At 38.5% G+C, this 576,716-nt stretch overlaps 4 protein-coding genes, 1 long non-coding RNA gene and 3 pseudogenes across 14 annotated transcripts; 4 read left to right on the top strand and 4 right to left on the bottom strand.

Moving 5' to 3' along the window:
* Positions 1-216,598: 216,598 nt before the first annotated feature.
* S1PR1 (sphingosine-1-phosphate receptor 1) lies at positions 216,599-221,144 on the bottom strand. Its single transcript, XM_019753710.3, has 2 exons — positions 220,828-221,144; positions 216,599-219,267 (listed from the first exon to the last, which is right to left on the bottom strand). The coding sequence occupies exon 2, from the start codon at positions 219,106-219,108 to the stop codon at positions 217,960-217,962; it is 1,149 nt and encodes a 382-aa protein (XP_019609269.1). The 5' UTR covers positions 219,109-219,267; positions 220,828-221,144; the 3' UTR covers positions 216,599-217,959.
* A 25,855-nt stretch (positions 221,145-246,999) lies between these two features.
* LOC109459344 (uncharacterized) lies at positions 247,000-391,401 on the bottom strand. Of its 8 annotated transcripts, none has more exons than XR_012491648.2 (8): positions 391,213-391,369; positions 287,383-287,474; positions 273,309-273,370; positions 267,745-267,786; positions 265,543-265,607; positions 251,203-251,380; positions 249,504-249,647; positions 247,000-248,309 (listed from the first exon to the last, which is right to left on the bottom strand). It is a non-coding gene; the product is annotated as an uncharacterized LOC109459344 (long non-coding RNA). The 8 variants fall into 8 exon arrangements; XR_012491649.2 differs by having other exon boundaries at positions 249,531-249,647; positions 391,213-391,368; XR_016021737.1 differs by having other exon boundaries at positions 247,001-248,309; positions 249,591-249,647; positions 391,213-391,368.
* Positions 293,855-295,042, top strand: LOC109459339 (dynein light chain 1, cytoplasmic pseudogene; annotated as a pseudogene).
* On the top strand, positions 391,375-416,300 carry DPH5 (diphthamide biosynthesis 5). 2 transcript variants are annotated; one of them, XM_019753713.3, is made up of 8 exons: positions 391,375-391,560; positions 391,799-391,956; positions 396,139-396,263; positions 402,328-402,436; positions 407,209-407,329; positions 412,310-412,349; positions 414,023-414,126; positions 415,430-416,300. In XM_019753713.3, exons 2-8 carry the CDS (start codon positions 391,822-391,824, stop codon positions 415,651-415,653), a joined length of 858 nt encoding a protein of 285 aa, XP_019609272.1. In that variant the 5' UTR covers positions 391,375-391,560; positions 391,799-391,821; the 3' UTR covers positions 415,654-416,300. The 2 variants fall into 2 exon arrangements, with proteins under 2 accessions (XP_019609272.1, XP_019609271.1); XM_019753712.3 differs by having other exon boundaries at positions 391,375-391,578.
* A 4,349-nt stretch (positions 416,301-420,649) lies between these two features.
* Positions 420,650-485,082, bottom strand: SLC30A7 (solute carrier family 30 member 7). Of its 2 annotated transcripts, XM_074318613.2 has the most exons (11): positions 484,826-485,082; positions 484,516-484,617; positions 473,720-473,833; positions 469,456-469,543; positions 468,671-468,797; positions 466,413-466,556; positions 463,142-463,192; positions 460,090-460,225; positions 440,167-440,257; positions 434,228-434,377; positions 420,650-426,880 (listed from the first exon to the last, which is right to left on the bottom strand). In XM_074318613.2, exons 1-11 carry the CDS (start codon positions 484,903-484,905, stop codon positions 426,833-426,835), a joined length of 1,131 nt encoding a protein of 376 aa, XP_074174714.1. In that variant the 5' UTR covers positions 484,906-485,082; the 3' UTR covers positions 420,650-426,832. The 2 variants fall into 2 exon arrangements, 1 of the variants encoding a protein (XP_074174714.1); XR_012491642.2 differs by lacking the exons at positions 420,650-426,880; positions 434,228-434,377 and adding an exon at positions 440,971-441,217 and having other exon boundaries at positions 484,826-485,069.
* LOC141568708 (U6 spliceosomal RNA) lies at positions 435,916-436,016 on the top strand (annotated as a pseudogene).
* A 28-nt stretch (positions 485,083-485,110) lies between the features above and the next one.
* EXTL2 (exostosin like glycosyltransferase 2) lies at positions 485,111-503,347 on the top strand. Its single transcript, XM_019747049.3, has 5 exons — positions 485,111-486,298; positions 488,487-488,562; positions 498,157-498,584; positions 499,235-499,305; positions 501,329-503,347. Exons 2-5 carry the CDS (start codon positions 488,558-488,560, stop codon positions 501,815-501,817), a joined length of 993 nt encoding a protein of 330 aa, XP_019602608.2. The 5' UTR covers positions 485,111-486,298; positions 488,487-488,557; the 3' UTR covers positions 501,818-503,347.
* A 31,408-nt stretch (positions 503,348-534,755) lies between these two features.
* On the bottom strand, positions 534,756-536,248 carry LOC109455450 (CUE domain-containing protein 2 pseudogene; annotated as a pseudogene).
* Positions 536,249-576,716: the final 40,468 nt, after the last annotated feature.

Genomic DNA, 576,716 nt, shown 5'->3' with positions numbered 1-576,716 from the left:
TCAAAAGAGCTGGATTCTAAGTCTGCAACTCATTAGACAGTTGACCTTAGCCAAACAATCCACTTCTATGGGACTCATTTTGCTTACCTGGATTAAAAATACCACTGATATCAACATCCCAGGATTATAGGAATATACATAATATATAAGCACAATAAGCAATAGCCTCGACAGTGTGTGCAGATAGGCCCTCTGCCTCCCCAATCATCTCTCCCACATCCTTACATTTTGATATTATGTAAATAAAAAAGCTTATATGTAAAATTATAAACTTTAAATTCCAGGAAACATAAGTCATTGACTAATTAATAATATGGTGTAACTACTGGTATCACATTTTCTCTGAATATATCCAGGTAGCCCCTCCCCTGGCAGAGAGCTCCGGTAAAGAATGAACTAACTTGGACCCAACACTGTGAGTGAAAGAAAATCGTGCATCAGGCCAGAAAGAAAACATTAGAATCAATCTGAGAAAGAATATAAAAAATTAACCTGGGATATTGTGTCTAAAATTGTTCCTCCAAGCTGGTAGCACTAAGGATGTTCATGGTGTAATATTGAGAATTAGTGATCCCAGCTCTGCCATTGGTGCCTCCTGGCCACTAGGGGTCGCCAGCAATGCCTTGATCTATAAAATATGGGCTTGTTTTAAAGTCAACTCTACTTATTTAAGGGCAGGAATTATTTTGCTTTTATAGAGCCACAGTAATTTTGTGAGCAAATTATTTCTTTAGAATACAGAAAGACAAGATGGAAGTTCTATTCTCTGGAAAGAAAAATAAAACAAAACACAAATTCAACAATTAAAAATCAGATATTCTGAGCATAACCGCCCTTAAAAACTCATCGTTAATCAGTGCATTGAAATAGAGTGCCCTAGTAGTATGATATCTGTGGGTAACGTACACATTTATTTATTTTTAAACTTGATATCCTGTAATTATTTATTCCCATTTGTCTCAGGCATGGGCCAGAGATCTTGAATATGCCTTTTCTTTTGTCCCAAGTGGTAGGGCCAGATTTGTAAGACTGGCAGCACATTTGTAAGACAAAGTGGTGCTGCTGTACTTCTTGCTTTTTTTTCTCTAAATGTGTATGTTTATGTGTGAGTGTGTGCATGTGTGTGTATGTATTTGTGTATATTATATGTATATAACTATTTGTTACATGTAAAAGTAAATAGCACATATGTAAATATTGAAGAGTCTTAATGGAAAAAATAAACTCAGCAGCAACTGGAACATACCTTCACACTGTTGGCTTCTTTCCAAATCCAATTGCCTGTTTTCATCTATACTGAGTTGCTACTGTGAACATTGCATTTATCACTTCATTGCTTTTTAAAAATAATTTTCATCACACAGATATGCACTTAACAGTATATATTTTAGATTTATTATTCTGGAGTTTTATTAAAATTATATCATCCTGTGTGGGTTTTTTGTGTGTGTGATTTTTCTTTTAACAAGATGTTTCTATGATTCACTGATTTATTTCCATTTAGGTGTCATTCACTCCAATTAAATACCACACTGTATTTAATTGCTATTTTCTTATAGGACATTGGGGCTGTTTTCCACTTTTTGTTCTTATACTCAATTAACAATACTGCTATGAACATTCTTGCATATGCCCCTTAGGACACAAACGTAAAAGATTTTCTAGGACATATACCTAGGAGAAGAATTTCTGGATCATAGATTGTGTGCATCTTTGACTTCCAAGAAAATACTAAATTGTTTTCAAATTCATGGTTCCACTTTATACTCCTGCTAACAAGGAGTTCTCATTGCTTCAAACCCTTACTCAGTACCTATTGTCAATTAGGTACCAATAAAAAATTTGAGGTACATAGAGATTAAGTAAAATGTCCAAAACCATGCAACTATGCTCCTTAAGAGTTCTTAGTTTTCATATTATCCAGCCAGCGCACCTGGAGAGGAGACTAGACAGAGATTAATGTGAAACCCTAAGTGAAAGTTGACCATCAATTCCCTTAATCCTTGTGGTGCGAGTTAAGAGTCTGGATGGGGTCCAAACACAGTGGAGGAGAGAGCATGACTACCAGGTGCAGAGTAGTGGAACACAGGAGAAATATAATACCTGGTTTCTACCCTCCAACGTTTTACATTCTAAAGGTAAGCTTAGATACTCACATAAAACAATCAAATAGTAATTCAACCCAATGTGCATTTATTTCATTCAATTCAATAAACATTTGCTTGAGCTTACTCCATGTTACAAACTGACTATAGATGCCAAAATCAGGATCTGTATTCAAGAAGAACAAAGATGAGGGAGGTGTGGGACCTCCAGTTTGAAGAACCTCAAGGTTTCATGGGGAAAAGCAGGTTTGTAAAACACCAGTTAAAATTTCAATGGGGTCTTTACACTCAGGCTCAAGAGGAAGATATGACTGACCTTTCCTAGGAACCCAAAAAGAATGCTTACCAGGGAAGGTCATGCTTAAGTAAAATCTCAAAGGACACATCTTTAATAGTTCTATGACTGGAACATTTCTTATTTGAGAATATAAATTTTCATCCCTAAATAAAACCATTGATTGTGTTTGGCATTACCTTATATCATAGATATGCAAACCTCAGAGTGTAGCGCATTCATGGACACAATTAAGCTTTAGATGTTGCAAATCTGTCTAACTTGGAGCATAGCATTTGGAAAATCAATTTAGTGAAAGGCCAGCTGCCAGGGCAATGGTCACGTGTATTTTCACATCAGCACCCTCCTGCTGGCTAATACAAAAGCTGTGTCAATGACTAGATCAATGCCCTGAATAAAGAGATTTCTCAAGTTTAATCCCTTGCAATGCCTTATTTATACACATTTCAAGAATCTAAAGATTTGGAAATGTATGGTGGGTTCTTGTCATTATATTTTTGAAATAAGGATCCAAAAGTTTGACATGTGCATCAATAATGCTCCACTTTGGATGCATTCATTCTTTCAACAGATCCTTTCCAGACATCCATTCATTGCCAGATACTGTTCTGGGCATGGAATAAACAGCAGTTCACAAGGCAAGCAAGGTTCTACATTTAGGAAGGTTCCATTCTAGTAGAGAAAGACTGACACAAACTATGTAAGAAATAAATAAGCTAATTTTAGGTAAGAATTAGAAGATAGGTAAGAGCTATGAAGAAAATAAATAAAACAAAGTGGTGGGTTAGAGAATGAATTGGAGGCTGTAGGTGGAAGTTATTTTAGGTAGAGTTGCCCCAAAAGACCTCTCTGAAAATATGACATTTTTATCCAAGACTAGAATGATGAAAAATTACCAACAATGAAAGACCTAGTAAAGAGAATTCCGGGCCGTAGAAACAGCAAGTGTAAAGGCTATGAGACAGAGGTGATCTTGGAGTGCTTGAGGGACAGGAGAAAATGAGAGTGACTGGAGAAGGGTGAGAAAGAATGAGAGAATGAGTGGTCAAAAGATGAGGTCAGGGACCATGGCTATAGACAGATCATAGAGGATCTTAAAAAACATGGTAAGAAGTTTGGCTTTTTTCTCAATTGGAAAGCCATTGGAGGGTAATGAAGTGCTTAGATTTAAACTTTTAAAATATTGTTCCAGCTACTGTGAAGAGAATGGACTGAAAGAGGAAAGAATGAAAGCAGGAAACTCAATTAAGAGGCGAATGTAATTGGGCAAATAAGACATAACGGTGGGTCAGACTAGAAGCTGGTGAGATATAATCATATTCATGATGCATTTTGGAAATAGAGCTAGCAACATACTTGTAAATTGGGGTTTTGGTTTAGGGGATTGAGCTAGATAAAACCCAGAAAGAAACTAAAAATTAGAAGATAGAAAAATAGAGTTATCTTTTGCCATGTAAAGTCTGTAATGCCTATTGCATGAATAAATGAACATGCTAAATAAACTTCTAAAAATATGATTCTAGAAATCAGAGGAAAGATATAGAAAATGGGATTTATATTTGTGAGTTACCCTCATACAGTATATGAATCTGTGGAATTTAACGATATCATAAAAGAAAAAGTATAGAGAAAGGCAAGGGTGACACACGTAGACATTTAAAGGTCTGGCAGAGGAGAAGAGAAGCAAGGGAGATTGAGAAAGAACATCAGTGAAGTAGCAGGAAACCAAGTAACTGTGATATCGTGAAGGCCTAGAGGAGAATTTCAAAAAAGGAGCATTTTGTCAGTGGTTGCTGTGAGGTCACAAAAGATGAGGGCAGATAACTGACTCTAGGATGTGGTGAATTACTGGCATATGGTGACCTTGATAAGAACATTTCAGAAGTTTGGTGGCAATGAAAACCTGATTGGTGGCATATGTTAGCTAGCTATTATTGTAACAAATCACCACAAAATTCAGTGGCTTAAAATAACAACTATTATTTCTCACAAGTGTATGGGTTAACTTGGTGGCTCTGCTAATCCGATCGCTCTCAGCTGCTCTCAGCTGGGTTAGCTCATGCAACTACCATTAACCAGTGGGTAGCCAAGGAGTCAGATGCTCTAGAACAGCCTCAACTGGAATAATGACTCATCACTGTTTTGCAGGGTCTCTCAGCCTCCCAAGGAACAGTCCTGGCTTATTTTCCGAATGGTAACAGAGTTCCAAGAGAAAGGACAGAAAAGCACGAGGCTTCCTGAAACCTTGCCTGAAAATGAGCAGACCATCAATTCTCTCACATCTTACTGGCAAAAGCAAGTCCAAGTCCATCCCAGAATCAGAGTTGGGGGAGACTACAAAGTTAGAGACCAATGGGCATGAATACAAGGAGGCTATACGTGAGAGCCCAAAATGTGAGAGCCCTGTATGGACAAGAGGGTTGAGAACAGGAAGAGGGTGCATAGAGATAGCCACACGATTTTAAAGGATTCTGCTACTAAAAGTATCAGATAGCTGGGTGTCAAACTAGAGATGTTGTGGAGTCAAGAACTCTATTTTGTTTGCGGACTAGATTTTTGTTTTTTTAAGATGGGATAGGAAAGGTGTATTGAAATGATTCAAGAGAGAGAGTTGAGGGAGAGTAAAGGATACCTGTGGGAACAAAGTCAATATGCAAATAGGCTCAAATCAGAGGGGCAGCCCTTATACAGCAGAAGGAATGTGTCTTAAGTACAACAGAAGGGAAGGATGAGCACGTGCATACCTGGTCACCCTTGCATTAAACTGGATGTTAATTTCTAATTCTTAGGGATTAAGAAAACTGTATCAGCTCAGGGAAATGTTTGTTTATTTTTTTAATAAAAGGACTTTCTTACAAATCAAAATACACAGAGAACTCTTCATACCAGGGGAGTTTACTTCAGCTGTGAAATAAAGCTGTTGAGAGACAAAGACAAAATAAGTTCAGAAGCGGAATCACCTGGGATCAATGTCTTGATTCCAGAAATCAAAATACTCCACAATGACTTTCAAACCTTGTGATGTAAAATGTGTCCATAGAGAAGCCACTCTCCAATGTAAAAGATTGGTTTGGATCCACTGTACAAATTTGCATTATTACTACACCCCTAGAGTGTCATATTTTGAATGTGCAATATTGCAACATCCTTTATTTCACTAATCACTTGAGGAATTGAAATAGCCATTCACTGAACAATGGCTTAAAGTTACAAACCACTGTATGCATGAAAATTCATCAACTCACTATCGAGATGCATTGAACTAATTGCCCATGACTTGGGTCAAATGTCTTTGAGCGCTTAATACCATTTAGGCAAAGTAGTGCAGAAGGAGGTGACTGAGGGTGCAAATGTCACAAAAGTAAACTTTAAAAATTTGAATTTATTATACAGTTTCTACAAAATTTTAGACATTACATTGCAGATTGAGGGGGAACTGTGTGGCTGACAGTGAATGTAACATGTTTTATGAGTGTCTCAAAATCCAAAGTCCTCTTTCATTCCAACCGGTTCTTATTTCACTGGGAATTCAGGCTGACTATCTAAAAAATGAACTTTTTATGCCAATTGTTAGGTCTTCAGTTTTCATATTAGTTGAAGCCAATACAGCATGATCCCTAGGTCAAGAACAGAAGCTTCCTAATTTCAAAAGGCTTCCTGTAAATCCTCCCTATATATGATTTCATCCTAGCTAGATTGCCTCAGGCTGCCTGTAAGAATCCTAACACGACAGGTCATGAGCAATTAAACACAGGATGGGCTTCTTTAAGGCCTTCTTGGCTTCCATTTTCCATTAAAGAAAACATTCCAAAACCAAAACTTTTCCAATAGTCTTCATCTGATTCTAGGAATGGCTAATTGTGCTGAATCATTCACACAGAGAGGGATGAGCAGGTAGGAGATATATAAAATCATATATATATATATATATATATATATATATGTGTGTGTGTGTGTGTGTGTGTGTGTGTGTGTGTGTGTGTGTGTGTGTGTGTATATATATATATATCTGACAAAATCATCGCAAACAGACCAATCAACAACCAGTAACAATACTGCATGTCAACCATAATTAAAAAACAAATTTTTAAAAATATATTTAATGTCGTTTAAAAACAATCAAACAAACAATCAGGAGCACACAGAATGAGGAAAAAGAGACAGTTGAACAGATCAGAGGCAGATAAGTAATAAGACAAGTTTACTCATTTTGAGAAAAATTTATTGAGTAACTACCGTGAGTCAGACATGGTTCAAAATCAGAAATGGGGCAGGGATACAGGGCAAGGTAGACATATAAGCATATACAGTTGACACTTCAACAACACAGGTTTGAACTGTGTGGGTCCACTTAAACACGGATTTTTTTTTTCCAATAAATATGGTAAATGTATTTCTTCTTCCTTATGATTTTAATAACATTTTGTTTTCTCTAGCTTACTTTATTGTAAAAATACAGTACATAATACAATAACATACAAAATATGTGTTAATCGACTGTATCAGTAAGGATTCTGATCAACAGCAGCCTATTAGTTAAGTTTCAGGAGAGTCAAAAGTTATATGTGCGTTTTCCACTACATGGGAGACCAGTGCCCCTAACCTCCACTTATACCGGGATGAACTGTAGTGTTAATGTAATGCAATGGTAAGGCTATCCACGGGATTCCATGGATGCTCATAGAGGGGCACTTCATTAAGTCTGGGGCACCAGAGGATGTATGCTGGCAGGTACCATATATTTTCTGAGCTGTATCTTAAAGCGATGGATAAAAACTAAGAAGTAAAAATAGAAGAAGAAGATCTTAAGGAGAGGCAAAGCAGAGGTCCAAGGTCAGGAAATATCATAATGTCTATAGAGGAAGCATAAGCAGTAAAATTAGAGTGGTTAACAGACAAGGTCATGGAGAACATTGTTGGCAGAGCCTGAGTCAGTAGTTATCATAACCATATCCATATCTACAGATTATAGATGAAAACTGGTAACCTATCAGGTTGAAGTAGCTTATTCTTTGGTCAGATCAAATACCATGAAGGCAAAACTACTAATCTCCATATTCAGCTTTTGCTATCATGAAAATCAGACTGAAGACATTTGACAACCTCAGTTGAAATTTCTCCTCACCAATGAAACCCAGTATTTGTGCTTCAACTCTTCCTTAAAACTTTTTCACTAACCTTTGGTTATTTTGAGGCAGTTAATTAATTAAAGCAATTTAGGACGTTATTAACGGAGAGAATGAGTTTTTAGGGTCAGGATTTTGATGATTTGAGTGGTACTGGGAATACTAATATTGAAATATATCGAACAAGCTGTTTACTATTGCTGTTCTGTTATGGTAAAACTCTATATAAAGTGCATCCTACAAATATTTGAGCCAATATTTCAGGAGATCCTATGTATGAAAAAAGAACCTTCCTGGACTACAAAAACGATCCAATGCTTTGCTTGGAAGATAGAATTTAAACAGCAGAACTTAATACATAACCTGAAATCTAGTGCATCTCTGGAAAGCTTTAGAAGATGTAGCTCACACATATTTTTCAGTTCTCCTGGGTAGCACGATAAGCTTAATCTTTTTTTTTATTGTGAAATTTCTGCATATATGTCATCATGTTAAATATCATTGGCCAAGTGCTACTCCTGTAGTTCTTATAAAGTCAATTCCTAGTCGTAATTAAAAAGACAACTACCCATGTTACAGCTATAAGACTGGCTCTCTGATAGGAAAGGAAACATCTCACAAGGCTCAGATCAAATCCTTAATGGGCTTTCAATGTGCTGTGGAAGAGATCTATTCCAAGCATAAACACAACCCTCCAGAGATAGTCTTTTTATGATGCTCTTAAATGTCTGATCGGTGTTCAACATCAGCTATGAACTTCTGAACCCAGAAGGGATTTAGGGGTACTTACAAGTGCAGCACCATATAACACAGCGCACACAAACACACACACACACACACACACACACACACACACACACACCCCTAGTGCAGACATAGTCATTGCACTATCACTGCTGTAAAACGCACCTGTATAGTATCAAAGGTCCTAAAACAAATATATTTTTAAAATTTACAACTGAAAAAACAAAAACTATGAAATGGATTAGCGTGACTCTACAAAATCAAGTTAGCCACATTTTAACACAAAAACATTTAGGAACTGAATGGCATGCTATTTTATACTGTTGAATTTTTTAGTTAGATATGTATTTTATTGCCTTCATTTAAGAACCCTACATAACAAATATATTCCTCCATAGTATACATTCTTCATAATGTTGATATTTTAAAAAATCATTCCAATTTTGAAAGTGCTGGCTGGAATCTTTTGTTAGTCCTTGGGGACTGGTAATTTCACACTTCCCAACCAGGCATTTAAATTCTCATACTTAAATAAAGGCAAATCTCTATTTATGTAGCACATAAGGTCTTGAAGAAGTCTTTAAAGACATAATTTCTTAATGTGTTACAATGTAGTAAATAAATGGAGAGTTGGCTAGTTAAGTAAAGTATATAGAAAATCCTTTAATATGGTGACTCTTTTGGTAAGTTGAAAACAGAAGATCCTTTAATATATTTTTTTATAAATTAATATTTTACATATAAGATTTTCTTAAACTGGGACAGATATGTATACCTTATTTCTGAGGAAGAAACCATTCTTATTGCATGAGTTGGGACTTTGGTGAGATTGCTGAGGAAGTTGCTTAAAAAAAAAAATCACTCCCATGATGGGTAACCAGATTATTGCCCACACTCCACCCTTTTGTTATCTTAAATGTCCATGTACCAGGAATCATTTTTAGCTGTGAACAACAGAACCCAGTCCATCCAAGATATACTGAAAAATATATTGAAAGTTATATATACAAGGTCTGATAATTAACTATGAATTTGTACCAACTGGACAAACAGTTAACCAAGTTTACTATTTGGAAGTGCTGAAAAGGCTGTGTGAATAAGTTAGATGACCTGAACTTTTCGCCAACAATTCATGGCTCTTGCATCATGACAAAGCACCAGCTCACACGGCACTGTCTGTGAGGGAGTTTTTAACCAGTAAACAAATCACTGTATTGGAGCACCCTTCCTACTCTCCTGATCTGGCCCCCAATGACTTCTTTCTTTACGCAAAGATAAAGGAAATATTGAAAGGAAGATATTTTGATGACATTCAGGACATCAGGGGTACTCGTACGATGACAGCTCTGATGGCCATTCCAGAAAAAGAGTTCCCAAATTGCTCTGAAGTGTGGACTAGGTGCTGGTGTCAGTGCATAGCTTTCCAAGAGGAGTGCTCTGAAGGTGACTGTAGTGATATTCAGCAATGAAGTATGTAGTACCTTTTCTAGGATGTTTGTGAACTTAATTGTCTGAACTCGTGTATTCTTATAAATTATCAGGGAAGGCTTGACACATCTGGCTTGCAGACTACACACCCAGAAGGAATAGTCCAATACCACTGAGAGAATGCTCCAGTAAAGACTCTACTGTTACCACCATAGACCTAGAGTTTGTACTGACCACCCAGAGCATGGAACTATATCCCCAGAACATGTGTGTATATGAGAGAGAGAGAGAGAGAGAGAGAGAGAGAGAGAGAGAGAGAGAGAGAGAGAGAGAGACATTTTCACGTCACTCTCTTCTGAACTGAATCCCAACTGGGTTCTCTTCAACCTGCATTCTAGTTCTAATGGAAATTAGGAAAACTTTTCTGTCTTCCACCTTAGAATGACATATCATAAGGTGACAAATTTTAAAAGGGGTATTCATAAGGTACTAGGAAGACCATAAACAAGAAAAATGTTCACTGTAGTCTCTACCTAGCATCAATATACTCCCTTTTCCTATGCTTAAATTCCCAAGCATTAACAACCACCACAACAAATGTTTATACCTAATATAATACAACTATTCTTTTTCTTTTTTTAAGATTTTATTGGGGAAGGGGAACAGGACTTAATTGGGGAACAATGTGTACTTCCAGGACCTTTTCTTTTTTTCCAAGTCAAGTTGTTGCCCTTTCAATCTTAGTTGTGGACGGTGCCATTCAGCTTCAAGTTGTCCTTTCAGTCTTAGTTGTGGAGGGCACAGCTCAGCTCCAGGTCCAGTTCCGTTGCTAGTTGCAGGGGGCGCAGCCCACCATCCCTTGCGGGAGTCGAACCGGCAACCTTGTGGTTGAGAGGACGTGCTCCAACCAACTGAGCCACCCAGGAGCTCAGCAGCAGCTCAGCTCAAGGTACTGTGTTCAATTTTAGTTGCAGGGGGCGCTGCCCACCATGCCTTGAGGAGTCGAGGAATCGAACTGACAAAAACTTTGTGGTTGAGAGGATGTGCTCCAACCAACTGAGCCATTCGGGAGCCCAGCAGCAGCTCAGCTCAAGATGCTGTGTTCAATCTTAGTTGCAGGGGGTGCTGCCCACCATCCCTTGCAGGACTCATGGCAACCTTGTGGTTAAGAGCCCACTGGCCCATGTGGGAATCGAACCGGCAGCCTTCAGAGTTAGGAGCATGGAGCTCTAACTGCCTGAGCCACTGGGCCGGCCCCACAACTATTCTTTTTAAAAATGAAAATGCACCCGTTCTCCCCCTGAATTGGGACTACCCAACAAGTGATTGGTTACTGCATCAGCTCCCAGTCTAGAACCAACTGACTTTTCCTGATAGTCTGGAATGAGGCATGAAATGGAGACATGAACCATCACCAGTGGGTAAAGTGAAATTAAATAGGTAAAATAGTAAGTGAACCATAGAAGTAAATTAGTTAACACAAAATTCCTAAATATTTAACAATCAGCTCTTATGAGCGAAGACTTTTTTTTTCCTGTTGCAAGAAAACTGAGCATTCATTCAATAGTGATGTTAGTCAAATAGGGCTTAGGGGATGCCACCATGACCATTTTATTTAATATCTCACTGAGTAAGCACTGGTTTGTCTTGGAAAAGGCTATGGACAAAATGTTTATCATGTATATCTGCTTATCATGAGCCTCTTCTATAATGGAGGGTATTTGCAAGATATTCAAATATTGTCACAGTACCTAAACTGAAAGACTAATCCACATCTTTCTCTCCCAGATCTTCTTTTCATGCACTTTCTTGTCTGTTCATTCCAAGCTCCTGGATTATTGAGACAAAGCTTTAGCATCTCCCATGAATCATTGTAAATGCATACCTCAAGCATTTGTCCTTCTAAACAAAATTAACATGGGGCATATTCTTCAACCAGCTATCCACTGAGAAGATTTCCTTTCCCCCAAATCTTCAGAATTTCCTCCAAGTGAAACTATAATGCTGCAATAGTTCATTTTCAGCTAAGACCAGTATAGTATTAATAAATCCACTTTTAACTTTTGCCTGCTTCAGTGAAAGGTCACTGTATTACGATAAAGAAGTGCTAAGAATGTAAGCTACCTGCTAATGGAATGTACATCCAATAAAGGGTTAACATCCAAAATATATAAAGGACTCATACAACTTAACACACACACACACAAAAAGATCCAATTAAAAAATGGGCAGAGGACCCGAATAGATATTTCTCCAAAGAGGACATTCAGATGGCCAATAGACATATGAAAAGATTCTCAATGTCACTAATCATCAGAGAAATGCAGATTAAAACCACAAGGAGATCACTTCACTCCTGTCAGAATGGCCATCCATAAATCAACCAACAAGTGTTGGCAAGGATGTGGAGAAAAGGGAACCATCATGTACTGAAGGTGGGATTACAAATTGGTACAGCCACTATGGAAAACAGTATGGAGGTTCCTTAAATATTAAAAACAGAACTACCCAGCAATTTCACTTCTAGGTATTTACCTGAAGAAATCCAAAACACTAATTTGAAAAGATATATGTACCCCTATGTTCACTGCAGCACTATTTACAATAGCCAAGATATGGAAGCAACCTATGTGTCTATCAGTAGACAACTGGGTAAAGAAGAGGTGGTACATGCACAAAATGGAATATTTCCCATCCATAAAAATGAATGAAATCTTACCATTTGCCACAACATGGATGTGGCAAATATCCAGAGGGTATTATGCTAAGTAAAATACGTCAGACAGAGAAAGACAAATACCATGTGATTTCACTTATATGTGGAATCTAAACAACAAAGTAAATGAACAAAGAAGCCAGGAAAAACAAAGTGTCCTGGTTTAGATAATAAATTATATATTCACCCTACATATACACTACTTACACTCGGTAATAAAGTGCTGCTGGGAATGTCTAATTACTTCTTGGTAGATTGGCTCACCAAATTATACAAATTCATGATAATGGGCACCTTAACCAATGGGTAATGGTCAGCTGCTTAAACTCTACTAGAACCTATTAACAAGAAGAGACTAGTTACTTGTCAAAGAAGACATGACTTTGCTCCAAAACTCTAGAGATCCCTGCTATGATTCTCCTAACAGTGATTTGCACTAACACCCCAATGTGCTACACATACTTCAAATAGCGCTATATCCACTCCATCATAAGAACAAATGATAGAATAAATTATACTGTAGTTTATCTCTGCTTGAGAGGCTTCCCTTGATCTAGGAACCTCTCAAGTCTGGCAGTCTTTTCAGCTATAGGGTGAATTATTCAGAAGCTCACTCCCAAATACAGTAGGCATTTCTCTAATATCCAAATAGGTTCATCAAACTTGTTCCTCTTTATTAGTCATATGGCAGATAAAGGGCACAATGTTTCCTTTATTTGGCAGGGAATATCTTAGCACATCTCTCAACAGTAAGATCCATTAAAAGGTAAATGGAGCTGAAGGCCCCCATATTTTCATGCATTTCATCAGCCCTCTGGTACCGTATATCAAAGCACTAGAATAATTGCTACTCCCAGATCTCCCACTCTTTTCAGCATTAATGTAGTAGAATAGACAATGTCCTATGAAATGGTGAGAGTATCAGGGTGCCTGAATACTACATTTTTTTTCCATGAATTAAAGAGTTAAAATGGCCCTGAGACAAGATGAAGAAAACGTATTGTTCTCCCTATAAGGTCAAAGAAAACTGCTTCTGTTGTTCTCTGTATATTGAAATAGATAAAAATCAAGAGCTAGATAATAAATGCTACAGACTGTCTTCAGTTGTTCCAATAAAGAACTAACCCCTGGAACAGTAACTGAAATTATAATAGTCGCTATATGAATAAGCTAATGAAGTCATGTCACATTTTTTAAGACCAATGTGCCTTTTGAATGGCCAAGGAGGTAAGTTAAATGAGGTTTCCATTGCCTAGTATTGGCTTAAAGTCAGTGTCCTAGGCACTGGACACAGTTACCCAAATAAATGAACACAAGTTTACGGAAAGTTAAGTGGAAGATTTAGCTAGTCTTATGATAGATCACAAAACTTTCCCTGAAGTAGACCACACCTCTTCTTCTTTCTTTTCCTTTTTTTTTGTTTTGTTTCTGTTAATTGACTTTGTTCTTGGAATTGAAGAATCCCCATGACTCTACATCATGGTGGCCCAAGACAAGCCTCTTTTTACCAGACATAGAATCTATATTTCTTCATTTGTTCGGTTTTCGTCTTCCAGTTTAAGTGAGATTTTAGTAAGCTACCTATCTATTTCAACCCCAGTGACCCCAAAATCAATTGGGTATCCCCAAATATGCTTGCACATCATATAATTCTGATTGATGCTACCCCTGCTGCCTGTGATAGAAACCATGACCACGTCTGTCACTCTAGGATCCATCACTGGCATTGAAATCATAGAGCCCATTTCAATCGTGCCATGATCACTTAGGCAATTTATTTAAACTCTCTGTTAAAACTACTGGTATTTTCTGTGGTTGTTACTTCCTGCACTTGCTACTTCCGTAACACCTTACAGTTACCATGAGGGAAATGAGTTAAAACATGTTAAGTATTTGGCACAAAGTAAGAGTTTAATGTCTCCTATTATTATTATGTTTTCCTTTATTTTTTTCATAATAATTCAAATATATGACTGTATAGCACTCTGTGTAAACTGCAGAGATTCTATCCATCTTGTTTAGTTTAACATGAACTATTTTCTTACTAAGTAATTTTTTTTCTTTGTCCACCTTGATATTACTGTCTGCACGGTTGAGGCCCTAGAGCACAGGAAGTCCTTGTGTTTCCAATTTACTTGATGTTTATGTGTAGGGTCAAACAACTCAATTCTCCCAGAATTCATTGGTAATTGTCTTTGGTTTTTCACTAAACTGGGCAGATCTAAGAAATTCACTGGAGATGTCATAAAGCATCATGGTTTGCAAAGATCAAACCAAGTTCAACCCCTGGTTCTGCCCTTTGTTAACTGTTGTTCATTTAGCAAGTTTCTTAAACTCAACTTTATCATGTGAGGATTGAATTTTATTATTGTAAAATGCCTGGCAAAGAACTACTTAATAAATGCTGACACTTAACACTGTTAGTAATAGGATTACTAACATCAACACAAAATCACTTTTGTTATTTATGATACATACAGTTATAGTGACTGTCCTTTAAAACAAATTATAAATAACCAGCAACAGGAAGGTGAAACCAACAGTTTTGGAGTATTACCTTGGGTGGCTTTAGGTCACAAATAAACATGTCTTAGTCCACAGCAGTAATTGATGATCTTTATTCACAAAGGGAGAAAACTATATATTTCACTCACACCTCAGTAGATCTGAGTTATGGAGGCATTTATTATTTTAAGAGTACTCCCCACTCCTCACCACCATCCATTACGTGTTTTTTCACCTTGCACCCTTGACAATGTGAAAAGTGCAAATAGAGTTTCTAAATACCACACAGCAATTAGAGTAATGATCTTTCCATGTACCAGGCATTGGACGGCTCCCCACACTATCTCATTTCAGCTGGTTAGGAAGGCTTGCCACAGGGTGCTACTTAAAAAGGTTCTTTCCTATGAAAGCTACTGAAAGAAATTGTCTGCTGAAAAATACCACTAGAAATTGAGCTTGCATCTGTTTTGCCAAAAATGTTAAATTCTCTCAACAGTTTTTTGAATTCTATTCCAAAGTAATATTAAACCATTTAAGACAACACTGCATAATTCAAAAGAAAAGAATGGATATGTTGCAGCAAGGAAAATTGTACAATACTGTGGTTTAATGTAATAGAAGTCAGCATTATCTGGATCTTTCTAATAATAATTTTAGCTTTTAAACCACCAGGGACTCCATCAGTATAGACACTATATTCTGACTCAATTACATTGTGCATTAAAAGTCGTGGTTTACAGCATCTATTACACTTGTCATTACCCTTGCGCCGTACTCATTGACCAAAGGGGTGGGGGAAACCCTCTCTCCTAAGGGAGATGAAAACTAAAAAGCAAATTTAGTAGAATGCGTAATAGGTGCTCCTTTGGAGAATGTTTCAGGTTTCAGTTCATTTCTTCTTAAGATGAACATTCCTACCAAAATCATCAGAGTAAACATCATGCCTCATTACTCCTTTGCATTGTTCGTACAACATGCATATAGGTACAACACTGATTAATGGAAAGGAATTACAATATTCAATGACTTTGAATAAGCAATGGAGGAAAAAAACATTTACTAGACTCCATGAATGAAAAAACTCTCTGATAAAGCATGTGTGGGTGGGTAATGACTCTAGCTATCCTGGTGAAGGACACATAGTCCCCTTTGCTATGAATCGCTGGACTTGATTGTGGTGCTGGGAGCTACCCCACCCCATAAATCACTCTGAAATGACAGAGCAAATAAATGGCAATTGAGGAAATGGGCAAAAAGCACATATGGAAGTTGCACGTGCAGGCTCTCGTGTTCTGTAACTTAAAAAAGGCTTTGATTTTACAAGTTATTTTCCCCTATAAATCAGATTCACAGTATTTCTGACAGAATAATTCCCTAATATAATCAGTCTGGGTCTTCCAGCAAAGCTTTGTTAAAAAAAATTATTATCATTATAGATTAAATTATAATTATTATTGCAGATTAAATAAATAGGTACACTTTTCATGTGGATATTCTGCCATAACCTGAATCTCAAGATAACAAAGAAACAGGACACCAACACTGGCTTTAATAGCTGCAAGAAAAGTAAAACATGTTACCTTTAACAGCATTAAAAATGTTAAAGGCAATTAAGATCAATGATCTCCAAATCAGACTAATCTTCAGAATTATTTATTGAGCTTTTGCACCATTCTACTTCCCAAGTCCCATACCAGACACGCTGGTGTGTCTGGGTTATATGTTTATAGGCTGAATTATGTCTCCCTAAATTCGTATGTTGAAGTACTAATCCTCAGAACCTCAGAATATGACTATATTTGGAGATAGGGCCTTTAAAGAAATAATCAAGGAGAAATGAGGTCATTAAGGTGAACCCTAAACCAATGTGACTATTGTCCTTATAAGAGGAAATTAGGACACAAAGAGACACAGGAAAGTTCATGTGAAAACAGAGGGGAAAGACAGCCAAGTAGAGAGGCCTCAGAAGAAATCAACCTTGCCAACACCTGATCTCACATTTCAGCCTCCAGAATCATCAGAAAATTAATTTCTGTTGTTTAAGCCACCCAGTCTGTGGTACTTTATTACAGCAACCATCGCAGACTAATATACCCACTAAATTAGAATCTCTAGGTATTAGCCACGCAATCTTTCTCTTTTAAAATATCCCCAGATTTATATGTCCAAAGGAAATGAAAAGAGGATATTAAAGAAATAACTGCACTCCCATGTTTACTGCAGCATTATTCACAATAGCCAAGATATGAAAACAATCTAAGTGTTCATCAGAAATGAATGGATAAAAAACGTGTGATACACACACACGCACACACACGCACGCGCACACACACATCCTAGAATATTATTCAGCCATGAGAAGGAAATCCTGCTGTTTCTGACAACTTGGATGAAACTTGAGGGCATTATACTAAGTGAAATAAGTCACAGAGAGAGAAAAACACTGTATGACATCATTTACATGTGGAATCTAAAAATGATGAGGGTAAGGGAGATCAAATACATGGTGATGGAAGGAGAACGGACTCTGGGTGGTGAACACACAATGCGATTTATAGATAATGTAATACAGAATTGTACACCTGAAATCTATGTAATTTTACTAACAATTGTCATCCCAATAAATTTTTTTTTAAAATGTTGAATTCACAGAAACAGAGAATAGAATAGTGGAGGCCAGGGACTGAGGGTGCGGGAAATTAGGAGATTTTGGTCAAAGGGTATAAACTTCCAGTCAGAAGATGAATAAGTTCTGGGGAGTCTAATGCCCAGCACTGTGATTACAACCAGCAATAATGCATTATATACATGAAAGTTGTTCAGAGTAGATCTTAAATATTCTCACCAGAAAAAGAAATAGTTATTATGTGATAGGAGGGAGGTGCTAGCTAACACTATGGTGGTCATCACTGTGCTATCCAAGTAATTCAAATCAACACATGGTACACCCTAAAGCCACACAAATACCCTATGGGATTTCGATAATTGGCCAGGTCTAGATCAACCCCACCATCCAGCAGTTAAATCCAGTTATTTACGTATTCATTCATTCTGTTTCCTTTTGTTTTTTGAAAGAACAATTACAGAGCATCTGTTATGAACCAGGAATAGTTCCAGACACTTGGGGATACAGATGAACCAGACACAATAATTGCATTCAAAGAGCTCCCGGTTTAAAGGAAGCAGACATAAGATGTAGAATCAACACAGAGCAGAGGGTGTCAAAAGAGTTTTGAAAAAGGGCACTTAAAGTCTACAGAGGTCAAGGGAAGCTTCTTAAAAGAGGTGATGTTTGAAATGTATATTAAAATATGGTTAGGAGTAAACCAAGTAAAGAAAGCTGGGAGGAAGAGACATGAGTGGGACCACAAAGGCAAAGGACAGGACACGGCCATTAACTGACCCTGACTCAAAGCATTCATTCCTCTCCATCCATATTTTCCTACTTACTCTAAAATTAAAAGAGAAAATAGTCATGAAAAGAAACATCAATATCTGAATTCATTTAGAGTCCTAGGATATTTGGATTCCAAACAGGTACCAACCTCTGATTTGCAAATTCTATTAAAAGAACCTACAAATATTTTCAGTGAAAGTGGATCACAGATCTTGAGAACAAGAATATTATAGAGCTCTCTACAATAAGAATCTTCTAGACCAAGGGCTTAATTTTATCGCAACATTGCTACTGTCAGAATTATTTCTGTTAAAGTGAGAAATATCTACTCAAACCAGTTTAAGTAGAAGAGAAATTATTGAGTTCAAACATTAAAACTAGTTTCATAAAAAGGCAATGTCTACAGACTCAAAAAAAAGAAAAAAGTCCTTGGAATACTCTGTCTCTATTTCACCCAGCTCTTAGCTGCCCCATTCTCTGGGGTGGTTTTATTTTCAGGGACACTTTTGCCATGCAGTGGCAAAATAGCCAATAGCCAGTCAGACTTCTGTTCTCTTTTGCATGTTTATGAGTTCTCTTTCAGATACTTTCAATAAATATCATTAAGAAGGCTTCAAATGGTCATAGAAATCAGATGTCCATCCTTGAACCAATCATTGTAGCCAAAGGGATGCAGGGCTATGACAGGCCAGGCTTTGGGGGGAAGTGTTTTCACTTATATTCAGAGGAAGAACTCATGTTCACCTAAAATACATGAACTAAGAATAAAGAAGAGGCAGTTAGTCCCTCTCCCCACAAAAATCAAACGGCTGTTACGAGACAAAGGAATGCTTTGAAGGCAAAAACATCAGCTATCCATTACAAACACAGAAATCCATGAATCAGACCAAGAGAGTACAGGTAAGGAAACCCCCTTCTTTTCCTGAAAATAAAATTCCTTGGAAATTGTCCATAAATATATATTTTAGAAAATGTTCAAATTAAGAAAAATACACCCTTAGGCTATAATGCTTCATCTCTCCACTGGTATCATCACCATCACCAGTACCATTATGTGTAGCCAGCCCAAAATGCAAATACTGCCCTGACTGTAACCCTGACTGTAAATGGGGGCACTGGCCAAGCAATGCTAAGGAACACACTCAATGCACTCCATCATCCATACAGCACTTGTCCCTGTTCTCTAGAGGTTGGAAAATTAAGTCTACATTTGCCAAGTTCCCTATAGCTAGGTTCTACATTGACTACATCCCACTAACTAACTCACTTAGGAGACTATGATGGTAGAGACAAGATTGCAAGCAGGGGATGCACAGATCTGACAGTCATGGTCAAGGAGGCCTTAGGTTTTTCAGCAGCAGCTCCAGACAAGGTTTTGGTCAATAGGTGTAGAATCACAGAAGGCAACAGTAAGATTTCTCAGTTTCTTTTGGAACAGTGCCATGATGTGCCTGGGCATTTCTTCCACTATCTCACCTCTGTCTGTGTAATATAGCCTTGGTTCAGTACACACCCAGAAATTCTCTGAGCCAACTAATACTCTGTAATAAGTTCCTTTTCATTTAAACTAACCAGAATGAATTTGACTACAGCAAAGAACACTGACTAATACAAGGAGATAATGATGTGAATATAGCTGAGACTGATAGAAAAAAACCTGTTTATATAGCATTTATATGAACCTGCTAAAACAAGACCAGGTTTATATAATATATAACTTATTATAATAATGTATGAATTAAGCTTATACTAGATTTATATCAAACAAGTCAGAATATTCTCTTGGCCTAGAGTTATTAGGGAGGAGATTAAAATTTTTAGGAAAATTTTTTTAAAAGACTCATTTACTGAAGGCTTATATGTAAGATGAAATGAAAAAGCTACCACTGGACAGAAGCTGGGCAAATACCAAATCTTAGTTCTTCACAAGTTAAAATTATAGACTTTCTTTAATACAAGAGCACAATCTAAGACATCGTCCAAGAATTGTCTTGAGGACAGAGGGGAGAAAGGATCTCATGACACTAAGGTAGCAGAAGAAACAAACAACTCATGACACTCCAGTAGGGAAGGTGAGACCTCTTGTTGCTCATAGGATAAAAGAAAATGAAACTTCAAGTCCTAAGTTGGCAAATGTCAAAATAGCTACCCAAAAAGAATGCTAATAACACCAATGTGAAAGAGGACACAGTTGTAAAATATTGAAGATCTGTAAATAGGCTAGCCTTTTTTTTCTATATGAGTAAAACATTACATCCCTTTGTTAACTGAAATTTAAAATTTTAGAATATGTGACATGAAGTTCTGTTAATTATGGAGGCCGCTTCTTCAGAATCTCTGGATGAGCAAATGTTCTCACTAAAACGTGTGTGTGGGGGGGGGGGGGGGAGAGAGAGAGATGGATGTGTTAATTAGATGATAGAAATCCTTTCACAATGTATACATAAATCACCACAATGTAAATTTAAATATCTTACAACTTTATTTGTTAATTATACCTCAATAAACCAAAAATGGTAAAGAAAAGAAAGTGTATACTCATATATCTTACAACCTTATTAAATCTTTGCAGTACATAAATTAGTATCCAAAATGAATTCAAGAAACAATAAAAATAGACCACGTATATATAATAAAATTTTAGAAAAAATATGAACTCCACAAGTATAGGATAAGGGAGTTATGAATAGAAAAATATCTCTTTGTCAGAAAATTAGGTATTTGGTTAAATCTAAGTTGAATGTGATGAAGAGTTCAAAAATAATTTATTCTATTTCAGTTTGCAAAGCTATATGAACAGAGCTCAGAAAAAGAGAGGCCACATGTCCTCCTCTCCCATTGTAAGACATCTTAAGAGAGACACCAAGAAACAGATGTATGTCCAGAGGACCAAGTCCAAGATGGCGAGAGAAGTGGAACTGGAGTCAAGGTATTTGTGGAATGCTTGACAAAGCTGTGTCTGTCTGGCCTGGGAAAGACAGAGCTGCTTTTAAATATTTAAGCCATGTTCTTGTGGACACAGGATTAAATTTATTCTAGGAGGCTTCTAAAAACTAAAATCAATAGTACTGTATCGTCATTGGCTACTGGGACCCAAATAACCTCAAGTCCTCTAGCTTTCTGTGTTCATCATTTTCTTTAATATCCAAAGAAAATAACACTCTTCCCTTCCACATATGTCCATGATTTCCTGGAAGAAGGAGGAAGTAACGTACATTCTACAAGCCATTTCTCTGCTCTCATCTGTTGCTCCTGCCCCAGCTTTTTCTCAGGTGCTGCTCTGCTTGCATCACCCTCTTCCTATAACTGTCCCAGATTTTTTTCATGGGAATGAAACCAAGATAGCCATCGCCCTTTCATTTCACAAAGCACCATTACTCAATGCTATTATGTAATAGGCTTTAACTGAAACCTTTGGTTTGCTGAGTACCCTTACAGAACAAAACCAAAAAAACAAAAATGGCCTACAATTAAATATCAAAAAACCAATGTTCTGACGGTTGATCTACCCATCACCACATTTTTGGACACTGTTTATATTGTGTTTTCCCTGATTCTCAGAAACTCAAATACCAGCCTTTAGATTACTACCAGATCAAAAGCAAATTCTTATTTCTTTATTAAATTGTATTCCCTTTCACTCATTTACTCCCCTCACATATTATAGCCTGGGTATTGCTTTCATAATTTTCAATTTTTTTTTCCTACAGAAAAGAGCCTTTTAGCCAGACTTCCATCTTAACTATTCAAAGAACCACCTGAAAACCTAAATTTTGAATTTTTATTTAGTGTTCCACAAAGATCCATTCAAATTCTTAGAAGGGGCTCTAAGTTTCCTGTGCTCTCCTCCACCACTATTGCTCTGAAAGCAGAAGAGTAGATAGGTTACGGAAGACTGATTCTCCTTGTACCCAGAGCAAACTCCAGGTGGGGTGCAATAATTTTTCTTATTCCATAAGAAGAGTTTTCTAACATTTAGTGCTATCAACAGAGGAAATGGCTGACTCTTTAGATCCTGAATTCCCCCCGATTGTTTTAATCCAGCACAGACTTCAACTTACTATTTGGGAGTCTGTTACAGGGTAGAAAGTCCAATGAAAACCCTATCCAACTCTAGAAGTGTATGAGTCTGTTAGTTCCTGTGTCATTGTTAGTTAACACCCTACAAACATCACCTTGTGGAATGAAAACTCCATGTAGCATAGAAGAGAAAAATAAGAGAAACAAAACAAGTTAAGTCTATGTGGCTCCTTTTGTCCAGCAAACTTTTTACCACTGACTAATACGAAAACAGTGCACTGTGTTCATTTTTACTCAGTCCAAAGAAATTGGATTTTAATGAAAACATTTACTTTTTTATAATCCTCTGCTAATCCTTCAGGTTGGGTTAATGACATTTCTCACAAAGAACAACTCCAATTTTTGAGGCACAGTCATTCAACCCAATTCAAATCTTTAAAACCTTTTTCTGTGAGCTGTTTCTGATTCTAAGTAATTTCTCTAATTCTCAAATTAATCCTCATTAGTAGAAGACTCCTCTTTGGGGAAACTGAAGTCTCTTTCCTAATCATGATGGTCCACTAAAGTAGGGCTAGTTGTAATAAGGAGCTTTATTAAAAGAATGTTGCATGATATCACATGTTGCCTTTCTATATTGAGCTGAAATGATTTGCCTGTGGCGTAGCTGACACATCAGTGCTCCTATCTCAATAATTGATACATATTATCTCACAATAAATTAAGCTGCAGGAATTACTGACAATCCAATAATAGTCAAAAATAAACGTGGCATTACATGTCAACATATGCTCCACATTTCTTGTGGATATAAAATGATGGGTCTAGACCTGACATATTGACATTGGGAAACTCAAACCATTTGTGTCTTATTACAGCTTTTTCTCTATCAATTTTTAGATAATTGTTAACCACAAGGATTTTCATTATAGTCTCTTAACCACAGTGGGTTTGAGGTAAAGACCATCTGTGTTGTTTTTCTAGTCTCCTAAATACGGAGGCAGATTCTCTCTGAAATCGTGGTTTGGCTATAGCCGTACCCCAGCCGCAACTTCTGTATCAGCTCGACACACCAAGATATATGAGCCTTTCTCCCAGATACCTTCAGTTAGGATGATCCCAATAAATGCTGAAGATTCTCTAGATGTAGTTCCAGACACACGTGTTATGATAATAGTCATTTCACTAGAGGATGAAGGTCAAGATTCAGTAAGGTAAGGCAGCCCAGATTTTCATATCCAGCCACTGGGAGAGTGAGTTCTCCTGCAAGTCAGTAGGAAAATGCCCAAGTGCCCACCAGAGCCCTAAAATCTTATCACTTAGTCCACAACATTCTGCAGGTCCCCTAAATTTCTGTTATTCTTCTGCTTTCTGATGCTTCAATATTTACAGACTCCTATCATGAAACCTATACAATGACACCGAATCCACTCATATTTTCTTTTCTTTGGTAACTGTCATTAAATGCATTTACACTGTGCTGTTATTTGTTTACATTATAACACATATCTCATAATAATCTTACTATGTGGCGATTGTTACCTCCTTTTAAAAATCAAGAAAATAAGGCTTAGATTGGTTGTCCAAGACAACATTGCTCATAAATGACAGACAGGATTCTATCCAGGTTTGTCACTGCCTGAATCTCCCACTATTCCCACTGTATCTCAGTCTCTTCTTTTTAAGCATTATAACATTCAAGCATTATAACATAATCTTATTATCCATAAGTGTATCTCCATTTGCATTGCGAAGTTTCAGTTGGGGCCAGTTGCTACTTTCCCTGTAGCATCTGTCATCTCATTCTCACTTCTTTATGCACCTAAAGTACCAAAACTAAAAATGACAAAGGCATGCCCTCTGTTAGCTGGAAATTAGAATCCAATCATAAAGCACTCTTCTAGGCCACTTGAGAAGTACAGGGGAGAAAAGAGGAAACTAGCTACTGGCTTTCTAGTTCCATCACGAATTCACAACCCTCCATGACCTTTAATCTGAGAAGTCACTATTGTTTTGCAATTGAAAATAATACATTTTTGTTGTTATTTTTAGCATTATTGTGCTTTGTTAATTGCGTAATATATACTGTCAAAGAGAAAATTTTCAATAATACACTGAATGCCAACAAGTCTGTTATAAGAAAGGCTTTCTCATACACTTGAGGAAGCAGCATAACCTTTCTTAAAAAGTTTGGCTATACATATTCAGGAGTTTAAACCTTTAAAATGTTTCACAATGTTGGACTAGTAATTCTAGTTCTGGAAATTTACCATGAGGAAATAATCAAAAACGCAAACAAAAATATTGCTGCAGTGGTATTGTAAATAGTGACAAAGTAGAAAAAGAGGAAATGGTTAAATTGTGGTATTCATGCAACTGAATATTATACAATCATTAAATGTAATGTTTATGATGAATTTTAAATGATATTTTTACATTTTAAAAGTAGAGGGTAAAACTGCAGACTGTAGCACTTTGATTTTGTTTCTTTTTTTTAATGGAAGGAAATACCAAAGTCAAAAGTGGCAGGATTGAATAACTAAAAAGGAAGAAAATAAATAAAATCAATTTTACCTTCTAAATTTTTCTGGATGGGGTGACAAAATGTGATTTAGTAAATGGAAAATATGCTGAAAATTCCTTATGAACAATCTATGTACAAAGAAAAGTCTTTGGATGGTGGAAAGCTTTTACATCTCTCTTGACCTAACTTAGGACTCAGTGCAAGTGGGGCATTATAAAATGTCACTTAAAGGTTTATTCTTGAGTTCACTAAGATTTATGGTAAATAAGGTTTTACTGCATTCCATTAGCAAAAATATATGCCTAAGTATGTGTTCTCTGGTAATTAATACTCTGCATTTGGCCTAATACTCTTCTTGAATCTAAGGCGTGCACTAGTGACCTGAAAGCACATGTCCTATTGATTCTCATCATTAAGCTAGCAATTATAATCATATCATTGTTGGCCAAAGTATAAGGCTTCTGGAATCCAGTAGTTGAACCATTTCAATCTAAGAAAAAGAAAGTGCCCTGCAGTTATCAATCAGGAATCTCCACTGCCCCCCAAAAAAAGCAAATCCTGAATGAGATCTGTTATCATTTATCTGTTACCACAATAATACTAATAATAAACTATATCCCCAAATCAGACTTTATTTAGTTCACAAGTCTGTGCATATGTGCATGAGCAACTTAGACTACATGGTCCTCATGGTACCAGCTAGAACTCTTTTTCTGGAATGGAAAATCTGGGGTTCACTGACTGCCAGTGAGGAGACCTGCCTCTGCTCCACACGTCTCTTGCATTCCTCCAGTAGGCTAGTCTGGGCATGTGTCAGAGGTTCAAGAGCAGACGCAGCACTGTGTTGCACACATGAAACTAATATAACACAGTATGTCAACTGCAATTGAAAAATAAATTAATTTTTAAAAGAAGAACAGAAACAGCAGTATACAAGCACTTTTCCAAACATCTACATACATCAAGTCTCCAAATTACCTGGCCAAACTCAGAATCCAGGGACAGAAAGAAGCATTGCCCCTTTAGTGAGAAGAACTACAGAGTCACAAAACAAAGGTCACGGAAAAAAAGGGGGGGAGGGGGAGTAAAGAACTGATGCAATTAATCGACCATAAAGGTGCATCTAGACTCCTCATATACTCAACACATCTTGTTTATAGCACGACACTTCCATCAATGCCACTGTGGCTCCCAAGTGCCCCAAAGTTGATTAACGTCTTGGAAAAACTACAGTAAATGTGAAATTGACCAAAAGAAAATTTTAAAACAAAAACCCTGCTACTTTTAATCACCTTAGACACTTTACACAATCCCCTAATTAAAAACCACCATGGGTGAAGTAGGGTACATTGAAAGTTATATATGTTATATGTGTTACATAAATTAAAATATTAAAATAATATGTAATAAAGTAAATGGATCAATCAATTTAATTAAAATTAAAATAATTATATGAAGAAAATACATCAATGTATAAATTACTTACTATTTTTATTAGAGAGGAAGGAAATGAAAGCTATTAATAAAACCAAATCACTTCCTTCAAAATGGTCAGTCTTTTTCTTTCCCTGACACTGATTCAGACAACTAAGTTTGCGAACTCATCCTAGAAAAAGTGCTACGTACCTCATTGCTGAATATCACTACAGTCACCTTCAAAGTACTCCCTTTGGGAAGTGAAGCCAGCACCTAGTCCACCCTTCAAAGCAATGTTGGAAGTCTTTTTCTGGAATGGCCATCAGAACTGTCGTCGTATTACCCTGGATGTCCTGAATGTCATCAAAATATGTTCCTTTCAATATTTCCTTTATCTTTGTGTAAAGAAAGAAGTCATTGGAGCCAGATCAGGTGAGTAGGGAGGGTGTTCCAATACTGTTATTTGTTTACTGGCTTAAAACTTCCTTACAGACAGTGCCCTATGAGCTGGGGCATTGTCGTGATGCAAGAGCCATGAATTGTTGGCAAAAAGTTCAGGTCATCTAATTTTTCATGCAGCCTTTTCAGCACTTCCAAATATATGGTAATAATAAACTTGGTTAACTGTTTGTCCAGATAGTACAAATTCATAGTGAATAATCCCTCTGATATCAAAAAAGTTTAGCAATATCATTGCAGCAAGTTCACGCACTTGATTGTCAGACCTCGTATAAGGAAATCTTTCACAAAATGTGAGGCAAAGAGCAGCCTCAAGCCACTGAATTTGTACTAACTGGACAAACAGTTAACCAAGTTTATTATTACTGTATATTTGGAAGTGCTGTAAAGGTGTATGAATCAGCCACAACACCCTGTGCAGAAATCCCATATTTTCTTTGTGTGGTGGGTTGAATAGTGGCCCCCAAAAAAGATCTATCCAAGCCCTAACCATTGGAACCTATAAAGGTGACTTTATTTGGAAAAACGGTCTTTGCAGATGTAATTAAGGATTGAGATGAGATCATTCTGGATTTAGTGTGATCCTTAAATCTAACAACAAATGTTCTTATAAGAAGAGAGTACACAAAAGATGCAGGGAAGAAGATCACGTGAAGACAGAGGCAGAGATGAGATTTATGCTGCCACAGCCAAGGAATGCCTGGAGCCATAGGAAGCTGGAAGAACGGGGGAAGGATCCCTCGCAGAGCCTTCAGAAGGAGCCTGCCCTGCGGACACCTTGGTTTCAGACTTTGGGCCTCCAGGACTGTGGGAGAATACGTTTCAGCTGTTTTAAGCTGCCCAGTTTGTATGACAGTCTTAGAAACTAACATACTTTACTTGAACTTTGCCAACAGAATGGTCACTGGACTTGAGCTGTCTACCTTTGATTGGGAAGATAACTTTCTATATCCTAACTGAATGCCTCAGTTGTATGACTCTGAGACACTCAATGATCCATCCCATCTCTCCAAACAGACGATATCCTGGCAGGGAGTCTAGCCTCTGCACACAAAAAAAAACCTATCATTAGAACATTCATACTTTATGGCCTCCAATTCCTCAGCTACTAGCACACAAATCCTTACCAAGAAATTGACTTTTTATTCCCCCTCCTGTATCTTATCAAAAGAGGGACAATGTAAGCAGTTGAGGGTGCTGTGTATAATTATGAATGTACGGGTATGTATGCTTATGCATAGGTAAAGCTGTGTGTAACCAATGTAAGGTTCATGATTGTTTTTGTGTTGGTTATCTACTGCTGTGTAACCAATTACTCCAAACCTTGGTGACTTACAACAAACATTTGTTATCTCACATTATCCGTGGATTAGGAATTCCAAAGTAGCTTAACACGTTGCATACGGCGGGATTTAAATCCCTCATACCCCTCTGTTCCGGCAGGTTTTTAAAATAAACTACTTTAAAATGCACTCTTCTCTTTAAAGCGTAAATGCTTCTATGTCACTTATTATTTTTCTATGGAATTTTTTAGGATTTACTCACCTATGATCTTAGTAATCCCTCCTGGTGTGATACTGCAGAAAGCAGCTTCCTTTGTTATTAACGAAACACAAATAATTCAATAAAATGTGCAAAGTAAAAAGAGTCAACAGTAAAAACAAGAATTCTCGTTATCCGTCCTTAACGCATGGCTCAGAAAAAAAACGAAGATTCTCGTGATCCGTACACAACGTGTTAACTGAGAACTTGCAGCTCAGAGGCACACATAAGGTTTCAGTTCAGAATTCAGTTGGAGTAACAATCACCTGAAGGTTTGCCTGGGGCTGGAGGATCTGCTTCCCAGATGGCTCCCTCCTGTGGCTGTTAGAAGACGTCAGTCCCTCACTGGCTGTTGACCAGAGGCCTCAGTTCCTCAAAAATGGGCACTGCCTCACAACATGACAGCTGGCTTTATTGAAAAGAGATGGGTTGGGAGACAGAAACCTTTAATAAGCTAGCCTTGGAAGTGACATACCATTACTTCTACAGTATTCTACTGGTTGTACTGATCAACCCTGGTACAGCAAAAAGGGCCTCACACAGGCAAGAACACAAGGAGGGTGGATACCCCAGTCATTCTTTCTAAAAGTAGTTGCTAACATTCTGATTAGCTTTTTCTAGTTCTTGGAATACTTAATTTAATTATTCTCCTCATTCCCATCCTTCAAGGGTTGGGTTATATAGTTTTACATTTTTGAGAATTTAAAAAAAAGTCAAATTAAAATAATTATTATTCTTTCTAATGTCTAACATTCTATATGAACTAAGACAGACAATAATTAGAAGAAAAAAACAGTTACTTTCATAATATAATATTTCATATCAATGGACTATGAGATGGTATTCTTTACAAACTAACTAGTTACACTGTATAGATAATTCCTCATCATAGAATAGATAGTAAGAAAATACTTTTATTAATTACGTGAGATGGCACCAGACTGATGGCACCAGACTGAAATGCATTTTAAAATCAGTCAGACTGACTAAAGGACTAGAAAAATAGACCTTGACAGGATTGCACAAAATGAATACCAGACATCTCCAATATTCAAAATAAATAATTCACAATTGTTGAGAGGACTCTCAGAATGTTCTTTTCTTTGGGGAAAGCTTTGTGACATCCATCTGGCTCTCAAAGGCAAATCATGTCCCTCAAAACATAACAATCATAAGTCATAATTACCCAAGGTAATATAGTAGTGTATATCAATTCTTTCCCTAACATTAGGATTATAAAGGTATTCTGCACAACAATTTCACACATGGTGTTATAATTTTGTGTTATTTTACTTCTTTCAGCAATCATTTCCTCACAAATCTGAATATAAAAGAAATAAAGAAATTCTATTTGCTATGCATGTTCAACCCCAAACTTTTTTCCCCAAATACAGAACTACAAAGTAATTGGTACCATCTGTTATCATTGACTATTTTCATGATTTTTGTGATACCTGAAAATTTATTATAACGAAATAAAGAACACATTAGCTTTATTTTTGTTCAGATAGTGATTCCACGAATGCAGCAACAGCATCTGTGACTGTCACTAATCAGGGAGTCACTTAGCAGAAATATGCTCCAATCACATGTTGTTGATACATTGAAAATTATACCAAAACATAAAATGCTAATTGTTTTCTTTATAAGTCTCCAGGCCATAGCCAACTGGATTGCTACAGAAACACTGGAAATTTTGGCTGGTCCAAAGAAAGGTTTAAAAGGAAATTTTTTTGAAAAGCAAAACAAAACAAAAAACAGGAACCAGTCCTCACATATGGATATGGTCTGGAGTCACCAGCACAGATGGTGAAAGCATGTCTGCCTGAGGTAGAAAACACCAAACAAGCAGCAGCTAAAATATGAGGTCTTAAAATGATTTCATCTTTTATTATGATATAAATATTTCGCCTGTGTGGGCAGAGAGGAGATGGTGTAGTTTTCTATGAAAACAGAAAATTTGATTTTTGTTTTTAAAGTACTCATCCAGTGCATCAACTACAAGTACTTCTAATAAGGCCACAAGTGCTTTATGCCATTGGTACTCTTAGGATAGTTACATAAAAGAGACAGTGATTAAACCCCACTAGTGATGAAGAATGAACTACATAAGGTCAAGAAGTTGACAAGATGAGAAAAATTCTATTAAAATTGCCTCAGATTCCTTAGTCACTTCAACAACATGGATTTATCCTCAGAGTGTTCAATCTTTTTTGTAATGTCAGAATATAGTGTTAAATCTCAGAGCTGTTCCCTGAACTTCACCTACTTTCTTTTCTCCTAAGTATGCACTGAGTACCTTCTATATGCCTCTTTTTAGTGTGAAAGTTCCAACAGTGAATAAGACATTCACCATCCTCAAGAAGATTAAAGTCTAGTAGAGGTAACAGGAAAGGAATAGGTGTTTACAATACTGTGTGATAAGCACTACAGGAGAGACACATACAGTTGTGATGGGAACACAAAAGAGAAATCTAACCCTGAGTTCCAAAGCAGGAAACATTTCCCACAGGAAGTTTATCTCAGAAATAGGGCCAGGACAATTCCAGGTTTAGGGAAAAATATCTGAGAGCAAGAAACAACCTGTTATGCTAGGGGAACGTATGTAGTCTGTATGAATTGGACCACAGTAAATATGGGTGTCAATGAAAAAATAATGTCTTATGAGTAAGATAAGAATAAAGAATCCAATCAGGCAATAAAAAGAATTAAATCTAACCATGCAGCAATGAGATTAGCTATAAACAATTAAAGGAGTGAGAAATTCTACCAATCAAAATCAGGAGATGAAAAGTAGAAATGCAAAAAAAAGCAAAGATATTACATACACACACACACACACACACACACACACACACACACACACGAGGTCAGACAATTAAGTTCACTAACTCATCCTAGAAAAAGTGCTACATACCTCATTGCTGAATATCACTATAGTCACCTTCGAAGTACACCCCTTGGGAAGATATGCACTGACACCAGCACCTAGTCCACCCTTCAAAGCAATTTTGGAACTCTTTATCTGGAATGGCTATCAGAGCTGTCATCGTATTACACTTGATGTCCTGAATGTCATCAAAATATCTTCCTTTCAATATTTCCTTTATCTTCAGGTAAAGAAAGAAATCATGGGGGACCAGATCAAGTGAGTAGGGAGGATATTCTAATACAGTTATTTGTTCATTGGCTAAAAACTCCCTCACAGAGAGTGCTGTGTGAGCTGGTGCATTGTCACTATGAAAGAGCCATGAATTGTTGGCAAAAAGTTCAGGTCGTCTAACATTTTCATGCAGCCTTTTCGGTACTTCCAAATAGTAAACTCGGTTAACTGTTTGTCCAGTTGGTACAAATTCATAATGAATAATCCTTCTGATATCAAAAAAGTTTAGCAATATCATTGCAACAAGTTCGCAAACTTAATTGTCTGACCGTGTGTGTGTGTATAGATATGTATGTATATATGTATATATACACACACACATATATTTAATAGGTATTGCTGTTATTCAGGTCATATATAATGATGATCAGGGCTAAAACAATGAAATAGTTATTACAACCAATTTATACTGAACGCCTATTATGTGTCAGGAATTCTTGCAAGCGCTTTACCTGTACTAACTTATTTTATCGTTATATCAACGTTATAAAGTATGTACTATTATTACCTTACACAGCAAAAGAATTAATCTTCCACTCAAGTATCATAGTTCAAAGTTACAGGGAAAGTCTAAGAATATACAACTTAGCAAATGCCTTATCAACCTGATTGGGGAGTGAGCAACAGAAAATCAATTAATACTGTTCAAAGACAAACTGAGGCATAGCAAAAATTTTAAGAGATTATTTGAGCAAAAATCTATTGAAATGAGGCAGCACCAAACTGGAAGTAGTTGGGAACACTACAGTGACAGGCGCTCCGGAGAGATATCAGCAGAGAAAAGGCAGAAGCAAAGTAATTATTGATTGGTTATAACTTAAAGTCTTAGTTTACTTTGTGACGGGTTGTCCTTAGGTTTCAATTTGTAACCAAGAGACACTAACAAGCTTATAATTTGGTTTGCATATGTAGGCCTCCAGGGTATTAAAGCTACCTCAGTCTAACGACCCCTTTGTTTAATTAATTTAACAATAAATAATCAATTCCTTACTGCTTTAAGTTCCAACTTCAAAGGAGAATGGGTCCAATATGGGAATGATTTTGTTCAAATAGCAGTTAGCACTGATTTAAACAACCAATTATTAACTTGAAAAGAAATCAAGTTCCAAATATACAAATAATGGAATTGGAAGGAAATGAATGGATTTCTTGTGATAAGGTATTTGAGGGAAGAATTACTTTTCGATTTACCTGTTGGTGCATGTGGTAGCTTTGGTATTCTATCTGCAAGAAATCTAGTTTCAGTGAATGACCGAACAAATGAGAGTAACTTGAGAAACTAGTAAGGTTTTACATATGCCATGAAACTTCACCGGTCATATTTTCTCTCTCAATGATAGCTTCAAATTGCTGGCAATAAAACCAGAACGAAATGGCTTGTCTCTTACAAAATGTGAGGTTTTTACACCCACATATGTAGAACCCTCAGAACTTCAGATGCCTCAAGGAACCAAAGGATTCCAGGACTTTGCTGTGTCTAACACTCAGTAGCCAACCCATGTCCAACCTTGCCTTGCTCAGTTGCATATAAAAACACCAGACAGGTACTAAAAGGCTTAATTTTTCCATGAGAGAGAGCGATGGAGTCTCTGAGTGAAGTTTTTTCTTCTACAGTGTGAAGGACACATGTTGTTTGCCTTAGATTTGCAATGCAATACAATGGATTGGGGCAAGAGAAAAGGGCCTGAATCATATCTTGAGGAACACAACTGGTCTGATTCCTTAGTATGACTTCAAAGAAATGCTATGCTGAAGTTCTACCAGGTTTTCCCTTCAATATTCTGCAAATTAGGCAGAAATCTTTCAATGTGCAAGCCAAAGGCAGTATCTGCTGCCCCATTACCAGTTGAAAGACTTGGTCCACAGACCAGTTCATTTTTACGAACCGTCCCAATGATAGTCTATTACCATGTGGTCATTTTCACCTATTCCTACAGTAGTGTCTGCATCAATTAACTAGAATATTCATCCTGTTCTTTTAATTGAGACTCGCTAAAGTATTCTCATCAGGAATTTCTGGAAATAAATTACCCAAAATTTTATATATACCGAGTGAGCATAATTTTAGAACATCATGTTTCAGCATGTCCACTCTTTAACAATAAAAAGCACCTTTGGGGAAACGAGATCATGAATGTGTGGTCGTAATGCTCATCTAACTTCACTTGCATTAGTAGAGCACACTATGTGACATTACCTGGTAAGTCAGTTGGGCTTCACAACAAAGTCTTGAAATAATTCAACCCGCTAAAAATGAAGCAACAGTCATTGCAATATTCCAACTGCTTTTAAGAAACTATAAGTAGTCAATGTCAAGTATCAGATGGAAATTAGTATCATCTAATACAAATATGACTTTGTTGCCAACAGACGTGAGGTCAAACAAGATTTGTCCTTTAATCAGTATTTTGATCTTAAGAAGGTAACTTAAATCTCTGGGTCTTAGTGTTATCATTAACAAAAAAATGGGATCTATGATAACTGCACTTTATATCATTATTACATTTATTAAAAATATATGTACGATACCTGGCATGTGGCAGGGATTATTATCACTATAAGTATCAGGATTCTCAAACAACTGCTCTATTGCAAATCTGTGAAGTACATGTAAGCCAAATAGAAAACACTTTAGAGAGTCAGAAAATTGTCTCATGCACCTCCATTAATGAGCGCAACGGCTTCAGAACCATCAGCTATAGGAAAACAAATGTTTTTTGGTGAATTGATTACAGCTGCAAATGAAAAGCCATCTTCATACTTGCAAAATGTGGTCATAAAAGTAGTTGCCAGCCATGTTTATAGTGGTATCATCTTTTAATTAGAAATGATTATAAGATGCATTATATTTGTAGCGTCTAGTGGTGAACAAGAATAATCAAATAATATCCATGATTTTGCAAAACCTGGCCTTTTCCCGAACACCTATTAAAGCTTCTAAGTGATCCTAAAGATTCACCAAATATCCTACACATCACCACAAACCATTGTAAAAGTTCACCACATTTTTCTTCAAGTCTTCAGTGAATAATGGTATGTCTATACTGATAATGGCATGCTAACTAAAACATACTCATGCTGTTTTCTCTACTTTAGGCACTTGTGTTTATTCCATCATAATGCATAACTCAGCGTCTTATACATAATAATAATTCCATAATTACTTTATAGAAAATAGCCACTGTAAACACCAATGCAATTATTTAGTCAAACAACAGATGATTTCACTTTAAAGGATATGATACTATGGAAACATCCATATTAAATACGAGCTTTCATTTGGAGAGTACAGTTTATGAGTCAAATAATTATAGGTTTCATGTTTTCATATTTCTTTCCAAGTCTATTTCCCATCCTTTGCAAAAAATTTGGGCTCATTTGACCACATAGAGATCCCTGAATTTCTCATAGCTATTGTTTGCTAATATGAAAAAATTAGTATTTTATCACCGAAGTCATAATACCATAAAACAATGGTCACAAAAACTTTCAATGACCTACATATGTGAAAACATTAATGAATTGCAGAAACCGAAATTGGTGTTCCTAATTTGGGTGCATAAAAAATGAGAGTGTGTCCCACGATGAATCACCCAGGAATGTGCACAAGAACCAACAGGGAACCAGGAAAGGCTGATGCTTTCTTGGCAACAGAAGTGACAGCATCTGGAGCGTCTGAGTAGGCAGACTGCATAGAGGAGCCGCAATTCTCCTTTGTGATGCTACGAAAGCAACTTATCCCTGACTATCACATGAAAAGTGTCATAGTTATTTCTGCATCGCTTACAAAGGGACTGGCAGTGACATATGTTGCCAGCACATTAAAAGACCACTTTCCTTTACGAGGCTTCATAAAGATCCAACAATGAGACTCTCCATGAAAACAACTTTGCTTCAACAAACACAAGTTTCCTTCCCACATGAAGTCCAGGATAAGAAAACAAAAGCTGGCATGATGGCTTCATTATCACCTGGAACTTGGACTGCTTTCAGTTCCACTCCATAATTATTTATACTTGGTCCAACATGGTGTTCCAACCATCATATTTGAATTCTAAACAGCAAGAAGAAAGTAGGGGGAAGCAGGGTCAAAATACACCTACCACCTATCTTATACATATGACCACACCTCATTGCAAATTTAATCCTTTTTCCAGCCGATCACATGCCTCAGCAATAACTGAGAATTCTAAGAAGAGGAGATAAATATTAGGATGGGCAACACTAGTCTATGCCACAGCAGCTAAAATGTCAAGAATCTGACTAGTTACAAGACAAAGAATATTTTTAAATGTGGGTGTCATTAGAGCAAAGATCTATACAGAGAAAGGAAATGCTATGGTGCTTGGCTTTGCTACTGACTCATGAATCAATACAACTTGAAATTGCAGAGTTCTCTTACGTTTCTGAGGTTCTCACACATTAGGAATTATTTTCAATGCTGTAAGTTTCACAGCCCTACACTAGCCTTTAATCAATCACAAATGACTTGAATCCCTTGTGAGACTTATTTGGGTTAGATATTCTACTTGGTCAAAGAAATGCCTACATATCAGGATACTTTTTGTCACCAAATTGAAATTTAGGTGTCAAGCAAGTGCCAGAGGAGCACAAAAGTTGAGATGGGTAGAAAATGGAGACGTGGCACAAGAACTTTTGAGGTAGGAGCTGGCAATAGTGGATTGACACCTTGCCACCCATTCACTTCCGCCCTCCCAACTGTCCATCATCCAAGTTCAGGTCAATAAGTCACTGTACACTAGAATACAAGTCAGCTAAGTACAACACCAACCTAAAACACTAATCAACAAGAAAAACAAATGGCTCCATTTAGCAGAACATGACAGTTTCAATAATATAGTAAACTCAAATGAGATACAGCTCAATCACTGAGGTACTAGGCAGAAAACAGAAGAAAACCTCTTGGCAATCATGTGTGTCATGTTTTGAATATTCACAAACTATAAGCTTCTTTCTTTCCCTTTTAACGTAGAAGATACACATTTTTTTCAAAAGACGACCTATTTTCACATACAAAAAGTTGGCAAAGATTTTTTAGCCATTCCAGGGACATCGGTTTTTTGTTATTTGTATTGGTCTTGCTTTTTTAATTTGATATAATACAACTGGGGTGGGATGGATTTTTTCCTTCCCAAGCACTATTAGATAGGAATTCTAGCATAATTACCCCACAGGGTAATCCCAATGCACTTCTGCCTTCTGTCAGTACTTCTACATATAATATCATCATTCAACATCACAATCTGATGAAAAGTATTCACAAGGACTTTCAAATGAAAGCACATTCTACCCCAATTGTTTGCAAAATGAAAGGGAACTTCTCTTAACAGAGTGTGGTAGTTGCCTCCAAGATAGGCCCTAGTGATATCTCCTGGTATTCATGCCCTGTGTTAGTCTCCATCCATAATGCCCTGTGTTAATCTCCTTCCATAATGAAACACAGCTGGTCTACGTGATAACTGAAGAACAGCAGAGATGACAGTGTATGATTTCAAGGATAGGCTGTCAATAGCATTGAAGCTTTGAGTTTTATTGGATGGCTCACTTTGGTGGAACCCAGCCATAACACCATAAGCACAGTCAACCAGCCCTATGGAGGAAGGGGAACTGAGACCTCTCACAATATGACTAGGTCCAGCTTGCCAGCCATATGAATTCGTTACCTTAGAGAATCCTCCAGCTTCAGTCAAGCCTTCAGATCACTGTAGCCCCAACTGACATCTGACTGAGATCACATGAGAGCCTTCAAGGCAGAAGAATCTAGCCAAACTATTCCCAAATTCCTAAGCCACAGAAATGGTGATAGGCAATTAATGATTAGGTTGTGTTAAAGCCTCTAAGGTTGGGGGCAATGTGTTATAGAGCAATAGATAACTAATGCACACACAATCACACATAACCTTCTACAGTTTTTACTCAGTAACTAATTCCTATAGGGAAATACATTGACCAATATCTCCCTTCAAATACTTCAAATACACACACGCACACGCACACACGCCCACATGCGTGCACTCACACGTAATCAAGTGTAGTCAGACTATCTGACTGTGGGGACAGAGCCCCAGAGAGTAGTTTACAGGCTCGCGGCCTCATGTGAAGGGGTACTGGCTCGGGTGGTGAATGGCCGTCGGCTGTGGCTGATTGGCCGTCGGCTGTGGCCGGTTAGCCGATTGGCTGCTGGTATTACTGCTGCAACTACGGAGGACTGCCGAGGAGAGCGGAAGAGGAGGGCCGAGGAGAGCTGAAGAGAAGAGCCGAGAGAGAGGAACAGAGGAGAGAGTGGAGAAGAGTCGTTGGTCGGTCGGTTGGTGGAAAAGCGGACGACAGGTCAGCGTCCGGTGGGCCCAGCCTCCAGTGAGACCGTGGTGGTATGGCTCCTCTACCTATGGCTCCGTGGGTGTTCCTTTTCGGCCTCACCATATCCTGCGTTCTTGTGTGGGGAGCGGGAGCAGAGACCCCGCAGGCTACCCGCCTGAAAGATGGCGCGGCGAGAAGGCCTCCGCCCACGACAAATGGCGCAGCGAGCAGGGTCTCCCGCACGACACTGACTATATTGAGTTAAATTGCAGTGTCACTCCAATACGGCTAATATGAGACTAATATGGCCTGACTAATCCTATTGCATGCCTTCCCCCTCTCTCATAGATCTCAGAAAGTATCTCCATATGTCATACTTTAAAACAGTCATGCTGGTCCAGTGAATCAAAGAGACAATATAGGGTTTGGGGAGATGTAGGCTCCTCCAACTGACTTTAAAGTTATCAGTCTGTGAAAAATGTCTCTCATTTGTTTAAATGGCTTTATGTAGCTGCTGCATCTGAGCCACTTAGTTCCCATGTTTGGAAAAGGTAATTAATCTCAGCCAGGGATATGCCCATACTCTTAATCATTGCTCAGTACTGCCACCTCCTAGATGTCTAACCCTTAGATCAAAGTGTTGCAAGGTACTACCAGTTCTAATCTATGCACACTGAGGAAAGGCTTTCAAAGCAACATAGTCATGTTCACATTTTAATCACTTTATTTAAGCAGTGAACACTTAGCCCAACATGTAGTAAACCATGAGATTACAATAGGGCTTAGCTACTAATTAAGGCAACAGAACAGAGTTGCAATTCATAGGTTCTCTCAAAGTTTAATATTCTTTCCAGAACCAGCCAACAGTATGACTTAGAACAGACCACCTGTTCTCCTCATGCCACAATTTAAAATAAATGCGGTAGTGTTGATCAACTGATCTAAAATGGGGAGAAAAATAAATCAAATTATATTTAATTAGAAAGTTAAATCATGCCAGCATAGAAATATTCAGTGGATTTTAAAGGAAACCTGCACATGTGCACTCTCACCTTTATGCTATATGTTCTAAAAATTAAAAGCTCAACTAAAAAAAATTATCGCTAATGATTTACAACCTCAATGTCATGCTCCCTTTGTACTTCTGAACGAATACTGTGACTTTCCTTTTGGTCCAATGCATATCTAAATCAGAATATCTAACCTGTTGTTTGTGACTCCTCTCGATTTCAAATTTATCTGCATCTCTGGTTAGATTTATAATTTGCCTATGCTTACTGTTATTCCCCTTATTTTCAAATGAATGTCTGAATTGATCCTAAACATATATTGTAAATTTGTTTATTTCTGAGTACAGGACGCCCCCCCCCCCAATAGATCCCAAAACAATTCCTGGAAAGGGGTGAGGGATGGCTCTTGGGTTGCATTCCTACGTAAGGGACAATTTGGAAAACTGATACATTCAAATTGAGATGAATAGTCAGTCACCTGGTTTCTGACTGGTGGATAACACCTCTTTTCTTCCTGCATACAGAGTAAATTATTAAAAAGCCATGTTTCAGAAATGGCTGAATCTGTGGTCTTATTTCCATAAGTGAAAAAGTTGACAGCTCTCTACTAAACATTTGCAGTCATTCTTTCAACAAATACTCTACTATCATGAATATCATATTTATTTGGTATGTTCCCTCTCCAATCATCCCATAAATTCTTTCTCTCTCTCTCTCTCTCTCTCTCTCTGTCTCTCTCTGTCTCTCTCTCTCTCTCTCATGGGATGCATATTTTGGTGGCTGCTTAATCAAATCCTGTTTAAACAATGCTTTTTCACTTCTTCAGCTATTCTTATCAAACCTTTAAGAAACTATGCTATACATCATTAAAACAGTCTGATGGGGGGAGAAAGCATTTCTAGCTATTCCCAGCATTCAGCAACAGCTCTCACAAGCCATCTTTAACAAAATACCAGCAAGCAATGATGTTAAAAGAGATTGGTTGTATAAATTCTATGGCACAAATTTAAATTCCAGGTCTCTTTTTAAATCCATCCTTGTTTACCTGGAATGTCCTTCACCTGACTTGACCTGAGTGATCAGTTTCATTCCAACAAGATTGAAATATAATATCTCAATAAAGGGAAATCTCCAGAGTACTTCGCTCTATTATTTGGTGAGGGTCGGGGGGCGGGGGGAAGAGTTGCTATTTTTGGAATAAATTGTCTGAGCAGATCAACTATTCAATGTCCAGTGGCTTTAGCTAACAGACCACATTTGAAACACTTACCTGAGATGAGGAGGGGAGAGTAGGTGTGGATTGACAGAAAGCCAGCTTGTGGACCATATGCAAATGAAACAGCTTGAAGTCAAGCCTGCCTGTTCCTCCTACTCTCCCATCCTCTTCAACTTGCAGCCCAGCTGTCAGTGCTGTCCAACTTCCTCTCCATGCAAACCAGAAAACACCATCTAGAGGGCCTAGTTTATTTTTTTTCTTTCTGCCTCCCATGAAGTTTCTTCCCTCCTGTTGTGCAAGGAGCAGGCAACCTGGGTATTTCACGTCCTTATTTTGCCATTTGCCATCTGACGCTGTTCATTTAATTTTAGCATTGTGTATGTGAAAAATTGTCCATGTATATTCTTAAAAGGCAAGAGAGGCCGTTAGCCTTGCTCACATAGTTGAATGTTCCTTTCCAGTAACAGTGTGAGCTGTCTGGAGTGATGGATGTTTGCAGCTGAGATATTCGACACATAAAATGTCGTACAGAGCCTTTAAATCCTAGGACTGAGTCATTTGAGGTTAAAAAAAAGCACCTTCCCAGTAGTTATATATCTTGATGATTAATGCTTATGAAAAAATAACAGGTGCTATGACATAGAAAAATATCAGGCAGCAAGAATGTAGCTTTTCACATATATTTAAGGAATCTCATTTTTATCCTACTTGCCTCTCTAATTTCTCCTCACCATCCCCTACTCTACCAAGGAAACTTTGAAATGGAGAAAGCAAACTGATTCTTTCCTTTATGCAGCCCAAATGGGAATCAGATTTCACCTCTTCCCCACAATAGCAGATCAACACACAAACACACTCAAAAATGCTTCACTTTCTGCTTAAGCTTTGTGAGGAAAATGGGCAAGGATGGGTGAGTGTAAGAAGATAAAAGAGGCTTATGAGAGTAGAGGAACCATTGTGTGACTAGATCTGCTACATCTCCTCCAAAGAGGGAGCAGGCATCATTTCCCAAGAACACTCACTTCCTCTTGCTATTTTTCACTGCATGTTTTAAAAATAGATTTCATTTTTAGAGCAGATTTAGGTTCACAGCAAAATTGAGAAGTACAGCGCTCCCATAATACCTCCTGTCCCCGCAGATGCAAAACTTCTTCTATTATCAACATCCCCATCAGAGTGGTACATTTGCTGCAACTGATAAAACTCCATTGTCACATCATTATCATTCAAAGTTCATAGTTTATATTAGGGTTCACTCTTGGTGATGTACATTCTATGGATTTGGACAAATGTATAATGGCATGTATCCACCATTATATTATACAGAGAAATTTCATTGCCCTAAAAATCCTAGGAGTTCTGCTGTTCACTCTCTCCTCCCCACTAATCGCTGGCAATCACTAATCATCTTACTGTCCCCATAATTTGGCTTTTTCCAGAAAGTCATCATATGGTTTGGAATCCTATGGTTTGTAGCCTTTTCAGACTGGCCTCTTTCACTTACAAATATTCATTTCTGTTTCTTCCATGTCTTTTCATGTCTTTTCCATTACATTTTCATTGATTATAGATGTGGATACTAACCAAATCCAAGGGCACAGTTAAAGTGAACATAGGGTCCAGGGAATAGGTGATATATGTTTCCCAAGAAATAACTAGAAAGAATACAGTAAGGCAGTGTCTTCCTCTGCTGCTAATGTCTTCCCCTAGTTTAGTAATTTCAACCAAAACATCAAAAACAAAGTATGAGAAGTTGAGGGGCACAGTAAAAAAAAGCCAGAAAAATCTTGCTGGACTCTTAACTCCTGTCTACCCATGAGGTTTGGGGCAAGTTTCTTAGCCTTTCTGACTTACCATAAAAAGTGTCCTCACCATAAAAAGACGTTGATTTTAGGATTTTACACTATGCTAGCACAGTGTCCGGCACACCATAAGCACTTATAAAGTTATTACAGTATCATAATGCAAATTCATCGCAGTATATATTGATTAACCATGAGGCATTCTCTCCAGTGAACTTAAAACTGAGTAAAATGAGTGTCTTCCAAACTAGAAAAACACATACATGATGGTTGTATTAATGATCTTTAATCATCAATTTTAAGTAACAGACCTAAAGAATAGATCTAAAGAATAGCTTTTGCAAAAGAACTCAAAACTGAAATCAAAGTGATTGTAATTTGGTGAGCAAGAGCCATTTCAATTGAATTGTACCATGTTTAAAGGACGAAATAATCTGAAGAAGGATGAGATTAAAAAAAATGCCAACATCCCAGAGATTGGCAGTAGTTTCCATGTTACCCTCGGGTGAGTGACAGGGACATGGAGCATGTGAACTCCCCAGATAGGTGAGCCTATTATGGAACAGGTTTGATTCACTGGACATTACCTGGTTTGGGACGAAATCGTCCTTAAAATTATCCCATCTTCCTCTGCACTGATTGCATGCTTACTGAACAACTTTCTGATTACTCGTTTGGCTTCCAGGTATATTGATTCCAGAAGTTGAAAAAATAAAAAAAAAGTGTCCTGAACAGCAGGTACCACCATCCCATTCTAGAAAATGATACCTCCCATTGTATATTCATAAATTGTCAATCTAGGATATCTACTTCAGTCTCTTTTAAGTTTGATTGATATTACTTCTTCAAGTGCAGTGAATATTGGGATATAATTCAGAGGTGGTCTGTCTGAACCACAGTAAATTCGTAGCTGATTAGGTCTTTTGGTTGTCATTCTGTGTTTTCTTGGTGGCGTCTTGCCTTCCTCTCACTATTCCTATGCCCTAACCCCTTTCTACCTATAATAGTCACCAATGTCAATTAAATATAATGTTTAATTTCCATTTGAATGGAGAAGGAATTTTTCATGTGAAGACAATGCTGGTAAAATAAATGAAAAGAAGGAGATGGCCCTTTAGGGTCAAAAGGATAGAAAATAGATTCCTCCAATTGTTCAGTTATTTGGTGGGGAGGGGAGGGCAATAATTCTCAAAGCAAAAAGTCCCAAATAAAATAAAATGTAACAAATTTTAAAATAAGAAGATAAGAGATATGTCACAAAATGAACAATGTAGGAAACAATTCCAATGATCTCAGAGGTGTGGGCAATAATTATCAAGGCAAAATAAAACATAAACATTTTGAAAACAAGAAAATAAAAGACATGCCCCCAAAAAGAAAGATACAGGGAACACTATTTTCAGAAAGAGTTATTATGAAACAAAAATAAAAATCTTAGTATGGTGCTTGCTGATTAGAAATTTACTGAATTTAAGAGAAATGGCCATGAAAGCTGAACCAAATTGAATTCACTTTAGTGGATGATTCAAGATAGAGAACTATCTCTCAAGTCCTTTGGAAAATAATGGAATTCAACTGCATTACTAATCTGGTAAGAATTTTCAAGAGTCAATATCAGCTACTTAGCATGGTGATATCTGCAAAGCCATTACTGTTGACTCCACTTCCATTATTCAGAAACACTGCTTTGCTATTAAACTATGGCTTTAGGGGATATTTAGAATTTTACCCCTAAGCATCCCTGGTAATTTATTCCATCAGGAAGATTTGCATCAAGCATAATTTAAAATCTCCAGGCTCTGTTCTCTCTTGGTGCAGAACCACAACTCCCATTAGCACTAATGAAAGTTATCTGTACAACTCAAGCAGTGTACCCCTCATATGTGTTTAATAACCAACATGTTTTATGTCCTGAGAAGTCCAAGATGGTGGTGTAGGAGGATGCTGAACTCACTCCCGCTCGAGCTTAAATACACACGTATATACACACGTATATAGAGAGTAGTTATTCCTGCGAGGCAACTGAGGACTGAATGAACAGCTTCCAAACAACACATGAGAGAAAGAGACGCAATAGAGATGGCTGGGGCGTTGAGGGAGCCCTCTAAGAGCTGCAGGACCTCTCTGGGCCAGAGAGGTCACCATTGTTTACATCCTATCCACCCCAATAGGATGGCAGGGGCTCTATATACTTGGGGGTTTTGGCCTACCTGCAAGAGCAATGCAGCACATTCCCATGCACATTACCTGAGCCCATTTGGCTCTGAACAAAGGCAGCAAGGAGGATCAACAGGACATTGCTACACGCACCTGGCCTCCCCACCGGGAGCAGCTCCAGCTTGGTGGGCCAGTGCCCTGGATGCCTTACACACCCACTTAGCTCCTATTGGCCTGCCAAAGCCACTCAGCATATACAGCCTTCACAGAGGCCACTTCAAGATCAGGCCACTTTCTCAAGACTGGGAGAGATAGCAATGTTGTTTAATTCATAGAAACAAACATAGAAAGTCAAACAAAATGTAAAGACAGAAGAATATCTCTCAAACAAAAGAACAAAATCTCCAGGGGGAAAAAAAATGGAGGTAATTCATTTGTCTCATAAAGAATTCAAAGAAACGGTCATAATGAAGCTACCAAACTTGAAAATGGACTAGAGGAACTTCAACAAAGAATTAGAAAGTATAATAAAGAACCAAACAGACCTGAAAGATACAATAACTGAAATTAAAAACACATTAAAAGCCATCAATAACAGATTAGCTGACACAGGAAAATGAATCAGTGACCAGAAAGACAGACTAGTGGAAATTGACCAATCAGAACAGTAGAAATAAAAAAGAATTTTTATTTATTTATTTTTTTTAAGATTTTATTGGGGAAGGGGAACAGGACTTTATTGGGGAACAATGTGTACTTCCAGGACTTTTTTCCAAGTCAAGTTGTTGTCCTTTCAATCTTAGTTGTGAGGGCACAGCTCAGCTCCAGGTCCAGTTGCTGTTGCTAGTTGGATGCAGGGGGCACAGCCCACCGTCCCTTGCGGGAGTCGAGGAATCGAACTGGCAACCTTGTGGTTGAGCGCTCACAGGCCCATGTGGGAATCGAAACTGCAGGCTTCGGAGTTAGGAGCATGGAGCTCTAACTGCCTGAGCCACCGGGCCGGCCCCAAAAAAGAATTGTTTTAAAATGAGGATAATTTAAGGGACCTATGGGATAACATCAAGTGCTCAAACATTTGCATTATAGGGATCCCTGAAGGAGAAGAAAGAAAAAGGAACAGAAACTTTATTTAAAGAAATAATGGCTGAAAACTTTCCTAACCTGGGAAAGGAAAGAGACATCCAGGTCCAGGAAGCACAGAGAGTTCCAAACAAGATGAACATGAGAGAAGCAGCATTAGAGACACTGGGTACAATTTAACAAGATTAAAATGCAAAGTGTGGATTTTTTTCCAGGTGACCATATTCCTTTAAAAAGTATGTCATATTTCTGTAAAAAAAAAAAAAAGAAAGAAAAGAAAAGAAAAACCAGCAGGGTCCTCACAGACCTTGGGGAAAAATTATTCCCAACTTAAAATTATTATACTGCACCTATAGAGCACTTTTTTTTTTTTTTTTTTTTTTGCTGAAGTTCAGGAGCTCATTGAGTCTTATGCAGGTCCTACACCTCCTTTAGCTAGATTATCAGGTTAGAAAATTTTTGTAATTTCATGACTAAAAGCCTGTGATTTCCCATCTTCGTTGTACTCAACAGCTGCTGTGTTTTCATTTTTCTGGCCAGTGTGCTGTTGGATTTCTCTACATAATATCCCCAAATCACACTCAAAGTGGCCTACAGCCATTTCCTATAGCTTCACCAATCTTAGAATTTCCTCCTGGAGGTTCTGGCCAGCTTCTGAGCTTGTTTGGAATACCAAAACCTCTGGACTGCTATGAGAGTAAATCTGTTCCAAGCTCTCTCCCTCACCCCTTAATGAAACAAAAGGGGTATTTAATGCTTCTTGAAAACACAGAAATAATTTTGAATAAGATTAAAGGATTTCATCATATTTTGGCATCAAATGGTTGTTCAAAAAACTGGGATAGTCTCCAAGTTTTGATGTGGGGAAAAAAATTTGATTATCACATTATCACAGAGGCTGTAAGCAGCACAAAACATTGATATAAAGCAGCATCACTGCTGATTAAACACTATTAGCATATTCAGTTGGAAACACAAATGTAAACACAGATTTCCAATGTTTGCATCACATACAATTGCAATATTCATCTTTGTGCAGGAGTGAGTAAATAGAGACACAGAGAGAAGAAAAGAGCATGTGCACACTCAACGAATGTATAAATGAATGCTTAAAGTGGCGTGGGAGGCCTTATTTATCTTTATTTAAAAAACTGGTTAGATTCCCTTTTTTTTTTTCTTTACAGCTTGTAGCTATTATATACTTGTGATCTTGCCAAGTGGAACGTGGCTGGGAGCATATGTTTAATAAAAATGTGTGCAGGCACACACAAACACACACACACACAAATTTAAGCAATACCATGGTTTCCTCTTAAACTGACAGATGCAAGGCACTTTGGGAATTGAGGCACTTTTCTATTTTTACTCTCCACATTATGTTCAGGCACTTGGGAGACTGAGTACATTAGAGCAAAGGGAAATAAGTAAGCTTTATGCTCATTAAGAGTAGTAAGAGATGACAGGCAGTCTGGAGCAATTGTTTTTGTTTGTCCATGTTTTTTTAGTGTTTTTCCCCCAGCTTTTGAATTTATACATTTTCAAGATGTCAGAAACTCAATCTGCCTGTTACTTATAATTGGTTCCCTTTACGCTGACTTCTACCAACTTCACAATCCATGTATAGCCTACTTCTACAACCATCCAGACCTTAGTATAGGAATTTTGTGCCTCTAGCTCCATCTTACTTTCTCTCCCACTGATTCCTAATTTGTTTTTGTAAGCCACCTCAAATTCTTCATGGAATAAGTCTGGCTGTAAATAAGTAATTTTTAAATATGTGGGCATATTCATGGAGAAACATATTAAGATAATAAAGTCACGTTTATATTGAGCTGAAATCGTTCTTCATCCTACACTCTGTACGCATCAAGGATGGACCAGCTGAAACAGAAAAAGCCTGGGTGTCAAAAACCTGAATTCATATCCAAATTTTGCTACTACCTAATGATATAATAACTGTAATTTTCTCATAGTCATTTACCCTTTGTAAGCTTCAATTTCTTAATTTGTAAGATGAGATAGTTGTAAACATAAGTGGTTGTTAATTTTTTTTAGTAATGAAAGCCTTTATCTCACGTGAAAGCTTACCCAGAATCAATACAGAACCAATATTCAGAAGAACCCAAATCAGAGCGGCTCAAGTTGAAGTTGGAAGGAGCATGGCGCTCCTTCTCTCACTCTTTGCCGCCTCCCATTTCACCTTCATCATGTTGCCTTTCTTTAAAAAATATTATTCTAATGAAGAATAAAAGAACCTTTCAAATGAAGAAAACCGTAGCTAAAAAGTAGATAGCTTCTCTAATATCATGTAAGATGGTAAATCTGCTACACAAAAACCTACTAAATTTAATGTAACCATCAACACTCATCAATTAGCTGGAGAATTATCAAATCTCCATTTTATTTGCGACATATAAGCAAGGCCTGAGTTGTAGGAAACGGAGAAGATGGCAAAAACTAAAATACTCAGTGCTTTCAGCTAACCATTCCTTTGCATACTTCCCAGAAAATGATTCAATTTTGTGTGCCAAATTTGATTCATTCATGGCCAAAAAAACAGAACAAACACCATGAGATCTCAGGACACCAATAATGCTCATGGTGGTGATTTTAAAGATATGTTTACAATTCTTTTGATACTCTTCTCTTTAAGAAGAAATGCCTAATTTCCTTTCCCCTGAATGTGACCTAGACTTGGTGACTTGCTTCAGTTGAATAGAATACAGCAGAAGTACTGGTATATCGCTACCAAGCTTAGTTATTAAAAGACTGCATCTCTCTCTCTCTCTCTCTCTCTCTCTCTCTCTCTCTCTCTCTCTCTCTCTCTCTCTCTCTCTCTCTCTCTCGTCACTCACTCTGGGGGAAGCCGGATGCCATGTTGTTTGAACAACCCTAGAGAAAGAGGTCCACATAGTAAAATCCTGAAGTCTCCTGGCAACAATCATGTGAGTGACCTTAGAAATGGATTCTCCAGCACCTTCAGATGACTAAACCCCAGCTGACATCCTGACTGTGACCTCAAGAGAGACCCTGAGTCAGAAGTTACCAGCTATGCCACTCTCCGATATCTGACCTTCAGAAACTGCATGAGATAATAAATGTTCTTTGTTTTAAACTACCAAACTTGAAGGTAATTTATTATGTGGCAATAGATAATTAACAAACTTGTGTAAATTTTCAGCTGCTCCTAGATTGGGTAAAATATTTCAAGTTTACTAAGTGTCCCATCACATTTAAAAAACATTTTTCCCCACAAATATCAAAAAGTTTAAACATGAAGTCTTATTTTAGATTCTCACCTACCTTCCATTTCTTTTAATGAGCCACATAACACTAAGGACTAGTTTAAATAGACTTAGTACTCTATGTAATAAACAATAAAATACTGGCTAACTTACTGAGAGCTTATTAGGCACCCAATTCTTTGTTAAGCATTCCACATAATATCTCATTTATTCCTCTCAACAACGTAATGAGGTAGGTATCATTACTTGCTCCATTTTTACATTTGAGAAAACCAAGGCTCAGAATAGGTACATAGAATTTCCAACAATGCCTAGTTAGTAAGAGGAATAGCCATATCTGAAACCAGTCTGATGCCAATTCACTTTCTCCCAACTCTCAAAGTAGGTTGCTTTTTTAACAGCTTTATCCTGCCAATAGGCACCCAATAAAAGGTTTTTGCCCCCTCCTACTGTTGGGGTAAGAGTATCTCCAGACCTCACTTTCAGAACCACCTTCCTTTCTGTACTATTTTGCTGTAGACCATTTGATTTGAAATGAATTCTTGCTTTTTAGATATGATTCTTTGTCCTATATAACCCCCTAAGCCAGGTTTTTGTTTTTTTCTTTCCCAGAATGAGAACTTTAATTTCTAACGGTTTCATGCCTCCCAACAGAATTCATCTCTCCCAACACTCCAGCCCATTCAGAGCACCGGGCTCCCTATTTGCCTGGCAAGAAAGTCTAGGCATATATAGAAGTAGGATTGACTGCCTTATGTCAATAGTTACAGGGGATCAGGGTATGAATAATCAGCAACAGATTAAACATTCAAAGACTGTTACTTAGTAGATTTCATCCATAGCTCACAGAAAAGTATATTAGATTCACCAGTGTTCTTAAATTCTGATGTTAACCCAACTTGATTTACCATATTATTTTTATGATGTTACCAGTGATTTCATGATACAATATTTTAAAAGGGAGAGAATAGGAAAATATCTACAAGAAAAGTTTATATACTAAACCAAATAGCTTAGTTGGGGTGAAACAAGCATTTCTAAATTTTCTCATTCAATATCTCTTTCACTTATCTCTTTTTTATATTAGAAGAAAATACAAAAAGTATACAAGAGAAGCCTGGAGGATCTTGTAATTCGCAGTGCCACAAAGTAAGGAAGTGCTTTAAGAAAAATGATGGGGCTTGTCTAAGGGACATAAGAGTCAACTACAAGAACTCCCAATGACCAAAGTTGAAATAATTTGAGCAAAAAAATAAACTAAGTAGTATTGGATAACCCAAAGTATAATAAATATTCATTAGTCATACTGACATAAATGATTGATTCGATAAAATGAATGAGAAAAAAGAGAGATACAACTTCTAAGTAATTGTGTAGATATTCCTTAAGGAGATGGAGCATAACTCCCCACTTTTAGTGTGGACGGAGCATGCTGGCCTCCTTCCCAGAAGTATAGTATGGAGAGTCCAGGGAGAAAGGAGAGTAATTTTATAATAGAGAAACCTGATAAACACATATATCAGTCAGTGATAAAAAATGGCACTTCACCTCTCTGGTCTTCTTCTTCAAAAAAAAAAATCCATAAACCCAGTCTGATCATGAGAAAAACATCAGACAAACCCCTGTTGAGGGGTATTATACAAAATACCTAACCAGTCCTCCTCAAAACTGTCAAGATCGGGGCCGGCCCAGTAGCTCAGGCAGTTGGAGCTCCATGCTCCTAACTCCAAAGGCTGCCGTTTCGATTCCCACATGGGCCAGTGGGCTCTCAACCACAAGGTTGCCAGTTCGATTCCTCGAGTCCCGCAAGGGATGGTGAGCTCCGCCCCCTGCAACTAGTAACCGCAACTGGACCTGGAGCTGAGCTGCGCCTGCCACAACTAAGACTGAAAGGACAACAACTTGACTTGGAAAAAAGTCCTGGAAGTACACACTGTTCCCCAATAAAGTCCTGTTCCCCTTCCCCAATAATAGAAAAAAAAAAAAAAAAAACTGTAAAGATCATCAAAAACAAGGAAAACTGTCACAGTCAAGAGGAGGCTCAGGAGACATAATGACCAAAGGTAATGTGGTATCATGGATGGGATGAGGAGACAGAAAAACTAGATAAACACTAAGGAAATCTGAATAAATTATGGACTAATAATAGTGTCTAATAAGAGAAATTGGGTGTGCGGTACATGGGGTGTGTGGGAACTCTCTGTACTACCTTCACATTACTTCTGTAAATATAAAATTATTCTAAAATAAAAAGTTTGTTTTAAAATTTTCTTCAGTATTAAAAAAGAAAATACACAAAGTCACATGAAACATTTATTTAACTTACATTATTCAAATGTACATGCTCAGTAAAGAAAGGGGGGGGGGTAGAGAGAGAGGAGATATGGAGATAAATATTTGAAGTGTTAATGTCACATTTCTCCTGGAGCTTCTTCCCCTTTCCCCCACTCCACTTCCCAGCTTATGTGGCTAATCTGGAATCACTGGCTGCATAATCAGAAACATATGCTATAAATCCCCAGCTATTAAACACAATTGCTACTCTGAGACAAAAAGATTCAGATGCCTCATGTCAAATTAAATTTCTCCCTTTCTGAGACACTAGATAAAAAGATAGTCAGGTCAAAAGAAGGAAAGTGAGAGATTAAACAATTTCTGGAGCAGGGACCTTCATTCCTCCTCAGTAATAGAGGCCGCATGGAAGCTAAGTCATTCTCCTCGTTGCCTCCCACAAAGGACACAGAAGACCTAGTCAATAATCAATATGAAGACACTGCCCAACGCAGAATATTCTATGAGGAATATTCCCACGAGGACAACACCCCACCTCAGAATATTCATAAGCTTTTCTCCATAAATAGAAGGTAGGAAGCTTAGTGACCTTAGGGCCTAGGGTAACATGAAAAGGCCTTATTTTATATCAAGGTGTGACTAAACAAAATTGGTTTGGTATTAGTCTCTATATTAGAACAGAAAGGATACATGCCATAACTAACAGCAAAAAAATTATAAAGTTATAATGTTGATTACTAACTCCTCAAAAAGATTATCAGAACAACCTGATAATCAAACAAAGGTAAGTTTATTAGGCTTTCTGCAATAAGGCAGACCACACCTTGATAGAATCTTAGTGATATATCATAAGGGAGAAGTCACAGGGAATATGTCTAGGGTTTTAGAGCCTGAGTTGGGTGATTTTAAGGCAAGTCTTACAAGATGAGGAACTAGTTGGTAGGAGAGAGAGTTTATGACATAAGTTTCAGATGGATAGGTTGAAAGAGGTGAGGGTCTTAACAAGAGTCATGATAAGCAAGCTGCTCATCTTGATAAGTAAGCTATTATTGTTGACTCAGAGTCTTAAATTTAGATAAGTCATTATCACCTAAACACATGATTAACTTCCAGGGGCAAGTAGTTAAATTACTTTTACTTCTTCTCAGTTTTATATAAGATAGGAACATAAAATATTCCCAGTACTATTATGGTTTAACACAGGGACAGGAAGTATCAGTCATAGGTGGTTTCAATTCTCATCCCTTGGAGTTTTATAAGGTGACCCCAATGATCCCTCAATACTGGTGTTCATGCTTTGTGTGACCCCTTCCCCTAGAGTGTGGGCATGACCTATGACTTGCTCCTAACCAAACGAATACTGCAAAGGTGATGGGACGTATGTGATTATGTTACATAAGATTATAATATCCCCCTTGCTAAATTTCCTTCCTTATTGTCTGGCTGTAAGGATGCAGGCCGCCATGTTGAGAAGGCCCGCTTGGCAAGGACACGAGGGAGGAGCCTCCAGCTGACAGGCAGCAAGAAACTGAGGACCTCGATCCACCTATGCGACAGGAACTGAATTCTGCCAACAATCGTGTATATTGAGAAGGAGATCTTCCCACAGTCAAGCTTCAGACGGGACAGCAGCCCCAGCCAAAACCTGCATTATAATGTTGTGAGACTCTGAAGTACTAAGGACCCAACAAAGCCATTCCTTGATTTGTTACCCTCAGGAACTGTGAGATAATGTGTGTTGTTTTCAGCCTCTAAGTTTGTGGCAATATTGTTATGCAGCAATAGAGAACTAATAAAATCCCCCTTTAGGGCATTCTTCCTCTTAAGATGAAGGGCAAACCATTATCATCTAAACACATGATTAATCCACTTCTGTGCTGCTGGATAGTGTGTTTGGTTGTGTGTAGAGCTGCTGGTGGTAGTCATTCCAACACTGATACGTGTCAGCTTATTCTTTTGATGGAAAATTCATTTTTTTTAAATTGATCGTTTGATGGGGCTATGACTTCTCCAAAGCATTCAAGACTCTGAAAACCATACATCTGAGCACTGAAAAACAGACACATGTAACTGAAGGACAGTAATCAGAATTTGTAGTCTACTCATAAATACAAGAGCTAAGCCTGCCAAATCAAACTAAGAAAAAAGATCTCATCCACAAACCAAACAGCCTGCAAAACCAGATATGAGAGTACAAGCCCAATTACCTAATTTCATCATTCTTTGTTTCCTGAATATTTTTAGCAACATAAAAGATTCTAGAGAGTTCTGTAGGAATGTAAGTACAACATTCTTCTCCTAAGACAGCATTCTACCAGATGCCAGTACCCTGAACATTTTGTTCTACCACCTGTCTCATTCCAGGAACCTCTTCTGCAAGTTACATATCCTCAGTGACATTGTCTAGCTCTCCTGCTATACTTTGAACCATTGCATGCAGAATTATTTATAATTGGGGAGCTTTTGTAAAGTGTAAATTAAAGACACTTGGGGGCAGGGGAAAGTTGTCCACAATTCTCTTTCAATGACGAACAGTTTGAATGCAAATTGAGACCCAGTTTTTCTTATTCTTGAGTTTAATTACATAAATAACGCTTTTTTCCTAAGAGAAATTGATGAGCCAAAATAGACCCTGTGTAACATTAGGGACTATTCTAAAGGCAGTCACCAGACTACCAAGATAAGAGATCTCTAAAAAAAGTTGAGGGTATAGTCAATAAGCTTTTGTGACACAAGTCCAATCCCAGTCATTAGGAACAAACCCACTGATTTATTTTGGGCCACAATACCCTGTGAGGTTATGACATAGGAAGGCAATGTTTTAGTACCACTCATCAAGAATGGGCCTGTGCCAGGTAATGAAAATTGTCACACAGAAGTCATAAGGTAGATCTCAAGCAAAACAAGCTTGGATTGTCCTGAGTGGCACACCTTTCTTATAAGGTCTGAAAAAGTGAGAGAGCCTCTGAATACATACCATCTGTTCTCTAGCTCTTTTCCATGCTCTAATTCTATGAAAATTCTGTAGCAAAGTCTAGCTCCTATGAAAGGTCCCCAAGTGTAGTTTCTTCAGGAGAGAAACCTTTTTTTTTTTTTTTTTCAGTTGTAATAATGTGATATAGGGTTGTAGATTCCCAGCTGTCCTGTAGTGGGGTTTTTGCCACATAGAAAGTTGCTTACTGAGTTACATCCGACTACCCAGGAAATTAACTGGAACTGGTATCAAAGGAAGATGGGTGGTATGCAAAGGAAAATGAATAAAAAAACTCTAGGAATTAGGCACTCTTTGGTCGTCAGTTTTTTTTACTCTGGAGTAAAATCTTGGGGTTTTGATGGTTATTTTTTTATCACATGCTTTTTGTAGGCCAAGTTCATAGTTTCTTAGGTTATACAATTCCCCCCAAATCTTAGGAGGCTTCTGATCTATTTGCTTCCAATCAATTCTTAGTGCCATGACCAACTCCAAAGTCATAAATCAAAACCTCTGATAATTTGTCACTTTCCAATCTATTTCTCTTTCTCTACCAACTTAATGGAAGCTACCTTGAGGCCATTTGAAGCAATAGCTTGAAAGGGGAGGTAATATCTTTAATGTGATATTTGCTGCCAGGATGAGTGATTTGTTTAACTGGGAACTCTTAATGGGTTTTTGCCATTCAAAGCCTTTTGTAGTCTTTATTTCCTAAAGTTTGGTGTCTAGAATCAGCTGGTTCTTCCAACTCTGGAAAGCTACAAATTTGTGAACTTTCACTAATCTCTTTCATTCTGCTTGCACAGAACTCATTTCCATCTTTAAATGCCTTACTAAGCGCATCAGTAAACAATCAGTGCACACTAGTACTCTTGCTCTTCCCAGCCATTTTCACTGGAGTTATGGACTCAGTAGGAACTTGGTGTGTCTGCCTTCCACATTATCATAAATGAGAGTAAGAGTTTTACAAAATCTTTAAATATAAATGTATGGTTCTGTTTTACTTTATAAAAAATATATATTCATTAATGGGATAGAATTTTTGAAAATATTTAATGAGATAGTTTTAATATTCAGATTGGCAAATGTTCAAGTTTGATACTTCATTTCAAAGCCCTCTGCTAGTCACTCGAGACCATGTTTATATGCATATACAGGTCACAGAGGCCCTGCAACTAAAACCTTGAAGTGATTGAAGCAAAGATTTTTTTTTTAAGCTTAAAATAAACATGCTAAATATTCAATTTTCTTACACAATTTTCAAGTATAGAGGCAATAAAGTATAAAGCTCAATTTTCGCTAAGAATTTTTCTTCTGGAAAAGCTCTTTCTGGACATACTTAATCTATTCTCTAAACATGAATATTTAAAGAAAACATTTTTATATTGTGTTGTCAAATCTTTTCATGTAAGGGCTAGAGAAAAATGACGTCTTAAATGATGTTAGACCAAGTAACATTCTGTAGATACTTAATAAAATAGTATTTTTAATGCAGGAAATTTTTTAAATTAAACTTACTGGGGTAACAATGGTTAGTAAAATTACATAGGTTTGAAGTGTACAATTCTATAATACATCATCTATATATCACATTGTATGCTCACCACCTGGAATTTTAAAATCCAACAATAAAATAAGGGACTGCTCTTCACATACATTCAGAGGTGTGGGGCCAGGTCTATGTAAGACATATGAACTCTAGCGCCATCTAGCAAATATGTTGGGTAACATCACCTACGTTCTCTAACAGATCCAACAAAGAAAGCAAGGTTAAGTGTCCTTGAATTCTGTGTTGATTGTCAACCTCGGAAATCCCACTTAAGCATCCCTTAGACTTTCTAGAGTTCTAAACATGGCATACAGTCCTTTAAAAGGCAAGCGGAAAAAGAAAACACTTCAATTTCATCAGGCTTGGTACAGAAGGGTGTCTTGGCAAAGAATAAGCGCCAGTTAACTATAAATGTCATAATATATAAATGCTTTCACCCTCCTTAGACACTGATATCACTGTATTTCTTAATAAAAGCATAATGTTGATAAATTTGCTAATTTGTAATCTGGGCTATTTTTAATCATTAAAGTAACAAGAAAAAGAAACACATTTCCCTTTGCCAATGTCCCACCCAACACACACACACACACACACACACACACACACACACACTTAATGATATTTCCAATACATACTCATATGTAGTATTTGTCAATGTAGCCAAACCTCAGCTATGCGATAACCTTCAAGTTAAAGTATACATTTAAGCACAAGTCTGTAAACAATATGAATTAAACTCAAAAGTCTCTTGGCCTTCCAAGACTTTAATGTCAAAAATATGAAAATATAGTACCTGATACTTTGCTGCTAAAACTCCTAAAGAATGATGGTGTAAACATATGTGGGGTTTTTGTTTTTTTTTTGGTTTTTACTATTTTTTTATTAGTTTCAGATGTACAAAATAATGCAATAGACATGTCACCCCTCACAAAGTGATTAACCCCCGCCCCCAATCTATTGCCCCTCTGATATTGTATATATCTATTGCAATTCCATTGACTCTATTCCCTGTGCTGCACTCCATATTAAACATATGTCTTAATGATGAAATCCCAAGTGTCACTATCCCAGATAAGATTGCAGGACAAATGTAAAAACTGTCACTTTATAACAGAGAAGACATGAATGAATGAATGAATGAATGAATAGAAGAATTAATAAAATTTTTATCACCCTTATCGACCACAGAAAAGATTTCAAAAACAATATTAATTTATTGCTTTCTACTTATAAAGAACTTCAGAAACTCATTGTGTTGGCTGCCTTCAAAAAGCTTATACGATGTTGCTTCTATTGCTCCCCAGCGGCAAGAAAAATATGGGCAATTAAATAATCTTACTGGACTACAACACATAGTCTTTCGTATCTTCAAACGAAGTGTGGAAGATGTCCTTTAATTATGGATGTCCGACAAAATTAGGTACCGTTTATATCAGTCAGGATCCATCTGATCAGGAGATAGATATTATACAGGATTTTGAACAGGGAATGTTTAATAGCACTGTTTATTAAATTCAACAGGGGCTTGGCTAGTAAGAAGCAAAGAAAACACTAAGGAATATAGGAAGAGCAGATAGAAGCAGCAGCCATACCCTTGGGGCTGAGCTAGTGCCACAGAAAGAGTCTCCCCATGTAGGGCTGATCCAGACCTCACTGGAGAGGGAGAAGCTGGGGTGCATTCGACGGCAGAGAAAGGCTGAGGTGCTGTGCTAGCAGAAGTTGCTAGAAATTTGCTCTCTGAGCTGCTGGGGGAAGCCATCCACAGGCTGGTTCTTCACTGATAACTTTAGGTGTTGAGAAGCCACCTAAAGGGGTGCCAGAAGAACATGCTACATGTGACAATAGCCAGACCTTGGGAAGCCATGTGTGCCATTGGAGTCCGGAGAGAGGAACACACTGAGGCCAGTGAAAGAAACTCCTTCCTCCAGTGTCCCCACAACACCCTCACTGACAAATCGTAATGCTTCGTTAGCTGGCAAACAGAGCCCAGCTGCACCATCACGGGGCCACACTGCCGTGTGAATTTGGAGCCGAGGCCATGAACTCACAGTCAGTGCACTATTCTTTATCTGTTCCCACCGTCACACATCACATCATGCGTGAGGAACTGCTTATTCTCAGCTCAGTGGTTTTCTCACACTTAATTTCCACTAGAGGTTTCTTATCAGTTTAGCAGCCTTTAGTCTCCACTTTTAAATCTACAGAGCACTATCAGTTTAATTTCCCTACACCATCATTTCATTTTGTCTTTATGCTGCTCAAAAGCCTTCAATGGACTCATACTGCCAGGAGTCGTGATTCTAAGCTTCTTAAGTATGAAAACCCCTTTTCAACATCAACGATATTGTACACATCACCACATGATAGTAGTAGTTTTACTATTAGACCACCTTCATTTAAAAAAATAGATGAGAAAAATGCTATTGTAAATTTAGGCATACATAATGAATTTCTATTTTCCTAAGTCACATCACCCACAGACAAGTAAAAGAGTCATTCAGTCATGTGAGAGAAATACCTATTCAGTGTTCAGGCCACGCTTAGTGTGTGTACAGATCTGAGAGACTCTTACAGTGATAACTCCAGGTCCCCAGGGGTTTCAGACCCACAAGTTGAGGCCACTGAAGTCAACTCCAAACCCCAGCAGTGAGCTTCCCATAATCTGACCTAAGTTACCTTTACAACATTACCATTCCCTGACTTCCCACATTACTCCGGTCAAAATGCCACATCCCCTGTGTCCTGAACACATTTCGGAATACCCTACGCCCTGGCTCAATCTGGAACACAAACCTTCATCCTCCCTTTCTATCTATCTATCCAAGATTATCTTTCTTCAGTATATCCCTCCTCCAAGCTGCTCTTCTTGGCCATTGTAGCAGATGTCTATTGGATTCTCAGAACCATCACCGCCCTGCTTGGCCCTCTCCTGCACAAAAGGGGATGAATTCCTGGAAATTGTACTTCCAAGCTCTTTTCAGCAGAGCTCGTTGGATTCTACCAACAAGGGGCACTTTATTCAAGGGCCAGGAGGCAGAAGTGAACACTCATTATTCCCCAGCAGCATCTGCAGATAGCTGAGTGGGTCCTCTCCAATGACAAATGTAGGACTTGACTGGTGCTGCTCCTTCCTCTGTGCCCCCTCTGCATTCTGCATGTTGTACTTTGATTATTAGTTTATTTCCCCCAGCAAACTGAGAACTCCACAAGAATAAAAAGTTACGCTCCTGAGAACTCACTATTCCAGTGCTGCAGACAGCTGAACTCACCAATGGTAGCTTTGCAGGCCTCCTTAGAGCCGGTGCTCCCCCAGCCCTTCCAACAGCTGTATACGCCTCTAAGTCCCCGCATCAAAGCCCTCTCTACTCAAAACACCTACAGTAGTTTTCACTTCTTGGAAGTGCTGTACGGCCTTAACATAGTTGTTCACTGCTTATACTGTTAGTTCTCTTTTCATTTGTACGCATTTAGATGATCTCCACAACAAAACTTAAAGAATTGAGTTTCATATTTCTTTATCTACAGTATAGCATCTTCCCTTGTAAGCAGTTTTTCAATAATTATTGATTTTATTTGGTCAAATGTAGGTATAAATGAGAATGAGCTGATGACATATTAGACTTAACATCTGAGAAAAAAATGGACAGATTGTCAATATTTAGAGTTTCAATGCTTCTTATTCCTCCCATCCCTCAGTAAACTAGCTTACCTGTTTTAAATCAAGTTGCTGACTTCCATTCTACATATCTGTAAACATTTTTGGACGGACACCTTTGGGTCAGTTAGGCCATCACATCACAGCATTTCCTGCTTCATATTTTGATTCTAAGCATTTCATATCCTTCCACGTGTTAAATCTTGCCTCTACTGAATCTTGGTTAACTGCCCTTAAAGTCTACCTTTTCCCCACTTCTTTTTCTTTCTACCACCAGGTATAAAACAATGTAAAGAAATATCTTTTTTCAAATGTGAAGAAGGATAAAGCTTTCATCCTTGGACTACAACATATCCTTTGCTATTTCTGCAAATCTAGCTCTAGTGAGGTGAATAGTCTTCCCCAAAATTCATGTCCACACAGAACCTAGAATGTGGCCTTATTTAAAATAGGGTCTTTGCTGATGTAATTAGTCAATGATCTTAAAACAAAACATTCTGGATTTAGTGTGGGCACTACTTCCAATAACTGGTGTCCTTATAACAAGAGGAGAGAAGGCAGAGAGACACAGGCGAGAAGGTTATGAGAAGGTGGAGGTAGAGATTGGAGTGACACTCTACCAACCAAGAAACACCTGGGGCCACTAGAAACTGGAAGAGGCAAGGAAGGATTCTCCCCTAGAACTTTCAGAGGAAGCATGGCTCTGTTGACACCTTGTTTTAAGCCACCCAGTTTGTGATACTTTGCATGGCAGCCCTAGATAGTTGGTATTTTTCATGAACGACAATACAGAGCTTACAGGCATAAATGAATGTGTTAAGTTGTGAGGAAGTTGGCATCACTGTACAAGCTGCTAAGCACAAAGTTTCCTAACACATACCCTCTACTCTATTTTAGGACCACTTTCCGAGATGTACATAAAGCAACTCCTAGTGAAAGGACTTCCCAGCTAACGGTTTATTAGGAAAGTCAATTTGACATCTGCCATTTAAAAGTTGGTTTCAAAGATAGACTTATCAGGGTAAAATTAAACTATTTTCCATCTTCCAGAGATAATACTTTAGTAATTATAAAAAACTTGAAAATTCAGTGAAGACATAATTCTTCTTTTCCTTTGAGGATAGAGCAGCTAGGGAGAAAAACAACAATGCACAGCCTACAAACATACTGCTTTTCCTCCTGAACACAGCCCACATTCTGAGTTTTATATTCTACAGGATGCTATAGAACACAAATCCCCAGGTGGAGTTAGACACGCCCATCTAGGTGCCCTCTCTGCCCTCTGTATTCATCTCTATTTTATCACATAATGTTATTACTGGTTTACTGATTGTTCCTCCCAATAGACTGAGAACTCTGCAAAGACAGGAATGTGTATAAGTCATCCTCATACTCCCAGGCACTGGCACCATGCTTGGCAGTGCTGGGTGCTTGATAAATGCTGAACTAATTAAACCCTTGACCTTGCTCTATTCATAACAGAGTAGACAAATTTAAAACTCATTGCCAAATTGCAGTTCTGAAATTGAGCATTTATTCTCAAAGCAGATGCAGCAGACATATTCTTATTTATAAAATGTAGTTTATACATGGCCTCTTTCTCAAAAGAAAGCAGCAAAACTCAGCCATCAATTACCTAAACCTAATGAGGGAAATGTTCACAAGTGACTACAGTCTGGTATTAATCAGAAAGATATAACAGTCTGGGTGATAGCAAGTTCAAGATATTTTTCCTCATCATGTGCCATTCCCCCCATAAACCAGGTTTCAAGAATAATGGTAATGTGTGGCTGAAGTACAATGAGTTTTACCTAGAAATCAAACAAAGCCAGAGGTGAAATCTTTCAAATTCTCTGTCCAGGGACTTAACCACAATCTACATCCCCTAGTAAAATTGATAACGAATGTGTAAACATTCTAAGGTGATTCTAAAGCTCTCTAAATCCTCAATATTGCTAGGTCAAGAGGACACAGGCTAGTATACCCATCTCTGAGATTACACCACCAGTCGAATTTTAGTCTACTGCTAATAGCTTTAAGGAGTGGATACTCAGTAACAGTTCCAGAAAAACATCACCCTGAAAAGTGAAGAAATTGGGAGGTTTAGGAGAGGGATCCCAATGAAGAAAGAATATCAAGAATCTTGGTTTCAGCAATTTGACTAAAGACGGGGCTTAAGAAGTCACAGTTGCCAGGTTTTCCAGTTTGCCATGGGCAGCCTCTAACATGGCCCAGGGATCCCAACCCCCTAGTGTCCATGTGTTGTATAGACCCCTCGCCTCAAGTGTGGGCTGGACCTAGTAACTGGATTCTAAAAACTAACATACAGGACAAGTAATAGGATGTCACTTCTGGGATTAGGGTACAAAGAGACTGTGCGTTCCCTCTGTGGCTGCCCTCCCTTACTCTCTTGCTCACTCACTCTGAAGAAAGCCAGTGGCCATGTTGTGAGTTGCCCTGTTTAGAGTCTCGTGTGGCCAGGAACTCCAGCCTTCAGTCCAACAACCTACTAGGAACTAAGTCCAGCCAACAAGCACTTGGGAGCTTGGAATACCCACTCCTGGTTGAGCCTGGAGATAAATGCAACCTGCCACCTTGATATCAGCCTTGTGAGAGACCCTGAGCCAGAGGCACACATAGGTTCCTGACCTACAGAAACTGTGAGATAATAAATGTTTGTTGTTGTAAGTTTTTGGAATAATGTGTTACATAACAATAAGTAACTAATGTATAAGAACTCCTATTTATAGAATTAAGTACATCATTACTTTTCAAAACATGTATCCTGATTTTTGTTTATGTGAGAAGGTCATCTGACCCCTTGCGTGGAATTAGAGACTACTCCTTAGGAGCTAAGTGCTTTTTCGGATAAACTCTGGGAGCAAATGATTATAACCCAGGACTGGCCAATCTCCCTTCCAGAAAGGCCAATTAAGTAGAATGTGGCAGAACTGACCTGAGGGCAGCTTCCAAGGCCAACAACCACAGTGGCCAAAGTATCTACCCATTCACTCATCATCCTATGACCAGTAGTGGAAATAAAATCATTTTGTTTTTAAACATCTAACTATATAATTATATTAATCTTTCCAATGCAGTGTTTTATAGGGAACTCCCTATCTATCCCCTCTGAATCATAGGAGATGTCGTCTACATGCACAGAATTGATACTCAGCACTTATTTTGTGAAAGAATATAACTGCCTGGCTGCTACAAGACAACATTTTATTTCAGATTCTATTCATCATTTACTCATTTTCTCAAACAATTTCCCTTTTGCTCAAACTTTCCCATACAACAAAGGACTTTATTAGATAATGTTTACTAATAAACTGAAGGCAAAGGTAACCATTAAAAAAGATAAAGTATTCAATTAGAACAGCTTAATTACAATGTGACTTTGCACAGAATTCTAGCTTGTAATTTTACCTGATAGCAATGTCAAGTGTTCATTCAAAATAAGACATTGCACATTTGGTTCTTTCCAGATTTAACTAGATGAGCTGGACAACACAGGGCTTATACAGATATTCGTGGTCTCAAGGACTTCACAAATAATGCTGATATTTTCTGTGTTCTATTACGGGAAATATCATATTATGAGAACATCTAGTTAGATAGATGTTTTTACACCTCTCCAATCTGAGCTACGATCATGAAATTTTGCGTTAATGGTTTTCAAGTAGGGAGAAAGATCGGAATTTGTCATTGGAGGTCTGTTCTGCATTCTCTTGTGTATTTCCCCTCTTCCAATATACCAATATGTCTACAGATGAAAATACTTCTCCTTGAATCTTTTTTTCAAGTCCTATTTTTTAATGGATAGAATGTTCTGAAGACTCGCTTACCTTCTCACTCTCCCTACATGAATCCTAACTAAACCAGTGATGTTATCAAATGATGATGTTGTCCAGATCTAAGAGATTAGATGCCTGCCATAATCTACAAAATTGCCATTTACCTATCTCATAGACAAATACTGAGCTAATCACTAGCTACGAAACATTGGCAGCTGTTGAAACAATGTTCAGGTTGTCATAAGACTTTGCCTTTGCTTATTGGTAATAATTTAAGTCAAATCTTTCTTGACACTCTATTTTTCTTATTATATGTCACATCACTGATAAAGCATTGTATTTTTTTTCCTTCAGATCTCGTATCCTATTCGAAGAAGGAATAAATGCTGTTTCACTCACAGAAACTTTACTAAATTATCTACTACCTTTGTAAAGGCCAATAATAAGCCAGGCACATTGAGTTGGCAACAATCCAGACATTTTTCCAAGAAAAACCTGAATTACATAGATATTTGGGATAAAATTAATTCTTTAGTTAGAAGCTATTTAATTTGTTCAGTTTAATGCTTTAACTTTGCCTCTGGTCAGATGGCCTTAGTCCCAAACACCAAGCTTTCATCCTACTATGTGTCCTCCAAATTACCATCAGAGGTGTCAGTCTAAAATACAAATGTTTTCTCACTTCTCAACTTAAAATTATTCAGTGCACCCCAATATCTTCAAGATGAGGTTAATATTTCTGAGAATGATTGTAGGGCCCTTACTTCCCTGGATTAGCTGGATTCTACCAGCCTCTGTAGTCTCTCCATCTGCCCACTACTTGCTTCACTGCCTGCTCGTTGGCCACAGTAAACTACCAGCAGTCATGACTTCACCAAATTCTCTTACATCTTGTGTCTTACGAGTTTTGCTCTTTCTGCCGAGGTTCATCCCATCAATTTTACCTTAGAGACCCAGCCCTAAACCTTCTTCAGATCTCAGCTCATGTCACTGCCACCCAGAAACTCCTTCATTTTGCTTCCTACCTCAGCTAAATATCTTTCCTGTTATCTTACCTAGCATCCTATTTTAACCTTTATCATCACGTATATCACACTGTATCATTGATGACAATTTATGTCTCTCAGTCCTCAACTAATTGTCAAATCCTGGAGACAGGTGTTACATTTTGTTTGTTTGATTTTTTTTTCTACAAAATAACATAGTGTCTTCTCAGACAAGAAAAAGCTAAAGGAGTTCACCACCACCAAATCAGTATTACAAGAAATGTTAAAAGGACTTCTTTAAGGAGAAGAAAAAAAAGATTAAAAATATGAATAACAGAATGGCAATAACTACAATCTGCCAACAATTACTTTAAATGTGAATGGATTAAATGCTCCAATCAACAGCAAAAGACATAAGGTGGCTGAATGAATAGGAAAACAAGACCCTTACAAGAGGCCCTACAAGAGGTCCACTTCAGATCAAAACCCACACACAGACTGAAAGTAAAGGATGGAAAACAGTATTTCATGAAAAAGAAAAAAAAAAATCTGGGGTAGCAATACTTATACCAGGCAAAACAGACTTTAAAACAAAGACTGTAACATGAGACAAAGAAGGACCCAGTAATTCCATTTCTGGGTATTTGTCTGAAGAATCCGAAAATGCTAATTCAAAAAGATATGTATCCATATGTTCACTGCAGCATTATTTCCAATAGCCAAGATATGGAGGCAACCTGGGTGTCCATCAATGGGTGAATGGTAAAGATGAGGTGGTATTATACATATATACAATGGAATATTACTCAGCTATAAAAAAAGAATGAAATCTTGTCATCTGCAACAACATGGATGGACCTAGACGGTATTATGCTGAGTGAAATACGTTTAAGTCAGATAGAGAAAGACAAATACCATATGATTTCACTTATATGTGGAATCTAAAAAACAAAATAAACAGAGCAGAGACAAAGTCATAGATACAGAGAACATTTTGATGGTTGCCAGATGGAAGGGGACTTGGAGGATATAGGAAGAGGGGAAGGAACTGAGAGGTACGAATTGGTAGTTGCAGGGTATTCATGGGGATGTGGAGTATAGCATAGGAAATGTGGTCAGTAGTATTGTGGGGCTATGTGTGGTGTCAGGTAGGTGCTAGGTTTGTTGGGGTCATCACTTCCTGGGTTTTGTGGATGTCTGATCACTATGTTGAACATCTGAAACTAGTGTATATCATCTGTAATTGAAAAATAAAAAACTACTTTTTAAAAAAAACTAGCATAGTGTCTGGAACATAGTAGGTACTCAGTAAATACTTACTGAATTAGCTCATATGTTTATAATCTCTGAGAAACACTTTTGGAAAAAGATATTTCTTTTAAAGAGAATGTAAGAGAAAACAGACATTGCAGAATAAATTATTCAGAAATTGCCATTTGTAGTTCATTTATATAGTGTTGTAAAATAAGAGTACTTGTAAACTTTGGGAAACAAATATTCCATGAAACTTGAAGGAATCAGTTATCTTGTCAAAGAAATACTGGCAAACTCAGTAGAATAGGAAGCTAAGGGTTATGCCAATTTTTTGATCAGATAAAAGTCAAAGTTACTAAAACTAAAAACAAAAAATTAATACACATCATTGATATACAAAATAAAGAAACATCATGCATTGTATATAGGTGTGTGTGTGCATATATATTAAACTAAACATGCAAAAATAATTTCTGTTCAAGAATTCCATCTTAGGATCTTCCTCAGGTCTATTCAGTGAAATTCACCATACAACAAATATATTTTATATTATTGGAGGGTAAAATTTCCTGAGAAACAATGAATTCAAATACTTTACAACTTCTAGAAAAAAAAGCAACCCCAAGTCTACAGCAGTTATTTCAGAGACATTCTTAAGACTAGTCTGATTTTAGTTTTCACTATTTTTTGAAATTAGCTCCTATGTAGAAAACCATTACAAACACATGTTTTCCCTCCACTGTGGTCCCAACAAACTCTGCTGAAGGTAAAGTTAAAATCAGAAGTGACCTGAAGAGGTGGAGACACCTAGGTAGTTCCCAAAGTAAATACTGTCTTATTTCCCCAAACTAAAAGAATTAGCTAAGCTCGGCTGAACCCACTGGGTACAAATCTGGGGCAAGGTAAGACCCCAGATGGCATGGGCTGGGCTGAGGAAAACCCATATAATCTAATAAACCTTACATCAAAAAACACATTTGATTTGGACTATTTTGGAGGAGATCAAGAAGTGAACATCTACTCTACAGTGATTCTAGGATCACAAATCACTTGACCTATTCTGGAAAGTAAGCAGATATCAATAATAACCCCATACTAATTACAGTCAATGAAAATACATTAGTCTCACTGCCATTGTGTCCCCAGAACCTTGAATAGTGTATGGCACATAATATATGCTGAGAAAATATTTTTTGAATCAATGGATTATATTTAAATGAATGAACCAGGGATATCATGCTACTAAACCATATTGCCTAGGACAATACTTAACTGTATCTGTTGCCTACAGACTTTAAATTGTTTGATTTTTGTGGCTAGTGTATTCGTCACCAGCATCATTCCCCCTCCACATGCATCCCCAGGTGTAGCCAAGTCCAAACAGTCTTCGCAGTCTGGACATTCTAAGAAACAAGTAAGCATTTGTAACTGGGTTTAAACACTGACTCTCCCACTCCTTGAGCCACTCCTAAATCTCAGCTCAAGGGAAAACTCCCAAGGAGCCTTTCCCACTCCCTCCCGCCCACAGAACTGACCCCTCCCTTTTTTGTGTTCCCTGCATATACTTAAACATTTTTGAATTGTGAAATATGATATGCAGTAAAAGGTATAAAATATTGCTGTACAGTTCAACAAATTATAACAAACTGCATAGTTTATAAAAAATTACAGACAGTCCCTGACTTAACGATAGTTGGGCTTACAATTTTTCAACTTTACAACGGTACAAAAGCGATACGCATTCGGTAGAAATCATACTTCAAATGTTGAAGGTTGATCTTTTCCCAGGCTGGCCATACACAGTACAATACTCTCCTGTGACACTGGGCAGCAGCAGTGAGCCAGCGCCCAGTCAGTCACGTGACCTCGAGAGTGAACAACCGATACCCTACACAGTATATTCATAGTGTAGGGTGATTTTGCCCAGCTGTAGGCTAATGTAAGTGTTCTGAGCATGTTTAAGGTTCAATAAGTTACATGTATTATGTGCATTTTCGACTTACAGCATTTTCAAATTACAGTGGGTTTATCAGGGTGTAAACCCACCGTAAGTTGAGAACCATCTGTATAATAAAGTGGATCCCTGTATAACACTCTCCAAGGTCAAAATATTGAACATCGTTAGCATCAGAGAACGCCCCCACCATGTCCCTTCCTGATCTCAAACTCCTCCCTCCCCTGGGGTAACCACACTATCCTGATCTATGATAATCCACCCTCATTTTGCTCTACAGTTTTGTCACATAAACAGGAATCACTACTCAATGCGGTTTACTTTCTTTTGTCTGGTTGTGTCTTGTTTCTTTCGTTAATGCTATGTTTTTAGAATTTATATATGTTGCACATAGCTGTAGTTTTTAAATTTTTACTGCTGAACGTTACTCCATTACATGAATAAAGAATTTGTCTATTCATTTTACAGTCAATGGACATTTGGGCAGGCCCCTTGGGGCTATTTTAGCAACATCGCACATTCTTGTCTAGTGTACCATGGTGCACATAAGTATGCATTTCTATACTAACACGTATCTCTGAGACAGGAATTTCTGGTTGGGCACATCTACATATTACTAGATAATACCAAAGCATTTTCCAAAGTGTTTGGACCAATGTTCACTGCCACCAGTTTTTGAAAGCTTTTATTGTTCCATGTACTTGCCTTGGAATTATCCGACTTTTAAATTTTCTCCAATCTAGTGGGTATGCAATGGTTTCTCACTGAGGTTTTGATAGGCTTTTCCTGATTCCCAATGAGGCTGAACACCATTTGAGATGTGCATTGGTCATTTAGATCTCATCATCTGTAAAAGCTCTTGCCCATTTTTCAATTGGATTGGCAGTCTTTCTTTTTTTTTAATGATTTGTAACAATTCTCTACCTATTCTGAGTTTTTGGTTAAAAGTGTTGCAAATATAATCTTCCACCCTGCAGTTGCTTTTTCACTGCCTTAATGATGTATGTCACTGAACAGAACACCTTAATTTTAATGAAATCAACTTTATCAATCTTCTTTTAGATAGTGCCTTTGTGTCATGTTTAAGAAAGTTTTCTGCCTAAAGTCACAAAGATATTCTAATTATCTAGTACAAATTTTATTGTTTTTTTATATGTAAGTCTATAATCCACCTGGAATTGATTTTTGTGTCAGGTGTGACAAGGGATCCAATTTCATTTTCTACAATAAAGATGTCCAACTGTCTCAGCACTACTTAATGAAAATACTAGCCTTTCTCTCACTGCTCTAAATTGTCACTTTTTGTCATAAATCAAGTGTCCATATCTGCCTGGTTCTGTTTCTAGACACACTATTCTGTCCGTTGCCTTGTCTATTCTTGTGCTAATACCACGTGGTATAAATTAATATTGGTTTATATTAACTTGGTTACTCTTTAATCTTTGTAGTTCCAGATTTTAAAATAAACTTTTCACATTACACACACACCAAAAAAAAAAAAACCCTACTGGAATTTTTATTGGATTTGAATTAAGTCTATAGATAGATTTAGGCAAAAGTGACATTTTAGCAAATTTGAATCTTCCATTCCAATCCATAACCAATGTCTCTCCACTTATTTCAGTTGTTTTATTCTATTTTAATAAAGTTTTATAGTTTTATCTATAGATTTATTTCTAGGTAGTTGATATTTTAATCCTACATAGAGTCTTATTGAAACTTCAGTTTCTTCTTGTTTACTACATACAAATACTTTTGCATTGATTTTCTAGAGTTATTTTGCTAAACTATTTTATTAATTGTAATCTAAAATGTTATCATATCATCCAAGAATAATACAAGTGTTTTTCCTTTCAAATGCATATATATGTTTTATTTGGTTTGGTTGTTGGTTTTTGTTTTGTTTTTTGGTGGAGTTTTTTGTTTGTTTTTGTGGTTGTTTTTTTTCCCTTATTGTAAGAAATGAAACCTCCAGGAAAAAAATGTTGCATAGAAGCAGTGATAGTGAGCGAACTTCCCTTGCTCCCAAACTCACAGAAAAATCCCACAAAGCTTCAGCATTAAACATGATTAAATATTAAAAATTATATGCTGTACCTGTTTAGTAAATACTTTTTATCAAATAAAGATCCACTCCATTCCATTCCTACTTTGCTGAGTTTTCTTAAGACTTAATGAAGATATTAAATTTTGACAAATAGCTCTGTTCATCTATTAAAGTTATTATAAAATAGTTTCCCATTTTTACTCTGCAAATATAATAAATTTCATTAATTTTCTATATCAACCTCATGCTCCTGGAATAAAATCAACTTGGTCATTAATACACTATCCCTTTTATTTATTGCTGTATTAGATCTACTAATATTTTGTTTAGGATTTTATATCTATATTTATGGAAGACATTTGCTTACACTTATTTTCATCATGTCCTTTGGATTGGTTATTAAAGTCATGATAGTCTCATAAAATAATTTTTCAATGCTCTAGAAACGTTTATGGATGACAGGAGTTACTTGTGTCCCAAAAGTTTGATAGAACTCAATAAGTAAGCCATCTAGGCATGATATTTTCCCTATGGAAACTTTTAAAATTATTTTTTCAATTTGCTAATAGTTATACAACTACTCATATATTCTACTCCTTTTTGTGTCTATTGTGATAAACGGTAATTTTCTAGGAGTGTCTCCATTTCACTCAAATTTCAGATTTTTGTCATAAAGGTATTCATAGTATCCTATTATCATCTTTTCTGATACTGCATTATATGTGATAATGTCCTATATTTGATTCCTGGTCATTGTTATTCATACTTTTACTGTTTCCTTGATCAGTCTTCGGGGTGGGGGGGGAAGCTGGACAAAGAAGAAATGGAATTTCCTTAATTTGCTAAGAAGTGTCTAATAAACACCTATGACATATGGTATTTAACGGGTCTCCATTATGTATTTCCAGTTGCTGCTATGGCCTCATCTTGTGTACGTAAGGCATGTACTTTAACACATGGTTAAAGCTGAAAGACAGACAGCATTAACCCTTTTATTCTCTGTCTAATTCTTTCTCAAACACAACAGAACTAACGTTTTCCTGTCAAGGAAAGCATGGGGGCTTACTGATAAAACAACTGCACTCACTCACACGAGAAGGCCGCTGCCCTTGACAACTATGTGACCCTGGGCCTGTGATATGCATGAAGCTATAGGCTGCCAATTCACAGTTAAGTGGAAAATGGGAAATTCTAGGTTAGGTGTACATGAAGTATAGTGGAAAATAGATGAGCAACCCCGCTGTAAAGCCCAGAGTAGTCTGAATACAATCGCTACAATGGTTTTGTCATTATTTCTATGTAAATTGTGAATGCGTAACTATTTATGATATTATTTTTCATCACTTTTCAATTTACAATAAACCCTGTTGTCAGTAATGAGTTCAGAAGAATGAACCTGTATGTTTAATGAAAAAGTAAGGACTACATGTCTATCTCTAAAAAAGTAAATGATGGGCAAGTAACTGGCAAAAATTGTCAACATTTACCATCCACTATGAAAGTTGTTGTGATATCACTGAACACATAAAAAGACACAATTCTGAGAAGAATTCTCAGCATCTATTTCAAATGTAGCTAAGAAGATTGCCAGAAAATGACAATTCAACATGTGCAGTTGCAGCAAGTACATTTACACAAGACTCTGTGAAGCTTATCTTTTCATTTAGGGCAAATGCCTGTTCTTCTAAATTAATTTCATTCATTTTGATTCCAGGTTTTCTTGTGTACACTGAAAAAGTGAAGCAATAACTGTGAACTTGTTGGCTCCATTAGCAGCAACAGAACTTTGCCAACTGTTAAATAATGCCAGTTTTATAGTAGCATTTCCAAATATTTTAAAAAGAAAATAAGTTAATTCCAATAACAATTTGATTTTTTTCATCCAATTCAAAAAATTAAAGTAAAGCTTTTGGAAGATCATTACATCACAGGAGAATGAGCTGACATTATTGTGAACACTATTATAAATTTAATTTAAAATTAATGATGATTAAAATATTTGTTTTATAGTGATAATACAAACACAAAATTTGGTGTAGCATAGCAACATAGTAAAAATATCTTACAAAATGAAGAAACATACAGAATTTGCATATGTGTGTGCACATGTATTAGTAGACTTGGCCTATTTCATATATATATATGTGTATGTATTTATACATATATATTTGTCAACAGTAAATTAAATTAGCAAACTTGGCTATACATATTTATATTTGAGTAAAAAAATTTAAATAACAAGTTTAGGAAACTTGACCTATTATACACATAAGCACATTAAACATATAAACATAATATGCTATTACATATAGTATGGTATATAATTTTACATAATTACACAGTATACGTTAATTAAATAATATATGTAATAATATATAACTATAAAGACAATATATTATTGTATTATATATTACATATTCTATTATATGCCTATATTATATTGTATATTGTATTATTTATTATATAATAGGTCTAATTTGCTATATTTGTTAATTGAAATCTTTTATAATTTTGCAAGGTTTTTAATCTTCATGTTTTATCAATTTCTGAGAGAGGTATATTAAATTGTCCTGTTCTGACTGTGAATTTGTTCATTTCTCCTTATAGTTATGTCAGGTGTGTTTTTTTTAATATATTTCAGGGCCATGTTATTAGGCAAACACAGTGTGGAATTGTTTTACCTTTCTAGTGAATTGAACTTTTATCACTTTGTAAGATCATCTTTGCGTCCAGTAATGGTTTTCCTAATTTTATTGAAGTCAACTCAATAGCAAGAAAACAAATAACCTGATTTAAATATGAGCTAAGGACCTGAATAGACATTTCTCAAGAGAGGACATACAGATGACCGACCGATATATAAAAAGATGGACAATGTCACTAAGTACCAGGGAATTGCAAATCAACACCACAATGAGTTATCACCTCATAGCTATTCTCAAAAAGACAAAAGAAGGCCTGCCCGGTGGCTCAGGCGGTTAGAGCTCCATGCTCCTAACTCTGAAGGCTGCCGGTTCGATTCCCACATGGGCCAGTGGGCTCTCAACCACAAGGTTGCCAGTTCAACTCCTCGAGTCCCGCAAGGGATGGTGGGCTCCGCCCCCTGCAACTAAGATTGAACACGGCACCTTGAGCTGAGCTGCCACTGAGCTCCCAGATGGCTCAGTTGGTGGGAGTGCGTCCTCTCAACCACAAGGTTGCCGGTTTGACTCCCGCAAGGGATGGTGGGCTGCACCCCCTGCAACTAGCAACGGCAACTGGACCTGGAGCTGAGCTGTACCCTCCACAACTAAGATTGAAAGGACAACAACTTGACTTGGAAAAAAAGGCCTGGAAATACACACTGTTCCCCAATAAAGTCCTGTTCCCCTTCCCCAATAAAATCTTAAAAAAAAAAAAAAAAAAAAGACAAAAGAGATAACAAGTGTTGATGAGGATATGGAGAAAAGGGAACCTAAATTGGTACAGCCATTATGGAAAATAGTACAAAGGTTCCTCAAGAAATCAAAAATAGAAGTACCATATGATCCGACAATCCCACTTCTGGATATTTTTCCAAAGGAAATGAAAACAGGATCTCAAAGAAATAACTGCACCACCATGTTCATTGCAGTATTATTCACAACAGCCAATACCAATGGATAAATGGATAAAGAAGATATGAGATACACACACAGACACACACACACACACAGGAATATTATTTAGCCATGAATAAAAAGGAAATCCTGCCATTTGCAACAACGTGAATGAAACTGGAGGATATTATTATAAGTGAAATAAGCCAGACACATGAAGAAAAATATTGCATGATTTCACTTATGTGTGAAACCTTAAACAAGAAAAAAAAAGGCAAACTCAGAGAAGCATAGAGTAGAACAGAGGTTACCAAGGGATGGAGGGGTGAAGGAACAGGAGTGATATTGGTCAAAGGGTACAAGGTTGCAATTATGTAGTATGAACAGTCTAGAAATCTAATAAACAGGCATGATGACTTTTGTTAATATACTATGTTGAATGCTGGAAATATGCTAAGAGAGTAGATTTTAGGTGCTTCCGTTGCCAAAACAATAGAAACTGTGTGAGAAGATGACATATCAATTAGCTTGACTGTAGTGACTGTAGTAATCATTTCACTATGTATATGCATATCAAATCATTATGCTATATACTGCAAATATACACAACTTTTATTTAAAAAAATTTTTTTTAAATATTCAGTCCCAAGAGTCTGGACCCTTCTCAGAGGACCCATCAGCAATGCCTTGTGCTTCTCTTCTGATTTGTCTCCTCTCTCTCATCCCAAGAATCTTTATCTATGTGGATATCAGAAAAGCTGCCTCTGACCCACAACATATTCTTCTAAATCTATTGCTTAGGGCATAAACTCTGCCCATTGACGCCAGGGCTAAGACCTCTGATGTCCAAATTCTAGATTCTTGCTACTCACAAGCCAAGAACTTCACTCTTGTTTCAGAGCTGTGCTCTAAAAACCTTCTCCCCAGCTAATGAATGACCTTTAAGTAAATGGAAGAAGGTCAAGAATTCAAGGTAAGGAGAGGGAGACACACACACACATGTCCAATCAGTTAATACATTTCTTAGAATACTTTAAGCTTGTAGTTTTCAGACTATGTTCTACAGAACCCTGGGAATTAATTGTTTTTATAAACACAATTCTAAAATTGCCACATTATTTGTTAACATAAACTTAGTGCGTGTAATTTATTAATCGAAATAAACTACACTGAAATCTGCTTTTGTTAGGATAAACAATCTCTAACCATTGACCACTGAAACCTCAAGAAGCAAATTGTTGGAGACCTGTCAAGTCCTCCCTGAGAATCTCGGGGGCTGAAATAAGAAAGAGCTTCCCCCTAGGGAGCCATTCAGCTGGGAGCATGGAGAGGGTTATGGGAAGGACACAGGAATTGCCACCAGACCGACTCGGGTTTCAATCCCAGCCACACTGTGTACAAGTTGTAAGAAACCAAGGAAGTTTACACAATTTCTCAGAGCTTGCTTCTCACGTTACCATAAAAATAGGGATAAATATCCCTGCGCCTCAGTCATTTGAGTATCCATGACACAGTATGTACAGAACACAGCAAAGCACTGGACACAGGATAAGAACCTAATTAATGTCCATCTCCTGTCCTTGTCTTTCTTTTAACCAGTCTCCAAACCTCATAGAAAGGTCTATTCCAGCTCATACTGAATCACATGTTCCAGAGGTAGTCTGTCTCATTCCACATATGCAGGGCTATGAAAAAGGCATTTTATGTGCAGCTGTTTGGTGACCTTTATTATATGTTCTTTTCAACAGCTTCTCCTCATTCCCCTAGTCTTCTAATCTGGTAGCACTTTACAGAGTTCAAGTTGGTTCTGGCCCTAAAACAGCTTACGTTTGCTGCTGATAGTTGATAGCAAGAAACATTTTTATGGAAATAGTGGAGAGGCTGGCAGCATGATAGGGAATCTAGCACATGACTTAAAATGCTGCCGTTCTCTGTCAGTCACACGACAGAGCATGTCGCGCGTAATAACCAGCGGCTTTATTAGCTTGAGAGAGCGTGCAGCATATCTGAAATGATAGGACGCAGCTACAGACCAGTCACAGGGAAACGTGCTAGTGTGGGCCAAATTCTGGGTGCCACTGACAATAATGCCAGAGATCAATTCTGACCAGCATACATTTCTTTATCAGAAATCCTGTGGGTAGTGACAAAGCACAGGAGCTATCAGCCCTGCAGAGAAGACAACCAGTATCTAGGCTGAACTCTTCTGTCAGGCGGTAACAAATTTACTTTCCTCTGCATAGGGATGCTACTAAATTAACATCCTACACGAATACAAATAAATTATTAAAAGCCTATTTTTCACGTTAAATTCGAAAGGATATTTAAGGATTAGTTTCATGACTTTAATCTGGGCGTATTCCCCCGTCATTTTTTCTGAAACGGATTAAAGTTCTGTTTGTGATATTATCTCTTTTTGGAGCATTTGTCTATGGCATGTGGAAAATGGGACTTGGTTAGCCAGCAAGCCAAAAAATGGCAGATGATGTAAACCTCATAAGGCAGAAGGGAATGCAAACGAAAACCAGAGTTCAAACTCTTCACTTTCTGACCACGCTGCATTTCCTGAAAGACAATTAAAAAATGCATCATCTATACTGGTTTGATCCCCACATTCAGTGGAACAGTTTTCTTTAAGTACATGCAAATTTCTAATGCTTGTCCTACCATTATTTTGACCTTTCTTTTTTAGAACACAATGTTCATGTAATTTCATTTTGTCCTATTCCATATGACTTTCTGATTCATAAGGATGTCACAAAAATCATACTCTCGAAATCACCAAATTACAGACTATGTGCCTCAGACTATGTCCAGCCAAAAAGTTGAGCTTTTCACTGGTAAATACACTTGCTCAATAACCTAGTATTTCCCATCTTAAAATTCTTCATGTTAGTATCTCAAGTCAATTTTTGTTTCCTGCACAAGCCAAGTAATTATCACAATTTTCTGTTTTACTTTGCTGGTATTCACACAACATTAGACATAACATTTTACAATAATTCACCACAACCAGTTAAGACTGGCTCTACATACAATGACCTTACTTTCTGAATTAAAAATAGGACACATGGGCTGCCAGATGGCAGAGTGCTTTACATCCAACCTGTCCCAGAATCAGCCTGTCCTCCATCAAAATAGTTCCCAAAACTGCCACTGGGATTATCTTCCTAAAACTGAAATCTGATCAAGTCACTCCCATGCTCTAAACCTTTTGAAGTCTCCTCTTTCCCTATAGGATAAAATCGAAAACTTTTGGTTGGACGTGCAAACCTCCAAATTGCCGAGCCCAGGTCATCTCTTTCACTTTTTCAGCTCATAAACTCTCCCATCCAACCATTCTGAACTTCTCACCCTGTCTTAACACAATCTGTTCTAGATTCCATATCTTTGCACCTGTCATCCTTTCTATGGAAATACTCTTCCCCAATGCATGTGTACACACACACACACACACACACACACACACACACACACACACACATTTCTACTGGTCCTTCAAGACAAATTCAAATTTCCCCTCTATCTTCCCCTGATTCTCCCATGTTGTTGTTTCTTAACCACATATTTGTGCCTCTATCAAAACAGTCACCACATTTTATATTGATTTATCTGTTTATATATTTAGGTCCTCCCCTAAACTGAAGCCCACTGTAGTTGTAAATAGGCTGTATTGAGGGATAACTCCAAATTATAACTGTTTGCTAGGTACTGGCATCTGTTTCTTCCTCGCTGTCATTGGATGGATTCTATATAATCAAGACTTCCACTTGGGGGAGATGTTGTAAAGATGGTACCAGCATTGGGTGGGTGAGGGGACAGCCTAGTGACCTTTAAGAATTTTTAAGAACTTTAATATCTTTAATAACACTTCCAAATCTAAAATGATATATGTACAACAGAAATAATCAGCACCAAAACAGTCCAGTTTTTTAATCAATGACCAGTAGTTATAAAGCCAGGTTTTATATCAAGTTTCACTGTGTAGAAAAGCAGTATGCTTATAGCTTGTTCATTAGGTTGAAACTCCACGTTAGATACACCTTTTATATCTCTAGAGAGCTAATTACAAAGAACTGTCATTCCCACTGCTGTTGGTAACTATAGAAGTTCAAGAGAAACACCTACTGAGAAAGTGTGGGAAGCTAGAGTTCAATTGGATAGGTGCTAATTCCAAAGACCAGGCCACAATAATAACAAAAAATGCTGTCTTTTCCTTCCACAGAAGTTTCCTTTGAACACAAATATAAACTCTAGGTAAAATGCTTTGGGTCAAATACTTAAGACTCCTGCTGACAATCAGAGGCAACGTGAACTGACGACGTGCCAACAGACGTGCAGTGTGAACTTTTAACTTAAGAGTTCTAGGGCTAATTAGACGGAAGAATTACACCATGCCACATCACGTCCGGGAGTCTGTATTTCAACTAGAGAATGTGGTAACAATGACAAATGGTATCGCATCTTCAGACCTGACCTAAGACAAAGAACAAACTACGTTTAAAAGAATTCCTGAGGAACAGAAGGGGATTCAGCCCTACGAGCCTCTTCTCAAACACACGAAAAAAGAGAAAAGAAGGATAATGTCAACAAGTAAGTCTTTCTCATTTCTCAATTTTCATCCAATTTATTTACAAGTTTTTTTCCCCTGTCCTGCTACCAGTAAAACAATAAAAACAGAAGCCTCCTCTACTGCGCTTCTAATACAAATGTGATACGTTGTCAGCATTTGTTCCTGGAGCCCAGGACTCGGCACCAAGCTTGGGAAGTCCACGTGGGCATGCTCCAATGCCCATGCACAGCAGTACTTGGGAAAGGTGTCTTCACCTGACAAGGGCTGTTCTCAGCCTTGTCCAGAGTCTGAGTCCAGTTCTGTCCTCGGTGCCCTCCTCACACATCGGGGATACCAATTTTATGTGGTTCTAAGCCCCAGTATCGCACTAGTCTGTTACAAAGCTGCTTTTCTTATCAGTACATTTGAAGGCCTTGAACTAGAATCCTGACACACTTCTCCCTCTCAGGAGCCTCCATACCATGGGGTTTTCCTGCAGGGATGTTAACACAGTTTTACCAGAAGCAACTATCTAAACCAAACCTAAGTCATCAAAAAATCATAGCTAAACGGTAATTTTAAAAAACAGTCTCTAGGAGAAAAGAGGCATCAAAAACATTGACCACAGCATCTGATGAAAAGTTTTCATCATCTCCAGGTAGTCAAAATTATCAAATAACAGATCTGTTACAAAGCTGCTTTTCTTATCAGTACATTTGAAGGAAACAACAGGCCTTCTTGGTTGGTGTTCATTCGACTATGGAATTCAGTTCATCAGAAGCTACACAATTTGTGTTTTCTAACTGCCCTTTTCTGGAATCATCGGAAGTCATTTAGTGCTGATATGTGAACCAAATGAAAGTTGTTCTGAGACAAATCTTACTCAGGCCAAATTGCTTTAATGTCAAGTATGTTAATAACAATAGCTTTTCAAAAGTGTAAACATGCTCAGGCAGCAAGTTTAAGCAATCCTCTATCAAATAAATAACCTTGTCCTTTGGCCCGTTTTTCTGCTGAAACAATGGAAACCCAAGTGCTGTATACAAAGAAAGCAGCAGAGGCTACAGTGGCATGTGTGCCTCAGACCCAGCCTGTTTCACTTCCTTCTCACAATTATGGTTCTGCTTGCCTTTAGCCTCATGATAAAAGCCACATAAAACCTCAAAATCAAATATTAAAACCAAGATTATTTACAGCTGCCCAATTTCTTACGACATGGCTACATTAGATTTGATCCAGTTCAGCACGCGTAGGAACAGTAAGCATGAAGCAGCATATTCAACCCACTTGTCTTGTATCTGGGGTACTCTGCAGCAATTTAACATATATGTGCTTTCTCTTTGGTGGAAAAAAAAAAGTACAAAGATATATGGCAGCACCTGGAAAGCAAAAAAAGTGAGGGCCTAAGCCTGTGGAGGCAGTTTAATCACCTGCAAGCAGTTGATCATTCAACATAATAACACAGGGCCTTAAAAGCCTGCTGTGACACTCTCATTTGTCCTGTGATAGAGTGCTTACTGCGTGGGAATTTAATATCCCCAATGCAATCAAACTTTACAGTGTACAGAATGTGCCTATCATCTGCAGTACAACCTACTCCACTGACCAGGGAAGAGCCAGAGTCTATTTCCCACGGGAAGATTCTCAACCCTCGTTTGCACACAAGACTCATTTCTGGATGCCCAGGGCCCACATCCGAATGGGCATATTTTCTAAAGCTACACAGGTGATTCTGTCACAGAGCTGCGTTGACCGTTCAGAGCCACTGCTGGTACACTGTTCTGAAATTTGGGCCAACCCCTGGATGTACTCATATACTGCCTTCCAGAAAACTAAGATGGCCCCATTTGTGGAGGTTTTCCCTGCAGGTGGGCAGCCCCCAGCAAAGTTCTCTGATGGGGTGTAAATTTCCCTTTCCATAGAAACAAGCAAATTTCTTGTTTCTGCTGTTCTGCCCTGATTAGCCTGGAACAAAATCTCTTGTTCCAGGCAAAATAGGTGTTATCATTAGCATTTTACAAATAAAGAAATGGAAAATCTGAGTGGTAGAATGACTTGCCCAGTTTCATATGACTGGCTAAAACGCAGCTGGTTCAGAACAAGGGTTAAGATTTTGTATCTCTAAGCTTTTTTCTGAACTATATTTTCTGAACTGTATTTTTCTACTTTGTTGTCTTCACATATGAATAAAATTTCAGGGCTAGGAAAGTAGGCTGTTCTCTTTAAAAAAAAAATAAAAAGCTGTTTATTTTAAAGCAGTGGTTTTCAAAGTGTGGTCTCTGAATGAGCAGCATGAGAACCACTTGGGGATTAGTTAGAAATACAAATTCTCAGCTCTCACCCCAGACCCAGAGAATTAGAATCTCTGTGTGTGGGGCCAGCCCTCCAGGCAATTCTGAAAGTTCAAGAACCACTGTTTTAGACAAAAGGCAAACTATAAACCCTTCCCACAAAATCTTGTTGAAATAGGATCCTATAAAAATATTTTCGAAAAACTCAAAGGTAAAGCCAGAGAGAAGTACTAATAGTTTTTGGAGAAGTAAACCAGCATGACAGCCAGAGGTGCAGTCTTTTTGACTGGAAAATAACCATTGGATAATCAAGGGAAATCGTCCTTAAATCATATTTTCCTCTCTTAAGGAGAGATGGCATTTGAGTGTAAGTTAAGGCAGGCAGACAAAAACAATTTCAAGAAAATATGTTGCAAAAAGGAAGATAATTCTCTGACAAGAAAGGGACGCAGGCTTAATTAGGTCCTCAAACTAGCAGAATACAGGGAAAGAGGCCCCATGGGAGAGATGGCAGGCTTACCACCCCTGTTTCCCTTCCCACTTGGTACACAACCAGACCATGTTCCCCAGCCTTCCTGCAGTAAAGTGTGGCCCCAGGACTGAGTTCTGACCCATGGAATGTGAGCGGACAGGATGGACACTACTTCTAGCCCAGCCCGTAAAAACAACCTCCTTCATAATGCTCCATGTTCTCTCTTCGCCAACTGGCTCGCTGGAAGCAAAGGATTCAACAGAGGCCCCCACAGCTCTAAGAGACAATGGAGCCACAGGATAGAGGGGCCCGGAGTTCATAAATCACTCTAGGAAAGGCCGCCTACCACATGCTGCACAGAAATGCTATGTGAATGAAACTGAAATTCCATTGAAGTTTGGGGGTTGTTACAGACAGCACTTACTATGTGTAATTTAAGACTCCACTACAGTAACTAAAATAAATGAATATTTTATTTTATGTTGCCCAAACAGCAACATTTCTGAGGCCTACGCCTTAAAATGGCTATAGGGCAGTAGCAGTGGAATTCCCTAAAGATCAAAGAGTACGCCATAAGTTCCTGTCAAGACATCTGCCCCTTGTTTACTCTGTGAGCCCTCCCTCATGACACAGGATCCCATTGATCCTCTTTGCCAGATTGTCCCTTCCAGAATTTACCATCATTTCCACATAATGCTTAGGAGGTGGAAAGTCATCTATTTAGGGTCATTTTTTCCTTCTCTTCACAGCTTCTGACATGGATGAATCTTCCCTTGTCTTCCATCACCCGACTCTCTCCTGGTTTATTCCTATTCTCTGGCACTTCCTTCTTTCACTACTTTGCATGATCGTCCTCCTCTATCCAATAATTAAATGACATTAAATGATGAAACTTCCTCAAGTCTCTGTTTTAGCCTCTCTGTACAATTTCTATATTCAGGCTATTACATCCACATCAATGACTTCAATTTTCACATATTTACAGATGACACAAATTTGTGAATATTTCTCAGGCACAGACCTTTCTTTGAAGTTCCAGACTCATATAACCAATTATTTACTAAATGTCCCTAGTTTGATATCTCAAAGGCACTTCAAGCACAACATAACACAAAATTGAATTCATTGTTTCCAGCCACATAACCCACCTCTGCAGTGTGACTATTAATCAGTGAATGACGCAAGCTTTCATTCTGGCAAGCAAGGCAGAAATCTAAGAATCATCCCTCACAGTTCCTTCTTCCTCACCCCTGATATCTACCCCAAAACCACATCTCGTTGGTGTGAATCTGTCTACTGCACTACATCTCTACAGTAATCTAATCCAAACAACCCACATCTCTTGCTTGAATGGTGGCAGTACTCTTCCCATTTAAACCACCATTAGTCCATTCTCTACAATGCAGGGTGATATTTTTAAACTGCAAATCTGATCACATCATTCCACTACTGCTTAAAACTCATCACAGGCTCCCCATTAATCTTAGGCTAATGGTCCAAATGCTTCATATTGCCCACAAGAGCCAGTACTGGCCTGGATCCCACCTGCCTGCCCAGCCTCATCTCAAAATCAACCTCCCACTTTCCCTCTGCATGTCAACCACACTGGCTTTTTTTACAATGGGCATGTTCCCTCCAATCATGGAATGTAGAACATACAACCTCCTTGGTCCTACCCATCTCATCCCCCTTTCACCTCTTCTTTTAGATTTTATCTCACCCTGTTGCCCTTTCTCAGGGACCCTTGTGTGACCTGCATTTTGTGATTAATTGTCCCATTCCTAAGTCTTCCTAGAACCCCTCCATCTCCACATTTATCAAGGTTGTAAATTTGCATTAAATTGTGGGATTCTTTGATTAATGTTTATTGCCCTCAGTAAAGAACAACCAGCCCCATGAAATCAGGAATTATGTCTACTTTTGTCCCACCACTGTATCTTAAGTCTCTCACACATTTAACAAATATTTATGTATCAGGAAATATTCTAGGTACTGAGGACACAGTAATAACAAGACAGAGAAAGTGCCATCTGTTGTGGTACTTACACTGCAGTGATAGGAGACACAATGACAAATACATTTCTTAAAATAAGAAAAATAACAGATGATAGTAAGTGCTATGCAGAGAATTAAAATAGGATGATATGATGGAATGTGACTAGATGTTTACTTCACATTTTTAAAAAAGCCTTTTTGGAGTGGTAAAATTGAAAATTTCAGTTAAGATTTGAATGACAAGATGAAAGCAGTCATGTGAAGAGCAAAGAACATTCCAGGCAGAGGAAACAACTACTGCAGAGGCCACAAGATGGGAGCCAACTACTGGCACAATGCCAGGCTCATTATGAATGTTCAGTAAATATTAATTGACTGTTGTTACAGTAAATAGGCAGATAAGCAGAGCCCATTGAGGGGTCACTAACCCAGGCTTCTCTTCTTTAGGCTATGAGGGGTGGAGAGAAAAAAAGAGAAAGGGGCAGGTGACATGAATGGTTTCTGTTGTAGTTGCTATTGACCAAGATCCTCAGTCCCACTTTCCGAGCAACTGCAGTGTAACACATTGATTTTTGTAATTTCTATTGTGAGACAGGGATGGCTGGTCTCATTGACAAGAGTGATTCAGTAACTTGCACACAGTAAGACTCTGGACAGGCTGAAGGGAAAGCTGCATTTGCTGTAACTATTATTGTTTTGCTCAAATTATAGCTGACTCCAAGGCATTGCTTTGAACTAGGTACAGTATCTCGTTAAAACTATTTTCTTGATTTAAAGTTGTTGTTTCAAAGTTAAGCTAAGGGTGTAAACAAATTCATAATATTTAGAGTATACTTTGAACATAAAATATAATTTTTAAGTCTAGAATCATCTCATATCTTCTTTCCAGCCCTTAGGTACACTCTCAAATTGCTGTTGTCCTCAGTTATTTTTCTCCTCCTCTCATTCCAAAGTAACAATAAAACTTTACATGTTGACTGATGAATAAGACATGCTGTTCCCCAGGCAGAAAATGGGATCAAAGCAAGTCTGTTACTCAAACCATCAGCCTTTTATAAAAGCAAATGTTTCTTCACAGGATGAACTAAATAAAATATTAAAATATTTAAGGTTTAAAAAATATGGTCTGGAAAGTCCCTTAAAGTTGTTCAATTGAAGAAATTAATTGTCTTATTGAATAAGACTTTTAAAACAATCCGTTTTCAGTTTTTTTTTTTGTAATGACTGTGTGTGTGTGTGTGTGTGTTATGAGAAAGAGAAAGGACTTTGGAAATTTTCTAAATAAAATTATTTAAATAAAAGAGCCTGTTTGCCCTTTTTTTGAAAGGTTAATGTTTGATGACGCAACTTGAAGATGCTTCCGTTACTCCAGATCATTATCATTAATGAACTAATAATCAACCTGATATAAACCAATTCCATGTTAACCAAACTTAATCAATGGCAGTTCCTTTGGGGAAGTTACTTATTCTCCCTGAGCGTCAGCATCCTAATCTTCAAGGTGGTGAATAATATTACCTCCTTCACATTTAGATAATGCCAACAGCATCTAACACATCTCCTATATGTATAGGGTGGAAAAGTACAGATACTTTTTATTAGCATGTTGTCTTCTTATGAGGAGAATAAGACACGACAACTTGAAGGGAGATAGTGGGGTACGTATTTGGATGAAGTACACGGCCCACAGTCACTGACATCACCAGTCAGCTGGTTTTTCTGGGAATCTCATAACAGCCAGGTTTGGGAGCACAGAGCTGGAAAATATAACAACTAATATTCTTGAGCAGTTTTCACACATTCCCTCTTACAAAGCTCATGACAACTCTTACTGTATTGAAAGGAGAATGGAATTTGGAGCTAAAAGGACTAGACTTTTAGTTCCCACCTTGCCACTCTTTAGCCACACAAGGTGTTTCATTTCTGTGATCCTCACTCTCTTCACATATAAAATGGAAATAAACTGTAGTAATATCTGCCCTACATGCTTCCTAGGCCTTTTATACATGTCAAAGCAGCTGTAACTATAAGGTATAATTACAAAAAATGAAAAATGATGTTACTGTTGAGAACAGTTATGTGCCCTGAGTGTCTTTATTAAACAGTAAAGCTGCATAAAAATGTGGGCACCTGAAGGAAAAAGATATATGAACGTGTGTGCGAGTGTGTGTGTATGAGTGTGTGTGTGTGTGTTTGTGTGTAAGTGTCTAGGAATGTGTGTGTGTAGAAATATGTGTGTGAGAGACAATATTAAAGATAAGTTGGGCCAAACAAGAATTTAGTTGGCATCACCTTTAATGGCACTTGCTTGTTTTTTGTTTTTTCAAGGTTTCCAATAATTTGAATGAATTCAGGAAGGAAATATCTCAATTTTAAATCTGAAATCTGGAGGAAAATTCATCTTCTAGAATAAAAGACAATATCTACATATTAAATTCAAGTATTTGGGGGAACTACTGTCATTCTTTAACTCCATACACTGCATTGTGAACATTTTATGAGTGCTTATAATGAGAAATCATTATGGGATTCTCACCCCTCCTCTATAAAATAACCTTAATTTTTTGGTTGGTTTTACTTTAATAGTTTCCATTCTTCTAAATCACCACATAAATTAGATTTTATAGTAAATGGGAACATTTATAAAAGAAAAGAACAAAATTAAAAAGTCATGTTTTTATGCATATGCTACAGAAACAAATTATTTTTTCCTATGGATAGGAAAAAACAGAATCAACTTTTACTTATGAGCCTAGATTATGGGTTATAAGACAATTGCAATGGTTAAGTGAAATGAGTATATAACTGCAATGCCAACTTTAAGAAGGGTGTATATTACACTCCATCCAAAGAGTACGCAGTGACCACTAAATGTCCAAGCATAAAATGTCATCTGATTATTTTCTTAACTCTGGACATTAAAAATTAGAGAACAGGTGGAAAGAGCAGGGACATAAAAAGGACACACTCTCTGAAACTAAAAGTAACCCACACAAAATGAGGAGGATCATCCTAGAAGCAATTAGGAGACAGTCCATTGAAAAGGTAGTCACTGTAAAATTGGATGTTGACATTGCGAAAATGTTTGGAAGGCACTGCAGTGAGTTAGAAAACTGTAATAGGAGTTTTGAGTCAATGCAGGGACAATAGAAAGGAGAGTTGGAAGAGAAAATTTTAGCTGTGCACTTCATCTGTGTCCAATAGACAAAAGACCTTGTTTTTTTAAAAAAAAAAAAAATCAAATTATGAAATTTAAAAAATTTCTAGGAAAAAGAATTTTATCAAGCCAATATACGTCAATCAAAGCTATTCTTAAAGAACACCCATTCCCTCTGCTCTAAGTCTAAATTCCTTAGCTCTATATTCTTATGCCATTTGGTTTCCTACGTGAATCCAGCCACAGAGAAACCTCAACATTGATACACCAAAAATATCTCCTGTTGTAAATCAATATTAACTTTCTAAATTACAAAGAGGTCTCTTGGGAGTTTGGTTAATGTCAATAAATCTCTAAGAGGTTGATGAAACAAAGGATGAAGGCAAGTACCATTGCGGTAACTATGACAAAATACAGTAATCAAGAAGCATTGCTTACCTGCCTCAAACACAAACACACACACACACAATCACACACACAAATACATGCAAAGAACACCCTCAACTCTGAGAAGCTTTGAACCTCTAGAAATATATCCTCAAAATTAGAATTGCCAAATTTAGCAAATAAAAATACAGGATGCCCAGTTAAATTGGAATTTCAGGTAGACAACAAAAAATGACTAATATAAGTATGTCCCATGCAGTACTAGGGACATAGTTATGCTAAAAAAAATTATTTGTTACTTATCTGAAATTCAAATTTAACTGGGCCTCCTGCATTTTACCTGGCAACCCTATATAGAGGTTTATGTACTCAAGTTTCAAAAACACTCTAAAAATAAATGCTTACTTTAGACACTCAACTGGCCTCAACAATTAAAGTCCAATCACAGATTTCATTACTGAAATCATAAGATGGCCCTCTGATAGGAGATAAACACCCAGATGTTCCTGCATATGAATATTTAATTATTATGATTATCATTGAATGCAAAACAAAATTGTTTAATTCTCATTCTGAAAACCAGCAAATATGTCCTCACTTGTACCCCAGTGTTTTAGGTAGTATTCTCTAGGGAAACAGAACCGACAGAAGACAGGTTCTGATAATAATGACCCAGCTAACATGATTATGGAGTCTTGGCAAGTTCAAAATCTGCAGGGGAGGCCAGAAGGTTGGAGACCCGGGGAAGAGTTGCAGTTCAAGTTCAAAGGCTATCTGCTGGCAGAATTTCCTCTTCTTCTATTGAGGTCAATCTTTTTCTGCTTCAACTGATTGAATGGGGCATTCCCACATACATAGTGGAAGGCATTCTGCTTTACTTTAAATGTTTACCTCATCTAAAAAATAACTTCATAGAAACATCTAGAAAAAAATGTTTTACCACATACCTCAGTGCCACGACCCAACTAAGTTGACACATAAAATTAACTATCACACCCAGCTTGGCCTACACTGTATTATAGTATGGTACATTACGTACTATATTTCCCACCAGAACCATTGTAACCCTAATCACCTGGATTCTTTCCTGATGCTCTAGTCTGTACATTGATTCTCAATCTTTAGTGTGTCTAAGTATCACCTGAGAAGTTTGTTAAAAATGAGATACTTGAGTCCTACCTCCCTAAGATTCTGATATGTTAAGTCTGGAGTGGGATCCAGAAATCAGAATGTTAAGTAAGACCTCAGGAGATTCTGACACAGTAGTCTGGGGACCACTGTCTGAAAATACTGCTATATTGGAGGTAACTCTTCTCAATACTTGGTGTATGATTTTTGTTAGAGTGAGGTACATGGCAGAGACCTACAAATCACAACTGAGTCAATAAAATTCCGTGTTCTTCAACCTATATCTGTGGAATCCATATCTATTCAATTGTGCAATAAAATTCAATGAGAACACCAGTAGGGAACCCCATAACTCCATCCTCGCTACTAACCCTGTTCCATCTAGCCTTGCTTAAATGGTGCCAGTCTGGACTGAAAGTGTCCAGTGGGTCAGACCCAGGAAAAAGGGACTCAAATTATTACACTTGATCTTAGCCAAAAGGCCGAGAAGCGATGACTCAAATTATTCTTGAAGTTTTACACCAGGATTTTGAGTGGTCGGAATCATTGACTAAAACAACAAATCAGGTGAGGCACATAATTTTTTTTTATAAGCAACATCAAATTACTGAATTCAGGCACATTTCTGTTGTCATTCTGCCATTTAACAAGATTTCATCTGCCTCATTTTTATAATGTTAATGCATTCAATTTCAAGCACAATATTAAATTCCCTAGTTTTAAAATTTTACAGAAAAGGAAATGTTATGACAGAGTTAGAAAGACATACCCATTTGTTGAATGTTAGAAAGTAAATATTCAATTTAAAACACTGGATTGAAAGTCACCCTTTCAGAAGAAGCAGTATTAAAAATGGGAAGAATTAGGAGTAAATACATATATCAGCTCATAGATGATAAAGATCACACAAAAAATGTGATACTGAAATCCTCAACTATTACAATTTCTCTGATAATTTCAGTAGAGTTATAACTCACTGTACATTCCACCCTCACCACAATACTAACCTGTTGGAGGTCTTGTATTGCCTAGTGTTATATTCATACTTTCCATCTGCTGAATCAGAGTCAATCTGAGAAAGCCAGGACAACGAAAGAGAAAAAAAAAAAGATTAAGTAAGCACCTTCCTAATGCAGGGACCAATTTCCTGTCATCTTTTTAAAAAAACATTCATCGTGATGTCCTAGAGATATTTTTCAACAGTTTTTCTATGGTATGGTTGATTAAAATAAGCAATATTCTTGAATTTCATTACATTGTAATCAATAGTTCCCATTGAAGCTATTTTATTTCTCCACACAATGAAAACTTTTTATATTACCAATACTGAAGACAGAATTAATACCCATCTTAAAGCTACAGATATCATATCAAGCCGTTAGCTAATACCATGAAAATTCAGGAACATTATTTGACAAATAGCACATGATAGATAGATGATAGAGATAGATAGATAGATAGATAGATAGATAGATAGATAGATAGATAGATAGATAGATAGATAGATAGATAGATAGATAACTAGGTCGGCGGGCAGACAGGGAGATAGACGGGCAGACAGGGAGATAGACAGGCAATAGTAACTTGAATTTATGCTGTTAAAGGCAACAATATAACCAAAGTTTTTGTTTATCCTGTAAATGTTTAACTGTGCATTAATAAAAGTCCCTTCTAAGGAAACACAACAAAAGGTGCTGACACTACCTCTCAGGGAGGGAAACCAATCAAACCAACAGAGAGGAGAAAAAGATAAAAATTCTAAGACAAGGAGATGAGAGGAAGTCCATCTGAGGCAAACCTGGATGGACTGACATAACCAAAGGAGAGAGCAAAGGACTGTCTTGTACCCTCCTCCAAACTCTGGGTGTATCCTGAACATCAATGTGACAGTTTCTCAATGCACGTAATCTTAGTACCCTTCATAAGGTCACTAACATAACTAAAGGCCGTGTGTGTGTGTGTGTGTGTGTGTCTGTGTACATGTACACGCACTTTCAAAATAAATGTCAGAGACTATACATACCCAGGTGTTGACGATAATAGTTAACCAAAAATGGTGAAATTATGCATAGTTTATATTTATGTTTATCTATAGTTTTTAACTTTTCTCTACAACAAATGTAGAGTTTTGAATAAGATTTTAAAGATTATAACCATGATTTTAAAAGAGAGAAAAAGCCTGTAAGGAAGATTCAGACAAGGAGTCTCCAATATTATTACATTTTCGTCTGCATGCAAGCATCAAAACATGTTGTGTACCTCTGGAAATTGCACAGGTGGAAGGAATTTTAGAGGTGCTAAGATGCCTCACCCTCATTGTACAGATGAAGGAACTCAGGCCTAGAGATGCTTTAGTGTTGTACCCAGTCAAGATTCACAGCAGCAAAGCAAGGAAATCAGATTTGTTGATTCTTAATCCAATATATTTATGAGGTGGCCAGAGAAACAGCATCATAACAGTTTACGGTTCTACAGTGTTTCCAATTAACTCCATTCAAAATTAAAATATAAAAATGCGAGGTTACGGGGCCAACAACAAAAGAATGGAATCAGCAGAGTTTGAAAGTGTAAGTCCAATCAATTCTGGACCATTGTCTTCAATCAATGGCCGATCTCCCAGGATGCAGTGAATGGATGGGTATTCATCTATAACATGCCCCTCTTTAAACTAAAAGCTGGTCTCTGTGCTACATCCTCTCCCTTTGTAACACCTTCCCCTGAGTAAAGGCTGCCTGGTAATTGGATCACCGATTGCCTCCTCATCTCCTCCCAAGAGAATGAGGGAAAATTATTATTAAAACCCTAGCTTTTTTTCAGTGTCATATTTTTAAAATATGGCTAACTGATATATAGACGGCATTAAAGAAAATTTTACAGTGATGCATGCCTCCAAACTGCCTCAGGTAAAATGCAGGTGACAACACCTACAAAGTCCTTTGAGCTCCCCAGACACGGACATTGGAAATGAACAGTAGTAGCAATGCGCTCAAGAAAGGTATCTGCTGAGCCTGGCAAGACTCCAAACCATTAAATAACTTTCCTGCACCCCATCTGTATTTCTCAACGAGATACGGAAATTGAAACCAGGAACCACTCGTTTGGGTAGAAGCAAATGCCAAAATTGTTCTGCAGCGTGGGTAAGAAAGAAGGTGAGAGGTGTAAAGCGGAAGCTCTCTGCAAACAGAGGGTATAATGAAATTAACTTTCAAATTTAACTTCTTCCTTTCCCTTGTGTTCTAGACCTAACATCTTTCCCATAGGCCTGCAGATGGTGCCTCTCGGGTGGCGGTCACTGATGTCTGAAGGGTGAAACTGGAACTGAAACCCACATCCTGGCACCTGCGGGTTCAGCATTTCATTAACAGTCCTGGCCTTTATGGTTTCCAAGAGCCGCCCCAATAAATATCATTCCCAACAAGGAGCCCCTAGAATGCTGCCAGTCCAGTTTTATGTTTTACGGGTATCTTAAGTCAGTCTTGAACTCTCTTTAGTAAAACCTAACATCCTTTTTGATTGACACATGCCATCCAGCAAAGGGAAGTTTAACAACTAATTTACATCTTGGGCCTCCATTAACATCTTTTGTTTTAAAAAAATGACTTCAGTTGCCACAGAATCATTGCTCTACATTTCCTCAGACAGATTCCCTCACCTTGATTTTCCAGTTTTTACCCCAATTATAATGAACACATGCAGAGGGCACACCAGTAAGGTCAGCTGGTCTTATCATGCATAAATTGCCATTTCCTGCTTTAAAAGCTGTCCCCATGTACAGGGAAAATCTTTGGATATCCTGTGAATAGTAGAAATATTAGACAATATCTGTGGTGGTTTGAGGAAAGCTGTGGAGTAGAAGCAGAAGTACCAGGAATTACTAAAAAGAAAGGACTGTGAGACTTGTCCACAATACTTATTCCCATTTTAAAGAATAAAAAACCTAGGCAATTTATAAAACTAAATTATAAAGATTCCTATAAATACTTCTTAAATATCTAAAGCACATTATACATTTTTATTGAAGTATTTAGCATTACTATGTAATTTCCATTCTAACAGTTTAGGAGCTTATGCTTTAAGAAATAAGGAATGGAACATTAATTTTGGGAAGACTTTGAGCTGGAGGTGAGTCTAGATGACAGTTTTATACTATTTGAGCACAGAAGTTCTTTGCATAGTAGAAAGAGGCCTTAATCACAAAACAAGCTTGGCTCCAGGGTAGAAAAGAACGTTTCATTTCAATTTCAAATATCTATTGAGTACCTATTATTAGCTAATCCTCAGTGCTGTACTGGTATGCCACAGAGATGTGCCCATCCTCTTTTTTTCAAATTTCTGAAAATCTAAGGAGGGGAGAGGGATAACCGCTATAACAATGCAGAATAAAGAAGTCTCCAAACAGAGTTACAAATGAGGAGCATTTGGGACCCAGAGGAAGTAGCAAGATGATCAAGGAAAATTTCCAGAATTGTTTTTGTAACATTTGCTTTTCAGCTGCAGCCACAGACATGAATTGTCCTCCAAAAAAAAGAATAAGCCGTAATTACAGGATGAAAGTAGAGATAAATTTGGCCCCTAGATGGTGCTGGCAAAGTGAAAATGATTAGAGAAAATCTGTGAAGGTTTCCTGGAGGAAGGGTGGGTAATCAAAGAACAAAATTAGACAAGGTAGGGCTTCGTGTCCAGCAGAAGAAGAGAGATAGGTTCATGCATATTGGACAGTCAATTGGAAGTAAAAAGAAAGCAGGGGGGGAAAACAAACAAACAGAAAGCACCATGGCCAAAACCTAGTTAAGCCATTTATTCAGTGGTTTTCATTTGATCCAGAGATAAGTGGGGACAGACTAAAATCATCAGAAGGAGAACAAAATACTCTTGAGCCACATGGTGCTCTCACTGGCAATCCTTTTCTGAGCTTGCCGTGCGTAGGACGTTATGCTTCGTGCTAAGTCCGCAAGGCACATAATTGACAGCCTTTGCCCTCAAAGAACACACAGTGTAGTTAGGCAGGCAGGAAATGCCAAATGAGAGTTATATAAAAAATAAGAGTTTTTGGGTGCAGAGGGCAAAGTAATCAGACACCAAGAGACAAGCAAGAAAGGGGCTACGGTCACCAAGAATGGGCTAACTGAGGCTCAAGAAAGAGGGGGGGAAAACTTTCTAACTGAAGCTCAAGAAAGAGATGTAGGGATATGGACATAGCGAAAGTAAAGAAAGTGCAATTTGAGATTATGTAAACTGCTGTAAAGATACTCAAATGAAGCATGATATTCTGAACTACATGACTTGCTCACCCATAAACACTGAAACCACGTAGGCCCCAGGGACTTTTCCAGGATGTGAAATTGCAAATAGGTCCTCAAAGTGTTAGAGAACAATTCGTTGAAGGTATATGTATGTTAAAAAACACCTTTTTTTCACTTACACTTCACCATACTTACCGTACCATGGCCTAAAGTCAGGTCCCATGATGGATGCCTCTAGTACAAGTGGTACAATTAATTAGCAACATCTTCTGTGAAAAATTTTCATCTATAAACTGCATGTCTGTGTTTAATTCTTCAGATGTATTGCATGTAAGTGCACAGTAGAAAGCTCACGAATTTAATTGTCCAAGCTTGTATATGATAGCCCAGATTACCCAGGTGGGCCCAATGTAATCACAGGAGTTCTCATAAGACAGAGGCAGGAGGATCAGAGTCAGAGATGAAGATGTGACCATGGAAGCTGCGGTCGGTGATAGGAGGAAAAGGACACAAGCCAACGAATGCAGGCAGCTTCTCGGAGCTGGAGAAGGCAAGCAAGCAGATTCTTCCCTGAAGTCTCCTGAAGGAACACAGCCCTGCCGACCCGTTTGAGACGTCTGACCTCCAGAACATAATAAGTCTGTGTTGTTTTAGGGCAATAAGTTTACAGTAGTTTGTTACAGCAGAAATAGGAAACTAACACATGACCCAGATTGAAAGCCAAAATCCTGTGTTCACCAAGATCACGCTACTGACCTGAGTCCAGTCTACGGAACTTGGAGCTGCTCCCCACTAATGGAAAAGCATGAGGGCTATCATCTGACCAGCCACAACCATTTACAAGGAAGCTTTCTGGAGCTGGATCTATAAAATGTAAATTAAAATCTAGGGCTCTGGCCTCACCATGTTCTAATCAAACAGCAACGTTTAGCGAACTTTTTCCATAAAGGGTCAGATAGTGAATATTTTTGGTTTTGTGGATTATATGTTCTCTGTCACAAGTAAATTCTTCTAATGCAAAAGCAGCCATAGACAATGTGAAGATGAATGGGCTGGCTGGCTGAGTTCCGGCAAAACTTTATGAAAAAGGCAGCGGGTCAGATTTGGCCATAGGCTGACCCCTGAACTAGGCAGGTAGTGACATCATCAATCAGTAGTAACAAGGTTAAATACTTCTCCTTTACAAGGGCTTAATAGCTGGGGAGAATTGGAACTCACAGATGGAAACTTTTGCCCAAGCAAATGAAGAAACCTGGGACGCCATGTCAATATGCCAGAAGAGTTTAAGAGACCAGTGTGTGATACTTACTATACATGAGATTAAAGGTGCATTTGTCACCAGGCCTAGCCAGGGATTAGGAATCTGTCGTGCGGGAGACCCTGCTTGCTGCGCCATTTGTCATGCAGGGAAGCCTGCGGGGTCTCTGCTCCCACTCCCCATACAAGAACGCAGGATATGGTGAGGCCAAAAAGGAACACCCACGGAGCCATAGGTAGGGGAGTCATACCACTATATTCTCTCTGACGGCACTATACTCTCACTGGAGGATGGATCCACACTGTCCGCAAACCTCCATCCACACTTGCCAGCCCAGCCACCATCTTCTTGCTAGTCCCCATTCTTTCTTCTCTCTTGCTAGCGTAGCCACAGCAGTTATATTAGTGGCCATTGGCTCACTGGTTACAGCTGACGGCCAACTAGCCACAGCTGATGGCCATGCAATCACAGTTGATGGCCATTTACTACCTGAGCCAGCACCTGTCTATGTGAGGCTGAGAACCTGGAAACTACTTTCTGGGGCTCTGCCCCCACAGAGTCTTAATTTGCATTGCAGGATCTTACAAGATAAAATGCATTTCTTCCAACCCACACACATCCCTTCCATTCCAGATCATCCCAGATTTTCTCTGATGAAAGCGTTTTTAGCCTAAATAATTCTTCACTCTTAGTGTTCCTATGACAAAGTTTAATTCCAGCTCATAGACTAGACACATAGCCAATACAGGGGGAAGGTTGACACACTGTACAGCTTCCTTTGTTCTTTGTCTGCAATGTAGTTCCTGCATTTTCTACTCTAGGGCATGTGAAATGTTTCAACTCCAGTTATCTCCACAGGAAGGAGCTTCTACCTTCCCTTATTTTATAGTGCAGAGGAGAATGCACATCCATTGTGATGATAAAAGATTTTTTAAAAGAGGAGGATAAAACTCCCTACACACAATAAATGTGTTCCTGATAAAGAATTCCTCCTAATACTTTCAGTTGCTGCATTTAGTATCCTTTACTCAAAAGAAATCACATGGAGAGGTCGGAAGAATAATGCAAAGATTCTCATTTTAATTTCAATCACTCTTCTAAAGCCCTGGAGTTGTTCTAAAACCAGGGTCCAAATTTTGGTGAAATGACTACTCACCTTGCTCCCCATCACTCCCTCTGCTTCCAAGTGTCTGTCATTTTCCATCTACTCTATTGAGCAAATCAATCTTTCAGCAAAAGGCAACATCATATATAATGAGTTCTCTTGGAGGTGTATTTCTCTCACACCCCGACAACGGTAACCTTTCTACTGGCTTCTCCATTTCTGTCCTGAAATGCGTTCTTAGAGTTTCAGTTCCTTAATACGGTATTGACCAGGGAGCAAAATGAAAGGACATGGTGGAACCCTGTGTAATAGATGCACTTAAGAGTCTGAGATACTTGCCAATGCATGAGAGAAGAGAAATCTCCTACATTCTCACACATTAGAATGATGTCAGGGAAAGTGCAAACTTGCAAGACTGAATTGAAAAAGATTTGAGATGGTACCTATATCACAAAGAAATGCTGAAAGGTTAACAGATGCCCGAGTGGTCAATTTAGATTAAAACACAACTGTGATGACAGACATTCGATAGAGAAGTCAATAGACTAGGGCTGATTGAAGGGATTAGTGCATAAGAACTGAAACTTAAAATCCTTTTCCACCCATACAAAATTATATATATATAACATGCATATACAAATATAATTATGCATTCATGTACACATAAATATAATGATTACACTGTTTATTAAAATCCCACACATTGTTTTAAATGGACTAAAGGAATTTTCCCAAACTATTAACAGTATGTAGCGGTGATTTTTCATCACTATACATTTCTGTATTTCCAAATGCTCTTTAGTAAGTCAATATAATTTTTATAATTAAAAAAAATAGTAGTAGTAAAAATCTTCTTCTTTCCTTTCCTTTCCTTAAAAAAATAAGACAGGCCCTCGGGAAAGCCCCTTAAGGAAAGACCATCAACAGAAAAAGAACGGCAGACAGGTGCCTTGTGCCAACATGAAGGTGAAGAAAGCAATGCCCGAAAGCCTTAACCCTGTGCCCATTTTCCGCCTACGAGGAAGGGAGAAAAGACAGAGGATGTAGAATAAGAGAAAGGTCCTAAGACAAATGAGAAATTAAAAAGCAGGCAGAGTCAGTGAAGTGCGAGTACAGAAAAACAGAAGGGGCTTGTCAGACCCTGAGAAAGGCCAGACTGGAGACAAAGCTCCAGCAAGTGTGAGGCAGGTAGGATGTGTCCTCGGGCTGCAGTCCCGCTGGTACTTCTGATCCCCTCCCACCCTCCAATCCAAGGTTCCTCCCTCACATCAGGGTCTTGGCTTCTCTCCTCACTCACCACCTTAAAGAACTGATGAACTTTCAGAATAAGTTTCAACTTCTATGGGTTACCCCCATCCAATGGTATTTGCATCTTGACAAGAGGAAAACCCCTTATGTGACTAAACCAAAAAGAATGAAGACCATGAAGAAAATCACCTATTAAAAAAGACAAAAGAAAAAACTGGGGGAAGGAAGCATTAGGAATGGCAGAGGGGGCCTTCCAGGACTGGCTGCCTCCCTCCTCCCTCTGTACTTCTACTAAAGTCGTAGGTATGGGTCCTGGAGCTAGACGGCCACAGTTCATGCACCTGATTCTACCACTTCGCAGCAGTGTAAACTTGGATAGATCCTTGAGCTCACTTGCCTCAGTTCACTTGTCCATAAAATGGGTATAACAATGGCATGTTCCTCAGAGGTTTGACTGTATTAAATGAGCTAAGCCATGTAGAGTACTTGGTGCCTACCACATAGCTCACAGACGATAAATGTTAACAATAATTCTTATCACAATGTACACACAATACATACTTTCTATCTCCCAAGGGAAGTGAGAATCCTTTAGAGTGGGACTCATGTTTGGTTTATCTTTGAGCCTAGTTGACATTAGAGGGTCCATGAATGTTGACTGATTTAATAATTTGATGAACTCAGGTTCTGCATAGAAGAAAACTAAAATATGCATCCAAACACATCTCCTTAAACTTCTGTAACCTAAGGAAAGCCCAGTGCCACCACCCCAGGAAGTCTCTGAGGTGTGTTATGCAGAGCTACGAGCTGCTATGAGAATCCCACTTACACACTGCACTTTTCTCTTGTCACCATTTACTAAAAACCCTTGTTAGATTCTTTTTTTAGTAATATTTTTACTTTTCAATTATAGTTGACATACACTACTATATTAGTTTCAGGTGTACAACATAATGATTAGACATTTATATAATTTACCAAGTGATTACTCCAACAAATCTGGTACCCATCTGACACCATACACAGTTATTACACTATTATTGACTATATTTCTTATGCTGTACTTTACATCCACGGGATTATTTTGTAAGTACCAGTTTGTACTTCTTAGTCCCTTCCTCTTTTCCACCCACCCCAAACACCCCTCCCCTCAGGCAACCATCAAAATGTTCTCTGTACCTATGAGTCTGTTTCTGTTTTGTTTGTTTCTTTATTTTGTTCTTTAGATTCCACGTGTAAGTGAGATCATAAGGCATTTGTCTTTCTCTGTCTGACTTACTCTGTTAGCACAATACCCTCTAGGTTCATTCATGTTGCAGACGGCAAAATTTCATCCTTATTTATGGCTGAGTAATATTCCACTGTAAATATGTACCTCCTCTTCTTTATCCATTCATCCATTGATGGGCACCCAGGCTGCCTCCATACCTGGTTGCTGTAAATAATGCTCAATAAACATATACGTGCACATGTCTGTTCGAAGTAGTGTTTTGCATTCTTTGGATAAATACCCAGAAGTGGGATTACTGGGTTCTCCATTGTCTCTTGTTACGGACTTTGTTTTAAATTCTGTTTTGTCTGATATAAGTATTACTACCCCACCTTTTCTTTTTTTCCATTTTTATGAAATATCTTTTTCCATCCCTTTATTTTGTGTGTGCCTTTCAGTCTGAAGTGAGTTTCCTATAGGGAGCATATGTAAGGGCCTTGTTTGCTTATCCATTCAGCGACTCCATCTTTTGATTAGAGCATATAATCCATTTACATTAAACGTAATTGTTGATAGATATGTAGTTATTGACATCTTCTTATGCATTTAAATCTTTTTTTTTTTTCCTTCTTCTTATTAAAGACATCCCTCTAACATTTCTTGTAATAATTGTTTGTTGGTGATGAACTCCTTTAGCTTTTTCTTGTCTGGGAAACTCTTTATCTGTCCTTCAATTCTAAGTGATAGCTGTACTGGATAGAGTAATCTTGGTTGTAATGTCTTGCTTTTCATCACTTTGAATATTTTGTGCCAATCTCTTCTGGTCTGCAAAGTTTCTGTTGAGAAGACAGTTGACAGTCTCATGGGAATTCCCTTGTAGGTAACTAACTGCTTTTTTCTTGCTGCTTTTAAGATTCTCTCTTTGTGTTTAACCTTTGGCTTTTTAATTATGATGTGTCTTGGTGTGGGCCTGTTTCAGTTCACCTTGTTTGGGACTCTCTGTGCTTCCTGAGATTGTATGTCTATTTCCTTCACCAGATTAAAAAAGTTTTCTGGCATTATTTCTTCAAAGAGGTTTTCAATTCTTTGGTCTCTCTCTTCTCCTTCTGGTACCCCAATGGTACAAATGTTGGTATGCTTAATGTTGTCTCAGAAGTCACTTAAACTCTCCCTATTTGGGGGGATTCCTTTTTCTTTTTGCTGTTGTAATTAGGTGTTTTCTGCTACCTTAACTTCTAAATAGCTGATTCGATCCTCTGTTTTATCTACTCTTGATTGCCTCTAATGTGTTCTTCATTTCAGTTATTATATTCATCATTTCTGACGGGTTCTTTTTTATGTTTTGTATCTCCATTTTTATGTTTCCTATCTCTTTGTTGAAGTTCTCCCTGAGATCCACTGAGCATCCTTATAACCAGTGTTTTGAACTCTATATCTGGTAGATTACTGGTCTCCATTTTATTTAGTTCTTTTTCTGGAGTTTAGTCCTATTCTTTCATTTGGGACATGTTTCTTTGCCTCCCCATTTTAGATGCCTCCCTGTGTTGGTTTCTGTGTATTAGGTAGAGCTGCTATGTCTTCTGGTCTTTGTAGAGTAGCCTTGTATAGTAGGTGTCCTATTGGCCCCAGTGGCAGAGTCTCACTGGTCACCTGAGCCCGGTGCTCCAGGTGTGTTCCTTGCATGTGTTGTATTTCCCCTCCTGTTATAGTTGAGCCTTGGTTGCTATTTGCACATCAATGGGAGGGATTGACCCTGATACTAACTGGTTGTGAGGACTGGCCATTACTACAGTGGAGAAGATGTTGTGTAGGGGCTGACCCTATGGAGCAAGATTCAGTTTAGCAGGGTTCTGGTGCCTGCCCAGTCTGCCCTTTGGGTGTGTCATCTGCAGAGGCAGCTGGGTGGTGCTCTGGCTTGGTCCAAAGCCAGCCACTGAACATGCTGGTCCCAGGGCCTCCTGGGAGGGGCCCCACCAGGCCAAGTTCAGCCGCAATCTGTGCTCTGCCCAGGGACACCTGGCATGAGCCACAAAGCAATCCACTGATGGCAGCCACCCATGCTGGACTCAGAGGTACCTCAAGAGGCCAAGCTGCAAACCGAGGCTAGCTGCTACCAGGGCTAGCCTTGGGGCCCACCAAGGCCAGATGCTGCTTGTTTGGGTTTTGTGAACTTTTGAGAGATGTGGGGAAAATCCATAGCATGAGCCAGGACAGGCTCTTTGTATGGAAAAGCCCCTGGAAGTGGCTCGGGTAGGGTGGAGGGGTCTCAGGGAATTACCAGGGTGGGGAAGTTGAAGGTGTTAGCCAGGTTGATGGAGGCTCAGATATGGCAGCCACCTAAGTCTGCATGTTGGGAAGGGGGAGGGCTCAACAAAGGAACAGTGGCTCTGGGCTCTGCCAGCACATCTGCCTGGGAGAAAGCAGCCCCTCCAGCCCTTGCTCTGTAGCTGGACAATTCATTTCCTCTCCATTTGTCCCTGGCACCTTTCGAGATGCTGGAGACCAGAACCAGTGAGTCCATTGGTGAGTAAGTCCAGAGCAAGTGAGTCGTTGGTGTGGGTACTTCAAAAGGAACACCTAGAACTCCAGCTGCCTTCTCTCTCACTCAGTTATAATCTCCTCTAGTTTTTCACAGCCAGAAGTCGTGGAGACTTCTTTTCATGGCACTAGAAGCCTCAGCTGGGAAGCCTGGTGTGGGGCTGGGGCCCCTCGCTCCTCAGGGTGGACCTCCACAGCTGAAATATTCCTCCTGATTTTTAACCACCACACATAAGTTTGGGGCCAGCCCGTTCCATGTCTCCACCCCTCCTACCAGTCTCAATGTGGCTTCTTCTCTATGTCCCTAGCTGTAGGGCTTTGGTTCAGCTAGACTTCAGGCAATTCTCAAATATGGTTGCTCTGTAGTTTAGTAGTAATTTTGATGTGGTCGTGAGGGAGGCAAACACAGTATTTACTTACTCTGCCATCTTGACCAGGAATCCAAACACTTGTTTGATTCTTTCTCACCACTAAAGAAATATTCTTGAGAGCAGCAACAATCTTAATTATCACTAAATTTAATCACCATTTTCTTCCTCCTCTCTTATTCAATATTGGTACATGGTAGATGTTCAATTAATATGTTTGAATGAATAGAAATAATACTACTATCATTTAGTGAAGTCTTACATTGTACAAAGTACTCATTTAATCCTCATGGCTAGTGGTACTTTTATTAACCCGATTTCATATACCAAAAACAAAATCAAGAATCTGAAAGGGAAATTATCCTAAGTTCACACAGGCACGGAATGCAAACCCAGGTCTGGCTCAGAACTTTTGTTACATAAACTCCTCTCTAAATAATTAGATCCAGGTTTGTACGCAGAAAACTGGAGAGAGAAGTAGTGTTCATACACAAATTCCTTACAGGCTCTATTATTTATATTTTCCCAATCTAACTTTGTATTTAATTAAATAGATTTGATGGATATGTCCTGTGTAAATCTTATTGCTAAGGAACTCTGAGGAAAAAGAAGAGGTCAGCATATTTTACCAGTTCTCTCTTGAGCAATGCTGTGATAAAGGGAAAAATTCAATAAAGAAAAATGTGCATTAGAAAAGGAACATTGGACTAATGGTAAATCAGAATGTTTTAAGCAGAAACCAGACAAAACTGGATATATTTATGCCTTTCCAGTTTAATTCTTCAAAGTCCATGTGACAAAATTCTAGGGGAAATAATATATATTGGTTTGAGTGTGACAGAGAACAGATTTAAACCACTTCTTATAAATTTGTGTTCATACCCAAGGGCTTCAATTCTCACCTTTTTACTAGCAGCCTTTGTGCTATGAGAGTGCAAATGTGTCCAGCCAGGAGGAAATAGCTCTCAGCCTGGAGAAACGCTCCGGGAACAAGGCAGGTACTGAAGAGCTGACATGATGGGGTTGACACCTAAGAAAGGCCATAGTCATCTGGGAGCTTTTGAAGTGTCCCAGGAATATCATCACATCACTGAACTAGTTGGCAGAAAACTGCTTTTATTTTTATTGATTTACAATAACACTATCATATTATGTGGTGTGTGTGATATGACTGTATATGGGATTTTGTGTGTGCTGTGGCATGTGTATGTGTGTGTGTGTGTGTGTGTGTGAGAGAGAGAGAGAGAGAGAGAGAGAGAGAGAGAGAGAGAGAGAGAGAGAGATTGTGAGTAAGTGTATGATATGGTCTGTAGTTTTGATTTGTCATTGTGTATAACTGTGTTTCAGTGTGTGTGTGTGTGTGTGTGTGTGTGTGTGTGTGTATGTGTGTGTGTGTAATATAATGAGAATCTATGTCAGAGACAGAAAGCAATTACCCCTCTGCTCAGCTAGGGGAAGAGACTTTAGCAAAAGTCCAACAATGACAACAACACACTGATGAACAGGATAGGGAAAAGGTTAGGAGTAGGGGAAGGTTCCCAAAGCCAACCGATAGAGCCATTTACTGCAGAAAACACAACAAGGTCTGGATTTAAAAACAGCAGTTCTTATGTAAATTATAACAAAATTCAATATTGGTCTTTGCCTATCAGTTTGGCAAAAGTTAAAAAGATTGATAATATCCAATGTGGGCAAGGGTGTAGGAGATGTAATGCTTTTGTACACATCTGGTGGGAGTGTAGCTAATACAGTATTTCTGGAGGGACACTGGAAATATGTACTACAATGTACATCATGCACCTTGTTTGACCCAGCAATTCCACATTGGAGGAATTTATCATAGGACATGAAAGGGTAAGTGTGAAAAGGTATAAGGGAAAACATATTCCTTGCAGTGCCACATATAACTGGGGCAATGCCCATCACTGAAGGCTCTCTTAAATAATAATAATACTGCTGTCTGAAGGACAAAGTGTAGGTCTGTACATAATGACCCGGAAAGATGCCCAATATATAATATTAAGGTAAAAGATCACATTATAAAATAAAAAAGTGTTACATTTTGTTTGTTTGTTTCAGAAAAATAAAATTGTGTTCTCATTTATGGAAAATATTTGGAATGATTTATTAATGATTTATAACAAAATGTTAATAACAGGTTATGAGTGGAAGATGATGACATTGGTGGGGGGAGAGAATTTCACTTTCTATTTTATATATAATTATTTTTTTCATTAAAGAGCATATATTATTTCTACATTTGGAGGAAGTAACAATAACGATGTTGCCATTAAAGAAGGAAGGGAGGGAGGGAAGGAGAGAGGGAGGGGGCTTTTCCTAATTTGCTATGGTAGAACAGACTCAGTTTATGTCTCTCCATTTCTGATCAGAGACCATGGCCAGATTCCCAGGCTATGCAAAAATCTCAAAGTTTGACACCCCAGATTTCCAAATTTGTTTTCCCACTGATTCATAGCCCAATATTTCCTGTGCAGCCTGTGCACCTGCAGCCATCTCGGCAAAACAAACAAGGAAAAAGTCCTTTTCCAAGAGCCCAGCTAGTGTTTCCTAACAAACAGGGGAAAAAAGAGCTTTGGCTATTTAGGAGCTTATAGATGGTTTAATTTGCTTCAATAGCAAAAATGAAAGTAAGGGCTAAATATACTCTTACAAAAACTCACCAAAAGGCATTAGGAATGCATGCCATTCAGAATACAAATGTGGACTATCATTTTACATACAGCAATAATGTTTAGATTTCAATGTGTGTGGTAAAATAATGAAACAGTATCCTGTTTTCAACAATACTGTAGCTCTACCCAATTGTTTCGGGCTTTGTTTTCTGCCTGTGACTCGCTGAAATGGAGCCCTCCATCATTCATAGCGTGTCTTGTTTTCACAAAGTACACTACCATACTTCTCCTTCTGCATGAAAGATAGCTTTTATTACATGGGATAAGACACTTTCCACCTGAAAAACCATAAAAATTTTCATTGTGTATCACGTTCTTTCTACACTTATTATGAACTTAATATTTTTCTGTTTTCCTAACAATTTTCCAAGTGTTTTCTTTGTTTGTTTGTTTTCATTTTTGATGGATCTTTCATCACTGTGATTTCCTAAAACATTTTCTTTCTCTGTCCTCTCTTCTCTACCACCACCAACTCTTATTTCTTTGTGATCTATAAATAAAATCCTAAGTATATTAGACTCATTCTGTTTAAAAGAATTCTGGGGGAAAACCTTTTTGAAAATCAAGGAATTATACAGGTCAACTCTATTACTTATCCGTTTTGCAAATTTCCCATTTTGTATATGGATTCTTTTTTAAGTAGATACATCTATATTTTTCTTTTCCTTGTTTTATAACTATAAAAACTAAGTAAGGAAAGAGAAAGAATATCTTGAAACAATTTGAAAATTAATGGCAATGGAACCAGGAGCCCTAATTCTCAGTTACAATCAAGGTATACTCACTATTAATCCATAATATTTTTAATTTTTTTTAAATCCTGAAACTAGATCTTCCTATAAGGAAAAACATGAATCGATTGTTGGCGCTATTTCTTCAAGAATATTCTTGGTGAATTCCACCTGTCATGCAGTTTCTTTTTCTTGGGTAACAACAGACTTTTTAAATGGCATCAACACTTTGTCAATAATCTAAAGGAGGACATGAGGAAGCACTAAAGCAAAAGTAAATAACAATGATCCCATATACAGAGCTTGGATTAAAGGGCAACAGCCAGAAATACAGTCCATATGGTCATCTTTCTCTGCATATGCTCAGATGACAACAGGAAAATATGTGAGGCACAAACAGATGGGCAAAGGCAAGTCCCAGACAAAACACTTTATAAATGATTCTCCATTAGGCCCAGCTCTGTGACTAATTGCTAAATGACCCTGTATGTGGCATGCAGCAACTCTCAGCCTCAGTCTCCCTCAGTTGCTTAGAGTCCTATAAAAGATTCAAAGCACTACAGAGATTTAAGGAAGACTGGAGTCTTCCTTCATCTCTCTCACATCTCTAGCCACATGCCAGAGGACTGTTACTACTTTGGTGAGTATCTGTTCAGTCCTTTTTCTATGTCACCACATAGATATAAACATACAAAAAATGTTTATTTTCTTATTGTATTAATAGACTCCTGCAGCTTTAGTGATTGTGCTAGGTTGCATTCTTGTTCCCTGCTATTGGCTCCTCTCCCTGAACAGATAACACACCTCGCTGCCTATTGCTATGATTTGCAGTATCTCCCAACAGGTACATCTGAGACTGTGGAAATTTGCATATGCAATTGGAATTCCGCATCTGAATCTCATAGGAGTCTGAAATAACGTGACGTGAAAATTTGGGGCTGGTCATATGAATTGATGGTGCTGTTATCTGAATGTGGGAACCATGAAGAAGAGCCAATACTCCATTACTATGGCTACATAATAAATTACCCCCAAAACTCAGTGCCTTAAAGCAACAACCATATTTAATTGCTTTCTCACGTGGTTCTGGGATTTGACTGGGCCCAGCTGAGCAGTTCTCACTCAGGCTTTCTCACATGGTTGCAAGCAGAGGGTGGCTCATTCATTCACATGTCTAATATCTAGGCTGGGAAGACTGGAACACCTGGAGATCCTCTGACATTTTTCTCTACCTCTCTTTAGTCTATTCACATGGTCTCTCCAAAATGGTGGCTTCAGAGTAACTGGATGTCTCACATGACAGCTTAGGATTTTCAAGGTGCACATCCCAAGAAAGAGCAGACCTGGAAGTCACATGGCATCACTTGTGCTGCACACTGTTAGTCCAAGCAGCAATCACAAGACCTCTTTTAAAAATTCAAGGGAGGAGAAGACAGATCTCACCTCTTAGTGAGAGTGTCGCATTTTAAGAAGCACATGAGGAATGAGATATATATATCTAGCCATCTTTGGAAAATATAACCTGACAAAGCCAGGTTTAGAGGGCTAGTAAAATGAGCTGGTAGAGATCATGTCAAATTCTCTGAGTGTTAAACATGATTAATGCCATCATTAAAATAACTACTTAGTTAAATATTTTCATACAACCTACTGGTAAAATTTGAGATGATTAGTATTAAAATTGAGCTGTGGTCCGGCCCGGTGGCTCAGGCGGTTAGAGCTCCATGCTCCTAACTCTGAAGGCTGCCGGTTCGATTCCCACATGGGCCAGTGGGCTCTCAACCACAAGGTTGCCAGTTCAACTCCTCGAGTCCTGCAAGAGATGGTGGGCAGCGCCCCCTGCAACTAAAATTGAACACAGCACCTTGAGCTAAGCTGCCGCTAAGCTCCCAGATGGCTCAGTTGGTTGGAGCACGTCCTCTCAACCACAAGGTTGCCGGTTCGACTCCCACAAGGGATGGTGGGCTGCGACCCCTGCAACTACCAACGGCAACTGGACCTGGAGCTGAGCTGTGCCCTCCACAACTAAGACTGAAAGGACAACAACTTGAAGCTGAACAGCACCCTCCACAACTAAGATTGAAAGGACAACAACTTGACTTGGAAAAAAGTCCTGGAAATATGCACTGTTCCCCAATAAAGTCCTGTTCCCCTTCCCCAATAAAATCTTAAAAAAAAAAAAAAGATTGAGCTGTAATTATGCTTTTTATTTGTCATTAAGGAGAAGCATTTTACTCATCTTTATATAATTTTAAAATGTATATTAACAAAATGAAATCACAACCTACTGAATGGGAGAAGATATTTGCAAATCATATATCTGATAAGGGGTTACTATCCAAAATATACAAAGAAGTCATATAACTCAACAATAAAGACATAAAAAAACAGACAACCTGATTAAAAAATAGGCAGAGAATCTTAATAGATAGTTTTCCAAAGAAAACATGCAGATGGCCAATAGGCATATCAAAAGATACTCCAAATCATTAATTATCAGGGAAATACAAATCAAAACCACAATGAGATATCACCTCACACTTGTTAAGAATAGTTATCATCAAAAAAAAAAAAGAAAGAAGTGTTGGAGAGGATGTGAACCCTCATACACTATTGGTGGAATGTACACTAGTGCAGCCACTAAGGAAAACATTATGGAGATTCCTCAAAAATTAAGAACAGAACTACCATATTATCCTGTTATTCCACTTCTGGGTATTTATCCAAAGAATACCAAAACACTAATTCAGAAAAATATATATACCTCTATGTTCATTGCAGAATTATTTATAAATAGCCAAGATATGGAAACACCCTAAGCGTCCTTTAATAGATGATTGGATAAAGAATAGATAGATAGATAGATAGATAGATAGATAGATAGATAGATAGATAGATATGAAGATATATATGCATACACATATGTATACACACACACACACACACACACACACAAGGTCAGACAATTAAGTTCGTGAACTCATCCTAGAAAAAGTGCTACAAACCTCATTGCTGAATATCACTACGGTCACCTTCGAAGGACTCCCCTTGGAAGCTATGCACTGATGCCAGCATTTAGTCCACCCTTCAAAGCAATTTTGGAACTCTTTTTCTGGGATGGCCATCAGAGCTGTCATCATATTACCCTTAAGGTCTTGAGTATCCTCAAAATGTCTTCCTTTCAATATTTCCTTTATCTTTGGGTAAAGAAAGAAGTTATTGGGGGCCAGATCAGGTGAGTACGGAGGGTGTTCCAGTACAGTTATTTGTGTACTGGCTAAAAACTCTCTCACAGACAGTGCCGTGTGAGCTGGTGCACTGTCGTGATGAAAGAGCCATGAAGTGTTGGCAAAAAGCTCAGGTCGTCTAACTTTTTCATGCAGCCTTTTCAGTACTTCCAAATAGTAAACTTGGTTGACTAGTTGTCTAGTTGGTACAAATTCATAACGAATAATCCCTCTGATATCAAAAAAAAAAAGGTTAGCAACACCATTGCAACAAGTTTGTGAACTTAACTGTCCGACCTTCGTGTATGCGTGTGTGTGTGTGTGTGTCTTGTAATATATACATATGCATTACTCATCCATAAAAAAGAAGGAATTCTTGCCATTGTGACAACATGGATGGACTTCGAGGGTATTATGCTAAGTGAAATAAGTCAGATGGAGAAAGACAAATACCATATGATTTCACTAATATGCAGAATCAAAAAAACAACACAAATAAAGAAATAAAACAAAACAAACTCATGGATATAGAGAACAGATTGGTGGTTGCCAGAGGGAAAGGAAGTTGGGGGGAGTGAATGAAATGGGTGAAAGGGGTCAATTATATAGTGATGGATGGTAACTAGAATTATGGTAGTGATCACTTTGTAGTGTACATAGATAGAGCCACTCCAGCCCACAGGCCATCACCCCAGGTGCCTTGAACATCTGCCCAAACCAGGAGCTCTCTGGGGTTGGAGGGACCTGCAAGCATGACTGTTTACATCCCCTCCACCTCCATAGGTCAGTCAGTGGCTCTATCCAGGAACTTTGGACTACCTACAAGGTTACTGCAGCACATTCCTGGACACATCACCCAAGACTATTTTGGCCCCAAACAAAGGAAGCAAGCAGGATCCACAGGGCATTACTATACACACTAGGCCTCCCCACCTGGAGCAGCTCCAGCTCAGTGGGCCAGTGCCCTGGATGCTTTAGGCATCCACTTAGCACCTACCAGCTTGCCAAAACTACAGAGCATACACAGCCTACACAGAAGCCACTTCTACATCAGGCCACTTTTCCAAAACTGGGAAAGATAGCATTTTGTCTAATTCATATAAAAAACCAGAAAGTCAAACAAAATGAAAAAATAGAAGAATATCTCTCAAATGAAGGAATGAGAAAAATCTCCAAGAAAAAAAAATCCTAAGGAAACAGAGATACATCATTTGTGTGATAAAGAATTCAAAGAAATGGTCATAAAGATGCTCACCAAACTTGAGAGTGGACTAAAGGAACTCAGGAAGAACTTCAACAAAGGATTAGAAAGTATAATAAAGAACCAAGCAGACCTGAAGAATACAATAACTGAAATGAAAAACACATTAGAAGGCATCAATAGCAGATTAGCTAACACCGAATGGATCAGTGACCTGGAATACAGACTAGTGGAAATCGATCCATCAGAACAGCAGAAAGAAAATAAAATGAAAGAAAAAAAGAGGATAAAACCATAATGAGATCTTACTGCACACTCATTTGAATGACTAAAATTAAAAAGATTATAATACCAACTACTGGCAAGCATATGAAACAACTGGGAATTCTCAGACAATGCTTATAGGAATATAAAATGGTGCAACTACTTTGGAAAAGTTTGTCAATTTCTTATAAAATTAAATGTCTATTTACCTTTGGCCCAGCAATTCCACTCCTTGCTATTAAGGAAAGAAGGAGGGAAGGAAGGAAGGATACAAACCATATGTCCACATTGTCCTGTATACAAATATTCATAGTTGCCCAAAACTGATAGCCCAAATATTCACATTTTATGTGAACAAGCACACAAAATGTGGTAATTCCATACCATAGAACACCATTCAGCAATAAAAAAGGAACAAGCTACTCTTATACACAATAGAGTGAAGCTCACAAATATTGCACTGAGTTTTAAAAATAAAGTCAGACACCAAATCGTGTATTATGATATGAATCCATGTATACGAAATTCCAGAAAAGGCAAATTAATCTATAGTGACAGAAAGCAGATCAGTCATTGTTTCGGACTGGAGGGTGGTGAAGAACTGACTAAAAAAGAAGAAAAAGGAACTTTTAGTATCAGTGGGAATGTTCTACACCTTAATTATCGTGATGTTTACACCAATATATGCATTTTTATGTATACTATAACACAATGAAATTGATTTTTAAAAAGACATAGTGATTCATAAAATGTTGGGAATTGGGGGAAATGAATATGAAACACCATCATACTGAGATGGGGGCCACCAGTCAGATCAGCAGGAGCACGGGCCAGTCTGTTCAGTGATGACATGTGGTAGCGGCAGGAGTCACTTTAGATGATCAGTTTGTTGGACAGACTTTGGGATTCTGTTCATAGGACCAGGGTATGGATAAAGCATTCTGCATTGTTCAATGTTTGAAAAAAAATTCTAATGAGAAGTTGTTAGGTAATATATGAGAAAGTCATTTCTCTACATTTGGAGAAAAACAGATTTTTACATAGAAAAATCTTATACTTTATACCTACCTTGTGCATCAGAGGACTGAACTCAGTGGACTTGGGAGAGCTACCTGGAGATATTGTCCACAGGAAAGAGCTTTCTGGAATTGTTTGGATAGTCCTACCTCTGTAACAAAAACAAACAAGAAGAGTCCTTGGCAGTGCAGCGGGGATCCTCCACTTATTGTACCATTATGCCTTTGAAAATGGACAGCCTTGGGTTGAAAAGGCTCCCCACTGAGTCTGCAGTAAGTAAATGAATAAATAAATTACTTCTTATTGGTGTTTATCTGAACTGGCTCAAGGCAACGTTGTCATCTCCTTCAATGACAGTGGGAGAATGTGGTCTAGGCTGTGCAGTGGTGCTTACTACATTACACTTAATCAGAGAAGTGGTATTTAGAGATAATGATACCCAGCTATTTCATCAGAAGCTGAAAGAATGCATGTGTATGTCTGCTTGGCCCTCTTGCCTCGGGGCTACTAGCCAAGCTACAGTGTTCTCTTGGAAACCTACGGTGTTCTCTGGGAAATCTGTCAGGACTCGAGATAATGACCAAAACTCTAGCATAACATCCCTAATGCTGTTGTTGTTGGGTGCCATGCTGGCCTCCTCCAGTCACCAGTGAAGAAGAAGGGGACATGGCTTCTTCCACTCTTCTTCCTTCATTTAACTAGTAAAAGAGACTCAGATAATGTTTACGCTCAAAAAGAGGTATGTACCTAACCACCAGGAAGAGGTGGTTTAGGAAGGCATGGTAGATTGATGAACAGTCCCCCAAAATTGTCTATACCCTAAACTCCAGAATACATTGCTCTACATGGAAAAAACGGACTTTGCAGATGTGATTAAGTTAAGGACCTTGAGATGGGGAGATTATTAGTTAAATATTCTTCTTAGCTGAGTAACTGCACAAGAATATAGGGTAAAATGAAAAACTCCCACCAAGTATTTGGGTGACTTGCCTTAGATGGCCACAGCTCCAGGGTTGGCCTCCTGCTTTTTGATGCAGTCTCAACTGCTACCTCATTCCAAACCCCAAATCTAATTCCACCCTCTGAGGGTGCATTTGTTTCTTTTCAGCCAGAGACCCGGAAATGGAAGCAATCTGGTTTAGCATTTAGCAATTCAGTATTTTGTAACTAATGCAAGCTCTGGTGGGTTCCCCCCTCCCCCGACTTCTGCTCTGCCACTACTTTGTCAGCGCTCCCATCAGGCACAGGCTGCACAACGGAAAAATCACTTCTCTGTGGGGACCCTGAGCTGGGAGGCCTGAGAAAATCACCAGAATCATTTCCTTGGGCCCCATAAGAGCCGAAGCCCTTTGCCCTGTGAGTCAGGGATGACTTACAAGCGAGGGCAGGCTATTTGCAGCTCTCCAATTCCGTAATTCCGTGATTCTCTCCTCCAGGATCATAGACCAAGCAACAGGCCTGGAGAGGTGGGACAAAATGAGTCCAGATATCTGGGAGAGACCTTGAGGCCAACCAGAAATTGGCCTCCAATTTTCTTTTTATTTATTCCAGGGAGATATCAAGAGAAATATACTGTACTTCCTAACCTGAAATTCTCAATGGAGGCAAAAAGAATCACAAGTAAACATTGCCTAAAAATCAATTTTGAAATAGTGGCTCCACAAAATATCGAACATGCAACTTTGTATTTCTTGATACGTTGTGGTCAGAAAGTATTCCCATAATTGGCATATTGTATTTGTGTCCTCCGAGCTTAAATGTGTGGGGATGGGAGTGGTGGGAATTAAAAACTCTTGTTTCTGGAGCTGTTTGCTGACAGCTCATTTATGCTTGTGAGCCTCCAGAAGATACTAGACCCATGTGCATATACACCTCAGATGGTGTCTCACTAATGCTTCCTGACACGCTGTTGATTTATGGCTAAAATCCCTCACAATGGAGAATTTCACTGGTCTCCAAAGGTTCAAAAACAATGATGTGTGGAGAATAAAGATGCACCATTTATTTTATTCTTCTTTCTCCAACAGAGAAGAAAAAAAAAAAACAACAAAAAAAAAATAAAGTTATTTAAAGGCAAAGATAACAAAAGGACACTTTAATACAATTACACTTTCAAACGACTCGCCAAGAAAATAGTTTCAGCTGCCAAATCAGCAATTTTCCGACAATATCCTAACAGAAAAAGGGATTAATGGAAAAGAAATTATCAGGGGAAATTTAACAGCAGGTGGTACACAGCATGTTATTACTTTTTTATTCATTATGTGCCTCAGAGACACTCCCAAAAAAGTCTAACCAAACTGACAGACAGCAGCCAGTATGATGACCTTGTGAATGCAAATCTGTGCAATAATAGTATCAATGTGACCTGCTGTGCTCTACCTCACCACATCCATTAAAGTGTGCAGCAAGCAGCCACCTCCCTGATTTGCAGAGAGGGAATCTGGAGACAGAAAGCCCTCCCCAGGAGCACTGGAGAGACCTAAAGGACAAATATGCCTAGAGCCCCCCCTCACTCACTCCCACCCCCAGTCCTCACGTCCACAGCCCACCCCCAATCCTCCATCATTAGCCTATGACCCCTTTCTGACACCCAGGCAAATGGGTCCTTTTTCCATCCAGACAATGGGAAACGCTCATCAGGCTTGAGCCATTAGTTTCATGTGACTCCTGAGTTTTCCTTAGAGATTTTCATGTCAGACCTTAGAAGATTTACGCCCAGCGGTAACTTCATGAGCCGTTTTTTATTGTGAAAGGGACATGGATTTTGGTAAATTGCCATGGGAAAAACAGGAGGACTATTCCTGAGTTTACATCAACCACCAATGTTTTTCTAGAGCTGCTGATCCAGCTTGTGTGTTATTTATATATTTAATTCTCTACTCTCTTGCTGTTTACCTTTTTAGCCATCTTAATGGTCTCAGAATTTTCACAAGAGCATGGCGAGGAATACATTTCACCATTTGATAGTGGAATACCAGAATATGAAGAGAAATTTAAAATCCTAATTACTTCATCCTTTCAGCAGTTTAATACAGTATACGGTGGGAGAGAAGAAGAAGTCATTGCTGTAATGAAAATGTGAGGATTGTCTACATATTTTTTTATTTTACTATTAATCGTTCAAGTAGCATTTGTTAAGAGCTTACTTTTAACAAATGCAAAATATTCTGAAAAAGAGTTACAACTGAGCCTTGAACAACACAGTTTGAACTGTACAGGTCCACGAATTTAAATTTTTTTATGCACGAATTTAATTTTTTTTTCTAATCAGCTGTTGGGAATCCAAATATGTAGAGTGCTTGAAACCAGAGGCCAACTGAATCCGGGGCTCATGCTGCCTGCACCGCTCAGCCAATAGACAGACACAAGAGTTGGGTCATAAAATAAGCACTTATTATCAGAGCACCAGGTCTGAGAAGGCAGCTGGTAAACACCTCCAAAAACTGCCTTAACATTTCCAGACCAGCTTAGGGTATTTAAGGGAAAATCTGGGCATTCCTTCAGAGGCTACGTGATAGTACAGTTCCGGAGGGTCGGAGGGTCTGTTCTGCTTCGTGGAGCCTTCCCTCTGGCTACGCAGCTCTCCGACATGGTCAGCAACCTAGGAGCAGTGATGGGAGTAACCTGGAAAGATGCTAGGCCATAGAGATTGTGATCAGCAAGAATGAGGGTATTAATCATAAGTTTCAGGGTAATTTTCTAAAGCAGGGAACTGGTACAGGGGACATTCTGAGCTCAAACTGCATGGGTTGGGGGGGTGATCTATTGTTAAGCTCTAGGGCAGGGAGAGGTGAGGCCAGAGACATTGAGAGCTCAACCGGACCCTGTTTCATGCTGACTTAAGTTATGCCTGAGTTATGTGAGGATTTTCGTAGGAGCGGGTGGTCAGAATCCCTAAGCCCCATGTTGTTCAAGGGTAGACAGTATATGATAGAGGGAAAGAGCAAAAAGATACATGGTTTTCAGCAGATAATCACATCCTTTTTTTTTTTTTTTTTTTTAACTTTTACTTAAGTGTGTTTTTCCAGGACCCATCAGCTCCAAGTAACAGAGTTGTTTCGATCTAGTTATGGAGGGTGCAGCTCACAGTGGCCCCTGTGGGAATTGAACCGGCAACCTTGTTAAGAGCACCGCGCTCTAACCAACTGAGCTAACAGGCTGCCCCAGATAATCACATCTTATATTTGGTTAATGTAATTTTCAAAGTGTCTTCACTTTGAAATAATTATTCCTTCAGTAATACATGTTGAATATCTACTGTGTAATCAGGCTCTGAGCTAAATTCTGAGTGTATCACTGGCAGAAATTGAGTCCCATTATTTTCAAGTAAACATCCAGTTTTTAATAGCTACCATCTTACTGAGAACTTATTATATGTTAGGTACTACATTAAGTACTTTATTAGCAATAAATACAGCTAGAATTCATTGAGCTCATCTGAACCAGGTACTGTGTTTTGGGAGACAATTCTCAATGGGTCTCTTGCAAATGGGTCTCTTCACATCTTGCCAACAAAGATCTGACTGCCTGTGTTCTGGACTGTCTTTTCAAGGATGCTTGTATAATATAGCTAATAGCCTTGGCAGATAGAGAAGGTCTTCTACCAGAGCAAAGGAGCAAATTTACTTACTGCCGGTTATAAAAAAAACTGAAGTTCCCCAAGATCAGAGTTTCTATCTGTAACAAACCCACTGCATGTGCTGGCATCGTCTGGCCCTTGTAGCTTTGTCTTGTGGAAAGTGGAGCTCAGGTAACCAGCATAACTGCTAATCCTCTATTGCTGTGAGTAATAAAGTGATTTGTCTCTGACCCAGGAATCTTGTGTCTTTTGCCAGCATCCATGAAACTATAGCAGGCTAACAACATACCTTATAAGTAGGGCAAAACCTCAGACCCTCCATAGTTCTTGACACTGCAGAGTGTTTTACAGATGCTACTTCACTGAATCTTCTCAACAAACTATTCCTATTATCCTGATTTTAGAGATAAGCAATCCAAGGCTTAAAGATATTTAAAAACCCACTCAAGGTCACAGAGCTAGTCTTCTCCCTCCTACTTCCAAATAGTTTTTGTTTATAATGAATGCACTGATTTCAGCCTAGGGTATAAGCATCCAAAGGTATCAGCATGAGAAATGCCGCTGAGTGACTACACCAATTAAAGCACTGGGGCAGATCTGGGAGGGAAGTAATGAGAATTTTCCCAGTGAAATGAGTTGCTTTTGGCTCTGCAGGTCAAGCTCCAGGCTTTACACTCAGAACTAAAATACTGAAGCAGAGGAAGGCTGAGGAGAATAATTCTGGAAAGTGATTCTATTGGAAGAGCTGTCACAGGGAAAGCAACAATCTGGGCTTGGAAGCAAGAGGAGCCAAGGTCAGAGCAGGAAGAGATAGAGGCACAGGTTTAATTGAGGAGGCTATTACTGCAGCTCAAAACATTGGCTTGATGGGACTTGAGGCACACCCACAAGCAAAATTCTCACTTCAGAGCTACTGAGAATAAGGTGACCTATCAAACTCCCAGATCTGACTCATTCTGAGAAGTTGCTCTAGAAATAAACACAGCCTACTGGCTGCCAAATCTGTTAGCCTAGAATTTCTTTCCCATTTGACTCAGAGAGGTGGCAGAGGCCACACAGATGAGCCTTTCATATTCTCTCAGATGCAAATCTACTGAACCATAGCACAGGGCCTGGAACACTTCCAAAGCTACAGGCTAACTGTGCGCAATGAGAGGAACCAATCCCCAGGAGAGAAAAGAGGAAGTGGGGCCTTTCAGATTTCAACTTCTGCCACTAGAAGACAGTGTGTCAATGAGATAGATAGCATGGGTTATCAGTAGGAAAATGTGGGTGTAATGTGAAATCAAATAATTTCCTCACACCTGAAGGCTTAGCACGTCCAAAACTTGAATTGTACCCAGGAGTGAGTCAGAATCCTAACTAATGTATTTGGATGATTTAACATTTAAAATAAATAAAAAGATTATGTCAGGACGCACAGCCTGCTTGCCCACATTCTGCCCAGATCCAAATGTATGGACAATCCGATTTTCCACACATTGGGACATTTTTTGTGATCCTTTGGGGAAAATGTATTAAGTGCTATTAATAGCCTTTGACCTTAGATGGATTTCATGGTCAAACAGAAGTTATAATTAGGAAGCACAGCCTAAGAGGTAAAGGTGAGACAACACACTAAAATACTGCTTAATATACAAACACTGTGCAAAAGTGCTGATACAGGAGAAATGCCTATTGATTAAATCTGGGGCTTCAAATCCCCGCTAATGCCATAAAACTTAATGGATTACAAAGGAAACACACAAACCACAGGAAAGCTATGGGAAGCACAGCTTTAGCGATTCTCCTAATTAAGGCAACTGCGGAAAACATACACTGAATTTTTTTTTTAAGCTAAACCTTTAAAGATGGGATATAAATGGCACCTTTATTTACATATACTTGCCCAATGCAGCTTTCCTTCCCTTCTTCTTGAAGAGAATTTACTACTCCCATGAGGAACAGCCCTGGAGACTGCAGAGCCATTGTGCCTTTCTTTACGGCCAGCATCATTTGGGCTTTGAAAAGTTCAAGCCAAACGTCTCCATGGTCCTCAATCAGACTGCCTGCTCGGTGCTGTCAGTGTGCCCAACAGCAGCAATGCAGGGCCAGCTGGGGTTACCTCTCCCGGCTGCCATTCTCTGTGGTCACTCAAGGCCTCCAAGGGGGATACTAAAGGGAGGGCCTTGTTCTCTTCCTGCTTTGCTTGGTGAGGAAGATGACGATTCAGGATGTTGTGAATGGTCTTAGCAGCTCTTCTCAGAACATGGGAGAAAGGCCCTTCCACCCCTAGATGACAGTATGTTCAAATCACCCTCCACATTTTCATCCTCTGCAGAGCTGCCACGGTGACTCAACCAAAACAAGCCTGAGCCTGTGACTTCCCTTTACACACAAAGATTCTCCATTCCAGAAAAAAGACACCAACTCTGGCTTACTTAATTAGAAAAGGAAGGTACTGGAAGGATGACAGAGCGATCAGAGAATCAACATGCAGCCTCAGAGAACTCAGCTCAGAAAACAGACATGTACCAAGGGAGGCAAAACCTATCCAACAAGTGGGCACAGAAACGGTCTGCTTGGAACTGTTCTAGGCACCACTTGTGTGGCAGTACCACAGCTCAGCTCACCACTACACTCATAGACTCAGTCCCTTTTTACCCTCAGGATAAAAAGTCCCAGGTCTGAGCCTAGGTCACACACTGAGCCCAGACCTGTGTGGTCGCTGCAGGAGGGAACAGCTGCCCCTTTAGAAGGGAACAGAAGGTATGCAGATATGCAGATGCCAAGAGGCCCAAACTCAACATTCTTCAATAAATCCCCATTGCCTACAGCATAAAGTCCAAGTTCTTTAATATGTCATAGAAGTAAGGTGAGGATGTGCCCCCATTCTTCTGGGACTGTCCTAGTTTTTAATTTTTGCCCTAGAATAATTTTTCAGACTTCCTTCACTCTCAACAATGCCTGGGTTTAGAAAAATTATATGGCCACCCTACTTATGAAGTTCTCATGACATGGCTCCTGCCTACCTTTCCAACTTCAGCCTCAGTTTCCCCAATGTAATTGAAAATCAGCCAGTCCAAAGAGGCAGATTGCAGCAAACACAAGTGTGCTGGTGTGTTTGACTTCTCCCCATGAGACCTGTCTTCCTGCACAGGCATACACCTCTGATTCACCTCCCTGGGAGGACAGCCCACTCTCATGTTTGTCACCCACTTCTGTTTGACACATCAGTCACCAGCATCTTTATGAAACAATAGTGCTCTTCTGGTTCAGACTCTGAAGGTTGCCAAAGACTCCATCCAGCTCTCTTGCTCCTACTTTCTGACCTTTCAAGGTCAAATAATTCTCCATGCTCCTGGCCATTGTATACTAACTCAGATAGGTTACACGAACATTATCTTTTAAAAAGAAATGTATCCCAGCAAGAGATCCTTTCCATCTGACCCACACAACCTGTCTCCTGGTAAATGACTTAGCATATTCAAGCTACCTAGACATCTACTCCTGAAATCCCATTAGGTAATTATTCACACAAAAATTAAAATTAACAATCCAACCCCTAATGTCCTTATCTACCAAGAAGTCAGATCTCCTCATTCCTAAAGAGATGAACCATTAAATCCAACTGCTTCTATTTGTTAATACCAGATACTTGATAACAGTGACATAGCATAAGTCTTAATCACTAGAAAATCAGAAATACATCCCAAGACTAAAACTACACTTTCATATATCAATCTATCCACTTTGGGGGTCGTCTTGTATGTAAGCAGAAAACTACACTTTCCTATATCAATCTATCCACTTTGGGGGCCATCTGGTACCCAAGCACGTTTCACCACTTGGAAGCCCAATCTGGATTAGCCTGGGAGCTACAGGAAGCAGCTTTTGATATGTCTTAATATTCCAACTAACCCACATACATAGTTTTATACTTCAAAAAGCAGTCAACTATTTGCTTTTTTAATCAGTGATGACTATATATATATATATATATATATATATATATATATATATATATATAGAGAGAGAGAGAGAGAGAGAGAGAGAGGACATTGCTCATGTTCCATTTTTTTATCTTTTTTTTTTTTTTTTTTTTTTTTAATTTCTAGCACAGTAGGAAGTATAGTTCCAAGGAGAATGAAGTAAAACCCAGAAGCCAGCTCTCAGACTCAAGATGCCTGGCACAGAGGTGCCTCTCTCCCAACTGGCTTTCCAAGGCCAAGCTCATAGCATCCAGTTATTCCATTGTGGTTTTGATATTCTGCCGTCTCCTCTGAACTGCTCCACCAGTTCACATTCAGGACTAACAACTACTTTTTGTCTCAGTGAATTCTTATCTTCTAAAACTAGCCTCCTCATGATGACTTTTATGTTCTGGCATCACCGTCAAGCTCCCTCCTCAGGATGTCCTCCCTTCTCTAATGTCACCATTTTGTCCTATTTCCTGTGGAGCAGGCTTCCTTCCAGGTCCGTTACAGCCCCTCTGGGCCCAAGCAGTCTTCCCAAACGTTGAGGGATTTGCAGTCCTTTTCCCTCTCACTTAACTTCAATCCTTTCCTCTTAAAAGGTTCTCTTTCTGGAAACCCTTCACTGAACTAAATCAGCCTTGAAATTTAAGATGCTGGTGTGCACCATGGTGGGGCCAAATGGCAATACAGTGGTAAAATTAAGAGCACTCATGAAGAAAGATCCAAATGGACGATCACCTTCTTAATCCCTCTCCCTCCTTGTAAATTCTTGCGGTCTTCCTGTCATTATTTGGGCAGTTTCCTCTTATGATTACACTGCATGTTGGCATCAGGCAGGTCTGTTCCCTTCTTTTTAGGGAAGGAACCCACAAGGCACTGTCCTTCTACAGCCTCTGCCCAGGCAGGTCCCCAGGTCTTTGGAGCACCAGCCTGGTGCCAAATCAAGAGAGATCGATAGCCATGGAACCCCTGAAATTCTCTAGAATTCACTATTGAGATAAATCCTTTTTCAGAATTTCCACATAGAAGGGGTTTAGTGGTAGCAGTCTACTTGAAAAGGGAAACAAGGGACCAGCCTTGAAGGTATATTTACATAGAAAGTCCATGATTTGGGATTGGATTATATGTTCCAAATCAGTTTTTTAAAAGAGCAAATTTTTCTAAAGCTATAGTCCACATAATATACAACGCTGTTTTAATTGTCCCTATCAAAGAAGGGGTAGTTCATGGAGATTATGGGAGTAAATGGCCCCCAATCAACCCTTGACTCCACTATGGTTCTAATCTTTCTCTAGACACTATCAATGTACTGAGTGAAAACTAATGTCTTAATCTCTCCCTCCATCCTAAGGAATTTCCTCAGGACTGAAGGTTGTGAGCCACCTTGTGGGCACCACAACGATGGAGCTGCTGCTGAGAGCCTGCAGGGTCCAGTGCAGCGGTTCTCAGCAAGGAAGTCTCCTCACACTCACCTGTGGGTCTTTAGGTGTTCAGGCCCATCCCCCAAATTTATTGAATCAGAATGTCAAAGGTTGAGGCTCAGGCACAGGTAGCCGCAGTTTGTGGGTGGTTCTGACAAGAGGCCTGGGCTAATGAGGAAAACCAAGTTGGGATCTGAGTTGGAATACCTACATTCAAGTCACATCTCTGCCAATGATCATTTACATGACTTAAAGTAAGTCATTAAATCCCTTAGCATGAACTTTTCTCATGAGTAAAATGAGGACAATAATGCTCGCTCTCCTCTCCTCTAAGGTCATGATAAGAACCAGTGAAGTCACGCTGTGACATGTCTACAGACCTCAGAACTCTGCAGCTCTGTACCGATGTATTACCATGTGAGGGACTTGAACGCTCATTCAAGGACTTAGAGGATTTCCTGACCCATGATCGCAGCAACTCCTGCCTTTCCCTTCATCTCAGCTTGACTGCAGCTCTTTCTACTGCAAAGAAGAGACTCATTCAACTTACCTCAAGAAATGAGGTTGTTTATAAACTCATTTATAGAGTAGAACTCGAAATGGAACAAGAACAAGGAAGCCATCAGAAACGAAGGCAATTCTAGTTTGTAAGGACCATTAACCATCTCTAGCACTTTCTCATAGACCATAGTCTCTCTGGCAGAACGTCTCGGCCAGCCCCAAATTGTCGTCTCCCCATGGACCCTCACAAACATCATGGAATCTACTCTACCTCCTGACCCCTCTATGCATCCCTTCAGCTTCAGCTAGTCACCAACTATCTAGCATTCTCAGCACTTTGTATTTCAGATACCTGAAAGAAGAAATAAAACTGGCATGGTCAGCTCCTGGGTCAACAGTCTAATAGGCACTAGCCAATTTTGGGTCAGATGCACCCCCGTCCAAATAATAGTTACAAGGTAGGCAGGGATGGGGAGGAGAACAGAGCAGAGTTGCACAGTCTACAGGGGAGTCTCCTGAGCAGTGGCTACAAGCGGGGCCATTATCCTGAGGAAAGACTGAGGGCCAGCAGGCTCCACAACCGACTTCTCCAATGCAATGTCACAGTTCTCTTCTCCTCAGGGGTAAGGCAATGAGACCAAAATGTTCATCTTGGCTGTAAGAAAATCGCAAGATTACATTCCTAGCGCATGAAGTTATAAAAAGTTATAAACTATACCAGGTAAGTAATACCCGCCTCAATATGTAGTTAGAGCCAGCTTTGAACCACTTGGGTTTAGGTAGAGACCCTGGGCTCCAGATACCAGCGTTCCGTCACGTCAGCTGACTAATGTGCCTCCTGGAACACAATCCTCCAGCGCTGGTTCCCTTCTTTACCCTCTGCCCTCTCTACTCCCCAAACTCAAGGCAAATCTCTCCTAAACTTCCTGAGCCAATGCGGGATTGTTCGTTATGGCCCATGAGTCTCAGTCAACAAAAAACAATGCAAGATTTCCTGGTTGTCTGAAGAGTTTGTTTCTGTAATCTCTAACTTGTATCTTCTCCAGCTTCTACAAGTAACCTTCCCTTCCCAAGACTTGGAAATAAATAATGGCTGAAAGCTAAAAATTCTTATTTTCCCAGGCCACATTGAAACTTCCTCAGTACTGTACTAGAAAAAAAGAAGCCTTCGTCCACCCTTTCACTTCCAGGTCATCTCCTGCCACCACAGTTCCAAATGTCTCAGGCAAGTTGCCCTCCACTCCTGTTTGCCATTTTCCCAGCCACAGCTGTTCTTTCCTCTACCACATGGTGATGCTTGTCTCTGACAATGTCTTCCTGCCCTGGATTAAAAGATGAGTCTCCCAGTAAAGTCCTCAGAGTTGCAGGATGGTCTCTCCCTCAGTCTGGTCTTGGGGTCTATATTGCAGTGTATGACACTCCCCAATGCAGCCCTTTCTCTATACTTTTGTTGCCCCCTCTTCCAGGGACCTGGATAAGAAATATTTGAACCCATCGGCCTGCACCGCACTAAAAAGTGCCCCCTCTCCACTGAACATGAACAAGGACCTAAGGACAGGGTCCAGGTGCCTTGACTCTCCTAACTTAAAGCAAGTTTCTTGTCTCCTGCTGGAGGAAGTATAGCATCATAAGTCTTCCCTTGAGTCAAAAGTTACTTGTACCATTTTCCCCAGGAGGCCCTCAAATAAACACAACCCCTTGCTGAGACCCCATGATGTGCCCACTCCAGATCTCCACCACTTTCATAACTCTCACACCACGCCCTCCCCTAGCATAGAGGGAGAAGAACAGGCTTTGAGAACAGACCTGTGGCTGAACTCTAGTTCCACCCTTATTGGTTAGTGGCCAAACTCTCCTCCTACTTCTCAGTTTCCTTAGCTACAAAATGGGGATTACAATACTTACGTCAGGGATTAAATGAGGCATCGTAGGTAAAGCACATGACATAGTACTTGGTATATAGTAGATGCCCAATAAATGCTTCCTCCATTGTCTTCTCTCCCTGTCCACATGCCCAGCTCCTTTATTTTAATATTTTTGTCCAGACTCCAGGGCCCATCAATCTAATCTGCTTTCAATAAATAGCACTATTTGTTTACATATCTAAACAGCAACAGCAATTACCAATATGATACATAGAAGATAAGGTTTTTAACTACAAGACTATTTAAAAAATGAGAAACCTGTTTTATTTTTTAGGACACAGTTCTAAATTGATAAGATGAATATCCAAAATAATAGTGGTTTAAACATGATTGAAGTTTTTCCTCCCACAAACGGTAGGGGCTTCCCATGTGGGGATCCAGGCTCCTTCTATGTTATCACTCATCCATCCCTATAATATTGCACTGGCCTCTATAGTCCAAGAAGCCTTGCCACCATATCTGCATTGCAGTCATTAGAGAAAGAGGAAAGCAAAAAGGAAGGCAAGCCATATCCACTTAAGGACACACAGAAGTTTCACAGATCACACTTCTCTTATACTTAGAACTCAGTCACACCCAACTCAAGGAGGCTAGAAGGTCAGAGAGGCTGCTATGTATCCAGCTCAAAAAGCTACTTCTAGGGAGGAAAGAGAAAAAAACGTGAGAAAACCAAGTTTGCACCATAGTGTTAATCAGGAGCTTTTCTCTGCCAAAACAAATATCAAAGCCAGAGTAATCCATGTAAGCCGAAAACCATCCAAGCTTCAAGTAACGACCCATTTATTTCAAACAAATCCATAAAGAAAAGTTAACATCAGCCCAAAACACATATACAAATGACAAAGTCTTTCAGCTAAATCAGTGAATATAGCCATATAAGAAAACATTAAACATTTTGTCCTAGAAAATCACTAATTCTTAGAGCTGGTGAAGATCTTAAAGGTGATTTAGTAAAACCTTCGACTTAATGCAACAATTCTCTCTACAGTGATCTTGACAAAGGCTATCCCATCTATGGCTGAACACTTTCAGAGGATGGTCTACAATCCCTGGGAGTTGTAGACAAAGGCAAAAAGAGCGAGCCAGCAGTCAGAGCCCACACCTGGGCCACTCAACTATGTGCAAAGCCAAGGTGTAAAAGCTCCAGTCCTAGGATCGCTCACGAGTACGAAGCATTGTGGAGGGAAAGAGATTTTCATTCATTTAGGTCCAGAGATAAATTTGCAAAAAAGATACATTTTCCCTGTAACACACAGGTGACATTGGCTGGGCTTGGCTTTGAAGTAAGAGTGAGAGTTTGCCAGACAGAAATCAGAAATAGTAAAAAAATAGCACTTGTGAGTTTAAGAAATTAAAAGTATAGTGTATCGAAATGAGAATAACGAAAAGTTCAGTGTAGAAAATCATAGGTTGTATGCAGTGCTTTGGAAGAGAACTGTTTTGCTATGAAAGCCAGGAGCAGAATGTAAAGGGTTTTGTGTTAGGTGCTAGGACTTTATCCTGTGGATGTCCAAGAGCCAGCAGTTCTAAGTACAATCAGATCTAATTTTAGATAACTCTGGATTGAGAGAAAGGTAAGATGTTGCCACAATAGTTCAGGGAAGAGGAGCAAAGCATGAAGAATAACTAAGAAGATTCTATCTAAGAAAACTGGTTGGTTTGGTGCTCCCTGTAACTCAGACATAAAGAGGAAAAGCTTTTGTGAAGATTGTAAGTTCACCTCAGTTCATGCTGTGCTCCAGGAAATGAATCGTTAGTAGGGAGTTTAAAATGGGTATCACCAGAAACAAATACCTTAATAAAATAAGGATCAAGTATGTCTCAATTGCTCCCCTGATCCACCAGTTGGTGAGTTTTCCAAAAAGAAAATGAGCTTGATTTGGCACGAATTACTTTTAATAACATGGATGTCATGAGAACACATGCAACAATGGATACTGAAAAGGGATGACAACTAATGACTACTACTTTGCTTTAAAGTGTTTGCAAATCATCTGCTTAGCATTCTGTTTATTAATAAAAAATCAATGGTTGTGGATTTCTGGTCAAAATGGTGGAGTAGGTAAATGCTGTGTTTGCCTTCTCTCATGACCACATCAAAATTACAATGAAACTACACAACAACCATCATTGAGAACTACCTGAAGTCTAGCTGAACCGAAGCCCCACAACTAGGAGAAGCCACCTCGAGACTGGTAGGAGGGGAGGAGAGGTGGAATGGGCTGGTCCCACACCCACTTGTGATTATTAAAAATCGGGATAGATATCTCTGTTGTGGAAGTTACCCCCAGAGGAGCAAAGGGCCCAGACCCACACCAAGCATCCCAGCCTAGAGTTCTAGTGCTAGGGAGAGTAGTCCCCATAACTTCTGGATGTGAAAACCAGTGGCAATTGTGGCTAAGGCAGAGGGAAGCTGGGGTCCCAGGCATTCCTCTTAAAGAGCCCACACACAGATTTACTCACTGACGGACTGACTTGCTCTGATCTCCCGCACAGGTGGAGCAGCTCAAAGGGCATCAGGGACATACAGGAAGGAACTGAATTGTGTGTCTTCAGGGCAAGGGCTGGAGGGGCAGCTTTTTCCCAGGCAGATGTGCTGGCAGAAGCCATTGTTCCTTTGTTGAGCCCTCTCACCTCCCAGCATGCAGGGGCCGCCATTTCTTAGTCTCCATCAATCTGGCTAACACTGTTTGCCCCACCCTGATGATTCCCTGAGACTCTGCCCCACCCAACTTTCAGGCACACCCAAGCTACTTCCAGCAGCTTCTCCATACAAATAGTCTGTCTTGGCTCACATTGCAGACTTCCTTAAAATATCTCAAAGATTCACAAACCTTAAACAAGCAGCATCTGGCTTTGGCATGTCCAATACCCCTTGCTGCGCAGCCCCAAGCCCAACACTAGTGGCAGCCAGCATCAGTCCACGGCTTGGCCTCTATAGGCATCTCCAAGCCCAGCACTGGTGGCGGCCATCTGCAGATTGCTTTGTGGCTCAGGACAGGTGGCACAGAGCAGGACACAGGCTGTGCCTGAACTTGCCTTCAGTGGAGATCCTCCCAGGAGGCCCCGGGGCTGGGAGGCCCAGTAGCCAGCTCTGACCAGGCTACCTCCAAGGACAACACAACCAAATAGCAGACTGGGCAGTCACCAGAGTTCTGCTAAAATGAATCCTGCTCCACAGGATCAGCCTCCTTCATTGTAGTCACGACCAATCCTAAGAACCAATCAGCCCAAGGACCAGCCATGGAATGGAATGGGTTCTTGCCATCTGCAGAAGTATGGATGGACCTGGAGAGTATTGTGCTGAGTGCAGTACGTCAGACAGAGAAAGACAGATACAGTGTGAATTCGCTTATTTGTAGAATCTAAAGAACAAAATAAACAAAACAGAAATAAACTCATGTATACAGAGAAGATTTTGATGGTTACCAGACTGGGGGTTGGGAGGGTCAGTGAAAAGGGGGAAGGGTTTAAGAAGTACAAATTGGTAGTTACAAAGTAGTCATGGGGGTGTAGGATATAGCATGTGTAGCAAAATACAGTCAATAATATTGTTGGGTGGCCGGATGGCTCAGTTGGTTAGAGTGCAGTGCTCTTAACAACAAGGTTGCTGGTTCAATCCCCACATGGGCCAGTGTGAGCTGCGCCCTCCACAACTAGATTGAAACAACTACTTGACTTGGAGCTGATGGGTCCTGGGAAAACCCACTTAAAATAAAGAAAAAGTTTAAAAATAATGATAATAATATTGTGAAAACTATGTATGGTGTCAGATGGGTACTAGATTTATCAGAGTAATAGATGGGAGTGGGTTGAGGGCTGGCTGAAAAAGGTGAAGGAATTAAGAAGTACATATTGGTAGTTATAGAATAGTCATGGGTATGTAAAGCATAGGGAATATAGTCAGTAATAAGGCAATGACTAGGTATAGTGCCAGGTGAATACTAGTCAGGGGATCACTTCTTAAATTATATAAATGTCTAACCACTACGCTGGACACCTGAAATTAATGCAAAATAATATTGACTATCAACTGTAATTGAAAAATTTTAAAAGGGAGAAAAATACTTGAAGGGGAATAAGAGGTCCAAATTTCCAGATATAAAACAGATGAGTCATGGGTATGTAATATACAGCATGGGGAATATAGTCAATAATACTGTGATAGCATGGAACAGCGTCAGATGGTTGCTGGACTTACCATGGTGATCACTTCTTTAGGTATATAAATGTTGAGCAACTACAGTGTATACCTAAAACTAATATTGTATGTTAGCTATACTTTAATAAAAATATTTTTTAAAAATCAATGGTCAGTTTAATAGTGCATAATTTTTAGAAATCGTCTTTGCCCTGTTTTGAAAAATTGATACCACATTGTGCATCCCTAAATGTCTTCATTTTATCAGTCACCGTTATTCCTTAGAAATGACTGATGACAGTCTGGCATCCAACCGCACATATTCTCACAGCTCATAGATGTGCTACATCCAGGTATGGGATTTGACCATATTAAAAATAATTAATTCTTCGTTTACTGTCTTGCCCTACTATGAATTGCGGTTCCCTTTATTGTTGCTTATTTGGGCTTTCCAATTTTGAAATTACTTTTGTGAGAACAGAATATGGAAATAAAACAGGACTCGCACACTTTTGCTTTCCCTTTGTCCTTGGCAGTTAGCATCTGTTGCAAGAAGCAGGATTCAGGCAGATCAGAAACAGTCCTTGTTTTTGTATCTCCAACATGTTAAACCAAAATCAAAATGTTGTCATCCTTAGCATTTGGGGAGTGTCAGTGCCTTCTTGCCTGCTGATTTCCTAACACTGGTCTTATTGATTTAGGCCAGGCTTTGGTGTTCATTCGCAGCCCTATGTCCCTCCCTCTGTGTTCTGGGCTTATGCTGCCTGTGGCTCCTTTATGTGAGCTCCTCTATCCATCCTCATTGAAGTCCGTTGTAACTGCAATCTCAGAGTGATTTTTTCTTAGGCCCACCTACGTTTCTGCCCAGTTAGGTTTTTGATAATGGAACTAATACCTATCTTTTTCCTTCATAGTTTTCAGTCTGATTTCCCCAAGTTCAGTATATATGTCTGATAATAACCAGCATCCTTCACCATCACAAACCCCAAGACGACAGTCACTTCCTTCAGGATTCAGGTCACCACCATTTACCCATATGTTCTCTCCTTTGTTGGTGAGAGTTAAGCCCCAAGTTGCAGTGCATTGTATTCTCAAACTTCCAAGAGATGAAATTACCTCCAAAACATAATGTATCGGGTGCTTTTTGTCAGATTAGAGCTCCCAGCGGCATGCAGAGGCTGCACTGTCCCTACCCTCCCATCAAGGCAATCTCGTTTCCATGCCAACTTTAAGTTTGTATTGAGAAGTCATCATCCATGTTCCTTTTCTGGATAAATGTTTTACAATATCCCTACCTTTTATCCTTACAAAAATGTTCCATTTGTTATTAACTTAAGAAACACTTATTAAGCATCTATACTGTATTAGTTTTCTAGAGCTACTTCCAACAAAGTACCACAGAGTGGGTGGCTTAACCAACAGAAATTATTTTGTAAGAGTTCTGGAGGCTGCAAGCCTGAGATTATGGTGTTGGCAGGGTTAGTTCCTTCTGGCTGAGAACTAGGGATCTGTTCCAGGCCTGTCTCCTTGACTTGTGCATGGTGGTCTTCTCCCTCTGTCTTTATATCATGTTCCCTATATTTGTGTCTGTATCTAAATTTCCTCTTCTTATAAAGACACCCATCATATTGGATTAGGGTCCATCCTAATGACTTCAATTTAACTTAATTTTCTCTGTTAAGGCCCTATCTCCAAATATGGTCACATTCTGAGGTACTTGAGGGCTAAGGCTTCAACATGTGAATTTTGAGGGACACAATTCAACACATCCTATGAGCTAGGCCCTGGGAATACAGCAATGAATGAAACAAAGCCCCTGCCCTCATGGAATTTATTCACGCTCTGGTGGGAACTTGGAGGATGAACAATAAACCATAAATAGATGTTGTAATGCCAGATAGTGCCATCTAGAATCTAACCCAGCCAGGAGATGGGGGGTAACAGATAGGGGATGGAGCTGGGAGGGCTGAACTTCTAGATGAGGTCACATTTCAACAGAGACATGAGTAAAGTGAGGGGCAAGCCAGCCATGTGATTGTATAGGATGGCATGCACTCCAGGTAGAGGGAATGGCCAGGGCAAGACCTGAGGCTGGGGCATGCTTGGCATGTTTAAGAAACAGGAAGGAAGAAGTTGAGTAACGGAAATGACATCAGAGAGTGTAGGCTCTTATAAAGATTTGGATTTTATTCTAAGTAGTATGGAAAGTATTATAATTTAAAGGTTACAAACAGGGAACTGACATGAGAAAGAAAATTGTACCAAAATTGGATTTTATGAAATATAATGTACAACCCTTTCTGGGAAATATATGCCATCCGTAAAAAAAAAAAAAAAAATGCCTAAACAACTTTCTGGTAGACGTTATTGAAACTAAGACTTACTTCTGGAAATTCCATCACACACCTACCTGACAGTGGGCCTTGTGAGGACCCTAATAGTCTCATCGTCTTCAATTAAACATTCACATAAAATATCGCTACCAAAAGGGAGCCTTTGAATTGGCTTTTTCAGAAGCCTCTTCCCTCGTGGCAGTTTGAAATTAAACTTTGACACATGCTTTGTCATCAATTTGTCCAAGAAGTTGCTTTAACGAAGAGAATCATATTTACATTTTGAGAGATCACTCTGCATACTGGATAATTCACTGTAGCATTTTCGTCTGAGTGTGTAACTTCTTCTATTATACCTGTTTCTTTTGCATATTCCAAGCACAGTTTTCTTAATTGTGCTAGTTCTTTTCAAATCTAAATTGACTACTCAGGTCCTCTGTCTCTATATAGTCTATTTAAGTTACAAGAAGCTAAGTGGTTACAAAATATCTGAAATGCCAAAGCAAGTCCATTTATAATACAAACTGACCTTTCTGTATCAATGAATAAAAAGCTTCTTAAATGCTCTAGTTTTCTAGTTTCCCTCTTTAAAATCATTAAAAGTCAACAATAGTTTGGAGAATACATAACCAATCAAATAAAATGGATTATTCCTCTCCTACTAAAAAAGAAAGACAAAGACTGAGTTTTACTTATGTGATTTACATTTTCTGAGCAAAACATAACATTAGCATTCACTAAGGGAGCCCTAATAAACATCAAAGAGATATCACACTGTCAGCAGAAGTCACTTTTTGTATCAACTGATAATAGTGGTATTCTTTTGTTTCAAATTTTAGAGTAAGTCTTATTAATGAAAAAGGGAAAACTACAGGTCCTTAGATGAACTATGGCTTTTTATAAGGTTTGATTTTGTGTATGTATGTAAAATTTATGAAAATGTCTCCTAATAAATGAGATACAGAAAGAGGAAGTTTTTAAAAAGTCAAATCATATCCAGAGATACGTATTTCCCCTCTCACCAGGATGGGCAAGTAGAATGTTATTGGGGTTTTATCTCTTCCCAGTGGTCCTGGGAACAAGGCTGGGGCAGGTCCCTTGTTGCCATTTTTTATTGAACTCTCCGACCCCTGCCCACACACACACACACACACCACCACCAACAACAACAACTATGTTTATGAAAGAGTAAGTACCTGCTGCAAATATAAATTTATTAGTTAGTCGAGATTTTAGTCGATTATGGAATCCAAAGAACAAATGAGTGAGGGACACAGGGATGGGATAGGAAAGAAAGGCAGCAAAGAAGGGAGAGGGAAAAGGGACAAAGAAGGAAGGTAAAACTTGTTTAAAATTTTAATAAAGAGTCAGTATGTGCAAGTAAATTGCACTCAAAAGATTATTTGCTTGAAAATAAAATCACATGAACACATTCAAATTGGAAATTATTAGTGCCACATTAAGCAACTGGGAAATTAAGGGGCTTGCACTGACAGGCCGCATATATACTAAAAGTTGGAACTTGGAAATCAGTAATTAATGTCATAGCAGTGATGCATTTTTTTTTTTTTTCAAACAAATTGCACCATTTTTGTTTAGAGATTTCAAGCTTTCTGTATGCAATGTTACTGCTGGTCTTTGGTAATCCAAGCTAAATATTTCTAAAGTGTATTAAATAACATACCGAGTCCCCCTATATTTCCAAAATTCTAAATATAGAGCGTTATAAAAAATGCTTTTACTGTATTGGCTGGTTTTTATTTAATAACTCTTATTTAATAGTCAAATTTTCACAAAATCCCCTTAAATTTGATACTTCCATTCTTGTGAAGATATTTCATTTTTGCATTCTCAGTCCTCAGTCAAAAATCTACAAAGCACTGTGAGTTACAGTGCAGGAGTCAGAAGCGTAACTTCACACATGCCATGCTTCGTGGAGGTCAGACACTCCCTAAAATGTACAACTGTAGCTTTCAAGAACCCTAGCATTCTCCCACAAAGCCATGATTGTGGATCTTCGGGGTCATAATCCTGGTGTGTAAAGATTGGGACTGAGTTAGGTTAAGGGGTCAAAGAAAAAAATTGTTCTCCCATATACATCAAATGCAAATGGCATGTGTATTCATACCAAAAAAAGGTATCAAGTGTTTTGACATTATTACAAGTTAAAATACTTGATACCTTTTTTTGGGCTAAGTCACTTGGCATGCCATGGGTTAATTGAAATCTTTGGAAATGTTTAGAATAACACTGCCAAGCTCAGCCTACCTCAAGCGCTGAGGTTTTTTTTTGATATTGACTACAGAATTAGGAACCAATTATCCATTTTCAAATTTTAAGGTAATTGCAAAGATAGAGATACTGAAAATAATTGCTTGGTTCACGTGCTGTCCGCCATCCTGAGTTTGCTGGCGCTTCCACTGTACTTCCTTGTCAAAGTGGGATGTAAGCCAATCCCTGGGAACACTCACTTATCCCCCCTTTGTTATACTGTAGAAAGTTAAGTGGTAGATTCATTGAACTAAAATAGCATCGATAAACACTACCAAACTCGTTTTTAAAATCAATAGGCATCCAGCAGGCATTTCTACTGAACATTTAAGTGAAAATTTAAATGTGACCCAGGGATTCTTCTTGTTTTATTCATGTTTATTGTTTAAATATTGCATTTATAGCCTAACTGTGGTTACCCTAACCTGATTTCTGTCTTGAGAAGTTGTCACTCAGGCAATCTATAGGCCCAGGTCTCCAAATTAGATCACTCTCTCAATTCACAAGAAACAATTGATGGTCTTGTCTCGTAAAATAATAGTGGTTTCAAATCTCCCTTCCTCTTCCATCCACTCCCATCTATCTCCAACTCTTTCCCGGGGTAGTTGTCCTCAGAGAATGACAGCAGCTACTGACCTCTCTGTAGCAGACAGTTGAAGACGTGTAACAGCCTGGCCTGAGAGGCCAGCAACAGTATTGACTGAATCACCAGGGATGTGCTCTGGCTCCTGAGTGCAGAACACACGCGCGCACACACGGTCACCACTAGGGCTCATGGAACTTTTCCTCAGAGGAACAAAAACCCAGGTATTTGTCTAAGTTCTTGAGCTTTGGGAAAGTCATTCACTTAATTAAGCTTTTTAGTGTCTTTTTAAAACATTTTTTAAGTATTCAAAAAATTATTAGGGAATAGTTAAGGTATACAAAAGGTATAAAAAGAATATAATAAATACCTGTGAAATTATCACCTACCTTTAAAAATAGCATTACCATTGCAGTTGAAGCCCCCTGTGTACCCCTTCCAGATAGAGAAGATAATTCCATTCCCCAATAAATTCTGATATTGTCTTTCCCCTTCCGAGACAATGCCAAAGTTCTATGTCAGTGGTAAACAATAAAAAAAATTCTATCAACAGGTTGTGTTGGTGATATTTGGGGAGCTGAAATGTGCATGTAAGAGGAATATTAACATTTTCAACATGTGACATGACAGCAAAAACTTTGAGAAGCATGGCTATTAGGTGTGATCAAACAATATGATGAACGTTTAAATTTTTTAAAATTATTACAGTAAAAGACACTGTAATTTTTGAGGGGGAAACGTCATTATTCCCCCTCAAAACACTCCCCATCGCTTCAAACACACTTATCCCATTGTTCTTGCCACTTTCTGAAACAGTTCTGGAAGTCCTCTTTCGTGTCTTTAGTTGCACAGTCATGGCTGCCTCGATGTTCTGAATCGATTCAAAATGTTTTCCTTTCATGGTCATTTTGACTTTGGGGAAGAGCCAGAAGTTGCACGGTGCCAGATCCAGTGAATAAGGTGGATGAGGACACACCGGGTGTTAATGGCAATGTGTCTTTTACTGTAATAATTTCTTTTAAACATTCACTGTATTTTTTTATCACACCTCATATAAAGTACATACCTAGGTGTGGAATGGCTGGGTCTCAAAGTGCTTTATCAACTTTATTTATTGGCCAATTGTATCAATTTAAGCCTTGTTTTCTCATCTGTAAAATAAAATTGTTGCGCAAGATGATGTTTAAATTCTTTTTTTATCTTAAAAATGATTTTTTTTTAATTTAGGTTAAATAATATTTGACTGGAAATTTAAATGTGAACCTTTGGAAATGTAGCAGTTTTCCACACAACTGACTGTTCCATGAATGAAATTGTCATTTTCAAAGCTATCTCATTTATAAGTAGATTCTCATCAATAAAGATTCAACCTTAAATATTTCTTTTTTTTAAGTTTATTGGGGTGACAATTGTTAGTAAAATTACATAGATTTCAGGTGTAAAATTCTGTACTACATCATCTATAAATCCCATTGTGTGTTCACCACCCAGAGTCAGTTCTCCTTCCATCACCATATATTTGATCCCCCTTACCCTCATCTCCCACCCCCCACCCCCCTTACCCTCTGGTAACCACTAAACTATTGTCTGTGTCTATGAGTTTCTGTTTCTCATTTGTTTGTCTTGTTCTTTTGTTGTTTTTGGTTTATATACCACATATCAGTGAAATCACATGGTTCTCTGCTTTTTCTGTCTGACTTATTTCGCTCAGCATTATACTCTCAAGATCCATCCATGTTGTCACAAATGTTCCTATATCATCTTTTCTTACCACCGAATAGTATTCCATTGTGTATATATACCACAACTTCTTTATCCATTCATCTATCGAAGGACATTTTTGTTGTTTCCATGTCTTGGCCACCATAAACAAAGCTGCAATGAACATTGGAGGACACGTGTCTTTATGGATAAATGTTTTCAGATTTTTTGGGTAGATACCCAGGAGAGGGATTGCTGGGTCATATGGTAATTCTATTCGTAATTTTTTGAGGAACCTCCACACTGCCTTCCATAACGGCTGTACCAGTCTGCATTCCCACCAACAATGTATGAGGGTTCCTTTTTCTCCACAGCCTCTCCAACACTTGTTACTATTTGTCTTGTTGATGATACCCATTCTGACTGGGGTGAGGTGATATCTCATTGTGGTTTTTATTTGCATTTCTCTGATGATTAGTGATGTTGAGCATTTTTTCATGTCTATTTGCCATTTGTATCTCCTTTTGGAGAAATGTCTCTTCAGGTCGTCTGCCCATTTTTCAATTGGGTTGTTTGATTTTTTGTTGTTGAGTTGCATGAGTTCCTTGTATACTTTGGATATTACCCTTTCATCAGAGGCACTGTTTGCAAAAATCTTCTCCCATTCAGTTAGTTACCTCTTTTTTTCTCGATGGGTTCTTTTGCTGTGCAGAAGCTTTTAAGTTTCATATAGTCTCCTTCATTTATTTTAGCTTTTACTTCCTTTGCCTTTGGAGTCAAATTCATAAAATGCTCTTTGAACCCAAGGTCCATAATTTTAGTACCTATGTTTTCTTCTATGCAGTTTATTGTTTCAGGTCTTATACTTAAGTCTTTGATCCATTTTGAATTAATTTTGGTACATGGTAACAAATAGCAGTCCAGTTTCATTCTTTTGCGCATGGCTATCCAACTCTGCCAGCACCATTTACTGAAGAGGCTGTCTTTTCTCCATTGTGTGTTTTTTGCTTCTTTGTCAAGAATTATCTGTCCATATTTATGTGGTTTTATTTCTGAGCTCTCAATTCTATTCCATTGGTCTACGTGTCTGTTTTCCTGCCAATACCATGCTGTTTTGATCACTGTTGCCCTGTAGTACAAGCTAAGTCAGGGAGTGTGATACCTCCAGTATTGTTCTTTTTTCTGAAGATTGCTTTGGCTATTCGAGGTCTTTTGTTGTTCCAAACAAATCTGATGATTTTTTTGTTCTACTTCTTTAAAAAATGCCATTGGGATTTTGATGGGGATTGCATTAAATCTGTATATTACTTTGGGTAATATGGCCATTTTAACTATGTTGATTCTTCCAATCCATGAGCATGGAATGTCTTTCCATTTCTTTGTGTCTTCTTCCATTTCTTTTAAAAATGTCTTGTAGTTTTCAGCATATAGTTCTTTCACATCCTTGGTTAAGTTTATTCCTAGGTATTTTATTCTTTTTGCTGCAATTGCAAAAGGAATTGTTTTTTGTATTTCTTTTTCAGAGATTTCATTGTTAGTATATAGGAATGCAATGGACTTTTGTACGTTGATTTTGTAGCCGGCAACTTTACTGTATTCGTTGATTGTTTCTAATAGCTTTTTGGTGGAGTCTTTAGGGATTTCTATAATACAGCATCATGTCATCTGCAAAGAGTGACAATTTAACTTCTTCATTCCCAATTTGGATGCCTTTTATTTCTTTCTCTTGCCTGATTGCTCTGGCAAGGACTTTCAACACTATGTTGAACACCAGAGGTGATAGGGGACAGCCCTGTCGTGTTCCTGAACGTAGAGCAAAGGGCTTCAGTTTTTCACCATTAATTATGAGATTAGCAGAGGGTTTGTCATAGATGACCTTTATTATGTTAAGGTATTTTCCTTCTATACCTATTTTATTAAGTGTTTTAATCATAAGTGGATGTTGTATCTTGTCAAATGCTTTTTCTGCATCAATTGATATAATCATATGATTTTTGTCCTTTATTTTGTTTATGTGATGTATCACATTGATGGATTTGCGTATGTTGAACCATCCTTGTGCCCCGGGGATGAACCCCACTTGGTCGTGATGAATAATCTTTTTAATGCACCATTGTATTCGATTTGCTAGAATTTTGTTTAGGATTTTTGCATCTGTATTCATCAGAGATATTGGTCTGTAGTTTTCTTTTTTTGTGTTGTCCTCACCAGGTTTTGGTATCAGGGTAATGTTGGCCTCATAAAATGAGTTAGGGAGTACTGTCTCTTCTTCAATTTTTTGGAAGAGTTTGAGCAGGATTGGTGTTAGATCCTGTTTGAAGGTTTGGTAGAATTCACTAGTGAAGCCATCTGGTCCAGGAGTTTTGCTTTTGGGAAGGTTTTGGATAACTGATTCAATTTCGTTACTGGTGATCGGTCTGTTTAGATTTTCCAGTTCTTCATGGTTCAGCCTAGGAAGGGTATATGTTTCTAAGAACTTGTCCATTTCTTCTAGGTTATTGAATTTGGTGGAATATAGTCCTTCATAGTATTTTTGGATGATCCTTTGTATTTCTGTGGCACCCGTGATAACTTCCCCTTTTTCACTTCTGATTTTGTTAATTAGTGTCTTCTCTCTTTTTATCTTAGTGAGTCTAGCCAAGGGTTTGTCAATTTTGTTAATCTTTTCAAAAAGATTTGTTAATCTTTTCAAATCTTTTCTATTTGTATTTGTCCCTATACAAATAGAACAAATTTTTTCTATTGTCTTTTTGTTCTCTGTTTCATTTAGTTCTGCTCTGATTTTTATTTCCTTTATTCTGCTGACCTTGGGTTTCATTTGTTCTTCTTTTTCTAGTTCTTTAAGATGTAACATGAGGTTATTTATTTGAGATTTTTATTGTTTCTTAAGATAGGCCTGTAATGATATATATCTCCCTCTTAAAACTGCTTTCGCTGCATCCCAAAAATTTTGGTAGGATGTATTTTCATTGTAATTTGTTTCTATGTATCTTTTGATCTCTCCTCTTATTTCTTCTTTGACCCAGTCATTCTTTAAAAGTATCCATGTATTTTTTTTTTTTTCTGCTTTCTTGTTGCAGTTGATATCCAATTTCAAAGCCTTGTGATCAGAGAATATGCTTGGTATGACTTCAATATTCTTAAATTTTCTGAGGCTGATTTTCTGTCCCAATATATGGTCTATCCTTGAGAATGTTCCATGTACACTAGAAAAGAATGTATAGTCTGATGTTTTAGGATGAAGTGCTCTATATATGTCAATTATGTCCATTTCATCTAATGTGTCATTTAGGGCTGCTATTTCGTTATTTATTTCCTGTTTGGATGATCTATCCATAGCTGTCAATGATGTATTTAAGTCCCCTAATATAATTGTGTTTTGGTCAATTTCTCCCTTTAGTTCTGTTAGCAGTTGCTTGGTATATTTCGGTGCTCCCTCATTGGGGGCATAAATATTGATGACTGTTATGTCTTCTTGTTGTATAGTTCACTCTACCATTATGAAATGTCCATCTTTGTCTCTTGTTACCTTTTTCACCCTGAAGTCTGTTTCATCTGATATCAGTATGGCTACACCTGATTTTCTCTGGATACCATTTGCGTGGAGTGTCAATTTCCACCCTTTCACTTTGAGTCTATGCTTATCCTTGTAGCTGAGATGTGTCTCTTGGAGACAGCATGGGTTGGGTTTAGTTTTTTGATCCAATCTGCTACTATGTGCCTTTTTATTGGTGAGTTCAGTCCACTTACATTTAGGGTGATTATTGATATGTGAGGATTTCCTGTCATTCTATCTTTAGTTTTCTGGTAAGGCTGTGTCTCCATTGTTTCTTTGCCTTTTTGTTGTTGTTTATTATTTCTGTGTGGTGGTATTCTATGATGTTTCCCTCTGTTTCTTCTTTTATTACAGTACATATTTCAGTTCTAGATTTTTTTTGAGTGGTTACCCTTAAGTTTATGTAAAAGAAAGTTTGATATTTAGAGTATTCCATTTTCTTCAGCATGCTTACTTTCTCTATTCCCATATTCCGGTTCAGGCCTTGACTCTCCCCCTTTTTATGTTTTGGTTGCCATAAATTGTACCTGTTGATGGTGGTCGAATAACCTCCTTTAGTATTTCTTATAGTGCAGGTCGTATATTAGAAAATTCCCTCAGCTTCTGTATGTCTGGAAAGGTCTTTATTCCTCCTTCATATCTAAAAGATATCTTTGCTGGATATATTATTCTTGGCTCATAATTTCTCTCTTTCAATGGTTTGAATATTTGGTTCCACTCCCTCCTGGCTTGTAGAGTTTCTGCTGAAAAATCTGATGATAATCTAATGGGCTTTCCTTTATAGATTACTGTCTTCTTTTCCCTGGCTGCCTTGAGGATTCTTTCTTTGTCGTTGATTTTAGACAGCTTCAATACAATGTGCCTTGGAGAAGGCCTGTTGGGATTGAGGTAATTAGGTGTTCCTTTTGCTTCTTGGATTCGAAGATCCAGTTCTGTCCACAAGTTGGGAAGTTCTCATCGACAATTTATTTGAATATATTCTCTGTTCCCTTCTCTCTTTCTTCTCCTTTTGGTATGCCTATTATTCTTATATTGCTCTTTCTGATGGAGTCAGAAAGTTCTTTTTTAATAAGAAAAAAAAAACGATTACCATGAAATCAAATCAACTTTTTTTTAAAGATTTTATTGGGGAAGGGGACCAGGATTTTATTGGGGAACAGTGTGTACTTCCAGGACTTTTTTCCAAGTCAAGTTGTTGTCCTTTCAATCTTAGTTGTGGCAGGCACAGCTCAGCTCTAAGTCCAGTTGTTGTTCCTAGTTGCAGGGGGCGCAGCCCACCATCCCTTGCGGGAGTCGAACTGGCAACCTTTTGGTTGAGAGGATGTTCTCCAAACAACTGAGCCATCCGGGAGCTTAGCGGCAGGTCAGCTCAGGGTGCCATGTTCAATCTTAGTTGCAGAGGGCGGAGCCCACCATCCCTTGCATGACTCGAGGAGTTGAACTGGCAACCTTGTGGTTGAGAGCCCACTGGCCCATGTGGGAAACGAACTGGCAGCCTTTGGAGTTAGGAGTACAGAGCGCTAACCACCTGAGCCACTGGGCCAGCCCCAAGTCAGAAAGTTCTTGTAGGGTTCTTTCATTTCTTTTAAGTCTCAAGTCTCTTTCTTCTTCCATCCATGTAATTTCCAGGTTTCTATCTTCAATGTCACTGATTCTTTCCTCCATCTGATCAACTCTACTACCTAAGCTGGCTATTTCATTCTTACTTTCTTCTATTGAGTTCTTAATCTCCAGAAATTCTATTTGGTTCTTTTTTAAAATTTCAATCTCTTTTGTAAAATGCTCATGTTTTTCTTTGATTGTGTTTCTGAGTTCATTAAACTGCCTTTCTGTGTTTTGTTGCCTCTCATTGAGTTATTTCAGAACTGCAATCTTGAATTCTCTGTCATTTAAGTCCCATATTTCCATATCTTTAAGTTCCTTTTCTGGAGACTTTTCACTTTTTTTCTGAGCTGTCTTGCTGTCTTGGTTATTCATGGCAATTACTGATTTATTATTTCTCTTCCTAGACATCTACAGGAGTGGCTTCTACAACAGGTTGATAGGAAGAGGTCTTTCTTTTGTTTTCCAGTACTTGTTGGTAGGATGTTTTATTTTCTCTCCAACTGCAGCCTTTTTTTCCCTCTCACTCGGTAGTGCTATGTTTTCTCTGCACTATTCCAGCTTCTCACACAATGGGGGGATTCCCTGGGAGACAGGCTTCTCCTCTATTAATAGTTCTCCTGGGTCACAGGGTGCAGTGTCCGTGTGGGTATGCGGAGACCTTTTGAAGTTCCAAAGCTCTTCCTCAAAAATGATTTTATCTTCTGATTTGTAATAGGAAATCATTCTAAGAACAAAAACATTACGTGTGTGTGCGTGTGTGTGTGTGTGTGTGTGTGTGTGTGTAGCAAAACCTTATCTACCTTATCTTGTAAGGTAAGGTATTTTTAAATGACTTTGATTAAGAAAGAAAATGAAGTATAGAAAAGTTATAGTGTTTTTCAGTGATCTGAGAAATAGAAAAAGGAACCAAGCTCCAAGCCTTCTCCAGAACATCCTATATGCCACACCTCTTTTCATAAGTTCTAGTGATAGGATATCCATAGCAACAATATCAAATACATGGCACATGTGCCAATTCTTCCTACTTCCTTGCCTTTGGCAGACATTACAAAGCAATCACCGCTTCATTCCACAGCACAAAGTCTATTTCAGAATCCTTCTCAACACACCACTCCAGACAGCCAATACCAAGCAATTCAGGTTGGTACTTAGGATACCACCTTTGTCTCTGCTTCTACCATCCAAGCAATCTGTTTTACTTTCTGCCTTCCCCAACTGCCATGCCATTCCTTCACTGGATGCTCTGATGATACTCTTTCCCGTTTTCTCACTTTGTCTACCCTCGTCATGGCCATTTTTAAAGTTAAATTCAAGTTGAATCCCTCCATGAAATGTTCTCCTGCAACTTTATATGATGATGACTTGTCCCATCATAAACTCTAGTGAAACTTCAGTCTGAGGCCATCTCCAGCGATCTGCCATTCTCCAAACATAAATGCTGTTTAGTGCTTCTGTGCCTTTGTATGTTTGCCTTAGACCTCGAATCTCTTCCTTTCTATTTCCAGCCTGGCCAATGCTAATCTCAAGATCAAGTTCAGGTGTCACCAGCTCTTTAAAGTCTGAAAGAAAGGGCCTCCTTCTTCAACAGTGAGGCATTTCCTTTCCTCAGCTCCCAAAGCACCCTGTGCTTTCCTCCATTACAGCAAGTATCCTATTGTCACGTAGCTGTTCAATTGTCTTTCTTCTCCAAGAGAGAATGAGTCCCTTGAGGGCTAGGATTTGCATTCACAAAATCTATCAAAGTACCAGGTGCAGGGTTAGTAATCAAGAAATATTTGCTGAGTTGAAATGAAATAAATTAGATTTACTTCAACCCATAAAACTAGTCTAAATTTTTCAGGAAAATCTCAGTTTCACAAAATTGTATTATTTTTATTGGACATAATTCATGATTATAGAACCATGATTTCATTTATATAATTGTGTCAGTCTTTTCTCATAAAGAAATTAACAGATCAGGAAAAAAGTTTTTGCCAGATTCTATGTCATCTTGGGTATGGGAACTATTGTCAGTGAATACAACAAATTGCACTTGCTGCAATTGGGAGCACGGCTGCAGCTGCTCGCCCCCTTCTGTAGCTCACCACCAAGTGTGAGGATGATCCCAGAGCAAGCAGACAATAGAGCTCCTGGTTGCTTTCTGACGTCTATATAGTCACCTGGAAGTAATATAGGGAAGGTGCATAAGGACTATTTTTACAAAACAAGAAACTAGGAGGTTGGATTCCAAGCCTGCTGCCACGTGCTGGAAGACACAGAACTCAGGCAGACGTTAATCAATCACACAGGACAAACCATCAAAAGGTTATTAAGCAAAGAGATTCCATTATGGCCATTCCTGTAGTTCAACTTACTATAAACAAAACACAGGTTGTGCCTTACAGAACTTAACGATAAACTTACCATTGTTTTTCTTTCTCCCTTTCCCCCATACCAATAAATTTTCCATGGAAACAGAAAACACATAGACCCTAGCCTGAGAAATGGAGGGAGTCTCTCTTCCACTAGGAATTAGAGACCGCCACTCTGTCTGTGGGGCAGTCTTTCTTTTCTTATTTACTCTCTGCTAAATAAACTTACTTTCACCTTAAACTCTATTGGCTCATATTTGAATTCTTTCCTATATGAAGCCAAGAACCCCACTCCAGGTGATTCGTCTCTTGCAAGCATCAAAAGGAAAGGAGGAAACACAATAACCATCTAATGAGGTTTGCCATTGCAATCAGGAACAATCTTCCAGGTCAGTGTAACTGTAAACGTGTAAGGACAAGTAGGGAAGAACCTGGTACTTTACTCAGTGCAAAAGTTGGATGCTTGAGAGAACACTAAAGAAAATAACTAATGAATTCTTTGGAACTGTATTGCAAAGTTGGTCAAGAGTAGAAAGGGGATGGAATCAGGTCTCTCCTTGAGTAATTGTTTTCTGCAGTCAGGTCATATTTTTAAAAGGAAAGCTGTGTGGGAGTTGGTGATGAAGATGAAGAGTAGCTGAGAGGCAGGACATTTCTACTCCCTTAGTTCTATTTTGCAGCCTATTTTTCAGATACTAAAGTTGGAGAAAGGAAATATTAGAATTAAAACGTCCTCTCCATAAAGATGAACAGCAGAAAAGATTCACTTTGACTATAAAGATTTAAGGATTATGTACAACTACTCCTAAAATGGGAAGACCAAGACCAATAGGGAATCACCAAACAATTGTCAGGTCATGCTCCATCAATTTCACTATAGGGTAGCCAAAGCAACTGGATCAATAATTTTAAAGTCCAACTCTGTTGTCTTGGAAACAAAATGGCTCACCCTTGTATGGAGCTGATCAATTGCTCAGCAATCAAATTGCAAATAATGCTCTCGCTGTACTGTATACAAGGCAATTGTTGGATGCAAGGGTAATTAGAATTCTAGGCAGGATTCCTATCACAGAAGATTAGAGATGTAACCAACACAAAGGATTAAGGTATTATATATTTGAAACTACACAATTTTCTATTTCTTTGGTCCCTTCCCAAACTCACAATTGCTTTCAACCAAGATGCACATTTAATTGGTTTCTCTGCAACCAGCAAGACTGCTTATTTTAATCTAGCAACTAAAGGTATGATTACAAATACTGCATTTTAATCACTTGTCATGTATTACAACTTCTGTAAAAGTTATACACATCTTTTTATATTGTATCCTTTTGAAAACAACATAAATAATTTGTTAGAGGGGCTAATTTTGAGGTAGCTAGAAATTTGCCACAGTCTTATACAGGAGGTCATGAGTGAGAATTCGAAATTTTAAAAATGTTAATGAAGCTGTTGGAAAGCAAAATGAAGGAAACAGAAGGTTTAAGGACACTGTACGTGCTCTTTAAGATATAAAGAAAAGCAAACAACTGGGGAAAAAACTTTCTTCCCTGCCCTAAAGACTAGGATTTGAAGAATTACAGTGAGTAAATAATTATGAGGAAGAAATAACCAAGAATTCCCAAACATGTATACCTCACTCTACCTCATTCCTCCTTTTATAATAGAAGAGGTGACCCGACCCCAAGCTAGTTCCATACTTTGGAAACTTCACTTTCCACCACCTGAAATTGCTCTCCTACATGAATCAACCTCTCCCTTTCCATTGGATCCTTCCCATCAACAATTGTGCATGTGTAAGATTATCACATCTTTAAAAACAAAAAATTCTATCATTATTACAGCATTCAATTCCTCTGCTGCCCTTTACAGCTAATCTCTTGAAAGAGTTGTCTAAACCCACGGTTTGTATTTTTCACTTCCCACTCACTAAAACGTATATCTATATGGCTTCTATGACCCACACACCATTGAAAAAGTATTTGACTTCCATGTCAATAAATCCAAAAACCACTTTTTAGTTTTCAGCCTACCTGACAGCCTGTGACATTGTCCAGCTAAATACCTTCCTTCCCTTGGATTCCATGCCACCCCATGCCCCTGGTTTTCCTCCCTCATCTCTGATCTCTTTGCCTTCTTTGCTCTTTTTCCCTTTAACAGACCCCATGAGATAGCTCAAGACTGTGCCCTCTACCACCTTCCTTTCTTATTTTCTTTTCTCTCCTTAGGGAATTTCATCCAGACCCATGCCTTTGACTAGCATTTCTAGTGCCTGAGACTCTCAAGATAAAACCTCTCCCTTGACCTCCGAAAAAATATATCTAATGCCCACTGTGAAATCTCCAATTGAATGGCTTGAAGGCATCTCAGTCTCAAACATAATCAAGACTAAATTCATGATCTTCCCCTAAAACTGAATCTTACTCCAGTGTTCTCAATATCAGTGGCACCAAGCCAGAATCCTTGCTTAAATATTTCTCAAATATGTCCATTGCTTGCTATATCCAAGGCCTCTCCCCTAATCCATGCTACCGTCATCTCTTGCAAAGGCTGCTGTAACGGCTTCCTAACTGGTCTTCCTACACTCTAACCCTCCTCTAGCATATTCTCCACATAGCAACCTGAGTGACATTTTCAAAAGCAGTCTGATGTTGGAAACACCATTATAAATACCATCATTGACTTCCCACAAATCATAAATTAAAGTTCAAAATCATCCATGTGGACTACGAGGTCCTGCATTTCTGGCCCCTACCCACCTTTGAAGCATCAAATACCAGCTTCTACCTTGTTCTTTGCTCTCCAACCCCATTGACCCCTGCCTTCAGTTCCTTGAGCTCAGCAATATTTTTCTACCACAAGGCTTTCACACATGCCATTCCCTCTGCACGGAATGTTCCTCTTCCTAGCCTCACTCCCACCTCCAGCCACATTTACAGCCTATTTTTTATGCTTCAGCTACACTATCACTTTCTCCCAGATTTCTTGCCAACATAAGTCAGGCTCCTGTGTTATACATTTTCATAGAAACTCATCCTTCCTTCAGAGAATTTAGCAATGTTTATAATTATACATTCATTAGTACAATCATTTGTTTAATGTCTCTCTCACGCCTGACTGAAAGCTCCATAGGATTAATTCTAGATCTGCTATTGTTCACCACTCTTTCCAAAGAGAGACTAACCAGCATATAAAGATCACTTAATAAATATGTTTAATAAAGAAGTGTTTTTAAAGTATTTCACCTATGTGTCATATTTCTGCCATTGAAAATGTGATAAAATATCCACGAATGTCTCTTGGATGACTCACAAACTACATTATGTGAAGGCAGGTATGATAAATGGAGCATAAGTGTTCTGTAAACTGGGGGATAACTGAGTCCATATTTTAAGGCAAAGAGTTGGAGAATCGATTGAACAATTCCCCAATAGCCACTGTGCTGACTGAGAGAAATTGCTGATGGGAATGTACAGTGACCATAAACGTGTGGAAGAAATAAAAGTATGTACTCTTTTTTGCATCTAACCCTCTCAATTTACAAAGTAGGTAAGTTCCAAAAAGGTAAAAAGACTTGTCCAAGCTCATGTAATGTAGGACCCAATAACACCACTTTATTTGTGTCTTTCCATGTACCTAATATTGGACTCTGTTCTCAGTGGACATATGATAAAGTATATTAATTAAAAGGAACATGGTAGGTACACAATAAAAATAATTCATTTAACACATATTTACGCAGCACATTCTATCTTTGGGGGCCTGGATAGGTACTGCAGAACTGAAAACAAGACAAACATGATATCTTCCCCCATGGACCTTACATTAATTAAGATAATTGTAGATTGTGAGAGTTGCTATAAAATATATAAACAAGGCAAGGTGACAGCCAGTAGTGACAGGAGGAAAAACAACAGCCACTTTTGATAGATTGGCCAGAGCAGACCTCACTGAGGAATGACACTGGAATTGAGACATAAAAGGGTAAGTGACCTTTGTGACACATGCCATTCTCGAACACTGCCTGCCACCCTTTGCATGGAGGGGGAGAGGTCACACAGAGGGGTGAAGGACAAGAGCTATAGGCTCAAAAACAAAGGCTGAGGGCCCAAGGACCAAGGCTTTAGGAGAGACCTTGCCATAATATATTTCTAGGGTAGTGGCAGGCAGCATTAAGATCCCCATCACAGGGATACTGGGCCTAAGGGGCTTCTCTCGGCCCACTTTGTTACCTATCTTCTTTACACTGTTCAATAGCCTTTCCCAGTGATTACATCATGTGATCATAGAACATCTCTGGGAGGATTACACAGCAGAAACCATGATCTTCATTGTACTGAGTCCCAAAACAGTTCAGGGACTTACTGAGCTCAGATAAATCGTCCAAGACAAATGAACCCCCATCCCAGGGACTTGACTTCCAAGTCCTACACCCTTTCCACAAAACCACATCAGATTTATTTTGTCCTCTACTGTGCTTTGGTTCACATCATAAATATCAAATAATGCTTCAATGTTTAATTCAGCTCATGCATTTTTGAGCACTTACTATATATTCTTGCTAGATACTGTGATGAAAGTGAAGGGCTCATGTAGCTAATCAAAGGAGCACGAAATAAAATCCCAAACTGTGTCTTGAATCTGTTCTCCTGTGCAGTCACTGCCCCTGCCTCTATTCTGACCGCTTCTTCTCCTAGTGCAAGAATCACCTGGTCTCCCTGTCTCTAGCTACTCCAGTCCTGCTACTGTCACCATCATCTGTATACACTTCAAAACTTGTCATTGTCTTCCCTGTAAACCTTGATGGCACCCCAATCACTTTGGCAGGGTTTTTTGATCCTGGTTACACAGAATTAACAGGGCTTAAACACCCAGTCCCTATCCCAAAAATTCCGACTTTAATTAGTCTGGGGTGGGGTCATCATTTTTTTTTTTTTTTTTAAATTTCCAGGTGACTTTAAAGTGCAGCCAAGGCTGAAAATCCCTGGCCTACCATATATAGTTAGATCTCCTGAGCATTGCATTTGAAGCCCTTCACAACTGAGCAACAACCTGTATTTCGTGTCTTATCTCTTCCCATTTATACTTGTTATTATAACAGTTTCTTAAGGTACCTGTCATCCCTGTTAGAGTGTGAGTCACTTAAGGGCAAAAACCCATCATTTGTCTCTGTATCCCTAGTATTCATCATAGTCCCTGACAAATAGTAGGTGCTTAGTGACTCTTGGTTGGATGGCTAGATGGAAAGTGAATGGATAGATGGCTATATTAATGAATAAATTCTGAAATGACCTGATCAGAGACCCAATGGCCTGTAATCCCATAGCTGAATTATCAGGACTAAGAACTAAGACTTCTATATCAAAATGCATCAACTATTTGCCCCAGAAAATTCTTGCCAAGGAAGATAAAAGTGTAAAGGCTGTAAACCCACCAATCTTAAAGTATTATAACTCAAATTTGCCCAATTCCAATCAGATCCCTGCATTGATATTCCAGCCACTTTCAACCAGAGCTATAAATTTTCACCTCTGATCTCTCTCTCCTAGGATCTTAGACATTATGAGGGGTGGGAGGTGTTCTCCCTATTTCAGTAAGTCATAAACTCAGCATTGTTTAACAGGCTATTCTAGTGTTCTTTTGGGGGTGTCAAGAATCAACACGTATGTTCTTTTCCTGTCTTACAGTGTAGCTTTGGGTAAGTCAGTTTCATTGTTAAATATCTCTAGATGTAAAACGAGTACAAGAACACTTACCACATGTCTTTCTCATGAAGTTTTTGGAAAAATGGAGTGTCCTATAATTCTATACCAATATCTACCCTAGGATCTAAAAGTATTTTATATTTGACAAGTGTAAATATATTACATGGTTAATAGCACTGCTTCTGAAAGTGGCAGAGGGAAGAATTTCATAGCTCCAAGTACCATGTTGTCAAACTCAGCATTCTCTAAATGCAATGACTTTATCATACCATTACATAAAAGCAATACAATGGGAAGAACTAGATGAAAATTAAGACCTTAAACTTGCTGCTAATTTCCTCATTAAGAACTAAAGAATACCTCCAAACTGCTGATTTCTTTATTTGACTTCATTAGAAAATTACACATGGATGGATTCATAATTACTCTTAAATTATAAGCACTGTTCATTAATGTTACCAAACTGAGGAGCAGTACAACTCTCTATGATATGTCAACTTAAAAATGCTGTGAAGCGAACTGTTAGCCTATGTTAATTATGTTGAACCTTTAACATTTTGGATTCTAAATGGTACTAATGTGTTTATAGACTTGCAATATTATGTCTTTACCCTTCACAGGAAGAGAAAACAAGATCTACCTACTGTTCATTACCTAAAAACAGGGTAGATAGAAAAAAAAAAAGTTACTACTACTTTTTTAAAAGATCACAAGCCAAGCTGCATTAGATTCCAATAAAATCAGATCACAGAACAGACCAGCATTAGAATTTCTGTGCATGGAAGTGATGGGTTGGGAAGTGTTCCTTTTCTGATTATTGTTGCCTGGGTATTTAAGATGCAAAGAAAAGGTTTAGAGAGTTAATGAGCTGATTCTTTAGAAAAAGACAACTATATTTCTAAGTTTATCCCTGAAAATTGGGGCATGTATAACTCAAAGTATGTAACTTGATATTCAAATAATAATACTGAATTTACTGGACAATGTAGAAAAAATGAGAGGAATGTGAGGTTTCTTGATGAACTTGAGTTAATTATTTTTGCTTGCCAAGATTTAGTGACACTAGATTTGTAATCACCAACATGTCCTGCAGGAACTCTGTAGTCTACAGGACCTTTCTAATTTGTACTAATTGACTAAAACACAATGAATTATAAAATTTTGTGAACTGGAGAAAGAAATATGATTATTAAGACTCCAAGGCAGTGAATCAAGCCAAGTATCTTCGTTTTACATAGAACCACGCCCTTCAACAGTGACCAGAACATATCCTAGCAACATAATAAGCTCTTCACTGATAACAAACATATAAAAGTTAAAGCAAATAACTGCTCATCCTAATTTTGTTTTGTATTTTATTCTTCATCCTGCTGCTAATTTGTAGCCCTAGTAAATTACTAACCTACCTTCATGTCTCCAGGTCTCTTTCCATAAAATTAAAGGGGATGTTGTGGGATGTTTAACAAGAAAAGCAAAAAGCGGGCCAGCCCAGTGGCTCAGGCAGTTGGAGCTCCGTGCTCCTAACTCCGAAGGTTGCCGGTTCAATTCCCACATGGGCCAGTGGGCTCTCAACCACAAGGTTGCCAGTTCAATTCCTCGACTCCCGCAAGGGATGGTGGGCTGTGCCCCCTGCAACTAGCAACGGCAACTGGACCTGGAGCTGAGCTGCGCCCTCCACAACTAAGACTGAAAGAACAACTTGAAGCTGAACAGAACCCTCCACAACTAAGCTTGAAAGGACAACAACTTGACTTGGAGAAAAGTCCTGGAAGTGCACACTGTTCCCCAATAAAGTCCTGTTCCCCTTCCCCAATAAAATCTTTAAAAAAAAAAAAAAAAAAGAAGAAGAAGACGAAGAAGAAGAAAAGCAAAGAGCTACACTAGGTTAATATTAATTTAACTCAAATTTAAAGTCAATAACAAAGAAGGGAAGGTTATGGTTTTTTTAAAAAATGAAAAGCTCAAACCTCCCATTACCCACCAACACTAGATTTCACTAAAACACAGCTTATTATTTGGTAGTCTCCAGAGACAGCCTTTAACCTCTCAATATAAAGCATTGTCAAAGCCCAGCCACACACAGCAAGAGTGTCTTTTTTTTTTTTTCCATCTCTCCATTGGCCCTTCTGGACCCCTATTTCTTTTATGGAGGCTAAAAAAATACATTTCCTCCTCCCTACTAAATTATTCTAGCTAGGTTAATAATCAAATTAACAGAGACAGATTAACAGGAAAACATGCACAGTTTATTATGGGTACACATGCCGGGGTGTCATAGGATATGAAACCCCAAACACATGGGGTAGTTGAAATTTATACACCTTGTAGACAAAGGAGAAAGCGGGCAACAGCCTGAGTTTTCAAAAGGAAATAGGCAATTTACAAGTAGCTGAGGAAAAGTGGAGCGAATTCTTGCTAGGTAACCCAGGAACAATGGGACATGGGGGGACTCCAGCTACCAGGCACCTGCCTGGAGACTTCCTATCTAATGTTAAGGTGAAAGTGCTAAGATGCCCTTCCTGGAGCAGGCCTTTCCATCTGAATCTCTTCGGCAGGAAAGGGGGAGGGCCAAACGTTCTTTCTGAGTCTTTTGTTTCTTAATAACCAGCTTGAATACAATAACCCAAAAGTCACATTTTTCAGGTGGCAAAACTTTGGTCCCCTTCACCTTCTTCCCGCTTTCTTTCACATTGGAATGATTTCTGGAGCAAACTGCCGGGAGGGAAAAGAATCTGGAGCCTCACAGTCTCCCTCTCAACTCCTCTCCCTTAAGGGTCTGTCCCATTCTTGATACCACCTTGTTACAGAAAAGGAAAGGGTAAGCTAGACCCTGGAAAACTGCCACCTCCTCTGTCCCACAGCTACTATGAATGCCAGTAAAATCCCTGCATTTGGAATCCACTGCTGGGCGTGACATAAAATGTACTCTGAGAAAGCATCCAGTGATTTTTTTTTTTAATCTCTATTAAAGGGATGTTATTAATTCTTTCAAAAAAAAGACTTCTCTTTGTTCCCCCCCAGGGTGTTTATTTCTCACTGCTAAGGAATACAAGCCCAAGCATTGCAAGGAGCCCAGACAATTCAGCTATTAAAAACTACACTCAAATCTTACTAAAGGTGACTCCTTGGTGGCCATTCTCAGCATTTCTTCCAGCAAATGAAAACGCATCTCTGAGAGAAGCAAAGCACTCATTTACAAATTAGTTCCTTTGCAGTTAATATATTGTTGCTAGAATTTAATACTCTCATTATCTTTCATTATTTACAGCCAGTGTATTAATATCCCATGAAATCTTTCATCTGAAATGATTTTAATCTTCTCAATTATCTTGTTCTAAACTCAATCACTTTGCAGTAATGAACTTGCTCCCCCTAACTAAGTACTCATAGGGAGCCCACATTACCCTGCAAAAAAGTAATTACTAACCTGAAATGTTCCAATGGCCCTGGTGGGGCACCAGGACTCCAGCAAACTCAGTGTTTACAATAACATCAATTCTTTTATAACCATGAGCTTAGATTCAGAGTAGCAATACCTTGTAACTGATACCTTAAAATCTTGCACAAAATACTGTCCACATGTCCCAAACAGGATCTCTTCACTCCATGTTTAGGACTATCACAGTCAAAACTGGAAATACATTTATTAACTCAAACAGCTCTTATTGATATACTTAGGAAAAAACTGTCACTGTGCAGGGCACTGGAGGTTAAATGATATACAAGCCACAGTGACAAGGGCCTCAAAATCTCACAGGCAAGCAGAGGAGATTCTACAAGAAAGTTACGTCTAACAAAAGATAAAATGAAAAGTTCTGTATGCACAAAAATATCATAAAACTGTGGACAGAAAAGGGGCCACATGTTAAACCTGACAGGCTCAGAAGACTGAAAATAACCACATAGGATGGCATGGACATAAAAATTCCTAACTAAGGTGGGCCATGGAGGGAAGTCACATCTTTGGCCTGTAGCTTCCTTGACAAAGGTCAATCCTTACCTTAAGTGAGCCTGTCTGTCATCTTTTTGCATCTAAGATAACAAACCCTTGAAATGTCAGAGTAATCCCTTTTTCCAGACCCCCCAGGGGACACAACCCACCCCACCAGAGCAGGAAACTGCAAAATCCCTCATTGTTATCTTGTTCCCCAAATATCATCTCTATGTGCTGTAAAATGCTATTAACTATCCTATACCCACCAATGTAAAAACCATGTGTGTCTCACCATTTTGCTTTTTATCCAATCCCAGAGATTTCCCTGCTTTGATAAGGGGGGGGGAGACTCCCTCCCCCTTATCTACAACCAATGGATTTCATGTAACTTTCGTCCTTTGATTCTAATGTATAAAATAAGCTGCAAAACGGCCATTTTCTGGAGCATTTTCTCAATCCGTTGAGACTTTGCTTCCCGGCAACTGTCATCAGTTTGGCTCAAATAAATTCTTATAAGCTTTCTCTTAGACTAGATGTTTTTAAGTTGACAAACATTACAAAATTTATTGCCAAATAAGTAGATTAGACATTTCCGAATAGTTAGAGATCATTGTGGACTAGACTGAGCTGGGAAGGCTTTGCAATTTTAAAGGTGCTTAGGCACAATCGTGATAAAAGGGCAGGGGCTGAGTGGTTACAGATGGAGAAAGGCATCCTTAGCATCTGCAAATCACTCATTACTGAGCACCTATTACGTGAGCACCAACAAACTCACGGTATTATCTCCACTAACTCACTTATATTTCAAAACTTACAACAAGCAGGTCTTATATCTTGACTTTACAAAAGAAAAAAAAAGGCAAAGAACAGAGAAGTCACACAGCTAATTTGTGGCAGAGCCATAATTTGGACACCCCACATGTCCTAAGTCAGTCTTCTCACTCTGCTGTAATGTGCCCTCATTTAGCCTTAGGTGGAGGAAACAGTGAGAAAGAACCTGCAGAGCTGACACTTTAGGTCAACCAGTTTGACTGTAGGAAGGGACCCAAGAAGTTGAACCAAGAGCGATCAGGATACAAAGGTAGACTGTGGAGGGCCCTGAGTGCCAGGGAGGCTCCTCTGAGCAGACCCCAGCACACTATGGAATGTGGCTCCCCAGAGTTCCCAAGCCACAAGCTGTCTGCCAGGTGCCAATGCCATTTGCCTGGGTAACTCAGCATTTATTCCTGCCCTTTCTGCTTCCAAAAGCAGTCAGTTTAGATAGTTTCAAGCCACTTGCTCTATAAGACAAAGCCTCAGAATATCAAAGATAGACGGACTCAGGGTGATGGTCTAAGGCAGGGATGTCCAAACTGCAGCCAGCCCGCGGGCCAACTGTGGCCCACAATCCATTTTTAATTGGCCCGCAGCAAATTCCAAAAATATGTTTAGTTTACTTAAATAAACCAGGTGAGGCAATACGTACTTCACCTCAAGTGAGTGGCCCGGCTGTTTGTGTATTTTACCGCATAGGGCCCTTGGTGAAAACCGTTGAAAAAAGTTTGGACACCCCTGGTCTAAAGCAAAACCCTGTTTCCCTGAAAAAAAGACCTACCCGGACAATCAGCTCTAATGCGTCTTTTGAAGCAAAAATTCATGTAAGACCCGGGATTAGATTAGATTAGATTAGATTAGATTAGATTAGATTAGATTAGATTAGATTAGACCTGGTTTTATATTATAGTAAAATAAGACTGGATCTTATATTCATTTTTGCTCCAAAAGACACAGTAGAGCTGATTGTCCAGCTCATTCTTATTTTCGGGGAAGCATGGAAGGTCTGTGCTCGCTCTACCTCATCCAAGCCTTTCCATCACATGCCCAGAGTCAAGAACTAGATGCAAGACTGGTCTCCACTCTGCCCCTCTGTCTGTGTGATCTCAAACCCATGATTTAACCTTTCTGTATCAAATCTCTGTATGGAAAAATCTCTGTAATTGCCGCCCAATTTAAGCAGCTTCTAAACATCTTTTTAGCTGTCTGACACCCCAGCCTCCAAAATGTAATTTCCCTACCACACTGGGAAAACTAGAGTCCCAGAACACTTTGTCTATGACAACTTTCATCTAATATTTAAAAATGCCAAGGGCCCTCTCCCATTATGGCAGGTGTTTGTTTTTTTATCGGTTGACTGAGGAAATAATGACCAAAGCTTCTGCTAATATAGTCACTTTTTACAACAAATTTGCATTTACTATTTGGAACAGCATCTACACACAGTTGAGAAATAAAATTACCCATCTGCGGGAGACATTGTATTTATTCAGATCGAGCAATAGACTGATCTTGTAATAGATTTGCCATACTTTGCATTGACATTAAGGTCTTCCCAAAGATATCCAAGCCCTCACATTGGGAACCACTATGACCAGAGCTATTTAACAAATTAGGTAATTATTATCCTCAGAAAGTTAAATTTTTCCTACCGTTTCCTCATTTAATGAAATGGGATGTTAAATGCCACTGCTGTTAAAGCAGTGAGTCTGGTATGTTTGATGTCGGCACTGTTGATTACTAATGTAGAGATCCTAAACTCACCTTCACATCACAACTATATTCTTATAAAGAATTTAGAAAGCAGTTGCTTAAAGGGCAGAACTCTTGTTTGGCTGTTTGCTAGTTTTCCCCTCTGAAAGGCCTCATTAAGCACAAGAAGCTGAGCAGCAGAGTTTGAAAAAATAAAATAAAAAGCAAAAACTGCCTTCCAAAATCCAAGAGTTCAAATGAGATTGCATACAAATTGCTGGGGTCTCTCTTCGTTCAGCCGAGCAGCGATTATTCCTTCTATGTGACTTGCATGGCAAACACTGAACAGAACACAGAGGACAAAGAGCCAGGACCGGGAACGACAATAAAATTGCTGTGTCCCTTTGCTTCCTCCATCTACCAGTTTCATCTCTGCCTTGCAAATTTCTTCCACATGCAGCTGTCCATCATACAGGCAGCTTTTAGGAAATGAAAAAAAAAAAAAAAAAAAAAAAAGGCCATCAGTTGTCATAGAAACAATAGCAATTTGTGCCACCTTTGTGTGAGTGGATAGAAGGCTTCCTGCTGCTGTTTGGCCAGTTTCCAAGGACCCAGGGTGGGAAACAGGCTGGCTTAAAAGGGAGCCCCTGAATTTCTGACAAGCAAACCGATACCCTTCCACTGGGCTGTCACATATTTGCCTGAGAGAAGGTTAATTAAAATACAACCTTGGATGTGGGAACACTTTCAGAAAGGCATATTACTCAACCCTAAATTCCCCTGTGTGAGGTCTAACAAGGCAACTGTAACCTTGCATCCAGGGTGGTCCTGCGGGGAGTGGCCGGGACCCGGGCGCTGAGCCCTCAGCCTGATGGGATCTGTTCTCATCAGACTAAGATGTCATCGTCTCTAAGACTCCAATTAAGCAGGTGATTGAGCTTAGCTTTGGGAAAGGAATCCTCCCAAGGGTGAGACCAGGATGCCAGGGATGTGTGCAAGGCCAGGCGGCTATGGCTTTCCTTCAATTTACGGCCTCTTCCAGACTGCTGCAAAGTGGCTTCCCTCGTAAGTCAGCATGAAATAGTAACCCGCAGGCCTCCATGGTGGGCTCTAAATGGCTGGCAGCCCCTGGGGCCCTCCCAGAACAAAAGCATCCATCTGAGAAGTGGGACACAGCGACCTCATATATATTAAGCTCCTGTAAAAAGGCAGGGCCTGCGGGTTTGTGGAGAAGAAATTCCTGTTAGCAGAACTTCTAGACGTTTCTCTCCCACTCTTCACGCTGTTATGAGTACTGATGATACAGGTTAGCTAGCGTGTCCCTAGGTAGACAGGGAGGTCTCTGGTGGAATAAACAAAATACAGCCATATCCTAAAACTTCAGGTTTTGAAATCACTCCTTCACTCCAGGACAAAATGTAACAAGGTCTGGAGATTAATCGTAAAATTCCTTTTGGCCTGACAAATGGAGCAGATCTGATAGATAAGAGTGGGTTACTTTGCTAATTCCTTTAGGATGGGCAAGCAGAACAAACCTAGACGAATTTCATTAGAAGGCGCCAGTTCCATTCTTCAAACAGCTCCCCTTCCCCAAGCAGGCAAGGGAAGGTATAAAAGTAAGAGCTTTTGCCTCAGTCATGGGGCACCCCCCATTGGGGACTCCCTCTGCTCGGGAGCTGCAACCTCTTCTCCTGCCTCTAATAAACTATCTTCTTTTTAAAACTTTTTGCCTCTCCCTGGTCCGTGTGTCCTTTCTTCGGCTTCACGAGACATGATCCCGGCCCACACCCAGAAACTGTCGACAGATCCAACATCACCTACATCACTGAGACAGTATCTAAGGTTATAGGTACAGATCAGCAAGGAGCGCTTGGTGGTGAAACAAGCTGGGCAGCAGGTCTGTCACCAGGCAAGGGGTCAGATCCCAGTGAAGGCCAGAGGAATGGAGAGGTCAGGAATCACACAGGAGTGGGAGCAGGAGGTAGGAGGGTATACATAAGCAGACACAAGGAGACTGCCAAAGGTCTCCCCAGGCTGGCACTATCCGGATTCCCAGAGCAACCTTGAGAGTACATTTGAGACTAGATATTGAGCCATGGTCCAAATTCTCTCAGAAGTTTCCTGCTAGGACAAGAACAAACTACACACCAGATCAGCTGGATTAGGTTTAGCTGCATGAGACAGAAAATAAAAAAGAGCCCTGAGCCCTAGCAAATGCCGGAGGTTGGCAGACTAGGGATGCTATGGCAGCTTCATGGCAGTCAGTGACCCAGACTCCATTTCGTTTTCCATTCCACCTAAACTAAGGGCCTTGGCCTCACAGCTCATGTGGGGGAGAAACAAACTTCCCTCTACCCTCAAGGTTCTTATGTCTGGTCTAATAATCAAACAGACATGAAACAGATTAGCAAGAGAAAATAACCAAATTTAATACATACATGTGTAGGGCAACCCCACGTACTTGAAAGAGTCAGAGACCCCACATGCAAAAGCACACGAGGTTCAGAGACAGAAAGGGGGATTGAGGTACATAAGACATCCTCAGCTAGGGATATGCGTTAAGGCCTCAAAGGGTCATTGTTTAGTGAATGGAAGTTTACCCTGTCGTATAGGTATGTCAAAAGAAGATTTCTCTGATAATCTCCTATGAGCAAGGCCCCTAATTCAAATTCTTCTAGTTAGTTTAAGGGAGGGGCAAAAGCATTTCTTGAGTCTGTTGCCTTTAGCTCAAAATAATCTGCATTCCACTGAGACACATCTTGGGTGGCTCGTTCTGAACCCCCACAGCAGCAGGTATAGCAACCATCACAGCACATTCCAAACAGCAGGATGGAAGAAGTAGGGTGTATGCTTCCCCTTCTAGAAAGGTTTACCAGAGGTATTAACCAACACTGCCACATAAAATTCACTGGCCAGAGTCTACTCATATGGCCACACCGAGGAGCAAGGTATGTGAGAAATGTAGTCTCCAGGGTGAATTCACTGCTACTCAGAATAAATCAGTATTACTAAGTAAAAGGGGAAACAGATGCTTTTAGCTAACTAGAAGTCTCTGCCAGTCAGGGCATTTCTTCTTGAACTCTGATGATCTCTTTAGAATGTATCTGTCATGGTCACTAAAAAGAAAACTATTCCTCTATTCATTACTCACAAAACTGTGGGGGGGGGGGGGGGGGGAAGGGATGTCCCCATACCAACCAATTCGCCAACTCTCCAGACACCAACTGGGTATCCGAGAATTCAATTCTGACATGAAAAACCAGAGTTAATGAAGAGCCCATAGGTTAGGGTTCAGTCACACAAAACTGCTCCCTCCCACTTCAGATGCCAATTGCAAGTCCCACACTTTTGACCAATTAGCTATAAATGGGGGCTCCGACAACCCCGTCCATGGGTTCAATAATTTACTAGAACAGCTCACTGAACTCAGGAAAACACTTTACTTACTATTACCAGTTTGTTATAAAGGATATAACTCAGGAACAGGCAAATAGAAAAGATGCCCAGGGGTGGGTAGTGGGAAGGGGCGCAAGGCTTCCATGACCTCTCTGAGCACACCATGCTCCCAGCACCTCCACATGTTCACCAGTGTGAAAGCCCTCCGAACCCCTTCTTTTAGAGTTTTTATGGAGGGAACATTCCATAGGCAGGGTTGATTAAATTATTGGTAATTGGTGATTGAACTCAATCACCGGGGTCTCTCTTCTCCCTAGAGATGGCGGAGGGCTGCAATTTCTAACCTTCTAATCACATGGTTGGTTCCTCTGGCAACCAGTCCCCATCTTGAAGGTATCTAGAAATTAACAGCCACCAGTCATCCTATTAATATACAAGAAGACACTCTTAACCACTCTGGAGATTCCTAAGGTCTCAGAAGATCTTGTGTCAGGAAACAGGGACTAAGACTAATTATAACAAGAAATACTCTGTCACCCCTTTCACTCAAGAAATTACAAGGGGTTGAGGAGCTCTGTGTCAAGAACAGGACTCAGGGACCAAGTATGTACTTCCTTTTATGTCTCCGACACACATTGTACAGCAGGGAATGAAGCCTTTGTTAAGATTTTGTCCCCAGAATAGAACACCTCCGCAGAGGTTGGCAGGCAGTGCTGGGCTCATGAGTCCAGTGGGAGGTAAGGAATTTTAGGAGCTCCCATCTGTGAGAAGAATCCCTGGAAGGTAAAGCCCCAACAATGAGTCATCACCACCCGAGACTGAGTCGGTGTCAGTAGCACCGCTGGCTTCAACTATTGTGGGCTCACATTAACACAAAGTCAGACTGGGCTACTGTCATAGCCAAGGAGACCTCAGTCATAATCACGGCTTTACAGCAATGGGATTCGTTCACTGCGAATTAACTCTGCAACCACTATCCTAGGCGCTAGAGATGCAAACACCGAGAAGCATTGAAACCAAAGGTCCTTATGAATGTCATTAAATGTACTTTTAAATCCTAGCTCTAGAAATCATATGACTCTCTCTATATCTACCCCTCAGAAACTTAGCCTTTCCCCCCAGATAATGAGCAACCCCCGAGGCAGCAGAGGACAGTAGCCCCAACCTAATAACCACATGGTCTGGACCTCTGGCAGGATAAAGATAACATCTTGACCTAAGTTATGTTTCAGTTCCTTAACCCTGAGGTGCAATGACTCCCTGGTTACTTTCCCATGAGACTGGACAAAGGGACTCTTGGAAAAGACCTCAGAACTGTCCTCAAGACGTGAAGAAATGATTCATTACCGTTATCTCACCTCCGACCAATCAGCTCCCAGCACAACTCCGAACCCCTAGCACACGGTATCTTGTGATTTTGTCCTATATAATCTGTAGCCTACATGCTGTCAGAGAGCCAGGTCTTTGAGCTGTAGCTCACCTGTGTCTCCGGGCTTGGTTTCATTTCCTTAGATAAACCTCTCCTTTCTTTGCTACAGAGTCCTGTTCATATCTCCATTGGCTTTGAAATGAACTCCTTGAGTTCTGTAACAGCATCTGTTCCTCTGAAGATGCTTCCAGTCTTGCAAATGAAACAATATGTAAATTACAGGTTAAAAGAAAGTGTGATGTGTGATGCTAGGTGTTGCTGGTGCAAGATGGTATATTCACCTAAATCACACGGGAAGCAAAGGTTTCTCCTGAGGTGAAATTCTGCTGGGTTTTGAAAGACAAGTAGAAGTTAGACTAGCTGAAGACACTAGAAAACTATTTCAAGCAGGGGAATAGCACCTACACAGATGTAAAGATAAATAGACGTTTTCAAGGGGAATACTGGCAGTTTGGTCTGGATGGAGTATATGCTAAAGTGGATGGCTAGAGACTCTATCGTGACTATTAAGAGTTAAAACATAAAATGCTTTTCATGTGTTAAAGTCGGTTCTAAATGCTTTAGTTATAACTCTTTTAATCCTTATGACACCTCTATGAATAATATCTTATCTCCATTTTACAGATAAGGAAACTGAGGCCCAAAGAGCAAGGTCACACAGCTAGTATGTGACAGACCGTGTCTGAATGTAGGGAGTCTGACTCTAGGGTCTGTGCTTTTAACCACTACACAAAAACAGACTCATACTGCAGTCTGGTGAGGGGTTTCTACCACTTTGAATCTGAACTTTATTTCAGAAGTAATGAGGAGTCTTTGCAGAGTTTTTAGCCAAACGATGATAGGATCAAATGTTTGTCGTTCGAAAGTCAGTCTAGAGGTTGTGTAAAGACGGTTGCAACACTAGAGTGACAGGCCAAACCCAGGACAGCTGGGACCTCAAGGCGCACTAATCTGGGCTGCAGGAGAAAGCGGCTAGGGAGCGTGTTACCCTGAACTCCTGACACAGCCCTAGACCTAAGCCAGCCCATCCCCAAACCCAGATGTTTGTGCCACAGGGCCTGAGGCACTTGAAACACAATGGTTTGAACTGAATCTTAAAAAAGCCTGAGTGAGACCACTGGGAAGATCCAAAGGCTGCAGCCTACAGCACTCAATGCCAACAAACAGATTTTGGGCACTGCCATGCTATCTCCGGTCTGTCCCAGGAAGCTTCATCTGGCTTTTCTCTCCAGGCCCAGCCAGTCTGCGGGAGCTACGCCTTCTCCACTTCAACAGGAGCCAGGAGATTCCAGGCATATGGCCGGTAATGGCTCAGGCAGGGGGAGGAGCTGGGGTGGGCCAGCCAGGGTACCCGGGGATTTGGGCAGTTAGGAGAAGAAGGCATGGTAGAGAGTTCTGCCGACAGCTGCACAATAGGAGCCATCTGGTATTGACTAAGGAAGTAGCACTGTCTCCTGATTCCCAGAAGGAGCTTTGACCCCCAAGCGATTCGTGAGGAGGTACCTGTACCCAGAAAGGGTGTCGCCATGTAACAAGCATCAAAATGCAAAAGAACATTGGTACAGTAGAAAGAACACAAGCTCTGGGGTAGTTTGTTCATTTAGCAAATATTTCTTGACCTCCTACTATGTGCCAGGCACTCTTCTAGGGATGTGGTAGTAAATCCTGGCTTATCCGCATGAGGTGGAGGATGTGTCTTAATCTTCCATTTTTGGAAATGAAAATAAAATGGGGTAGAGAGATCTGTTTTCCAGAAAATGAGCACCTTCAGAATTGTGAGGGCTATTAACAAAAACTTGATTCATGACACTTGTGGAAGAACTGTAAGGCAAACTTTCTTCAAGGGAGGACATCAAAATAGGTTTAGGGATGACTGCAATGGAGTTTTGCTGTGGGGGAGAAAGACTGGGCTGAACTCCGAATACAACAAGGAAAAGTGGGGATTTATAGCCAAGGAGCAGGATGGGGGGGGTCTATGGATAGATATATTGAAGGTGGGGGTTTTGGTTAAACAAATTTAGGATTCTTGCTAAAATTAGACAATACGGAGACATCCAAAAGTTGAAGCCTCGTTGAAAAAGCGCTCAGAGAAGCCTGATTCAGAGTTTGGTCAAAGAGAGAATCTTTATCAGGGACTGGCAAAAACCAAAAACCAAACAAATATGTCAAGTATGTCATAATGATAAATCAAGAAGAGCTGTGGAGTGCCAGTACATCTTCCATATTTTCTTCCTTATTATTCTAAACTTAAGACGACAAGTATGCAGTTATACACCATCATTTAAATATATATTCACTGCCAGCTGGAGACAACCTGGCCCTAAGGAGTAAAACATCTATAAGTTCATTTCTTTAAATCCACAATCGCAAAAAAACATGTTTTTAAATTATTTCACTCTTCTTTTTCCTATCCTTCCTCCACTAGAGGGGAGCAGCGGAGCACTTTCCACATGAATTTGTGGTATAGAATAGATATATGGTACCCATCTCAGTGTCAAGTGAGAAATGGTGCCCATGTATATTTTTGAAATTATAAAACATGTCTCTCTTACATCTGTAGGCACTTGTTTCCTAGTATAGATCCCTACACATTCCCATTCCCTGCTCTGCCCAAAAGTAGGAGATGCCTTGAATACTTAAAAACTAATAAAGCAAAGACGGCGGGGTGGGGGTGGGGAAGAGGCAGGGGAACCACGACCTTAAATGCATATAACTAAGTGAAATGCATGTAACTAAGCCAATCTGAAAAGGCTACCCTTTGTGATTCCAACTATATGACATTCTGGAAAAGGCAAAACTATGGAGACAATAAAAAGATGAGTGGGTATCAGGGGTGGGGGGAGGAGGGATGAACAGGCAGAGCACAGGGTGTTTTTAGGACAGTGAAACTACTCTGTGCTACTATAATGGTGGATACATATCATTCAATATACTTTTGTCCAAACTCATAGAATGCACAACAACAAAAATGAACTCTAAAACTATAGACTTTGGGTGATTATAATGTGTCAGTGTAGGTTCATCTTTGATTTAAAAATGTCCCATTCTGATGGGAGGTGTTGATAATGGGGGAGACTATTCATGTGTGGGGACAAGGGTATATTTTGTCATAAACATAAAACTGCTCTAAAAAATCATCTTTTAAAAAAACTAATGAGGTGATGCAATCTTAATTTGTGTTGGGATGAAATTTACAGAACAAATTGCAGAAAGGGTTCTACACCACTTACTAGCACAAGCACCATAAAAAGGCCCCTGACATGTAAATACTTTTCTAGAGTTAAACGTTTCTCTTTGGGGCATAACTAAGACAAATGCAAAACAGGAAGTCATCCCGTGCCCATCACCCCATTCTCAGATTCCCTGATATGAGTGTGACTCAGTGTAAAGGACAGATATGTCCTTTACACATCTGGGAGAAAGAAAAAGAGGAGTGGGGAGGTTTTGTTCTCTACCTCACACCCGCCACCCCCAACCCCGCCCCAGTATTCAGGGATGTGTTTAGTGCCAGCCTCACTGCCTCTCCCGCTGCAAATCCCCGCAGTGCAGAAACTCTGGCTGTGAATGGCTCAACAATCAGGGGCTCCTGGAAGCTGAAGCACCGGAGAAAGGGGCAGGCGAGGACACAAATACAACACTAGAGATCAAAAGGTGGTCAGCAGGCTAAAGGCGACGGAGTCCTAAGGAGGAAGTAGGAGGGAAGCGGAAGGGGGCATCCCCAGCTCACACTTGGCCGTGAACCCAGCAAAGGGCTGCAGAACAATGCGGAACCGAGATGTTAGTGCAGCACGAAGATCTAACGCCTTTGACGTTGGGAGCTTGTCAGCTTAATCCTGACGTGTGAGAAAAAAAGAACAAAAGAACGTCGGAAGGCTTGTGTATATCAAAGGAAAGGGGCTCGAAGAAATACTGCAAAGAAATGCTTCAGCCTAAGATGCTTCCGGAATTTGAGATGCTGATGAAGCTGCCGCCGCCGCCCTCTGCAGCTGCGGCTCTGAGCGTTGCCTTCTCCTTAACTGCCAGTTTGATACCACAGCCTTTTGAAGTCCTTTTTCATGTATTTGTAATTTATTTCTGCAGCAGACAGCGCTTACTGTTCTGGTGCTGAGCCTCTCCTTGGCAAAAGGCAGGTTCCTCGGCGCCCTCTGCTGGTGCTACTGAGAAGCTGCATCAAGGAGAGCAAGACGAGAACGCTGTTTCCCGGTGTTTGGTGCTGCAAATTTTTATTAAAGTTTACCCCCTATCTGTGGTTATCAAACTTAAGTGTTCGCCAGAAACTCCTGGAGAGCTCGTTACAACAAGATTTCTGGGTTTCACCCTCAGAGTTTCCGATTCAGTAAGTTTGAAGCAGAGCTCGAAATTTGCATTTCCAGCAAGTTCCCCGGTGATGCTGGTAATATAATAGCGCAGTCCCAGAACCTCTGCCGTACACACAAGGCACTGGGAGAGGTAGGAAGGCACTCTAGGAAATCAGTGGACCTTATTCTAAAGCAGGAAGGGCGCTGAGTAAACTGAAGAATGTTTCCACTTGCCAGGGTGTCATTCAGAGTAGTAAGTGGTGCCAGCTGAATGAGAACTGAGGTCGGTGCACTTCCCATTACAACGTGCTGCGCCTCAACTCGTCTGACCTGACCTTGACGTGTAGCAACATCTATAACTGCCACGGGGGGGGGGGGGGGGGACGACACACCTCAGAATGTTGCTGAGACAGACAAACTCACCACACTCACGTTCCCACCGCCTTCTGACTGCGTTCACCAGCAACAGCCACCTGTCTTCTGAAGATTATGGTGCAAGGGGGGCGGGGGGAGGGGGGGAGGCCGCCGCTGGGTCTGTAACTTTTCTCCCTGAAGCCCAGAGTGTGGGAGCAGGTGTGAGAAAGCCAGTCTTTGTTGTTACTGCTTTTAGTCATTTTGTGGCCCCCCCATCGCCCTCAGGACAGGTACTGGAGCAGGGCTCTACATCACGCCTACAGACGTCCCCTTTCTTCTCACTTATCCTTCAAATACTCTAAATAATGACAGTTTCTCCTCTCTCCCTATTGAACCTGTGCATTCATGGGCCTTTAACCTGGAATGCCCTCTCCTTGCCTGCCCAGTGACACCTCTTCCCAGTGCCACCCTTGTCTGAGGAACTCCTATTCATCCATGAGGACTCAACTTCGATTTTGTCTTTGGACAGACACCCTTCACCCCGCTCTTGAAGACTGAGTAGGAACCCAAGCAGACCACAGCCCTCCACACTCTTATGGCAATTTCGTGTTCATGGGGTCCTTTCCACTAGGCTCCTTGAGGGCAGGGACTATGAGCTCCCTCTTGGGTGTTGATTAAAGAAGTAACCACACAAACCAGCCACACTTTGTACTTTATGGGTTTCCTTAACCCATTTTTCAATATTGCAAAATACTTTTAATCCAACTTCTTAAGCCACCCAAACTCCAGGTGCATGCCTGTCTTTACGGATGTCCCTCCCCACCCTTGCACCACTCGTTGCATCTCCAAAAGATCAACCTAAGTATACCTTTCAATCACCTTTATCATTTGCTATTCCATCTTTACAGATGTCAAAAACACATTTCTTGGTCAGGAGAGACCTAGCAACATGTCCTATACTACACAGTAACTGTATTTCAGCTCTTACTGTCAGAGACAGTTGATAATAGTGTCCGTTTTCTTTGCCTCCAGGCTCTTATACAACCCTGGGAAAAAGAGGGCAATGGCTTCTTCTACCACCTTTAATCAGGACCATGCTTAAGCATTCCCGACAGAGGAGAAGCTATGTTTTAAAATAATTCTCAAGATACTGAATGAATAAAAGAGGTCATTTCATTAATTCTATAGTGAGTAACGGACATTTTGGTACCTAAATGACATTGCCATTGGCTGTGCTGCCTGTAGCAATCCAGCCTGCACCAAAGTGCTGCACTTAGCAGTGAAATCTCATCCGGGACACATTACCAGGAGATAAGCGCATAATGGGACAGAAGTTATAGTGCATTTCCCAGTTTGATAAATGAATCAAATCAACTTTCAGAAGTCCTCTGGGAGGGAACATGAGTCAAAACCTGGGAAAAAGGAAATTCTTGTCTGAGCAATTATGATCAACTCTCCGGGCATTTCCTGGGAATTCACAGCTAGTGAGGCGACTCACTGACCCAATTGTACATGTCATGCCATTAACCCCAAATTGTACACTCATTTCCAGGAAATCTATTGCACTTGAATCACTGTCACTATAATAAGTGTAAAAGAAGAGGGTATAAGAAGTGCTTCTAAAGAGGCTTTTTTTGCCTAGTTCTAGAGAACTTGTGCTGGAATAATTCTTCCAGTCTTCATGACTCTCCTCAAAAGAGGTTAATAACTTGTTACTGACTGCCCTGGAAAAAATAGAGCCTCATGAGTTCTCCTGTGGCACTGGGACTTCATTTTAATCAATTTTTAGAATTCAAAAGGCATCTAATGAATGGAGAATTCCAAACATAGAAGGAAGAGTGGGAGCAAAAATTTATCCACTAGGAAATAAGGAACACATCAGAAAAGGTATGTCATCTCCTTAGGAAGGAGCTTAGGATATATAAAAAGTAAGTGTTGGAGATAAATATTTTCAAGATGTTTAGGGCAAAGCTGGGAGATCATCAGGATATCTGTTAAGTAGGAAGCCAATGAAGGTTTTTGAAAGTCAAGAAGTGGCATGACTAAAGCTGGTTCTTGGGAAGCAAATCTAACATTATAGGGGATTAACGCGAGAGTAGAGAGACAGGAGTTGAGAGATTATTACAAAAGTACAGGTGGGAACGTAGGCTATTGATGAGGGTTGGATGGAAGAATGAGAAAGATATGGGATGTCATGGCCACAGGTTTTGATCAGTGACTGGATTTGGAGGTGAACAGAGAAAGAAACCAAGGATGAGCCTTAGGTCTTGAACCTGGCTGCCTGATGGAACAAAGGAACAATGTTCTCCACAGAAGTAAGGAAAAAGAAGATTCTGGCCCTGGCAAGAAATGATAACTTGAGTTCCTCCCTCTCTGAGAGTTAGTCTTGCCCTTTCCATCACCTTTTACAAAACTGCAAACAATGGGAATTACTTTCTCAGCTTTTTCTTTATTTACAGGAGGAGTCTCTATGAAAACCATGGGGCTCTGGGACACTTGAGAGGAAAGGATGACAAAAGCAAAGGCAGACATGAGAATAGATCTTCTCTTCTTTCTTCAGGTTTTCTGACGAGCTTGTCTCTAGCTCACACAGGAGAAGGAAAGGGTGGCAGGAGGAACTGCCCCCACTAGCATGTAAGTTCCACGAGAGCAGCAAAATTTTTTTTTCTGTTTTGTTCAGTGATGTATCTCTAGTGGCCTAGAGCAGGCCCTGGCAAGAGTGGGAGCTCAGTAAGTATTTGTTGAACACATGAATGATCCCTATTTTTAGGCATATAAAGAAATAAAGTATAGAAAGTCCCTCACCACTAACTCAGGATCCCGCTCCCAACCCCAAACATCTAGTCTGTTCATTCTTTTAATTTTTTTTCATCCTTGTCCAAAAAACACCTAGAAATAATTCCCAATGAGCCCTGCTTTATATTCTAACATTCTTGCAAAACTCTCAGGAATTGACAATTGCAGGCAGTATAACAAGGAAATGGCAACTCTCTGATGAGCAGGAAGCTGGATGTTTATGTTATCAAGCAAATGTGGTCTCTTGCAGGGGAGGGAGACTGGGTCTGGGAGAATGCAAGTATTTGACTTCTTTTCTTGATTTTACTTTCTAATTGTAGACTCACGGCATTATTTCCATCATTTCTCTTTCAGAATAAAATTGAATATAAATGTGCCATTTGGACTCTGGAATGAAATCCAGAATAATATCTCTTCTGATGCTATGAAAGGAAAACATAACCGGTTTTGGGAAATCTGAGGAGTGGATTCCTCTATGGACCCTCAAAAAGCATCAGAAAGTCCAGGAGCTGGTGTGAGAGAAAAGACACTAAGGCAAAATGTTTTGTAAGTGGATAAAGATTGAGAAGTAAAAGGATGTTATTCAAAAGAGTAGTTTATGAGTCAGGTTAGTCTTGACATCAGAGGTCTTTAGTATCAGCCCCACCCATCCGGACTCACTGGGTTAAATCGTATCTCATCCTCCTTTTCTGCTTCCTGAGATTTAATCATGGTTTCCTCAGTGAGTGTCATCAGCTGCCTAAAACTTTGTAAGATAAAAGGATGTTTTCTTTTTGGGAAGCTGCTACTCAAGAGCTGAACCTGACTTCCTTCCACTCTTTTCAAATTATATTCTGGGGTCATTTATTAGATGCCTATTGCATTCAAGATGTGGTGGGAATACAAATACAAAGACAAGTAAGACTTTATCCTGAAGAAAACAACCACTCCTATGTAAAGAAAGACATACAACCAAGTCCCCTATAACAGGCCTGACAAGGGCTAACATGGAGCCACTGAAGGTGTTTGAGCTGTAAGTTTCATGATCACCCAGGCTTAGACTTTTGGGATGTGTTCTACTTTACCTCTGTCATGACTAACTTCATCCTCTCCAAGGAAATGCAAGAGAGAAGATAAAGTCACTTGCTCATTTTACAAATATTTATTGTTGAGTCCATTCTGAGGCATTATATATGTACCTACTTGTAGTTAAACCCTAAAGAGGACTACTTGTAGTTAGAAGCATTTAGAGAGAACTAGAACTGAAGATGGGAAAGTAATCATTACCTGGATGAGGAAACCAGGAAAAAAAGAAGAAAATGGTAGGAAGGAATGAAGGGGAGAGACATGTGGTATGTAGGAGGAAGACAAGAGAATCTAATTTAGAGGCATGAAAACACCGAGACACATTGAGATGTACATGACAGGGCCCATCTGGCTTCTCCTCAAGAATTAGGACAGTACCTCACATATGGTAGTGAATAAATAGGTGTGGATTAAGGTACTAAGAAACAATCGGGTGTATTTCTTTATAATCCTTATGTTCGTGAGTCATACTTGTTCTTTTTGGAAAACAAAGCTTAATCTCTCTTCACCATCTCTGTTTAATTTCCCAGGTCATATCTTCACATATATCTGGCTACCATATCATAATGTATCCTTTAGGCACTTTCCTGTTACAGATAACCTACATCTTAGGTTACTTGCAGTGTTTGATGTTACTATTGTAAACATACAAAGGATGGCAAGAAAGTGTCACAGCACTGCAGAGCAAGACCCCTTGAGGAACTCAAAAGTAAATCAGTAAAAGTTCTTTGCTGGCTTGGAATTCAAAACAATCCAGGCAACCTGCTCATGAATCTCCCTCAGAAGCCGGCAGCTCTGATTCTACCTCTGGTTGACTGCCATTTTCAGGAACAAGATTCTCACTTGGAAGGATCCAAGACAGTGGAGTAGATAAAAGCTGTGCTTGCCTTCTCCTGTGAACACATTACAATTACAACTAAATCATAGAACAATCAACCTGAAGAACCATCTGAAGTCTAGTTGAACAGAAGTCCTATAACAAAGAAGAGCCACATCAAGACTAGGAGTGGTAGAGACACAGAAAGGACTAGTCCCAAACCTGCATTTGGCGGTTGAGAATCCAGAGAGATATCTCAGCCATGGAGGTTCCCCCTGAAGGAGCAAGGGACCCCAGCCCCACACTGGGCTCCCTAGCCCAGAATAGTGGTGCCAGAAAGAGGAGCCCCCACATCTGGCTGTGAAAAACACTGCGGATTCCGACCATCCAGGTGGGACAGAAGGCTGTGGGGAAACCAGACATCAATTTAGAGGGCCTGTGCACAGACTCATTCACTCCCAGAAATTCACCCTGAGCTCAGGTAGAGAGACAGTGACTTGGGGGGTATTTGAGGCATATGGGGAAACACTGAGTTGTGTGGCTTTAGGGTGAGAACTAGAGAGACAGTTGCCACTTTCCCTGTGTGGGGATCTTCTCCCGTGCAGCCAGCAGGCCGGTGCCATCTTTCTTGTGTTGAACCCTCCCCCACACAGCCAAATCTGAATATGAATTGGTCTTGTGAGCTCAGCTTGCTCCATCCTGCTGACTCTCTGGGACCCTGCCCCATCCAATTTTCCCAACACTTTCTCTGTGAGCAGCCAGCCCCATCCACACTGCACTCTTTCTTGGACAACTCTTGAGGGTACACAGGCCCCAGGCAAATGGTGGCCGGCCTCAATGTGCTCTGAGACTTTTGCTGAGTAGCTCTAGGCTTAGCACTGGCACCAAACCAGAATCTACATCAACCTGGTGATGACCATTTGTCTCACCCCAGTGACTCCCTGAGACCCCACCTCACCCAACTGACATACCACACAAGGTGTTATCAGTGGCTGAACCTAACGGGAGCCAGCAGATGGCAGCAGACCTTGAGGTGTTTTGGGCTTTTTGCAGAGCTACCCCAGGTCCGATACTGGTGGCAGCCATCCTCGGTTCTCAGTGTGGCCTCTCCCAGGCCCCTGCAGGTCCAGAAAATGCAGCAACCAATCACAAATTGTCTTATAGCTCCTACTAGGTAGTCTCCAGCTGGTCACAGGCAGTAGGTGACAGGTGCCTGCATCACAGCCCTTCCCAAAAGGCCCCAGAACCAACATACCTGGAGGTCAGCTTCAGAACAGATCAAAGGCTTTTTTTGCCACCCAAAAAGCCTCACAAATGGCACACCAAAGTGTGATTTCAACACACACCAGAGCCCACTGGGGTGAATCCTGCTTTGTGGATAAGCCCCACACACAGCCGCCCATAAGCTAGGAATGTGGCCAAACCCCACAGCCAGTCAGCCTGAGGGTAAATCCCACCCACTGACATGCCAATAACAATCAAGGCTCAATTATAACAAAGGGCAGATACAGCCCACACAAAGAGCATTTTTTCTGTGAAGCACCCAGTACAGGTGAGAAGGAAGTCTGTGCCACTGAGCCTCACAGGGCACCTACTACATAAGACCACTGGGCCGAGACTGGGAGATGTAGCAGATCTACTTAATACATAGAAAAAACACACAAAGAGGCAGCCAAAACACAAAACAAAGAAATATGTCCCAAATGAAAAAACAGGAGAAAACTCCAGAAAAAGAACTAAACAAAAAGGAAGCAAGCAACCTACAAGACACAGAGTTCAAAATAATAGTTATAAGGATGCTCAATGAACTTAGGGGGAGAATACATGAACTCAGTTAGAACTTCAACAAAGAGATAGTAAGCATAAAAAAGGACATATAAACAACTGACACCACAGAAATACAAAAGATTATGACAAAATATTATGAACAATTATATGCCAAAAAATTGGACAATCTGGAAGAAATGGATAAATTCCTAGAAACATACACTCTTCCAAGACTGAATCAAGAAGAAACAGAAAATCTGAACCGACCGATTACTATAAACAAAATCAAATCAGTCATCAGAAAACTCCCAACAAACAAAAGTTCTAGACCAGATGGCTTCATAGGTGAATTTTATTAAGCATTCAAAAAAGAGTTAACATCTATCATTCTCAAACTATCCCAAAAATCAAGAGGCAGGAAAACTCCCAAGCTCATTTTATGAGGCCACCATTACTCTGATTCCAAAACCAGAAAAAGACATTACAAAAAAAGAAAACTATAGGCCAACATCCCTGATGAACACAGATGCAAAAATCCTCAACAAAATATTAGCAAACAGAATTCAGCGATACATTAAAAAGATCATACACCACGATCAGGTGGGATTCATTCCTGGTATGCAAGGTTGGTTCAATATCAGCAAATCAATTAATGTGATATACCAAACTAACAAAATGAAAAACAAAAATCATATGCTTATATCAATGGATACAGAAAAAGCATTTGACAAAATCAAGCAGCCATTTATGATAAAAACTCTTAAGAAAGCAGGAATAGAGGAGTCATATGTCAACATAATAAAGACCATATATGTTAAACCCACAGCTAAGATCATACCCAATGGGGAAAAGCTAAAACCACTCCCTTTAAGATCAGGAACAAGGCAAGGTTGCCCACTTTCTCCACTTTTATTCAACATAGTTCTGGAAGTTCTAGTCACAGCAATCAGACAAGAAAAGGAAATTAAAGGCAACCAAATTGGTAAGGAAGAAGTAAAATTGCCATTATATGCAGATGACACGACACTATACATAGAGAACCCCAAGACTCCACCAAAAAAACTATTAGAACTGATAAATGGATTTAGTAAAGTAGCAGGATACAAAATTAATATTCAGAAATCAGTTGCATTTGTATACACCAATAATGAACTATCAGAAGGAGAAATTAAGAAAACAGTCCCATTTACAATTGCTTCAAAAACTATAAAATACTTAGGAATAAATTTAACCAAAGAAGTAAATCACCTGTACGCAGAAAATTATAAGACACTGAAGAGAGAAATTAAAGCAATTACAAATAAATGGAAACACATACCATGCTCATGGATAGGAAGAATTAATATAGTTAAAATGTGCATACAGCCTAAGGGAATATACAGATTCAATGCAATTCCTATCAAACTACCAAGGACGTTTTTCACAGAAATAGAACATATAATCCTAAAATTTATATGGAACCATAAAAGACCCCAGATAGCCACAGCAATCTTGAGAAATAAGAACAAAGTGGGAGCTATCACGATACCTGACATCAAATCATACTACAAGGCTACAGTAATTAAAACAGCACGGTACTGGCATAAAAAAAAAAAAAAAAAAAACACACACACACATAGATCAATGGAACAGTATAGAGACCCCAGAAATAAATCCATGCCTATATGGTCATTTAATCTACAACAATGGAAGCAAGAATTTACCCCGGGGTAAAGACAGTCAATTTAATAAATTGTGCTGGGAAACCTAGACAGACACATGCAAAAAATGAAGCTGGACCACCTCCTTAAACCATATACAAGAATAAATTCAAAATGGATTAAAGACTTAAATGTAAGATCTGAAACCATAAAACCAGAAAGAAAATTTGCAGACATTACCCTCAGTAATATTTTTACTGATATATCCCCTCGGGCAAGGGAAAATAAACATATGCGATTACATCAAACTAAAAAGTTGTGTTTCTTTTTGTTTTTTGTTTTTTACAGCAAAGGAAACCATCAATAAAACAAAAAGGCATCCTACTGAATGGGAGAAGATATTTTTCAATAAAACATCTGATAAGGGGTTAGTATCCAAAATTTACGAAACACTCATTCAACTCAATACCAAAAAACAACCCAATTAAAAAATGGACAGAGGACATGAAGAGACATTTTTCTAAAAAGGACATACAGATGGCAAACAGACATATGAAAAAAATGCTCGACCTCACTCATCATTAGAGAAATGCAAATAAAAATCACAATGAGATACCACCTCACTCCTGTCAGAATGGCTATCATCAATAAATCAACAAACAACAAGTACTGGTGAGGATGTGGAGAAAAGGGAACCCTCATGTACTGTTGGTGGGATTGCAGATTGGTGCAGCCACTATGGAAATCAGTATGGAGATATCTCAAATTACTGGAAATGGAACTACCTTATGACCTAGCAATTCCACTCCTAGGTATCTATCCAGAGAAGTCCAAGACACTAATTCAAAAATATTTACGCACCCCTGTGTGCATTGCTGTGCTAGTCACAATAGCCAAGACTTGGAAACAATTGAAATGCCCATCTGTAGACAACTGGAATAAGAAACTGTGGTATATTTCTACAATGGAGTATTACTCGGCCATAAAGAAGAATGAAATCTTACCATTTGCAACAATATGGATGGACCTATAGAACATTATGCTAAGTGAAATAAGTCAGATGGAGAAAGACAAATACCATGTGATCTCACTTATATGTGGAATCTAAAGAACAAAGTAAATGAACAGGCTAATCAGAAACAGTCTCAGAGATACAGAGAAAAAACTGAGGGTTGCTAGATAGGAGGGAGGTGGAGATGGGAGAGACGGTGAAGGGATTAGAAGGCAAAATCGAGGGGTGGCCAGATTGCTCAATTGGTTAGAACATGAGCTCTCAACAACAAGGTTGCCAATTCATCCCAAGGTTCCCACATGGGATGGTGGGCTGTGCTCCCTGCAAGTAAAGATTGAAATCGGCAACTGGACTTGGAGCTGAGCTGCGCCCTCCACAACTGGAATGAAGGACAACGACTTGGAGCTGATGGGCCTTGGAGAAACACACTGTTCTCCAATAATAATAATAACAATAATAATAATAAAAACAGAAGGCACAATCGGTAACCACAAAATTGCCACGGAGATATGAAGGACAGTTTGGGGAGTATAATCAGTAATGTTGTAAAGATTTTATAGGGTATCTGATGGACACTTTTCTTATTGTGGAGACCACTTTATGGACAGTGTAGGTGCCTGACTGCTGCAATGTGCACCTGAAGCTGAAGCTGAATCGTGATCGGTGTCAACTATGGTTTTTTATATATATGTGTGTGTATATATATATATATATATATATATATATATATCTCCATGGGATGTGGAGTGCAGTGCAGGGAATGGGGTCAGTGGAACTATAGCGGCTATATGTGATGTCAGAGGGGTGGTAGATTGGGGGAGGGGGTTGTCACTTTGTGAGGGGTACAAATGTCCAACTATTACATTGTTTTGTACACCTGAAACTAATAATAATAAAATAATGATATTTAATGTCAACTGTAATTGAAATAAATAAATCATAATTTAAAAAAAAAAAAGATTCTCTCTCCTCCTCTGTTGCTCCTGTTTCATCTCTCCCTCGCTTCTCTCTAGCATCAGATTTCCACACGGGAAAGAACGTGAATAGTTTAGTAGCTACCAATGAGGACTGCTCCCCCTGGACAGAGTTCGTGCTCTTGGGAATGTCCTAGGTGCTAATCCACAGAATCCCAATGGCCTGAGTGTCCATCCCCACTGTATTCTGTCCGTGCAACAACGTGTGTGAGAGGAGTGTCCTCAGATTGCTGAGAGGGTTCAGAATGCAGCAAGCACCTAGGATTTCATGGATTTTCATGAAGCTTACATGAATATAGGCAAAGAAAGTATCACAAAACTATCTAGAATTAACAGAACATTGAAAACATCTTACAAGTACATCTAAACCTGAAATCCTGAAATTCTAACCCACCCCCAGCAAGCTTGCTCTCCCCATAGACTTCTGCATCTCAGTTCAAGAGAACTTCATTCCTTCTAGTTACTCAGTCCTAAAACCTGAATGTATCTGGGATTCCTCTCTTCCTCTCACATCCACATCGAATCTGACTGGAAATCCTATTGACTCCACTCTTAACATATATCCAGAAAATGGGAACTTCTCCCAATCTCCACCATGATCACCATGGACCAAATCACCACCGCCTCCAGCCTGGACGTACCCAGGAGGCTCGTCACTGGTCTCAGTTGCCCACCCTGGCTTCCACCCGCACTCACCCTCCAACCCCCTAGTCTATTCTCAATACCGCAGCCAGAATGATCCTTTTAAACATTGGTCACATCATGTCACCTGCCTGTTCAAAATTCTCCAGTAGGTCCCCGTGTCTCTTAAATGAAAGCCAGAGCCCTTACAATGGCCTACAGTCCTGACATGACTTGGCCTCCCCACCTCCTATCCATCTCTGTCGCTCTTATTCACTTTGTGCCAGACAAGCTGGCCTCTTCAATGTTTCTGGAACATACCAAATATGCTCTCACCTCCAGCCTTTGCACTGGTTTGTCCCTCATTCTGGAACACTCCCTTAGTTCCTCCAAGTGTGTGCGCAGGTGTCATCTTCTCATATGAACAAACTACCCCACTTATCCCCGCAGCATTCCCCATCCCCACACCTGCCATACCTGGTACATGGTATTTTACAATATACCATATAATTTATTTATTCATCATGTTTTGGGAGTGTGTGTGTTTCAGGGAGAGGGGTATTTTTCTTTTTAGTCTCTCTTCCCCTGGTGGAATGAACGCTCTATGAAGGAACCTAGACCAATCTCTGCAACTTGTAGATGCTCAATAAATATTTGTTGGTGAATACCTGATTTCCAGGACAACCAAAGCAGTACCCTGAGCTTATTAACTTAGAAGAGATCTGTCTTGTGAAAATTCCACTGCAGCTTGCAGTTTGGTGTGATGGGTTGGAAAAAAAGATGATTTGCAAAGCATGCTCTGTTTTTTCCTACTATCTACCTTCTAGTCAGTAATCTGCACTAATGGCAATGTATTCACAGACACTGGTGTCCCAAAAATAGTTACAAGCCATGAGTCAATCCATCACTTATAAACAGAATGCTGTGGTCCAGGTGGGATGAAAAGGTGTGGTTCTCATGCTCAAGGAATTTACATGTAGTATGTATGAATAATAATTCCATTACACTCAGGCACAAGAGCTATCACCCTATTGTATTATTTTTTTTGTTTTTCTTTCTCTAAATCTGACCCGCTCCCTCTAAACCAAGCTCAGGCAGACGTCTTCTGCTGTGGGCCCCAAGGCCACCACTCTTAGTGCTTGGCCACCCAGGCTTCCACATGTCCCTCTCAGTGATCCTATTAAATCCTGGGGTGCCATGATGGAGAGCAGCACAGGTCTATGACATTCTCAGAGTTTTCCACTACCAAACACCCTCCCTAAATTTGGGAGAGGCTCATCCCACATGGGGGTCACCTTGTTTCTTTAAACAGTGTCAACCTCTAGTCCCTTATTCTCAATGATCCTGAAGCCCAAAGATTTGTTACTTCAGCCTGACAGGTGGGGTAGATGTAGGGAGAGCTCCAGGGAACACAAGGAATCAGATCTTATTTCATCTCTTTACCTGATGTAATACATCTGATAAGACAAAATAGCTTCACAATGATTACAACAAAAGAAATTGTAAAACAAAGGTTCTAAACTGAATGTATAAATTCTCAGACGATGTGAAATAAAGAATGGATCCAATGGGCTAGAATTTATCAGAGACGTGTTCCTGGAAGAAGTGGATTTTGAATCAATCCTGAGACGTGAAGAGACTGAAACTTTCCTATAAAAGAGGGATGACTTTCTTTTTGGTACACAATAAGGGATTGGGGGAGAGGGGGGCACCACACCAGGAAATAGTGACTCATGTACATGGGAGAAAGTTAGAGGGTCACGATGTAGGATACCGCAGTCATCAGGAGCATTTTTCACCATGGCAGAACAGCAAGTCTGTGGTGTGGCAGACAGCTGGAAATGTAAGCACATCAAGCATGACCCAAGACCAGTTTAGATTCTGGGAAGAAAAATAAGGGGATGAAAATGCGCTCATGAAGCAATCGTAAAAGACAACCCACAAAAAAAGAAAAGACCACAATGAAAAATCCCAAGTGTGGCAATCGGTACTCCATTCTAGCTGAAGTATAAATTTTCAACCAGATTGCATTTCCAAGACTTCCTTCAGTCCCTGGGTTCATCAAATCCAATTCTCCTTTTGGTGGTCACAAATTAGAAGCCACAGAGACTCACCAATGTAGATAACTTTGAGATCTGTCCCTATTTTCTGAGATGTTGCTAGACTTTGTAGGTATCTCTCTATCTCAGGACTTCCAAACCCTTAAAATCACATAGCATTAATGTCACAGAAGTCACACTTCTAGCAAAAGGAAGGGCAATTAACAAACAAAAAGAATGCTCTCCCCTTCAAAGTAGTAGTATATACTCAGTTCCAGCTGCTAGTAGGTAGGCACACATCCTTTCATTATTCCTCAAATGTGTCCAGTCTTCATCCTTTGAGGTGGGTGATTGTGTGAAATAGCTAACAGTCCTTTGGATCTAGATCGAGTGATCAAGGTATGTGATCAGACTGAATGCAATGCCTTTTTTATTAAAATAAAGTAAATAGATTAATTTTCTTGTGTCATTCCTTTAAGAGACTCTCTAGAGAGAGACATTGACTTCTTACTCTGTCAAGGTGATGGATGGTTTCCACTGTCCTTGTCATCAGGAAGCTTACATTTTAAGGCAATACTTATTCAAATGAACATGTTTAATACCGGCAAAAGCAAAATACCATGATGTGTGAGGAGAGAGCAAGCCAGTATTTTGAATTGAGGAACAGGGAAAGGCTTCACAGGATAAGTAGCATTTCAGCTGGTGGTTGGAGGATAAATTGAATCAATAAGCAAAGAAAGGAATGAAAAGAACATTCCAAACTAAATAAGAATAATAAGGTCACAGAGATGTGAACGTGCAGGGTGAGTTCAAGAAAAAGCAAATAGTTCTGTGGTTGGAGCAATGGGTACTTGAGAGATGCAGTAGAAGATGAAACCAGATGGTGGAGAAATACAGATCTCAGACAGGATAGCAGCAGATCCAGAAGGGTTCTTCCAGTCATATTTTGAACAATGACAGCCTCGTGAAAATAAATGGACAGCTTCCTGAGATGAGTACTTTGAAGGACAGCACTCACTGGGACACTCAATTCCAGGACCGTTGAAATACAAATCAGTCCCTATTATTTGATAATCACATCTTACTTGATATGATCATATCTTGGCAGAGGAAAACTAGGCACCAATTAGGTAAGAAACCAGGCTTTGGAGCATATGAGTCATCAGCAGACTCACAACAGAGGAGGAGACTCTGTCCTACTGGGAAGTCTGGCACAGGAGGTTACAGATTATAAAGAAAACGCTTTCAGGAAGCCCACTTGAGACAAATCTGTTTCTGCCTCGGGGGAATTACAGAGTTTTAACATAGGGTCAGAAGTCACAAGGGATGAGGTGGTAGGAGTGGGAGTGCATGGACTGAGTTTGGGAAAAGCCCAGCATAGTGGAGTGCTGAGCTGTGAGGCAGTCAAATGGAGAAGGAAGTCAGTTTATTCACCAGCACCAAGACAGGATGAAGTGATGGGGGTATTTGAGGAAGACTGTAGCAGGCTCAGTCTGTGGGTGCCCATGACGCATACTGAGGACTCAAGACAGAGTACCCATAGCAGCATAATTAATTTGGAAAGCCACTATATTGGTGGTTCAAGGTTAACAATGTAATTCTTTGTTCTGGTCAGAACTGGTGCCAGAATAGTGACTCTCAAACTTGGGATACATCAGAATGATCTGGAAGGTTTGTCAAAACACAGATTGCTCAGCCCCACCCTACCCCCAGAGTTTCTGATTCAGTTGGTCTGGGATGGGCTGAAGAATCGATTTTCTAAGGACTTTCCAGATGGTGCTGATGCTGCTGGTCTAAGAACCACTGACCTAGAACTTGATGGGCCAGAGCACTCAGGTAGTCTTTAGTCTCTGAATCTAAGAGGAAGTGGAAAGGGTAGGATTTAATTGCTTCTAGCCCAGGACTTCAAAGGGAGGGATCCAAGATGGCGAAGTAGATAAATTCTGTGCTTACCTCACCCCGTGAACACATCAAAATTACAACTAAATTATAGAACAATCAACTGGGAGAACCATCTGAAGTCTGGCTGAACAGAAGTACTATAACTAAGGATATAAGAAGAAGCCATATTGAAGCTGATAGGAAGGGTAGTGATGCAAACAGGCTGGCCCCAAACTTCCATGTGGCAGATAAAAATTGGGAGGGATATATTGGCCACAGAGGTTCCCTACAGAGGAGCAAGGGACCCCAGCCTCACACTAGGCTCCTCAGCCAGGAGTACTGGTACCGGGAAGAAGAGCTCCCACAATATCTGGCTGTGAAAAACAGTGGGGATTCTGACTGGCTGGGTGGGACAAACAGCTGTGAAACCCAGATGTCCTCTTAAAGGGCCTGCACAGACATGCTCGCAGGCACTCGCCCTGGATTCTGGTGGAGGGACAGTGACTCAGGGGGTTGTTGGAGACATTTGGGGAAAGACTGAGTTGTGTGGTTTCAGGGTGACGACTGGAGGGACACTTGCCATTTTCCCTGTGTGGGGTTCTTCTCCTATGCATCCAGCAGGCAGTTGCCATCTTTCCTGTATTGAACGTTCCCCCACACCCATGGCCAAATCTGAATCTGAATTGGTCTGGTGAGCTCCACTTGTTCCACCCTGGTGGTGCACTGAGACCCCACCACACCCATCTTGGAACTGTACAAGGCTGTATCAAGAGCTGAACCTTATGGGAGCTGGCAACCAATACCAGGGATCAGTGTGTCCTGGCTTTTTGCAGAGCTATCTCAGACCCAGTATTGGTGGCAGCCATCCTCGGTTCACAGTGTGACCCCTCCCACACGCCTCCAGGTACAGCAAAGGCAGCAACCAACCATGGATCATTTTGTGGCTCCTTCCAAGTAGTCCCCAACTGGTCACAGGCATGGCCAACCTGGGCCTGCACTAGAGCCCCTCTTAAGAGGCCCTAGAACCAACATACGTAGATGTTGGTTGCAGTATACAGCAGAGCACCACCCAATTAGCCCCACAAGTGGCACACCCAAAGAGCAGTCTCTGAAGGCACCAGAGCCCACTGAGGCAAATCCTGCTCTGTATGGTAAGCCCCCTATATATCAGCCTGTAAGCTGTGAACGTGGCCAAACCCCACAGTCAGTCAGCCTGAAGGTCAATCCTACCCACTGATATACCAATAGGAATCAGGTTCAACTCAAACAGGAGGGCACACACAACCCACACAAGGGACACTCCTGGAGCACCTGACACAGGTAACCAGGGAGACTGTGCCAGCACCCCACAGGGCACCTACTACACAAGGTCACCTGGCAAAAGTAGGAGATCAGCAGATCTATCTAATACATAGAAACAAACACAGAGAGGCAGCCAAAACAAACAAACAAAGAAATACATCCCAAATGAAGGAACAGGATAAAACTCAAGAAAAAGAACAAAATGAAATGGAGGCAAGCAATCTACCAGAGACAGAGTTCAAAATACTGCTTGTAAGGATGCTTAAGGAACTTAGTGAGAACTTCAGCAAAGAGATAACAGGCAGAAAAAAAGACATAGAAACCATAAAAAAGAACGAGTCAGAAGTAAAGAATACAATAACTGCAATGAAGAATGCACTAGACGGAATCACCAGCAGAAAAGATGAAGCAGGGGATCAAATCAGTGATTTGGAAGACAAGGTAGCAGAAAAGACCCAATCAAAACAGCAAAAGGAAAAAAGAATTTCAAAAATATGTAAGGATAGTTTAAGAGACCTCTGGGACTACACCAGGCCTAAGAACATTCACATCATAGGGGTACTAGAAAGAGATGAGACAAAGCAAGGGATTGAAAAACTATTTGAAGAAATAATGACTGAAAACTTTCCTAACCTGGTAAAGAAAATAGACATACAAGCCCAGGAAGAGCAGAGCATCCCAAAGAAGCTGAATCCAAACAGGCCCACATCAAGACACATAATTAGAATGAAAAAGGTTAGATACAAAAAGAGAATCCTAAAAACAGCAAGAGAAAGAAAACTGGTAACTTATAAGGGAGTTCCCATAAGATTGGTCAGCTGATTTCTCAACAGAAACTTTGCAAGCCAGAAAGGAATGGCAGGAAACATTCAAAATGATGAAAAGCAAGGATCTACAACCAAGATGACTTTACCCAGCAAGGCTATCATTTAGAATCAACAGACAGATAAAGAATTTACCAGATAAGAAAAAGCTGAAAGAGTTCATCACAACCAAACCAGTATTAGAGGAATGTTAGAGAAACTTCTTTGAGATGAAAAAAAAAGATCAAAAATGTGAATAACAAAACAGCAATAACTACATATGTATCAATGATTGTTTTCAATGTAAATATATTAAATGCTCCACTCAAAAACATAGGGTGGCTTGCGGCGGCCGGATAGCTCAGTTGGTTAGAGCGCAACCTCTGAACAACAAGGTTGCTGGTTCGATTCCCACATGGGCCAGCAAGCTGCCCCCTCCACAACTAAATTGAGGACAACTAGCTGCTGCTGAACTGCCGGAGGGGCGACCAGATGGTTCAGTTGGTTAGAGTGCGAGTTCTCAACAACAAGGTTGCCAGTTCAATTTCTGCATGGGATGGTTGGCTGCACCCCGTGCAACTAAGATTGAAAACGGAGACTGGACTTGGAGCTGGTGGGCCCTGGAAAAACACACTGTTCCCCAATATTCCCCAATAAAATAATAAAAAAGCATAGGGTGGCTAAATGGATAAGAAAACAAAACCTCACTATGCTATCTATAAGAGACTCACTTTATATCAAAAGACACACAGACTGAAAATAAAGGGATGGAAAAAGTTATTTCATGAAAATGGAAAGAAAAAAAAATCTAGAGTAGCAATACTTATACCAGACAAAATAGACTTTACAACAAAGGTTGTAACAAGAGACAAAGAAGGACCCAGTAATCACACTTCTGGGTGTTTATCCAAAAAAACCTAAAATACTACTTTGAGGGGACATGTGCATCCATTTGTTCACTACAGCATTGTTTACAATGGCCAAGATGTGGAGGCAGCCTGGGTGTCCATTGATGCATGAATGGATAAAAAGGAGGTGATACATATATATAATGCAATATTGCTCCGCCATGAAAGGCAATGGGTTCTTGCCATCTGTGGCAGCATGGATGGACCTGGAGGGTATTGTGCTGAGTGAAGTATGTCAGATATCGAAAAACAGATGCAATGTGATTTTGCTTATATGTGGAATCTAAAGAACAAAATAAACAAATAAACAAAACAAACAAACTCATAGATACAGAGAACATTTTGATGGTTGCCAGATGGGAAGGGGGTTGGGGTCTGGTGAAAACAGAGAAGGGATTAAGAAGTATAAATTGGTTGTTACACAGTAGTCATGAGGATGTAGGGAATAGCATAAGAAATACAGTCAATAATATTGTAATAACTATGTATGGTGTCAAATGGGTACTAGATTTATTGGGGTGAGAGATGGGAGGGGAGTTGGGGAACAGGGTGAAAAAGGTGAACAGATTAAGAAGTATATATAGGTAGTTACAAAATAGTCATGGGTATGTAAAGTAAAGCATAGGGAATATAGCCAATAATATGGTAACAACTCTGTATAGTGCCATGTTGGTACTAGACTAGTCAGGGGGATCACGTCTGAAATTATACAAATGTCGAAAGCATTTTCTCAATCCGTTGAGATTTTGCTTCCCAGCAATTGTCAGTTTGGCTCAAATAAACTCTTATAAGCTTTCAAAAAAATGTTATACAAATGTCTAACCACTATACTGTCCACCTGAAATTAATATAAAATAGTATTGAATATGAACTATAATTGAAAAATTTTAAAAGGGGGGAGGGGAAGGTAAAGGGGAATAAGAGGTTCAAATTTCCAGGTATAAAACAAGTCATGGGGATGTAATGTACAGCATAGGGAATATAGTCAATAATATTGTGATAGCGTGGTACAGTGTCAGATAGTTGCTGGTATGTAATCAGCTATATAAATGGTGACTATGGTGTACACCTGAAATTGATATAATGCTGTATGTTAGCTATATTGTTTAATAACAACCTTAAAAACAAAAATTGCTTCTAGCCCAGACTACCTGAAGAGTTTTTATATGTTCAGGAGACTGATACAGATCAAAGGAAACAACAACTCAGGACAGCGATGATGCAATAAAAGTGGGGAGAAAGGGAAGGCTAGTATGAAGGAAGGAGTTCCAGAAGGAACTCCTGGCCATTTGCCCAGAACCACCACCTGTTGGAGGAAGAATGGCATCACTGGCACAGCACAGTGCTGCGGTCACCTGGCTACCTCTAGAATCATCTAGAGAGCTTTCCAAAAACACCAGGTCCTGGGCCCCATGCCCAGGCAAATTAAATCAGAATCCCTGCATTGTGGGGAGCTGAATGGGAGTTTCTGGAAGCTCCCAGGTGATTCTTACATGCAAGCAGGGCTGAAAGCCACTGATCTAAGGAAAATCTGATCCTGTTTAAAGGAAGAAAAAAAATCTAATAGGGGAATCTATGGAATGCAGAGTCCCTCTCCATTAACTTAAAACTGAACAAGATTTCTAAACTGACCAGTTCTCACTCTCATGCTCTGTCTTTCCCAGTTCTTCAGGTTCCTTTCCCTGCTGTGGATCTCCCCAGTGCCTAAGGAGTGTCTTCGAGGTGCTCCCCCAACGCTTTGCGAATTGGGTCAGCTTTATGGTTTACAGCGGCCAAACAGCCTACAGCTAAAAACTTTGAGCAAGGCGGTCTCCTAGAGCTAGCTCTCTTCCTGTCTCTCAAAGGCCTGGCACCAAGAGTAAGGTCATATAGTTTTGTCTCTGCACAGCCACAGTCCATGAATCATTCATTTTATATCAAATAAAAAATGTAGATTTAAGAGTCATAAAATGCCCTTGTGAAAACAATTATAAATAAGCTAGTCAAACAGTTTATATAGATAAATAGATAGATATAGTCTCAGTATAGTGAAATTTTATATGAAACTGCAATATACAAAATAGATAAAAATGAGAGACTCCATTAACAGTGCTATGCTATGTTGCTATTTCTGTTAATAAGAAAAAAGAGGCGAGGCAATGGGGTGGGGGGTTCTCCAGAAAGGTAGACAAGAGATTGTGACTTTGGTTTCCTCTAAGTTGGGGAACTGGGGACAGGTTAGTAAGGAGTCTTTTCCCTGCATATCCTTTGTACCTCTTAAATTTTAAATCATGTGCATAGGTCACCTATTCAGAAACCATTTTTTTTTTTAAGTAATTTTCTGTAGTGGAGCTGTTCTGGTTGGAGCAGGCTAAGACTTGACCTTGTCACCTCGCCCCCTCAAAGATCCATTAGGATTTCTAATCCCATGAAGGTTCCCAAAGGATGAATCCCATGGGATCTGGCTGGAGACCTGCAGAACCTTTTACCCCACATATTTTAGCAGCCAGAATTAATACCTGGAGAGGCCAAGTGACTTGCTCAAAGTCACACAACTAACAAATAAACCTAAATCTGATTCTTTCTTCAGTGTTTATTGTCCATGCTTCTTCAAACATTTATGCCCTCCCACACAGCCTCTCACATAGTTGTTGAACTTCTACAGCTATGCCAAAGAGATATCATTAATAAAAGCACTCCTCAGGCGACGAGAAAATGTATCAACCAGACACCAAATAAATAAGCACAAGCCTCATGATTACAGTATTGATTATATGACCATAACGACCCTTACCATTTGTGAAATTTTACACTATTAACAACCACGCCATATAAAGGATTATGTAGCTTACTTGGGCATTTTGTAGCATGAGTCACAAGACAAACATTTGTGAGATGAAAGCACCATGTATAGAATACAACCCCGTAACATTTTTTTGTGCAGCCCAGTGACCACTAGGTGGCAGTAGTTGTCCTAACAACAATAAGCAGAAGGCGTAGAGCTCTCAGAAAGTGGAACAAAGAATATCACACAACTGACCCACCTGGCTACACAGCCTTGAAGCTCAGAAAGAACGATTAGTAAAAAACTCCAAATAATTCCCCATTGTCTTAATAAGCTATGTCCCCTATTGTAGCAGCCAAAAATGATTTAGATTATGTCAAAAACCAGTAGCCCTTGGGCAGAAGAATCTGGTCATCAGCACTGCGTTTGCCTAGGACAGTGTTTGGTTTTGTTGCCTTCTTTTAATCCAAAATGCCTTTATGTGGAGCAGGTCCCCTCCAGTTTGCCAGAACTCCCACCACTCTTTAATGTCTTATTCTAGGCTCTTCCACATATTTGCATGGCCTCTGAAGGCATTTGAGACTGGGATCCCTGCCAAAATGTCTTTCTTAAACACACAATGACTCCACCATTGCCATTTAACCAGTCCACTCAGCTATCTGGGCTTTCCCATCTCCATCTATCTTTTCCCAAGTCATTCCTCTATCTACAGTGTTCTCCTTCATGCCCTGTTTTTGTTTGTTTGTTTGTTTGTTTGTTGTTTGTTTGTTCCCAATCCTTCTCATTCTTGAAGGCCCAGATCAAATGTCATCTCCTCCTTCCTCAGTTATACTTATATGGCCCAAGTGCATTTTCCCCTCCTCTGGCCTCCCATGGCACACAGAGCCTCTACACTCCATACTTAGTGCTTATTTTCTGCTGTGTGCCATTCCCTATCTTTCATGTCTCAGCTGTTCATAAGGGGATATTTCAGTATGAGCGCTGGAATCAGACAGCCTGGGTACACGTCACTGCCTCACCCTTAACAAGCTGGGTGACCCTGAGCAAGTCACTTCATCTGCTAATAAGAAATAATGGGCCACCCGGTTGGCTCAGTGGTTGAAGCGCTGTGCTCATAACACCAAGGTCACTGGTTTCATTCCCACATGGGCCAGTGGGACACAATGGTTTCAGCTTAGAGCTGAGCTGAGCCCCCCACAACTAGATTGAAAACAAGGACTTGACATCCTGGAAAAACACACTGTTCCCCAATGTTCCCCAATAAAAATTTAAAGAAAGAAAGAAAGAAAATAATAAGACTACACGCCAGCACTCGTCTGAGGACGCCCAAAAGGCCCTGGGGTGTAGGGCCAGACGTAGGTACTCACCACTGCAGGGTCCACCGAGCACCCTGGGCCAGCATTTTCACATCCACAGTCCTTCTTCATCTCCTCCAATCTGTGAGACCCCTGGACTCAGGGCCCAGGTATGGAGCTGGGCAGGTGCCTGCTTTCATGTCCCTGCCTGGTGCGCAGGTGCGGACACCAGGCTGGCTGCCTACGGAGTCTGCGGAGAGACAACTGTTAACATTTCAGCTTATCTGCAGAAGGTTGGAAAAACTACGTAAATACACTGAAGTTTCACTGTGAACAGCCTTCCTGGGCTTTACAGACCACTTTAACTGGGCATTGACTCACCTGCAGTAAATAAAAAGCATGAAAGCATTTTTCTTCTTTATGAGTCACTGTTTTTGCTCCTTCCTTTAAAAAATAAAACTCAGCATTAGAATTCAAGAACCACTAATATAATTGTTGCACAAGAAACAAAATTTAATGTATTTGGTGATCCCAACAACTAAAAAGTATGTAGAATAAAGCTGGAAGTTGTTTCTGCATTAATTGTAATAAAAGCTTATCACTAGAAACAAAAATAAATAAAATAACAATAGCACCTATTGCAGAGGATTTGTTATTTTAAATACTTTACTTTAAAATAACTTTAGAATTATGGAAAAGTTGCAAAAATTGTAGTTTCTATATATCCTTCACCCACCTTCCCCTAATGCTAACACCTCACATAAGGGTAGTCAAGTACCAAAACCGGGACATTGATTAACTAAATCTCCAGACCTTTTTCGAATTTCACCAGTCTTCCCACTGATTTCTCTTTTCTGGCCCAGGATCCAATTCAGGGGCCCATTTTGGATCTAGGTATCATGTCTTCATCTCCTCCAATCTGTGATACTTCTGGAAAGTCCAGGCCAGTTATTTATAAAACGTTCTTCGTGTTTCTCATGAGTAGATTAAGGTTATGCATGTTTGTCAAGGACATCACAGATATGTTGTTCCCTTCTCCATACATGATATCCAAGCGTACGACAATGTTGATGTCTTTCTATTGGTTAGGTTAGCCTTGACACTGGGATAAGGTGGCATATGGGGGCCTTCTCCGTTGTAAAGTTACTATTTTTCCCTTTAGAATTAATAAGTATCTTGTGGGGAAATACTTTGAGACTATGCAAATATTCTATTTCTCATCACCCGTTAATTGTAGTATCCATCAATGGTTCTTACCTTCAACAATTATAACTGCAGTGTTGACCCAATGGCGATCTTATATTTCTTTCATTCCTTCTACATTTAGTAATATGAATTCTACTATAAGGAAGAACTGTTCCTTCTCCCCTATTTATTTATTTGAAAGGGTTTTGTGAGGATGAAATGAAGTAAAACACTTAAAACAGTGCCTGGCCCAGAGTGAAGGTGCAGTAAGTGTGAGCCATTTCTAATGGTATTAGTAATGAGACAATATGAAACTTTTCTTACTAATACAGAGATTTTCTGGTTAGGAATGAGTCCTTCTAAAATGTTTAAGGATGTTCGAAAATAGTCTACTGTATTGGTTTGCTAGGACTGCCATAACAAAATACCACAAACTAGATGGCTTACACAATAAAAATTTTTCTCACAGTTCTGGAGGCTGGAAGTCCAAGATCAAGGTGTCAGCAGAATTGGTCTTCTGAGGCCTCTCTCCTTGGCTTGCCTACAGCCGCCTTTTCCCTGTGTCCTCACATGGTCTTCCCGCTGTGTGCAGGTCCCTGGTGTCTCTTTCTCTGTCAAAATACTCTTCTTACAAGGACACCAGTCAAATAGGATTAGGGCTCATCCTAAGGGCCTCATTTTAACTTGCTCACCTCTTTAAAGGCCATATCTCCAAATGCAGTCACATTCTGAGGTATTGGAGTTAGGGTTTCAACATATAAATTTTGGGGCAGAATACAATTCAGCCTATAAAATCTACCTACTTACCTCAAAGAACTAGTATGAGGGAATAATTTTACATGTGAGAGTGCTTTCAGAATTGGCAAGCACTGCACAAACAATAGTATAAAAATCATTGCAACACTTCGTAACCATTCAGGCACTCCACATACAAATTGCTTAAGCATCCCTTTACAATGTTATTAGCACTATTAATTTGACTACGGTTTTCATGGCTGTCACAGAACTCTGGAAAGCGAACTTCAATCCAGCTGCTCTCTGCATTACCACGAATTCTCATTGATTGGCACCACAATTAGTGTGTTCTGCTTTTTTTTGTTGTTGTTTTGTTTCTCTTCCTGAGGCTCCAGGCTTCTAGCAGCTCTCTTCAGGCTGTGCCAGCTACCTCAACAGAAACCCAAGGCATCTCCTCACCTCAGAGAGGAAGCCAGCCAGCAGAGCTCCTGATTTTTCCATCCACCAGCTGCACAGCCTCAGGCAAGGCCCCTCAGTGCAGCACTGTGTCTCAGTTGCACGACTGGAAAAAAAGGATAACAACCCCCACAATCGGGCTGTGAGGATGAGTGAGTTAATCTTGATAGAGCATTTGGATAACATAAAATGGGCAAACTCCTATTAGCGTCTTTCTAGAACCAGCATCAGATTAAACACCTGCTAGGAAGCTAATCCTTTTATAACAATGTTTTCTTGAAGGAGGCAATTTGCAGATTTTAGCCTCCCCGAAGTGGGAAAAGGGCATACACTTCACTATATCTAAGTAAGTAAAAAAGAGAAATAATCTCTTTCCCATTGAAGATTGTGCTTATCAGATGCTAACAAAGACCAGGGAGACTGAGCCTCAGTCTGTTTTGTCTGTCCTGGAAAAGGGAGAAGAACCAGACTCTCCCCCCAGCGCTGTTGAGTATTTCTTCAGCCTGATATCCTCACTGTCCACAGTCCCCATACTCCGAGTGTGTGAGAGGAGAGAACGGATGAAGTTGAACTGCTTCCTCCCCCAGCTTGCCAAGCCCATCACCCTCACCCCAGGCTAACTGAAGCCATGTCTTGCTTTAAAATAGTGCTTTAAAGCCTTTTGGAATTATGAGTACTCTTTCTTATACTCTTTCTCCCTGTTCCTGGGGAGACACTTCAGGGCTATAGAAAGCCACCCCCAATTGACTGGCGATGACACACAAAATAACACCTGTGCTGGAAAAATGCATGTTCTAACATGGGGCTCCTGGTCTCCTAAAACCTTAATCCATACAATGAATAACCAATAGTAGAAGTCCACAACCAGTAGCGAACAGTGGAAGAGAGGCCTCTGGACACAGGGGAGTGTCCAGCACTCTTGTTTGGTGTTAAGATTGAATTTGCACTTTGGAAAGTACATTTTCCATGTGTGGCTCCCCATCCTGTTCTCCCCAAGGCAGTGAAAATCATTCCTAAGGCTGATCTCCCCAGTCACGTCCCCTGTTCTCTCCCAGCCTCCACGCTGTAGCCCACGGATGCTTGCCTGTGTGAAATGATTTCCAAAATGTCAAGTTTTCCTTCTTTCTCACTGAACCCTCCTCTACCCCCAAAGTCCTCACGGCTGTTATGATTTGCTAGTGCCTGATGCTCCGTTATTAGTTCTTCTCTATACTGGTCACTGTATGTGACATTCTTGATGTCAAAGTGAGCTTTACCCCTGTGGAGGCAAGGACATGGCTTTGCCTCATAAAAGAGAGAGTGAGAGAAAGAGAGAAAGAGAAGAGAGAAGAGGACAACAGGGGTGGACAGGGTAACATATACAGAATTGAGAAGAGAATGCATAGTCTATTTGGAGAGCTACATATGATTCAGTAAAACTGGCACCTAAGAGCAAGAGCAAGAGAAAGAAGGCTGGCAAGAGTACCAGAGCCAGGTCACTAAAAGCCTCTGGTCCCATGCAGAGTTTGGACTTTTATTGGGAGACAGTGGGAACCATTGAAGGATTTCAAGTAGGGGAAGTGTTACAAACAGGTATGTGTGTTAGAAAGATTTCTCTGGCAAAGAAGTAGACGATGACTTAGAGGAAAAGACTGGAAGTGGAGAGACCATCTGAGAGGCTGGTGCAATAATCCAGGGTTGACAGCAGTGAGAGAGGAGACAGACAGGATGTTAACTTAGCAGCATTACTCAAAGGGTTGTCCCTGGGCCAAGGCCAATTTCTGGACCAAAGTCAGCCTTCCACTGATCTGCTCTGAGATAAGGAACTTGTGCCAGAAAGTGAACCCAAGGCACTTCTTCCATCATCAAGAAAGTCTTGTTTCAGAGGAAAAAAAAAGTGTCAGTTGAACCAAACAGCTCAGTGAGGAAGTTGGTTCACTTTCTGATACAAATGTCATGTCTTTGTGAACCCGTAACAAACAGTTCACAGACCAGCACAGTGAGTGGCACTGACTCAGAGTACTTTCTGGACTGATGGTGAGTTGGATCAAAGTGAGAAGTTTATAGTTATGGTGGGTTAGGAAAGGGAGGGAGACAATATATGCTTATAAGAAAAAGTTGTAACCCAAGGTATGGAAGAGATAATACACTGGAAGACTGATTCATGAACTCAGTCTTTGAGGGCTCCATTTGAGAAGCTGGGTTCTAGACTGGAATGACCATGGACTTTGAATAAAGCAGCACCAAGTTCAAATCCCATCTCCATGATGTATTATGTAAACTAATGTTAGTTAGTTAGTTAGCCTCTCTGGGCTTCAGTGGAGATAATAATACCTGCCTCATAGATTCCATGACACAGCACATGACAGGTCATTGATAAATGTTCCCAAGATCTGGCATATGATAAGCACTTACTGAAAATGTATTGAATATCATAAAAATTAAGCAGAAAGGTAATGAGAAGACTTTTTAAAAAGTAATATGAATAAACAGAGTTGGGAGTATGTACTAGACGTTACTACTCTGGAATATCAAACTCTGTGCAAAGATAGCAAAGCCCTGCAGAGATCTGTCCCAGCAGAGATGTAAAGTCGACTTTTCTGCTCCTTATTCCTTTCCCAGACTCCTCTTCCTACCTCCATCCTCAGCCCATTTTCTGTGGCTCTGCCTTTGAGTCATCCTGGCTAAGAGCCCATCCCCAACCTTGAGTCTTGGTCTGATTAGAGGGCTACGCCTTGGTGCCGGTGTTGTCCCGGTCACATTGTAGGTACCGACCCAACACCCAGGTCCCTCCACTAGTCCACCTGGGCTGCTCTTGACAGTCGCCTCCCACAGAGATTCCCGAAGTCTCAGCCCCAATCTATCTACTGTAGACTGATGCTCTTGAGAACACACCAGAAGCCCATTGATGCTTTGTTTGGATCTCTTTACAGTTTGCCTGCAGGACTCTGATGGAGTATTGCCAACCCCCTTGGGCACCAAACTTTGGAGTCAGGTGGGAACTTAGCCTAATACCTGATGAGTCCGGGGTTCCCCCTACCCCTCAGTACCCTAGTGTGAAAATACAGTTCTAGATCCAAGCCCTTTGCTCCACGTACCTGAGGAAAAAAACAAACAGTGCTTTATGTTTATATGGCAGTTTACAACTTACAAAGTTCTTTCACCTTATCTCATTTGACCCTCACACCAAACCCATGGTATAAAAAAGAATCAATTTCCTCCCTTTACAGATAAGTGCAGGTGTCTTGGTCAGGGTGACCAGCTGTCCCAGTTTGCCCAGGATTGAAAGGTTTCCCGGCATTCCCCACTTTCAGTGCCAAAACTTGGACAATCGTGGGCAAACTGGAACAGTTAGTCACTTAAGGTCACATAGATACTGAGTGGCTGAACTAGCATTTGAACCCAGAGCAGCCAGCCAATGCTATAGAAGTTGCTCTCAGTAAATATTGGTTCACTGAATGGCACCTACTCTGTCTTCTTTCCACGACACGTGCCTCTCACAAACAGCATCCCCTTCCAAATAATACATAAGGTCTTACTTGTCTTCTTTCTTCCTGTAATGGCAATCGGAGGAAGTGGTAGGGGGAAACACTGCTTTGCATGAGAAAAGCATCATTGCATTAACTCCCATGTAGGAATAAACACCGATAGCAATAATTTCAACAAAGGGATTAATTAAACAGAGTCTGTGATTATCTTAATAAGAACTTGAAATCAAAAGTGATTGTGAATGGGCCACTAACCCAGTCAATATACATACTCTGCCCCCTAATAATCAAAGCTGATTGCATGTATGAATATTCAGTACATGTAAATTTTAAATCCCAGAATCAGACAATAATAGAGGGTTGTAAGAGACATGAATTTGTCAGTATATCCCTTTAAATTCAAGCCTAGCTTCACTGAAACCATCTTGGAAAAGATAACAATCCCCTTTTAAAGACCTCCAGATGAAAACAGCCCAAGAGCTTCTTCAAGGGACGCTTTTAAATTTAACCATAAAGGAAGGACGAGAGAAAAGGGGATTTGTGGAGGGTATCTACCTAGCTCAACATGGAAAATCCTTTTTCCTTCACCCATCAAGTAGGATTCCAGAGAGAGAGAGAGAGAGAGAGAGAGAGAGAGACTGCTACCACAGAAGAGTCAGTGGTCCCATACTGTTTCTAGTGGTGACGCTCATGTGGAAGAGGACAAGAGTTTCTTTACAACGTCAGCATAAAAAGTATCAAAATAAAAAATAAAAATAAATAAAAATAAAAAAAAGAAAGTATCAAAATGTGGCTCCTCCAGGGCCAACACTAGCTTGGGACTTTGTGCAAATCACCAGAACTCAGCTGCCCCAGGGTGACCAGGTAGAACAAAGTGCCCATTTGCGGGGCTGTCACAGCCCTTCCCCAGGGTATACAGCTTGACCTCTTGTCTAGTAGAGACAGAGCTGAAAATTAGCCCCACTCACTTACTGTCTGCCTGATTCTTGTACAGGGCACAACCTCCAGTCACCGCTCCTCCAGCACTGGCCAGCTCAAGCTACTCCCCTCTGTCATTCAGGATGCAACTGTCCTCCAAGTCTATATCCAGCTTTTCTTTTAACATATTTCTTTTATTAGCTTATATCACCTTTGGGAATAATTAATTCCCAAGACTCACCCCATTGTGGGACATCCTTTCTACATACCCAACATTTATCTTTCCCTCCCCTGTATATAATCTCCATATGAATCAAGAAGCTTCTGAATATCCATAATTCATTCAATAAATATTTGCAAGATGCCTATAATGTGTCAGGCACTGTGTTGGGTACTGAGGTTAGTGGTGGGACAGTTACAGGGAGCAGGAGTTCTCGAGACCAGTAAGAGAACAAGGAGTAGAAAAGCCATTCCTGTAAGAGAGGACAGCATCACACAGTCAAGACAACATGCTCAGATAACTACAAGTTAGTTCAGCAGGGCTGGAGGCAGCAAATCTTTTAGCAGTTTGCAGATATCAGCTTGGATAATTGGGTACTTTTCCAGGAAGTCTGTTCCAGCTGATCTGTAGAGAAGCACTAGCTTCTGCCCTGTCACCTTAAATAAACACAAAGCAATCAAGGCTTCCTGTTCTCCCTCTTTTTTTCCAATTTCCAATGGATTACCACTGGTGAAAATAGTTTAGCCCCTATTTGCATCTTTTCTTTTCCATCTGTCTTCTGCAAATACTCTATATATTGATCCGCATCAGTGTTTTCTGCCAGCAACCGCTGGGAAGGGTGGAGTAGTCAAGCGTTTCCTGTGACCCAGGAAAAAGAGAAAACAAGAAGTTATCAGTTCTGTGCTATGATTCAGCCACTATGTGCTCTGAAGTCTGGCTAACCTATCTAACACAACATCAAATACCTGTTTCTGCTACGAGACCCTGCTAACAGAATCCCTTACACTCCTGAAGATACTTTTCAGTGGAAGAAAGGGAGCAAGGAAAGGATTGGCTCAATTCAGCCAGTATTCAGAGCAATACAAAGAAAGAGAAGGGACTGGGAGTAAGGCTGAAGAGAGCAAGAGAGAAAGGGATGGAGGCTTTATGGGAACTGTTCCAGGCTTTGAGTACTATGGAAGGCATGACAATCATGCACCTGCCCCACCCACAGGCTCAGTTAGGTCTTCTTCCAGCTCTACCTGCCAAACTAAACTGATGGGAACAAGGATAGGATCTGACCCAGGGGCTGTCAACCCACAGACTGGATGGTCACTTCTGATGCAGCCTGAGAATGGTGACAGTGATGACAATAATAGTGACAGCTATGATACACTGAGGGTTAACAATGTGCCTGGTAGATAGGTTATCTCATTTAATCCTCACAACAATTCTAGGAGGTAAATACTATTATTATCTCCTTCGTACAGATGACAAAACATGTTTCAAGGTTTCGTAAGTCTCTCAAGATTGGAAGATTAAGCCAAACCCTGGTCTATCTGATTTTAGAACCAAGCTCTTGCTCATTTCAGTATTGCCTTTCATTCATTTATCTATGTATTCAATAAATGCTTTGGAGTACCCACTGTTAACCAACCACTGTGCTAAGTCCTGAGATATAGTGGAGGCCAAGACTAAAAATGTCCCTGCTCCCATGGAGCTTGTACTCCACAGAGGAAATGGATAAACAGTAAACAAATAGTCAATAAAAATAAATACAAGGTGCATGAAATACTATAAAGAAGACAAATGGAATGTTATGGTAGAGAAATGTAGAGGAGGAATACCTAGATAGGTGGTCAGGGAAGGCCCCTTGAGGAAGGGACATTACACCAAGATCTGAAGGATGTGACAGAGGCAGCCAGGAGGTGACCTGAGGAAGAGGCAAGGGAATAAGACCCAGAACAGGCTTAGCAAAGAAGAGAAGGGATCAGTATGATTGGGTGTCTATATAGAGAGTTAGGCAGGGACAATACCATAAAGGTCCTTAAAGATCATTGAAGGAGTTTAGAATTATCTTCCAAGTGCAATGGCAATCCATTGGAGGTTGCTATGCAGTAGCATGATGGCTGATTTACTTTTTATTAAACAGAGAAGGAGCATAATGTAACAGAAACATAGACTCTGGAACTAGAATGCCTGGGTTTAAATTCCTGAGCTGCTGCTTACTAGGTATATGACTGTGGGCAATCTCTCTGTGCCTCAATTTCCTTATCTTTAAAATATAAAAACTAACAGTGAAGTTCAGCATGGGAAATATAGTCAATAATACTGTAATAATTATGTATGGTGTCAAATGAGTACTGGACTTACTGGGGTGATCACTTCACAGGTACATAAATGTCATATACCTGATACTAATATAATATTGTATGTCAACTGTTATTGAAAAATAAAATTTAAATTTAAAAAATACAGAAACAGTACCTGCCTCAGAGGGCTGTTATAAGGATTAAATTAGTTATTATTTGAAAGCACTTAAAATAATGCTTGGTACATAGTAATATACATGCTCATTAAATAAGTGAATAAACAAACATAAATTAATAGATGTCTTTACAGATATATCCATACAAATATATTTTCACATAAAGACAAACATGTAATATTAAAAGCACACAAGTCTTTTTGCTTTGTTCTTGACTCCTCTTCCTCTTTCTCCCCTTCCACTCATATTAGTAACTGCTCTTCTCTGAGGTAACACATGTCAGCAATTCAACATGTTTCCTACCATATAACCCTAAATCAGCACACATTAGATTTATGTACTTACACACAAATATGGCATGCCTTTGTCTTTGTTTTGCAAAACTTAGATCATATTTTACACAAGTTTTTCTCAATCTACACTAACTTGTAGAAATCCCTTCAAGATAATGAGTACATTCTAATTAATCATTTTAATAGCTGTATCATGGTCCATGGAGGCGGATGTGGCATAATTTATTCAGCTGTTCTTTAACTGTGGATATTCATTTGTTCACAGTCCTTTTGCTATTATTAACATTGTCTCAGTATTATTGTTCAAATGTCCTTACATTCTGGGGCTATCTATGGAATAGTTTCCTAGGAATAGGGTTGCTAGACTAGAAAGCATAAGTGTTAATTGTTAATAGATGGTGACAGATTATTCATTGAAAAGACATGTCATTTACATTTCCTGTGACAAAATATATGAGTGCTCATTTGCCAACATTTTTGCTACATTTTTGTCAGTTTGGATGAGTATGTAAAAATTATATTTAGTGAAGTTACATATATTAAAATACACACATCATAAGTATATAATTTGATGAGTTTTGATAAAAGTTTATACCATGTCACCAACACCACAATCAAGATATAGAAAATTTTCATCACCGCAGAAAATCTCCCTTCCAGCCAACCCCACCCCTCCGTAAGCAACCACTATTTTGATTTCTATCACCACAAATACGTTTTGCATATGATTAAACTTCATATAAATATATTTACACAAAATGTACTTCGTAGTGTCTGGCTTTTGCTGCACCTAATGTTTTTGCGATTCTTCCATGTTGTTGCATGTATCAATAGGTAAAACATTTTTGGGGGGGTTATAATTTAAATACAGTAAAATGTACAGGTCTCAAATGGTCAGTTAGATGAGTTTTGACTGCTGTAATTGCCCATGTTACTACTATGCAAAATATTTTCATACTCCCAGAAGGTTCCCTCCTAACCCTTTACAATCAATTCCAACCCCACCTCACGCCCTCCAGAAGAAATCATCTGTCCAATTTCTATTACCATCTATTACTTTAGCTGTTCTGGTGCTTTATACAAATGGAGGCATAGAGTATGTTTATATCTGGTTTCTGTCACTCAACATAATGCTGTTTTAATTAATTCTTGTTGTTTCAGGTAACAGTGGTTTGTTCCTTTTTATTACTTATTAGTGTTTCATACATCATAATTTGTTCCATACATCATAATTTGTTTATCCATCCCCCTGTTGCTGGATATTTGTGTTGATTCTCCTTTTTTCCTACTCTGTATAAGTCTGCTATAAACCTTCTTTTGCAATCTTTTTGTGAATATAAGTTTTTATATCTTTTGCAAAAATACCTAGGATTGTAATTGCTAGGTGGCAGGATAGATATATGTTTACCTTTGTAAGAAACTGGCCAACAGTTTTCCAAAATGATTGTAACATTTGGCGCCCCTACCACAAATGTATGAGAGTTCCAGTTGCTCCACATCTTCACCAACATTTGGTATTGTCAGTTTTTTTTTAGCCATTCTATTGGATGTGAAATTATATCTCCTTGTGGTTTTAATTTGCACCTACTGATAACTAGTGATGATGAGCTTCTTAAACATATTTTCAAGTATGATGTATGACAATAAGTTTGCGAACTCATCCTAGAAAAAGTGCTACACACCGTACCTCATTGCTGAGTATCACTATGGTCATCTTCGAAGTACTCCCCTTAGGAAGCTATGCATCCATGCCATCGCCTAGTCCACACTTCAAAGCAATTTTGGAACTCTTTCTGAAATGGCAATCAGAGCTGTCGTCATATTAACCTTGATGTCCTGAATGTCATCAAAATGTCTTCCTTTCAATATTTCCTTCATCTTTGGGTAAAGAAAGACGTCATTGGGGGCCAGATCAAGTGAGTAGGGAGGGTGTTCCAATACAGTTATTTGTTTACTGGCTATAAACTCCCTCACAGACAGTGCCATGTGAGCTGGTGCATTGTCGTGATGTAAGAGCCGTGAATTGTTGGTGAAAAGTTCAGGTCATCTAACTTTTTTACGCAGTGTTTTCAACACTTCCAAATAGTAAACTTGGTTAACTGTTTGTCCAGTTGGTACAAATTCATAATGAATAATCCCTCAGATATCAAAAAAGGTTAGCAACATCATTGCAATAAAGTTCATGAACTTAATTGTCATACTTCATAGTTATTGGACATACTTATATCTTCCTGAAGTTTGTGTTCAAGTCTTTTGCTCTTTTGCTCATTTTTAAATTGAGTTGTTTTTCTTTTATTATTGAGTTGTGGAGTTCTTATGTATATTAGAAATAAGTTATTTTTCAGATATGTGTATTATGAATATTCTCTCCTAGTCAGGGGCTTGTTTTTTCATTTTCTCAGTCATGCCTTTTAATGAACAGAGGTTTTCCTTTTATGGTTAGTGTTTTTTGCCCAAATATTTGCCTGCTCCAACGTCACAAAGATATGCTTATTTCTATGCTTACTATATATTTCTGGAAGGATTACACTTTCAGTTTTATTTTTAAGTCTTTGATTCACCCTGAATGAATGTTTGTGTATGGGGTGAGGTAGGGATCAAGGGTCATTATCTGCCCGTTCCCCAACATGTTTTGTTTTTCCCTCATGTTGAAAAGACTTTCCTTTCCCCATTCAAATTATCTTGGTGACTTTTTTTGAACTTCAATTAAGCATATGTGTATGGGAATATTTTTGGACTCTTCTGTTTCATTGATCTGTTTGTCTATACTTATGCTGACAGTGTCTGTTTATTACTGTAGTTGTATAATAAGTCTTGAAATCAGGTAATTGAGTATTTGTTCTTTTATTGTCAAGACTGTTTTGGTTATTCAATATGCATTTCCATATAAATTTTAAAATAAAAATGTCATTTTTCTAGAAATAAATCTCTTTAGATTTTGACTGGAATTGTATTGTAGCTATTAATCAATTTATATTGAAGAAGTTTGCATGTTATTTGTGTTATTTCTACTTTAAATATTTGACAGATCTCATCTCATTGTTGAAACTACCTGGGCCATTTATCCCTTCATACAATGTAGATGACTAGGTATATCCCTAGCAGTTCTTCTCATTGGTAAGATTTTCCCTCTCCACTATTTTTCAAGGCCAACCCTCATTGTAGCTATTATACAACTGTTGTTTATTTTTAGCTTGCATACACATACCAAGACCAATTGCTAAAAAATCAAGCTCAGGCTTTTTCATTCTTTCTTAGCTGATCATATGAGATCCCTCATGTGGCCACAAGCGTGAGCTGGGGAAGGGCACTTGTGCAAATCTGGAGAGTGACATGCCCTCTGGTAATAATCTGGCTTGATCTCAGATAAACCACTTTGATGGACTGCTGCTGGACCTGCCCTATTTTATGATTTGGTAAGTCTCACCATTGACACTTCCAACACAATCAGGTGTCTGCCATTTGGCCCAAATGACAGTGTCGTTTGCACCACAGCCTTGATGGACTACAGAGCTCTTTCCTGTTCTGGGCCCTACACAAAATTAGTTGTATTTCTGGTGTAGAGTGTGCTGCTCCTAGAACCCAAATATGCCTACCAGAACTGTGCTTCCTTCCTGTGGTAGAGGGTGTAAGATGTGCCTTTTATCTTGGAGGGAAGAGCCCAGCATGCTCCTGACCACTGGATGCATAAAAACATCACCAAAATGTCAGGTCCCCAAATCTTCACAGTGTTTATCTTGTAAGTGTCTTACAAAGTCTTCTAGAATAGTGTCCAATCAGCATGATGTGATTGATGGAATGAATCAGTATCATTTTCAGTGGGGTTTCAAATACCTTCAGACTACATTATGAGAGGGGAGCAAGTCAAAATAATCCTGGGTCAGAGCCACAATTGAATATTATTTGTATCACATGAGTGGAAACTGTTTTTGATCCTTTTCCTAACTGAAATTTATTATAAAAAGTACATCCCCCAAATCAATGACCACACACCATGTACCCGAGGCCTGATTAACCTATTTTATCTTATTTATCTAGCAATAAAACCACATCAAGCACAATAGCCACAATCAAGTGTATTGCTTGTTCAAGTTTGTTCTGCAGTCATTCTCCAAAACCATCCAGTTATAGCAGGAGTTAGACGGCTGACTTAAATGAAGACAAGATAGTAATGACTGGCACCCCTATATCCTTTGGGTCTGTAATAGTAGCACGAATTTCTGTTATCCCCCTACTACCAGGGTACAATTTTTCTTTGTTTGCTGTCTTGACTGTTGGAGCAGTTTCAGAAGTTTTCACTTGATCTTCTCCACTATATCTCTTTCCACCAGGCCTAAATCCCTGGCTAAATAATTCAACATGGAGGCTCCTCTAATGGCCAGTATGTCAATCCTAGTTATGTACTTGGAGATTTGAGAAATAAATACTGAGTGGGTCTGGGGACCCAGTGGACCCATTGTAGCTGGGATTTAGCCAGAAATTTGCTTCCTGGTCCTTGTAAAGAAAAGGACCCAGGACCTTGCCTTACGTCAAACTAATAGAAACAAGTTAGAGGAGGAGAGCTGGTAAAAGAAATAAAGAAAGAACTATCAGCATGGAGCAAAGTGTCACTGAAATGAAGAAAGAAGGATGAAATTATTCACCACGTGGAATGATACTGAGAAGCTGACAAGTATAAGACAAAATACGCCCATTGCTTTGTCACACATGGAGGTCACTGATAACTTTGACCAAAGCTATTTTAGTTACTAGTGGAGACAGAGACCAGATTCAACTGTTGTGGGATAAAATGGAGTTCAAGCAGTGGAGACAGCATATTAACAAAACTTCTTTGAGAGTTACTGTAAAAAAAGAAAATAAAAATGGGTAGAGGTAGTAGCTAAGGGGAGATAAGGGCTCAGTAGAGGATTTCGTATTTTTTTAAATCTGTGTTTGCTTTTTAATTTGATAGCACTAGAGTATGCTTGTATCATAAGGGAATGATACTGGAGAAAGGATAAGAGGAGGATAAGGGTCAGTGCCTAAAAGGCAATGGGTCCTGAGCCAGAACTGGAGAGAACAGCTTTTGATAAGAACAAGACCATGAGAAAAGATAGGGAAAGATGTGGGCAGAATGACTGATTTGGTGGTAGGAGAATAAACAAGCTCCCACAGATGCCCTTTATTTTCTCAATGAAATGTAATTGCCTTGAGTACGTAAATATCTGCTTGTACATTGCAACTCCCTTCTCACCCTAAACTGTAATGGCTCGAGGCTCTGCTTCTCATTGCTGCACAGGAAGAGAGAAACAAGGTGTGGCTCAACAGAGCTGACAGCCCCTGGCATATGTTGCTTTACTTCTTTGCCTTCTTTCCTCTCCATTTACAGTCATGTGGGCCTGCTTGCAGACTGGTAAACAGAGGTGGGGCTAGAGGTCAAAAGGTGATGAGATCTCAATGTGAAGCCACTGGCATGATCAGCTGTGCTTCCTCATTATAATCAGGAAATCCTGGAGTGACCTAGCCAGCAACAGCACATCTGGGAAGACATGGGAGACAGGGGGAAAGAGAAGAGGGAGGGGTCATGCAGCAAGGAAGGGAGGGGCTCATCTCTCTGGGCTTAAAACGGATCTTCCTTTCTTTAGTCCACATCTTTGCATGTACTCACAAAATGTGTGCACAGTTGATCTCTGCCATTATTTTTTCCCTTTGAGGTTTAGAAGGGATTTCATTGCATTTATGGATCTGTTCTGTTGATTTCCAGATACAGCCCAGATGCTCAACATTCTACATTATGTTGTCAAGCATACAGATATGAGTGATAAGACAAAGAAAACTACAAAATATATTTATTGACATGGAAAAGTATCCCTAATATATGGTTTAGAAATAAATCTAGATTTTTTAAAAATGTAGATCAATAGGTTAGATATATATGGAAAGATATATATATATATATTTTTTAATGGTTGACATTTATTAAGTGATTATTATGTGCCTGTGTCATGCAGGATCTCCGGTCCCACTCCCCACATAAGAACGCAGGATATAGTGAGGCCAAAAAGGAACACCCACGGAGCCATGGATAGGGGGTTCATACCACTATAGTCTTGCTGGCGGCTGGGTTGGAGACACAGGAAGCAGGCTCCACACGATGCACAATCCGCAGTCCGCTTCTCTGCCAACCAAACAATCCCACTTGCTAGTCACAATCCCCCTAGTGTAGCCACGGCAGTTATATTAGTAGCTAATGGCTAACTGGTAACAGCTGATGGCCACCCAGCCACAGCGGATGGCCATCTGATTACAGCTGATGGCCATCTAATAACCGAGCCAGCACCTTTCCACATGAGGCTGAGAGCCTGGAAACTGCTCTCTGGGACTCTGTCCCCACAGTCAGCTATAATGTTAGCTCTGGGTATTAAAAATAAAAGAAATGTTTTTATTTTTAAATTTTATAAGTAGCTATTCATTTTTCTACATGTATTACTTTTGTAAATTTTTTTTAAGTTAATGTTAGAGCCAGTATCAGGTCCCTGGTAAGCCCTGCCATTTACATACAGACTTTGTCATCTCTCCTCGCCATTTGCAACCTATAATTGTACCAGATATAAGGTTTGGGAGTTCTTTCCTTCCTTCTACTCTAGTCTGACTTTAGTCTGTTGTTTGTAACATTTGCTATTGCTTTGGATCTGAGTCTGGAATGCCCAGTAGAAGCTGAGTATCTCTAAATTGCTAAGAACCAATTTCATGTGTTAAGCAACATTAGCTTAATCTAATTCCTGTCCTCTTCTCAAAGAAGTTCTCTGACTTTTTGAAAACCCTATGCATGACTTCCCATTACTTCGGTGTTTGTGGCTTTGACCTCAAAATTCCTTAGCGACTTCAGTGCCAGAAACAGTTCCATTCTGCAGCTGCCTGCTTACAACTTATTCGAAAAAGGTACTGTGTCTCCTCCACACTCTTAATTGTCTCACTTTCCGTGTTATGATCATTGCATCTCTTTTTGTGCGATGAGAAAGAAAACTTTGCCTTTTCTCTCATAAAGTTTGGGCACAAGAAGAGAGATGGTAAAAGTGTGCTCAGAAGATCCAAACAAGTTTTTACATCACGTGTCTGCTTTATTCCAATCAGGAGAAGTTACCCTGGCAACCAAGTAACAGCATTTTGTGGGTGGTTTTTTTTTAACCCTAGTCTCTTCCATAAATTTAGTTTCCTCTTATCAAGTTAGTCTGCCTCCAAAATTCTGAGGACCATATGATTCAGTTTAGCCTGACGACAATGACAGGCATATTGTTAAAATGACTGGAAATTTTGGTTCTTATTTCTCTCTTGAAGTCGAAAGTTATCTGAATGTTGGCATCCTACAGTTCCTATTAAATCTTCCTGTTTCCTTTGGAGATCACAACTGAAAGGGGCTGGCAACACATCCCTGAAGGTGACATTTTAAAGAGAGTGGGAGTGTGTGTAATCCCTGCCAGAAAGAAAGAGCCAGGAAAACACTGGAATCGCGTTTTCTAATTCTTCCAATAGGCTGCTTGCTGACCACCTTGTTGGCCGATCTTCCTAATATTGTGCTATTTTGTCAGTTTCCAGGGAGGATTTCTGAACTGATTATGCTGTGGGGGCAGAGCCCCAGAAAGTAGTTTCCAGGCTCTCAGCCTCACATAGACAGGTGCTGACTCAGGTAGTAAATGGCCATCAACTGTGATTGCATGGCCATCAGCTGTGGCTAGTTGGCCGTCAGCTGTAACCAGTGAGCCATTGGCCACTAATATAACTGCTGTGGCTGTGCTAGCAAGGAGAGAAAAAATGGGGGCTAGCAAGAAGATGGTGGCTGGGCTGGCAAGCGTGGATGGCGGTTTGCGGACAGTGTGGATCCAGCCTCCAGTGAGAGTATAGTGCCGCCAGAGAGAATATAGTGGTATGACTCCCCTACTTATGGCTCCATGGGTGTTCCTTTTTGGCCTCACCATATCCTGCGTTCTTGTATGGGGAGCAGGAGCAGAGACTCCGCAGGCCTCCCTGCATTACATATGCCTATTTGACTTATAGAAAAACAACACTCTATAAGTCTAAACTTTTCTTTTTGGAAGCTACTTGCCACTTAGATCCTTTGGCTAAGACCCTAATTTGAATTAAAAAGAAAAAGTAAAGTACAAGAAAACACACTCAGAGGCTAAATTGTTGTCTTTATTTCCTAGCTCATACCTGCTGTGCACCCTTTTGTTTCTGATTCCTGCTTTCCCCTGTGGTTATCTGGATCTGACTACACCTACCAGTCAGTTAGTGCTCCTGAGCTGCAACATGAACGCCTGTTACTTGTTAAAGGCAGGGCTGGACCTGGTGAAGAAGACTGACTGGCAAAGCGAGGCTTTGGTCACAAACAGAAACATGACTTAGAATGCCCGCCCTATTCCAAGTACATTGGTCACCACTTCTTTGCAAAGGTCAGCATATTCACTCTTCCTCCCCCACCTCCCCACCCCGTCAAATCTGGCAGGATGATATGGTATTGCTCCCAAAGAAAGTAAAGCAGAATACTTGGGAAAAGTACCAGAAGTAGCTCTCCCCCCCCGCCCCCCCCCGAACATCCCGCTTCTCTGCTCAATTCTTGGCAGGATAAGAGTAAATAGTCTCCCCCAGATCTATGTACCACCATTTGTCACCTCAGAGTGGACATGATGGAGGCTCCACATGCTTAAGGACCATCCATACATGTTATTCTCCAAGGGACCCTTGAGTTAAATGATATGGATGCAAATAAAACAAATGCATACATACAGATGTTTTGTGATTCAATGATACCCTTTATACAAATCATTTCTTAAAATTTAACAATTCATAAATATTACACACGAAATTGGTCTTTACTAACACCTTATGCCAATCAATGGCTGTGGTACTGCAGCAGGCGTCATTTATTCCAAGTGGCTCTGATATCACTAGCAGTGAAGTTTTCTGAAAGGTCAACAGCAGCTCTGGGGACAAAAGAACATATCTTACATCTCAAAAAATAATAGAAAAACTTGAGGAACTAACATTAGCCTCCTCCAAGCCTTAAAGGATCTGCTCCTTCAACTCCCCACTTCCTCTGAAACAGGAAACTGTGAAGATCTGTCTTTGTTCTGCAAAGCGGAGCCCTGTCGAAACCCTCCTCAGTCTCCCTTAAGGACAAGCCAACCAAGGAAATCAGAGGGGGAGAGGAATGTCAGCAGGAGAGGAAAGAGATTAGCTACGCTTTAGTTTTAGTTTATACAGTCTTTTTGAAAACTCTCCTTTTATTCCTTTCTCTTTCCTTAATCCTTAAAATGTCAGTCGCTTAACCTTTCTGAATCATCATTTTGATTTGATACTAAAGTCCACTTTTAATTCAAGAGGATGTACGTTCTTTAGGTAGACTTTATCCTCCTCATTCCCAAAGACACACAAACACACACACAATTTTTTTCTACTGTGAATGCTTCATCAGATTTTTTCATTGAGCCACCCATTATTTTTCAGCAAAACCTCACTGAATAAAAAATAGACTTGCAGGGATCCACCCCCTCCCCAAATGCTACAATGGCACAATGTGATTGGTGAGTAAGTTGTGCATCCACAAACAGGAGGTGCAAGCAAACTTCAAAGGGCCCTACATAAAATAGCCAGGATTTTAGAGATTAGGATTCCAGTATATTTTATTTTCAGTAACTTAAAGGGGCAGAGCACAGTGAGCTAGTGTCATGCAGGTTGTCATGCGGGTTCTCTGGTCCAGCTCCCCCCGCCTAAGAATTCAGGATATGGCGAGGCCAAAAAGGAACACCCACGGAGCCATAGATAGGGGAGTCATACCACTATATTCTCACTGGCGGCTGAGTTGGAGACACAGGAAACAGGATCCACAAGATCTGCAACCTGCTGTCTGCTTCTCTGCCAACCAACCAACTAACTCCAATTGCTAGATGCAATCCGCCCTTACTAACTGCAATCCGCACTTGTTAGCTCAGCCAACATTCCCCTGCTAATGTAGCCATGACAGACATATTAGTGGCCAATGGCTCATTGGTTACAGCTGATGGCCAAATAGCCACAGCTGATGGCCATCCAATCACAGTTGATGGCCATTTACTACCTGAGCCAGCACCTTGTCACATGAGGCTGAGAACCTGAAAACTGCACTCCTGACTCTGTCCCCAGAGATAGGATGCAAGAAACAAAGCAAGAGGGGGGAAAAGATGAACAAGAAAAGGGAGGAAATAAGGACGGATGGTTAAAGATGCTAAAAACTGGGCAATTAAATATGATTTTAAAAATTAATAATAACCTAAAGAGAAAAGGGAAAAATACTTTGGCCTTCAAGAGCAAAACTGGAAAATGGAAGAAGAAGTGGTTAAATTAGACCAGAAAAAAAAAAAGCTGGAACCAAAATAATATGGAGACCTCTGCTGTTAGCAAATTTTAGTGCCTAAAAATCTGTGAACTTTCCACTTCCTAACTTCTACCAAGATCAGAATAGCAGTCATCAGACCATTAGTCAGCACTTCTTAGAGGATTACATCAAAGATTAATAATCACTGAAAAGGAGTTCCCTATTCTTCCCTTCAAAGTTATGTTTTTTGACCAGTCATCATAAGATGATTTTTCAGTTCCATGTTCAGAGTTATTGTGGGATAATTAAAATTTATATAAAACCTTCATTCTAAAAGTCTAAATTTTCATTCCTAACACTGTGACTTAGTGGGGTGGGCTTAGAGGACAATAAAACCTGGGTTCAAGTCCTAACTCTGCCAATTACTAGTTTTATAGCCTTGAGCACATTTTAAAAACTTTTCTGAGCCTCAGTTTCTTCCTGTCTACAATGGAGATCCTAAGGATTAAATGAAAGAGCCAATATAGAAAGACCTTTCTCATCTCTACTATGTAAGAAGGGCTCAATAAATTATAGCAATGACTACCATCACATTAAGGAATCAATGCTCACATACATGGAAGGACAAGAGAGAAAGATCTGGAAAGAGAGCTAGAGTGAGAGGGGCTGTAAATGTGCATATGTGGACAAAGAGAAAGGGACAATGTATGCGTTTGTGTAATGCTCATGCCTGTATGTTTGCCCAGTGGGGGAGTGAAGTGCAAGTGTGGGAGCAAGGAGGAAAAGAAACCCAATTGCAAGAAGAGGATAACGAACTGGAAGAGTAAAGGAGACCCCATTGGGTAGAGAAGTTTGACTTAAAATCATGTAATCTGCCACTGACTCCAAATCAATGGACAGTAAGCCAACTACCCAGGCCACCAACATCTGGGTGCAGTCTCATCACCTGGACAGTTAGGGTACCACAAAGCTAATAAATAGTAAGTTACTTGAAGGCAACAGCTATGGTTCTGTAACGTGGGCAAATGTTCTACAGGGCTTTTCTCTTTTTGTCTTCCTGAGTAGAAATCCTCACACTAGTCTGCCTTAGGTAATGATTTGCCCAGAAGGAAGGTTTCAATTTACTACAGAAGGAGAAGAAAAAGAGTAATGTTTTACTTCTGTCATTCAAACAAATAGTGTGATGCAAGCCGTTTGAAAAGGGATTTGCTAAATTCCTTTGTGAGTCCTTAGTATTTTAACAGCCAAGCACAGAGACTTCAGATCATAGGACTCTACCACGATAAGGATTTTAAAAAACTGTTTGTCCCTAAGATTTAGCCAGGTAAGTGAAGTTGTCCTAATCTCCCCTTTGCTAGCCATGTTGAGTTTAGCCCAAGCTTGGGAAAAGGACACTAAGAAATCAGGTTACCTCCAAAGGTAGAGCAGGTGGGTCACTCTTGAAGAGACTCCATATAGACTCTGGAATGAGGTGGCAACATGTGTGGCATGCCCCCACACAAAACTAGAGACCCAGCCTGAGGCAGTGCAGTATGGTCAAGCAGAGGGACATGGGGAACCCAGAAATTGCAAGCCTCTGCTTATCAAAGAGAAGGCTGGAGATGAGGCCAGCCAGACTTCAAAGGGCTCTTCAGCACAAGGGGAAACTGAAATGAGGGCAGGTCATCCAGAGCACACCATAGACTTTGAACAGACTATGAGACCGACCACAGGTCCCACCCACAAACACCCACAGGGCAAGCAGCACCAAATAGAAAGGGACAACACTTTGGAGTGCCAGGGCCGTCAGGGAGCTGTGACTGAGGAAACCAGCTCCTCCCTCACCATGAGGTTGCATCAGCCTCAGCCCTCCCCCAGGCTCCAGACAAGCTGGGGAGGAAGAGGTTATCTGAGAGTCAAGGGAAGCAGAATAATATCCAAATAGGTTAAATTATTGATGGGAATACATTCTAAACCAGGTGTTTCGGTAGTGTTATTTTTTCTTCTAACCATAAGGTAAGGGTTTGGGAAGGAAGCCAAATATTATAGACTAAATAAAGTTCATTTTACTGTACATCCAAGTTGTAATGCAGGTTATGTTTTGCAATTCCATCCCATTCTTCCTTTGGCTTCGTGCCCAAAGGCCATCTAAGCACAAAATATAATTGTTTACTCGCAGAGCTTCCAAAGGAACGAATTTGTTGAAAGAACAGGAATATCCGTCCTATGTGGTGTGGTTTTAGTAGGGAGGGTCAAGTGACTGAGGAGAAAAAGAGAAGAAAGGGAACTGGCAGTGCCTGGAGCATAGTAAGGGCTCCACAATTCTGTGTTAAATGAATGAACACATAAACGTTTATTGAGTATCTCTCTTATGCCAGACATTGTAAACACGATCCTATTTAATTCTCACAAGAGCCTTTGAAGTTGGTATTATTAACACTATTTGACAGATAAAGAAATGAGTTCAGATAGGTTGGATAACTTCTCCAGGGTCACACACCTAGTTTGTGTGGTGGGGACAGAATTCAAACACAAGCCAAACTGACTACTGTGACTTCTCTCTGTATTTTCTCCTACAGAGGGAAGTATCTTCATATAGTAGAAATTCTAACTCTATCTCTGCCCTCCATTTTATATTATAAGAAAGTTCCTGATGTCCTTTGCTGTGACCAAACTTTCACTGCAAAATTGGTTCTTCTGCTGCCACGATCACGCTAGGAACGTAACACTGATGAAGTGGCAGCTGCTGTATTGAACAGAATAGTTATCTGGATAGAAAGAAATCAAGGAAAGTAGAGTGGTGTGGAAAACCAAAATGCAATCCCAGAAAAAGGAAAGACCAAAAAAAGGGAAATCATAACTATAAGCAGTACTTTAACTGAAATAAGCATTTTTAAATGTCAAAAGGACCCTTGAGTTTTGTGTAATCAAAATAAACAACAAGCAAAACTGCACAAAAGAAATCCTTTCTTGAGTTTCCAGTGATGTTACAAACCACACAAGGCTCCACCATCTAGTTAAATTATAGCATGGGCTTTACCCTCTGGTAGTGATTTGGTCAAACACCATCATCAACGTTGACATTCGCCCCACCCTTCTGCTTTGATCTGTGGCTTCCTCTAAATTCAGCAGACATTCACAAGGCTGTAGGAGCAAAATCACTGTAATTTCAAAAACTTGCATTCCATTTATCCCAGTTATAAAAATTAGCAAGGGCCAGTAGCCCAAGGGTCTAAAGAAAATCTGGCTGGATCTAAAAGAGATGAATCTAGAGGCATAAAAATGGAAATATAACCAGCAACACAAATATTTCACCTTCAGCCGTTGCTCTTGATAACATGACTATGCCTTACCAAATAGTACAAGGAAAAATGAGATGAACAGGATTCGGGAACAAGTCGTTTATCCCTAAAATGAGTCAGTTGGACATGTTAATCTCTCAGATCCCTTCCACCTCAGTGAGTCTATGATTATGAGTCTGGGAAGCCTAAGGAAGTTTTCCTGGCTCCCCTGTGTAATGGAAAAGCAAAGCGCAGCTTCTCTGGTCACTGGCCATGTATGTGGCTTGGGGGAAGTTATTTAATCCCATTAGTTTAAGATTCTTTATCCTCAGGGGACAGACAGTGACACACAGTTCACAGGATTATTGTGCATGGCTAGTAGAAAAACGGGAAACTCAGACTTGCTCATACACTTTTTAAAACTTAATTTTTTAAGGAATTTTAGGAAGGGAGGAAGAAGGCAGGAACTAGCATTTGGAAAGTGCCTCGTATCCAGCATACGACGTGCATGGGTGATTTGCTCACTATGCTACTACATTGCACAAAATAGTACCTTTTAGGAAGGTTGAGGTGCTACTGATTTTACATCCTTCATCACCATGCAGTGGAAATCCAGGGGCTGCAGACGTCTCATTCAGACGTGTGGCAGCCTCTGGAGATCAGACATGCCAACAAAGAAGCCTTCCTAAACTGCGGCCAGAACCCAGGCTGGCCTGTTCCCCCACTCCACCCTGACTGTCACAGCTCCAGTGTGGGACTACTTAGCACCTTTGGGGACCTCCATGTCAGTAGCTCAGCTCTGAGACTGTTATTCCAGTTTGTCAGGTGGCAAAATAGAAGCCCTGAGGCCACGTACGGCTACTATCATGTTGCCTTTGGCCGAAGATTTCTTTGGATTGGTTACTAGCATTTAAAAATCAAAAGATTACACATCAAAATCCATATTTTCAGCTCCCTTGGGAACACCTAAGAACACTGGGTTCATATTCTCAGCTGGCAACAAAGGGTTGGAGGAGATAAAGCCTTCTCCATCGAGGTGAACATTTACAGGAGTCCCCTTATCCGCTCCATCCCACCAGGATGTGAATGATCCCTTTGTCAAGTGTATCCATGCTGTATACGCACCCCACCTGTTAGTCACTTAGTACCCATCTTAGTTATCAGATAAACTATCGAGGTATCACAGTGCTTGTAGTCAAGTGACCCTATTTTACTTAACAATGCCCCCAACACAGTCACACAACTTTCATTATGGTACATTATTATAATTGTTCTATTTTATTATTATTCCTTGTTGGTAATCTCTTACTGTGCCTAACTTATAAATTAAACTTTATCACACATTTATATGTATAGGGAAAAAACAGTCTATATAGGGTTCAGTCTGTCCGTGGTTTCAGGCATCCACTGGGGGTCTTGGAACGTATCCACTGTGGATAAGGCAGAGCTACTGTTCACTTAAATTCATCACAGTCCCTACCTGGGCCACTTCACTGCCTGGTTCCTAGAGGCATTTGAGTGCCATCACTAACTCAGAATATCTAAGACTAGAAGAGCTTCTGAAGGCCCCTCAACTGCTGGTATGCAACTGCCTCAGCATCTAAATGCCTCCTCAGGCACGTAGTCATGAAGCCTTTCTAACAAGACAGCTATTTCAGGGATCCCTAAACGACACTGGCCAGCTCAGTGCTGAGGCATGTAGGCTGGAGTTCTTACAACACTCTGACAAGGAATTATGTCCGGGCCAGAGCACTGTTTTAATAGTGCAATGGTTTTTTTCAGCTGTTCTGCCATGCGTGTTATATACAATGTCATTTTATAAGATATCATGTTAATTAGCCAACAAATACAGGAAGACATTTGCACAGTTATAATGGGACATTTTGGCCTCCTCAAAGCTGAATTCAAACTGTGCTTCACTCAAGTCAATGCTCTCTAGATCCTACAATTCTCTTCAATAAAAACAAACCCAATTCCATGGAAGATACTATAAATCACAGAGATAGCAAAGTTTAACAGATACGTCCTTATTTTCCCAAAGTCCATACTTGGCACATTTTAACGGAATTACGTTTGTTTCTCTGTAGTGCCATTTCCCAGTACACGATGGTGGTCAGCCTGAATGCTGTCCCCCAGTCAGGTCCTACTTGTGGGAAAGGGCTCGGTGCACTTCAACTTTTATGTTAGTTTATCCCATTGAAGAGCTTATGCTTTGTTATCCTCTGAACCTTGGCAGGGCCTCTTCATTCTCCTACAAGCTAAGTGAAAAGCAAAACTCGGCCCTGGGCTGCTAATGGCTCCTAGTGAGAGCCATGAATTGTGAATGGTGTTGAACCTGGAGATTATTCAAGTCGGCAGCCGCAAACCCCAGGGACACCCCACCGGTTCAAAAATGTGGGAAACATTTTATGTCCCTCCTTAAATTTACCAGAAAAGGAATTCGGGAAGGGGAAATGATGTTGCCGGCTTTATTTGCTTTAGGCAGGGTGTTACAGCGTCTGAAATCAGAGTTCCTACTATGGATTTCCTCCAAAATACAGAAAAGTTCATGGAGTGACATATAAAGAATGTTGATAGTTTATAACACAGAGAAACTATAGTAATCCCTGAGGTCTAAGACGTCTTTTGTGTGGAATACAAATTGCTTTTTTTCTCTTTTTTCTTCAGCTGGGTTTAAATGAAAGTAGGGAAAAAGTTAAAGTGCTTTCAACAATAAGAAAATGCTCTGATTATTTTGTTCTAAATGGAAGTTTCCTGCCAGTTACCAGTGATTCTTAATTGACAATGAAATGCAAAGTCTAAAGTGAACTTACTGCAGTAACACAGGCACACAATTCCGTATGAGTCAAAATTGTGCAAACCACCTAATAATAGCAGCAGTAGTGCCAGACTCAACCCTGACATGATGAAAGCAGTTGTGGCAGCCTGAAAACTGGCCTCAGCAGGGAAAGAAGCATAACATTTGATCATGGCATGGTGTTTCAGTGAAACTCATCTCTTGCATGCTGTTTTTTCCTTCAATGTTTATGTAATTCCTCCAAATTCCACATAGGCTTATTCTATTAGGCGAAACTTATGTGTAAATAATTGTTTATAATCATGTATTGCTTCCCAAATGCCACCAATCTAGAAATCAAGAAAGTCTACTTTAAAATACAAGGAAAAATAATTGTCCATTGTTTTAAAGTTAAAAATAGATTTTAAATGTTGAGCATTTGTATTGAATTAATGCCTTTAAGTTCTAAATTTTTGCTTTAGGGAGGAACTAGTTCATTCATTCCTTTTTTGAGACGATAAACAAAAGACTGAGCAATTTTTTTTTCTCTAGTGGAAATCTGCTGTGTATGTAGGCATCCAAAAATCCCACACTAACAATTCTAAGGTCATTAGCTGTTATGAACATTTGGTGTTAACACACACACACACTCTTCTAATAAATACTCTAGTCCTTGATTAGTATTTAACTTAGACTCTGAATATCCAACAGGTCTTTTTACAAATCTAATAGAAAACCCAGATAAGTAAGATAGAAACCAAATAAAAAAATGCTAAATTCCTTATCTGCAGGCCACATGGCCCTGGGCACAGCACCTGTCCCTATAGTAACCCTTTAAGGAAAGGATAGTGCAATCCAGGTATCTCCTTTAATTTTACTCTGCTCACAAGTTTAATAACTAAACTGGCTTATTGAATTCCTTTAAAAATGAACAGACAGCAAAAATCACCTATTGGACACAAATCACCTATAGATATTTAAACTATTTCAACACATATCAAATTTGCTATTCAGGGCCACAATTCAAAATAACTGATTATGAGTGGGAAAAAGAAAAACACATAAAACACTGAATGAGCATTGTTTGTAAAAGAAAAGCTAATAAAATGATTATTAATATATAAAGTGAGATAATGTATATAAAACTGGTTTTCAAACTGTGTGTTTTTTATGGGTCTTTTTGCCCCTTTAAATTAGGAGGTGATAATAAATCAATTTAAAAATAAACAAATCAGGAGTTCCTTGTGGATATGTCTTCTAAATTCCTTATAGTTCTGCACATCCTGCAAGGGTGCTTATTATAGTATAATAATTCAGCTGGGAAAAATATTAACTTAAACTTTTCAGAAAATTGAGGCATAAGATTTTATAGATGGAATAACCTAGGCAATTCTTTGATATTCTAATTCATTTTGCATGTGTGAATGGGAATGTGAAAATCTGTGTTTTTCTAAATGCTTCCCTGCCTAGTATCTAGACAAGGAAGAGAAACCAAGAACTATTCTGCAGGTGGCTACAAGAAGCTAGCTGAAGCAGAACAGCATGTGAGAGTTAACCACTATTTCTGGTGCCGCAAAATAGCTGCAGAAGCTTAGAGAGTAAAGTATCTCCAGGCATATGATAGTTGATGTCTTTACAAGTGATTTCTTCTCCTATTTTAGAACATAATTTTACTGGTGACTTAAATTTGTTTTTCCCTGAAGTGTCTAGACAGGCACTAGAGAAACTCTGAAATTATAAATATGCTTTCCTTTGTACAAACAAATGAACTCTCTGGTCCTCCCACCAGTATACCTTTGTTAAAAAAACAAAATTCAACCAAGTCTGAAGATCTCATTGGATTCATTAAGCAATTCATGAATTGGGCAGCATCCCATCTAACAACTGGAAGGTTGCTCTGAGAGGTTGTGCAAAATGAAAGGTTTTTATTTGCAGAAGGATGGTGGGACTAAGAAGTCAAGAGCAGATTATTTCAGGCAAGGACACTTTATTTTAGGGGAAGGCAGGGGGTCTTATCAGGTAGGTTACTTCACACTAGTATGGGTCAGAAAATTCCAAACTAATGGTTTAAAATTTCACTCCTGGGAGAGGCTGCAACTGCAGGTTGGTATTAAATCTAGATTTGGTACCATGGGCTTTTAGCACAATTGATGCCATTTTGGGCCATGATTTTCTCTTCAACACCTTTGTGGGGTCGATCTTGTAATGGTGAGTGGGCGTCTGAGCTACTGGCATTCTCAAATGTGAGAGAGCCATCTCGGGTTTAGTGGGGTGGATGTGTAAGATTGGGGTGCAGAGTCCTTGGACTGCTCTTGAGTTACCCCAGTTCCCTGGCATAAGTAGTCCCTGAAAGACACAGCACACAAAAGACCTTTTTAGACTTCTCTCTCTGATCCTCTACAATATTTGTGATTTTTACCTTTAGATGAGTTTGCTCATAAAGATATTGATAATTAAGGACATGTGTCATGTTTCCTCTTGAGTTGTGCATTTTTGTCTCCTTTCTCTTTCAGCCTAGTTAAATAAGGACACCACCTAAAACTTATTCAAATGTAGAATTCATTTACCCATTTTAACACAAGTGACTCCACCCAACAGAGTTCACAGCCGTGCTCTAGAAAGCAAAGCACACACTTATGTGAGACAGAAACTAAAAACAAGTTTAAATGCTTTGATTTCACATGGCACCTAAATAACTTGAAAAGCTAAATACAAAAACTGGTATTTACATAAACTCCAAATCTAAAAGTCAATTCCCCATTATTTAACTTGAAGTTATTTAGAGATATTGGTTACATAAAAGCCAAAAAAAGTTTTAAAAAGATTAAAAGCTGCCAACATTGATCACATTTTTAAAATGAAATTATTTGACACTGCTTAAAAACTGAATACATTAGGGGAAGTGTACAACAAATGGGCAAACTCATGAAAAGAACTGTTTCTTGACATATCAGTGTGGATGAAAAAGGGCTTCTGTGGAAAGTAACCACACAGGGTGATCAGCTCATAAATTCCTAACTGGGCAGGTCATGGTGGGCAGTAACACTCCAGGCTCATAACTTTTTTTCAGTAAAAGGTTTATCTTTGCCTTAAGCAAGCCCTGTCCATTGTGTCTGTGCATCCAAGTTAACACTTAACCACCATCCAGGGGACGCATAATCTTAACTATCCTGTAATCCAATCCCTATCTTGCTTTCTCCCACCTCCATGTATTCCTTAGTTCCCTCCTTAATATCATAAAAGAAACTGCAAACTTATTCTCCAGAGCACTTGAGATCTTGCTTCCTGGCAATTGTTGTCAGTTTGGGGTCAAATAAACTCTTATGAAAGTTATTTATAGGTTTGGATGTTCTTATATCAGCATCTGGCTCTCTGGACCCCAAAGAGAAGGAGCCACAGAAGCACCAGAGCTGGAGGGATGAATCCCGTAAGCTCTGTGAAGAGAAGGAGTTTGTTTATCCTTCACCCAGTATCTGTAGCACACAGCCTAGTACAAGCATTCCTGTAGAATGGACAGGTGAATGGGTGCTGCACCCAGCAAGAGGGGTAGGAGCCGGAAGCATGAGCTAACCAGTGCTTCTGCCCTGGTATCAACAAAGAAGCAACAACGGTTAACTACCTTTCCCACCCCCATTAGCCCTAGGGATACTGCCCTTTCTTTCCAGTTCCCATTCCCCCAGGTATCTAATCGGCTGGTCCCAGGACCACTACAGCACTTGGGACACTTTCTCCACAGCACCTCCCAGAGCTGCCTGAAGGAAGAAATCCTTAGCCAGGGCTGAACACAGGCAAACAGTGTGTCTAGTCGTGAAAGCTTAAGAAGCCCTCCAGAGCCTGTCTTCCATTTCTTTTGTGTCTTTGCCCATTATTTCTAACTGTACTTCTTGCCCCCAGGACAAGTGTTATTATCTGACTGAATGCCTTTCATGCATTTGGTCAGGTGGTAAATGGTCTAGCACACTCCATTATGTATGTTGCCAGTAGGAATATGTTTTAGTATCTTTGCCAGTGTGTAAAAGTCTATTCTTCATAAAGTTATTTACCACCCACCACATATTCCTAAGACTGAAATCTCAATATCAGTACATTTTTATTGTGATAGTTTCATTAAAACCCTAGACTCTTCTAAGACACAGAAATTCTTCAGGGATTACAAATACTAAGCCAAATTCTCACCTTATAAAAGTACAAAAAGTATATAATCAGGTCATAATTATTTAGCATTTTAATGCTTTGGTTCTGGAGCCTAAAAGAGCATATATTCTTTCTATGGAACACTTTGGAAATTTTGCCCCATTCTCTTGAACTCTTTGGAATCTCATTCCATAATTTCACAAGGATAGTCCCAAATAGCCTTCATACTCAAAAATATACCATACTGATTTTTTTAAATTCACAACTTAAGTATATTGTTGGATAAATTTAGACAAATATTCATACCTGAGTAAACAACATCCTAAAAAATTAAGATACAGAACATTGCTAATAATCTAGAAAGCTCCCTCATGTTCCTTTCCAGTTTATTCTCCTCCCAGCGACCACTCTTCTGATTTCTATCTCTATATATTAGTTTTGTCTGTTCTTGAATTTCACATACATAGAATCATGCAATATGTTGTCTTTTGTGATGACTTATTTTGCTTACATTGAGATTTATGCAAATAGTTTCAAGTATCAGTAGTAGTTCCTTTTTAATTGCTGAATAGTATTCCATTGTAGGAATTTACCACAATGTGTGTCCACTATTAACACAGGAGCTGGTTGGTGGAAACATGAGGGTGCTTCACTGAAATGAAATGTAGCAATGCCTGTTCAAATCTGCAATCCACACTTGGCTTTTGTTAATGATTATACCCAGAGCTAAATCTGATTTTCAATCCTTCAGTCCTCAAAGGGATGAAAAGGAGAGCATGCCGAAAGTAGGAATCACTTGAAAGTCTGCATCTGAGAGAAAGCATAAGGAGTAAGACACAGGATGAGTTAGGGAAGATGGGAACCAAGTTTGCTTTTGGTCTCAGCTCTTGTCAGGATTGTGAAAAGACCGAGTTAAATGTAGGTCACACCCTCCCTCAGTGTTATCTTCCTCTTATTTCTCCTAACTCTTTTGACCACTGGTTAAAAATCTTTTTTCTTTGCAGACAACCTAAAGTCTTTTAACTACTCAAGTAGACTTTGCTTGTTTGAGTATTCTGAAAGATTACTCTAGTTCCACTTAGCATGACAGTGAAGGCAGTGGTATATATAAAAAAGTATTTTGAGTCCCTTTCCTTGGACCATGTGAAATAAAGCATACATCAAAAAAGCAGGAAGGAAAGTTGGAGGAAATGATGCAATTTATTATGATTTCTCATTATTGAGAACTTAAAGAGTCCACAGGGAAAGAATACTCTAATAGATCTTATAAACATTTTTTGGGGTTATTTATGATGCCTTCCTCAAGATGTTTACAACTTATTTAGAAAAAGCAGACATATCTAGTTTGATCTAATTAGTTGGGAAACCAGAGATTGATCTAGTTTGATCAAATTAGTTAGGTGTCCTCAGGAAGCACCATTCCAGCTGAGTATGAAGCAAGCAATGTAAATAATAATAATAATAATAATAATAATAATAATAATAATAAATAACTCAACATTATACAAAAATTACAGAAACTCATTGCAAATACTGTGGGTAAGTAATGATTCCTAGTTAGAGATTAATTTTTTAGCCAGTAGGACTATAAGATCAGATGCCTGTTTTACAGTTAGAATATTTTTGTAATGTGTCACTTGAATATTATCCTTTGCTTCACAACTGAAAATGGGATTGCTAATATTTAGAATCACTTAAACTTCAAGTCTTCACTTCATGGGATTTCCCCAGCAGAGCCCATCATCTTTCTAAAGTTGCTATTCCAGAGCAGTAGTTCCCAAACAGAATTACATTTGTAGTTGCCTAGAAAACACTAAAGGTCTCAGGGATGTACTGAATGAGACCATGAAGAGTCAAAATCATCCAAAAAAGTACACTGTAGGTTAGAAGTACTACAAGAGTGTTGCCTTGGGCACAACCTTAATGTAGGCCATATCCAGGGCAGAAACTAATCAATTGGAAAAGAAAGAAAGTTAAAATCTTTACAATAAGACTTTTTATATTGGGGGAACAATTAGAGATGCCATAAATCATAACCAAAGTGCTGATATTATTAAAATACAATCCGGTATCTAATTAACATGAATGCAAGATTCTTACTACTATACATTTTTGAATATCTATTATCACCGGATCAACTTTTATTAAAGAACTAAATATTTCTACTTATAGACTAAAAAGCAAGAACAAGTATTTTTCTTCCATAAGATTTTTATTTGAATTATAATCACATTTAATGTTGTTGGAAATGAAGTACCGGTCGATGTCATTTTGTAACTTTCTTAAATACTTATGACCCAATGGTACTTTTTACAAGAATATGTCGAGTATTACTCAGATTGTTGTACTCCTCTTGAAAAACATCCTATGTTTTAATCAAAACTTGATGTTTATTTTAGCCTAAACATATAGTTACTGAGGTTTTTTTCATCCTTAATTTTTAGGATATACTGAATTAAAACCAGATATTCAAGTTGGGATACCAAGGATTCCTTCCTCTCAGCCACTGTCTCTTGACCAGAATTAGGGCTCTGCTACACATCTTCTTCGGAAAACCATAGTCCCTGATTGTCCATCTTTCTTGCAATGAAATGCACTGTCTGGAGTTTCCAGGAAGAAAGCACATCTAATCATTGGATAACGTGATCACAGGTGGGCAAGTGATGCTGTCCTCCCCATCAGTAATGTGCTCCCTGTTCCCTACCAAGGTTAGCTGCCCTACCTCATCTTCCCCATGTTGTGTGAGTCACGGCGGTGCTTATAAAGATAAGTCCTAGAGTACAAACACATTATCTTCCACAGAAACACAAAATGGACTTGCTTTTCCATTATGCTTGATTCTGTAATGAAAGCTCTAGGAAGTGAGTATAACATGAACTCATTCCTTCCTCCCCAGCAGACAGATGGATAGACATTCCAGTTTGTTTCCAGTCTTTTGTCTTCGGAGCATTTTTGGCATTTCCTTCAGGAAACTGGAGGTTGTGACCTAAAGTTTCCTTAGTGAATGCACTTCTGTTTTCCCACAGTTAACCTTACCCAGAAATGACATCTACTCTGTTAGGTGAGGTTTATCTGCATGTCCCAACTGTGTCCTGGTGCATGTTCAATGACACTTGAAAGCACAAATTCTGAAAGTAACAATAGCACTGGAGAGCCAAACACACAAAAATACTCTGATTTAATCCCCAAATGAAGATGACAATAAAATCAAAATAAGCATTAATTGTTGCAATAATTCTGTGATTCATGCAAAGTACTCTTGCTCTCATTTGATAGTTGGAGAAATTAATGACTAGGGATGTTAAAGCTTTCAGAGACTATGAATTGAAAGTTTTCAGATAAAAGTTGTATGCAACTTGTTCCATATTGGTCAGAGGGTAGACTGGAAGAAACTGAGACAGCGTCCTGAAAAAATTAAGTGATTTAATATTATCTCCCACATCCATACTCTCACTTTCCCAGCATATTGGTGAAAAGCCAAGACTGTATGCTTTTGTTGACGAGTTTGAACTGATCATTGAGTTTCATAATTTAATTTAGATTTACAACCACATTGTTCTGTGTTATTTCTTTAAAAACCCATGTTTTAGGGCAGAAGTATTATACTTAGTTTGGCTTGAGTGCGACTTAAAATGTAAACAATTACATTTCCTTGTCAGGGTGGTATTTAGAGGTTGGTGGTTTTCATCTCATTCTTTACTACTCTTCGATGTTAACATATTGCAGTTTCTCTTCCTGAAAAAGAGTGGTTTCTAAACAAACCACATTCTTTTTCACACCCTAGTTTACCAAGGTAAAAACCTTTAAACAATAACAGACATTTGCCCTTAACTTTGATTCTAAAGAGCCACACTGTCAAATAGAATGTCTTAATAATTATTTTTTTAAATGTTCTTCACAAAGGAATCTTTAAAAAAATCAGTTTATTAATGTTTAAAAGTTGATAAAGCTATGTGCAAAATGATTCACAAAAGTCAGAAACCTATTAAATACTATTTAAAAAAAAAGACATTTCTTGGTTTAATTGCACTGAAAACCATACTAAAGAGACAGCAATACATTTTTATTCTTTGTAACATTTATAAACATCTTCAATTAACTATTTAATAAACAGCTGTACTGAAAAACTTCTGGTGTTCCCTCAGTTAAAGTAATGCTTTAAGGCCACATGTGGGTGATACTTTCTTAAGAAATACACATTCAATGGTGTTAACACAGGTTAGAAAAATCCAATAAAATGCTGAAACAAATACATTCAAAAACCATGAAAAGTACTTTTAACACAACAAAATACAACCACCCTGTTGGTTGAAATGATTCACACAACCCTCTGAAATAAACATCAACAAAAGTGCCAAAGACAGCTGCTGTATTCGTTAGACAAAATTGTTAGGAAATCTTTCTTGGTTTACAAAGTTACCCCCGTCAGTTTTCACCTTGTTTTGCTTGTTTCTCCTATGTCACTAGGACTCTTTAGATAAGCTAGACTCCCAGATGCAGATTTCAGCTGCAATGACTGTGATACTGTAAAACACACCATTGTAAAGTTGTAAAAAAAAAAAAAAAAATCAAAGTGACTACAACCAAATTCCAAGAAACTGATCCAGCTTACATGGAAACTTTGGCCTCAGCAAATGAAATTGCTTTACATCTCCATCTCCTCACAGTCTACCTCTGGGACACAGCCTATTAGCTACAGATGACAGAGAAATGGGCCCTGCCACCCACTCCACCCTACTCCCCAGCTCTGATGAATGCCAGGTAGTTAAAATATTAAGTAAAATAATTTTGAGGAGAGGTGTGAGGGGGAGGGAGGGTAGGATATGAAGCATACCTAGAGAAGCAGAAGTGCACACACTCACTTGGGTTGGAAAATTAATGAAAGAAAACATTTTCTCTTCAAAACTCCAGACAGAGACACTTTCACAAGGGGACATTAGTCTTTGAGGAGGGGCCAAATGAACCCTTCAGGAGCTTGACAATGCTAGACCTTTGGCTCAGTGCAAAATCAAAGCTCGAGGGGGGAGGAAATAGATTCCTGGCGAGGACCTGCTCTCCACCCTTCCCAGTGCATTGTTCACAGGAACTACCTCTACCACCGACACCCACCCGGCACCACCAGGCCGTTCTTACTGTCCCCACCCTCCCTCTGGCTCCAGCAGCTCCTCCCTGGCATAGGTGCAGGCACAGAGATTTTTTCCCCCCAAACACTGGGGTGGTGGGTGACCACGCAAAGGACGCTCCCCATGAGTTGGCAGCTTCCAGTTCTAGGAAGAAGAGTTGACGTTCCCAGAGGACATTATGGTTTCTGGATTGTCCCCATCGTCCTTCTGGGGGTGAGAGGAGTTGTCTGACTTACTGCGGCTGAATTCCACGCCGGCGATGATGGGTCGCTTGAATTTGCCAGTGGCATCTCCTCTGGGGCACTTACAACAGGACATGATACGGATGAAGGCCCGGCGCATCTCCTTATTGGTCAAAGTGTAAATGATGGGGTTGGTGCCGGAGTTGAGCACCGCCAGCACCAGGAAGTACTCAGCTTTGAAGAGGATGTCGCAGGTCTTCACCTTGCAGCCCACGTCCAGCAGGAGCAGGATGAAGAGGGGCGCCCAGCAGGCAATGAAGACGCTCAGGACGATAATCACCGTCTTGAGCAGAGCCAGCGACTTCTCTGAGCTGCGGCTGGCCTTGGACATGTTCTTGCGGAAGGTCAGACGGCGGCTCCGAGTCCTGACCAAGGAGTAGATCCTGCAGTACAGGATGACGATGGACAGGAGGAGCCCGGTGAAGACCGTGGTGCAGAAGAGGATATAGTGCTTGTGGTACAGGGGCAGCACCGTCGAGCAGCTGGGCAGCGCGTTGATGCAGTTCCAGCCCATGATGGGCAGGCCACCCAGGATGAGGGAGATGATCCAACAAGCGCTGATTAGCAGGAAGGAGCGGGAGCTGTTGCTCTCATTGTGGAGTTTCATCTTCAGCATCGTGATATAGCGTTCAATGGCGATGGCTAGGAGGCTGAACACAGAGGCAGACAGGGCCACAAACATACTCCCTTCCCGCAGAAACCACTGGGCGGGGGTGAGCTTGTAGGTGTTGGCCCCAGAGAAAAGCAGGTTGACTGTGTAGGCCACTCCTGCCAACAGGTCTGAGAGGGCCAGGTTGCCAATAAAATAGTACATGGGTCGGTGGAATTTCTTGGTTTTCCAAATGGTCAGCAAGACAAAGATATTCTCTAGGATGATAAAGCAGCAGATGAGAATAAACACCGCTGAGGTCACTTTAATGCCGTTCTCCTTGTCTGCACCTATATTCAGCTTTCCCGTGTAGTTGTAATGCCGGATGATGATGTCATAATTGACGTAGTCGGAGACAGAGCTGCGGAGGGTCTTGACCAGCGGGATGCTGGTGGACCCCATGGTGCGCAGTCTCCAGGAACCGGGTGTTCGCTTCTCCAGCGAACGCTAGAGGGCGACGCGGAGCGAGCCTTCACTTGCTATGGAGGGCGCTTCGATGAGAGAAATCCAGGCTTTTCGCGTATCTTTTTCTTGGCTGGAGAGGGCCTCGGAAACCGCAGCCTTAAACAAGTTACAGAGAGAGTCAGGGAAAAGCCACGACACACTTGCACAATTCATTCTAGCTAGGGCATTGCGCCAGTTTTGTTGATTTGTTTTAAGGAAACTTGGGGAGAGGGATTTAAAAAAACAATCAAATTCTTGTTTCTTGCCAAAAAAAAAAAAAAAAGGAAGGGGAAGAAAGGGAGGAAAAAAACCACAGAAATTTTATCCAAACTGAAACTCCAACTCGGCAAGACGAAAACTTTCCCTATGGTCAAGTCCCCTCAAATGGAAATGAGAAAAGTGGAGGGGCGAGCCCCATTGAACCCCACTCCCACCTTGTCACTGCCCCCCTATCCCCACCCCGACAGGTTTGCAGCGGGAGAGTCTCAGAAGCATTCACCTGCTCAACGTGGGGGAGGGGGGGCTCACTACGAGCGCACCGGCTCTGTGGAGGAGACCCAAATGCCAATACAAGGGTGGAGCCACACACCTCTGCCCCACCGACACCACCCAGCTGAATGAGACCAGACCCACTTAACTGCCTAGCAAGAAATTAGATTGTCACGAAAATCATTGACGGCATTAAGTCATTTTGGGGCTCTATTAATAACTCTCTGGAAGCAGGTGCGGTTAGAGTCCGAGGGCTCAGCGTGGTGTGGGCAGACAAACCCTCCCTGGCCTTGTGGTAAACAAGAAAAGTTAGCGCCTCCGGAAAGCAAACAGCCTTTTCTTTCTTCTTCTTTTTCTTGCAAGGCAGTGCAAGAACACATCAAGGTACCCAGTGAAAACCATTCATGAGATATTGCAATAAATCCCATAAGTTCTCCTACACTCATGGATTGCATAAGGAGTATTTTTAGTTACTGTGGGTATAGCCAACACAAAAAGAGAAGTTACACCACTTACGATAACAATACCTGTCACTACATTCCTAATGCAAGTGCAAAACTACTCTGCAGAAACTCACATAAAAGGACAACTGGTGAATTTACTGCCCTCCCCCAACACGTTGCCTCTTCTCATAGAACTAGACAGTGTGCACCGAATGCAACGTGGCCCTGGTTGGCAGAGGTCTATTTGTACGTTGTTTAAGTCTTTCACAGTAACGCAGCAATGGGATAAAAGTCGAGTAATAAAGGCGAGAGCGATCCCACCAATTCCTGGAACAGCAGAGGCAGCTCGCGACCAGAAGCTCCCCTGTCTCCCCATCTAATTCCACACCCTGCTCGCCGGCAGTGTAAATTTAAGCCCTTAGCACCCCTGTCCCATATTCTTTGTCTGTAGGATTTCCAAAAATAAGCGCCTTCCCTCACCCCACTCCAACCAAGCGCAGCTTCCACTATCGTCCACCCCCAGTCGATTCTACAATTGGGACTTGACCTTTTTGAAACTTCATGAATCACAAGTGCCCAAGAGCAATCCGACCGCGCTGGGCTCGTTAGTAGCCCAGAGACGCAAGTTTTCAGCGCCCAGAAATGGATGTTTTAAAAGTTTTTGTTTTGTTTCGTTCCGGTTTAACAATTCCTTTCGGACACTAAAGCCCTGTGGCCGCGCGGCGCCCCAGCCCGCGTCCCCTACCTCGCTCAGGCGGGACGAAGTTGCGTTCGACGAGCTCCGGGTCTGCACTGAGCGCTCGTCATCTTGCTGCTGCCGGTGCCTGACAGTGTCGCTCTCTAAACTTACTCCAGTCGGGGTCCCCTCCCTCCGCAGCCGCAACTCCATTGGCCAGCCCCGCTCGCTGCGGCGCGCGCCGGCCCGCCAGCTGAAGTCGCACAGCGCCCGCTGACGCTGGGTGGCTTCTTTAAGAAGAGGCGGGAAGAGGTTAAATGCTTCAAACTCCCACGCCCTCCTCCTGCGGCTGGGGGCCCCCGGATCTCCGCTGCTGACACTGTCCAGGAAAGATCTGGGGCAGAAACAAATAAAAAGAACCCCTCCCCACCCCCAAGCAACAAAAAAAGAGAGAAGGGGGAGAGAGAGAGAGAGAGAGGAGCCGGGTGCCCCGGGACTCTAATGTATAAATCACGGCCGGCGCCCAGCTGTCGGCCGCTCGGGGCGGTGGAGACCACTCTCTCCAGCCTTAGGAAGGAGAAGAGTTGGAGAGCCTTTAGAAAACTTTCTCCCGAAAAGTCCTAGGGGCCAGAGGACTGTCCAGCGTCTCGCCGCGCACCTCCCTGGTTCCCTTGGGGAATCAGGCGCCCCGGGGCCACTTCTGCGCAGGCAGGGGAAACCGGAGCCCTGCCTTTCTCTGAGGAAAAGACTGAGAAGGGGCTGCAGGAGGTTTGCGCGAGGCAAGCAGCCACAGTGGGAGAATAGGCGGAGAGGTTCCTCCACTTCTCCCTACCTCCACGCCCACCCCCATGCCGCTGCGGCGTGGAAACTTGCGATCTGAGGGACAGAAAGTGGCTTTCCCCGGGGGGCACGGTGAAATGGACCAGCGCCGGGAGATGTGTTGGGCGGGTGTTCCCCTCCCTCAACTGGGCGCCAAGTCAGGCAGTTGCCCCAGATTCTGGCCAGTGGTGAGAGGCCTTTGAGGAGGTGGGCAGTTGTGGGTCCTGAGAGATTTTTGAAACCTTGTGCAGCTCAGGAAGTTCCAAAGAGGAAGAGCCACAGGGCCCAGCCCAGCTGGGGCGTGAGCCTTTTTTTCCCCCTTTATTAGGGAGGCGCCCCCAAACTTTCATGCTCAAAACTCGCCCACTCTTTCCTTTCGCTTAGATGCTACTTCAGAATGTGAGAATGAGAGGTGGCTTTGGTCAGCTCCCCTCCAGTGACAAGCTCAAAGCACTTCTGCCCTGCCTTAATGGGCAAAGACGTTTCCACCTAGTACCGTGGCTTTATATCCCTTGCAGATGTGAACGCAAAACGTCGTTGTGCAGTTTCAATTGACACACACCCTGTATCTGAATGACTCACAAGGAGTCTGCGTGAATAAACAGACCCCTGACTTATGAGTTTGCAAAAGAAAAAATCAAGTGTCAGTTAATTCACAGCTGTCTGAAAGCCCTCATCAACGACCCAGCGCATACCCACAAATACAACAAAAGTACAACAGTACAGTGCATACAACTTGCACGTGCATACAACCTACAAACAAAGATCACAGACTCTAGGATAAATCCTGATTGGGTTTGAGGATTTAATTCATTTGCAGGGGGAGATATGTTGCGTCAACCCAGCACAACACACCCCGTGGGACTTGTCAAACTCCACCCCCATCCACTAATTTTATGAGTTCTTTAAAGGGAAAAGAATGAAAGTGAATTGCATACCCAGACTATATCAGGCGGGTGATAGATTATCTAATTTAACACTACTACTCTGAAGTAGCCATTGCAGGTCATTTTATTGATGAAGGGAAATGTCACTCACGCAGACAGCTTAGCTGGATATCCTAGCTAGTGAACGGCAGAGCAGGGTTTCAAACCTTAAATACTGCGGATGCCGTGACTCCCAAGTCACACTCCTTCAGTCAATAAACAGGGAATTGAAAGCTATGTTCCTGAAGGGAAACAAACCTCTAGTTTTACAGTTTTAAATTTGTACTAATTTCTTGACAATATATGGCTACAAAATGTATACAAAGATATGCTAATGAATGTCCTTTTAAAAACCACTTATTTCCTGATACAAAACACTTGCTTGTAAAACTTGCAACAAAAGTATACTAATGAATGTCCTTTTTTATTTACCATGAAGCATTTTCTCTTTGCTGAAATGTTTTACTAAATGTTATTTTAATTTTGATCACCTTTTTTATTATTAAGACTTTATATATATTTTTTAGAGCAGCTTTAGGTTTACAGTAAAAATGACTGGAAAGGTACAGAGGTTTCCCATGTATCTTGTGCCTCCACACATGCGTAACCTCCCCCATTATCAACATCACTTACTAGAGGGGTACATTTATTGTAATTGATGAACCTACATTATCACATCATTATCACCCAAAGTCCATAGTTTACCTTAGGGCTCATTATTGAGGTTGTACTTTCTATAGATTTGGACAAATGTATAAGGACAGGTATCCAGCATTATGATATCATGCAAAATATTTTCACTGCCCTACAAATCCTCTGTGTTCTGCCTACTTATCTATCCCACCCCCATGAATGCCTTTTTAAAACCACTGATTTCTTGACTATATACTCGTATGTATGTAAAGTGTATACAAAGGTAGACTAGTGAATTTTTATAAAACCTCTCATTATCTACCTATAATATCTCATGTAAGGGTGTACTTTTAATATTTGTGTACTAGATTCTAAGTGTTACACATATTTACTCATTTAATCATTATAATGACCTTATAAGTTAAGTATTATTCTTATCCTAATTTCACAAACAGGGAAACTGAGTCCCAGACATATTAAGCATCTTGGTTAATATGGGCTATGACCATAGATGGGCTACAGATTCTTAACCACTGCTCCAAACCACCACGTTAAACCTCAAACATGTCAAAGAACTACATCGGCTAAGTCAGTCCTTTTCTTATGAATACTGTTGGGGAGAACAACATTTAATATTGATCCAATGTTTCAAAGAGCTCAAATACTTTGTAGATGATTATTTAGTAACACTCATCCTTAGTACACACCTATGAGATATAAAGTATAGATGACCACTCAGGCAAAATTAGAAAGGAGGCAAAGCTATTTGCAGAGATGGTTTCCCTGCCAATTCCAAATCACTGGGTCCCACACATTTTTTCCCATTACTTGCGGGAGTGGCCCTAAGAATTGCATCCTCAAGTTATCTCATGGCTGCTAGCCTAGCTCCCTGTCCATGGTTGCCTGGAAGCCAAGCCCAATGTTTCTAGCTTATTTCCTATAGCATTGAGATTACCATTTGATTACCAAGTCACACTGAGGTTGCTCCATTCCAAATTTCTGATTTCAAAGCAGATTTGCTATTCTTTGTCGTCTTTGCACATTGTTCTTTGCTTGCTTTGATGTTTCTCTAAGCGTTGCCAGAGAAAATACCATACAATATTTGGGACTTATACTAATATATATACATACTGAGGGTGCCAAAAAAATGTTTGCAAGTAGGCACTTTTGTCAACGTTGCTCAAGCAGTAGTTCACCATAATCAGAATTATCTGGATGCTGATGGTAACCACTTTGAGCACCTCTCGTAATTGCAGAAATCAAACATGACTTGTGTTTTGTATTCATCTTTTGTTATTGGTATATATTGAGTATTATAATTTTAGTACTGTTTTCCTTTCTTAAAATGTGTATACATTTATATATATATATATATATATATATATATATATATATATATACACACATTTGTTGTTTATCTGCAATTTAAATTTAACTGCGTGAGCTGTATTTTTATTTGCTAAATCTGGTGATGCTGCTCTTTTTCCTAAATGCTCTAGTAATGTTCCAACTTCCTCTCCTCCCCCCAACCCCCTGTAAAGAGCCAAGACTCCCTTTACTCATTTATTCACAGGAGAATAACTAGCCTCTTACTTTGCGGAAAAACCATTATCACCACTTCAATTTCCCTCCTCTCCAACTTCTAGCTTAAAAATGTCTCCCACTCTTACCTCCTTCCACAGTTTTACTCCTTCCCAGGGTAAACTCTTATACATATCACCATGCTACTCCCCCCAAACTTTCTAAGGCTCAGTTCAATTATTCCTTCTCTGTCTTGTATTTTCAATTCTTGGCCTCTTGTGACTCTTTACCTTCAACTTATGTTACTATTTTTGCATTTCCTCTGTCAAAAACTCACTGTCTTCCCCTTGTACTAGGTGCCAATATAAATCTCTCTCTCTTCTCCTGTTTGCCAATATTCAAAACTACATAGTGGAACATGTCAGACTTGGGTTCAGCCTTCACACTGCCAATTCCCAGCTGTGTGACTTTCAGCAAGTTCTTTGAACTTCCTTGAGCCTTAATGCCCTCATCTCTAAAATGGTATAATGATATTTCTCTCTTTCAGTCATTGGGAGGAATAAAGAGCTTCATGTGTATAACAAACACTGCAGAGCGTTGAGTAAATGTGTCATTCTCCCCCTACCTCTATCTCTAACTCTATTATACTCATTGCTTTCAATGCCTCACTTTCTATTCACTCCCTTTTTGATTTTCAAATAAAATTATTTTAATCAAATTATTACATGCACATGGTTAAAAAATCAAGTAGTATAAAACTTGCAAGAAAGAACACGAATCACTCCTCAGAGGCCCCCTGGTCCTCTAATTCTCCCAAGTACTTTGAAGTCTTATTGATGTTTCTTCTGGTGGTTATTTGAAAATCTTTAAATCCCATGTTTTATACCTCTGTTTCTTGATTATCAATTTTAAGCAGCATCTATAGATTTTCTGCCATGTGGAAAGAGTATTAATTCACTTACCCTAAAAAAAAAATGCTTGTGTTATAAACTTTCTAAATCTTTGCATGTCTGATATTTTAAAAACTCCCTGTTTACACTTGACTCATATTTTGGCTGAATATAGAGTTATAGTTTATAATTTTCTTGGGGAATTTTGAAGACAGTGCTCCTTTCTCCTTTAATTTCTGGTGTTACTGATACAAAGCCTAAAGCTCTTCTGATTCCAAAACTTTACATATGACTACTTTTTTCTTCTCTGGACATTTTTAGAATATTTTCTTTCTCCATAGTGTTCCAGGAATATACAATGATATGTATTGATTTTCCAAGCTCCCTCATACACACACTGACCCTTTACAGTGTGGGAAATCATCTGAAATTACGAGATGTGATCAAATAATACGGTGAATGTTTAAATTTTAAAAAATTATTACAGTAAAAGACACATTGCCATTAATCCCTCTCAAAATACTCTGCCCCCCTACTCTGAACACACTTATCCCATTATTCTTGCCACTTTCTGAAGGAGTTTTGGAAGTCCTCTTTTGTGAGTGTCTTAGTTGCACTGTCATGGCTGCCTTGACATCCTGAATCAATTCAAAACGTTTACCTTTCATGGTCATTTTGACTTTGGGGAAGAGCCAGAAGTAGCACAGTGCAAGATCTGGCGAATAAGGTGGATGAGGACACACCATAATGTTTTTATTTGACAGAAATTGCCTTATACCAGAAGGAATATGTGACATGGAGCCTTTCCATTGTGGTCATAAAATATGGTGAATGCTGCTGGTGAGTGCCATCCAACAGAAAGGCAGGGATCTTCAATATGGGAAGCTGTGTGTCGAAACTTAGTGTGTGACAAGTTGCAAATTATTTGGTGCAGTCAGTCAGGTGTGAGCTGCAGTCAGTCGAGTGTGAACTATGGTTGAGAGAAGGTGTGTTTTAAAGGGTGCTTTATATCATCCTCCATCATGACAACGCTCCGTGTCACACATCGCTTCTAGTATATGGCAATTTCTGTCAAATAAAAACATTACGATGTGTCCTCATCCACCTTATTCACCGGATCTGGCACCATGCGACTTCTGGCTCTTCCCCAGAGTCAAAATGATTCAGGACGTTGAGGCAGCTACGACAGCGCAATGAAAGACACGAAAGAAGACTTCTAGAACTGCTTCAGAAAGTGGCAAGAATGATGGGATAAGTGTGTCCGAAGCAAGGGGGATTAATGGCAATGTGTCTTTTATTGTAATAATTTTTTTATTTAAATATTCATCATATTTTGTGATCACAACTCGTATGTGTGTGAGAGTCACAGTTACTTCCTATTATTACTAGACATGCTAGTAGGACCCCTGACCGTCACTATCTTTAGGTTTTTTTCTTTTGAGGTACTCGTTTATCCAGAGGAAAAAATCTCCCACTCTCCTTCCCAGAAGATTTAAACTTGATTGTAGCATCCTAGGAGAAGGGAGAATGGAGCTATGGTATGTCACCATTTAGCATATAGACTTCCACTTAACCATTTTATTTTGACAGTAGTGTTCCACAGTCAAAGTCATTTTGCTCACCCTCTCTATGCCAAATCTTCTGCCCCGATAGAGGAGAAACAGTCACTCTAGTTGTGCATGACTAGGGAAAATCATGGTCATGGTAGGATAGGATGAGGGGGTAAGAATGATTCCAACTGCTGCTAAAGCAGACTTTCTGTTCTCATCTTAACTTTCATCTCTACTCTCAGAGATACCTAAAAACTCCAATTTCTGGGCCTTTCTGGGGTTCTGTAGAGCAACTCAGCTTGCTTCTGGGCTTTCCCCCTTATAACCTCAGTTTTCAGTTTTCTTAATTGTACTAAGTAAATTAACATTCATCCCTCTGTTTTTAAGTTTCCAAAATTGTGTTGCTGTCGTTTCTTGCTTTTCTTTCTCTTTGTTTGTTTATGCAAACAAATAAAAAAAATCCCTTTACTATTATGTCAGTGAAGTGTAGGAGTGGAAGGAAGTGAAAGTGTTCAATTTACCATCTTTGAACTGAGGTCATTTTATTTTCTCTTAAACCCATGCAGTGTGGCATTTTCTGCAACTGTTTTCCTGAGCTTGACCTTTCTAAAGACTCAGATGAGTCCCTAACTAAGATAGGCAGAGGCTCCTCATGAATCTCATTCAGGGACTTTCTGTAACATTTGACAGTGCTGACTCCCCACCCCCTTGTTGAAACTCTTCCCTCTGCTCTTCTGTAGCAGTGCTATCTCTCATTCTCTTCTGACTCAGACTGTTTTTTCTCAGTATTCTTAACTGGCTTCTCTTTTTCTATATTATCCTAAACATCCTTTTATACATAAGAAATATATAGCCTATATTATGTGTCTGGCACTTTACTAAACAAGTATTTTGTATGTAATAAATTTATCTCCTCAACAGCTCTACAAGTGAAGTACTATTAAATAACCCATTTTACAGATGAAGAAACTGAGGCACAGAAAGCTTAAGTAAATTGTCCAAAGTCTCAGCTTTTTCTCACTGTGCGTATTGCCTCTTCAAATGCTATATCCTCATTCTTCCCTCTTATCCTTTCACACTTTCTTGGCTTTTCTCATCTACTTCAAGGGCTTTGTCTATCACATATATGCAGGCAACTCTGCACTGAACATCTCTAGTCCCACCTTTTTCTTATGCTCCAAACTCAACTCCCAGATATTTATTGGAAACCTCCACTTGCATGTCTTACGTGCACCTCAGGATCAAAAGCCAACCATGTCATTTTTACCATTCTCTTCTCAGACCAACTCAACCTACTCTCTGTTATACATATCAGTTAACAGCATCAGCAGTCACGTCATCACACAAGCTAAAACACTCAGATACCATTCTGATTTCCCCTTCTCTTTCCCTATGTGAAATTTGCTGCCAAGACTGTTCTTTGAAGGGGCCTCTGAATTCAGTTCCTCATCACCCTTCCAGTCATTGTTAGGGTCTTACCTCCTGCTTATCACAGCTTCCTCCTAACTGCTCTCAGCTCTAATCACCCACACCACTATCTACAGGTAATCTCCATGGGAGGGAAGCAGTTCCTTATATTACAAAAGAATAACAGGATCCCTTAAAGAAACATCTCATTTATATGTTTACAGAGCAATAAGCACATACCAGGAGAAACTAAAAGCTATAATTTCCAAACCATTGATGATTAAGTACCAATCAGAAACTAAGATAAAGCAATTCTGAAATTATAATAGAGATAAAAATGGATGTTCATTTATTTAGTCAATAATTATCTATTGAGCACGTACTATGAATCAGCAGACATTCTTCTAGGCCTGGGTTGCAGCCTTGAAGGATACAGATAAAGTCCCTGATACCGTGGAGTTTATATTCCTGTAGAAAAGATAAATGGTAAAGAAATAAACAAATAGTACATAAGAAAATATCAGAAGACAATGAGTACAATGCTAAACATTAACGTAGGATGATGTGACCTTGAGTTGGTCCTCTGGGTAGCCAGGGTAGGCTTCTCTGAGAGGTTGGCATTGGATACTAGTGCACCATGGCAGGCTCAGGGCTCTCTGCCACAGCATCTGGAAAACCAGAGAAGGACGCTGCCCTGCCCTGAGAGGCAACCAGCAGAGTGAGGGCATGTGCCCTTGGACCTATCTAGGAGACTCACTCTGTCAACTAAGGCAATCTTCACCCCTCTCTGGGCTTTTAAGATCCTTTCCATCCCTAGTACTCCATTACTTGCCTTCCAAGTCCTGTTCCTTGAAAAACAGCTATCAATGCTGCCCCTTTTCTTCCAACTTAAGACTTTAACTGCAATGCCAGGAGTAGAGGCCTGACTGGAACTCTGTTCTATCTCTCATGGAACCTTGCTTGGCCAGTGGTGGGGAGAACCCCATGCTTGGCCAGTGGTGGGGAGAACCCCATGCAGCCAGAGCGTAAAATAGAAGACGCCTGAGAGCAGCTGTCAGCAAACACGTGGCGCTAGTGGTTCCCTCAACTTTACCAGGCTTGAAGATCAATGGAACCCCAGAGGATTCACTCTAACATTCAATAAAATCACCTTCTCCTGAGGGAAATTTCATAAGCAATCTCCGCCTAATGCAACATTACTTATCTGTAAAAGAACACATTAGCAAAATCTAATTATTCAAGATGATTTTTTAAAAAATAGAGGATGGGGGAATATATCTATATTTATGTTTTATATACCTTATACATAAATTTGCAATAAATAAAAATATCAGAAGAAATTTTGCTTCATACAAAAGAAATCAAAGTTGTCAGCTCTGAAAATTTACTCAATAGATGAACTTTCTCTTGAGTCACTTCTCCAGCTATTTTGGAAACAGACTGAACACAGATTCTCCAATAAGTTTTATGTCATGTAGACTCTCTCTTTTTAAAGTTTCTAAACTAGTCTTACAGGGTTGTAATTAAGTGTCTTTTACATTTGCATTATCTCTTATGTCTTTTTCACAAGTCTCAAAAAGATCCAGTGTTCACACAAATTACAGAGGTAACTAAGGGCACTCTGGGCTGCAGTTTTCTCTCCCAAGTGTGCTTTTCTGAGATGCAACATGAAGAGACCATCTTGCTTCATATCCCTGGCAGACCAGACCGCAGTGAGGAGAAAACTGTGACTGCTGTCACATTGATGTGTTTAAGGAGATTGAACTGAATTGTGCATACATGAAAAAGAATTTTAGTTTTGGTCAAAACGGCGGAATAGGTTAATGCTATGCTCACCTCCTCTCAGGACTACATCAGTTACAACTAAACCACAGAACAATCATTATTGAGAATCACCGGAAGTCTAGCTGAACCAAAGTCCTACAATCACAGACATACAGAAGCCACCTCAAAACTGGTAGGAGGGGCAGAGATGTGGAACAGGCTGATCCAACTCCCACATGTGACCATTAAAAATTAAATCAGGAGGGATATCTCAGCTGCAGAGTTTGCCCCCTGAGGAGTGGGGTTCAAGCTCCTCCCCAGCCCAGGGTTTCAGTGCTGGGGAGAGAAGTCCCCATAATTTTGGGCTGTGAAAACCAGTGGAGATTGTGTCTGAGTGAGAGGAAGGCAGCTGCAGTCCCAGGAGCTCCTCTTAAAGGGCCTGTGCATGGACTTACTTGCTGATGGACTCACTCACTCTGAGCTCCAGTGCTGGGGCAGCAGCTCAAAAAGCACCAGGGACATACAGGGAGGAACTGAGTTGTTTAGCTTCACAGTGAGGGAGCTAAAAGGGGTAGATTTCTCCTGGACAGAGGAACTGGCTGAAGCCATTGTTTCTTGTTTGAGCCCTCCCCTACCCTGCATACAAATGCAGGCATATTCTGTGTCTGAGTATCCACCAAACTGGATATCGCCTTTCACCTGCCCCACCTTAATGATTCCCTGAGACCATGCCCCACCCAACTTTTGGGCACAACCAAGCTCCTTCCAGTGGCTTTTCCATATAAACGGCCTGTCTTGGCTTAAGATACAGACATATCTAAAATATCTCAAAGGTTCACAAAACCCAAAGTAGCAGCATCTGGCTTCAGCATGTCCCACACCTCTGGCTGAGTAGCCCTCAGCCTGGCACTAGAAACCACTGGCTTTGGTTCATGGCTGGGCCTCTCAAGGCCTCTAAGCACAGCATGAGGGTCAGCAATCTCTGGATTGCTTTGTGGATCATACTAGGTAGCCCCAGTCAGGACACAAACTGCAGATGAACTTGGCCTGAAGCAGGCCCCTCCCAGGAGGCCCCAAGACTGGTAGACCCAATGGCCAGCTTTGGAGTGGGCTAGAGCATCACCTGGCCACCTCTAATGATGACACACCCAAAGAGTAGACTGGGCAGGTACAAGAGCCCTGCTAAAGTGAGTCTTGCTTTATAGGATCAGCCCCTGCACAACAGCTCCTCCTCTTTAGTCACAGCCAGTCTTCTCAACAAATTATCCTGAGGGTCAATCCCTCCTACTGATGTGCAAACAGCAATCACGTCTCAACTACAACAGGAAGGCACACAACCCATACACTTGGAGCACCCAGCTCTGGTAACTAGGGAGACTGCACCACTGAGTCCCACGGAACACCTACTACATAAGGTTGCTCTACTAAGAATGGGAGGCATGGCAGCCCTACATAGAAACAAATACAGGGAGGCAGCCAAAATGGGGAGACAAAGAAAAATTCCCAAATAGAAGAAGAAAACAAAGCTCCAGAAAGAGACTAAACAAAATGGAGACAAGCAACCTACCACATGCAGGGTTCCAAACACTAGTTACAAGGATGCTCAATGATCTCAGGGAAAACTTCTACACAGATAGGAAACATAAAAATGGATATAGAAAACAGAAGAAAGAAACAGTCAGAAATAAAGGCTACAATAATTGAAATGAATAATAAATTAGAGAGAATCAATAGTAGATTAGATGAAGCAGAGGATTGAATCAATGATTTAGAAGATAAGGTAGCAGAAAACACCCAATCAGAACAGGACAAAGAAAAAAGAATCCAAAAAAATAAGGATACCAACATCAAACATACCAACATTCACATCATAGGAGTACCAGATGTAGAAGAGAGGGAGCAAGAGATTGAGAAAAAATGATGACTGAAAACTTCTCTAAACTGGTAAAGAAAATAGATATACAAGCTCAATAAGTGCAGAGAGCCTCGAACAAGATGAATTCAAAGAGGCCCACACCAACACACATCATAATTAAAATGCCAAAGTTAAAGACAAAGAGCGAATCTTAAAAGCAGCACGAGAAAAGCAGTTCATTACCTACAAGGGAGCTCCCATAAGACTGTCAGCTGATTTTGCAACAGAAACTGCAGGCCAGAGGGGACTGGAAGAAAATATTCAAAGTGATGAAAAGCAAGGACCTATGGCCAATATTCCTCTACCTAGCAAAGTTATCATCTATAACTGAAGGACAAATAAAGAGCTTCCCAGGTAAGAAAAACCTAAAGGAGTTCCTTACCACCAAACCAGTATTACAAGGAATGTTAAATGGGCCTCTGTAAGACAAAAAAAAGGATAAAAAATATGAATAATAAAATGGCAATAACTACATATCTGTTAATAATTACTTTCAAAGCAAACGGGTTTAATGCTCCAATCAAAAGATAGGGAGACCAAATGGATAAGAAAACAAGACCCTTACATATGCTTCCTACAAGAGATTCACTTCAGATCAAAAAGTAAAGGATGGGAAAAAGGTATTTCATGAAAATGGAAAGAAACACAAAAAGCTGTGGGAGCAATACTTATACTAAACAAAATAGACTTTACAACAAAGGCTATAACAAGTGACAAAGAAGGACCCAGTAATCCCATTTCTGGGTAATTACCCAAAGAAATCCAAAACACTACTTTGAGGGGACCTGTGCATCCATAACTTCATGATAGCATTGTTTACAATGGCCAAGATGTACAGGCAGCCTCGGTGTCTGTCAATGGATGAATAAATAAAAAGTAAGTGGTACATATTTACAGTGGAATATTGTACACCCATGGAAGGGAATGGGTTCTTGCCATCTGCTGAGTTATGGATAGACCTTAAGGGTATTGTGCTGAGTGAAGTATATCAGACAGTGAAAGACTGATGCAATGAGATTTTGCTTATACGTGGAATCTAAAGAACAAAATAAACAAACAAAGCAAACAAACTCAGAGATACAGAGAACATTTTGATGGTTGCCAGATGGGAGGAGGCTTGGTTTGAGTGAAAAAGGGGAAGGGATTAATAAATACAAATTGGTTGTTACACAGTAGTCATAAGGATGTAGGGTATAGCATAGGGAATATAGTCAATAATATTGTAAGAGCTATGTATGGTGTCAGATGAGTACAAGATTTATCAGGGTAATAAATGGGAGGGGGGATTGGGGACTGGGTGGAAAAGGTGAAAGGATTAAGGAGTACAAATTGGTAGTTACAAAATAGTCATGGGGATGTAAAGTAAAGCACAGGGAATATAGTCAATACTATGGTAATAACTATGTGTAGTGCCAGGTGAGTACTAGACTAACCAGAGGGATCACTTCTTTAATTATATAAATGTTTAACCACTATGCTGTACACGTGAAATTAATACAAAATAATATTGAATGTTAACTGTAATTGAGAATTAGAAAATGTCGGGGGAAAGGTGAAGGGGAAGAAGAGGTTCAAATTTCCAAATATAAAACAAACAAGTCATGGGGATGTAATGTACAGCATAGGGTATATAGTCAATAATATTGTGATAGTGTGGTATGCTGTCAGATGGTTGCTGGACTTAACATGGTGATCACTTTTTTAGATATATAAATGTTGAATAACTATTGTGTACACCTGAAATTAATATAATATTATATGTTAGCTATATTTTAATAAAAATCATTTTAAAAAAGAAAACTATTATTTATAAAATACCTCTCCAAAATTTTTAAATTGGTAAGAAACACAAAAGCATTTTAATCTTTAATTTAATCAGACTAAAGTCTGATTGGCAAATAGCAGGTATTGTTATGCTTTTAAAGCAAATTCCCAGCTTTTAATTTGTTTGTTCCTTCCAACTAAGTAGTAAGCTGCAACTGTTATTCTCATTCTGTAGGCTGGAGAAAACTCCTAAGAAAGAAAGTTGCCCAAGGTCTTACAGTGAGTCTATAGCAGAGCCAGATAAAAAGCGGTAGACTCCCGGCTTCTTACCAGCGCCTGAAAAATAGTTAAAAAAAAAAAAAAAAAAATGTTCGAGGGATGAAGAAAGGAAGAAAGAAATGAAAAGATGGAGGGAGAAATACTCAACAAGTATTTGTTATTCTATGATGCTTACTTAACTTGCTTGTTTGTTTGTTGTCTGGCCCTCCTACTGGAATGTAAGTTCCATAAAGACTGACATTTTTTCAATCTTTGTTACTGCTATGATCATATGTTAGTACATAGTACCCAGTTAGTACCTGGCATATGGAAATGCTGAATAAATAGTGAAGGAATAAATTAAATGTCTCTCATACTCATCCTGAATTATGTCAAATGGAGTGGACTATTTGAAAGCAGGTAGATCATAAATCAGAGTATTCTTTTGCTTTTTTACTCAGTTTCAAGTTACAGAGGCACTGAGCTAGGTATCAAGCCATGAAGGAAATTTAAATGCATATTATTAAGTGACAGAAGTCCATCTGAAAAGGCTATATACTGTGTGATTCCAACTACATGACATTTTGGAAAAGGCAAAATTATGGAGACAGTAAAGAAGATCAGGCTTGCCAGAGGTTAGGAGGATGGTAGGGATGAATAGGCAGAGCACAGAGGATTTTTAGGGCAGTGAGTGTCCTGTATGATACTGTAATGATGGATACATGTCATTATACACTTTTCTCATAGAATGTGCAACACCAGAGTGAGCCCTAATGTAAACTATGGACTTTGGATGATAATATTGGGACAACGTAAGTTCATCCATTGTAACGAATGTACCCTTCTGGTGAGGAATGTTGATAATGGGCCAGGCACATATGGGAAGTCCCTGTACCTTTCACTCAATTTTGCTATGAGCCTAAAACTACTCTAAAAAATAAAGTCTATTAAAAATAAATTTTTTTTTAAAGATTTTATTGGGGAAGAGGAACAGGACTTTATTGGGGAACAGTGTGTATTTCCAGGACTTTTTCCAAGTCAAGTTGTTGTCCTTTCAATCTTAGTTGTGGTGGGCGCAGCTCAGCTCCAGGTCCAGTTGCCATTGTTGGTTGCAGGGGGCGCAGCCCACCATCCCTTGCGGGAGTGAACCAGCAACCCTGTGGTTGAGAGCCCACGCTCCAACTGACAGCCATCTGGCCACCCGGGAGCTGAGCGGCGGCTCATTGACTTTATTCTAGTTGCGGAGGGTGCAGCTCACTGGCCCATGTGGGAATCGAACCAGCAGCCCCGTTGTCCAGAGCTCGCACTCTAACCAACTGAGCCACCCATCTGACCCTATCAAAATTTTTTAAAAATAAAAAATAAAAGAGGCACCGTTTGTTGACTGTCGAGGGTTCATTTTCCTGTAGACAGTTAACATTAGTCTGTCATGGTCCCATTGTTTCAATTGAAATCTTTCTGGGTTCTCCTGAGACACTCCAAGTTTTTATCTACATATTTTAAATCAGACCATCTCAATTTGTCCTGTCATTTTGAGAAAAATCTATCCAGCAAGTTTTGCGTGATGAAGTAACAGACAATTTTATTTATATAAATTACAAATATTATAGTCCTTACAAATATAATATCAACATTGCAAAAGCACATTAATTCTTATTACCTGGAAAAAGTAAAATTAAATCAGTGAGACATCTAATTAGAAAATATTTAAAATGTAAATTCAGCCTAATTCCTTTAAGATCCTCTGGATTACAAGAATGGGGTAACCAAGTGGTCAGGAAATGGTCTTTACAGAGTGAAAGGATGGGTCAAAAACCGCTCTCATATATGTGAAGTAAACAAATGCTTCTCAGTGCTTAAGAGATCTTAACATGTTTACTCAGAGTCTGTAAGTAGTGTTTAGACTCAACCAGTTTAGTAAACTTTGCCTTTCACAGATTATTTTGCCTCCAGGTCATTCTAATTCTCATCTATTCCACTGTTTGTAACTTTTTTTTTTAATCTATTTTTTGTGACAGGAGGTGGGGTTGATAATTGAACAGAGAGGCAAGGGGATAAACAGATAATATGACTTGTATGTGTTCTCACAATTCAGCCAGGAATTTCCAACCAAGGGAGTTTTGTCTCTGTCACTAAATTCGAACTGTTGAAAACTGAGGAATTTTGGAAGATTATTATTATATGATAATTACTCTCCTGGTGTTCTGCTTATTTGAAATAAAAGTGTCTATTTTAATTAATAAAAAGGAAAATAATTGAAGCTTGTTATTTGAATACATTAAAAAATAATTGTGTGCCAATCCAGGCCTTTGCACTTGCTGTTTTCTGTCTAAAATGTTCTTCTTATCCTCAAATAGCTCATACCCTCACTTCATTCAGGTCTTAGATCAAATGTCATCTCCTCAGAAAGGCTGCTCCTGTCCCCTATCTAAAAATGCACACATCCTCTCTATACTCTATCTCCTTATACCTGCATAAGTTTTCTTTATAGCACTTAAATGATCACCCAACACATGACTTGTTTGTAATTTGTCTTCTCCCACCAGAGTGCAAACTCTACAAGTGAGTTGTTTTGTTGGTAGCCCACAAGGGTCCCTGGGACAGTTGTCACTAAAATAGCTATTGAGTGAATGAATTAAAATCACAAAAAGTTAGTGCTATTTCTTTCTCCTTAACCACCAAATGACTTTTGAAATGTATAAAGTGAATATTTTTAATTAAAAAACAACAACAACAATTCTCATTAAAATCCAAAAGAAAGCATCAAAACCTCTAACCATCTAAAGTAAAATCTAGAGCTTTCATAGAAATGTTTATGTACACCCTTAAACTATACCTCCCACTGACAATGTATGTCTTAGAAAGAGGATACCTTCTCAGTTACTACCATGTTTCCCCGAAAATAAGACCTACCCCAAAAATAAACCCGTTAAGACCGTCCTCCAGACGGACACATTTAGTACGTTATGATGATGTTCCAAAAGAAAATGACATGACTGTATTTGAATAAATGTAGAGTGTTGTACCTGAAAAACATAAGATATCCCCTGAAAATAAGCCTTAATGCGTGTTTTGGAGCAAAAATTAATATGACCCAGTCTTATTTTCAGGGAAATACAGTACTAAATTATTACGTTTAGTCAATTTAGTGAACGAAATCAGTCCAACTGGTTATTTGCCATTGCACAGAGAAGACCAATGGTTTTTGCTGAGTTATACTTTTCACCATTGACTTGACTTTAGATAAGACAGCGTTGAATCTCTAACTGAAAAAACCAAATGGCTGAAAGTTGACTTTCTTCCTGGCCTTTCCCATTTTCCCTCACCTCTTATCTTTCTGTGCTTTATTGTTTTATGACATTAAGGAAGATTTATTTATATGTTAATTCAATACACAAACATCCAGCACTGCATATATGCTAATGCTAAGAGTATGAAATCCCTGGTTTTCACATGCTCACAGTTTTGGAGGGACAACTGAGAAATAAACCTATACGTACCACCCAGCATATTAAGTTATGTGGTTCTGTGTCCCCAGCTGAACTTGCATTCTTATGCACCCAGGTTCTGAAAATGTTCCTTCTTGCTGAGACTTACTAGAACTTGGTACCTGAGCCTGATCTGTCTGAAACTCGAAGACATTGAAACCTCTGTAGGTATAGAAATAGAGCTGGAAAAGCTCATTTCAAAACTGCAGCAGTTTTCTGGAGAATTTGACACTTGATACATATTTGAGTCAGAGTTTTCTTTTATTCTTGAAAAATTATCAAAATGTGTCTTTAGGTTATGCAAACGGAAAGTTAAAAATCCAAATCAGGAAAGGCCACTTTTCAGAAATTGGCGTTAGAGAGTGAAATTTCTATTGCCACAAAGTAAAAACAAACAAAAGTAACCTACATAGTAGTATCTCCACTTCAGTATCTCAGGCATCTCAGACTCAACATAACTACAACAGAACTCTTGATTTCCCTTTACAAAAATCTCTGTACTGCGCAGCCACCCTCCACTCTCTCCCATCTTCCAGGTCTCAATAAACGATCCTGTCAGTCATGAGCAACACTTTGTCCCTTTCCTTTACTGGCAGATCCAATTCCTTGGCAATTCTAATACCTAAACACATCTCAAGTCTGTTCTCTTCTCTCTTTTTCCACTGTCACCTCTGCATCCCAACTGTTATCACCTTTCACTGAATTACTACAGTGGCTTCTTCAACTTCCGCTCCTGCTCATTTTCACTCCATTCTCCTCTTAAGAACCAGGAGATTATTTTTTTCCTCTTTAGAACAGTAATTTGATTTTTTAAATTAATAAACTTTATTTTTTAGAGCAGTCTTAAGTTCACAACAAAATTGAGGGAAGGTACAAGGTTCCCATATCCCTCTGCCCTGTACCTGCACAACCTCTGTCACTATCAACACCTCCCACCAGAGGGGTACATTTGTTATAATCGATAAACTAACACTGACAAACCATCATCAGTGCAAAGTCAACACTTTACATTAAGGCTCACTCTTGGTGTGGTACATTCCATGGTTTTGACAAATGTATAATGACATGTACGTATCGTTATAGTATCATACACAACAGTGTCACTCCCCTAAAAACCCTCTGTGCTCTGCCTATTCATCTTTCCCTCTCTACTAACCTGACATCCACTAATCTGTTGACCGTCTTCTCTAGAATGTCATACAGTATGTAGTCTTTTCGAATTGGATTCTTTCAGTTTATAGGATGCATTTGCATATTCTCCATATCTCTTAATGGCTTGACAATTCATTTATTTTTAGCAATGAAAAATATTTCATTGTCTGGATGTACTATAGTTTATTTATCCATTCACCTATTGAAGGACTTTTTGGTTCCTTCCAAGTTTTGACAACTATTAATGAAGCTGATCTAAACATCATGTGCAGTTTTTCTGTGAACATAACAGTTCATTTTGGCAAATACCAAGAAGCACAATTGCTGGGTCACATGGAAAGAGTATATTTAATTTCATAAGAAACTCTCAAACTGTTTTCCAAAGTGTCGTTTTGCATTCCCCCAGCAATGAATGGGAGTTTCTGTTGCTCCACATCCTCACCAGCACTTTGCGTTGTCAGGATTTTGGACTGTGGTCATTTTAATAGGTATAGAGTGGTATCTCATTGTTGTTTTAATTTGTAAATTGCTAATGACATATGATATTGACTATCTCTTTATATGTTTACTTACCATCTGTATGTCTTCTTTGGTGAAGTGTCTGTTCAGATTTTGGACATTTTTTAGTTGAGTTGTTCATTTTCTTATTGTTGAATTTTAAAAGTTCTTTGTATATTTTGGATAACAGCCTTTCATCAGATGTGTCTTTTGCATATATTTTCTCCTAGTCTGTGGCTTGTCTTCTCATTCTTTTGATTGTATCAAGAAATTTTTAATTTTAATGAAGTCCAGCTTATCAAGGTTTTGTCTCCTAGGTCATGCTTTTGGTGTTGTATCTAAAAAGTCATCACCAAGCCCAGTCACCTAGATTTTCTCTATGTTATCTTCCAGGAGTCTTATAGTTTTGCATTTAACATGTAGGTCAATGATCTATTTTGTGTTAATTGTTGTGAAGGGAGGAAGGTCTGTGTCTAGATTCATTCTTTTGCACGTGGATGTCCATTTGTTCCAGCACCATTTGTTGAAAACACTATCTTTGCTTCATTGTGTTGTCTTTGCTCCTTTATCAAATATCATTTGACTATATTTATGTAGCCCTATTTCTGTCTGGGCTTTCTCTTCTGTTCATTGATCTATCTATTCGTCTCTTCTTTTGTTAGTACCACATTGTCTTGATTACTATAGCTTTATAGTTAGTTTTCAAATCAGGAAGTGTCAGTCCTCCAACAGGAGTTTATAAAAAACATACTTTGTGTTTTAAAAACAAATCCTTCAAAGTCTTCATTTTGTCCTTAGAATGAAGTCTAAAATATTTAAGAAGGCCTCCAAGACCCTCTGCCAACCTCTCCATTTCTGTTTTCTCCTTCTTTCCCTCCTCACTTTTTATTCTTCCTGTGTTTCTCTAAATGTGCCATGCTCCTGTACATCTCAACACCCTCACACATGCTGTTTTTGTTGCAAGGTGTATCCTTGACAACTCTGTCCCCAACTGGCCGCCCTCCCCCACACCCAGCTAACTCTTTTTTATCCTGTGGGTTTCAGCTTAAACATCAACACTCCAGGAAGCCTTCTCTGACTGGCCTGACTGGGTCAGGTCCCCACGTTACATGCTTGCATTTCATTTGTATTCGCGCTCTCTCTTTCCTATGTATGTATGTATGTATGTATGTATTTATTTACTTATTTTAGCACATATTAAATCACAATTAATTAATTCTTTGTGTAGTTGTTTTGCAAGACGGGTGTCCCTACTAGATTTTATGTTCTATAAGGCCAGGGACTTCTTGTGGTCTCCCTGCCACAGTGCCTGGCACATGGCAAGGTGTCAGTAAGTACTAGTTGAGCAAGCGAGTGATTGAAACATCTCGCCCATATCTACATAGCCAATATACATTGGAACTATATAAGTATATCCCAAATGAGATCTGTCAGTCTTTTTGATACTAGAATTCATTAACAAGAATATAATTCATATACAAAGAGTCATTTGTATGTATTTGTCTAGTAATTAGCTAACATAAAGAGACATTTTATCCTGACTTTCTTGTTTATAAAATGACAATAGTTATAACAAAAAGTCAGATAATATTTCTTTATTTTCCTCTGAAAAGAACATTCTGCGAGAAACAAATTATTCCCAACTATAATGCTATCATTCAACCTCTTGGGCCGCGTAGAAAACAATTCATGGAGAGCCCACCAGCCAGCCCTTAGTTAATTATAGAAAGAGCAGGCACCTCTGCTACTTAGGTGATATTTCTGCTACAGTGACAAAAGAGGAAATTAATTCATGAATGGTTTTCTTTGTTCTAGCTTTACTTTACTCTGTGATACCTTTTGTACTTTCCTTAGACATATGAATGTATAATCCTCAACAAGTTAACTGATCTTTCGAGTGAGGACACCACTGACTCTTATTTTTAATAAGGATTAAACTTAAGTAGGCATTATATTAAAATGCAGTTTCAGAGGAAGCCTTTAAAGTTTTATTAACTATTGTAAGTAACTTTGTGAACTACGAACTTGAGAAGGTAGAGTTTCAGCGAGCACCCATTCTTGGAATTGTTCTTGGAAGAGGAGGTGAGAATAGGTTCCACTGGGGCTCAGATCTCTAAAATCTCGTGGGAACTCTGCAAATAGCTGAGATTATGGTACTATAATATACATTCTTTTTAAAAGCTATCTTTAGCCCAACTTGAGTAGAATGGTGGTTAACAGGTGCTGGGGATGGGGTGGGGAGAGAGATTGGGGAGATGTTGTTTAAGGGCACAAACTCGCAACCTGAAGATGAGTAAGTCCTGGAGATTTAATGCATAGCACAGTGATTATGGCCAACAGTACTGCATTTTAAACTTCACAGTTGCTAAGAGACTAGCTCTTAAATGTTCTCACCACAAAAAAGAAATGATAATCATGTGACGTGATAGAGGTGTTAGCTAACACTACTGTGGTAATTATATTGGAATATGTATAACCAACACGTGTTACACCTTAAACTTATAAAATATACGTCAATTATATCTTAATTTTTTTAAAAAGCTATCCTCAATAAAAAAACATGCTAAGCTTTAGCAGCATTATGAATAACTTCTAAATATATTTCTATTATATAATTGGGGGTATAGAGATAGATTGAATTTTATTAAAATAGCTTATTTATCATTCATCCAGTCATGAAATATTTATTTAAAACCAAAAATGTACCAGGTGCAGTTCAAGTTACTCAGGATACATTAGTGAATAAAACAGAAAAAGCCCCTGTAGAGATTATATTCTAAAAGGGGAGACATTTAATTAACCATCAATGGAATAATAAGTAAATTATATAATATTAATCCATTCAAAATATTTATTGAGTACATACTAGAAGCCCAGTAGTAAACAAAACAGGCAAAGATCTCTATCTCGAATGTAGTCTACTTTCTAGCAAGGGGAAGTAGATAACAAACATAATAAATAAGTAAATTATATAGTATGTTAGAAATAGTTGAAACTAATATGTTTAAATCCAAAACAGGAAATGGTCAAAATATATTTTCATTTTTTCCAAAAGTTTCAAAGTTCCTGCATACTCTAACAGTAAAAACTACTCTCTAGTTAAATAAGTTTTCTGCAAAAAAGTGTCCAGTCATAAAATTTCTTGTATTAATAGTAGATATACTCATTCAGTTATTGATCCATTTATTCCAAAGATAGGTATCAAGTGCCTATTTGGCGCAGAAGATGGCAGCAAACAATACAGACACAACCCCGGTCCTCCCGGGCAAATATTTTATACTTATCCAAGAATTTCATGGAGAAGAAGTGGATCTGGAAAAGCACGCATCTGCATGGCACATTTACCCTAAAGTTAATAAGTACTCTTTAAAGACTTCTTTTGTGTTTTTTGTCAACCAAAGACACCTGAAATCCAAACCAGTGTTTCTAATTGGAGGGATGAAGAAAGGCTAATAGTCCTTGCTGCTGCCAATATTATTTGGTTTTCACTGTGACAAGGAAACCTTTCCTGCTTCTTATCCAAGATGCGTTAACTGTCATGGAGGAAGGTGTCCAGGGAAAGCTATTCCCAACTGCACACTCCTCAAGGGAGACTGGTGAAGAAACAGTAGTTTCTACAAGAATTTAAGAACCATCTCTGTGGTCTCCTTTCAACCCTAGGTTTGTGTTACTATTCTTTATGTCCCAGTGTCCAAATTGTGGAAATGATTTCAAAGAAGAAAATGTACCGTATCCAATATCTTAATACGTCATAAAAGGCTCCCAAGACTTTTGTGGTAGAATCAGTTTTTTTTTCTGGCCTATAGACTCTTCTCTCTTCTCCTGGTCCTAGCACCCCACTTTTCTTTTGGCAAATCACCTCTCTCCATTCAACATGCCAGGACTGCCAATCATGTGACCCAGCTCCCTTGGCCAAGCAGTATGCCTGGGACCTCAGCCAGGCCGGGCTGATTCTTCTGGGATTTGAATCTTGAACAGGGTGATTCAAGGTCGTAAAATATTTGTAGCCAAGACTCTTTGATGGAGAAGCCCTGAAGAAATTGTCCCTCATTCTTGCCATCCAGATCCCAAGCTTAACTAAGCTACCACATATATCCTTCCAGTAAAATCCAATTTTATTTAAATATGTCTGAATTGATTTGTTGCTTGGGACTGAGAGAATGCTAATATACCTACCCATATAAATAGATTGGAGAATGTAATTTTTTAAATTATTTGACCTCTTAAAATGTATTTATTGAAAGTGGCAAAAATGAGAATTCTTTTTTTTTCTTAAGAGTCATTCAGAAATTCATTCCTCATGGCACAAAAGCCCAGTTTAAATATATGTGCAATAAGCATAACTTTTCTCAATGTAGAGAGAAAAACGTATTCTTATTAAAATACTATTTTTTAAAAGGAATTATAAATAGGTAACCTTTTTATGTAAAACTGCTAATGTTTAAATAAATATTGTAATGAACATAAACGCCTACCTCCAAAATGAGAAACTTATAGCAGAAGTAAAATGAATCACTGTATAGCTGTATGTGGGGGCAACTGCCATAGTCTCTTTATTAAAAAGTGCCATATATGTATATATGTGTGTATAGACACACACAAATACTTACATCTGTACAAAAACAATATCTACTTATTCTACATCTAGGCACCCGTTCTTTGAAGAAAGTTTAATTATAATTGGAAATATTTTCATTTTGATTACTTGTCAGCTTCTGACCACTTCCTAATTTATGAAAAGGAAGCAAACCAGATCCAGGTACAGCTTTTTCAACATAACCTTGACCACTGGCTTCTGATTTTTACATTTCTGGGCTGGCACAATATTTAGATATAACCAGGAAAATTTTGCAAACTTCAGGATACAATATTGATGGTGAAAACATGGCCAAATAATAAACAACAACAGTAATTTGATAACCTATATTTTCCAGATAGTGCTTTATGGTTTTTCAAACTGTTTTATATACTGTACTCTTCAGGTTCCAAGCAGAAAATAGAACTTAGTTAGAGGGTTCAATGGGGAGACTTCAGTGAAGGGACTACTTACAGAGGTTATAGACCAGTTAAGGAGCAAACAGAGGATGCTGAGCAGCCAGAGGCAAGCCAGAGTAGAAGTTATTACTTCTCCTAGAACTTAAAAGGTAAGGGGTAGAAGCTGTGTGTTACCAGGGCCCCGTGAAAAGTTACAGCCAAGAAAGAGGGACCAGCCAGCTGCTGCCAGAGATGTGGTTCTGAAGCAGTGAGAGAAGGCAGAATCATTTTGCTCCTTCTTTCTTCGCACCTTCTGATCCAGTGCTTAAGCCAACCAGAAGCCAGATGGCAAGGGAGTCCTGGCAATACAGTTAATAGGAGGCAGCAAAGTCTTAAAGCACAGAGAAGAGCAGAGAAGTGGGGCAAATACATCTGGGGGGAAAAAAAAAACAGAATAACCAGCCACATACATTAACTCAGAATAGAACAAGCTCAGAGAGATTAAGCGTCTGATTAAATTTACACAACTCATAATCCCCAATTCGAGATTTAAATACAAATTTCCAGACTCTCCAAAGCCAGTGGTTTTTCAGTATGCTTTAGTTAATGGCTTAGTTGCTGATGATTGCGAAGAATTGCTTGGGTCCAATATACTGTTTTGTTTCAAACTGAGCTATCTCAAGAGGTCCCTAAGGAGGTCCTTTGTTGCATTTCTACTGTGGGAATTTGGCCCACCAGGCAGATTTTCCAATCAACCTGGTGAACAAACAGTGCTTATGACTGTCCTGCTCTGGTGAGGTCAATAGAGAGACACTGGGAGTTACGGGAGCATTAGAGAGGAACAGGCAGCAAAGAGGAAGCCTGATGGCGGTCAGAAACACCCTGGTGTGAGCAAGAGCTTGACCAGAGGAGGCAGCCGGGATGGGTTTGAATCGACCCTCTCTCTCTATCTGGGGTAGCAGGTCACTAATCTGAGTCTCCATTTACTCATTACTGGGGTGAAAATACCAACCTCATAGAGCCCACATGAAGACTAAAATAACATCTGTAGAGTGCTTAGTATGGTGCTTGATAAATAGTTCTAATTAACAATTTCTACCATTTATTGGCCTCTTAACGTGCTATTGCTTTCCATAAAACAGACTTAAGTGCTTAATAGCCCTCATTTCAGATGTGGAGACTGAGGCTTAGAGGATGACTTGCCTGAGATTGCAGAGCTGACATCCGTGTGGAGATCTGAATTTTAAAGCTTCTACTCTATTAGACAGTTCCAGACAAGATGGTGTTTTCAGTAATTTTCGTGGTGAGTCTCAAGCCAGAAACTTAAAAAATATGCCTAAACACACTTTTTCTCAAACTCTTCCGGTTTGGTGCAACGTTGGGGAAGGTTATACACCTTTTCTGGCTATTCTGATCAGCTTGCCCGTGTCCATTGTTGACATTTCAGTGCTAGCATCAGCAGTGTTACTGTTTTTTAAATAAAGCCCAGTCTGCCCTTGAGGAATATGCCTTTCACCATGGGATAATTGGTTTGGAATCCCAATGCCATTATTTATCATCACGTGGAGCTGATTTGCAGGGAATACGGCTTTGATGCTTGAGGATTGGCTTTGCGCCAAGAAGTCATTGTTGGGGATTCTGGCTGTTTGATGTTAAGATGCAATCTGCTGAGGAGCTGACGAGGCCTATTAATAGGAGTTCAAACACAGTGTCACAAGCTTGACTGTGAGGGCCTGGAGAGAGAGGCCTGAATAACAATTCTGAGAGCCAGGAGGTGTCATTGGACAGGACAGTGTGACCTCCACACCATGATAAGAACTCACAAGGCATCTGAAACATGCCAGCAGTTCCTCTCCACACCCACTCTCCCACAAATTCACTATTTTGGGCACTGACATAGCATGATATGCCACAATGAGGTGTCTGTCTTTCCCACAGGATAGAGCTCCTTAGAGACAGGGATTAGGTCATTAATTCAAAAAGCATTCATGGAGTGTCTCTTGCCACTGCCAGGCATTGTATGAGGAGCCAGGAGCCTTATTCATCTTTGTACCCAGCACCTCTTACAGAGGCTAGCACATGGCAGGCATTTAATAAGTGTTATGGGTAAAATATTACTAAACACAAACATTGTGGTTGTTTGAATGTGCTATTTCCTCAAACTTCGCTATAATAACCAAGGCTTTTGAATTAAAAAAGTCAACAATGTGTGGTAAATATGACATAACTATTTAATACATTTCTATTTATCTTGTGGTTAAAGGCTAAAGCATTCCAGTTGATCAAATATTTTGGTTATTAAGAGTGAAGTCCATATTTGGTAATATCAACTAGAAAATAAACTCAATACCTAAACAAAACATAAATCATTCCTTGCTGATTAAAAGGTGATGTGTATCTCATGGCTATCATTAAGGACCCATTTATCACTGTACAGGTGCTAGCTATGCATTGGGCTAAGAGCTTGGATTAATAAACGCTCTCCCTCTTACTGACATTTATTTTTTATACTCAATTAATGATACATAATTATGATGAGACCCCCCCCCTCAGGCTACCATCAATCATTTAAAAAAAAAAAATCATTAAAGAAGAAAAAAGAACCCTGAATCAATGAAGGTTGTTTGTGAAAGCAATAGAAACTGACTAAATTAAACATAAAAGAAATTCATTTGAAAGACAATGAGCAGTTCTTTTTTTTTTAATTAAAGTTTATTGGGGTGACAATTGTTAGTAAAGTTACACAGATTTCAGGTGTACAATTCTGTATTACATCACCTATTAATCACATTGTGTGTTCATCACCCAGAGTCAGTTCTCCTTCCATCACCATATATTTGATCCCCTTTACCCTCATCTATTACCCCCCTTCCCCTTTACCCTCTGATAACCACTAAACTATTGTCTGTGCCTATGAGTTTTTGTTCCTCATTTGTCTGTATTGTTCTTTTGTTGTTTTTGGTTTATATACCACATATCAGTGAAATCATATGGTTCTCTGCTTTTTCAGTCTGATTTATTTCGCTCAGCATTACACTCTCAAGATCCATCCATGTTGTCACAAATGGTCCTATTTCATCTTTTCTTACCGCTGAATAGTATTCCATTGTGTAGCAGTTCTTAAAATGGACAGTTGGAAGCCCAGGTTCAGAAACAAATGTCTGGAAACAAGGAAGGTTAAGCAGAAGGAAACACAGCACAGGTCTTGCCACAGGAGCTGTATGGATATGTTGTCACTGGACCCTGGTTACCATTACCGTTCTCTGAAGAATGTCTAAATGGTCTCTGCGACTTGGAGCTGGAACTCACCTGGGCTTAGCAGAAGTCATATGACCACAGTCCAGATGCCAGGGTATTGGGGGAGGAAGGATCTGCCCCTTGAACTTCTGTAGCAAGAATTTGGGCTCTGCCTCCCATTAGCCTTATCCACTAGGGGAGTCAAAGAAAGCAATGTCCATTATATAGGTTGGGGGATGTTAAAACAAATTTAAACTATATTGTTTGTTATACATCCTTATGGTAAAAAATAAATCTACAGAAATGTAAAGCGATAGGATAAAAATACCTAAGTCAATAAGGACATGGTAGGTTGAATAACATCCCCCTGCCCCACAAGAGCCGTATTCTAACCCTTGAAACTTCTGAATAGGATGCTTCTAGGCCAAAGCATCCTATTCACTTTGTGCGTGCGATTAAGTTACAGATCTTGAGATGCAGAGATTAACCTGGATTACCTGAGTGCGTTCAATGGAATCCCAAGTGTCCTTATAAGAGGGAGCAGAGGGATCAAAGTCAGTACAAGGAAATGTGATGGTGGAATCAAGAGGTTGGAGATGTGTGACTAAGGGGTCATGAGCCAAGGAATGCAGGCAGCCTTTAGAAGTAGGAAAAATCAGGGAATAGATTCTTCCTTGGAGCCTTCAGAAGGAACCAGTTCTGATGACGTCTTGATTTTAACCCTACCGTACAAGACCCAATCTTGGACTTCTGACCTACAGAAATATAAAAGAATAAGTCGTTCTGTTTTAAACCACTAAGTTTTAAGAGAAAATCCTATTTAAACTTTGTAGTAAAAAACAGAATTCCAGATAAATAAGAGATTCCAGAAAATGGGAGATAGAATACAAAGACACTTCATGCTCATTAATTGCAGTTCTTCATTATCGTCAATGTGGCTTATTTTACTTTATCAGTCATAGTCTTTGCAAATGGGATCAACATGGTGGTATTCTGGACACATTCCAAGAGTCCATATGTTCCTATGACCTAGGAATGCATCTACCAAGCATATAAGAAAGAGGGTATATCTATTACCAAATATAATGTGAGGGCAAAAATTAGAAGGAAAAAAACTATGAACTATGCTTAAATGTCACCTGGTTTGATGAACTTTCTAATATCATTAAACTCTTCTTTTATAGGTGTTAAACTTACAGAATGTTCTACTTTGAGCATGGAAGAGAAACAAAGCAGGGGTAAATACTTAAAATTCATATATTTTTAAATAACTCAATAAGTCATAGAAGTTTATAATGAAACATTATTAAGAGAGTCTTTTTAAAATATGTTTTTAAATATTTTGTAAAACAAGATTCTTTAAATTAAATTTAATAAGCTATTTGAGGGAAGAAGTCTTCTCATTATATAATAAAATGTCTCCCTTTTATCCACCCTGAGCAATTAATAAAATTTTTTTCTATCCTTATCCTTAAGAATTCCTAGACATCTTATGATAACGAGTCTCCCTACCCCTATCCAGTTTCCCTCTCAAATAGAAACCTGTAATTCTGATTTTTTATCCGGTATGATATCAAAGCACTATATTAAAATCAATGGGGCCACAGAAGGTAAAACATATTTCTGGAGGCCAGGTCTCTCCCCTCATTTGTCTATGTGCCCTGGTTATACGAGTATGTAAGGATGTCAAAACATCCTTTTACCACCAATGGCAATGGAGCTAAGAGTAAACACTTTAATGCTTAAAATAATTCTCTCATTTCAGTGAAGTGACAATGGAGGGTTTAGTTTTTTAAGAGTAATTTGAAAACTAAATATAATGAAATATAATATTCTGTTATATAAAGAAAGGCATATCAGTGATATAGATGTATCATATAAAGTGAAAACAATGTTTAGCACTTTTGAAAGAAAGAGAATAAGTTGATAGGAAACGTTCTTTACTTTACATTAGTAATTTGTTTTTGCATAAAAACCAATTCCGGTTTTGTGTTATCCTTTCCATATCAGGTAGGTGAGATGGATCAGTTTTTTACCCTGTTCTTTGAGTTTAACAATTCCATATCCTCTTCTCTCAGGCACAAACTGGACATCTGATTCAAAGAAAAAAAATTAAGTTACATTTGATTGACTAAGTTACATAAAACTCATTAAGTTATACCGTGGCTTTAAAGAGTCAAAGCTAAGTGTTATTCTCTCCAAATTGTACCATTTTGAAAAGCACCTAATCACATCATTGATAAAAATCAGTTTACAAAAAATAAAACAATCATTCTCATTTCTCTAAGCAAGGCTTCACTCAAACACCGTTTTAACTTTTAGTGACTCTTGGAAGCAAATAGTTTAGCTTTCATGAAATTATTATACATTGGTACATTTTAATGCAATGTGGATAATTACTTTTGATGGCAGTAAAGTTAACGATTTATATTGCCATGTTATTCAATAGACCTGAAATTCCTAGAATTAGAAACAACCTCTGGGTATGCTGATTCTTGCTCCTCAGAGTTGAGACTTAACTCTTATTCCAGAATCAATTAATTGGGAGACAGGTAGTATATATTAGGAACATGAATTCCATTGTGGGGTAAGGCCTGGAATTGAGTTTTGCTGGAATTGAGCCTGTGTATCTGGTGCATCCAGAAGTAGGCCTGGGTGCAAAGAGCCTCTGATTTTCAGCATTTCCTGCCAAAAATCTTCATCTTGGCCTTCTAGCCTCCACAGCTATGAGAAAATACCTTTCCTTTGGTTAAGCCACCCCGTCTGTGGTATTTTGTTATAGCAGTGCTAGGAAATGTATACACTAGGGATCTTTTGAGGATGCTCAAAGGCTTGCTATCAGTAAACACACTGAGATAACAAGTTAAATTGGGATCATTCTGGACAAATCAGGATTAATAGTCAAACTAATGTTAAGCTCTAGGGTAGTCTGCACCAAGGAGAGGAAGGGAGAAAGTGGAAGGCATTCCAGACTAAGGGATCTCTTGAGCATCCAACAACCTGGGTAGGTTTAAGAAATAGCATAATGAGATTTGTGGTTTTGGAAGACCACTCTGGTGGCATGTGGTAGAGGGACTGTTCGGTGTAGAAGGAAGCTGAAGCAGGAGGCTATTGCAAAGGTATTGGAAGAAAATGAGAGTCTGCCTGAATTAAGGGAGTTACAGTGAGGGTGGCGAGAGGAAACAGATGCAAGGGATGTAATAAAAATAGAACCAATAGGACCTGGTCACAGAGTACATGTAGGGGACAGGGAGAGGGCAATACAACAAGTTTGGGCTTGGGTTACTTAGTCCATGGAGATGCCATTTACTGAGATAGGAAATTAGGAGAAAGATCAAGTTTGAAGAGGAACTTATAGGTCCATTCTTAATATAGTTAACGGTGGCCCCAGGTATAACATTTTTAGGTTCTGATTCTAGAATATGGAACATAATAAAGTTAGAGTTGACTAAAATTAGAATTTGAAATATTTTTAAAAAATGGAATAAATCTCCAACTCTTCTTTGAAAGATCAATTAATTTAATTAAATACTTAGTAAAATAATGTACCAACTATGATTTTATATTACCCAAAATTACTTCTAGACGGTAATGATAACTTTAACATTTAAACATCTTGTATTATGTAGAAACCACGAGAACACTTACCCTCACTGAAGATGTAGGCTATCCATGCTCAGTGCAATGTTTGGCCACGTCAAGTTTGGGCTATTCGGGGTGGCAGGAAAATTTAGTCAGTCAACCTTGAAAGCAGTTATTCACTTGCTTCTAGGATGATCAGTCATTTAGATCTTCCCCTTTTCATGACTCATCAGCTTCTCAGTAGCTGTATTAATAGGAGTCATTGATTCATTCAATAAAGAGATATAATAAGCCTGCCTGCTCCCTAGAAGGCACTGATAAGTCTGGCGAACATAGAGTTAGAGATAGGGCTGTTGTCCTCAAGTTGCTCAGCGTCTCATGAAGGAACCAACAAGGAAACTGATGATTTCAGAGAGTGTGGCAATTGCCTTACTAGAACTATGCACAGGGAGTGCTATCATGCCTTAGAGAAGAAGCAGGGTTACTTCTCACTACCCCAGGCCTACCATATATTCAGATTATAAAGAATAGGCTTATACATTTTCATATTTCTTAGTGGGAAGACAATGCTAACGTATAAAGTTGGTTAAGAAGTAACAATATAGACATGTTATTTAAAGATATAGAGCTAACCACTAGAAGAACTTGATAGAAAAAGTTTCAAGTGATTGCCTCTGGGAAAGAAACTGGTGGTGGGGAGGGTTCATAGGTGGCTATCTGCCCAGAGAAGATAGTCAGACATGTTGGCATGGATAAGATGGCCTGGTAGAAAGTGTAGAAGAGAAAGGTGATGGCAGAGATTTGAGCAATGGTTTACTTTGAAAATGTTGGACTATAAGAAAGCTTAGTGAGAGACAGAGAAGGTCACCCCAAGAAGCAAGAGGAGAACCAGGGTCATGGCTTTAATGGATCCAAAGAAGAAGAGAATTGTAATAAAAGTTGAGGTTAACAGTATTCAGTGTAGCAAAGGAATTAAGGAAAATAAGGACTGAGGGGGCTGAAACCTTCTCTGTCACCAGAAATGCTTTCGTAAAAGGCAGTTAGAATAGCAGATGAGCCTGAAGAGACTTGACACAAGTCCCCACACATGTTAGACGGAAGATAGAAAAGTCAAGTCAAGAAGAAAATGTGAAGATACTGATGGACTAGAACTCAGAGTAAAGATAGAAAAAGGTCTGAAGTGAAAGGCAAACAGGGCCATGGCTGCATGAGAAGCTGACCGCCCAGAGCCAAACGCTTTCTTTGACTCAAGTCCCAGAAGGCCTTATTAAGGAGGATATATTGAAAGCACTTTATGCCTCAAATTGTGAGTCACAATTATTCTGCAGTGGAATGTGGGGAGGTGGGGTAGATTTCCTTTAAAAAATACAGATTATATCCTCCTTCTGCCCAACTACTTTCTGTAACTCTTGGCTGCTCACCCAATACTTCCTAAGCTTCTTCTCTTGACAAAAAAGAGAATCATTAAATTAGCTCCATCTCAATATTACTTTCTGACGTTCTCAAAAGAAATCCACACTGCCTCCCCAAATTTCTTTTAATTTCCATATCTTCCCCTTTGCTTGTATGATTTCCCTTGCCTAAAATCCTCCTCCTCTGTCTGGTTCTTCAGTTGCCCAAATCCCCAGTGCTTATATCAAGCATTATCTTCTCGGTGAACTTTTCCTTTACAGTCCAGTTCCTATAACAATTATTTTGGGTTACTCAATTTGAACTCAGATTTTATCTCCTATTGCTCAACAGTATACCTTCTTTCGATTATAAGCTTCCTGAGGGCAAAAAAAAAAAAATCTATATTTGTAAAGCACCTAGCATGTTGTCAAATTGATGTACTTTTAAATCGAAGTATCTAAGTGCAGAGCTTGACGATATTGAAAAACATATAAATCTGTGAAACCACCCAGCATACTAATGAAGATAGCATTTCCAGCATGGTATCTTGCAAAACGTCCTCAGGAGACATTAGGCTCGCTATAGGCAGGACCAGGAGAATTCATCTTAAATTTGAGGCCTGTCTAAAGGAGTTGCATCATCTCAGGTCAGATGGAATGAAAAGTCAAATACTGAAGTCAGGGGCAGCAGGGACAAAGGGATGGTATTTTGTAAGTCTGAGCAGGTTTGGGATTGTGCAATCTTGTGTGTTATGCAGGCAAGGTTCAGTGACCGGCAGGCAGGGGCACTGGGGCGGTGATGCCAGAGTCAGCTTGAACTCTCCAGCTGGGAGAACTTGCCCTCAAATCCTAGAAAGTTCAGGGTTGTAGTATGTGGCGTTCCTGACTTGGGTCTGAGGTGAGGAGATTTCTGGGAGATTCTTATTACAAACATTTGCTCAGCACCTGCCCGGCTGCTGATAAAACTGACATCTTGGCTGACCTGTATTTTGCTGTGTTATGTTAGCAAAACATCGCACTCAAGTCCCCAAATGAAAATTGCATTTGACAAGAATACGTGAGAAGGCTGATGGATGGATCCCAGCAGAAGACGTCTCTACATTCTGCAAGATTGCTTCTACCTTACATTTCAACAGAGCTGTCCTTTGTCAAGTGTCAAAGGGCTCAGAGTGCGTACTGAAGGTGTCCACATGGCTGTCTATATAACATCCTGAACGTAATGAGTTCTAGGCAGAACACTTTTCCCTCTCCCCTATCTAGTCTTCCTCATTATAATAAATGCCACACAACAGTTCACACCAAAGTCCTAGGAGTCTTCCTTGATTCTTGCTTGTTTCTTCATACTCAACACCATGTCCACCAAAACCTGCCAGTTATACCTTCAGAATGTGTCCCGATTTTGTGTAGCACAAGATTAAGCAGGCAAGGTGTGGGGCCTGATTGCCTGGGTTTGAATCCTCGCGCTAACAGTGGCCTGCAGAGTAACCTGGACAAGTGCATCAGGTTCCCCATATGTAAAGTGAAGATAACAATAGCATCTATTTCATAAGGTTGTTTGTAGAAATCATGTTAACACATATAACGTACTTGAAATTAAGCCTGGATGTACTAGGCGCTCAATTAAAGTTGGTTAGTACTATCTTTCAATCTACCATCTTAATCCAACCTATCTTCTCTCACCTGGATTACTGAAACCATTAACCTCCATCCAGTTTCCCTGCTTTTGCCCTCTATCAATCTGTACAGCTACCAAAGTGAACTTTTAAAAACACAGATCAGATCAAGCCATTTACCTGTTCAAAATCCTCCAAGAGCTTCCTAGTCACAAAAGAAATCCCAAGTTCTTACCATGGCCAAAAAGGCCGAGGCTGGTCTGGCTTCTGCTGATAACTCGCCATCCACAGCTCCCTCTTTGCACTAGCTTTACTTAACTTTTCCCTTCCTACTGTTTCTCAGATATGCCAAGTCCTTTGCACTTGCTGTCCCCCTTTCCAGGCCCATTGCATTAAAGTGTCCTCACGTCAATTCAGCTCACCCATCTACACAGCACTGAGTTGGGGACTATAGGGAAAGAGACGAGTAAAATGTGGTCTCTTCTCATGGACTGTACATTTAGTTTGGAGAGAAAACACCAATAGACACAGAGCACCAGCAAGCTTAATAGTGGTACCTAGTATGAAAAGCACAGTAGATACTTAAAAATTGTAACAGGTGTTATTTTTATAAATTTAAATGACAGTTAATGAAAGAAGTCAATTTTTATTGTATACAATGCCCAAAGGATCTAGTGTAGGGATCTAATCTATAGATAAGTGATCTATATGGATATGAATAAGTTGCTTATTTTAAAATTTAGCAGATGAAGAAGACGCCCCATTTCACAGACTATGATTATTGGAACAACATATAGTCTCTTCTTCATTTAAAAAATAAACCACATACTTGTGCTTCACCTAATTATCAGCATTTTTTCAAGTACATTGGTCTGCTTTCCAGTTAAGAACGAAGAGGGAAGAACAGGTTTTTAAACATGAGTCTTTAAAGGGCTCACAGGAAACTGCCTACTTAGTCACTCGTCAGAACAAGCCTCGCCCTTCCACATTTTGTTTACTCTTTCTGCGTTCTCTATTTATTGTTTTAAATTGATTTTCCATTACTTTAGTGAGCACCATGTTCCAAGCAAAGGTGGGAAATTCAGTTCATACACTCACTACCAGCTTAACAGTTTCACTATCAGGAGTTACTTAGTTCGAATAAGGGGTATGGCAGAATAGAAAGGATTCAGTAGAACTGAGGCACTGACACGTGCATTGGGAGGGGACAGTCCTGAAAGGGTGCTGTTGCTCTTCCATAGCCCATCCCTGTAGTGAGGAGGCGGAGGGAAGAGCCAACAATACGCCCTGGGATCTTTTCAGTGCTTGATATGAAAGAAGGAGTCACACAGGACTTCTCTCTGAGGTATTAAAAACAAAACAAAACTGGCATGAGCAATATCATTACCTTAACTGATACTTGAAAAGTAGACTGTTTTTATCATTTCTTGAAACTAAGCTCTGATGTGTCTTAGCTACAACCTATGGGTTGTGTTTTAGCTCCAAGCTATGAGAAAACTCTAAGAGAAAATACCAGGAAGAATTAAGTGTTTAATTTTCTTTCTTTAGTGTCTTTGCTTGCAAATAAAGTTAGCATTCAGTCCTCTAGAAGAAGTGAGTACTACTCATAGCCCGCTTAGGTAAGCCAAATGACATACATGCTTATTTAGAAACCAAAGGTTCCTTTCACTTTTACTATTTTTCCACACGAAAGCTTCAAAGGATCCTAGAATGTTTCTCAAATAAACAGAAATTGGCCATGTAGGTACATGAGAAATAGTGTTCTCTGGTTAATGAACTTGAAGGGTTAACATTTTTTCCGTTCTTTAAAAGAGTATCAGATCCAAAATAAAATATACAGAAAGGATCTTCAAAAACATTGTCACCAGTATAAAAACTAGACAAAACATTTGACAAGACAAAGACAACTTGAGCTGTAACACATACAAAACTCCCAGCTGCCACAATATTCCCAGACGGCACAAGATAACAGGATTCCATTCCTGTGATGTGTGGGAGTTAATACGCATAAAAGAAAACAACAGCTTATGGTTAATAAAGGCACAGTATGAAAATTCACGCATCATATCATACCTGACAGGAAGATAATGTGGATCAGGTTTAATCCACTGAGAACTTACAATAAGGTATATGGTTCTAGGCTCTGCGGTACTAGGCTCTGTGGAACTGCGTCCTCTCCTAAGCTGAGAGTTAAACATGCAACATGACAAGCCAGAAACTGAGATATGGAAAAGAGTCAGCCGCCCCTCCTCCAAAACAATATAAAAAGTCCTAGGCTATGTGGCATAGAAGAAAAAGATTAATATATAAAGCATACACATTAATAAAGAAAAAATATTGACAGGAGATGGCCTGTTAGCTCAGTTGATTAGAGCGCAATGCTCGTAATACCAGGGTTGCCGGTTGGATGCCTGCATGAGCCAGTGTGAGCTGCGCCCTCCACAACTAGAGTGAAACAACTACTTGACTTGGAGCTAATGGGTCCTGGAAAACCACACTTAAGAAAAAAGATTGACAAACTTCACAAAAATTACAATCAGATTAAGTGCATGTTATGTTGAAGGAAGTGATAACATTGGTTTCTCAGGTATGCCAAAGTGAAGAGACCTATCAGAGAAGATGCAATCACAGAGCAGAAAGCTTTGTTTCATTCCCTTGAAAAATATACATTGAGTGCCTCCTAGGCATATATCATGCTGCTGTATGTGACACACTTTAAAAAGTTAAAAGATGTGATTTTGTGAACTATTCTAGGGTTTGCATTTTTACATGCACGTGTACCCAAACCTCAGAACTATTTTAAAACTATTTTTAGTTTTAATCCTTTTAAATATATAAGAAAATTAAAATGGTAATGTGAAGTAATTGCTGAACTCATCTGGGCTAAAAGCAATTTATGGAAGAAAAAAGGTAGTGTTGTTTGTATGCACGTGTAAATGAGTATATGTTCAAGCTGCATGTGCATATGTGTTGAGGGGGGCGGTGTCCAGTTTAACTGAGCAGATTACCTCTCACCTCATAACTGCTACTCCTCACCTTCACTTTTTTTTTAAAAGATTTTATTGGGGAAGGGGAACAGGACTTTATTGGGGAACAGTGTGTATTTCCAGGCCTTTTTTCCGGGTCAAGTTGTTGTCCTTTCAGTCTTAGTTGTGGAGGGCGCAGCTCAGCTCCAGGTCCAGTTGCCGTTTTCTTGTTGCAGGGGGCACAGCCCACCATCCCTTGCAGGAGTCAAACTAGCAACCTTGTGGTTGAGAGGACGCATTACAACCAACTGAGCCATCTGGGAGCTCAGCTGCAGCTCAGCTCAAGGTGCTGTGTTCAATCTTAGTTGCATGGGGCGCAGCCCACCATCCCTTGTGGGAGTCGAGGAATCGAACTGGCAACCTTGTGGTTGAAAGGATGTGCTCCAACCAACTGAGCCATCCGGGAGCTCAGTGGAAGCTCAGCTCAAGGTGCTGTGTTCAATCTTAGTTGCAGGGGGCGGAGCCCACCATCCCTTGTGGGACTCGAGGGATTGAACCGGCAACCTTGTGGTTGAGAGCCCACTAGCCCATGTGGGAATCGAACCGGCAGCCTTCAGAGTTAGGAGCATGGAGCTCTAACCGCCTGAGCCACCGGGTCGGCCCCCTCACCTTCACTTTTTTAGATTATTTGGCCACATATTTTGGTGAACGGAGAGTCTTTTTTTACGTTCTTTTAAACGTAGGCTTGCTGGTGAACTTCACAGATCACTTGCTTTTTAAAATAATTTCAAAAGGACAATAGCTTTTGAAACTAGCAAAGTTTCAGTCTGAGGAATGATGAATAATTATATTTAAAAAGTTGAGTATCACCTTCACTGTTGACGTTTACAGTGCATATGGTACCATGTAATTAAACTCAAGGTTTTTATGTGAAACAAGTTGGATCACCTATAAAATATGATTTAACTGAACTTTTTACATCTAGTTTTCCAAATCCTTATACTGAATGAAAGAAGCTAGACCAAAAAAAAAGTACATGCTGTATGATTACATTTATAGACAATCCAAAGTCATCTCTAGTGACAGAAAGTGGATCAGTTGTTGCCTGGGAGAAAGGGACACAAAGAAACTTTTTGGGTGCTAGAAATATTTGTTATCTTGATCACGTCGATGGTTTCACAGATGTATACATAGGTTTAAACGTATCAAAATTGCATACTTTAAATATACGCAGTTTATTTTATGCTAATTATACCTCAAGAAAGCTTTAAAAAAATCCAATGTTGGCTTGTCAAATTATTCCTGACAAATGAACTGTCGTAATATAACTACTATATGATACATGTATATGGGAATGATGGTGAAAAATAAAAATAAAACCACAAACATATGATTGGAGGAAGACAGGTCTTCTTTTGATGTTGTATCTGGAGGTCATGTGTCTAGTGACTTATCACTTTAAACTTTCCTAGCAATACTGAACAGTTTGTTTTCATCACCACAGAACAAATAACTTTCCAAGGCCTCATAGAACACTGTTTCCAATGGTCTCTCAAGAAGCTAATACTAGATAACATTTCATAGGACTGTAGCTGCATAAACCCTGGAACTGATTTGGTAGCTTTTATTGACAAGGTTGGAGAATGAAAAGCAATGATTCAAGGACAGGAAAGACAGTTTGGTACCTTCTCCCGATCATTAATACTGAAAAGAAGGAAAAAGTTTTTCCAAAGATAGGAGTTTGGTGTTGAGGGCACTCTTGCTATCTATCGTATACTACAGCCAAAGTAACAAACCTGCAAGTCTGATCATGTTTCTGCTTAAAATCATACAATGGCTTCAGACTCACCACTGCCTTTAGGAAAATTGCTTAGCAAGTTTTCCAGCTGCTTCAGGATTTGGCCCTGGTCCACCTTTCAGCCTCAGCCCACCTCTGTCTCCTACTCAATCTACAGCGTTCTGAATGCCTGCTCTACCTTAACTCATCAAAGCCTTGTCATGTTGCAGTGCAGTTTGGTTTCTCCAGGAAGCAGACGCCGGCACAGTTCAGTGTTCAGGATGTTTATTAGGGAGTGCTCTTGAGAGCAACACCCATGGAAGGGAGGGGGCGGAAGCAGGATTGGGAAGAGGGAGAAATCAAGCTGTGATGCAAGCCTGACAGCCTCAGCCCACCGTGCTGGGTTCTGGGAAACTGAAATAGCCCATCAGAGTTGGCCGGTATGTACCGACCTCCGGTGAGGCATCTCTCTGTAGCTGAGGCAACACCAGACAGATGGCCGGCACTGCCAGCACCTGGGACAGTGAACCCTTCCTTAAAGGGAAATCTTTGTGGGGCATTTGTATGTCCATCTCACCTTGGCATTTAACTTGCGTGAAAGTCTCTTTTCCTCCACTTCACCGACGTCATTCCTGCCCCTCCCTCAGGTCTCAGTGGAATTCTCACATCTTCAGAGACAGCCTCCCACATTCGCTAACACGTTGGCTTCCCTAACAGGTCACACTCCCCACATTGCTTTAGTGCCATCTTGTCATAATCCTTATCATACCTCACTGTGATCGGTCATTCTTTCTGCTTTTCCTTGCAGTGGCAATTCCACGAGCACAGAGGTAGCTTCAGTGGTATTCACCCCGGATCCTCGATTCCTACTTCGTTGTTGTCACAATGGTACTTAATTAACATTGACTAATAAACGAACAAATCCAAGGTTTAAAGAGAACTGCAAGGAACAACTGCTATTATGAACACGTCCATTTTGGCATTCTCCCATATGAAGACTCGTTGCTGCATGATGTTGAGGGAAAAACTTCATCGAGGCTCTATAATTAGACTGCAGAGTCCATCAGTCTCAGCTGAACCACATTCTAGCTGTGTGACATTGGATAATTAATTCATCTCCTTAAGCCTCAATTTCTTTATCTGTAATAATTATCTGTAATGATCTAGTACCTGTAATAATTATAGTAGCAATAATAGTATCTTCCCCATAATGCTACTAGGAGGATTTGGTGATATAATCTATGTACAGGGTTTGTCATAGCTCCTGGAATATAGTAAGACATCAATATAAGTTAGCTATGATTGTTATTAGGGTTTGGCTTTTAGCTGTAAGTTCTTAATATACCTTAAAAAAGAGAAACATATTAGGAAAATACTTTTTTATGTTTGCTATTGAAAATGTTTCAAATACTAATCTTAGAAAAGTTAGAACTTTGTTGGATTTTCCTACATTGCATTACACTTTAGGATTGCTTTTTATGTGGTTTTATATATAGGAGATAGAGAAGAGCATTACCTTGTCATTACTTAGGGTCTCCTAAGGTTTTAAATAAGTCCTGTTCCTGTCTTCTCCACTCACACAACACTGACCTACTTGTAGTTTATAAGTAGTGGTGTGTGTGTGTGTGTGTGTGTGTGTGTGTGTGTGTGTGTGTGAGAGAGAGAGAGAGAGAGAGAACTATGCTTTTGCCTATGTCTGAAATGCCTTTTCCTACCTTATGAGCTTTCTACTATACTAGTATGAATTGATTCATTGACTCAAAAAACACCTCCTGAACAAAGTCTTCCTTTATTTCTTCCATGCTACTCCTGTTTTTAACATTTTTACCATAAAACCATTTACATACCTGAGGTGTTGTTCTAATCTCCCTGCATTACATTTCCCCATAAGACTGTGAGCTTCTTGATAGCAGGTTTTCTTTATCTTTTGTACCTGGCATTTTCAGACATTCAATAAATGTTGGCTGAATTGATTTGAATTAGAAGAAAAACACCAAATCTCTTCAGAAAGACACAAATAACAAAGGGACTTAGGTAATCTGTGATGTGCTCAAAAACAGAGTAGAATTTAATAAGCTAGAAGTCAAATATTTTCTTTTTAATTGAAACATAATACCTATAGGGAAAAGTGCCTAAAGCCTTAGTGTACTATACAATGAATTACCACAAAATGAATACGGGACCACTAATCAGGTCTAGAAATAGAAAGAACATTGCCAGAAGCCCCTTTTGTGTCCCTTCAAGTATCCACCTTTATAAAGTATTTTCCTTTATCCAAGAAATCTTATTTGAGCCTTTGGAGCTTAAATTTTCTCTGGGAAAACAATATCTGTTCCACCCTGCTTTCTTTATGGGTTACCATGACAGTTGATTGTTAGTCATTTACCTCCATCCTTTCACTGGCATGTATTTTCAAAATTCTGTCACCTTCTTAAAGACATACATACATATAGCACCCCACTTCCATTCCTCTATAGCTCTCATTTTTGGGGGCTCCACTTCCTCCTTTGTCTCCTTTTACTGTGTGTCTTCTGTCTCCATATTCTTCCAATTGAAACACTTCACCCAGGACTGTGAATCATCAGACCTCTCTTCTAACTCCACCACTGTTAGTTACATGCTTTTAAAAAAATCTTCAGCTGGAATTAGAGTTTTGATGAGTACTTCAAATAAGATCCAAATGTGAATTTTTTATTTAATTCAGACTGTTAAGATTAAGAGAACATAATATATGAAGATGGGTCAATAACATATAAAAAAGATGACAAATTTAGAGACAGATGACAGATTTACTTTTGAGGGTGCTAGGCAAAAGAACATGAAGAAACTGAAACTACTGTCAAACCCAAAAGGGTTAATACTAAAAGGTGTACTCAGGGTATATATGTCACAGTGATAACATTACTACAGAAAGTTTTAAAAAGTACAATTAACTGAAAATGCTATGTATTAGTCAGTCTACAAGGAAGTAAATTACTAATGAGAAGAACAGACAGCTCTGGAAATGTCTCATTTCTTTATGTGTCACTGAACTTGAGCTTTTTCTTTTTTATTTTCTTAACGGTTCTTTCTATTTCTTGTCAACTTTATGTCATTTAAAGAATTGGTATGTTCTGAGATTTATGATTATAAGACCTTGCTTGCAGGACTTAAAGTGCTTCTCTGACATTTTTTTTCAGTGATACAATTATTTCTTGGAATTCTTTTCAGAATAATTTTTTTTAGTTTTCAATTACTGCTGACGTACAATATTAGTTTCAGGCATACGGCATAGTGATTGGACATTATACACTCTATGACGTGCTCACCCCAATAAATCTAGAACCTATCTGAAACTATACATAATTATTACAATATTATTGACTATATGAGTATTCCTTATACTGTACTTTACATGCCATGACTATTTTGTAACTACCAATTTGTACTTCTTAGTCCCTTCCCCCTTTTCACCCACTCTCCCAACGCCCTCTCATCTGACAACCATCAAAATGTTCTCTGTACACATGAGTCTAATTCTGTTTTGTTGATTTTATTTTTTAGATCCCACATATAAGTGAAATCATATGGTATTTGTCCTTCTGTCTGACTTATTTTGCTTAGCATAATATCCTCTAGGTCCATCCATATTGTTGCAGATGGCAAGATATCATTATTTTTATGGGTGAGTAATGTTCCATTATATATATGTATCAATTTCTTCTTCATGCATTGAACTATTGATAGACATTAAGGTTGCTTCCATATCTTGGCCATTGTAAACAATGCTGCAATAAACATGTGGATGCACAAGTCCCTTCAAAGTAGTTTTTATTCAAAGGGTTTCTTTGGATAAATACCCAGAAGTGGGAGTACATGGTCCTTCTGTGTCTCTTGTTATAGCCTTTGTTTTGAAGTCTATTTTGTCTGGTATAATATTGTTACCCCAGCTTTTGTTTGTTTGTTTTTTCCATTTTCATGAAATATCTTTTCCCATCCTTTACTTTCAGTCTGTTTGTATCTTTCAATATGAAGTGAGTATCTTGTAGGCAGCATATGTAAGGGTCTTGTTTTCTTATCCATTCAGCCACTTTATGTCTTTCGTTTGGAGCATTTAATCCATTTACATTTCAAGTAATTGTTGATGGATATGTAGTTATTGCTGTTGTATTATTCATATTTTTTATTGTTTCCTCTCCCCCCTCCTCTTAAAGAAGTCCCTTTAACATTTCTTATAATACTGGTTTGGTGTTGATGAACTCCTTTAGCTTTTTCTTGTCTGGGAAACTCTTTATCTGTTCTTTGATTCTCAATGATAGCTTTGCTGGGTAGAGTAATCTTGGTTGCAGGTCCAACTTTTCATCACTTCGAATATTTCCTGCCAATCCCTTCTGGCCTGAAAAGTTTCCGTTCAGAAATCAGCTGACAGTCTTATTGGAGCTTCTTTGTAGGCAACTAACTGCTTTTCCCTTGCTTCTTTTAAGATTCTCTTTGTCTTTAACCTTTGGCATTTTAATTATGATGTGTCTTGGTGTGGGCCTGCTTGAGTTCATTTTGAGTTCATCTCCGTGCTTTCTGGGCTTGTGTGTCTATTTCCTTCATCAGATTAGGGAAGTTTTCTGTCATTATTTCTTCAAATATGTTTTCAATTCCTTGCTCTCTCTCTCTTTTCCTTCTGGTACCTCTATGAGGCAAATGTTAGTATGCTTAATGTTTTCCCAGAGGCCTCTTAGACTGTCCTGATTATTTTTGGATTTTTTTGCTTTTTGGTGTTTTGATGTGGTTTGAAGCTGGCCACCAGGTGTATTGGTTCTGGGACCCCTTGGAAGGGGCTCTGGTGCAGGCCAAGGTCAGCCGCTGCCTGTGCCCTACCTGGAGCTACTTGGTATGAGCTATAAAATGTTCTACAGATGGTTGCCACTTGTGCTGAGCTTGAAGGTGCCTGGGAGAGGTTCAGCTGTGAATTGAGGTTGGCTGCCACTAGTGCTGGACTGTGGAGGGCTAAGCAAGGGATATGGGGCACACTGAAGCCAGGTGCTGCTTGTTTGGATTTGTGAAGCTTTGAGAGATTTTAGAAAAGTCAGTAGAATGAGCCAAGACAAGCTGTTTGTATGGAAAAGCCACTGGAAGTGGCCTGGGGGGGTCGGGTCTTAAGGAATCAATAGGGTGGGATGAACAGTGTCAGCTAGGTTGATGGAGACGCAGGTATGGTGCCCACCTGTGTGTGAAGGCTGGATGGTAGGACGGGTCAACAAAAGAACAATGCCTTCTGCCACCATTTCTATCTGGGAGAAAGAGGCCCCTCCAGCCCTCACCCTGAAACCAGACAATTCACTTCCTTCCCATATGTCCTTGATGCATTTTGAGCCGCTTCCTCAGTGCTGAAGCTCAGAGTGGGTGAGTCTGTCAGTGAATAAGTCCATGACCAGGCCCTTTAAGAGGTGTGTCCGGGACTCTAGCCACCCTCCATCTCACAGCCACAGTCTCTGCTGATTTTCAAAGTGAGAAGTTATGGGGACTTGTCTTCCCAACACTGGAATCCTGGGTTGGGGGAGTCTGGTGAGGAGCTGGGACCCTGCACTCTTCAGGGGAGAGCTCTTCAAATGAGATAACCCTCCTGATTTTTAACCATCACACGTGGATGTGGGACCAATCTGTTCTGCATCTCCGCTCCTTCTACCAGTCTCAACATGGCTTCTTCTGCATGTCCTTAGTTGTACGACTTCCATTCAGCTAGACTTCAGGTGATTCTCAGTGATGGTTGCTCTGTAGTTGTAATTTTGATGTGGTCGTGGGATGAGGTGAGCATAGCATTTAACTACTCTGCCATTGTGACTGGAATACTTCTTTTAAATCTTAATGAGATGCCTCTAATTGTATTCTGTAAAAATTATGCAAGTATATATGTTTGAGCTATTATGTATAAAGGATAAAAAACTGATATGGAAAATTCAATGCTGAAAATACACGCTGACTACAATTAATCAAAAGAAAATCTGGAATCTGATAGTGTTTACATAATTCAACAATAGTTCAGACAAGTGTCCACAATAAATTATTCCTCCCATTTGTAAAAGATGTGAAAGGTGATGCTGCTACAAAAACCAACCTAGAATATAAATCGTTATATCTATTCATGTAAGTGTCTGTCTCTCAGATAGATTTTGAGAACCTCAAGGAAGAAGATGTGTCTTATCCATCCACAGTACCTAGGATGATGTCTAAAACACAGAAGGTGGTTCAAACCTCCTAAACTAAAAATCTCAATGTCAGTCTCAATTTCCCTCTTTTACTGGCTACTTCCAATAGCTACAACATCTTTACCTCAGAAGAGAAATGACTTTTAAATCTCACCTTTCTTCACCATTCCCAGTTCTATAGTAAAGTCTATGCCCTTCTGGTCTGGACTCCTCACTGTTTATCCATCTATTCTAGTCTATCTTCTTCACTGCCTTCAGAGAGATCTTTCTACATAGCGAGGGGAGAGGAACCTTTTCAAGTGTCAACTCTATGCCAAGTACCATGTCAAGCATTTAAAATACATTACTTCCTTTAATGCAACACCTATATGCAGCAGAGTTGTATTACTGTGGTATTTCTACATGAGGAAATTAAGGACTATTAAACAATTTATTCTAGAAAATGTGCTGCTAAGTACTGGAGCTGGCATTTAAACTTACCTCTTCCTGACACTAAGCTGTCTTCTTGATGGTATCACTCTTTTGCTGGTCATGTTTTCTTCTTGCTTAAAAAAAAAATCACAACTGAAAAATGGTTTTACAACTGGCTCCCACTTACTTATAGAATAAAATATAAATTCTTTGTCTTGACATACAAAAAATAGAAACCCTCCTCAATGTAACTCCACCCACTTTTCAAGCCTCTTTTCCCATACACCTATGGTGTATTATGAGCTCCAGCAGGTCTAAACTTCTAATAGTTCCTCAGGCTTCCAGGCTGTTCCATGACTCTGTGCCTTTGCATGTGCCAGTTTCTGTCTGGTATGACCTCTCCCATCTTTGCCTAGTACATTTCTATTCAACCTTCAAGACTCAACTCATGTAAAAGTCAATTGTTCAGGGAAGATTTCCTTGACTTTTCCAGGTAGCTGGTTGCTCTGTCGTATTGATCATATGACTATAACAACACATTCCACATCACATTATAACCCACTCAAGAGAGACATTACTTGTGTTTCTGACAGTTACTGCGAAATCTTCAAAGCTATAGGCTGCGTATTTATTCAAATTAATATCTGTCTTAGTCCGTTCAGGCTGCTATAACAAAAATACTAGCGACTGGGTGGTTTAAACAACAGAAATTTATTTCTCATAGTTCTGGAGGCTGGGACATCCAAGATCAAGATGCTGTCTGGTTTGGTTGCTGGTGAGAGCCATCTTCCAGGTTTGCAGATGAACACCTTGCTATATAGCTTCACAGGGTGGAGAGATAGAGAGATCATCTCTCGTGTTTCTTGTTATAAGAGCACTAGTCCCATTCATGAGGGCTCCACCCTCATGACCCAAGTATCTTGCAAAGGCTCTACCTCCAAATACTTCACAATGGGATTAGGCTTCAATGTATGAATTTGGGGATGAGGGGAGTGGACATATACGTTTAGTCCAAAGCAGTATCTTTAACATAGTTTAAAATTTTTACTGAAGAAGAATGGAAGGATTAATTGCTGGCACTGGAAAAACAAAATGTTCCTGCCTTTTCTTTAACCCCCAGGAAGCAGCTCTGAAACAAGCTTGTTGGTGAAAGCTATCTCTGCTTACATAGTTTTCAAAATGTGGTTGCTTCAAAAGGCTTTAGTGCAATCATTAATCATTAAGAAAATTAGCAAAGAATAAAAACTACTAAATAAAAATAAAAATACAGTAACAGCTAACATTTATTGCTCAGTTACTATGTACTAAGAACTGTTCTATTTGCTTGCAGGAGCAAACTCATTTAATCCTCACACCAATGCTATTGAGCAGTTATTATGATTGTGAGCCCTTTTTTGAGACTAAGGGAACTGAGGCACAGAATGTTTCCCTGTGAACACACAGACCTAATAAGTGGCAAAACTAGGATCTGAACCCATGCATTCTGGTTCTAGAGCCTTTACAGTATATTAATAAAAAGCCATGAAAAACACAGATGACAGATCTTTTCAGAAAGACTAAATTTCCCCATTTCTGTTCTAATTCTTAGGGGAAAGATTCAAATCAGAAAGACCCATGTACAAACATCCAGTAATGCTACTGAATACTAAGCTAGGCCATAGGAAAAATCTGTATTGCATCTATAAAGTGTGGCTAAGGAAGGCAAGTAAGACTAAATTATAAGAATTAAATTAAAATAATATAACATAAACACCAATTTATCATACTACATACTACAGGTCTAACACTATAGTACAGGCTTAGGAATACAGAACTATAAAATATGATTCTTGTCCCAAAGAAAAAACACTATTATTGCAGAAGACATGACTTTCACAAACATTATTAGAGTAGACAACAGATAATAAAATCTTAAATTATGTGGTATAGACAAAAATGCAACTACACAACAGCAAATATGTTAAATAGTAAACGTATTTATTTTTAAAAGTAATTTTGAAAATAAAGCTGGGAATTCTTTTTCTCAAATGCTTCCAGACTCATCCCTCTAACAGAAATTTTTATAAAATAAAATTTCTACTATAACATTCCATAGAAATTCAGCTTAAGAGGCAAAAAAACAAAACTGAAATAAACAGTTCTAGACTGAATTTTGATTAAAAAACAAAAAAACAACAAGCTTTGTTTCGTGGTTTGAATAAAATGGAATAGCCTTAGGAAAACTGCCTCAGGAAGTCAGAACACAATATAAATCAGTCAAACTTTCCATACCTTACAAGTCACAGGAAATCTTAAAATATCACTTCATTCTGCCTATGTGGAGAAAAGGCAATTTCAGAGGCATTCAAAACATTTTATAAGGTAGAGATTATATGCTTCACCAAATTAAAGTAACAGTTTGTATGTTAACCTTATTTGTAAATGTCATTTCAAAGAAGCAGAGTACATTTGTAAAAGGTGTAGAAAGTCTTATCAGAATTGAATGAAAGAAGAAAACTATAAGACAAAAAAATTAAAACAAGATCTTTCCTGGTCATTCAGTATTAAAATATTTTCATGCTTGTTGAAATGATAATTAGCAATAGAGTCAGAACTATACAGTAGGTAGTAGATTTGACAGAGTGCTGCTGAAAGCATAGGGGCCCGTGGATTTAGGGGCTGACGGCTGCGAAAAACAGAGACTCCCAAGTTGTGGCTGTTTGGGAATTATTTGTTTTAGTGCTGCAAGCTTATATAGCTGGTAGGAGCTTCCTGGAGATTCTTGAGAGAAAGAGACTTTCAAGAAAGTTCTCAGAACCAAGCACCTTGGCAATGCATACTGAGATGATGGGCATGATTGTTCATCTCCCAACCCCTCCAATGGTTGTGGAAGCCTCTTCATATTTATTTCCCATAGAGTATCTTCTGATTTCCAACATGAACTGTCTTTAATGCAATGTGGAAGTTCTATGTATGCATTGTCCATAGTTTTAGGAGGGTGTTCAAAAATCACTATACATTGTAATACAGTTACATTACATTGTAATACAATTACAGTTGGCTAATAGGCTAACTGTAATACAATTACAGTTGGTTTTGGTTACAGTAGTCAAAACCAACGAAGTACATTAATGTGAGAGATTTTGAAACTAACCTGCCTTGTACTTATACAATATGTTCAAACAAGATGGATCGGGGCTGTAACATTTTAAAAGGATGTCAAAACAAAAGACAGTCTTAAAAACTTACCAAACAAATATATTAACACAGCAGGTCATACAAAACTAAATATTGGCTGCTTTCAGAGAAAGTAACTCATTTGCTGGAACATTCTAAAGAAATAACCAAACTGATAGGCCTCAAGAACTTATGTTTCTCAGGTAATGTGTGTTAAATATTCTTGCATCATTCTATTAACCTTCTTGATCTGTATTGTAAAGTGCTTTCTAACAAGACTCTAACAATCCATACCCCTACAAGCATTGTTTGAGAATGCTCATTTCACTGTATCCTTGCCTATATTGATTTCTTTTTTTATCTTTTAGCTAGTAAGATTTCAATAGCATTCTAAAGAAAGTTGTTTCCCTTGGCCTTTGAGTTATCTGGCATTCATAATATTAGTCTTAGCTAGGTAATAAAAACAAATTTAAAAACCAGGAAACATGGTATTATTCTTGGTTGTGTTGCTGATTTTTCAATCTGGCCAAATATTTATGTTTTCAGTTAAAAAAAGAAAGAAAAACGGACTGTTAGCTCTGACTGTTTTTTTCCTCAAAGTGGTAACATTTAAAAACTAAGAACAGAGGAGAATAGATACATTTAAATATGTTAAATTGAAAGCTAATGTTCATTTGCTTATTCCTTGGTTCAACATTTGTTGAGACCCACCAGGCAGATAAAGGAATCGGGGGCTAAGTCCAGAGACCTCTCCACCTAGTGGGGGATACAGACTAGCAAGTAGGTGACAGTGAAGCTCCACCCATCTTTATCCAAAGCACGTGGACCATAACTTGAGCTTCAGAACCAACACTATTTGTGGATTTTTAGAAAGGTAAGACAATATATGTTACATTTAATATGTAACACCTCCTCAAAGAGCCTAGGACAGCCTCTGATAAACAAATACAGCAACATATCTGCAGTGAAACAACATAAATAGCTTCATGTCAGCTCAGGTCAGGATTTGTTGCCAAATCAGTTTTAGCACCAATCATAAAATAAACTTGATTTTCAGAGCTTTCTGGATTTTGGAATTGCAGATAAGGGACCGTGGCCTTGAAAAATGGTTGTACGTTCTAGCATAGAGGTAAGAACAGGGTCAGGAGGGTTGGTGGAGAGAAAACAGAAGTTGGCTCCTAGGTGCCAACAAAATAAAATTAAAGATTATTGTATTATTGGTCCAGGGCGCTGTGAGAAACATTGAGGAAGAGATTACTGCCAGATGATGAATTTTGAGAGACTGCTTTTGAATTTTCTTACTTTATTGTTGAATTACAAATTATCAGATACTTATTGTTGTGTTACAAAGTTAACAGTAACAATGTTCTTATCTGGTCTGTTCAATTCCCCAACTGATAGAATTAAAAATGTTGCAGACAACAGGTTAAATAGCAGTGTCTTTATTTAAACACTTAACTATTTCTTACTTGTCTGTGCAATCATTCAAAGTTTTTTTATACTTTCTTACACTGTTCAGTTGGTTTCTCTGGCCTCAGCCAGGCTCTATCCTACCCCCCTATATATAGTTGATTATCTTACTCACATGCCTGAAAACCTTTAAGAGTTCCCCATTGGGAAAAAAAAATTATATCTCTGTCTTTCTCTGCACAAGCTGTATAGACCAGAAATGAGACTGCAACTTGCACACAAACTTGGGTAGCTTCACAAGTATAAGGAAGCTTTAGGAAGATTGCAAACCTGGTTGTACAACGCAGGCGGGGCAAACAGGGCAAACACCAAAGCTCAGGAGCGATGTATGAGACAACACGAGCCACGCCAGTCAGGAGCAGATGCTGAAGATGACCCTTGGAGCTCAAGTGCATGGAAAGCAGATCTAGAACTAGAATCCTTTTAATATGAGCCTAGAATATCTTCACGTGTGAAATATTTGTATGTGAAGAGCCACTTCTAAATTTTATTTTCTTTAATAGTTTTAACAATCCTTTTTCCCAATCTTACTTGTATACATTCTTTGCACTATTTTTCAAGGTGAGGTTTATGCAACAAATGCAAATTAAGGACCTGATCAAGTTATACGTTAATCAATCAAAAGTATCCACTGAGGCATTCAAAAAGTGAGCAGCACACAAGAGAAATTTTGAGGTAGTCATAAGAAAACAAAATTGGGAAATTTGAACCAATATGGTTTTACTATATAGTCTTATCATTTTAGTAGATGTAAAATTAATATTTTTTAAATCCTAGAAACGTATAAAATAGTTCAGTAGATGTACCTCTAAAATATCTAAAAGCTTTAGGGCATTCTTTGTCTTCCATACTGCAATGTATTTACAAATACAAAGTACAAAATATCAGCTATTCATTTTTCCTAGCTGGGACAAAGTTAGGGCACTGAATAGTAAAACTGCAGAAATGGTCATTTCAATTACATTGTGACTATGCAAACCAGAGCAGTTGGCTAAATATGAAAAATGCAAAGTCTGTTTCATTTCTTGTTCCTGAACTCAAACTCTCATATGAGGGGAAGGATAGAAAGAAGGCACCTAATGTCCCTTAACTATTTCTTTCTAATACTCCCTAAAAAATGATGGACCTTAATTCTGTTAGGATCTCTTTATTACCTGCCATCTCTAAATAAAATGTTCATCTAATTGAAAATTTATTTCAGTAACAATTTTTTTTAATCTGTTTGATATGGCACCTAATTTGTCTAAGGTAAGGTTGACATAACCTTTGACTGTGAGTATATGGGGGATAAAGAGGAATTAAATCGCTTCTTTGTGCAAACATGGGATTGCCTCCCTAAAATAACCTATATTTGAAGACTCTTGTAACCCTGTAAGATAGATTTTAAAGATTAGGAAAATAAGTCTCAGAGGTGGAACAACTACTCCACACAGGGGACCCAGTTCATAGGAGGCTCAGTCAAAAGCAGAATCCAGATTCTGGACTCTCTGCAGAGCACGCTTTCGTACCATATATTTTCTCGAATGCATTAATTCATTCCCACATGCATTCATTCAAACACCAGACAACATATTTCCATGTGGGTGTTAAGTATTAAAAATGTTTTAGTAATGATAATAATAACTTTTTATTGACTACCTCTTATAGGCCCTGTACTATGAACTTTATGCATTAAAAAGGAATTACTCCTTCCAGCAAATGTAGTTTACAAGTGAGGAAGCTGATGATTAAAGGGGTAAAGTAACTTTCCCAAGGTCCTGTGTGTGGTAAGGGACAGAGTTGGAGGTCTGTTTGATGGCAAGCCTTCATCTTTAACTACTGGGCCCATTGCCTTTAAATATTATGTAGACACATTACGTAGCCAATTAAATATTAGGTAGCTATATAAGAGTCTTTCCTGAGGTTAGAAACTAGCTTGGAAGAAAGAATGAAGAAAAGTGAACTAGTTCCCCTCTCGTTATTGGTCCAGGTATTCTTTTTTTTTTTAATATATTTTTTTATCTTTCCATTACAGTTGACATACAATATTTGGTCAAGATATTCTTAATCGCTGGCAGGCAAAATGTGCAGAACTGAACAGCACCGCTCATCGTTTCAGCTGTCTGCCAACTCCTAGCAGGTCACTGTTCATGAAGCCTGTTTCAGTATTAAATGGCCTGAACTGATTTTAGCTAAATCAAAATTATGACCTCCATTAGAAAGAAATTCAGCCTATGAGCATGAATGAAAAAGGAGAATGAAGGCCTGTTGATAAATCCAGTGAACCGAATGTAAGGAAAGAGAGTAGCTTCATTCTGGTTTGTTTCTTATCTGGTCTTCTATTTATTTACAGGAAAAGTAGTGGTATTTACCTCTCAGCAGCAGAGGGGGTAGGGTAAACTGGGAGGGACAAATTTCTTAATACCCACTAGGCCCACTCCCTTTCCACACCATCCATTTAATCTTGACTGCTGTTTTCATTTATTCTCAGACTCAGTTATTGAATGTTCTGGCTTGGGCCCAGTGGGATAAGACAAAGGTAACATCAGACAGAATTGGGATGGGAACTCCATATGACTAACAGGATAGACACCTGAGTATCATAATTGTCTCTGTTCTAAGAGCCCGAGACCTATCATTCTGTGAGAGCTTGGTCTGATACTTAAGGAAGAAAAATATTAAGGTATCAAATGGACATTCATTAAGGACTACTGAAGAAAATTACATTGGCTTTTCATAGTTTTTGTGTGTGGTATTATGGGGAAAAAAACCTGCAGTTAAAGTGACATCACATATAAAGACAAGAAAACTAGAAGAGCTAAAGTAATAGTTTTGCAATCTTACCAATTAGGTAATGGATGTGAAATTAATTTGGCAGCTTGAAAGAGTTTACAAACTGGAGCTAGTGTTATGAGGTAAACAAAATCAAGGGACATCATGGCTAGAGCGTAGAACCTACTGACCATCCTTTTACAGTTTTACGGAAATGAAGACAGAGTGAAAATATTTGCACATGTACCACACTTCTCTCTCTCTCTCTTTTTTTTTTAAAGAGATATACAGGTACAAGGAAAGAAATTCAAACACTACAATAATATAAACTGTAGAGTATCCCGGATTCGTAGGCAATCAGTTTCTAGTTTCTTATATATCCTTTCATATATATTTTATGAATACATCTGTTCACATTTGTTACCTATGTCTTTCGAATAAAAATAATTGGTTCTCACCTTATAGCTTTTCTTTACTCTTTCACATTTTGTGGATTTTGGTATAGCAATTACACCCCATTCTGAAAAATAAATCGCAATAAAAATATGTAAGCAATTAATAAATATTTAAACATTTAAGTTGCATCTTCATCCTTAAAAATTCACCTTTACAATTTACGTAGATAATATGCTTGGCATTGAAAAGATGAGCACTTCGCGTTCAGCATTTGCCTACCCAAAATCGTTAAAAGTTTACTGTTCAGTGTTCTTGCATTTAGAGGAAAATCAAAACATGGTAAGACATTGGTGCTGATGAATTTAACTCTGGGCCTTTGATAGAGCCTGCTTTCCTGAATCCACCTAACAGAAGTTGTGTGATGTGATTTGCCTTTGATTCCTAAGGTTTTCTTTTTTTTTTATGTACTCCCTAAATATTTTGTGACTCCAGGAAACAATTTGATACAAAACTGAAATACACCAGCTGGGGAAGGAGAAGAAAAATGAAATCCCCATATCCTTTGAATATGAAGCTTCAATTTCAGGCACAGAAATACATTGCATCATGTGTACCACTTCATTTTTTCACTGGATGCCAATCACGTGTTTCCCTGACTTACCTGAATGCTCCGGCATACACACATCTGGCCAGGAGTTTCGTCAGAACTTTTTGCCAGCTATTGAACATGTGGATGACTCAGGACCTCCCCTCTGGCTAATGGGCAACAACCTTCAAAAATGTGTTGGCTTTTTAACAATAAACTAATAGTTTCTGAGGTCTTTGAAAGGATGAAATGCAAATTGTTAGAGACTAGAAGAGAGGAAGAAGACTCCTTGAAAAATAAAGATTCACCATATTGGTAAGTTATTGATTTTATAATTTAATGTGAGAAAGAGTAAAATGCAACCACTATGTTTAATTAAAATAACAGATTACATTGACACACAGCTGAGGTATTTCAGGAAAATGTGCACAGAGCTCTCTGACATAGGACTTCCTCTTACTCCAAAGTCCCCACTACTCCAACTCCCTAAAACAAGATGCCCATTGACCTCATTTGTTTCTGAAATGGCTATTTAACAAAAAACAAAAACAAACAGTTTCTCACTTAAAACTTTTTACTATATAGTTATATAAAAAAAAATGCAACCATCAACATACGTAAAATACGTACACACAGTGAAGTCCACGAAAAATAAAATTTCTAAAATAGTCATATATGTTGTTTGGGACTAGGCAGACAAAACAAGACACTAATTGAATTTCAACTTTTCACCTAACTGTTTTGGGTCATGGAAAGACATAGGCAAAGCTTTTCTGAACACTAAGCATTCATTCTTTATAGCTCCACTTAAGAATTCACCCAACACAGAGTGTGCTAGAAAGAAGTTCAAATTCACATTAGAAATAATGCTACTAGTGATACCATTTTAACTGGAGAAAGTGTTTCTGGGATTCTGTAAAACCATGTGGAGAAAAGGAAGAACTGAAAAATGGGATGAAATAGTTTGTCAGATACATAGGATATAGGATGAAAAAATGATCATGGATTCAAACAAATATAAAACAAGAATATGAAACTACTTACAATAAATGAAAGAGAAAAAAAGACATGGTCATACCTGAATTAAGATCTCTACTTCTTGACAATTATATAAATAAAATCTTACACTTAAATTTGCTAGAGAAATAAGTAACTGGTTGGCTTCTGTTTTGCTCTAAACCGAAGGCAGTGTACAGTGGTAGGGGAAAAGCTCGTAATTACCGTTTCCTTTCTTTTATAGAGTACAGTTCATTGCTTTTCACTTCTCAGGAGAAAAAAAAATCCCAATTTTTAAGGGCTTTTTTCCTTTCCTCACCTCATCCCTAGACCCAGTTTAAGATTTAATCCTTATCCCTTCAAAGAGTACAGCACTTCAATTCATGACAAAGCACTAGATTGGTGCTGATGAGAACAGGACCAAAATTTAAAAAGAGATTAGTTATGCTGAGAAATGTCCACCGGAAGTACTTGCAAGGACACAGAACCAACCAGCCAGTGTATATTGTAATCTCCTACTGCTGTTTACAGGAAACTGTACAAAGCACAGTACTGGAACAGAAGAGAATAGGGTATATGTCATAGACTTTGAGGATGGAGGAAAAAAAATGTCTGTGTAAAATAAATTAAGGACACTCCAAACAATCACACAAACGAACAAAAAAGAAAGACATTCAAATACATACGCTTCATGCATACAAACTGAGCAAATAAAAATAACGCTTTAAAACCTAATTAAAAAATAATATTAAACCTTATGGCATATAAGTGCTCTATTTTTCTAAAAGAGAGAAAATAAGCTATGCTATGTCCATGATAGTACAGACAATTGTTTCAAAGATCTGGCACCAAACACTTAAAAAATAATTCTTAAAATAATTACATCAGCATATGGACTGTGGAAAACTTCTACCATAAAAAGGTCAGATGAACATTTCCTGTTTCACATTTCTAGTACACGTTGTCTTTTAGACAACAATAAGTGTGAAACAATCGTTTGGCACGAGTTCAATACGTCCTAAGCCATGGCCTGGCCCTTGAAAACTGGGATGAGTCAGCCTCAAAATGCAAAGATCTCAGTGACGACAAGAAAGGCACATGGTGTCTGGGGAGTGGCGGCCCTAGAGAATGAGATTCAAGAAGCCAACAAACACATCTCTGACTTTAACTTTTCATGTTTGTTGACCAGTGAAGAGCTCTGATCCTTACTATTTACATGTACATAAACAGCATTTAGGCTGTGTCTGAATAACCTCGCTATATATATATCCAAGACAAAGCTGCAATACAGTAAAAGAATGTTTTGGTAATTCCTATGAAATTGCTAACCAGAACTGACCATTGTTTCCACTCCCCAACCTCTGGTTCCTGCTCTGAACAGTGGGTCCAGGTGAGAATGAATGCTTCTTTGCTCATCACGGAACTTGGCAACTACTGGGAATACTTACCCTACCTGTGGGCCTCATCATTGCTTTGAATACCATGAGACAGGTCCACCCAGGAGTGGGCCTCCCATAAACTTGGTAGACTCACATCCATCTTCTCTGATGCCCGACTGGGACCCTTTGGACATACTGGCATCAAAACAACCCATAGCAACTTAAGAATATGTGGGCCAGTCATTTCCAATGACATCTCTGCTCTCTAACCTTCTGCCATTCAGTTAAGGAAGGTAGATGGAGAGAGCATCTGAAATAAGGCAGAGGATGCAGAGGTGTTAACAATGGGACAAGCATACAGAGTTAGGAGCAGCAGAATCTGAGATAAGTTACAAAGCAGGAAAAAGTGACAATAGGGGTAAAGGGCAGGCAGCTGGGGGGCGGGCTGCCTGTCATCCAGAGCCGGAGGACTACAGAGCTGAGAGAGCCTGGAGTTATCCTTGACCAGCCTTCTTTTTCATCCTCCATACACAACTGATCAAGTCCTCCTCATTTTTCACTCCCAGGGATAAAAAACACCTGCTGTTTTTCCCCTACCAAATAATAAAGTTTTATTTACTTAAAATTATATAAATAATACATGCATTTTAAATTTTCAAAACAATATAGAAACAATGCAGAGAAAAACTAAAGATCATCTCCAACCGTACTATCCAGAAAAAAGCACTGTTTTACTCTTTTGTTGAAAAGCCTTATAGATATCTTTATCTACACACATGCACGTTCCTACACACACAGAGACAATGTTACGGGAAGTGAGGCATGAGATGCAAGGCATTTGGTAACCTTTTTTCATTTAATAATAGATCATGGGTATCTTTCTATTTCAATAAATATAGATTTAAATAATCATACTTAATGGTTACATAATATTTCGTTGAGAGGATACGTCATAATTTATTTAACAAACCTTCCATTGAAGGAAAGTATTACTTTCATCAGTGCTGTTGTTGACAATCCTGATATTAACACCGTGTACACACATGTACAAGTGCTATTACGACATCTTCTATACCAATCTGATAAAGAAAAGTTGCGCTTGTGGGTTTTTTCCTATTTATTTTTATCTTTGATGAGGTTTTATTGTATGCAATTTATATTCTTTGATAAATTGGTATGTCCATTTGTCCAGCTGAGTGCTTTTTTATTGCTTCATAAGACCTCTTTGTATATTAAGGATATCAGCCCTCCCCTGTTTCATATCATTCATGTGTCACAAGTTTTTTTTTCCCCCAGTTTGTCCCTGGCTTTTTACATTTAATTTTATGACATTTTTGCTGAAGCATTTAATTTGTACATAGTCAGATTCATCAGTAATTTCTTTTTTGGCTTAGCCCTACTGATTTACTCTCCTAACATACCTCTTATTACTAACTTAGATCAAGTCCTTTATTATCTGTCACCCTCATAACTATAACAATCTAAATTGGTCTCCCTGCCATCATCCAGGCTCTGCCTCCTGGAATCTATACTCTACACATCTGTCAGAATGTTGTTTTTTAATGAAAATCTGGCCAGGTCAGTCTTCTACCTAATACTGTTTACTGGTATGTGCCCCAAGTTGGGGATTTCATACAAATACTTCATCAGTCAATAAAGTAGTAACTAACCATGACAAATATTCCTGAAGCATTATTTATTTGTGAAGATTTTTGAAGAAAGAGAGCACATTGTTTTTATTTTATTACATTGACTACAAATACATTATGGAGCAGGATGCAAAATTGAAGTGAATTTTTAAGATAAACTAGGTTTAAAAAAAAAAACACAACACAGTATTTAGATAGAAATGTTTAAAAAGCAATAGACATGAAAGATAAAGCTTAAGCTCCTTAACACATGTGGCAGGGAGCGCCTTACATTCACCAGAATCCATTGCCTTTCTTCTGGATGACATAGATTCCCCAGCCTCCCTCCGAGTTAGGTGTGACTATGTGATTGAGTCCTGGCTCATGGAGTGTGAAAGAAATTAGAGTAAACATATGATTTATTGTCCAAATCAGGATACTGTTAAGAGTGAAAAAGAACACTATTATCTGTTGCATTGGGAATTTGGGGTATAAACTGGGAAATACGATCACCATGGGGAGAAATGAAGACCCCAGGCGGCCCAGGCCTAACTCTCCCCTCTCTTCTCCAGTCTGTTCACAGAGGAGGAAGAAGCTGGCAGAAGACTCAATGCCCTGGGTAAAGCCAGCGGATGGGAAGCCTTGTGCGAAACTGTCCTGGGAGTAAGAACAACACTTCTAACATTTCAAACCATTGGTGATAGCAGTTCTTATTCTGACTAGTACAGCGTGGAGCACAAGGCTTGCTTAGTACGGCCTCTCTAGCTCTCCAGCCTCACCATTCATCACTCCCTAGCTGGAGCAAACAACTGCTTACTCATATGTTTTAAAATACTTGTTTATACGTGCATGTCTCCCACCAGTCAGGAAGATCGTTGATGGCAAAAACTTAGTCTTAATTCTCTTTGTAGCCTTGAATATCTGGGACATAATAGAGTTAATAAATATCTCTTGGATAAAGAAATATTTAGCCAAGTAAGAAGTAAATCTTTCAGCTCTGTCTATTTCATGCCCAGAACTAAACCTGTCAGAACTACACAACACATGGAATCTCTTATATCAGCAAATTCAAGAGCTTAGAAAAATTAGCTATACACATTTTTTGTAGCCCCAAAATATGAGTGCAAAAATATTCTTCCTCTTGGCCTGCAATGTTCATTTATCTCTACCTCCTCCCCACCCCATACACACACACACACACACACACACACACACACACACACACACTCACTTGCTCACTTCCTGGGGGAATATTTGGCTTAATTAACAATACTAGAATAAGTTTGAAGGAAAAGAAAAAATTAAGATTTTAGGTTCAGGTTCAATCCTGGCCAGTAATCCCTGCACGAGGCCCTTTGGCTCAGCAGGGGGGTTTACTCTCCTGCTTTCCAAGATGATGTATAATTGACAATGATGTACACTAGAGCATGTTATCAACTCGAGAAAGTGGCTTTGCCCATGATTTAATTAACATTAATGGTAGTTGAGCTGCACACACAGAGCACATGTCCTCTTTGCTCTAAAAAAGAAAGGTTTTTCCCCACCTAGATTATGAAATATTGATTAATTCACGTATGCTCAGATAGCCATCTAAAAATGGAATCACTTAATCTGTGACTCTGTCCCCCACATCCATATACAAAAACATAATTGTATGTTTGGGTATTGTTCGCAAACAGTCCTGAGAACAACACAAGGAGTGATGAGGGGGTGGAAATGAGGAAGGAGGGTAAGAGCAGAGGAAAAAAAAGTGCTACAAATGAAATATGTCAAACTACTCCCACAGACAGACACACAACACCCACACACAATCACACACACACAGACACAACACTCGCTCTACTCATTAATGCAAGTTTGTTTTCATGCCAAATATTAGGGCAACATTAATTACAGAGAATTCTCATTAATCCATTTCCCAGTTCATTAATTATGCATCAGTGCCAAGTTGTTGTTGGCCTGACATAAGACAACGCTGTTCCAATAAAGATAGGACGCTGTGCATTACACAACAGTTACGGGGCTTTCCTGACTCTTTGGGATGGTATTCAGGAATCTATTCAATTCATCTGTGTATATATTTGTGTCTCCTAATAAGTATTCTGTGATTATGAAGCGTCCTTTAAGCTGACTACAATTGTTTCTTAGCTAATACTTCATCCATCTCTGTCACGAGTACATTAGTAATTCTATTCAGCTAGAAAACCCCCCACAACATTGTGAATGTACCTAATCCCACTGAATTGTACATTTAAAAATGGTTAAGTTTAAGGTGATGTATATTTTACCACAATAAAAAATATTTTTAGAAAGCAAAGGAAAATATCTATAGATTTTTGAAAAAGTTAAGTTATAGGGGGAATATAAAAAAAAAATGAGTTTAGGGCTGGCCTGGTGGCTCAGGCGGTTAGAGCTCCATGCTCCTAACTCCGAAGGCTGCTGGTTCGATTCCCACATGGGCCAGTGGGCTCTCAACCACAAGGTTGCCGGTTCAATCCCTCGAGTCCCACAAGGGATGGTGGGCAGCGCCCCCTGCAACTAAGATTGAACTGGCACCTTGAGCTGAGCTGCCGCTGAGCTCCAGGATGGCTCAGTTGGTTGGAGCGCGTCCTCTCAATCACAACGTTGCCGGTTCAACTCCCGCAAGGGATGGCGGGCTGTGTCCCCTGCAACTAGCAATGGCAACTGGACCTGAAGCTGAGCTGTGCCCTTCACAACTAAGACTGGAAGGACAACAACTTGAAGCTGAACGGCACCCTCCATGGCTGGGATTGAAGGGACAACAACTTGACTTGGAAAAAAGGCCTGGAAGTGCACACTGTTCCCCAATATAAAGTCCTGTTCCCCTTCCCCAATAAAATTAAAACAAAAACAAACAAACAAACAAACAAAAACATTAAACACTATTTAAAAAAAAAGATTTTACAAGTCCTCAAAAAGTCTCAAAAGACCTCAGAATGTAGTTCCTTTTGTGCAGAGAAAACATGAGATGAACTTAAGAGCCCGAATAGTCTCAATATGCTGCTTGCAAAAGAATTTTGGAAAGCAAGCATGTTTGAATGGTCTCATCAACAAATATTAATTGAGCAGCCATAAGATTCTTAGCACAGTACTAGTTACTTGGAGCTACCTACATGTATGTTTAATTACATCTAGTCTCCTAACATATTATTCCCTTTATTCCTAGCTCAATTCTTTATCAGTGACTGAATATCACATCTCCCTCGGACCCAAGTAAAGCAAAGGTTAGATTTACTAAACTTGGAGTAGTGAGCAGATAAAAGCTATGGGCTGCTTCCACTGATGGATAGGTTCACTTTTTCTGCAGTGAATAAGTCTTACTTTTAAGTAATCCTTCAGATCTATTAAGTGTCTTATAGGTAATAAATACTACAGTGTCTCACTCTGAGTGGGTACACAGTAAATGTCAACTGACTCAGTAACCTTTTCCCAACCTTCACATCAAGATATCCAGTATTAAATGGCATCAAATCCTATCTTCAAGGTACAAACTGATTGACCCTGGAGTTTGGAAAGGATTTTCTAATAAATATCACACAACTGAATTTACTGCAACAGTTACTATGTAGCATCAATCTGAGGTGAAATTCTGGCCAGTTAATCAAAATAAATGTTGAAATAAGAAAGAAAAAATAGTAAAAGATACAGGAACGGCTCTGTTAAGAATTATTTAATCCTTTGTCTATTTCTTCACCATGGAAATATTGTTAAACTGATATTTTTACTTGAATCAAAAACCATTAATACCCAAAGAAAGTTGCACACAACTGGTTGTTAAATTCCTTTAGTCACTTCTCCATAAGCTTTCTTATTTTAGAGCCTTAATTTTATCTAGTGTACTTACTGAACAGGCTAATTTACTTAAATTCCCTTTTATACTGCATCTTTGATTGTGTACGTATTTACCTCATCTGCCTTCTCCAGTGAAGGGTTACCTGGGATTCGCTCAGGCTACAGAGACCGAGGAAGAAGACAGGAGCACCTCTTGCCCAGCGCCATATCATGTGTGGAATAAGAGTATAATCTAAAGGAGAGACTGCTGGACAAGTACCTCTTGAGGGCCAAAGGTTCATCAAAGCAAGGGGGGCCTAAAGTGGTTAATGATACTCTTGCTGGGAAGGGAAATGTTCAGAGAACAAGATGCAGCAGCTGGTCCAAATAGGTGGACTACATTTTTGTATGTTTCTTAGCATCATGCTGTGAAGCAGACTCAGTTTATCTAGTGAAGAGGCCAAAAGGGTTGGGACAGATGATGTTCAAATACCCTCAACATGGAGCAACTAATATTCGTGTAGCATTTTTAAGTTTCCCAAGAAGCTTCATACTTGTCATATCTACTGAGCCTTGACTCAGTCCTATGAAGTATATATTGTATCCACATTTTACAGATGATGATAGGACAAAAGAAAGTGACTCCATTGTAGAAGCAGCATCTGGGGCTTGGCCTACACTCACACAGTCACCCAGAAGCTGTGGTGGCTCTGTCAGGATGCAAGCCTGCTTCCCCAGCTAGAGGAGCCAACCTATGGGAATATTACCTGCTGACCACCTGTTGACTGGCTAGGCAGAGAAGCAGCAGTAATCAGAACTGCGCTCAGGCTAAAAGGACAATTGGATCTGCGAGGTAGGTCTCAGTGAATTTTTGGAGATCTCAGTTTCTCGCTTAAGAGGTCCTAGAACAAAGGTAGTGGGAAGTAGTGGCCATCTATGAAAGCTCATTAAGTTGTCCACTGATAAGTCTCCAAATTACTTTTTTAATGAAACATTGCAAAGTGATTTGGGGTATATGACTCAAAAGTAATGGAAAGGGTTTAAGTAAATTTTCATTCTAAAACACAGAAAGTTCTCCTTCCAGGGCTTTCTATTTAGGCATATGAAAAAGGCTTACAATATGCACTAGAAATTTTGTTGATGCTGAACCTGTGTTATCCAGCAATAAGCAATACCTACTCATCAAGGGATACACAAACTAGAAATTTCCAGTCAAATGGTGAAGTGGGTAACTGCTGTGCTCACCTCCTCTCAAGACCAAATCAGTTACAACTTAACTACAGAAAAGCCATCATTGAGAATAGCCTGAAGTCTAGATGAACAGAAGTTCTACAACTGAGGACAGCCACCTTGAGACTGCAGGACAGGCAGAGACATGGAATAGGCTGGTCCCACACCACAGGTGACAGCTAAAAAGCAGGAGGGATATCTTGGCTGTGCAGATTCCCCCACCCCTGTTCTCAGGGGTCCCAGCCCCACACCAGGTTCCCCAGCCCAGGGTTCCAGTGCCAGGGAGAGAAATTCCCATAACTTCTGACTGTGAAAACCAGTGGAGATTGTGGCTGAGTGAGATGGAGGGTGGCTAGAGTCCCAGGGCCAGCGCACTGACTTATTGCTGACAGATCCACTCACTCTGAGCTCCCACACTGGGACAGCAACTCGAAAGTCACCAGGGACATACGGGGAGGAACTGAATTGTCTGGTTTCAGAGTAAGGGCTGGAGGGGAAACTTTCTCCCAGAGAGAAATGCTGGCAGAAGCTATTGTTTCTTTGCTGAGCCCTCCCCCTCCAGGTATGCAGATTCAGACAGTTACCATAGCTGAGTCTCCATCAACTGGCTAACATTGTTTGCCCCACCCTGGTGATTCCTCCAGACTCTGCCCAACCCAACTTTTGGGCACATCCAAGCTGCTTCCAGTAGCTTTTGCATACAAATGGCATGTCTTGGCTCATGCTGTGAACGTTCCTAAAATCTCTCAAAGGTTCACAGACCCCCAGAAAGCAGCATCTGGCATTGGCATGTCCCATAACTCTTGCTAAGTAGCCCCAAGACCAGCACTAGTAGCAGCCAGCCTCAGTCTGTGGCTTGGACTCTTGAGTTTCTTCAAAGCCCAGTATGGGTGACAGTCATCTGAGGATTGCTTTATGGCTCCTGCCAGGAGGCCTTGGGTGAAGCAGAGGGTGTAGAAAAACTTGGCTTATGGCAGGATCCCTCCAAGGAAGCCCCAGGGCTGGCATGCCTGATGGCACGCTTCAGTCTGAGCCAAAGCATCACCTGGCTGCCTCCAAAAATGACACCAAGGGCAGATTTGTCAGACACCAGAGCTCTGCTAAAGCAAATCCTGCTCCATAGGGTCAGTCCCTCCACTGTAGTCATGGCCAGTCCTCACAACCAAGCAGCCTGAGGATCAATCGTTCCCATTGATGTGTAAACAGCAACCAAGACTCAACTACAACAGGGGGGCACACACAATCCACACAAGGGATATATCTAGAGCATCTGGTTCAGGTGACCAGGGAGACTGTGCCACTGGGCCCCCACAAGACACCTACTACATAAGGCCACTCTACTAAGATCGGGAAATATAACAGCCCTACCCAATACATAGAAACAAACACAGGGAGGCAGCCAAAATGGGAGACAAAGAAACAAGTCCCAAATGAAAGAATAGGGCAAAACTCCATAAAAAGAATTAAGCAAAATGGAGACAATCAATCAACCAGATGCATAATTCAAAACATTGGCTATAAGGATGCTTAATGACCTCAGGGAGAACTTCAACAAAGAGATAGGCAACATAAAAATAGCGATAGAAATATAAAAAACAACCAGTCAGAAATGATGAATGTAATAACTGAAATGAAAAAATACATTCGAGGAAATTAACAGTAGATTAAATGAAGCAGAGGATCAAATCAGTGATTTGGAAGATAAGGAAGATAAGCAGAAAATACTCAATAAGAGCAGTAAAAAGAAAAGGAATCCAAAAAATGAGGAGAGTTAATGGGCCTCTGAAACAACATCAAGTGTACCAACATTTGTATCATAAAGGTACTGGAAGGAGAAGAAAGCAAGGAATTGAAAACCTATTTAAAGAAATAATGACAGAAAACTTCTCTAACCTGGTGGAGGAAATAAACATACAAACCCAGGAAGTGAAGAGAGTCCCAAACAACAGGAACCCAAAGAGGTCCACACCGAGACAAATCATAATTAAAATGTCAAAGGTTGAAGACAAAAAGAGACTCTTAAAAGCAGAAAGAGAAAAGCAGTTAATTACCTATAAGGGAGTTCCCATAAGACTGTCAGCTGATTTCTCCATAGGCTCTCTACAGGCCAGAAGGGATTGGCAGGAAATATTCAAAGTGATGAAAACCAATGACCTGCAACCAAGATTACTCTACCCAGCAAAGTTATCATTTAGAATCGAAGGACTGATAAAGAGTGTCTCACCCAAGAAAAAGTAAAAGGAGTTCATCATCACCAAACCAGTATTACAAGAAATGTTAGAGGGACTGCTTTAAGAATAAAACATTCATATGTTATTATTCATTAAAATATGAATAATAAAATGGCAATAGCTTCATATCCATCAATAATTATTTTAAATGTAAATGGATTAAATACTCCAATCAAAAGACACAAAGTAGCTGAATAGATATGAAAACAAAACCCTTACATATGCTGCCTACAAGAGACTCACCACAGATTGAAAGACACACACAGACTGAAAGTAAAGGGATGGAAAAAGATATTTCCTGGAAAGAAAAAAAAGCTGGGGTTGTAATACTTATACCAAACAAAATAGACTTCAAAACAAAGACTATAAAAAGAGACAAAGAAGGACCTAGTAATCCCACTTCTGGGTATTTATCTGAAGAACCCCAAAACTCTACTTTGAGGGGATGTGTGCATTCATACGTTCATTGCAGTATTGTTTATAAAGGCCAAGATGTGGAGGCAGCCTGAGTGTCTGTCGATGGATGAATGGATAAAAAGTAGGTGGTAAATACAAGTACATACAGTGGAATATTGCTCAGCCATGGAAGGGAATGTATTCTGCCATCTGCAGCAACATGGATTAACCTGGCTATTATTGTGCTCAGTGGAGTATGTCAGACAGGTGCCATGTGATTTTGCTTATATGTTGAATCTAAAGAACAAAATAAGTAAACAAATAAAACAGAAACAAACTCATCAATACTGAGAACATTTTGATTGTTGCCAGATGAAGGGGTGTTGAGGAGTTGGGTGAAAGGGGGAAGGAATTAATAAATATAAATTGGTTGTTACACAGTAGTCATAGGGATGTAGGATATAGCATAAGGAATATAGTGAGTAATATTGTAAGTATATATGGTATCAGATAATATCATATATGGTATAAGTATATATGGTATCATATAGGTACTAGATTTATTGGAGTGATAGATGGGAGGGGGATTGGGGCCAGGGTAAAAAAGGTGAAGGGGTTAAGAAGTACAAATTGGTAGTTACAAAATAGTCATGGGGATGTAAAACATAGGGAATATAGTCAATAATACTGTAATAACTATGTATAGTGCCAGGTGGGTACTAGACAAGTCACAGAGATCACATCTTAAATTATATAAATGTTTAACCATTCTGCTGTGCACCTGAAATTAATATAAAATAATATTGAATGTCAAAAAACAAAAAGAGATACACAAACTAATTGTAAAACAGAACAAAAGCCCCCAAAGAAAAGCAAAAATAGTAGAATTTTTAAAAATTATAAGCCTAATTCACCTCATATTAATCTCATTGAGATATAGGTCTTATAAAATCACATTTACTTTTAAGTCAAATAGTAAGAAAATTTTTGATCAACTGTAGAATAATAATAATTATGATGGTGCCTGACTGATTCCAAAAGCAGTTTGGGCTTCATGATTATAGAAAATTTTAAATTTTTTAAAATTTCAATTCGTAAAAACTATTTTTCTTGAAGTGAAACATGATAAGGTCATCAACAAAAGATGTTCAAGCATAAGCATAAATTATATTAGAACAAAATTCCATGGGTGAAGTGGAATGGAAATATGAGTTTAGGGGAAAAAATGATAAAAATATCTATAAAGAAAGCATACCAATTATTTTTCAAATAGATGGTTGAGGTATTAAATTGCTATCATATTTATATCACATTAGTTACTATTAAAACAGTGGTATAGCAATTTTATTTTTAAGTAGAATATATACAACGTGAGAGAAATTGCATCCTCTGCAACTATTTACACTTAAAATAAAATTTTTCAGCTGTAACAATGTGTCAGAGAGACACGTGCTTTTTCAAAATTCTATTAGGCTGTATGTAAACAGGAAAGTTTAAAGACCACTATGCTACAGAAATACATTACTATGTCTAATATTTGTATAAGAAATGCAGATATTTCTAAAAATTCTGCAGAAGTAGATCATATGCTGAGAGTACAGAATCATAGCAATTCATTACTAAAGCAAACATAACCTACTGAAATATTTGTGTCTCAGCCAACATCTCCTACAGTTGTCTGCCTGATTCTTCCACGACTACATCTAAAACCTACTGGCCAAGTCATTATGCATATCAGGCAAGAAATGTGACTGTGGGAAGCTGATGTAAAATAACCACATACTTTTGTGTGATTGGTAGTGATAAGCCGCACTATGATAAATGATAACTTTCTTGCATATTATACAGGAACACACATACTCACAATCACATAATCCTTGACCCCCGTCATTACTCACCTGGCTGACATATGGGATTATACCACAGTTTTCCAGTAGTTTCTCCTAATGACTAATCAGGAAGTTACTTAGCCCCATGGAATGGCATCTACCTAAATAAAAAAGATGGAGATTGTACATAGGAACAACAGCACATCAAACAGGAAATGACAATTTTTCTGCATGATTTAATCTCTCTTTGAGGCAAAGTGGCAATAAACCATCCAAGTTAAAATGGAACTGATTTTTAATGAAAAAATTCCAGGAGAAGAGTATTAAAAACAATTTTGCTGAATCGATTAGAACATGGAGTTCTGTTATAAAAATGCTCGGAAGAAGTTTTACAATTTAAACATATTGAAACTCCCTAGTGTAAAACACTCTCAGCTAAATTATGGGAAAAGCCAATGTCATATCAGCACCAAACAATCACTCAGCATCAGAATGAAAAGAAGGAAATGTAGTTCTGAATCACTTGCCAAGGCTAAAGAAAGTAAAACTGTGGCCAAAGATGGATTGGTTGTGAATAACAGACCAAAAGGATGCATTTTAATTTGTGTTTGCCATTTAAATTTTGAAATAGGTAATTATCTTCAAACGTAGGGTAAATAGAACAGCATTAGAGGAACACAGAGAACAGGGAAAGAGAAGAGAGGGAGCAAAAAGGGCATAACAAGTAACTATGAGAAATGCATTTGAATTTTTAATTTGTCTCAACCAAAACATGCTATAAGCCATTATAGGTTAATGGATGCTATGTTTTCCCTTTTTAATTCTTGGTGTGAAATAAAGATTAGATTAAGCGTAAAATAAGTAGGTCTGGATACTCCTATAGTAAATCAGTGATTGACAATGTGTCTCTTCTGTAGTCATTAGTAATTCATTTTAATCTTTGCTTTTAACAACTTCACTGCTTGAGCAGCCCAACATCTACTACATTTGTCTGCCTGATTCTTCTACGATATGACTACACCTAAAACCTACTGGTCAAGTCATTATGCGTATCAGGCAAGAAATGGAAGAATTTTTTGAAGCAAATGTACTTGAAAATTTAATATAAAATTGTGGTTGCCAACCTATTTGAATATAATAATTGTTAAGCTTATTATAAGGGAAAATTTCAAAAACACAAAATTAAAGGGAAGACTATACTAAATCTCCATGTATCCATCATCCAGCTTTGACAACTATCAACGAAGGACCAATCTATAGTCCTGCTCATTCAGCCAGAATATTTTGAAGCAAATTCAAGATATGAAGCGATTTATTTTTGTTTTTAGTATAAAAGTTTGAGGGCCCTCCCCTCTTACATAACAGTGGTTGCATTTTTTTAAAATTCAAGTCTATTGGGGTGACAATGGTTAATAAATTTACATAGGTTTCAAGTGTACAATTCTGTAATACATCATCTATATTTCACATTGTGTGTTCAATGGTTACATTTTATTAATATTTGATTAAAAAAATCTACACGTATATATGAATTACTAACCACCTCACTCCCATCGCCTTGCTGTGACTCTGTGTCTCTCTCCCCATCCCAGGGGCCAGGAGGGGAAGTTCTACGCATAATAAAAACAGCTAGAAACATCATTTAGAATTGTGCTTATTATTTAGCACCTTTACATGTGCTCACAACAAAATATCGCTCACACTACTTTATTTCCCAGGAATATACTTGTCACGACATGCTTACAAGCAGGTTAGGAAAAATACATTAGAATTCTTAATAGAAACTTTTTTCTGTATCCACCAAACTATTATAGCATTTCTCTGCTAAAATAAAACAAAGAGCTAATACAGGCTACTGCTTTCTAAAAGTTGTTACCCTCCAACAGCTGTTTAGGGGCCTTTATGACACTAATATTACTTATGAAAAAAAGTCCAGATCCTTGTGGGCTGGAAATCTTCTTGAGAGCTGGCATGCTTGTTGGCAGTCTCCCCAAGAAGCTAAGGAACAAATGAGCAAAGACTATGTTCACACACTCGGAAATGACAGTTCCACAGTGCAGGCTTGGTACAGCATGTACATTTGCTTTGTATAGAAGACGAATGGTCAATGCTATTAAGCCAAAACTTCTCTTACATGTGAAATTCACTTCTGTAGGAAAAAAGAAAAAAGCTTCTCTTTTCTTTGTATGAGAGAATAATTTCTTTAGTTTCCTTGGAAAGGGGCTCTAAAAAAAAAAAATCTGGATTTCTGCTCAGTGCATACATGTAGTACTGATTAATGCTAATGGGATTCACATATTTAAAAAGAGTTCACTCGACCTCACGATTATAAATATCATTCAGAAAGTTTGTGATTGGAATTTATTGGTATGCATTTGATCCAGGTCAATTTTAACTCCTAAATTTTTATGTTAAAATGAATAGAATTATCTCCATTAAATCATATTTGACATTGATTATACCTATGTAAAGAGAAAAAATATAATAGTGTTATATTTGCAATTTATTAGTAAAAAACAATCATTGCCAATTGAATCCTTTTCTTAGTTTCATGGAAAAATCCTGTTTCGTAATTTTAAATTCCTGAAAAAAATGTGTTATTATTTGAAGATTCCAATTTTGGCTTTATTTTTCTAAACAAGTCCATTATGGAACTGAGCAAATAGAACACATAAGATAATGAAATCTTGCTTCTATAGTACAATGGTTTTCTAAAACATAGCTCAAACATGAAATAAATCTAGTTTTTAACCAGGGAAATTATTATCTTCTTCAGATGTACCATGTTAATTAAATTATGCCCAAATCCTAGTAGTTTGCATAATTGTATTTAATTTGCCAGAAGATCAAATTAGGGCATTGGACCTCTACTAAGAGGAAATGCTGTTTAGTGAGCAAGGTATATCACACTCTAAAGAAACTAAAATGCATTTGTAATTTTAGAAATAGTAAACTATAGTCTTCTCTTTAGAGGCCCAATGAATAGAACTCTCCCGCACTCTCCACAAAATGCACCTGGTTAAATATTTGTAATCATGCAATATGGTTAAACATTAGTTTAAAAGCTCGTTTATTTCATCCCCTTCCAGATTAGTGTCAATACCTTAAATACATTTTCTGGTCATTCAGCTAACCTATCATTAAAATGTAAAACTTCAGACACTGAACTTTCATCCATTACTTCTTTCTTATGTTGACCTTAAACAAATAGCCAGATATTTCTTCAGCAAAATAGATTTATTCAAGAAAACAGAGAATTGCAATTCAGGACACGCAGTTTAACGTCAAATCACATGCAAGTCAAGAGACCGAAGGAGAAAAACTTTCTTTTATAGGGAAAGAAGGGGTTCAGAGGGCTGTTCTAAACAAAGAGTCCATTGGAGGAAACTGGGAGTTTGAAGTATGGTAGCTTTTCATTGGCTGAGTTGTAACATTCTTTCATTGGCTGAGAAGTTGTTGGGCAAGGAGAAGATCCTACTTTCTTTCTGCTGGAGTAATAGAGTAGAAAAAGATCTTCCTGTTTGAGGTGCAAAGTAGTCTCTTCCTATTTGGAGTAATTGACAATGAGTGGTAGGGTGTGAGAGCTCCCCCTACAGGCCCTCCCAAGTCCAATTTAAATATGGTTTCCAATTACTATTCTTCACACTTATACTTCCTTCTCCTGGGATTAATATGTTTTCTCTATACTAAATAAAATTTTTTACTTCTCATCTCCACCCCTTAGAAACAGTGTACTCTATAACCAACTTGTTGTTTTTTCTTTTTTAAAGCAACTGAGAAGAACTTATTTATAATGGAGAAAAGAAGATCGCTAAAATTGTGTAAGAAGTAAAAAATTTGCTGTACAGGACTCTCAAGATGTTTTGATAAAACAACATTCTTTGATAAAACAACATTATTGGATGTTACTTTACTCTTGGACAAAAAGTGCCCAAGCAAACTTTGTGGTATTTGGTATTCAGTGACTTTGGCCTACCCTGAGCTGCTGGGTATTCTACCAGCCACCCTGAAAATCATGTTGGTTATAAAAAGCCAGGTCTACCTTGGAATTCTGGATTATAACGACTTTGGCCTAGTTCTGGGTTACTTATTGGCTAGTGTAACCCATCTAAAACAGTGATATAGTCAAACATAGATTATCACTAGAATCATTCAAGGCATCTTTGAAAAAATACATATTTTCAGAGAACCAACCCACATTTATTGAATTGAAGTCGAGAAGTGGAGTTGAAATAGAGGTAGGATGAGGCAATAGCTGGGAATCAGAATTTTAAAAAAATTCCCCAGATGATTTTTTAAAAAACAGCTTTATTATTATATAATTTGCATACTATACAATTCATCCATTTAAAGCATACACTTCAATTATTTTTAGCATGTTCATAGATATTTACAGCCATTATCAGTGTCAACATTAGACCATTTTTATCATCTCAAAAGAAACCCCACACTATTGAGCTACTATCCTGTCATGCCCCCCCTTTCAGCTCTGAGATACCATTTCTGATTCTATAGATTTCCCTATTCTTGATTTTCATAAGAATGGAATCACACATATGTGATCTTTTATGACTGGTTTCTTTTCCTTAACATAATGTTTCAAGATCCATCCAAGTTGTAGCATGTGTTAGCACTTCATTACTTTTTATGTCCAAATATTCCATTGTATGGGTATACCACACTCTGTTTACCCATTGATGTGTTGATAGACATTTTGGTCCCCAGAGGTCTAATCATTGGCCATATTTGGTAGCTACTAGTAGAAGGGAACCAAGTGTTGACCTCAGGGCAGTTTCAAGCTCTCCTCACAAAGCAGCCCAGGGTCCTACACTGCAAGAGAGGAAGAAAAGCATGGTGGGAAAGGCAGGGCTTGGGATGGAATTCTGGCTCTGTATTTTTTAGTCATATGACCTGGATAGTGTCTTTAATTCTCTCTACCTCCATTTTCTTATTTTTAAAATAGGAATAATGATATTTACTTCATAGACTTGTTGCAAGGATACATGACAAAATCAGAGTAAAGTGCCTAAAATTGCCTGCCACACAGGTATTTTACACATGACAGATATCATTATTATTATTATTGTTGAAATAAACCAAAGCAACCATTTATATACAGAGTTACAAAAGTTGGATACATTATTTCACTCTAGAAAATAAGTTATTATAAATTAAATAAGCCTCTCCAAGCTATAAAAATGTAAAAGGATAGTTCCGGTCAAGATGGCAGAATAGGTAAACACTGTGCTTACCTTCTCTCATGACCACATCAAAATTACAACTAAACTACAAAACAACCATCATCAAGAATCACCTGAAATCTTGCTGAAGCAAAGCCTTACGACTAAGGGTATACAAAAGATACCACCTCAAGACTGGTAGGAGGGGCAGAGACAGAGAACGAGCTGGTTCCACACCCACGTGTGATGATTAAAAATCAGGAGGGATATCTTGACTGTGGAGGTTGCCCCTGGAGAAGCAAGGGTTCCCAGCCCTACACCCGGCTCCCCAGTCCAGGGTTCTAGTGCCAGTGAGAGAAGTCCCCATAATTTCTGGTTGTAAAAACCAGCGGAGGTTGTGTCTGAGTGAGATGGAGGGTGGCTGCCCTCCCAGACACTCCTCTTACCACACACAGACTTACTCACTGATGGAAAAACTGGCTCTGAGCTCCAGCACTGAGGCAGTAGCTGGAGAGGCAACAGGGACAAATGGGAGGGGAACTGAATTGTCTGGCTTCAGGACGAGAGCTGGAGGAGCAGCTTTCTCCCAGACGGAGGAGTTGGAAGTAGCCACTGTTTCTCTGTTAAGCCCTCCTCTTTCCCAGTGTGTGGACATAGGGGCCGCCATATTTCAGTTTCCATCCAGCTAGCTGACACCATTCTTGTTTGCCATACCCTGGTGATTCTGAGAAAACCCTTTCACCCAATTTTCAGGAACACCCAAGCTGCTTCCAGTGCTTTTTGTCTATACGCCACCTGCCTTGGCTCATGCTGCAGACTTTCCTAGTGCCTCTCAAAGGTTCACAGACCCCAGAAAAGCAGTATCTGGCTTGAATGTGTCCTCTACCTCTGGCTGAGCAACCCTAAGCCTGGCACCAGAGGTAGCTGGCCTTGGTTGGCAGCATGGCCTCTTAAGGCACTTCCACGCACTATACAGGCAGTGGACATCGGTGGATTTCTTTGTGGCTCTTGCCCAGTGGCCCTGGGTGAGGCACAGGCTGTGGCTGAATTTGGGGCTGGTGCCTGCAGTGGCCAGCTTCAAAACAAACTGGAGTATCACCCAGCTGTCTCCAAAGATGACATACACAAGGGGAAGATTGGATAGGCACCAGAGACGTGCTGAGACAGATCCTGCTCTGTAGGGTCAGCCTCTGCATCACAACTCCTCCACTGTAGTAACAGCTAGTTCTCACAACCAATGAGCAAAGGGTCAATCCCTCCCATTGACATGCAAATAGCAACCAAGGCTCAACTACAACAAGAGGGTTACACATGGAGTGCACAGCTCAGGTGATACAGAAGACTGTGACACTAAGTCCCACAGCACACTTACTACACAAGACCACTCTACTAAGACCAGAGGCACAGCATCCCTACCTAACACATAAAAACAAATACAGGGAGGCAGCCAAAATGGGGAGACAAAGAAACATGTCCCAAATAACAGAACAGAACAAAGCTCCAGAAAAAGAACTAAACAAAATGAAGACAAGCAATTTACCAGACGCAGAGTTCCAAACACTTGTTATAAGAATGTTTAATGATCTCAGGGAAAACTTCAACAAAGAGATAGGAAGCACAAAAATGAGATAGAAAACAAGCAAAAAAGAACCAGTCAGGAATAAATAATACAATATCAAAAATGGAGAGTACATTACAGGGAATTGACTGTAGATTAGATGAAGCACAGGGTTGAATCAGTGATTTAGAAGATAAGGTAGCAGAAAACATCCAATCAGAACAGCAAAAAGAAAAAAGAATCCAAAAATATGAGGATACTATAAAGGGTCTCTGGGACAATGTCAAGCATACCAACATGCATAATATAGGGGTACCAGAAGGAGAAGAGAGAGTGCAAGGAATTGAAAAGCTACTTGAAGAAATAATGACAGAAAACTTCCCTAACCTGATGAAGGAAACAGATATACAAGCCCCGAAAGCACACAGAGTCCCAAACAAGATAAACCCAAAGAGACCCACACCAAGACATATCATAATTAAAATGCCAAAGGTTAAAGACAAAGAAAGAATCTTAGAAACAGCAAGAGGGCTTCTCCCGCCAGGTCTGAGCCTCACCAGCTCCTCCCCCCAGGAGACCGTTGCAGTCGGCCAACCCTTGCTCCACTGTAATCATGTGCAACAGAAAGCTGGTGATCAAAACTGCCCATATGTCTGAGGAGATGCAATAGGACTCAGTGGAGTGTGCTACTCAGGCGTTGGAGAAATATAACATAGAGAAGGACATTGCGGCCCACATTAAGGAGTTTGACAAGAAGTACAACCCCACCTGGCACTGCATCGTGGGGTGGAACTTTGGTAGTCACATGACACATGAAACCAAACATTTCATCTACTTCTACCTGGACCAAGTGGCCATTCTTCTGTTCAAATCTGGTGAGAAGCATGGACTGTGCTACTCACACAGTGATCCATCCAAAAACAAGGACTGCAGCCTAAATTCCAAATACCACAGGCTGAAATCTTCAGCTTTGCCTAAAGGAATACCTTGATCTTGAACCTTTGTGTTTTGTACAAGGCTTTCTCTGTACTCATTTGTTTTGGTTATAAAACAATTAGCAGAAAAACAAACAAACAAACAAAATAGCATGAGAAAAGCAGTTCATTACCTACAAGGGGTTCCCGTAAGACTGTCAGCTGATTTCTCAACAGAAACTTTGCAGGCCAGAAGGGATTGGTAGGAAATATTCAAAGTAATGAAAAGAAAGGACCTACAAAAAAGATTACTCTACCCAACAATGCTATCATTTACAATTGGAGGATAAAGAGCTTCTCACACATGAGAAAGCTAAAGGAATTCATCACCACCAAACCAGTATTACAAGGAATGTTAGAGGAACTTCTTAAAGATGAAAAAAAAATTCTAAATATGAATAATAAAGTGGCAATAACTACATACCTATCAACAATTACTTTCAATGTAAATAGATTAAATGCTCCAATCAAAAGATATGGGGGCCAAATGGCCAAGAAAACAACACTCTTATATATGCTGCCTGCAGGAGACTCACTTCAGATTGAAAGACATACACAGACCAAAAGTAAAGGGATTGCAAAAGATATTTCATGAAAATGGAAACAAACAAACAAATAAAAAAGCTGGGGTAGCAATACTTATACCAGACAAAATGGACTTTAAAACAAAGACTGTAATAAGAGACAAAGAAGGACCAAATAATCCCACTTCTGGATATTTTTCTGAACAAACCCAAAATGCTACTTTGAGGGGATGTGTGCATCCATATGTTCAAAGCAGCATTGTCTACAATGGCCAAGATGTGGAGGCAGCCTGGGTGTCCATCAATAGATGAATGGATAAAGAGGAGGTGGTACATATATACAATGGAATATTGCTTGGCTATTGAAGGAAATGGATCCTTGCCATCTGCGGTGGCATGGATGGACCTGGAGTATATTGTGTTGAGTGTAGTACGTCAGACAGCAAAAGACAGATGCAATGTGGTTTCACTTATATGTGGAATCTAAAGAAAAAAATAAACAAACATAACAGAAACAAATTCATAGATACAGAGAAAAGTTTGATGATTGCCAGATGGGAGTGGGATTGGGTTGAGTTGAAAAGGTGAAGGAATTAATAAGTACAAAGAGGTTGTTACACAGTAGTCATGGGGATATAGGGTATAGCATAAGGAATATAGTCAATAATGTAATAATTGTATGGCATCAGATGGGTACTAGATCTATCGGGGTGATAGATGGGAAGGGGGTTGGGGGCAAGGTGAAAAGGGGGGAAGGATTAAGAAATACAAATTGGTAGTTATAAAATAGTAATGGGGGTGTAAAGTAAAGCATAAGGAATATAATCAATAATATGATAATAACTATGTACGAGTCTAACAATTACGTTCTCGAACTTGCCACCACATACTTACATTGGCAGCACTGAACAGCTCGGTAAGGTTTCATAAACTTGGTATATCAGTGTCTCACAGCTGTGTTCATGTCGATCTGTGGCAGTGTCTTGCTGAGTAGCATTCATTATTGTTGCGTGTTTTTGTGTGCCATCACGAGAATGTCTGAGCTTGAATTAGAGCAATGAACAAACATTAAATTTCTTGTTCAACTTGGCAAGAGTGGAAGTGAAATCAGGGACATGTTAGTCCAAGTTTATGGAGATAATGCCATGAAGAAAACAGCAGTGTAAATGGATTAAACGGTTTTCTGAAGGGAGAGAATGTGTCACTGATGAAGAGAGGTCAGGGAGGCCAGTAACAAGCAGAACTGATGTAAACATTGCAAAAACTTATCGAATTGTGCATCAAAATCATCAGCTGACTGTGAGAAGCATAGCAGACAAAGTAAACATCAATAAAGAAACAGTTAGGAAGATCTTAACTGAAAATCTTGACATTGAGAAAGGTGTGTACAAAAACAGTCCCGAAGGAGCTCAACGATGAACAAAAGCAAAGGAGAGTCGAAGTTCGCCAAGACCTTTTGGAGAAGCAAGACAATATTTTGGGCCATGTTATTACTGGTAATGATACATGGGTGTACCAACATGATCCTGACAAAGCATCAAAGTGCACAATGGAAGTCAGCCATTTCTCTCCAGCCAAAAAGTTCCGTCAGTCTAAATCAAGAGTTAAAATGATATTACTAAACTTTTTTGATATCAGAGGGATTATTCATTATGAATTTGTACCAACTGGACAAACAGTTAACCAAGTTTACTATTTGGAAGTGCTGAAAAGGCTGGTTTTGTCTAACTTGAAAAAGTTAGACAAAAACTATCTGAACTTTTCGCCAACAATTCATGGCTCTTGCATCGCGACAATGTACTAGCTCCCATGCCACTATCTGCAAGGGAGTTTTTAGCCAGTAAACAAATAACTTTATTGGAACACCCTCCCTACTCACCTGATCTGGTCCCCAATTACTTCTTTCTTTACCCCAAAATAAAGGACATATTGAAAGGAAGACATTTTGATGACATTCAGGACATCATGGGTAATACGACGACAACTCTGATGACCATTCCAAAAAAAAAATTCCAAAATGGCTTTGAAGGGTGGACTAGGCACTGGCATTGGTGCACAGCTTCCCAAGGAGAATACTTTGAAGGTGACCACAGTGATATTCAGCAATGAGGTATAGAACACTTTTTCTAGGATGAGTTTGTGAATGTAATGGTCGGATCTTGCCAGGTGAGTACTAGTCAGAGGGATCAATTTGTAAATTACATAAATTTCTAAGCACTAATTCATACACCTGAAATTAATATAAAATAATATTGAATATCCCAAAAACATTCCAAAAAACAATTGAACCAAAGGAAAAAAACAGAGGAAAAATAAAAAGAAAGTAAAAGGACAGACTGGGAAGCATAATTCCTTCAGTTTTTTGGACTAAAGTCAACGTAACAAATAAAAGTCCACTTTTTCATTCAGAAAAAAAAGCTGCTTCTGATTAAGAGTACTAATCCTATTTTCCTTATTTCATTGCAATTTCAATGCCTACATTTACTCTGGATCTTCTGAAAGTTCAACCCATATGTGTATGTATGTTTATGTGCACACATACACACACACATACACACACGTGTGCACAGACAAACTTACTATGTGTTTATAATTATAGTTAATAATTAACTATGTCATCAACAAGACAAATAATAACAAATGTTGGAGAGTTTCTGGAGAAAATGGAACCCTCATACACTTTTGGTGGGAATGCAGATTGGTGCAGCTACTGTGGAAGGCAGTGTAGGGGTTCCTCAAAAAGTTAAGAATAGAATTACCATATAACCCAGAAATCCCTCTCCTGGGTATCTACTCAAAAAATCTGAAAACATTTATCTGTAAAGATATATATGCTCCAATGTTCACTGCAGCTTTATTTATGGTGGCCAAGACATGGAAACAACCAAAATGTCCTTCGATGGATGACTGAATAAAGAAGTTGTGGTATATATACACCATGGAATACTATTCTGCCATAAGAAAAGATGAAATAGTACTATTTGTGACAACATGGATGGATCTTGAGATTATTATGCTGAGTGAAATAAGTCAGACAGAAAAAGTAGAGAACCATATGATTTCACTGGTATGTGGTATATAAAACTGAAAACAACCAAAGAACAAGACAAAAAAATAAAGAAACAAAAACTCATAGACACAGACAACAGTTTAGTGGTTACCAGAGGGTAAGGGGGTGGGGGGTGGGAGATGAGGGTTAGGGGGATCAAATATATGGTGATGGAAGAACTGACTCTGGGTGTTGAACACACAATGGGATTTATAGATGCTGTAATACAGAATTGTACACCTGAAATCTATGTAATTGCACTAATAATTGTCATCCCAATAAACTTTCATTTAAAAAACTAAATAATTAATTAACTGTGTGCCAAGCAATGTATGTAAACCCTTACTATGTGCAAAGCAATGATTTGTATGTTCATGAATATACCTAATCCTTCCAACAATCTTATATGGTCAGCTAAGGAAATTGAAGCATAGCAGAGTCAAGGACCTTGATCTGGATCATATAGCAAGTGAGTAGCAGGGCCCAGTGACACTTGTATAGTTAGTCTTCCATTTGCATGTCTTAAACCACTAACTCTGTGATTAATTTTTTATAGCAGCCACAGAAAAACTAACATTTCACATTATTAAATTTTTGGAATAAAAGTGATTCCAGTGGACTATGGAAGACACAAAAATGCAATTTAAAACGACTTACTTTAAATTAAATATTAATCTCTTGTTGCTACTAAGTGTGACTCTACTTCATTTTAATTAGATTATGGGAGTATGGGGAGCTTTTAATAGTCATGAATTAGGTTCTTCTTGTTTCACAGAAGACACTCATAGAACGCAAGCCTGTGCTTTTTCTCTGACTGTTAGGTTAACTAAAGTAACCAAATAAATATCCAAGTGTTTGAGAAACAGGATATAAGTAAAAGGATTAATTAGGACAGGGATTATTGTTTTGCTATAGCAACAACATGCATTGTCTTGGGCAACAACACTAACAAGTTGATGACTTTGTTCAATGGTGACATAAGTAGGAACATCCAAGACATATGAGGGGACTGTACAAAGTGAGGAAAATCAAAAATTTTTAAATATATATGTGATGAAATTGATTTTAAAAGCAATGCTTGGGAACTTCAGAGGATTGTAATTTTTCACTTCAAAGGTTGCTAGTTCTCACTGATCTTCCTCATTACTATCCTATACACCTGTAGACTAGACCTTATACAATGAACTCTAAGATCCTATCCATATGTGGCTAATATGGTGTAACAAATATGATTTTAACTCAATGGACTATCATTCCAAGACTAGGCTTAGATTTTCTTCTATACCTGATTTTCTTTTTTTTTTCTTTTTTAAGATTTTATTGGGGAAGGGGAACAGGACTTTATTGGGAACAGTGTGTACTTCCAGGACTTTTTCCAAGTCAAGTTGTTGTCCTTTCAGTCTTAGTTGTGGAGGGCGCAGCTCAGCTCCAAGTCCAGTTGCCATTGTTAGTTGCAGGGGGCGCAGCCCACCATCCCTTGGGGGAGTCGAGGGACCTAATCGGCAACATTGTGGTTGAGAGCCCACGCTGAGCCACCCGGGAGCTCAGCGGCAGCTCAACTCAAGGTTGCCTGTTCGATTCCTCGACTCCTGCAAGGGATGGTGGGCTCCAACCCCTGCAACTAAGATTGTATACAGGATTTTCTTCAAATAACATTTGTTGCAACAAAATTTGAACAATAATATTCATTCAGTTCCATAATAGCTAGTATCTGATACAATTCCCTTGTTTAATACAGTTGACCTTCAATATAGAATTGTCCATTTTAAAATAAATATTCTATCATGGATTAAACCTCTGCTTAAGCGTATTATCTGGTCATAGTCCCCATTATCATTTGTCTGTGTATGTTCCCACAGGACTGCTGTGCCCAGCTTTCCTTTGCTTGTTTTCAGATGAAAATGAATAGTGCAGAACTGTGGACAAATTGTATAATTGGATAAAGTCATATTCTCTGCCTCCAGGCTGTTCTGTCCCCTTCTAACTCTCCTCCTCCATCAAAACAGGAAAGAGTTTGATATCATCATTTATAGCTAAAACTGATTCAGATATTTCTATTTTTAAGCTTCTTATCTCTAATTGTGGAATGAAAGGATTTATCAACAAAGTGATTATTTTTTCTGTTAGGCAAAATAGACTTTAGTGGAAGGGTAAATGCTGGATTAGATGCTAACCCTGAAGGCAAAGCAATTTGAGTTATGTGAGGGTGATATGTGTGCTGGGGGAAAGGGAAGTTGTGGTGAGAGAGGTTTATGCAGAGAAAATGACCAGAAAGAACACCGGGGTATGTAAGAATCTCTCCTTCTTCCATGTCTTCTCTTCTCTCAAGCCTAATGTCTCTCCTTTCACTCTTTGGCTCAAGAGTCTCAAATTTATGAGCTCTGGAGTCCATTCATCTTGATCCCCTCCCTTCACTGTAGTTTTCATAAAATTATTCAAAATATAATGGGTAAGAGCATTGACTTTAGAGCAGGATTTGAATCCTGGCTCCTCCACTAATAGGCTGTGTGACTGTGAATGAGTTATTTAACTTTGCTATGTTTGGGCTTATTTATACGTAAAATGAGGAAAATCATAATACATGTAAATTTCATAGGACAATGGACCTTAGCAAGAAGTCAATAAACATTAACCATTTTTGGTATTATTCAAATCTAGCTAAGTTAATCTTTTCTTGCTCTTCTAGATTCCTAAAGTGTTTTTAATAACTCTGGTAGAAAACTTAACAGAATACGCCTAATAGTTCTACTCATATTTATTTAGGCCTGGGATCCCTAAAAAACAGAGCCTGAGGCATGGATTAAATTATTAAGCTTTGTATGGGAGGTACAATTGCAAGACAGTGACAGTGAGGGAAAAGGAAGAGTGTGGGAAGGATAAGAAGTAACCCAGGTTATTCTGCTGGTCACCGCTTCATAATAAGCCATGAAAAGACTATGACCATCACTTGCAAGGCTGACCTGCTCAGTCACACTGAGAAATTGTGCCTGAGACTGGATGCGAGGGAGTGAGGAGAGAGAATTGCTCTGTTTGACTCCCTCTGGTTCAGATTGACCCCACAGGAAGTTAATTCTCCTGTTCTTCTGGATATAATATCTAATCCAGAAGCCAAATCTCATGCCCTGGGTTGAGGTGTTTCATCTGAGCCCACAAGTGTCAGAAGCACCCACAGATTCTGTGCATATGGCTGGTTACCTGGCTACATAGTGATAACCGAAGCAGAGGCTAGTATTCTTAGACAAGCAATTAGCCTGCTTCAGGCAGTGGACCCCATGTGAGGCATAGAGTAGGTTCTATTATAGAAGCTTCTGAGGAGTAGCTGATGGCCTGGAATGCAGGGAGGCAAGGCCAATGGGATCGAGGGGGTATATAAGCTATGCTTTATGTATTTTCTATTTTATAAAGATTATAAGTTCTTTTAGAACAAGACTATGTGATTTCATCATTGAGTCCTCTAAACTATAATGCTACATTCTTTATCTTAGGTGAGTTTGACCTCAAAGTGTGATTTCAAAATAGCTAGCAGGGAAGGTCAAGAAGTAGGTAAAATTGAGCAGGACTGGGAAACCACTCAGCAGTTCAAACTGGAGTTAACAAAAGAGCATGTCAAACTGGAGTTTGATGCAAGACAGAGCTAAGGGCCTAATTTGCCTGGGATATGACAACAATGGAGATATTAAAAATCAGGCGGTAGAGCATCCTGGCTTCATTGGAAGTGAAGTGAGTGGTATGTAGCACCACAGCCAGCAGCTGATAGGAGACAAGATCCAGTTCCCAGGAATAGAGCACAGGGTGTTAAAGATCCAGCCAGTTGGATTGGGGTTCAAAGTATGGTTTCAGTTTCAGGCAGTGAACTGGAATCAAAAATTGGGAAACAAAAGCAAAAGCCTTCATTGCTGGGCTGTACGAACATGGCAGGGATATTGCAAATGGATGAAACTATTAGTACCATTTATATTAATAACAGCAATAATAGGTAGTCAATATTTATTAGGTATGCTATTTTTCTAAATTATGTTACTTAATTTTCCCAATAACTCTCTTAGATAGATACTTTTATTATTTCCATTTTCCAGATGAGGAAATCAAGAGTCAGGCAAGTTAAACAACTTGCCCACAGTCACACCACTACGGAATAAAGGTACTGGGATCTAACTCCTGAGGGGTCTGGTCCAGAGCACATACCTTCAGTCACCATTTAAAGTATTAAGTTAAATAAGGCTGACAGAGTTCATGGCAGTTCAATTCATATAGTAAGTACTCCGTGAATGTTATCAATCATCATTGTTATTATTAGTAGTATTATAACAGACACAGTACTATTACCTGTGGCAGTAGTAATCACAGTAACGGCAGCGGTAGGTATACGGAACTTGGGGTCAGGCCTATTGACTGTCTTGGTTCACAGGAGAGGACGGATGAGACAGGAACTGGTCTAGGGCATAGGGCTGAGCGTCAGATGTAAGGAAGAAGACCAAATACAGGGACATATAACGAGAACCTTGCCCTTTTAACAAATCTAATTGCGAGGTAACATAGAATAGGAGTTAAAAGCTTGGACTTTAGAATTACAAAGGCCTATGTTCTGTTATTTATTAGCAATGAGACCTTGGGGAAGTTACCCAACAGATGTGAGCTTCAAATAATTCACATCTGTACCTAGCAGAGTGTCCAGCATAGAGTAATTATTCAATACAAGCTTGTAGAATTAACTCGCTGCTTCATTTCCAAACATTTCTACTCTAAAAGAAATAATAAAAACATACATATAGTTGTTCTTTAAACTTCTAAATACCAAGCAAATTCATCCCCCTGAGTGTAGCTACTTTGTCAACAGATATAATTTGTCACCCATACCCATCTAACATTTCAGTAGCCTCCTAAGCTGTGCTCTAAAACTGTAGTACAACTGAGAAAAATGTGTGACATGCTATTTCTGTCATCCTGATTCTATGTTGCTACAGCAGGTATTCCTGTGTCATTCATTTATCTAAAGTTATTTTGATTTGACAAGGAGGAAAAAAATTTGAAGACAGTGCCTATTTTTCCCCCCAATGCAGGTCACTTTTAAAAACAATAGCTTTCATTTTAACTATGGTGCAATTATTCTTGAAAATAAATATATATTAGAAGGAACAGGTCATCTCTTTCGTTGGTACCCTTTCACTATAAATTTGAATTCTATTTCCTGAGACTCAAAGGAAATAATGCTTTAATTCATAAGAGAAAGAGAAGGAGGTGGGGTGAAGAAAGAGAGAGAGTGAGAGAGAGAGAAAGAGGAGAAAGAGAGAGAGAGAGAGAGAGAGAGAGAGAGAGAGAGAGAGAGAGAGAAAAGAACATTACTGCCACCTCTCGCTGACTTCTCTAGAACTGAGAAAATGTTGAGGAAATCTGGCACTTGCTTGCCAAAAGTTCACACAGACAGTCTGACTTTTGTTTTTACTTCCATGACCTTTCATGGCTCTCAGTGCAGTCAAACCAACTTTGCATATATACTGACACTATGGAAACCACACAGATAAGCAGTTTTGGGTTTGCACGCTGTATTTACTTTGGCACTTAACAATGATACACATATTTTCCTGTTAGAGCTCCCAAAGGCTTTGTTCTGATCCTGAGTTGCTTTTCTCTTTTATTTAGCTTTTGGATTGCTTCACAATTACTCCAAAAATGCTTGTATTTTTAAAACTTTTTTTTTCTTTTTTGCCTAAGTATAGTTCTATTTTGTTTTCTAGTGCATTGTATTGTTTGCTTTAACAGAAGTAGGAAGGGTCCTGTTCAAGCTGGAAACACTCTACTGCTGAGCTTCTGGAGGGATACAAATAGAGGAGTGAGAAAGGACTCTGCAGTCCCTAGAGGAACAGACATGGCAGTGGGGTCACCCTCACATCCATAAATGTTCTCTATTTCTTTTTACCCAGGAGTTTCAAAGTGCCCTTCGTGATTCACCTCTGACTGTCTTTTAGAATGAATTCCTTGTATCTTTCTAACAAGAGACCTCGCTTCAGGTAGTTCACACCTCCCTTTGTATCATGGAGGACAAACTAAATGCTTCTAGAACTCTAAACAAAGACTTCTCAAGAATGACAGTTTTGAAAAAGATGCTAAATATAATGATTTTTAAATTGTGTTTGCTATGGACTGAATGCTTGTGTTCCACACCCCCACCAATTCCACATGTTGAAGCCTAAGTCCCCAATGCAATCATATTTTGAGGTGGGGCTTTTGGGAGGTCATGAAAGAGTAGCTCTCATGAATGGGATCAGTGCCCTCCGAAGAGAAAGGAGAGGGGTGATCTTTCTCTCAGCATTGTGAGGCTACAGCAAAAGGGCAGCCATCTATAACCCAGAAAGCAGGACCTCCCCAGACACCAAATCTGCTGTCACCTTAACTTTGGATATCTCAGCCTCCAGAACTGTGAGAAATAAATGTTTCTTGTTTTAGCCACCCAGTCTATGGTATTTTGTTATGGCAGCCTGAGCTAAATAAGACAGTGGTAAAATATGTAGAACAAAATTTATCAGTTAACCATTTTTAAGTTCAATAGCATTAAGTATATTCACATTGTTGCACAACCATCAACACTATCCATCTCTAGAACTTTTTCATCATTCCAAATTGAAACTCTGCGCCCATTAAATAATAACTCCACGTTATTCCTTCCTCTTAGCCCCTGGCAATCACCATTCTACTTTCTGTCTATGAATTGGACTATTCTAGATACCACATATAAGTGGAATCACACACTTGTCCTCTTGCGCTGGCTTATTTCACTTAGCATAATGTCCTCAAAGTTCATCTATGTTGTAGCATGTATCAGAATTTCATTCACTTTTAAAGCTGAATGATATTCCATTGTGTGTGTAGTATATGTACACATACTACATTTGTATATGCCTTTATCTGTCAATGAATATTTAGGTTGTTTCCACCTTTTGGCCATTGTGAATAATGTTACTATGAACATGGGTATGCAAATATCTGTTCTAGTTTCTGCTTTGAATTCTTTTGGATATCTACCTAGAAATGGTAGCTATCTGAGAGCTAGAAGCATTACTGTTTTCTGCAGTGGTGGCACCATTTTACATTCCTACCAATAGTGCACAATTTCTAATTTCTAATTTCTCTTCATTCTTGTCAAAACTTGTTATTTTCTGGTTTTGTTTTGTTTTTTGATAATAGCCATTCTAGTGGGGATGAAGTGGTACCTCATTGTTATATTCTAAATTTAACAAAATAAAGTTTCTGACCTAAATTTCTAGATGTTCTTACAAAAGACTTGGAATTCATCACTGACAGTTTTATAGCCAAAAAAAAATGTATAGGAGTCTTAATATGGTGCTGTCTCACTTGAGTGAGTGGACAGTTAAAGAACTGTTAGCTAAATTGCTAAAGAACTAGGCAGGATAGATAAGGGAAATAGGCTCAAAGAGCTATTTTTAGTAAAATGCACAAGACTTCATGCCTAATTAGGAAAACAGAATCTTTTCTATGTTTCTAATATGGATAATTGACAGATGGTAGTACTATTTACTAAGGTATGGAAAACAGGGTGAGAGGGACTGTTCTGGGGAAAGGGAATTATAACAAAATATGCTGTACATCCAAATAGACATGTACAGTATGCAACTGAGCCCAACAAACAGGAGAAAGCTGAGGAAAGGGGAGAGATTTGGAGTTACCAGCTGATGGTGATGCCATTGCCCTGAAGACCTCGTCAACTTTAGGCTGAGAAGGGACCACAAAGAACCTATCAGTGGGCTGCACCAGTAGCTGAATATGGGCAGAGGGAAAGAAAGAAGGAATGGTTATAAAATTCGAAGAAATGATTTCATGGAAACCAGGCAAAGAAAGATTTTGGCCAACAGTGTCAAAGTTGCAGGTTAGATAAATCAGTAATGAAAACTGCCTACTGGATTTGGCATCTAAGGGTGTCAGGTAACACGAGGTCTGACAATTAAGTTTGCAAACTTGTTGCAATGATGTTGCTAACCTTTTTTGATATCAGAGGGATTATTCGTTATGAATTTGTACCAACTGGACAAACAGTTAACCAAGTTTACTATTTGGAAGTGCTGAAAAGGCTGCGTGAAAAAGTTAGACCTGAACTTTTCGCCAACAATTCATGGCTCTTGCATCATGACAATGCACCAGCTCACACAGCACTGTCTGTGAGGGAGTTTTTAGCCAGTAAACAAATAACTGTATTGGAACACCCTCCCTACTCACCTGATCTGGCCCCCAATGACTTCTTTCTTTACCTGAAGATAAAGGAAGTATGGAAAGGAAGACATTTTGATGACATTCAGGACATCAAAGATAATACAACAACAGCTCTGATGGCCATTCCAGAAAGAATTCCAAAATTGCTTTGAAGGGTGGACTAGGCGCTGACGTTGGTGTGTAGCTTCCCAAGGGGAGTGCTTCAAAGGTGACTGTAGTGATATTCAGCAACCAGGTATTGAGTGCTTTTTCCAGGATGAGTTCGTGAACTTAATTGTCTGACCCCGTATTCATAGAGTAAGTTCAATAGAGAAGTAGAGGCCAGTACCTGTAAGGGTTTGGAAGAAAATGGAAAAAGCAAATAGAACACAGTCTTTCAAGACACCTGGGAGTGAATGAAAGGAGAAATTCTGAGTCATGGCTGGAGATATGCAATTTATAGTTTTGTTTTGTTTTTTTAAGCTGAGAAAGACTTGAGCTTATTTATGGGCTAAAAAGGAGCTGAAGGAGAGGAAAAGGCTAACGGCACAGAAAAGAAAAAAGACAGTTGATGGACCCAGGTCCTGGAGGCAGTAAGAGGCAATGAGATCCAGATTACAGGTGGCTGGGTTAGGAGCATCAGTGTTTGAAACCTCTTTGCTTGAAACAGGGAAAAGAGACTAGGTTACAGCATATGCAGAGAAGTTCATGTAAGTGGGGGAAGGGTAGGAAGTTAAGAGCATTCATGCTTGATATAGCTTTTGTGAAATAGGAAGTAAAGTCATCTACTAAGAAAGGGTGATATTTTAGAAAATCAATATGGTAGAATAGTGCAGGTAATGTTGAATGAGATAGGAGATAAAAGTAAAAAAAGGAAACTACCATAATAGTCTAGGTGTGAGATTATACAGGACTTAAGTGGAGTGGTAGCAATGGAGTTGGAAAAGAATGATGGACATAATTCCCACCCCCCCATATTCTTCTGAGAGCTAGAAGCATTACTTTTTTCAGATAAACAAATCCCAATTGGCAATGCCCAGGCCATGGGAATTGCCACATGACACTTATATTTTAAAACATCTAGAGTAGATCAAAGCATCCTTGGAGCAACAAGTCTCTCTAAAGACACGTTATTAGATTACAGAGATGAAATTCAATATTAACTTGCCCTACCTATTTCAGTCTTTGAGCTTAGTGCCGTCACACACACACACCAACATGAACACAAACAAATATTCTTTTGTGTGATACATACAAAGAGAGTAGCATAATTGATTTGGGAGGAACTGATTAGTGAAGGCACAAAGAAGCCTGACCAAAGACCATGTAAACCAGAGAAGAGGACCACAATTACATAAAATTTACCCTTTTTATTGTGGTAAAATATACATAACATAAAAGTCACCATTTTAACTATTTTTAAGTGTATAATTCAGTGTCATTAAGTACATTCAGTGTTGTATAACCATCACCACTCTTCATTTCCAGAATTTTTCATCATCCCAAATTGAAACATTATACCCATTAAACAATAACTTCCTATTATCAACTCCCCCCAGCTCCTGGTAATCACTATTCTAATTTCTATCTCCATGAGTTTGACTATTCTAGGTATGTTATATGAGTGGAATCATATAATATGTAACCTTTTGTGTCTGGTTCATTTCACTTAGCATAATGTCTTTAAGTTTCATCCACGTCGTACCATGTGTCAGAATTTTATTCCTCTTTAAGACTGAATAATATTCTTGTGTGTGTGTGTATGTGTATGTGTGTGTGTGTGTGTGTGTGTGTGTGTGTGTGTGTGTGTGATATACCACATTTTGTGTATCCATTTATCTATCAAAGGACATTTAGATCATTTCTACCTTTTGGCTATTGTGGCTAGTGTTGCCATAAACATGGGTACACAAATAATCTGTTTCAGTCCCTGCTTTCAATTATTCTGGATATATACATAGAATTGGAATTGTTAGATCATGTGATAATTCTACATTTAATTTTTGGAGGAACCACCATACTGTTTTCGACAGCAGTTGTACCATTTTACATTCCTACCAGCAAGGCACAGCATTCCAATTTCTCCACATCCTCACCAACACTTGTTATTTTATGGTTGTTTTAATAATAGCTGTCTACAAGGAACTCATGCAACTCAACAACAAAAAAACAAACAACCCAATTGAAAAATGGGCAGAGGACCTGGAGAGACATTTCTCCAAAGAGGACATACAAATGGCAAATAGACATATGAAAAAATGCTCAACATCACTAATCATCAGAGAAATGCAAATAAAAACCACAATGAGATATCACCTCACCCCAGTCAGAATGGCTATCATCAACAAGACAAATAGTAACAAGTGTTGGAGAGGCTGTGGAGAAAAAGGAACCCTCATACACTGTTGGTGGGAATGCAGACTGGTGCAGCTGTTATGGAAGGCAGTGTGGAGGTTCCTCAAAAAATTACGAATAGAATTACCATATGACCCAGCAATCCCTCTCCTGGGTATCTACCCAAAAAATCTGAAAACATTTATACCTAAAGACATGTGTGCTCCAATGTTCATTGCAGCTTTGTTTACAGTGGCCAAGACATGGAAACAACTAAAATGTCCTTCGATAGATGAATGGATAAAGAAGTTGTGGTATATATACACAATGGAATACTATTCGGCGGTAAGAAAAGATGATATAGGAACATTTGTGACAACATGGATGGATCTTGAGAGTGTAATGCTGAGAGAAATAAGTCAGACAGAAAAAGCAGAGAATCATGTGATTTCACTGATATGTGGTATATAAACCAAAAACAACAAAAGAACAAGACAAACAAATGAGAAACAGAAACTCATAGACACAGACAATAGTTTAGTGGTTACCAGACAGTAATGGGGGTGGTGGGTGGGAGATGAGGGTAAGGGGGCTCAAATATATGGTGATGGAAGGAGAACTGACTCTGGGTGGTGAACACACAATGGGATTTATAGATGATGTAATCCAGAATTGTACACCTGAAATCTATGTAATTTTACTAACAATTGTCACCCCAATAAATTTAAAAAAAAAAGAAAGAAAGAAATGAAGCAGAAATATTGGGTCTGGTTCTAGCCTCCCCCCCAAAAAAAAAAAAAATAGTAGCTGTCATAAAGAGTGTGAAATGGTATCTCATTATGGTTTTGATTTGTGTTTCCCTAATGATTACTGATGTTGAGCATTTCTTCATGTGCTTATTGGTCATTTGTATATCTTCTTTGGGGAAATATCTATTCAAATCCTTGACCATTAAAAAATTGGTTTGTTTGCCTTTTTGTTGTTGAGTTGTGGGAGTTGTTTATATATACAGGATATGAATCCCTTGCCAGATATGTGATTTACAAATATTTTTTCCTCATTCTGTGTATTACTTTTTCACTGTCTTGATAGTGTCCTTTGACACACAAAAATTATGAAGAGTTCACTTTTAACTCCAGTTGATACAAAGTGCTATACTAAAAAAATAAGTTTTCTGAATTGAATTTGAAATAAAACTTCTAGTCACCATATATTTATTGAATATCATTACCATATTGAATTTTAAAATTTGCACTGAAAAGACATTAAAACTTTTTATAATTTTTCATAAATATAGAGCAATAAATTTGTTAATGCATTCATTCTTTCATTCATGCATTCAACAAATATTTATTGAGCCCACACATTGCCAGCTCTTCCTTCACATAAGCCATTGGCAGAAGATAGTGAAAGAATCGCCCTAATGATCTCCTCCTTATTAGGACAGTTTATCTTCAGTCAACATGACCTAAATTATCTTTTCCAGACTACTGAAGCCTCCAGGCTCTGGCTTCCTGGATCTTCTTTTTCTGACAATGGTAACATGAGAGGCTGAAAAGAACAGTGGCCAAAAATCAAAAGAACTGAATTTGTTTCCATTATGATAACCCCTGTATAGGAACTTTTGCTGTTGCCCCTTCTTTCTAGAAATAATGACACTCAACTAGCACTGAAAATAATATAGTGAAAAATAGCCTATATTTTTCACTCATGTTTGACTTAACTACATGATAATTTGTTTTATCCTATACAGATTCACCACACTGGGCATGAACCTTGCTCCTTATTGCCGGATCAAAAAATTCACATAAAAATCTGGGTCTCCAGCTTTTCTTGAAAAAGTAGATCTGGTAACCCTAGGCCTATGTTCTCACATGTGAAGAAATGGCAGGAGCCAAGGAAGGGTCCTCTGTAGACAAAATGGGTATTCACTAGTCTCCTCTACTTCCTATTTCCCATGTATGAGTATATTTAAACTGGAGGTCAATTTGTCCATTCATTTATCCACGCTGGGGACTCATTGTATTAAGCATTAGGGATTATTAAACATTGTTATTGGACAATTTGCCCCAGGGTTTTTGGAAAAAGGACAAAGCAGTAAACAGACCTGGCTGACTCTGGTCAGGAAAACAAGTGGCTATAAATTCAACCTTCCTTAACAGAGTGACAAGCATTTCAAACTGAACTATTAGGCTCTGTTTGGTTGATCACTGATCTTTAAGTTGGGTAGGAATTCTCATTTGGAATAGGCTTCCCAGGTAAGTGGATATGTAGGTCCAGTTCACAGAGGGTGGAAGGGCTGGCAAGTAAAGATATTAGGGCTCTAAACAAATAGTAATTGGGGGTGGTGGTGGTGGTGGTGGTAGTAATACATGCATGGGGCAGTCTGAAATACCACTGGTTTGTTCCTTTGGTAGAGATTAAGCCAAGGATTTGAGCAGGGCTGAATCTGAAAACTGAAGGCCCTCAATTCTTATACCTGAGCAAGGTAAGTGACAGCCATAACTGATATAGTAGACTTGTACATGAACTTCTAGGTGTCAGAGAGGAAAGAGGGGGGAGTCAAGAGATTTTTCAGAGATAACATTTTAACCAGATCTTCAAGGATTAAGTCAAAGTTTCACAGATGGAGACAAGGCTAGAGGAACAGTCATCCAACAAATATGTATGAAACACCAACTAAGATCAATTTGCTGGTTATATAAAGATGAATAAATTAGGGGCTTTGTTTAGATTATGCAAGTAACATCAGCTAATGGGGAGAACAACATATGAAAATCATTAGAATAAATTGAAATTAGTGCAATAATGTATTAACATAATGTAAAGTGGCAACATAGCAAAAGCAATGAATTCTTCTAGAAGGAGTAAGTGGATATAGAAGAGTGAGGTTTAAGGTGGGTCTTGATGGATGTGGAAGAGTTCACCAGGCAGATTGTGAGGGTGTTCCAAATTGAAGATAGCATAGATAGTGCATCAAACCTTGAAAGTGCATTTCAGAGTGTTGCAAATAATTCACAATTGCTGAAGCATAAGGTAATTAGGAAACAATGGAGACAAAGATTCAGAAAGATGGGGGCTGAAGACTCTTGGCAGATTGGAAGAATGCCAAGTAGTCTTCTATGGTTGAAATGTAAGGTGAATGGTAAAGAATGGTAATTGCTGAGGCTGCAAAAATACTATAGAACAGATTGCTGGACAATATATTTATGGAATTGTGGTTTTTAACCTCTTTAGAGTGTGTAGTCCCCTTTAAAAGTAGGTCATTTCTTTTTTTTTTTTCTGGTCAAGATGGCAGAGTTAGGTAAACACTGTGCTCACCTCCTCTCACGACCACATCAAAATTACAACTAAACTACAGAACAACCATCATTGAGAATCGCCTGAAGCCTAGCTGAATAGAAGTCCTATAACTAAGGATATACAGAAGAAGCCATGTCAAGACTGGCAGGAGGGGCGAAAATGCAGAATGGGCTGGACCTTATACCTAAACTGGTTGTTAAAAATCAGGCGGGATATCTCAGCTTCAGAGGTAACTCTGAGGACTGTGGGGTCCCAGTCCCACACCAGGCTCCCCAGCCCAGGGTTCCAGTGCCAGAGAGAGAAGTCCCCACAACTTCTGGCTATTATAAACCAGCAGAGATTGTGACTGAGTGAGATAGAGGGTGGCTGGAATCCCAGGCATTCTTCTTAAAGGGCCAGTGCACAAGCTTACTCACTGACACACTCTCTCACTCACAGCTCCAGAGCTGGAGAAGCAGCTTAAAAGGTGCCAGGGACATATGGGAGGAACTGAATTATCTGTCTTCAGGGAAAGGACTGGAACTTTCTCCCGGGCAAAAGTGCTGGTAGAAGCCATTGTTTCTTTGTTGAGCCCTCCGCACTACCAACATGCAAACTTAGGCAGGTGCCATGTCTGAGTCTCCCTAAACCTATCTAACAACATTTGTTCACCCCACCTCAGTGATTCCCTGAGACCCTGCCGCACCCAACTGACAGGCCCACTCAAGCTGCTTCCAGTGTCTTTTCCAAACTAACAGCCTGTCTTGGCTTATGCTGAAGACTTTCCTAAAATCTCTCAAAGGTTCACAAAATCCAAACAAGCAGCATCTGGCCTCGGCATGCCTATACCTCTTACAGAGCAGCCCCAAGCCCGGCACTAGTGGCAGCTTGCCTCGGTACATGGCTTGGTCTCTTGAGGCACTTCCAAGCTCTGTGCAGGTGAAAGGCATCTGTGGATTCCTTTGTGAGTCACACCAAATGGCCCTGGGCATGGCACAGGAGGAGGATAAACTTGGCCTGGGGCAGGGCATGTCCCAGGAGGCCCTGGGGCCAGCATGCAGTTTCAGATCATGCGGGAGCACTCCCAGGCCACCTCCACAAACAACACACCCAAAGGGCAGACTGAGCAGGCACCAGAGCCCAGCTAAAGTCAATCCTGCTCTGTAGGCTCAGCCCTGCACCACAGCTCCTCTGGTGTTGTCACAGCCAGTCCTCACAACCTATCAGCCTGCGGGCCAATCCCACCCACTGATGTGCAAACCAAGGCTCAGCTACAACAAAAAAAGCACACAAGGGACACAACTGGAGCACCCGGCTCAGGTGACCAGGCAGACTGCTCCACTGGACCCCACAGCACACCTACTACATAAGGCCACTCTACTAAGACTTGGAGATATAGCAGCTCTACTTAATACATAGAAACAAACATAGGGAGGCAGCTAAAATGGGGAGACAAAGAAACATGTCCCAAATAACAGAACAGAACAAAGCTCCAGAAAAAGAACTAAACAAAATGTATACAAGCAATCTACCAGACGCAGAGTTTAAAACACTCTGCTCTCAGGGAGAACATTTACAAAGAGAAAGACAACATAAAAATGGAGATTAAAATAAAATCATTGACAAATTAAGAATACAATAACTGAAATGAAGAATATATTAGTGAGAATCAACAGTAGATTTGATGAAGCAAAGCATCAAATCAGTGATTTAGAAGATAAGGTAGCATAAAATACCCAATCATAACAGCAAAAATAAAAAAGAATCCCCCCAAATTAGGAGAGTTTAAGGGGCCTCTGGGAGAACATCAAGCATACCAACATTCACATCATAGGTGTACCAGAAGGACAAGAGAGAGACCAAGGAATTGAAAACCTATTTGAAGAAATAATGACAGAAAACTCCGTATCCTAGCAAAAGAAATAAACATATGAGCCCAGGAAGCTCAGAGAGTCCCAAACAAGATAAATCCAAACAGGTCCACATCAAAACACATTATAATAAAATGCCAAAGGTTAAAGATAGAGAATCTTAAAAACAGCAAGAGGAAAGCAGTCAGTTATGTACAAGGGAGCCCCCAAAAGACTGTCAGGTGATTTCTCAGCAGAAACTTTTCTGTTGAGATTGGCATGAAATATTAGTGATGAAAAGCAAGGACCTACAACCAAGATTACTCTACCTAGCAAAGTTACCATTTAAAATTGAAGTAGAGATAAAGAGCTTCCCAGACAGGAAAAAGCTAAAGAGTTTATCACACCAAACCAGTATACAATAAATATTAAAAGGCTTCTTTAAGAAGTAGAAAAAGAAGAAAAAAAGATAAAAAATATGGATAATAAAATTTCACTAATTACAGTATCATAAATGGAGTAAATGCTCCAAACAAAAGACAAAGCGTGGCTGAATGGATAAGAAAATAAAAGCCTTACTTATGCTGCCTACAAGAGACTCACTTCAGATTGAAAGACACCCACAGACTGAAACTAAAGGGATGGAAAAGATATTTCATGAAAAAAAAAAAAAAAAAAAAGCTGGGTAGCAATACTTACACTAGACAAAATAGACTTCAAAACAAAGGTATAACAAGAGACAAAGAAGGACCAGTAATCCCACTTCTGGGTATTTATCCAAAGAAAACCAGAACACTACTTCAAAGGGATATGTGCATCCATATATTCATTGCAGCATTATTTTCAGTAGCCAAAATACGGAGGCAACCTGAGTGTCCATCAAGGGATGAATTGATAAAGAAGAGGTGGTATATATATACAATAGAATATTACTCAGACATAAGGAAGAATGAAAAATTGCCATCTGCCATAACATGGATGGACCTAGAGGGTATTGTGCTGAATGGAGTAAGTCAGAGAAAAACAAATGCCATATGATTTCACTTACATGTGAAATCTAAAGAACAAAATAAACAATCTCATAGATACAAAGAACATTTTAATAGTTGCCAGCTGGAAAGGGGGTTTATGGGGCTAGGTAAAAAAATGGAAGGGACTAAGAAGTACAAATTGGTAGTTGCAAAATACTCATGGGGATGTAAAGTATAGCATAAGGAATATAGTCAATAATATTGTAATACATATGTATGGTGCCAGATGGGTACTAGATTTATCGGGGTGTTCACTTTGTAAGTTCTATAAATGTCTAATCACTATGCTGTACAACTGAAACTAATATTATATTGTATGCCAACTGTAATTGAAAAATAAAAATAAAATGAAAATCATATATGGCTTTAGAAATCTTGATAACATGTACTATAGTAAGTTCTCACAGTGTACTGGGAGAATTTATTTGATAGGCAACAAATCTCCAGGACTAGGATGGTGATGATGCACACAAATAAAGGAAATCACTGACATAAGGGCTCAGTGCAATCAGAGCAGCAATTAAGTGGCTATGACTAGGCTTTCTGCCTATATGACTCAGAAGCCCTGGTCTCCTCACCTGTAAAGTGGGAACTATCCTACTGTTGCTGGGGAACTACATTAAACTTTATATCCACTTTCTGAGAGTCCAGGGGCCATGCTAGACTCCTGGATGAAGAGCTGTAGACTTACAGGAAGGCAAGGGACAGGCAGGAAACAGGGGGAAGTAAACCAGGCAGGGACTTGCAGAGCAGACACACGCTCTCACTTCTAAGGGCAGCATCTGCCACTCAGATCCAGAAGACTACTGCCACGTGTTATCCCACCCACTTTCTGATTTTTGTTGTTGTTTGTTTGTTTCAAAAAAAGCCAGAGGACAGAAAAGAGGGAACTGTAGCAACTTTTAAAGATCGAACCAAAAAACCTGATGCCAGTGATAGCTTCAGAATTTCCAGACAGCAGGAGATTAAGATACATTTGGTTAGAAAAAGGAGGAGGGCTTTTGAAGGACCTCCAAATGTGTTTGTGTAGTTTGTTCACTGCACTGGTGAAGGTTTCTTGGTGTGTGCAAAATAGCTGACAAACAACTTACCTGGAGCTCAGGTTGCTTTAAAAACTCAAATGTAAGCATGATAAAAAAATCAGTTAAGTCTCCTATTAACTTAGATGCTTCAGAAGGTTTTAGCCCAACCCAATGAAAGGCAACCTGACAAGCAATAGTATTCCTTAAAATGTTACAAATTTATTAAAAAGCTTGATAGATTTCCATTTTAGGTAGTTTATGTCTTCATCAACACTGGCTTATGAATATAAGGTGTGTTTTTTTCTCCCTTCGTCATCATATTTTAGCTTTATCTGATCAAAAGGGTGGAGTACAAGATCCACAGTAACCACTAAGCCGACTGAGAAGGGGCAACATGATGTGTGAAAAGCATGAAAGCATGCATGGTAAAGTCTGAGTATAAATCGGCTGGATTATGTTCTGTGCTCTTGTACTTGATGCTGTGAACATTAATAATCTAATTAAAAACGTGCACACCAAGTTCCTCTCCTGCATTGTTTTTATTTGTCACCATAGAGGTAGCACAGGTGTGATTTTTTTTTTTTCTAAATAAAACTGTTGAGGGGATTTCCTACCTCTTTCCTCTTTTACTCTCTAAAACAGAGGTTGAGAGATTTTTTTTTTTCTATAAATGAATACACGGGTACCTTGATATTTTTTCTCTGCTAGAATCAAAATAGTCAGATTCCCTTGAACTCTGGCAGTTGAGAACTCATGGGACCCTCAAAGGGACAGACTGCAGCTTAGAAAGGGAAGGACTTGACCACACAGTTCTACGACCCTGCTTTGCTGTTATCTGCCCCAGGCAGCTGCTGTTTGTTTTGTGCATAATTCATTTGAAGACTATAAAAAAACACATTGAAGTCAGACGCATGAGAAGGTAAGGCGGACCATGTCAGATCTATTGCATATCTCTTGTGAAAAAAACAAGGTGGTTTCAGAGAGTTTTGCACCCCACTTTATGGCAAGAAGGAAGCCTGACCCTCAGAGACTCACAGAGGAAAGCAACACTGATGGATTCTCTTGCACAAAAATGCCACCACATGCAGAGAGAAAGTGAATTTGCACATTTATATAGTGTGTGCAGCAGTTCTTCCTCTTAGAAAAGCAGTTGCGAAGATGTGCTTTATGCCAGGCTAATCGTGGCGGCTCTAGTTGTGAGTCAAGAATCAGAGAAGAGAGCGGGCCCCCAAAATGAAGGAAGTGACATTGTGCTTCCCCAGCAAGGCCAATGTCCAGAACAGCTGTTATCATACTCATCAGAAACCCATGTCCTGTCAAAAAAAGGACTCTGAAAAACCTGTAGCCTTTAAAAATCAAATACTGATCTAATTGACACTTCCACCCCTAGATTTTCCAAACTGCCAACATTATGCCATGGTTGAAAACAATTTTTTATTAAAGTATCTGAACTCTTAGTCCTAAAATAATTTCATTGAAGCCTCAGGATTGGATGAATTTCCATTGCAAACCCTTGGTATTGGTGATACAGTAAATTTCCCATACAGATTCTCTTAGAAGCTGTTAGATATTAGCCCTGCATTCATAAACAAGGGGTATAAAACTAGTAATAGTACAGGTTGTCAGTGTATCAACCAAATCATGATTTCATTGCAGTGGGAGTGCGAGCTTAGTTTCCCCCACCCCCACCCCCATTTTCTGGTCCTATCTACAGCATAACCTGAAAGCAGGTCAGGTATCATAACCAGTAATATAAATAAAGATCTGATTTTATTTTTTCAAAAGAGGGAAGAGAGATATTTAATTTCCTTAAACTATACATCTTCAAATTCTTCATATTAGAGCTTTATGTATTAAAATATTGAAAATAATATTAGAAGTGCAATTTTTTTTTCATTTTAAAATGAAGACCTAGAAATACAGTATGTGATATGCGCAGTTTGAGAGAGATATCATTTTCCTGACTAATCAACAATTATCTATTGTACATTTCACCCCAAAAGTCAGGATATTTTACTGTTGTTTTAATATGACAAATACCATCCTCTGTTAGCCTTGAAAATGGAATAATGTCCAACCTAATGTTATTCTGAAAATTCAAGAAGATAATCATTCAACAAGTATTCACCAAGGTTTTAAACAGAAGTAACATAATTAGATTTGAGCTTTGGAAATATCACACTGGCTGCAGTATGGAGAAAGAATGAAGGTGGGGTAAGATTGGAGGGAGGGAAACCAGTTAGGGACCTGTTATTATTTAAAAGCAAGTGTAGCCTTCGTTGAAGTAGAGGCAGTGAGGATGAAGAGAGGTAACTGGGTTTGAACATTATCAAGAAAGAAGGAAGTAGTGTTGACAGAAGAGGGTGACAGGCTGCATGTGGATGGTAAGAGGGGAAGGTACAAAGGAACAGCTAGGTCTCTTACTTGGGTATCTGATTGGAGGGTGGTGCCATTAACTGGGAGGGAGAACACTGGAAAAGCAGCATGTTTCATGGGAAAGATGACAAATTCTGTTCTAGGTAGGTAGAATCTGAGGTGTCTGTGGGATAGTACCCAAAAGTGATATGCATATACCATGTGGTTAGAAATACAGGTCTGGAGATAATGCAGAGGAACATGATAGAACAGAAGCTCAAGAAACAGTGGCTATTACTGTACAGATCTTCTAGTTGGCTAAGTATATTTCTGTTTCCTCCTTTGGTCTGGAAACGTCCCCAGCTCAGGGACCACGAGCCATTCATTATAGTGCAGTATAAGCAAGACATGAACTGGAAATGTTTTGTAGCTATTAGCATTCCCTGAAGGACCTGTCTAGATTGTGCTTTGTCTTCTTAGTTTTCCAAATGCCGTTCAAGAAGAGTCACTCTACTGACTCATGTTCAGTGGTCTATATACTAGTTTTCCACTGTGGTTTCTTAGAACTTCAAACGTTTTCACTTCAGACCTGTCAGAATGGCTATCACCAATAAATCAACAAACAGCAAGTGTTGGTGAGGATGTGGAGAAAAGGGAACACTTGTGCACTGTTGATGGGGTTGTAAATTAGTGCATCTTCTATGAGAAACGGTATGGAGGTTCCTCAAAAAATTAAAAATAGTACTACCTTATGTCCCAGAGGTTCTATGTCTGGGTATTTATCCAGAGAAACCCAAAACACTAATTCGAAAAGACATATGCACCCCTATGTTCATTGCAGCTTATTTATAATAGCCAAAATATGAAAACAACCTAGTATCCATTGATAAACAAATGGTTAAAGAAGAAGTGGTACATACATACTGGAATATTACTCAGCCATAAAAAGGAATGAAATCTTGCCATTTGCAACAACATGGATAGACCTAGAGGGTATTATGCTAAATGAAATAGTCAGACAGAGAGCGATAAATACCATGTGATTTCACTTATATGTGGGATCTGAAAAACAAAATAAATGAATAAACAAGAAGAAACAGACTCATAGACACAGAGAACAAATTGTTTGTTGGCAGATTAGAGGGATGTTGGGGGTGGGTGGGTGAAAAAGGTGAAGGAACTAAGAAGTACAAATTGGTAGTTACAAAATAGTCATGGGGATGTAAAGCTCAGCTTAGGGAATATAGTCAATAATATTGTAATAACTGTATGATATCAAATGGGTACTAGACTTATCGGGTGATCACTTTGTAATGTACATAAACGTCTAATCACTATGTTGTACACCTGAAATTAATATGTCAACTGTAATCGAAAAAAACTTTAAATTAATAAAAAAACTTCAAACTCTTGAATCTGTGTTTCAAGATATTAAAGTATGTACGTACTCTCCCTCATTTTGATTTCCCACGCAGCTATTGAGTGTAACATGTCAGAGTCACATAGATGTACTTCATAACTGGGGAGAGTATTCAAGCCAGAGGACACACGAGCAGCCCTGGAACAGAACATGTCTGGTGCATTCAAGACGAATGTGGGGTGATAAGACAGGGTATGAGATGATGCTGGGGAGGGAAGCAGGTGTGAAATCATACAAGAAATGTGCAAAGATCCGGAGGTAAGCATATCCCTTGTTCAAGGGAATTGAAATTTCAGCAATTCAGAGAGGAAAGAGGTGAGGCTGCAGAAGTATTTGTTGGGGGGAGAGATTCTGATATGAAGGGGCTTAAAACCACATGAGGAAGTGCAGACTTTATCCTGATAGCAATGAGAAATTATTGAAGCATTTTGCAAGGGGGAGGTTTGCAGTTTAAAAAGATCACTTTAGCTGCCTCATAAAGAATGGACTGGGTGAGGCAAGAGTGGTGGCAGGTAGGAAGCTGCTACAAAATTAAAAGTGAGATACAATGGTGGTCTAATCTATGCTGGGGAAGCAGAGAGAGAGAGAAGTGTATACATCGAAGAAATACTGAATAGGAATAATATGCAGACTGGTGAACATCTGGGGGGAGGCAGGAGTCAAGGAGAGGAAGAGTAAAGCATGACTCACCTAGGTTTCTAGGGTGGACAACAAGTGGTGGCACCATTCTACTCCCCCTTTTTCTTCTACAGAACTTTCTTTTACCTGTGGTTGCCAATGTTCTATTTTCCTCTGTGATGGCAACCATAAAAATACTTCTCTGTTCCTGGTTGGTTGGTAATAAGTTAATACCAAAGAAAATGCAGGGCTGCTGTTGCTGCTACTTCCTCCACTGATAGGAGAAGTTTGACCCTAACATGTCAGTGACAAGTGGAGGCCTGGAAGAAAGGGAGTGAACAGTGTATGCTCCATTCTGCAGGAAAACAGCTCTGGACCTCCTCAATAAGGATGGCCCCTGGGTTGTCTCATTTTTAGGGAAATAGCACCAAGGGGACCAAACCTTACTCAATTTAAGTTCCCTACTCCTCCTGCCAAAGTATCATAGATAGATTTACAATTTACTTAAAGAGATCATAAAATATATTCCTTTTATCACAAAACTGTAAAATCCTTCAAACTGAGTTACCATGTAGAGAGAAATACCTGTGCTCACAAATTCTCAAATTTGACTTATTGAAAATCTAACCATTTCTAATTCCTCACACACTGACCACCAGCATGAGCCACAACTTTCTATTTAACAGGTATTGAAAAAACTATTGTGGCTTACCACAACACCTTGAAGGGTTTCTTTCTATTATTATACTCAAACCCGATATGTTTAGAACTCCCTTAAAAGAAAAGTAAAATAGGGGCCGGCCCGGTGGCTCAGGTGGTTAGAGCTCCATGCTCCTAACTCCGAAGGCTGCCAGTTCGATTCCCACATGGGCCAGTGGGCTCTCAACCACAAGGTTGCCGGTTCAACTCCCGCAAGAGATGGTGGGCTGTGCCCCCTGCAACTAGCAACAGCAACTGGACCTGGAGCTGAGCTGCACCCTCCACAACTAAGACTGAAAGAAAAACAACTTGAAGCTGAACAGCACCCTCCACAACTGAGATTGAAAGGACAACAACTTGACTTGGAAAAAAGGCCTGGAAGTACACACTGTTCCCCAATAAAGTCCTGTTCCCCTTCCCCAAAAAAATCTTTAAAAAAAAAAAAAAAAAAAAAAGTAAAATACTTTAAATTTCAGTTACTCTAAAGCTCTTGTGTTTAGTTGGTTAGTAACTCTGTTTCAGACAGGATGTACTTCGTTTGAAAAGAAAAAAGATAATAAAGGAACTATCAGTGCTTTATTTCTCTGAAACCATTTTAAGAAGCAACAGAGTCACTGCTTTTTTCCTAAGAAGTCACAACAGTTTTTAGTAAATGCTATAAACAAAATGTGCATAATTTTAAGAGAACACAGTGATTTAGGCTATACTTGTTAATAATTGATGGTACTTGAAAATTTTTAGTGAGAAAGAAAAATGAGAAAATTCTATTGCCCTTAGAATATTTTGTTATAAAAAAGAACCTGATAGTCAAGATAATGTCCCACATTTGAGTCTTTATCATTAGTGTGTATGCCAACGTGTACTGTAGTAATAATTACCCTTTTACTAGAGTACTTTCTTTATAACCTCTAATTTCTGTAATACGGTAGAGCCCAGATATCGAGCTCCCTGTTAGGAACACGGTATGTGGGGTCCTTTGCACTAAAAAGGAGGTTTAACTAGGTGACCTTTCCTAACATTCTGCAGTAACAAGATTATAAGGTTTTCATATATTATTTCTCAACACTTCTCTGAAGTAAAGGAGCAGTGCACTCACTCTCATCTGACAGCTGGTACCCCAGATCATAACTGTTCCCTGTAGGTCTGGAACCTATACCTTGGTTTCCTGACTTTCCTTCCAGAAAAACCAAAGTGCTTATCAACAACCTGCCTTTCTATTTTCTGAACCTTCTTAGATGACCTCTCACTTCCTAAACTTTTGGGTGTTTTCTTTTTCAGTAATGCTACTAGTTCTTTATATGCTGATAAAGGTATGAAGTTGAGCTAATCATCTGACTTTAGATGAATCATGAAAGCGAGACAATGGAAAAACATATTTAAAAAATTTAATCTTCAGCTTAAAATCTGCATGGTTAACCATGCAAGTAATGATGTATCACATTTATTTGGGATCACTGGTATAAATCCTCATGACAGTTAACACCATACACATATATCCCTTTGATAAAACAATATTATAACAATATTTATAACTTAAAAGATATCTAAAATGACCTTAGGAATGACAATCTGATATGAGTTAGATAGGCACTAGATGGAGTAACATATTACAAAGCACTAATGGGTTGATAACACAGGGGAAGCCAGACATAAAAAATCAGATTGTAAACCTAGGTTTTTCCATTTCTCAGTTCATAATAAAAAAAAAAAAGATAAAGTCTAAGAAACACAGTCCAATGATGATGGTGATGATGACACTGGTGATACCAGTGATTGTCACATAGAGATGACCTACCATGTGCCAAGTGTTTTGCTAGATGGTTTACGTATTCTTTATGGCTATATAGTTGAGGAGGCCAAAGTTAAGAGAATATAAGCACTTTGCCCAAAGTGACAAAGTTAGTAGTAAATGGCAGAGGCAGAATCAAAGTTGAGGATAATCAGACTCTGATGTCCATGTTTTCCCCCTACTATACCCAACTGCCTCTCAGTAAAACAGAAATAGGGAACCTCCAATAAAATACATATCTTGAAAGAAAATTTGATTTCTCATTGTAAGAAATTTAGTGTATCCAGATGAATAATCCTTGATTTTAACTGTAATAAGAACAGAAAATTTATTGCTATCGTACAATTCTGCCATAGCTCTTCCTGTTTCAAACATGAGCTTCATAGCAACTCTTTTCCAGCAAGTAATCTGTCCTCCAGACCTACATATGTATCAAACAAAGATCTAAAAGTAACATAAAGTCACTTTTGCATCAATAAAGGGCTCACAACTAGAAAAACAGAATTATCCTATGCTGCATGCATGTGAGATTACGTATTTGCACTCCTCTTTCCTCCCTAAAAGCTAATCTGAGCCTCATTACTGTCAAGCTTCTGAACATTTACATAAACGATAGGTTTGTTATCACTCATTACTGGATTCAGCGGATTACATGCAAAATGTGCAAAGACATGATTAAAAAATCTTTGATCTTTTAATCAAAAGATTAAGCAATATTAAGTAATTTTGGCAAGTGTGATACATAAACTTTATTGTAATACTATTTTGCATTTGAGATTACCACTCTACAATAATTATTCTTTATTAATGAAGGTTTGTTGCCATGTAATTTTACTGTGGCTCTGGGCAATAACACCGTTTCTGAAAAATTAGTTGAATTTGTTATAAAGTAATTTTATCAAACAATCATATTCTTTATATAAAAGAATCATTTCATATAAAATATGATTCTTTAATAATCATATTCTTTATAAAATATACATTTTACCATGATGGCATTTGATTCTGTAAAGGTCATATACAAAAACACCAGTGAGAACTATGCAAATGGGAAGAGGGAATGATCTTCAAATGGAATAAAAAATAAGCTTCAAACTCCAAAGCTCACTATATTTCTGAGAGTACTGATTTTGTGAAGCCAAATAAGGAATAAACCTCCCAAATCTTAGAGTGGGTGCTGTTCCACTCTAATAATGGAGATAGAACTGTACATAGTAATAATACAAAGAAAGATGCATGTTAATATTACAACAAAAGAAGTGGCATACTTATTATTCCTAGGAGGATCCTGGAAACGATATCATTTGAAATAACCTGCGATGATGGGCAGAATAAGGAAGTAGTGAGGAGTAGGGTATCAAAGGCAAGTCTTGAATGCACATCTAAATGGTGAATCTTTGTTCTGCAACAAACAGAAAGCTACAGGATTGTGAGCTCAAAAGTAATAGAATGAGAGTATGAGTACTTTTAGGGCACTGTGAAGGCAACAGAAGATTAGGACAAAACTATGGCTGCAAACTGGTGGTGAAATTACTTCAGTGTAGTGTTTCCACGTGAGAATTCTTGCCCGTTCTCAGGAATTTTTTTCGCATTCCCGTTCCCAAATCTTGAGAAAAGTTTGTCGGGAAATCGGGAAAACTGGCTCCTTAAACCCAGTAATACCCGCAATAGGAAATAAACGTACTACTCACAAAGTATCTCTTAGATATTTTTCCTATTTATCGCTAGGGTTTCCGGGGCGGGAATTCCTGCCTGTTCTCAGGAAGTTTTTTTGCTTTTCAGTTCCCAAATTCCGAGAAAAGCTGGTTGGGAAATCGGGAAAATCAGAAAATCGGCTCCTTGAACCCAGGTGGTTGGTAGTATCAGCCGTCACTCTGTGGAAAACGATTCATCGTGGAGAACAGAAAACAGTTTATATTTCGGGATTCGGGAATGGGAAAGCGAAAAAAATTCCTGAGAATGGGCAGCAATTCCCGCCTGGAAAACCTACACAGTGATTGTCTGTTTGTCCCCTCAGAGAGCTGTCATGGGCTCCTCCAAGCCAAACAGCAGGTTTTCCACCACTTTTACACACATATTTAATCACACATGTTTAACGAGTGCCGCTGAACACATAGACGAGAGGGAATGAGTACTTGTAAGTACGCTAATGGTGGTGGAAATGAAAAGAAATGAGAGACACTATGATTAAGGAGGTGGCATTAAAAAGAGATGTCATCTGTTTGGATGTGGATGCTGAGCGAGACAAAGGAATAAAACTGTTACTCAGTTTATCCCCAATAAAAATTTACTGAGCACTTACTATGTGCCACAGGTGTGGTAGATGGTAAATATACACATGTGAATTAATATCTGGTCCTTACCATCAAAGAATGAGCGGTGATAATTAAGAAAATAGATGAATAACAATATAGATAAATAACATAATATGCAATATTATATCTATGATATATATATATATATATATATATATATATATATATATATATATATATGCAATAATGTGAGTATAAAGTTCACAAATAGTAAAGAAAGAAGGAGAGTGAATGAGGGAAGACGCCATTGAGCAAATGATGGCTGAGTAGGGCTTTGAAGAATAAATAGGAGCTTTCAAGTTAAGGTAGTGCAGGAGGCTGTTTCACACAGAGGAATTAACATTTGTTAAGTATATGGAGGTCTCAAAAATCTCTCTCTCTCTCTCTCTCTCTCTCTCTCTCTCTCTCTCTCTCTCTGTCTCGTGTGTGTGTGTGTGTATTTGTGTGTGTAAATATTTTGGTTATTTATTGCAAAAGCATAAATTGCAAGAGGGAACTGGGAACTAATGGGGAATGAGATTGGAGGACTGGGTAGGAATTAAAAAGTCTTTGCATTGCAAGTGAAGGAACATGAAGTTTTTCTGTGCATGGGTGGGAGTCAGTGAAGGTTTTTCAGCTGCATAGCAGTTGGTAGGTCTACCCTTCAGAAAAGGGTGGATGTGAAGCATGTTGATGAAAGCTTGGCAAATGGATGGGTCTGAGGGGCAGGGGTGGGAGTGAGGAGAGATTGGTAATGGTAGAGACTGTTGCAACAGGTCAGATGAAAGATAATGAAATACTACTAAGACAGTGATAATAGAGAAAGAATAGACAGAAAAAAATCAAGATATATTTGTGCGATAAAATTGGACATACTCAGTGACATGGGATGTGAAATAGCCAACTCCCTCCTTTTTTTATTTTTATTGAATGACTGTTGAGAGTTGTGGCACCAAGTGAAAATTCAATTTGGTATAGCAGAGCCTGAAGTATCTGTGGCACAGCCAGGGTCTCTATAGGTTTCTAAAAGACAGTGAAATTTATGTGACTTTAGGGGACATTTTAGTGCTAGTATTCTAGTTGTACACGTGAAAGGATGGTGACTCCATTAACCAAGATATGGAATACAGTTTCAAGATATGCAATAGTTTACAATAAAAATTATAATTTGGGGCTTTTTTTCGTTGAGTTTGGTTAGCTGGTGGGGTAGCCATGTGGATAACGTCCATAAGGAGTTTAGTTAGGATGGTACCTCCACGTTATGGAATATTATGCAGTCTTTGAAAAGATTAGATAGCTCCATATACATCAATTAGGAAAGCCAGTCATAATTTGTTATAAAGGAAAAATACAACTTTTCAAATATTTAATATAATCTCACTTTTGTAACAAAATATAATGTAAATATACATATGTATGAATATATTATGTACATATACATAAATGCAAGCACATACAGACACATATACAAAAAAAATGTATGGGAGGAAGGGGAAGAGAGCTAATTTTTTACTGGATAGTCCACTGTAATCTTTGTATTGTTACAATGAACATTTATTGCTTTTGGGTTTTTGTTGCTGTTATTTTTAAGGTTAAAAACAAGCTGTGGAAAAAATACAATTGTGAAGTGAGAGTATAGAGGGAGGAAAGAAGAGAGGGTCAAAGACAGGAACATGAGAAATTTGTGTTCTAAGCACAAATTTACTTTGAGTCAGATAGAGAGTAGAAACAAAGAACTGAAAGGTAGGTGAGGGTTAACAGTCAAGAGAAGAGGGCTTAGCGCGTCGGTGGTGAAGACTACCAAAAAGGCTGTGTAGAATGATGACCTGAAAGCAGCAATTGGGGTTGGGAGATTGGCAAGTTTTGACCGAGCAGGTTCTTGAGAGGAGGGTCAGATTGCATTTGGTGAAGCATGAGATTAAAATGAGGACATAGAGTCAGCAGTGCAGTTAGTCAGGCAAAGAGAAACTGGAGCACGCTTGTAATCTAAGGCTGGAGAGCCTGTGTTCTGATAAAGGTGGTGAACACAAAAGGGAGAGGGCGTAACTGTGCTATTTTATCACATATATTTCAATTTCCTTTCAAAAGCAGTTAATACTGTCTACACTTTTATATTTGATTTCAAAACCAAGTATGCTTTTGTTTACATTTACATTCGATTACAAAGAATCACCCTGGGGGGCTTTTAGGACTAATTTTTTATTCCCAACTTTACCATTTTTCAGACAAAAACAGGAACCGGAAAGAAGTAGCTGGGCAGGCTGTCTGTGGTGAGATGCACACTGCTGGCCCAGACGGCTAGAGTAGATGTTCTCATGAAATGCATCTTCTAACACTGAATTAAACAACCTTAATCGTTCAAAGAGACAGTAAGTGTTAGAGTAAACCACAACTAAATCCGTTCGCAGTAATATGACTCCACCCAAAGGCTGGTTATAAAACACTTGTGAACGCTGTTACTGCAGCGTACTGTGACCTCCTTGGCATGGAGTTAGACTATTTTTCTGCAAGGGTTCAATCTTAACCACATACACACTGACACATGCACGAGAGCAATGAAAACAACCATTTGAACATATATTTGGTCATTCATTTGGGTATTCTGCAAGATAAATTTTAGTCCTTAGACAGCTTCCTTCCTTATCAGGAAACTTTTCAACATTGGCATGTGGTTAGGAAATGCATGTTAATTTTAAATTTTAAGTGTTGACAGCCTAAAACGGGGAAAACCTATAGGGTATACCTCCTAGGATAGATGGTACAGGATGGAGACTGCAGGAAAGCAAAAATTCATTCTAAATATAATTATACATGCTTTTCAGATCATCTGTGAAAGTACATTTAGATTATTTACCATTTGGGGTTATACATAGTGCTGGTAGAAGGTTGACCATTTTTAACAGAAAGTTATTCTGTCAAACTTCCTCCCCCAAATAAATCTATCTTACTTCACAACCTTGAATTACAAAACTTCATAGAAAGTACAAACTGTTGCCGTAGCTCTTTGGTGTGTATTTAGCTAAAAGAAAATGTCCCCCCAAAACAAAAACTGTCTTAAAATTCCTGATGAACATCTTCTGTGGTCATCTCACATACGGTTGGAGTTTAGGGTGTATAATTGTATAAAGAAATAAGCTTGGAACAAATAGAGTTGGGCAGGTTATGGAAATCTTTGCATGAAATATTTAACATTTTTGGGTTTTGTCAGGCATTAGAAGTCACTTTGAAGACTGCACACTCTCTCGTCTGTTACTATTGGACCGCTGCATATTTCTATTGATAGATTTTGTTTATTATTTTATAATTACCATTCATGAAACTATCTCCCCTTTCTAGATTATGAGCAATCTGAGGAGCAGAGAACACGTCTTTGTTCTAAAATCTTTTCATCCCAGAGCCTAGCACAGTGATTGAGCTTCAATAAGTGCCCAAAGGAATAAATGAATGAAAGAGCACACGTGTGTGTGCATATATGTGGTCCATATACACAAGGCTGTGAAAAGTGGTTTTAAAACATAGAGCTGTTTCCAGATAAAATTGTCAGGGATGTACTTTGGAGTCTCTCCCATGACTCTTCTTTTTCTTTGAAATTAGGCTGCAATTCATTTTAGCATTACCTAAAATATTCCTGTCTTTAGGCCTGACCCCAAAAACAATGTGGACCGTGAGGGCCAACACTGATGGATGATCCAGGGATCAAAGGCTGACGAAGGGGTGCAGCCACTTGGAACAGCAGGGAGAAGAAGACAAACTCTGCCTAAGGAGGAACACTGAGATTCATAATTGAATGGACCAAAGTTAAGAATTAAAAATTAGTTGTAAAAACCCCCCAATGTGATGCTTTGGGATTAAAAATGGGAGCTGAAGGCAGTTTGTATTCTAGGTAAATGCCATAGTTAACAGAAATTGGGGAGGGCAAGAGAGAAGAGGGCCTGCAACTTGGGGTGTGATGAGGGCTGTGTCCTGAAGTTCCTCCCCTTTGGGTGCAGCCGTGTAGCTGGGGTAACCGGCATGACACAGTCAGGATGCACAGGCTACCTCTCAGCTGGCTGCTGGTGTTTCCTATGGTCTAACCTTCATCTATGGGTTTCATTCATTTATTCAAAAGACATGTTTTGTTGCCTATGGTATACCAGGCACTAAATGATTGCAGTAAGTGAGAAAACACAACTGAATGAGCCACAGTTCCCTGAACTCAAGGAAAAAGACATATGAACAAATGATGAGGGTAGGTAAACAGTCTAGGGAATTACGTACAAGTGCTCAGAGGAAATGCCTGAGTCTACTTGGGGATGGGGACGGTTGGGATGGGAACGTCTTCAGGGAAAATTCAATAAAACAGAGTCTGGAAGGCTGAAATACAAGTTTAGCAGGCAAACCAGAAAACTGATTGAAACAGGTAGAAAGACTAACCAATTAAAAATCAGCATGTTAAAATCTGAGTACACGAAAAAGCAGGATATATTCAGAATTCAGGTAGTTCATGTAAGATGGGAAGAAATGGTGGGATATATGGCTGGAATTGTACCCAGTGGCCTCAACTTGATAGCCTAGAGGACCTACTAAATTAAGCAAAACTGAAAATTAAGTCAGGTGATGTGAAACACAGATGTCATGAATTTGAACCAAGACAGTGGCAAATGGAGAGAACGGCATACACTTGAAAAGCAACTTGAGGAAGAATTGACAGTTGGGCGATATGACTGCATGTGTAGGGTAGAGTATGGAATAATCATTATGAGTCCTCGGTTTCTGGACTGGGTGGCTAGATTGAATAGTAACGCACCTACCAAAATTGGAAAAACAGGAGAACTAGCAGATATGGAAGAGATAAATTTGTTTTTGGCTAGTTTGAGCTAAAGTTCAAATTCAGTATGTCCAAAATTAAACTTGTGGGCGTGGAAAACCATATGAAGAAGCCAGTAGATAGTTGAAAATATGTTTGGGTCAGGACCTAAAAGAAATATCACTCCCTACTGCTGCCAAGATGATAGATGCATTCTTGGCTTTTGATTCTGATAAGCCTGTGTCACACATAACATATTCACAAATGTTCATCATATATTTTGCTCTTTGATGAGAATATGCATTTATTTTCTTGCTTAATGCCTAAGTCAAAACAAGAGTTTTGGCTAGAAGAAGAGAAAAACCCCATCTAGTGTTCTAATCTCTATGTTTGGGTAAAATCTATGCCTTTCACAAAATTCTAAAATCCCAAAATAAGAAAAGGTGAAAACATATATATCTGCTTTTTAAAAAATATAACTGCAAATGATATTCTTGTTTTTGGTTTCTCAGCATTCATATCACCAGTCTCCTTCTGGGGAACACACTGTGTGTATTGTGAATGGGAGAATTAAGGCTTGGGCAGTCTAGCACATGTGCTAGGTTAATCAGATGCTTTCTCATGGGATTTTGTATTTCATGAGCAATGCAAGGACAGGCAGACAATGGCAGTATGCGATGGCACCCTGATCAAACCATCCAGTCACGAAGCAGGAACTGTGGGACTGCTTCAGACTTTTTGACTCCAGTGACCTTTTGGTTCCTGCCTATTTCTCAGCCTGCTGTGTGCCAGTCTCCTGTTGGTTCTGTGAGCCTGCTGCCCTCTCAATAAATTCTCCTTGCTTCAATTAACCAATTAGTTTCTGCCACGTTTGATAAGAAACCTGGCTGAACATCAGAATAAATTGTCATTTAACCAAACAGAAAATACTGCATATTTATTTCCTAATTAAATCTCTAATTGAAATAAAGTAATGATTACCACTAAAGTCATTTAATGTAACCCAGAATCAGAAAAGATCTCAACAGTGAGTTATTTTGAAAAGAGAACTTTATTAGTGTCTTATCTTTAATTCACAGCTAGACAACATTCCTTCCTGTCTGTCTGGTTATATGATCTTTAAAATAAGTTGAGCATAGATAGGATTTGTCTAGTAAAACCTAAGTTGACTGAGGAGTAATTTTAGTAGTTTTTTTTTTTTTTTAATTCAGTTTTAAATTGTAAAAGAGTTCTTTTTCTGCAGGTAAGTATCTGAATAGGAAAGGGATATTATTTTTATTAATTTGGTAACACCTGTTGCGTGGTTACTGTGTGCAAAGAATGTGCTAGATGTTGAAAGGGTATTCTCTTTCACCATTTTGTATTTTAAAGCATATAGCATATTGATGCTTATGTAGTAACTTTGCTATCCTGATGGAGTTTACATTCTAATGAGAGAGATGGGGGGTGGGAGGGGAGAAAAAAATTATAACGGTAAGTTGTCACATGCACTTTGAAGCACACAGACTAGGAGATTGGACGGTGACCTACAGTGAGATCTACCTTAGGTACAGTGGCCAGGGAAGGTGTCCCCAAGGATGGGACATAGCAAGAGCAAAATAAATGCAAGTTGTTCTTATTAGAGGATGAGAAGAGGCTGCTATACAAAGAGTATGGAGAAGCTCATCCTTGTTTCATCAGTTACAATTGTGGGACTTTGGGCAATTTATTGAACCTTTCTGTGTCCTGATTTCCTCATGTGTAAAATGTGGGGCATGACAGTACCTATTCCATACCACTGATACAAGGATTAAACGTGTGCATATATGGAGGATACATAGGACAGCGCCTGGCACATAGCAAGAGCAAAATAAATGCAAGTTATTCTTACTATTCCAAAGAGAGGGACCCACTTGTGCCAAAGCCTGAGGCAGGAAAGATCTTTGGTAAATTAGTTAAACAGAAAGGAGATTGGTGTGGCTAGTATAGAGTGGCACAGACGCGAGTTGCACAAGATGAGGGCAGAAACATAGCCAGGTCAGATCATGCAGAGCCGTGAGGATCGCAGCAAAGAGCTGGGATTTTTTTTTTTTTTTCATAGTGAAATGGGAAGCCACTGAAAAATCTAAGCAGGAGATTGTTGGTACTGGATTTACGTTTTAAGATGATCACTTCACCTGCTATGTGGAGAATAGATTGGAGGGAAGCAAGAATAGAAACAGAGTGACCAGCCAGGAGAGTGCTGTAGTCAGGGTGTGAGATGCTGGTGGCTTGGCGTGTAAAAGACAAGAGAGTGGTTTCAAGATACCTTTTGGAGATAGATGTGGCAGTGTGTGTGAATGAATTGAGTTGGGGAAAAGGGGAAAAAGGGGGACGATCAAGGCTGGGCATACAGCTGTGGGAATGTTCACTGTATCAGGGTGCGGAGCAGACCAGAGCACGCGGGAGCTGAAATCCAGCCCCCACAGAGCGCACGAGGTCCTGTACCCTGGTGTGGGAGGGCTGCTTGAACTGGCAAGGAGTACCTTTTTCTGATTCTATAAAGGCAGTACATGGGCAAAAAGCAGTCCCACCCTTTAATTCTGGCTTGGGTATCTAGGTAAATGGTGTTGCCGCTGACAGTAATGGAGCTACTGGGATGGAGGTCAGACAGGTTTTAGAGGGAAAAAAGTCAAGAGTTTGGGCCTTATTAAGTTTGAGATGATTCCAAGTTACCTAAGTAGAGAATTCAGATAGGTAGTCAGTTGCCTAATACTGATCTATTCATCAGCCTTGTTATTTCCAATAATTCCTCTCTGATCGCTATTTTCAGTTTTTGCTTTACTGAACTCAGGCTTCCAAAACAAGGTTGAATATAAAGGGTGATGATGCTCACCCTTGCCTATTCCAGATCTCAAAGATAAAGGGTTTACTATCTCCATCCAGTATAATCGCTGAGTTTTTTTTGTAGAGACCATTATAAGATTAATGAAGCTCCTTTCTACTCTTAGTTAGCAAAGATTGCTTTAAGCATAAAAAGACGTTGAATTTTATCAAATGTTTCTGCATTTATTGAGATAATCATGATTGATCCCATAATTTTATTTCCTTCCTTGTAATTTTCATTTCTTATAATACTGTTGGATTTTGGTGAGAAGGTTATGCTAGCTTCCTGAGACAAGTTGTCCTCTTTCTAATCTTTGGAACAGTTTGTGTTAGAGTCTCCTCTTCCTTAAATCTTTCATAGACTTCACTGGTGAAGGTACCTGGACCTGGACTTTTCTTTGCGGAATTTTGAATATGGATTCATTTGTTGTAATAATTATAAGACTATTCAGATTTTTCTGTTTTTTCTCTTTCTTTACTTTTAGTAAATTGTTTTCCTAGGAATTTGTTCATTAGATCTTAAATTTTCAAAGTTATTAACAAAATTGTTCATAATAATAATATTGATAGTCTCTTATTATCTCTTTAAAGTCTGTATTTGTTATTTGTGTCTTCTCTCTTTTTATGTTATTTTATTTTTTTGGCTAGTCTACTCAGAGGCTTATCCCAAAGAACCAACTTTGGTAAGTGACTGATAATGGTATGGGGTTTTTTTTGTGGGTGGGAGGGTGATGAAAATGTCCTGAATTAAATATTGGTGATGGTTGTACAACTCTATGAATGTACTAAAAACCACTTAACTGTACATGTTAAAAGGATGAATTTTATGCATGTGAATTATATGTAAACAAAATAACATGACCTATATAACCTGTATATGTATCAGTGAAGTTTATAAATTTGCCTACATCAAGATTTCCAGTAATATTGCTTGTCTCAGTTTTTGTACACTATAAAGTTCTTTACATCACACAGTTGTCAACAAATTAACCACATTAATAGTGTTGCTGGGAAGGTAAGAATAATTAATATATGACTTCTTTAAAACCTTCAAATTTTAAATAATAATTAAGTCTCCAGAGAATACTGGTACATGTTCTAGCCACAGAGACCAAGTGAATGTAAGGAAAGTAGGTCACAGAACACAATCCAATTCAAACTTGGCACTAGATAATGCAATGTTTTTCTTCTTCACATAATTATGATGTTCAAATCATTCTTATTCTGACCTTTAAGTCAGTGGGTAGTCTATTATTACTTGGTAGCTGCTGAATCCAGAGTCAACATTTTGGAAGCTAAAGAATGCCCATCTTCTTTCAAAATCTTTTGGCTTACTAAAAGCTGAGCCCAGCTAAAACTCTTGCCAACGTTCAGTTATTTCATGCATATGAACTAAACAACAAACAGAACACAATTAGCAAAGGAAGGAAAATAGAGAACTCTTTTCTAACATATTGAATGTATTAAAAACACATTAAATATATTAAAACATTTAAAAAGAAATTACCATTAAAGCACATTATAGTCTTAAGAAATTATAGATTAGACTTTCCTAGATCTCAATTATGTTATTCTTTCTTTCTTTTCTATAGATAGTAGACCAAAATTTTTTTCAATAAAATTAGGAAATTTAAATTTCAAAAATTCAAATTACAGAATATCTGTTGTAGCTACAGGCTACCAATAAGGTATGTTTTCTGCTTCTCAAAGATATATAACCCAACAATTTAAAAGAAAAAGAAAAAAATGTCTATGGTTCTAATTCAATACCTTTTGCAAAAGTTTGTGTCCTTTTCTGTTTTTGTAAGAATAGAGTCAAGCATAGTTTGCTCTTTAACAGGAGCAATTATTCATTTATATTAGCAATATATGAAGTATTCAAGCTAATTTTTAATAAATTGCCAGTTTTTCTAGGATCTTTGTCACCTTTTTTACCACATCCAAAGTTTCTTAACAAAAAAAATTCTAGAAACATATAATGTCAAGAGACTATTAGAGGTGTATATATAAGAACCTTTAAAGAAGGTAATTTGAAGTCTTGAGTCTTAACTGTAAACTAACGCAATTGCCCTTTTACTGAGGGATATGTTCCTTCTATGTAGTGTTTTATGTGATATAATAATAAATTGCCACTTTTGAAAATTAGATACATACCCTAAAATGGTCTCTAGGCACTATCAGGTTCTTAGCATTTAACATCCTGCATCTACGAGAATGAAAAGAAAGTGTAAATGACGTAATGTGCAGGTGCATACCTAGGAATGGAAACCAAAATGAAAAATACAATTTTAGATTCATTAATCCATGTTCTTTAAGTAATCTTTACTGTGAGAAGTTAAAATACTGTGAGAAAATGGAAGTAAGAAAAAAACGGTTTATTAAATATGCATTCTTAAACTTCAAGGCATCTATGCCTTCATGCGTTTAGTGATGGGGAAAAAAAAAACACACACAAAAAAAAACCCTTTAAAACCATACCCAAAAGAAAATCCTTGTGCCTCCTAACAAAGAATTTATGTATCTGTTTTATAAAGAATTCCTACAAATTAGTAAGGAAACATAAATACATCAATAAAATAAAGACTTTGGGGTATAAACAGGCAATTCACCAAAGAAGTACAAATACATAATAAACACATGTAAAGACGTGGAATTTCACCAACTAAAATATATATATTAAAACAAATATGATATTTTTCCTAATCAGATTAGAAAAATTAAAAAGGTTGATATCAGCAACTGTTGAATGGGTGTGGGGTGTACAGAAATGAGCTCTCTACGGTATCATATTGTTGTTGGAAGCATAAATTTGTATAAACTTTTGGAGGATAATGTAGTTTTCCCTATTAAAATCTGAAAATTATATATGCTAGTAATCCCACTTCTAGGAATCCATCCTATCACACAGTTACTCGAGACTGTAAAAATAAAATAGAGGATGGTCATTACATGACAGCATTGTTAGTAACAGCAAAACTTTAGGAACAACTTAAATATCTACTGATAAGTGAATGGCTAAATGGATGAAGGTATAGATATAAAACCACTGCAGCCATTTAAAAAGGAGTACTGACAGGGTCTCTAATGCACTGGCAATGTACTTTTTCATAACCTGAATAGTGGATGTATGGATGTTCACTCTGCATATATTTCTAAACATATATAATAATGCATGTTTTTACATGCTTCTGAATTTTCACAAAAATTTGAAAAGAAATGAGGATAAATCTATATGAATTAATCTAGTAAAATGTACATGATATATTGAGAAAAAACATAATAGACTAAAAAACCGGTATGAATGGCATAGTCCCAACTTTATAGGGGAAAAGTACTGTGTATGCATATATATGGACATGTTGCTGTATTTATATAGAATATAAAAAACCAAGGAGGATATATAGCAAACCTCTGGAGACTGGGATTATAAGGAAGCTTATAGGAGCAGTGGAGTGGCTTTGGAAAGATTTCATATCTTTTCTAAAATATATTTTTGTTATATAAGGAAGGATTAGAATGATGTCACAAGATATATAAGTGATATATAATGTTAGGAGAAGGTGGAAATGGTTGGAATATGAAATAATTGCAGGAATTTTTATGCCTAATGTGGAACCAAAATTGGGTCTGCAAGCGAATGAATGAATCGAGAAGTCATAAAAGAGGGTATTTTACTTTTGTTTTTAACAAATAATATAACTATAATTATGATATCATTTTACCTACTTTCTTAGTACTAGCAAAAAAAATCACTATAATTATGGAAGTACATTTTGAAAAAATATCTTCCACTTCTCAGCAGGAAATTTGCTAGTCTTGTAAATTACTCGTGTGATAATGTTTGACTAAACTGTTCTTCCTTTTCTTTAGTCCAAGCTAGGTAAATGATGAGAATCTTTTCCTTTGCAATTCTTTTATGCATTAATTGCTAGCAATTAATTACTGCTTCTCTAACTTTAGTTAGAAAATCCCAAATAAATTCATAGATCAGTTGATTACTAGTTATCACACATAATTTTACTAATAAGAAATGTAGAGGCCATTGACTGGTCAAAGGTTATCTAGTAACATTCAGTATTTGAACTTTCATTTCAAATTCAAAGCTTCATCTTACTCAGGTTCTCATGGCATGGAAATATGAAAACAAAACACTACAAATGTGGATTCTCAAATGAATAGTGAGATGTAGAAAAAGAGCAGGGGACTACAGGAGTTACACCTCCCAATTCCTTAAAATGTAAATGTTTATATACCAGACAGTCATTTAAGTAAAATACGTCATGATATAGAAGGGAAAAAGGAAGTTGCATAAGAATTGACTATTAAGAAAAGTTAAAGTTAGAGACAATATTAATGATGGAACTGCAAGGAAGTGATTTTAAAAAACAGTAGAACAGAGAGTTTTGGACCTAAGATGAAGACGGCACAGTAGGTAAATGCTGTGCTTCCCTTCTCTCAAGACCACATTAAAATTACAACTAAACTACAAAACAATCATTATTGAGCATCACCTAAAATCTTGCTGAACCAAAGCCCTACAACTAAGGACATTCAGAAGAAGCCACCTCAAGATTGGTATGAGGAGCAGAGACGCGGAATGGGCTGGTGCCACACCTGCGTGTGACCATTAAGAATCAGGAGGGAAGTTGTGAAGGATCCCCCCCAAAGGAGCAAGGGGTCCCAGCCCCTCTCCAGCCCAGGGTTCCAGTGCTGGGAAGAGAAGTCCCCCATGGCTTCTGGTTGTGAAAACCAGCAGAAATTGTGGTTGAATGAGATAGCAGGCAGCTAAATTTCCAGGCACTCCTCCTTATGGGACAGTGCATGGACTTACCCACTGATGGAATCACTGGCTGTGAGCTTCAGTGCTGGGGCAGCAGCTGGAGAGGTGGGAAGGACATATGGTAGAGAGCTACATAATTATCTGTCTTCGTGACGGGTGCTAGAGGGGCAACTTTCCCCTGGACAGAGGAGCTGGTAGAAGCCATTGTTTCTTTGTTGAGCCCTCCCCCTTCCCAGCATGCAGATGCAGGTAACCACCATATCTGAGTCTCCATCCAGCTGGCTAATACCATTTGTTCCCCATACCCTGATGATTTGAGACTCCACCCTGCCCAACATTTTGCATACTCAAGCCACTTCAAGTGCCTTTTTTGTACAAACTGCCTGCCATGGCTCATGCTGCAGATTTTCCTAGGGTCTCTCAAAGGTTTGCAGAACCCAGAAAAGCAGCATCTGGCTTGAGCGTGTCTTGTATCTCTGGCTGAGCAGCCATAAGCCAGGCATTAGCAGCAGCTGGCCTTGATTCACAGTTTGGCCTCTCAAGGCACTTCCAAGCACTACATGGGTGGTGGCCATCTGCAGATTTCTTTGTGGCTCCTGCCCAGTAGCCTCAGGTGAGGCACAGGCTGGGGTTGCCCTTGACCTGCAGCACATCCCCTCCCAGGTGGCCCTGGGGCTGGTGCCCCCAGTGGCCAGCTTTGAAAGGAGCTGGAACATCACCCAGCTGTCTCCAAAATGACACACCCAAGGAGCGGATTAGGCAGGAACCAGGGACCTGCTGAGGCAGATCCTGCTCTGTAGGGTCAGCCCCTGAATCACAACTCCTCCACTGTAGTCATGGCCAGTCCTCACAACCAATGAGTCAATCCCTCCTATTGATGTGCAAATAGCAACCAAGGCTCAAATACAAGAGGAGGGCACACACAACCCACAAAAGGGACACACCTGGAGTGCATGGCTCAGGTGACCAGGAAGACTGCACCACTGAGCCCCACAGCACACCTACTATATAAGGCCACTCTACTAAGACTGGGAGACATAGCAGCCCTACCTAATACATTGAAACAAACATAGGGAGGCAGCCAAAATGGGGAGACAAAGAAACATTTCCCAAATAACAGAACAAAGCTCGAGAAAAATAACTAAACAAAATGGAGACAAGCAATCTACCAGACGCAGAGTTCTAAACACTGGTTATAAAGATGCTCAATGATCTCAGGAAGAACTTCAACAAAGAGATAGGAAACAAAAAAATGGAGATGGAAAATATAAAAAAAGAACCAGTCATAAATAAAGAAAAAATATTGAAATGAAGAATCCATTAGAGGGAATCAACAGTAGATTAGATGAAGCAGAGGAGCAAATCAGTAATTTAGAAGACAAGGTAGAAAACACCCAATCAGAACAGCAAAAAGAAAAAAAGAATCCAAAAAATTGAGGAGAGTTTAAGGGGCCTCTGGGACAACCTCAAGCATACCAATATTAGCATTGTAGCAGCACCAGAAGGAGAAGAGCGAGCACAAGGAGTTGATAACTTACTGAAGAAATAATGACAGAAAACTTCCCTAACCTGGTGAAGAAATAATAACAGAAAACTTCCCTAACCTGGTGAAGGAAAGAGATATACAAGCCCAGGAAGCACAGAGAGTCCCAAACAAGATGAACCCAAGGAGGCCCATCATAATTAAAACGACAAAGGTGAAAGACAAAGAGAAAACCTTAAGAAGAGCAAGAGAAAAGCAGTCAGTTACCTACAAGGTTGCTCCCAGAAGTCTGTCAGGTGATTTCTCAACAAAAACTTTGCAGGCCAGAAGGGATTGGCAGGAAATATTCAAAGTGATGAAAAGCAAGGATCTACAACCAGATTACTCTACCCAGAAAAGCTATCATTTAGAATAGAAGAAAGAGCTCCCCAGACAAGAAAAAGCTAAAGGAGTTCATCACCATCAAAAGAGTATTAAAAGGAATTTTAGAGGGATTTCTTTAAGATGAAAAAAATAAATAAAAAATACGAACAATAAAATGTCAATAACTATATACCTATCAACAATTACTTTCAATGTAAATGGATTAAATGCTCCAATCAAATAGCAGGGCTGAATATATAAGAAAACAAGACCCTTACATATGCTGCCTATAAGAGACTCACTTCAGATCAAGAGAGACACACAGACTGAAAGAAAAGGGATGGAAAAAGATATTTCATAAAAATGGAAACAAACAAACAAAGCTGGAGTAGCAATATTTATACCAGACAAAATAAACTTTAGAACAAAGACTACAACAAGAAACAAAGAAGGACCTAGTAATTCCACTTCTGGGTATTTAATCCAAACAAACCCAAACTGCTACTTCAAGGAGATGTGATCATTCATATGTTCATTGCAGCATTATCTACAATAACCAAGAGATGAAGGCAACCTGGGTGTCCCTGAATGCATGAATGGGTAAAGAAGAGGGTGGTACATATGTACAATGGAATATTACTCAGTCATAAAAAAAGAATGAAATCTTGCCATCTGTGACAACATGGATGGACATAGAGGGTATTGTGCTGAGTGGAGTAAGTCAGACAGTGAAAGACAGATGTCATATGATTTCACTTATAAGTGGAATCTAAAGAACAAAATAAACAAACAAACAAAACAGAAACAAACTAATAGATGCAGAAAACATTTTGACGGTTGTCAGATGGGAAGGGGTTGGCGGGGGGTGAAAAGGGGAAGGGATTAATAAGTATAATTTGGTTGTTACACAGTAGTTATAGGGATGTGGGGTATAGCATAAGGAATATAGTAAATAATATCGTAATAACTATGTATGGTGTCAGAGGTGTACTAGATCTATTGGTGATTAAGAAATACAAATTGGTAGCTATAAAATAGTCATGGGGATGTAAAGTACAGGGAATATAATTTATAATATGGTAATAACTATATATAGTGCCAGGTGGGTATGAGTCAGGGGGATCACTTTGTAAATTATATAAATGTCTAACCACTATGCTATACACCTGAAACTAATATAAAATATTATATGAATGTCAGCTCTAATTGAAAATTTTAAAAGGGGGAAAAGATAAAGAAGAATAAGAGGTTCAAAATTCCAGATATAAAACAAATAATTCTTGGGGATGTAATATACAACACAGGAAATATAGTCAATAATATTGTGATAGCATGGTACAGTGTAATATGGTAGCTGGACGTATCATGGTGATTACTTCTTTAGCATAGTGAATATAATCAATAATGTGGTAATAACTCTGTATAGTGCCTGGTGAGTACTGTTGAATAATTATTATGTACACCTGAAACTAATATAATATTGTATATTAGCCATACTTTAATAAAAATCGTTTTCAAAAGTTAGTATAACTAATTTTATTATCCTAAGAAGCTCCCTGGGTGTGTCTATGTTTACCCAGAAACCCTCTATAAATGCTTAAATTTACAGATTCTTTTTTTTTTTTTTTTCGCCTTTCAAGAACTATATTTATTATGGCTTGCAATGCCTTGAAGATAAGGACAATTTACATTGCAAAACAAAATCAGTTTTTTTTCCGGTTACAATTGACATTCAATATTATATTAGTTCCAGGTATATGGCATAGTGGTTAGATATTTATATAATTTACACAGTGACGTTCCCTGATTAGTCTAGTACCCATTGGGCACTATACATAGTTGTTACAATATTATTGACTATTCACCACAACATGGATGGACCTAGAGGATATTATGCTAAGGGAAATAAGTGAGACTGAGAAAGACAAATACCATATGATCTCACGTATATGTGCAACCTAAAGAACAAAATAAACAAACAAAACAGATACAGAATCAGACTCATAAATACAGAGAACTAACTGATGGTTGCCAGAGGGAACAAGAGTTGGGGGACTGGGAGAAAAAGGTGAAGGGATTAAGAAACACAAATTGGTAATTACAAACTAGTCACAGTGATGCCAAGTACAGAGATTCTTAAAAGAACTCCTACCCTTCCCACGGCATGGTAGGAAAAGGGTGGGTGCATGTCGTACTGTGGGTGGGGGGGAGAGGGTAAGACAGGGTGGTAGATAGGTATTAGTGCCAACAGACTGAGAACTTGTTCCAAAATAAAGGTCTGGAAGAAATCCAAATGTTCAGTCATCAACATTCAGTCCCTATTCCACACAAGCACAAAGGAACAAAATACACAAAGCAGACAAATTGAAAAGAGATTCCCCCCAAATGGTTTCTTTTTAAAGTGGGTGCAAGAAAAGGTCAAGGTCAGCTTATCTTTATATATAGATCATCCTTCTGACAATCTAAGGCTACATCAAAAGCAATATGGAGAAGAAACCTACACAATCATATAGGAAGTGGAGGAAGACATTGTTTACTAAACAGTGTTGTCCATATTTGGGTTTCTTCAGGAAACTGAACAAAACTGAAATTTGAGTGCAGTGGGGCATGAACCCAAATGCAAATTGCACACTAAAAATTTCAGCTTGAACTAGCTAGGACTCAAATCAGCAATTGAGTTTTTCCCACATGTGGATTTTTCAATTAAGCTTATGTTGTTTCAGTCAATGAATGGACTGCTCAACTTTTTGAGGGTTGGAAATGATACATCATTATCCATCAGCTAAGTCAAGAGTATAGGTAACAATTAATACTACTGTTTCCTTAAACCCAGCATTTTAAGTCTGATATATTCTTTGTCTACTCTTTCTTCTAATATCTCCTCCTGTCCAGAGAGAGAGAAGCATTACCTTATTAAATAAACAACAAAACCTTTGATGCTCGTGCTCTTCTCGCAATTGTGTGAATATGGATTGAAAAGGACATCCTGTGGTATACAAAGGAGATAGACAAAAATCATTTATCCAATCTGTTAAATAAAACATAAAGCAATATACTTTATGATGAGGCTTAGAAAGATTAGTGAGGGATATGATAAATAGCATGAATAACTAGAATCTAGAAAACTACTCCACTGTCTAGTTTTGTTACCTTGTGTAGATGATGCTTTTGGGGCCTCAGTTTTGTCTTTGTGGACCTCCTGTAAGAATGGTTGTGAGAAACTAGATGAGATTAATATCTGGAAACAAATATAGAACTGTATACAAAAAGCAGGCTATTATTGACTTTTTATTCTGTCTTATTCTTTGTCAGTTAGCATGCAAATGCAGTGTCATCATGAGCATTGAACCTAGAATCTGAATAGAAACTTCTCTGGCCCTTGTTTTCTTTCTCTATAAATAGGGAGTAATGCTGCATATGGTTTTTTGTGTGTTTTTTTAAGTAAAATACTGTGGGTAGGGGCTAGTTATTTGTGGCAAGTAACAGCTTACAGGGACTTTCTTAGAAATTTCAGATTCAATATCTGTACTACCTAAGATTGGGTTGGACAACAAATGACAGAAACAATAGCTTAATAACGATGGAAGCTTACTTTTGTGCCATAGAAATGTCAGGGAAGCGGTTCACAGCTGTTACAGTGACCCATGCTGCCAGGAACCCAGGATCAATTCATCTCGATGTTCTGTCTTGCAAGGCTTCAACCTCATCGTCCAAGATGGCAGCACCACATTCCAGAGGAGCATTCCAGAGGGAAAGGGTCAGAGGACAAGAGTGAAGGGGCACACACGTCACTCTCTCCTGAGGAATGTTCATGAAAATTGCCACAAGGCACTTCCATTTGCATGCTATTGGCCATGCCTGGTTGCAAGCTGGAAACAGAGTGTGCACTGAGAATGGTCACACATCTGAGAACCCTACCACCACGGGAACAACTTCTGGGGGATAACTAGCCGTCATCTTTAACATTCAGGAAAGAACTAACTTCTTATCTTATATAACTCAATGGAAATTTCCAAATTTGTAAGTCAGTCTCTTCCTAGCAGAGTATGTTTGACCCTTATAAACCATGTGCCTATAGACAGTATATTTTGACTTTTTAAAATAATATTGAAATGACTAAAATAATTTATATTGTTGAATGCTAAAAGTGAATTATAATATTTTAAGTAGCAATTATTTCTAATCGAGGTTTATAGACAGATTCCTTAATTTACAATGCTAATTAATGCTCAGATTTTGGCCTTGCTCTAACCTGGATCTATGTTCACTCGTAAGATTGCAAATAACCTAATTTAACATAATTATTTTAGTTTAGAAACTTTTTCTTCTTGAATTGTAGAAAGAGAATGGGCTAAGAAATATGTCTTGATTGCTTGTTTTGTTTTGTTTTAGGTTTCACATAAAAGCAAAACCATATGGTATTTCAGATAACCGCAAATACTGAATCTGAGATTTCTAAGGTGGTTTGAGATTTCTGTTTGACTTATTTCACTTAGCACTAGTACCCTCTCGGTCTATCCGTGTTGTCACAAATGGGGATTAGGTGCTGAAAGATAGATAGTTTGGAGCCAGATCATGAAGGACTTTCTAAACTGTGCTTTCAAGGTTTTGAACAGGAAAATGATGTCAGCTTGTGTTTTAAAGATTTGAGGGATGGATTGACTCTTCAAAGAATACTTGACATACTCATCTAATTAATGGTCAGTGGACTAGGAGACACCACACTCATCCTTTGATGATCCCATCTTCACTCTCTCGCAAGCACTGTGAAAAATCGTTTGCTCTGATTGCATTCTTGGAGACCCTACTAATTTATCATTGAAAATACCAGCTGCCAGTATTTGGCTTTATGTTGGCATGTACTTGGTGACTGGTGCTAACCATAATATTATCTAAAACTCAAACACCGTTAAGTCATTAAATAGTTAGTTAACACAACAAAAAGTCTTCCTGAAAAAAGTCACCTTTAGGTTCAGCCTTCAAGAGTAAGTAAGTGTTGGTCAGCCTGAAGAGGGAGACAGGGTGGGGAGGGAGAGAGTACCAGGCAGGAGTAACTTTATGTAGGAAGAAAGCCAGGGCAGCTGAAGAAAGTTCAGTGAGGGAAGGATGGTGGGAGATGAGACTGAAAAGGCAGGTAGGCAGAAGCCACAGCCAGAAAGAGGACTTTGTAAGTCATGTGGGCCATGGCTTTCCCTCTAAGGACAATGGGAAGACAGGAAGTGCTTTGAGCAAAGAGTGACATGCTCATATCAGATCTGCACTATTTGGAAATAGCGTTAACATGCAGGCACCACCACAACTGCCTCCAGTGACTTCTACAGGTAAAAGTGGAAACTGATGGACAGATTTACCTAACAAATTTGTAGTTTGGAGTTTTCATCAGATTTTAAAATACAGTGATTAAAAACACAAAAGCAACACAACGGCTTTTCTCTCAAAGCCTCAGGATATATGCTGGTGTGTTTTAATCAACTTTAGTAACCATAATAAGCAAATTACTTAGGAGCACTCCATTTAAAAAATGTTACTCAATGCATGAAATGTGATATGACAGCATCGCCAAATCATTTTACAATCTTTTTAAAAAGTGCTTATTTAAATACTCAAATATGATCAATGAATACAGAATTATATAATCACCAAGAGAAGTTACCCGAGTTTTCATAATGATCCCTTGGCTTTTCCTCTGCTGATATTGGCACCAAAGAAATTAGGTTATAACCATTGTTTCTCTTTGTGGCTGAAAGGACAGTTCCAAGCACAGAATGAATGGAATTCATTCAGAGGCCCTACAAATGGGTGGTGGCTCCTTTTTATGCATAATGAGCTCTAGCAAAGATACTTAGAACAAAACCAACTTTTACTTTTTAACCCGTTGACATGGTCCTCACACATTTTAAAGGAGCTCCACACACTGGATTTCCTCAGGTTTATCTGTTCTTCCATCACAGTTTCCACAGAATATTAAAGATGCTAGGTAATCTCCCATTCAGGAAAGGCAGCTGAGTTGTTGTTTTTTTTAATAACAGTAAATCATATGTTGTTTAAAACCTAAATTACATAGAAATTTCCAATAGACTAAGCTTGACACAATGACATGAAATAAAAACCTCTGAGAAAAAATAAAGAGAAAGAGAGCTTGGTGGGGAGAGCACGTTCCCATGGAAGGAAAAAAAGGTGAAAAAGTCATACATCTTTCAAAAAGCCTAATTTTTGTTGCTACTCTTGCCCCTGAATACCTCAGTGCTTCATATACTGGTTTTTTTTATTGATTTTTTTTTTTTTAAAGGCAAGACAAGACACTACAACAGTTCGGGGAAGAAGAGGTTGTAACCACTTCTTCCACACCCTCTTGATAACTTACCATCCACCCTTTCTGTGGTCTTTTGGCTTGTGAAGTAGTATCCTGTCTCAGTATGACTGGACTATGAAGAGTCAAAAACTGTCATCGACAATATACTAACAAATTAAAGATCCCTTTTTTTGTTAAATGTATCCATTTTATCAACTTTTTTTTTTCCTGTTTAAACCACAGAACTGACGGAAGGTGCCAAGTTCACAGCTGGCAGGGTAACAGAGAAGTAAACTGTAATCGAATGCTATGGCTTCAGAACAACACAGTCAAAAGACTTCAATGTGAGAGGAAAGGAATTTTAAATTATTTGACCCACGAGTTCAATATTTAAAGGTTCACTGATATTTTTCCTACCTTAGCAAGGGAACCAATTTATTCTTATTGGCTCAGGGCCATTCCTCTTTCTCAAAGTAATTTGCACGTTGGACTACAAAGGACACACAGAAACCCAGTTAAAAGGGAGAAAAGAGGTGAAAAGGAGACAGGTTCTTGGCATGCGCTTGCCCTCCAGCCTGCATTTTTGCCTACACCCTGACGCAGGCCAAAAGGGGGGCAGGCAGCATCAGGCTGGCTGAGGACCTGTGTTCTCTGTACTTAACCCACCAGCAGGGGATCAGTGACGTTCCTTCACAGTCTGTACTTTTGACACATCTCACATAAACTCTTAATGGAGGAGATATTAAAGATTACAGAGCAATTCTGAGAGTTAATCATTCTGGGAACAAAAGAAAAGAAAGGAAACTGTCTAGGTCAAGTGAAGCCATTTCTCAGACAAGCTCTGCTCAGAGGATGGCTCCTCTTTTCCCACAAGGTCTTTAAGAGCTAAATGCAGCAGAGAAATAATTGCCAATTAAAACCTTCATGTTTTCATTAAGCAAATATTTATTAAACTTACTACATATCCAGAGCTGTAATTTTATTATAGAAATATTGTATAATGACTGTGCATGTATTCTAAGCACTCTATGATATAACTGTATTACATAATTACAGTGTAAATAATGGCAGTATCTATCTCACCATGGTGTGGAGAGGATAAAATGAGACGAATAAGGATAAAGTGCTCACGAGCCAAATTCCTGGTGCATTGTAATTGTTCAGTAAATGGTCACTATTATTATTGCTGTTATGGAAGCTGTTCATGTAAAGCTTTATTTCTTGGTCCAGCTAGAAACACCTTTTATAGAGAAACCAGAGGCTAAATAGTAACTCTGAGATTTGAGTAGGATGCGGAAAAAAGAAATGTTTGACCCGGAGGTATTTATAAGGTTTTGAACCACTCCAAGACTTAGATTTCCTGTAGGTTCCTTAATTCCTGAAGTTTGTAAAGAGACTTGCACTTTCAAGAACTTGGGCTTTGATAGTGAATTAGGGACTTTGAATCCTGGCTCCATGATTCAATCTCAATCTGCCCTTTTGGCAGGAAAGCAGCCATAGACAATACTTAAACAAATGGGTGGAGCTGGGTTCTAATAAAACTTTCACAAAAAGAGGGAGTGATTTGGCCCCTAAGTGTAGCCTGCCGACCCTCTACTCTTGAGTATCATTAGCCGTGCGTTCAGGATTTCTCTAAAGCAAATTGCATTTTCCACTGTTAGCCTAATGTCAAGAACGTGTCCAAGAGAAAATGTTTATACTCATTCATTCTACAAGACAGAGATATGACACTTAGAGCACACCAGGCACGAAGCCTGGCAATGTAGTAACTGTCCTGGGCTGCCGAGAACAAAAAATGTGGTATAGGAAGGCCACCTTAAATTGGTCGGCCATCTTACGTTCTCAGCATCTGTCTGAGAACTAAAGTGGTTCTATCCTGAGAATTTGGCAATGTAACGCTTTTCCCTACAGGTGAAACTTCATAGGGAACCACTTTTTCCAAACAAAGGCATAAGATCCTGAGAGGCAGAACAGAATAAACCCCCCATGCTTCCGTTCCTTCATCTGTAAAATGAATATGATACTGATAATGCTATCATTTTTAGTACCCTGTTCTCTCCTACTGTGTTTCCCCAAAAATAAGACCTAGCTGGATGATCAACTCTAATGCATCTTTTGGAGCAAAAATTAATATAATATCCAGTATTATATTATATTATATCATATCATATCATATTATATTACATTATATTATATAAGACCTGGTCTTATATTATAGTAAAATAAAACTGGGTCATATTAATTTTTGCTCCAAAAAATGCAGTAGAGCTGATTATCCGGCTAGGTCTTATTTTCGGGGAAACACCGTACTTTTCAATTAAACTGACTTACTATCTAGTTTTTAAGTTTGAGTGTTTCTTGATTAGATTTTTCATAGAATATGATTTTCACTTTTCTATTATATCTCTCGTGTCCTCTCTCTCTCTCTCTCTTTCTCTCTCGTTCTCGCTCTCTCTCTCTCTCTCTCTCTCTCACACACACTACATAAATTATCTCAAAAATAAACAAGTTGTAACACATGTCCAGCATTGTAATATAAGTTAAGTGCTATTTTATCAGGGACAACCAAAGATCATTATTGTATAAAATTAATAAAGAAATATATCAAGATAATTTTCATTATAAAAATATTTTGTTTTAAAATACCTCCCTTCTCAATTTTTCTCAAATACCTCCCTTTTTCCCTTTCCAAAGTTAATATAGTCAGTCATGTGGCTTATACGAGTTATAAGAAAATGGGAGCCAATTACCTTGAACTACTTAAAGTATGGTTACTTCAGAACAGTGATACGATTATCATTTAACTGATGTTATATTGTGTACACACATTCTGTCTTTCTATTTAGAGAAGAGAGGATTGGCTGAGGCAATAGGGAAATCTTTCAAGAAAGTTTGGAAATTAGAGAAATTTCCCTTTACTCTTTTCACCGTAATAGATTATAGATCATTGGAATCTATTTCAAACAAATCAAAAGTCTCCTAGTGCTTTTCAGTTGCAAAGACCAAAATATCCAAGTTATCATCTCACAGCAGCCAATATCTTAGATTAAAAACACATTTTTTCCACTTTACTGAAGTATGATTTACAAATTGTATATATTTAGGTTGTACAACATATGCATATGTTTTTAAGGTGTACAATGTGATGATTTCATATTACGAAATTCATTTCATACATTGTGAAATGATTGTAGTAATCAAGATAATTAACACATCCATCACCTCACATAGTTATCTTTTTGTGTGTTGTGAGAACACAAGATCTCCGTTAGCACATTTCAAGTACACAATATGGTATCATTAACTATAATCACCAGGCTGTACAACTGATCCCCAGGACTTATTCATCTTATAACTGAAAGTTTGTACCCTTTGACTAACATCTCCCCATTTCCCCCCAGACCCTGAAACCACCATTCTACTCTCTGGGTTATAAGCTTGACCTTTTTAGATTTCATAAATGAGATCATACAGTATTTGTCTTTCTGTGTCCATCTTATTTCACTTAGCATAATGTCCCCCAGTTATACCCATATTGTCACAAATGGCAGGAGCTCCTTCTTTTTCAATGGCTGAATAATATTCATTTATATAATATACATATCATGTATAGTATGTATTATATGTAATATAGCTACTCATCTGTCAATGGACATTTACATTGTTTCCATATCTTGGCTATTGTGAATAACGCTGAGATGAACAGGGAAGTGCATTTCTCTCTTTAAGAGACTGATTTCATTTCCTTTGGATAAATAGGCAGAAGTAGGATTGCTGGAGCATATGACAGTTCTATTCTTCATATTTTCAGGAAACTTCATAATGTTTTCCATAATGGCCGTACCAATTTACATTCCTACTAACAGTGCACAAGGGTTCTCCTTTCTCCACATCCTCGCCAACACTTATCTCTTGTCTTTATGATAATAGTTATACTAACACCTGTGTCGTGACATGTCATTGTGATTTTGATTTGCATGTCCCTGATGATTAGTGATGTTGAGCACCTTTTCATTTACCTGCCAGCCACTTGTATGGCTTCTTTGGAAAAACGTCTGTTCAGGTCCTTTACCCATTTTTAAATCAAGTAATTTGGATTTTGTTGTTTGTTTGTTTTTTGCTACTGAGTTTATTTGTTCTTTGAATCTTTTGGATATTAAACTCTTAACAGATATATGGTTTGCAAATATTTTTCCCATTTCGTAGGCTCCCTTTTCATTTTGTTGATTGTTTCCTTTGTTATACAGAAATTTCTTAGTTTGATACAGTTTCAATTGTTTATTTTTGCTATTGTTGCCTGTGCTTTTTGTGTAATATCCAAAAAGTCATTGCCCAGACCAATGACAAAAAGCTTTTTCCTTGTGTTTTAACTCCAGGAGTTTTGTGGTTTCAGGTTTTATATTTAAGTCTTTAACCCATATTGAATTGATTTTCCTGAAAGGTATAAGATGAGGGTACAAGTTCATTCTTTTGCATGAAATATGCATTTCTTTTGGTGCCCACAGAATGCTAAATGGAACCATGTGGTGTAATGGTTAAGAACAAGAACACTCATGCCAGACAGTGTCGGTTCTGATTTAGGTTCTGGAACTCTTGTGTAACTCTGGATGAGGTCCTTAAACTAAAGGCATTTGGTAAACACTCAATAAATAGTAGCGTTTATATATGTATGTGTAACAATACTAGGTTTGCAAAATAAAAATTTTCATAGAAAAGTCTTCAGTAATAAAGGAAATACTAAAAGTAAAAACAACTATATTATCCTTGAAATTTCTTTGCTAGTAATACATAAAAAATCCTCATCTTAATACAGTAGTACCTCAGTTTTCAAACACCTCAAAATGTTGACGAACATTTCAGTTTACAAACGCCGTAAACATAGAAGTAAATGCTTCAGTTTTCGAACACACCTCGGAAGTTGAACATGTCATGCTTCCCCTGAGTGCAAGATCCTGAGGCCTGGCTGTCGGCTCTTTCCAAACATTTCAGAACTCGAATGGTCTTCCAGAACAGATTACATTCAAAAACCGAGGTACCACTGTATACAGCTTTATGAATTAAGAGTTGAATCACTTCGGTATACACAAAGGACTAGATAAATGCCAGGGAGATGTTGTACTACTACAGTGTAATTCTTTCATTACTGTTTAAGTATTTAACTATATTGTTCCAATATCTTATCAGTTCAAATGCAATATTAAATGCTACATTGACTGTACTTAATTTAAAATGAATCATAATGCTTAGTTATAGAGTTTGGGATTGTTACTTTTTAAGCTTTTTATATACTGGATAGTGAGCTAAACACTCAGCTTAACTTTTGTTACCCAATTATAAAATCTTTTCCATCACACAATTATTCTTTTAAAATTGAATGTGCATGTGTAAATGTCCAGAGTGTAGACAGCTGTCCAAACAATAAGAACTCTATGTATTAGGACAGGTGCTGCTATTATCCTCCAAATCCATAACACAAGTGTAGGTTTATAAAATATTTGGAGGAAAAAGACTTAAATATAAAAAATAAATAAGTAAATATCCCAGTAATAAAACAAAGCAACGAATTTCAATTTATTCCATGCACAAAAGTCAAAAAATATTAATGAAAAGTTAAAGAAAATTATAGGGAGCTGTCCACTGCTCTGGAGGTATTTTGATACCACATAATAATACCTAATTTGGGATATTTTTTACAGCTAGCTAAGAAACTCAAGGTACTGCTTCAAAACGTTACTAAGAATCACCTGGCACATTTACAAAACCTGAAGAATCAACTTAATTTACCAATTATTAGACTATGAGTTATTTCAGGGCAAAGACCATCTTTCTCATCATCATTCTGCAGTATCTCGTATAAATTAGGCACTGAATATATGAAGGAGCAAGACCAGCTGAAGACCTACACCTACTGGAAGAAAGGCCACATCATAGCCAATTTGCATTGTTCCCTAGGCTTAAAATCAATGGCCAGATGATCAAAAGCACTTGTTCTCAATTAAGGGTGACATTTGGCAATAGCTGGAGTCATTTTTGGCTGTCACAACTGTGGGGGTGCTTTCATCTAGAAGGTAGAAGCCAGGGATGCCACCAAACATCCTACAATGCACAGGACAGCCCCCACAACAAAGAATTATCTGGCCCAAAATGTCAATAGTGCTAACGTCAAGAAACCCTGATCTAAAATTTAACTGAATATTCATGATAGCATTAGACAGTCATCTAGAGCAGACCCTACTAAATTCTACCTTGTTTAAATAAATAAAAAATTTTATTATACAATTCAGTACTCATTTTCCAAAACAAGGAAAATCTGCTCAAATGGAAATGTAGGTGAAAATAAAATGAAAAGACTTCCATTTTCTCTCAGCTAATAGACAATTTTTAATATATTTTTGTGTTTACAACATGTGATATTTAGGAACTGTGGAAGAACATAAGTGACAATGGTATGCTAACACTGAGGCATTCCATTTTCCCTGGAAATTACACTGACTTTTGTTCTCCTCAAATATGGGAGGTGTCATGCAGAGTCACAGGTCCCGCTCCCTGCACAAGAACGCAGGATATGATGAGGCCAAAAAGGAACACCCACGGAGCCATAGATAGGGGAGTCATACCACTATATTCTCGCTGGCGGCTGGGTTGGAGACACAGGAAGCAGGAGCAACATGAGCCGAAATCCGCAGTCCGCTTCTCTGCCAACCAACCCACCACCCGCTATCTGCAATCTGCTTGCTAACCGCTTACTAGCCCCAATTGGCCATCTGCTTCTCTGCCATCCAACCCCTTGCTAACTGCAATCCATGCTTGCTAGCTTAGTGGCCAATGGCTAACTGGTTACAGCTGATGGCCAACTAGTTACAGCTGGTGGCCATCTACTACCCGAGCCAGCACCTTTTCACATGAGGCCGAGAGCCTGGAAACTGCTCTCTGGGACTCTGTCCCTACAGCAGGTTAGATTTGTACTCAATACTGACATAAGAATACTGAAATAGGAAAGGTAAATGAAATAATAATGGAGACAGTTAACATTTTTTGAGTGCTTTTAGTCTGCCAGGTACTACACTAAGCACTTTACATGTGTTTTCATTTAACTGACAAGCTCTATCAATTTCAGAAAGAATATTTTTTGCTCATTTTCGTAAAAATTATATTATAATGTCTCTTTTACATGCCCCTCTCCTCCTCTATATTGCGACCTTCTGGGAGGATGGGGTCGCTTATTTATTCATCATTGTATCCCCAAGGGCTTGGCACTCTCTCACAAAACAGGGTATTAATTAGAGGTTTGTTAAATGAATAAAGACATCAGTGTTTAGGCAAACTATCTAGAATCCTCCAAATTCTGAGGAGAGGGAAGTTGCCCCAAGTCTAGCTGTGAGTTCCTCCATGAGCAGGGTTATCCTTTATCTTGGTATTCCCAGTTCTGTAGAGTCTAGCCTATAATATGCACTTAGAATATTATGAATTGAATTTGAATTTATATTGAGATTGTAACTATTTTCAAATTTTTCCAAGTCAGGGAAATGTGATCCACTCCTTTACATGGATCTTGAGTCAGCAAATAGTTACTCATCTTTTTCACCTGTACTTGTTTATAGCTGTTGTCTGGTTCCTGCCATTCATATGTTCAGCTCTAAAATAACAATTAATGGCAGACAAATGAGGTCAAAAGGAAGAAATATTTCACTTGGGCAAGTTCTTCATTCAGCTACTATATATGTGTCAGTGCAAGCTGCAGAGTGGTTATATAAGACAAATATTTCTTCCTAACACAGAGACCTATAGCCACCCAGCTAGATTGTGGCCTTATATGGCGAGCCATCTTGTGTTGCTGTGATGGATACTGTGGAAAAATGAGCAAGAAAAATAGAAACAAGTTAAATGTGCTGAGGCAGAAACTAGATTTCCATTCTGTGCATAACATTCAGATACTCTAGTCAATCAACCTTCCTGATGTTTTATCCACAAAGAATTACATCTGTTTCTCAGCCACTCAAGAAAGTTCTCACTAAACCTCAAAAATCAAGCATATTGGCATAGCAGCAGCAACCATAAAGTATTAGAAAAGATGTCTTCTTCATTCTCTTCATGAACTAATATTTATAAAATATTCTTGTATACATGCTTACCTATCATATACCACTCTGAGAAAGACAAAGACAGAAGTTTCTGCCCTCTGAGAGTCTGTGAATTATAGGGAGTATGGGAAAGTAGAAAAAAACATCATATATTCCCTCCATCTAAAGTGTCATAACCAAAAGAATGCATAAATTTTTATTGTAACCAGGCAATATTGACAATAGTATAGATCTGACCAAACCAAATGGAGAACAGATACTTCAGAGTATGAAGTGGGTGAGTAAACATAAAATGTAACACTGTCCAACTTCTTTCAACATCATTTCTGTATTTGTTGATTCTGAGATGAGAGAAAAAGGGTCTCCTGGATAACTTCTGATCACTTGGAGTCAGTCTCCAACCACAATCCTTTTTGTCTACTACCCAGAGAATGGAAAGACCCCAGAGTGGACTGCCAGGGAGCTGTGACACATGCAAAGCACTCACAACCCTTCTTGTTTTCTTATTTTTCCTGTTTTCATTGGCAGAATTTTTTCCCTGTCCAAAGCAGAGCCGCAAATGAAAGCAGCTGTCTAAAATGGAGGAAGTTCAAAGACCAGAGAAGAAAGAGAAAGGAGGTAGGGGTCAAATGAGGAAAACAACCGAGGACAACAAGAGGACTCTTGGCAACTCTGCCTCGAACAAAAGTCTAAGGCAGAAAACATACTGAGGGACAGATGGCCTGGTGGCAGCCATGAGCAAAGTGATTCACCCATAGTCTTTCAAGTGACAACAACTGAGTATTATATTTTTACACAAACTTTCGATACTCCCAGGGCAAGACATTTTCTAAATATTTTCCTCTGAACTTCTGGTAGTCACTTTTTTGGTCCCTGTCATATATTTATTCATGTTTCTGAATCATGCTCTGGGTGGAAATCTATTTGAAATTATTGTATGAATTTCTTCTTTTGGTTTCATTACTGATAGGTAATTGATAAAATATACGTGATTGTTTTTTAATCTGATTTCAATAGGTACATTTACAGAAATTAGTGTATATCTAGCATTATTTTTTTAACTGCAAGTTTTAGTGTTTCATTTGATATTAAAATTTAATCTTGAAATTATTATAAAAGGATTATACTTAAAACGTTGCAATTAATTATTCTTTTGAGGAAGAACTTAAAAGAAGTAAAATAAATACAATTTATGGGATATTTCAGAATAGAACTAAAAAACAGATTTAAAGAATATATATATATCCTACCGTATTTTAGAATTTTTATATATCTTCTATGCAAATTAATTTAATATACTTATAATTCAATGCTAACAATACATGAATTCTAGAATGTTAGAATTACAAAACAGATTGGAAAACTTAATGGAGTACACATATTCAGTTTGAATACGTTTGCAAATTTTGAGTATCTACATTTTTAGCACAAAAACTTTTCTATTGCCCTAGCTTTTTAAAAACATATACTTACAAGCAAGAATGACTGTGAAATAGGACCTTCAAATGTTTGATCTATGTAGAAATTTCGGGAACGTAACTGTACAACAGTAAACACTTTTTACAAACTGACTGCCAAATCTAGAAGCTTTTTCTTTCAGGCAACACTTTCCCACCATCGTGAGAGCCATTTCTCATTAACAACCAAATTGTTTTCAGATTCTGTGCTATAAGGGGTTTCCTTAGAAACCATTTGGTAAAAGACTGTGGCTTTCTTCCATAGAATCTCAAGCAGTGAAAAGGCAGATTTTCTGGCATAAATCAAACTCCATTTCTAGGGTTCACTAAACCCTTTCTCCTCAAAATAATGTTTTGTGACTTGGTCTTAGCAGTTAATAGTACAAGCAGGAGAGCTGGTGTGAACCAGTTTTAAATGAATTTTATTTCATTTCTTTTGTTATTCAATTGAAATCCCGTCCAAGGCTTGTTATACCTTGATGAAGGCTTAACTACACAACTAATAGACAAATAGTACATTTTACTGTATGGCAAAACTGTAAATTTTTTTCCCACTAAGTTTGCCCAGGTGAATTAATCTCTGTATTGTTAGGATAATACTACCTGTTCTGATTTTAGAATTGCTCTTGCTTTAAAAAAGAAGTTGGGCAACACAGAAGTTTTTTGTACTAAAATGTAGATATTTCAACTGGTTAATATATACAAATATATACCAATAATGTTTTAGGAAGTTTGTAGATGCATACAAATTCATAAGAAATACACCAAAAAGAAGCTTTTGTATCAATAACTATGTCTCAAGTGTGGACTTGGCAGAGGACTTTAAATGGAAATCTAAAATTACTGCTGGGGTGGAGTCATGCTTTCCCACATCTCCTTATCTTTTGCACACATTGTTCTCTTTACCAGCAATGTGCCCCTTCCTCCCAAACAAATCTCATTCCTCCTTCAGACTCTGTTCAACCATCTCCTCAATCATTCATTCATTTATTCATTCACTGATTCATTCAGTAAATTTTTACAGCACCTACTATTTGCTAGATTCTGTGCTAAATGCTGTGTGAAAAAGACAGACAATGTCCTTTCCTCATGAAGCTGATGGTTGAATTTGAATCATTCATCCTTCCCTGACTTCCTCAGACAAACACTTCCTTCTTGGTGCTACCATCTTTGAGGAAAGAGCCTTTATATGTTTTTTCTATTCCCAGTTTCTAACACAATTCCTAGAATACAGTTGGTACAAAGTAAATGATGATTGAATAAATGATTGAAGTTGTCATTCGGGGTCTCAGCTCCCGCTCCCTGCACAAGAACACAGGACATGGTGAGGCCAAAAAGAAACACCAACAGAGTCATAGATAGAGGAGCCATACCACTATATTCTCGCTGGTGGCTGGTTTGGAGACACAGGGAGCAGGAGCCACATGATCCGCAGCCTGCTGTCCGCTTCTCTGCCAACCAACCAACCAACCAACCAACCAACGTAGCCACGGCAGTTACATTAGTGGCTAATGGCTAACCAGTAACAGCTGATGGCCAACTAGTCACAGCTGATGGCCATCTAATACCCAAGCCAGCACCTTTCTAAGTGAGGCTGAGAGCCAGGAAATTGCTCTCTGGAGCTCTGTCCCCACAGAAGTAAACCAAAATCTCCTGGCAAATAGAAACAGGCTTTCTGCTATTTGTAAACTATCAATAATGTACCACAGGTTTACAAAAGTATTCAGCCTCCTTTGCTAAAAACTTCAGCCAAACATTTTAGAAATGTGGAAGATGGAAATCCGAGAAATGGTCAATCTATTCTAAAAAGTTTGGCAACTAGAGCTCCTGCTATATTACTAGACACGTCTTTCCCCAGATTGAATTAATAAGCTTACAGGATGATACATCTAAGTTCAAAAAGTAATTCAGAATAGAAAATTGGCCTCCTTAATCAGGTAACACAAGTCTTGTGGCAATTTGGTTTCAGGGTATTTGAATTAAAAACTGCAACCCTTTGCTTCCAAAGGCATCTCATTGGGAGTACATGCCCCAGAGCCCTACTTTAAGCTAAGGCCCTACAAGATCTGCCACCCTGTCCCCAACTCTCTGACCTCATCTCCTGCCACTCGCCCCTTCTCCACCTGCTCCTACCAGAATAATTTCCTTACTATTCCTTGACCACCCAAGCAATTCTTCCTGAGGACTTTGGCCCTCACAGCTCTTTCTCAGATACATTCAATGCTTACCCTCTCCTTCCTTCAGGTCCGTGCTCAGATGTCACCTTTTCAGTGAGGCCTTCCTTGACACCAAATCTCAAACAGCAGCCCTCCCTCCATGCCAAGCATTTCCTAACCTCCTTACCCTGCTTATATTTCTTCTTAGTACTTATCACCATCTGACACACTATACATTTACTTTTTCTTTCTTTTGGTCTGTCTCCCCAACTGGAATATAAACCTTATAAGGCCAGGTATTTTGACTATATCCTTAGTGATTCTGAATGTACCTTATACATAGAAGATAACCTATAAATATTTGTTGAGTGAATGGATTTGATTAACCTACTAATAACTGTGTCTTCAGCATTAGCTTTCTATATTTTACTATACTAGTAACTGTGGACTAAAATTTTGGTAATAAAAACCCCGTGAATTTGTGAATTCAGAATTTACTATTTTGATTATCTGATGGTGCACCTTGAAACTGATTCAGAAGCCCAAACCTACCTAGTATAACTGTGCTACTGCATTTTTTGTCCCCTTTAATGTTCTTGCCTCCAAATCACTACACTAGAAGAGATAGTTTTGTGAATACCAACAGATATCTAAGCATTTCTTAACTATCTACATGTAAATGGGGGTGGAAGTAGGGACATGATCACTCTAACAAAGAAATTGTAATCTAGTTGGGACCTCAAAATGAAAGTACCATTTCCTCTACAGAGAAATTCTTGTGAGAAAGTTTCAAGCATAGCTAATTATTTCTGAGTGGGAAGAAAAAGCTTTAAATTAGGAAATTTATGTCATTGACTATTGAGGGATCTTTTTGTTTTATAAAACCATTTATGGAAATGAATCAGTGGTTGTAGTGTGTTCACTCAAAGTCATCAGATGCAAAAGAAGATCAATTATCATAAGGTTGTCAAGAAAAAGAATATAAAAAATTTCTAAGACATTGGTGATACGTTAAAAAAAATCAATTGCCCACATGTGCTAAATAAAAAACATCTAGTTACCTTCTTTCTTTCCCTATTTCTGATAACTATCTAAAGCATCTCAAAATTCCCTGTAAAATATTAAGGTATTAAGTTATAAATAACCAATTATTTGATCTGACTTTATATCATACATTATGTTATACTAAATTCTCATAAAGATGTAAACCAAGGGCTTTCTTAAATTTGATAAAAATAAAATCAAGAATATTATATTAATTAATTCTTCTAGTTATTAAGCCGCTCCTTACCTGTTATATGCATTTACTATCTTAGTTCTACTGATTTTTCCAAAAATTTGTCATAGCATTTAAGCCCCCATAAACAAACATATACACCACGCACACACATACACACACACACACACACACACACACACACACACACACAGAAAAAAATATTTGTCAAAACTTACTTTTCAGCTTTATGACATCATATAATCTTTCATTCAAGCCATTTGGCTTCCTTTCCTGGTCCCTGAATTTTTTTAAGTGGCAAAGTGTTTTAATTTGCTACTTAGTACTGCTTTTAACTTGAAATTGGTTTGGCATTCTCATTCAGTACTCCCTAATACGCTTTAGGAACTCAGCTCTCATATACTTGTATATCTTTTAACCCTCAGAATATTGAGAAGACTGTTAAACTCAGGTTAGGTTAAGCTGCAGATATGCTCAAACTTTAGCAATAAGAGTTGGAGGTACAGGGGAGTGGTCTGGACCAGGCTGGTGGTAGGATGACCAATTCGTCCGACTTCGGCTGGGATTGTCCCAGTTTAGCGTTGAAATTCCCATGTCCCAGTAATCCCCTGAGTCCTAGGCAAACCAAGATAGCTGGTCACCTCATGGGTGACAGGCTGAAGGAATCTGAACAGACAAGAGGCTGATCTTTCAGGGCAGTCCAGTGAGCTACTTCCAAAGTAATGGTGTGCACAGACGTGGCTGTAAGAAGAGACAGGACCAGTGGAATCTAATTCAGTTGGTGAGGCAGGAGGGGCAATGCCTGTAGACAGACAGCAAGAACTGGAGTCCAATAATCCGGACTTGGGTTAATGTGGCCTAATGGGTATTTATGGAGCAGACAATACAAATCCTGTAGTAGGAAAGCTAGCCTAGACTCCATTAATTTGGTAATACTGATGGTAGGGAAATGCTCTGGGACCTGCTGGGAATAAGTCTGCTGGTGGAGAATGTCTAGTTAAATCTGTGAAATACTATGCAAGACAGACATGGATGAAATTAAGACTCAAATGGGCTCGAGGTTATATAGCTAGGAAGAGGCACAGCTAAATTTTAAACCTAGATCTTTTTGTCCCTAGGTCTGTTGCTCAGGCATTTAAATAAAGGTTGTAATATAAATTCTATTCATAGGAATCCATTCTCTTACAGTAGTTGTGTCCATGTAATTTCTCGTTTCCCAGATTGTTAAATTCTATGATGGTAAAGACTATTCCTTATTTATCTTTGTATCCTTTAGCGAAATACTCAAAAGAGAATAAAACTTTTGATAATGTTTTTGAATTAAATACAATTAAATGAGTCTTGTATATTCCTACTTTGTTACCATTACTCTTACTGAGTGTTTTTGCTTGCCCCATGGAAGGTCCTTCTTCAAATTCTATTCAACCTTTAAAGCCCAACTCAAGTTCTAGAATCTTTACCTGAGATTATAAAGATCTCTCCCTTTTCTGAACTTGACCTCAACATTTTACGTTTTCATTATTTAAATCTTATTATTCTCAAAGGTACCACTAGCTCCTTGGTACTCTTCACTATTATGCGTATAGCTGCCAGTCACTGGTGACTTGAAATCCAGAAGCAAAAGGCAGTCAATAAATCTGTTCTCTTAACAATTCTAAACGGGAATGAACATTGAAAACAGGAAAAGAGGCCTAAACAGCCAGATATTACTGTAGTCGGGGTGCTGCGATTTAGTGTACAAAAGAATTCCTTTTGTCCTTTACGGAACTTAAGCTCCACCACATCTGAAATATGGAGACTGTGAGCAAATTAATAGATTTTTTTTTTTTTTAAGGAAAAAGTATTTGCTTATGAAAAGACATTCTCAGCATTTTCTAAAAGAGAAAAATGTTAAAATAAAGTTGATATCAATGCCATTAAAAATAGAATACTTGTAATAAAAGACTAATAAGAGCCCAATTAACTTTGGGGGAGCTACACTTGAAGAAAGCACTCACCCCACCCCACCACCCCCACACACAAAAAAAGGATGATCGAAAGTGTTAAGAACTGTGCACAGGTCAAATGAGATTAGAGCTGAAAACTGCTCACAAAATTTAATACTAAGTAGTTAATTGCAACCCCAGTTCGATCTGTTTGGGTGGGGCAAGATTACAGTGGATTGAAAAGTGAAAGGGAGTAGAGGAAGTAAAATTCTGATTGCCAAATATTAGTAGAAACAACTAAATTGTTCCTAAAAACGTTTGCCCTTTCTTCAGCTTGGGCGTCCCCACTACCAAATTATTTGGGTCTTCCCCAAATAATTGGGGAAGGCTAGAAACACTCCCTGAGGGGCCACCCCAGCAACAGGTGCAGTCACGGCTGTTTAGATGCCAAGCATTATGGAAATTAGCTTCATGTCACAGATGACAAAGTAGATATTACAATGGTAATACTTTTAAGAGTTATAAAAGAATCCCTACAAAAGTTTTAAATATTTTTTGTAGAAAGACATGCAAATGTATTCATTAATGTATTCATTAATAAATACCAGGGGTGCCAAAAAAAAGTGTATATAAGTGGACACTTTGGTCAATGTTGCTCAAGCAGTAGTTTGCCGTAATCAGAAGTGTCTGGACGCTGATGGTAACCACTTTGAGCATCTCTTGTAATTGCAGAAGTCAAACATGGCTTGTATTCATCTTCTGTGATCGGTATATATTGAACATTACAATTTTAATACAGTTTTCCTTTTTAAAACATGTATACTTTTTTTGGCACCCTCTGTATTACTTTAAAAATCATTGGTAATCTATATACTTTTCTAATATCAGAAAAGATTCAAACAATCTTTTACATTTCCAGTTTAGTTAAGTGGTCATACTTAAAATTTGGCTGACTACAGATGAGCATACATAACAAAGAGGACATTTATGAGAAATAGGTGAATAGCATTATTTCATCTTGACAGTTAAATAGAACTTGTTAGTTGTTTATCAAGGTAAGTCTTAGTTTGTCTCCAATGAGATCAAGGAGAGAGATTACTTGGAATGAAAATACAATCTAAAATACTTGGATTTCACAATTGTTAAAAATTTGTTGGATACACAATCTTAATATTTATTTGACAAAATAATAATTTTATGTGTTTCTTAACATACACCAATTATTTGGGCCCCCCAAAGCTAAAACTACTTGCTGAATGGCTTCTCCCAGCATTCAAGAGAAAGGCCATTGAATCTATGAATCAAAACCAAAATTTTACAAAATATTTCTTTTTTAATACTGAGGTAGAGGACCTATATTTATAGGCTAATTGTGATACATATGGTTTTATTGTCAATGATGATTTTACCTAATTCAATAAATATTTCTGCAGACCCAGCATATGCAAATACTTTGGTAAATGAGCTGCCCCTTCTTATTTCTACTTCCCATTTAAAAGTTAAAAGACTAAATAAATTAAAATTACTGAAAAAGGAAGAGAAATATTTTTAAAGGCAGCAGTAAAAATAAATGCTATCCACAAGTACAACGAAGGGCAAGGCAAGTGCCCTATAATAAAGGACAGCAGGCCACCTTATCAAGTGGAAAGTTGGAGGGATAATGCAGGAAGTCCTTCTTAATTATAGCTGAAAGAGTCTGAAGTTTTCACCATCAGGGAGACTAAGACTTGGCCTCCAAAGGAGGTATATGCAGTTTTTTTTACTGCAGTCCTGTGCACGGGCACGCAGCATCAACTGCTCTTCCTCCTATCGTGGCCATCATCATCATCATCATCACCATCATCACCACCATCACATCAGACTCCCCTGGCTCTGAAAGGTCACGCTTAACCTCAAATACTTGGTTATTTTCAGTTCCTCCACATTAAATAGATGTTTTAGATGAAAGCTTTGAGTATAATTTTTCTTATCAAGCAAAATTGATCATTTTTGAATATTTTCTACCTGTAATGAGTCAAAAATTACTGAATGTGTACTATGTGCAAAATACCATGCTAAATATGGTGGGAAAAGGGAAGAGTGGTCAACAGAGTGAAAAATATTTATAATCCTCTCCCTTAAGATTAATTGATTTTGTTCCTTTTGCTTGAGTTCAAACAAAAGGTGTTTGACATTGGAGATAAAGAGAAAAGTAAGACACTAGTCAAGTCCTCTGATTTTCAAGGATTCACACCTAACTTAACATCAGTTTGTTGATCGACTCAAGGGAATAGAATCTTAGCATATTGAAGTTGAAGGACCCATAGGTAGGCAGGATAACATAGTGGTTTAAAGCTTTGGAATCAAATGTAGTCAGGGTGCAATTCCAGACCTAAACTCTCTGAATTTTAATTTCCTCATTTATAAGACAGGTAATATTTTATACTGTATCTCATCTACTACATCTCATTTAATTGTGCCAATTAAATGAGAAAACTGTTTTCAAAGCACCTAGTATGGCTCCTAGCATATGTCACAAGATTTTCAAAAGACAGTGATTATTATTATTATTTTTATTATTATTAAAACATCTAGCCCAAATCTCTCATTTAATAGGTGAAAACACTGAGACTCCAAAAGAATGCATAAGGCTAGTGAGCAGACAAGTTATGTCTAAAACAAATTGGGACTAAACCCAGAATGATTTAACTGGGAGAACCAGGCTTCACTCTGAGAACTAAGCATTTCCAGAAACTGTGATAGGTGGTCTTCATATATTTTACAAGAGCCTAAGCATTCAAAACCTTTAATCAGATGAAAAATAATGCAGCTGTATAATGGAATACAGAGGTACTACTAAATAGAGTGTTAAGCAAGAGATACGCGTTGAGTTAGTTGTAGTAGGAATGTTTCATTATAAGTTATGTGTGTGCTGATCTTTTGTTTTGTTTAGTAAATGTATGTACAGTGAAATACACAAATCTTAAGTGTAAAATTAGATAGGTGTTGGCAAATGTATACACCCAATTAAAATATAACCCCCAGAAAGTTCCCTAGAGCAGCTTTTCAGTCAAGGTCCACCCTTTATAGGCAATCACTTATGATATGAGGTCGGACAATTAAGTTCACGAACTTACTGCAGCAATGTTGCTAACCTATTTTGGTATCAGAGGGATTATTTATTATGAATTTGTACCAACTGGACAAACAGTTAACCAAGTTTACTATTTGGAATTGTTGAAAAGGTTGCCTGAAAAAGTTAGATGACCTGAACTTTTCGCCAACAATTCATGGCTCTTGCATCACAACAATGCACTAGCTCACATGGCACTGTCTGTGAGGGAGTTTTTAGCCAGTAAACAAATAACTGTATTGGAACATCCTCCCTACTCACCTGATCTGGCTCCCACTGATTTCTTTCTTTACCCGAAGATAAAGGAAATATGCAAAAGAAGACATTTTGATGATATTCAAGACATCAAGGGTACTACAGTGACAACTCTGATGGCCATTCCAGAAAAAGAGTTACAAAATTGCTTTGAACGGTGAACTAGGCACTTGCTTTGGTGCATAGCTTCCCCAGGGGAGTACTTCGAAGGTGACCATAGTGATATTCAGCAATGAGGTATGTAGCACTTTTTCTAGGATGAGTTCAAGAACTTTATTGTCCGACCTGCTACCATATATTTGTTTTGCCTGTTTTAAAATGCCACATAAATGCAGGATGTATTCTTTTGTTTCTGGCTTCTTTTGGTTAATATGTTTCTGATATTCACCCATCTTGCTATGTGTATCAGTAGTCATTTTTAAATTGCTTATAGTATAGTATTCCATTGTATGATTATATCATAATTTTTAAATCCAGTCTCCTTTTGATGTGCATTTGGGTTACTTCCAGTGTGGGGCTATTAAGAATGAAACTATTATAAAAACTCTTGTGGGTTTAAAATCTCGGTGATGATGGATTAGGTAAATGCTGTACCTGCTGCATCCCAGGATCACACCAAAATTGCAAATAAATTGTAGAACAATCAGCTTTAAGAACCATCTGAACCCTAGCAGAACAGAACCACTATAACTAAGGATATAAGAAGAGGACACATCGAGACTGGTAGGAGGGGAGGAGACGCGAAATGGGTTGTGACCCCAACTTGCAGAGAGAGGTTGAATACTAGGAGGGTCGCCTCGGTGATAGAGGCCCCCCTGAAGAGGGAAGGGGCCCCCAGCCCAGGGGTCCTGTGCCAGGAAGAGGAGTTTCCACAGCATCTGGCAGTGAAAATCATCAAGGACTCTGCCCTTCCTGATGGGGTGGAAGGCAGTTGGAAACCTAGACACCCTCTTATAGAGCGAATGCATGGACTCGCTCACTGAGGGGGCACTCACCTTGTCTCTGGTAGAGGGTGTGACAGCTCAGGAATCTCAGGGATGTGCCGGGAAGGACTGAACTGATTGCTTTTGGCATGAGAACTGGAGGGACGGGAGCCATTGTTGACTCTGTGTGGAGCCTGCACACGTGTGGCTTACGGGGGAGGGGGAGCATCTTTTTAGGATTAAGCCTTCCCTCAAAGGACCAAGTCTGGGCCCACATTGGTCTGGTGGAATCCACGCATGCAGACTACCTTATGATGCCTGGGTCCCTGCCCTCCACATAATTTGTGCTACGTTGCCCTGGAAACTCCTGATTCCTGGGCTGCTGGCCCCACCCCACAGACTGTGGATTAAAGTGTGTGCAGGGCCTATGGTGATCTGGGAAATGTTTGCTGGAAGGCAATAAGCCAAGACCTGCTCCACAGCGTATACGGGAGGTGGTGTGACAGGCCTGAGATGGGCGGTGGCCTCCATAGTGTTCTTGGGGCATTTTCATGGGGTGTTCCTGGGCCCAGCACTAGTGCAGAAACTGAGACTGCTCTGAATTTGTAAAAACCACCGACCACATCCCTTAGCTCCCTGGAACCCTGCCCTGCCCACCTAGAGCTGCATTTCCAGGGGCACTCTGGGTGCTTGGGCTGCCAGCCCAGCCCCACAATCTGGGGAGCTTTTCTACAGCAGTGGACAATCCGCAATGGCTTGGGGAGATTTTGGTGGTGGATAGTGACCCAAAAACTGCACTGCAGGCACTCCGGGACAGCTCTCAGGAATTTGTGAGCCTGAGGTGGTGGCCAGCTTCAGAGTTCTCAAAATGCTGGGCAAGGTGGTCACAGGCTGGCACTGGAGTAAGAACTAAATCTGCATTAACTGTAAAAACCACCAGTCACATCTCGTCACTCCCTTGAACTCCACCCCACCCAGCTAGTGCTGCATGTCTGAGGGCACTCTCAACACCAGGTCAACCAGCCTGGCATGCACACCTAAGGACCCTCTTTCAATGGCTGGGCCTAAATAGCAGCTGGCTGGTGGTAATAGGCCTAGGGGGCCCTGAGCCTTTTGCTAAGCTGCCTCAGGTTCACTGTTAGTTAGTGGTAGCCTTGGCTCTCAGAGAGGCCACCCCCACAGGCCTCCAGGTTCAGCACAGGTAGTAGCCAACCACATATAGCTTTGAGGCTCCTTTCAGGTAGCTGTGGTCCAGTAACAAGCATTGCCCTGCACAGAGCCCAACCCAAGAGACACCAGAAACAACACACCCAGAGGCCAGCTTCAGACCACACCAGAGCACCACCTGGACAGCCTCACAATTGGCACATCCAAAGGGGAGTCTCAACAGGCAGAAGAGCCTGCGTAGGCAAAGTCTCTGCGGAGGGGTCAGCCCCCACACAGCAGTTCATACACTTTGGGCACAGCCAGTCTTCACAATTAGTCAACCAGACAGTCAACCCCATCTACTGATGCACCAAAAGCAATCACAGTTCAACTACAACAGGAGAACACTCACGAGACACAAGGGACACCTCTGGGAATGCAGTCACAGGAGAATAGGGAGATTGTGCAATTTGACTACACAGGACACATACTACCTAAGGCCACCCAGCAAAGACTAAGAGACACAGGAGATCTACCTAATATGTAAAAGAAAACACAGAGCGGCAACCAGGATGAGGAAACAAACCAACAAACAAAAAAAAAATGACCCAAATAAAAGAACAGGTGAAACCTCCAGAAATGGAACTAAATGAAATGGAGGCAACCTCCTGCTAGAGACAGAGTTTAAAGCAATGATTATAAGAATACTTAAGCAACTTAGTGAGAATTTCAACAAAGACATAGCAAGCATAAAGAAAGACATAGAAACCATGAAAAAGAACCAGTCAGAAACACAGACTACAATAACTGAAATGAAATAACATATTAGAAGGAATCACCAGCAGATTAGATGAAGCAGAAAATCAAATCAGCAATTTAGAAGAAATGGTAATAGAATACACCCAGTTGCAACAACAACAAAAAATAAAAACAATGAAGGTAATTTAAGGGACTTGTGGGACAACATCAAATGTAACAACATTCTCATCACAGAAGTACCAGAAGGAGAAGAGAGGTAGCAAGGAATTGAAAACCTATTTAAAGAAATAATGACCAAAAGTTTCCCTGACCTGATGAAGGAAATTGACATACAAGCCTAGGAAGCGCAGAGAGTCCCAAACAAGATGAACCCAAATAGGCCCACACCAAAACTCAATATAGTTAAAATGGCAAAGGTTATGGACAAAGAGAGAATCCTAAAAGCAGCAGCAAGAGAAAGACAACCAGTTACTCACAAGGGAGCTCCCATAAGACTATATTAGCTGATTTTTCTACAGAAATTTTGCAGGCCAGAAGGGACTGGCATGCAATATTCAAAGTGATGAAAAACAAGGGCCAACAACCAAGACTGCTATACTCAATAAGACTATCATTTAAAATTGAAGGAGAGATACAGAGCTTTCCAGATAAGAAAAAGCTAAAGGAATTCATTACCGCCAACCAAGTATTACAGGAAATGTTCAAAAGACTTCTTTAAACAGAAGAAAGGAGAAAACAAACAAAGTAACAAAGACCAAAAATATGAATAATAAAATGGCAATAACTATGTATCTATCAATAATCACTTTAAATGTAAATGAGTTAAATGCTCCAATCAAAAGACATAGGGTAGCTGAGTGGATAAGAAAACAAGACACATGCATATGCTGTCTACAAGAGACCCACCTCAAACTGAAAGACACACAGACTGAAAGTAAAGGAATGGAAAAAGATATTTCATGCAAATGGAAATGAGAAAAAAGCTGGGATAATAATACTTATATTGGACAAAATAGACTTTAAAATGAAGACTACAATAAAAGACAAAGAAGGACGTTACATAATAATAAAGGGATCAATCCAACAAGAGGACATAACCCTAGTAAACATCTATGCACCCAAAACAGGAGCACCTACATATATAAAACAAATATTGACAGACATAGAGGTAGAGATCAACAGTAATGCAATCATATTAGGAGACTTTAACATCCCACTGACACCAAAGGACAGATCCTCCAGACAGAAAATCAGCACAGAAACAGTGGCCTTCAATGACACATTAGACAAAATTAATTTAATTGGTATTTCTAGAGCATTCCACCCCAAAGCAGCAGACTATACATTCTTTTCAAGTGCACATGGAACATTTTCTAAGATAAACCACATGTTAGGCCACAAAAGAAGTCTCAGTAAATTTAAGAAGATTGAAATCACATCAAGTGTCTTCTCTGACCACAGTGCTATGAAATTAGAACAATTACAAGAAAAAAACTGAAAAACACACAGACACATGGAGATTGAATAGCATGCTACTAAGTAATGAATGGGTCAACAATGAGATCAAGGAAGAAATCAAAAGATACCTTGAGACAAACAAAACTGAAAACACAATGATCCAAAATCTATGGGACACAGAGAAAGCAGTCCTAACAGGGAAATTCACAGCAACACAGGTTTAACAAAAACAAAAACAAAAAACAAGAAAAATCTCAAATCAACATACTATCTTTACACATAAGGGAACTGGAAAAGAACAGCAAAATAAGCCCAAAGTGAGTACAAGGAAGGGAATAATAAAGATAGGAGCAGAAATAAATGAAATAGAGACCAAAAAAAAAAAAAAAAATACAAAAGATCAATGAAACCAAGAGCTGTTTTTGTTTTTTTAAGACAAACAAAATTGACAAACTTTTAACCAGACTCATCAAGAAAAAAAGCTAGAGGGTCCAAATAAACAAAATCAGAAATACAAGAGGAGAAGTGACAATGACACAATAGAAACAAAAAATTTTAAGAAAATACTACAAGCAACTACATGCCAATAAATAAGACAATGCAGAACAAATAGATAAATTCCTAGAAACATATAGCCTTCCAAGGCTGAATCCAGAAGAAACAGAAAATCTGAACAGACCGATAACAACCAGTGAAATTGAATTAGTAATCAACAAGCTCCCAACAAATAAAAATCCTGGACTAGAGGCTTCCTAGGGGAATTTTACAAAACATTCAAAAAAGAATTAACACCTAACCTCCTCAAACTATTCCAAAAATCCAGTAGGAGAGAAGCCTCCCAAGCTCATTTTACAAGGCCACCATTACCCTGATCCAAAACCAGATAAAGAAATTACAACAAAAGAAAGCTATAGGCTGATATTCCCAATGAACATAGATGCAAAAATCCAAACAAAATATTAGCAAACTGAATTTAGTAATACAATAAAAAGATCATACACTACAATCAAATGAAATTCATTCCTGGGATGCAAGGTTCATTCAATATCCACAAATCAATTAATGTGATACATCACATAAACAAAATAAAAAATAAAAATTATATGGTCATATCAATAGATGCAGAAAAAGCATTTGACAAATCCCAACATCCATTTATGATAAAAACTCTCAGCAAAGTGGGAATAGAGAGAGCATTTCTCACCATAATAAAGACCACATACAACAAACCCACAGCTAACATCATATTCAATGGGGAAAAGCTAAAAGAAGTCCCCTTAAGATCAGGAACAAGACAAGGATGCCCACTTTCACCACTTTTATTCAACATCGTACTGGAAGTTCTAGCCACAGCAATCAGACAAGAAAAAAAAAGGGCATCCAATTGGAAAGGAGGAAATAAAATTGTCATTATTTGCAGATAACATGATATATAGAGAGAAAACCCCAAAGATTCCATCAAAAAACTGGTAGAACTGATAAATAAATTTAGTAAAGTAGCAGGATACAAAATTAATGTTCAGAAATTGGTTGCATTTGTATACACCAATAATGAAGTATCAGAAAGAGAAATTAAAAAAACAATCCCATTTACAACTGCATTAAAAAAAAATACTTAGGAATAAATTTAACCAAGAAAGTAAAAGACCTGTATTCAGAAAATTATAAGACATTAAAGAGAGAAATTAAAGAAGATACAAATAAATGGAAATGTGAGTATACCATGCTCATGGATGGGAAGAATTAATATAGTTACAACGTCTATACTCCCCAAAGCAATATATAGCTTCAGTGCAATTCCTATCAAAATACCAATGACATTTTTCACAGAACTAGAACAAATAATCTTAAAATGTATATGGAATCATAAAAGACTCCAAATAACCCATGACACTTCTGAGAAATAAGAACAAAGCGAGAGGTATCATGCTAACTGATACCAAATTCTACTATAATGTTATAGTAATCAAATAGGATGGTATTGGCATAAAAACAGACACACAGATTAATGGAACAGAATAGAGAGCACAGAAATAAATCCATGCCGATATGGTCATTTAATCTGTGACAAAGGAAGCAAGAATTTACATTGGGGTAAATACAGTCTATTTAATAAATAGTGCTGGGAAAATTGGACAGAGACACACACACACAAAAATGAAACTGGACCACCTTCTTAGTCCATGTACAAGAATAAACTCAAAATGGATTAAAGACTTAAATGCAAGACCCAAAACCATAAAACTCTTAGAAGAAAATATAGCAAGTAAACTCACAGAGATTACCTTTTGAAATATTTTTACTGATGTATCCCCTCAGGCAAGAGAAGCAAAAGAAAAACTAAATGGGACTATATCAAACTAAAAACTATTTTTCACAGCAAAGGAAACCATCAACAAAACAAAAATACATCCTACTGAATGGGAGAAAATAATGATACGGAGTTAATATCCAATGATATGGGGTTAAATCCAAAATTCATAAAAAAAAAATACAACTCAACACCAAAAAAAAAACAAAAAAACAAACAAACAAAAAACCCCCTTAAAAAATGGGCAGAGGAGATGAAGAGACCGTTCTCTAAACAGGACATACAGATGGCCAATACAATACATATGAAAAGATGCTCAACATCACTGATCATGAGAGAAATGCAAATAAAAACCACAATGAGATACCACCTCACTCCTGTCAGAATGGCTATCATCAATAAATCAACAAACAACAAGTGATGATGAGGATGTGGAGAAAAGGAGAAAAGAGAACCCTCATGCACTGTTGATGGGATTGAAAATTGGTGCAGCCACTATGGAAAACAATATGGAGTTTCCTCAAAAAATTAAAAATGAAACTACCTTATGATCCCACAATTCCACTCATGGGTATATATTCAAAGAAATCCAAAACACTAATTTGAAAAAATATATGGATCCCTATGTTTATCGTCGTGCTATTCACAATAGCCAAGATATGGGAAAAACCAAAATGCCCATCAACAGACGACTGGATATAGAAATTGTGGTACATTTATACAATGGAGTACTAGTCTGCCATAAAAAAAGAATAAAATCTTACCATTTGCAACAACATGGATGGACCTAGAGAGTATTATGCTAAATGAAATAAGTCATACTAAAAACACAAATACCATATGATCTCACTTATATGTAGAATCTAAAGAGCAGAATAAATGAGCAAACAAAACAGAAATAGACTCAGAGATACAGAGAAAAAACTGATGGTTGCTAGATGGGGATGTTGCAGAATACGGGAGAAAATGAAGGGATTAGGAAGCACAAATTGGTAGTCACAAAACTGTCACAGGGATATGAAATACAGTGTGGGGAACATAATAAATAATGTATAGTTTATGTAGGGTGCCAGATGGGTACTGGACTTATTATAGGGATCACTTCACAGATTGTGTAGATTCCTGACCACTGTGCTGTATACTTGAAGCTGATGTAGAAGAATACGGAATCTCAACTATAATTATATACCGTGTTTCCCCCAAAATAAGACCTAGCCAGACAATCAGATCTGGTCTTATTTTACTATTTACTAAAATAAGACCAGGTCTTATATTAATTTCTGTTCCAAAAGATGCATAGGGAATATAGTCAATAGTAATAGCTACATATGATGTCAAAAGGGTAGTAGACTGGGAAGGGGGTTATCCCTTTATGAGGCGTATAAATGTTTAATCATTATATTGTTTTGTACACCTGAAACTTAAAAAAACAAAAACAAAAAAACCCAAAAAAACAGAAAAAAAACCTCTTGTGCAAGTCTTTTTGTGGGCATATGTATTCATTTTTCTTGGATAAATACTGGGAGTCATATGGGTTAAATCACAGGACAGGTGCATGTTTAACTACCAAATAAGCCTCCAAAGTCCTTTTTCCATTTTCCATTCTATTAGCAATGTAAGAGAATTCAGGTGCCCTCACCAACGTTTGGTGGTCGTATCATTTTAATTTTAGCCAGGCTAATGGGTATAAAGTAGTAGCTCACTGTTAGTATTAATTTGCATTTCTCTAATGACTGATGATGCTGAGTACCTTTTTCTGTGCTTTAAAGCCATTAATAAATTTTCTTTGGTTAGAGGAGATCCAAGATGGTGGAGTAGATACAAGTAAATGCTGTGCTTGTTTCATCCCATGAAAAGATCAAAATTACAACTAAATTACAGAACAGTCAATCTAGAGAATCTCCTCAAGGCTAGCGGAACAGAAGTTTTATAACTAAGGTTATAAAAAAGAAGATACATTAAGACTAGTAGGAGGAGTGGAAATGCAAAATAGGCTGGTCCCACACCCATATGTGGAGGTTGAAAATGGGGAGAGAAATCTCAGCGACAGAGGTTCCCCACAAAGGAACAAGGAATCCTAGCCCCCAACACCAGGCTTCCCAACCTCGAGAACTGATGCCAGGAAAAAGAGCCCACACAACTTCTGGCTGAAAAACAGTGGGGATTCTGATGATCCAGGTAGGATGGAAGGCTCCAGGAAAGCCAGATATCCTCTTAAAGCACCCACACAGACTGACTCTTAGGTACTCACCCTGGACTCCGGCAGAGGGATGGTGACTCTGGGGGCGTTGGAGACAAATGGGGAGAGATTAAGTTGTGTAAATTCGGGGTGAGAACTGGAAGAACAGTCACCATTTTCCCTGTGTGGTGTCCTCCTCCCAGGCAGCCGGCAGGTAGGCACCATCTTTCCTGTGTTGAGCCCACCCCTACAGACCAAATCTGAATCTGATTGGCTGCTCAACCCTGCGGATGCACTGAGACACTGCCTCACCCAACTTGCCTACCACAGGAGGCTTTATCAACAGCTGAATATGGGACCTGGCAGGTAGCAGTGAGCCTCGGAGTGTCCTGGTTTTTTGTGGAGCACCCCAGACCCAGTACTGGTGGCAGCCATACTTGATTCACAGTGTGGCCTCTCCCACGTGCCTCCAGGTCCAGCACAGGCAGTGACCCACCATGGATCGCTTTGTAGCTCCTACCAGGTAGTCGCTGGCCAGTCACAGGCAGAGGCTGACCTGGGTGTGCACGAGAGCCCCTCCCAAGAGGCCCCAGAACCAACATACTTGGAAGTTGGCTTCAGACCACAGCAAAGCACCATTCAATTAGCCCCACAAGTGACACACCCAAAGGGCAGTCTTAACAGTCATCAGAGCATACTGGAGCAAAACCTCCAAGGGGTAAATCCCTTGCACAGTAGCCCATAAGCTGGGGATGTGGTCAAACCCCACAGCCAGTCAGTCTGAGGGTCAATCCCACCCACTGATATGCTACAGCAATCAAGGCTCCACTACAACAGGAGGACACACACAACCCACACAAGGGACTGTCCCAGAGCACCCAGCTCAAGTGACGGGGAGACGGTGCCAGGGCCCCACAGGGCACCTACTACATAAGGCTACCCAGCAAGACTGGGAGACATAGCAGCTCTACCTAATAAATAGAAACACACAGAGAGGGTGCCAAAATGAGTAAACAAAGAAATATGTCCCAAATGAAAAAACAGGAGAAAACTCCAGAAAAAGAACTAAACAAAAGGGAGGTAAGCAACCTACCAGTCACAGAATTCAAACAATGGTGATACGGATGCTCAAGGAACTTAGTGAGAACTTCAAAAAAGAGATAACAAGCATAAGAAAGGACATAGAAAGCATAAAAAATAACCAGCCAGAAATAAAAACTATCATAACTGAAATGAACAATGCACTAGAAGGAATAAGCAGACTAGATGAAGCAGAGAATCGAATCAGTGATTTGGAAGACAAGGTAGCCGAAAACACCTAATCGGAATAGCAAAAAGAAAAAATAATTTTTAAAAAATGAGGATAGTTTCAGAGGCCTCTGGGACAACATCAAGCGTAACAACATTCACATCATAGGAGTACCAGAAGGACAAGAGAGAAAGCAAGGGATTGAGAATCTATTTAAAGAATTAATGACTGAAATCTTTCCTAACCTGGCAAAGGAAATAAACATACAAGCACAAAAAGCGCAGAGAGTCCCAAACAAGATGAACCCAAATAGACCCACACCAAGACACATCAAAATTAAAATGCCAAAGGTTAAAGACAAAGACAGAATCGTAAAAGGAGCATGAGAAAAGAAGTTAGTTACCTACAAGTGAGCTCTCATTTGACTGTCAGCTGATTCTCAACAGAAACTGCTGGCCAAAAGGGATTGGCACAAAATATTTAAAGTGATGAAAAACAAGAACCTACTACCATGGGTACTCTACCCAGCAAAGCTATAATTTAAAATCGAAGGACAGATAAAGAGCTTCCCAGACAAAAAAAGAGCTAAAGAAGTTCATCACCACCAAACCAGTATTATAAGAAATGTTAGAGGGACTATTCTAAGACCAAAGAAACAACAAAAAAACCAAAAATATGAATAATAAATGCAATGACTACATATCTATCAATGATTGCTTTCCATTTAAATGGATTAAATGCTCCAATCGAAAACATAGGGGGGCTGAATAGATAAGAAAACAAAACCCTTACATATGCTGCCTACAAGAAACTCACTTCAGATTGAAAGAAAAACACACAGACATAAAGTAAAGGGATGGAAAGTTATTTCATAAAAATGGAAACAAACAGACAAAAAAGCTGTAGTAGTAATACCTAATACCAGACAAAATAGACTTTAAAACAAAAGCTATAACAAGACACAAACAACGACCCAGTAATACCACTTCCTGATATTTATCTGAAGAAACCCAAAATGCTACTTCAAGAGGACATGTGCATCCACATGTTCATTGTAGCATTGTTTACAATGGCCAAGATGCGGAGGCAGCCTGGGTGTCTGTCAATCGAAGAATGGATATAGAGGAGGTGGTACATATATACAGTGGAATATTGCTTGGCCATGGAAGTGAATAGGTTTTTGCCATCTGAGGCAGCATGGATGGACCTATAGGGTATTGTGCTGAGCACAGGATGTTAGGCAGTGAAACATAGATGCAATGTGATTTCACTTATATGTGGAAACTAAAGAACAAAATAAACAAACAAAACAGAAACAGATTCATAGATACAGAGAACATTTTGATGGTTGCCAGATGTGAGGGTTGTTGGGGTGGTGGGTGAAAAATGAAGTACAAGTTTGTTGTTATAAAATAGTCATGGGGATGTAGGGTATAGCATAAGGATTATAGTCAATAATATTATAATAACTACATATGGTGTCAGGTAAGTACTAGATTTAACAGGGTGATAGATGAGAGGAAGCTGGGGGCAGAGTGAAAAAGGTGAAGGGATTAAAAAGTACAAATTGGTAGTTACAAAATAATCATGGGGGTGTAATGTAAAGCATAGGGGACATAGTCAAATATTAATATATGGTAATAACTATGCATAATGCCAGGTGGGTACTAGTCAGGAGGATCACTTCTTAAATTATACAAATGTCTAACCATATGTTATACACCTGCAATTAATATAATATTGAATGTCAACTGTAATTGAAAAATTAAAAAGGGCAGGGGAACGGTGAAGGGCAATAAGTGGTCCAAATTTCCAGGTATAAAAGCAATAATGCATGGGGATGTAATGTACAACATAGGGAATATAGTCAATAATATTGTGATAGTGTGCCAAGGTGTCAGATGGTTGCTAAACTTATCATGGTGATCACTTTTTTAGGTATATAAATGTTGAATAACTATTGTGTATGCCTGAAATTAATACAATATTTTATGCTAACTATAGCTTTAATAAATATCTTTTTTAAATTTTTCTTTGGTGAAGTGTTACTCAAGTCATTTTGTGAAAATTGAGTTTTTATTTCTGAGTATTATTTAGTGTAAAATAAGAAGAAGAAAAGATACACACACATACACGGAGAGGGTGTCAAAAAAAGTATACACATTTTAAGAAAGGAAAAAACTGTATTAATATTGTAATACTCAATATATACCAATAATAAAAGACGAATACAAGTCACGTTTGACTTTTGCAATTATAAGAGATGCTCACAGTGGTTACCATCAGCATCCAGACACTTCTGATTATGATGAACTACTGCTTGAGCAACGTTGACCAAAGTGCACACTTGTATACATTATTTTGGCACCCCCGGTGTGTGTGTGTATGTATATATACTATATAGGCTTCTGCCCCCAATTCCTAACACAGCTTATAAAACCCTTGCAAAGAGGGGTGCTAGGAAAATCTTTTGTTCTAATATTTAGTCTCTGACCTGGGTTCCTGACACACTGAGCTCCTAAATCTCTTGGAATTTCTTGAGTGACAAACATCTTTTTTTCTAATGAGATGACTCTTGCTGGGCTCCTGGATGTAATACCAGAAAGACCATGATTAGAAGTTTGGAGCTTTCAGTCCCGTCCCCCAATCTCTGGAGGGGAGAGGGGATGGAAATGGAATTAATAATCAATTATGACTATTTCTGCATAGAAATCCCAATAGTTCGGAGTTTGGGGAGCTTCCAAGTTGGTGAACCCACCTTTGTGCCATGAGAATTATTACCAGCATTTGAGTTCTTGGGTTTCCCAAGATAGAAATGAAGAGGAAACCCTAGGAAAATTTACAAATTTTATTAAACGTGTGCTTGAGCACAAGGGAGGCAGAACAGAGCAAAGGAAGGTCCTCCAAAATGACTGGGGGCTGGCTCTGCTTGGCTGCTTTTATATGCTGGGGATAAACTGGGCTTGAGTGAAAAAGCAGGCTTTTTGAAAAAGTAGGGTTTTCTTTACTGACTAGTTGCCTGGTAACTAGGTTTGCACCTGCGCTGTGGAGGTAAGATGGCAGATTACTCATTATGCCAACCCAGGAAGGTTGTTCACTGTCCAACCTTCATCAACCGCTCCTGCAGAACAGTGGTTTCCACATCGGTATGGAAGCACATGGTTAGAAAGGAGATAATAATCAGCTGCTTCTGCACTTTTGTGTAGGGAGAGGGGTGTTGACATTCTTGTGGTCGGCTTATCAGGCGTTCCCCTGGCCATCTGGAATTCCTTCTGCCCCAGGCTGTCCCTACGCTGTCTCAGAATGGTGCACACCAACTCCACAGAGACAGAAGCTCTTGTGCTTGGGACCAGTGCAGATCTCACCGTATGTATTCCTTCATCTAGCTGTTCATGTGTATCCTTTATTGTCTTTTATTATACAATAAAGCAGTAAACATAAATGTTTCCCTGAGTTCTGTGAGCTGTTCTAGCAAATGACAGAATCCAAGGAGGGAGTCATGGGAACCTTCGATTTGTAGCCAAGTTGGACAGAAAGTGTGGGTAACCTGGTGTGATACTGTGATTTATAATAAGAAATACGCATAGGTATTTGGTCTTTATCCACTGTTTCTGGCACATAGCTCCTAAAACCTTGTGATTTCATATGTAAGATCCATAGGGGAATTTGTTTTGTTTTGTTTTGTTATCCTATGTGGTCTTTTGTCATCGGTTTCTAAAATAGTTCCAGAGCCATAAAGGTGAAAGGAGTGTCTTATTATACACAGCAAGCTCCTTTCAACCACACCTAAGCTTATATTAATGAGGTAACTTCTGGAAATCTCCAAGGGCGGGGCCTGCTGTCTAGGGGAACCAACCATGCATGATTAGAGGATTAGAATTTCCAATCTCACCCCACACCCTGACCTCCATGAAGGTCAACCATAATTATCAATGATTTAATCATTGGCCTATGTAAAGGAGCCTCCATAAAAACCCAAGGAGGGGCTTTGGAGAACACTGAGAGATGATGGAAGAGTACCGAGCCCGGGGAGCAGGAAAACTATGTGCCCCCTTCCCGCAAACCTTGCCATGTGCATCTTTTCCATCTGGCTGTTCCTGAGTTACATCCTTTTAGACTAAACCAGTTATTTAGTAAGTAAAATGTTCCTCTGAGTTCTATGAGCTGCTCTAGCAAATTAATTAAACCCAAATAGGGGGTGGTGGGAACCTCTGATCTACACCCAGTTAAAAGCACAGGTAAAAACCTGAATTTGCAGTTGACTTCTGAAATGGGGGTAATCTGGTGGGACTGAACCCTTAATTTATGGGATTTGACACTATCTCCAGAAAGGTAGTATAGTGTCAGAATTAAATTGTAGGACACCTGATTAGTTTTTACTGAGAACTGAAGAATTGCTTGGTGTTGGAAAAAAACACACATACCTGGGAACCTACTACTTGATTGCTGTCTGAAGTGGGGGGCAGTCTTGTGGGATTGAGCCCTTAACCTGTGGAGTCTGTGCTAACCCCGGTGTCAGAATTGAATTGAATTGTAGGACACTCAGCTGGTGTGGGAAAACCCCACAAAATCTGATGTCAGAAGTATTGGGATAGTAATGTGAAAGTAAAGAATAACAGGGAGTTTTCCTGTTAGTAGGATTTAATTACTTACTCAACTACAAGCCCTTTGTCAGATATACTCTGTTTCCCCGAAAATAAGACCGGATCTTATATGAAGGTTTGCTCCAACATACGCATTAGGGCTTATGTTCAGGGGATGTCATCCTGAAAAATCATGCTAGGGCTTATTTTCCAGTTAGGTCTTATTTTCGGGGAAACATGGTATGTATTTTGAATATTTTCCCTCAATCTGTAACTTGACTTCATTTTTTTAACAATGTCTTTTGATGAGTAGTTTTTAATTTCGATAGTTTCAATTTAGCAATTGTTTTTCTGTAGGGTGCTTCTTTGTGCCTTTTATAAGAAATTATTTTCTTGATTTCTTTAGTTTTAAAAAATTAAGTTAATGACTACAAATATATTTAAATTTTTAAAATATTATTCAGTAAAATACACCTTACTGTTTGCACTGTTTCGTTGTTTTAAGATTTAAACAAAAAGTGGTCACACAGAATGGCAGAATTGAAGTAATTAAGTGTCAATATTGGTAAAATGGATTTAATATTGTTTGGTGCCTGTAAATGTAGGCAGAAGCCTTAATCAAGATTTAATTACTGTTTATAAACAAAACCTAGACCTACTGTAAATGGTAAATACAATTTTAAATTAAATCACTAAGAGATATCAAATAGAGGAAATAATATTTCTAAGGAATAAAGATTTGTCTATTCAATCTAATTTGTTTGATGTAGAACCCAACAGGATTTCTCAGGCCATCAGCTTTACAAGAGGGATCATTCAAGTTTTATTCTGTTTATATGCTTGTAATTGTCTACATTATCACAATTTTCAGAAACATTCTCCAAATGAAGTTGGTGTCACCTAATTCAGAAGTATTCCCTAATTCTAATAAATTTTTCTTGTATGAACTACCTTTAAAAGACTTTGCCAAATGGAAATTTATGGTGTCAATTCAGTATTTAAGTGCCATTCAGACTTAACCTGTACATGAATTCTAAGTTCCTTTCTTATTTTTTTGTGTGTTTTTTTTTGGTGCGAACATTTCACTCTTAGCAAATTTCCATTACACAATACAGTGTTAATTATAGTCACCATGCTATACATTAGATCCTCACTTTATTCATCTTACAGCTGAAAGTTTGTAACACCCTTTCACAAACCTCTCTCTACTCCCCAACTGCCTCCCAGTTCTTAGAAATCATCTCTGTTCCTGAATTTGACTTTTAAGATTAACATATAAGTGATACCAGTTAGTATTTGCCTTTCTTGGTCTGGCTTATTTCACTTAGCATAATGCCTTCAAGATCCATACATGTTGCAAATGGCAGGATTTTCTTCTTTCTCATACCGAATAATATTCCATTGCACATATATACACTGCATCTTTTTTATCCATTCATCTGTTGATGGACATTTAGGTTGTTTCCGTATCTTGGCTATTATAAATGATGCTGCAATGAACATGGGGTGCAAATATCTCTGCAATGTCCTGTTTTCATTTCCTTTGAATCACAGCCCTTTCTTGATATGATTAAAACAAGTGAACACAAATTCTGAAGCATCAACATAATTTACATTTGGCACATGCTTCAGTTTTGTTGGTCAGGCTTGTTTTTTTATTTTAGATGGCCTATGGCTGTTGGATAAAGAATTGAATGGCTTTGTTCCTGGTTCCTGTGAGATACTCTCTAAATTCTTGGAATTTAGCAATAGGAGTGCCTGTCATTCACAGTGGGCTCCTAGAGAGTTTCCATTAATGACTCTGAGTGGGGGCTGGACATACCAGAAATCATGATTAGAAGGTTGGGACTTTCTGCACAACCTCTGGAGAAGGAAGGTGAGATGGAGACTGAGTTCAACCTCCTGGGGAATGATTCAGTCATGCCTACATATGAAACCCCCATAGAAACTGGACACTGAAGCTCAGATGAGTTCGCCTCGTTAGTGATACTCTATGTATTGTCATACATCAATGTGTGTGGGGGGAGCATGTTCTGACTCCATGGGGTTAGGACACAGAAACTTTATCTTTGGGGCCCTCCCAGATATCACCCTATGTGTCTCTTAAGAAGTGAGAGTAGTCCTGGGAATTCCCGAGCTTGCAGCTGGTGTCTTGTGGAGGACTGTGCCCTTCACCTCTTAAGCTTGGCCTAACTCTAGGTAGTTGTCAGAATTGTACCGAAAAGGCTTTACCATTATATACTGCCACTTGTATGCCTGAGCTACTTTCTCTTATCTCTCAGTTCTTTGGTTCATACAGGAGTTGTGACCATTTTTATAGTAAATCTATTGTGTATTATACAATTTTTGTAAAAAGCATTGCAATTGTAGACAGTAGTAATTATTTGTGAAGTAAATCAGATATCAAGACATATTTTTATCCAACAAACTTTTATTAATTATATTCCATAGATACATTCTAGTTGGCAGGATACAAAGATAAAATGCATAATTCCTGCTGCCAGGGAGCTTACAGTCTAGGAAAGACTCAGACAAACCATTACAGAATTAATCAGTGGTATAAATGAAATATGAAATAGGAGTATGTCAATGCTAGATGAGCTGATGGGGAAGAAAAAGAGAGGCTTGGAAGAAGTGACATCAGAACGGAAGTATACGAGATGAGCAGGGAAGAGCCAGGAGAAACTGGTAAGACAGGGAAAGAGGGTGCATGGAAAAATGGGGAGTGGAGTCTCCCTAGGTCCTCACACGAAGTCGATTTGCTCCTAGGAGAGGTAGGAGTTGCAGTTAGAGGGCATCTCCGGGGTCAGAACATTAAATGCCTTAACCACACTATGCTAAGAAGTTCGGACTTTATCTTGAATGTAGCAGGAAGCACTGAAGGAATTCAAGCAGGGGAAGAAAATAATAAGAGATGTGTTTCAGAAAAAAAATGTGGAGCAGTGTTATGAATAGATGTCATGTATCAAATGAGACTGGAATCATTCAGAAGTGGTGAGGTAAATATGGAGGAAAACAGTAAGACCTTGGAATTAGGACAGAATGAATTAGAATCAAGAGATATAAGAAGGTAAAACTGGATTAGAGTCAACTGAATTTGAGGGGATCAGCAGTAGGAAGCCATGACGCTTTGGCGTGGATGGTGCTTCTCTTCAGTACAGGGGATTCAGTAAGGAAAACACCTACGGTGGGAAGAACAGAATTCAGTTTTGCACATATTGAGATGCTGTGGAACAACCAAGTACAGCAGACATGTGGTTGAATATATGGGATGGCAGGTCAGGAAAAAACCGCAAGTGGAAGTACAGATAGGCGAGTCATAACTTTAAAAGTGACTTTGGAGCCATGCGAGTGAATAAGGTCAAGTAGTAGTTGTATTGGAAGATAGTCAGACGGGGACAAGAAACAGAGGGGGGTTGTTCTGATTATTTTTAAGATAGATACATTCTAATATACTGAAGGGAAGAGCCAGCAGGGAGGGAGTAGTTGAAATTATGGAAGAGGATAACAGAGGAAGCAAGGCCTCTGTGAATGGGTGAGAAGTGATTCAAAGAGATTCAGAGAAGGGGTGGAGGAAAACATACATTTTTACCAAATGATATGATATTCTGAGTGAAAACAACAATGGTAGTTCCACTACAAAGACAACACTGAAGTTATAATTCAAAGATGAATTACTCACAGGGGCAGGGAATTCACTGACAATGGAAATCCCACTATCTGCAGGAAAGCCTGCTAATCTTTGAAAACAATGTAAAACAAGCAGCAATTTATTATGTAGTTTATGTACATTACCTACAGAGGAGTACCATGCAAAAGATCAGGCCCACAGAAGTATTTCCATGCCATGTTTCCTTTCCCTGAGGAATCCAGAAATTAACTACTGAAATGGATATGGACGTGGAGATTCTGTTTCTGCTGAGCACACAGAAGGCATGGCTACACTGCAGAGCTGTAGTCACACATTGTAAACTAGTTATCAATACTCATTTTCCTATGAAAACCATTTCATAAAAATAGGCCCCCAAAACTGATTGAATTAATCATCTAAAATTTTCCGATAGAACTTTGGCAATTTTCATGAAGGGAAAAACACAAGCCATTCTGAAATGAAGATATTAAGTAGCTGGCTAAACTCCTCACAGGGCGACTGATTCGTTCCTGCACACCAACCCCCCGGGCACCTGATTCAAATTTATGCCTCTGCAAATTACAAATCACTTCATGTCAGGGACCGTCAAGGTTGCTTCCAAATTAGGAAACAGAATCCAGAATACCCAGTGTCTATTTCATTCATTCAATAAAGAAATTTTATAACTAGGTCCCAGGTATTGTTCTGTTGCAAAAATGAAGACAACACTGCCTCTTCCTCTCAGGAGTACAAACTCACTGGGGACCTGAAAACAATGAATTACTGTAAGAGGGCATGTGCTACGAGGTGTAGGAATGGGAACATAGAAAAGGCACTGCCTTCATGTCTGAAAGTTTAAGAAAGATTTTCTGGAGCAAAGAATATATAAACTGACTCGTGAAAATGAACAGGAGTCTATCTGGAGGACGGTTGTGGGGGTTCTCCAGAGAGTGGGAACAGTATGTGCAAAATGATGACAACAAGAAAACTTGGCTTCTGGAGAGTGGGTTTGACATGGCTGGAATAAAGGATGTAAAATAGGAGAACGGAGAAAGGACTGGAAAACAGGGAAACTCTAAATAAGAAAGGTCTGTATATTATTCTAAGGAATTTGGACTTTTACATGTAGATATTATAGAAGGACTAAAATTTTTAAAAGAGATTACAATGAAAATTCTTCTTAGAGAAGACACTATTGGAGTGTAAAAGATGCGTTAGGGCAATCAATACACACTTGAGATACGGAAATCAGTTAGGAAGATACTCCATAGTATAGATGAGAAATGACAGAAGCTAGAATTAAAGCTTGAGCTTTGGTCATAGAGTACTAGAAAGAGTTATTTATAAGACAGATGTGACAAGACATAGAGAGCAATTAATTAGTGATTAAGAGAGAACACTCAGCGTCACTCCAGAATCTCTCATTTGGGTATCTAGTTGCATCCTTGTGGGATTAACCAAAGTGGAGATCACAGGTAACGGAGCAAGTGTTATTTTAATGCCCCTATAGTTCTAGCTCACAAACTCACTTGAATAATATTTTTGAATGGGGCCCATATTAATAGCTAGAATCTTTTCATATTATTATTAGTAAAACTGTGGTTATTCAGCAGTAGCAGAAAAGAATGAGACCTTAGATATAAATATCAAAATTTAACATACAGACTGCAATAAAAGGGTGAGCCTAATAGGACTGAGAACTTGTCAAATATATCCACACATAACACTGCACTTCTCCAGGCAGTAAGGAATGGCAACTGGACTGCAAGCTTACTCAGTGCTTTTAATGCATAGAAAGGATATCACTATAAAAAAGTAAACCCAGAAAACAGGGTGCAGAAAAAGAACTTATGGCTATGGGGCTCACAAGAATTCTGTTAAATATGCTGTGTGGAAGATCGATATTTCCTTATGTCTTCCCAGAATCTAGGTAACTATATCCACTTACCTTTTGGATTTTATGCTCATCAAGTAACCTTTAAATTGGTATCAGAAAGATAGGATGTCTTCATTAGGAAAACACATTCATCACCTCTCCCCAAACACCAGTAAAGTTGACAACATAGCAGCTGGATTTTTGTATCTCAGAAACAGGTAAATATAGTTAGTATTAGTCCTCTGCTAAGAAACAGGTATTCTGGGTAACCTAAAAAATCCAGTTAACATGTTTGCGAGGCTGAAGTCCATCTGAAAGGCCATCCCATCTGCAACAGTTTGGGATTCCTGGACAACACCCCACCAAAACAATCCCCCCAAACCATGACATAAATATACTTTGGTTATCTGGTGACCAGTCAAGCATCCAGAAAGAGCTTCCACGTGTGACCTAGATATTATACAAAGAACAGAATTAGACCAAGCTTTTAGAGCAGTACCGAGCATAATTAATCTCTCCCCACCCCGCCCATTCTCTTGCTGTACTGATTGTACCTATTACAGCACGCAGCACTGTGTTTTATCAAATTAACCCTGTGGAGCACAGGTATTTGTGCTGCTTTTCCCACCTGGATATAATCTCTAGAGAGTGCAGATAGTAACTCATGTTTCTCTTTATACCTGAGAGTACAGCACATATAGCCTTATGCATGACAGACACTAGATAAATATTTTTTGTATTGAACAAAGCACAATTAAGGCTAATTTAGGTATTGCGGGGCTTTAAATTAGGTGTGGAAGAAATTAAGCTAAATCTCTGCCTGTGATGAACACTCATGAACGTGCAACAACCTGTCAAAGATGTGGTCCTTCAGAAGTAAGGAAGTGTAGCTCTCAAGAGGCTTTGGGGAGAGGGGTGTGAAAGGATTGCCAATGATTTGCAGACATGAGTAATAATCTCAACTTTCTCTGTGCCTATTTATTCCTGTGTCCGGCTGGGAAGAAAAATCTCACAACTCACTAGTTTTGTTGAAATTTCACCATAAAATGGAATTCATGTTTATAATAATCAAATGTTATGACAGTCCTAGAAAGACTAACTAAGAGCTTTTCTAGGATCTATTCTTTGTGGTTTTAAACTTGATTAAACTGAATGTAGAGTACTGTTAACTTGGATATGAATTTATTTTTATTTTTCTGACATCTGATGTAACTTCTAAAAGTAAAAACATTAGGTTTTAATCAATCCATGTCCTCCCCTCCCACATTTAATTGTTCATGGTCATCCAAATGATTTATATATCAACACATCTCAACTTAGTTTGCCATTGGGAATATTCTAGACTGATTATCACTTCACGCATAAATCACTACAATAGTTTGCCAAATCACTTTCCTGTTTCTAGCCTCTCCCCATCGGTTCCATGAAGCATATCCTTACTTGACTGCTCTTGTTAAGTAGCAGATGTCTTTCACCAAGACATCCTACAAATATTCACTTAGCATCTATTAGGTTGGTGCAAAAGTAACTGCAGTTTAAAAGGTTAAAAATAACTGCAAAAATAGCAATTATTTTTGCACCAACCTAATATTATGAGCAAAGCACTGATATAGGTGTACGGACAATATGCAGACAAATAAGAAATTGCCCTTTGCCTTAAAATCTACAGTCTAGAGAAATAGCATTCAATACTACTAAGATAGTAAAGGAAATCAAGAGAAGTAGGAAAGAAACTGCAGCTCAGGTGAGGTAGGCAGACATCATAGATGAGGGGCTTCTAAACTAGAATTCAAAAGGTAAGGCTCCCATGGGATAAAGTAGGGAAGGAGTATTCCAGGTGGAGGCAACAACACTGAGCAATGGGTGGCAGTGAAAGTTGAGCCAAATTAAGTAGAAGCAAGATACAAAGCAGATGGCATCAAATAATTAAAGAAGACTATAAAAGGGGGGGCAAGGATCTCAGCACATGCGGTCCATGGAAGACCACTCTGTAAAAGTGCTATTCCAGCACGTAATGGCATGGCATGAATCATTACTCTAAAACAAAAATAAACAAAAAATCAAGGAACACAAGATCTAGAGGATCTATCCAAGCATATCCTTAGGAACACTGCAGGTGAACAATAATTTAAGAAATAGGACACTGGTCACTGGGCCACCACGTAATTGAGCAGGTTGTATGTAGTCTATGTGAATGGCACTTACTGAGGCTGTGCAGTGGCAACCTGTTCAAAAGTACTTGGTGATCCTGACAATTTCAGACTGGTGAGTACCTACCTACCTTTTTGGGGGTCTTGCTTTGCAAAAGGGAACTCATTCATGGTGAGTTGGGGCCAAGGTCAAGAAATCAAGTTTCTCAGAAGACTGAGATCAGCTGGATGGTCCAGTCTCTTGTGATAACAAGGCAGATATACATGTTGTGATAAATTAGGTACGAGGCAAGGAACTCTATTATGTAGAAACACCAGGAGGCCAACAGCAGCACATGTTGAATGTTGAATGATGCCAGTATCAAGATTAGTATGATTTTTGAGTAATTTCCATGTAAGAATTCTTACAGCTTCTTTTTTCAAAAAAGGACTGGCCCCAAACCCCTACAACCTACTGATGGAGTTTAATTCGCCATAGGACAAAATTATTAGGAAGTGAAATATATCATCACATCAGTATTCAAGAAAAAAAATTGTTTAAACCTTTATTTTTTAAAGTTATTAATACCAGGTTTTGCTTCCTTTCTTTACAGCTACATTATAATTTTTTAAAGCTTTGAGCTTTAGCATGGAAATCCATGTTTTTTGAGTACCAAATATTTTAACTGCAAATTCTTTTTTTTTTTTCTTTTTTTTTTTTGAGAATGGCCCTTAAGTGCAATTTTACCTGGACACATAGAAATTGTGTAAAATCAACAGGTCAGAGAAAATCTTTGTTTGGTAGTAACATCAGCTAACATTAATTGTATACTACATTGCAGGCCTTTTGTGTATACTTTACTTATATTATCACAGTTAGTCCTCACAAAAACCCTAAAGATAGTAATATTCATGACAGCTAACATTTATGGAGTGATGACTAAATACAAGACACTGTTCAAAGCACTTTATATGTAGTATTTCATCATTTAATTCACATGACAGTCCTATGAAGTAAGTACCTTTATCATCTGAATTTTACACATAACATGACTGAGGATTTGGGAACTTTCCTAAGGTCACACTGCTAGTAAGAGGAACCAGAATCAAGTGCTGTCGTGACTCCAAAGCCCAGGCTCCAGACGTCAGCTCTGTACTGCTTCTACAACTGGTATACATAGAGTTAATCATATTGTCAATACTACTGTTAGAAGTTCATCAAGTACTATTTAATGAATGCCCAAAGAAGAGCAATAGCCAGAAGAAAAGATATGATTATGAGTCTGGATCGCAATAAGCCATTATTTAAAAAAAATTAGAGTTCTGATAGTAAGTTGTTTAAAAATGTTCAAAAGAAACTTTGCTACTCAAAGTGACAACAGAAAACATTACTGCAAAACAAACGAAAAACTAGATAAAAAGTAAAATGCAAGGAAATGAGGTTACGGTGAATCATATCCTATGCCTGCCTAGGATTTCGAGAACACAAACCAAATCCACTCCAAGAAAATTAAGTGTGGAAATCCTGCAATTTGGAATAAACAGGAGTTTAACTTTGGTTTAAAAAATTTCTAATTTATCATGGAAAAAAAAATCACCGTAAGTATCACAAGTGACCATATTGCTAAATTGGAATAACTCAAGGTCTACAGTTTATTAGTGTACACATTTAATAATGACATCTTATATGGTTTTAAAAAATTTATATTGTTTATGCTAATTTCCAGGTTTGAGGAATTACTGTATTGCTTATTTTCACATCAAAATCTGTTAAAGGAGGGAAGGTAGGGAAGGAGGAGGAGGAGACATATTATTGGGGTTTGGAACCATGAAATAAAGCAAAGGCTCACAAAGTGCACAAAGCCCAAGTTGATCCTTGATCTAGTGTTCTTTCCATTCTAACCAACTTTTTCCACAGAACAAAGTTTCTGAAGCCTACAGTGTGTCTTAGAAATAATTCAGCTGAAAGCACTCATTTTACTGATAGCAAAAAACAGTCCAAATTCACAGTTAGTGGCCGCAGAGCCAGAATAAGTAGGCATCCCGACCCTGGGTATTCTTTCTAGGTATAACTATATTCTTCAGGCACATATCGTCATTATTAAGGTCTACTCAATAATGCACACATATTAAGGTCTACTTAAAGAAAGTAACTTATTTGAAAATGTGTTTACTCACGAATACAGATTCAGCACTCAAGATCATGGTGGGAGAAATAAATCCTTTTGCCTTCAAAAATAAATAAATTTACCTAGAAGTGTTTTCAATTACTACCTTCAAAAACACTTTAATTCAATATGAAAAGTGATATTGTTTTATTAATATTAAAGAATAATCAATAAAGAAATTAAAGAACCCCTCAAGGAAAAAATAAATACACACGAGGTGATTAACATCATTAATCATCAGAGAACTGCAAAATAAAAACACAGTGAGATATCATTACACACCCACTAAAATTCAGAAGACTCACAATACCAAGTGTTGGCAAGGCTATGGAGAAACTGGAACGCTCATTAGCGGTTAGTGGAATGTAAATTGCATAAACACTTTGGAATTCCAATTCCTGGGTATATGCTGTAACTGAAATGAGTGCTGTGTCCAACAAAAGACATATACAGCGATATTCGTAGCAAAGTTATTTATATTGGCCCAAAACTAAAACAACATAAATGCCCATCAATAATAAAAAATGATCAATTATGATATGTTCATTCAACTGAAATACTATTCAGCAAGAAAAAAGAATGAACCACTGCTATTCAAAACAACATGGATGAATCTCACAGAAATAAAGTTGAGCCAAAGAAGCCAGACATGAAAGAGTACATTGTATTATGATTCCATTTATAAGAACAGGGAAACTAATTTATGGTTCTTGAGGTCAAATAATGGTTACCGTGGGGAGTGGAAGACATTTACTGGGAGAGGACAAAAGTGGTCTTCTGGGATGCTGGAAATGTTCCGTATCTTGATCTGGGTTGATGAGTACACATATGAAAACAATTTAATCAAATTACACACTTACGATTTTGTGGATTTTGCTGTGTGTAAGCTATAGCCCATCTCCAAGGTACTCTTTTTCTCCACTTTCTTTCTGTGAGATTCAGTCATGTTGTTTTGTGCAGCAGTACTTCATTCTTTTTCATTGCTGTATAGTACTACATTAGATCAGTGTACCACAATTACTTTTATTGTTGTGGGGTATCTAAAAAGTTTTTAAAAGCTTTTTTAGATCTCAGATTAACTTTTCTGTGCTCACTAGTAGACTGTTTACAAAAATACTAAAAAAATTATTATTTCTAGCTAATATTGCATATTAGCCATCTTCTGTTTTAAGATTAAACAATTGCCAGGTCACATTTATTTGGTGTCAAGCAAGTCTACAGATCTAAATGCGATGACAGTGATAGAAACAAAGTTTTTCTTAAAAAAGAATAACTCAGGGTGTAATAATGTTTGCGAAGATGACCTTTGTTACCCCAAATGGGGAACAGGTTTCTCCTCAAAGTCTCACAACCAAGATCATGAGAAAGGGGCCCTCTTTAAAAAAAATAAAATAAAAATGACCCTTTGTGCATCAATAAAATGTTCTATCTAGAGGGCTGGTCTATGGTTAACGAACTTATGTAATTATTTCATAGAACTTTTGTGAATGGGATAAAGCATGGACATTAGATAACTATAAAATTAATGTCAAACTGTATATATCTGCCACTGTTTATTGAGTCTTTACTAACCGCCTGGCACTACGCTAAGCCCTTTATATATGTTCTGTCATTTATCCTCACAATAATGCTACGAGGGATGGTATTATTATCTCTATTTCACAGAGGAGGCAACTGAAGTCTTTTCCTAAATAAGGTCACAAATATTTTCTATGTTCTTTCTTGGAAGTTTTATAGTTTCAGGTTTTCCTTTTACATCTATGATGCATTTGGAATTAATTTTTGTTTATGGGGTGAGGTGTTGATCAATGTAATGAGAATGGATAAATCAGTCAGTAAGAGTGTATAGAATGATGTGTGCAAAGGGTGGATGGAACCCAGGAAAAGACAGAAAGTCAAAGCTTCAAGAACCAGCGTTGGGCAAAAAAGTCACAAGGCATTGTCGGAGAAGCGCCAGGAAAATTCTGGAAAACCAACACTGTGTACTAAGATAAGCAAACAGGACTTTGCCTTGGATGAAGTCACTAGTGACCTTAGGAAGAGCATTTACAGTAAAAACAAACCATTCTGACATCGTAACTACTACATATAACCAACTACTCTGCAGGAATTCCCCTTGTGGAAGAATTTGGGTGAGGTCTGAAATCCGTGAGCAGTCTGAAAGGTCACTTCTCTAGGATCAGAAAGGTCTGGGCTTCCCCACACTGAGGATGACTGGGGCAGATCCCAGTCATGCCCCTTGGCGCAGGCTCTGTGGAATTAATTAGGTCTCGGGGTCAAACCAGAGGAATCACTGCCCTGCTGGGAAATCAGCATCACACTCACGGCCGAGCTGACACCTCACCAGGGAGGCGGCTGTCTAAACTACAGCAGAACAAAAAGGCGGGAAGAGAACCCTGCAGTCGGGCTATCCCCGGGCAAAGTAGGGAAGTCCCTCCCACCCGCCACCCCCTCGTGGGTCTGGAGCAGGAAAGGCGCAGGGCTCTACTTCCCAACTTCGGGTCGCGCTCCGGAGCGAAGAGCTCTAGCACTTACCCGGTCCTAGGATGGGGATGTAGAAGCCACTGACTGTGTCCTTTTCCAGAAGCCATGCGGCTCTGGATGCACTCCCCACGAGTGACTAACCTTTTGCATCCGTGCCCCAGCAGCCGGGAGGTCACTGCTGACCCAATGGGGACCAGACCTCCCCAGCTTTCAATCCCACCCACAGCAGTGAGTCGTAAAGTGTAGTAAAGGCGCCGGCGTTTTGCGGCTACCGTAAGTGAGGCCGGCGGCGTGGGTCCTGGCTCCGCGCACATCCGCGCCCTGCGCAGCAGCTTCTGCGGGAAGGCGACACTTAGCAATTTGGGGAGAACACAGACCCAACTTCGGATCTCCCAGCGGGTAATTGCCCGCCCCTAGGTTTGTGTCACAAGAGAAAAAGCGGGGTAGGGTTGTTAAAAAAAAACACTTATTCCAATCCTTATTTAAGGGGCGTGAAGTAAGGTTCTCAGACTTCACTTCTTGTGACATTGCTGTTCCTTCTCGTGCTATTGTGGTTTTCATCTTCGTGTTCATCATGGGATTTTATGCATCCTCTGTGTAGCTGACAGTTGTTTTTCTCGTTCACTTCGTCCTGCAGTCTCCCTCCCCCTGGACTTAGAAATGCTTTACCTGATCGGCTTGGGCCTGGGAGATGCCAAAGACATCACAGTCCGAGGCCTGGAAGTTGTAAGACGCTGCAGCCGAGTGTACCTGGAAGCCTATACTTCCGTCCTTACTGTAGGGAAGGAAGCCTTGGTAGGTGCTTACGGTTCTCCAACCTCCCAGGAAGAAAGCTATCCAACTGCTGATTTTCATTACACTAAATGAACCAAATTTTCAGATCCGCTTGTTTAAACTCTTTAAAACACACACCCTCTCATTAAGGATCTGGGGGATTATACACCAACCAAGGAACTTGGGAAACGAAAGGGTGCTTTGTCTTACTTTGCAAGCCCAATTTTGTGGCTTTCTCCTGTAAATAGGAAAGGAAAGTTATTGTACACGCCAGAGGATAGTTAATAAAAATTCTTTAGTTCGTGAGATAGTCAAGAAATCCTTTCTGAGTTGAGTGTTAATGAGGTGCTGACACAGCCCTAATGAGTTGGTTATATATTCAGAAACCAAGCTGAAATCTTCCTCCTTTGAAGTATTTCCATAGGGAATGGTAATTGCCGTTCTGTCTGTATCTATCCAGACAGGTTTTAAATAGACATCTCCCAGTAAGGCTTACACTCACACACTTGTATATAGAGTGAGTCTGAACGTAGTAACCATAGCATTTGTTAGTGTATCATACATTTAGCTGGCTCTCATTAAGGGCTCAGTAAATTTTGGAGGAGGGGTTAAGTTCAGGTTCATTATTAAACTCTGAGTACAATGTAAATTAAGATGAAAAGATTGATGGACAGGTTATAGGAAGAAGGAGAGGATTCTAGAATTGTCTGATCTATCAAGTCTTCCAAACAAAAAAGTAACTTAGAGAATTTCAGGTCTTATATCCTCTCAGATTCACAACCAGACATGGAAGTATTATTTATATTTTCTTCATTATTCAAAAGTTAATTAAACTAGAGATAGTGAATCCAGGAAAGAGTTTTAATTTTGGTATATATAACTTGAATGTCTTTAGGTAATTTTTGTGGATAAATTATGATCTTATATGTCTTTAGTATAATGTATATTATACAAAGAGTGTAAGCACTTTGTTATCAAGGGGTTCTTGATTCATTTGTGTTACACCCAGGAAAATTAAATAATAATGGAAGATTTAAGTAAAAATTCATCATGGCAGTGGAAGGGAGAAACTATAAAATTATGTTGTTGGAAAGAACTTAGATGATCTTATTTGAGTCAGCATTCTTGCTTTCATCAACTAAGTAGTAGAAGCTATCTTGTTAAATAATTAGTAGGTATTAATTGCAATTGGAATACATGTAAGAGAGAAGATTACTTCAGGCTGTGAAGGTCTGAGAATACTATGGAATTTGAGCTGTGTTTTAAAATAATGCATCCTAGTTTCTTTTGTTTCCATTTACATCATGGTCCAGATGGAAAACGGTAATATTTGTACAGCTCTGCAGGATAAATGGAGGAAGCTGCTCATGTCCAAAGGGAGCTAACTTTGGGGCCCCAGCTACCTGCGGAAAATAGATCATTAAACTCAGCCTGTCTATGCCCCATTTGTAGTACACATGAAGTTCTGCAGTCAACCAGTGTTCTGTAACCTTGCACAGTCTCTTAACTTTTCTGTGTTCTTTTTCTTATCTGTAAAAGGGATACAAATAGTGCCTATCTCATAGAGTATGACAAAGATTAAATGCACTGTACTACATACATTCTTAGGACAATGCCCAACCACAGAGTGAGCCTACTGTAAGTGTATTATTACAAATATTGTTGTTATAGATGAGATTTGATAAGGGGAAGAAAAAGCATTCCTTGCTGAAGAAAAAAATAATTGTGAGCAAAAGCATGAAGGAGAAAAGCACAGTATTTGCTGTACTTGTTCTTGGGCATCACTGAAATGACTTTCATTTTCTCCCAGTGTATCTGTTCCCCTCTTTTCTTCCTAACCTACCTCACCTGGATACCAGGTTACTATTTCCTTGTCATATCAAACTGTTGTGTCTCGGTATTGGAGGGACAGAAGAGGTGAGTGAAGGACTTCGCATTGAGAAAAATGAGGCCATCACCTATGGCCTTTAGTAGCTTTCCGTTTGTCCATACTCTAAATCTGAATCTACCTTCCCTCCAGCCTTAGAAAATGACTTGTAAGATGAGGTTCTCTTCCAGTTCTAGATTAACTCCATCTAGATGTGTGTTTTGCAAACCTCTTCCTCCCCCTCCCTCTGGAACCTTACTCCCATAGATTATTTATGTTCCATCTATATTAACATCCTTCTCCCCTCAGCCTGAAACCATATTCAAATATTGTCCATTTTGAAAATACTCCTTTAAAAAAAAAAATTAATGGGGAATGGTGTGTTATCTCCAGGGCCCATCAGTTCCAAGTCATTGTCCTTCAGTCTAGTTGTGGAGGGCAGAGCTCTGCTTGAAGTCCAGTCGCCGTTTTCAGTCTTTAGTTGCAGGGGGTGCAGCCCACCATCCCATGCGGGAATTGAACCGGCAACCTTGTTGTTAAGAGCTCACGCTCTAACCAACTGAGCCATCTGGTCGCCCCTCTGGAAGCTCAGCTGCAGCTCATTGTCTTCAATCTAGTTGTGGAGGGCGCAGCTCACTGGCCCATGTGGGAATCGAACCAGCAACCCTGTTGTTCAGAGCTCGCGCTCTAACCAACAGCCATCCAGCTGCCCAATCTCTTCCCTTTTTAAAACACTTTTTTCATGAGAATTAGTCATTTGATTATATTGGGGTGTTTGTGTGTGTGTGCGTGTGTTTCTCTTTAAAGGAGACTTTAAAGTAAACATACTGTTGTCTTAAGTAGATAATGAAATGTTTCTTAGGTTAGAATAAGTGATAAATATGGACTCATGCATGATAGAAGTCTTGGGGACAGAGTGGGGTTTTCTGTTACGTCATTTATAAAATATTGGATAGGATTACTACTAGCATTAAGCTAGGTAGAGCGTGTGATTTGATCTTTAAGAAATGTTATAAGTTCAGAAAAAAACATTTCCTTCATTTTTCAGTAATTGTGTGTGTTCTCTTAGATATGTGAATATAAATGTTCTGTAACTACTAAGTTTTCTGGGTTCTTAAAGTAAGGTATATAAAAATTAACGATTAAGAAAATTATATGGTAAAAGTGAAAATAAAGAGGACATCTTTGATATGTAAAAACATTGTCATTGGGAACTTCTGGAACAATTGTCTCTGAGAAGATTTGCAGAGGAAAGGAAGGGATCTTTATTCACATTTGAGGAGCAGATTCTAGTTAAGTATTATGAAATAATTATCACCGTTGGAATGATAGCCTTTATCTTTAAATACTTAATCATTTGTCCATTTAGTCATTTGCTTGGCAAATATTATTGAATACCAGATACTTTTTCATTTCATAATCCTTATAATTTTTTATTTAAGATTATAATCCTTATAATCCTTATGACTCTAAGAAACTTGTCAATATGTAAGAAATGGTATTATTTATCTGTGCATCCACTTTTATTACATTTGAGTTACATATTACTCCATAGGAAATCAGTCATAAGATTCATGAAGAATAGTTTATAACCCTACCATGTGACCACTAGCATATTAGCTCCCTCTCCATACTTACATGCTTCCACTCCAGTTAAGGTCAGCTCCTGGGTTTGTTCTCTGGAGTTGAACGTCAAGGGACTAGTTTGTATGGAGGCTTCTATATATTTAGAATTCTTTTTATTCCCCCTGCGACTCTGCCTTTTTTTTAGCAGGAACTAGGAAATACAGTTTTAAATTAGTCTTTCTTGCAATTATATAGGAATATTTGCTGGATCTGTAAACAATTAAATCTTCATTTTCTATTTCTTATTGAAATTACTTCTTATTTTAGCTAGTGTTCCATAGATTTTTCCCATGGAAAATTTAATAAAATCCAAACTACCATGTGTGTTTATAATTATTTTTTAATATACTTATTCTGTATTTCTGTGTTTCTGAAGCAAGGCTCATGCATACATATTCTCTGTTTATCTTAGTGTTTTGCCTGGTCTATTGGACCCAAATTTAGAGGTAAATTAAAAATGCCAAAAGCCTCAGATGTTAGGTCTACCTCCTCTTGGGATATTAAGATAGCCCCAAAGACAGAGTTTAATTGCAACATGATACAGAGTGCTGGCTCATTGATGAGTTGAATTCAGTGATCTGTGTTTGGATGGTTGCCAAGATTTGTACCAGCCCCAGACAAAGATTGGGGTGTGTGTGTGTGAGTGTGTGAGTGTGTGTGTTGAAATGGTCACCTGCTGTTTCATTTTGATATTGGGCTTAAATCTATAGGAAGAGTTTTATGGAAGAAAATTGATTCTTGCTGATAGAGAAGAAGTGGAACAAGAAGCAGATAATATATTAAAGGATGCTGATGTCAGTGATGTCGCGTTTCTTGTGGTTGGTGATCCATTTGGGTAAGTCACAGCTGACATTCTGAGTTTTAATTGTATTTACTTAGTTTTTTAAATCATAAGAATTATTCTGTTAAATTTAAAACCTTTTGCCTGCCGGGTCTTGATGAGGGACTCTGCTGACCTAGGCTCTGTCTAAAATTTTGTACTTTAAACTTTTATTATCTTTGATATTAATGAAGAAAATCTGCTTGGCAAGGATGTGATCATATGTATCACATTAGTTATCAAGTGTCAGCTTTAAAGTTTGTATCCTTGCTTCTGCTATTCTTTTAGAAGGTCACTTAGGGCATCAAATCACAACTGGTATATCATTATTAAATAAATGTGTTACATTGTTAAGAGTCATACCTGCCATTTGTTTTACAGGTAAATTGCAAGTATCTTCTGCTCCTTTGTGCTAGACGTTTTATTTCTTTTTTAATCATCTAATATTTAGCAATATTGATGTCACTATACTTGTCTTGAATTTGTCGTCTGTTAAGCCTCAGATTTCAATTTCTTATATCCATTGGGAGCTGTGTTCTTCCTCATTATTAAAAAGCTAGGCTTCTACTTGTGTGTAGTCAGGCATCATCAATCTGTAATGTCAAACCAAATAGAAGAGTTCTTTGTCTCCAGCTGGTGACCCAAGATTTATGTCACAGATTTGAGGAACATAAGGACGATTAAATCACCATGAACCCACCACCAAGGATGTTTTTCAAAAGAATGGTATTATATGTGTATGTGTCTGTCATAAAGGAAGTAATTTAAGTCAATATGAGATGCCAGGGATTGTGTATTATTATTATACTTGGCTGCAAATGACATTGGATAATCATACATTTAAAAATATTTAAAAGGTTTGTTTTAGCCTCTGACATTGTTTTCTGTAAAAGTAAGTCTTCCTTTAAAGGAAGTTTCTATCTTCCTTTTTTTTTTTTTAAAGCCACAAAATAGTAAAATAAAGTAAGGCTAATGAAAAATCCTATGTATATGAAATGTCTCGGAACTCTTGTAGGATTTCCTCATTATCACACTGACTCCTGCCAAAATCCTGTGTTCTCTATAGTGACACCTGAACTACCAAACTTCACAACTTGATGGTATGTCAATTCTTAACAGTCACCTAAACGACTACTCTCAGAATCACTTTTGACATGGCATCCATCCAGTCACTGACAAAGTCCAATAAACCAGTGCTACTCAAAATGAGGTTTGTAGACTTGTGCTAGCCCACAAACTTACCGGTCCATGATGAGGTACAGAATTTGAGAGTAACCATTTAGAAACTTTTATAGCAGTTTAAAAAAGTAATTTATCTCTGCTGACTCTAATAATTAAAAATTTGGGGCTTGTATTTTGTATTATTTTGTATTTGATTTTTCTTTCCTTTTTTTTTAAAAAAAAAAAAGATTTTATTGGGGAAGGAGAACAGGAATTTACTGGAGAACAGTGTGTACTTCCAGGATTTTTTCCAAGTCAAGTTGTCCTTTCAGTCTTAGTTGTGGAGGGTGCAGCTCAACTTCAAGTCCAGTTGCCATTGTTAGTTGCAGGGGGTGGAGCCCACCTTCTCTTGTGGGACTCGAGGAGTTGAACCGGCAACCTTGTGGTTGAGAGTCTACTGGCCCATGTGGGAATTCAACCGGCAGCCTTCGGCGTTAGGAGCACAGAGCTCCAACCACCCGAGCCACCGGGCCGGCCCTTGATTATTCTAACAGTTAATTTTTATTGCACTTTACACAACTATTTTTCCATGACAGTACAACTTAAGAAAATACTGGCTTTTCACTAGGTAGTTTGAGAAGCACTGCTGTTGATTTTGTTTTTAACCAGGTTTTTTATATCTTTTTATTCCTTTCCATCCTGACTGCCACTATTCTACCTAATGCAAACTCTTATTATCGTATACCCAGTGTAGTGTAATAGCCTTTTGCCTGGTCCAGACTCTTCATTCATTAACTATGCTGTGGTCAAATTCGTATTTGTAAAACCACAATTTGAAGGGCTCCAGATGAAAACATTATTAGCTCCATTATTGGCCAGACATGGACTGTCCAACCTGCCCTTGTACCTGTGTCACTCTTGTACCACAGTGGAAGGGAGAATTCTATGTAAATGAGAAAGTTGAGGCCCAGAGAAAGTGCCTCAACGCTGTTACCATGTTTCCCCGAAAATAAGACCTAGCCGGACAATCAGCTCTGCATCTTTTGGAGCAAAAATTAATATAAGACCCGGTATTATTTTACTATAATATAAGACCGGGTATATAATTATAATATAATATAATATAATATAATATAATATAATAGTGTAAAATACTATATAGTAAATAGTATAAAATACTATATAGTAAAAGTTATTTTACTATAAGACTGGGTGTAATATAATATATAATATAATATGTACCGGCTCTTATATTAATTTTTTTCCAAAAGACACATTAGAGCTGCTTGTCCGACTAGGTCTTATTTTCGGGGAAACACGGTACTATCCTGCTCAAAATCCTTCAGTGACTTTCATGGCCTTACGTCTTTTAACAGTCTGTCTACTGTTTCCTTTGACTACTATTTTCTTTTTTCACTATGTCAGAGCCAAATTGTACAACATTGTCATTTCATAAGTGTTTGGCAATGTTTGTCCACATGTCTTTGCTCATACTTTTTTTTAAAAAAAACAGACTGTTCTTCCCAGTTCTTTCTTCCTTTCTTTGTTTCCAGTTTTATTGAGACAGAATTGACATAACAGCACTGTGTAAGTTTAAGGTGCACAGCATAATGACTTGACTTACATATATTGTGAAATGATTACCACACAGTATGTTTAGTTACCAGCCATCATCTCATACAGATACAAAAAAAGAAAATATTTGTTTTGTGATGAGAGCTCTTAGGATTTACTTTCTTAACTTTCAGATACACATACAGTGGTGTTAATTATCGTCATCCCAAGTTTCTATTTAGTAAAATAGTAGATTCTTTCAGACCCAGCTCAGATGGTACTTCTTCCATGAATTCTTATTTTATTCAGGAGTAAGTGCCCCCACCCCCACCTCTTTTTTAACTCATAGGCAATTAATTTGCCCTGTGTCAGTGACTAATCATGTATAATCTTGTATTCAGATTTATATAATAATTACTGTACTATAGTGATTTTTTATTTAACCACTGGATTACTATTGGGATATAGTAGTTGGGTATATATTTGTTGGAGATAGGATGCTAGGGAATGTGTCAATTTTAATTGGACCTTGAAGAATTAGAATATGAGTGAATTAAATGGATAAACCAGGAAGGGAACACAGAATACAGCAAGACACTGAAACTTTTTATCTACAACAACAACAAAAATATCCTTTGTTTAATTTTAAAGTCTTTTTCTACTTACTTGAATAAAAAATTTAAAAAGTAAAAATTATTTAATCTTAAATTTTTTCTAATATTTTTAAAATTGTCATAAAGTATACAAAACATAATATTTACCATTTTAACCATTTTTAAGTGTACAGTTCAGTGGCATTAAGTACATTCATATTGTTGTGCAGCCATTACCACCATCCATCTCCAACAATCTTAAGTTCTGGAAGAAGGTAATTGAAAGTAGTAATTGAATGTAGTTTTCATCTTGGCCCTTTTATTCAGATTATTGAACGGAAGTTAATCACATAAAGAATGTAAATGCCTCTAAAAAAAAAAATACATCAATAGATCTGACTCAGTCATGTGGGAGATGACTGCTTTAAGCTTTCTTCCCATAAAGGTCATCATTAAACAAATTCTAATGATGGTTCCATTTTCTTATTCTTTATTTTAATATGCTCTGTAACTAGATAGGCTTTATAACAAATGAACACAATTTTTTATCCTTGTTTGTGTGCCTTTTCTTCATGGCACACTTATACAAAAATATGCCTTTATTCACTTGTTTCCTATGTGCCTAATGAGGTTATTTGATTGCTTCCATTCAGTGTAATGCATTTGAACAGTGCTTGGCACATTGTAACTATCCATTAACCGTCATTATGATCATTAGTCAATTTATTTCTCCTATATAAATAATGCTGACATTGATGGAGTAATATATATTTTCTTTTCCTCCTCTCCCACTTTGCCATTCCCAAACATTTTGGATTGTTTTCTTATGATAGATTCTTCAAAATAGGTTTATAATACCCCCCCAAAAAGAAAAAAGTTTGAACATGGACATTTTTAAGCATATATTGTCAAGTTAATTTTTCAGAGGATTGTACCAGTTTACAGCCATGTTTCTAGTAGTTCATAAGAACATCAGTTTCACCATATCATTGCAAATATTAGTGAATTTTCAGATCATCAGCCATACCTCTGTCAAATACGGTAGTACTATATCTGCAAACTAATGTTATAAAATAAAGTTTAAAATATACCAAGTCTTATACATTTAAATTGGTCACCTTCATGTTCTTTATTTTATTGACGCCATTGATCAAGCCATTTTTGAATCTCCTCTTGAAACTACTTTCAGATCAATTCCAAGTCACAAACATGTTATTAAGACAAATTTATTACTGTTTCTGGACGTGTGGCTCTATCCACAGTCGTGTGTGTGTGTGTGTGTGTGTGTGTGTGTGTGTGTGTGTGTAAGATTATGAACAGAGCCACATGTCCAGAAACAGTAATGTTTGTCTTTATGCACACACACACTTTCCCAGTCACCATAAATGAAGCATTTTCATGAGCCCCAGGCTGGAAGAAGTACTCAGTAATTTTCAAACCAGTTTTTTCTTTTGCATGAAGCAATATAATCTAGGTAATCGTGATGATTTAATACCATTTGTCACAAATTTTTATAGCGGAAATCTGAGGGGCTTATTTAATCACATTTGTGTCAGTTTCACAGAATCAAATTGCTTTGCTAGGTCATTAAATCTTCATAGTACACCAACCACATCTGGTCATTTTAAATGAACTCGTGATAAAGAGAGATAAAATTTTAAACCAGTTTTTCTTTCTGCTCATCTGTTTAAATAACTCAGCAAGTAATTAATTCAGTTTTTCTTAGTGTTAAGGAGTGGAATTCTGTTGAAGGTGATATTAAAAACATTTTTTACAACTGGCATACCATTTTTTATAAGCTTAGTCTAAATCAAATTAATGGTGGTTTCTCATACTAGTTTTTATGTTATGTGTGTGATTAAAAACAGGCTTCCCCGGTGGGCGTCTGTTAATCTGTTTCTGACTGCCTCATGGGGGGAAAGCCCTTGATCTTCCTGCTTGGTATGCATTGACCAGTTCACAGGTTCTGCTTGTTGTGCAGTTTCTCAAACATGCTAATGCTGCTTTCCCCAGCAGGGCCTGGAAGTTTCATCAAGGGGGGAAAGGCCTCTTTAATAATGCAGTTCTAAATTGATGTGGTGTTACATCTCACAGTATCTGTATTTGTATTTACATATATTCTCTCTCCACCAGCCTATCTAATTATAAGCATTACACTTAGCTCAAAAAGGAAAGGCAACAGGCAGAATATACACACACACATACACACATTCTAATTATACACAAGACAAGGTTATAAATAAAATGACTGCTAGACAGAGATAAAATCCAACTAAGATTATATCAGAATTCATATAAAGACAAAGATTGACAGGCCATGAAAATGTTCTGTATATTCGGCCATGTTGTATTTCAAAATACAAAAACAAAACCTTCAAAATAGAGCAGAAATAAAGAAGTGGGTCTAATTGTGCCTTAATTTAGAACTCTAGAGCAATCATTTTAAGAGTTTAAAGGGTCCCTAACACATAAAAGTTTGAGAATTACTTCTCTAGAGTTCAGTTGCTGAACAGATGTCTTTGCAAGTATTTACAGGACAAAAGAGCAAGTGAAACTTCCTTATGTTCTGTAGCTGCCAAGACTGGTTTAAGAGTGTGACAGGTGCAATTCAACATTGTGAAGACTTACACTTTTGTTGCCGAGAAGCCCACAAATGAGGAAAGGCAGTGTGGACCCTTTGATTGACTTGAACTCATGAAATATTACAGCTTTACTATCTCACAAAGTCAGTCTCTGTTCCTCTAACCGAACCCGATATTTTCTCCCTACAGGGCTACAACACATAGCGATCTGATTCTGAGAGCAACAAAGCTGGGAATCCCTTACCGAGTTATTCACAATGCTTCCATAGTGAATGCTGTAGGCTGCTGTGGTTTACAGGTAATACTACCCAAAAAAGTGGTTTGTAAATAGTATTTAGTAGTAAAAATGTTTTATTTTTCTACAAATTGCAAGTAGATTTTATTATGTTTCGTAAATTATAAGACATGTTATACTATGTGTGTACTAAATTTTTTAATACTAAATTTTTTTGTAGTAAGTTTTCCTATAACTTAGATGTTTCCCCCCTTATTGGAATAGACCATTGAAATTTAGCTAGAGAAAGATTTTAATCTTATATGGAATTGGTGCATATATAAAAAGGAAATATAATTAAATTGGTTAAGTATTCCTAAACCCTTTTCATATTCTTCCAGATAACTGACTTTGCATGCTGAGGCCGTGTTTTTCCATGCAGTATCATTTTCTGTGCCATCAGGGCATTGTGATACAGCATTTCTTAAAATAGTTAAATTCTTTTATAGTAGACTTTTAAGCCAACTTTGTAGTTCCTGATGTATAAAGTTAGTTATTTTTAACCCAGTAATCTTGGTTCTGAGGGATTAAAAGAGCGTTCCATTAACTGTTTCCAAGATTTTCTTCCGAGTTGTTGACATTCATTTCTAAGTTTTGTATTTGTGTTCTAATGTTCACACAAATATGATCCATGATAACTATGACTGCGCATGGCCAGCAGTGGTTTTAAGACTTCATTGGTTGTTAAGACACATTCTTATTTCAGATATATATTATAAAGAAAAAAGTGTGCATCTCAGAATCTATGAAGTAAGAGAGTCCCCAATATGTCTTCCTGGGATCCGTAATTTAACATAGATATTAATAAGAAGAAGATACATTAGCATTGGATACCAATGCCATCTGTAGCTTTAGAGGGTCTATGTTTTCTTTATTACCTAGAAGGACTGGCCCAAATTAATTGACTAATCCTGGCCACCATCTCAGAAATATTGCCTTTGGGTCTGAAGAACCAGAGAAAATGTAAAAATAATTCACCTTTCAGTATTTACCACTTTCTCTTAGTTATTACATTTATGTTGGCAACGAATTTTGCTCTCTGTTTTGTCTTCTAATAAAATACATACAAAAAAAAGCCTTGCCAATTCAAGTCTTTTTTACACTGTAAAACCAGTCTAAACATTTTTGTTGTTCAGAGTAAGTTGCATGGAGTGTCTCTTCTAATCATTATCTTTAACTCTATTGATGTTCTATTTAAAATTTATTTGGAAAAAAGTTTTGACACTAAGAAGTATAGGGGATTCTAAACTAGGTAAGTTCTAAGCATTTCCTTCTGGAAGGAAGCAAGTATTTGGTGGCAGTGAGATGAGTTAGAACACTATTAACGTCATTTGGGCAAATAGTATTGAGGGCTCAAACTAAGATAGTGAGAAAAGAAATGAATAGTCAATTACTAGATAAATTATAGAGCTGGAATTAACAAGAATTGGCATATGGTAAGATGTTAGGAGTTAAAGATACTTGTTAGAGACAAGTCAGGCAATAGCTATTTCTAGGTAATTGCTTACTGTCATTCTAAATATTGCCCAAGATTTCCCACCCCTGTTCCTTTTCTCATACCACCTCATTCTTCCCCCATGTGCAACTTCCCCAATCTAAACCTTAGCCGTCCTTTAAGGTTCTGCTTATATCCTCTCTCTTCAGAAGTCGCCTACAGGTGCTCTGTAAGTGGGGGAAATGCTGGATTCTCATAATCCTTACAGTCTGTCTTATTTTTGATCATTATTGTTTGCTACCTGATATTTGTGTTTCCTGTACATCTTCTCACTCTAACTAGATAATGCCTTGTATATGACCAAGTGGATCATTTTGAGTTGTTTTGTTTGTCTTCAATAGATAAAAACATGATCCAATACCAAGTTAGATAAACTACTTTTTCTATAACTTCAAGTTAAAACAAAATAAAGTGTGTATTGACCTACTGTTCTTAGAAAAAAGCTCATTTGTAGTCTTTAAATTTAGATTTGTATCAATAATGTATGGTGGGAAAATGATCACAGCAAGAAGGATTACTTATAAGACGGTCAGTGCTTAGGCCTCTGCAACCTCAGTTCTCATCACTGTATAATTTTGCTCATTTTTTTTGTAGTTTACTGGTAAGTCCTTGGATTGTGAAATGCAAAGGACTAGTCCTTCTTTTTTTTGAGGTACTGACATCTAAATGGTGAAACTGTTTGCATAATGTTCCAGATTTCATTGAAGATGTTTGCAACACAGCCATGGAAACGGTTACTGTCAGAGTCCTAGAAAGCAGTGCTTATGTCAGGTTTTCTTTAATCCCCCAAATTAGACAATTCAGAGATACTTTTGCAGAATGGTTCAGCTAATGTTTATATGTGATTAGCATCTCGATTCATTTAAATGATCTGTCCCTTTCTTTTTGAATGAAAAATTTATCTCCTTGATTATATTTCCATGGCTCTTAAAACATCGAAGACCCAGCTGAAGTATTTATATATGGCTACGTATACCATTTTCTTCCATAGTTTTCCCTTAAAGATCTTTTTGTAGAGTAATACTAATATTTCAAAATCTGATCAGAGAGGCCAAGTCCTTTTTAGACTATAAACAGTTGAACTTGTCAGAATTAAATCATAAGCATAGTTTCAAATATTTGGTAATATTGTTGAGCTCACTCCAATAAGGAAAGTAGTTGGATTAGAGCGGGACACAGCATTTTAGAGCATCTTCATCTTGTTATTATAAACATCACTGTTATTATATCATCAAATCCCTAACATTTATTCAGTCTTACTCTGTGCAAGGCACTGGGCACTGTACACACATTGTGTCGTTTAATCCCTAGACATTATTAGGTTTATCGTTATAGTACCTCTTTTGTAGGGGAGTTCTCCCTGAAAGGCAGGAAGGTTACTTGACTTGTCTGTGATCACCCAGCTCGGAAGAACCAGGTCATGACTCAGGAGCTTCTGCATGCATGTGAAGTAGAAGAGAGACTGCTTACTCCTTGAGGGCCTGGGCTCTGCTTTGCTTCTCACTTTACACCTGTGCCAAGCATGATGCCTGGCACATAGAGGATCCTCTGTAATAAACATTTGTTAGATACATTTGCTTAGCAAAAGCCCTCAGCAGGGCTAGTCCCATTCTGTGTAGCTCGGGTAAATGTATTCCAGGAATCCCACATTGGAACTCTAAATACCTTTTTCACAGAGAAACCTTGTTACGTGTAGCAGGAAGATTTATGACTGAATTCTTGGGGTTTTGTATACTGATCTGTGAATTCGACCGCCACTGGTTAGCATAGTTTCTGTGGGGAAATATCTTTTTAGACAGTTTTCAAATGGACTTTGGGAATACAGCCCATTGGCAGTTAAGTTGGAGGTTGGAGTTTGCGGCTCTATGAGGAACATGGTGAACCTACCTTGGGAACTCAAAGTGACTGTTACAAGTGTCGGGTACCGTTTTTAAGACCTCAAAAACAGAAAAGTTGAGCTTCTCTAGGAATAGAGGGACGGAAGACCCTGACGCTCCATCTTCTCTGCTTCCTTCCTGTCTGCCTCCCCCTTACCTCTGGAGCAGCTTTTGAAAACAGATCTGGGAAACCTTAGGATGACAATCCCTTCTCCAGACCAGTTTCTTCATTTTTCAAATGAAGAACCTTAGGCTTAGAAAAGTTAGGTGATTTCCTGAAATCACACAGTTATTTCAATCACGCGGTTCACCTGTGGCAGAGGACTAGCTGTGATTTCCAGTATCTCGTGCTTTCCAGCTCTATTATAAATTCTTTTAAGCACTGTTTCAATTAAATAATTAAATCTTTCCATAACAACTTTAGTTTTATGTTTTATCATATATTAAGTCTTTGGAAAAAAATGTCCTTTGTTCAGTGCCTAGATAAGAACTAATATTAGCATATCCCTTCATAGTTTGAATAATTTTTTACATGTTATTTGATTCTCACAACCCTGTGGGTAGGAAAGACAGTATGTTATCACTGTTCTTGTTGTAGAGATAAAGACTTAGAGTATTGTCACATGGCTAACAAGTTGTACAACCAGAATTCAAAGTTAGATTTTCTCAGCATAGGATTTGAAGTTGGATTCACGTAAATGAACTGTACAGCCAGCCTGAGAGCAAACTAGAACCAAGCAAGCTTCTCAGTTGTGTGCTGGTCAGAGGGGGTAGGCGGGCCACTTGGGGGGAAAGGAGGAGGTTTGAGAAAAGGCCCTTATCCTTGAACTCGATAGTGAGGGAACAAACAGTGGGTAAAGTAAGGGGGGAGGTTTTAAGAAATGGCAAGAGTGAGTACCCCATGTGTGAATTTTACTAAGGGTAGCATGATGGAAAGGAGTGTGTCCTCGGACCTCAGTTTGAGACTTTTTCATTACTAAGGTAGTTAACTGTGCGACCTCAAGTCAGTTGATCTTTCTGAGCGTTGGTGGTCTCATCTGTGAAGTAAGGATAATAATATGTTAACTTTGTGAACCCTGCTTGACTGCACAAAAGGTTGTTTTTGTCTTTTTGTTTGTTTGTTTAGTTTTGGCTTCCTACTAGGTTCTTTCTATTTCAGTATTTTCAGGCTGCATAACTAAAAGATGAACTGGTTACATACGTTCCTATACTGAATGCAGAAACACCAGGAGCCTACTGCTGAAAGGGCATCGGAAAGACACCAGCTGCCGTGGGACAAAGAGAACTTTTATTGCTTTTTTTAGCCACAGATTGGATTCCTAACCCATCTCAAGTCTGCGTCTCACTTTTCATTTTGGTTGTTATCTATGAAATCGTAGTTAGTGAATTGTTCCATCATTAATTAATGTTTTTGTTTTTTCTAGTTGTATAAGTTTGGAGAGACGGTTTCTATTGTTTTTTGGACAGACACTTGGCGACCAGAAAGCTTCTTTGACAAAGTGAAGAAGAACAGACAAAATGACATGCACACCCTATGTTTACTAGGTGAGGGCTTGGGAGTTTCCTTAAAGTCACAATATGGACTTGTCATATTGTTCTCGATTTGATTTTGTGTTAAGGTGAAACCGTTCTGTGGGCCACTAGCTGGTGGTGAGAAAGGACGCAGTCTGGCCACTCTGCATGCCCCGCTCCTTCCCATACTCTCAGGGAGACATGTTTTCTGCTCTAATTATCACATGGCTGTTACTGCGTATGTGCTGTAGTTCACGTGCTCTCCTCTTATGCCCTAACACATCCTCTCAGCATGCCACGCCTTATACACTTGTCCACCAAGACCCTGTTCGTTTACAGCAATTCAGCAGATTTGTATTGAGTATTTATTCTTACCAAGTTCCATCCGATGCAGTATTGCTACTGTCAGAATTACAGATCTGAAAGAGACTCTAGACATCATCTTATCAAAGTCTGTTTTATAGATGAAGTTGAGGCCTAGAGATATTGATTCATTTTTTCCCACTGTCACCCAGCTTACTGGTGGCAGAATTGGTAGAATCCAGATAGCCTGTTTTTTCACAGCTTATTTCACTGTATAATGCTTCCAAATCCTGTTTCCTACCTAGTGTGGAAAGAGCTGGGACCGCTGTCTTTGTAGACTGCGATGATGGTACTGATAGAGCATCAGAAGGACACGGGCTACATTATCCAGCATCGCACTCCAGTTGTACTGGTTCACATTCACCTTCAGTTTCTAATCTAACCAGGGATGTTGTAAAAATACTGGTATCAAAGCTTTGATCTATGACTGACGAACAGAACAGAGCTTACTGGCATCTTTAATACCATTGAAATGATACTTACGCTTCGAATCAGAAAACAGATCTGAGCACTTCTGCTTAGTAGCTAGAGAATGTTGGGAACATTCCCAATCTGTACCTTCGTTTTCATCAGATAGGAGCACTTCCTCCTTGCCTCATGGAGCCCAGCGCAGTACTTTATAAACTATAAGGGGTAAAGGACCAGGTGGTGTTCTTCTTATATGTTTATTTTTTCCATTTCCAATCTTTTGTATCAATGTCAAATTATTATAAATATTTGGAAACACTCATTCTCACTCCTGTAGTTACTTCATCATTCACTGGTAACAAAGTGTTCACGTACTGGCATCGGCCCTTCGGTCGTACATTGAATTGTACTATTGTAGTGACACTGTGTGGACTTATCCGGAATGTCTGCTGCACAGCACAGGATCACAGCACAGGGCAGAGAGTGAACCCAGGATTTTGGCCTCTATAGTAAGTACAGATATTCAGAACACTAGAGAAGATTCCTATTTGCCAAAAATGCTCAGGTTATTTGTGTAATGTTGCCAATTCAATAACATATCATTATCAGAACTCCAATCAACATCTCTCTTTTAATACAAAAAGGTTATAGGAAAGTTTTACTAATGGTTGGTGTTTCTTACGGGTTAGAAATGAGACACTAATATCTAGAGCAGGGGTTAGCAAGCTAGTGTCCATGAATCACGTCCCACCTACTGCCTGTTCTATAAATAAAGTTTAATTGGAACACAGCCATGTTACTTCATGTATGTATCATCTGTAGCTACTTGCATGCCACAATGGCAGCAATAAGTAGTTGTGACAGAAACCTATGGCCCTCGGAACCTAAAATATTTATTACCTGGCCCATTACGGAAGAAATTTGGCGACTCCTTATCTAAAGTGAAGTTTTACCTAATCTGATGTGGGATACGAGGTCAGACAGTTAAGTTCGTGAACTCATCCTAGAAAAAGTGCCACACACCTCATTGCTGAATGTCACTATGGTCACCTTTGAAGTACTCCCCTTGGGAAGCTGTGCACCAACGCCAGCGCCTAGTCCACCCTTCAAAGCAATTTTGGAACTCTTTTTCTGGAATGGCCATCAGAGCTTCCAAATAGTAAACTTGGTTAACTGTTTGTGCTGTTGGTACAATTTGTGCTGTTGGTACAAATTCATAATGAATAATCCCTCTTTATCAAAAAAGGTTGGCAACATTGTTGCAACAAGTTCTCAAATTGTCAGACCACATATACCCTATATCCTCCCATGATTTTCTTTCCTATCACCTTGTTTTTAAAATTTTCTCCTCTGCTGGGACTTTGTCTCACCCACTGTTTTCATCCTAATGTTTAGAGTTCTGGCACAGTGTAGCTGTTCAATAAATATTTATGGCAGTTAATTGATTGGAGTTTTTTTTAGTTTATTTTCTCAGACTTGGTCTTACTACCCTTTGACACAGAAAATCTTTAACTCTTGCTCGTTCATTCAATTCCAGCAAGAACACATTCCTTTTATTCCATTCACATTGACACTTAATTAATTCTAGCTCTATATCAGGCCATGAATGCATCTCTGACTTTTTTTTGGCTTGTGCCTCTAACCCACAATTAACTGGTATGCTATGTTTTCTTATTTTAGTTTATTGTGAGTGCAATTTAGAAATTCATTATTATAATTAATTAATTAGCTTTATAGTTTTGTCTTTGGATTTTTCCACATAGAAAGAGGCCAATCTTAACTTTTTTGTAGTTCAAGTATATGCCACTGAGAGATTAAAAAACGGATTCATTGGAATTTAGATGTGTGTGTGTGTGTGTGTGTGTGTGTGTGTGTGTGTGTATTTTACAACAGAACTGAGAGGTTTTAAACAGAGCAGGGAGAGAAAAGTCTTAAAAGGCAGGCTACCTGATAACTTCTCTATATATCCATAAAAAATGGAGGGAAGGGAGAAAAGCAGCATTTACTTTTTGTGAAGCTTTGGAAAGGCAGTTAGAAAATCAGTTTACAAATTTTTTATTGTTTATGCCCAATGTGGAGTTAGGTGCTTTTGGGATACTAAGAAAGTATTCGACATGGACCCTGCCCTCAGGGTTTTAAAATCTAGTTGGAACTAACATGTTGTACACATGAAAGTTTAGAGAACAATTAAGTTCTATTGTATGGAGAGGCAGGAAGGACAAACTAGAATTTTGGCTCTTGAGCTCTCTAAGAGCTGCCTCTTTTCTTGGCTTTCCTGGGAAAAGACAAACAAAGTTAAACAATATATCTTTCTTGCTCCATTAACAAAAGCAGGAACAAGGTGTGAAATACAAGATACATAATTCCAAATCCTCAAGCCATAGATCTCATCATTTAGTCATCTGGAGTTTTCATCATTTAAATTAGTATGTATTTATTGAATGCCTACTGTGGGCCAAGCCCTGTAGTGATTAGTGAGAATATACCATGGTAGGAAACCACAGAGAATTTTACTTGGTAAGATTAGACCGATATATATGATGTAATTAGAGATTAATGAAATGTAACATTAATTGTATAGACATTTCAAAGAACAAAGAGCATTTGGGGGGAAGTCAAGGCCTTATGAAGGAATTGGGGCTTCTGCTACTTAGGGGCTGGATAGTTTAAGATAGTTTAAGGTGAGTGGTGAAGCCACATGAGCAGATTTCTTCAATAGACATCTATGGAGTATCTACTGGGTACTTTGTACTATGCTAGGTCCTGGTTCTAAGATGAACAGGAGAAGCTTAAGCTTAATTCTAGCAAGCAGAAGTAGGGAGGAATAATTATGGTCTATGTGAAGACGAGGAAAAATATAAGACTGGTCTGGCTTGAGATTAATTCACTTATGTTTGATTACAAAGCATTTACCTAGAAAAATCCCCCCCAGTCCTCGTCATTTTTCAAATATAATTCTGTAGAGCATATCAAAAAAAAAGCTAAAATATTGAAAATGTTAAATTATAAAGTTTACTATCACAAATAACATTTCAGAAGCTCAAGGTGAATGAATTAATCAGTGTGTTGAATTTTTTAAAATCTGAAAATATCATTTAAAAGAATCTCAGTTTATAACACTAATTGTGTTGGAGGCCACATTTTCAATAACAGATGTGCATTTTCCCCTATATATCCAGATATGTGGAAATACTAAATAATGATATTTCAAACCAGAAAAATACTTCCACTTTTGGTTCCAGGAACAATAGAAATACGTACAAGGGATTAATTTCTGCTATATTTTCCAAGCAAACGCTTTAGTATCCTTTATAATAAAAACTTAATAATCATTTAGGAAAGCTGTAAAAGTCTGTCACAAAGATCCCCTCAGTTGCACTATATTTATTTTTGCAAAAACAAACTTTGGCTGAACCATTTGTTTTCAGCATGTGGAAGAGGAAGCAGCTGTTGCTCTTGCTGTTGTATACTGAATTCCTCTGAGGATGTAAAGTGATTCTGTTTTTTTACCTTTTACGAAACAGTTCAGCTGAGCATCAGTGATTCAAGTGTGAAAAATCAAATATTGGTGACGCTTGGACTGTCGGGCTTCATGAGAGCGTATTACATGAGTTTTAGCCCCTGTGCTATCTCTGTAGCCGGTGTCAGGGCTCGCCAGGAAAGCCCTGTTAAAAGTATGACTGTTTGGTATTAAAGTGTTTACTAATAAGTTATTAGTGTATGTCTTACCATTCATAAGAAAGCAAAAGTCTCTTTTCAAAATGTAGTAAGAATTTTCTTGTATTTATGTTACATGCATCAGCACTTACATTCTAGTGCCTGCAAAATAAGTAAGGATAGGAACATAACAAAACTTTTCATTTGGGTCTGTGCAGTTAGTTACCAGCTAGTAGAAATGAACAAAGATGTTGATTAGCTGTTAGGTACTGAATATGCCAGTATTTATCTAACTCCTTCCTCTGTCTTCTTTTCCAAGAGGAAATTGGATCCTTTCAGGATGGTCTCAGGGCCAACCTCATGTTTGTTTTCTAACTAATTACCTTTATACAACCACAAGCTTCCATTCTTTGTATTTCCAGTAACAGTGGCTGTATTCAAGTGTGAGGGAAAAGTGTCACAAACTCTCAAATGAGCATTTTGGAGACTTGAAAAAAATGCTTGCCCGAAACTTAGCTTTACACATTGGATTTTGGATAAAGTAATTTATTAAATTAAAAGAAAACTATTTTTCACTTCCTGCAGACATCAAAGTAAAGGAGCAGTCTTTGGAAAATCTCATCAAGTAAGTCTTACTCTGAGAATGCTTACATCTCTTTTAATTCCTTAAACAATTCAATAAATTCTACTTAAATTACATGAGTTTTAAAGATTGTTGAAAATCAGCTTTCATTACCAGTTAAAAATTAAACTTATGAAATGATAAGCAGTGTGATAGAGTGGAAACGGCAATAGATTTTATGGATTCATTACTGAGAATAGTGGTTGGCACCTAGTACCGTGTTTCCCTGAAAATAAGACCTAGCCGGACCATCAGCTCTAATGTGTCTTTTGGAGCAAAACTTAATGTAAGACCCGGTCTTATGGTAAAATAAGACCGGGTCTTATCTTACAGTAAGATAAGACCTTATAGTAAAATAAGACCGGGTCTTATATTAAGTTTTGCTCCAAAAGATGCATTAGAGCTGATCATCCGGCTAGGTCTTATTTTCAGGGAAACACGGTAGGCACTCTGTAAATATTTGTAGAATGAATTAATGAATTGAGAGTCAGGAGACATGGGTTTGAGTCCTGAGTCTACCTCTGGTGATGTGCTCTTAGGCAAGTTACTTCCGTTTCTGAGCCTTGTTTTTCTCATATAAATAATGAGAATAATAATCCTTTTTTGCTTAGAGAGACAATGTCTAATACAGTAGCTACTACCCACATGACACGACTAGTGAGCACTTGAAATATGGCTAATGTAACTGGAAATGAATTTATAATTATAAATTATAATTAATTTGAAACTAATACTCAATTTAGTTACTGGAAGACTTTGAAGTATATATAGAACAACTTTAATATGTAAACCTACTTGTACAACCATAAATTTTATGAAATCTAAATACAGATCAAGTACGTGTATTTCCAATGAAAATTTAACATTTGAATCAAGATGTGCTATAAGCATAAAATACCGGATTTCAAAGACCTCATACAAAAACAATCTCTATAATAATTTTTATAGGAGTAAATGTTGAAATATAATATTTTGGATATACTGGGTTAAATAAAATATTAACATTTATTTTGCTCTTTTTAAATTTTTGTTAATGTGGCTACTAGAAAATTTTAAATTATATTTCTTTTAGACAGTGCTGACTCAGAATTGTTTTGAGAGTCAGTAAAATAATCTATACAAACTGTTTTATAAGCTGCAAATGCTGTGTTTTATTATGATCATTGAGCAAACATGGTAGGCTTTTGAGTCTTATAGAGGTAAACTGTCTTACCATCTAAGATTTTCAGATATTTACCACTTTAGTTTACATTCTTAGAGGAAGAAGTGAAAAGTGGAATATGTGGTTTAAACATGGCAATGAATGTGAACATAGAACCTGATTAAGCTAGGTTATAGAACAAATTGCCAATTATTTTAAATTATTTTTGCCTAAGGTATTTCTTTGAGTAAAGGTAACTTTGATTTAGACATTTAAGTTGTTGGACTTTTATTTCTGCCAACATTTCAGTGAGATCAGAGGGCAGTTGAAGTAGAACAATGAAAAAAGCTTAAGAAACTTCAGGTAAACAATCACTGTATGTGTACTTTAGTGTATAATTAAGGTGGGTATAATGTGAAAGTTTCAGACAGAATGTGAACCTGGTACTTGAGTATACCTGCGGGAGTACTTTTGTTAAGACTGTCTTACGTAATTTCATGGCTAAGAACAGTGTCATCTAGTCTTATTCTCACAGGGGAAGGAAGATCTACGAACCTCCTCGGTATATGAGTGTAAACCAAGCAGCCCAGCAACTTCTGGAGATTGTTCAGAATCAAAGAACACGAGGAGAAGACCCAGGTACTCAAGACCCTAACAGGGCTCAGATATTCCCTTTCTGCTGCATGGAGATGTGTATATGCTAGAACATCTAACACACAGATATACCACCACCACTGAGGCGAGAGTTGGTTTGAAGTAAATATGTTACTATATAAATATTTTGATAAAGTACAGAACTCTAAAATTAGATTTGTCCTGCAAAAATATGTTTATACTGCTTTTTCTCATTCTCAACACTGAACCAGGGATAGTTTTCTCTAGGATAAAGACGAGAATTTATCCTTATATTCCTAGTATGTAGACACAGTGTGTAGTAATACAATGTTTATTGTCAGTAAAGCTTTACTGAGAAGTTCTTAAATGAACCTGTCATTATATTCTGTTATAAGGTGCTGACTTCCTTTGAGTACCTATCTCCTGATAGAAAAGGTATATAAAGAGATTCTTGAGTGGCCATTGCTTATTTTATTCTCATTAGAAAGCTTTGTTAAAGTCACGAAACAAATAATCTACAAGTGTGTTCTATATCCATACCTTTATACAGAGTTCCTCACATGCCTGCTTGTCCTGGTATAAATCATTTGCCCCATTTTGATCATTGTTCAACCAGGACAGCTTTCCCAACTAAACAGTAAAACCTTGAAAGGGTCAGCCCTTCAGCTGTTGCAAAAGAGTGAATAATAGTAAAGTTCCCTGATGTTGGTTATTTTGAACTTTAAGTTAATGTCATAATGCCCATTATTTGTTAAGGGCTCTGTAGTTTACTAAATAACATTCATATCTATTGCCGTAGCCTTATAACCACCATTTAAGAGAGATAGTATTCCATTTTTAAAAATATGAAAAAAACTGAAGTTTGTCACATAGCTAATTAGGTGGCCAAGCATAAACTTAAATTTATTATTTATCTCATTATCTCATTATCTTTTCTTCTAGTATTTCTTGGTCAATGTGAACATATCTCAAGTACTTATTAAAACACAAGCATGTAATAAACATTGTTCACTCAGAATCTAAGATGAGTGCTATGCAATTGTAAAGTGTATAGATACAGGTAATTGTTTATTAAATCCTGAAAACTTAAACTAAGGTAAGCCTTTTTATTCTGAACCAGTAAAATTGGGAAGTACTACTTTATTTGTCAGGTATGACAAATGATTTATAAAAGCCTTAGATAAGATACTTGGTCCATAATGAGTGATTAAGGCGATTTAAGATTTTGGGGGTGTCTTTCATGTGCTTTTTGTACTAACGATAGTTTTAACATTGGATAGGTTAATACATTGCTGAGCTGAATGGTGGTATCCTTTTTATTAAATAGCAGTCACCGAGGAGACGCTGTGTGTTGGCTTGGCCAGGGTTGGAGCTGAGGACCAGAAAATTGCTGCCGGCACTTTGCAGCAGATGTGCACTGTGGATTTGGGAGGACCGCTGCATTCCTTAATCATCACAGGAGGCAGCATGCATCCACTGGAGATGGAGATGCTAAGTCTGTTTTCTATACCAGAAACCAGCTCAGAATCCCAAAGCATCGATGGACTCTGAACGTGGACATTTTCTATTTTGGATGTACATTTCAGTCAATTTGTTACATACCCATTTGTATAACAAATAGAACAGGTCTTTTGGTTTGCCTAATAATTATCCAACAGGTGACTAAAAAAAAAGATGTTGACTCAACAGTGTTTGGTTTCCTGTGGCAATGAGTTTTTTCCCTCTGATATCATCAGTTGTTGCTGGTATTTGGCAGTTTTTCAGGATGTACGCACATGGAGCCGACCAAACTGGAAACTTGTAGACAGACATCCATAAACACTTGTTTAAAAGCAGTTTTTCTTTATGAAACCAGTCTACACGAGGTGGGACTTTCTTCCTTCTTAAAAAGTCTACTGTCCTCACAGCAGTTAGTATTAGTGCGTATAAATGGAGGTGGGAAGAATAAGTTCTACTTACTTAAAGCTCATCTGAGCACATGCCCAAAATGACATCATTCCAGATTGCCTTGTCTTATTCAGCTGACATCCTAATTATGTAGCTCATATTCTGCTATATTTTGGAGGTTATATAATTGTTGAATTATAAATGTTCAGCCAACCATGTAAGTTGCTCTTTGGTTTTAAATAACAACTTTCACATCCAAGCTGACAAATGGAAAACTTTCTGACTACAAAATAAAATTGAACAAAATTTAAGTTTGAAGACAACAGTGGATTAGTCAAGATTCGTCATGTCACTTAACTCAGTTAATATGCTACTATATATGGATGAAAGTAGTCACACTCTTCTTTCTAGTTGTGAATAACACTCCATTTATTATATTTCATGACCACAGAGTTTTATACTTTTTGTTCCTAACATAAATAGCTTTCTTACCTACTGGTTTAGTTGGTCTAACTCTGATTGTTTCCATGGCCTCAACTTATCTGACTTCTTTGCTCCGTAAATTTGTTGGAAGTTGAACAAATACTTCTCTACTTCCTGGGAGCATCAATTAACAGGAGATTATTTTGACTTATTTCATTAGAGGTAAAAGGTTGTTTAATGTATATGAAACATTCCGTTTTCAATCTGTTGGACACAAAAGGGGAGAGACCTAAGGACATTTAGATAACAGTTCTGTGTTGTTTTCTGAGGCGTTAAATCAAACATTTAAAAATTATAATAAAATGAAGGACTTCTGGTGTTTGGTAATGGTGGAATAGTTTGTAATATACAAACCTTCTCAATTAGGAACTTTGGACAACACACAATAACTAACTGTGTAAAGGCACTGGGAAGTGACCAAAAGCAGGCTGAGAACTGTTCTTACATGGCTTTGCCTCTCAGGGCCTTCCCAGTCTGGTGAGGAGTAGCTGGAACTCAACAGGAAGTGCAGTCTTACTGGCTTGAGGTGTTAGAGAAATTAGGGGCTGCTAGAGAAACTAAATTGAAGGAAATTCCCAGAAATGAGGGTGGCAGTGAGGTAGGAGTCTTTCAATCTGCATGTAATTTCCTCTTACGTCTTTGGCTAATTCCTGAACTGTGCACGTGCAGAGAAGACTCCAGGGCACCTACTGGAAAGCCATGGCCAAAAAACTAGAAAAGCTGAGCAGAGACTCTTGCTCTCTGTTGCAAGAAGACAAGAGTTTCAAGTTTGAATTCTGACAAGTTAGAAGGCTTGACAAGCACCTGAGACCCTCCATCAAAACCCTAGAATGGCCATGTGTTAGTAAACGTTATGTCTGGGACTAAGGGTTTCTGTTAAAACTAAGGACAAAACCTTTAACATAACGTAAAATCAAGTCTCCATAAAAACCAAGATGATCAGCCAATAATTTAACTGCCTGTTAGAACAAAGCTGAACACTTGTCAGAGCATGGTAACAAAATGGGTCCCTCTAACGTATCAACAATGACTAGAATATATTATGAGGCTTGCAGAGAAATAGGACAATAATGTTTTTTTTTGTTTTGGTTTGTTTTTAAAGCACACAGTAGAAAGAGATCCTAGCATAACCCAGATACTGGGATTGACAGACAGGATTTTTAAAGCAGCTATTAGAACTATAATCAAGGATGAAAAGGAAAGGTTGGAATGAATGAAGATGGATGCTCTCAGCAGAGAAATGGAAACCAACCAACCAACCCAAAAACTCAAATGGTTGGACTTCACAGCAAGCAGAGTGCAGATGACAGATGAATAGAAATTACCCTGAGGAATAAAGAAAAAAAGAATGGCGAGAAGGAAAAAGCACAGAGCCTTAGTGCCATGTGAGCGATATCAAGCAATTTACATGTACAGTAGATCCTTGAATAATGCTGTTTTGTTACAATGTTGAAGAGAAAAAAAGCTCCATTGGCAGCTGGGGCCACGGTGTGGAGTTTGCATCTTCTCCCCATGTCTGCATGGTTTTTCTCCAGGTCCCCCGATTTCCTCCGAGAGATGTGCACGTGAGGTTAATTGGCTTGTCGGCATTGCCCCGGTAGGAGTGAGTGTGGGTGTGTGTGAGTGCCGTGATGGAAGGGAAATGTTCTTTCGATATGCTAAGCAGGGTGAGATCCAGGCATCAGTGACGAGGGTGATCTTTGGGATTCATAATATAAAGCTGCTTTTCTGAGCTGCGCCCTCTCCATAATCTCAGTACTTCTGGTTGCTTAGGCTCTTCTTGGTCCTCTGGCTGGAAACTTGTACTTACTCTGTGCTGTGTCTCCTACCTTCATTATTGGGCCTACATCCTGACCCGTGGGAGGTGACAGAGTTTAAAAAGCACGGGGAATTAGCTCTGCCCTTTGCAATCACAGCTCTCCCAAGTAGAACAATGCCCCTCTCTCAGTGGTAGCTCTTGCGGTTTTCCAGAGCTGTTGACCACCAGGGCTGGATTACCTGGGAAAATCTTTGGAAGCCAATGGAAGTTTTGGCTCCAACTAATGTAACTATAAATGTAGTAAATTTGTCTTGTAAACTGGAATAACAGTCTGATCTACCTTAATGCCCAGGGTGGGAAACAGTGATGACTAATCAGACCTTTTTTCATTTATAATTTTAGAAGTGATTACAATATTTTCAAAAGTCCAAACCAAATGGCAGAGTTAACTGTACCTATGCTTAGATGCAAATCTGAATTTTCTGTTAACTTCTACCCTTTTAGAATACCATTATGTGCCTATATTCTGGAAATACTTTGGGGAGTGCTTTTGTTTTTGTATTATTTTGTTCTTAATAACAATACAAACACTTTGGCTTTAGCAGGGACTGTCTTACAGAGTACAGCTCCCTTTTGATTGCCTAAACGATGCCAGTGTCAACACATTTGAGTATTATCTTACTGCTATAATTATTACTCCTCTTGGTTACAAGAATTCATCAGGTAAAGGTGAATTGTTCATTTACATGTCGGTAGCATGTGTTAAGCCTGAACTTCATGGTGGATTGTTTTTAAAAAGCCTGGAAATAGAGCTGGACTAGCTGACAGATTGTTTGAATGTGTTCCAGTCCCATTAAAGTGCTGTTTCTCTTTTTTCTATACAGAATGAAAAGTACGAAATTGCTGTCATTGTATCTACATCTGTTGTGGTCCTGCTCACTTCTCCCTGTCTTTGCTGTTTCTCTGGTCTGTTGCCACATCGTGGATAATGAGATTGACTAAGGAGGCAAGCAAAAATATTGTGTTTCTAAAGTTGTTCAGAGGAATTATTTCTATTTGATGAGCGTTTAGGGGACACTCAAGATTCCTGAGCTGGAGGACTGAAAGTAGACTTTGAGTATAACACATGCAAGCTTCTGGGGGAAGGAAACAAAAATTAGAAAGATCAGGTAGTGAAATATTGAAGTAAATAACTTGCCTAAACCTGTATGTGAACAGAAGAGGCTGCTCTGAGGGGGTGTCGATAGGCCACTGTAGACTTTAATTAGGTTAGAGGCAAATTCCAGAGAGCAGAGGAAAGACAGGGAGACCATGGCCGGTCAAAGTCCAGTATGCAGACGGGCCACCAAAAGGTAATCAGGAAGCCAGGGTAGGGGAAATGTTTTTGAAAGGCCTGGGCAAAAGTCTGATTCAGCAGAAATTTCTGGTACTTCTGGCCAAGTGCAGAACTACTGTGGGGGGAGGGGTGGTAGTGGCTAGAGCTGGGCATGGAATGGATGGGAAGCCAGACAGCTCTTCAGACTGTATGCAGTCATTAAGGAAGTACTGGAATAAGACGGTGGGGATACAAAGGTGAATGTAACAGACTTCAGAGGAATGAGCAGAAGGACTTAGTGATAGGGGACTAGGGAAATGGAGGTGGCAAAGGCCAAGTTTAGATTTCTAGGAATTATGTAAGGAATTTTGACAGAAGTTGGTAGAGAAGAGACTTGAGTGGAAGAGAGAAATGTTATTTTTGTTGTTGTTGATTGAATTTGAGATGCTGGCAGTTCTGCCATGGATGTGACAAGAAGTCAGTGACCGATGGCCTTTGATTAACTACAAAATAGGGAGGAGTGAAGCCCCATTACTAGGAGCTATGGAAATGGTTACAAAGTAGAAGAAGCACACATAGAGCACATATCAGATAGGTGACAGTGAACACAGAGGATAAAGCCCTGACTTGTGCGGCAGAGATTAATACCAGAGGCTGCTTTGATAAGAATATGTTTGAGGAGGTAGGATGAATGGGATCTCGGGTTTTGTAGAAAACTTATTTCAAAAAAGAACTGCTTCTGATTTAGAGGGGAAAAAAAATTGGAAGGATAATGGAGGCTCACGTCAGATACTTTTGGTCTTCATTTCCTAGAAGCTGAGATCATCCACAGAGAATGAGGTTAGAGAACAATAATTTAGGGTTAATGGAAATATCTGGAAATAAATACTGAGACATGGTTATGAGGTAAAATGAGTAAGAGCCACAATGAGCATCTTCACAATGTTAAGATATTTTCAGTCCCCTAGTGTCTCCGCTCTCCAACTGGTTTTGCCGTTTCCTAGCCCTTCTTTCCCTTTCATTCCTTAAGTCCTCTAGAATCTATTCCAGTAAGATTCACAGTGTTCTTTTAGGTTCACCAAACTGACAAGACACACTTCAGGTAAAGATTCTGAAACAGAAAATTTATTGGAAGAATTTTGATACAATTGTTTATTCTTTTTAGGTACATCTGAGGTTAAACAAAATACATACAAGAATGTCTTCAAGTAGCAAAAAGTGAAGTATATACATTACTGATTTGTTGTACTTAAGCAAATATCATAATCGCTCACTTTAGCACATGCAAACCAAATTACAACGCAGTCTTTGAAATGACATTCCAACCTAGCTTTGTACTCTTTTAAACATTTGTTTAGAAATGTTTTGATGCCACAATCTTCACCAAAGGAATCAAACCCAAATTCAAACTTTGCCATATGTTTAGAAACCATTAAAGACAGGGAGGTAAAGTGTTGTAGCTGTGTTGAGAATAAGGATTTGGCAAATTGTCATTTACAGTATTTGATATAAAAGGCCCATCCTATATATTGATCAAACTTACAAATGCTGGGGCAAAATATCACTTGGGAAGAAATATCACTGCATTTGCTGTTAGAAGAAGCAGTGGCATTACTTGGCAAACTCTTGGAAGGGATACATCTCGTTCAAAATGGAATCTTTACAGAGCTTAACTGATGCATGATGTGTGATATATAAACAAAATTCTAATACTAAAATTCAAAATAAAGCTTTATTTTCACTAGCAAAAGGGGGAAGTTTTACAGTGGCAGCAGCAATGAAAATAGGTAACAGAGAAGCTCTAGTAAAATTTAGTATTTGGAGAGGAAAATATAACTATCCTAGGAATATTTAAATCATTTAATACATGTAGTGTTTTTTATAGGAACACCTTCAAGATATATCTCAAAGTTTTGGATAATACATCTGGGACAAATGAAATAGAAGACATGCTATACACAGGTCCTTAAAGTAATGTGAATATGGCAACTTTCCATAAAAACAAAGACAATGTGTTTTCTCATTTGGCTATACAAAATAGAAAAACTCAAGTGACCCAGGTTCCAGTCCCAGTTCTGCCAAAGTCTGGTCCAACAACATGCAAAACATAACATCTCTATACGTACTTCCACTGTGTCTGTATTAAGATGAATGAGCAGCTCACTGGGCTACTTGAAAAGAAAATGGCCCAAGTGACTGTAAAGTCATGTATTTGTGCAAAAAAGCCAAAGAAAAGCCGAGTTCTGTAATAAACAGTGAATTACTGGTTTTGTCCCCAACCCTTACTGTTGTATCCACTAATATCTACCTTATTTATTCACTAGTAAACCAAACATTTACTGAGTATTTAAGTGTAAATTCATGCTAAGTTTTGGGATAATAGGATGTATCAGACATTCTTTTTTACAGACTTCCAACATCATGATCAAAATCACAAATACAAAATGAAATACTATTATTAATTTTAAGAACAGATTACTATTAATGATGAAATAGATTTCTTCCTTTTGAAAAGGTGTCTATAAAGTGGTATAAAATCAACCAGTGTCTCTCTCATGCCGTACAAAATTGTACTTCTTGAAAGACAATCTCCTAATAACTAAGTTAACGTCTCTTGCCAGTTCAGTTTCTCTTGACTCACTGGCACTGACTCTCTTCTGGTCACTCCTTTTAAGCTGCCTACTCTGTGAGTGTCAATGAAACGTTTTCCTTTTTTTTAAGTCTTAAAAGTGCTTAAAGGAGTTCTGGTTGCTCTTTTTAGCAGTTTAAGTTCAATGGCACAGGTAGGAAATCGGCATAAGAGGACAGAAAGGAAATGAGTCTAAATAAACAGTGTGCATGTATCGACTGTTCCCATGTCAATTTTGTCACGGTCATTGTTCACTGATTTTATAGGAGTCTATTTAGATCTGCTACAAGTTTTTGGGTCTTTAACTCATTGTAGAATGACACACATAAAACAGGGCAGTCCAGAAAAAGCTCTGGATTTAGAGTCAGTGCTTTACCACTATCCCCCAGGAGTCATTTAAATTCTCTTGCAGTGCTCTTCTTCATCTGTAAAATGGGGTTAAGAATTCCTTCCTCACAGGGTTTTTAGGAGAATCAGAAAACATATTTGAAAATGCTCTGTCTGTCGATCATAAAATCATGCAAAATTCTTTTTTATAGAATGTGATGATTTCAAATGTGGTAACATGAAAACGGCCACCACACACACCACATAAACACTTAAAAACGATTAAACCCTACTCTCTCTTTCTGTATAATTTGTAATTAGAAAATGGTTAAACATAAACCAAAGTCTGTCTTGATTTTATTGCTGAGACCTGAATCACTAAGGCTTCTGGGGGATAATGTATTAAGACAATCTTCTTCCATTAATAAAACTTTTAATCAGTGTTCTTTAAAGAATTTCCATTTTTGATAAAGTTCTTGTGAATTGGAAAATAATTTGTTTCGAGGATGGTGACAGAAAAAATCTTTCTCCAGGTAATGCTTTTATGAGGAGTTAAAAGTAGCAGTTTAGCATTTGGGATTCTGTTAAGACTTCAAAATGTTACCCTACTGAATTTAAAGATTTGTTCTATACAACATTTAATGCCCAATTTTGTGTGGCTCTGAGAATAGAGTTAAAAATTCAAAAGCTCTCCAGTGACTGAAAACTAAAGTAGCAGGACTGAAATGATATAACCTGTGCATTAGCCTGGTTTCTAAAAAAGTACCAGAGTTCATAAAATAACTAAGCAATCCTTAAACTGGATTAAGCCTTGGGCAAAATTAACAGATGAATTCACTCGCAAGTTAAAAGTATCCAATGCACAAATGTTATCAATTTTGTAAAAAATTAGGAACTGGTTTTACAAGATTAAAAAAGTAAAAAAGAGTAAAAAAAAATTGTATCTTCCATAAATACTATGGAACTAATATTTGAAAACCTCATAATTAGATATGAAAAGACAATAAAACTCCATTTATAAAGTGTGTTAATGTACCAAAAAGGGAGGTCAGATGTCCTTTATTTACAAATGCTTTTTAATCACATTCACAGAAAGGCAAATATTACACTGGAGAGGCAGCACAGTAAAATAAAAAGAACTCTCGACTTGGAGTCAGAAGGCCTGGATTCTAGTCTTGGCTTTGCCACTACTTATCTCTGACCTGGAGTAAACAACAGCTTTTCTGGGCTTCAATTTTCTCATCTGTAATAAATGAGAGGTAGAACAAGACTGCTTTGCAGGACAGTCCCCTTACAGCTAAAATTCTGTGTTAAACAATGCAATATTTTTGTTCTTAAATCCCAGCATTACATAAGAGGATGCTGCCGTATTAATAATCTCTAAATTTGCTCACAGTAGGTAAAAACATGAGAGAACTCTGACCAACTGCATTTGTAGTCAATGATTTGGCTGCTTTACAAAGTGCACAAAAGTCACAGTATTTGGGTTACTGGCATCTACGTGTAAGCTCTGAAGAATGCTGAAGCATTCTGGACACCAGGGAAATCACAATGCCAATAATGTTACCACTTCCATATGCTGGTGGGGACGACGACGCGGGGACAATGGCGCGAGGAACATTGAGCTACGGACAAACTAAACACTATCCTTCACAAGGTGCAAAGGAGTCAGCACTATACGGGGGCCATCCTTACATAGGTTAAGTCTTTCATCTTGACTAATCTAGATTTAAAACCACAAAACTAGTGTAGGTATATTTCTACTTGGGGAAGTTTACTTGGCAAGGTAAACTTTCCCTGAGCAATACAAATTTGTTCTCCAGAGAATAATTTGGTTTTTAAAATATTAGCAATGTTATACTCAGATACTCAGATTTCCCCCAAAGGTTATTCTAAATTTTATAATATGAATCAAGTAGTATTTCTCAATAAAATTATCTACTTTAGCAAATACATCTGTGCCAAGAACACTGATAAGACAAAGTAGTTCCTAAGAGTGAAAAAGAATTTGCTTTTTCTCATTACCTTTTTACTGCTGCACACACAGGTTTAATGACATTTAATTAAAGCATAAATATTACTGCCAATCTGCCAAATGATAGGAGCTGGCAATCTCTTGTAGCAGGTACAAAATTAAGACTTTCCTATTACTCAATGCTCTATACAGACAACACCTTATCAAACAAACAAACAAACAAACAAGCAAAAACATACTCATGCATTTGTGTATTCAGAGTATAGTTAAAGTGATGCATATTCTGACAAAAACTTCACTTGGAGGGCTCAGCGAAAGGCAGAAGTGGATCTTCAAACCGCACTGGTAAATTTTACAGGCCAGCGCAAATATTATCTCCATATGTGAAATATCAATACAATTGCACATAATCAGTTTTTAAAGGCACACATCCCAAATCCCTGTCTTCGTCTTGATCTGTCATTTTCCGTCATATGCCCAAATTCAGGGAACAGCCCAGGCTTCCATCAGGCTTGGCAGTGGATGCAAACTTCCAAATAACTACTTACACGTATAATAAAGAAGCAGTACCATTAACAGGACATTTCCTTTTATATTATACTTTCCCTCTTCAAACATTTCAACAATTGTTTCAGTGAAACATTCCACTGCAGGAATTCTTAGCTTTAGAACTGCCAGGCACTAAGTAAAAATGTTTTGAAAATACTACTTAATCTGCAAAAAGACTATTGACAGTTCGTGTCAATATGTAGGAGTTTAGAAAAGCATGAAGCAAGTAGTCTAGTTTTCCTAATACAATATACAGTAGTTCATAAATTGTGGGTCAGAAATAGGGGAAAAGATACTCTAAAACTTAGGGAAAATCAACAGCGATTCCTGCCACAGCAGTGAAAAAGTGCTTATTATTGATCTACATTCTACACAATTAGTTCCATCCTGCAAGGTTTCACTTCCCCCAACAATTTCAATTTTTTTTAAGTGACAAGGGAATATACGTTGCAATAAAATGAAATAAAATGGGAAAACGTCTATCTAGATCAATATTTCCTCATAAAACACAGAATATTTAAATAGACTGTTCAAGCACTTGTCATCTCAAATTGCACTTTTATTTTTCAAATACACAAGAACCTAGAAATCAACTTATTAACTTCTAAGACACCTGTGTTAGGAAGAGTTCTATATTACCACGTTTGCTCTGTACCTTCAATAGTTCAAACTCAATAAATGCTGCTTTAGGATTCTTGAAAGCAATTGTGTTTGTGCAACACTTGCACAAGAAAATTGTATGACTCGGCATTTGAAGAATGAAAAAGCAAAATGACACTGTCATAACCATTTCTGTCTTTATATTGCTTTTTCCTTTCATTAATAAAATCCACAAAAATGGCAAGGATAGATATAGGAAAGTTTATCAAAGACAGTAGCTTTCATAGGAATTTGGAATTTAGCGAATGTTTTAAGTAAGTCAAAACAACTGCCCGTATAACAGATGCATTTGCAATGTTCTGAAAACAATCCACAAAATAAGTTAATGTGTAATTGATTTAAAAAGCAAAAAAAAAAAAAAAAAAAATCTTTTATTTTTTGAAGAGATAAAGTAATAAAAGGAAAAGTTTTATATATCTAAACCTATGCTGGAAGTACACATAAAGACAACCTGTATACATTACTAACAAGAGTCTTATTTTGTACAGATTACAGAATATTCATTAAAGAAAATATGACTTTGATGGTAAATTTCTATGCTGGCAAATACATTTTCTGAGACAAAGGCACTTTGAAAACCCAATATGGTTTGATTCATAAGTTTGCAAGGTACAAACAATTTTACAAACATATGATTAAACTGAAGAACGTCAACAATTGTGACATTACATATAAAACAGATTTCCATTTCTTTTTTTGAAATAACACTGGTTTTGTGGGAATGAAAGCAGTGGTTTCCAGCAGCTTCAGTGAAGACACTTCAGATGATTAGAGGCCCACAATCTGAATTTCTTACTGGCTAGGATGAGGGGTGAACATGAGGACATTTGAAATGAAAAAAAAAAAAAAGGAAGAAAGAAAGAAACAAAAAGCAACACCCTGGAACAAAACTAGAAACCTCAGAAATCAAAACGGGTTTGGAGGGAAGAGCACAAAAGACAAGACCAGTCCAGAAGAGATGTCTTCATTCTGGTCTCTTCGCTGTGAACTCCCTGCAGAGTGCAAACAGCTGGCTCTAGTTGGTCTATTTGATGCTGGGAAGTTGTAGTGATGATTTCTCTGTTTCAAAAAGCTAGATACAATGTTTTGGATTGTACAGTACCAGAAAAAGTTGGTGCCCAAAAAAGCATAATTTCTTTTCATTCATTACATGGCCGCAAAGTCAATCTGTACATAAAGCTGTCTCACTCCAGCCTGAAAAGTTTAAAAAAATATTAGAAAATCAAGCAAGCCAATAACAAACTATACAGTTCAGAAAAGTACTAGGAAAAAAAAAAATCTTTTTTTTTTTTTTTTTTTTTTTGAAAAAGGAAAAATTATTTTTCCCTTCAGCCTCTGGGAAATACTTATCCATTTTTCATCTAAAGTACTCATAATTTTATTTTAGAAACAAGTATATTCATAAATTACAAAAGAGTTTCCATTTACCCCTACAAAAGAAAGCCTTGCTACTAATTACATGCCTGTCCAAGTGAATTCTGGAAAAATTAGTTACCCATCTACCATTATTCTGCTGGTGAACACCACAGTGCTTGACAAGTTGGCTACTAAAATCATAAATCAATCCAGTCTAAATCTTCCCGTGATAAATGATTAGGAAATGCTTAAATAATTATACCCGTCTATTGGTTATTTAATTACGTTATATTCCCAACTCCTCTGCTATTTTGGTTATGAATTTGCTACTCAAGGTCATTGTCCTTAAAAATGCCCCCATCTCTCCTGTATTATCAATTTTTCTATATGTACTATCTATAATTCCTTTTCTGTCTTCTCTCTTGAACCCATTTCAACAAAGCTTTTGCCACCAACCATTTCGCAAAGCTATCTGTCAAGGTCACCTCAAAGTTGCTCAGACAGACCAGTAATTCTCAGTCCTCCTCTCAGTACTAATCTATCAGCAAGGACAGAGGCGATCACTTCCTCCTACTAAAACATTTTCCCACTCTTGCTTTCAGAGAATGCTCAGTTTGCCCTGTTAACCTCACTTACCAATCTTTCTCAGTCTCCTCTGCTGGTTTTTCTTATCTCTGAACACTAAACACTGAAATACCCAAAGTCTCAGTCCCCAGATCTTTTTCTACACTTGTTCCCTAGTGGATTTCATCTAGCATCCAAACTTTCAGTACCATCTATATGCTCACACCTCCCACATCTGTATTACAGACTGGAACCTTCCTACCCTCTATGTGACGGTTCCACTTGATACCTGACAAGCATCACAACACAGCCAAATTGAACACTATTTCCTCCCCCTCAGACCAGTTGATCCTGTATCTTCTATAACTTAATTCCATCCTTAATGTTGCAACTAAAGAGCTTTCGTTCTCTCACACCCAACTCATTAGCGAAACCTGTTTGCCTTACTTCCAAATAATGCAAATCCAGAATCTGACCACTTTACGTCACCTCCATTGCTACCACCCTGGCCCGAGTCACTATCATCTCTTGCCTAGATTTTGCAGTGGTCTCTAAACGAGTTTCCATGCTTCGGCCATTGCCCTCCTTTAGTCTATTTCCAGTAGAGCAACTACATGGAATGATGTCACTCCATTCAAACCCTGCAACAGCTCATCGTCCGTAGTCCTTACAAGGCCACAGTCCATAGGATGGCATACAAAGCCCTCCCATGATCCTCCTGGCCCCTCGTTACCTCTCTGATCTCATCTCTTACTCCTCTCACTTAGTTCACTCTACTTCAGCCACACTGGCCCTACTGCCTGGAACAATGTTCTTCAATGTAAGCACATGGTATACACCCTTTTCTTGTCACATTTTTACTTAGACATCAGTAAGGCCTACCTGACCTCCCTGTATAAAATGTACTCAATTCATTCATCCAACAGTTATTTTCTGGGCATCTACTGTATTCCATCTACCCTTCTGTCCCCTGGGAATACAACAGTGAACAAAATAGATAAAAAAATATTCTTGTCCTCACGGAGTTTATATGCAACTGGGAGCTAGGAAGGAGGAGAGATAATAAACAAGCAAGTAAATACAGTATGTCAGATGGTGCTACACAGGCTATCAAAAAAAGCTTGCTACAAGGGATGGTAAATGCCTCAGCACCTACCCTGTTCTCCCATTCCTAACACTTACTACCTTCTGATATATTAAAACTTATTTGCTGTGTTGCTGTGCTTTATTGTCACTGTCCCATTATAAAGTCATTTCTCCAAGATAAAGGATTTTGTCTGTTTTTTCACTGCTGACTCCCAGAACCTCAAGTAGTGACCAGCACACAGTGATTGATAAATATTTGTTGGAGGAACTAATTTCCTTCTTTCAAATAAAAATGATTTTTTAAAAATTAAAGCATACAATCAGTTAAAATAAGCACTTTCTTGCCAGTACCATAGAATGAAAGGTAAATGAGAGCATTTAACCAAATAAATAAATAAATAAATAAATAAATAAATAAATAAATACTAAAAAATACAAACAAAAAACCAGAGGGAGGAATAAAATGCTAACATTACCCTTTATAGTGCTTTCTGGGCTCCACAAAGCGTTACTTTCTAGCATGGCCTTTTCCCTAGCATTCAGGTAGGAGAGCTCTGTGTAACACTCATGAGTGCTTAAGAGGAGTCGGGAACTACTTTAATGGAATAAAGAACTGGCTAGACCCTGGAAGTTACCAGCACAGAAAACATTTTAGCTCTTTTGCCTTATTTAAAAAAAAAAAACTCCTTGCTGTGGTAAAGGTAAATCTCTCTGAATATATATTTAATAGCACCCTCTCCTTAGATTTGTAGCAGAAAAAAGACTTAATATCCCTATGATTTTGAGCTAAAAATTAAAACCAAATCTCAGTTTTTCTCAGTAAAAGTATTCATAAATACCCCCTACTTATCTCACAAAGTTATTACATATTCATCCAATATTTGACAAATATTTAAAAAATTCTTGCTATATACCAGGCACGATTGTAAGGATCATATGTGAATATATGAGAAAGGATTTCATATGCTATAAATAAAACTATTAAATCAAATTGTCATGATTGATTACAATTATATTTTATTTACTCAACCCAGACGACCCCTGAAACAACTATATATTTTTGTCTTTAAAAAACAAAAACCATGTAATACTCACTGTGTCTTACATCCTGAGAATAATGTATAAACCATAATTCAGTCAACATTTTTCAAATTGGAAAAGACAGCTAGTTATTTTTAACATTTATGCTACTAAGAAAATAAATGTTGTAACCTGTTGCCATAATCTTGGACTATCCTCAATAAATATTAATTGTCGTAGAAAGGAAAACAAACCAGAAGAAAAAATTTGGAAAATAAATAGGAATATGACTAGAGAAAATTTGGTTTGTATTCGTTACCAATTCTCAAAAACTACAGAAACTTTCGACTTTCGTTTTTGATTGAACATATACTATTAATCTCTTTCCCTTTAAAATGAAGTCTTGAAAAACTGTCTTACTTTTCCAAGTGAAAACGAATCATTTAGAAATTAGTGAAATAGTAAGTGAATATGATAAAATTACAAGTCATGGACAATAACAAGCTGGGTCTGGGTTCCTTTTTCTATAAATTGGGGGTAATAGCACCTGTCTTATGAGGATAGATTAATATGCTAGGTACCTATCAGAGTGTTCGGCACACAGTAGGCTCTCAGTAAAGTCTAGCTGTTGCTGCTCTTACAAACCTAGCCTCACATTCTACGGCTGGTCACTCCAGCTTCCTTAGGAGGTTGGGTTCTGGTGGACATCTAGAACATATGATGAAAAAAGAAAATGGAAAGATGCATAATGAAAAAATGCAGATGTAATACAAAGTCAACACTTATAAAAGATTTTTAAGAACACCCTACAAGCAGGAAAATAAATGGAAAGGGTGGGAAAGTGGCTAGCTGCCTGGAAAGGGGTGGATAACTTCTCCCTATCCCCACTCTTGCCCTCCATCGGATATAACAAGGTTGAGTGAGGTCCCTGGTCAGACAGGAAGGGATTACAAAGGCAGGAGAGTGGCAGGTGTGGATGGACGTTTCTGAAACAGGGAACTCCCACTTGGGCTTGTGAGGAGGCTTTTGGGTTCCTTCCTGGGTATCAGTGTAACTTCTATTTTGAGGCTAGAGAATACAGCACAAAAACCTGAAGCAGGAAGCCGGGGGCTTAAGACTAAAAAGGAAAAACAGAACCAGGCAGTAGAGGAGAAAAGATGGAAGAAATCAAGGTATAAATTCTACCAGGGAGTAAATGGTATGTATTAGCTTGATTGTCTTTTTTGCCTTGTCGAACTGAGGAGGGTAATGAACCCCAAGCATATTCTAGATTTTTCTTCAAACATTATTTCTAATAAAAGCGAATTAAAAAATGGATAGATGATATCAGCTTAAACAAGGAAAAAAAAAGTTAAATTGCCCTCCTAATCCAGTATCCCACTTTCTATTCATATTAATATACTAAACATAAAAAATAGATTTTCTCTTTCATCAATTCCCAAATGACAACTCATTTTTAAAGTTAGTGCAAGGGAAGAAAAAGGGGACCTTTTCTATGCCAACAGAAAACCTTATAGTTTGAAAACTAGATTATCACTTAACTGATAATCCCAGAGGAAGCTAAATACTGAAGCGACGGACACTAATTCACTTGTATTACTCTACATTCACGCATAGCAAGCCAACTGCTTTAGCCATTAAAGATCAACTGATAACTACAGAAAATGAAAATGAAAAAGACATGGCTAATATGCAGTTCTAAAATAGTCACAAAACTTTTAGTTTTATAAACAAAACAGAGAATTATAATTCTCAAACTTCTGATGTTATTAAGTCTTTTCCATTTAAAGTTATCCTCATAGAAATTTTTAATAACTTTTAACCAAAAACCATTACTTAAATTATGACTTAAGGTCAGCTATAAGAAAGACACTTAAAAATGTCATAAAACCAAAACGTATAACTTATTCCTCAGAAAATCCTTCCTTTGGTCTTTTGGAAATAAGACTACCAGTACTTCAAGTCTTTCTACAAAAAATATACCTAAAGCATTAGTGTGAATTTTTCCTCAAAAATGAAGTAATTTGAATTTGATTACTTTTGATAAGTAAAATCTATGAATAAGATTCAATTTAAAATTAAAAAATGTCAAAAAATTTCAATTTAATTTCGTGAAAGGAGAATGTTACTGCTAGCCCTGGATATACACATAGCATTGTGGATGTACATTACTAGGGTTTAAGCAGAAAAGGAAAATAAATTAATAAAACATTTCAATTTTGCACATGTCAGAATTAAATAACAATCACAAAACAACATTAAAATCATTAAATATACTGACTGAAAGTTATTAGGGTAATTCCCCTCTCCCCTCCACCGGGAAAAATGTGTTGAAACACATTTTTGTTCCATCTTCACTGAAGACCTCAAAGAGTATCTCCAAGGAATGAAATAAAGTTGGCTTGACCTTAGCTGACAAAAAGGCTTAAAATATTTTTCAGAGCTTAAACATTTCAAAACCCAAATACAGTTTCCAAAACCAAAGAAGCAGCTGAACAAACTTTCAACTTCAGCCAAGATTTCTAAGATTACCAGAAGAACCTCCCTCCACCTACTTCAATTACAACTTCAGCAGTTCCTAAGCACAGATGCAGCTTCTCTCTCATTTCTAAACCTAGACACTGCATTCCTTCTCAGAGGGAAAAGCATGACTAAGTGCCAAAGTCATAGGAGACTATGGGATGTCCTAGAGGTCAACAGAAGCTCCCAGTATGAAGATGGAAGGACATGGTGTTACCAGGAGAAATCTGAGATTAGAGGAGGGAACAATGACCTAGAAGTGGCAGTGAAAGCAAGGTTATTGCTAGTCATGCTCTCCTTTTGACACTGAAACAGGGATGGGTGAAAGAAGGACTCAGACATACTGTGAAGGCCTCGCATACTTCATTATGAAAGTCCTAATGATACAGACTTATTATACTGTCTGTTAATAAAGAGGGCTAGTTCTTAAAATTCTGGAGTAAATAAGTGGTATCAGTATATTGTTTTGTAATAGAGTAAGTCTTGCTGTCACTTACACATAAGATTATTTCACTAATTATTCCCAAAGGAACATACCCATACATTTCCCTTTATTAAAAATGAGAGATTATTTAATTTATGCTAAGGTCTGAATTTAACTAAACTACGTATTATGTTCTGTTGTCCACGTCTGAGGATATGATGTGCCTCTCTTTTCCTCTCACTCTTTTCCATGCACACATATATGTGTGTATGTATATATACGCTATGAAGTTTCCTCTCATCTAGAATAATGCTCCATCACTTTTATTCTTCTTTCATGGCACTGACACTTTTTTAGGAATCCACACTAATAATAGTCTTGTAGAAGTTTCCACAAGCTGGGTTTGTCTGGTTGTTTGCTAGTGATTAGATTCATGTTAACCATTTCTGGCAAGAAAGGTCATGTACCCTTCCCATTGCATCACATCAGGAGGCACACGTCAGTTTTTAAGCACAGATTTTTAAGACATGGGGCAAGTTTCTTCATTAGATCTATGTGTTAGATACTTTTGGCAACAGTGTCAACATTCAGATTTTTTGCCAAATACTTCCAGCAAACTAGACCAAAAGAAAAGAATTTATGTGTTTTTTTTTTCTCTCTCTCTTTACATGTTCTTGATACAATGTTCTTATTCTCCCAATATATACAGAATAACAGTAATAATCACTCTTACTTTGATTAGTCACCTCACTGTCAACTCATGATGGCAAAAGCATTCACTGAAATAATTTGGTTGCAGGCATACACTGACTAATTCATGATTCCCAACACAGTATTAAGAGAAACTGAGCAGCACATTAAGCTAGTAAATCACAAAGAAGTAACTATGGATTTACTATCACACAAAAACGTTTAACATACTGTGTTTCCCTGAAGATAAGACCTAGCCAGACCATCAGCTCCAATGCATCCTTTGGAGCCAAAATTAAAATAAGACCCAGTATGTTTTATGGTGATGTGATTGTGATGTGATTGGATGTGGATGTGGATGTGGATGTGGATGTGGATGTGGATGTGGATGTGGATGTGATGTTAAAGACCCGGTCTTATATTATAGTAAAATAAGACCGGGTCTTATATTATTTTTTGCTCTAAAGGACGCATTAGAGCTGATTGTCTGGCTAGGTCTTATTTTTGGGGAAACACAGTAATTTGCTTTTAGCTAAAGCCGCTGACAAGGCATTATTCTTATCCCAAGTGCTATTTTAGAATTCCTGGCTTCAAACAGCATCTGACATGTCTTAAAAGATATGCAAAGTAAAGGAGAATGTACTTTTTCCTAAAGTAACTCAAATCAGTACAACGATGAATCAATAGGACCATCTTCCTTTTATTAACTAAAATAAGGATCTCCCAAATTTGACTCTGTGGTTGAAAAAAAAAAAAGGACATTTACGCTTACCTCATAGTGTAGTAAATATGTATTTAATATGTTAAGTAGTAAATACTTTTAAAACCAGTAGATACAATAACTCCTAAGACCCCAAAAAGAAGTTTAGTAAAAGTCCTACCTGAGTAAAAATATTATGTGTTTGGCTTAAAATCCACCTGGAGTCAGCATCAGGTGCTACTACTAATTTCAAGGTCCCAACATAAACGTCAGAACACAAGGTCCAGAAGTGCTGTTCTTGTAAACTGTAAACTCCTTGTAACTGCTGCACCTAAAATACAAACAGTAGATATTAATATCAAATCAAGTATAAGTGCCCCCTCCACTTAAATTATTATGCAATGTATCAGTGAACATGGATTCTACCCTCTAGTAAACCATGGAGGGATGTCTGAATTAATCAACAAATACCTATTGAGTACTCATTATTAGTCAGGTACCACGATAGGTGTTTGGGAAATATGAATGAACATGTATCAAAATTTGCAGGGCACAGTTGAAAATGCCTAGAAGGAAATTTACATTTTCAAATACATCAATCAGAGAACAAATATACACACAAATGAGATAAGAAACTGGGAAAAGAAAGTAAATTCAAAGAAATAAGAAGGAAGGAAATAAAGAAATCAATGATCTGGAAATTTAAGAAAAATAGAACTCACAACATCAAAAAACTAGTTCTTTGAAAAAATTAATGAGCTAGAGTCAGTGTTTCTTAATAGGGGTATATTTTGGACAGCACAATTATTCACTGTGTAAAATTGTCAGAAACTATGAGACCTCTGCATCCTCAGGCCCCAGGGAACTAAATGCCAACATATACCCTTCCCCAAATCATGTGACACCAAAAAGGGAAGGATGACGCTAAGTGTTTCCAATGGCGCCTTAGGTTGAGAACCATTAGCAAGACATACTGATGGAGGTAAAAAAAATTTTAAATAAAAGAATATGCAATTAAACAAAATACAAATTGAAAAAGGAAATAGAAGTAAGAGATTTTAAAAACCGTAAAAGGATATACTATATGAATGTATCATGTGAAGATAGAAAATATTACAACTATGTAGAATCCAAACATTTCTCACCATCTCTACTGCTATCAGCTTAGTAGAAGCCAGCATTATCTCGAGTCTGGATTATTACAATTAACTGGTCTCTATTTCTAGCCTTGTACCTCTTCCATCTATTGTCAACACAGTAGCCCAAGTGAGGTCTGGTTACTTTAGGTCAGATGCGGCCACTCCTCTTCTGAAAAATCCTCCAGTGGCTTCCCATCTTACTCTGAGTAAATAAAAGCCAATGCTCTCACAATGACTTACATGGACCCACGTCACGTGGCCCCTCGTTACCTTATTCACCTCATGTCCTACTTACTACTTCTGCTCTTGCTCCCTCTTTCTCAGCTACACCAGCCTCCTCATCATTGTTTGAAAAGTCAGGCACACTCCTCTCGCAGGGTATTCGCTATTCCCTTTGCCTGGAGTGTCCTTCCTTCCAGATTTCTGCATGGTCCACTTTGTTTGGGTCTTTACCCAAATGTCGTCTTCCCAGTAAGCCCTTTATTGTTACCTTATCTAAAATTAGATGTTTCCATTTTTCAGTTTCTCTGCTTTGTTTTACTTTTTGGCACATAATATCATATAACACATTATTTATTTATATTATTTATATTGTTTATTATCTGTCTCCCCCGGTAGAATTCAAGCTCCATAAGGGAAGCAATTTATTTTTCTTTTTTATGTTTTGTATCCTGGCCCACATAAGTGCTCAGTAAATTATACACATAAAATGAACAAAAACACAATTTTGGTGCTTGCTATAGCAGCACAAAAATTAGAATGATACAGAGAAGATCAGCATGGTCCTTGTGCCAGGATGATATGCAAATTTGGGAAGCGTTCCATATTTTTGTGGTAATAATTTCACAATGTTACATGTGTATCAAAACATCACACTGTATACCTTAATATATATATATATATATATATTTATCATTTATATATATATATATATATATATATATATATATATATATATATATACACCTTATATATATATTTATCATTTTTACCTCACTAATGCTGGAAAAAATAAGTAAAAAATGAAATTAAAAACAAAACAAAAACAAACCCACTATTTTGAAAACAGACAAAAATGGATGAATTTCTGGAAATACAGAAAATGCCATAACATAACAACAAAAAGGAAAATGTGAAAGGACCATTAAAAATTGAAAAGGTAATAAAAATTATCTTACATAAGTCCCAGTCCCAGAGGGCAAACTTTCAAGGAACACATGACCTCTGTCTTAGTTTTTCCAGAAAACAGAAAAGAGATGCTACCTCATATTAGTAAGAAATAATCTTGACCTCCAACCAGGTGAAGACAAGAAATCATAAACTAATTTATCTTATAAATTAAATAAGCTAAATCTAACAGCTTATTGAACAAATAACATATCATGACTAAGTTGGGTTTATCCCAAGAGGGAAAAATAAAAAACTCTATTACTGTTATTCTTCAATAATGAAGGAGAAAAATCACGTAGACATTTCAGTAAAAGCATTACAAATTATTTAATAAAATGCAATACTTATTTATGATTAACAAAAAAGTGATTAGGACACTTCCTTAACTTAATAAAAGATATCTACCAAAATGAACAAAACACATTTAAAGAAGAAACGATGTATTCCCTTGAAGATCAAGAAAAAGACAAAAATGTCCAAAGTACTGCTATTGTTCAATATTTCTACAGAGATCTGGAGAGGATGAACTAAGATCAATACTCAGAAGTTAAAATAAAGGCTCAATATAAAAAGATCTTTACAACAATTACAGCAGTTTAAAAAGAGAAAAAGGTTCCTCTGTGAAGGGGTTAAACCAGGATTCCTGGAAATGGTCAAAAAGCTGGACATTACATTATAGGAGATGTACATTATAGGAGATTCTTGCAACAGACAAAAGTCTAGACCAAATGCATTTAGGATTCTGAGAGTCTCTGATTTTTAAATCATCTATTTGGAATGTTAATTAAGATAAAATTGAAATTATACCTATCAAAAAAATTTTTTTTTTATCAGAATTCGATAAATGTAGGTATCGTTTCCCACAAGATAGTTGGTGGGAAATTTGAGACAATACCCACTATGCCCTTTTAAAAAAACTGCTTTACTGGGAAAGAGGTCAAAGTGGACTTTTTCTTCCACTTTCCGGATTCGGACAACATAATGGTTTGAATCTACATTTGTCTAAGTGGCACCATCATGGAACGGTTTACTGTTAGTGAAACAATAACCAGACTAAACTAATTTCTTCTACTACTACCTCCATAGAAATAGCAATATAAGGACACCCTTGCAGTTATCCTACAGACTAAGGAATGATTCCTATAGAAACTGGCTTTAATTCTCAAATTAAAAGATGTGCAGACAGTGTAGCTACAGATGAAAATCCATGTTGTTTTTCCAACTCTGACAGTGTGGTACAATAGAAAGGGCATAAGCTTTAAAGTCTGAGTGGGTATGTGTTAGAATCCTGATTCACCACTAGCTTTTGTGGCCTTAACTAAGTTACTTCAATTCTCTGAACCTCAATTTTAATGTGGGGAAGAAGGATGAAACTGGCCCTGTATGGTTATTGTTAAGAACAGAAACAACGTTAAAAAAAAAAACAAAAAAAAAAAACCACAGAAACAACGTATGTATGTCACTTAGCATTGGGACCAGCTTATGGTAGGTAGCATTCAATAAATCGCCTCTTTCTCTTCCACAACCATGCTGACTAGTCCTACCCTTAAAATCACAACCACAGATGTCAAATGGGCAACACTTCATTTTCCCTATATCAAAAAAGACTATTTTACACCTTCTTTTTCTGCTGGTTCTATAATCTCTGCATGATTACACTCCCTTGTACGTTAAATTGTAGAGAAAACAGAAGCAAACAGAAAATCCCTTATCCTGTACCACCAAATCTACCAGTCAGCCCTCACCTATGTCAGCACTTTTTGCCTTCCCTTAGAGGATACAGTACCCCTGGCTACAGTTTACAATTAATTCCCCCATAGTACTTTGAGGCGGGGGAGGGAGGAGCTCTACCCTTTTTCACCTTCAAGAACTTCATTCCTTCAGTTACCTCCTTCATTACCATATCATCAATTTCTTCCTCTCAGTTGGACTATTCCCATCGTAACAAACATGCTCTAGAACTGCTCTGTACAATGCAGAACTCACTAGACACGTGGCTACACACATGAAAATGAAATGAAATTAAAAAACTAATTTTGCTAGCCACATTTTAAGTGCTCAATAGCCACATGTTACTGTGACTTCCACATTAGACAGTGTAGATTGTAGAACACTTCCATTGCTGGGGAAAGTTCTTTGGGAGAGCACTGTTCTAAAATACTCCACTTTAAGAACAAATAACAAATAGCCTCTCCCTTGATACATCCATAGCCAAGCTATCAGCTCATTTCTTTGCTCCCTTTAACAACCCTTCTTAAAAGAGTTGTCTGTAACCATGATCTCTACTTCCTCAATTCACTTGCTCCTTAATCTACTCAAATCACTGATCTCTCCAACTCCACTAAAACTGCACTTACCAAAATCATTCATGATGTTTGTGATGCCAATCAGTGATCATTCCTCTGTTCTACCTTAATTGCCTCACAAAAATATTTGGCAGTTGATAGCTTCCTCCTCCTCCGCTCTGTGATACTATTTACACTCTTCCAGTTTCCCAGCTCCCTAACTAACCCTCCCTCTTCTGGCTTTCCTACCAGTCCTCTAAATCTGGAGTTGAAAGTCAAAGAACAAAGCTTAAATGCTATTCATCATATGTTGATGACTCAAAACTCTTTCTAGTTCTAACCTGTCCCTAAAATACCAGATTTGCATATTCAACTACTAACTGACTTTCCTCTAGAAGTATAGTAGGCATTTCAGTTTTAACAAATCCAGACTAGAACTCTTGATTTGGGGGGAATTTTCCATCCTCAAACGTGCATCAACAAAACCTCAGTCTCAACAAATGGTATTGGTAGGAGTCAACGGCTTTTCTCCCCTCTGATAACATAATCTATCTCCAAAAACTTATCCAAAATCTCTCCGTATCTCTACCTTCACTGGGACCACTGGAGTCCAAGCCATTTTCCCACTTAAGCCTCATAACTGGTTTTCTTTGCATTTATTTTCCCTAGAATTCATTCTGTAATAGCAAGCAGAATAATCTTTTAAAAACTTTTTAAAGTTTTATAATGCTCTTCCTGCCTGAAAGCTTTCTAATGCTTCCCGTTGAATTAGAATTAAATCTAAACCTCTTAGTAAGACCAAAACCACTATATGATCTGGCCCCTACTATTCTCTCCAAACTTTTCAGCCACTCTTCCCTATGGATGGCCTTTTTTTTCTGTCCTTCAAACACACTCAATTATTACCACCCACAGAAGGTTTGTATTAGCATTTTCCTCGAGGGCCTAGAGCACGCTTCCCCAGGATTTCCATATGGCTGACATCTTATCATCAACATTTCATTTCTTTGACTATGGCTTCCTCAGTAAATCTACTGTCACCATCCATGTCTACCACTTGGCTTTGTTTTATTCCTATTATAGTAAGTATCACTGACATTTTATTTATTGATTTATTCTCTAGTGCCCATGTTTCTCCACTAGAACATAAGCTCTTTGAGAACAGAGACGCTGTCTGTCTTGTTTACCATTGCTTCCTTCATGCCTTACAAGAGTATCTGGCACAAAGTGGGAGCTCAAATAATATATGTTGAATAAATGCTTATATCATCTGCTATTCACATCTACACCTTAAAAGAGCTGCTCGATCTCTAGACAAGGACAACTTCTACCACATTTTCCTTGGTAAAGTTCAATATTTTCCAACAATTTTATTTTGGTTTGTATAAATGGCACTCATGGTCAGCATTCAATCTTGGAAGAAATACTAAATTACACACACATGCTACCCATATTTATAAAAGTTAAAAACCCTAACAGCTTGGAAGCAGCATAACATCCAATGGTTTGGAAGCTTTGAAACTTACCCTCTGATAGCACTGAGGCAGAGTATTTTCCAACAGGGGAGGCGTTCTCTGCATTAATATTCCAACGGACTCTCTTAAAAGAGGAATAACACTAAAAAGGAAGACAACAAATTTATTAAAGCCACATTCTAACAATCCCGTCCTGTAAGAAAGTAATAATATACCTACCTCCCTATAGAATATGGTAAGATTTATCAGAATAATATGAGGAAAAAGAATCTAATCATTGTTCTAGATTTTTTTATATGATCAATAAATTATCTAAAATAAAAGAACTAGAAAAAATGTATCAATGTATGAAAAACGAAACTCAGAGTATAGTATTGGAGCATCTTAAAAATCTAAACACAGCAGTCATTCAACTGTTAATTTAAAATATAACTTCAAATAGCCAGAATCTTCCAAGGTAATCTATAAAGCACATATGGCCAACTGGTCCTTAACATTTATCAAATATTTATATGCATTTATCTGAATAATACCATTAAGAAAAATACAAAAAAATTTAATACGGCATATATTAGTCCATTTGTCCAATATTTTTCCAACCCGATTACATGGCAGTCTTCTTTCATTATTTAAAAAATATGGGTGCTGGATATAACCACAGATCTGGTGAATCAGCACGTCTAGTGACAGGGCCCCAAAGTCTGTAGGTATTGATGTAGAGGACTCTCAACCAGAATTTGGAAATTACTGCTTCAAGCTATTGAAGTGATTAAATGTACAAAAACAATTAATCATATAACGGTGAGGGTGACTCTAATGCAATAATTCTCTTAACTAGCTACACATCAAATTCACCTTAGAGTCTTGTTTTCATTTCTGATATACTGAATCAGAATCTTTGAGGGAAGGTCGAGGCATCTACGTTTTTAAAAAGCTTTCCAGGGATTCCAGTGAGTCAGGGTGGCGAGGCACTGCTCTACTGCTTGAAGTAGACTGAGAGCGGAGGTCAGAAGCAGCTTCAGTACACTTACAGCTTAAGCCAGTGCTCTCTTTAAACTTGTAGAATCTCAAACTTCCAAAGAAAAACCCCTCCTGAGTATAGCTGTAGGAGACAGAGATAAAAGGAACCATACCTTTCAAGGAAGGTAGAAGTTGAAGTATAACTTAAAAGATTAGTGGTATTTCTGACAGATGGAAAGGAAAGAGAAGATGTTAATGAAGACCCAAAGGAACAGAGACAATGCTTGTCTTGTTCACTATTATATTCCCAAGGAGACCTAGTAAAGTGTTGGTCAGAAAACGAGCCCACAATCAGTACTTGTTGGTTAAATGAATGATAGATATATAGATATCAGATGTTTTAGAATACACATTAAGGAAAGGAAAAGGCCACAGGGAAGAATCAGAAGAGTGTTCTCACACTTTAAGTGAACAGTGATAAGGACCTGGATAAGGAGGGTAACAACAGGAACAGAGACAAATAGGAAAATTAAACAAATACTGAAGTAAGTGGTGTATAACCGGATATAGAGAAGAAACAGTGAAGCAACAAGAGCAAGCCTAGACTAAAAATATGGAGGGGATGGCAGTAATGAAGATGAAAAGCTCAATATTGATATTACAGTCAATTTTCACATTCAAGTGAAAATATTCTTCAGATAGTGATTTAAGAGCCAAAATTAATCACATGCCACCCTTAATTCCTTCTTCCTTAAAACGCCCATGCTCTAAACCACCAAGTTCTCATGATTTAACATCCAAAATATTTCTTGACTATCCCCTCCCCTTCTTTCTATTACACATGTTGACAATAATCTCTGTATCTTCACTTGGATCATTATAACAGCCTCCTAAGTGGTCCCTTTACCTCTAGTCTTATTTGCTCAAGTCCACTGTGATAGGCAGCCTCAAAGCCGGACCCAGTGACCCCAAACTCCCTAGTATTCATGCTCCTGCGTCATCCCCTCCCACTGAGCGTGGGCTGGACCAGACAGTAACTCGCTGCTAATCAATAGAGTGCTTCAAAACTGACACGATGTCACTTCTAAGATTAGGTTAAAAGACTGGCTCCCGTCTCCTTCACCTTCTCTTGCTCTCTCACTTGCTCGCTCACAGCTGCCTCATGAGCTGTCTTATGAAGAGGCCCAGGGCAAGGCCTCTGGAGAGGAACTGAGACCCTCAGTCTAACAGCCCAAAGGAAACTCGATACTGTCAACAACCACTTCAGTGAGCTTGAAAGTGGATTCTCCCCCCAAATGAGCCTTTGAAGACTGACACCTTGATTGCTGCCTTGTAAGAGACCCTGAGCCAGAGAGCTCAGTTAGCCATGCCCAGGTTCCTGAACCAAGGTCAACTAAGAGATAATAATGTGTGTTATTTTAGCTACTGGATTTTTGTATAGGTAACTAATACAAGCATTCTTTATAAAGCAATTAGACTAATCAAAATCCCTATCTGACCTTCCCCCTGCCCCATTAAAAAGAAACTGAAAAGCTCCCTACTGCCTGGGGGATTCAGTGTGAGCTCTTTAACATGGTATATTTTGGGATCTGGCCCCCTCTAGATTCACCTTCTTTCAGCCTTGCTTCACATTTTAAGCTCTCTAAACATAAACGTACTTTACCTTCCTGTTTCTTCCTTTCACGCTTTGGCTCATGCTGTAACCTCTTCCTAGAATGTCCCTAAACTGCCCTTTAGTCTGGTTTCTATTCTGTCTTTAAAATCTCGAGTGTCACCCCTTTTAGGGCCGATTTCGTGACCCCAAACTGTATGAAATGTCTTCTCTGTGCTCCTATTAAAAAAATGTGTGATACCTATGGTAAGGTTAGAGGAAAGAATGGGTGGAAAGCAACTGGCAGCAGGATTAAGGATTTTGACAGTGAAAGAATAACAGTTATTCCTTCACCTAACCTGAAGATTAGTGTCTATTTATATCTATTGTGCTGTTATTAAATAGATGAGGACTCGTGTTTATAAAAAAACTGAAGAAAAACAATGGTATAATAAGGTACTAATAAGGTACAATTCAACCATCATGGCATTTTTTTTTCCTCTCTCCATCCTCATTTCTCAGGAAAAAGAAAGGATCAGTCACAGAATGTTTTTATATACTTAACTTATAATTTTTATGTTTTCCTACTTTCCTTACTGTACTTCTCAGAAAATGAAGCACAAAAGTGGTTCCCCTAGAATAACTGTTTGAGAATAAGAAAAAAGTGGGGAGTTTTCCATATGTCTCTTACATTTAGATATTTTGGTAATTTCCTCTCCAATCTTTATCCCAAGAACTGCTAATAATGCCTGGAGACAGCTGAGGTGGAAAATGCACTCACATGGAAATCATGATACTTCGGTTCTAATTCTGCCATTAATAGCTTTGGACAAATCATGTAAAACTTAGCAGAGGATCAGTTTTCACATCCACAAAATGGGGGCATGGATTAAATAAATATCTAGGCAATTTTTTCCATCTTTAATTTATTTTTCATTCAGTAAGAAAAAATGGTCAAACTAGAAGGAATACAGAGAGAGAATACATTTGAAAATGAAAGAAAATATAAGTTGCTTTTACATAGTACAATAGTCACCAAATGAGATAAGATATACTTGGCAAACTGATTTACTCCATGATTAATTAGGTAATGCTGCAAATGACTGTATTAAGCAATCAACACAAATAAGCAATTACTGAGCACTACTATATGCTTTGCTTAGCATCAGATTTTCTAGAACCAGATGGAAACTTACTCTGAAATGGAGGCCTAGAGCACCCAAGTAACTTGCCTAAGAACACAGCGAGTGAATGGGAAAACTAGAATAATAAGACCAGGTCTTTTGACTCCAAATTCAATTTTGAAAAGTTCAAGTAAAAAAACATTTATTGTACGCTTACCATGTGCCAAGCATATGTTAGGCACTGGAAATAATAAGATAAAAGACACACAATACCTTATTTCAAAGGATTTCGTAACTACTGAAAAAGCCTATGGTGCAGTCAATGGAAATCAGGCAACAAACACTTAGTCCGGGTCCACCGTTGGGAAGAAGGCACATGAGATTTCAAAACAACTGTAGATTATGCCTTTATACATTTTCATTTCCCACAGACTTTGGTGAATGGTTTTCTTTACTAGTATACTGATAACTTACTTTGTAAATATATCTTTAAAAATAAAGGTAAGTGGGGAAAGGGGGGATAAAAGAGAACATGCACTCTACTGTAACAGAAGGCATACAATATGAACAATGCTGTAATTTAAGCAATAGGTGTAAAATATCTTTTTGCAAACAACTTTTACAATAGTTATTGTTTTAGAATACCTAGGGCTAGTCTAATATTCCCCCCCAAAAAGCTAAAGCACAGTAAGTAAGAGATAGTTGAGCCCAATCTATAATAATCTTTTAGCTCAGTCAGAAAACATTGAGAACATTCCCTTAGTACAATCTCTTAATAAGTGACCCAGGACAACCATCTACACATTTATCCAAAACTTTGTGCAAAATTTTACGTGTATATTCCATATGTGCTGCTTCCCAAAGCCTGATACTCTCGGCTACTGGCTTTGTAACAAATAACTGTACTTTCCCTTTTCTCATAAATTTCACTTTCACATGTGGCCCTTAGTTTGAAAATTCTAGAATTGGTGAAGAAGTCCCATGATCAAAGATAACGCACTATTAGAACTAACAGGGAATTTAGAGGTCACTCACTCATTTTACCACTCAATTCAAGAACCATAAAGCAGAGAAACATTTCAATAACATTAACATTAGAAGCAAACATTTATTTTAAAATAACTAAATAAAAGATACCACAACTGATATAAGGAAATAATACAGAGAGAGTGTGCTTTTTTATTAAGCGTCAATTGAGGTACTGATTTTGCTATACTATAAAATTTGGAATGGTTGCCTGTTTAGATAGAATTTTAATAAAGTGTTTACATTCAACAGTAGGAAGCATTTCACCAAAGCACATGGATGCATCACACTAATTTTCTCCAATAATAATTTTAAAATAATGTAACAATTTCAGCTGCAGAAGCTATAACTAGGTCATGAAACTGAGGTGGGAGAAAGGTGCTTGATAAATCACATGATGATATGCAATTTAGAACGAAAGTCAATTTCTATAATAATTTCAAAGGTCATAAAAATGTAAAAGAAACCTGTAGAAACTCTATTTTTGCCTTTTAAATTTGTGTTTAGCTCAGAAGTTTGTGTCCATATTTTTCTGATTAACTATTGTAATGAGGAATCATAAAACAGATTTTAGCATGGATCTATGTAGCCATAATGAAAGGATATGGGGAAAAACACAAGCATAGCAAATTCCTGACTGAGCTAAGGCTTAGAGCTGTGTCCAAACCAAAATGTAAGCATTTGGAAACAATTAGAGGTTGACTTCTGGTTGACTAACTCAATTCTAGCTTTAACAATGAAACACCATTTTCCTAGCATATATAAAAAGGAATGAGTCATTAGCTATAAGAGTTTACCAGTAAAACACGGCAATGATTTTATTCTTCAAAAGCTGAAGGTAAATCAAATTTATAATCGTACAATCATAAACATAAGTTTAAATGTAAAAGCTTAAGTGCCAGCAGATTAACTAAGCAACAGTTATTACTCTTTATTGCCAGTAACTCTGCACATGAAAATATATTCAAATCTTACTTCAAAAGCAGCTTTTAGTGAGTCTCACTCACCATGTCAACAGTAAATAAAACTATCTAGCAGTTATAAACAAATGAAACGAAAGAAAAATTGTTGAAGAATATCAAACTAGCGATAATCATGCTTACAAATAAAAAATTTCAGAGCTGAAACTATTTTTTAGATCTGAGTAAATATCTATTAATAACTGAAACATAATTATTGATTCAACTTTTTGTATTGGCTTATGGGCTAAGGACTCTGAATATTATCACCGGTTCTTATAATCTACCAAAATAAAGAAAGATAGCTAGTTGTACTTTCTAAAAGAACGCATAAATTTCCAGATCTGGTATATGTCATATACTCCAAAATGCTTAGTAGACAAAAAAAGCAAAGGAAATTGACCCAAAATTATAATGTATTCTAGTTAGACATGGTGGTCCCATGACAAGCTGTAAATATGCCGTCATATTTACATAAATACAATTATTCTGTAGTAGTGAACAATTACCTATTAACCCAGAATTTCATAAGCTTAATATAGAACAGATAACCCAAAACCACAGGGATTGTGGTTTACCTTACAGTTAGATACTGAGTTTCCAAAACCTATGGTTTAAATCAATGCATATTTACAGAGTACCTACTTTACTCAAAGGGGAATAAGATACCCTAAAATACCCCTAGAACTCGGAGGCTAAGTCATGAAAAAGTCTCCCGTTTCCTTAAACTTCTGGAACTTAGTTATAACACTTAATGCATCTGTTCTTTGGACTGAAAACATTAGTAAATAATTTGTAATGTCTTTGTTTAGATAACACTAATAGTTTCTAAAGTGCTTTCACACGTGTTTTCTAATTTGATCCTAATAACCTCAAGTAAACTTAAGAAAATGGTATCACAAATGTAGGCAAGATCCTAAGAGATCATTTAGGCCAACTCCCTCATTTTACAGAAGAGAAAACCATCTCAGAGAGATCAGAACAACTCCTTCTTTGATGTACACTACTGGTAAGAGGCAGAGCTGAGTGTGATAATTCCAAGGTTAAAGCTCTCTGTACTACACTGCGGTGTCTCATCATGATTAAGTCCTTTGGAGTCAAAGATGAAGTCATATTCTTTTTTTCAAATAATTTTTTCATTTTTCAATTAGTTGACATACAATATTATATTAGTTTCAGATGTACAACATAGTGATTAGACATTTATATAACTTACGAAGTGATCACCCCAACAAATCTAGTACCGATCTGACACCATACAGTTATTACAATATTATTGACTATATTGCTTATGCTATACTTTACATCCCATGACTAGTTTGTTAACTACCAATTTGTACTTCTTAGTCCCTTCCCCCCTTTTACCCAGGCCTCTAACCCCCTGCCCAGCTGGCAACCATAAAAATGTTCTCTATCTATGAATTTGTTTTTGTTTTGTTTGTTCTTTAGATTCCACATATAAACAAAATCATATGGCATTTGTCTGTCTCACTCCACTCAGCACAATACCCCCTCAGTCCATCCATGTTGTTGCACATGGCAAGATTTGTATATATGTACCACCTCTTCTTTATCCATTCAGGGACACCCAGGCTGCCTCCACATCTTGGCCCTTGTAAATAATGCTGCAGTGAACAGTGGATGCACATTTCCCCTCGAAGTAGTGTTTTGGGTTTCTTGAGATAAAAACCTAGAAATGGGATTACAGGGTCTTTCTTTGTCTCTTGTTATATCCTTTGTTGTAATGTGTATTTTGTCTGGTAGAAGTATTGTTAGTCCAGCTTTTTTGTTGTTTCCATTTTCATGAAATATCTTTTTCCATCCCTTTACTTTCAATCTGTATGTGTCTTTTGATCTGAAGTCTCTTGTAGTCAGCATATGTAAGGGTTTTGTTTTCTTATCCGTTCAGCCACCCTGTCTTTTTATTGGAGCACTTAATCCATTGACATTTAAAGTAACTGTTGATAGATATGTAGTCATACACATTTATTACTGATATTTTTTATCTTTGTTTCTTCTTTTTCCTCTTAAAGAAGTCCCCCTAACATTTCTTGTAATACTGGTTTGGTGTTACTTTACTTTTTTCTTATTTAGGAAGCTCTTTATCCTGATTCTAAATGACAGCTTTGCTGGGTAGAGACCTGGTTGTAGGGCCTCGCTTTCATCACTTTGAATATTTCCTGCTACTCCCTTCTTGCCTGAAAAGTTTCTGTTGAGAAAACAGCTGATGGTCTTAAGGGAGCTGCCTTGTAGGTAACTAACTGCTTTTCTCGTGCTGCTTTTAAGATTCTCTTTGTATTTAACCTTTGGCATTTTAATTATGATGTGTCTTGCTGTGGGCCTCTTTGGTTTCATCTTGTTTGGGACTCTCTGTGCTTCCTGGGCTTGTATATCCATTTCCTTCGCCAGGTTAGGGACATTTTCTGTCATCATTTCTTCAAAAAGGTTTTCAATTCCTTGCTCTCTCTTCTCCTTCTGGTACTACTATGATGTGAATGTTGGTACACTTGATGTTGTTCCAGAGGCCCCTTAAATTATCCTAATTTTTCTGTGTGGTTTTTTTTTGCTGTTTTGATTGGGTATTTCAGTTACCTTAACTTCTAAATTGCTGCTTCATCTAATCTACTGTTGATTCCCTGTAATGTATTCTTCATTTCAGTTATTGTCATCTTTATTTCTGACTGGTTCTTTTCATGTTTTCTACCTCTCTGTTGAACTTCTCATAAGATCACTAAGTATCCTTACACCATTGTTTGGAACTCTGTCTGGTAGACTGCTTGCCTCTTATTTTGTTTAGTACTTTTCTGGAGCTTTGTTATGTTCTTTCATTTGGGACATGTTTCTTTGTCTCACCAATTTGGCTGCCTCCTTGTCTTTGTTTTTATGTCCTTCAGTCTTAGTAGAGTGGCCTTATATAATAGGTGTCCTGTGGGGCCCAGTGGCTCAGTCTCCCTAATCACCAGAGTCAGGAGCTCCAGAGGTGTCCCTTGTGTGGGCTGTGCATGTCCTCCCATTGTAGTTGAGCCTTGGTTGCTGTTTGTATGTCTTTTTTATTTTATTTTTTTAATAGTTTCAGGTGCACAAAACAATAGTTAGACGTTTATCATTTATATCCCTCACAACGTGTCAACCACCCTCCCCCATCCACTAACCCTCTGACATCGCACACAGCCATTACATTTCCACTGTCTCTATTCCTAATGCTATACTCCGCTTCTTGTAACTATATATATATAAAATTGTAGTTGACATTCATTATTGTTCTGCTTCAGCTTCAGGTGTACAGTGCAGTGATCAAGCATCTACGTCTTCCCTGAGGTGATCTCCCTAACAAGACAAGTGCCCATTGGATACCATACAAAATCTTTACAGCATTTTTTATTACATTCCCCAAATTGATTTTCGTAACCCCGTGGCCATCTTGCGGTTACTGACTGTGCTTTCTAATCCCCTCACCATCCCCCTTATCCCCACCGCCCTCCCATCTAGCAACCCTCAGGTTGTATGTCAATGGGAGGGACTGACCCTCGGGTGATTAGTGGTGAGGACTGGCCGTGACTACAGTGGAAGAGGTGTTGTGCAGCAGCTGATCCTATGCCACGTCGTATTCTTTTTATTCCTAGTCCCCAGAACAGTGCTTGACACATGTCTTCTGAATATATTTTAAAATTTCAAAAACTACTGAAAAATGAAAATATAGGACAGTACTCGTTTAACATAACTTTCAAACATAGTAATAGCTAAACAGCAAAACAATATAGAGCCCATTAATTTGGTCACTCCCAAAAAAGAACCTCTAATAAGTAGAAGCAAAAGTATCTTATCCTCTATTAAAGTACAGTTGAAAAAGAATTATACTTGGGCAAGAGCAAGCAGCACTCCCAGTTTTCGATGTGTAATTTATTGTCCCAAGAAAAGCTGTTTTCTTCATTCTTATGAATAAGAAACTAAAAACGCACCAGCAAGTAAAAAAAAAATAAAAAAAAAAAATTATGTATCCATAAAGAACAAAGGTGCAAATAAAGACGAAAAATGAATGGGATTTACACTAATATTCTGTCAGAAAGTAGGGAAATGGGAAGAGACAATGGAATCAATGAAGTAAGAGGGCAAAGAGCTCCACAAGATATACAGAGAACACTGGGCAAGAATAAATTAATATTATTCTTACTTTAAGGAAACCTGCATTTTAAAAAGTATACAAATGAAGGAATAGGACTTTGTTTAGAAAAGCCAGATTAGATGGCAAGAAATATTTATTAAAACTACCAAAATCAAATTATTATCACTTAGCTTCTGTGATCACGAGTTTAGTTTCTTAGTTGGTCTAGCTAAGGGTTTGTCAATTTTGTTGATTTAAAAACACAATTCTGGGTTATTTTTTTTTCCATTGTTTTTCTATTCTCTATTTCATTTATCTGCTCCAATTGTTATTATTTCCTCCCTTCTGTTGACTTTGAATAAGTTTGTTCTTTTTCTAGTTCCTTGTGCTTCCAGAGTTAGGTGGTTTGAGATCTCCTTTTTTAAATGTAGGCATTTATTTCTATGAAATTCCCTCTTAATACTGCTTTCACTGCATCCCATATGCTTTGATGTATTGTTTTTTGTTTTAATTTGCCTCTAGCTATTTTCCAAATTCCCTTGTAATTTCTCCTTTGACCCACTGGTTGTTAAAGAGTGTGCTGTTTAATGTCCACATATTTTTGGATTTTCGTGTTTTGCTCCTCCAATTGACTTCTAGTTTTATTCCACTGTGGTAGAGAAGATAGTTTGTATAATTTCAATTTTCTAAAATTTGTTAGGACTTCTTTTGTGACCTAACATACAGTCTTTCAGGGAGTATATTCTATGTGAGCTTGAGAAGAACACGTATTCTGCTTTTGTTGGGTAGAGTCATCTGTGTATGTCTGTTAGTCCCAATTGGTCTTAGTGTTGTTCAAGTCTTCTCTTTCTATATTGATCCTCTACTTCATTGAGCGAGTGAGTGATTTCATGGTTGCTCTACCCATAAGTGAAAGTGGATAATGAAGTCTCCTACTATTACTATGTTATCTGTTTCTCCCTTCCTGTCAGTGTTTGCCTCATATATTTGGATGTTCTAATGTTAGGAGACTATATATTTATAATTGTAATATCTCCCTGGTGAATTGACCCTTTTATCCTTATATAATGTCCTTTTTGTCTTGTGGGACATTTTGTCTAAAATCAGTATGGCCACTGCTGCTCTCTTTAGGGTTCTCCTTGCAGTAGAGTATTTTTTTTCCACCCTTTCACTTTCAGTCTATGTGAGTGCTTAGATCTTAAAGTGAATCTCCTGCAGGCAGAATAAAGCTGAATCTCATTTTTTAAAATCCATTCAGCCAGTCTGTTTTTTAATTGGTACATTTAATCCATTTACACTTAAAGTAATTACTGGTATGGAAGGACTTACTATTGCCATTTGTTCAGTTTTCTGTTTTGTGGCTTTTTTTGGTCTCTACCTCCTTGCTGTCTTCCTTTGTGTTTCACTGATTTTTTTTCTTTTTTATATAGGGACATGTTTTGATTCCCTTCTCATTTCCCTGTGTATGTATGCTATATTTTCTTTGTGGTTATCATTGCATGCGACAAGTTTCTTTTCTCTTGCTGTTTTCAAGACTCTCACTTTATATGTAACTTTTAACAGTTTGATTATGATGTGCCTCAGTGTCTCTTTATATTTATCCTAGTTGGAGTCCTTTAAGTTACTTGAATTTGTATATCCATTTTTCGTCTTAGACTTAAAGTCTTGAAGTTTTGGCCACTGTATTTCAAATAGGTTTTCTGTCCCTTTCCCAGTATCTTTAATTTCTGAGACTCCCATAACGCATACATTACTCTGCTTCTCCATAAAATACCTCAGGTTCTCTTCATTTTCTTCTTTTTTTCTCCTCTGCCTCAGTAATTTTTTAAGTCCTATATTCGAGTTCACTGATTTTTTTTTTCTGCCTGGTCAAATCTGAGGCTGTCCCTCCAGTGAAATTTTCAAGTCAGTTATTATTTTTCACCTCCAGAATTTCTATTTGGCTCTTCTTTATAGTGTCTATCCCCTTTGTTGATATTTCCATTTTGTTCATGAATCATTTTCCTGATTTTGTTTAGTGTCTGTGCTTTCTTTTAACTAACTGGGCATCCTTATGGTGATAATTTTGAATTCTTTATTTGGAAATTCATGTCTCCTTTTTTCAGGTTTGGTTTCTGGAGATCTAATTGTTTCCTTTAAATGTGTTGTGGTTAGTTGTTTCATTGTCTGTCTTATTTTTTGTTGTTCGGATTTCAGCATCTGAAGAATCAGCTACATCTCAAGACCAAGTGGTCTGATTTCATATAGGGAGGTCTTTCTCTATAAAACCTGGCTAGAGAGTCTGGAGACCTTTTCTGGGTATGTGTCCTTTCTGGGCTTGTGCATGTAATCTATTTGAAAAGGTTTGCGGGTTTCTACTCAGGAGCTCCTCCTGGGGTCTGCTATATTACAGCCTTATCGAACTGCAGTAAATCACAGTTCTGGGGTTCCACCTAGTGTCTGTCTGTGGTACTGCAGACTTTAATGTATGGTTGATGTCTTTGTTCTTAGGAATGCCCAACCTGGCACCCTACCCTGTTCCTGTCAGTACAACAGGTCCTCAAATATTGTCCTTTCATTCAATGTCATCTCATAACATTGATGAGATGTTATAGGAACTTAACTCTTGTTTATATCAATTAGCCTATGGTAAAATTCGTTTTCTTATACGTTGTTTTGCTTAAAGTTGCAGTTTCTAAGAATCTATTGTCAGCATTAAGTGAGGACTACTGTACTTGGAAACAAGCAAGACAGCCACTATAGTTCCTAAAACAAAGTGGAGGTACACTCAACTCCTTTCCCCTCCTCAGGAAGAAAATGGGAATTGGGAGTTTCCTCCCAAAAGCTCCACCCAATTTGGGGTGGGAGTCGCTGTAATGAGAAAGTGGAAATTGTCATAGATTTCATTATTAAGGCTCCATGCAGTTGGCTTCCCACCAGCCTGGGGAGTAAAAACCTTTTAACTAGTTTCTGGATTTCTCACAGAGGTATTTCGTCAGCTTGTTGTGTTAAATCTCTGTCTCCATGGAAGAAAAAAAAGCCTAGTGCTTTCTATTCTGTCATCTTGCTGATGTCACCCCTCCCTTATTTTATTTTCTATTTTATGCATAGAATTCCCTTATTAATGGACACTTTCATACTTTCCAATCTTTGGCCAAAACAAATAAAGCCACAAAGAATGACCTTATAAAATACATCCTTTTATATTTTTGCCAATTTATCTTTAGGATACATTCCTAGAAGTGGGACTGTTTAATCAAAAGTAAATGCACATTTAATTATACTCGATATTGTCAAAGTTCTTGCCACAGACATAGTACTATTCTCATTTTTTTTTTCCCCCTTTCTACCGCCTCCCCCCTACTCCGATTCAAGCTGTTGTTTCTCAATCTAGTTGTGCAGGACACAGCTCCCTGGCCCATGCTAGTATTATGAGGTGTCGTCCGGCCGGCCGTGCCCCCCCCCCCCCCCCCCCCCCCCGCAGTCAGTCAGCCAGCCGCTCCTAGAAGCTCACGGCAGCTCTCGTCTGCCGGCTGCCAGCCAATCATGCTGGCCACCGGCCACTCATGGCAGCACACAGCAGCTCACGCTAGGTGCGGGCCACTCACACTGGCCACCAGCCGGGCACACAGTAGCCCAAGGTAGCACACAGCAGCCGGCCGCACCTCACACCAATCTGTGGCTGCTCATGGCAGCCCAGCTCCAGGGAGAGCTGTTGTTCACAATTTTAGCTGTAGAGGGCGCAGCTCACTGGCCCATGTGGGAATTGAACTGGGCAACCACCTGAGCCACTGGCAGACCCGATTCTAAGTTTCGAGTCATTGTTATTCCCCTAATATTCTCATGTAAAATAATGCAGACATACTTTCTTCTAGTATAGCATGGTTTAAATGCTTTACTTTTAGAGTTCTAATCCATATGGAATTATCTGGGTGTATAGTACGAGCTACAGTTCCAAACTTATTTCTTTTTCCAAATGGTTATCCAGTTATTAAAAAGCCCATTCCCTTCCTACTGATTCTAAATGCTTTTGTGTTTTTTATAAGTATTTAAAATTTTCCCCACACAAATTTAAGTATTTTAATCTCTAGATTATCTTTGTTGTTGCTACTGAAAAGGTGTCTTCTCTTTAATTATATCATTCAAATGAATTTTGCTTATATATAAAGGGTATTAATTGTGAACATCAATTTGATACTTGCAACTTTACTAAATTACCTGTCATAATTTTCCCATGAGTTTTACAGAACTACAATCATATATTTTACATAAAAGAATAATCTCTTCTTTCCAATTTTTAAGCCTCAGATACTTTCTCTTGTCTATGTTATTGGATAATGATCACTAATAGATTATTACATTTGCTCTGTTCCTTCTAATATTTCTAAGACCATTTGCCAGCTTTTAACAAGGGTTCTTCATCTGAACCATCAAACACACAAAATGATTTGAGTGACTATTGCCCAATTCCGCCAAGGATAGCACATAAGCAGTGCTTTTCTAGAAGTGTAGGTGAGAAGTTAATAGTTATATACAAATGGATGCTCTAGGGCATTAGGGCCTTCTCTCCCAGAATGCTGTTTGAGAAAGGGTGTTAGACTAATCAGTATTTGTGAATGCTCTATGATGGGTTTTATATATAATTTAAAAATATAATTACTAGGCAATAATGTTCCCATTGTGGATACATATACAAACACAAAGTTAAAATCTTGGGGAACTGTCTTCCTTTATCTTAGTCCCCAAAAGTATTGTTCATAAATTGTAACCACTTGAAAGGTAAACCACAAAGAGAATTGTCAGACAACACCCAAAACCATTTTCGGTAAAAAAAAAAACACAAAAAACTGCAGTTTCTCATATATATGACTATTTGAAGATACGGTAGCTTGTTACATGTGGAAAAAAATGCTTCCTTTTTACTTAATATAGGCTACAAATAATTATTTATTTGACCAGAAATCAACAAGATTTATCAAAACCTGTATCTGGTCTAAATCCAAATCATGAACAATAATGATCACCTACGATTTAGAATTTCAAGTTTATAATTTTGTTTAATTGGTAGTACATATTCTTTCTATTTTGAACCTTATGACCATTTTCTATCTTTTCTAAAGCCTGTACCTTAGTTTGCCTCTAAAAGATGAGGTATTTTTTTCAATGTATATAATATCAAGAAATAAATATATTACTGGAAAAGTTTTGCACTTAACAGAGACTATTTTGTTTAGAAAGCTTTTCTTTGTATTTACAAATGATTATGGTAAAAATGTACAAAGTACAATAAGATGGTAACATTGGTGAGTTGCAGAAAACTAATTAAAAAAAAAAAATTCAGCAAGGTTTCAGAAATACCACACAAGTAACAGAGCTCATTTCTGCATCCTGTTTATGTATTTTTCCCCATTGTGCATAGGTACTCCTTTTATTTAAGTAAATCAAAAAATCAACCTACAGATCTAGTTAAAGAGCATCACTTTTAAATCACAGTGTGATTCGAAGTTACAACTAATTGTTCAGATTTCTGCACTCTACGTTATGAATCTACTTTCCATTCCAATTCAGCTACTAATGGGAAAAAAGGAACAAAACCATTCTGAAATCTTTTATAAGAAGTATACACTTTCATAAGATAAAACACTCTCATTGTTACACTCAGTTTGCTGCTTTTCATTGGGAAGGAAAATTCATCACAGTACAACCCATTTTTACCCAGAAATTTATATCACCATTTGCTGTGTTAGAAAATGTTGAGAGAAAAGCTGTCTTTTTCTAAGAAATCACTTTCACTGTGAAAGTGAAAATGGAACCCTGGGCAGGCAGCCTAGAAGGGAGAAACATCTATTTCCATGGCACATTCTCAATTGAGGAACATTTAAATTCAGAGAATGTACAGAGTCCCATTATTTATCTTGCTCTTGATGAATTGCATATATATATATATATATATATATATATATATATATATATATATATATAAATTAAGGGTAAGGGAAAATTATTTCTTTATACTCTGTTTTGTTGAGTCTGTAAGAGTTTTCACCTATTTCCTAAAATCAGCTTTGGCTAATGAGGCAAACTCTTAACTAATTTGAAAACCATCTCAGAATGATCTCCTTACTATATTTCACTATCATATTTCACTATCACGTGAACAGTAATTAAGTAAATTAAGTTTGCTTTCTTAACAGAAAAAGAGACAACTAGAATGTCTTTATTTTGTATTTTGAAGCTGAAGTTTTTTTAATTGCCCTCCATTTAAAAAAAAAATGCTTTTTTAAGGCAAAGTCAGAAATGTCGGTTTACCTTGGAGACATTAGGAAAGAAGCATAATTTAAAAATTACACCACCCAGAGAGACACACATAACATTCAGGGATATATATATATTCAGGGATATATATATATTCCCCCTCATCCATATAAAGAGAAACATATACTTTAGATATAGACTCTTTACAATAATGAATCATTCTTATGTTTGCCCTGTATCTATTGTCGTTTATTGTCATTGAATTAAGACCCTGCTACCTAATAAATCATCTCAAAACTTTATCGCTTTAAAATAATAACTCTACTATCTTTCATATAGAACCTGTGAATACTCTCATGCTGACCAAGCTTAACAATCAGCACATACAGTAGAAATGTAAAAAAAAAAAAAAAAAAAAAAGCCTAAAAATGACTGTAAAGAAATACTGTTAACAGTGGTAATGTGACCTCTGAAGTGTTGTGATCCTGACTATTTTTCTTTATTTCTTTATACTTTTTAGCATTTTCCAAGTTTTCTATAATGACTATATATTTATAATCATAAAAAGCTTAAAAAGTTTTCTTACTCAGAATATACTTTTTATGTATAATACAAATAAAAATACCATTAAAAAAACAGGCTCAGAATAAAAGAGCCAAAAAATACTCCCAAAAATATTAACATGGTTCTCTTGGGTGATAGAACTGTAGGTAATTTTTTCCCTATCCTTTTCTATACTTGGCCAAGTTTCTTTGTCAGTATAGGTATTTCCATAACTTTACAAACACTACGCTCAAATCTGTAATTTTCATGAAATCCTCTTTTCTGAATAGCTATATCATTTTCACGCTCTATCTGCAAACTGGCTCTTTCCTGAGGACACTTTCCCCTAAGCACTGCTAGGAACGCCATTTCTCTCTTACACTCTACATACCGGTGGGGCTTGTGGGGAGGTAAACATCTCCTGGCTCATCACAACTATTTCCAGATCATTGTTCCTCCTACTTCCCCCCAAAACACAGTTCCTCCGAGGCCCATGCCAACAGATTAATGCACTCTCAACACATCCTGATTACCAGATTACTAGTGTTACAATTCTTGACAGCTCCGCTTCGATAACTGAAGAGTTCAGCAATGGACTTATTATTTTTCCACCTCTACCCTTTTCATTACTCTTAATTTAAATAGCCATGTGGACAGTCCATCTAACATTTGGCCTCTGTGATGATCTTATCCTGGATCCACTTCTGGGACCATATCTTAAGACCTTAAAGTCTCAATTTCAAGTACCTCACAATTGAACAACCCTTCCCACTTCTGGATCTCTTCCCCTAATCCTTCCACTCTAACACTTCTCCCAGAACCCCAATCAACTAATCCTATCACTTTCGTATTTTAGCATCTATTATTACCTTTAAACCTTAGTTTCCCACCCTGCCTTGCTCCTTTCTTCCTCTGTCAGTACTCACCTACCAAGTCCCAAACCTGTTCTACTCCATACCTTTACCAAGTAGCTGGCAAGACTGGAGAAAAAATTACAACTGTACTGGTAGTTTTACTTTAAGTTCATGACCACAAACTTCAAAGGGGTCCCTCACTGTTGCCAGGCAAACACACAGCTCCCTTTACAGAAAAAGGCCTTGAAAAGGAGCTGACTATAGTGGCTATCTCTATTTCTTCCCCTCCCGTTCTCTCTCGAAGCTCCTTTGATCAGGCCTGCATTCTCACCACTCTTCTGAGCATCTTATCTGTGGTGCTAATTATCAGACCCAGCAGCCTTTGACAGGGTTGATTACTCCTTCCTGTTTGAAACCCTTTCTTTACATGGCTCCTAAAACAATGTAGGCTTGCTCCCTCTCTCCTACTGCAAGTTCAAACCAATGAGTAGCCTGTCTTTTCACCACCCTGGTGAGAGGATCTACTTAATAAATATTTGTTGAAATGATTTATGCAGTTATATTTCAGTAAAAAAGTTCTCTCTCGTTCTCTCGTTCTCTCTCTCTCTCTCTCTCTGTGCCTGTGTGAGTGCGTGTGTGTGTGTGTGTGTGTGTGTGTGTGTGTGTGTATTTGTAGAATAACTGAATGGGAATAGAACTAAGTAAGAATTCCCTATTTGGGATTAGAGAAGTAAATCTCTGAGCTTGAAAAAACATGAATTTATTTTTATTCAAATTCAAAATGTACCAACTTTTTGCCTGGCAGAGTTAAGTGTGGACTTTACAACAATGAAAAAAGTTGACCCCATCAAGCTTAAGAGACAATATGGCAGGCTATGTCAATACAGTACATAAATGCCATGAGAGGAGTACTCTAGGTGCTGTATGTATAGTTAACCCGGCCTGAGGTGGAGAATTAGGAAAGGCTTCCTGAAGAAGGTGCCATTTAATGTGAAATCTAATCTGAAGGATGAGTAGTTGTGATCTATGCATTTGTGTGTGAGGGCGGGGGCAGGGAGAAGGGAGAAGGGCACTCAGTAGAAGAGGATTTTATTTTGGAGAGAGGAACTATGAGCAAACCCCAATATCCAGAGGGCTCATAACATATTTTCAGAGAACTGAAAGAATATAACTGAGCAGAATATAAATTGACAAAGGGTGAAAGAAATACTGAAGAGGTAAATGGGTAGTAACATGAAATCCCATTAAGGAGTTCAGACTTTATCCTGAGGGTAAGAAAGCGCCACTGAAGGATTTAAAGCAAGATAATTTTTGTACCATAATCCTCATTAAAGAAAGATCACTTTGGCCACAGTGTGAAGAGTTTGAGGGACACAGAGATGCCAACCTCTTCCAAGAAACAAATAGGAGAATTAGGATAACAACAGTGGAGACAAAGAAAAGTGAACATTAAGATCCTACTCCAAGAAGTGTTAGAAGCAACTAAGAATTAAAATACAAAACCAAATAAAATGGACACTGAACATGCAAATAGAGACACATATGCAGGTTACCAAATCTCTCAGAAGTTGTTTCATAATATGTGACACCTAAGCTGTACTTACAAGGCAGTATAAGATTTCCAAAGAAGAAGAAAAAGCATAACCTTTAATTTTTAAGCAAAAACTTAAAAACCTGCATTTGTGACTAATTTATAGGATTATAACTTCATTGCATTTTATTACATCTATTCTATTTAACTATACGCTGTAGTTGAATAGAATAGTCAGCCTTAAAAAAAAGTAACATGTCACACAAAAAAAATAGTCAGCCTTATACAAGGTCTTGTTATTACAAAGAAAGTTTTATTAACAATAAAATTATATAGATAAATAAAAAACAGTCCAATCAAGATATATCTTTATAAATAATTCAAGACCATGAAATAAAGGCATATATTATTCCATTACTCTGATAAAAATTAAAACAAAATAAACTGACAAATTTAAGAGATAACAATTACACAATCTAATTCAGCAAATATTTATTGAAAATTTACACACACACACACACACACACATTTACATACACGCTGGTGCTTCAGCAGGCAATAGATCTAAAAAGCTAAGAGATAGATCCTTCCTCAAGAATTTGTAATCTAGATAGGGAGACAGACATAAACATACTTCAGCAACCATTTTTACAAGACTCCTGCAATGATAATGTGACTTTATAGATTAAAAATAGTTCTAAAAGAAGAGATTTTAATATGTTTTGTAAGATACACATGTCAAAGGAAGAAGATTCTAACTATAGTTAATATATTTCCAATGTTCTACTCGATAGATACAGGACTGGATTCAAGAAAATGACTACTGCTTTGAATTACAGACCAAAAATATTAATTGCAAAATACCGAAAGGAAACACCAAACCCTAGGCAAATGCACACAAACATAGCAAGATGAAAAGACAAATAATCTATGTAAGAATTTGTTAAAGACCAAAGAAAAACCAACCTAGTAATAATTTAGGCCTGTGATTTAAATAACATATTTATCACCTCTCATTTGAAAACCTGAAAGCAACAAACCAGCACTTACCTTACCACTATGAGTATTGCTATCAGGATTGAGCAAATAGGATCTGCGATCATCAGACCAAAATTTTGCATCATGATGGCAGAGGCAATCACACCAACACTCCCGAGTGTATCTGCTAGAATGTGTAAAAATACACCTAGAAATAGAGCACAATCAGAATCAAATAGCATCTTCTCATTAACTGAAAATACAAACATTTCTTAAAACTATTCTTGATTTTAATAAAAACTAAATACTAATTTGAAAATCAGTAAAAATATAGATTCATTGTTTAGTAACGAAGTATAGGACCTTTGGGAATTGAAATATTCTCTTTTTCAAATCAGCAGGGGTTAAAATTATCTGATGCAGAATTTATACTTGCTCTTAATATCTGGTATAATAAATATAAATGAGGAAGTAGAGTAACAAATTGATTTTAAAATAGTGCACATTCATCTCTGGTTAAAAGAGCCCAGAAGTTAATTAATAATCTGTTAGAAGAAAGCTGCATTAGGCTAAAAGAAAACATTGTTTATAACTACAAATATATGTAGTATGTATACACAGAGCCCTCTGCTGGTAATTAAAATTACCATTTAGACAAATTTCCTATGGACCATAAGTCTATTCATACTGATGTGCTAATTAATTCTCCTAAAAATTGGGTCACCTAAAGTTACATAGTAAGCTCAAACTTGATATAAGAGAAAGTAGGAGTTTGAATATTTTAAAGTAGATGTAAATATATTTTGCTTTTAATAATTAAATATGAAATTGGTAGGATACTGGTATTCTAACTGCCCAAGAAGCTAAGTATAATATTAACATTTAAAAATCAACTCTGAAAACCATTAAAAAATGTCAAGAAATAAGTTTAGTATACATTCTTTTTAAAAAAGATTTAACTAGACAAATTATTCAACATTTAGATCTTTAATAGGTAAAATTTACTGTATAGCAAAATACCATCTCTTAAATTTCAACCATGCTGCTAAAAATAGTGCATTCTTCAATAGCATCAACCACTCTGAAAACAAATACCTAATGCGTAAAGGGCATTATGTCTACTTTAGAAGTATTTACCATGCTTCCCCGAAAATAAGACCTAGCCAGACCATCAGCTCTAATGCGTCTTTTGGAGCAAAAATTAATATTATATAAGACCCAGTATTATACCCCAAAATTAATATAAGACCCAGTCTTATTTTATATAAGACTGGGTATAATATAATACTGGGTCTTATATAATATAATATAATATTAATTTTTGCTCCAAAAGACGCATTAGAGCTGATGGTCTGGCTAGGTCTTATTTTCGGGGAAAGACGGTATTTTTCTTTTTGATTCACTGAACAATTAAAGGTACATCATTTATTATTTTTAGATGTAAAACATAATTTACATAAACTTGAAAACACTTTCTAATAATTTAACAATGGACTATTAATGAGTCCAATTGAATCTTAATGCACTCTAGGAAAATATGCTTCAATTCACCTGCTACTACGGAATTTTATATCAAGTATTATGCCAAATGTTAATTCATGCCTCAGTGCCTAATATACTTTTTCATTTGTATACAGTATTGACCTTTATAACGATTCTTCATAAAGCTAATGGCTCTTTTTTTCTGTAACAAAAACATTATATTAGAAGGACTATAGAAAAATAGTTTCTTTAGGGTATTTCAAATAGCAAAGAATTGGTGTTGGGACCACTTTAAGTTTTAAAAATAAAACTGGAAAAACATACACATCAAAGTGGATTGAGGGTCCCTAAGCTTCAAAACTCTTAAATGATATGAGATTTTAAACTTTTATATTTTTTAATCCGTGTTTTGGTAGAATCTAAACACAGAGAAAAAAGAAAAGAATCATTTCATTTGTTCTTGATTTTACTTCGATTAGAAAGTCCCTAGCTGTACCCTATCTGCTGACTTGAAAGCTAGATTATATTAACTAGTGTCATTAACAATGTAAGCCCTTCTTATTTTCTAGTAACTGATTCAAGAAGAAAAATCACTGAAGAAATCTAACCTAATATATTTAACTTACATAAAAGTTGAAAGCCTTAGATGACTTGGTTATTTCAACTGCCCAAACCTAGAAAGCCAGGGGTCATGTGAAAAATGTGGCAAATAACTGAAAAATTCAGTTAACTTAGGTTTTTCATGTATGAGTTTCTACACGGAAAAGTTTTAGTACCAGGCAGTTATCTCTACCCTTCAGCTTCAGCCACCATAAATTGACAGATACTTAGAAAATATAAACTAATTTTCACAACAACCTGTATTGGTTCACATCCCCAAAAAGAAACTACCATAGTTTATAGACAAGACTGATTTTCTCTGGCTTGTAAAATTTTGTAATACATCCCTTGATATACCAGTTTAGGTATCAGCATTTGAGGCCTGTAAGTATAACCGAGGTATCACTTTGCATTACATTTTTAAAAAATATAACAGACTTTATTGGTGAGAGCAGTTTTAGGTTCACAGAAAAATTAAGCAGAAGAGGCAGAGATTTCCCATACACCCTCTGCCCCCACACATGCACAACCTCCCCCACTGTCAATATGCCCCATCACAAAGGATGCTACAAAGGATGAAACAAAACTGACACATCATTATTATCCAAAGTCCATAGTTTACATTAGGGTTCACTCTTGGTGCTGTACATTTTTTGGGTTTGGATGTATTACATTTTTAGCACTAAATTTTTCCTCAACATAAATACAGATTGAATATTTTTCTTGGAAAAATTATTCAATAATCCTGCATAGTAATACTATGGCGTTACTATAGTCACTGAGTGGGTATTATTTATATTTAAGCAGTACAGTTTCTGATTATTTTAATCTTCTTATTAAAGCTGAGAAAACAGCCCAGTGACAATTAAAAAAATATCTGCTAATATACCTAATAGTACATATAAAATATAAACACGAGGAAGGCTAATGTTTTAAACACAAATACTATGTTATGTATTTTTCTTAAAGGAAAACTTCAGACAGCTTAAAATAAAAAAACTAGTTTCATAAAACTGAGAAATATACAAATTTCTTGTCATACCTTGTAAAATCTGTCTGCTGGGTCCTGTTGTTTCTTTTAAGGAGGGACCATCTGTAGAGAGTTAAGTTAAATTATTTTAAAACATGTCATCAATTCCTGATTCATTTTTTTGTAATTCAGAGTATTTTTCATTTCAATGTATCACAAAGAATGCATGATTATATAGCCACATCAAACCTACAAACTATTTTTTTAAATTTAATATAGCAATTTAAAGGAGATAGACTTGGGAAATTTCAAAATGCATCAATAGTACAGAGTGTTTAGGAAATTAATATAGTAATCAATCTGGTAAAAAAAAACACATTAAGTTAAAAACATTGCAAAAGTTTTCTAATATTCATAACATACCTTATATAGCTTGTTACGCTAATTTTACAACTGGAAATTTACAAAAACCAAAACTACTAGTTGAAGTTATAAGAAGTCCAAGAAATGAAGCCAGGACAATATCCAGAAAAACAACTATGGCAAACAATACGAGGTGTAATCAAACAGTACAGTGAATGTTTAAATAAAACAAAGGAATTCTTTATTACAGTAAAAGACACGTTGCCATTAATCCCCCTCAAAATATTCCCCCTCACTTCGAATACACTATCCTTCTTGTCACTTTCTGAAGCAGTTCTGGAAGTCCTCTTACATGAGTGTCTTTAGCTGTGCTGTAATGGCTGCCTTGATGTCCTGAATCATTTTGACTTTGGGGAAGAGCCAGAAGTCACACAGTGCCAGTTACGGCGAATAAAGTGGATGAGGACACAGTGTGATGTTTTTATTTGACAGAAGTTGCCGTATACCAGAAGCCATGTGAGACACGGAGCACTGTCATGATGGAGTATGATTTATGGCACACTGTGAAACACACCTCTCAACCTTAGCTCACACTCAACTGACTGTACTGAAGATCCCTGCCTTTCCGTTGGATGGCACTTGGCAGCAGCATTCACCATATTTTGTGATCACAACGGAAAGGCTCCATGTCACTCCGCTTCTGGTACAGCAATTTCTGCCAAATAAAAACATTATGGTGTGTCCTCATCCACCTTATTCACTGGATTTGGCACTGTGCGACTTCTGGCTCTTACCTAAGTCAAAATGACCATGAAAGGTAAATGTTTTGAATCAATTCAGGACACTGAGGTAGCCACGATAGCACAACTAAAGACACTCATGAAAGAGGACTTCCAGAACTGCTTCAGAAAGTGGCAAGAACAATGGGTAAAGAGTGTTCGAAGCAAAGGGGAGTATTTTGAGGGGCATTAATGGCAATGTGTCTTTTACTGTAATAATTTTTTTTTATTTAAACATTCACTGCATTATTTGGTCATACCTCATAGTTTTCCAATAGTTTCTAGATGGATGTGGCAAGCTTTTCACACAGATCAAAATACTTTTTCATTTTGCCTTTATGATGAAAAAGTACTGCAATCTGTATCCTTAAATACTTTGAAGATTAGTAATCAGTTTTAATATCAAAGCAGAAAATATAGGTAAACAATGTAAAAGATCAGCGATATTTGTTAAAAGGGATCATCAAGAGGACTGACAAGCTTTCTGATCAGAGAGCTAACAGGGAGCCTGCCTGGGGCATGGTTGGTTCTTGGTTCACAGCACGAAAAAGCTGACTTATTACTATAACCTTGACGGAGCGCTATAACAATGCTAGAAGAGGTACAAAAGCATAACATTGCACAATAATTTGTCTGGATGTGGAGCTGCTGTGTGGAAAGAAAAATGTAGCTACCTTGAAAATCCTGTTGTTAGTCAAATGTGTTAACTGTTCTAACAAACCAGCTCCTGATCAAGGCAACAGATTTCTGTATATAAGTAGTAAGTCCAGACAAAGACAGTCCTTTTTGACATGATTATTTTGAAAGGTATATTCTGCTGTATAATAGCTATATCAGACAACGTAACTCCCATCTATGCAAAATATGGAAGTCCTTCTGGATATGAAATTTTTTTTTTCTCTGTTGTGGAGAGACTAGCTAGTTGCTTATCAAACCCATTTCTTCTTCCTCTTTGGTAAACAACCACATTTCCCTTGAGTTAGGTGGTGTGTGTATTAGTAAAAATTACAGTAACTCCATCCAAAAGAAACATGTAAATGCTAAATCTTATGTCTCTAGGAAATAAAATATTTTCATTTACATGCATATTTTATTGCCAAGAAGTGTAACAGATGATCAACTAAAGACGTAACACAAATATACTGCATTATTATAAAATTCTGTAAAGGAAATTAAATGGCAATAAAAACTCAAGAAAAAACAAAATGCTATAAAATTTACAACTGTTTATATACATGATTTTGAATGGGTGATAGTGGGTCTCAAATCATTAAGATATTTAAAGTCCACTTTATATTCTATAGAGTAATAAAGAAGTTTCATTCTAAAATATTACCTGTAGTGTCTCAGAAATTATATTCTTTGCAATATTTAAACAAATTTTTTTTAGAAATCATCTTAAAACATGAGGGATACACAGTTTTTCAAAAATTATTCTGGGATGCATGTGAGCAAAAAAACTTAGAAAAACTAGGTTTTAAAGCATACCACTGTATTGTTACAAAAAACATCAGGGACTTACACTCAATCTCCAAGGCCCCTTTCATATTTTTAAATCTAAAGCTTTAGCATTCTCACTATGTGACACGTACACACAGTATTTATGCATATATTTTATTTAAAGATTAATCAAATATTATCACTTAAACAGCTCTATTAATCTATACTCTCAAATTTTGTGAATAAACTATTTAAAATATAATTTTAAAATAAAATATTAATTTGATAAATACCGTATAACTTAGTATTTAATACTATGTGAGTTAGCATATAAAGATTCCTAAGGGCATATTGATGTAAATATCAGGTGTTATCTATAAAAATTACAATGAAAATGTGAAAAATTGAAAGCTAGTGTATTTTAATAAGCCTACATATAACACAAAAGGCCTCATCATATTTTTAAAAATTCATGATTTTCATTTGCTAAAATGCGATTGTTCCTCATTTACTGACACCCATTCAAAATAGTGGCTTTTTGTTATAAGATACTCAATGAAAAAAGTTACATCTATTGCCTTATACCAAGTTACTTTCATTATATATTAAAAATGAACTAGCCCACGGAACCATTTAGTTTAATTAATTAGAAAGGAAGTTGACTGCAATATTTTAAAGACTTTTTCAACTAGAAAAAGCAATCTGCATAAGCTCTGTTTGTTTGGAAGGCTGCCATTTGAAAGGCTTTAGGCTGTACTCACCATGGGAATGAAAGTGTCCATGACCATGAACATGATCATGGCTATGCACAGTACCATGTTTCAATTCATGACTATGGCAATGATCTCCATGGCTATGGGCCTGGTCCAGAGCACCATTAAAGAGGGAATGACTGTGTCCATGGCCTAGAAATAGTGTTAGAACAAACGGTATGTAAAAATATATTAAGTTATGGTTACAATAATACTGATATTAGTGAAAAAAATTAGTTCTAAAACCAGAATCAATTCAATAAACACTGACTTATAGAAAGTGTTGTAGATTCATTAAAACAATACTGAGTTCCTACTATGTAGTACAGGAAAGAAGTAAAAGCAGAAATTGACAAGTTAGTTCTAAAATTTATATGGGAATGCAAGAAAAGACCCAAAATAGCCAAAACCACATTTAAAAAACAGAATAAAGTTGGAAAATTCACACATTCCAATTTCAAAACCTACCTCAAAGTTACATTAATCAAGACAGCATGATGGTGGTATGAGGATAGACATACAGATCAATAAAAAAGAATTGAGAGTCCAGAAATGAACTCTCACATAGTAAATTGATTGTTGACAAGGGTGCCGAGACAATTAAGTAGGGAAAAGTAATCTTTTTAACAAATGGTGCTGAGACAACTGAATATCTATATACAAAGAAAATAATATTGGACCCATACCTCAAACCATACACAAAAACTGACTCAAAATGGATCACAGACCTAAACGCAGACTTAAATGAAAACATTTTAACCCCCAAATTTAAGGATGGTTCTTCATAAGAAAAAACTATCAATGCAATTACTAATTTTAAATTAACTAAAGGAGGAAAAAATGATTACTACAACAGGTGGAAGAATATCCTTTAGTTAATAAAGCAGTTTTATCAGAAATGGACCATTAACATTGGACTCAATGGTAAAACTTTAGTAGTATTCTTCATTAAAGCAATGGTTCTCAACCTTGACTGCACATTAAAATTGACTGGAGAGCTTTAAAACATACTGGGTCTCTTCCTCGAGATTCAGATGTAAATGTCCTGGTATTAAATCTGGGCGTTAGTGGTTTTTATAAAGTCACCCAGGTTGACACAAGGATACAAGCTATCAGTATTTCTAATCAACATTGTGCTAGAGGTCCTGGCTATGCAATAAGACAAGCAGGAAAGAAAAATGCTTATAAATGGATTAACAATAGAAAAACAAACAAAAAAAAACAAAACACCCAGACAATTACAGAAGAGGAAAAACTTAAATAGCATAAAAACATACAGAAAGATTTTCAATCTCACTACTAGTCAGAGAAATACCAAAAAAAATGAGATACCATTTTTATCAAGATATTAGCAAAGTGGTTTTAAATCCATAATATTAAGTTGTGGTGGGAGGAAATTACTACTTGCATTTATTGCTGGGGTAAACGTGAATGAGGCATTTTGGAGGGCAATTTGTCTACTGAAATTAAAAGACTGTGTATATATATCCTCTGTTCCAGCAATGCTACTTATATTCCAGAGCAGTGCAATTCAAAGAATTTTCTCTTTTGATAGGAATGTTCTATATTTGCTGTCCTATATGGTAGCCCTATGTGGCTACTGAGAACTTGAAATGTCATTAGTATAACTAAAGAACTTGATTTTTAATTTACTAAATTTAATTAACTATAATTTAAATTTAAATAGCCCCATGTGATTAATGGCTACCAATAGGACAGCAGAGCTCTGGAAAAACACTTGCATGTGTTCACAAGGATATACTTCATATGGAATAGTGAAAAACTTGAAGAAACTTGAAGTGTATCCAAAGAAGACCAGTAAAATAAACCATGGTATCCTACACCACGAAGTTTTATGTGTTTGTTAATGAGAAAAGCTATGCCAAACGGAAAGATCTAAAAGACAGATTGTATAGTAAATTTCATACCCACATACACTATAATTTTTTCAGTAACTAGGTTTGTTTTGGTGTTTATTTGTTTGTTTTATATAAATGATATCATAGTAAACAAATGACAACCTACAGAGGTCTGGAAGGATTCACACCAAACTGATAACATGTGTAATTCTGAGAAGGCACCGAGAGGGTGGGGCATGGAGAAATAAAAGGGATGGTTCAGTAAGACATTACTAAGAGTCTATTAACATATTACTTTGTTATTAAAAATCAATATAGAGTTTAACTTTAAAAATTATCAATTTTCAATAGTGAATAACTATGACAGACACTAGAAAATAAAGAAGCAAAGGGTTCTAACCATCATACCAGAGCCATGAGAATGTCCATGACCTCCATGCTTGAAAACAAATATTCCTATTAGGTTTACCACAAACCCAAGAACTGAAACAAGAAGCAGTCTCTCATGGTGTACATCTGGAGGAGCTAATGCTCTCTAGAAAACACATAATACAAGCTGCATTGACATAACTTCTGATTGATCAACTGGTAAAAACAAAAAGCAATTTTTAAAAATTTTTAGTTATTTTCAGAATTGAAATCACTCCAAAAAAAATCTGCCAAAACAATATGCTGAAATAAAACCAGTACTCACATACTATAGAAAGGTAATAATTACTATTTTTAAATAAATACAAATATTTAAAAGCATGAATATTTGGTCTAAAACCCATTCTTTGAATGTTAAAATACTGCCATTCATTGTAAGTTCATAAATTTTTAATCTTCTCTTTATTTGTCTTAATACGCCAAATATTAAAGATTGGCAAAACTCTCAGGTTCTATTTTAAGAACTCTTCCCAACAGACCTCACTACCCATATTATGCCTTTACTTTCAAGTGTTAACACTTGATTCATACCTTGTAACGTACAATTATTTAATAGTTTTCAATTTCAAGGAGTTACAAAAATATTTAATTTGTTCAACAATTTTGTAAGCTCCTCCTGTACACAGATAATATTTGATCCAATCCAAGACTGTCCTCAATAAACAATAGTGTGAAAAACAGCTCTATTACATGTATGTATTTTTCATGAATAGACATTTTCGTTACAGAAATGTAATTTACTGACTAATCATTATCTACTGTACCTCAACTCCTTCTGAGAAAATAAAAAAAGCAGTGAAGATCAAAAATAGGCCGTTGACAAAGCCAGCCAGAACTTCCGCTCTAACATACCTAAGGGAGAGCAAAGTAAACTGATTAAGTTATTTCTTAGAAATCTAATAAATTTACATGTGCTCATCAGAGATTCTAAACCATATGAGTATTACATGGTGATAAGTGGCCTGCAAAGTCCCAGTATCTATAGTATAGTATGTTTTATTGTGCATATATTGTAAAAATTGAGTGAAATTAATTATGAATTATATTTAATAGCAGAATACCACAAAATACATAAATTTCTACATGCCAATCAAAAGAACTTCTTAGAGTAGTTAGGCTTAGAAACAACTTTTACAGAAATGTAAACCTCAAGTTGCCACTGGAGAAGAACAGGACCAGACAAATGCGCAAAGAAGGATCCAAAGATAAAAAGTAGAAGAACTTGAAAAAGGGGGTTTTATAACTTAAATCCTTTTCTAAAAACTCCTTACGCTTTCTACCTTGTACCTTTCAGATTTCAAATCCTTAGAAAGCAGAGCTTGACCTGAAGAAGAGTAAAGTTATTTCTGAAGTATCTCAGAAACAACTTGAGATTTATACTTCTATCACTCTTTTTCAAAGATTAATGAATTTAGCAAAAACTTTTTCAAGTACCTGTTTTTAGAATTAATTCCAGCTTCACATAATTCTATTATTAAAACTATTTTTAAAATGCCTGTCCTTTTCTCCATGGACTTCTGAAGCTTTCTGCTTTCTACCTGAGTGAGACATTGGGGAAAGATTCTATTTTTCCATAAGGTATTTTTTGGCTTAAAGTCATTAGAAACAACTTTAACTTGGCAGTTATATATTCTCAAACATTGTTCAAAGGGTGCTGACAGCAGTTATTCACTCTAGTCCATAATGTGGCAGAAGCATCAAAAATACTGCTTTTTCTAGTTTTCTATGTTAACTTCTAGACAATAGAATTTTTACACTTAAAGAAAACAAACTCTTTAAAATGTACTCTATCCAGTTATGTTGGAGACTTGCCCTGTCAGGTACATTCCAACAGAGCATATCAGAAATAATACGTAATTCTATTATACCTTGTAACATATATAAATGAATTAATTATCTATTACTTGTCAAAGCATATACTTTTTTTTCTGGATAAAATGCTCATTAAATTCAAACAATTCACAGTCTGCTTTCCATAACTCACACTTAGGAATTTACCTGTTAGCAGGGTTATTGACCCCAAAATAAAAAGTACTTTCTTTCAACCCACCCTTCTAGTCAGTCCCAAAGCTAATGCTCGATTAAAAGCCTTTTGTCCTTGAAGTCCACTAGATTTCAAGATCAAAATCAGGAATGTTTGTCAGGCATCTTTTTGTCCCTAATGCCTAGCTTAGTAGGTGTTCCATAAATTCTGATCACTTGTTGGACTAAAGTGATTTAATGTATTTGCTAAACTTTGTTGCACGATTAAAATGAAAAACCTGTGAAAACTAGACATACTTGCCTTTACAAACGACTGTTTACTTGAACAGAGTGAGTCTTGAAATTAAAACATAATTTGTGAATGTGCTCCTGCCTAATTAAGTATGATGTTATCTAGATTCTTCAGTCAGAACAAAAAAGATATCAGTTTATGTACATATGTATATAAGCATATACATATGCATGTATCTACCTGTCAAATGTATATTACTTTTATGCTGGCTTTGTTATTTCAAAAATAGGAGTGTGAGAAGACACAAAGGAGATTTATATGTAAAGAAATACTGAAAGTCTTTGTTGCCACACAGATGTCGCCTATTGCTTCTTCTACTGCAGTCAGTCTGTTACAGTGATCATACTGAATCTGGGCGCTTTGGGATTAATCCCCAGGCTTAGCCTAATCAGTGTCATTTTGATGTCCTGGCACCATATTTTACTCCTGCTAATACTTACTACCATAGCAATTATTAATAGTTTCAAATGTTACATCAGCTTTTATTCCTTACCGTTTTCCTTCTCAAGAAATTATTTTTAAAAAAGGCAAATAAGGAGAAGACAGGATAAGAAATAAAAGGTGGCAAGAATATTATTCTCTTATATCAACTAGTTAAACTTGGATAGCAAAATCGGCCCCGGTACGGAAGGTATTCAAAGCAACTCCTGGGGCGGCCGGTCAGCTCAGTTGGTTAGAGCGTGGTGCTAATAACACCAAGGTTGCCGGTTCATTCCCCGCATGCCCCACTGTGAGCTGCGTTCTCCTTAAAAAAATAAAAATTAAAAATATAAAGCTACTCCTAAAAACCATCAGCAGAAGACTAGATGATCTAAATAGAAAAAAAATCAATATCCTAACAATTAAGGAACTGGGGAAAATTTTTAGAGTCACCTACTATTTTTCCAGAAAGATTGATGAATAAGATATCCTGATTAGATTTTTTATATATAATACATATGGATCCCTAATTTTCCAACACAAGTATAACTTTACATATAATCTTTCTTTAATGATCCAAAATACACTTAAGAATCTTTTGACTATATAGTGCCATGGAAAAAGTTTTTTTCTGAGCATTCAATGTGTTTGTATTTATAGATTTACAGGATCTCTTGTGTCATACTACAAAATAGTGTGATTAGTGTTTTGTCTCTCTTTTTATAATTTTACAAGTAACTCTATCACTTTGGTTATACCCCAACTCAGCAAGTTCTGTCAATGAATTTCATATATTTCCCTTTTAGTACTTGTCACAATGTATAGTTATTATGGTACTTTTACAGAACTGTTTCCCCATCAGACCACAAGTTCCCCCAAAGAATATGCCACGTCTTATTCATCTTCGTATCATTAGAAGTAGCAAAGTATGTGACTCATAGTGGGACCTCAATAAACATCTGAAGAGAATTAGAGCATGTGCAAGAAAGAGAGCGTGTGCTTTCTCAAGAACTGGAGGGAAAAGGAAGCAGTGAGGGAACAAAAGAGAACCAGGGCATAGGAGACAGTGCCTGTAGGAGGGGGGATGTGAATAGGAGAGGGAGAGAATGGAGACAGTGCACTAGAAAGGGAGCACTCAGGCAAGGAGAGTCAGCGAAAGAAGGAAAGACAGGCTGGGGAAGGAAGAGAAAAAAGAACTAGCGCTGAAGATGTTAAGGGAGAGGGAGAAGGAGAAGAAAGAGCTGAGAGATACAGTAGTAAAGGGGAAAGGGAGAGAGCAGGAGAAAAGATGTGAGGAACAGAGAAAGAGAGGAAGTGGAGAGGGAGAGAGAAACGGAGAAGGGAGAAAAAGAGAAAGCACAGGAACAAGTAACTAGAAAGAAAAATGAGTAAAAGAGTGGGAAAGGGAGTTTAGGAGAGATGAGAGAGAAAACGAGTATGAGGATGGGAAAAGGAGTGAGAGATGGAGAGAAAATAGGGAAGACCGTGAAGACAGACTGTGAGAGCACTCAAAAGGGAAAGGGGAGGGGGGAAAGACAGAAGGAAAGACAATGAGTAAGGGGTGGGAGAAAGAGGATATCAGTTTTGACTGCTGGAAACACTGCAGAATATTCTATGACCTGGGGGTGGGGGGTGGGGGGGGGGAAGCCCAAGCAGAGTAAGTCAAATATTGGAAACTCCATTGCCTCCTTCAATCAGAGATGCAAAAAGCAAACTGCCTCTAAGGGATCTAGGCTCAAAAGTGAGGCTAAGGTGTTCCAACATAGTCCCTTCAGCATGAAAACACTCTCCAATATTTGATTAATTGTCCAAAGTCATTAAAACAAAGCTGAAGAGTTATGTAATATAAAACCATATTAGGAAATGATTTTAAATAAACAGCAAAATATCCTTCCAAAAAAAAAACATGATCATTTACATATACTGAAACTTTTTCTTCTTCTTCTTCTTAAAAAAAAGTAGGTTAAAAGTTGAGAATTCCCCTACCTAGTAACTAGTAACAATCTCACCTAAAATTTTTTGGTAAAATCAAGATGCCCTACCTCTAAGCAAAAGAACTTAGACACACACACACACACACACACACACACACACACAAAGTAAATATTATAGATTTCAATTATAAAATGTTCACAAATAGGTAAAACTAATCTCTGGAGTTAGAAAAGTGGATACCCTTGAAGAGGTGAGTGGGAAGGACCAAGGGAGAATGACGGGGTTTCAAGGGCTCAAGTTCCACAAGTGTGTTCAATTTATGAAAATTCACTGAGCTTGAGATTGGTATATTTTTCTGTGTTTCTTATATTTCAATAAAAAGGTTTTTAAAGTCTTACCCATAAGAGAAGGCATCATTATCTCTCCATTTTGAAATAACAGATGCTGCCAGTCCAGCCAAAATGGCAGTGCTATCAAAAAACATGTGAAAAGAGTCGGAAATCAAGCCTAAGCTGCAAAAGAATAAACACATTGGCATATGAGAATAATAACCAAACAATAGGCATCCTTCTCTAAACCTCAAAGATTCAGCCTCTGCTCATCAGGAACTAATCTTCTAAAAAGACAACAATGAAATATAATATGTAGAAAGATACTAAGGATAATTTTTAAACGTCTAAAAGAGAAACCCTCACACCCCTTGCCCAGGGAAAAGCCCAGCTACCACTGAGAGAGGGGGAGAAACAACACCATCCATCTGCTGCTGGTGGCAAGGCTGATGCCAGCTTGGGCCCAGGATCTTACACTGATACAAGGCTATGGGGATGGGGAGAAAGTGCAGGAACATTAATAATACCTTCTCTGGCACCCTCGTGTACAGGGCCTATATAATACTGAGGCTGCAACAGGAGAACCAAATACTCCCTCCCTACCAACCAAAGCCTTGACTAAGGTATAAGGCAACAACAGTCTACTGCTGAGAGATAAAGAGGCACACCAAGAGAGATTCCCTGGGGCACAGGTGTGCCAGGCTTGCTGAAAGCTGAGAGTGGAGCAAGAACACTGAAAAAAGTCCTCCAGTATTCCAAATCCACACTAAGCACAAGGTGATAGGGGCCACTGGAAAAATCTGAAGTCTGTGGCTTGCTGAATTAACTAGCAATAACAAAACACAAAACCCAGCTCAACTATTGACCAGATAGGTTCAAAACCCATACTAATGGCCTGACAAAAATAGAGGTGTCCACATTTATCGGGATAAATACCACCAATATCAGTCTCCATTATTCTTTGAAATATAAGACCCAGCACTTAATAAATATTTATAAGACACATAACAAGATCAAGAAAAAATAAATAAGACTTGTTGCCAAGAGCTAAAGCAATCAATAGAAGCAGAACCAGAAAAGGCCAGAGCTCAGACTATCGTAAGGACTTTAAAACAAATATGATTAATGTTAAAGAACACAGTATAAAGCTGGAGAAAATTCATGAACAAATAGGGACTATCCAGAGATACAAACTACACAAGAATCAAATGGAAATGGTAAAAACCTTTGTTTTAAATCTGCCCCTCCCAAGAGACACCAGAAACAACACACCCAGAGGCTGGCTTCAGATCACACCAGAGCACTACCGAGTTAGTCCCACTAGTGGCACACCCAAAGGATGGTCTCAACTGGCACAAGAGACAGTGGGGGCAAATCCCCCTCTGAGGACTCACCCCCAACTCATACACTGTGGGTGTAGCCAATCTTCATGGTGAGTTAGCTTGGGAATCAATACCACCCACTGATGCACCAAAAGCAATCAAGTCTCAGCTACAAGAGGAGAATACACACAGCACACTCAAGGGATTCCTGGAACATATGTACAGGACATCAGGGAAACTTCACCATTGGACCACATGGGATACATACCACATAAAGCCACTCAGCAAAGACTGAGAGACATAGGAGATCTACCTAATACATAGAAGCAAACACAGAAAAGCAACAAAATGAGGAGACAAAGAAATATGTCCCAGATAAAAGAAAAGGGAGAACCTCCAGAAATAGAACTAAATGAAGTGGAGGCACCCAATCAACCAGAGAAGAGCTTAAAACACTGGTTATAAAAATGCTTACGGAACTTAGTGAGAATTTCAATAAAGAGATAGCAAGCATAAAGGACATAGACACCATTAAAAAGAACCAGTCAGAAATAAAAAATACAGTAACTGAAATGAAGAATACACTAGAAGATATCAACAGCAGATCAGATGATGAAGCAGAGGATGGAATCAGCGATTTAGAAGACAAGGTAGCAGAAAACACCCAATCAGAACAACAAAAACAAAAAAGAATTAAAAAAAAGAAAACAAAAAACAAAGATAGTTTAAGGGACCTTTAGGACAACATCAAGAGTTAACTACATTAGCATCATAGGAGTACCAGAAGAAGAAAGGGATTGAGAACCTGAAGAAATTATGACTGAAAATTTCCCTAATCTGACAAAGGAAATAAGACATACAAGCTCAGGAAGTACAGAGAGTCCCAAACATGACGAACCCAAACAGGCCTACACCAAGACACATTACAATTAAAATGGCAAAGGTTAAAGACAAAGAGAGAATACTAGAAGCAGCAAGAGAAACACAATTAGTGACATACAAGGGAGCTCCCATAAGATTGTCACCTGATTTCTCAACAGAAACTTTGCAGGCCAGAAAGGATTGGCAGAGATGAATCTAAATGATTAAAAACAAGGACCTACAGGGGACGACCATATGATTGTTGGTTAGAGTGTGAGCTCTCAACAAGGTTGCTGGTTCAATCCCCGCATGGGATGGTGGGCTGTGACCCCTGCAACTAAAGACTGAAAACAGCAACTGGAGTTGGAGCTGAGCTCCGCCCTCCATGACAAGATTGAAGGACAATAACTTGGAACTGATGGGCCCTGGAGAATCACACCGTTTTCCAATATTCCCCAATAAAAATTTTTAAAAACAAACAAACAAAAAACCAAGAACCTACAACCAAGACTACTCTATTCAGCAAGGTTATCATTTAAAATTGAAGGACAGATGAAGAGCTTCCCACACAAGAAAAAGCTAAAGGAATTCATTACCAACAAGCCAAGTATTACATGCAATGTCGAAAAAGACTTCTTTAAGCAGGAGGAGAAAACAAAGAAAGAACAAAAATATGAATAATAAAATGGCAATAACTACACACCCAGCAATAATCACTTGAGATGTAAATGGATTAAATGCTCCAATCAAAAGACATAGGGTAGGTAGCTCAATGGATAAGAAAAAGACACATGCATATGCTGTCTACAAGAGACCCACCTCAGATCAAAAGGCACACATAGACTGAAAGTAAAGGGATAAAAAGATATTTCATGCAAATGGAAACAACAGAAGAACTAGAGTAGCAATATTTATCTCAGCCAAAATAGGCTTTAAAACAAAGACTTTAATCAGAGACAAAGAAGGACATTACATAATAATAAAGGGATCAATCCAACAAGAGGACATTACCCTAGTAAACATTTATGTACCCAACACAGGAGAACCTAAATATGTAAAGCAAATATTGACCAACATAAAGACAGAGATCAATAGTAACACAATCACAGTAGGGGACTTTAACACTCCACTGACACCAACAGACAGATCTTCCAGACAGAAAATCAACATGGAAACAGCTGCCTTAAATGACACCATAGACCAGGTTGATTTAATTGATATTTTTAGAGCATTTCACTCCAAAGCAGCAGAATATCCATCCTTTTCAAGTGCACATGAAACATTTTCCAAGGTAGACCACATGTTAGACCACAAAGTAAGTCTCAATTAATTTAAGAAGACTGAAATTATACCAAGCTTGAAATTATATCAAGTGTCTTTTCTGATCACACTTGAAACTAGAAGTCAATTACAAGAAAAATACTGAAAAACAGACAACCACATGGAGGCTAAATAACATGCTATTAAATTATGAATGGGTCAACAATGACATCAAGGAAGAAATCAAAATATACCTTGAGACAAACAAAAATGAAAACACAACTCAAAATCTATGGAACACAGTGAAAGCAGTACTAAGAGGAAAATTCATAGCAAAGCAGACCTACCTCAAGAAACAAGAAAAATCTCAAATAAACAGTATAGCTTTACACCTAAGGGGACTGGAAAAAGAACAGCAAACAATGCCCAAAGTGACTACAAGGATGGAAATAATAAAGATCAGACTGGAAATAAACAAAATAGAGGCTACAAAAAAGAAAAAAAGAAAAAGATCAATGAAACTAAGAGCTAGTTTTTTGAACAGATAAACAAAAGTGACAAACCTTCAACAGACTCATCAAGAAAAAGAGAGGACACAAATACATAAAATCAGAAACGAAAGAGAAGTGACAATAAACACAACAGAAATAAAAAAAAAATATTAAGAAAATACTATCAGCAACTATACATAAAAAAATTGGACAATCTGGAAAAAAATGGATAAATTCCTAGATGCATACAATCTTCCAAGGCTTAATCAAGAAAAAAAATAAAATCTGAAGAGACCAATTACTACCAAGCAGTAAACAACAAGCTCCCAACAAACACAAGTCCTGGACAAGATTGTTTTGCAAGTGAACGTTACCAAAATTCTAAATAGAATTAACACCTATTCTCCATAAACTATTCCAAAAAATCCAAGAGGAGAGAAGGCTCCCAAGCTCCATTTACAAGAACACCATTACCCTGATTCCAAAACCACACAAAGACATTACGGAAAAAAAAAAAAAAAGAAAGAAAACTATATGCTGATATCCCTAATGAACATACATGCAAAAATCCTCAAAATACTAGCAAACTAATTCAGCAATACATTAAAAAGATCATACACTATGTATGAAAAGTTGGTTCAATATCTGCAAATCAATTAATGTGCTACACCACATAAACAAAGTGAAAAATAAAACTCAGAAATTAATTTTAAGATGGTGGAGTAGAAAAACACTATGCTTGTTTCCTTCCATGAACAAATTAAAATTACAACTAAATTATAGAACCACCAACCTGGAGAACCATCTGAAGTCTAGCTGAACAGAAGTTTTATACCTACAGACATAAAGAAGAAGGATATAAAGAGACAGGTAGAAGGGGTGAAAATTCAAAAAGGGCTGCAACAACTATGGATCACTTTATAGCTCCTAACAGATAGTCCCTGGCCAGTCACAGGCAGTGGCTGACCTGGGCCTGCACCAGAGCCCCTCCCAAGAGGCACCAAAACCAACATAATGGAGGTTGCTTTCAGACCACAGCAGGGCACCACCATTAGGCCCACAAGCAACACACGCAAAAGGCTATCTCAATAGGAAACAGAGACCACTGGGGCAAATCCCACTCAGGGGGGTAAGCCCCCTGCACAGCAGCCTGTAAGTTGTTGTGCACCCCACAGCCAGTCAGAATGGGGTCAGTCTCACCCACTGACATTCCAATAGCAATCAAGGCTCAACTATAACAGGAGGGCACACAAAACCCACACAACAGACACTCCTGGAGTACCTGGAGCAGGTGACCAGGGAGACTGCCAGAGCACCTACTACATAAGGCCTCCTGGGCAAGACTAGCAGACATAGCAGATCTACCTAATACACAGAAACAAACACAGAGAGGCAGACAAAATGAGGAAACAAAGAACTATGCCCCAAATGAAAGAACAGGAGAAAACTCTGGAAAAAGAATTAAACAGAATGGAGGCAAGCAACCTACCAGATACACGAGGTCTGACAATTAAGTTCACAAACTTGTTGCAATGATGTTGCTAACCTTTTTTGATATCAGAGGGATTATTATGAATTTGTACCAACTAGACAAACAGTTAACCAAGTTTACTATTTGGAAGTGTTGAAAAGGCTGCGTGAAAAAGTTAGACGACCTGAACTTTTTTCACCAACAATTCATGGTTCTTGCATCATGACAATGCACCAGCTCACACGGCACTGTCTGTGAGGGCGTTTTTAGCCTATGAACAAATAACTGTATTGGAACACCCTCCCTACTCACCTGATCTAGCCCCCAATGACTTCCTTCTTTATCTAAAGATAAAGGAAATATTGAAAGGGAGACATTTTGATGACATTCAGAACATCAAGGGTAATACGACAACAGCTCTGATGGCCATTCCAGAAAGAGTTCCAAAATTGCTTTGAAGGGTGGACTAAACATTGGCGTCAGTGCATAGCTTTCCAAGAGGAGCATTTCAAAGGTGACCATAGTGATATTCAGCAATGAGGTATGTAGCACTTTTTCTAGGATGAGTTTGCAAACTTAACAACTGTCACACCTCATAGAGTTCAAAACAAAGGTTATAAGAATGCTCAAGGAAATTAGTGAGAACTTCATCAAAGAACAGAAACCATAAAAATGGACTAGTTAGAAGGGAAGAATACAATAACTGAAATGAAGAATGCACTAGAGGAATCACCAGCAGACTAGATGAATCAGAATATTGAGTGAGTGATTTTGAAGACAAGGCAGCATAAAACTCCTAATAAAAATAGCAAAAGGAAAAAGAATTTTTGAAAAAGAGGAATTTAACAGACCTCTAGGACAACATGAAGCATAACAACATTTGTATTATAGGGATACCAGAAGAAGAGAGAAAACAAAGAATGGAGAACCCATTTGAAGAAATAATGACTGAAAACTTTCCTAACCTGGCAAAGGAAATACATATACAAGTCCAGGAAGCACAGAGACTCCCAAACAAGATGAACCCAAACAGGGCCACACCAAGACACATTATAATTAAAATGGCAAAGGTTAAAGACAAAGAGAGAATACTAGAAGCAGCAACAGAAAGACAACTAGTAACTTATAAGGGAGCTCCCATAAGATTGTCAATTTCTGATTTCTCAATAGAAACTTTGCAGGCCAGAAAGGACTGGCACAAAATATTCAAAACGATGAAAAGCAAGGACCTACTACAACCAACACTACTCTACCCATCAAGGCTATCATTTAAAATCAATGGATAAAGAGCTTCCCAGACTAGAAAAAGCTAAAGGTATTCATCATTATCAAACCAGTATTACAAGGAATGTTAGAGGGACTTCTTTAAGACAGGGGGGGGAAAAGATCAAAATTATTAATAATAAAACGGCAATAGCTACATACCTATCAACAATTACTTTCAATGTAAATAGATTAAATGCTACAATCAAAAGACACAGGAGGGCTGAATGGACAAGAAAACAAAACCCTTACATATGCTGCCTATAAGAGACTCACTTCAGATTGAAAGACATACACAGACTGAAAGGGATGGAAAAAGACATTTCAGAAAATGGAAACAAAACAATAAGAAAAAAGCTGGAGTAGCAATATTTATACCAGACAAAATAGACTTTAAAACAAAGGCTATTACAAAAGACAAAGAAAAACCCAGTAATCCCTCTTCTGGGTATTAATCTGAAGAAACCCAAAACGCTACTTTAAGGGGATGTGTGCATCCATGTTCATGGCAGCATTGTTTACAATGGCCAAGACGTAGGGGCAGCCTGGGTGTCTGTCGATGGAGGAATGGATAAAGAGGAGGTGGTACATATATAGAATGGAATATTGCTCGGCCATAGAAGGGAAAGAGTCCTTGCCATCTGTGGCAGCATGGAACGACCTGGAAGGTATTGTGTTGAGCAGAGTATGAGACAGAGAAAGACAGACATACTGTGATTTCACTTATATGTGGAATCTAAAGGACCAAATAAACAAACAAAAGAGAAACAGACTCATAGATACTGAAGACATTTTGATGGTTGCCAGATGAAAGGTGGGAGTTGAGCTTGTGGGTGAAAAACGGGAAGGGATTAAGAAGTACAAATTGGTAGTTACAAAACAGTCATTAGGATGTAAAGAAAAGCACAGGGAATATAGTCAATGATATGGCAATAACTATGTTTAGTGCCAGGTGGGTACCGGACTAGGGAGGGGGATCACTTCTTAAAGTATATAAATGTCTAACCACTACACTGTAACATGAAATTAACATAAATAATACTGAATATCAACTGTACTGAAAAATGTAAAAACAGGGGGAAGGTGAAGGGGGATTTCTAGGTATAAAACCAATAAGTCATGGGTTGTAATATACAGCATAAGGAATATACTCATTAATATTGTGATAGTATAGAATGGTGTCAGATGGGTGCTGGACTTACTCATGGTGATCACTTCTTTATGTGTATAAATGTTGAATAATTATGGTGTACCTCTGAAACTAATATCATATTGAATGTTAGCTATATTTTTAATAAAAATATTAAAAGACAAAATTTAAAAAAAAGCATGTGATCATTAGATGTAGGAAAACCATTTGAAAAAATTCAGCATCCATTTATGATAAAAACACTCAGCAAAGTGGGAATAGAAGAAACATATCTCAACATAATAAACTCCATATATGACAAACCCACAGCTAACGTCATACCCGATGGGGAAAAGCTAAAAGCGTTCTTCTCAAGGATCCGCTCTTTCACCACTTTTATTCACTACAGTACCGGAAGTCCTAGCCACAGCAATCAGACAAGAAAAAGAAATAAAAGGCATCCAAATGGGAAAGGAAGAAGTAAAACGGTCATTATTTGCAGATGACATGATACTATATAGACAGAATTCCAAGGATTCCACCAAAAAACTATTATAACTGATAAATGAATTTAGTGGGATACAAAATATTCAGAAATCAGTTGGATACAAAATATTCAGAAGTCAGTTGGATTTTTATACAACAATAATGAATATCAGGAATAGAAATTAAGAAAACAATCCCATTTCTAATTGCATTAAAAATAATAACTACTTAGGAATAAATTTAACCAAGGAAGTAAAAGACCTGCACTCAGAAAATTATAAGACATTGAAGAGAGAAATTAAAGAAGATACAAATAAATGGAAACATACTATGCTCATGGATAGGAATAATTAATACAGTTAAAATGTCCATACTACCCAAAGCAATCTATAGATTCAATGCAATCCTTATCAAAATACCAATGACATTTTTCACAGAATTAAAACAAATAATCCTAAAATTTATATGGAACCATAAAAGTCCCTGAATAGCAATCCTGAAAAGAAAGAACAAAAGTGGAGGTATCACACTACCTGACATCAAATTATACTACAAGTCCACAGTAATCAAAACAGCATGGTATTGGCATAAAAATAGACACATGGGTCAGTGGAACAGAGTGAGAGCCCAGAAATAAATCTATGCCTATATGGTCATTTAATCTACGACAAAGGATGCAAGAATTTACATTGGGGTAAAGACAGTCTATTTAATAAACAGTGCTGGGAAAATTGGACAGATACACGCAAAAAAATGAAATTGGACCACCTTCTTATGCCATATACAAGAATAAATTCAAAATAGATTAAAGACTTAAATGTAAGACCCGAAACCATAAAACTCCTAGAAGAAAATATAGAAAGTAAACTCTCAAACATCACCCTTAGTAATATTTTTACTGATACATCTCCTCGGGCAAGGGTACCAAAATTAAAAATAAATAGGACTACATCAAACTAAAAAGTTTTTTCACAGCAAAAGAAACCATCAACAAAACAAAAAGACATCCTACTGAGTGGGACTAGATATTTGCCAATGATACATCTGATAAGGGGTTAATATCCAAAATTTATTAAAAAAATAAAACTCATACAACTCAACATCAAAAAAACAAACAATCCAATTTAAAAATAGGCAGAGGACATGAAGAGTCAATTCTCCAAAGAGGATATACACATGGCCAATAGACCCATGAAAAGATGCTCAACATCCCTAATCATCAGAGAAATGCAAATAAAAACCACATTGAGATATCACTTCACTACTGTCATGACGGCTAGCATTAATAAATCAACAAACAAGTGTTGGCGAGGATGTGCAGAAAAGGGAACCCTTGTGCACTGTTGGTGGGATTGCAAACTGGTGCAGCCACTATGGAAAACAGTATGGAGGTTCCTCAAAAAATTAAAAATAGAGCTATCTTATGATCCAGCAATTCCCCCCAGTATTTAGCTAAAGAAATCCAAAACACTAATTCAAAAAAAATATATGAGGCCGTATGTTTACTGCAGCGCTATTCACAATAGGCAAAATATGAAACAACTGAAATGACCATCAATAGATGATTGGATAAATTGTGGTTCATTTATACAACGGAGTATTAATTACTCTGCCACAAAAAAGAATGAAATATTACCATTTGCAACAACATGGATGGACCTAGAGGACATTATGCTAAGTGAAATAAGTCAGACAGAGAAAGACAAACACCGTATGATCTCAATTATATGTGGAATCTAAAGAACAGAATGAACAAACAAAACAAATAGGTGTAGATACAGAGGGCAAACTGATTGCTGCTAAATGGGAGAGGGATGGGGGATGGGTGCGAAAGGTGAAGGGATTAGGAAGCACAAATTGGTAGTCACAAGATAGTCACAGGGATGTGAAATACAGTATGCGGAATTTAGTCAATAATGTAAAAACTAGGTATGGTGTCAGTTGGATACTAGACTTATCGGAGGGTCACTTCATAAATTATACAGATGGCTAACCACTGCATTGTACACCTGAAACTAATATAAAATAAAGACAGTTTCAGCATAAAAAACTAGAAAGAGAATGACACATATTTTTCCAGATATCTTCTTTACAATCCTCTTCCCCATTCCAAGACTTAATGACCAACTCAGTAGAACATCTCAGATATTCCCTCTGGGAATCTTAAGGGTGAAATCCAAATGCCACTCCCCCCAAAAGAAAGGCAAGGACACTCCCCCCATGGAGAGGCAAGGAACGGGTTTCTCCCAGTTTCAAGAAAGTGGGCAAAGCTAAGGCGTGTACTTAAGACAGGAAAGATGCACCCCATCTGCCAAAATGAGGAGGGCACTTGTCCCTCTTGTTTGACAGAGTTGGGGCGGGTGAAGGTGGCGGGGACCCAAATCTTAAGAACTGCAGCACGTGATGGGCCCCGAATCTTAAACGTAGTCATGCCATATTGGTGTGGATATGAAAAAGCAGCTCAGCAGCAGAGTGGTGTTAAAGAAAAGAACCTCCCGGTGAGGAGCTACGTGGCACTAAGCAAACAGTGCTTGGTCTCCCCCACCCCGGCTTCCGCCCCAACCCTTTTCCCCTTTGGTTACCAGTTGCTCCAGATGCCGTAGAGTAGTTCAACAAAAGCGAAAGAGAGGTTCAGGCACAGGAAGAAAAACAGGTTCCGAGACGTCTTGTCCGACAGGATAGACCTGGGCATAACACAAGTGGGGAAGAGTCCGGAGAGTCAAAGAGGTGCCGGGACCCGGACGCTTTCAAGACCCTCCCAGTCCACACGCTCCTTTCCTCACAAGTGAGGGTATCCCTGACGCTCCCGTCCTGGACCTCGGGCCATTCTCAGGTCTGGGCCTTCTCCCCTTCCGCCAGACTCCCACTTCCCGCAAACACAGCACCCCGCACCTAAACCAGCCCGAGATCTTGCCGAACAGATTGAACTTGGGTGGTTTGTATTCATCGTCCTTGATGGACAGGGGCAACATCTTCAATGCCCGGCGAAGGGCCGGGTCTACTCCCCTCTAGAAGCGGCTCCGCGGGTGATGGTAGTGACAGTGGTGACGCCTCAGACGGGAATCCCCAGTGCTAATCCCGGGCCGCGTGCCGCTTCGAGACACAGACACAGACACTCGCCCGGGAACTCGCCGACTTCCGGCCCGGGCCGCGCAACGCGTCCTGGGACTAGAAAGGGGGAAGGACCAGCGTGGTAGGCGGGGCTTATGGCCGGGCGGGATGGGCGCGGCGCGGCGCTCATGAAGGGCCGGACGCAGTAGCGGATACTAGTACTAGGTGGTATAAGGGGCCAACCTGGGCTGGAGTCCACCACCTGGACGCCGGAAGAAAATCCTGAGATGGGACCGGCGGGCTGGGCGCTGGGAGGTTGAGCGCCCGCTCACGCCCACCCTGACCGCCTACCACAGACGTTCCCGGATGCTCCGGCTCCTGCAATCTGCCCTTTCGCCATTTCCCCCATTAGTATTGAATCCCAGTGTATTAGGTAGTAAAGCCTAAGAACCTAGGCAACCAAGTGTTTTCTTGCCGCCATTCCTCTGGAAGCGCGAGTGGTAGTTTCGGAGGGTGAACTCTTGGCACCCCAGTTTTAGTGACCCACCCGACCCGGTCCCCGAAAACAGCGTCTGACCATATACTGCCACGCCGGAAGCAATCAATAGATCTCTTTCTAAGGAATGTTGAAGTCCTTTAAAGGGAGCTCCAAAGGGGCCGTGTTTGAATGGAGGTTGGGTCAATACATTGCTCCCCCCATAATCTCAATCTGCTGACACCCCAAAACTCGAGTTCGTACACAGGTCGCCCCCGGCATCGCAGTTGCGGCTGTTAATTCCTGTCAGACTCTCCCAGCTCGTTTTAAGTGCAGGACAAGCGAACTGGTGGTGGTCGCCAGGGCGTGCGGAGCTCAGGGACCGAGCCGGGGGGCCTGTCCCGGCACCTGGGTCACCCTTGGTCGTTGGAACACTCCTCCCGCCGCCTTTCCGGAAAATTATTTGGGGAAGGTCAGGTTCACGTGAATGACTAAAACTCGTTACCTTGGGGAAGAAATAGGGCAAAGCAGAACTGGCTTTTGGACGTGGGCTGGAAACTACAAAACCGAGCTTCTTGGGAATTGCCTTTTGGACTAACAGGAAGTGGAGCGTCAGAAAAGGGAGGGGGAGCCCCCAGGTACTGTCCCCTGCTTCAGGCGCTCACTTTGCGGACGGCGTTTTTCCCCGGTTATCCATCCAGCGAATGAGGCAGGATGGACGCACGCTGCTGGGTTTAGAAAACAAAAAGAAACGAGCAGGCGAGACGCCCGTTCCGTTCTGTGATAACCAAGCTGCACGCAAATAAATCGGCTGCCCCGCTGCAATCTCTGTCCTGGAGGTAAGAAAATGGCAAAATGCTCTCGTGTTAAATTTTAGTGAGGATGATGCATTTTTTTACTCTCATTTTTGGAACTTTGTGCGTATGGGAGGCGGGGGTAGTGATTCAGTGGTTTTATTTTTGAAAAAATACTTATTCTGAAATTTTAAAGAATGTTCGTGTTGATTAAAACTGCTGTGTAAGAACAACTAAATTACAGAAATTAAGTTTTGGAAAGAGTATTTTGTCGTTGCCTTTCTTGGTGTATATTTCACTAGTATTTTAACTTAAACATAGAAATATTTTCAATTAGTACTATTTACTTATATTTTTTAAAAAGCTTTTATATTAACCATAGCCTTTGATCTTTGCTGGGGAAAATTAAGTGGGTGCAAACTATATTAAAGATAGGTAAATATTTACATGGCAATTGGGTTTTTTCTCCCAAACTGCTTTACTTCAATATGATGTAATTTAGGGGGGGAGAGGATATGTAGGAATAACCCAATTTCAGCAACTGATTTCCAGCGTTCTCTTAAGTCAAGGTCAGCTGCAATTTAAGCCTGTATTTTTTAATTGTGCCTTTGAATTGTGTATTTTATTGTATATTGCTATAAATGAGAAATTGCTCGACTGGTTTATGGAGAAATCTGCAGTACCCTTTTTCAAATAGTTTTAAAATAAGTTGGAGAAATTGAAGTTTAATTTCACTTTTATTGCTTTCCTGGGACTCCCAAATCCATCCCCATTCCCCACCCCCAAAGATATAACATAGATATTCCTGTGAGGGCCTTCTTTCAAAAAATGGCAATGCCACTTCACATCTTTCAGTCTTGGATGGCATAATTATCAACTTCAATACTAAAGGCATTTTATTGGAAATATAAGTTGGACACTATTTAAATCAGGAAAAGTTCTATGAATGGAAAACGTTTGTGTCTCACTTCTTTTGTCAATTTGAAATATCTGTCTCACTTATATAAACCAATATATGTTGTCATATCACAGTTACTTTTATTCATTCAACAATCATTTAATGAGTGTCTACTATGTGGTAGGCTCTGCTGGGGGGGGCGGGGGGGGCGGGGAGAGGGTTACAAAGCCAGGTAAGTAAAAGTTCTTTTTAATGGGAAGAAGGAGCTGATGTGAGAAGAGGGGGTTAATCAGCTCAGGAGTTTAGAACTGTGTGATGTTTCAGATGTTCACAAGAGATGCCCTTGTTGTAGTGAGGAGGGATATCTATCACTCAGTGAGTCTTTGATATATACTAAGCCACCCTTTTGCCCTTTCAAAAACTTGTATCATGAAAGAACATGATTTTGGAAAACCAAAAATGATTTTTCAGCTCTTTCAGGTGGTCATTACAGATGCAGTATCTTGAAAGTCTCCAATCAGATTCTTAAATCCTTCATATATTACCAGATTAAATGGGTTTATAAGATTATAAAATAGATAGAGTAATGAACATTTTATACGTAATAAATGGATTTCCACCCTGGACTTTGTAATATTTGTTTAGATCATCTCCTACTAATGAATTGCGTTAGGTTAACTATGCAGATGATATGGGAAGGTGGGGTGGGAAACCTAGCTTCTCAGACATATGATTGAAGGCTGTGAGAAATGAAAGCAGAGAGAATTTAGGGGCAGAAGCTCATCTCCAACCAGGGTTCCAGCTCCATTCTGGCAATAGTCAGTATCAGTAAGGAATAGGAAGGATGCCATCTGTTCAGGACTCAACCCTGGCATTTATCTGCAACCCTATTTTAGACCCCGTGGTTTTTTAGATGCTTCAGGTTGAATACCCTATGAACCTTTAGTGAAAATGAGTTGTGACAGTAGATAAAACTATGGATACTTAAAAACCTAGGAATTGAATATAAGTGCAAATTGCTAATGCGTTCAGAGATTTTGCTCTATGGCGTATATGTTCTGGTTTCAAACAAATTAGAGAGTCGGGATGGTGTGAGCTTGTTCTGCTTCTGGATACTTAAGGGAAAAGTAGAAACAAAAATGTGGCAGTGTTAGCACCAACCTATAGGAGGACACTATCTACCTCATTACCTAAATGTGATTTTTAGAACACAGAATAGTAAATTTGAATTTCTAACAATTCAAAGCCTATGGACAATGGCATTAAAAACATTTTTTAAAATTTCCTGCTGATTGACAAAAACATCACAGAAAATGCTTTGATTTCTCTTAATAGTGTCAAGAGAGCCTGTTCCTAACAGTTACTAAAGCTATAAGGAAATTTTTTTTGAAGTCAAAAGTATCATAATGAGGTAAGTACCAGTATTTTTCTTTGCTCTTTAAGTTGTGATAAAATACACAGATTTGCCATCTTAACCATTTTTAAGTGTACAGTTCTGTAGTGTTAAGTTTATTTACATTGTTGAGCAACCAATCTCTAGAACTTTTTCATCTTGCAAAAGAGAAATTCTATATGCGTGAAACAACTCCCCATTCCCCCTTTCCCCTAACCCCTGGCAACCACCATCCTACTTTCTGTTTCTATGCCATTTATTACTCTAGATACCTCGTATAAGTGGAATCATATAGTGTTTGTCTTTTTGTGACTGGCTTATTTCACTTAGCATAATATCCTCAAGGTTCATCCATATTATAACATGTATCAGAATTTCCTTCCTTTTTAAAGGCTTAAGAATACTCTATACCACCTTTTGTTTATCCATTCTTCTGTTGGACATTTGGGTTTTTTCCACCTTTTGGCTATTGTGAATAATGCTGCTGTGAACATGGGTCAAGTACCAGTACTTTTATCAGAGAAAAAGTATTTCCTACAGAGGTATCTTTGTTTCCTTGGAAATGAAAGTTTTTACTTGAGCCAGGGTGTGTTAGAAAATACTGTAAGGTCTCTTTTAGGTCTTATCCATTGAAATAGTAGTTCAGATTATAAAATCAGAACCTATAAAGGTGAGATATTCTTGTAGACTAGATCAAAACTTAAAATAGAGACTATGCAAAGACACTGAAAATATAAAATTCTACCTTACAGCTTGCAGTAAGAAATGACATGTTGCAGCAGCATCTAGCTATTCAAATGTGACATTGTAGTTAATGTAGCTATTTATCAATATGTTTTAATAATTCTGTATATACAAGCATATATAGTCTCAAAATGTAGTAAGAGCAGGAGTAAGCCTTCTAAATGACAGGATATAAATTGGTTATCAGTGATCCTGAGAGCTGCAATTAATTGGCAATTCCAGGAGGAAGATGTAAGCTAGAAGGAATTTTTGTCTAGCATAATTCAGACCTATGTATTCTGTCAATGGAAAAGACAAATCACTGTGACCATGACAGCCAATCCATGACACAGTTGGTCCAGGTTGTAGTCATCTAAATGATCGTATCACTGTACAATTGGTCATAAACACAGCAAGGTCACAAGATGAATCTGTGACACGAGGTGAACCCATTTATTATTATCATTACAAGTCCATTCCTATTCTTGCCTTTCCTATTCCTAAATAAATATTTATTATTAACACAAAATAATTTAACTTATTTTGATGTATTTAAACTTGTGCAAATGGTAATGGGAATTAAGACCTTATATGAATAGATGGGAGGAAAAGTGAAGGGAAATCATTTAGGAAGGAGAGGATAGCATTGGTTAAAAAAAAAAAAAAGAGAAAAAAAATGGATGGCACTCCTAAAATAAGTGAAAAGAATGAATTTTCTGAATATGGGAAAATGCAAAGGCCAAAGCTCTTCCCAAGAGACTAGTACGTGGAGAAGACTTGTGAAGAGAAGTTACCTTTCATGTACTATTTCTGGCATTCTGTGTTTTGCGATGAAGTAAATTTTTGTATAAGGTGCTTAACAATTTTAATGGAAGAGGCTTACTGTGGGCAGTAGCGAACTGACTTTCAGGCCAGTGTTCTGATTTAGTTTTCTTTTTCTACCAATCTTCTGAAGCCTGTAGGATTTTGTCAGACTCTAAACCCAAACTAAATTTTCATTTCTCAACTAGGTGAGACTTTGTTGTCTGTTTAAATCTTATTTGCTGCCTGATTAAGAAGATAGCTTCTGGTTATTGTTGCCTCCTAAAAGTTTGGGGAAATTCACAAGGATGATATTATCTAACAAGTGATGATTTTCCCCCAAGGCAAATCACATCATTCTCCAGGAGCTTCCATAGAAACAGAGATGTTCAAAGGTATTTTAATGCAGAATATCTTTGAAAAGATGTGAAAAAATCAGAATTCTACAATATTTTTTATTAAGTAGTTTTGCCACAGATCCAAAAGTCGAAAGGTGGCTTTTGTGGCCTATGCTTGAGACCACATTTCATGACTTGCTCTCCTAGTCACCTGATGGGGATAACCCAGGTCTTTTAGGGAGGGAAAGGTTTCATAGATACTGTGGGGTCTTAACTGGACCTTAATTTGCATTTAATTTGAGTTTATTCTGTTAAAGTTTCAGGCATATATTCTCCGTTGTGAAATTTAAGGCAATTTAAACATAGATTCCCTTACTCCATTTAACCACAAAGACTTGTGAGCACTTACTGAAAAAATGGGCCAGGCACTGATCTGGATTACAATGGCTGATGGAAACTGCCCTCAAGATACAGTCAGACTCCAAAAGGAGCTGGAGGCACAGTCAATAAGCGGAATACCTGGAAACGAGGTCTAGTGGCACAATGTCCCGAGTTCCCAGGAGCACTGAGGATGGAGAGTGGTGAGAAACATTCACAGGGGAGGGGAGTTTGAAAGAGACTTGGGGGGCGGGGAGTAGAAGTTTGTCAGGTGGAGAGAGGGGAGGTAGAGAAGAAAGCACATACCAACACATGGAGCTGTAGGTACTATAAGAGGAGATTCTTTTTGGAATTTGGCACCACATGTCCCTTTGCCTCAGTTTGAACAATGTCTGTCATCTATGCTATAAACCTGGCAGAAATTGCTCATCAGTGGAACAATTGCAATTTCCCGAACTCTCTCTTCTGACTCTTCTTACACATTTAGGGAAGGAAAGCCCAGGCTTGGAATTACTCTCTGCATTCCACTTTGGAATATTTTTACCTCTTGGTAGCAGAGGGTCCTTTTCTGAGCATCTGTATTCTGTAATCATAAGTTTTCAGGCAAGTACCTATTTTGAAGGATGAGACAGAGGAGAAAATAGTCTGTACAATACGAGGCAAATCTCATAGTGAAATGGAGGAATAGTTGTCGTTCTTCCACCATCTGGTGGCATCAAAATGAAAATGACAGCTTCTCAATGTACAACATCAAGCTGCTCATTGCGTTTCTATTTTATGAGTCATAGGACATAGCTAATTTTTGTTCATACTGTGTGCTGGCATATTTGTCTTCAAGCTAAAGGAATTGGCTGAGAAAAGATTCTTTATTCAATAGTGTTCCTTCTAGGGAACTTCGATAGGTGATGTAGTGAATAACTAAATAGTAGGATTTTGAAAATTCAGATTGCCTGGTGCATTTAAAGGCATGCAGACATTAGAGAATTTATAACTGTTGCTTCATAGACTATGTATTATTTACTTTGTTACTCTATCTTATGTCCACATTTAAGAAAAGTTCTTAAAATATCAAAGAATGCTCTTCAAAAAGCTACTCCAGTTCTCAGATATTTAAAAATTCTGATATAGTGACCCAGCTATTCCACTCCTAGGTACTATATACCCAAGAGAAATGAAAACGTGTTCACATAAAAACGTGTACCTGAATGTTCATAGCAGCATCATTCATAATAGCAAAATGTGCAAACAACCCAGATGTCCAGCAACTGATGAATAATAGATAAATGAGATGTGGTGTATCTATGCAATGGAATGTTATTTGGCAATAAAAAGAATGACGTACCTCTCTATACTACAGCGTGTGCAAACCTTGAAAACATTATGCTAAGTGAAAAAAGCCAAACACAAGGGTCACAGATTGTATGATTCCACTTATATATAATGTCCTGAATAGGCAACTCTATGGAGACAGACAGTAGATTAGTATTGCCTAGTGCTGGGGTGGAGGTTGGGGGAAATGGGAATGGGGAGTGCCTGCTAATGAATGGGTGTGGAGTTTCTTTTGGGGTGTTAAAAATGTAAAATTAGATAGTGATGGTTGCACAATTTTGTGAATATACTAAAAGGCACTGAATTGTGTACTTTAAATGGGTAAAATTTATGGTATGTGAAATAAATCTCAATAGAGTTTTAAAAAAAGAAACCAACATACTAAGTACAAACATTTACATAATCTTACAGGTACCTTAGTGACAGTCTTGTGTACTAATTTTTTGACATATCCTTACGGAATTTACCCTAACAGTAGAAAGAGTCATGGACTGTACCATCAGGAGATCCAGGTTCTTCCCCTGGATCTGCTACTGGTTAGCTATATGCAGCTGCATGAATTTAGGCAAGTTTCTTATGCATGGACCTTGAGTTCTTTATCTGTGAAACAAGAAAGTGGCTTCGGAGAGCTCAGAGCTCTCTCTCAGCTCTCTGACTTTATGTGCTTGTACAATAAGGCATTTAAATATTGAGGTAGTTTGGGAGACATAGCTTTATCCTTCATTGCTTGAGTGTAATAAATAGCAGTGGGGTTTTCAGAGGCCACCTTCCCCCATCATGTTCAAGTGTGTCTTGTTAAGTAAAGTATATGTAGAGCCGGGTTTCTGAATCTCAGCATGATTGGCACGTGAGGCTGGATAATTCTTTGTTCTAGGGGGCTGTCCTGTCCATTGTAAGATGTTTAGCAGCAACCCTGACATCTACGCACTAGCTAGCAATAACATCTCTCCCCAGTCACAACAATAAAAAATACCTCCAGACTTTACCAAATATCCCCTGGAGAGTAAAATTGTTTCTGTTGAAACCCCTGGTGTTAAAGATGCTAGAATAACAATATCAAAATAACTAAAAGGATGTGCTCTCAACCTATGAAGAACTAATAAGTTGATATATGTGCAAAAAATATCATTTGGGGGATCTTTAATTTTTCAGATGATTAGAAGAAGGGGAAGGATTTTTGCTTTGTTTTGCTGACATTTACTGTGTTTATCAAAGTCATATTTAATGTAATGTAGACATGGATAGGAGAAGGGCCAGGAAGGGAATAGACTAAGAGCTGTCAGATCCTTTTTGGAATGAGGCAGGGTGCTAGGAAATACATACAGACATAATTTTTAAAAGAAATAAGAAAAAACTAAAACCTATAAGGAATGTAAGGAATTGAGGGCAAGAGAACTGGAAGGTTCCTATATTTACTTCTTGGTTCCTTCCAAGTAAGATGTAGGTTATCCAGAAGTGTTCTTATATGCCCCATTCACAGCACAAAGCTGTGAATTAGGTGACAGTTTCTTCTCTAGAGAAAGAACAGAAGAAAGCTACATATTGAAACCCAAATAGCTGTGAAGTCCTCATGACTCTCCAAACTCGTCTGAAGCCATAATGGGCCTACAACTGAGTTCCAGACTTCGGCAGGTCTCAAAGTACAGATGTGTCACTTGCACTGCAGTCTATTAAGTTCTTGCTCTTCTTGCTTTTCTAGACACACACACACAAAAAATGATGTAATTTTATTGGGCTGCATTATTTAATAAATACTACATGAAATATTTACAGTGTCCTTCTAAAGGTGTAATTTATTCATATCTCACAAAACATTCTTAATATAGGTAAAATAAGGGGTTAGAAGCTATCTGAAAGAGGAATTCTATGATGGGAATGGAGATAAACTCCTTAAAAGTATACATAAAAGTACAACAATCATTCATGAGTATCTTTGACAATGTGTACTTATAGTAGGCTACAGGAATGAATCTACATTACTTTTTCTAGACTAAAACTGTCAGATAGTAAGTTATCAGAGACTGGAAACACTTCTATGTAAGTTTTACAATATGCTTTTCCTACTCAGCTGTAGAAAATGAACGTTAAGATCTTAATCAGTGCATTCTTTAATGCAATTGCCAGATGATTCTTTATTCTGAGTGCTTATAACTAGCCATTTTTATGCAAAACCGAATATATGTTTTAAGACCTGCTTTTGATTCAGTATTAGGTTGAAATTTACAGTGAAATCCAAGGCTTTTGAACCAAGATGATTATTTTATGATTTGTCTTTGGTTGACTACATTAACAGTATGTATTGTTTTAGTTAGAGGGTGAATACTATGAAAGCATTGTACTCTAAAACCTTAAACTACTGTCCTTGAAAAATAACCATGGTAAAACTGAGATTTCTTTAAAAATAATTAATTTTTTTCATACCTTAGAATGAGGCTATGATACAATGGGGAAACATAAAATTGCTCTTTTTATAGAACAGGCTACAGAAAAAGTCCAGGAGAGAATGTCCTTGAACACTCTCCGAGAAGGTTACTAATGTTAACATTGCTTTTCAAATCTAGACTATTGAAAAGTGAGAGTTGCTGAATGACAATGACCATTCCCTCATCCTTATGAAGAAGCTCTTTTTTGCGTGCACATGCCTTAGTGCACTAGCCCATTATGGAGGGTATGCCCCAGCCCCCTTGGAATGCTCCATTCCCGTTCTCCTAAACTGCAAAGGGAGATGGTAGCAGCATGGCCCATGTGGTCTCTCCCTGTCCTTGCTGAGCTACAGAGAGAGAACTGTTTCTACAATCACAAAACACCTCACAGCATGAAAGAAGATCATGGGAATGTGATTGTCACTTTAACCCAAGCACTGCCAAATCTCCTGAATGAAAAACAAAAGATCGATTGTACATCATTTAGAAAACAAAGTGAAATTTCGTTTGAAATCTAATATGTTAGACAGGAAATTTTAGACTATAGTCTTAGGATTACGTGTGTAATGATGGCCTAGCTGCAAAAGCCCAACTTAAAGCACAAGGTATGAAATCGAGAGCTTAGATATATACACACAGTGCACTTTTCCAAGATGGAGACAACCAAAACTAAACAGTACAGAGGCAGTCTTGTACAAAGAACAGTGACAGTGGCTCTGTGCAGTTAGCATACCACAGTTGTGGGTTAGCACTTAGAGGTCTTTTCCAGCTCATTGTCTTTGTCTGTATTAAGAAATAGATGAGATTATCTGCTTCTTTTATAGCCTAAGAAGAGAAATTGTATCAAAAATAGTAAGATAGGATAGACTGATTCAATTAAAGTCATCAAGAAAAATATCTCATTCTTTCTGATTCTAAAAGATCTATTTTTTTCTTAAAGTATTTTTAAAATGTTTAGAAACTCCTCATTGACTTTTGTTTTTTGTCTTTTCAGAAGTAAATTTCTTTGAACATTCTTTTTCCTCATGTCTGGCTTTTGTGCTTGAGTAGAGTTAAGAATAGATCTTGGATATATGCTAAGATGTGTTGACCTAAGAATGTCCAAACCTATAGAGAATTTTTATAAAAATTTATTTGAGCCAAACAGAGGATATGCCTGGAAGCAAAATATCAACAGACTAGAATGGCAATTTACAGCTTCTTTTATGCATTTTGAATGAAGGAGGGAACTAAGGAAGATTACATGAGGGTGGGGGAAAGCAAGGCAGGAATTGTATTACAGGATAGTTAAGATTATGTGCCCTCTCAGGGTGGTTACAGTTTATTTCAAAGGTGTGTTAACCTAGATGCACAAAAACAGTGGACAGGACTTACTTAAGGTAAAGGTAAGCCTTTTACGAAAGAAGTTTTAGGCCTGGGGCATGACTACCCACTATGACCTGCCCAGTTAGGAATTTATGGTCTGATCACTGTTAGGTTACTTTCCGTGGAACCCCTTTTTGTTCCACAGATGTATGTAACATCTCAGTTGCCAAAATACAAAATAAGGACATACCTAGAAAGATTACGGAGGCTTGAGGAAGAGTGAGTAATGTCTTGGTATGTAATTACCCCTGGTCATTCGCAGAATGTGAAAGGATTCACGAGACTCAAAAAGTAGGAAAGCAAGAAAAGGTTTATTGACAGTCAGACAGAGAGAGAGAGCCGTGGCAGTGTCTGGAGACGGTGGCTGCCGTGGGTTTCTGTTTGGAAGAGAAATATTGGCAAAGGGAGTTTGCTAGGGCAGTCTGATAGAGAAAGCTGTGGCAGGTTTCTGTTTAGCTGGGGTTTTATATTTTTCCATGCAGGGTGTAAGGTGCTTGTCAGCTTGCAGGGGAGCAGCTGTTGCAATTGTGTTCTTCTGGGAACTGTCCTGTTCCCATCTATGATGGATGTCAGCTTCCAGGGGGTTGCTGTTGCGATTGGGAACTGTTCTGTTCCCACCTATGATGGATGTACGGTGCTTGTCAGCTTGTAGGTGCAGTGCTAGCCAGGGAGTCAGAGCTAAGTGTTTAATGTTTAAGCTCCCTCCTGCCAGCTCAAGCTCACTCCTGTTAACTCTATTTGTCTCATCAAGTAGGGTCTGGAAACAGAAGCAGAAACAGCAGGAGAATAAAGAAACAGTAACAATTGAAGGTCAATGTGCTCCAGAAGGAGGCAGCAGGTGTGATAATGAAGCTGTAGTGGAAGCCAGGAAATCAGAGTTCTAGGTCTCTGTAAAACTGCCTGTGAGATTTAACTTTTCCTTACGTATTCGCATATGATTGAGAGTTTTGCTTTGACAAAATATTTTAACCAGTAAATACCCAGGCCACATTCATCTGTTACTCACCTACTATTCTGTGGCCGTCTCCAGCAGTTCCTTGAGGTATAGTGAAGAAAGGGAGAGCACGTAGCTAACTACCGTCCCTGGGATCCTTGAGTACTGGGAGACGATGCCCTTCTCAGAGCAGCCTGCCTCTGAATCCAGGCCGTACACTCCCCAGCCCATAATGATCAGCGACCTGGGGCTCTGGCAGATTTTCCTGGATGTAAATCCTAACTCCATTACTTAAATTGCCTAGTAGTCTTGAGAGAGTTACTTAACCTCTGTAAGCATCCAAACTATTAGATGGGAACAATAATAGTAAGTGATAAACTAGATCCTGTCACCCCCCTGATCGAAACCCTCCAACAGCTTCCCACCGCAGGTAGAATAAAATCCATATTCCTTATTCATGACGACCAGATCCCCCATAATCTGGCCCTTACATATCATGTCACTTTGATTTATTCTTTTCATTACCACTATCCCAAATTATCTTTGAGTTTGTTTGCTTTCTCATTCTCTACTTTCTCCTCTGCTACTCAAAGCAGAGACCTTGTCTATCTTATGCATTGCTGGACTCATAGAACCTAGACAGTACCTGGCACAATGAGTGCTTAATAACTACTTGTTTATTAAATGAATAAGTACGTATTATGCATTCAGAGTACATAGTACAAGGTCTAATACATAATATAGTGTACATAGTACACTGTAACTGTTTGCTACTGCTACCATAATCATCTGCTTCATATTGTTAGGGTTCTGCATATAATTTCATTTGGAAAAAAGTTTCCTACCAAAAAGTAAGTTAAAACTAGTATGCTGTAGTTATGAAGTTAGTATAATGCGTATATCAAAACATCCAGTTGTGCACCTTAAATGCTTGTGATGTTCATATATCGATGATATCTCAATAAAGCTGTTTTTAAAATGAGTATACTACTAAGGAAACTATGATCCCATTTGAAAACAATCTCAGCTTCAAATTTTTTATAGTAAAATGAGAGTAAATTTTAAAATGCACTGCTTAATTCTTCCTATTTGGTGTGTAGAAGATCTTTTGTCTGTAACTGCAAAGCAAGCAGACCCAGAAAGGAAGGTTTATTCACTGGCCTTACTATCTTAGTCCAAATTACCTTATCAAAGAGGCGGGGATAACTGAAATTGAATCAACTAAAAGAAGATTAACCTCTCTCATTAAAAGAGCAAAAACAAAACATGATGACTAGTAAGAATGCTAAGATTCTAAATTTCATTTTCATTTCTACTCCAGGTGTTTCCACATCTGCAAACTTCCTGGCAGAGTGATGGGAATTCGAGTGCTTCGCTTCTCTTTGGTGGTCGTCCTTGTGTTACTATTGGTAGCTGGGGCTTTGACCACTTTACTTCCTAATGTCAGAGAAGACAAGATGCCCACATCACGCAGGGAAATAAAATCCCAAAGCAAGTCCACCCTGGATTCCTTTACTCTCATCATGCAGACGTACAACAGAACGGATCTCTTACTGAGACTTTTAAATCATTATCAGGCAGTACCACATCTGCACAAAGTGATTGTGGTGTGGAACAATGTTGGGGAGAAGGGACCAGAGGAGCTATGGAATTCTCTGGGGCCTCACCCTGTCCCTGTGATCTTCAAACCGCAGACAACAAACAGAATGAGAAATCGGCTGCAGGTCTTTCCTGAGCTGGAGACTAGTGGTGAGTTGCAGCTGGGTTCTTAGCCTGGCAGGGCTGCAGCAAACCAGAGCTGGGGGCGGGTATGTGGACTTTTGGCCTTCTACTTGTCTTAATTGTCTGGAGAAAATAAGGGAAATTTAATCATAAGGAAGCTCCTTGAAAAACTTAAGGGGCAATTTCCAAGATGTCAAGAAGCAGTTTCCTGGGGAAGAAAGCACGTACATCTTTACAACAGTGACAAGGAGGTTAATATTATGAAAGAAGATACGCTATAATTACATATTATTGCATCACAGGAAGTAGTGAAATGCCATTTAACTTAGACTTAATGTATTTCTTGCCATCTCCTTTTTTCATCCCATTCATAGCGGTTTCATGAGGTTGTAATTTGCTTTCAAAAAAACCTTGGTTTTATTTATTTATAGGTTCATTAGTTTCTAGGATAATGGATGATAAGTACATGATGATTTCCTCTCAGGTAGTTATAAAGTCAATTATAATTCAAATTAAAAAAATTTCTGCTAGACAAATTTCTCCAAGAATGCATATCTTATTTACTAATTTTCTTAGACAATATCTCATTTCAATGATCTATGTAGACACCATTGTATCTTACTAGTTTTGTTTTCATTTCCAAACTATTCGACTTAAATTTTTTCCTTTCATTTCAGCAGTGTTAATGGTAGACGATGACATGCTAATTAGCGCCCAGGACCTTGTTTTTGCTTTCTCAGTTTGGCAGGTAAGGTTACTACATTCTTTGTGAAATCATCAGAATAAAGCCTTATCTAGTGTTTAACCAGGGCAGCACGGTTTAATGTGGGAGTCACCCAAAATAACATAGGCGATATTTATCTAAAAGATAAATAAGTTTGTTATCTTGTAATCAAGATTTCCTGTGCTCAGTTAAGTCAACCTGAAAGTTCTGCTGTCTTTTATCTGTATTTGATGTGTATTTGGCATACTGGGAAGAGCCAGAACTACCTTCCAAGGAATAATGAGGAAGTGCTCTGGTATATATTATAGCAAAGACTAGAATGCAGAGACGTTTTCTGCAAGGCCATAGATGTGAGTCTCAAATGAGAAGTATATTTTTGTATTAATGCTGTATATAACTTGCATTAAAAGAAAGCATTTATTACATCTACAAAATTTAACCCTGATTCTGAGGCCATTGTTTAGAAATGAGTAATAATAACAATGCTATGTGAACCATTGTGATGGCAGGTTTGCCACAACTCCTTAATTAGCTACTTGGGATAGAATAACATTGCATATTAATGGTAAGTGGTCACAGGATTCTGCAGATACCAGCATTCCCAAAACCACAGTTTTTAACTTCATGCCTAGTGAACTGATCAACAGATTTTTTTCCATGTTAGCAGTTTTCTCAACCCTGTAAATAAAAGCTTTTTAGGCAAAAAATTCCAATGTGATACTCCAGCTATGAGATTTCTATTCAGGTAAAAAATCAATTTCCCTAAAATGTCAGGGGTGGGGGGAAATACGAAGACTGTGGTTAATTAGAACAATACAAATAAAACATAATTAAAGATGGATAAATAGGATTTTAGACTTTATGCATAAAAATATCAAGAGCAATTGCAATTCATTGCCCGAGATAATCTGACTCCTAAACTTTGATGCCATCAGTGCCCTGTATCGTGTAATGATTTGATGTAATGTATGGAGGCAAGCAATATCAGGCATCTTTGTGCCTTCCCACTCAAGTCATCACCTCCACTTTTAGTGCTCTCCCTTTCCTCTTCCAGTCATCTCTGAAATTTCTTTCATTCTCCTAGGTTATGCACATGGTACGTCTTCTCTGAAACCTTCCAGCCTTTATCCCCCACTGCCTGACTTTCCCCTTTGCCTCCCAGCAACACTGCTGTCATTCTGTCCTCAGTGCTCCCATGAAATTAACCCATCTGCACTTACAGCTTTCTCACACCCTGGTAGTTTCTTGTTCACATACTAGACCATACCCTTTCTAGATTATAACCCAGCCTGATGTGTGTGTGTATCCCTAGTTTAGTGGCTACTCAGTAAATTAGTGAAACTCAATTTATGAGATTAGACTAAACCTTGTAACCCTATCAGTTCTTATCTATTTCACATGCTTCACTGGTTTTCTTCTTTGCTGTATTTTTAGTCATTTTCAACCTAATATTGTTTTCAACCTAATATCCTTTCTTCAAAGATCCTGACACATCTTACTGTATTTCTCTATATTGTCATATTTTTAAAAAGGAAGCACCCAAGCTGAAAAGGGATAAAAATATTACATTGTCTAAAATCAATAAGGACTTTTAAGAATGTTGAAGTCATTATGGAAAAACAGTAAAATCATACATGTAGACCCATAATTTTATATATTCCTAAGAGATTAAAACAGTTTTTCAAAATAATCACATTGTATCTTCTTTTTTCCTGTAATAAATAGCATTCATACAGTCAACTTCCTTGCAGCATACTTTGAAGAACCAGACTCGTTGGTGACTAGAATGTATTAATATCAAATAATGTTTGAATTAGGAGAACATTTGTGAGGTTAGAAATTTTGTTAGAGAAATGGGTTGTGATGGAATTTGACCTGTAAACTTATCGGGACATAGATTTATGAAGTTGCCTGGAGTTAGGTGAAACCACGAATAAAATAAAGTTGACAAATCCATTTAATTCTCTCTGTAATAAATCATTGCCTTTTTCACCATGTCTGCTCTAAAGAAATGCCACACTTAATTGTTCTTTTTCCATCTGTTCAGCAATTTCCTGATCAGATTGTAGGATTTGTTCCTAGAAAGCATGTCTCAACTTCATCAGGTATCTATAGTTATGGAGGTTTTGAACTGCACACACCAGGCTTTGGAGATGGTGACCAGTACTCTGTGGTGCTGATTGGAGCCTCATTCTTCAATAGCAAATACCTTGAACTCTTTCAGAGGCAACCTGCAGCCGTCCATGCTTTGATAGATGAAACGCAAAACTGTGATGATATTGCCATGAACTTTATCATTGCCAAGCACACTGGGAAGACTTCAGGGATATTTGTGAAACCTGTAAACATGGGCAATTTAGAAAAAGAAACCACCGGTGGCCATGCTGGAATGTGGCATCGAGCTGAGCACTTTCTGCAGAGGTCTTACTGTATCAATAAGCTTGTTAATATCTATGATGGCATGCCCTTAAAGTACTCCAACATAATGATCTCTCAGTTTGGTTTTCCATATGCCAACCACAAAAGTAAAATGTGAACGTCAAACCAACAAACTAAAACTTCAAAACTGATTAGTATTTGAGTAGCTTCTCCATGCCATGATTGATTGGTTTATTTTTTTAAGCAACATCATGAACTTTTATCAACTCCAGAAGTATCTACAAAGGAAAAATCACACAGCACTTCTAGGATATAAACTTCATATGAACTTCAAAAACCGAGGAGTTTATATTATTCAGGTTGGTCTTCTTGTGAAAAAGTCTTCATCCATGAATATAACTCCTAGGTCAGCGACTTTATCATTTACTTTCTAAGACTTTTCCCCAATTTCTTTGACTCCCGGCGTTTGTCTTAAGGACCCACAGCAAGCGTTTCCTGAACCAGAAACTCCAGAGAAGCACTTCTCAGCTTTCATTTGAAGTCTGAAATGTCTCCTTAGCAAAAGCCTGTGGTGTAGGGGCAAGCCATGTGAGGAGAGACTAATCTCACTCTCATATAAAAACAAGTGGAACATTCGTGACGATCAGTGCTTCCGTTGGGGTCCTCCCACCCAGCCCTTTCCCGGACTGATGTAACTCAGCAAGGTTTTGCTGCAACTGTCAGTGCTTTTATTTTTGTTGATAAGTCTGTTGTGGCTGGGAGGGTTAATTTTCGTAGCTGAAGGATGTCTAGTTTGACTGATTTTCATGAACATTTATTGCATGGATCACAAAAAAAGTGCAGCCAATGTTTCTAAATGCAACCTATATGTAGCAAGAAGTAAATGTTTTGCTAGATTCAGGTAGTGCATTTTGTCACTGAATCTGACCTTGAGATTGTACATTCTTATATTTTACATAAAATATGTGTTGTTTAAGAAACATGTATAAAATGACTTTCGAAAGAATGATTAGTTAAAACCTTTAGTATCAAAGATCTTTATTGTCAGGGCATAGGTTATGCCATGGGTACTAAAGAGTTGTGTGTATTATATACGAAATCAGTCTCTTTCAAAAAAGATCTAAGGCACTATTCATCAAGAAATTTCGATTACATAGATACAGGGAAAAAGAAGAGACTGAGTCATAGGCGGGGAATTCTACAGGGAGTCTGCATCAGTTAATTGTTAAGTTGCCCTCTCTCTGTTATATGATTTAGTATTTGTTTACCACACAGTGTTTATGTTTGATCTTGTTCACTACTGGTAGCAAGCAGTACTTAATTAGGCTTCTGTATTTTACCTTTCTTGTCATCCTCCTCCTCCTCCTTCTCCTGCTCCCCCTCTTACACCTCCCCTCCTTTTTCCTCCTCCCATAATACCATTATATTCTCATAATTGCGAAGCTCTGGAAATATTATAATAATCATGGTTTATGTTCCAACAATAAGGTCTCTGTAGTTAGTTCAGTATATGTTGTTTCTTTACACTGGCATGTGTATGTGTCTTAATGCAGTCAGATAAAACCAAGAGAATGCAGAACCTCACTAAAAATCTATAATGTTAATTATCTGCTTTGTCCACTCTCGGTAATGATTTTTTGCCCTTTGGGATTCCACTGGCAGATAAATAAAATAAACTTTTACCCTCCTGGTGTTCCATATTAATTAAGCAGAATCAAGTTTTTGTGGTTGATATTTTTACAAATTTCTAAATATTCTAGAATATTGGTTAGGGTAAGGCAGAGACATTAGCTACATTCCCTGTGGGAAAATTTTCCATTGGGAAAATGTTCCCAGATTTTATTTTCCACTTTGTATTCTTAAACTTGTCTTAAGCATCACATAAGTTAATCATATCATGTTTTTCAGACATAGAGCAAATATGAAAACAAAATGAAGTACAGTCTATATTACAAAGACTCTTGCATTGTGGCTAGAATTCTACTAAAACTGTTTTTCCTTGTATACCTCTTATTGTTCCAAATGGTCCAGAGAAGAGATGATGCTCAGACTTAAACCTGAGTAAGAGAAGCAATGTAGCTCAGGGATTAAGTGTGCCAGTACAGTACTTGGGCTCAAATCCTTCCTAACTTTCACATTTACTTAACCTCTTGGAGCCTCAGTTTCCTCATCTACCAAAATGAGAATTATATCTACCCAGGCAGTTGTTTTAAGGAATAAAGGCGATAGCTTGTATAAATACGGCACAATGCCTTGTCCATTTAAAATGGTCAGTAAATGAAAACTCTTGGGGTGTGTCACTAACAATAAGTGCAGTTAACTGTACAATGCCTCATCTAGGTATTAGACAGCCTCCTAGACCCACCAGGTGAGAAATTTGGGAAAGTGTTTCGACATAACAATGGACAGAGAGCCATGGCAGTTTTCACTTCATTTTCTTTATTTTAAATGCCCTTTTTCTTATTATTAAAACATTATAACATATATATTCTAGCAATTTTGGCATATTCAAAACAGCATAAAAAAGAAATTAAAAGCCCACCAACACATTAACAATAGCCATTTTTCCTTTGACTTTTCTATACCATGAGTTATTTCAGATTTTAATACCATGAATTATTTTGTATTTCACTGGATAGATAAATCATATTTTATATAATCGATCATCTTACCATTTTGTTTGATACCTTCTTACTATTGGAACAACATTGGGTAAGTGCCCTAGCCTTGAACAGACATCTTTGAGCATATCAATAATGATTTCTTTAAAACCAAGTCCAGGAAGTGCAATACCTGAATCTAGTAGTGTGCGTGTTTTAGAGTTTTTCATACACACTGCAATATGCCTCCAGAAGCGTTGCCATAGCTACACTATATCACATCTGAGGGCACCTCTTTCCCATCAGACTTTCCAACATTGTATAGTACTTAAAGTTTTCTTTCATTTCTTTTCCACATACAAAATACTCAAATACTGCAGGACTTGGAAGGATCTGGGCTATGTTAAGAACTCTGTGTTAAGAAGGCTGAAAAGACAGGCAATCAACTGTAAAATAAAAGACACGAGGGCAATGTAAGCCCAGGAAGATCTGAAATGCTTCTAGAATCTCTTTGCTCCCAGGCTTGAGTGTAGACAATAAATTACTGACCCTTTGCTGGTTCCAGGGATTAAAAAAATTGTAAGCCACAAAAAAATGCTCATATTTATTCTTAGAAAGACCTGGGTTTTGACCCCAAGGTAGGAATGGATAAGTGTATGTGTGACTGTGACTGTGTGTGTGTGTGTGTGTGTGTGTGTGTGTGTGTGTGTATGCGCATATGTGCCCACCTACATGCGCTTAGGGTGACAGTGGGAGGGTAGGAGGTAGAGGAAGGGAATGGAGTGGAGGATGATGTGATGGAGGAGGAACATGGAGGGAGGACCACATCTCACGGGATTCTGGGGCTTAAATGGTGAGGTCAGATCATCCTGTACCCCATGCTGTTTCATAAACCAGTGTTCTGCTATGGTCTCCCGACTTCTCTGTCTCTCTCTCTCTCTCCCCCACCCCCACCCCCTTTTCTCCTCCCTTCCTCCTTTTCTCCTTTCATGAAGGCTCTCTCAATAGAAAACCCAAATATTTTTAAAAATATACGCACTGTGAATGGAATGCAAATAACATTTGATCATTGGAAACACGCACTGAGTCCTGGCTCCTGTTAATTTCCTTACCTGCCCAGCAAAGGTGAAAATACCTGCCCTAAAATTTCACTGGTTGTTTTTGGTTTCAAAGGACATAATGTGTAGTAATTTTTTTTATGTGTAGTAATTTTGTAGTATCAGGAAAATACAAGAATTTTTAGAAACCATTGTGGATAAAGAGCAGCTTGACCAAGAGTTAAAGAGACTTGGTTAAGAATTAGTGCCTATATCAAAATTACACTTTAGAGCATAAAAAGAAATGAAAATAAATATGCAAGTACTGAAAATAATTTAAGGAACTCACTTTATTAACTCTAGTTTAGAACAGAATATTTAAATGGAGTATTTATCTAAACTAGAGATAACGAGGCTCTTTCTCCTTTTATATGTCATTGTGTCTTATTTGAAAAAGAAAGAATCAAATTCTATATTGAGAAATATTTTAAGTAGTTAAAAAAAAAAGTAAATCTGAAAGAAGCAGCTTTAATTTACAGCAGTGGTTTGTAACTTGGACTGGTCTTGCCCCCACCCCACACCCCCACCCCAGTGTCACTGGCAATGTCTGAAGATACCTTTGGTTGTTACAACTGAGGGTCATGCTACTGTCATCTAGTGAGGACACTGCAACACACACACACACAAAAAGAATTAAGCATCCCGAAATGTCAAAAGAGTGCTGAAGTTGAGAAAAAAGATGCTTGGCATTATATTATAGAATACTTGATTGGATACAGAGGGTGCCAAAAAAATGTATACACATTTTAAGAAAGGAAAAAACTATTAATATGTACCAATAACAAACAATGAATACAAGTCACGTTTGACTTCTGCAATTACAAGAGGTGCTCAAAGTGGTTACCAGCAGCATCCAGACACTTCTGATTATGGCAAACTACTGCTTGAGCAACGATGACCAAAGTGTCCACTTGTATACATTTTATTGGCACCCCTGGTGTGTGTGTGTGTTTGTGTGTGTGTGTGTGTATAACATTTTATCACAATGCAAGTTGCATTGCTAAAGTTTTATCCCACTTAACTGCTTATTGGAACAAAAATTTGGGGAGGGGGGAATTTGCTTATATTACTGATAAGACATCTGGTGCATAATTCTGTGAACCAAGGTCTGATCAAAGAACCAGAAATTTCCCTGGTAAAGTTTATTTCTGACTAAAATTCTGTGGGGGCAGAGCCCCAGAAAGAAGTTTCCAGGCTCTCGGCCTCACATGGACAGGTGTTGGCTCAGGTAGTAAGTGGCCGTCAATGTGATTGGATGGCCATCAGCTGTGGCTAGTTGGCCGTCAGCTGTAACCAGTGAGCCATTGGCCACTAATATAACTGCTGTGGCTATGCTAGCAGAGTGGAGAAGAGAGAAAGAATGGGGGCTAGCAAGGAGATGGCGGCTGGGCTGGCAAGCGTGGATGGCGGTTTGCGGACAGTGTGGATCCAGCCTCCAGTGAGAGTATAGTGCCGCCAGCGAGAATATAGTGGTATGACTCCCCTACCTATGGCTCCGTGGGTGTTCCTTTTTGTCCTCACCATATCCTGCGTTCTTGTGTGGGGAGCGGGAGCAGAGACCCCGCAGGTTGCCCCGCATGACAAATTCTGTGACCCCAAATCAGAGTGCTGAATTGGTAGGTTTTAAAGGAGCCATGTTATACATCCTGACAAAAAAAAAAATAATCTAAAATTCAGCTCTGTTGGAGCATACTACCTTCCCTACACCCTAAGCCTGTCTCCCCAGGAGTCCTTTCTCAAAGTGAATACTAACTTAATAACATCACTACTGTTGTACTGTTTTAGGACCAAAGGACATAATGATGATGATACAATGATAAAGAAGATGATAATGTCATCATTCAGGGATAAACACTGGAAGAGATTGTGTTTTAAAAGATGTCACTGGCCTTTATGAAAGACCCCAAAGAGAGTTGCAACAGGCTAACAGACCACTTGACTCAAACTGAACTATGAATCAGTAATTATCAGGTACAGCTGCTAATTTTTTAAACCCAGAATGCACATGCAAGTTTTAAAGACTAAATTAAAATACTGGATTCTATTGAAATTTATTACACAATTTTTCTGAAATTTACCATTTTACCAGCAGATGTCAGTACAACCTAATTAATATTTTTAGCAGATTAAATACCTGCCAGTAAACACAGTGAAAATAATATCAAAGTTAAAAACCTACTGTCTGTGTTTTTTGTTAAGAATATCTCATTAAGTGGAACTGTAGAAAAATACTAATCCTTCAAAAGCTATTAACTTAAAATGAGCCCTTGCTTAGGTAAATCATATTACATAAGTCATAACTTATATGTTAATAGTTACCATCATAATTTATGTCACAGTGGCATTTTTAGTGACATGATCTTAAGTACAAAATGCTAATCCGTGGTAAGGTATAAGAATAGCAGTATATTTAAAACACACGTCATAGACACTAGAGCCAAATGAAGCTCATTTGTCTCCGGGTGACATATTTACAACCCCTGAAGAAACACATTAATTCCTAATGAATCCTAAAATATCCATAGTGTGACACCATTTCTTTTCTAGAATGCAGCCTTTTATTTCTAGCAAAAATTGTTCATCTAATGGCAGTAACTGCTAATCTAATAGCAGTGCCTATTATGTGGGGAACACTCATTTACATTATTTCATATAATCTTTGTAACAACCCAGCAATGTAGATACCTATATCATCCACATTTGAGGATTCAATAACTGACATTCAAAGAGGTTAGGTGTTTGCCTAGTAAATAAGCGTACACAGCAAGAAGTGACAAACCGCAGGTGATTCCAAGGTTATACTCTTCTTGTTGTGTAATAGCTCATTCCTCTAAAAATGCTATTTCATGACCTTATGTTAAAGAGACTTCTTGTTGCTTTTTTGTTGTACTTGGAGTTAAAGCCATATTTTGTACAAAAGATTTCTCCAATAGTGACATGGGACCCAACTAGAATTAGGCTGAAATAAAGATAAAATAAATACGTAAAATTACTTTTTAAAAAACAATAGCCAGTTTTTTTTATAAAGTTAAATATGCACTTTCCATACTTGTGTAAACTACAATTCCCATGCCTGGGTATTTAGCCAAAGGATATGAAAATATACATCCACACAAAGACCTGCACACAATGTTTAGTGGAACTATTTGTCAGCATCAAAAGCTGGAAACAACCCAAATTTCCATCAACTAGTTAAAGGATCAATATATTGTGATGTATCCATATAATAGAATGCTATTCAGCAATAAAAAGGAACATAATACTGATGTGTGCAACAACATGGCTGAATTTCAAATCAGTAAGCCAAATGAAAGAAGGCAGACACAAAAGGCTACATAATACATACTGAATGATTCCATGTATCTCACAGAGCTATAGAGACGGAAAACAGGTCAGTGGTTGCCAGGGTCTGGAGGTAGAAGGAGGGAATTGAAGACAAAAGGACAGGGTGGACATTTGGGGGCTGATAGAAATAGTCCATATCTTGTTTGTGGTGGTAGTGATGTGACTATATACATTTATCAAAACTCATAGAACTATACTCTTAAAATTGGAGAATTTTATTTTGTGTAAATCAAGTAAACCAGGCTTTTTACAAAGCAAAGGACATTAGACACACACAAAGAATTAATGTCATCAGTAGTAAAATTTATCAATAGTTGAGTCAAATAACAAGAGACAAAAGAGAAGTTAACAACCTGAACCCTTGCCTTGGAATACCTTGCCCAGTCTGGGGTGGTAGAACAGAAACCAGAGCTCTAGTATAAGCTGGCCAACCCACTTGTATATGACCTCGAGTGAAGCATTACTTCTCTCAAAATCACAGCTAACTTACTGGTAAAGAAATTGCATTAAATATCTAAATTCTTTAACCTCCTTCAACTTTTCAAACTAGAAAAACAAAACAAACAACCAGAGTCTCCTCTATGCTGATCGTTAAAAGAAAGCCCAGGTCTAATATAATTCCTTTGGTAGAGAAGCCGTTAATAACAATTTTAGCTTTATTACTCACCATTCCTTTGGAGAGGGAAATTATATAGTTTGGCCAGCAGGTGTCATGTACTCATCTATGAAAAATTTACAATTCTTCATATCAGAATGCTTTTAAAATTAATATTTGCCTAAAATTTTTATCTGTAGTGATTATGAACATTAATTCTTTATATAAATGCTTAGAGGAAGGAAGATGTCCTCAATATTCAATCTTTTCCTCAATTTTGTTCTCAGCTCTAATCAAGTGTGGTAATTAAACCTATATACCACAATGGGAAAGCAATATTTTTCACTCCATTATATTTAATGTTCAAACATTTTTAGGAAATGGACTAACAGCTTCACACAAATTACTTATCTAGTCTTGGCAAACTCACTTCTTTAATAGCATCCTCTTTATTCTCAGTGTCACCTCCTGCATGGAGCCTTCCCCTGGCATCTCATAAACCATAAAACTTTATATATTATAAGGAGGCAACTTTCACATTGTTTCGTGACTGTTTCTGTATAAGTCTATCTCTCTTTTGACCATTCCAAACTATAAATTTTTAGGAGGTACCAGCACTGCATCCCCAAATATGTAGCATAGGACCTTGTGCTCAGTATTTGTTGCTGGTGAGCAAGTAAGTGAATGAATAGTTGAAACAATTTTACTATCTCAAAACAGGTAGTGTTTCAATGACCAGGTGAAAATAAGGACCAACAGTGGTCAGATCATCAGAAAAGCACATAGAGGCACATGGCTATTTTCCCTGGGGGAACATTTAGACAAATGTGACATCAAAATAAGGACAGCAGCATATAAAACCCCAAAATTTGGATTAATGGAGTAGTTGTATGGCTTAGATAATGGACTAGCAGGAAGTCTTAACCTTTCTGTCAAAGACCCTTTTGACATCTGGGGAAGCCTATGGACCCCTTCTCAGAATAATGTTTTTAAAAAACAGAATAAGGAGAATGACCCAAGATGGCAGAGTATATGAATGCTGTGCTTACCTCATCACATGAACACATCAAAATAACAACTAAATTATAGAACAATGAATCTGAGAACCATCTAAAGTCTAGCTTAACAGTTTTATAACTAAAGATGATATAAAGAGGAAGCCATGTCAAGACCGGTAGGAGGGATGGAGACACAAAATGGTCTGGCTCCAAACTTCCGTGTGGTAGATGAAAATTGGGAGGGATATCTTGGCCAAGAGGTTCTCCACGGAGGAACAAGGAACCCCAGCCCCCACCATGCTCCCCAGCCTGGAGTACTGGTGCTGGGAAGAGGAGCCCCCAGAACATCTGGCTGTGAAAAACAGTGGGGATTCTGACCATCTGGGTGGGACTGAAGGCCATGGGAAACCCAGACGTCCTCTTAAAGGGCCCACAAAGACTTGCTCTCAGGCACTCACCCTTGGCTCTGGCGGAGGGACAGTGACTTGGAGGTTGTGAGAGACATATGGGGGGCAAACCTAGGTGTGTGGCTTCAGGCAAGGCCTGGAAGATAGCCACTATTTTCACCCTGGTGATTCACTGAGACCCCACCACACCCAACTTTGTACCGCAGGAGGCTTTATCAGTGGCTGAACCTTACGGAAGCTGGCAACTAGCAGCAGGCCTCGGTTTGTCCTGTTTTTTTGCGGAGCTACCCCAGACCTGGTACTGGTGGCAGCTGTCCTTGGTTCACAGCGCAGCCTCTCCCATGCGCCTCCAGGTCCAGCACAGGCAGCGACCAACCACAGATCACTTTGTAGCTCCTACGGGTAATCCCTAGCCAGTCACAGGCAGTGGCTGACCAGAACCCACCCCAAGAGGCCCAAGAACCAACATACTTGGAGGTCTCCTTTAGATCACAGCAGAGCACCACCCAATTTGCTCCAGAGGTGGCATCCCAAAGGGTGGTCTCAACAGGCACCAGAGCCTGCTGGGGTGAATCCCTCTATGCGGGATAATCCTTCTGCACAGCAGCCTGTAAGCTGTGGCCAAACCCCACAACCAGTCAACCTGAGAGTCAGTCCTACCTACTGACGTGCCAATAGCAATCAAGTTTCAAATATAACAGGAGGGCACACACAAGCCACACGAGGGACACAACTAGAGCAACCAGCACAAGTGACCAGGGGGCCTGTAACACTGGACCCCACAGGGCACCTACTACATAAGGCCACCTCGGCAAGACATAGCAGATCTACCTAATACATAGAAACAAACACAGAGAGGCAGCCAAAATGAGCAAAAAAATACATCCCAAATGAAAGAATGGGGGAAAACTCCAGAAAAAGAACTAAACAAAATGGAGGTAAGCAACCTACCACATACAGAGTTTAAAACACTGGTTATAAGGATGCTCAGGGAACTTAGTGAGAACTTCCACAAAGAGATAGCAAGCATTAAAAAAGACATAGAAATCATAATAAAAGAACTAGTCAGAAGTGAAGACTACAATAACTAAAATGAAGAATGCACTACAAGGAATCACCAGCAGACTAGAGGAAGCAGAGGATTGAATCAGCAATTTGGAAGACAAGGTAATATAAAACACCCATTCGGAACAGAAAAAGGAAAAAAAGTGTATTAAAACAAAATGAGGATAGTTTAAGAGACCTCTGGGACAACATCAAGCATAACAACATTCACATCATAGGAGTACCAGAAGGAGAAGAAAGAAAGCAAGGGATTGAGAACCTACTTGAAGTGAGGGAAACAGACGTACAAGCCCAGGAAGCAAAGTCCCAAACAAGATGAACCCAAACAGGTCCACACCAAGACATGTTATAATTAAAATACCAGTGATTAAAGACAAAGCAAGAATCCTAAAAGCAGCAAGAGAAGTTCCCATAAGACTATCAGCTGATTTCTCAACAGAAACTTTGCCGGCCAGAAGGGAATGGCATGAAATATTCAAAGTGATGAAAAGCAAGGATCTAAAACCAAGAGTACTCTATCTAGCAAGGCTATCATTTAAAATCAAAGGACAAATACAGAGCTTCCCAGACAAGAAAAAGCTAATGGAGTTCATCACCACCAAACCAGTATTACAAGGAATGTTAGAGGGACTTCTTTAAGATGGAAAAAATAAAAAATATGGATAATAAAATGGCAATAACTACGTATCTATCAACAATTACTTTCAGTGTAAATATTATAGATTACATGCTTTGATCAAAAACATAGGGTGGCTGTATGGATAAGAAAACAAAACTTTTACATATGCTGCCTAAAAAGAGACTCAATTCAGATTGAAAAACACATAGACTGAAGACTGAACGTAAAGAGATGGAAAAAGTTATTTCCTGAAAATAGAAATGGAAAAAAAACCCACACACCTGGAGGAACTAACAATAGTTATACCAAACAAAATAGACATTAAAACAAAGGCTATAACAAGAGACAAAGAAGGAGCCAGTAATCCCACTTCTGGGTATTTATCTGAAGAAACCCAAAACACTACAAGGGGACATGTTCATTCATATGTTCATTGTAGCATTATTTACAATAGCCAAGATGTGGAGGCAGCCTGGGTGTCCATCAATGGATGAAGGGATAAAGAGAAGGTGGTGCATATATACAGTGGAATATTGCGTGGCTACGGAAGGGAATGGGTTCTTGCCATCTGCGGTGGTATGGATGGACCTGGAGGGTGGTGTACTGAGTGGAGTATGTCAGAGAAAGAAAAATGCAATACGATTTCACTTATATGGGGAATGTAAAGAGCAAAATAAGCAAAGCCGAAACACACTCATAATACAGAGAACATTTTATGATTGCCAGATGGGAAGGGGATTGAGAGTGTGGGTGAAAAATGGGAACAGATTTAGAAGTACAAATTTGTTGTTACAAAGTAGTCATGGAGATGTAGGGTATAGCACAAGTAATATGGTCAATAATATTGTAATAACCATGTATGGTGTCAGATGGATACTAGATTTATCGGGGTGATGGACTGGAGAGGTTTGGGGGCAGGGTGAAAAAGGTGAAAGGATTAAGAAGTACAAATGTGTAGTTACAAAATAATCATGGAGATGTAAAGTAAAGCATAGGGAATATAGTTAATAATATGGTAATAACCATGTATAGTGCCAGGTGAATACTAGACTAGTCAGGGGCTTCACTCCTTAAATTATACACATGTCTAACCACTATGCTCTACACCTGAAATTAATACAAAGTAATATTGATTGTTAACTGTAATTGAAAATTTAAAAGGGGGAGAAGTGAAGGAGCATAAGAGGTTCAAATTTTCAGGTATGAAACAAATAAGTCCTGGGATGTAACATACATCATGGGGAATATAGTCAATAATACTGTGACAGCTGGTACGGTGTCAGATGGTTGCTGGACTTAAGACGATCACTTCTTAGGTATATAAATGCTGAACAACTATGGTATACACCTGAAACTGATATAATGTTGTATGTTAGCTATATTTTTTAATAAAAATCTTTAAAAAAATAAAAAAACAAAATACATGTGATTACAAAGAAAACTAATTACATTTAAATATCATTCTCAAACTATGTTTAAACAATTTGTTAATAAGATTTAGCAGTAGGTTTGATAACTACCATAATTTTATAAAAGTGATGAGTGTAAATGATGTTTTGAAAAATCTGTGACAACTATAATATGATATGAAAATATATTTTTGACAGTCACAGATACTGCTAATATTTTGAAGTGTTTGCCTACATTCATAATTGATGAAAATGCTGAATTTCAGGCTAAGGAAATTAAAATTGTAATTTTTTTCTCCCCTCTAAATACATAGACCCCTTAAATTCTATTCATGAGCCACTTGGGGGATTTATAGACCCAAGGTTAAAAACCCCTGGGCCAAAGGAAGTTAGAATGGTGGAAAATAAGGAATTATGAAGGATGAGGGAATTAAATAATTTTTGTTTTACAAGTAACCTTCGCTTTTCCTTCAGAAAGCTCACAGTATTCCCTTCCTCACCTCTCATTTATTCTTTGCCCCATTATGGTAGCATGTGTACCCATCGCTCCATGAAACTGTTCTTTCCCACGTCATGCCTGACATCTAGGCACAACGCCGGTAATGAGTGTGTTTTGGTCCTTCCCTTACTTGATTTCCCTTTGGTTTCTGCACTGCTGACTACTCTCTTTTGAGAACTCCTTTCCTCTTTTGGCTTAACTCTTTTTCTCATGCCTCTTTGGTTCCTTTCAGCCTCCTATTCTATCTCCTCTTCTGCCTGTGGATGTGTCCCTGGAATTCAGCCTACCTTCTGCTTCTCTTCTTAGTCTGCATATTTTCTAGGGTCATCTTATCAGTCTAGTCTACATCTCTAGCCCAAGCCTTTTTCCTGAACCTCAGTTTTCATATTCATCTCTGTATGACACAACTCTTCTTAAAGGTACCATGGATCCCACAAACTCAACATTTCCAAAATTAAATGCATCCTCTTCCCCTCCCTGCTTCTTTTCTATGTTCCCTATTTGGGTGAATGACACAGCAATGCAAAGCTTCCCAATTCAAAAATCTGAGAACTCTTTTTGATTTTGTCTTCTCTTACCTCCAGACATAAAATTAATTGCCAAATTTTTCAAATGACTTATTTTTAAGTTTCTCAAGCTTGTCCCTTTTATCCATGTCTACTATTACTGACTTAGACATCTTAATAGCGACCAATCATTCATTGAGTACATTGTGTCAGGTCCTATGCCAAGTGTTTTACATACACTGATTTCACATCATACCATGGGGGAAGAGTTATTATGCCTAAAATTACAAATGAGGAAGTAGAAGCAAAGGGAGAAGAACTTGCCCACAGTCATAGGGCTTCTAAATGGCAGAGCTGGTACCAAAGTGTTGTTCTGTTGGACTCCAAAGCTTTAGGCATCCTTGTTGCTCGCTGGGTCTCTGGCCTTGCTCTCCTAAAGTCTGTTCATTATGGTGCCACTAAAGTGCTTTCGCTCAGAGGCAAATCTGGTCATCTTATTTTGCTGCCTGTGACTTTTCAGTGTTCCTGAGACCCTCCACCATAATGCACCATAATCCTCATCTGGGCTTCATGAGCTCACCGCTGCTTCTCTCTCGAGCCCCTTCTCTTGTCACCACCCAGCTCGCAATGCACACTCAGGTGCTTTTCATCCCACCGGCACACTTCACTCTCCTGCCCCACTGTATTGGTTTGCTCAGGCTGCCGTGACAAAGCACCAGACTGGGTGCCTTCAGCAACAGAAATGTATTTTATCCCAGTTCCAGAGGCTGGAAGTCTGAGATCAAGGTGTCAGCAGGGATGTTTCTCCTGAAGCCTCTCTCCCAGGCTTGCAGATGGCCGCCTTCCATTGTGTCCTCACGTGGTCTTCCCACGGTGCACATGCACCCCTGCTGTCTCTGTGTGTCCAGGTTTCCTCTTCTTATGAGGACACCAGATAGGATTAGAACATACCCTTAAAGCCCTCATTTTAACTTAATCACATCTTTAAAGATTGTGTCTCCAAGTATAATCACACTCAGAGGTACTGGGTGTTAGGATTTCACCATATGAATTTGGGAGAGGACGCAATTCAGCCTATACCACCCACTCACCTAGCTATTCCCAACTCACCCCTCTTGACTCATTTGATCATGCCATCCACTCTGGGAAGTCTTCTCTGACTCCCCAGGTCTGAGTTAGGGGCTTGTACCATTAATATTGTTACAGCCCCTGTGCTTCCCCCAGTACAGCACTTACCATTCAGTATTGTCATTATTTTTGTACTTCTCTTAAACCTTCATTGGACCAAACTCTTTGAGGGCAGGGATCATGTCTCTGGTTTTCTAGCTACAGCCCCCAAACCAGTACCTGGATCCCATAGGTTTTAATCATCCAATTATTCAGCGAACAATTTGTTAGTTAATAATTTCCAAAAGCTTATTTTCGTCAGGCACTTTTCAAGAAATTAAGGGTAAGTGGTGAACAAAACCAAATAATGCCCCTCCTCTCATGGAGTTGACGTTTTAGCAGGTGATAGTAAATAAGTGAAAATAAATAAGTAGTATAATGTAATTTTGGTACTGATAAAAAATAGAGTAGTATGAGGGAGTGCAGGTTCAGAGGACTTCTTTGGTTAGGGGGTTCAGAGAAAGCTGGAAGAGATATTTGAGATGTGACTTGAATCGTGAGATGTAAGCATGTATGATCTGTGGGAAGAGAAAGATTTCAAGCAAAGGGAACATCAAAGGCAAAGGCCCTGAAATGGGAATGAACTTGGTAATTTTGAGGGACAGCAAGAAACGCCAGAATGACTATAGCGCTGTGACTGACAGTGAGAATAGAAAGAAATAATGTCAGAAGCTTGAAATGTATTCTAAGTGCAAAGGAAGCTACTGAAATGTTTTAATCCAGGGCTGGATATGATGTGATGTGTGTCTTTAATGAGATCACTCTGGTCTCTGTGTGGGGTGCAGATTTTAGAATGGCAATGGTGGAGCTGGGATACTAGTGAAGAGGTTGCTGGTGATAATCTAGAGCAATGGTTCTCAGTTGCACTCCCTGAACTCCCCAGAGGACATTTGGCAATGTCTGGAGAGATTTTTGTTTTTTGCAACTGTGGAGTGGAAGTGCTACTAGAAGGTAGTGGGTAGAGGTCAGGGATGCTGTTAAACAACTTACAACGCACAGGAAAACCCCTCATGACTCAGAATTATTTGCCAAAATGTCAGTAGTGCCAAAATTAGAAACTTTGACCTAGAGAGAAACGATGGTGATTTAACCAGGGTGGTAGTAATGTCAGTTGTGAGTAGTGAGACTTAAGATGTACTTGGAGCTTGGCAGTAAGCTGTACAGGACTGTGTACAGTTTGCATATTGGCTCCTGGGTTTGGGCCTGAGCCATGAGGTGGATGTTCACTGAGATGAGGAACATTAGGGGTTAGTCATCAGAGCATACATGATATTTATAGCCATGAGACCGAGTAAAATCATTCAAGAGGTTAATGTAAATTGAGAAGGAAAAGGGCCTGGCAGAAACGTGGGACATGCCAGTATTGGAAGTCCTGTTAGAGGAGGAGGAGCCAACATGTAAGACAAGAGTGAGGTCCTTGGGAAAGCCAGAGAGAATGTGCTCCAAGTTCAGGGGACGGTGGCCTGAGAAGCCGCGGCACTTCTTCCACTGGAAAAGGACAGAAGGTCAAGTTCATGAACAGGGATGTAGGTAGGTCAGTGGATTTGGTAGCAGGAGAGAGGCAGTTCCCATCTGACAGACATGCACTAAGGTCTGAGTATGAGTTCAGTTGAGTATAAGAGTGCGTGTGTGTGTGTGTGTGTGTGTGTGTGTTATTGGAAATTTGAGAAGAGAGGATGTTATGAAATAGCTAACTTGCAGAGGTGGGAAATGAAGTTACCATGGAAATGAGATAGAATTATCTGATCATATTTTGAGCCTTTTGAGATTTGTAGTTATAAATTTAAAGTCAGTCCAGTCAGTACAATTTCTGGGTTAATAATTAATCGTTTTTGCTGAATGAATAAAATGTCATAGTAACAATAATATTAACATCTGCCATTTCTTGATCATTTGCAATACAGCATGCATCATCCTTTACAGAATATTCTTTACATATATTAATATTTTCAGCCCTATGGGATAGGCATTATATCTTTAATTAACTGATAAAGAACCAGGGCTCAGAGAGATTTAGTAATTTGTTCAAGGCTACACAGTAAAAGGACAGTATTTAAAGCTGGATCGGTCAAATCCAAAGCTCATTTTTAAAATTAGTATTTTATATCCTACTCAGGCTATAGTTAATGAAAAACACTACCCTGACCAGAGCTTTGTAATTTCCCTACTCTTCAGAAGGCCAACAATGCTATTAACTTCAAGAGGAATGGTGGGGGTAAATGGGGGTAGTGCTGGGAAAAAAAATCACCTGAGGTTCAATAAAAATGCATATGATTGATTGCTATAATTTACTCCTTCGTAATTTTGCTCTTTCAAGATTCTCCCTGAGGCTTGCTTAAATCCAATTTTACCTGTTTATCTAAATGGGCTAGGGAAGGGCACATAGAGAGGGAACAAGATACTGGAGAGAGAGCAAGGTACAGAGTGTGACGTGCCCTCAGCCTCCAACCTCCAGTAGGACAGTCTTGAGTTCTGAAAAGGGACTAAAATTACTTCTACCAAAGAAACATTCTACTTCCCCCACTACTCCCTCCCTGGCCCCCAACATGGAGATGTGAGGGTTGAAATGAAGATGTGAGGGTTGAGAAGGTTATCTAAGCCCTCAAGATTATCCGAAGAGAATGGAAATTGTGCTTTGTAATTTGACTCCCACTGCCCATTGAGCTCACTACACATTCTTGGCAGCAAGGTGGCTGTAGGTACAGATTAAATGCAAAATGTGACAGGTCCTTCTAGTCAGAACCACCAAAGCAAGTGCTCCATTGACTTTCCCTCATTTTAAATAGCTGTCAGCCATACTCTTTATTCTCTGCTCTCCAACAACTGAACATTTTCTATAGCTTGTTGTTTTTCTTTTCTTTTCTTTTCTTTTCTTTTCTTTTCTTTTCTTTTCTTTTCTTTTCTTTTCTTTCTTTCTTTCTTTTTTTTTTTTTTTTTTTTGCAGTGATAGTGCATAGAGGAGGCCAGGATAGAACTAGACAATTGCTAGATCTGATAAATTTGCATAGCAATATTTACCTACCACTTTCCATTAACTACCCTAATGTGCCCTATTATTAAAAAGCTTTTTAAAAAAATAATGTTTTACTTTCTTGATACCTTTGTTTAAATATGTAGGAAACATCAGTTAAAGTTCAGCATTTTAGAACCATTTATTTTTTTCTCTGAGCCTCATTTCGAACAATTTGTATATTTCGACCACATATTTTCTCACTTTATTAGTCATGAAATGTTGACTAAGATGGGGCACACTACTTTACACTGGGCGAGTTAACATCTCTCTTTTATATGCGATTAAGTTAAGCCCCTATGTATTTGGTTCTTCCTCTCTAGGTAAGAATTTAAGCAATCAATTAGCATTCCACAAATATTTATTAAGCACTTTCTGCCTAGCACTGTGTTAGGAGCTTTAGACACAAGAAATAAGATAAGATCACTGTTCTTAAGGAATGGAAAGAGTCAGTATATCAAGTGTTACAGAGAATAAAATAGCTCTATCTGAAGTGTAGAATGGAACAAAAGGAAGAAACACACAACCTACAGAATGTATGGCCTTTCTATCATCTAAGATGATGCCACCAACCGTCTCTCACTCAGACCCCTTGTGACTAACAGACTGTCACCTGGCACCATCTACCACCAGGGAACCCAGGCTTAGGAGTCAGATCGTTTTGGGTTCAAATTACAAATCCGTCACTCAGGAGGATGTGAACTTGGCAAGTCTGTTAACCTCAAAGAGCCCAAATTTCTTTATCCTGAAGGTCAAGCTTATAGCAAGGGGGACGATCTTGTGTAGTGGCTGAGAGCTAAGGCTTTGCAGCTAGACTGACTGGATTCAGCCAGGTGACCTTGGGCAAGTTATTTACTCTCTCCATTCCTCAGTTTCCTAATTTTGTAAAATGGGGACAATAATTTTATCTACCTCATTGATTTGGGGGTGTATTAAATGATTAAAATGCATAAAATAGTGCCTGGCACATTGTGACTGGTCAACAAATGTTAGCTATTACTATTATGGTTGTTATTATTGTTATCATATCTCCCTCAAAGAACAGCTGAAAATTAAATTAAATAATGTATGCAAAGTAGCTAGTGGAGTTCCTAACACCTAGTAATCTCTTACTGATTGCAAGAAATGAAACTATGTAAATGCAGCATTCTCACCTTTCTCTCATCAAATCTCTGACCATGACCTCTACAGAGGGAGCTTTTAAAACGTTAAATCAGACACGTCACAGTTCTTCTCACAGTTCCCCAGAGACTTCCTGGCTCACTCAAAAGAAGAGCTAAAGACATTACGGGGTGACCTACAGTCCCTAAATTTTCTGGTCCTGCCATCTCTCCCTGACTTCATCGCCTCACTCACTCTGCCTCAGCCACATGGATCTGGGCTGTTCTTTGAACATACTGAGCAGACTCCAATCTCCAGCATTGGCTGGTCCCTCTTCCTGGGAGGCTCTTTTTATGTCAGATATTGGCATGGCTGGCAACCTCTCACAGTTCAGGTCTCTGCTCACTTCCCAGTGAGGTCATCCCCGGTCCTGCTCTCCCCTTACTCTGCTTTATATTTCTGCTAAGGACATTATCTGATATACCACATATCTTATCAATTTATCTAGCTCTGCCTTCCTTTACTAAAAGGTAAGGTAACTTTTATAACGTTTAATTTGCTTGGCATTTCTATTTAAATACCAATGATCATTTATAAAAACTGATTACAAGCTGGACCTTGAAGCAAAGGTTGACAAATTTCAAATTGTTTTCACACAAACTATGTTCTCTAGACACAACTTAACTAAATTAAAAGTCAACAATAAAAGATAAACAAAAAAAATCTCAAAGGAGATTTTAAGATGTATATTACAAATATTTATAACTGAAAATGATTTTTAAAAAATTACATATCAAGGCATAATGGGCCCAGCAAAAGTAGTTTTTAGAGAAACATACATAGCCTTACATGCTTGTGTTAGAGAAGAATAAATGAAGTGTATATACAAACTAAAAAGTTAGTAAAATAACAGAAGAAAAACAAACATTTTAAGAAAGAATATAATAAAGTTAAGAGCACAATTAATGGTTTAGAAAACAAAAATATAATAAATGTAATAATATATACTAAATATAAAAAATGTAATAGAAAAAATTAAATACAATTGGGTCTACAAAGTCAAAAGTTCGTTCTTTAAAAAAAGCTATTAAAATAGATAAACCTCAAACATGATTGATAAAGAAAATTAAAGATGGCACAAATAAATAATGTTAGCAATGAAAAAGAAAAATAACTTTATATTCAGCAAAGTTTGTAAAATATAATAAAATAATTGGTTAATTTTATGTCAATAAACTTGAAAATTTAGAAAAAAAATAGAAATCTTTAGAAATAGTTCAGTAACTATTAAAAATACTGACAAAGTAGTTGAACATCTTCCCATAAAGAAAACACCAGTTACAGATGGTTTTATTGGTGTGTTCTACCAAATTTGCAAGGAAATGATTGTTCTAATATTTTGCAAACTCTTTCAGAAAAGAGAAAAAAAGGGAACATTCCCTACCGTATTCTCTGAGTCCAATATAACCTTGATAACAACCAGACAAAGACTGCATGAGAAAGGAAAATTACAGGCCAATTTTACTTACAAAGGTAGATATAAGAATCCTTAACAAATATTGGCAAACTGAAACTGGCAATGTACAATATACAAAATGATCATGATACATCATGATCAAGTTGGAGTACCTCAAGAATAAAAGGCTGATGTAACTTTAGAAAATTCTAGAATGTCATTCATCAAAAAATTGATTAAAAGGTATAGCCTATAAATTATTTCTTGGACATTTGATGTTATCCCAAGGAATATTTGCAAAGGCAAAAAAAAATGAGTTGTTTGAATTTAAACCCTAAGTTCCTAAGTTTGCCTGTCTTTGGCTAAAATGTTTTTTTATGGCCTGGCAGAATGAAGGAGTTAAAAATGAAAGAAAATAGTCTTTCATATGTGAGTTTTGTCCTTAAAATATCATTTTACTAAGCCTGCCACTGGATACAGCTTTATTTTCTTTTATTGTGGGTTTTTCCATCTGAATTCATGTAAACTTTGCAAGAAAAACTTTTGAGAGGCACTATTTTTTTTTACTAAGTTTAGTTATCAACATCTACTCCATTATTTTATCTTGTAATTTATAATTTAATAATTTAAAAAGGAATTGTTACTTGCATAGCATGACCTGTGGCTTTAAAAAAAAATCACTAGAATAGTTGAAATAGTTCCTTCTCCCCAAGAAATGATTTCCCTCGTTTTGCATTTTTCTGCATTAACTTATTTCTTTAAAGGATTGAGATAACATTCTTAGTTGACTTTGACCCACCTTTTTTCATAGCCTTTAAAATTCATTTTCCGAAAGAACTTGAAGTAGTTTCGAATCCTCCAGCCTCTTAAGGACTGTACTAGGACCTACAATAGAATACAAAACTGTAGAATACCAGTTTTCCCCTCAAAATAAGCCTGAAAGTTACTGGTAGTTATAATTTTTCATTTAAATTATTATTTGGGAGCATTAACCACCAAATTTCTTATATAGAGAGTATTCAGGTCACACATCTCAGAATTTAAGAAAATAATTTTATTTTTCTGTTACAATTTTGTTTCTATCTCAAAAATTCCTTTTTCTCAGTTTACTAAATTCTGTGTAAACTCAAGTTAAGGTCTTCTCTCCTTTCCTTTTTCTCTCATGTGGAATTTAATTTCCAGTGGTTTATGGTATTGTGGCTTCATATGGGGATGTTTGAAGGGTGCCTGGCAGGTACTGCTAGTTCTCTTTCATATTGGCTCCCATGGAGATGTATTAGCCCATTGAGACGTGCACATACCTGCATGCTGTCAGGCGCAGAGGTGTCCACATTCCCGCCTGCACCATAGTGGTGTGGTCATTGCTGCTTTCCTCTCCTACGGAGTCCACTCATATGCCCACGAGCTCCCCACCAATTTCCTGGCTGGTTTCCTGGGGACAATGTTGCCTTCAAGGATCCTCTATGATCTTGCTGTTGGAAGTGTGGACTATAGACCAGCAGCTTTGGGATCGTCTGGGAGCTTGTCAGAATCGTGGGTTCCACTCCAGAAATACTAATCAACAGTGCATTTTCACAACCCACCTACCTCCAGATGATTCATATACACATTAAAACTTGCAAGCACTCCCTCCAGTGAGATACAGGACAGAGTTGCATTTTACCCTCTGAACCCTGACCTATCTAAGGGTTCTATCATTCTCCTCTCCCTGAGGAGCAAAGTACTGAGGGGAATGTAAGGGTCTGGGCACTCTTCCTACAGCTCTTCCGCAATGTCTTAACAATCTGGTTTCCCATCCCCATTCCAACCCCTTTTTTTCCTTAGCCCAGAAAAATGGTTTAAACTATCTCCTTCTGGAATGGGAAAATGCCCAGCAAATACTTGATTTAATCATTGTATCATATAACTGGGCATTTTTAACTGAAAAGCCAAGAATTTGATATTTTTATTTTCCCGTTGTGCTGAGACTCCCTCTGCTTCCCTTCTTTTTTACTCTCTTCTTGGGGCAATGGAAATATCCAGTTTAGCAGCCTGGATAGGGATGGTTTAGGTTAAAGGGAACATGGCGGGAAATAGTTAATACTTCACAATATCATCCCATGGCAGGAGTTTTATTTAAATTTTGAAATATTTTAGTCCCAGTTGGATTTAGATTTTCTGGAAACCCAAAGCATGTTTCTGAGACAGCAGTTCATGCTGTTATATTGAAAAGTTCTTCTATTAGGTTTTATTTTCTGACAATAGACTTTACTATAGAATAATTGTATTCACATAGTGAATATTGGGCAAGGAAACTCATGGAAGTAACTGAAGCCTCTCCCATCTTCAACAGTCTGGTTTGGTGTAATATTTGATGTTTCAGAGAATGTGTTATTTACTCCCGAAAGTCTTCTTTGATCCTTCAAAGAAAGTCTTTGATTCCTCTACACTCCCAGAGTTCCTGGTATTTACTTCTATGGTAGCATTTCATACTCTGTTCACTGTATCCCTTCTTAGACTGTAAGCTCATTGAGGTCAAGGTCAGTGGTCAAGCTCATTGAGGTCAAGGTCAGTGGTCTAGTTCACTGTCGCATCCCCATTGCCTCACCCAGTGCCTGGCTCTTAGGAGAAGTGCAAAAGCTGCTTGGATGAAAAAACAAACAAATTTATTGGTATTTTTCAAACCTTTCCACACCTCCCCTCAATACATGAAAAGAAGAGAATAAATATAAAAAGTGCTGTAGAGGTCTTTTAGTCCAGTCACTGACTCAAAAGTAAGAATCCTATATATAGAATCTCTACAGAGAGTCAAGCTTTTGCTAAAACATTTCCAGAAGAGGGAATATAATTAGCTTTTTCCATTTATGGGTAGTTTCCATTTTTAGAAAGTGCTTTTTTAAATTTAATCAAAATCTGCCTCCTTGATCCTCTCTGCCCTTTGGAGTTCTACAGATTTGCATTTCCATAGTATAAGTCTCCATATTTGCTCAAAAGACACAAAAACAAAAAGATTTAAAAAGTGGTAAGGACGGTTTATCTTGCACAGAAATCACCATCAGCTGGAATGTCTGGTTTTTTTACTCAAATAAAATATGCAGGTCTTGCTTTTGAACTAAGATATTCACAGAAATATCAGAAATTTAAAAGAATGGCTACTACATTCAATGAGGGGAAATTGCCTGAAGTTTTCACTTTATCTTCCATGTGAGAGAAGCATTGCTTGGGTATTTTATATGTCATATAACACAAGATGAGGATTCATTTCTGGTTTGTGGTATCTTAGAAAATGCTCAGCAAAATTTCTCTCTATGCTTTTGATCTGTCCCCATATTGGTACTGCCTAGCTGTCACTGTCTTCTCAAATTCTACTTTTGAAAGACTGACAATACTTTCTCTTCTTAACCAACTAGTTGCGTTGGTTCTACTAGTCTCTGCTTCTACCAACTACTCTATCACTGGCACCATGATTCCCCATGATTCCCCGTGCTTTGTAAAATACGAGGTTAACTTGTCCTGCTCCTCCCCGCATCCTGTCAGCCACCCAGTCAGACACAGTTCTCTTCTGTAGTGTTTTTCACATCTACTTCTTCTTCTCCATTAACACTGACAGGTGGTCTTCAATGCCAACAAGATTCAATTTTTGCTTCCCTTCCTCACTCCAGCTTCTATCCCATTTAAATCCAAAGAAGCATACCCCAGCCATAACAAGTTTCCTTTAAACTCCCCTGTCATCAGTCTGTCACCTAATTTAAAACCCACACATATCAGTGTCCTACTACATCGGAGGGGAAACTCCTCTGCCTCCATCTCAAGGTCCCCTTCTTCAACCTCCCCCACCCCTGACTCTCAAACTGTCCAGCCTTATTTTAGCTACTGCACCTCCTGACCCACCACCTCTCCAAATTCTGAGTCCCCTCTAGACAGCACCCTCCCTCCCTCCCTGCATCCCACCCCACCCTCAACCTTGTTACATTTGCATTTGTATGATTTGCTCTCTCTGGGCCAATTCTAAAGCCCACCTTAAGTCGTATTTCCTCCACAAATTTTTGTCCCAAATAGTCTAGGCTTTATTCATTTCCTTCTCTTTCTCTCCTCTGTCTTTTTTATTGGGAATTATAAACAAAAGCAAATAAAATTACATATATGCACGGTTTAACAAATGGTTGTAAAGGCAACACCCAGGTAACCACCACTCAGATGGCAAATAGAAACATCCTTCCCAATCAGTTTTACTGGACTAATAGTCTTTTCCTCATAATTTAGCATTTATGGTAATTAAATACCTTCTTGTTTTAGCTTGTGGCTTAAGTGTATTGATTTTATTCTTCCTACTCAATTGTAGACTTTTGAAGGGCAGAGACTGTATATTTTTTAGAATTCCCCAGTGTCTCCAGCAGTGCTAAGCAAATGTGGGTATTCAATAGATACTTGCTCATTGATCATTGTGGGGGCAAAGCCCCAGAAAGTAGTTTCCAGGCTCTCGGCCTCACATAGACAGGTGCTGGCTCAGGTAGTAAATGGCCATCAACTGTGATTGCATGGCCATCAGCTGTGGCTAGTTGGCCGTCAGCTGTAACCAGTGAGCCATTGGCCACTAATATAACTGCTGTGGCTATGCTAGCAGAGGGAGAGAAGAGAAGAAGAATGGGGGCTAGCGAGAAGATGGCGGCTGGGCTGGCAAGCACGGATGGCGGTTTGCGAACAGTGTGGATCCAGCCTCCAGTGAGAGTATAGTGCTGCCAGAGAGAATATAGTGGTATGACTCCCCTACCTATGGCTCCGTGGGTGTTCCTTTTGGCCTCACCATATCCTGCATTCTTGTGCGGGGAGCGGGAGCAGAGACCCCGCAGGTCTCCCTGCATGACAATCATAGACTTTAAAAAAGCAACATTGAGGACAAACAATATGTGGGGACAGAGCCCCAGAAAGTAGTTTACAGGCTCTCGGCCTCACGTGGAGGAGTGCTGGCTCGGGTAGTAGATGGCCGTCAGCTGTGGCTGATTGGCCGTCAGCTGTAGCCAGTTAGCCAATTAGCCACCAATATAACTGCTGCGGCTACGGAGGAGAGCCGAGGAGAGTGGAGGAGAGTGAAAGAGAGTCGTCGGTGGGTTGCAGACAAAACGAACAGCAGGTCGCACGTCCAGTGAACCCAGCCCCAGTGAGACCGTAGTGGTATGACTCCCCTACCTATGGCTCCGTGGGTGTTCCTTTTTGGCCTCACCATATCCTGCGTTCTTATGTGGGGAGCGGGACCAGAGACCCTGCAGGCCTCCCCGCACGACAAATGGCGCAGCGAGCAGGGTACGGTGCCAGCCAAAACCTACCGAAGCATGGTGGAGTGGTTTGTTCGTGTGAGAGCCCAGCTTCGGGAGGCCCATGAGGAGCGACACCGGGAACGGGAGGCGCGGTCTGCCTGGGAGACTCGAGCCTCCAGCTGGCACACCACCTTCTTGGCCATAGAAGGCGGTGTCCTCCTTTTGTTGGTCTGCTGCGGCCTTAGGATCCGAAGCTTGTGGATAGCTTACAAGGAGGCCTCCACCCACTCAGACACCTGGCACGGTGAGCAAGATTCCGACCAGGTAGGAATGGCGTCTGACTCTGGGCAGGAGGATGTGTGGCCCCCACACAGTGTATGGTGTCCAGTGGCCACTGTTCTCAGGAGTTGGACCCCCAAGGAGGGGTGGGAGGACATGGACGGCTCTCCGGCGAGCGTGGAGAGGGCCCTACAGGCTCTGGCTGAGCAGTTGCCGGAGGAGGAGAAGGCTACAGCCGGCAGCGTGGGCGGGATGTTCCTCACGGCTTTGAGTCTCAACACGGAAAATGTGCTTAATGCAAGGGCCCAGGTGCCTGACCAGGTGTCCCGGTTGGACGCGCTGGAAGCCCGGGTCCGCCTGTTAGAACAGGGGCCCCAAGGTGGAGACTCTGAGGCAGAGGAAGCAAGTGGAGAAAATGTACCTCCCAACCCCCAAGCCTGGCCCATCATGAAGCACAAGGTAAAGCATGAGCAAACTTTGGGCCCCGGGGGCGTTGCTGCCGGCAACCCAGCTGTGACTGAGTTCACTACCTACACCCCATACACTCCCACTGAGTTGCAGGAGCTGGGGAGGCGGTACAGACAGCGCCCTGGAGAGCCAGTCTCGGCTTGGCTGTTACGTTTATGGGATGAGGGAGCAGACAGCATTCTCTGCTCCCCAGGCGAGATGGAAAAGCTAGCCTTCGTGACAGTGCATCCGTCCCTGCGACAAAGGTTACAAAACTGCCATAGGTTGGCCAACAACCAAGGCAACCATTCTCTAATGGCGTGGCTCACGGCTGCGGTACGCACCGTATGGGAACAGGCTGGCGAGCTGCCAGACACTGTGAGTCAATGGCAGTCATATACGGAACTTACGCAAATAATCCGTGAAATGGGTATGAGACATGCTATTTTTAACCTCAACATGCAGGGCCCAGATGACGAGCTTTTTACTGCCAGCATGAGAGATCTGGTTTTGGATACTGCACCTGCGAGTGCTTTTGGATCCTTGGTTGCTATTCTTACACCGTATGTAGGGCGACGGATCCATGAAGTTACAACTGCTATGGCCACCCTAGGGGATGTTGAAAGCCGGAGGCGAAGGAAGTTAAGACAGGAGGTCCGCACAGTTGAGACCTGGAAGCCCACACCAAAGGTAAAGGGGCGAGATCGCAGGCCTCAGAGAGTAACACGCGCACAGATGTGGCGTGATCTCGTGGCAGCAGGGGTTGATCAGGAAAAAATAGACCAGCAACCCAACGCACTCCTGCTTGAACTTTGGAAACAGTTGCGTCCGGAACAACAATTCCGGAGAAGCATAAAGGAGGAGTCTGGCAAAGCGCGACCCCGTGTCCCTCCAGGACTTCATGCAGCCGCTTTAGGCCGACTCCTTGCAGCTTGATTAGGGGTGGGGCCAAGGTACCCAGTCAGAGGAGACGAGCAGGGACCAGAGGCCCCACGTGGAACTGTCCATACATTGGTCCCCTTCGAATGTACAGAGGGTTTTAGCCCTAGTTGACACTGGCACAGACTGCAGTCTCGTTTATGGGAACCCAGAACTGTTCCCCGGACCAGCAGTCTGCATTGATGGCTACGGGGGAAAAACTGTGACTGTGAAAGCCGTTTCCTTACCACTGGGTATAGGAAGGCTCCCTCCTCGTACCTACAAGGTTTATGTCTCCCCCGTTCCGGAGTATATTCTAGGGGTGGACGTGCTACATGGCCTCAGCTTACAGACGTCGGTAGGAGAGTTCCGTCTCCGGATCCGGGTGGTGAAAGCAGTGACACGCGGGCATGCTCACCACCCTCCTCAAGCGTTGCCACAGCCCTGGCGCATGGTTACAGTGCGACAGTATCGCCTGCCAGGAGGACAGGAGGAGATCGGTCATACAATATTGGAATTGGAGAAGGCACATATTGTGAGGCCAACGCACAGTCCCTTTAACTCCCCAGTATGGCCTGTCAAGAAGCCAGATGGGACCTGGCGAATGACTGTGGACTATAGGGAGTTAAATAAGGTGACGCCACCCTTGCACACTGCAGTGCCTTCAATTCATGATTTAATGGATCGTCTGACTGTCCGCCTAGGGACATATCACTATGTAGTGGACTTGGCCAATGCTTTTTTCTCCATTGACATTGCACCCGAGTGTCAAGAGCAGTTTGCTTTTACGTGGGATGGGCGTCAGTGGACTTTTCAAGTCCTTCCGTAAGGATACTTGCACAGCCCCACTATCTTCCACGGGCTTGTGGCCCAGGATTTGGCACAGTGGGATCACCCATCCTCTGTGGCCTTGTTTCATTATGTTGATGACATTCTGTTAACCTCAGATTCTCTTTCTGATTTAGAGCAAGCAGCTCCCTCTCTTCTCCGCCACCTGAAGTCATGCGGCTGGGCGGTGAATGAGGAAAAAGTCCAAGGCCCTGGCTTATCCGTCAAGTTTTTGGGTGTTGTGTGGTCTGGTAAGACAAAGGTTATACCTGAGGCAATCATTGACAAAATACAAGCCTTTCCCCGGCCGACCAAGGTCTCCCAACTGCAGACGTATTTGGGTCTGCTAGGATATTGGCGGGCATTTGTACCCCATTTAGCACAAATGGCAAGGCCCTTGTACAATATGATAAAAAAGGGGGCCTCATGGGATTGGACAGAGGCTATAGAGCAAGCCTTCATTGCCACAAAACGGGCAGTGCAGCAGGCACAGGCCCTGCAAGTAGTGGACCCAGGCCGCCCATTTGAACTTGATGTTCACGTAACCCAAGAGGGGTACGGATGGGGCCTCTGGCAACGGCAGGAGCGTCTCCGGTTGCCAGTGGGATTTTGGTCCCAATTATGGAAAGGAGCGGAGGTCCGCTACTCTCTAATAGAGAAACAGCTGGCTGCTGTGTATGCAGCCCTAGTGGCCACAGAAGCCATCACAGGAACGGCACGCATGTTGGTTAGAACAACGTATCCTGTCCAGGGGTGGGTCCGTACGTGGACCCAGGGACCCAAAACGGGGGTGGCACAGACCACCACCCTCGCCAAGTGGGGTGCCTACTTGGAGCAACGTAGCACCCTTAGTTCAAGCCCTTTGAGCACAGAGCTACAACAGGTCCTGGGGCCTGTGGAGCTTGTAGCCCAGGCTGAGCCAAGTGCTCTGCCTAGAGGGGAGGACTTGGAGCCCTCGCCCTACAAAGAAGGACAGTCCCCAGTACCTGAGGATGCCTGGTTTACCGATGGTTCTAGCTGAGGGGCTGCAGCTGTTTGGACGGCTATTGGTGTGCAGCCCAAAACAGACACCATTTGGTTTGATACTGGGACGGGCCAGAGTAGCCAGTGGGCTGAATTACGGGCTGTGTGGATGGTGATCAGCCATGAGCCTGGGCCCCTAGTTATTTGCACTGACAGCTGGGCGGTGTTCCAGGGCCTAACGCTGTGGCTGCCTACATGGAAACACCAAAACTGGTTGGTGGGACACCGTCCACTGTGGGGTCAAGCCATGTGGCAGGACCTCTGGGACCTAGGGCAGAGAAAGGAGGTGACCTTAATGCATGTCACAGGTCACTCCCCCTTAGTGTCCCCAGGTAATGATGAATCAGACGCCCTAGCACGGGTACGATGGTTAGAGCGGGCTCCTGCCACTGATGTGGCCCATTGGCTGCATAGGAAATTACAGCACGCTGGAAGCCGAACCATGTGGCAGGTGAGCAGACGCTGGGGCCTGCCTTTGAAATGGCAGGAGATAGCAGATGCCTGCTATGACTGTGCCGTCTGTGCCCAGGACAGCCCCCAAAGGCGGAGGCTCCCCTGGGAGACACAACAGATTACGCGAGGGAGGGTGCCCCTCACTCGCTGGCAAGTGGATTACATTGGACCCCTGCCTAAGGCCCGCAATGCGATATATGCATTTACAGCAGTGGACACTGCTACGGGGTTGATGTTTGCTTGGCCCTGTCCGGCTGCGGATCAGCGGCATACAGTGGTCGCCCTTACACGGCTGTGCGCCCTCTATGGGCGCTCCCAAGTCATTGAAAGTGACAGGGGTACCCATTTTACGGGGCAAGAAGTGCAGCACTGGGCTGCCAGGATGGACGTGCAATGGTTGTTTCACACCCCGTACAATCCGCAAGCAGCTGGCATGATTGAACGTTATAATGGTCTTTTGAAGCAAGGTCTCTGGGTGTCAAAACACCCTCCTACGATGCGTGACTGGGCCTCGCGTCTATGGGACGTCCTGAGAGTCCTGAATGAGAGACCACGGAAGGGAGGGCCCGCACCAGTAGAAGCTCTGCTACATCAAACGGCCGCTCCCATTCAATTACAAGTTACCACCAGTGAGACTCTGTTAAAGCCAGGCTACGGCAGAAATGGGAACATTTTGCTGCCAGCACCCACATGCTTGAAAGCAGGGGAACGGCAGCAATGGACTTGGCCCTGGCAGGTCAAAAGCCCCCACTGTCGGTGGTTGGGTCTGATAGCCCCATGGGGGGCCAGTTTGACTCATGATTTGCAAGTGACGCCAGGGGTGGTGGCTGAGTGGCCACCACAAGTGACTGTAGTATACAGAGGTCCCGATACCGGGATGATTTTGCGAGGAAACTATGTGCTCTCACTATGGCCTATTATGGGGTCCCCTGTTCTGTTACATGTTGAAACTATGCAAGGGACCCCAAGCACTGCCATAAAGGTTTGGTACCACAAACCGGGAAAGGTGCCAGTGGCAGCAACCCTCCTTTCCCAGGACAAGAAGCTGGCATGTATCCTCCCAGATGGAAGGGATTTGCCATTGTTGGTTCCTAAGACTACCGTTTCTTTTCGTCCATAGGTGTCAGTAGGCTAATATGGCACAGGGACCCTCGCGGAAGACGCTTGTCACCTAGATTGTGAGGCGAGAACCTGTAGGGGTGGAGTGTGGGGGCAGAGCCCCAGAAAGTAGTTTACAGGCTCTCGGCCTCACGTGGAGGAGTGCTGGCTCGGGTAGTAGATGGCCATCAGCTGTGGCTGATTGGCCGTCAGCTGTAGCCAGTTAGCCAATTAGCCGCCAATATAACTGCTGCGGCTACGGAGGAGAGGAGAGGAGAGTGGAGGAGAGTGAAAGAGAGTCGTCGGTGGGTTGCAGACAAAACGGACAGCAGGTCGCACGTCCAGTGAACCCAGCCTCCAGTGAGACCGTAGTGGTATGACTCCCCTACCTATGGCTCCGTGGGTGTTCCTTTTTGGCCTCACCATATCCTGCGTTCTTATGTGGGGAGCGGGACCAGAGACCCTGCAGGCCTCCCCGCACGACACAATACGTATGTTGATGTCCAAGAGGTTGCATTGTTATATGTGTCACACTCTTGTTTAGAAAATGGCACAGTTCCACTTTGTGAGGATCTTTTCCCATTTATTTTCCCTGGTTTCAGTTTACTTTTCCTTCATGTGGCACTCAGTTTGCTTGGGAATTTCTCAGGGAATTTCCAGTTGTGCAAAGCAGAATGAAGAAGAATGTCTTGTCCATGACAACAAGACAAACACCAGAGACTTTCTCCCATTTCAAAGAACTGCTTCAATATACAAAATAGCCTCTTTCCTCCACTGCATAGCTCTCTCATTAAAAAACAAAACGAAACAAACTGCACTATATCCCATTGTCTATTAGATTAAATACTTAGCAAATCCTAGTAACATTCCACATCTTAAAGATTTTATAAAACAAGACTTCTAGCAAAGACTCTATCCCAGGAATAGAGAAAAAAGATATATGCATAATCTTCAAATTAGGAAATGCATATTAACAACAACAACAACAAAGAAATCTCTGAAGGAACTTTCTATGTAAATAAAACATCATGACTCAAGGACATGATGCAGTGTAAATTACATTAAAAAAAAATGAATAAAGTATGCCAATGATGGTACATAGAAAAACAGCATATATATTTCAGGACCATAATAATTTTAATATTTGGTCAGACCCATGAACCACTTAGCTGTTGAGCTAAATAACTATTCTTGCATAGAAGAATCTGAGTTTTAGCAGCAGGAGGAAGGAAATCCACATTTTTGTCTTATCTTAAAACTTCTATGACTAAGGCAAAATTCATTGTATTGAAGAATTATTTCTGGCTGGACTAATTATAATGAGACAGTAGCGATAAGCAGGAAGAAAATTCACACTTACTGAAATGGGTTTATTTATAGCAGTTTATTTAGTTCATGCATGGGTCAGTGAAGTAAGGCAGGAAGTAAGCCACCAAAACCAGCCCCTGACAATCACTCAATCAGTTAAGTAACTAAGCTTAACTGTCAAACTTTAGATACGAAGAGAAGGACAAAAACTATTTAAAAGATTCCTATCGTCATTGATTCAGTTAATAAAATATGTGTTGAGCTGCTACCACGTGCCAGGCCTTGTTCTAGTGACTTGGGACACGTCAGTGAACAAAACAGACAGGAGTCCTTGCTCTCATGGAGTTCACGTTCTAGGGAGGATATGCTGATAGCAATTCATGTAGTGTGATATGTCACTTTTATGACGTTCAAAAACAAAACCCTAGGTAAGGCAGTATACAGAGAGAGACGCTTTTTCAGCCCTCTGTAGCTGATAGTTCCAGCAGCTGGGGGATGGGTGTGTAAGCCCTGGAGAAGTGACCTGAGAAAATCACCAGTGTCTTCTACAGTTTTAGAAGTTAGAACATTATGGTGGTTAAAACAGACTGAAGTTAAAATCTGAGGTTTATGTGGCCCCAGGGAAGTTAGTTGAAATCTATTTAAGTTTCTTACCTGTAAAAAAATGGTGATAATAAGACTAAGACAAGATTATTATAAGATTATATATAAATAAAAAAATACATAAAGAAATTTGCTCATAAGTTTAATAAGTGGTAACTGTTATTATTGTTATTATTATTTTAATTATCTTATATTCTTTCTGAAACAAGGTTGGATAGATACAAATAAACAATCAGGTGTCTCAGATGTCACATAATTAGTTTGTAAGATAAATAATTTGAGAATTTTTTAGTACCTATTGATGTCAGTGCCTTGGAAATGTTCTGAATTGTTATCACAATTCTCAGACACGTCTAAGATAGCAAATGGATTTAATCTCAAATTGCAACTGAGAGCAATTTATAGTAGCTGCTGAGAGTGCAATGTTAAGAAACTTTCTAAGGAGACTTCCACTTCCAGTTAGGATGTAGTTGGGTATGAAAGAACTATGTGGAAGAACATGTTAATAGAAATTATCTAAACTGAGGAAGAAAAATAAAAATTATTTTAGAAAATGAACAAAGTAAAAGGAATAGTATGATAATATCAGATGATCTAACAGACATGTAGTTGGAGTCCCAGAAAGGAAAAAGAGAGCTAAGGGAACACAAAACATATTTGAGAAAAGAGTGGCCTAAAAATTTCCAAAACAGTGAACTAATATATGTTCATTCTAGGTGATTGGCATATAGGTGTTTGTTATATCAGTCTACATTTTTATTTCATATTTAAGCTTTCAATGTTGAAAAAGGTCAATGTTTAAGAGAAGAGGTTTTGGAATCAGACTGCTTGTGTTTGAATCTCTGTTCCATAATTATTGGTATGTTTCTTTTTTTTTTTTTTTTCTTCCCCTGGGGCCACCTTTACTGTGCAGCTCCAAGAGGAGGTTAACACTGTGGGGCAAACAGGTAAGAGAAGGGGTCAGGAGTTAGGACGGGCCCTGTGGGGGGGTGTAGGGCTCCTGCATCCCTCTGGGATCTGAGCCTAGAAGGCTCTAGCAGAGCCCAGCAAACACCTCAGTGGAAGTGGTATTTTCTGGCTGGCTTGAGATTGATGCATGTGGCCTTCGTCTCCTCGGCCTCACGGTTCCGCACATCTTTGAATCGCTCCCCCTTGGTGCTCAGTACCTGGTTGTCAATGTATCGGATTAGCTTCTTGGGGGCCTCCTTGGGAGCCATGGGCCGGTGAATCTTCTGATCCTCTGCACTATCCACCATCACGTACCTCTGCAGAATGGACTGCAGCTCATCCTTTTGGGGGCCTCTAAGGCGCTTGGGCGGGTCCTGGTTGGAGCCATCCCAGGCTGTAGGCCCCTCCTCCTGCCCTTCTACCAGCATCTTCATAGCTCCTTCCAAGTCCCCCCGAGCTTTGGCCAACACCCACGGGGCCTGCTCCACCGAACAGGTAGGGAACACTTCCAGGAGTACACCCACCCCTGGCAGCAGCTCTTCCTCAGCGCCAGCTGCCTCATCTTGAGTGTCCCCAGCAGCAGGAGAAGCCCTGGTCTCTTCTTTGAGCTTTCCAGGACGCTGCAGAGGCTCTGAGGAGGTGAGCAGCTGACCCTGGACCTCAGAGCTCTGTGGTTGCAGGTTCTCTTTGTTCCTGGCACCACTCAACTGCCCTCAGAGCTTCTGCATCATGTCCCCTGTCGTATTCCTTGGGATGTGGGCAAAGCCAGGCACGTAGGCCTCCATCAGCTCAGTGAAGACCTCCATATGGAAGTTCTCCTCTGACGGGCCCGAGGGGCCCAGGTTCTCCAGGACCCCGAACACATAGGAGAAGATGACCCCATTCAAGCCCCTGAGGTCAGCCTCTGGGAGGTGCGTCCGGACAAAGGCAAGGAGGGCTGCGCTGACCATCCTCTCCAGCTCCATGCTCTCTCCTCTGCTCGGTCAGGCGGCCGGCAACTTGTCCTGCGCGGTGCAGCTCTCATCCCCCGTGTGTTTCTTTAGGCAAGTTTCTTTAGCTCCCTAAGCTCTATCTTCCTCAGCCATAAACTAGGTATAATAGCGTATGGCCACCTCGTAGAGAACATTATGAAATAATAAATGTTAAGTTTTTAGCGTAGTTCCTGGCATCTAGAAAGAACTCAATAAATGTAAAATGTCTTGTCCTCATCCCCCCTCTCTTTCTCCCTCTTCCGTCTCCTTCATCACCTAGGAAAGTTTCCACCAGTGCTCATGCAGATGCCCAAAGACCACGTTTGTATCTGACACAGAAAACTGTAAGGCTATTTCTAAACCATCCTAATTCCAGGAAAAGGTGCTTCAAATACATTATAAATGAGATACTATATATATGCATCATCATCCAGAAAGGGTGAGTCAGCATGTAATGGGAAAGACTGGAATAATCAAGCCAGTCTGTATCAGAGGACATAACCTCTGCTGCACGTGCCACGATGGCTGAAGAATAGTGCCACACAGCGCACCACCGTGTGACTAAGCTTTTGTTCTGCACAGAAAGCAGAACCATTCAAGTAGCCTATCAATGACATCCTACCTAAGCACGTTTCCAGCTTCCTACCTGACCAAGTTGAGCTTTCAGTTTGTCTTTCTGGCAGAAGAGTACACTAAAATGATGTCTTGTTTGGGTAGTCTACACCAAACCTGGGTCCCTCCTTCTATGTTTTGTGCCGTTGATTTTTGTGTTTGAACTTTTTCTCTATTGCACTACCATCGGTTCATGTGGAAAAATCGTGCTAATTTTCTTGCATACACAGCCTTAAAATTTCATACTATTTATTTCTGTTGGTTTTTAAATTCTTAATTAGGCAGAGCCAAATATCTTCTGAAAATCCAGAAAATTTCACTATGTTCTTGTTTTTTAGATTACTTAAAATGTTAAAGGAGAGTAGTTTCAGTTTTTAATCCTTGGAAAACCACTGTATACATGCTTTTAAGTTAGTGTTTGTTTCTATCGTAAGCTGTGATCTTTAGAATAGTTTATCAATTCAAACATTTTAATGTATTTAGTTAAAAAATATTTATTTACCAGACACCTTTCTTGGTGGTGGAAATACATTAATGAACACATCAAAAACATGATGAAGACCTTGCCTTTGGTGAGCTTACAGCCAAGTGAGGAAGAAAGACGACAATAAAACAATACCACTGACAGGAGGACAATGGCCTTCCAGTGACAGCCTGCCTAACCGGCATCCACAATTGTGTGAAGTCAAATCCTTGAAACAAATATAAATATCTATGAAACCTCTAATGGTTTTACTGCTCTGATTGAACTCTGACTGATACAAGTATTGAGCGGGTTTCCAGAGGTGTTCGTTCCCTGAAGACATGGAAGAAGCTCCAGACAAGGCAGGAAGTGAGAGGCACGCTGGGAGAAACTGTTAGTTTGCTCCTGTGAGAAACTGGCTGAAGCACACGTTGGACAGGTAGCAGCTGGATTAGAGGTGAGGAGGCTGAGAAGACTTGAAATGGTACACAAGCGGTGTCTGGCACAGCATCCTGTAGTAACAATGTGTGTTGGACATGAGGGATATGCCCAATTCAATTGGAGGAGGGGATATCAAGGGAAGGATTCGTAGTTCTCTATCCCTGCAGAACACCGTCCTCAAATACACGTCCTCACATTTGTCACAGTAATTGTAACGTTCCCTTTTGGTTATGAAAGCTTGTTTCTTACCTTATTTAGTTTTGGATTATTTCAGGTTTCAATTGAATATGCCTACTTAGTAAGGAGGCCGATGTTTCTGTTGTTGTAAAAAGTGCAGCTTGTCAACATGAATGTAAAATGTCTTTAGTTTGGTCGTGTGAAACACCCGGTCCATAAAATCAACAGCCTGGGACCTTTTGGAGTCTCTGAAAATAGGATGTCTTTTTTGTTTGTTTTTTGGACAAGTTCTCAGTACTTCTCTCATAACTGCAGGTTTTAAAACTCTATTTGTTTAATAACTCTCACCTTTCTTTTCCTTTCTTATCTTTAGCAAGAAGAGGGAATTTTTGTAGCTGTTACAAATGATGACAAAAAAAATAGATTGGATTTAGTACATATTCACAGTATGTGTGCAGTATTTGCAAAATTCTTCCTTATGTTTTGCCTGAATGTAAATATAAACCAATGCCTGTTGTAAATAACTATTTTTAAAATAGTAAATAGAAACTACAAAATTAGATCTTTTATTAACTAACTTTGTGTCTGAGTAAATAATGTAAACTATTGGGGCTTCAGCTTCTTTTATATATAATAAGGTGTTTTGGTTAAATAAATTTTCTTCTAGTTCAAAATTCTATTATTAGGTTTTCACTTTTCAATAAAATTTCCAATCAACAAAGAAGCCCAAAAAATATCAGCAAAGGTAACAGTATATCAATTATTATTGTTACTAAGTTTCAAATTCCAACTAGTATTAGTTTAATTTATTGGCAGTTTGTGAATGGAGTTGTTTATTCTCTTAACAGAGGAAAAAGTAACACCCATGTGCTTATTATACTGGGAAATATGATCATTAGATTTTTATCTCTTAAAAGCAGCAGAAAACAATCCGTTTTGCATTATCTAAAGGAAATAAAACAATTCACTTTTAGTAGAAATAAATTAGCTAAGTGAAAGTTTGGTACACACCTACTGAAGAGTACTTTGAAAGAAAAATGTGAATTCTTTTAAAATGCTTGCAGCATCAAAAACTCCCATTTTTGTTGGGAAATTCCTGATTCATGAATTTCAAAAAGCCTTAAGATTCAGATATGAGGAAAAATGAAAGAAAATTGTTTAACAATTGTGTTTATCAATATTTTCAGAGAACAAAGTTTAAAATCTTAGTGTGTGAGTTGGAGCGGATGTGAGACATTCTGAGATCACCTTCTTTTCCTTGTTCCTATGGGATAGAAAAACAAATCCAACCCAGTGGCCAGGAAGGGCTGCACTTCTCTGCATAGAGTGAAAGTAAATTAAATTCTCCGACAATACCGAAACAAAGGAATGAAAAATAGAGAAGGTGAAGAAGAGGAAAAGAAGCGTCTAAATCTTAGGAACAAGAAAAAGAAGCTGACCATGCCAGCTGCTTGTGGCCAGCCTTCCCCACCTGCTCCCCCACCATGTATTGAACTCCTGTTTCCCCAGTGCTCCCACAGATATTTCACAAACGTGATACTTCACATGGGTGAGTGGATAGCTCAGCTTGAGGCTAAGGGCATTCAGGTGTGACTGAATAGGTTGGGGCAAATCTATGTTTATGAAGGGCTGAGGAGCCTTCTGGAAAACAATTATCCTAAGACAAGAAAGAGCCAGATATCATGTGCCTGACACATATCAAAGCCTGAGTCATCATAAAAGGGGAGAGAGGAGAGGTTCTGAGTTTACTCAAATCTTCAAGGGACTTCTGTGTCACTTGGATTTATCTCTTGGCCATGGACCCTGTCTGGGTCACAGCGAGAGAGCCAAGTAAACGTGAGAGAGAGAGAGAGCATGTGCAAAGGAGCAAGTCCACTAAAACTCAGTAAAGTATTGGTCACCTTCTGATGCAGTGTAACACAAAATAGAGGAAGAGAGGAATTTATCCCAGTCCAACAGGTTTAGCACCTTGAAGCAGTGCCCAGTAGGTGATTAGAGCCCCCTGGTGGGAGCTTGTGAATATGTACTTCAGAAGTAGTGGAGTCTGCAGGATGTCCCATGATAACTGACTGGATATATTCATTAGCACTTCTAGAAATTTACTATTACTTGTAGAAAGTTTGTAGGTTAAAAAATGTGAGTATTAGTCAGAAGAGGCTAAGTTGTCATAACAAACATCACTTCAGCTTATGACCTAATGATCAGAAGTCCCATGGCCTTGCCTAACTGTGAGTGGGCTAGGGATTTTAGGGGAGCAGATGGCATTTCTGTCACCATTAAGGATGGATGCTGTAAGGAGCAAGCTGGTAGGGGCAAAAGCTAGTGAAATATACTTTTAATTTGACCTCATTCATCCCATTATACTAATGAGATCAAGGAAAATGGTCTCTATACATACTTTTATTTAATCCTCATGACAGGAAACAAATTCAGAGAAGTAACTTATCAGAAATCACATAGCTGTTATAGTTCTCCTTGACTCCAATACTGTTCTCTTTTCATTATTCCATATTTGCCACAGTTATATACTTTAACCCCAAACATTTACTGAATTCCTACTCCATTCTTTATTGTTATCGTAGTTAGTTTTTTCACAACAACCCAGTGAGTTAAGATCAGTAGTGGCCTCGACAGGCTCAGACAGGTTAAATAACTTGATCTAAGTCACAAAGCCTGCAAGAAGAGATATGGCTTGAACTCAGATCTGCCTTCAACTCTAGAGCTATTTCCATTCACTCTTTTGAACAATTGCACCCAGACACGTTAAGGCTTTGCCCAAGGTCATGCAACTAGCAAGCAGCAGACTGGAATTTGAAATCAAATCACACAACTCCCATTCTGATGCTCTTTGCATCACATTGCCTCTCCTTAATTAATAACAGAGACACTTCAATTATTCCTATTATCAGTGTCATCACTCAGAGGCTGTAAACTAGGCTACTCTGGGGAATAATGCCTTCTTTCTAATTTAAAACTTTATTTTTCATCGGAACGAGTCGTTGAATATCCCTAAAGCATAGACTCCTTTGGCTTTCACAAATTGACCAAAAATAACTTTTTCATTAATTTTATTAAACATCAAGTACATAAATGCTTAACTCTAATCTATAGGATGTTTATGAAGCAAAATCTATAAAGAAAGATTCAAACAATGTCACTTGACGTAAGTTGAGAAGAAAGGCAGGTGAAAACGCTATCAGGATAAAAAGTATTTAAAGAGAATGGATAAATAAATAATGAGTAAAGATTGAGGACAATAATTTTTTTCTAAATGTAAGGGAAAATGTATGTTATGAAAAATGATAGGAAACAGATCCCATGGTAAGTATTTATTAGGGTGTAAATAGAATGGAAGCAGGAAAAGAAAGAGAGAAAGACAGCAGGGTTGTTTGAATATCAACCAATATATCGGTTACTTCTCCTATGCAAAATCCAGCCTGTTTGCAGATAGTGTTTGAGACATGTCTCAAGTAAATTAAACTTTGTTTGCGAATAGAATGGTTTCTATGGGCTCTAAACTATATTTATAAGATGGCCCACAGTAATCTTTCTGTCTTCAAATTGTGAAAACAAGGGGTGTTAGATTTAGCTTTCACTAGTTTCCCTAAAAGGCAAACAAGTGACTCCAATCAGAGAGACCATCACAATGACAATTTAAATCCAAAATTGAGGGTCTCACAGGCTCTCAACTCTGGCTACCCCTTAGAATTACCTGAAGAATTATCCGTAAATACTGCCAAATGGGCCCCACCCACAGTGATTCTGATTTAATTGGAATAGGGGCCCAAACAACCATACTTAAAAATTGTTCCCAGGTAACCGTTTGATGTGTAGCTACCCTTCCATTGTCTGTCTTGTATGAATGTACCTTTCTTTGAATAATCAGCCAGCCCACTCAAACACAATAAAACAAAAACCTTAACTCTTGGAAAATTGGCTATGTCGTGCATATTATGACCAGTTTTAGTTATTAATGTTATTTTTTAGTTTAATTATTAGTGTATTCTAAACAAACACATATCATGAGTGGCAGTGAATCACATTTTTAATGTGAGAAATTATAGCAAGTTAGTGTTAAGCCTTTTACCTAACATGGTAAAAACCTTTTCCACACCTTATTGTTAAATTGAAAGCTTTATCTTTAGAAATTCTCTCTGTTCACTTCTCTGCCCTCCTTGCATAACATCCAATGGTGCTTGGCACATCCATTGTCTTTGTTCTGATATTCAACTCATAAATGCCTCAAACTTGCATTTCCCAAAACATGTCCCTTTGTTTTATCCACCTTGGTCAATGATCTAGATGCCTAAGCTGGATATTTGAGACTCATTGCTGATTTCATTTTTCTGGCACTTTCTCTTTTTTCTTTTTTTTTAATCCTCTTATTTTCCCTACATCCATTTGCTCCCCTGCGATGTTACTGCCACCCTGTAGCTGAGGTCCTCTCTGATCCTGAATAGGCTCTTAATCTGCTTGCTCTGCCTCTGGCCTCCCCTCCAATTCATTCTCTACATGCCCTTCACAAATATACATCTGATCATGCCATTCCCCTGTTTAAAACTTCAGTGTTCTCAAAATGGATAGCATTTCCTCGCTGAACAGTTCTTTGGAGATTCTGAAAAAAAATAAAGATGTCTTTTCCAATGCTCAAAGTTCTAAGAAAAAGTCTGGAACTGAGAAATTTGAAACATTGTTAATTATTTGGTGAATTACTTTATCAACCAATTTATTAAAGAGTCTCTCTTGAGCATATGCTATATGCCCACTTGTGTTAGACATTATATCTGTTTTATCTTAGAATATGATACAAAAATTAAGGAATGTCTACTTACTTTGTTATTCATAAACTATATCTCATATCTACCACCAGATTGCAAGCTTGATCTTCTGCAGTCAGTAATGAGGAGCTAAAATTGCAATGACTTTCATGATGTAATAATAAATCTCACAAATTTTCACATTCAACAGATTTTATTTGCTTCCTCCTTCTCCTCCTCCCCTTCTCCCCTCCTCCTCCTCCTCCTCCTCCTTCTTCCTTTTCTTCACCAACCACTATAGAACATAGCAGATAAAGACTTCGTAGTTTTTCCACAGAAGTTAATGACCATTTTGATGTCCTTGGAATATTTCCCAGAGACACTTGATGCCGTGAGAAAAGTCCAAACCTGTAGAGAATTTTAATGAATTTATTTGAGCCAACTGACAACAATCACCAGGAAGCAAAATCTCAACAGATTAAGAAAATGCTCTGGAGAATGGCAATTTTGCAGTTTATTTATACATTAGAATCAAAGGAGGAGACGTAAGGAGGGTTACATGAAATCCATTGGTGGTAGATTAAGGGAGGTAGGCTAAAGCAAAGTGGGGAAATCTCTAGGACTGGATAAAAAGTAAAATGAAGAGACATATTTTTACCTTGATGAGTACAAGATAGTTAATAGTTAACGTTTATAACACTTAGAGATGATATTCAGGGAATAAGATAACAATGAGGGGTTTTGTCTGTTCTCTGGTGTGGTGGGTGGTGCCCTAAGGGGTCCAGAAAAAGGTATGATTCTTACACTCCAAGGGTATGTTATCTTAGATGCGAAAAGACACTAGACAGGCTCACTTAAGGTAAAGATTGACCTTTGTTAGGGAAGCTATGGGCCCAGGATGTGACTACCCACCATGACCCAATTTTAGTCAGGGATTTTTAAGTACAGACCATCCTATGTGGTAATTTCAGTCTCTGAGTTTGTGGGGACTGCCATACTGGCCTCCCCTGAGCTTGTCAGGTTTAGTATGTGGCCCCTTTTTCATCCATAGTACTGACCCAACTAAGACATCTAGTTACCTAACAATATCTAGTAAATCCAGGCTTCTATTTTCAGTAACTGATGAAAAAAGGAGAAATGACTGTGATGTCTAAGTGACATGAAAAGGACATAAAGTAGTTTCTTGAAAAAATCACGTAGCTTGCCTTATAAATGAGTGACCTTGATACATTAGTGCTCAACACCCATTTATTCCCTTCAAGAGATTGTTTTTCTTCAAATATTCAAATTCTATAAATCTTTTCATGCTCTAACCTGTGCATGGGCAAATCGGCACAGAATAGGATCTCAGAGCCATCATAAAACAAGAAACTCCTTTTTATGCTATAATTTTAAAATATTTCTGTGTTTCTGCTTTCCTAGAAGAATCACCTTTTTTTGAAGTCTACTTACAACAACATTTTTCTTCTCAATTTTATCATGTTGGAATCCTCAAAGAGCACTTGGGGAGATCCTGACTACCCTGCACGAACCAGGGACCAATCAGTACTGAAGCACTGGAATTCCATCGAATTGTACAAAATAACTCGGAAATTATAAGCCTGGAATAGAGCCTAGGTGCTCTACCTTTGGTGACAGCCTGATTACTACCTTTATATTTCTGAATAGAGTCATAACCTCTATTCCTACAAATACCCAACAATTTAAATAATTAGTCCTATGAGCTCTTTTCTGAAACTTGGCCCCATAAGTGCTTTTCATAAGTGTCAGCAATCTGTTAAAAATCCATGGTTCTGTTGTTATAGCAACCATCATACCATAGACATATGCAAAGAAAAGAATACCACCTAACTAGTAGCATCAAATTGTCATGACAATTGCTATGTTAAATTTAAAAAGACAAATCAGTTTCTAACTGCTGAAGCACAAAATCAAGACAAAACCATACTTTCCGATATCTTTTAGCAAATATGTGTAATGGTGATGGTTGTGATGTTGGTGGTAGGTGATGGGATGGAAAAGGAGAGATGGGAAGAGATAAGATAAGAACATAATACCAGACACCTATGTAAATGAGTTTAATTGTGCGAAAATTAAAATTCAATGTTAACTGAGAATATCCAGCCATTGAAATACTACTAACTGTAAAGGGGCCAGCTCCTATGCAAGTATGAAGTATGAGGTCTGTGTTTTACTCGTCTAATAAAAAGTCTCACCACTTAGGTGCATCTTTTGGTTTGAAAGAGATATTTGTACAATATCCCTTAAGGCTATTCTGATGGGTGATTCCACTAGAACTAGGGGAATCTTAATGTAGAGCCCTAGGCTAGGGTAAGATCATGCCATGAGCAGGGAGGTGAGAATTATACACCATTCAGAAAACAGCTCCTGGCATGCTCTCAGGCTCACTGGTAGAGACAGGATCTGAATGGGAGGCAACAAGTAATCATGTGGCCAGAGTTCCTCATCATACATCGAATTTTGCCAGACCGACAAAGGCCTAAGACCCAGTGCTCCACCCCACCCCTCCCCTGACAATTCACTGTAAGATGGGAGGGGAAGCAGACAGAGCATGGGCCAGAGGACACAAGTCAGCTACATGAGTAACGTGTTCCAGACTCACTTATAACCAAACACTGTTGCATGGGGCCTCATCCTTCCCTTACAGCCATGGGGTGTGCTTTATGACAAGCTGGTGGAGGGAGAAAAAGATGAGGCTTGGGTTATTGATAGGTTGGCTCAATGTGGGGGTATAAGCCAAAAGAAGACTGCTGCTGCACTACAGTCCTATTGAGGGATGGCCCTAGAATCCAGCAGAGAGGGGAGATTCTCACAATGGGTGGAGCTTTGTGGAGTGCATACTTTTCTTTGTGTAGAAGTGGCCCAAATAAAAATATACATGGACGAATAATGGGTAATGGTGACTAGCTCGGCTGCACCTTTAAGGACCTGGAAAAAGAATTTTTTGAAAATCAGAGATAAAAATGTCTGGAGAAGAGACATGTGGTTGACCTAAGGGAGTAGGCCTGAAATGTGAAGGTCTCTGTATCACATATTAACACCTAACAGAGATCATCCTTGTGGAAGAAGCACTGAACAACCAAGGAGACAGAATGACTTGGCCAATTGACATCATCCAGCCTCTGTCATCAGCCACTCCTGTGCTGGCACAGCAGACTCGTGAATCAAGTAGGCATGTTGATGGTGCAGGGCTTATGTGGGCTCCTATTCACCACAGCTGATTTAGCTTAGCTATGGCTGCTGTCAAATGTCTAACTTGCCAGCAACTGAGCCCCATATACAGCCTCATTCCTTGAAGAAACCAATAAGCCACTTGGAAGCAATAGATCAACCAGAAGATCACAGAGTCTCCTTTAGAAACCCATCACAAGACCAAGTTATTATGCTGAGTTTATACTTGGAAGTTTTGCTTTCTATTAGACAGTCAGATGTTAGACACATTTATTTTAATCTTCCCTATTAAAAATTAATTTTTAGTCACCAAATAAAATGTTGCTGAGTCTTGCTCACTGAAATGGAAACTGCTTCAAACTGAAATCAGTCATCAGTCAGCACTTGGCATGACCAACTCATTTTGATTAGATCTGGGGATTAATAAGACCAAAGTTGAAGTCATTGACCTTTCTAAAAATTTTATTTTAAGAAGACATATGTTATTTTTAGAATAATATACGCGTATGTGTATCAGAGGCCATCTGGTAGAGCCCATCCATCTGCTGCTTGTCACTCTAATCCTCAGTCAAACTGGTACAGTAGGTGAAATTGCTTTTGTAGTTCCCTCCTTCTGGCCCTGGGTTATAGAACCCCTTAGTTATTCCTCGGAGATCCCTATTTCTGATGTTGAACTCAAACTCGGTCAGTGGCTACTACTCTTAAATTGAACTAACATGATACTAGTGTGCTATGACAGAACCATGCCTTAGACATATTCAGCACTTGAAAAGTGTTTGGTAAAAGAATTAATATGAATGAATAATTTCATAAAACATAAGCTTTTATTTTCTAGAAGCTTCAAAAATATTTAAAAATCATCTTTATCCCTATCTTCCAAGGCAGATCAATTATTTGTCTACCTCCTGAATATGTTTAATCCATCAATTACTCTCTAGTTCCACAGTTGCCACTCTGGTCTATACCACTAGCATCCATTGCTTGCAGTGCTGCTAACTGGTCGTATGTCTCTTCCAATATATCCTCTACAGGGCAGTTACATGATATTAAAGCGAAAACCTGATCACTTCATATCCCTGCTTAAAACACTTAAGCAGTGTTGAGCTTAATGGCTGCTCATGGCTCTTATGATAAAGACCAAAATACGTACAGGCTCGTTAGGGACAGCAATCTGGAAAGGGAAGCCAGGAGACTTCTCTAGAAGCTAAGCAGCAAACATACTGCTTTTCCTATTTATGTGGATTAGTTTTGTTCTTCCAAGAGCAGTCTCTCTCTCCCATTATAGGGGGTAGGCAGGAGCAGTGTTTGTCCTGTTTACTATAGCACTGGTCTTAATCTTGTTGATCCCCCCCTGCCCCCCCCAGCTGATCTGTGGCTAGTTCTGTCTCCATGTCTGATCTTTTGAGAAGGACTCTTTACATGGGGTTACATTGCAACAAATTTTTTCCTAGTGCACAGGCTTACTTGCTATGTGCCAAGTATTGTTTAACGCTTTACACGTATTAACTCACTTAATCCCACCACAGCCATATGAAATAGGTACCATCAAGGTAACTGGACCAATGTCAGAGTGATAGGTGCTAGAACCGGGAATTGAACACTGGTGCTTCGACCCCAGAGTCCATATTGTCAACCACTACACTATACTGTCTCTAGGTGCAAATAGCCTAGTGCAAATGCACTAGTAGAATTGAGAAAACAGACAGAAAATGGCCTCATCAGAGGCAAGGAGAAAATAAGCGGGTTAAACAAGAAAAGGCAAGGATAGTGGTAAGAATTCAGGTGCAGGCAATGCTGAGCAGATAATATTATTTTAAGCTGAATGTGTATCTTATGAAATTGTATGTTTTCAAATGCATCCTGTTAATTTGATAAGTACCATCTGTACACCAAAAGTAAGGATGGAACATGTATTATGGCTGAGGAAATTGGGGGAATAGTAGGGCATCAGACTTGGGGAAGACATGCTTGTAAGGACTGCTAACAGCAGGGCCCACTTGTGGGAGAACCCTCAGGAGTGGAGTGTGAGGCTGTGACATGAGTGGGGCTAACAGACCACCTGCTACTTGTCACTTCTGATAAAGACACTACGCAATGTTCTCAAGACCAAATGAGGGAAAACATTTGTGTTTCAAAAAAAAGGGGGGGAGAAGGAGGGAGATAGGAGAATAGGACAGGGGGTGAAAGGACAGAGGAAAGAAAGTGAGAGCTGAGGAGAGATAAGGAAAGACATAGGAATGAAGAACAGAGGATGAGATAAAGGCAACATTTTTGGCATAGGGTTTAATGATTGCTCAAAAAACCTTTCTCATAGATTTCATTAATTTAGAATGTGAGTGATTGGATTGGTGGGTTTTATCTTTATTAATATTTCTTCTCTTTCTAAACTACACCACTTTCTAAAATAGTAATGGCATATTTATGATCATCATTGGCACTCTGATCTACTTTAATTCTATTGGTTAAAGTACGATATTCATGAAATTGTGCTTGTGGATTAGTTCCTCACATCTTTTAAAGCCTTTGCAATCTTCCTTCTGCTCTATATTTATGTTGTACTCCAGACCTCGGGCCTCTTAGATATCTAGGCCTTCAATACTCCATGAATTAGGGAGGCGGTGGGACTAGATCAGAATGATCTCATCACCTCTTCTAGAAAAACCAAGACTATTTTTGAATACTTAGGCAACATGTGCTTATAAAAAGAGCACTTTTATGTTGCCTGATTTATGAGATTTATAAAATTTGTTTTCCATTGAAACTGACACTTACAATTTTTCAGATATGTACCAATTCAGAATTTTTAAATTGTTTATTCAGTAAAATAAGAAAATGTTTACTATGAAAACAAATATTGAGTTGTAGAAAAACCATAGTAACGTATGTGATTGTCTGTTCATGATTGCCTCTGGCTGTTGACCAATTTTGCATCACTTTAACAAATGTGTTCCAGCATTCTTGATTGCCTTTATTCATGTCTACTCTTTGAATTCTCCTTTGGACCAGTTGTAATATCTTACTGGTTCCTTCACAGATTAATTTAATTGAATAAAATCTTTAACACTTATAATTTTTTTCTACAAGTTCCTTTATTAAGAAAGCAAAGTATAAAAGAACGAAGAGCCCGAATGACCCATGTGATTAAAAGTACAAATTGACTCCAACCTGAAATCGAAAACAAATGGCAGGCCTCAACAGTTTGGACCATACAAATTTCCTGTCATTAAAACACCTTTTACTCTGAAGGAGAGTTTGTCACTGATGTAATCAGAAGACATAGAAGGGAATAAAAAGAGGACGATCTGCTCACCAAAAAAACAAAAAAAAAACACCTTTTAATCACACAACTGTAGCAGCTGAACCATATTTGATTAACTTTTTGGTCTCTGTTATTGGAATAAAACATCTGTTATGACAGACTACATCATAATACACAGTTTAGGGTCAGAATATACATTAAAGATAACCATATTAATAAGAGAAATGTTTCAAAGTCTAGTGACTGAATCAAGGCACATTTTTTAAAGCAAAATGTGCTAAAAATATTCCTGAATATCTGATACTTCAAAAACCAGATTATATACAATTTAGCTGCACATTTTAGTCTATTTTCTCTGTATACCTGATAACATATTCTTCACCCTCTCCCAACATATATTTGCTTTACTGCCACCAAATCATGTGCTTTTGTAGGTATAAAAAAATAAGCAGTAGTGACTAAGTAACAGACATGTGATTGAAAAATTAACAAACCCACAATAATAACACTGAACACTTTTCCGCTTTCAAAGGACAATGGAATTTGCAAGGCATTCCATTCACAAATATTACAGTTTGGTAAAAACTTTACATACATACCCCAAAAAGTCTATATCAGATTTGGTCACTTTACTAAATCATTAAAATAATAAAAGTAATGAAAATATCTTCATAATTCTTTTAAAGTAATAAAGATCTGAGACACTCTGGGAAAGACATATTCTTTTACAAATATAACATGTCAGTCATATCAAATTGTCTGATAAGTCATCAGATACCCAGTAATCAAGTACTACACTCTAATGACAATAACTTTGATCTGATATGTCTTCACTGGATACAGTCCCATTGGGACTGGGCAGCTGAGGTGGGCCCATCTTCCTCCTTGGTACTACTTTGAGAATTCACAAAATTAGTCTGAGTTGCTTATTGCAAATCGTTTTATTCCTAGGACCACCAATTCTCTTTACAAATTGCTGTTTCAACAGAATCTGATGAAACTCTCAAGTGACTATAGCTAATAGTCATTCTAATAGCAAATACTCCATTTTTAGCCTGGAAGGAGAAATGGGGAAATATAAACCAGCTTAGCTGTCTTTACATAACTGAGCTGCAAATACCAAAGTCTCAACTTCTTCAAGCCGTCACTTTCCAGTAGTTGTTATAAACACAGACTTCCTCTTCCTAATGAAATGCCAAGATGCCTCTATGGTAGGCTCGTTCTCTCATATTTCTGCTATCAGCATGTGTTCTCTGTTTCACTGTGGCTGTTTGGTAGTTCTAAGAGGATCTACGTAGAAGAGTCTTGGTATTCCCAGGTTTAACATTTAGGAATATGAAATGCTGTGGAAACCATTGATAAGTAGGTGTAGGTGACAATGGAAGTATTTAGAGTAATCAGGGATTTTTCTTTTTGCATCATATTCAGTGAATGCACAGCAGACAGTATTTTATTTTCAGGCTTGTTACCTGCAGAATCTATCCTCAGGGAGATACTGTCATTTCTCTGCGATGTCACCATTAATGGAGCATTGTGAGAACATGGCTAAATAATTATTGGTCTACTCATCTCAGATGGGTCTCATTTCTCTCTCTCTTACATTCAAAGTCTTTCAAAAATCTGTGTACTTAATGTAAGAAACATATAGAAGCATGCAAACTAGTTTAAGAGACAGATTCTCCTAAGTGGCCGAACTTAATTGTTCATTATTCCAAGGCAATTAATCTTATTTCAGGCTCAATGATAGTGGTAGTCATTAGTGCTATTTGTCAAATATTGTTTTGGCCCCCATCTGGGCTCGTGGTAGGCTTACACCTCCATTCTCCTTTATTGCCAGGAAGGGAACCACGTGACCAGTTTTGACCAATGAGTTATGAGTAAAATGACAGTGTCACTCCTTGGTTAGAAAGCTTAGTTTTCATGGTGATATCCTACAGATCTTTCTCTTTTTCTCTGCACGGTGACTGCTAATTTTAAAATAAAGATAATGGCTGTTCTATCAACCTGAGTCCCTGCATGATTAGGATAAACTGAATCTCCCCACCCTGACCCCACTACCCTCAACTGAATATGAAATATCAGCATGGAATCAATTTTTGTTGTTTCAAGCCACTGAGCTTATGGGGTTGATTGTTACTCCAGGTCTTTCTACTTTCACTGGTGTCTATACTCATGGAGAAGTGAAGTTATAAGTTACTAGCTGGATGTAACAGGAGGAGGAAAACACCTCAGGGGCAGTGCATATTCGCGTCTGACTATAAGGATTGTTAGACATCTTGCCTCCAATTTCACAATCTTTACTTGGCTCAAACTCGCATTAAGATTCCTTTAACACTGGCAAACATCAGCACTAAGTGTGCCACTAACAATGTGCTTCTCAGATAGCTTCCCAGTATGCTATCCACAAGATAACATAAAAAGGCCTAAAAATAATGTGGTTAGAATATGTCTCTGCAATTTCTAAATTTAATTCCACTCAACACACTCAGCACAGTGGTGGAGACAAACATCATGGAAGCTACATCTTTATACTCAAGAGCTTAAGCTTGGGGGTGGAAAAAACCCACTTACTTTTGAGTATATTGTGCTGTGGACTTAAATACATTTTTCTCAATGAATCCTTACAACCTTATGGGACAGGCATTGCAATCTTCATGAACTGGTGATATTGACAATTCATTGTTTTGATGTGCAAGGCATTTGTACATTAACTTACTCATTTACCATAGCAAGTCCATGAAGAAGAAGCTGAGAGAAAGTTTAAGAAAGTTTTCTGAAGACACACATCACTAAGTGACAGATAGAGAATTCATACTTAGGTCTCATTTCAAAATCTGGAATTGCTCAACATTGTGATAGGTGCTATATAAGGATAATGTTCATTAGGAATTTAGCATCTGTTGGGAAGATGACAAACACAGACATTTCCTGATATGAAACTGAGAAAACCTCTGGCAAAGCTAAATAAACATTGCCAGTAAGTTCCTTTTGTAAGAAACTATTCCTTTGAGATTTTCCCTATTGTCCATCTGTTCCAACTATTAGTGCTATTGATATTCATTAATTTTATTTAACAAGCAATTATTACACATTAACTAAAGGACAGGTATCTTCATCCCTATTCCTATGCACGATATCTCAGCTACGCACTATATCTGCATCTACTCATGATCTTCCCTCAGCATCTCTAAATCTTTCTCTCTTATCTACTCAGCTTGTACCCGAGACTGAGAATGTGGTCATATGAGAATATTTTTTGGTTAAGAAAAAAAAAAGAAAAAATATTTTTTGGTAGTACAGGAAGAGCATCACTTCATCTTCACCAGCAGATGATTATATCTCCTACCTTAATTGGACCCATAAAGTGTACACAGGCAGCTGGAGAAGCTCAGACACTGTGAAACAATTTAGAATATAGACTCGAGAGATGCTAAAGCCCTAAGGGCCGAAGAGGGCATCCCTGACATGGGTGAAATCTTTTCTTTTTCTCTATAGTCAGTACCTCTAGCTGGGTTTTCAGTAGTGTGTTTCTCAAATATGTCTCTTTCTGTAAATACATTCTCCAACCACCTCTCCAATTTTCTCACGTTGTTGGTTTCTCTGTTTTCATCACCATTGAGACTTAGGTCAGCCCTCAACTCTCCATGCCATCAGTATCTCTTCACTCTGATTCATCTTCTGCATCATAGTCTGAATTTGCTTCCTAGAAGATAAATCTAATCATGTTTCTTTCATCCTTAAAAATATTTGTTGGCTTCCTGCTACCCATAAGGGGGAAATAAGCGTGACATGCAAGACACTGAAATCCAGTCTCAGCTTACTCCTTGATCCTCCTTTCCTGATACTTCATTCCACATCTCTTTCCTTCCCCAGTTCCGACCTCACCCCACCATCTGGCAAGTTAATCACAGAACAGCTCTCTTCCCAGAGTGTCTCATGACTTTCAGGTCTTTGTGATTTAGAATCTGGCTGGGATGCCTTTCCTTTGACTTTTCTGTCTAGCAAACTCATACTTAATTTTCAAAAACAGTTCAAATGTCAGTTTTTTTGTTATAGCCTTTCCCACCTGGCCCCAGCCACGTTCATCAGTCTCTTTATGAGATGAGCAAAGCACTTTGTCCCCATTTATAGCATGAACTTAATTGTGTTATAGTTTATCAGTTCATATAATCTCTCTTTTCTATTAAACTATAGCAGGGCCTATATCACATGCCTAATTGTATTTCCTGTGACTTGTATAGTGCTTAGCATGTAGCAAATGCTCAAAACGTTTGCTGAGTAAAAGGAGAAAGGTTTTCCCTTTAGTATATAAATTGGCAGTCCAAAATGATAATTCAGTCATAAGAGACAGACACGGTGGTCCCATCACAATAACTTGCCCCTCTGATAATTGAATTTTAGCAAGTGACCCACTGAAACAAAAGCAGGATTTTGACACAAATACCTAGGAAAGTGGCATTGCTATTTTGGGCATCCTGTCATCTCCCACTTGTCTCCAGAGCAATTGTAGAATGTGCTCTGGGCCGGCACTGATGACTAAGGAATTTAAGCTCTGTGAGCTGCCACTGCTGTTTGTCTTCCTGTCACCCACATCCTTCTGAACAGGCCCGCCACACTGTGTGAAGTGTCCTGATACAGAACAAATCAAGACAGATGTCACAGTCCTCCTGCAGGATTTTGATAGATAAGCTCCAGAACTCTAGGTTAACAGAACACTCTTCTCCCGTGGTGCTTGAATATTCATTAGCATCAGGAATATATATACAGCAAAACTGAGCAAACCACACACATCTGCAGTCATTTACTTTGGATATGGTCCTAGAAAATTTCGCTTCCATTTATTATCCTTTTTGCCATCCATAAAGAAAGACCCAGTTAAAATCTGTCTGGTCCAGGATGCTTCTTCCATGGCTGAGCCACAGTTGCAGTACAAGATAGACTTCCAGTTGCTCTTTCTAGAGGTTCCAAACTTACCATTGTCAATATTTTCCCCAGTGATTGCTAGTTTCAATAATGTGTCACTGCCAAGATTCATTTGTCAGTCATCTGCAAGTTTTTCCCTTTGTAGACAAGTCTGTTTATATGCTCCTACTCCAGTAACAAAGAACATATGGATTGACTCATTCAGCTGTACAAGTTCAGAATCAACAGTTTGCCTTACTTGAGCTAATTAAACCTTAAAATTAGATAGCTGATTATAGTCTCTGCATAAATGGCCAGAATATTTAAAAACAAATTATTATTGCAATCCTAACAGCTATTGTGGTTTATTTTGTGTTATGGCTCTTCATTTCTATATTCAGTTTTAGACAGCAAGCATGATTTGGAAGTAATTTAATCAGTCCAGTGTATAAAAATGTGCCCCCAAACCATGCTGACTCATTAGCATGTTAATGTTACAAAACTTTTATGCATATACTCACAGCTCCAGTTCCTTGCTAAACAAAATCAGGAGAAGGTGACATTTTGCACTTTTAAGAGTTTTTTAAGTATATAATAAAAAAGATGAAAGACACGGTTATTATGTTTTTGTTGTCTAATAAACATTTATATTAGATCTTACCATATAGTTTGGATTATCAAAGCTTCCGTTGTTGAAACAATTTATATATTAAAAGTACAACAGTAGCCAACTGGGATATAGCATGCCTATGTTATGGGTCCTGGGAGACTAGACTGTGAGCTTTGGGAATCTTTAGCCTTTCCAGATTTCCATTTTCATAGATTTAAAGTGAGGGGATTGAACCTAAAATAGTGTTTAACTTCCCCCTTTTCTCCCTCCTCTTCCTCCTCCTCCTCCTTCCTCTTTTCACTTCTTGCGATTCTTCATTTTGCCAACTCACTCCTGGGGTGTCGGCAAATGAGTATGTACAGAGCTCATAAATGCATATTCTCTCCCTTCAGCTCACAGAGTGTGAATATGCCCTGCGGAGAAATGCTATTTGGCCTAAAGTGGTGAAAATTGGTAACTTCGCAGTTCCTGACAGGTCTTTGATAGGTAGATGGATTTGAAATGGGCGCTCACTACTTTTTCCATTTATCCCTAGGCCAGTTGTCAGCTGGATTTACCTCAGAGGCTTTGGCAGCAGATTGGAGGGGAGGAAAAAGAAGCCAGGGTATTCCCCCTCCTTGTGAGTAAACCTCCGTAATGGCTGCATCCCCAGCCTCCCAATGGACAGCCTCCATGTTCCAATTTCTACCACAAGGCCCTGGTTTCTGGGCCATGATAATGTTGCAGTTGACCCTTAAACAACAGGAGGGTTAGGGGCACCGACTCCTGTGCAGTCAAAAATCTATGTATAACATTTACCTCCCCTAAAAGTTAACTACTAATAGTCTACTGTTGACTGGAAGCCTTATTGATAACAGTCAATTAACACGTATTTCGTATGTTATATGTATTACATACTGTATTCCTAACAATAAAGTAAACTAGAGAAAAAAATACTATTAAAAATCACAAGGAAGAGAAAATACATTTACAGTACTGTACATATTTATTGAAAAAAAATCCACGTATAACTAGACTCTTGTAGTTCAAACTCTTGTTTAAGCGTCAATTGTGATAGTGGCTTTCTGCTGTTATTAACCTTTGGGACGTCTCACCATCCTATATGGCTTCTTGGCTCTTTCTTCCCTTGTGTAAATAATTCCCTCCTTAAATTCCCTCCCTTGCATCTTATTTGCCAGGATGATAGCAAGTGTCCGTGCTTAAACGTATCACTGGCAAGGGGAGTAAAATGAACACAAATGGTTTATGTTCATCCACCTTCATCCTTTGGGGCTGGGGAAGAGCCATGAAGCTTTTAGTTGCCTGATGTTCATTTCCCCATTTCACCTACTTATTCCCAGAAGCTGTCTCTACTACTTCTTAGTTAAAAGAGGAAAAAGATAAAGATATCCAACTCTGTTCAATTTCTCTACATATTTGGAAGTATGAGTAAGTATTCTGAGAAATTTTTCTACTCACTGAAAAGCTTCTGGGTGTGGCAGTGAGATTGGAGAAGGAGACTTGCTCTGCTTTTGTATTTTGCTCAAGAATTTTATCTTTCTTTCCCTTGGTTGTCATTTTTTGAAATGTGTTACATTAAGCTAGGCCCTTATTTGATGTGAGTGAAAAAAACTGCTATTTTTACAACTCTTTTTCTCATTGTGTATTGAGAAAGAAAAATTCTGTGAGAAAGTTTCTGTTTACCACCCTAATACAGAAGTCAAGTGATGTTTATATAACAATTCAGTAACAGGAAACATTAACTATATTGCATAGGGATAGATTGCTAACAGGTGAAACTATAAATAAAATCCGGGAAGTAAATACTCTAAATGTCAGGATGGTGGCTACTCCTGTGCTCTGAACGGACCACATGTTGGGAGTGCTTCTGGGAGCTAACAATATTCTATTTCTTGAGTGGGTGGTGGATACATTATCTTTGCTTTATCATTATTTACTAAGATCATTATGTGTGGTTTATGTGTTGTAATTCACAACTGAAAACGGTTAATAAATCAATAACAGCTACAAACTATAGGTATTATTCCTTAAAAGAAAATCAGATGATGCTACTCACATGTAGTAACATTGTATGCTATAGTCTCCAATAATTTCCCAATGCAATTAGAATTAGATCCAAATTCCTCACTGTGGACTCCAGGGCTTTACGAGTTCTGGTGTCCACCCACCTCTCCCAGCTTCTCCTGTATATCACCCCTTGCAATCTAAGCCCCACCCACACTAGCCTTAAATTCCTTGAGTATGTCAAACTCACACCCACTTCAGCGTTTTTGTACTTGCTATTTCCTCTGCTTAGAATATTGCTTTCCAAGCTCTTCACAAAGCTGGTGCTACCTCAGCTGTCATATTCAGCTCCCAGTACATCATCACTCAGATGCCTTCCCTCAATATCTGACCTATATTAATATTTCTGCCCCATTATCTAGCCCATTTTCCCAACACTGCACTCTATTCCATCGCTTTGCTTTATTTCTTTCATAGACTGATCACTACTTGAAATTATCTTGTTAATGTGTTTACTAGTCCATTGCCACATTCTACTAGAGTATCAACTCCAGAAGAGCAGAAAACTTTTTTTCTATCTTGTTAACTGTTTTTATCTCCAGCACCAAAAACTGGCTGGCACATAGTAGGTGCATACTTGTTAAATAATTGTTGAATACATGATGTTTCTTTACAATAGTCTCTGCCCGTGAATGTAAATTATCTTTTCTTACAGTGTCTGTTTTAGGGGCACCTAGTACATTGCCTTAATGGGTTTAAACCAGGCGTCAAACAATGCCAAGTGACATAGTGAGCAAGACAAGTGAAATAAGTGAGTGAAGTTTTCTGGTCAAGGAAAGGATAGTTCTGGGAACTCTGGAGAACTAGTGAGCATAAGACCCACATAATGTGGCAATCTCTACTCAGCTCTACCTGATTGTGTCCATATGAAATCAAAGGGAAGAGTAAGAAGGCAAAGTTTTATTTGGGGTTCATGGATAAAATAAGACAAAATGGTGTCTTAAAGAAGAAGGGAGGATAGGTGGAAATAGAGGGATTCCTTCTTTATAAAGCCCTTCACTGCTATCTTTAAGGTAAAAGGAACTCCATGTGACGAGGATCAGAACTTCATTAGAGAGAATCCATGGAACCTCTAGAAGTAGATAAGGCAAAGAGGGGCAGAACTGGTTTGATTCTGATGTATAGGCACACAGACTGGAACAGCTTGTGTGGGAAAACTGGTCAAATAATGAAATAGTTAAAGAAAAATCTTTGCCTTTTTGACTAATGACTGTTTTAATTCATTAGTGATCTGTATATTTAGACACAAACGGTATCTATTTGATAAATATCAAACATGATTCTACTGTGTGTATTATTGGGCAGCACAAAACTAATCTGCTATGGCTATCAGTCCCTGTGGGATAAGTAGGTCTACTTCTCAAAACCATAAGTTTTCATACTTTTATAAATACATCATATCTTTCAGCTGATGGATGGAAGAAATTCAGCTCTGCTTAGGGGAGTGGGTCCTGAGTTTGCTCTCTAGTTACAGATGACTAGAGGTGCTTTTATTTGTTGGTGAAAAGTGCCTGGCATAGCTAAACTTACAGTCTAACAATAACCAAGGAAATTTGATTTTAGTGATAGCTCAATAATATAAACATTGACAATAAAATTTGAATATTGGAGGAAGGGATTTATATCAAAAGAGTGAGAATGATGGTGATGAAGACTCAGTGGGTAAGAACCAGACTAAAAATAAGGTAAGTAGAGAAAATCAGAAAAGGAAGAATGACTTGGAGATATAGGGTCAGAGGGGAGAGGAAAAAGAGAATACCAGATTTATAAAAAGAAAAGTGGAAAGGAAACTATGGGAAAGGAAGATAAAAGGCAAGAGAATCAGAATAGGGAGGGTTGTAACAGTAGCAGGAAAATGTTTGACCCCCAGATCTGGGAAGTCTCAGAAATTTTGCAATGAGATATGGTTGGAGAAACAGGAGGTCACTCTACTGAATCTATAGTTGGAACAGAGTTATTTTTCTCATGTTCTGATGCTGACTTCTGCATCCAGCAGCCTTCTTTACTTTGATTTCTGATAGATTATAAACACCGTGTTTCTCCGAAAATAAGACCTAGCCAGACAATCAGCTCTAATGCGTCTTTTGGAGCAAAAATTAGTATAAGACCCAGTATTATATTATAGTACATTATATTATATCATGTCATATCATATCATCATCTCATCTCATCTCATATCATATCATATCATAGTATATTATATTGTAAAGGCCCAGTCTTATAGTAAAATAAGACCGGGTCTTATATTAATTTTTGCTCCAAAAGATGCATTAGAGCAGATGGCCCGGCGAGGTCTTCTTTTCAGGGAAACATAGCAGCTGGAATTGATGGGAGACTAAGAGGCAATTACCAGTAGGTTTGCGTGCCCTAAGTTCCAGTTTTCCAAGTGCAGCTTGGGCAAGTGAGAGGACTTTTCCCAGGGAGGATTCCAATGTGTGTGGCACAGGACTTTCTGAGGCTGCCCTGAAAACAATACCTTCCATTGGGGAGCACTGACTTCTCGCAAGACGCTGTGACCTATGGTCACTGAAGCACAACCCAAAACCATCAAATTTAATCAGACATGTCCATTTCTTAAAATCGATCTCATTTTATCCTGCCAGCTAATAGGGCTTTTAAATATTTGTTTGATAGGCACCAGATGGTATTTTAATGCAATTTCTACTCTCCACAGAGCAGAGAAATAGCTTCACACATGTAAATATACACTAATAATCTGATCAGTGGACAGGGAAAGCTTATATGCGATGTAAGAAATCACACACAAAAAAGAAAAATACCTCATAAAAGACTTCTGTAAATAAAAAGCAAGTTTAAAAAGAAGAGATAGTCTGGAGGAAATATATATTAAAATTTTACTGTGTGCTTCTGAATTGCTCAAGTAATAAATGCTCATTGTAAAAAAAGAAAAAAATACAAGCGATCCAGAGGATATATATGGAACGTGGATGCAACTCCCCCTCCCCCGCCACGACCTACTACTCACTCTGATAACAGTTTATTAACTGTTCTGTGCACATACATACATGCATACCCCAAGTATCTCCACCAGCCCTACATTCCTCTCACATCTCTAAAGGGTGACTTCTCACCAGCATATGTAGGGGAAGAGGAGATTTTCCTTAATTAAGGTTTTCCTGGAGAAATATATAGTCAGCAAAATATCTTAATATCTGTGCTCCTCCTTGGGCCATATTCATGTTGCTACTGATTACCCTCCGTAGACCTTAAATAACCTTCAACAGGATGCAGTTTGTTCTCCATACATGAGCCATGAAAGGTCTAATGTGGGGTAGGCTGCATTTCCCTTTACTACCCCATCTTCTTGTCCCTCTCAGTACCACTGCAAGGTTGTAGATTTGTTGAAGCAGTAAAATTAAATGTAATACAGGATGCTGTGTGCTAAATGTAAGTTTCCCCAAGGTCTGGGCAAACAAAAACAAGGAGTTAAAACTTCAGAAGGACTCCATTCATGGGCAAGACCCAGTCCCCCTTAGCTTCATATTTGAGCTCTCTCTCTTTTTTCCCCCAGAAGTAGTTATTCTTTTTTAAAAAAATTAGTTGCAGATGTACAAAACAACATAATGATTAGACATTTATACCTCTCACAAAGTGATAACCCCATCAAGTCTCTACCCCTCTGACATTGTATATAGCTATTACAACACCATTGTCTATATTCCCTATGCTGTATTTTTCATCCTGTAAAAAAAAAAAGTATATATATATATATATATATATATATATATATATATATATATATAATCTCTTGAAAATACCTTCTAACCTCCACCATGGAATTGTTTTTAAGGAAAATATAAACTGTTATCATAAAGATAGTCTTATAATTGAGTTATTCCCAGGAGACCTTAGCAGGACAATCAATGAAAGTCCCACGCCATAAGCCAGGTAGAATAAGAATAGGTGGACACTCCAAATTTAGCCCCCTTCAAGTATTTTCTTACCAATGTGACTCAGACACCTGTTTATTCTCATGAATGTATAGTAATATTCAGACACGCACATACACACAAACACACACACACACACACACACATTCAAAATAAAGTACTGATTCTCAGAGACTGTATTGTATGAACCATTTGGGACTTCAAGACTGTAGATAGTCTTAACTGCCTCAAAATTTGTGAGGTGTATATTTCACTTTGGATTTAATATTTCACATTATTTTGCAGAGCAGAGTCAGTTGATTTCTTTCATTCTCAAATTCTTTCAAACTGGGCTCCTTCATACCTATGTGGGAGAAGGAAGGGATTCATTGAAGACTGGTGCCCCTTTAAATGTCTGTACCTGTAACTAAACAATTTAAAATTGATCTGGCTTATAACTCAGTTAAATTGTTAATTAAGAAATTTCCATTTGAGAGTAGTAAAAAGCTAATTTTATTCTTCTAGTAACAATTATACCCACTGGCATATAGTGTTCTATTTTACTAAAGGGAGTAATACTGTACACATTCTAAAAATTTGGGGGTAATATATTTGTGGAAAAAATGTAAAAGGGTTAATATTCTTGATAAAAAGAGCTCTTATAAAATATATAAGAAAAAAGTTTGTAATAGCTAAATGGGCAAAAGACCAATACCATTTATAAATAAAAGTAAGTAAATAATACAATAAAAATACGTTTATCTCTATGACTATATAAATCAAGATAAAGTAACAATAAGACATCATTGTTGCCTGGCCCGGTGGCTCAGGTGGTTGGAGCTCCGTGCTCCTAACGCTGAAGGCTGCCGGTTCAATTCCCACATGGGCCAGTGGGCTCTCAACCACAAGGTTGCTGGTTTGATTCTTCGGCTCCCACGGGGGATGTTGGGCTCTGCCCCCTGCAGCTAGTGACAGCGGCTGGACCTGGAGCTGGGCGGCGCCCTCCATGGCTGGGATTGAGGGGACAATAACTTGACTTGGAGAGGGTCCTGGAGGTGCACACTGTTCCCCAATAAGGTCCTCCTGTTCCCCTTACCCAATAAAAAGAAGAAATAAAAAGATATAATTGTTGTACATAACATTTAAAAAAACTTTTTTAATGATAGTCCTGATGACAATGTGATGAGATGAGCCTTCTCATCTAATCTTGGTAGAATTATAATTTAGTAGAGCTGATCTGAAAAAGAATTTGGCAATATGTGTCAACTGTCTCCTAGTACTTCTAATTTATTAATCTCTTCTAAACAAATAATAACTATTGACAAAATATTTTATGCATGAAATATTTATTTCAATATTAATTAGAATATCTATAATTTAGAAACAATTTAAATGTCAAACAGGGAACAATATAGGTATATTATGGTACATCCATGCCATGGAATATTATGTAACCCTTTTTTACTAACAATAAAAAACATATGATATAGTGTTTAATGAAAATTCAAGATATAAAATTATTTTAACATCACATAAAGATGTATTAATTGACAATTGAATAAAAAGTGGCTAATTCTAGTTAACTGGGGGTTGAAGATTTAATACTTTCTTCATCCATTGTTATTTTTCCAAAATTTTCCACAATGGGATGTATTACTCTTATCAGAAATAAAACCCATTGTATTTAAAAACTATTAACAGTTGCCAGAGGGTAAGGGGTGTGGGGTGTGGGGGGTGGGAGATGAGGGTAAGGGGGATCGAATATACGGTGATGGAAGGAGAACTGACTCTGGGTGATGAACACACAATGGGATTTATAGATGATGTAATACAGAATTGTACACCTGAAATCTATGTAATTTTACTAACAATTGTCACCCCAATAAATTTAATAAAATTAAATTTAAAAAATAAATAAATAAAAACTATTAACAGAGTTAATATGCTAGGTATAGACAAAATATCAATGACAGAAAGAAAAAGGTAGAAGTAGGATCTGATTTCAGGGCTTTCTGACTCCAAAGCCAGGATGTTTCCAACACATAGGCACTATGATTTGAAATCTTATAAACTCTTAAAGTAAACTGCATAAGTTTAACCTATAGACATATTGAAAAAATTTGGAGTGATAATTTGTAAGACCAATTACCTACATTTAAAAAAGAATATCCATCCATATTACTGTAGTTTACTTATAAAATAATATTATTATTGGAGAAGGATCCAAGATGGCAGAGTAGATAAACACTGTGCTTGCCTCCTCCAGCGACCACATTAAAATTACAAGTAAATTATAGAACAATCAACCTGGAGAACCATCTAAAGTCTACCTGAACAGAAATATTATAACTAAGGATATAAAGAAGAAGTGTTATCGAGATGGTAGGAGGGACAGAGATGTAGAATGGGCTGGCCCCACACCTGCATGTGGTGGTTGACAATCAGGAGGTATATCTCGGCCATGGAGGTTTCCCCTGGAAGAGTGAGGGACCCCACCCCACACTGGATCCCCTGCCCAGAATACTGGTGCTGGAAAGAGGAGTCCCCACAGCATCAGGCTGTGAAAAACAATGGGGATTCTAACCATTCAGGTGGGACAGAAGGCTGAGGGAAACCCAGACATCTTCTTAAAAAGCCCGTGCACAGACTCACTCAAGCACAGGCACTCACCCTGGCCTCCAGTGGAGGGACAGTGACTTGGGGAACACTGGAACATACAGACTGAGTTATCTGGCTTTGGGTGAGGACTAGGGGGACAGTTGCTATTTTCTCTGTGCGGGGTCCCTCTCTTGTGCAGCCAGCAAGTGGGCACCATTTTTTTCTGCATTACCCCCTCTCCCACATGGCTAAATCTGAATCTACATTTTCCTGGTGAGTTCTGCTTGCTCCGTCCTGCTGACACCCTGGGACCCTACCCCACCAAACTTGTCCAGTGTTGGAGGCAGTTTCTCGGTGACCAGCCAGCCCTACCCACAATGCACTCTTTATTGGACAATTATGGGGACCCACGGACCCCAGGTGGGCCGCAGTGGGCTTTGGTATGCTCTGAGACTTTTGCTGAGTGATTCCAAGCTCAGCACTGTCAACAAACCAAAATCTACATTAACCTGGTGAACACCACTCATCCCACCCTGGTGACTCCCTGAGAACTCCACCTCACCCAACTCATGTATTGCACGAGGCTCTATCAGCGGCTGAGCCTTACAGGACCTGGCAGGTAGCAGCAGGCTTTGGGGTATCCTGGCTTTTTGCTGAGCACCCCAGACCTGGTACTGGTGGCAGCCATCCTTGGTTCAAAGTGTGGTCTCTCCCACATACCTCCAGGTCTACCACAGACAGCAATCAATTGCTCATTGCTTTGTAGCTCCTCCCAGGTAGTCCCTGGTCAATCACAGGCAGTGGATGACCTGGGCCTGCACCAGATCCCCCTCCCAAGAGGCCCCAGACCCAACATACTTGGAGGTCGTCTTATTTAGACGATAGCACAGCACCATCCAATTAGCTCCACAAGTGGCATACCCAAAGGGTAGTCTCAACAGGCACCAGAGACAACTGGGGTGAATCCCGCTATGTGGGATAAATCTCCCGTATAGCAGCCTGTAAGTTTTGGAAATGGCCAAATCCCAGCCAGTAAGCCTGAGTGTCAATTTCACTCACTGATGTACCAAGAGCAATCAAGCCTCCACTATAAGAGGAGGGCACACACAACCCACACAAGGAACACTCCTGGAGCACCTGGAGCAGGTGACCATGGAGACTGGGCTACTGGACCTCACAGGACACGTGTTACATAAGGCCACCTGGCCAAGACTGGGAGAAGTAGCAGATCTACCTAATACATAGAAACAAACAAAAAGGTAGACAAAATGAGAAAACAAAGAAATGTGTCCCAAATGAAAGAACAGGAGGAAACTCCCGAAAAAGAACTAAATGAAATGGAGGCAAGCAACCTACCAGATACAGAGTTCAAAACAATGATTATAGGGATGCTAAGGAGCTTAGTGAGAACTTCAACAAAGAGACAGCAAGCATAATAAAGAATATAGAAACTATTTTAAAAAACAATCAGAAGTGAAGGATACAATAACTGAAATGAAGAATATACTAGGACCAATAACCAGCAGAGTACTGAATCAGCCATTTGGAAGACAAGAGAGCAAAAAACACCCAATTGGAATAGCAAAAGAAGAAAGAATTTTTAAAAATTAGGATGGTTTAAAAGACCTATGGGACAACATCAAGCATAACAACACTCGCATCATAGGGTTTCCAGAAGGAACAGAGAGAAAGCAAGGAGTTGAGAACCTATTTGAAGAAATAATGACTGAAAACTTTCCTAACCTGAAGAATAAAATAGACATATAAGGTCAGACAATTAAGTTCGTGAACTCATCCTAGAAAAAGTGCTACGTACCTCATTGCTGAATATCACTACAGACACCTTCAAAGTACTCCGCTTGGAAACCTATGCACTGATGCCAACACTTAGTCCACCCTTCAAAACAGTTATGGAACTCTTTTTCTGGAATGGCCATCAGAGCTGTCATCGTATTACACTTGAGGTCCTGAATGTCATCAAAATGACTTCCTTTCAATATTTCCTGTATCTTCAGGTAAAGAACGAAGTCACTGGAGGCCAGATCCGGTGAGTAGGGAGGGTGTTCCAATACAGTTATTTATGTACTATCTAAAAACTGCCTCACAGACAATGCCGTCGGAGCGGTGCATTGTCGTGATGCAAGAGCCATGAATTGGTGAAAAGCTCAGGTCGTCTAACTTTTTCACACAGCCTTTTCAGCACTTCCAAATAGTAAACTTGATTAAGTGTTTGTCCAGTTGGTACAAATTCATAGTAAATAAATTCTCTGATATCAAAAAAAGTTAGCAACATTGTGGCAACAAGTTCACATACTTAATTGTGAGACCGCATACATAGGCTGCCTAAAAGAGACTCATTTCAGATCAAAAGAGACACAGAGACTGAAAGTAAATGGGTGGGACAAGATATTTCATGGAAGTGGAAACAAACAAAAACAAAAGTTGTGGTAGCAATACTTATACCAGATAAAATAAACTTTAAAACAAAGACTATACTAAGAAATGAAGAGGGACCCTATAATTCTGCTTCTGGGTATTCATCCAAAGAAACCCCAAATGCTATTTCAAGGGGATATGTTCATCCATATGTTTATTGCAGCATCGTTTACAATGCCCAAGATGTGGAGGCAGCTTGGGTGTCCATTGATGGATGAATGAATAAAGCGGATGTGGTACATAGTATATACAATGGAATATTGCTCAGCCGTGGAAGGGATTGGGTTATTGCCATCTGGGGTGCATGGATGGACCTAGAGGGTGTTGTGCTGAATGGAGTGTCAGATAGAGAAAGAAAGATGGAATATGATTTCACTTATTTGTAGAATTTAAAGAAAAAAACAAACAAAACAGAAACAAACTCATGGATACAGAGAACAGTTGATTGGGGAGGGGGATTTGGAGATTGATGAAAATGTTGAAGGGATTAAGAAGTACAAATTGGTTGTTACAAAGTAGTCATGGGGGTGTAGAGTATAGCATAAGGAATATAGTCAATAATATGGTAACAACTATGTATAGTGCCAGGTGGGTACTAGACTAATCAGGGACATCACTTCTTAAATTATGTGAATGTCTAACCAGTATGCTGTACACCTGAAATTAATATAAAATCATATTTATTTAATAGCAACTGTAATGGAAAAATTAAAAAGGGGTGAAGGAATATGAAGGGGAATAAGTGGTCCAAATTTTCAGGTATAAAACAAATAAGTCATGGGGATGTAATGTACAGCATAGGGAATATAGTCAACAATATTGTGATAGCATGGTATGGTGTCACATGGTTGCTGTCACATGTGATAGCATGTACGGTGTCATGGTGATCACTTCTTAAGATATATAAATGTTGAATAACTATGGTGTACACCTGAAACTAATATAATATTGCATGTTAGCTATATTTTAATGAAAATCTTTTAAAAATTCAATAAAGTATTTGTTATATAAAAAATAATATTATTGTCCTCAAAGTTATAGTAAATTAGGCACTTATATTGAGAACAATATCATCATATTATTTTTAAAAATCTAGTGTTTACCTTCATAATATTAATTAACTCCAGTGTTTATACTAACAAATACATAGACAAAAAATAATTCACACCCTGAGAAATTTTTTAAATTATAAATTAAACTCAAAACTATGTAAATAAAGTAAAATATGTCCCTTTAGAAGGGGCCATATAATAATTCAGATATAGATAAATTGATTATAGATTCCCATTGGAAGATTTCCCACTCACTGGACTTGATAAGCCCTATTTAATAAAATCTGGAAGTCTTGTAATAAATCCACTGGTTAGGCAGTTAATTTAGTAATGCTCAGTGGGCAAACTTCGGCATGAATTCAGCATTTCTGAAAACAAGAAGTTAAATGGGAACTGAGGAAGTAAAAAAAATCCCTATATCCTTTAATTTCAAGGGCAAAGAGCCAAATGAGAAGTTCATGGAAGTTCTACTTGAATTTATCATTCTCTACAAAAAACAAAAAAGATTTCACATAGTTATTCCTTCAGCTAAATGGGTGGTTTGTCAAGATGTTTCCCAATACTATCTAGCAGTTGGGAATGTAAAAATTTAATAATAATGTATTGTATACTTGAAATTTGCTAAGACAGAAGATCTTAAGTATTCTTAACACACATATTCACACAAAAGGTGAGGTGATAAATATGTTAATTAGCTTGATTGTGGTAATCATTTCACAATGTATATGTACATTAAAACATCATGTTGTGTGCCTTAAATATATATAATTTTTCTTTGTCAATTATACCTCAATAAAACTGAAAAAATAAAAAGAAAATAAAAAGAAAAATTAAATTGTCGAGAGGAAATGCCAGAAAAATATGAGTCACAGATGGGGGGAAGCATCAAAATCTACTTACAAAATCAACTCAAAATATTGGCTAAATTCTGACTATACTCGTACATGTATAGGCAATACTCTAATAATAGCAAGAACATTGAGAAAACTAAAGAGAGATTTTATTTATTTATTTATTTTTATTTGAAGATATTAAAAAATATAGCTAACATACAATATTATGTTTCAGGTGTACATCATAGTTATTCAACGGTACCCACCTAGCACTATACATAGTTATTACCATATTCTTGATTATATTCCCTATGCTTTACTTTACATCCCTATGACTATTTTATAACTACCAATTTGCATTTCTTAATCCCTTCACCTATTTCACCTTCCCCCGAGCCCTTCCTATCACCTTGATACATCTAGTACCCATCTGACACCATACACAGTTATCACAATATTATTGACTATATTCCTTATGCTATAACCCACATCCCATAATTATTTTGTAACAACCAATTTGTACTTAATTCCTTCCCCTTTGTCACCCATCCCCAACCTCCCTCTCATCTGGCAACCATCAAAATGTTCTCTATATCTATGAGTTTGTTTCTGTTTTGTTTATTTATTTTGTTCTTTAGATTCCACTTATAGGTGAAATCATATGACATTTGTATTTTGCTGTCTGATTTATTACACTCAGCACAATACCTTCTAGGTCCATCCATGGTGTTGCACATGGCAAGATTTCATTCTTTTTTACGGATGAATAATATTCCATTGTTCATATATACCACCTCTTCTTAATCCATTAATCCATTCAGGGACACTCAAGTTGCCTTTATATCTTTGCTACTGTCGATAATGCTGCAATGAACATATGAAAGAGCACTTACCCTTGAAGTAGCATTTTGGGTTTCTTCATATGTATACCCAGAAGTAGGATTACTACGTCTTTTTTTTTTTGTCTCTTGTTATAGTCTTTGTTTTAAAGTCTATTTTGTCTGGTATAAGATTTGCTAAGCCAGCTTTTTTGTTTGTTTTTTCCACTTTCATGAAATACCTTTTCCATCCATTTACTTTCAGTCTGTGTGTATGTTTTGATCTGAAGTGAGTCTCTTGTAGACAGCATATGTAAGGGTCTTGTTTTCTTATCCATTCAGCCCCCCCTATCTTTTGATTGGAGCATTTAATCCATTTACATTGAAAGTAATTGTTGATAGGTATGTAGTTATGGCCATTTTGTTATTCAAATTTTTTATTTTTATTTTTTCATCTTAAAGAAGTCCCTCTAAGATTCCTCGTTTGCCAGTCATGAACTCCTTTAACATTTTCTTGTCTGGGAAGCCCTTTATCTGTCCTTTGATTCTAAATAATAGCTTTTCTGGGTAGAGTAATCTTGATTGTAGGTTATTGCTTTTCATCATCTTGAATATTTTATGCCAATCCCTTCTGGCCTGCAAAGTTTTTGTTGAGAAATCAGCAGACAGTCTTATGGGAGCTCCCTTATAGGTAACTAACTGCTTTTCTCTTGCTGCTTGTAAGGTTCTCTCTTTGTCTATCTATAACCTTTACCATTTTAGTTACATTGTGTCTTGGTGCTGGCCTCTTTGAGTTCATCTTGTTTGGGACTATCTGTGCTTCCTGGGCTTATATCTATTATATTTTGTTCGCCAGTTAAGGAAGATTTCTGTCATTATTTCTTCAAACAGATTTTTAATTCCTTGCTCTTTCTTCTCCTTCTGGTACTCCTGTAACTCAAATGTTGGTATCTGTCCCAGAGACCCCTTAAATTCTCCTCATTTTTTTTGGATTTCTGTGTGTGTGTGTGTGTGTGTGTGTGTGTGTGTGTGTGTGTATGTGTGTGTGTGTGTGTGTGTGTGTGTGTGTGTGTGTTCTGGTTGGGTGTTTTCTGCTACCTTATCTTCTAAATTGCTGATTTGACCCTCTGCTTTCTCTGATCTACTGTGGATTCCCTCTAATGTATTCTTCATTTCAGTTTTGTATTCTTTATTTCTGACTGCTTCTTTTTTATCTTTTCTATCTCCATTTTTATTTTTCCTGTCTCTTTGTTGAAGTTCTCCCTGAGATCATTGAGCATCCTTATAACCAGTGTTTGGAATTCTGCATCTAGTAGATTGCTTGTCTCCGTTTTATTTAGTTATTTTTCTGGAGCTTTGTTCTGTTCTTTTATTTGGGACTGTTTCTTTGTGTCCACATTTTGCTACCTCCTGTGCTTGTTTCTATGTAGTAAGTAGGGCTGCTGTGCCTCCTGGTCTCAGTGGAGTGGCCTTATGTAGTAGGTGTGTTGTGGGACTCAGTGGCACAGTCTTCCTGGTTACCTGAGTCTTGAATTCCAGATGTGTCCCTTGTGTGGGTTGTGCATGTCCTGTTGTAGTTGAGCCTTGGTTGCTGTTTGCACATCAATGGGAGGGATTGGCCCTTGGGCTCATTTGTTGTGAGGACTGGCCATGACTACAGTGGAGGAGTTGTGGTACAGGAGCTGACCCTACAGAGCAGGATCTGCCTCAGCAGGTCTCTGGTGCCTACCCAATCACACCTTGGGTGTATCATCCTTGGAGCCAGCTGAGTGATGCTTCAGTTTGTTTTGAAATGGCCACTGGTCATGCCAGCCCCAGAGCCACCTGGCAGGAGACCCATTGGAGGTGAAGTTCAGCTGTAGCCCCACCCAGCACCACCCAGCAGGAGCCACAAAGAAATCCAGAGATGACCACTGCCTCTGCCATGCTTAAAAGTGCATGAAGAGACCAAACCACAAATCAAGGCAGGCTGCCACTAGTGCCAGGCTTAGGGCTGCTCAGCCAGAGGGTTGGGAGACAATGCTCAGCCAGATACTACTTGTCTGGGTTCTGTGAACCCTTGAGAGACCCTAATAAATTCTGTAGTGTGAGCCAAGGCAGGCAGTTTGTATGAGAAAGCCACTGGAAGCGGCTTGGGTGTGCCTGAAAGTTGGGTGTCTCAGAATCACCAAGGCCTGGTGACTGACTGGTGTCAGCCAGCTTGATGGAGACTCAGATATGGCACCCACCTACACACTGGAAAGTGGGAGGGCTCAACAAAAAGACAATGTCTTCTGCCAGCTCCTCCATTTGGGAGAAAGCTAACCTTCCACCTCAGCCTGAAGCCAGACAACTCAGTTTCCCCCGCTGTATGTCCTTGTCACCTCCCCAGCTGCTGCTCCAGTGCTGGAGCTCAGAGCCAGTGATTCTGTCAATGAGTAAGTACATGTGCGGTGCCTTTAAGAGGAGCTACAGCCACCCTCCATCACACTCAGACACAATCACCACTGGTTTTCTTTTTTCTTTCTTTTTTTGTTTAATTAAAGTTTATTGGGTGATAATTGTTAGTAAAGTTACATAGATTTCAGGTGTACAATTCTGCATTACATCATCTATAAATCCCATTGTGTGTTCACCACCCAGAGTCAGTTCTCCTTCCATTAACATATATTTGATCCCCTTTACCATCATCTACCGCCCCCTTTCCCTCTTCCCCTCTGGTAATCACTAAACTATTGTCTGTGTCTATGAGTTTTTTTTTTCTCATTTGTTTGTCTTGTTCTTTTGTTGTTTTTGGTTTATATACCACATATCAGTGAAATCATACGGTTCTCTGCTTTTTCTGTCTGACTTATTTCGCTCAGCATTACACTCTCAAGATCCATCCATGTTGTCACAAATGTTCCTATATCATCTTTTCTTACTGCCGAAGCCTTTTATTTCTTTCTCTTGCCTGATTGCTCTGGCAAGGACTTCAAACACTATGTTGAAAAGCAGAGGTGATAGGGGACAGCCCTGTCGTGTTCCTGAACGTAGAACAAAGGGCTTCAGTTTTTCACCATTAATTATGAGATTAGCTGAGGGTTTGTCATATATGGCCTTTATTATGTTAAGGTATTTTCCTTCTATACCTATTTTATTAAATGTTTTAATCATAAATGGATGTTGTATCTTGTCAAATGCTTTTCCTGCATCAATTGATATAACCGTATGATTTTTCTCCTTTATTTTGCTTATGTGATATATCACATTGAAGGATTTGCGGATGTTGAACCATCCTTGTGCCCCTTGGATGAACCCCACTTGGTCGTGATGAATAATCTTTTTAATGCAGTGTTGCATTCGATTTGCTAGAATTTGGTTTAGGATTTTCGCATCTGTATTCAGCTGAGATATTGGTCTGTAGTTTTCTTTTTTTGTGTTGTCCTTCCCAGGTTTTGGTATCAGGGTAATGTTGGCCTCATAAAATGAGTTAGGGAGTATTGCCTCTTCTTCAATTTTGTGGAAGAGTTTGAGCAGGATTGGTATTAGATCCTCTTTGAAGGTTTGGTAGAATTCACTAGTGAAGCCATCTGGTCCCGGACTTTTGCTTTTGGGAAGGTTTTGGATGACTGATTCAATTTCTTTACTGGTGATCAGTCTGTTTAGATTTTCCAGTTCTTCATGGTTCAGCCTTGGAAGGCTATATGTTTCTAAGAACTTGTCCATTTCTTCTAGGTTGTTGAATTTGGTGGCATATAGTCCTTCATAGTATTCTTGGATGATCCTTTGTATTTCTGTGGCATCTGTGATAACTTCCCCTTTTTCATTTCTGATTTTGTTTATTAGTGTCTTCTCTCTTTTTATCTTAGTGAGCCTAGCCAAGGGTTTGTCAATTTTGTTAATCTTTTCAAAGAACCAGCTCTTCGTCCCATTAATTTTTTTCTATTATCTTTTTATTCTCTATTTCATTTAGTTCTGCTCTGATTTTTATTATTTCCTTTTTCTGCTGACCTTGGGTTTCATTTGTTCTTTTTCTAATACTTTAAGGTGTAACATGAGGTTATTTATTTGGGATTTTTCTTGTTTCTTGAGATAGGCCTGTAATGATATAAATTTCCCTCTTAACTGCTTTTGCTTCATCCCCAAAATTTTGCTAGGATGTGTTTTCATTCTCATTTGTTTCCTTTTTTTTTTTTTTTTTTAATTAAATTTATTGGGGTGACAATTGTTTGTAAAATTACATAGATTTCAGGTGTACAATTCTGTATTACATCATCTATAAATCCCATTGTGTGTTCACCACCCAGAGTCAGTTCTCCTTCCATCACCATATATTCGATCCCCCTTACCCTCATCTCCCACCCCCACCCACCGCCCCCGTTACCCTCTGGCAACCACTAAACTATTGTCTGTGTCTATGAGTTTCTGTTTCTCGTTTGTCTTGTTCTTTTGTTGTTTTTGGTTTGTATACCACATATCAGTGAAATCACATGGTTCTCTGCTTTTTCTGTCTGACTTGTTTCGCTCAGCATTACTCTCTCAAGATCCATCCATGTTGTCACAAATGTTCCTATATCATCTTTTCTTACTGCCGAATAGTATTCCATTGTGTATATATACCACAACTTTTTTATCCATTCATCTATCGAAGGACATTTTGGTTGTTTCCATGTCTTGGCCACTGTAAACAAAGCTGCAATGAACATTGGAGCACACGTGTCTTTATCTCTAAATGTTTTCAGATTTTTTGGGTAGATACCCAGAAGAGGGATTGCTGGGTCATATGGCAATTCTATTCGTAATTCTTTGAGAAACCTCCACACTGCCTTCCATAACGGCTGCACCAGTCTGCATTCCCACCAACAGTGTATGAGGGTTCCTTTTTCTCCACAGCCTCTCCAACATTTGTTATTGTTTGTCTTGTTGATGATAGCCATTCTGACTGGGGTGAGGTGATATCTCATTGTGGTTTTGATTTGCATTTCTCTGATGATTAGTGATGTTGAGCATTTTTTCATATGTCTATTTGTCATTTGTATGTCTTCTTTGGAGAAATGTCTCTTCAAGTCCTCTGCCCATTTTTCAATTGGGTTGTTTGTCTTTTTGTTGTTGAGTTGCATGAGTTCCTTGTATATTCTGGATACTAGCCCCTTATCGGAGGCACTGTTTGCAAAAATCTTCTCCCATTCAGTTGGTGGCCTCTTTATTTTGTCAATGGTTTCTTTTGCTGTGCAGAAGCTTTTAAGTTTCATATAGTCCCATTTGTTTATTTTAGCTTTTACTTCCATTGCCTTTGGAGTCAAGTTCATAAAATGCTCTTTGAACCCAAGGTCCATAAGTTTAGTACCTATGTTTTCTTCTATGCAGTTTATTGTGTCAGGTCTTATGCTTAAGTCTTTGATCCATTTTGAATTAACTTTGGTACATGGTGACAAATAGCAGTCCAGTTTCATTCTTTTGCACGTGGCTATCCAATTCTGCCAGCACCATTTATTGAAGAGGCTGTCTTTGCTCCATTGTATGTTTTTAGCTTCTTTGTCAAAAATTATCTGTCCATATTTATGTGGTTTTATTTCTGGGTTCTCAATTCTATTCCATTGGTCTATGTGTCTGTTTTTCTGCCAATACCATGCTGTTTTGATTATTGTAGCCCTGTAGTACAAGCCAAAGTCAGGAAGTGTGATACCTCCATTATTGTTCTTTTTCCTTAAGATTGCTTTGGCTATTCGGGGTCTTTTGTGGTTCCAAACAAATCTGATGATTTTTTGTTCTATTTCTTTAAAAAATTCCATTGGGATTTTGATGGGGATTGCATTGAATCTGTATATTGCTTTGGGTAATATGGCCATTTTAACTATGTTGATTCTTCCAATCCATGAGCACGGAATGTCTTTCCATTTCTTTGTGTCTTCTTCAATTTCTTTCAAAAATGTCTTATAGTTTTCAGCATACAGGTCTTTCACATCCTTGGTTAAGTTTATTCCTAGGTATTTTATTCTTTTTGCTGCAATTGCAAAAGGAATTGTTTTTTGTATTTCTTTTTCTGAGATTTCATTGTTAGTATATAGGAAGGCAATGGACTTTTGTGCGTTGATTTTGTAGCCGGCAACTTTACTGTATTCGTTGATTGTTTCTAATAGCTTTTTGGTGGAGTCTTTAGGGTTTTCCATATATAGCATCATGTCATCTGCAAAGAGTGATAATTTAACTTCTTCATTCCCAATTTGGATGCCTTTTATTTCTTTCTCTTGCCTGATTGCTCTGGCAAGGACTTCCAACACTATGTTGAAAAGCAGAGGTGATAGGGGACATCCCTGTCGTGTTCCTGAACGTAGAGCAAAGGGCTTCAGTTTTTCTCCATTAATTATGAGATTAGCAGAGGGCTTGTCATATATGGCCTTTATTATGTTAAGGTATTTTCCTTCTATACCCATTTTATTAAGTGTTTTAATCATAAATGGATGTTGTATCTTGTCAAATGCTTTTTCTGCATCAATTGATATAATCGTATGATTTTTGTCCTTTATTTTGTTTATGTGATGTATCACATTGATGGATTTGCGTATGTTGAACCATCCTTGTGCCCCGGGGATGAACCCCACTTGGTCGTGATGAATAATCTTTTTAATGCAGTGTTGCATTCGATTTGCTAGAATTTGGTTTAGGATTTTCGCATCTGTATTCAGCTGAGATATTGGTCTGTAGTTTTCTTTTTTTGTGTTGTCCTTCCCAGGTTTTGGTATCAGGGTAATGTTGGCCTCATAAAATGAGTTAGGGAGTATTGCCTCTTCTTCAATTTTGTGGAAGAGTTTGAGCAGGATTGTTATTAGATCCTCTTTGAAGGTTTGGTAGAATTCACTAGTGAAGCCATCTGGTCCCGGACTTTTGCTTTTGGGAAGGTTTTGGATGACTGATTCAATTTCTTTACTGGTGATCGGTCTATTTAGATTTTCCAGTTCTTCATGGTTCAGCCTTGGAAGGCTATATGTTTCTAAGAACTTGTCCATTTCTTCTAGGTTGTTGAATTTGGTGGCATATAGTCCTTCATAGTATTCTTGGATGATCCTTTGTATTTCTGTGGCATCTGTGATAACTTCCCCTTTTTCATTTCTGATTTTGTTTATTAGTGTCTTCTCTCTTTTTATCTTAGTGAGCCTAGCCAAGGGTTTGTCAATTTTGTTAATCTTTTCAAAGAACCAGCTCTTCGTCCCATTAATTTTTTTCTATTATCTTTTTATTCTCTATTTCATTTAGTTCTGCTCTGATTTTTATTACTTCCTTTTTCTGCTGACCTTGGGTTTCATTTGTTCTTTTTCTAATACTTTAAGGTGTAACATGAGGTTATTTATTTGGGATTTTTCTTGTTTCTTGAGATAGGCCTGTAATGATATAAATTTCCCTCTTAACTGCTTTTGCTTCATCCCCAAAATTTTGCTAGGATGTGTTTTCATTCTCATTTGTTTCTACGCATCTTTTTTTTTTTTTTTTTTTTTAAGATTTTATTGGGGAAGGGGTACAGGACTTTATTGGGGAACAGTGTGCACTTCCAGGACTTTTCTCCAAGTCAAGTTGTTGTCCTTTCAATCTGAGTTGTGGAGGGTTCTGTTCAGCTTCAAGTTGTTATTCTTTCAGTCTTAGTTGTGGAGGGCACAGCTCAGCTCCAGGTCCAGTTGCCGTTGCTAGTTTCAGGGGGCACAGCCCACCATCCCTTCGGGAGTCGAACCAGCAACCTTGTGGTTGAGAGGACATGCTCCAACCAACTGAGCCATCTGGGAGCTCAGCAGCAGCTCAGCTCAAGGTGCCATGTTCAATTTTAGTTGCAGGGGGCAGAGCCCACCATCCCTTGCGGGACTCGAGGAATTGACCTGGGATCCTTGTGGTTGAGAGCCTGCGCTCCAACCAACAACTGAGCCATCCGGGAGGCAGCTCAGCTCAAGGTGCCGTGTTCAATCTTAGTTGCAGGGGGCAGAGCCCACCATCCCTTGCGGGACTCGAGGAATTGAACTGACAACCTTGTGGTTGAGAGCCCACTGGCCCATGTGGGAATCGAACCGGCAGCCTTCGGAGTTAGGAGCATGGAGCTCTAACCGCCTGAGCCACCGGGCCGGCCCTCTACATATCTTTTGATCTCTCCTCTAGTTTCTTCTTTGACCTGGTCATTCTTTAAAAGTATGTTGTTTAATCTCCACATGTTTGTGTTCTTTCCTGCTTTCTTTTTGCAGTTGATATCCAATTTCAAAGCCTTGTGATCAGAGAATATGCTTGGTATGATTTCAATCCTCTTAAATTTGCTGAGGTTAGTTTTATGTCCCAATATATGGTCTATCCTTGAGAATGTTCCATATACACTAGAAAAAAATGTATAGTCTGATATTTTAGGATGAAGTGCTCTATAAATGTCAATTATGTCCATTTGATCTAATGTGTCATTTAGGTCTGCTATTTCATTATTTATTTTCTGTTTGGATGATCTATCCATAGCTGTCAATGATGTATTTAAGTCCCCTAGTATAATTGTGTTTTGGTCAATTTCTCCCTTTAGTTCTGTTAGTAGTTGCTGGGTATATATCGGTGCTCCCTGATTTGGGGCATAAATATTGATGACTGTTATGTCTTCTTGTTTTATAGTCCCCTTTACCATTATGAAATGTCCATCTTTGTCTCTTGTTACCTTTTTCACCCTGAAGTCTGTTTCATCTGATATCAGTATAGCTACACCTGATTTTCTCTGGATACCATTTGCTTGGAGTGTCAATTTCCATCCTTCCACTTTGAGTCTATGCTTGTCCTTGTAGCTGAGATGCATCTCTTGGAGACAGCATATGGTTGGGTTTAATTTTTTGAAGCAATCTGCAACTCTGTGCCTTTTTATTGGTGAGTTCAGTCCATTTACATTTAGGGTGATTATTGATATGTGAGGATTTACTATAATTCTATCTTTAGTTTTCTGGTAAGACTGTCTCCATTGTTTCTTTGCCTTTTTGTTGTTGTCTATTATTTCTGTATG

Source organism: Rhinolophus sinicus, chromosome 7, assembly GCF_057876585.1.
Source record: "Rhinolophus sinicus isolate RSI-liver-muscle chromosome 7, RSI-T2T, whole genome shotgun sequence".
In the NCBI taxonomy this organism is placed as follows: domain Eukaryota; kingdom Metazoa; phylum Chordata; class Mammalia; order Chiroptera; family Rhinolophidae; genus Rhinolophus; species Rhinolophus sinicus.
This window is presented reverse-complemented; position numbering and strand designations above follow the sequence as displayed.

Excerpts from the sequence above, each read along its gene's own strand:
- S1PR1 (XM_019753710.3), bottom strand. The coding sequence starts at position 219,108 with ATGGGGTCCACCAGCATCCCGCTGGTCAAGACCCTCCGCAGCTCTGTC.
- DPH5 (XM_019753713.3), top strand. The coding sequence starts at position 391,822 with ATGCTTTACCTGATCGGCTTGGGCCTGGGAGATGCCAAAGACATCACA. Across the intron at positions 402,437-407,208 it reads TAGGCTGCTGTGGTTTACAG|TTGTATAAGTTTGGAGAGAC; the intron begins GTAATACTACCC and ends TGTTTTTTCTAG. Across the intron at positions 407,330-412,309 it reads GCACACCCTATGTTTACTAG|ACATCAAAGTAAAGGAGCAG; the intron begins GTGAGGGCTTGG and ends CACTTCCTGCAG.
- SLC30A7 (XM_074318613.2), bottom strand. The coding sequence starts at position 484,905 with ATGTTGCCCCTGTCCATCAAGGACGATGAATACAAACCACCCAAGTTC. Across the intron at positions 484,618-484,825 it reads AAGATCTCGGGCTGGTTTAG|GTCTATCCTGTCGGACAAGA; the intron begins GTGCGGGGTGCT and ends TGTTATGCCCAG. Across the intron at positions 460,226-463,141 it reads CAGCAGACAGATTTTACAAG|GTGTATTTTTACACATTCTA; the intron begins GTATGACAAGAA and ends CTCTATTTCTAG.
- EXTL2 (XM_019747049.3), top strand. Across the intron at positions 498,585-499,234 it reads TCCTGAGCTGGAGACTAGTG|CAGTGTTAATGGTAGACGAT; the intron begins GTGAGTTGCAGC and ends CTTTCATTTCAG. Across the intron at positions 499,306-501,328 it reads TTGCTTTCTCAGTTTGGCAG|CAATTTCCTGATCAGATTGT; the intron begins GTAAGGTTACTA and ends CCATCTGTTCAG.